The sequence below is a fragment of the Xenopus tropicalis genome, chromosome 4 (genome assembly GCF_000004195.4).
Source record: "Xenopus tropicalis strain Nigerian chromosome 4, UCB_Xtro_10.0, whole genome shotgun sequence".
NCBI lineage: Eukaryota > Metazoa > Chordata > Amphibia > Anura > Pipidae > Xenopus > Xenopus tropicalis.
Window position 1 is genome coordinate 130319291 of NC_030680.2, and position 576716 is coordinate 130896006.

At 41.3% G+C, this 576716-nt stretch overlaps 1 protein-coding gene, 1 long non-coding RNA gene and 1 other non-coding gene across 3 annotated transcripts; 1 reads left to right on the top strand and 2 right to left on the bottom strand.

Moving 5' to 3' along the window:
• The first annotated feature begins 203629 nt into the window (after positions 1 to 203629).
• grm7 (glutamate receptor, metabotropic 7) lies at positions 203630 to 482631 on the top strand. The gene is given in 10 exon segments (NM_001113008.1): positions 203630 to 204245; positions 312512 to 312728; positions 353306 to 353444; positions 356710 to 356864; positions 374318 to 374458; positions 377508 to 377708; positions 380562 to 380701; positions 402564 to 403496; positions 451175 to 451421; positions 481553 to 482631. Coding segments are annotated over 10 exon segments (2730 nt in total). The 5' UTR covers positions 203630 to 203738; the 3' UTR covers positions 481603 to 482631.
• A 61276-nt stretch (positions 482632 to 543907) lies between these two features.
• On the bottom strand, positions 543908 to 548460 carry LOC116410465. The gene is made up of 4 exons (XR_004222431.1): positions 548281 to 548460; positions 547915 to 548001; positions 547692 to 547809; positions 543908 to 547470 (listed from the first exon to the last, which is right to left on the bottom strand). It is a non-coding gene; the product is annotated as an uncharacterized LOC116410465 (long non-coding RNA).
• Positions 548461 to 571341: 22881 nt separating this feature from the next.
• LOC116410568 lies at positions 571342 to 571535 on the bottom strand. Its single transcript, XR_004222483.1, has one exon. It is a non-coding gene; the product is annotated as a U2 spliceosomal RNA (small nuclear RNA).
• Positions 571536 to 576716: the final 5181 nt, after the last annotated feature.

Here is a 576716-nt window from a genome sequence, read left to right on the forward strand (position 1 = left end):
TGGGAGGGGCCCCGTGATTTCTGATGGCGGCCCTGCCACCATGGGCAGCCACGGACGCACAGCTGAATCCACTTTTGACAATTATGACATGCGCACCGCATTTCAAATTCAATCAAAAAAAAAAAAAATTTAATGCTGCTTTTTTTATTTTGTCTTTTTTTAAGAATAACTAAATAGAGGGGCGGCAAATTTCCGGTCGGCCCCAGGCGACGAAAGCCCACGCTACGCCACTGCCTAAAGTCACTGACTTTAGAGAGCTGAAAGCAAGAAGCAGTGTTCTGGCTATTATGTTAGACATCTGCCCACTCCAGCCTTTATAGATTACATTTTTGCCTAACTATATAATATTTTTTCATTTTTTATTTTGCACACTCTATTTATTTTACCAAGTTTCAATTGTTCCTTTAATGCCTTTACAGCAGCATTCATTTACATGTACTGGTAATTAGCCAAACAGGTTGTTTACTTAGTATACTTTTAGTTTAAAATGGGTAAAAATATGCCCCTCAATAAATCAGGAGGGTCTTTACTAAATGTATAAGACTAATAGAAATACCAGTTTTACAAATCTGTCACATTCAGTCCACTTTATGAGTTACCTAGCAACCAGATGGCAGTTTAAATCCCAGATTGAAAAGAAACAGAAATGCAAATAATTGGGAAAAAAAAAACCTACTCATGTTTGACATATTCTCTGCTGCAGCGCGTTTTGGGTCTACAAACACCGCATAATCCTCACACTACAGGGATACTGCCAGCAGCGGCCTTAGGAGAAACACATGTAATGAATAATGCCTGGCATTAAGTTACCTTAGTAGGCAGCAACACAGGGCTTTGTTAGTAAATACTGCAACCCTGAGCCAGAGATGGCAAAGGAACATTTATAATTAGAAGCCATTTATGATATGAGGCAAGGTGATCTATCACCTCAGGCGTCACAAGCCTGGGGGTAGCGAATTGTCATCCAGGAAAAAAATTACCAATACTCTGCTACATGCTGTTCCATGGAGTGTTCCTCTACAAGGCCATGCTGTATTTAGAATACAATATATATAATATCCAACTATGTAGCTCCAAAAATACTCATTAAGCTCCTATGCTTGCAGAATAGCTACATATCCACACAATATTTATTCAGCCTTGATCAGACATGCAGGTATTCATTGTAGCCTGCTACTGATGAGCTGCTAAATATTCTTTGCCCTTGTAATCTCAAGACCTTCTATTGGTGCCGAGGGGCACCAAAGCCGAATCTCAAAGCCCATTAGCAGAATGCTGCACTACCTTGCCTTGGCATATGCCATATATACTGTATATATATATATAAATATATATATATTAGAGTTTGTATACATCTATATAAATCTATATAAATCCCAAGCCAAAAGTTAAAGTCTACAGATGCTACCGATTCATTAATGCAAAATGTATGTATGTATGTATGTATGTATATCTTTATTTATAAAGTGCTACTTATGTACGCAGCGCTGTACAGTAGAGTACATTAATACAAACAGGGGGTTAATAAGATAATAATAGATAAATACAAAGTATAACAATAAACACAAATAGATAAAAGATACAGTGGCAATAAGATAAAAGTCAAAGAGACAAGAGGATGGAGGTCCCTGCCCCGTAGAGCTTACAATCTATATGGGAGGGTAACTTACAGACACAAGTAGGCAAATATAAGTGCTGTAGGTCACAGTGGGTGACATTACAAAATAAATTTAAAAATAAATTCACATTACTGCCTCCATGATTAGATACAACATGCAGACTGGAGAGGCTGCCCTGAAAGCTGAGGATTGTTGGATGCTCTTTATATTAATGGCATAAAAGAAAACTACATGTATCCCTAGAATTACCTACTGTGTAATGATATCTGTATTTGAACCTGCTGTTATTATTAGGTGTTGATTTGCCTGCTTTGACTGGTTGTGATTTAGTGGGGGCTGCTACATACACACAAGCAGGACAGGGTTGTTACTGTTGATGAATGACACTGGTGCAATAACAGGAGTGAGCTGGTTATGGAACTAGACATCAGGCCTTTATTGCAATGTAATGACAGACAGTTACCAGCATGCAAGGTGGTGTCTCAACTTGGTTCATGTGCAAGGATTACACTGGGTGTTTTTGGCTTATGGCTATAGGGCAAGGGGTGGTGGTGTTGAAACAGGCCTTTTTGTCCCATACACCATAACATGGTATATTTATCAGGCAAGAGAACTTAGAGGTCAGGGACAGAATTTTCTAGTAATTTTAATCAGTAAGTAGCACAAGGTATTGGTGCCATTTTAAGCCATAAGTTCAAAAGAGTTAGTGCCACCAACAGGCAAGATTTACCCAGAGTGTCCCACAGATAGTCCATGTGTAACCAAGAAACAGATAGGCTAATATACTACAGTCCTTGTTGTTGCTTCAGGTTGCACAGATTCAGTGGGGCTGATGGTTCCATAAACCACTCATAAGCCCCTTAGCAAATACTCCTGAAATCTACACAGTAGGGTACGGAGCTCCCATATTGAAAGTAGTGAGGTTCAGCAGCCAGAATCTAAGGGCTATAACAAGGTTACTTTCCATATGACAGAATAATTTAACCCTGTATATCCTATATAACCCAAGTAATTCAAGTTCTAAGTACAAGATACCCAGTGATAGCATACAAGCCTATGACAGATGTCTTCAGAATTCAGGTTTACAGAGTGTAAATGCTACAGTCAAATGTATCCAGAAAATGATACTTCTTTGAAAGCAGTGGGTATACCCTATGAAATATGCTCTTAGTTTTAAAATATTTACATAAGTGCACTGCAGAGGTTCTGAGCCCTGTATTGTTGTAAGGCTTGTTTACGAAGCCCACCGTACTCTAACTCAGTGATCCACAACCAGTGGTTCGTGAGCAACATGTTTCTCCCCAACCCCTTGGATGTTGCTCCCAATGGCCTCAATTTCTGCCTTGGAGCCACGTTTTGGTTGCATAAACCCCAGTGTAAAGCCAAACAGAGCCTCCTATAGGCTGCCATTCCACATAGGGGCTACCAAATAGCCAATTATTGATCTTATTTGCACCCACAGGAACTTTTTCCATGCCTGTGTTGCTCCTCAACACATTTTCCATTTGAATGTGACTCACATATATAAAAGGTTGGGGATCCCTTTTCGCAAGATCCTTGTTTGTGCCCTTCAGCATCATTTAGGAACCAGTATTCTAATTAAATAGTTACTGGCACATATTGCATTCATTCATTCTGCCCACCACAACAATATCACAATCTCCCGTCTCCTGAAATTGCTCACTTTTACTGATTGAATGTTTATAGTAAATCCTTTTGGACCAATATAGAACACAGTGAGATACTACTGCATAGCAGATTATGAAGGGCTGAGAATGACTGAACATATATTATGCAAGTTTCTAAATTGGGTTTTTATTGTATGTTGAGTATTGTTTCCTTGAGAGGAGCTATGGGTGCAGCCCTATGGGTGCTTCTCGACTAACCAGGTATGTCCATGTTCCAACAGGTTAGTGCTGAAAAGTCATAGCAAACTGGTACAGTGGTTATTAAGAGTTAGAGTTGTCAAGAAAGCTACACAGAGTATCTTCTATTACCATTGTTTTTTTCTAATCGTCACCTCTCACCCTTTGTCCTGCAAAGCAAAAAAGCCTATGGCCAGTGTGAGTAGGTGGATCTCTTATGGAAAGTGGTAGAAATCAACCCTAAATGTATTGTGAGTCATAAAGAAACTCAAGTGCTGCTTTGTGATCAAGCTGAATTGAGATGTGTGGGAGGTGGTCAGAGGCAAGTTAACTGCTCTATAACAAATGCAGCTTAAATGGTTTCTTACATATAGCTGTTTTATGGAAATGTAATATGTAATGCATTTGAATAAAGCTTATGTGGAACACAGAGGCCAAGCCAATATTATACAGTCACACATACTTGACATTTTTAAAGTTTTAAATCCAAATCAGCATCTATTCACCCGCACTGACAAGCGTAAGTGTATAACTACATATAACTCCAAAGAATACACTGTAAAACAATATTTAAAATGCAGATATAAACAATGGAAAGTGCTTATTTAGGGCTGCCACCCTCGGGGTATATGTGGGTGGGTGCTTGGGGTGTGAGAATGGTCATTATTTCCCCATATAGGGCAGTGTATAGGAATGGTCAATGCATTATATATTTCCTCAACTCTACCGATCTGGTGAAAGATAAGGGGAGTGCTTATTAACCCTTTATTTGAGTGGGCCCTTTCCCACTGTAAAGGGTGGTCTCTGTGGATACTGTATATCCAATTGCCCCTACCTTCCCCACAGTAGAACAGGCAGGGGAAGGGGTTAAAGGGCACAATTCCTTCTCCAAGTGACTGTTCTTGTCCATTGTGTTTCATACATTTGCATTTATGTTTGACCTTTTTTGTAAATATATGTAATTTTGACTTTTTACTGGTTCCAAACAATATTCACCAATTATACCTTTCACAGGGGAGGTGAATTTATTGTGCTGACTTCTTATTTCTATGCTTCAACCTAATTCTCCAAGCAGCATTTCCACAGTTGAGAAGTGGATTGTAAGAGAAGCGGAATAAGTAGGTCTGAAATCATTTAAAAGATATTAGGCTGGGGCTAAGTTGTGATTTACTTTGAGCACAAGGAAAGCTGACACTAGAGTGGTAACAGATTTTGGAGGTGTAAGAAATTGCAGTAACCAATCTGTGACACAATGAGAGAGTGGTGTGCATCGCTAGTGCAGGGAGTGTAGTAGTTAGAAGAGACAAAATTCTGATTAAAAAAAGGGTTTGTGTGCATGTTAGTAGTGGCGGCAAAAAGCTGATTAGTTGGCTAAGAGAAAAAGTATACAAAGAGAATATTAACTGTCCTCAAACCCTTGAAGAACCCCAAAAAGAAGTAGGTGAGGGAGATGATGATGCGTCATTGAAGGAGACATTTAAAGAGCAGATGGAAAGGTAAGAGAAAAACCAATACAGGCAAGTGTAAGTGATGCCAATGGAATGGTGAGATCGGAAAGGGTGCCAAAAACTGCCTAGAGAACAAGAAGTTTTAATGGGAGGGAAGATTCCAGCTGAAAAAGTAGTAGATGGGTTAGAGCTTTAATTCAAGGGGTGGGATCGGCAGAAGTTTGGAATAAAAAGGATTGAGAGGGTAAAATATGAGGTAGGAGCACAAAAGACACTGGGGAGTATTCAGAGAGAGAAGTGAATGGCTGGGGGCATGGTTTCTAAGTAATATCATTTATTATACCATTGATTTTGCTCAGAAATATCCTGAGCAGTGAATGAAATAAATATTCTTGGAGGAAATGATATTAAAAGAAGTGAAAATGTGTTTTTTTCCAAAGTAAATGAATAGGTTCATTAATGAAGGTCTGTTTGACTAAGCAGAGGCAGGTATGGGAGAAAAGGGCAAATGTGTTGCTACAAAACTCTGGTTTTGCCTGGGTTTTACAGTGCTTGTGTACTTGGCCACCTTTGGAAAGCTCTAGTTAGAGCTGTATGTCACGGTTGGAGCTGTTCTGGTCTTCATCTTGACCTGGCAGGAACAAACCATTGGTAAAACTAAACCATTGTAAATCAAGATGTTGGAAATGTTTATAAAATAAAGAGTCACAATAAGAGGAGAAATGTGACATCTTGACTTTGCAGGCTGTCTGGGGATTGCAGAGTGGGAGAGGGAGCACAAGCTGAAGTTCAAACAGATTGGCATCAGAGGGGGAAAGGGGAGCTGGTGATGTTGAAAACAGATTTGTGGTTAGAGAATGTCAGATTACGGCAGTTATAGCTGCACTGAGTGGGGGTATCAATACACAGAGATAAGTAAAAAGAGAAAGTTAGGGAAAAGAGCTTAGTAGGGACATTGTTATTGGGTATAATAAAGGCATCAGGAAAGATGTGGATGTCAGAGGAAAGGAAATAGGTGAAGTCAAGCAGCAAAGTTGTTGAAGAGATCCAGGGTGAAAAAACCCAAATAGAGAGAACGTCAAAGGAATGAAGTGGCAGAAATTCCAAACTGGAGAGCTAAATAACCAAAAGCCACAAAAAATAAAAAGCAAATTGTCTTAGAATATCAATGTCTATGTCATTCTAAAATTTAATTTCAAGGAATGCTACTCCACCGTATAACTTGTTTTCTGCTTTGGAAGCGTAAATGAGTTGTAACTGGCATAGGAAAGTGCAGCAGGTGAGACAAGGGTTAAAGGAAATAACAATGGCCAGGTCATGGATAAAGATAAGTTTGCTACAGTCTGAGCTTTAAGAAGATGGAGAATCCCATGCAAATGTACTGATAGTTGCAGGGAGGGGAGGAGAATGTGGCTGTGGCAGAACAGGGACTGGGTAACGGTCAGGGTTGAGGGGGATTTGTAGGTCTTTGATGTTCGTGAGGAGGAAAAGGAGGAGAACTAACTGCTCTTAAACCCACATAGCCAGAGATGGAAGAAGAGGGGAGAAATGCGGATAAAATTGCTATACCACTGTGAATTGTTGCAGGATATGACAAGCTTTGTTAATGCAGTATTTCAGAGAAACCAGCAGATCGCAGTGCTCAGCCATAAGAGCAGGATACACTGCTCCATCAGATTCAGTTACTTCAATGAAATAATAGTATCCAGCCCTGAAATGTTGACTCTGCTCTGTTGTTCTTGCCTGTTGATTGCAAACACACAGAATATCAGCGTTCAGCATCTAGTGCTACATTTGCACAAACATTTTCCCACATTTCTATCCCCTTGCACAGATCATGCAGTTGCTGCACAAGGCTCAGCACCTTATAATAAGGCCATTGATCCTTGGGGCTTATTGGTTCTCAAATGAATTAGCATTGCTTTGAAGAGAAGGAAATCATGATATATTGTTATTGTACAATAAGAACAGGCTAGGCAGGTATGAAATCCTCAATAGATTTAAATTAATAATTGTATATAGTGAGAGCTAAATCCCCACAGCCTCTGTTATACAAGGAAATGGCACTTGAATATTAGGCCATGTGTTCTGGGGTATTCTGTATTGAACAGGGATTGTGTTCACACTGCCAGGTGTTCTACAACCTGTAGAGAATTTATATGCCATTGGGGAATTATATATCAGGTTGATACTTCATTTTTTTCTGCTTGGATGAATTTTTGTGCCATTTTACTATGGAGCCTCCCCATACCAAAAGTTCACTCTCTATGGTGAAACATAACATGCACCATAAACCTAAAGCATGAGAAAACTGCTGGATAGTGATGGGCGAAATGTTTTGCCAAGAATGGATTTGTGGCAAATTTCCACGTTTCGCCATTGTCGGATTCTTTCGCAAAACAGATGAAAAAAATTGCCGTGGAAAAATTAGATGCACATCCAAAAATTGTTGCAAGAATAGTCGCGGGCGTCAAAAGAATAGTCGCACATCCAAAAATTGTCACAAGAATAGTCGCAAGTGTCAAAAGAATAGTCGTGCATCCAAAAATTGTCGCAAGAATAGTTGCAAGTGTCAAAAGAATAGTCGTGCATCCAAAAATTGTCACAAGAATAGTTGCAAGTGTCAAAAGAATAGTCGTGCATCCAAAAATTGTCGCAAGAATAGTCGCAAGTGTCAAAAGAATAGTCGTGCATCCAAAAATTGTCGCAAGAATAGTCGCAAGTGTCAAAAGAATAGTCGTGCATCCAAAAATTTCGCAAGAATAGTCGCAAGTGTCAAAAGAATAGTCGTGCATCCAAAAATTGTCGCAAGAATAGTCGCAAGTGTCAAAAGAATAGTCGTGCATCCAAAAATTTCGCAAGAATAGTCGCAAGTGTCAAAAGAATAGTCGTGCATCCAAAAATTGTCACGGGTGTCAAAAGAATAGTCGCAGGCATCAAAAGAATAGTCGCAAGTGTCAAAAGAATAGTCGCGGGCGGCAAAGATTCACGAATTATTCAGCAAAGCAAAATGGGCCAGATTCACTCATCTCTACTGCTGGATCATTAGACTATTGATATAACAAATACAAAGTTCATTTTTTATTACTGCAGCCTTATGAGGACTTTGGTGCATGGGTTCTTGGATGTGGAGAATTTACCTTTGGAAGTAGTTGGCTATAGAGCAATTCGGGGTGGGCACAATACTTGAGCAAGGAAAGTTGGGTTTGTAAAGCTGCATTCTTCCCAAGAGCAGGAAATACAATCATCCGCAGAAATGGTCAGTTGGGTGTGAAAATGGTGAAATGGTCAGTTGGGTGTGACCATAGCATAAGTAACTGCATACATCTTCATTGCAAATGTATTTATTACCCATTGAACATTAAACCCATTTACTCATTAAACATTTCTTATTTCTTTCCCATTAAACATTTCTCTTAGCAATGCCTGTATTCAGAACTGTATAAACCTTTCTCACATGCAGAAATAGCATATTGCGTGACACATTCAGCTCCCAATTAATTATGACAACAAAATTACATGTTTTATATAATGTACAGTTGGTGTGTGTGTTTCTCCTAAATCTCAAGGGTGATATAATGATATAATTAAATACAGAAACGTGATACCCGGCTTGCCCTGCTTATATTAACTACAACAATATTTAGGGAAGAACTAATGCACTAATCACTAGTGGGCCTCATTTATCAGTATTTCTCAGGGACTGCCCACACCTCTTTGAATTACACTGATATTTTTAACTTGCCAACTGTTATTCAAAGGGTATCATGTATGTTTAATGTTTAATAGTTGTACAGGTATAGGGCCCGTTATCCAGAATGCACAGGACCAAGGGTATTCCGCATAAGAGGTCCTTCTGTAATTTGGATCTACATACCTTAAGTTTACTAAAAAATCATTAATTAAACCCAATAAGATTGTTTCCATCCAATAAGGGGAATTTATATCTTAGTTGGGATCAATTACAAGGTACTGTTTTATTATTACAGAGAAAAAGTTTCAGTTTTAAAATTCTGAATTATTAATGGAGTCTATGGGAGACAGGCTTTCCGTAATTCGGAGCTTTCTGGATAACGGGTTTCCGGATAAGGGATCCCATACCTGTACTACTATAGGGATGTAGGTATACACAATTCAGGAAAATGGCTCTGGGGATGCAGGCTGTATGACTTGGACATCATGGGGCCCCTCCACCAGGGGAGGGCCAAGCCAACCGGGCTCCTTAGGCAACCCCGACAGCCACCTTGCCCCTGCAGATGCCTCATCTGCCTACCCCTAGTTCTAGCCCTGCCCTCCACAGAAGTTTGCACAGGGGCACAGTTGCCACTAACTAATTGTGGTGACTTTTCTGCTATAGGTTACTATACAAGTTGCTGCAAGTATGGGATTTTTAAAATCGTATTTTTACGAATTATAGTAAGAACCCAAGGAGCGGCTGAGTCGCCCCCGTGATAGATCTCTACTATCATGGGGAACAGACTGCTCCTAAAAGGCTTTCAACCGGCAACAATAGGAGTTCCCGGTGGAAAAAACTTTGCATCCCTTCGGTAAACTTAAGTCTTTGACTTTGGAAAATTAAGTGATGCAAAAGGGCTTTCCACTGGCGACTACTGCAAAAGGGCGACTACTACTGTTGCTGGTGGAAAGCATTTTTGTCACCCACGATAACAGAAATGTATCGCAGGCAACTCAACTGCTCCGTGGGTTCTTACCCTTAGAGTTTGCTGTTTGATAAACACAATAATAAAAATCCCATAGGAATGAATAGAAAGTGACTGAATATTTTTGTGGTGAGCTCTAATCTCACATTTTGATACATCAGCCCCCTAGGTGTATCATTATCATTTATGTGCATAGCCTTCTGAGCCAAGCCGTCGGGCCAGACGTATAGGTATCCCAGGAGCTACATTCCTTCCATAGTAGAAACCTTGAATTAAAACTCCATAGTCTCTAATATTACACCTGAGACCCCAGGAATATAATGATAATGCTATTATTGATCAGTTGGTGATGACATCAGTAGATCATGGTGCTAATGAAATTTGTACCCTAAAGGAATACATTTAGAAATAATTGGCAGCTATGGACCCTTTCATAATCCCCTCAGTATTTTTTGAATCTATCTTAATGAGATATGGATGGGTAAAATAAATATCCTGCTAGCAGGGATAATATGGCAAGCACTGTCAGGAAATCTTTGGCATGGCTGAAGGTTGTCCCATAGATAATACAGGTTATACAGGTTAGTACTGACCAACCACCTCGACTGGTGTAAATAAATGGTCTCTCAAGTTTATACATTTATTAATGGTGAAACTATGCAGGCTCTGAAAGAGAATCTATTTTAAATCCTAATAATTGGGCTATCACATTTAATTGTGATACGTTGGCTTAGTATAGACAGCCTGGAGCCCTGGAGTCTATGGAAATGGTATAGAGTAGACAAAGCTCATGGCTAATAGATGGCAGAGGCAGAGTCCAAGGCATAGACCAGAGATGAAGGCAGACAAAGTCCAATAAACAGGCCAAAGGTCAGAACCAAGAAATCCTAATAAGTAACACAGGAACCAAGCAGGAAACACATGAACAAAGGCCGGTCCCTGGAAAAAGACTAGGGGGCAGATTTACTAATCCACGAACGTCCGAAAAGCGTCCGAATGCGTTTTTTTCATAATGATCGGTATTTTGCGATTTTTTTCATAAATTGTTGCGACTTTTTCGTAGCCGTTGCGATTTTTTCGCAAATTGTCACAACTTTTTCGTAGCCATTACGACTTGTGCGAATTGTCGCGACTTTTTCGCCGAGTACGAAAGTTTCGGATTCATTCAAGCTTCAGTATCGTGACTTTCCTTGGGCCGGGTTGGAGCTGCAGAGTGCCATTGAGCCTTATGGGAGACTTTCCTTGGGCCAGGTTGGAGCTGCAGAGTGCCACTGAGCCATATGGGAGGCTTTCCTTGGGCCGGGTTGGAGCTGCAGAGTGCCACTGAGCCATATGGGAGGCTTTCCTTGGGCCGGGTTGGAGCTGCAGAGTGCCATTGAGCCCTATGGGAGACTTTCCTTGGGCTGGGTTGGAGCTGCAGAGTGCCATTGAGGCCTATGGGAGACTTTCCTTGGGCCAGTTTGGAGCTGCAGAGTGCCATTGAGCCCTATGGGAGACTTTCCTTGGGCCAGGTTGGAGCTGCAGAGTGCCATTGATCCCTATGGGAGGCTTTCCTTGGGCCGGGTTGGAGCTGCAGAGTGCCATTGAGCCCTATGGGAGACTTTCCTTGGGCCGGGTTGGAGCTGCAGAGTGCCACTGAGCCATATGGGAGGCTTTCCTTGGGCCGGGTTGGAGCTGCAGAGTGCCATTGAGCCCTATGGGAGACTTTCCTTGGGCCAGGTTGGAGCTGCAGAGTGCCATTGATCCCTATGGGAGGCTTTCCTTGGGCCGGGTTGGAGCTGCAGAGTGCCATTGAGCCCTATGGGAGGCTTTCCTTGGGCCGGGTTGGAGCTGCAGAGTGCCATTGATCCCTATGGGAGGCTTTCCTTGGGCCAGGTTGGAGCTGCAGAGTGCCATTGATCCCTATGGGAGGCTTTCCTTGGGCCGGGTTGGAGCTGCAGAGTGCCATTGAGCCCTATGGGAGGCTTTCCTTGGGCCGGGTTGGAGCTGCAGAGTGCCATTGAGCCCTATGGGAGGCTTTCCTTTGGCCGGGTTACATAGTTACATAGTTACATAGGGTTAAAAAAAGACCAGTGTCCATCAAGTTCAACCCATCCAAGTAAACCCAGCACACTTAACCCACACCTACCAATCTATACACTCACATACATACACTATATATACAACCACTAGTACTAACTGTAGATATTAGTATCACAATAGCCTTGGATATTCTGATTGATCAAGAACTCATCCAGGCCCCTCTTAAAGGCATTAACAGAATCTGCCATTACCACATCACTAGGAAGGGCATTCCACAACCTCACTGCCCTCACCGTGAAAAACCCCCTACGCTGCTTCAAATGGAAGCTCCGTTCCTCTAATCTAAAGGGGTGACCTCTGGTGCGCTGATTGTTTTTATGGGAAAAAAGAACATCCCCCAACTGCCTATAATCCCCTCTAATGTACTTGTACAGAGTAATCATGTCCCCTCGCAAGCGCCTCTTTTCCAGAGAAAACAACCCCAACCTCGACAGTCTCACCTCATAGTTTAAATCTTCCATCCCCTTAACCAGTTTAGTTGCACGTCTCTGCACTCTCTCCAGCTCATTAATATCCTTCTTAAGGACTGGAGCCCAAAACTGCACTGCATACTCAAGGTGAGGCCTTACCAGGGACCTATAAAGGGGCAAAATTATGTTCTCATCCCTTGAGTCAATGCCCTTTTTTATACAAGACAGCACTTTATTTGCTTTAGTAGCCACAGAATGACACTGCCTGGCATTAGACAACTTGTTATCAACAAAAACCCCTAGATCCTTCTCCATTAAGGAAACCCCCAACACACTACCATTCAGTAGATAGTTTGCATTTATATTATTTCTACCAAAGTGCATAACTTTGCACTTATCAACATTGAACCTCATTTTCCAGTTTGCTGCCCAGTTATCTAATTTTGTCAAATCGCTCTGCAAAGCGGCAGCATCCTGCATGGAACTTATAGTTTTGCACAATTTAGTGTCATCAGCAAAAATAGAAACAATACTGTCTATGCCCACCTCCAGGTCATTAATAAACAAGTTAAAAAGCAAAGGCCCAAGGACTGACCCCTGCGGTACTCCACTAACCACACTGGTCCAATTAGAAAATGTTCCATTTACCCCCACTCTTTGTACTCTATCCTTCAGCCAGTTCTCTATCCAATTACAAATATTATGTTCTAGGCCAATATTCCTTAATTTGATCATTAACCTTCTGTGAGGTACTGTATCAAACGCTTTAGCAAAGTCCAAGTAGATGACATCAACTGCCATTCCAGCATCAAGGTTCCTGCTCACCTCCTCATAAAAGGCAACTAAATTAGTCTGGCAAGATCTGTTACGCATAAAACCATGCTGGCACAAACTAATAGTATTGTGAACTGCAATGTATTCAAGTACCCTATCCCTTATTACCCCTTCCAAAAGTTTTCCTACTACTGATGTCAGACTAACAGGCCTATAGTTTTCAGGCTGAGAACGGGATCCCTTTTTAAATAACGGCACCACATTAGCAATCCGCCAGTCTCTTGGCACCATGCCAGACCTCAATGAATCCTGAAAAATTAAGTGAAGAGGTTTGGCAATCACAGCGCTCAGCTCATTTAATACCCTGGGATGAATCCCATCCGGCCCTGGACCTTTGTTTACCTTTACATGTTCAAGTCTCTTTTGAATTTCCTCCCGAGTGACCCATGCGCCAATAGCTAAATTACTAGAACTGGGCATATTACAAGGGAAGCCTTCATTATCTGGCTCCTCAGATGTATAGACAGATGAAAAATAAGAGTTCAAAATTTCAGCTTTTTCCCCATTCTCATCAACCAATTTACCCCCCCGTGATAATAAAGTTCCCACCCCTTCTTGCTTCATTTTTTTACTATTCACATAATTAAAAAATAATTTAGGATTCATTTTACTCCTAGCAGCAATATCCCTTTCCATCTCTATTTTAGCTTGCCTGATAGTTTTTTTGCATGCTTTATTTGCTTCCTTGTACCTGATGAAAGTTTCTGCTGTCCCAGCTAACTTGAATGCCCTAAAAGCACGTTTTTTCTTACCAACCTCGACAATAACACTTTTATTCAGCCATAAAGGTTTTGCTTTGCGATGCCTCTCCTTGCTTACAAGGGGGATATACTGTTGTGTATACCTACAAAGCAATGTTTTAAAGATGTTCCATTTTCCTTCTGTGTCTAACCCAATGAAAAGCCTTTCCCAGTTGACACATTGCAGAGATGCCCCTATACTGGCAAAGTCTGCACGTCTAAAATTGAGCGTATTAGTTACTTCCTTATAGAGCTGTCTCTGCAGCATTATCTCAAAGGAGACCATGTTGTGATCACTGTTCCCCAAATGCTCAGATGCAGAGTGCCATTGATCCCTATGGGAGGCTTTCCTTGGGCGGGGTTGGAGCTGCAGAGTGCCATTGAGCCCTATGGGAGGCTTCCTTGGGCGGGGTTGGAGCTGCAGAGTGCCATTGAGCCCTATGGGAGGCTTTCCTTGGGCGGGGTTGGAGCTGCAGAGTGCCATTGAGCCCTATGGGAGGCTTTCCTTGGGCGGGGTTGGAGCTGCAGATTGCCATTGACCCCTATGGGAGGCTTTCTTTGGGCCGGGTTGGAGCTGCAGAGTGCCATTGAGCCCTATGGGAGGCTTTCCTTGGGCCGGGTTGGAGCTATAGAGTGCCATTGAGCCCTATGGGAGGCTTTCCTTGGGCCAGGTTGGAGCTGCAGAGTGCCATTGAGCCCTATGGGAGACTTTCCTTGGGCCAGGTTGGAGCTGCAGAGTGCCATTGAGCCCTATGGGAGGCTTTCCTTGGGCCAGGTTGGAGCTATAGAGTGCCATTGAGCCCTATGGGAGACTTTCCTTGGGCCGGGTTGGAGCTGCAGAGTGCCATTGAGCCCTATGGGAGACTTTCCTTGGGCCAGGTTGGAGCTATAGAGTGCCATTGAGCCCTATGGGAGACTTTCCTTGGGCCGGGTTGGAGCTGCAGAGTGCCATTGAGCCCTATGGGAGACTTTCCTTGGGCCAGGTTGGAGCTGCAGAGTGCCATTAAGCCCTATGGGAGACTTTCCTTGGGCTGGGTTGGAGCTGCAGAGTGCCATTGAGCCCTATGGGAGGCTTTCCTTGGGCCAGGTTGGAGCTGCAGAGTGCCATTGAGCCCTATGGGAGGCTTTCCTTGGGCGGGGTTGGAGCTGCAGAGTGCCATTGAGCCCTATGGGAGGCTTTCCTTGGGCCCGGTTGGAGCTGCAGAGTGCCATTGAGCCCTATGGGAGACTTTCCTTGGGCCGGGTTGGAGCTGCAGAGTGCCATTGAGCCCTATGGGAGGCTTTCCTTGGGCCCGGTTGGAGCTGCAGAGTGCCATTGAGCCCTATGGGAGACTTTCCTTGGGCCAGGTTGGAGCTGCAGAGTGCCATTGAGCCCTATGGGAGGCTTTCCTTGGGCGGGGTTGGAGCTGCAGAGTGCCATTGAGCCCTATGGGAGGCTTTCCTTGGGCCCGGTTGGAGCTGCAGAGTGCCATTGAGCCCTATGGGAGACTTTCCTTTGGCAGGGTTGGAGCTGCAGAGTGCTATTGAGCCCTATGGAAGACTTTCCTTGGGCTGGGTTGGAGCTGCAGAGTGCCATTGAGCCTTATGGGAGACTTTCTTGGGCCGGGTTGGAGCTGCAGAGTGCCATTGAGCCCTATGGGAGACTTTCCTTGGGCCAGGTTGGGGCTGCAGAGTGCCATTGAGCCCTATGGGAGACTTTCCTTGGGCCAGGTTGGAGCTGCAGAGTGCCATTGAGGCCTATGGGAGACTTTCCTTGGGCCAGGTTGGAGCTGCAGAGTGCCATTGAGCCCTATGGGAGACTTTCCTTGGGCCAGGTTGGAGCTGCAGAGTGCCATTGAGCCCTATGGGAGACTTTCCTTGGGCCAGGTTGGAGCTGCAGAGTGCCACTGAGCCCTATGGGAGACTTTCCTTGGGCCGGGTTGGAGCTGCAGAGTGCCATTGAGCCCTATGGGAGACTTTCCTTGGGCCGGGTTGGAGCTGCAGAGTGCCATTGAGCCCTATGGGAGACTTTCCTTGGGCCAGGTTGGAGCTGCAGAGTGCCATTGAGCCCTATGGGAGACTTTCCTTGGGCCGGGTTGGAGCTGCAGAGTGCCATTGAGCCCTATGGGAGACTTTCCTTGGGCCGGGTTGGAGCTGCAGAGTGCCATTGAGCTCTATGGGAGACTTTCCTTGGGCCGGGTTGGAGCTGCAGAGTGCCATTGAGCCCTATGGGAGGCTTCCAAAATCATGCACTGAAGGATCAAAGTCAGAAAGATTTTCCTGCTGTTTACAATCGTTCAGTACGAAAATTTCGGAGCGCCAATACGATATTATCGTGACTAATACAATTTTTTTCGTAGGCATTTTTGTGATATTTGCGATTTTCAGAAATTATCGAATCCAATCCGAATTTCGAACTTTTGATTTCATGAATGTGCCCCTAGGTGTATGTGTATTATTAGTTAAGAATAGCTTCAAAAGCCTCCAATGGCTCAAAAGAATGAATTACACAATCCAGACCCCGCCTCGTCCTAAAGCCATAGGCTGTGGGACCTCTTGTCTCTTTGGTTGGGTTAAATTACTAAATTTCATAAATGGTTCCTATAGTGAAAATCCTTAATCTGACAGTTAAGGCAGCATGGTGACAAGCTTTGAAAAGGCGAACCACCTCTTTTGGCATCTTTTCATTTTTTGATAATCCAGAGGCATATACAACTAGAAAAAATATAGCTTTCATAAAATTGCTTTATAAATATGAAAAATGCTTTTTAAATTAGGCCATTCTGTTTTATATGTATTTTACAGAGACCTGCAATGATCAAGGGTAAAGTTTCCCATAAAGAACTGAAAACCGATGATATTACAGGAAGCAAAATAACATGACACAGAATTGAAGTCAGGTTGTTATGAGCTCCTCTGAAGGAGAAACAAAAATCACATAATCTTGAAATACATGGAAATATACGCATATTTCTGTTAATCTCTAGGCAAATACATTGCAAATAAATTTGTGGGCTGGATGGTCCCTTTCTGTCCCTTTTGCTTCATCGAAAAATTTGCAAAATGACAGCAAATGGCGAAAAACCTGCGAAAATTGTTTGTCACATATTTTGACACAATTGTGCCCTTTTTTGATGTGACTGCGCCTATTTTGACGTGACCGCGACTTTTTTGGCGCCCAACTAATTTTTCACCGCTGAATTTTCTCTAATGTTTTGCAAAACAATTTGCCATTGGGAAGTGCAGAAATTTGCTGCGGATCTATGCCTGGCGAAAAAATCTGCTCATCATATATTTTCCCAAATCCCCCAAATAAAAGCTGTGAAGCATTAAAGTAAGTTACACTTATTTAATGCTACAATAAGACAAATATGTTTTTGTACATTTATACAAAACTGAATTAAAATTGAACAAACAGCACATAATTGGAAAGTGAGAACAGGTCCTGTTATACCATTCAGTTCAGGTTGGAGGTCTATGTATAGACTTTCTCTCTTCTCTTGTAGACATTACTGTGCATACTATAGGAACATTAAATCAAGAGATGCATAAGCAAGACTGTTCCAGGCTGTTCAGCCAGACTGTTGTGGTTCTGTATTAACCCCTCCCTTGCTGTACATCTTGCATAATATGAACGCTTTCAGTCAGTGAAGGGCTTCATTATGTATTATATCAATAGATATGTAATTATTTTATCCCTCAGGATAAATTTCCCTTTTTCCAGTATTGCTCAGCTCCCAGGGGTTGCTCTCCTACCTCCCACACTTTCTGCAAGTATTGACACTGGGGAACTAATTAAAAACTCCTGAAAGAACAGGTCTATTCACTCCCCAGTCCCCAAAATCACAGACAGTGAGACATAAACAAGCCCAAAGGGGGAATGTCCACAAGCACAGAATATCACCATGTCGGCATGAGATTTGTATGGAGAAGATACAGATCTGCATTGAATTATTCTGCTGTCTAGAAGCCACCCCCATACTGTACATCACAGCACTGCTGCAAAAACTTGCCCAGTGTTGGTTTAGCTATACATTTATATGGCTGCTGGAGGGGGTTTATAGTGGTGATTTAACAAGGCTGGTAAGCCAGTATTATACCAGTTACTATATACAGGTATGGGATCCCTTATCCGGAAACCCGTTATCCAGAAAGCTCCGAATTACGGAATGCCTGTCTCTCATAGACTCCATTTTAATCAAATAATTCAGAATTTTAAAACTGATTTCCTTTTTCTCTGTAGTAATAAAACAGTTCCATGTAATTGATCCCAACTAAGATCTAAATAATCCTTATTGGATGCAAAACAATCCCATAGGGTTTAATTAATGTTTTATTGATTCTTTAGTAGACTTAAGGTATGGAGATCCAAATTACAGAAAGACCCCTTATCCGGAATACCCTTGGTCCCAGGCATTCTGGATAACGGGTTCTATACCTGTACCAAGAAGCCCTATATTTAAGCTATATAGTATATTGTCTATAACTTACTCATTTGGATGCATCAAATCTATCACTTGTAAATCCTGAAAAACCGCTGAAGCCCAAATTTGGCTTAGTCCTCAAGTTGGCTCCTATATATATATATATATATATATATATATATATATCACCCTTATCTTAAGTCCTTTTCCCTCCAAAGGTCCCTCCACACCAAGTAAAAGTAACCTGCCAGTACATCATTCTTTTCTGGTAGGGCTCTGTGTTTGGTGCAAAAGCGGTTGGTGGGACTATGTTACATCAATGTACTATAGCCTTTCACAATATACACTCTTATAGGTAAAGCATTACCTTTATTGGGATAGGTATAGTAGGGAGAGATGGTGCCTGTAGTAGCAGTGGGGGGATAATAGCCTCTGGGAAGGGACTGGGGCTGTGGGATAGCAGGTATAGTAGGGAGAGATGGTGCCTATAGTAGCAGTGGGGGCATAATAGCCTCTGGGAAGGGACTGTGACTGTGGGATAGCAGGTATAGTAGGGAGAGATGGTGCCTATAGTAGCAGTGGGGGGATAATAGCCTCTGGGAAGGGACTGTGGCTGTGGGATAGCAGGTATAGTAGGGAGAGATGGTGCCTATAGTAGCAGTGGGATAATAGCCTCTGGGAAGGGACTGGGGCTGTGGGATAGCAGGTATAGTAGGGAGAGATGGTGCCTATAGTAGCAGTGGGGGGATAATAGCCTTTGGGAAGGGACTGTGGCTGTGGGATAGCAGGTATAGTAGGGAGAGATGGTGCCTATAGTAGCAGTGGGGGGATAATAGCCTCTGGGAAGGGACTGGGGCTGTGGGATAGCAGGTATAGTGGGTGCCTATAGTAGCATTGGGGGGATAATAGCCTTTGGGAAGGGACTGTGGCTGTGGGATAGCAGGTATAGTAGGGAGAGATGGAGCCTATAGTAGCAGTGGGGGGATAATAGCCTCTGGGAAGGGACTGGGGCTGTGGGATAGCAGGTATAGTAGGGAGAGATGGTGCCTATAGTAGCAGTGGGGGGATAATAGCCTCTGGGAAGGGACTGGGGCTGTGGGATAGCAGGTATAGTAGGGAGAGATGGTGTCTATAGTAGCAGTGGGGGGATAATAGCCTCTGGGAAGGGACTGTGGCTGTAGGATAGCAGGTATAGTAGGGAGAGATGGTGCCTATAGTAGCAGTGGGGGCATAATAGCCTCTGGGAAGGGACTGTGGCTGTGGGATAGCAGGTATAGTAGGGAGAGATGGTGCCTATAGTAGCAGTGGGGGGATAATAGCCTCTGGGAAGGGACTGTGGCTGTGGGATAGCAGGTATAGTAGGGAGAGATGGTGCCTATAGTAGCAGTGGGATAATAGCCTCTGGGAAGGGACTGGGGCTGTGGGATAGCAGGTATAGTAGGGAGAGATGGTGCCTATAGTAGCAGTGGGGGGATAATAGCCTCTGGGAAGGGACTGGGGCTGTGGGATAGCAGGTATAGTAGGGTGCCTATAGTAGCATTGGGGGGATAATAGCCTTTGGGAAGGGACTGTGGCTGTGGGATAGCAGGTATAGTAGGGAGAGATGGAGCCTATAGTAGCAGTGGGGGGATAATAGCCTCTGGGAAGGGACTGGGGCTGTGGGATAGCAGGTATAGTAGGGAGAGATGGTGCCTATAGTAGCAGTGGGGGGATAATAGCCTCTGGGAAGGGACTGGGGCTGTGGGATAGCAGGTATAGTAGGGAGAGATGGTGTCTATAGTAGCAGTGGGGGGATAATAGCCTCTGGGAAGGGACTGTGGCTGTAGGATAGCAGGTATAGTAGGGAGAGATGGTGCCTATAGTAGCAGTGGGGAGATAATAGCCTCTGGGAAGGGACTGTGGCTGTGGGATAGCAGGTATAGTAGGGAGAGATGGTGCCTATAGTAGCAGTGGGATAATAGCCTCTGGGAAGGGACTGTGGCTGTGGGATAGCAGGTATAGTAGGGAGAGATGGTGCCTATAGTAGCAGTGGGATAATAGCCTCTGGGAAGGGACTGTGGCTGTGGGATAGCAGGTATAGTAGGGAGAGATGGTGCCTATAGTAGCAGTGGGATAATAGCCTCTGGGAAGGGACTGGGGCTGTGGGATAGCAGGTATAGTAGGGAGAGATGGTGTCTATAGTAGCAGTGGGATAATAGCCTCTGGGAAGGGACTGGGGCTGTGGGATAGCAGGTATAGTAGGGAGAGATGGTGCCTATAGTAGCAGTGGGATAATAGCCTCTGGGAAGGGACTGGGGCTGTGGGATAGCAGGTATAGTAGGGAGAGATGGTGCCTATAGTAGCAGTGGGATAATAGCCTCTGGGAAGGGACTGGGGCTGTGGGATAGCAGGTATAGTAGGGAGAGATGGTGCCTATAGTAGCAGTGGGGGGATAATAGCCTCTGGGAAGGGACTGTGGCTGTGGGATAGCAGGTAAAGTAGGGAGAGATGGTGTCTATAGTAGCAGTGGGGGGATAATAGCCTCTGGGAAGGGACTGGGGCTGTGGGATAGCAGGTATAGTAGGGAGAGATGGTGCCTATAGTAGCAGTGGGATAATAGCCTCTGGGAAGGGACTGTGGCTGTGGGATAGCAGGTATAGTAGGGAGAGATGGTGCCTATAGTAGCAGTGGGGGGATAATAGCCTCTGGGAAGGGACTGGGGCTGTGGGATAGCAGGTATAGTAGGGAGAGATGGTGCCTATAGTAGCAGTGGGGGGATAATAGCCTCTGGGAAGGGACTGGGGCTGTGGGATAGCAGGTATAGTAGGGAGAGATGGTGCCTATAGTAGCAGTGGGATAATAGCCTCTGGGAAGGGACTGTGGCTGTGGGATAGCAGGTATAGTAGGGAGAGATGGTGCCTATAGTAGCAGTGGGGGGATAATAGCCTCTGGGAAGGGACTGTGGCTGTGGGATAGCAGGTATAGTAGGGAGAGATGGTGTCTATAGTAGCAGTGGGGGGATAATAGCCTCTGGGAAGGGACTGTGGCTGTGGGATAGCAGGTATAGTAGGGAGAGATGGTGCCTATAGTAGCAGTGGGATAATAGCCTCTGGGAAGGGACTGTGGCTGTGGGATAGCAGGTATAGTAGGAAGAGATGGTGCCTATAGTAGCAGTGGGATAATAGCCTCTGGGAAGGGACTGGGGCTGTGGGATAGCAGGTATAGTAGGGAGAGATGGTGCCTATAGTAGCAGTGGGGGGATAATAGCCTCTGGGAAGGGACTGGGGCTGTGGGATAGCAGGTATAGTAGGGAGAGATGGTGCCTATAGTAGCAGTGGGGTTAAAAGATGGTGTCTATTGTGACAGTCAAGGCATTTGGGGGAGGGAAGATCAGATTAATCATAAAAGTTTTAGTGTGTGTCCATATTTCATTATTTTATCACTAGATCTGTTTCTACTTCATCAAACCAACTTTTTCCCCCTCATCAGTGACAATAAAAGTCCCTTTATTCGCTTCTTTTTTCCTAGGAACCCACAAGCTGTATTTCCCAGATAATTATCTAATAATCAAACTAATTAACCCAGCAGAGAGATCAACATATAGCTGAAGTCAAGACAATCGGGCTACTCTGTAATCTATGACGATGGTTATTTTGGAACATTTATTGTATCCCAGACCAATTTTATGGTCCAATCCATTTATGCGGCATGGATAACAACATTTCATGCACCTAATAAATTCTGAAATGACTGACATCAGCACAAGACAGCGTAGGTGTAAAGTCTATTTTAGGTCTAGCTGATTGTATCCAGCATTGCCTTTCTCTGGTTTAATTAGACAGATTGCCATGCAAAAAAGCAGAACAGGTTATCACTACTAGTTGTAGTATTTCTGTCTGAACAGGGGCACTACGGACAGATAGGGGTGTTCCAATTTAATAAATCTTTTTGGCCCCTTTTGGTTGCAAATTGTTTTGAAAAGCACTAGCACTGTCATTGTCACATATTTTCCATTCAAGAAAATGGGAGGAGACAGTGGGCAATATCCTTTGATAGGGCGAAGACACACGGAGCTACTTAGTAGCAGCTACTTGTCACAGCTGCTAAATGCCAGGAACTCCCCTGCCATAGACAATACTGAGAATTGCCTCTGCTAAAACACATGTAGAGACAGTTATCAGTAAATGATCAGCATTGTCTATTCTTATAGCTGTGACAAGTAGCTGCTACTAGTAGCTCTGTGTGTCTTCACCCTTAACCCTCTATATTAGACAGCCTAGAGCAGTTGCGCCTAACTTGTGGGGCTGACTCCCTTAGGCCAGTTTGGGGTGAATGCTGATTCTCTTGGAGCTCAATAGCAGTTAAAAGAGTTAATTTTATAACAACACATTACATATTTATAACCTTGTCATGAGCTAAGGGTGGCCTGGATAAATGTTGGCTCATAAAGGCATAGAAACAACACATTATTGGATTTACCTGCAGTAAATTTAGCCTACGAATAAAACTCTGATCAGATGGTATGGATTAATTTTCTTAATGGATAATCTATAAACAGACTGTAGTTGCTTCAATTGGTAACCACACAATCTTTTTTGCACACCCTATGCCTACATTGTTACTTTTTTTTTTTTTTTTACCACGGAATCATTATTGCATGGTCACTGCACAGAAGGGATAAACCCTAGTACCCTGCCAGGGTAGGTCTTGTTGTGTGCACAATATTTGTATTTGAAGCACTAACTGTCATGGTCTGGGAGGAAAAGCTATTTTTTTAGCACTCTGTAAGTGCACAGAACTACTCTGTTTCATTCTAGCTCTTTGTGTCTGGATCATCTTCACAATCTGACGGAACAAAGAATAATCCTGTTAACAGATACCAAGACATATTTAGGGATGAATTTAGGATTTGTATAGCAAGATAAAGAAAAGCAGAGATGAATATGATCATGCCAATCTAAGGAGTTGACACAATTATTAATTTAATAGACAAAAAAGAGAAAGGAAATCCTATTCCAGGTTCTGCATCAACCAGTGACACATATAAAGTGCACAGTAAAGTGCATCATACTGCAAAACTGAAGGACAGTAGAACAGGCCGGTCCTACGAGTGAAAGGGTGTCTCTTCATACAGTAGGTAGCACCTTAATTAAAACCCTTTTTTGAAGGGCTACAAAGCTGAAGGGAAATTATACAGAGCTGGGCTGTCCAGTAGGTCACCCGAATGGGACAGGCTGTGAATAACAAACACTAATATATTCAATGGCTTGGTAGGCAATTCCATGAAACTCAGACTGTCTGTGCAACAAAATGAAGCTCAGCCCGGCGCTAATCAATTCCTGATTGTCATTTAAGTGTCCTTTCATTTCAAGTAAGAAAGTCAGCTGGAAATAGAATTCATTTGTTACAGTCTCACAATCTAACATCTAAACAGAGAGAGCGATGGAAATAGAAGGGAAGAGAGCATAAGAGAAAGAAAATGCCAATAAAAGTGCTGAACCGACCAGACGTAAGGATTAAAGGCTACATGGGATTCACACAAAGCTGTCACTTGAAAGTCTGATGCCAGATTTTCGGCAATACGGAAAAAATGACTTACACATTAGACACACTTTTACCATAAGCTTTATCCCAAGTATAGGTGAGAGGCAACAGAGGTGCTGGCAGCGAGGAGTTCTGCTGTTCTGTTCTTACCAAGCCTTTGTGGGAACCCTTTGTAGCTGGCCCTCTTGACCCATAAATCATAACACGGTATATTTATCAGGCAAAAGAACTTAGAGGTCAGAGATGCAATTTTCAGCACATAAGTTCATAAGAGTTAGGTCCACCAACTGGCAGGATTTACCTAGAGTGTCCAACAGATAGTCCATGTGTAGCCAAGCGACAGATAGACTGATGTACTGCAGTCCTTGTTGTTATTGTTCCTCCAGGTTGCATAGATCCAGTGGTACTGGTGGTTCCGTAAGAGTCCCAAGGGCATTAATAGGAGGGATGTTATTCTCTAGGCCTCCCTTCAATGGGAAAAGATAGTTCCTCTTCTTTAAGGTTGATGGCCCATGGGAAGATTAGTTGCTCCAAAATGCCTTTCCACTGGTAGAACGGCATACACATTGTTTCCTTTTCAAGGAAACTTCGGAAAAATGAAGCAACACATGTGCCTTTCCACCAGTGGTTCACTTTAGGGAGATTAATTGCCCACAGTAGCCAAGATTAACCGTGGGCAACTAATCTACCTGTGGGACAATGCCCAAAGGGGGTCTGAAATCTCCATGGGCTTCACAACTTATTCTGCCAGTTGCTTCCTCTGCCTATAGCTGGCCATACATGCGTATGATATTCAATGCGTGTATGGTGGATCGGTGAGACCACCGATATTGCAAAAGCTTGGTGTATTGATCATCTCACTGATCGGGTGGGACAAAAGATTTTAACTGGGTGCTGTTGAAGGTGCCAGGGCAAAAGCTGCATTTAGGGCTGAATCGTCAGATAGGGGTAGAATATATAAAAGTATATACAGGGATGGTAAAAAAAAATCTAAGCGACCACTGTGTATAATGACCAATAGTGTCCCAATAACTAGACTGAGTTATTTCAAATGACTGGAATGTTACTAGTACATATAGATTCTATTTAAATAGAGATCTTGGAATTACTCAATAAATATTATTAGTTGTAATCCTTTGCCTGCAGCAAGGAAAATAGCACAGGGGTATGGCAGAATGACAGGGATAGAATCAGGTGCAGTTAGGCCATACAACATGTATAGAGTAGGTGCTGTAGCTTTACAGTCTTATTGTTTCATATCAGTGGGTTCTGGCATGGCATGGGTTTTACATGTAACTCCCCCAACCACGTGGTTGTTGAAAAGAAAATTCATGGAAAATATCTCTGGGGAAGCTTAACTGAGTCATAGACAGATTGGCTAATAATTTATGAATGAAGCTTCGACTGTTAAATCCTAGAATATGAGTCTATCGTGGGTGTAATTTAATTGACTTATTTAAGGCTGCGATAATCAGCTTTTAATTCTGATCACAAAAAGATTGCAGGTGCTGATTGGCTGGCTCCTCTTCTGTTATTCATCACTGTACAGCTGCCTGTGCTGGTCTTGGCGTGCCAATGCTGATTTTCTATGTTCCCCCAAACTTATTTATTCTACTTGTGTCTCTCAGTCACATTGCTACATTCCTTTACTACTTCCAAACCCCTCCTGTAAAGTGGTTTTCACTATAAAAGATATCAGTAAGGATGTAATGGGAGAACTCTATCATTAGCAGTATGGTTGGCTGAAAATGTTCAGTGTATGAATTCAGTGGATGATTGGTGGCATGGCAATACTTACCAGGACATTAGGGCAATACTTACCAGGACATTAGGCCAATACTTACCAGGACATTAGGGCAATACTTACCAGGACATTAGGCCAATACTTACCAGGACATTAGGCCAATACTTACCAGGACATTAGGGCAATACTTACCAGGACATTAGGGCAATACTTACCAGGACATTAGGCCAATACTTTCCAGGACATTAGGGCAATACTTACCAGGACATTAGGGCAATACTTACCAGGACATTAGGGCAATACTTACCAGGACATTAGGGCAATACTTACCAGGACATTAGGGCAATACTTACCAGGACATTAGGCCAATACTTACCAGGACATTAGGGCAATACTTACCAGGACATTAGGCCAATACTTACCAGGACATTAGGCCAATACTTACCAGGACATTAGGGCAATACTTACCAGGACATTAGGGCAATACTTACCAGGACATTAGGCCAATACTTTCCAGGACATTAGGGCAATACTTACCAGGACATTAGGGCAATACTTACCAGGACATTAGGCCAATACTTACCAGGACATTAGGGCAATACTTACCAGGACATTAGGGCAATACTTACCAGGACATTAGGGCAATACTTACCAGGACATTAGGGCAATACTTTCCAGGACATTAGGGCAATACTTACCAGGACATGTGGTGCTACAGGATTTACTCACTAGTCGACCCCATAAAAATCCCCTACTACTCTACTTCTCCACCTGTGTGACTTCTGGCCAATTGATAAGTAAAAGACATAGCACTCACCTAGTCCTGAATCATTGCGTGCTCCTTTTAAATTAGCTGTTGGCAATGACACATGGAAGTCATGCTATGAAGGTACCATCCAGCCATATTCATTATTAGGGTTAATTCTCTTTTAAGTGAAGGAAAGAAGAAACTGGCCTCTGTGAAGTATTGGGAGCAATAGGTCTGCTCATGTAGAGTCTGTCCAAACCACACTTCCCACTGAATCAGATAAATGTTATGCAAGTTGTACCAGTTTTAAATGCACATGTATATTTTTTCAACCTTAACTGGTCCAGAAAAATTTATATACACAGGTATGGGACCTGCTATTCAGAATGCTTGGGACCTGGGGTTTTCCAGATAATGGATATTTATGTAATTTGGATATACATCTCTTAAGTCTCCTTAAAATATGAATATTACATATTACTATTAATGAAACCTAATAGGATTGTTTTGCCTCCAATAAGGATTAATTATATCTTAGTTGGAATCAAGTACAAGCTACTGTTGTTTTATTACATGATTATTTGTTCATAATGGAGTCTATGAGAAATGGCTTTCCCGTAACATTTATATATACAGTATATATATATATATATATGTAGTGTATGAGATGAAGAATAAGTCATTAAATGTAACAAGCAGAAGAGAAACAAACCGATAGACTGCAGACAGAAATGGGGCATTGCAAGAAGAGGCTGCAAGATTCAGACACAGACATTCAGACTATATACTGTATTTTGCAGATGACAGACTAACTTCTTACTGTAAACTGTAACTCCTACATTCCTCAACAGCCAAGAGATACAGATTTGAATAGTTTTAAACATATTTACAAGTTAAAAGCACAACCATTACTAATTATGAATGTGCCTACGACCATTGCACAACCCCCATAGTACAATCATAGCCAACAACAAGTCATGTTGAATAATCTGAATGCTTTCCCTGGATTTATTGTATTCCTATGCTGGCAGGCTGCCGATAAACTCATCAGAAATGTTCCATAGCCAGACTCTATATCTGGGCCACATAGGTCCCTTGTTAGAGCCGCTGCTCTCTGTCTGAATGTGGCACCCAAGCAGAAACTCGAACAAGAGGATTATGTGAGGATTTAATGATGTGCAAGTACATGACTAATCAAAAACATAAACAGGTGGGGGGGGGGGGGAGATGACAGGGCTTGAAACTCATCAGCGCTCTCTGTGGATGTTCTCCAATGAAATCCTTGCCAACATTTCCTCTGTATACTCATCTATTGCCTGTGTTTTAATTCCCAAACATTCCATTTAATATGTGCTGTTGCTGTTTACCAATAGTAAATTAATCTAATAACAAGAAAAGTGTAGAATTTTATACCTTATGTAATAAAAGGCACTAAGTTTGACCAGAAGCAGTAACCAGTAGCAACCAATAACATGTTTGCTTTTAAACAGGTGACCTGTAAATTCTACCTGTTGATTGGTTGCTATGGATTACTGCTCCTGCACAAACATAGTACCCTTTATTACATAACTCCCATTGTCTTTAACCTTAAATAGGGATGGTGGATGGGTATCCAGAGGCACAATTTCAGTGCAATTACCCATATCTACCATCGCTGACCTATCATAATGCTGCACTATAAAGATGCACTATGGAGTTCCTATTCCTGCCCCATCTTCCAACCAAAGCCCAAGCAAGCATTGGTAGAAATGTCACCTCTCTTGACTCTGTTGGCAACTCATTGTCTAATGTATGGGGTCAAAATCATTGAGGTCTTTGTTGAAATTTAATATGGGCTTGATCATGACTTGTAGGAATAATAATAGGGCTGGGTATATAACCCTATCAGTGGAGTATTGTGTTGGCCTATGGATGCTGTCCACAAGTAAAAGCTCTACATGATCCATGAAGATACTATTATTAGAATACTATTATTGACCCAAAGGTCAGATATTTTGATTAGTCTTACTTGGTCCACTACTTGGGCAAAACATACACTCCTTTGGTGAAACAGAAGAGCTAAGAAGCAAAACCCACAGTCCTTCTACATGCTCACACATATGGCTGGCACTGATCCACCATCCCAGCTTATGTATTAATTATTCATCATCACAGTACCGAAGGGAAGCAGCACTATATTCCTTTATCTAGAAAAGCCATTATTAACACCTTTCAGTGATGCTTCCTTCTACTCTACAATTTGTGGATGGGAAACGACACATACACGCACACAAGAAGATCTGTATAATAATGAAAGGTAGATAGATGGGAAAAAGCATTGTACATGTGTGACAATTAAACAGTCTGCCAGCTGACATTGCACAGCTCATAACAATAAAAAGCCAATTAAATCCCCATGTATTACTCGGTGACGGCTATAGTGCAGCGCCTTTGTCAGGGGAAGAAGAGACGCACCAGTGTCACAGAGACAGGCAGCACTCACACACATACACACTCATTATCGCTACCTTCCCCAAAGATTAAAATCATTGCTGGCTGGGGAATTCAGTCCTACCTGCTTATTATCAGGGCACATCATTTAATAAGCCCTGATTACTAGGAAATCAAGATGTCTCAGGGAGGGGAAAAGAAAAAAAAAAACCTTCCTTTCTATGGCTGCAATAAAGACAATCACCTGCCAATTATATCAGCACCGTAACTGGCTCCATGTGGTTGTTACCGCTGTTTATCTCTTATAAACAGGCCTCCTCTTTCCAGAGTCAACATCAAATCATGGGGCACCAGAGGAGACCCACAGACACATGATTATAGGGGAGATTTCAGTACACAGCCCTACTTTCCTGCACACATAGAGCATGTAGTGCGTCTGTATGGTATAATTTGTAATAATCCTGATTCTGTACACAGAGCATTAATGTGTAGAGGGTCCAGCACTGTAATTAGAATCCCCCCACTGTACCTTCTCTCACACTGAGCTCCAATGATCACTGTCTCTTGTGTCAGCACTTTCCAGGTAATAGCATGAAGTCTGGATTTACAAGGAAGATTAATCTTAGGGATTGGGAATGTGCATACAATTTCAAGGGTTTGTGATACAGAGCATAATATAAATGTTTATACTGATGAGTTTTATAGTCTGTACTTACAGCCAGGCTGTGGGGGCAGATACAAAAGGCAGTGATTTATTTGAATGCAAAAAGCTGAGTGTCCGACCTGCAGCCCAGGCAGGCACTCCCAGCCTTCAGCTATTTGATTTCAATGGGATTTTTACTTAGGCCTGACCATAGGCTTCTTATTCAAAAGGCATGACGCAGTTGCCTTGATGCTGCTTTGTGCATTCATCTTACCCTTGACACGGTCTATGACTCTAATAGACTGGGGATCTTTTCATTGTTACCCTACCAATAATAACAAAGCTCCATACCCATCACTATTCAACCCTATAGCAAACTGAATTGATTACTAGGCAAACTGTCAACAGAAGTGGTGGCCAACACTGGTCAATAAAGAGCCACTATACTGAGTAAAATCTACAGGGATGCCATGATGTCTGTTGCCATGATGACCAACAACCTATAAGACAAGCCAATGCTAAACTATTGTGAAGAATAATGTAGTTTGAACCTCTGTTAGGTAGTGATAAGGCCACATTTACAATGCCCCAGGCAGCATGCAAAGTACAAAAAGGAGGCTATGCAAAAAAAGGCTGCAGTCAGCCATTGCTTTAGTGCATTACGGAATGTTAAAATGTTATAGAAGCTTAAATCACGATAACCACTATTGTAATATAAGCAGTGTATATTGTGATTTAGACCTTCTAAACTAAGCAGATTTTCAAAAAGGACCAGAATTCAGCTACTTTTAGAAGCCCAAACATGGGGAATGTTCGACAGTTTTAGTCAATTGGCCACCAGTATGGAGACTACCATTCAGCTAAATATTTCCTGGGAAAGAGGTATTGGAAGAGCCGAAAGCAATCCTATGTGATCTTAGTATCAACTGATCCTCCTGGGTGTTTATATTACATGAGAAATCATATTGATATTTTCAATCTGTTCTGAAGAGTAGGATATAGAACTGGCCCCTCTGGTAGGAGGTACGAATGTAGATAGAGACTTGAGCCATAAATCCTTAGTGAAGACCCACTGAGTAAACCTGTGGGAGGGTTAGTGTCTGTAATTGGTACTGAGCCCCAGTAAGGAGACTTAGTGGCCCTTTTAGAAACACTGTGCAGCAGACCTTGCTGCTTTTAATCTATTTCCATTTGAATTGTGACACTATGGCCCTGCTACTAAATGAAGGTATGTGCCATACCTATATTCCTATGACAGTGGGAAATACAAGCCCAGTATAAAGCTTTTTCATGCTACTTTATTTACCCCACAGTAGTATTAGGGTGAAGACACACTAGTAGCAGCTACTTTTTCATGGCTACTAAATGCCAAATACTCTGTCATAGACAATACTTAGAACTGCCTCTGCTAAAACACACGTAGAGACAATTTTCAGTAAATGATCAGCATTGTCTATTTCTTTAGTTGTGACAAGTAGCTGCTTCTAGTAGCTCTGTGTGCCTTCAACCTTAGCCGACAAATCACTGATCTGCTCTTATCCAATCAGAGTTATACACCTGTGATGGTAATTAATTATCTCTTTGCTCATTTCATCTAGCGTAACAAGTAAGGGCTGCTTCGAGATAAAGTAGGAAAAATCCTATTCCAATATTATTACAAGAGATTACACAATTACAGGCAGCCTGTCAACAGCAATACAGATTGGCAGTATCATTTCTGTTAAAGTAATACCTGGCACCAGCCTGCAGTCCGCTGGCCCACTCGCTTCCATAGCTGGCTGGCATGGTTCCATTCTTAGATAGCAGTTTAATAAAGCAATTATTCAGCCATGCAAATTTGAATTACAATACATTTCATTAATTCCTGAACGCAGAAAGAATTATTAACAGCTATGCACACAATTTCCCCAGGTTCTTACTGAAAATGCTCGTTATATGCAGGCACATAGATTGTGTTGGGCTCCCTTCCTAGGGCTGGAGATGGGCTCGGGGCATTGTGTAAAGGTTGGGACCTCACTTAAGGAAAGAGCACTGGGTAATTCAAGGGCATCCAATCTTCTGTCTTGCAGTTATTAGGAACTGCCAGCAACCAAAGCATATCATGATTTATAAAATTAATACTCTTACTAATGACATTTTAGCCAAAGGAGTAAAACTGTTGCTAAATGTTTAGAGATGCAGGGCAGAGGCGCACATCCATATGCAGTACTAATAAAGTACAAATGTCTACTCCTGTTATTGTATGCTCATCTCTGACCAATTCTTTTCTGTCAGGGTTGTTTATTTTGCTTCCCTTTACTTGTGTTTCCCACATCTTTGTTTAACGCCTTCTTCTCCTAGTATGGCTTTCTCTCCTCATCTTCTCATTCTAGATTCTTCTTCTTCTCTCTGCTTTTCTCATTCTTTCCTAATACTTTCTCATCCTTCTTATCTTCTTCTATGCTGCCCATTCTCATCTGCCCATGCTGTCTATTCTGTTCTTCTATTCTGTCCTCCTCCCTCTTCTACTCCCTCCTCTATTTTCTCCCTTCTCCTGCCTCCAATGTCTACTCTGTTATTTCCTTCTCCTTTCCTTCCTCTGTTCTATATTTTATATATATATATATATAGTTCCAGTACTGGAAGCACACCACATACAAAGTGGTAATTGCCCGGGTGCTCATGCAAAAAAATACAAATAAAGGAGCAATGGAGGCCAGCACGCACGGATCTTTGAGAAATAACATGTCAACAAAAATAAAAAATATACAAAAAATTGTCACTACATGTTTTTTTATTTATCCGATGTTTCAGTTCCTGACAGGAACTTTTCCCTGATGAAAGTTTGTTGACATGTTATTTCTCATAGACCCGTGAGTGCTGGCCTCCATTGCTCCTTTATATATATATATATATATATTTTTTTTTTTGGTTTGGTTTAGTTAAAGGTACTCCAGCTTTTGAACCAAAATTTGTTACAGAGCCCCATACAACACAAAAACCCCTAATATACCTATTACTGTAATCTGTTTCTTCAAAAACTATAGATAAATACCTTTTTTTATATGCTGAAATCCAGCTGCAAAACAGATCTTCTCTTCCTGTATCATTTGAAATCCTGGCAGGGAGGAGGGACTAAAACATTGATGTTCCTTTCCTTATTGATATCCTGTGTGCAGGGAATTGTGGGATTGGGAGGATGCAGACTGAAGGCAGGCTGAGGACAGTCGGTTACTGTCACATTTTTTTTTCGAGTCTCAAAGTAGCCAGATCAGCAGGGGAACAGGGGACCAGGTTTAGGGAACTGTTCAAAACCATATTATTACATTAAAAATTATGAAAAGGCTTCATATTTTTTAATTCGTTACAAAGGTACTTGAAATTTTGTTTTTTCAGCAAAGCAAGCAACATTTATGGTAATATGCAGGTAAACAAACGCTCATCACAACAGCTCCTTCCCTCTGGTTGTCAGCCAAGCTCTAAATTCCCAAGGGGCCGGTGAGAGCAATATTCACAGTGACTTCTCATTGGAGATGCCATCTGCATATTCACTAAACCTTGGGACAGCAATTATCACGTTGACTTAAATTTTACTTTTGATATTACATTTCCTTCCAATGAAATACCCCTTTACAAGGCCGTGAGTTAAAAAGACTCTTTAGCAATAGCACATCATACACAACTGCTCTGAACAGTTTGGGAATGGCATTATTCTCTTTAGCAATATCAAATGCAAATGGATGCAGAAGCACAACAGTGTAGGAATGGCTTCCATTGAAATACTTAATAGTGGCCTCTATAGTTACCACTCAGATACTCTCTTTATAATCACTGGGGTACTACCCTACTAACAGTCCTCTTTGAGGGTCTCTGCTACCAGATCACTAGCTGTGATTCATTTGTGCTTCTGAAGCACCTACTACATAATGTAGCCATCTCACTGGTTAGTAATGCACCCTTGCCATGCTAACTTGGACTCTTAATGGGCTAACAATACCACACGTGTCTCTGTACACATACCAATCCTTCTCACCAAAGGGAAATCTGAATATTGCTCCACTCTTGTCTTTACAGGCATCAGTTGACTACCGAGGAAGTCAACTGATATTGCCTGAACCACATGGGAGTCCAACTCACCTTGATTGTCTTTCTTTTGCCTATCCCTAAACATTGAAGGTATCATTCCCATCCCCCCAGTCTCTTTGACTACAGGGTAGAAAACAAAGGCCAACCAAAGGCAATATAAGATTTTCTGATGTGTATGGTGTTTCTTTTAGATTAGGTAGATCTATTAGAACAGTGCTGTCCAACTTCTGTGGTACTGAGGGCCGGAATTTTTCCGACCTAAGAGATGGAGGGCCGATAATGGAAGACAGTTTTGACCACTCCCCTTTTTGAAACCGCACCCACTTGAAACCACACTTGTGTTATCACATGACCATACCCATATTAATGGCTGTAGTACAGCAAAAACCTGCCATACTCTGCCTTCCCTACCCTGCCTGTGTGTGGCATATTTTGACTGTGTGTGCCATTCTTGGCTTGTTTGTGCCATACTTGGCCTGTGTGTGCCATACTCTGCCTGCCCTACCCTGCCTGTGTGTGGCATATTTTGACTGTGTGTGCCATTCTTGGCTTGTTTGTGCCATACTTGGCCTGTGTGTGCCATACTCTGCCTGCCCTACCCTGCCTGTGTGTACCATACTCTGCCTGCCCTACCCTGCCTGTGTGTACCATACTCTGCCTGCCCTACCCAGCCTGTGTGTACCATACTCTGCCTGCCCTACCCTGCCTGTGTGTGCCATACTCTGCCTGCCCTATGCTGCCTGTGTGTATGGCACACACAGGCAGCATACAGTGACACAATGCTGGCACTGCTCCTACAGTCTGCACAATAACTCTTGTCTGAGGTGTGAACAGGGGAACAATGTGGGTGATTACAGTCTGAGCCTGAGGTGTGAACACTGCAGGGGTAGAACAATGCAGAGATTAAAAGGTGTGAAAAACACAGGGGATTACATTTTTAAACAATACAGGAGGATTACAGCCTGAATCTGAGGTGTAAACCATGCGGGGGGGGGGGGGGCAGTTAATCACAGTACTGATACCATTTAAATCTTACACAAGAGTAAGCCATCAAAGCAGCCAGACAGGTGGGGGGCCACACAGAGGGGGGTCGCGGGCCGCATGCCAGTTGGACAGCACTGTATAAGAACAACCCAGCCTGTAAAAGTATATTAATAATTATCATTCTCTTTCATGTCATTTGCTAAATATGTTATGTATTACCCTTTACTAGTAAATATTATCTATATTTTGTTTTTTTTTATTAAAGTATATAGACTGTAGTAGTATAGATTGTTGGCAGTAAGTCCATTATTCACACATATTTAGGAAGAAATTGTAATGCATAAACTAACTCTTCCAAGAAATCCATATAGATCAAGCTGTCCATCTCTTCCACATCCATATAAACACACTCATGGAAATAAATATCCTCGATTTCAGATTTAAACTACTGTGCTTTGGATAAAGGCAAAGTTCCTTTTTTAGGTTCTGATCTCCTGTTCTGAGAGTAATCCTCTTATTCATAATTCATCCCCTAGTGTAAATCCTTTTTGTTCATTACTGTGAAGAATTTCAACCAGTTTTCAAGGCCTTCTGTAGCAGAATAAGCAGCGAAATTGCTCAGAAATGCACATTTTGATGAATCGAGTGCTTCAATACTCAGTATTGCATGAACCTTGTGTGTTATGAAGTAAACGTGAATTTTCCATTAATGTTGATTTCAAAACCTATGGAAAACTAGGCAAGTAAAATACCTTACAATGACATTAAACCTCTTATCACCTTAACCCCCCAATGAACAGGTTATTTCATCTGAGAAAATGTAAATGGTTCTTCAGTGTGAAGCCAGTGTGGCTGTAAAATGTTCTGCCATGGCAGATTCACTTAATACCTTTGAACTATTGGATACGTTAACCTTGTGTGTGTTTATCTTTTATAGGGGTCACATGGTTTGGACTGGGAATCAAAATAGGCCAACAAGGGGCCAAACAGCCCCCCAACAGCCTATTAAATAGTGACTACCCTCTGGCCAGTCTGGCCATGACTGGGTTTTAAAATAGGCCCTGGCATTTAAAATACTCAGAAGCCCAATAAATAGTGTCTGTTTATGGCAACTTACAGCAGCCCCTCTGGCATTTGCCAGAACCCACCGACTATTAGTACAGGCCTGGGGTCTCTATACTCTGTTTTGTAATTATTGTATATACTAACCTCAGTCTACTGCTTGTAATCAATCCAGGATAAGAAGACTACTTTCCATATTTCTGCCATGACACAAGAGAGTAAAAACTGACCCATGTTCTATTCATTCCTATAAGATTTTTAGAAGTGTATTTATCAGTGGGTGAAAGTTATGAGTTCGGCATTTGATAAATACACTTCTAAAAATCCCATAGGGATGAACAGAACGTGGGTGAGTTTTTATTTAAGCTCATATTTTGATAAATCTGCCCCTAAATGTGACTAGGAGATAAAAGGTGGGCAAAGTGTCAAAAACAGGCCCAAATATTTCATTTTTGCCCTCAATGCAATTTACTCCTCCATATTTTCTTCAGTCACCATTAGGCATAAAGATTTATTGCAGTCTCTCTCATAGACAGTTTATAGCTTTTTTCCACCATGTACAGCTACCTTCACTGATTTGATTGTGATTACCCACCAGACTGTTGTGTGACGAGGAGAATGAATAGCTTGGAATTTTGAATTTCATACAGCACCTAATATGGGGCTTGTACACTGAGACAGAGAGTTTGTTGCTTTTTTTATACCATGTATCGTTACCTTCACTGAAAAGCTTTGTTTTTGACTGTAAATAATGCTGGCATGCTGGACATTCCAGGTCGATGCACTCTACACCTTACTATTCATGAAAAAACGGAGCCAAGGGGAAGAGCACACTTTCGCACTACTCCAGGGACAGGCTAACGTGCTAAGTGTATGACACCTTTAGAGGTGCAATCTTGTTCCCCTCAAAACTCCATCACTACCTGTTGTTAAATGTGCCTTATAGCGTGAGAGCACCAAGAAGGGAGCTGTGCCTTCAACAATAAAAGAATAATGTATTTTAGGTTGTAGTGGTTGGTTAGCTGTGTATCAAGATAACATTGGCAACACAGGCTGATTTCAGCTGCTGATTCGGATCCTTCTGATTTGGAAGTTTATCTGTCCATGTATAAGCACCCCCAATGGGCCTACATGACCGATATCTGGCCTAAATTTGGGCAAATCTGGATCTAATTTTCCGTGGGATCGGGAGGCCACATCGGCTCATTGATGTGATCATTGGTCTGAAGGCACCTATGCCTGCCATTGTAATTCGATTGTTTGGCACTTTAGGTGGCCATATCGTGAGAAGATCCACTCGTTTTGGCATGCAAATCTTCCTGTGGATGGCCACCTTTAGTTAGCAAGGTAATGTGGCACTAAGAAAGTGCTTGGCAGATGTGCACAAGAGTGTGTCTGAAGACAGAGATGGACTCCAGTGAAACTAAGCAAGCATTATTACTAGAGGGGTATTGAAAGAGTAAGGCCAATAATTATGATGTTTTCATGATGTAATCATCTAAGTCATGTTCTAGGATGGTATAAAATTGCACAGGCAGATGAGGTCCCTAAATAGATTCCACTATGTGTATTGAAGAAGTGGTTTTACAACTAGAAACCTCAGGACATTATAGAGAAAGTAGGTGTTAATCCTACCACCAAGATTAAGGAGATGTGGGATAATATGGATAATGAGGCCATCAGTCATAGACTAATCCATGTAAATGTCAAAGACTGATTACTGGTGGCCCATATGTACTTGTTTCTACTGCCAAAGATACTCAGTTCCATTACAAATCTATCTAGTATCTGTTTTGTGTCTAGTATAGAAAAAACTATTGAAAGTATTACTGGCAATATATTTGCCTGTAAATTCGTAAGGGTGGCAAGCCTACTTATAAATTCCTCTCTTTCCTGACCCTTTCCATGACCGATCACCCCCTATTAAAGCCTACCTCTGCCCTGCCCATTTTGATGCCCAATCAGCCCATTTCCCCACCACATCCATCCATTTCCCCACCACATCCATCCATTACCCCACCCAGCCTTCCCATTTCCCTGCCCTATTATATCATCACCCCACCTCCAAATGATATCACTGCCCACCCCCAACTTGGTATTGCTGGAAAAAAAAGATGGCAACTCTGTAAGTGACCCATGGAGTGTGAAATGTTTTCCTATAAATATCTACTTCTGCTTTGTTCATTACAGATTTAAGTGAAGATACCATAACTATGAATCCAATTAAAAAATAACTTTATGGTTTGTTATACAATTATGGGACCTTTTATGCAGAATGCTTGGGAACTGGGGTTTTCCAGATTAGGGATCTTTCCGTTATTTGGATCTCTGTAACTTAAGTTTACAAAAAAATCTTGTAAACATTATTAAAGGTTTGTTTTGCCTCCAATAAGGACATGTTACTGTTTTATTATTACAATTATTATAATAATTTAAAAAAAAATTAGAATTATTTGATTAAAATGGAGTCTAAGGGAGATTTTATTATTATTATTATTAACATTTATTTATAAAGCGCCAACATATTCCGCAGCGCTGTACAATAAGTGGGTTTCATACATTGGACAAACAGAGTAACATATAAAGCAATCAGTAACCGATACAAGAGGGCCCATTCCCTTCTGTAATACAGAGCCTTCTGAATAATGGGTTTCTGGATAACAGATCCCATACCTGTACTTACTAACCTTGGCTTAAGGTGGCCATACAAATTAAGATCCGCTTGTGTCGCCAAATGTCACTGTCAGGATCAGCCAGGACTCGAACACCACTCGGGGTGTTCCTGGCGGCACGCATTTGCCTCTGTAGCCACTGGAGGCATTTCGGTCAGTTTGATTCTTCTCTTGTCTGTCATCTGCTTTCTGTCTGTTCCCTTTCCCCCGCCCACCTCATTAACCTCATGTGTTTCCCATCTCCTAATCTTCACCCTTTATAAGCCTTTCCCTGACCATTGCCCCTTGCTTGGTCATTAATTGTTTCTTGCGACCCTGCCTCCGTGTTCCTGGTTCCTGTGACTTTTCTTGTTTCGTGCTGGTTCCAAGCTTCAGTGTTCCTGTGTCCTGTTCCTGCTTTCTACCCTGTTCCTGTTGTCTGGTGCCCTTCCTAGTTCTGCATTGATCTCCCGGTTCTGACCTTGGCCTGTCCTCGACTTCGCTTCATTGCCGCTTGCCCTGACCTTTTGCCTGTTTTTGGATTCCACCTCTGCCTGCCGTTCTATTCAGTGTGTACTGTATTACCATTGTGTGCACTGCTATACTTCTAGTTATTAAAGTTGTTCACTATATCATGGCCTCTGACATCAGTTCTGTGACTTATGGATACACTCCGGGCTACCCAGTCTTCAGGCTCCCACCTTCCTGGTACCCCACGGCGTCTCCTCAGGGAGATCGTGACAGTCACATAATGTGGGTGATATCAACATAATTCAAACGTTTGGCCCTAGGGCCAAATTATCACATTAAAACGGTGGGTGTATGGGCCATCGGACCTCATCAAACTGCCAGCTGAAATCTGCCCTTTATGGTCACCTTTAGCTAACATAATATGGCAGCTTCATGTATGTTTTGTATAATTACATTATAGGTAGTTATAATATAATATAATGCACCTATTTCTACTGCATGGAATAAGCTTCCAGTCTATTTATATACATTATATTATATTTGTTTTGGAGGGATGCCACATACTTCAGCAACACGTTCAGCTCAATATGTGGTACACGAGGGAAGAGCTGTCTGGCCAGGATTATACGCAGGCACAGGATAATAACACAATAGTACTGCAAATGGGCTTTAGACCCAGCGATGGCAATGTGATGATCATTTAGATCTTCCTTATCCGTACTGAATTTTTTCAATTGATTTATTTTTTTTTAAACATATTACCGTGCTGATTCTCCCACATAAAGGCAGACACTTTCTCTATTTAATTAAAAAAATAAAAGCTCTGCTATGAAAAGTAGTTAATTAAAATGAAATGTACTGTCAAAGCATTGGAAAGTTGCTTCTAAATTAATCTCCAGAGATGGGTATAATTTCAACAAACTTCCAAACGTTAGAAGAAAGGCTCTATTAAAATCCCTGCTGATGGTGCACGGTACATTTGGCTGTTGTATAACTGTTGTTCATTTATTAAGACAGATGCCGTAGGACGCCAGCAGCTACGCCTATGCAGAGGCAGTGCTTATGCCCCACCTGCTTTTTGCCTAACTACACATTTTTGCTGTCAGTAAGACTGTAATGTTTGTTCATTAGAAACCTTAAAGAGGAAGGAAATTATTAGGGGGGGCACCAAGATATTAGGAACCCCTGTGATTGTGATGCTTGGCAAAGCATCAACCTGAGCAACACAGAACAGGGGCTGCACATAATATATACATATAGTCAGGGCCAGAACTAGGGTCACTGGAACCCTAGCTACGGAACCCTTATGTATTGAACTCTGGCCCTTATTGGGGAGTGCACAGGGGACAGGGTAAGTGGTGCCAGAAGAGAGGCAGTAAGTGGCGGGATGGATTAGTGGTTTGAAAGATGCAGCGCGGTGAGTGTGGGGGGGGGTCTTGGAGGAATGAGAGTTGCTAAAAAAGGGCAGGTGATGCTTCAGGCTTGCCTTGGGTGCCCTTATGCCTTGGCTGTGCTCTAATAGGCACATAACTTGGAGCCTACAATAATAAACATTGCTCTTTGAAGGATATATCTCACATACCAAGTTCTAATTTGTATGCTGGATCTTCTAGCCCGTAGAATGGTTGTAAAGATATCAGTTGCCTTGTTCTTCATTTTATTATAAAAGTGAAAGCTGCACCTATTAAACTAAGGTCCCACAGTGACTTCTCCTGGCACAAACAGTTCCAGCAATGGCAAAACAACTGAAAAAACATAACTTAGCATAAGCTCATAATGAAGGAATTTGGCACAATGGCTCACAGGAAAGTGCTTAGAACCAGGGCTGGATTTACAAATTTGCCTCCCCGAGGCCGCCCCCGGTCGAACCCCCACCCCCGAAGTGCGCATGCGTGCGTGCATGAACAGGTGGGGGTACGAGCGCACATGCGCAAATAGTGGGGCGATTGCAAGCGAGCATGCGCCATAGGCCATAGGGGAGAAGTCCCCATTGCTCCGTATCAGAACGCAAATTTTTCGATCTTTGTGCGGCGGGGCGGCATGCCGCCCCCAGGTTTCTGCCGCCCTAGGCCCGGGCCTTTGTGGCCTCTCCACAAATCCGGGCCCGCTTAAAACTGAACAGAAAGTTTTGTAAAAAGGTTGTTTTTCAATGGTTCCTTAAATGGGGAAACTTAAATTGTCTGGGTTCACAAGGGGTGAAAAGGGGGCTTAACTAGAAGTGACTTTCTGTCAATAGGAGGTGACATAGCATTTTTCATCCTGCAATAAAGCCATTATGGAAAACAAATAGTGACACTGTTGTTTCCCTGAATTGTGCAGCTGTCAATCTGAATGTTTTACCAAAACAATATCTCAAGGTTTGCTCACCTCTAGACAAAGCACCAGAAAAAAAAGAAAGTGAGTCAGTTGTTTTCATTCTGTAAAGGCAATGAACCCAGTATGTTTGCAAACAAACAGTACAAACAGATCTTCAAACACAATGAATGACATTCGCTGACTTCTTCAAGGACAAAGTCATTTGAACCCCCCTAAAAACCATATTGCAGCATCTTCTGGATCCTACAAACTTGAACACAGACTCGCGAGTTCATTGGTCGATTGTCAGCGCAAAGAGGAAGTGAAAATAGCCGAAAGAGCCACAAGATCCTTATAGGCATTATTCCAGAGCCACAAATGGAAGCAACTGCCAAGCGCTTTTAAAAAGCCATTCCTAGACCCTGACGAGATGGCTAACCACAGGTCAGCTTCAAACCTTCCATTTCTTGGAAAGGTTATTAAGAAAGAGCCAGCAGCCCAACTAGAAAACCATCTATCTACTTTTGACAGCTATAACCCATTACAATCCTGTTTCAGAAAACCACACAGCAAAGAAACATCCTTGACATGAATGCTGAATGCCCTACTCATGGCGCGAGGCAGAGGAGGCTTCTCATTATTAATAATGCTTGACCTGTCAGCTGATTTGATACAGTGAAACATGAGCTCTTAACCAAGAGGTTGAAGATCAATAATGGTCTAGCTGAAACTAAAATGATGGAGCACAAACAGGGAAATAAAATAAACAAAATATGAGTAAAAGATGCATAAAACTATTTGTATCTTTTATTTTTTGCTCTTATAAGAAATAATTATTTAGCAGGCAAATAAAGTTTAAAATAGTGTGTATGTGTGGGGTATAAGTTCAGGGGTACAGCAGCCCTATGACAGCAACAATCAGTGCCTTCAAGTTTGTCTTGATAAGCACCCAATCTTGTCATTGGCACAGTTCATTTTGTTCTATGAAGCAGGGCTGGAACTAGGGGTAGGTAGCAGAAGCACCTGTCTTGGGTGCAGTAAGGTTGGGGGCACAGTTGGAGGGGGTGTGTGGGACTTATTTTGAATGGCATAATGGATTCATGGTTTAATAGATTCCTTGTCATGGTGAAGAACCCTGTGAAAGAAGTTTAGCCAGTGCAGGGCTCGAGGATCACAATGCAGTCAAGTAGCCAAACAGCTTGGCTTTAGGTGGGATCTATATTGGGGTTAGGACTCTACTAGGATAGACCACTCCAGATTTCAAAGTGATTGTTGTGTAGCTAGTTGGGTCTGAGAGGACTGGTCAGAGCTAGAGATATTTGTAAGAAATGAAACTGATCATTCCTTTACTGATTTACTACACATTCTTGTGCATTATTATACAATTTCTTTCCGTATGCCATCATTTTTCTCACGGGTGCTTCTCTAAAGATATGACTCAAATCACATACCCTATCCTAAAGCTCACCCTGTGCCTATATCTTTATGAAACCCTCTTCTGCAGATTCTCACACAGCCATCTTTAGTGAACATCTTTACAAAATAAAAAAAAAACCCATCTCATTTATATTTGTCTCCATATAATCCATTTTTATCTGAAGGTGTCCTACTGTATGCTTAGGCTAGTTCCTTATTGAGAATAACATCATCAAATCCAGACTATTAATGCTCCGACCGTGGCGGCTGTCCTGTTTTTATCAGAGCATGAGGAGGATTAGTAAGATTGTCCATGTGATTTCAAAAAATAATACTGCAGATGTTCCTCTTCTTTCTGACAACAAATCAATAGTCTTAGGGAACAAAGGCAACATTAGGAGTTGGATACCATTCCCGTTATCTGGGTAAATGTATAGAAACAGATGGCATAAGGCTGCCAGCCAATGAAGGCCATTTATTTATTTAACAGTTGGGACTAGGGGTGTTCTATGTGTTTCAGCACCCACCCCCCATGTTGTTTATTGGGCATGAAGCAAGGTTTCTTTTTAAAGCGGCACACTTTGGACCATTAATGCAACAAGGAGGCAAGGAAGGACGCTTTCTTTTCATATAATATAAATCACATACACAGCCACCTTGTGTTGTTTGTGAGGAAAGTAGTTGTGTGCTGAATTTCCAGACCTTTCTTGGGTATGGATATATATAACCTATCCCAAAGTGCTAACATTCAGACACCTCGACATTATTTCTGTCTATGTTTTGCCATGTATTTTGCATCATGTGGACAAAAAGTGCAGCTATTGATGGCATTTTGTGCTTCTGTGTAACTTGTCCTGTGCAGCCTGTGGTTTGATGCTGATGCCAGACGAGGCGTATTTTCTAATTCTCTCGGCGACTGAAAAACGCACAATATCATCATCCATAGAAATAACTTAAAACACATGGAAAACACACTATGTGTAAATACACTAGAAAAGGCATTACCACGGACTTTTCATGCGTTTACGCCGTTATTTGCACAGCAACTTATTGCTATGTATACACAAAGGCAGTTGCCAGACCTTGCGGAAATACGCAGCGTTTTTTTACTATTTCGCACTATTAGCACCATGGGAAACGGGATTTGCTACGTCACCAGTACTAGGCTGAAAAACGCCATAGTCAGGGGCTGTGTGGATTGTGCGGGGTTTTTAGGCTGAGAAAATATGCAGTGTAAAAACGCCATGTGTGGCATCAGCCTGTGTATTCCTTTCACCTGCAAGTAAAAATTCATGTTGTGTATACATAATTCACAAGGATCCAAGGGTCTGATACATTCCACAAAAGATGTCGCTCTTGCATTGTCTTTAAACAGTGCATTAAACAGATAACATCAAACTAACAGTGACTGAATGATTGGATTCCGATGCTTTAACTGCCATTGCTTGTGGATGTTACAAGGAAGTGTTGCTGGACCAGTATTTTGTCGTATTGGCTGGGAACGGTCTGTACCAACTGAAACCCCACCCTTGTGCTGATCTTAGTTTGTCCCAACAAGAATACAATAAGGGGCATATTTATTATTATTAAAAACGGTGAGAAAATTCGCCACACATCGCCAGGCTTCGCCATGTATAAACTTATGGAAAATAGCGTAACATCCGGCGTTCAGACACCAATCTTTTCCATTTATTTTACACAGCTTTTTATGCCGTTTTTTAAGTGAATTAGTTTTACACAGCATAATAAATAAGCCCCAAAATCTTTTTAAAATCATTTAAGATCTAGAGGTATGGGACCTGTTACCCAAAATGCAAGGGACCTAGGGTTTACGATAAGGGGTCTTTCTGTAATGTGGATCTCCAAGCATAAAGTCTACTAAAGAATTATTTAATGTAGAAGGAAAGGTAAAAACTAAGTAAGCTTTATCAGAAAGGCCTATGTAAATACAGCCATAAGCACTCACAGAAACGCTGCAGTGAGTCCTCTGTCAAGAGGAACAGGATTTGTTGATTTCCTGTGCCAGAGTCTGCGCAGCTCTCTCCCCTCTCCCTCAAGAATGCTAAGAACTCACTCCCCCCCTTAGGAATGTGGATCTGAGCCAATCAGCAGGAAGCTTCCTCATAGTCTTACTAACTGAGCATGCACACCAGTCTGGGTCTCGGTGCAGGAGTGAGGCATTATGGGAACTTTCTTTACACAGCTCAGCGATTTTTTTCCTGTTTGGCTTCTGATCATCTGAAGAGGAGAAATATGGGGAGACTTAAGGGCACTATTGAGACAACTGAAGGTATGCCTGCAGCTTGAGATTAACTCTTTACTAGCCTTTCCTTCTCCTTTAAACATTAAATTAACCCAATAGGATTGTTTTGCCTCCAATAAGGATTAATTATATCTTAGTTGGGATCAAGTACAGGTACTGTTTTATTATTACAGAGAAAAGGGAATCATTTAACCATTAAATAAACCCAATAGGGCTGTTCTGCCCCCAATAAGGGGTAATTATATCTTAGTTGGGATCAAGTACAGGTACTGTTTTATTATTACAGAGAAAAGGGAATCATTTAACCATGAAATAAACCCAATAGGGCTGTTCTGCCCCCAATAAGGGGTAATTATATCTTAGTTGGGATCAAGTACAGGTACTGTTTTATTATTACAGAGAAAAGGGAATCATTTAACCATTAAATAAACCCAATAGGGCTGTTCTGCCCCCAATAAGGGGTAATTATATCTTAGTTGGGATCAAGTACAAGGTACTGTTTTATTATTACAGAGAAAAAGGAAATCATTTTTAAAAATGTGAATTCTTTGATTAAAACGGAGTCTAAGGGTGATGGTCTTCTGGAAATTCTGAGCTTTCTGGATAATGGGTTTCTGGATAACCGATCACATACCTGTACTAATAGCCCAGAATTTCAATTAAAGAATTTTTCATTTCTTAGAAATCAATATTGCACTGATTTTGTGTACCATGTGACACTTACAAAGGAAAATTCCTTTAGGATTGGCTGTACGGTATACATAACATACACCTCTGGAAAGGACCCAGTTCCCTTCCACTTCCACAACCTCTTTCCCGAACCTGTACTCTCCAGTCCCTTTTTTTGCAGGGGGACTGAGATATTAAATTTCATGGATACTTTCTAAATCTATTTGCCCAGCAGTATAACATGGCATACTGTATATTGCAAAATAATCCCAAATGTCCATTCATGAGTTCAAAGACAGGTAAAGAGTTCTGATGTTCATAGGTTAAGGTAGTACAGGTATGGGACCCGTTATCCAGAATGCTGGGGACCTGGGGTTTTCCAAATAAGGGGCAGTATCATTCCTAATAGAAAAGAAATGTCAACACACTGATGAAGATATTTGTAATAGAGGGGCACTATATCTGTATATAGGTGTCTAGAACTTGAATGCTTCTTCTTGGATCATTTCTTCATAAGCCAGTAGGGCTAATAGCCACATAGGCAAACCCTCAAAATAAGTAACTGGGGAATTGCTCAGTACTTTTCTGAGCACTTTTGCAATATACATTCCCCCCTCCCAGTTTTCAGGATATAAGCATGCAATCATAATATATTGTATTTGCAACAAGAGTGCTAGCCACCTGCTGTACCTTTTTGTATGACTGTATATAGTTGAAAGAAAATTAAGTTATAATTATTATTATTACATTTATTTATAAAGCTCCAACATTTTCTACAGCACTGTACACAAGGTTAAAGTGGTTGTACACCTTTAAATTAACTTTTAGAATGATGTAGAGACAATTATTTGCAATTAGTTTTCATTTTTTATTATCTGTGGTTTTTCAGTTACTAACATTTTTGTTCAACAGCTCTCCAGTTTGTAATTATAGCAGCTATCTGGTTGCTAAGGTCTAGTTTTCCTGAGCAACCAGGCAGTGGTTTGAATGAGAGACTGCAATATAAATAGAAGGGGGCCTGAATAGAAAGATAAGGAATTAAAAGTAATAATAATAATGAAACTGTAGCCTCCCAGAGAAATAGATGTGAAATAGGAAGCCAAATATTTCAAAAACTATACAAAATAAATAATGAAGATCAATGGCAAAGGTGCTAGGATTAGGATAATCTATAATATATTAAAAGTTAACTTAAAGGGGAGCCACCTCTTTAAAGGAGAAGGAAAGGTAAAAACTAAGTAAGCTTTATCAGAAAGGTCTATGTAAATACAGCCATAAGCACTCACAGAAACGCTGCACTGAGTCCTCTATCAAAAGAAACACAGGATTTCTTGTCTCCTTTTTTGTATAGTGGTAAACACATAAAGGGTATAAACATAAGCAGAAGTAGTGGAAGGAAAGCTTACCCGTTGTACAGGTTTGGTCCAGGTGCTCATGCCCCAGACCCTCAGCATAGGGGAGCCATATAGGAAGCAGATTAGTGAGAAAGGCAGGCACTCCGGAAATCCATATAAGTAGAATGAAGCTCAAATTTAAAGTAAGATCAAAGGTGCTTTATTAGATAATACACATATACTGTATGCTATTAAGCCTTACGCTTTTCGTACCATACTGGGTACTTAATCATAGGCTCTTTTTTTGTATACATGTTCTTAGGGTATCTGACTTCCTCTCTCGAAAAAATCCTTCATTCCCGGGGCCAGAGTCTGCTCTCTCCCTTCTCCTGCTCCCCCCTCCCATACAAATTCATATGACTCACTCCCCCCTTATTTAGGAATGTGTAATCTGAGCTACAAGGGCTAGAGCTACAGCAGGAAGCTATGAAGACCAAGCTAAAACGGCAGCTGCTATCTTAAGCTAACAGAGAAAGCCTCTAGGACTTTTTACTCAGGCAGCCAAAATGAACAGCACGTGGCACTTTTGTTTAAATTCAGTGTACTAGCAGAATAAAAACTACTAATATCTTGGAGTCAATCTACCCTAAATTATTATTGCTTATCTAAAAAGGAATCATAAGGCTGCTGAGGGGCTAGTTCCATTGTTATCTGGAACCTTTGCAGCAGTGCCATTTTTAGCTGACGCTTTTCTCCCTATATAATCTGTTAAATACTAATATTTGATGTTATGGGCTGGAATAAAATAAAGCCTAACATGAAGAAAACAAATTAGAAAATATAAAAGTGATACAGGTATAGGACCCGTTATCCAGAATGCTTGGGACCAAGGGTATTCCGGATAAGGGGTCTTTCCGTAATTTGGATCTCCATACCTTAAATCTACAAAAAAATCAATAAAACATAAATTAAACCCAATAGGATTGTTTTGCCTCCAATAAGGATTATTTATATCTTAGTTGGGATCAGTTACAAGTACTGTTTTATTACTACAGAGATAAAGGAAATCAGTTTTAAAATTCTGAAGTATTTGATTAAAATGGAGTCTATGGGAGACAGGCTTTCCGTAATTCGGAGCTTTCTGGATAATGGGTTTCTGGATAAGGGATCCCATGCCTGTACAAACCTCATTACAGTTGGGGCAGGGTTGATTCGAACCACCATGTTTTTTGCAATTTGCACCCTGCATGTACTTGGCGCCATTAGGCAATTTTGCAGACTTGCATATGTGGGATTTGTAAATGAGGCTCATAGTGTCACTTTAAGAGTATCACGGGCAGAATGTAGGGAAGCTGTTTATATTAAGTGCTTCTTTGACAGAGACCTGAGTATGTCCCTGGTGTCAAAACAGGCAGATCCATATCTTGTGGCTACTAATGGGACTCCTGTAACCTGGTGTATGAACCAATGCTTTATAGTCTGGAACCACTGAGCAATATTCGCTCTAGTGCCTTGTAGGCTGCCTGAGCAAAAAATGCTCTTTTACGTGCACTGCTTATTAACTGAGAATGTAGAGAAATGGTCAAAAGTAAATGATTAATTCAGTTTCTTGTATGCAGTGGTGTTATGACTTGTATGTGTGCTCATGGGGAAACAGCTTTGAGGGAATTTTGCCCAAAGGTATCATTAGTGCATTATAAGCGGATGAATACAGTTATTACTCTGCTCCTGTACACCAAGGCTGCCTGCATCCAGCAAACTCATGGCACAGCACCAATGGAATGAGTCACAGGTTCTCATTAAACAAATATTTTGGGCATCTTAACACCTAAATATTTGTATGAAGGCCTTGCTAAAATGAGAAGAATCTCTCTTTAGCTGCAATCAGAAGCTTGGGACGCCGCTATGAATATTTCATAGAGACCCTATAAATAATTCTCTTGGAAATTGAAGATCAGAAAGTGACTACTGAATGATGTGGGACGTTTATGTAAGGACCGTGCTCCCTGCATGCTAAACCAGACTCCTCTTCAGAGGCCACAGAAATAAGGGCAGCTGAGCCAAAGGCTGTATAAAAATCATTCTACCAACGGAAATTGTCTCTAAAGGCAGCATCTTTTATTAAAGCCTTGTAACAGCTCCAATATTTGTAGCTGACCTCGAACAAACGGTCCATTTATGGAATTTTAATATCTGGATGGGAATATTGTCATGTTCTGGACAAAGGTGACTTTTTGTAATTAAATGACTAAGGGCATTGTCTTCTGTTAAAGTGTTTGTGCCTAGCATCACTTAGTAGGGAGGTGATCCAAGCCCTGACAGCTCTGACACCAGGTTTTAGAGTAAAGTAGATAGGGCATGTGATCAGATAGATCACCACAAGTACAAAGAACATATAACATTTGTTAAATGTGAAGGGGCTGATGAAGGAGTTACCTTTCATGTTTGCAGGCAGTCCCTAAAAGATTATAGACAGCTAAGTTGGGTCCTAAATCACCGTTAGGAAGGGAAACTGTTTCCTAAAACTAGTATAAATAAATCTAAAGCAACTGGATTTGTTAAGTATCACTGAAGACGTTTCACTACTCATCCGAGCAGCTTCTTCAGTTCAACTGACTGGTATGGGAAGTCTTCAGTAGTATTCTTCCCATACCAGTCAGTTGAACTGAAGAAGCTGCTCGGATGAGTAGTGAAATGTCTTCAATGATTACTTAACAAGTCCAGTTGCTTTAGATTTATTTATACTAGATATACCATGACCTGGATGAATGAAAATCTTCATAGTCATGTTTCCTAAAACTGTGTTAAAGTGTGCACGTGGTAGTACCACAACTTGACAAGGGTCATTGTCCTATTGTACAAAAGGGAGAAGCTAATAGTGTTCACTCTCATTCTTCTTGGATTCCACAAGGGCAGAAGGGTGGAAGAAGATTGGAGACTAGGTGGTTCAGAGTATTTAGTAAGCTGCCTGGTGCTCCTACAAGGAAAGCAGGAGAATTAGAGTCTTGGGTGTATTACCCTTATGGAAAGGGACTCAAGTGTACCGACTGAGGGATAGATGCTGTCCAGCCTTAAGGTGGCCATACCTATGGGTGGGTGATATCAGGCTAATTTGGTTGTTTGGCCCTGGTGCAAAACAATCTAATTAGAACGGCAGGTATATGTGCAGTCTGCTTGGAGATCGAATCAACTAGCCGATGTGGTCCCCAATCCGACTGAAAAATCAAACCTTTAATCAAAAGTTTAATTTAAGTGCGTCCGGGGGGGTCAAATGAGTGGGGGCCTGCAGGGGTGGTTTTGAAAGGCTGTGGTGGGGGCCACTGTGGAGTGCAGGGGCCCCCAAAGCAGAAGCCCGGTGGGCCCTGCTCCCCCCAGTCCAACCCTGCTCCCACACTACTTCCTGTTACAATTGAAGCTGCATTATTTCCTGTCAGCTGATCTTTGAGGGAGCACACAGCCCATCACTAAACGGTGGCTTAAGGGAAAAGATATAAAAGGGAAATATTTACTGATTATATATAAATTCCAGTTTGGCAAGATTCTTTAATAGGCCACTTAATATGATATAAACTACAGGTATAGGACTTGTTATCCAGAATGTTTGGGACCAAGGGTATTCCGGATAAGGGGTCTTTCCGTAATTTGGATTTTCATACCTTAAGTCTACTAAGAAATCAATAAAACGTTAATTAAACCCAATAGAATTATTTTACATCCAGTAAGGATTAATTATATCTTAGTTGGGACCGAATACAAAGCTTTGTTTTATTTTTACAGAGAAAAAATAATAATCTGAATTATTTGATTAAAATGGGGTCTATGGGAGACAGGCTTTCTGTAATTCAGAGGTTTCTGGATATCAGGTTTCTGGATAAGGGATCCCATACCTTGGTTGGTTAAGTATTCATTGTGAAGTTATTCTTGTATGCTTTCCTGGGATTACCTGCTATAGGTCACCTGAAATCTACCCCAAATTTTAATTATTGCTGTAATTCTGTGTAAAGTATATTGGATATTGTTTCTAGTTAGTGTGTATTGCTCTCCTCTGTGTCTCTTGTATTCTTATGTTTCTTCTCTGGCCCTTGGGCCAAAGAAAGATCCAGGGCTGGAAAGAGTGATTGGTGTTCCCATTCCTTATATTTTTATGTGCGTGGTTCAGACTTGCCTCCCATACTAATCACACTTGATGTATGCGATTCCCTATAGATATGTTAAAGCTGTTTTTTACAGGTGACAGTTTGTTATCAGTTAAGTGCAAGTCTCCCCAGAGGAGCTGTCCAGGAGATACTGTTAATCATGTTTATTGTTGAGGCTGAATTCTTGCCGCTTGCTTCCCCAGATGAGAGGCATCTAGAAGATTGTTGAAGTTATTATATTTTCAGGTTTTTTTTTTCTGCTTTTCTCTGTGAAAGGATCACAGCATTCTGCTTGAAAAAAAATATCAGCCTCTGCAATATCAAATGTAGTATTATTTCAAAATAGATTTACAGTTTCTTCTCTATTTATAGCAAGCTGCTAGTTATATAATTCATTTGGGCCGACTGGTGGAGCTGGAATAAGAGCCCGGTGCTGGTTTCCTTGACTTGGCCTTGGGCCCTTGGTTCCAGTGAGAGAAAGCCTTAACACTACAGCAAGCAATTCACTTCTTGGCAATTCAGTAATTTGGGGTGCCATTCCTGATTCAGCATGATAATGAGCCTATGCACGGAGCAAGGTTTGCATAGACTGGGTTTGCTGAGATGTGAGTGGGAAAATATGACTGGACGGCACCAAAGCCTGACCTCAGCCCAACGTAACAGCTCTGCAATCAATTGAACAGTTAGAATCATAGTTGGTGTGGGATCCCAGAGCCCCACCAGGAAACCCATTGGCCCACTGTTGTGTAGGGAAGCCTGTAAACTGCCAGAACTAACCTCTTAGGTGTAGCAGGAGAGCCCTGCCAACCCTGGTCTTCACCGATGCCCTTTTGGGGTCCCAGAACTTTCTGCATGGAGTTGACAAGGATCCTACACATGGGCAAGGTTAATCCGAGAACGTGGTACCAAAAGTATCAGGCAAGACAACGTCAGGGTCAGCCAGAAGGGCAAAAGGTAGGCAGGCAACTTTTTTCTTTCTCTCCTTAAGGGGGTCATACATGTGCAACCATTGGTCGCAGGAAAGATCGTTTGCTCCCTCCACTAACGTTCAGAGCTGAATCATCAGATGGAGTTAGAAACAATAGGAATTCTGCCCCTATCTGACGATTCAGCTCTAAGTGCAGATTTTGCTCGGTTCCTTCAATGACGCCCAAGCAAAATCTTTTGTTTCTTCTGTTTGATGAGATGGCCGATATCCGACACTCCTGTGATATCTCATCAATCCGCCACCTTAACTCAATTTTCTAAGCCTCATATGTAATAAAAGGCAAAACATTTGCCCTGGAGCAGTAACCCATAGTGACCAATAGGATGTTTGCGTTTAAACAGGTGACTAGTAAATGCTTCCTTGCTATGTGCTATTGCTCCTTGGCAACTTTAGTGGTGTATTTATTAACATTGAAGACAAACATCACTAGTGATGTTGCCCATAGCAACCAATCAGCAATTAGATTTATAAGTTAGAAAACAAGAAAAAAGCTCAGTTGCTATGAGCAACATCACCAGTGATGTTGGTGTCCAATGTTAATAAATACACCCCTTAGTGTCTTTTATCACATAACCCCTGTAGTCTCTTTTCTTTACAGGTGTCGTTTAGCCGTCATGCTTCTAACCCTTTGGCCTATTTATGGTCAGTCCCTATTTTTTTTGTAACAGATGTAAAAATGGATCTGACCATAAATAGGCCAAATGGTTAGAAGCATGATGACCCACTGGCACCTAGGCCCGCCAGGAGTTTTCCAGGTGTCCCAGTGGGACACTGGTTGGACTAGGAAGTAAGGAAGTCTGCCACAACATTTCTAGGGCCAAACACAGATTGAAACAACCAGGGAAGACTTTTCTACTCTTATACATACGAGAAGGTAAATCCTAATGTAAAAATAAGGACATTCTTTTGCCTTACTGTGTTCCCAACCTTCCTGAAGCCCAAGACTAGAAGTATCTAAGGGAGAATAAAAATGCAGCCACCATTATAGCAAAAGTGATCTTATTTTAATTATACCTAACAGCACAGAGACAGCAGCTTTTTGAGACAGGCCAAGATATCACTTATCTGTAACCGCCTATTAGTTGCTCTCTAAACCGCTATTTAGAGTGCATTTAGCTGAAAAGCAGTGTTGCACGGTAGGTTATCCAGGAGGCACTGATGCACATAAATGCTATGTTTGCTCTGTCACCCCTTAATTGGGCTCAGCTTTTGACCCATTTGCAGATGGCTGCCAGCAGGGTGTTGCATTTATGCCAAGAAGATGCGACACTGAAGAGTAACTGCCAGTTTGTGCATGATACCCTTATTATATAGAATATCTTGTTCCTTTAACACTGGGAGGCTCTGATTGGTTTTGTAGATTCGGACAGAGACTTCAAGCATTTCAGAAAGATCCAATGGTTTTGCAGGTGAAAAAAAAATTGTGTTGAAGGCAAAATCATCCAATGAGAAAGTAAGCAACTGTCACAGATCCCAGTAAAAACTCTACCCTCTGCCATTAATTGTTAGCGGTTAGCAAGGAAGGGGTCACAGCTACAATAAAAAGATGTATGTGGGGTAGAATTGTAGGATTTGGGCAGCTAGAGTGGGGCAAGGAAAGGGTTACATTGTGTATTCTCAGCACTCCCCAGCATGGAACATAGGTGTTTGCCTGGTGGCTGCTGGCTCCTCTTTTCCACTTATATCATTCAATATTCATTAAGGCTTTTAATAACTAGCAGCAGGGAACACAGAAAATTACAATCCTATCTCGGGAATGTGTATATACAGAGACAGTGGCTGCTCGCTTTGTGTCGCTTGTATTAGGACTAATATTTACTCTCCAAAAATGTCTTTTCAGTAAATCAGTTTTAACTCTTCTTATAACTTCCCAAGTTAATCGTAGCGTGAGGGGATGGCGTTCATCAGCCCATAACATGGAAACACGGAACAACTAGAAACGGAAATTTGCCCGTATTTGATTCACGTTTCAGACAAAACTCCAAATTTTCCATGAGGCTAATGTGCCATGGATAGATTAGTCGCCCGCAATAAATTATCGTGGGCAACTAATCTGTCTGAAATGCCTTTTCACCAGCAGCAAAGTGAATCGGTGAACGATGGAAAGGCATACACGTTGCTTCGTTTTTTCGAAGCCGCACACATTTTCTTCCTGCAGACAATTTTGTGCAACTTTGGGAAAACTAAGCAACAGGAAAAGTACAAGTTGCCCATTGCATCTGTGGATATAAACGAACCCTAGAATGTATATCAGCACATCCAATGTAATATATTTTAACCCAATAAACAAATAACCAGTGTTTTGGGACCTTTCTCAATGAGTGCTGGTCCTGAAATAATTCTTTGATATATATTATTCTCCTGAAATAAAGCCCCATTATTGTTCACCTAAGAACTGTGAGTGCAGACCTCATCATTTCATCCTTATATGTATACAGTACAGGCATGGGATCCCTTATGCAGAAACCCGATATCCAGAAAGCTCTGAATTACGGAAAGCCTGTCTCCCATAGACTCCATTTTAATTAAATAATTCAGTTTTTTTAAATTGATTTCCTTTTTCTCTGTAAAAATAAAACAGTGCTTTGTACTTGATCCCAACTAAGATATAATTACCCCTTATTGGGGGCAGAACAGCCCTATTGGGTTTATTTAATGGTTAAATGATTCCCTTTTCTCTGTAATAATAAAACAGTGCTTTGTACTTGATCCCAACTAAGATATAATTAATCCTTACTGAATGCAAAATAATCCTATTGGGTTTTATTAATGTTTTATTGATTTTTTAGTAGAATTATGGTATGAAGATTCAAATTACAGAAAGACCCCTTATCTGGAATACCCTTGGTCCTGAGCATTCTGGATAACGGGTCCTATACCTGTATATATATGTGGGGTTAGAGGTTTGCGGCTCTTAATTAAATACAGTACGTTTCCTTGTTTCCAAGGGAGAATGAACACAAGGGCACTGCTTACGCATGTTGTATAAACAATGTAAACAAACGTGCTTCTTTTTGCATTGATGCCGAAAGCTTGGGGTTTGTAATTTGCTTTTCTTTTAACGCTACAATAGATAGTTGAGTGCTGTTAGAACTGGTATACTGTGTATATATTTGTGAATGTGTGTCAGATATTGTATTATGTTTTCCCTTGTTAGATTTACTTCTTTAGTAGCAATGATAACCTGTGTTGTGGTTGTTTGTTCTTTTCCATTTGTTCCTAACCAGCCACGGCCCCAAACATATAATCATTTCGAAAGGTCACCGAGAATCATGTTGAGTCTTATCATTTCAATTCACCTTATTCTCCTATTGACTAGAGAAAGCCAATTTTGGCATCCAATAATGGATACGAGGAATGGAAAGAAAAGAATCAGGAATCTTCCTTTGATGGCTTCTTGTAGCCTCCTGACATAAAATGAAAGGCGAGCAGAAGTGAGTGGTGCACTTGAGCGGCATTGAAATGCATTTCTCAGCCTTCGTTCTGAGACAGAAGTGGGGATTCAGCCTTTCATCTTCCTACTTATCCAAACACACAAACTTTTAGGGGCCCAATATGTAACTCAGCAGCTTGTGGGCACGCTAGTACTAGATCCTCCAGGACTTTGTGTTGTACAGCATATCATTCACTTCTCTCACACCTCTTATAGAAATTGCAATAGAAATTAGATTTAATAGACCAAATAATAAACATCCAAATAACATGTATATGTGTTACATATACTGTTGCTTTACTAGCCCACGGTTATCCCTGGCACTGTGATTAACACTCATCTGGCTTTGATTTATATGATTAGTACTTGAGTGAATTATATGTTGATGCATCAGTTCCAGCCAATTGGAACAGAGGAACCCTGGAAGTAATGCTAGCTATAGTTAATTGCAAGCTCTCTAGGTTTGGTGTGTTCTGGTTTAGTTTAAAAAGTGCCTTTGAGGACTAGTGCTAGTGATTAAGCTTCTATACCACCTGTAAGCTTCTGGCATGGTAGCATGGCATAACAATCATTTCTTAACATAGGGAACATTTGCACCTGGGAAGTAGCCCATGGCAACCAATCATATTTTACTTTGAATGGTCTACCTGCACTTGCAAAAATAATCAGTTTCAAAGTAAGGCTGATGTCAGATGAGGCGTAGGGCAGATATTTTCGGCAAGCAATTTCCACCCTACATCTCCTACATGTGCCTGCAGCCGAATGAATGGAATATGCTCGGGTGCAGGCACATGTAATGGAAATATGCATAAAAACGCGAGAGTTTGAAAGTCTCACGTTTTTGTGCGTATTTTGGCTACATGTGCCTGCATCCAAGCGTATTCCAATCGCTTTTCCGCTTGCCAAAAATATCCGCCCTACGCCTCATCTGGCATTAGCCTTACCCCATAGACAAGGCCGCTGGTCTTACCCTGCATAAATGTACCCCAACCAAACTCCTTAACCCAGGAAAGAAACACAGTCTAGGGTGCAGTTAAAATGGCAGCTTGTATAGCAGCCCATAAATCTGCTTGAAACTGGAGCTTATTGACTTATGGATAGAAACATGACCCTGGTGTTGCTCAGGTAGTGCCCAAGCATTTCTATACCTGACCATCATTGTCACTTGGCACCCAAACTCTTCATTCCTGCAGCCATCTTTAGCCATTCCGGTAAAGTTGTTGCTTTACAAATTGAAATAGAATAAATCAAACGCTTAGTAGTGAGTATAAAGCTTGTCATGCACACACATTCATAAACACGTATGCTTCCATTCAAATAAATCCTATTCTACTACTGGTCACGTTTCACTCTCATGTGGAATGCCACAAACATCCTTGTTGCTAGCAAGTAAGAGCAGGGTTAAGGACACAGGGAATTGGAATGTTTGTGGAGTAATGCAGCATGGACTGAGCTTTTGTCTCATACACAGCTTTGCAGAATTCCAGATATTGCTTTTCTACAATGCTATGCTCACCACGTGACCATCGTCCTTCATACAACACAAGGCACCACCAGCTTTTTCATTCACGCTGTGTTCCCCTGTTCCCGTTCTCAGGGTTTAGACCAAAGCACAGATATTGTGTTCCTGCCAGAAGAAGGCAGAATTGTGTATTTAGTACTCACTGAGTTGCAAATGGATTCTGGGCACAATGAACAAAGCTCTGTGAGAGCCATTAATCCAGCTAGTTGTGAACATATAGCCATACTACTCATGGGCTCAAGTGTCTGTAAAGCTAGTTTTCATAAAGGGCCAAATCTGTCACATAGGAAGACAACATTAGTTGTTGGTTTTAACAAGTGGAGAAGGGAAATGTGCAGCTCCTGCTAGACACAACAGGCCTCTATTCAAATCTAGGGCCTCATGGCATGACATTAACATGTGTCTTGGTGAAGAATTCTACTGCATTCTAGCACTCACCTGATCTATAAACACCCCCAAATACACAAAAAGTTCCAGCAATCCTCAACAGTCTATGAACGGATTTAGGCTTCTGGCTCAGGCACTTCTATGCTGCAAGGTAAGAAGGGGGAAGGAGGTAAAAGGTATTCAACTCAGTGTGGGTGGGGTGGGGGACACTGATAGGGTTGCCCTTGAAGTTGCATCCCAGTTGGGCCCCAGACATCCCAATATGACGCTGCCCTTAGCTAGGAACGATTCAGGTGTCCCTTGGCTGTAGGGGGCCCAGACAGATATGATCATGCATTTAAATGGGTTCCTTTTCACTTAATTTGGAAGGCCCACCACCCAAATAACCTAGAACCCCTAGGGGTGGGAGTGCCCTACAAAGTTGGTAGTGTGGGCCCCAGTGTTTTTAAAGGCAGCTCTGCTCACCCTGTAGGTCAACATGGGGCACCCTATATGTGTATATTCCATGACTGGTCAGCAACATTATTCCATAGCTCGGGAATATAAATGCCTTAAACTGTGGTTCTTAGTAGAGTATATGATTTTTAAAGAACCCCCCAACCACAGGACTCCTGAGAGCTCTCACAGTAACAGGCAGGGTAGGGGGTAATGCAGGGTTCCTGGGGTTGGCGCGTGGGACTCATTTCCTTTAGCAAATCAAAATATTATCCCCCTCAGTGATTATACTCTCGTACCTGATACCCCCTGGTCGATGCTCCTATTAGCAGAAAATTGCACCGGCTCAGGGTACCTGTACACAAATGCCCCCCTCCATGGGCAATAGAGTGAACATTACAATCACTGGGGGATACCTAACATTTTGCCAACCCCCAGTGATTATACCTTGCCTTCTCCTTTAAGACGTTTATATCTGTTGATAAAATAAAATATATATATATATAAAAATGTCCCTGTAATAACTTTACCCGGCCATACGGAGAAAGTACAGTGTGCGGTTGAGAATTATAATTCCATTCTGATCAGATTGGTTGGAGGGAACAAATTCCCTTTGTATCTCATTGTTTTTCTTTAATACCATTAAAATTAGTTTGTAAATAGCTAATGCTTGTTCCTCTCTGTGCAAATGCAGCCTGTCAGATTTGCTAGATAAAATACCAATTCTTTTGTTTTATTATTTCAGGTTAATTTCGCTAGTTGCTGCACCTGCACCCTAAGCACAAATATAATGAGCTAAAAACAAGAAATAAAAATCTTGGCAAGCGAATGAAAATATCCAGGTTTTCACAGCTTCTTGTGCAGCTGCCTAACAAACCCACACGCACCTGCACCGGGGGGAATAAAACCTCCCTGCAACATAGACGAGATGTTTTGTAAAAATGTAAACTATATGGACAAAAGTGTGCGGAAGTTGGTCTTCTCTTCCCTGCTTTTCCCTACTGAGAAGGTTTTCCATTGAAAGCCGGAGCATTGTTTGTTAGATTTGGTTCCAGTCAAATATATGAGGTTGTGCACTGATGTTACAGATCCACCTTATTGTTTTCCTTCCATATAATACACACTCTATTGCCAAAAGTATGTGGACACATGTCTGTCCAACATCTCATTCCAAAACCAAGGTTATAAATATATAGTTAATTATCCATTTGCTGCTATAATCGACTCTGCTCTTCTAGGAAGTCTTCCACTGATGTTGGAACACTGTTGGTGGGATTTGCCTCCATTCATATGTAGAAGGTTATGCACTGATGTTACGGATCCACCTTATTGTTTTCCTTTCATATAATACACACTCTATGGCCAAAAGTATGTCCAACATCTCTTTCCAAAACCAAGGTTATTAATAAATAGTTGGTTGTCCCTTTGCTGCTGTAACTAATCCTGCTCTTCTAGGAAGTCTTCCACTGATGTTGGTGGGATTTGCCTTCATTCATATGTAGAAGGTTGGGCACTGATGTTGGTGATCAATAATGCAGATATATCTGCTACTTATGTACAGCGCTGCGTACATAAGTAGCGCTTTATAAATAAAAATATACATACATACATACATACATATCCAGTGTTCCAATCTGGCTGATTGGATAATATGCTGGTATCACCTTGTGTTCCTGTTGCACTACTAAAAGGTCAATTACCCAAATTTTAAAAAAATGGAGAAAGCCCAAAGGCAGTACTTAGCTGCAAATAACTTTTACTGAGTTGTGCCACTACATGTTTCGAGCACACAAACCTTTCTCAAGTGAACACAGTGAATACACAATCAGATTCAACTTATAGAAACCCCTCTCTCACAGAGAGTCCATTGGTGCATTCCCAGTCCACAGGTGGGGTTGTAGATTAACTGTCCATTTTCCAATAAAGGGTCACTACTCAGGTCTCATTTAGAGACAAACCCCAAAGGTCTTGTAGCAACAATGAAATAGAAAACCTGAAGGGCCCCAGAATTACCCAACTTAGGTCTTCCAAAGGTTGTAACCCTAGACTTGGTGATCAAGTCAGGTTCATTTCATCCCACAGACATTCATTTTGGTTGAGGTTTCTACTCCCATTCAAACCAATTCTGTAGGGACCTTACTGTTTATCCTGCTGAAACAGGAACAGGCCTTCCTCAAAAGTAGGAAGCAAAGAATTGTCAATAATATCACTGTATAGTGGCACCTACATTAATAAGCCAATTTCACTTTGTTTCTTCTTCGTGTTTTTTTAAAGAAGAAGGAAAGTCATTTTGGCATTTTACTGCCAATTGATCACTGATCTAGACTTTCCTGTCCCTTTCAAGGACTCCAGCTTCCAGGACCCAACAGCAACATTCTCGAAACAGAGGAAACACATTTTTTGCTTAGCAACACCTTCTCTATATCTCACATCTCCCATCGGGGAGAAATTAAAGGCAATATACACCATTTGCCCATTTCTTTTGTCACTTGATCATACCATTCTACTTCACTTGGAAACCTCACCAAGATAACCTACTTCATATGTCATTACTGGTTGAAGTTTTTCTTTTCTACAAAATATCCCTCATTAGGGTCCTTGTAAGTCAGGACAGCTAAACCTAGCTAAGCAAATTGCAGGTAATCAGGTTGCCGTAAGTGGTCGAATGGACATAAATATGAATCTGAAGCGTGTTGTGATAGAATTTCATGAATGTAAATCAGGGAATTGAGTGTTATACTCCAAGCAATACATTTATTCATGAAGTTATCCAATAACTGGGAAGAAAGAGTATTAAATAAATTTAGGGGAAGCGTATTTCCAGCTAAAGAGCAATGTATTTATATTGGTTATAATGTAGCAGAGACCATTGTTCTGCACTGAAACGGAATAGCAGGCAATGCAATATAGAAATCTTATAAAACCCAACAATTCACCGAGGAGGTAAATATGTAAAAATCATTGGTGGCTCAAAAGCCAATTCCAGCTGCTGGGAATGAATCATACGGCACAAGAAAAATGACTGAAGCAACTTAGGAAACACTGCTCATTATAACTTTTCAGTAGCTGTTGCAGGAGAGTTCTCATTTAGAGATAAAAGCGTTAGTGACACATGCCAAGAGAACTTCCTATAGGGTCACGGTTAGACATGAAGGGGAAATTGAAGACTGATGAGTAGGAGTCGCAACCCGCAACACAGTTCCTAGATGGGAAGAAGGGGCACCTATCATTGCTTTATAGCAGTGTCATAGGCAATATTAATTAATTTAATGAGAGAGCTAAAAGTAACATCCTTCTCTTCGTCTAAATCACAGTCTGATAAAAGAAGAGAATGTTTATGGTTGGTTGTCCTGGTTGCAATGCATTTGGTGTTAGGATACCAGTTTTCTGCATATCCTTATGGTTCACTGTATCTGTTGCCATGATGGTGTGTAATTGGATGTACATGATGGCTTATGTTCTATTGGCCGCACATGCAAATGCATATAAAACACCTATACAGCTGCTAACTCATGTTTGTCTCTTTACTACCAGCCTACAGTTTTTCTCCTCACTTGTGACCTAGACAGTACATATTTCTTCTGCCTGCCTTGACCCTGTGTCTGGTTCCAGTTGTGATGCCTGCTGTTTGCCCTGAACCTAACCATAATCTTTCTCATCCTTCTGGTTACCCTGACTCGCCAGTTTCTCTCCACTACAGTGTCTCCCCATAACGCTTTGGGGGTGAGATTTATTCTAATGAGTGACCCTTTCTAGTGAGTGACCCATTACTCTACCCTTGATCCACATGCCTCCTGACAAGGATCAGTATTTCCACTCAATCATGAACAAACAGCATAGGTTATTAGTTATTTGGCTACATAATGTTAGGAGCTAGGACAGTGTAGAATGGTTCAATTGCTTGAGGCACTGGAAATCAGGTAAGCATAAGTGTTTATGCTGCATAAATATATACAGTACAGTATATATATTTGCTCTACACCTGGTGCCAGATAATAAAATCAGACTCGAAGTGCAAAGCATAGCACAAGGGCCCTTTGTTGCTGCCTGCCCTTACCTTCTGCCACTCTCCATTCACCTCTCATGAATACAGTTCAGTTGAATGCTGGCAGCACTGTATTCAGGGGACAACTCTTCTACCTGTAGAGCAGAGGCAACAAAAACAAAAAAAACATAGTGAATTACACCAGTTATTGAACCTGCCCTGCAGGTAGTAAATTATTCTTTAAAGGAGAAGGAAAGGTAAAAACTAAGTAAGCTTAGAAAAGAAACACAGGATTTCTTGTCTCCTTTTTTGTAAATATGTTCTTCGGTATCAGACTTCCTCTCTTTTAGGGTTCCTTCAGGTTTGGGGCATGAGTCTGCTAACATCTCTCCTTCTCCCCCTCCTTCTTCTGCTCCCCCTCCCGTAAGAATGCATAAGAACTCACTGCCCCCTCCCTTAGGATTGTGTGATCTGAGCTTCCAACGGCTATAAGTGCAGCAGGAAGCTACCAAGACCTAGCTGAAATGGCAGCTGCTATTGGAGCTTCTAGGGCTGATTACTCCGGTATAGCAAAGCTTTCTGCTGAATATATATAACGTTCTAGGTGGCACTAATGTGGCGAATCTATTGGCAGTAAAATGCCAAAATGACTTTCCTTCTCTGTTAATATCTTACTTTAGGTTTTATCCCAAGTGAACTTTCTATTGAAACATTTTACATGGGAAGGAACCATTTACTAAAGTCCAGTCCTCTTCCATCATTTGCATTGAAAAAGTGAGCAAATTTGAGTATGTGCAAAATAAACCCATGACCCAATAGATTCCCTGGAATTTCTTCATCTCTTGACCTATCTTGTGACAACAGGTGCATGGTCCCTTTAACTGCATCTCCTTTACTGCTGACACTGACTATCTATGCAGTATGCATTATTGTCTAAATAGCTAAAAAAATGCCTTTTTTAAAGATTAATATCAAAGGTGAAAAATTGTTCAGTGTAACATGCAGCCTTTGTTTAAATCGGTTACCTTTATTTTTTTACGGGAATTTTAATGACGTCCTCGTTCCTTTTTATCTTTCTTATTCTCTATCATCAAACAGTTTTTACGGAGCAGAATTTGTTTTTAACACATTCCGAAAATGACCTCTACCAGAGAATCAGTATAAAAAAAAGAAATTCTACGCGGCTTCAACAAGTCATTTGTTCCAGTCAAACTGCCGGCTACTTTTTGAACTGCGCTGACACAAAGCAACGGTTTAGAGACTAATTAGTGTGTGTTCTGGGATGAACGGGCTGACAGGGGGCTGCTACAGACGTGTGCATTGTGCTGGAAATGATAAAACACCACATGTCTTTATGATAGAGCCAACATACGTGCATTACTCTGTATAATGTACACAAATGCTACATGCAATTATACATTTAAATCAACTGTGTTACATGTATTTGCTAAGTTTTTAACCATTGGGGGGGTACAATGAGGTTGTGACCACAAAATTCATATGAACAATGACAAGAGATCCTCTGCACTCACCCATTATCAATATATATAGGGCATTAAGACATTCTGTGCATTAAGCAAAACAGGGATTGTTTGTCAATATATTGCAATATATTCGGGTACTGCAATATACTTCATTGCACCCCTTATCCCAGTGGTTAAAAATGTAGTTGTTGAGCACAACTTTTGCTATAGTTAATACAGGAACCATGGTCAGTTCCTGTATTAACTATAGCAAAAGTTGTGCTCAACAACTACATTTTTAACCACTGGGGTAAGGGGTGCAATGAAGTATATTGCAGTACCTGAATATATTGCAATATATTGACAAACAATCCCTGTTTTGCTTAATGCACAGAATGTCTTAATGCCCTATATATATTGATAATGGGTGAGTGCAGAGGATCTCTTGTCATTGTTCATATTGTTCACGAAAGTCATAATGGCTATGAAAAAGTCACGACAGTTCGCGCAAGTCATAACGGTTATGAAAAAGTTGCGACAATTTACGAAAAAGTCGTAATGGCGATGAAAAAAACGCAAAAAATATGAAAAAGTCGCAAAACGTTTGTTTTCCAATCTGAATTTTTCTCATTCGGATTTGTGGATTAGTAAATCAGCCCCTAGGCGTAGACCCCCCCCCCCCATGACAAGAGCCTAGTGGTGCTATCCATGGCTCTGAAATAAACAAATGCTACAGGATTCTACCAGAGACAAATTAGACCTTATACATATACTGTATATATGCATAGAGTGCATTGCTAATGCTCTGAGTGTTTAGATAGGGCTGGGGAAATCAAATCCACTATAAAAATGTGATTAAAATTTCAGCACCATGGAAAGTACATAAATAACCCGAAATGTGTTATTTGTCCGAGGCAAATCTGTAGGAATGATTCATCAGCAGCCTCGAAACATCTTATTTTCTTGAAACAATCTGCATATTGAAACCAATGAAGGTTTTATAGTTTGGCTGAGATTTCTGTCTCCGATGAGAGGTTCAACTTGATATCAGCGTCTGTATTCATTTCCCAGTGTTAACACAGAGAGATGACTACTTTACATAAGTAACATAGTAAGTTAGGTTGAAAAAAACACACGCGCTCATCAAGTTCAAACCCTGCTGAACTGAAAGTTGATTCAGAGAAAGGTAAAAAACCCCATCTGAAACCTCTCCAATTTGCCTAGGGGGGGGGGGATTCCCTCCTAAACCAAGATGGCACCTCTCCCTGCATTAAATTTATATGAAAGCTAATTTCAGAAACTCTGTATTTATGTAGTTCAATAACATCCCATTTACCAGTGCTTTGTAAAGAGAGATATTTATACCCCTTTTAATACATCTCAAAACCTTGTTTGCCCTTACAGCTGCCGTTGCTTGTTATAGCAAGGTTTATCCCTAGGTTATTCTCCATTATCAATGTGCCTAATATAGTATAAAAGAGGCAAGTACACCGACATTCCACACATTTGCACAGTGTGCATGGACATTGTTTTCGGTGCAAAAGGTAATTTAATTATCAACAAAAAAGATATTGGAATTAGCCTTTGTCTATGAAACAATCAGTTCCTTGTTTTCTATCTTTTGATTGCTGCTTTGTTTGCTGTAAGTACTGTTGCTCCAGCGATTATTGGTTAATTAAAATCCCCAGTTATTCAGATTTGACCCAAACTAACAGTCTTTTCTATTTGTAACAGGAGCTGAGTATCTTTCTTTTCACCTACACTATACAGCTAGTATGTCTGTGTAACAGAGTATCCTATAGTCCTTCAGATATTGCTGAACTGCAACCCCTAGAAGCCTTCCACGTAGTCAGTGGATGCTGAATTTATATACTCATGCCTACCTGTCTCACTGGGTCAGGTCCAAGTTGAGAAAGGGTAGGTTAGGGTTGGCTTCCTGCACATCAGTTATGTCCATCCTGCCAATTGGCAGAATGATTCAGTGCATGCAATTGTGTTGGTTTTGAAGCCAACTGTGAGACAACTACCGCAAATGCAAAGTTGAGCTCATCTGCAATGATGCTGAAATTGTGGGAAAAGTGCTATATTGTGGGTAAAAAACATAAGGGATCATTTACAAGTGAGCAAAGTGCAATTTCAAGGACAATCGCCATGTTTTACCCACAATACAGCATTTTTCCCCAGCATCATTATGGGTGAAAGGTATGTTGAATCAAAATCAAACAAATGTTGAATCAGACACAATTGTGCTGTGCCAATTTGCTAAAAATAATGCAATGGCTCATGTGCTTCATTGCAAATTGGGGCACAGCTGCTCTACATATTTTTTAAGTCTGCTTGCCGTCTTTTGGGCCCTAAGGAGCCTAAGGGCTCATTTATGACCTGCAAGTGCAAGTGGGCAATTTTCACTTCTTCCCACCGTGAGTTGCATCAAAATGCTCTCTTCGCCCCATTCTTATAGTTGCACTGCCCAGTCCAGATTTCCATTACAAATCGAGAACTGCTGCACCTACTGACCAGGCTGTAGCCAGGGTCCCTGCAGCACCCGCATCAATTGCCAGCAGCGCAGTTGTGCCAAACACTGGAAATGACAGACTTCAAAAATATTTGCCCCAAGTGTGCCTGATTTGCAACAAAGCATCGTGGGAAAAAACATGGTGATTGTGCTCAAAATACACAAAATAGCTCTTTGCTCACTGCACTTGGGGACATAAATGAGCCATTTAGTGATTTGCATCTGAAATTCTGTGGTGGGGATGTGATGCAAGAAAGACATGGATTGTGGAAAAACTCAGATGCCATGGTAACATATAGAAATCCCTGTACTGAGTAATTGTACTGAGCAACCCACCAAATAATAAAGACAGGTACATGGGAATTTAATAAAGGGATGTGGAGCCAAGCTAGTTATCAGAAAGAGAGGCTGTAAATGGCTTCCAGATGTTATAATAAAGACTTCATTAAACCAAAATTGTCAACAGTGGAATTATAACTGTGAGCAACAACCGATTGTTTGAGAATTCTGGGAGTTGTAGTAGAAAATGGCGGAAGAGCACAGGGTTCACGTCTCTGAATTTAATGACTATTTATTGGCTCAGGGAAGATTAACTGCTAAAATGATCACCTTGTCCCAATTGCTTACTGCATTAACCATGCTGCTATGATTTATTCACACTGAGATATTACACGGAACCCAGTGCTTTATAATGAGAGCTTTATTGGAGAAACGCCCAGAACAGATCAATTTGCAGAAATTTTCAAAATAAAAAAGTGCTTTTATTGTCAGGATACAAAAGGCACCGCTAGACTCAATAAAATAAAAAATATAATCAAACTCAATAAAATATATACTGCAATCTTAAAGAAATTAAAAAAGGATTAGATTAGAACTTGGGTAATAACTTTGTCTTCTATTGGTTTTGATTATTCCCTTACTATTCTTACCTGCAGAAATGAATAAAAGTACATGGGAACTAAAAAACCTCTGTAGGACCATCCTGCATAGGGGATAGTGTTCCGTACATGGAGACAGTCCCACTGATAGTATAACATTAAATGAAGATAGGAAAATGGTGTACTGGTTAGGCTGAAGGAGCGGGGTCCTGTGTGCCTCCCCCTAGCCCATCCGCCCTGAATACAGTGCTACCAAATGCAGGCAGTGCTATATTCATGGGGCAAATGCAGGTCTTTTATTTCATTTTGAAGCACGTGCCAATCTTCTACCTGCGGCTCAGGGGGTAAAGTTCAAAAAGTATCAAAAGGGCAAGTCCAGGACAAGTACGTTTATGAATAGCATCAATTTGTGCTCAGTAATTCCATCCATTAGTGTGCATTCACCTGATCATGGTTGAACTCCACTGAAGAGAGTTGGAATAAGTATCCAGGTGGTATCCTCTAGCCTAGGGACCCATGTATTGCACAAGTTAGATTTATGCTGCCGATTTGGCCCATTCAGACTGGGTTGGCAGATTTTCTACCCATGTATGGGCACTCTCCCATGGTCTATACGATAGGTATCTGGCCAAAGATCAGCCAACTATCTATCAGACTGGCTTAAAAATGATGTTGGAGCAAGGACCACATCAGCTCTTTTATGCAGTAAGCTCCAGATGGACTGCATAAGCCACTATCATCTGATCATTTGGGCAAACAATTGGATCAGCCTAATATTACCCAGCACCAAGGTGGGCATATCAGGTAAAGAGCAGCTCACATGTAGTGTTTTTTTCACCAGGCATGGATTTGCGGCGAAATTCAGCATTTTGCCATCTGTGAATTTTTTTGGCAAAAACTGCGGCCCATTAACTTTAATGTATTTGGAGTGGATTTGTGCTTGCCATGGCCTTATTATGATCATGCCTGACATATTGACAGGAACTTTGGAGATGCTAGCTGAGGATCAAGGAATGTGAGTAAGATGAAAGCATATGAAGTAGTTTGAGCCAATATAAATGTGTGGGTCGAGAAAAACTCAAAGCGCACCGAACCCAAACTCACCCGCTCCCAACCCGAACCCTACCTGACCTGGGCTCTCCCCTCTATTTATATTGGCATGCACGTGCCTATATATCTGGAAGCTGCAAGTCGCAAGCCAGCTGTGTAAGGTTAGGGACGGGGAGAGCAGGCGACCAGCCAGGGACCCAATGGGTCAGCTCAAACCCTCCCTACCACACATCACTAGTTACCGCTATGTAATGTTAATTTGAAGCTTTGTCCATATAGTATAAATTATGTGTTGGGGATTTGCATTGTCTCTGAATTACTAGCTCATACACTGTGTGCAATAAATTTTCTCTGATGGAATTTTCTTAGGGTATTTAACCTAAAAGACATAATGGCTCATTCGCGCCTGCAGACACAATTTGCTTTTTTTCCCTGCAGCGAGTTGCATCTAAAATCACTTTCATTAAAGGTACTTGCATCCAATTTACACTCATTGGTGATCAGTCCTTTCTGCCTTCCATTCCTATAATCTCTGCTGCATCTATTGATGGCGCTGGGGGAACCCTGGATCTACCATCGCCTCCTGACCAGACTGCAGCTCTATATTTCCCCTGCAACAATAAATGCAGCGTACTTGTGCCAAAAGAATTGGCTGCAGATGTTTTTCACGAGCCAAACTCTGGAACTGATGTGAGCAAACACCAAAAATGACGCCAGGCAGGCTACAAAAATATTTGGTGCAACTGTGTTCAATATTGACACAAGCAGCGCAATTGCATCTGATTTAATACCTGTATTGTGTGCCAAATTAACCATGAAATCTGGGGAAAAATGATGCATTGTGGGGAAAAAACTTGCCAGTCGTGTCTGAAAGTGCACTTAGCTCACGGTGTCAGGGTAAACAACAGCGCCATTAACTTTGACAATATCAACTGCATTATATAGTAGTAAAAGTTATTTTCCCTTTGTGACCTGTTTATGACCACTCATGCTGCCTAGCTGTCAGGATGCTATTAACCACTGGGGCCCACCCTCTTAAATGACAGCTTGGTATCTGAGTGTGACAGATAGAAATGAGAAGGAAACCCATGTAGATATAGGATGAGGAATATACTGTACAAAGTGGCTTGTTAATTCTAAACACATAAACAGCAATCTCTGCCTACAGGCATATAAGTACAGCTGTATAAAGTCATCAAAACCCAAAGGCTCCAGTCCCCATATATAATATATAATAGTTTATAAAGTGTTTTGAATAATTTATCTAGAAATCTGACAGTTAAGAATATTGAAAGAAATAGTAAAACATGACAATCAGATTACACATATTAGATTAGACATTCTAATAAAGGGATGTAAAGCAAAAGGAATATTACTGTGTGCCATCATTGCATTTGATAGAATATTACAGATGAGTTCTTGGCAATAATTCGATTCAGGAATGAATGGGGCCATCCATACAGAATGCCAACGCAGAAATATTTTAAACAATAAAGGGGAATATTAAAATGAAAGTTAGATACCAAGATTAATGTGTTAATTTTCTGTGGGATTATGTTGGAAGAACACTAGACAACTGGGGAAATGTAATAAAAGACGCAAAGTTTGCCCCAGGTCAAGTCACATAAAGCAACAAACCCACTGTTCGCTTCCAAATACGACCGGTAAAAGCTACTGTGTTGTTGCAATGAATATCTAGTAGTGAAGCAAACTTTGTTGTTTTTCATGAACCAATCAAAAACCTGCCATGAGCAGCAGCTGGAAAACCTCAGGCTAACGGTATAAGTAAGCCCCCCCCCCCAACTGCTAGGGTCTGAAGGGTCCCTAGACTAGTACCCATGTACCATCTCTTGCTGCACCCTAGCCCTGAATCAACCCCGTAATAAAACTACATGGCCTTGCATTCCTCTCTCTGCTTCAACAAGCAGCAATGGGAAAGAAAAAAAGTTGGTGATATTCTGCTTGAGTGAAGTAATGTTTTCACTTTATTCATTTATGCAGTGATCTTACTGGCATGGTGGGGTTCATGGAGTGCTTGTTAGCTGTTTTAGCTGTAATCTTACTGGCATATCTGGGATTATAAAGTGCTCATTGGCCTTTTCTGCAGTGATCCTATGGGCATATCTGCGGTTAATGAAGTACTCACTTGCGTTTTTTGCAGTGCTCTTACTGGTATGAAATACAAGTACCAGTGTATTGTGGAATGCTTAAGGTCACAATATGTCATGAAATGATGGGGGCCACTGTGTCTGTCTATTGGTGCATTTTGTGCTTCTGATGCTGCAGATCCAAACATTGAAAAGGGTGTGTTTTTGTAAAATAAGTGCGGCATTTGGAGGCGTGGGGTTTAGCAGATCATTATTTCTCTCATTTTGTTTTCAAAGTGTTGAGTGATATACATCTACCAGCCACAAATGTGCTTCATTAGCCCTTTAAGGGGGTCCCATGTGTGTCTGCAGAGGGGCCCCCAAAACTCTAGTTACACCACTGGCTCAGGCTGAAGATGCCAAATAGCTTAATTCAGAGAAACAAGACTAATGAATGTGATCACACCAGTAATTAAACCAGCATAATAATTGCTAGAAATATTAGATATAGATTTTAGAGAATAAACAAACATGCCAGGGATTGTTCACTGATGTAGTGCCAAGTGCAAAATATTGGTACAAATCACCCAGAGCTTGCACGTATTTGGTGCCAGGGATTTGCTAAAGTGGAAATCTCCAATACACTGATAGGAGGGTGAGTCCTTCAAACAAAGAACAGTTGTGGACCAAGAGGGAAACAATAAGGCACTAGACAAGGTTAAGAGGCCCAAGGTCTGTAACAGGACAGATGGAAGAGGCAGAGAAGTGGTATCAACATGAACAGGGTCCCCTTGGGCCAAAGTATGCTGTGCATTTGCCTGGCACCCTATTATGCAAACAGTAGGTGCAATGGGCATATTGGTATAGACCAGCACAAGTAGGTACAAGTATTTAATTAAATGGCATCTTGACTTGCACAATTGAGCACCAATAATTTGGCAAGCACAGCACCTTGTGGTTATAAATTAGTTCTACACTGTTGACTGCTGGCTCATCAGATGTCCTCTTATATATGCGTAATCATGTCTTATGATCTAGCCTATCCAAAGCAAAAGCCTTGTGTGCCAAACATCTGACCAATGTTTCATACCTCTTTGCCTTATTTGATGCCTATGAGCTGGAAGGGATGGACAGGTTGATCTTGTCAGGATCAGCCAGGTTTCGAACACCACTTGTGGTGTTCCTGGCGGCATGCATTTGCCTCTGTAGCCACTGGAGGCATTTTGGTCTGTCTGTCTGTTTCTTCTCTTGTCTCCTACTTTCTGTCTGCTCTCTTTCCTCTGCCCACCTCATTAACCTCATGTATTTCCCATCTCCTAATCTTCACCCTTTATAAGCCTTTCCCTGACCATTGCCCCTTGCTTGGTCATTAATTTTGTCTCGTGACCCTGCCTTCGTGTTCCCTGTTCCTGTGTCTGTTCTTGTTCCGCTGGTTCCAAGCTCCAGTTCCGTGTCCTGATCCTGCTTCCTGCCTTGTTCCTGAGTCCTTTCTAGCCCTGCCTTGATTTCCCGGTTTTGACCTTGGCCTGTCCTTGACTTCGCTTGACTGCCGCTTGCCCTGACCTTTTGCCTGTTTTTGGATTCTGCCTCTGCCTGCCGTTCTACATTCAGTTTGTATATTCGTTGTGTGTTCGGTTACATCACTAAGTTTATTAAAGTTCTTCACTTTCAACATGGCCTCCGACACCAGTTTTGTGACTTATGGTTACACTCCGGGTTACCCAGTCTTCAGGCTCCCACCTTCCTGGTACTCCACAGCGTCTCCTCAGGGAGATCGTGACAGATCTCCTTTGTTTCCATGCAATGATGACTATACAAACACCAGTGTGCAATTGGTCATTTCTTTCAGCCACACTGTTTCTGCTATTAATATAAGGAAGGTTTTTAAGCTGACGAATGTATTTCTTTCTTGGAGGAGCAGGGCTGTAGGGCTGTGCTGTTTGTTGCATGTTGTGGAGAAGGTAGCATATAGTTGAGGTTTCCATGTCATCTACAACTCCAAGACTTCAGTGGCTGCCAACAGGAAGATTAAGGGTTTACTTGAACACTGTTGGTCACAGGATTAATGACTTGGGGTTCCTACCCATGGATTACATGTTACTGCACCTTTTATATCTGTATTTTAAACCATGCACAAAACAGAAAGTTGCATAAGGTGTGTAGACCATATACTTACATAGATATCCTGAATTTAAATCCCCAAAATACTCCAGATGATCAACATGTTCGCGTACATTGCCATTTAACTTGAGCCGGCACGTTCAGGAGAATCAAACAGTCAGTTCCTGAATCTGATGTAAACATTTATCTTATGATAAATCCTCCTGTGCTTTATCTTCAGGTTAAGGCCGATCAGCATTTGTTTTGATAGAATAATCTCATTTTAAGATGTCGCTCTGCCTCATACAAATGATTTTCTGGTTTCTGGGAAGCAGCCCCCAGGTGGAGATAATAAAAACTATGAGACGAAGAAGGTTGCAATGGTCAGTCCCATGTCCTTGACACGGTGCATCTGCGCTAATACGCACCACTCATCCTGCTTACACGCTCTTTTGCCAGGGCTAGGCGACCTTTGGATGTTTAGATATTATTTTACTTACATTTTCCATCAGGCAGCACCAGGCAGATCTTTGTGTGCAGAAAATGTTGTTTCCTATTGTGAAACTGAAATTACATAACTGACCTTTTTTAATGTTTTTTCCCAAGTTTTGTTGTTGCAAAAGTTTCTAGAGGAGATTTGCAGTTACAGACCAGTATCTAAGCACAGTGCCACATGTGCCAAAATTAGAACATTTCTAAGACATATAAAAGATGACAATTAATTAATCCATTTAGTTTCATTTGAGCATAGTCTGACTGGCCTGGAAGAATATTAGAAGATAATTGGTCACAGGCTCCATGGACTCCAGCCAAGAATGATATCTATATAACTCCTGTAATATGTCATACTATAAATACACCTAGTTGCAGTGAGTGTGGGCCCTGGGTGTCAGTTTCTCTGGTATGTCTGTTTAAGGTTCAATCCAACTGCAGACTAAATACATTATACTTTTGATTTACACGTGAGTATTTGTGCTTATGGTTTGGTACCTTTATAGTATCTTTCCTGCATGAGAAAATATAGGGTAAAGCTTGTCATACACAGAAAGATCTGTTTGTTTGGCAAGGTCACCAGGTGAGTGGATCTTACAGCAATATGCCCACTGAGGCCGGATCAGACTGATGGAATGCAAGCCGTTGGGACGAGACCTGCGGATTTTCACACAAACAGGGTAGGCCCGGCTCAGAATGCTGGCAGCTTTTATTAGATTGTGCCTGGCTAAATAAAGGCTTCTCCTGAAGCAATAGGGGCATAATTCCATAACTGGCCAATTGTGGCTACAGCCCATTTATTTCTATTCATCATATTACATATAGGAGTGACATTTTTTTATACAGGGAGCCTTTAAACAATATGGGGCATTTATGTAGATCCTGGAGAGAATTGCAAGTACATTAATGATTGCATGTGGTGCTTATTCATCATGGCATTCTGCGACAATTCACCTACCAAGCAGAACAGGGCACAAAATGCAAAAACATGGAATTGTGCCCATTTTTTGCACTTTGCACTCTGTCTTCTGCTTAATAAATAACTCCTAATGTAAAACTGCAGAACTGAGTGTAAACTCTAACAAGAAGAATAAAGTAATTCACCTCCGATGACCAAATGTGCAGCTGGGTCATGGGTGTGTGTTTTTCAACCAAAGGTTGAAGGTAGCGCCGGGTCCAGTTGGCCACACACCCTAGACAACTCAGCTGGTCCCTTGCCCACCACTCGCACATGTTCATGCAGCTGCTCTGAAGATGAGGGGAGAGAGGTAAGAGACATGTAGGCGGAGGGGGAACAAGGTTCCTGGACTAGGGGTAGGTGAAAAGAGGTATGTGCCTTAAGCCTCCTACTGTTGTGCCCTATGCACGTGCCACTCCTGCCTACCCCTAGTTCCAGCCCTGTCAGAAGGAGACTATTGGGACATACCACTATAATATTGTATAATTAACTACTAAAGTGTAATATGTTCAGCAGGAACATTTTTTCATGATTTCTTTAACTACAACTAGACAGGAGTGTATGGCGCATAACGCTTTTGATGCCAAGGGATATTTTAAGAAATTATCTGCATCTTTGACTTCTCAGGGATTTAATAATGAAGGCTGCTTTCCATTTTTTTTGAAGATCACCTTATTGTAACTTTAACTCATACGTATAGAGTTTAAGGACTGTACAACCTCCTTAGGGCTCTTTTTTACTCAAGTCAATGTCTGTGAAAGGTAATGGGAAGCTTTCAACTCCACTGATCTGCATTCAGGGAGCTGCAGGTAGCATCTAGTGCAGAGGAGCAGCCTTTGCTTCATATGTATTGTTTTCTTCTTTTTAATCTCCAAAGATGACTGCTTAAAAGGCCTGAAAGGATATGGAAAGTTTAGCCTCTGGAGCCATGTGTAAATGCCTGAGGAATAAAAGCCTTTAATGCTGTTATCTTAATCATCTTTAAACTGGAATTTGAAGTAAATTAAATGTATGAGGAGGCCATGTATCCAGTCAGTGTAAACTCACAAGAGACAATTATACAATTGCAATGTTACACATTACAACTTTTGTATCAGTCTCCATACCCTAATTGAACTTAATTCACAGAGAATTATGTGTTTCCTATTGTAATATATATGGACATTAGAAGTCACAAAGTGTTCCACCAAGATGTTAAGGTGGGTCCATGGGTGCATGAGTTTTAGGGTGACTTCTTGTGTCCTTATATACAGCACCAAAGCATTATCTTGTCATAGGGCAACACATTAGTATGGTTGTATTAGAGGCTAATGTCCACAGACACCTTGGAAAAGATGGAGTGCCTACGATCATCAGCACCCTAGGGTGCCTGGGCCTCTCTGTGCTGACACCTTCAGAGATCCAACTCTCCCCAGAAGACCAGATAAGCAAGAGAATGGTGGACCACAAAACTAAGGTCATAAATGAGCAGGTGGGATTGACTAGAGAGGAAGGCATAAGAGTTAATTTACAAAATGGAAGCAATTTGTTAGGTGCATTGACGCCATTCTTTTAAAGGTATAGTACACCTATAAGTTAACCTTTAGCATCCTATAGTTGGAAAGAAGGAGTAATTCCCTTACAAAGGTGTCAGGTTTCCTCAAGGTAATAAAAAGGGATGCCCCAGTCAACCTTTTGGATTTCCCTACTCGCAGGAGGTGAGGTGTGCTCCAGAGGGCCTGGTAGGCCAAGTATAAGAGAAGCAAGTGTTAGATCAGAGGTCATAGTTCACTCTAGGGGTGAAAGATAGTTAGTGAGCAGTCTTGTTAATTGGGTTAGTACTACTAATTGAGATTGGACACCAAGAAACAGGCTATACTACCTCCTGAGTCGACACTGAGATATATAAAATATTTGTGAGTAATATTTGTGTGTAGACCTGCTGCCACTTGTAATCTATTCTTTAACATAGATTGATTACACACATCCCAGTCTTTGAGATTGTATGAAATTGTTCAATAAACCATTCAACTGTTTTTAAGAACCACTGGCATCCATAGTTATTGAGAGAGAGAATTGAGAGCTGTGTGCACACGTTGGTGTGGTAACCCTTCCTCCATATCTAATACCATAAGTGCCTACCTGGAGATGCTGGGAGTCCTTAGCCTGGCTCTGGATTATAGCAAAGTCATAGTAGCAGAGCATTTTAGGGTACACCCCCCCCCCCACATACCTGTTGCACAAGAAAACGGACATTACTGCCTATGTGGGGGTCATACAACTCTTCTGTACAAATAGGCCACAGGCTACTGGTTACATTTCAGGCTGCACATACTGTACCTTACTGTACCTTCCCTTCATTTGATGGCCGCCCTCTATTATCATCTATATGGAACTATTCATTTTTGTTCCTGGGCTCGGAAGCTGAGTGATATAATTTGCATTGCAAACATATTTGCTTTTTTGACCTGGCAATCTGATATTCTGGCTACTGGTTTCTTCCTTCACTGCCTACTTCAAAGTGAAGGACATATAGATGAAAAAGCAATTTCAAGAGGTGCCCACAAAGTACTTAGAGCAGCTTAATGTGCCTGCCCAATATAGCCTGGCTAATTCGTTATATTAAAGGTATAGAAATAGCAATGGACAAACACTCTTGAAGCCAGAGATCTTTTTAATATCACCAATGGTTTCCTTGGACACTGAAATCTATTTACATACCAATAACAAAGATCATGCGTGACGGGGTCGCTTGGGGCCAAACGGAAATGTAGTTATTTCTTGCACCCTGGTGTTCTGTGTCACTACTGTCTGTGCTAATAAGCTGCACTAATACTGATGGTAACCCAGTGGTGCAGTTATTGCTTATGCTTAGGAGCCATCATTCCAGAGGATTTTCAATACCTTATGTCTAATGATTTTGGGATCATTCTTGCTCATGAAATTACACATATTTACTGGGAATGGCATCTATAATTGCATGTGTAAGGCCTTCTGAACCCTATCCTAAAGTCTTTGATTGCACTCACTTTCTTTCACACTTCTATGGGTTTTAAACCAACAAAATAAACAGAGCTTGTACTGATAATGTATTCTGCCCAGTGTTTTAATAGAAAATACATATTTATTGTATTTTATTTATTACTACTATTAATTGTGGACCGGTGTCTTGTTTTTACACTTACTAACACTCCTGTGCCCCTCCTAGATGTAGTAGTGTTTGTTTTAAGACAAATGATGAGTAGTGATGAGCGAAGCTGTCCCGTTTTGCTTCGCCGAAAAAATTGCGTATCTTTCAAAAGATTCTCGAAACAGCGGAAAATTCGCGAAACGGCGAAAATGTTGCACGTCAAAAAAAATTGTCGCCCGCGGTCATTCTTTTGTCGCCCACGGCTATTCTTTTGTCGCCCACGGCTATTATTTAATTGCGCGGCTATTATTTCGTTGCGCGGCTATTATTTCATCACGCGGCTATTATTTCGTTGCCCGCGGCTATTCTTTTGTCATGCGGCTATTCTTTTGACGCCTGCGACAATTTTTGGACGCACAGCGAATTTTTCCGCAGCGAATTTGTTCATCTGTTTCGCGAAACAATCCGCCAATGGCAAAACGCGGAAATTCGCCGCAAATCCATGCCTGGCGAAACATTTCACCCATCACTAATGATGAGCTCTGCATAAACAAGCTTAGATCAAGGAACATTTGCTAGTCTTCTGTTTTTTTAATGATACATTGTTAAAAACAAGGATTTTTCATTTAAATTATATGATGATGATTACACTTCCATAGTGTTGCAGCAGCTCTGCGCCCATACCTTATGTCTTCTAAAATGGGTGTTGGTCTATGTATAGGACCAGTAAAATTAAACTAATTACATACATACCTTTTATTTCTATCCTAAATCAATTTTGTTCCGTTGGATCTGAGTTCAACGGATCCTTAAGGTGACCTTCCATATGGTGACATTGGCTACCATCTCCTGGCCAAGTCAGCATTTTATTGGCCTGGGTATTGGACAAAATCGGTTGCTTTCCCATATTTAATCGAGAATGCTGGAAAGTAGCCATTGGGTAAGAAATTATCTGCTCACTAGATCAGTGATCCCCAACCAGTGGCTAGTGAGTAACATGTCACCATCCCCTTTGACGTCGCTCCCAGTGACCCCAAAGTAGGTTATTTTTTTATATTTCTGGCTTGGAGGCAAGTTTAGAAGCATAAAGACTTAGTTTTACTCCAAGCAGAGCCTCCTGCAGGTTAGCAGTTCATATGGCGCTACCAAATAGCCAATCACAGCCCTTATTTTGCATCCTTAAGGAACTTGTTTCATGCTTGTATGGCTCACCAACACTTTTTCCATTACAAGTAAAAAAGCTTGGGAATCCCTTGACTAGAAGCAAAATTATAGAATTTATCTGGTTTGCTCCACCACCTGGATCTTTCCTTGTATGCCCATGTTCAGATGATACATTTATAAACTCTATCGGAAAAATACAAGTATTTTTAAATAAAAATAGAATGGTTTAGAAAAACAGTACAGGATTTTTAAATTCTTCTCAATGTCGCTAGCCAAACCTCACCCATAAGAAATGCTATGGAATGTTTCCGCTCTCTTTGATTTATTGTTTCTTACATTTTTGTGTGAAATTTTCCATGTTGGACAAGGTTCCATTGACTCACTTTAGCAACTCTTGTGTGTGCACAAGTCTTAATTGTTGTGCATATGAACATGGTGTATATTTCTACACTGGAAAAAACTTTGGAACCCTTCTGTTGGGACAAAAGACAGTTGGACTTGTTAAAGAACAAGGAAAGGCTAAATCACTGGGAATAGGGGGTGCTAAATTGTTACCCCCACCTCCCAGGATCTAAGTTTTCTCTTGGGCCAGTGCTCCTTTATGGAAAAAAATCTACATGCAGGAGGTTCACAGTTATATCCAATCAAGCTTGACCCTCTCCTACATGCCAACTAACTATAAATGTATGCACTATTGGCAAATGAAGGTGATTGTAGGTAGCTGCTAGTCATAGTTATTTAGTAGTAGCGGCTCTCCTCTCCGGGATCTTCTCCAGTGCTGCCCACAGGGAAATGGGGAACTCTGGTCAAAATAACAGCAAAAAAGGCAAGTGGCACTTTAAATATTTATTGCGGAAGTGCAACGTTTCGGGACAAAACAACCCCTTTATCAAGCATTCAATTTTTTGGAGAGCCTGGGTGTGCGGGAATCGTCTCTGTTGTGGACTGAACATTAAAAAACATTATCAGTGGAATGGTCATCCCATGATCCTTTAGATGGTTTGGAACTAAAACCTGGCTGGGATACTGGTTCTTGTAGTTCGATAACAGCTGGAGGCAGGCCCAGACTGGCAGTCTATGGATTTTTTCAAATGCCAGAGGGGCTGCTGTAAGATGCCATAGACACTCACTATTTATTGGGATGGTGGAGGCTGTTTGGGCCTCTGTGTACTTGAAATGCCAGGGCCTATTTTGAATCCAAGTCTGGGCCTGGCTGAATATGGCGCACATACCTTAAACATATACAAGTATAACATGTGATTTAAAAATATATCCTGGATATTTTCTTGCGAATTGGTCTTTTTAAAAAAGGCCTCTGTGTCTGGAGCTGTCTGCCTACATAGAAAGTAATGAGGCCCAGCATGTGTTATTATGTAGTCCAATGCCAATTTCTACTCCATGTTCTTTTACTAAATGTTAATCCACTGTAGAGGGGAGAACAACTCCTTGGCCGTTTAAAGGGGATTCAGAAATAACGGTAGGCAATAGAGATACCTGCTAGCTATTGTACCTCTCAAATACAATGTTAAGGTTACATTTTGAAGTAGAATAAAGAAGCCTCCATTAACTTGTTTATAACAGTGGGCCTGATGGGGCGACCAAAGCTTATATTAGCTGTATTCCAAGATACATTTTACGCTCATGTTCCCATTACACCAACACAACAGTACAGATCCTCTCCCCGTGCATATTCAATATATTTCATTTGTGGTATGTCACTATCAATGCCAGCTATTCCTTTTATTTTATTTCATGCTTTCTATACTCTCCCTTCATTTCAGTTTCGTAGATAAGAAGATGCCATTTTAGCCTGCAGAAATATAATATGAGCATTCAGATTATCGATTTTGCTCCGGTGTCCGTGGTAATTATTGTGCCGTGTTCTGGAGTCCATCATGGGGACAGCACAAAATGCGATCATTGGTCACGACCTGGAGAGGCTCTTGTAATTAGATGGGGGTTGGGGGGGATGTGTCACTCTGTCTTCAAACATTGCTGCAATGAACCTGGGAAAAGACCTGGAAATGTCACATTTTTCCACATAATTGGGTCTGTAAATGTTGTAGGGGAGTTGCCTGCCAGTTCATCCGGGCCCTGTTCCAGTGATGGGTTAGTCACCCAGATGAGACATCCCTGCCTAATTGAACACGTTGGAGGCAGGGACAGGTAAGTATTAATTAAACCTGTTCCCCAAGATATGTCAAACAAAGCGATCACTTGTCCTTTACTGAGCCTATAGGCTGGTGACAGCATGCTGACCTCACTACCCAAATAAATCAAATATTTTTTATTGTTCAGATGTCATAGAGTTGGGTTTCTGTATCCACTGGATCTCCTTTTCTTTTCCAACGTCAATTCTCCAACGTAATGCTCTAGCTGTAGCTCAGCCTACATACTGTAATATTCTGCATCAGTGTTTGGAGACAAAGTGTGGTTCAGGATCAGTGCACAGGGATAATGTGTGATTTTGGATCAGCGCCCAGAGAAATAGCGTTTTTCTTCTCCACACTGATATAATGTGATATACCAGGGGAATAAAATGCAAAAACACATAGATACAAATTAAACAAAGCTCTCAGAAAAATGTTGACAGGGAGCTAAAAAAGATTATAGATGGGCAGATGAGTTCATCTGAGTCTGGAAATGTTAGGTGGAGTTATACACAGTATACAGTATATATATAAATATACATATATATACACACACACACTTCTTTTACTCAGTGGATGCAAGCAATGTGTATTGATGTGTTGCTCTAGGATCTCCATGAGTATTAATTTATAGACGTTCAATATGTACAGTGCACACAAAAGTTAAATTTTTTTTCCCTAATGAAATAAAATGTTGTTCTAAGCAACTTTCCAACTTTAATGAAAATTGTTCAGTGGTTTTACAGTTATTTGTAAATGTAATTGCAATTGAAAGCCGTGTTTGTCTTTTTCTGCACTGCTGGTTCTGATTCTTGAAAGTAATGTATTATGTAATGAAATTCTGCTTTAGACTCATCCAGACTTCTTTGGTTTGTCCTTTTCCTAAAGAAGGGGTGGCTATTCGTTAGGCAGTGCCAGTGATCAGTGCTAATCTCAGACCCCAGGGTTGTAGCTTCTTTTACTGAAAAATGGATCAGCCCAGGATGGTATTGTAGGGAGCGCCACCCTGCCATCTTACTTCTGGTTTCTGCCATCCAGACACTGGATCTGGGTCTGCCCACTGGCTACAGAGCAGCGCCCAGGAAAGCACCGAGGGTCCCAGGGGCTGGAAGCACCAATCCTACAATAGAACCTTGGGTGGTTGCAGAGTAAGAGCAGGGAGAGTGAAGAGGAACATTAGCCCAGGGTCTGAGCACCTCCCATAGCACTCTGCAGTAGTTCAGTCACTGTATAACAATAACATGTTATTGTGTCTTTCTAACCACATGACATTTGTTTGGGGCGGTATAAGTGCAGTTTAACTATAAAATGCAAAGAAAGGTTGCGTTAAGTGGTGTAACTATAGAGGAAGCAGACTCGGTGGTTGTGGTGGGGCCCTGGGGACAGGGGGGCTTGGACTGCATGGTCTGCTTACTCTATAGTTGTAGAGATATCCCCTTTCTCTGGCTGCTCTCCTAATTGAGTTTGAACAGGCAAAGGGAAAGGGACATGCAATCAGGTGGATGAGGGAGTTGTAGAGCGCACTTGGCTCCTCCAAGGGTTTTTATGAGGGGGGGCTCAGCGCCATATAGTTATGCCACTGTCTGCACCTCCAAATTTCATTGTGGAATTGTGCAGGACGCTTGAATGTGTTATTAAATTAAATTGAGTTGGAAGTCTTATGTGTTAGTCTGACATCAAATAGTGACAACTACTGTCTCTATATTCCATTGTTTAATCCAATAATATATAATTTGCCCAATACAGGTAGCACTCAGTGTGATTTATTTTATCAGCAAAAAATCAATATACATGCACATATATAGAAACATCTTTGGGTTATCCATCCCCTTCATTAAGCTTGCAATGAACAGTCTATCAGGATTCCACTCTATTCTGGTCCAGACTTATAGGACTAGAATTTGGCTGTCCACGTACATGCTTGATAAAGGGGAAAGACAACCACAAAATATTATTCATCTCCTTTATTGATTTTTTGCTGATATAATTAATCACATTGAGCACTGCACCTATTGTTTATTATTAATTAGGGCTATAGAGGACCCCATGTGCTTGCCCCTAATTACAGTTCATTATTTTGTGTGCTATCTCTGTATCATGGATATACTGTATATCTTTCACTTTCTTTTTTGCACTCCAAAGTATTAAAACATGGATTTCAAGAACACATTTAGTCATTAAATAAAAAAACACATCAAAATGGGTGACCAGTATTTCTACTTCCAAATGCACAGCTTTCAGCTTTATATAAGAAGGCAGCAGAGTTGCAAGCCAAGGGCTATTCATGGAAACTCTCATTGCTTTAATATGACTAATATTATGCTGCCAGTCACCATGCCTGATGTTTCACATCCCTTGGTTAAAACATGCTTTTCTTAATCAAATCAGAATTATAATTAAAAGGCACCCCAGGCCCACCACTCGTTAGTGAATTAAGCAGTACTGCAGAATGATATTTACATGTTCCATGCGATGGTTGCCACATCTAATAGCTCTGTTTAAACATGACCTGTAGCATCAATGCCAGGACGAGTGTGTAAGTGTGGGGCTACAGTACTGTAATAAAACATGACATTAAAAATGTAAGTGAAAAAGTAACATGTGACAATATATGTGGATAGCAGCGAGGGCTTGCAGAAGGGGCTGCAAGACTTGGCACAGCCCAATAAGTGGGGCTATTGGTTGGCCTGAATTTGAACTGGGGTTTGACTTGAGGGAGGAGCAGGGGGTTATATTTCAAGGCAGGCTTAGTTTGACAGGGCACAGTTTTACAGTAGCCAGTAAAAGACAAGGATCCCATTTCCGTTCCTAAAAAAGGAGTAGGTTAATTGTTTTAGTTTTGCTAGTTGTTACTTATGTGGCCTTTGAGGGCTTGGGGATACACTAGTTACTAGTTGTAATTGTCAACCACACCTGACTCTAATCCGCCCACCCCAAACCTGCACATGAGCAGGCCCATGGGTCTCCATCTGTTTATATACCCGCACTTGTCTCGCCCAACCTCTGATGTCACAGAGGGGGCGGGGCAGGTGTGCATCTATAAATAGACACCGCCAGATGTGAAAGCTCTGGGGCTCCGTTAGGCTGACCCAAACCCACCACAACCCAAATATGTTGTACATGTGTCAGCTCGAACCCGCCCAACCCCTGGGTGACGCATTCCTAAAAGAGCTGCTGGACCCTTATAAATAGTCCCTTGTATCATACAGAGGTTCCAGGTTTGGGGAATATTCTCTGAGCTAGTTGGGTTGCAGCTAGTGGTTTTTGTTGGTAAACTTGTGGAAGGACAGATTCACTTGACTGAACAATAAAATCTATGGCCAGCATCATTCTGGAGATGATATTGCTACTTACCTTTATTATTAGGTACCTAGGTGAGCAAGTGATGAGTGAGCACAGTCATGTGGCATATCTACAATTGATTGGCTGTATTGACTGGATGCTGTGTTATACATTATATTGGTTTATGCTGGACACATAGACACAATACTGTAATATACACGTGCCATCAGCCATCTTATACTTTGTGCATAATTCTCCTCAGAGTACCTCTTTCACAAATGACCCCACAATGTCAATAATTTCTACCCTCTGAATGGCATGCTTTGCTCCCATGAATGCCCTTGCACTTCTTATTGATGTATTGAGCAGGAATGTAACATAATGCACATTTCCTCTTGATATTCCAATACAGTAATACAGGGCCACATTCAGTATGATAAAAAAATGTATCCCTTGGGGTTTTCCATTAAATTGGGGATCACTGGTGTAAGGGAACCAATCTATCCGGTACATGAGAAGCACCTGCCTTTGATTTAGCTGTTCCTTTAGGAAACAAGGTACAGTGCAATCAGTTCTCTGTTGGGTTGAAATCAGAGGTCTGACTGGGCCATGGGAGGATATTTACTCCAATGTTACATTGCTGTATGTTTGGGATCACTGCCCTGCTGAAAGGTGAACATATTCCAAGAATTCAGCTTTTTAACTGACTAAAACAGATTCTATTACAGTATTCCTTGAATCTGCTCCAACCTTTCTTCTTTATTAAGTCATAACAAAATGCCCAGTCCCTGCCATAAAGCACAATGGTAGCACCATATATAATAATGTTAAGGAGACATTTCTTGATATGTAACTTGTTTTAACTAAGCATGGCTCAGAATCAAGATTTAGTGGAAAAGGAGGAAGATTTTTAAAAGAGCCGAGAGCCACATGGGGAAAATGGCAGCCAACTTATATTTTTTTGTGTATCTTAAAACCAGGGTTTACTTTTTTAACATACAACAAAAAGGGTCTCCGTGGCTACAGACAGGGTTCCTTGGCGGCCCTTTCTTTGTGCCGTTTCTCCTGAATGTTACAACTGTCTACAGAGCCAAGATAATTAATTTCCATGAAGCTGTTCTCATGGACCTGAAGCTTAATTATAACCACAAATTGGCATCCAGGCTACAAATCTGATTCAATATTTGGTTTCTGGCAAAAAAGGGGGGACTGCATCTTTAAGCAGAAAATGAATAGAAACCACATACTGTAAGTCAGGATGATAAATTGATTATTGTCGTGCCACGGTACATCATAGAGATGCAGACAGCTGGTAAACAATACAAGTAGAGGGTAGAACTTATATTGCACTTAACCAGCTGAAATTAGTAATACATTAAGAATGGCCTTCTAAAAGCTTTTCATTAGTAACGCTGAGGGAAAATCTCCAGTTTATTCTTCACAACCCTGATACAATGCGATTCCAGATCCATGAGTAAACATGCAAACGCCACAAAAGTATAGAAAGAAAATCTAGCGTTAATAGATTATTGATTGACTATCCCTTTAACGTGCTTGGTCTTCAGACCTAAATGTGCCTCCACAGTGAGCTTTATCCTTATTTGCCCCGAGCAGTTTTGTATGCTGGAAATGAGATGTTCAGCAGAGACCAAAGCACTCCCTTTAGTACAGCCGGAGCCAAGTCATGTCTTGTTGGCATACATCTCGCGCAGATTTATTTGTACAGTGCCACGCTCCACTTATTCCCCAGTTCTGTACTCGTTGACATAGCTTCGTTCTATCCTTAAACGGTCACAAGTCATTTTCAATTACAGAATGTTACACATTTCTTAATGCGTTGGAAGCTCTGTACTCTTGCCCAGAAAGTGGACGTCTGACAAGTGGTTGATAATTATTGTCTGGTGTGGAGATCTGGTTATGACTAATTACCATCTGTAGAGGCAAATCTGTGCCAAAAACTCATATTAGGTTGAGCGCCGACATATATAGAATGAACCCAAACAGACAGACAGAGCTGCTGAATAGGTGGTTAATAAAGGGAGAATGGGAGTAGTTGGAGGACTAAACCAATTATGAAATAGCACCTCCCATTCCTCTCATTGTAACAGGTGCTTTACTTGTGTTTGTTACTCTGTGAATGGGACCCATTCATAAGCAGGATGTTTAAATAAACCAGGGATCCCCAACCTTTCTTACTCGTGAGCCACAGTCAAATGTAAAAAGACTTGGGGAGCAACACAAGCACCATAAAAGTTCATGGAGGAGCCAAATAAGGGCTGTGATTGGCTATTAGGCAGCCTCTATGCACACTATCAGCTTACAGGGGCTTTATTTGGTAGGAAATCTTGTTTTTATTCAACCAAAACTTGCCCCCAAGTCAGGAATTCAAAAATAACTACCTGGTTTGGGGGCACTGAGAGCAACACCCAAGGGGTTAGGGAGCAACATGTTGCCCCTGAGCCACTGGTTGTGGATCACTGGAATAAACCAATACTATGTTAAAGTAAGAGCTAGGAGACCACCCACCCAAGGCAGATGCCATTTTGACCTTGACTTTTAAAGCAGTTTATTGAAAGATCATTATGAAATCTTCTCAGTGGTGGTAACAGAAATTACTGAGCCTTCCTGTAGAAATTTTTGGAACCTCCAAAATTCTTGCAGGGTCTGCTCACCCCTTTGTAAAGCCAAGAGCCTGCTATTGTGTGCATTCTTATGCCTTACACAAAGCTGCCTTTACAGGGGTGCCTGTAGGGTGACTGCTCTGACGCCGCACTAAGGATTTTCAAAGATAAATCTATAATTGTATAATTCAATAGCAGGTCCTCCCTCCAAAATGTGGTCACGTCACCGCAAACCACTCCACAGAAAATATGTGCATCAAGTTCAGCAAACAAATCCGGTATCCAAGTCTTCTTGAAAGGATAGTATGAAGTATGAGTTAAGTTTTCAAGATATTAGTAGTTTTTACACTGTTAATATAATGAATTGAAACAATAGCACCACCTGCTGCTCAGTTTGCCTACTGTCAGACGAAATTAAGTTGGCAAAAGGAAGTCTTGTAAAGTTGCTTTGAGCAAAGCAGAGCTTTCCATCAGGGCCAGAACTAGGGGTAGGCAGAAGAGGCAGCTGCCTAGGGTGCAACGATTAGGGGGCGCAGGCAGAAGCACCTTCTGCCTACCCCTGGTCCTCCTTCTTTGCCATTGCCCCCGCTGCTTGTCATGACCCATAGCATCACGCAACCCCCCCTCTGCGCGTGACTGCTCATGCGCGCCAAAGCATGGGGGGGGGGCGTGGTGGCCGACCGGGTTGCCTAGGGCACCCGGTAGGCCTGGCCCGCCCCTGCTTTCCATACTGTTCAGGTATGGGATCCATTATCTGGAAACCCATTATCCAGAAAGCTAAAAATTATGGCAAGCCTATCTCCCATAGACTCCATTACAATCAAATAATTCACGTTTTTAAAAATGGTTACCTTTTTCTTTAATTATAAAACACTACCTTTTACTTGATCCCAACTAAGATATAATTAATCCTTATTGGAGGCAAAGCAAACCTATTGGGTTTTGTTAATATTTAAATGATTATTTAGTAGACTTAAGGTATGGAGATCCAAATTATGGAAAGACCCCTTATCTGGAAAACCCTAGGAACTAAGAATTCTGGTCCCATACCTGTATAAGGTGTTGAGGGCAGCCACTTGTATTATAATAGGGGCAAATGGGTAAAGGCAAAGCGTTCACAAAGCAATCACTATCAGTATATACCGACCTGCCTCTGGTCCCAGGGTAGCAGAGAGGTACAAGGGCTGAGAGTAAAGATGGGGAATAAGAAAAGCAAGAACCCGGAGACAATATTTTGCATGCACAATGGCTGCAATCACATTTACAAGCAATTACGCAGAATGCAGAATAAATTGCTTGTTTTTCACTGGGACCCAATAAATCATTTACTATTTGCAAGGCTAGATATAATTAGCATTGTGTAGGGCTCATTTTTGAACAAAGGTGCTTAATAAATAGTACAAGCGCCCACAGAAACCCCTCCCAATCAGCAGTTAGTTTTAATCAGTCCAGCACCAATAGAAAAATGACTTATTTCTATGGGTCATTTAGCACCTATATTAGTGAATCAGCACCCGTATGTAATAATGCCCCACATGGTGACTTTTGCCATCTTACACTGGCTGACTGACCAGCTTGTGTTTGTGCCAGCTATTTCCACCATATTACACTGCATGTACAGCTGCCATCCTTCTGACTGTGCCAAAACACACATTTATATACTCAATCTCATCAATGGGCAGCGAGTAGTTTCCAGTCAATCAGGGAAGTCAGCTTGCTTTGCCAATTTAACACATTGTGACAGCTGCACAAAAGGAATTCATATTAATTTAAAAGGTGCTGTCTCTTTGACATGACACTCTCCTACATCTCTCTATATAGAGACAACATGAAGTGCCTTTAAGAATGTACAAAAGAGAAGGAGGTTTGGCTCTGCCATATGCGTGACTTGGCCTTGAGGCTGTTATGAATTATAGCTGCAATAATACTCAGCAAAGCACAGCAACTGGAGGGCCATTAGAATAATATCCATGTCCTATATGGAAGAAGGCACAGCAAATGTTATAAATGGAAAGCGAAGGTTGTAAAGCATGTACTGTATCTGGATTTTCTGATGTGCAGAATACTGGTACTGAGATGCCAGTCAAGCCTATTAAAAGAACCAGCCACTCAAGTAGGGTATTACTGGTTCCAAACGTGATAATAGCTATATGGTTCATGGGCTGATAGTAGGCGGTAGCATTGGCTGCAGAATGGTGTTTTTATGTGCGGAGGATAGGGAGAAGGGAGGATGGGGGAGTTGATATTTCATCACATTATACATTATACAATTATACATCATACATTACAGAATTTGTTACAGCAGTCAGGTTGGCAGGATTAACTGATGTTTGGATATGTACAGAATTATTAAAGAGAATGTAAACATATTAATGTAGATTTTTCTGCTTTTCAAGATATTAGCAATTTTTGAACTTATAATTTAATGTATTTTTCATTATCATATATAATGTAATGTAATCTGACTAATAATACAGCGCCCATTTGTGGACATATTGGGCACCGAAAAAAAACATGTTCGATTTTGCCTTTGTCTCTCAGACTGGACTGCGCACATGTTTTACAAAGCAAAAACACGCCTACAGAATAGTTATTGTCATCCAAATATCTATAGCATGTCTCATAAAATGCCTATTTAATTCAGGTTTTTCAGAGACCGTTATCCAGAAAACTCCAAATTATGGGAAGACCATCTTCTGTAGACTCCATTTTAAACAAATAATCCTAATTTTTACAAATTTATTTTAAAACAGTTTTTTGTAGTTGATCCCAACTAAGATAGAATTAATCTGTATTGGAGGCAATAAATGTTTAAATGATATTTTTGTAGACTTAAAGTCTGGTGATCTAAATTGTAGCAATATCCTTTATTTGGAAAACCCCATGTCTCAAGGATTCTGGATAACAGGTTCCATATCTGTATTGGCCTAGGGTGGTTAGCCATTAAAGCTGCTCTAATGATATACTACTTAAACCTAATTGTAGACCTGTATAATGAATTGTATTTTCTATTCAAGCCCTCCTTGTAGATTACCTTTGGTCAGGGCCCCCAGTTTGTGACAAGGTTACAGATATAGGAGAATATAAGTATATAAGTCATCCATCCACAATCAAAAGAATAGAAAATAGGCTTTCAACTTAAATCTCACCATAAGTGGCCTTCAGCCTGATGTATCTACAACGTTGGAGACCAACTTGGCATTTTAACCCAAATCTCATCCTAAGCAGCCTCCAGGCTGAGCTCTATCAATCCATGCTCAGAGCTGCCAACCACACAGTTTGGGAACCAGTGACATAGGTTAAAGGGAAAAATGCTGTGTATTATTGTATGCAAGCAACCATAGAATGTATCACGTAGTAGACAAATTGCTTACCGCTTTGTATTTTATCTCCACGTGACACCTCATTTATTCCACTTTTCTAGCATTTAGATTTTTTTTTTATTATGACCTTCTCTGGCTCAAGGATTTTTATTTGAAACCACGCAAATGTACTTTCCAGTACCCTGTGCTCATCATGGGTCTTTTATTGCCTGGTCCAAAACCATCTGCAGTTATTATAGTACGCCTGCTGATCTCAGACATGGGGAGGATTCGGTACAAGACAATGTAATGAGTAGAGAAAGTCAAACACCATCAATGACGCGTTTGATTGAATTCATTAGGATTGTGATATAAAAAAGGATAGAGGCACATCAAACAGAAGCCAAGCAAGGCATTACAGCACAGATCTGTAGAATGGAACTTTGTGAAAAGCCAATCTGATCTTGGTTCACTAAGGTGCAGCTAAGGTCTTTTTTTGTGACTTCAAACATTTCTTGGAATTGTATTAATACATTTGCATTCATTTTTCTATTGACCACATGGGGATTCAATCATTTCTGAGGGTTTTCTCTCATCTAGAACAGAATAATTAATATGTAATATTGTTACACTTAACTTTCTGTGACTGCGATCAGAAGAAACGTTGTGGAAAGGAGATGGCCATCATCAAAAGCTTTGAATAAAATCATTAACTGTAAGTGTTTCACTCTCTGAACCCCTTTCATACACAGTGAGCATTATTGTGTCAGCCCTCCCCTACACATGAAATGTATCACAGTCCGGCCTAACGGAAGCTATTCATTACACAATCAGAGAGATGGCAGAATGCATTTATAGATTAATGGGGCTATTCAATGTAGATGGAATCTCCTTTCTAATTAGGACAAAAATATAAAGTCATGATATATTGCAAAGCTCGGCCTCAAAGGACTTCATTGGTTATTGCTGAAACATTGTTTGCCAATACAGTTCTGCAATTACAGTAGCTATAAGCGGTATGTATAAAAGTAAGATGTAATAAATAAGATGTAATAAATACGGTGCTTTAACCTGGTGACACAGGCACTGATTTGTGACCAAACAGTACAATTTTCTCTGTGCCTATGCGTGTGCTTCCACCCAAAATAATTGATTGTGCCAAATTTCGGCCAAAGACAAAGGTCAGAACAAGTATTGGATCACTAGCTGGCAGAAACCCAAGCTTCCTTAGAAAGGTTCATGAATTTATTGAGTGACTTATGGGTAGTTAAGGACATATATAGTTACAATCATTAATTTATGATTTGTAATTAACTATGCCATCGGTTTGCATTTTTGGAGTCAGGAAGGAACTATTCCCTTGTGCGACTGAATTGGGAGCCTCTTGCCAGATCCATCTGGCAACAAACGTGGCTACTGCATGATTTTTTGACATGACCGTGACGTTTTTTGACACAATTGCAACTTGTTTGACGTGACCGCGGTAAAAAATAGCTAATGGCAAAATGTGGAATTTCACTCCGAATCCATGCCTGCCGGAAAAATTTGCTCATCTCTAAAAGTTACTGTTTTGCCGTCCTTTCCATGGAAAAGCTTTGCAGAATGAAAGGCCAGTTTGTAATGTCTGTGGGAAAATGGAATGTCTGAAGTGATATTAGCAGAGGTGTAACTACAGAGGAAACAGACCCTGTTGTTGCAGGGGGGGAAACAGGAGTGTAGGGTGCCCAGTAAAGCCCTAATAAATGAGCAATTTCAATATATATTGGAAGAATTTGTCAACATAGCAATATTTTTGGGGCCCTAAATTGAATTTTCTGTGGGGCCCAATAACATCTAGTTAAGATGTTACTAAGATGATCTAGTAATTATAGTCACTGAATGTCCTCTGGTCAGTACAGAAGAAGAATGATGCCTTAGGAAACAGAGTCCCCTATTCCCTTTCCCCTAATCAAGCCGCCCATTCCTCTTCTTTTCTTGCCTATAATTATTTTGCTCACTTTGGGATTAAGATTACACCACTAATAAGGAGCTAAATTAAAATGGGACATGCACTGCCTGAGTCCCATAAATCTTTGAGAAAATGAACATTACCCAGGTCATTATATGTGTTTCAGAAAATCGCAGTTCCATTTCTTAGGGAGAATACAGATGGCTTAATGGTTCATCATGTAGAAACAGTAATCTGGTAATTGCTTTCTTTTACTTTAGTATTCTTTGCTAATTTTTTTTTCTACTGGCATACACTATATTTCCTACGCTGCCTTCATCCAGTGAGTTTAGTACATGGGAAGGTCACAAGACAATAACAAGATATGTTCAGTATTCTTCCAACAGGAAGTATTGACTTAGAAGTTAAAAAGGCTTATTGATAGATACTGCTCAGCTACACAAGGGCAGATGACCATCGCAATCAAACAGCAATTAGCTTTGGCCAGTCTACTAACAGAAAATAAAAGCAAATATATAATATAAAGTTAATCAAGGGACTGGTCCATTTGTCATTTTGGGGTCACAAAGGATTTCTTTTTCTCTTTGTGGCAAGTTGGAGAGGCTTCATAAGGGTTGTTCGCCTTTCTCTGGATCAACTAGAAGAAAAAAAAAAAACTTTGGAACAAATTACATTCCAGTTTTTTTTCTAGTTTTTCAGACTTTAGCAGTTTTACATTATGAACATGAATATGAAAACAACAGAACCACCTACTGTTCATGTTGGTCAACTGGATAGTCAGTAGAAGCTCAAGTTTTTCACTGTATTCTCTACCAACAGTTGTTTCAAACTGATTAATATAAAAATTGAATAAAAAGCAGTTTAAAAACAGATTATATCATGAAAACTAGAAATTAATGTAAAATGCAAAAGTGCTCAGAGGAGCAATGCTACATTCATTTGTTTCAACATTTTACATTTCCTTTAAAAGGTACTTGAAACTGATTTGTAGGGCAGAAGCTCTTATCTTGAGAGTATATCTAAAATCCCTGATATAAAGCAAGTAGTGATGCTGTCCCTTTTCGCTTTGCCATAAAATTCTCAAAACGGCAAGAAAATTTGCGAAACGGCGAAAAATTTGCGAAGCGCATTTGTCATGCGATTTTTTTTTTTGCCAACGTTTTTTGTCGCCTGCATCTATTTTTTTTGTCACCCATGTTTTTTTTGCCTCGACTACGCCTTTTTTTGCCGCGTCCGATTTGACCTGACTGCACCTGATTTGACGCACAACAAAAACATTCCATGCAATGAATTTTTCCACGGTGAATTTTCACTGAAGTTTCGCGAAACAATTCACCAATGGTGAAAGGCGGAAATATGCTGCGAATCCATGCCTGGCGAAAAAATTTGCTGATCACTAAAAGCAAGGCAGGTTTCTGGTGTTTGCTAGAAAGGGAATGGAGTATGTGAGTAACAGCAAATAGCCCTATGATAAAACAAAAAGTGCTGTAATCCTCAAACCATTAAATAATAAGCAAACCTTTACACTAAATGAAAATAAAATTGATGAATGAATTGATGAATGAATTTTGTTACAACAGTGCGACTTGCTGGTCAGTTTCTGCCATGATCGAGCCAAGGAACTTGTCAGAAAAAAAGCCTTAGGGTTGTTATGATGTATCCCCGTTTAGGAAAGACATGAGAAAAATTAGGTTTCTGGTGTTTTACACAGAGGAACATCACAACAGGGCTCTTTCTTTCTCCTGACAATTTACTCAACTGGATCATGGTCAGAAACAGACCAGCAGGTGGGGCTGTTGTAACCAAATTAATTCATACAAACAGTACAATATCTTGGAATCCTAAAAGAATTTAAATTGGTACAGTGCTTAGAATAGCACTCTCAGCAATTTTACATTCACTTATTGTAAATGTTTATTTATCCTTTAAAGCAAAACATGTTTTTTGGGAGAGCACATCGGTTGCAATTCCATTTTGTTGCACATCTGAGCCACTTGCTACACTCAACTGACAATTCATTATAGTCTATTCCAAGGCAAACGATGATGGAATGTTCTTATACAGATTATGTTGGTTTTGCTTGTGTTTATGTGAAGGATGTGACATATATTTTTGGTGTATGCCATATATCATACAATTTGTTATGCAACACTGAGGCTTTTCTCTAACGAGACATATGTTCAATATTGTTCTTTGGTTTCACTTGGTTTTCGTCGCATCATGTTTGCTATTTTCTAACACCCCCCAGAGTAATGTTCCTTGACAGTGTTTTTTATTATAACATCCTTGTTTAAAAAAAAACTTAAATATTTATTGAACAAGAAAATATAATTTCTAGTACCTCTATACCGTGTATTTAACATGGCACCCATGGGCCCCTATATCATAAAGTTATATTATACTGGACTGAAAAGGAACACATTACTTTACGGTTCTGAAATATAGGTTGTAAACAACTTTATTTATTAGGTACAACCAGATAGCTAAAATAGCTTGCGTACACTGCATTACATTAGCCCAGTCCCCAAATATAAGTTGTAAATCCAAGACTTCAACCAAAATAACTAACACAATATATATATATATATAGGTATGGGATCCCTTATGCGGAAACCCGTTATCCAGAAAGCTCCAAATTATGGAAAGCCCATCTCCCATAGACTCCATTTAAATCACATAATTTAGAATTTTAAAACTGATTTCCTTTTTCTCTGTAATAATAAAACAGTACCTTGTAACTGATCCCAACTAAGATATAAATTATCATTATTGGATGCAAAACAATCCTATTGGGTTTAATTAATGTTTTATTGATTTTTTAGTAGACTTATGGTATGGAGATCCAAATTATGGAAAGACCCCTTATCCGGAATACCCTTGGTCCCGCGCATTCTGGATAATGGGTCCTATACCTGTATATATACTGTATATATGTATAAACACTTATTTAATGCAATAGTACAGCACCCTGCAATAGAACAAAACGTGGTGCACGTCCCCAACAGGTTCCGATATCCTTGCATATACAATAAGTTCAAGAATGGACAGCACACACTTTAAAGTGCAAAAGGTATATTAAAAGATCAAATTCATACTGTACACAAAATGCATTTGATCTTTTAATATACCTTTTGCACTTTAAAGTGTGTGCTGTCCATTCTTGAACTTATTATATATATATGTATATATACAATATACAGTAGCTCTTTTAACCATTAGCATCTAACAACATCTAACAACAGCTAGAGGGTTGGACGCCCCTCTGGTTTATATCACTTTCTTGACATGGGGGCCCAGCCTTCCTGCATTGCCAGCTTCCCCCTTAACTAAAATGTTGCGGTGAATATGGCATTTGATGCAAGGGGACACAATTACTCTTTACATAAGAGGGCAATATAGACAGAATGCGGGGGATCTACTGTATTTTCACATAGAATAGGACAAACAACACCTTTGGACTTGAGAGACCGAACTTTGATTTGAAGCAGTGTAGGTGGTTCTACATAGTGTGTGTGGTGGGGTTAAAACCAGTGTGCATATAGACCATATATACATGATATACATGATAAAACTGGGTGTACTCAGGTCCGGACTGGGATTCCAACAGGCCCTGGCATTTCATGTATACAGAGACCCAAACAGCCCCCACCAGCCCAATATAATGACTGTTTATGGCAACTAACAGCAGCCCCCTCTGGCATTTGCCAGAACCCACAGATCGCCAGTCCAGGCCTGGGTGTAGGATATATATATACATACCAATTACACATTTCCTAATGTTATTTGTAACTTGTTAAATGTTTGATAGCTTAATAATTCACATGCAAACTAGTAGTTGCAGTGTTACTACAGGGAAAAGCAGAGAGCCAATATCAGCTTTATTATAGCTTGGTTGAGGCATCTCCAGATGTGTGAAACTAAAAATTAAATATAATATATATTTGCTTTTCTTCACATAGGAATTTAGTTTACCAATTTTCTACTACATTAAATAAGATTTCCGTGCCATATGATGCACCATGCTATCATGCTCCATCTTTCTGTAAGTACCATAGCCTACCTTTGTGCTGCTTCCAATTATATTCTTGAGTCTTTAAAAATTCTTTCCTGACTCTTAGAAATAACTCGTTTAGCTTAGAACAGAGGGTAAAGGTCGGGTTGCAATGTCAATTTCCGTGAAACTTGAAAGGCTGTTGGGTGCAAATGTAAGAGCGTAAACATTACATGGAGACTGCTCAAGGCAGTGATTGTTTATTCCCCATGCTCGTCTCTTCTGTCGCTATAGTTAAAGCCGGAGATTGATGGCCTGCTCACTTAAGGAGATCTTCTCATAATCCATCACATCAAGCTTGAACAGACATGCATGGGAGACAACTGTGTTTGTTTAGAGGTAGATATACAGTGATTTTACATGATACACTGTCCATTATTACATGTTCCTATATTTGCTCATTTCTGCTGGCTACTTGTTAAGCTCCGTCACCTCCCTGTAGCGGTCGTTGTGGAACATTAGTGTTTTTGGACTGACTGAGCCTGAACATCGAATGCACGTATGCACAGGTTGGCATGTTTGTCTATGCGCTCTTGCTGGGCCAAAGCCACCAACTACAATTGCCCAGCATTATATGCTTCAGAGATGAAGCTGCTGTTTGTATAGGATAGAGCTAAAGACTAAATCAGCCAGAGCTGGCATGTTATCATTTATTTATAATAAAGAACAGATGGCTAGAAAGTGCCTTGAAGCTTCTCACTCACTCTCTGCCTTCCATGTGATCGAAGCCAGCGTTCAACGTTGTGGAGATTTTTTCCATCTGTTCAAATTCTGTCCAGTTTCCATTATGACTAGAGAATGGAGCTGAGGCTGTTTCAGCCAGTTCCCCAATCCAAGGACCTGATAGGAACTGTAAACTCCCATTCTCTCCCACAGCTTTGCAAACCACTAGAAGAACCTTTTGATTCGTCTAATTAACAGAACTGCAGTGCTTGGCACCTCTCTAGCAGACATTTCCCTTTGATGAAGGACATCTCCTTTCCTTTCTTTACTGTTTCGTGGGTTTCATGAACTGGCATATACTAGCCAACCTTTAATGGTATCAGTGTTTTGATTTGATTGCCATGAGAGGAGCTTCCAACATTATCATGTGAGTTTCCTATGTTGGCCACTGTGTATAGAAAATGTATTTTGAGGTAAAAGGTGTTAAGGGCCAGTTTTACTGCCTGAACTTAATTTGCCTTTGCTTCTACTGCAAATAATACAAGGTAATAAATTGTCTTACATTAAATAAAATATAATATTATTCATAATAATATTATTAGTAGATTGAAAGATTCACAATCAAATCTTTACTCAATAATTTCATGAAACTTATAAGGGTTGATTCACTAAAGTGCGATAAGCGTAATCGTGTGTTTTTTTGCAGTAAAATTTGATTCGCTAAAGTATTATTGCATGCATTAAGTCGCATATTGCGTGTGTTAATTAGCGCGCAACTGCATGCGTTAATTTTACCGCATTGTGTTAATTAGGGCGCAGAAATAATACTAACGCATGATTCACAAACACTTAGGCACGCTAAATATCGAATTAGTCTATGTGAAAATAAACACCTACTTGGGGCAGGCGGTAATTATAGAAAAGTACAGTTCATGAGCTTTTGGCAACACAATATGGACTTTGCAGTGAGATTTATTCAAGTCTGTGTTGGCCCTAGAGTGATGTAGCCGCCAGTTTGCAGGGAAATGGGCATTTTCAAAAAAAGTAGTTTTACGAACGTAATGGTGTGTATGGCTAATATGGCGTGCGCGCGATAAGTAGCGCACATGCGTTAATTAGCGTGCGCGACAAGTAGTGTGCTGCGTTAATTAGCGTACGTTGCGTCAAATACCGCACGAAAATAGTCTTCGTGACTTAAATAACGCAAACAGCATTGGGCCCGATTCACTAAAGTCCGAAATAAGGAGTGCTATTTATAGCATGCGTTAAAAATCTTATCACTTCTTATTTTTTGCTCGATTCACTAAAAGGACACTTGTCATAATTAAGAAGCGATGTTCTTGGCGTTATTTATCTTGCGACGACATATTTTCAAGCAATATATTACGCAGCGCACAACATATTACGCAGCGCACAACATATTACGCAGCGTGCGATATTTTACGTAGAGCGCAATATGTTACCCACGTAACCATTACTTTCTGAAGACTACCGTTCTGAAAATTTTACGCTCTGCGTAAAATATCGCGTGCTGCGTAATATGTTGTGCGCTGCGTAATATATTGCTTGAAAATATGTCGACGCAAGATAAATAACGCCAAGAACATCGCTTCTTAATTATGACAAGTGTCCTTTTAGTGAATCGAGCGAAAAATAAGAAGTGATAAGATTTTTAACGCATGCTATAAATAGCACTCCTTATTTCGGACTTTAGTGAATCGGGCCCATTGCGTCTAAATTAACGCAAATATCCTTTTAGTGAATCGTGAAGTCACGATAAACAAGACGCGCTAAAAATTTAATGCATGATATAAATAGCGCTCATAACGCACCTTAGTGAATCAACCCTATGGTTTCATATGATTTCCATGTAGGCGGCAACAGAAAGCTGAAGCTTATTTTGGTTTATTAGCCTTGAACATTTGCTGAGATCAGCAAGGACAAAATAACTTGGACAGAGACAGGATGGTCAAGGTAATCATGACAACTGAAGTAGCACATACACAGACCTTCTTAGAATTGTGCATACATATGTTAACCCTTCAATTCCTTCTTTTCCTAGAGACTAAATGAATTGCAGAGACTTGTTGGTCATTCCTAACTCTTGAAAATTCAACTTGTAGACAAAGAATGAGACTAAAATGATCCGAAAGATGTTCAGACCCTTATTTCCTAAGGTTTGAGGTTTTGAGGTGGAGGTGAAGACTAATGTGAGTCTGAAAGTGAGCTTGTCCTTCATTCCCATGTGTCATGGATTGAACTTTTAGGCAAACTACAGAGATCTTCTTGTTCTTCTTTTTTACCTCTCAAGTTTCCTTCCTTCCTTCCACCAATTTTGTAAACCAATTTGTTTTTATGCCACTTGGGGATTGGACATTTTGGAAAAGAAGGAAATCTTCTGCTTCTTTTTCTTACTTTGGCTCATAGGATGGAATGGCAACTACAATAAGTCTAGGAATCCAATGGCCATTCTTTCTTACCCCTTTAGTTTCAGGAATAAGTGTTGTCCTCAACACTGCTCCACTTGTATATGCAATGCATTGTGATTAAAGTACATCTAATTTAGTCATGATTCCCTTTATAGTCATTCAATTACATCTACTTTGTAGCACAAGATGTGTTAACATAAATGAGTTAATTGATACTAAAAAGTCCTGTGTTCGCCCAAGTTAAAGTTATTGTAACGGTCTTCAAATACACATATAAAGGCCTCATCCCAGTGATCCAATCCATGGTTTACAAAGGCAATGCACTCAAATTATTGAATTTACAACCAAGAAATTTAGTAATGGAAATGTATTTGTTTATAAAAGGGTTGTGTTGTCACCCTAGCGAGGAAAGTAATTTGTCCTTTTGATTGCTAATTAAAAAGAAATAAAACATTATAGTGATTCTTCCATGGATTTATTATGCTGATTGCCAGGGAAGGAAATTTGCATCAGCTTTGTTGGTGTCTCTGCCTAGACTGCATACAGCAGTAGTGGAACTTCAACAACTTGAACGTACTTTGTTTTCAGCCCCATTATCTACATATTCTTAGTGATAAATGGTTGAAGTGACATCGCCAGCATCTTAGCATTCAGCATTTTCACAGCTTGTGCCCACTGATAATAGACTAGAATCCATGCTATTCCACTAACTGCTCTCACTATAGCCTGAGTCACCCCTCATTCATGCTAAGGGAAATACTATTGCAGCTGTGGGGTCTGTTCCCTCTAGAGCTATAGAATAAAATGGTTTAAGTATTTCATTTTATTGAAGTTGTTCCAGCTTAGTACAAGTGAGGGAATACAGGGGTAGGGGAGATAGCTCTCAGTACAAGTGAGGGAATACAGGGGTAGGGGAGATAGCTCTCAGTACAAGTGAGGGAATACAGGGGTAGGGGATATAGCTCTCAGTACAAGTGAGGGAATACAGGGTTATGGGAGATAGCTCTCAGTACAAGTGAGGGAATACAGGGGTATGGGAGATAGCTCTCAGTACAAGTGAGGGAATACAGGGGTAGGGGAGATAGCTCTCAGTACAAGTGAGGGAATACAGGGGTAGGGGGGATAGCTCTCAGTACAAGTGAGGGAATACAGGGGTATGGGAGATAGCTCTCAGTACAAGTGAGGGAATACAGGGTTATGGGAGATAGCTCTTAGTACAAGTGAGGGAATACAGGGGTAGGGGAGATAGCTCTCAGTACAAGTGGGGGAATACAGGGGTAGGGGAGATAGCTCTCAGTACAAGTGAGGGAATACAGGGTTATGGGAGATAGCTCTCAGTACAAGTGAGGGAATACAGGGGTATGGGAGATAGCTCTCAGTACAAGTGAGGGAATACAGGGGTAGGGGAGATAGCTCTCAGTACAAGTGGGGGAATACAGGGGTAGGGGAGATAGCTCTCAGTACAAGTGAGGGAATACAGGGTTATGGGAGATAGCTCTCAGTACAAGTGAGGGAATACAGGGGTAGGGGAGATAGCTCTCAGTACAAGTGAGGGAATACAGGGGTAGGGGAGATAGCTCTCAGTACAAGTGAGGGAATACAGGGGTAGGGGGGATAGCTCTCAGTACAAGTGAGGGAATACAGGGGTAGGGGAGATAGCTCTCAGTACAAGTGAGGGAATACAGGGGTATGGGAGATAGCTCTTAGTACAAGTGAGGGAATACAGGGGTAGGGGAGATAGCTCTCAGTACAAGTGAGGGAATACAGGGGTAGGGGGGATAGCTCTCAGTACAAGTGAGGGAATACAGGGGTAGGGGAGATAGCTCTCAGTACAAGTGAGGGAATACAGGGGTATGGGAGATAGCTCTCAGTACAAGTGAGGGAATACAGGGGTAGGGGAGATAGCTCTCAGTACAAGTGAGGGAATACAGGGGTATGGGAGATAGCTCTTAGTACAAGTGAGGGAATACAGGGGTAGGGGAGATAGCTCTCAGTACAAGTGAGGGAATACAGGGGTAGGGGGGATAGCTCTCAGTACAAGTGAGGGAATACAGGGGTAGGGGGGATAGCTCTCAGTACAAGTGAGGGAATACAGGGGTAGGGGAGATAGCTCTCAGTACAAGTGAGGGAATACAGGGGTAGGGGAGATAGCTCTCAGTACAAGTGAGGGAATACAGGGGTAGGGGAGATAGCTCTCAGTACAAGTGAGGGAATACAGGGTTATGGGAGATAGCTCTCAGTACAAGTGAGGGAATACAGGGGTAGGGGAGATAGCTCTCAGTACAAGTGAGGGAATACAGGGGTAGGGGGGATAGCTCTCAGTACAAGTGAGGGAATACAGGGGTAGGGGAGATAGCTCTCAGTACAAGTGAGGGAATACAGGGGTAGGGGAGATAGCTCTCAGTACAAGTGAGGGAATACAGGGTTATGGGAGATAGCTCTCAGTACAAGTGAGGGAATACAGGGGTAGGGGAGATAGCTCTCAGTACAAGTGAGGGAATACAGGGGTAGGGGGGATAGCTCTCAGTACAAGTGAGGGAATACAGGGGTAGGGGAGATAGCTCTCAGTACAAGTGAGGGAATACAGGGTTATAGGAGATAGCTCTCAGTACAAGTGAGGGAATACAGGGGTAGGGGAGATAGCTCTCAGTACAAGTGAGGGAATACAGGGGTAGGGGAGATAGCTCTCAGTACAAGTGAGGGAATACAGGGGTAGGGGAGATAGCTCTCAGTACAAGTGAGGGAATACAGGGTTATGGGAGATAGCTCTCAGTACAAGTGAGGGAATACAGGGGTATGGGAGATAGCTCTCAGTACAAGTGAGGGAATACAGGGGTATGGGAGATAGCTCTCAGTACAAGTGAGGGAATACAGGGGTAGGGGGGGATAGCTCTCAGTACAAGTGAGGGAATACAGGGGTATGGGAGATAGCTCTCAGTACAAGTGAGGGAATACAGGGGTAGGGGGGATAGCTCTCAGTACAAGTGAGGGAATACAGGGGTAGGGGGGATAGCTCTCAGTACAAGTGAGGGAATACAGGGGTAGGGGGGATAGCTCTCAGTACAAGTGAGGGAATACAGGGTTATGGGAGATAGCTCTCAGTACAAGTGAGGGAATACAGGGTTATGGGAGATAGCTCTCAGTACAAGTGAGGGAATACAGGGGTAGGGGGGATAGCTCTCAGTACAAGTGAGGGAATACAGGGGTAGGGGAGATAGCTCTCAGTACAAGTGAGGGAATACAGGGGTAGGGGAGATAGCTCTCAGTACAAGTGAGGGAATACAGGGGTAGGGGAGGTAGCTCTCAGTACAAGTGAGGGAATACAGGGGTAGGGGAGATAGCTCTCAGTACAAGTGAGGGAATACAGGGTTATGGGAGATAGCTCTCAGTACAAGTGAGGGAATACAGGGGTAGGGGGGATAGCTCTCAGTACAAGTGAGGGAATACAGGGTTATGGGAGATAGCTCTCAGTACAAGTGAGGGAATACAGGGTTATGGGAGATAGCTCTCAGTACAAGTGAGGGAATACAGGGGTAGGGGGGATAGCTCTCAGTACAAGTGAGGGAATACAGGGGTAGGGGAGATAGCTCTCAGTACAAGTGAGGGAATACAGGGGTAGGGGAGATAGCTCTCAGTACAAGTGAGGGAATACAGGGGTAGGGGGGATAGCTCTCAGTACAAGTGAGGGAATACAGGGGTATGGGAGATAGCTCTCAGTACAAGTGAGGGAATACAGGGGTAGGGGAGATAGCTCTCAGTACAAGTGAGGGAATACAGGGTTATGGGAGATAGCTCTCAGTACAAGTGAGGGAATACAGGGGTAGGGGGGATAGCTCTCAGTACAAGTGAGGGAATACAGGGTTATGGGAGATAGCTCTCAGTACAAGTGAGGGAATACAGGGGTAGGGGAGATAGCTCTCAGTACAAGTGAGGGAATACAGGGGTAGGGGGGATAGCTCTCAGTACAAGTGAGGGAATACAGGGGTAGGGGAGATAGCTCTCAGTACAAGTGAGGGAATACAGGGGTAGGGGAGATAGCTCTCAGTACAAGTGAGGGAATACAGGGGTATGGGAGATAGCTCTCAGTACAAGTGAGGGAATACAGGGGTAGGGGAGATAGCTCTCAGTACAAGTGAGGGAATACAGGGGTATGGGAGATAGCTCTCAGTACAAATGAGGGAATACAGGGTTATGGGAGATAGCTCTCAGTACAAGTTGATCCAGGGACTGGTCCGATTGCCATCTTGGAGTCAAGAAGGAATTTTTCCCCTCTGAGGCAAATTAGAGAGGCTTCAGATGGGGTTTTTTGCCTTCCTCTGGATCAACTAGCAGTTAGGCAGGTTATATATAGGCATTATGGTTGAACGTGATGGACGTATGTCTTTTTTCAACCCAACTTACTATGTTACTATGTTACTATGTAATTATGAAAAACCATTTTATTATATAACCTCCAGGTAATAATCAGGGTCTGCAGCATCCTTCTTTGGATACAGCTGCAGGAGAGAGGGCAGTTAACTCGTGTTATGTTGTAAATCCTATAATATAGGTATGTTATTCATGTAATAAGTCCTATTTTTAGTATCTTTGCAATTGGTTTTCCTATTTTTTATAGTTTCTGAATTATTTGCCTTCGTCTTCTGCCTCTTTCCAGCTTTCAAATGGGGGTCACTGACCTGGCAGCCAAAACCTATTGCTCTGCGAGGCTACAATTTTATTGTTATTGTTACTTTATATTCCTTATCTTTATATGCTGGCCCTCTCCTATTCATATTCTAGTCTCTCATTTAAACCACTTTGCCTGGTTGCTAGGGTAAATAAGACCATAGCAACCATAGAGCTGCTAAAATACCAAACTGGAGAGCTGCTGAACAATAAGCTAAATAACCAAAAAACCATAAAAAATGAAGGCCAGTTGCAAATTCCCTTAGAATATCAAGATCAGGGGTCCCCGACCTTTCTTACTCGTAAGCCATAGTCAATAGTTAAAAGACTTGGAGAGCAACACAAGCACCATAAAAGTTAATGGAGGAGCCAAATAAGGGTTGTGATTGGCTATTAGGCAGCCTCTATGCACACTATCAGCTTACAGGGGGCTTTATTTGGTAGTAAATCTTTTTTTTATTCAACCAAAAATTGCCATCACGTCAGGAATTAAAATATAACTACCTGGTTTGGGGGCACTGAGAGCAACATCCAAGGGGTTGGTGAGCAACATGTTGCCCCTGAGCCACTAGTTGGGGATCACTGGTCTACATCATACTAAATGTGAATTTAAAAGTGAACTACCCCTTAAATGCTATGCAAACGAGTGCAGAAGGGGTGGGCCATGCAAAGTAACATTTGAAATCATCACTTACTCCCTCTGACAGTATGCATCCATTGGCAACCTCCTAACGCTAAACATGATGATCAATGTAATAGAAATGCTTATGCTGAAACCCCACTTCAATGCCGCGATTTCGCCAGTGATTATAAACAATAAAATAATATTAATCATGTTGGTTCAGCTGGGAAGGCTCCCTTTCAACCCCCAGGCCCCCCATCCCTTAGGCTTCACTTAATATGCTCCCTAAGTGTTTCATGAAAAATAGAAGGCCTCCAATCAGACTAGTGATTCATCTATTATTCCCGTTCCATGTAAGGAAAGAAAACAGCACAGAGCAGTTACAAAGGTGAAAGAGCGATGGAGCTGAATGAAAATGACTCAGAGAATCATGGTTGCACGGTTACTCACCAGTCTCTGCAATGTCTCAAACAATTCCATTCCCTTGTCACCTATTAAATCTGCTTTCTGGCTCACCTCTAACAACTTTCAGTGGGTCTTGTAAAGGTTGTCTTGCATGGAATTTTCTTGCCACATCATTTGTCCTCTTGTCTCTTGTCGCATGTGTCACTCGATCCAACCAGGAGAATTAATTAATACTTTCATTCAGGCTGCTGGAGTCTCGTTATGCATTCCTAACTAGCTTTCTGCTATGCCCTTTAAAGGCACTCTTTCTGGTACAGATAGTTCTGTGATGGTTCTGTGATTTTTGTTTTATTTTAACTTAATTAAAATTGGCTGTATGTTGCCTTTATACTAGTGCTCTGGCATTACTTTATTTGATGCACATTATTAAGACCCTAATGATTCAATCCCCCACTAAAAAACAGTGACTTCTAACACATTACTTGTCAAGACTGTGCCAAAGCTCAGTATGTAGTCATAGTTATACAGTGAATAATGTACCCCCTGCTGTAAAATATAAGAATTATAAGTGACTGAGGAGTTCCAACATAAAAGCACTCCAAGTTGACTTCCAATATCCTCTTGTTTTACAACAAGGAGTACATTTTTTATTATAATACACGAAGGGAAGTAATTTTGGCATTTTACTGCCAATAGATTCGCCACATTAGTGCCACCTAGAACAATATATTTATTCTGCAGAAAGCTTTATCATACCTAAATAAAGAGCCCTAGAAGCTTTCTATGTTTGTTTAAGATTACAGCTACCATTTTAGCTTGGTCTTCATAGCTTCCTGCTGCAGTTATAGCCATTATTGCTCAGATCACACATTCCTAAGGGAGGAGGGAGGTAGTTTTATGAATTCTTATGGGAGGGAGGAGCAGGTGAGAGGAGAGAACTGCACAGACTCCGGTCTGTGGAATGAAGGATTTTCTGAGAGAGGAAGTCAAATTCCGAAGAACATCAAAAGGAGACAAAATCCTGTTTCTTTTGATAGAGGACTCAGTGCAGCTTTTCTGTGAGTGCTTATGGCTGTATTTACATTGACCTTTCTGATAAAGCTTACTTAGTTTTTACATTAAAGGAGAAGGAAAGTCATTTTGGCATTTTACATCAGTGCCACCTAGAACAATATATTTATTCTGCAGAAACCATTACCATACCTGAGTAAACAGCTTTAGAAGCTTTCTCCATTTGCTTAAGATAGCAGCTGCCATTTTAAGTGGCTTCCTGCCTGCAGCTCTAGCTGTTATAGCTGAGATCACACATTCCTAAGGGAGGGGGGAGGGAGTTCTTAGCATTCTGGTGGGAGGGGGGAACAAGAGAGGGGAGAGAAGAGAGAACTGCGTAGACTCTGACCACTGGAATTAGGGATATCTCTGAGAGAGGAAGTCAGACACTGGAACATCATGTTTACAAACAAAGAGACAAGAAATCCTGTGTTTATTTTGATAAACTCAGTGCAGTGTTTCTGTGAGTGCTTATGGCTGTATTTACATAGAAATTTCTGATAAAGCTTACTGAGTTTTTACCTTTCCTTCTCCATTAAGGGGCAGATTTATTAACATTCTTATTTTCATGGTTTTAGAGTTTTTTGAAACCACAACTAAAATCATTTCCATTAAAACCATGAATGTCTGGTCATTTATTATTGAAAAAGCTTTTAGATGGCATATTTTTCTTTTAGATTTGCTGCAGTTTTGTCACATAAATTGCAAAAAATCCAATTTTTTCACGACAATTTGTATTTTAGCACAGAAAAATACAAATTGTCAATAAAAAAATTGAACATTAGTGAGTGCCTCCCCTGTAGTGAGCCATGTGACAGAGAAATGACATCACTGAGCACCGATTATAACTGATGACATCACTAAGCAACATTTATAAGAATATCATTTATAGGATATTTATTCCTCTTGTGTATTATACAATAATTAGGATGGTTACTGGGCGATAGAGAGACTTGCATTGCTAGGGACAGCTAGCAACACTACTCCTCCCCATAAGAGGAAAGGATAAACAATAAACAAGAAAATAACATGCTCTATTTTACAACAATGTTAAAAGTTGATTCAAGGAGAGAAGTACATTTTTACAATTATAATGCAACCTCTTTTCTTCTAATTGGAATGGATAACCTTCTGTCTGCTTGAACAACGTGCTGGTCATGGCCAATAAAGAATCAGACAGTTTATTTTATTGTCCTCTTATATATTTGGACAGAGTAATCATATCTCCCCTACCCCAGCTAGGCCAGTCTTTCTTCATAACATGTCATTTCCATACCCTTAACCAGTCTGGTTGGGTTAATCATGTTGTCAGAGACGTTAGATGCCCAGGGCAAACCTAGCCACAAAGATGGATACTTGGTTCCTGGTCAAGATTGACATGTTTGATAGAATTCTTAGAATAAATGAAACGCTGGTAACGTCTAACTGAGAATGTCCAGTCCATGAATGTGTAAGGCTATTTATTTATGAATAATGATGATTTATTGTCTTGTATAACTGCCAGTTTAGCTGAACTGGCAGACCACCGGACTGTGTATGAGCCAAAAAAACGATGTTTCCCTAGTGATATCTGTTTGGAATCATTAATGAATTGATTAGACTGCAAAAGAAAATGAAGTTGGCCACAGGCCATATTGGCCTTCATAAGTGGTCTGTTGCCAACAGCAGACCTGTGTAATACAATCATTGGCTGAAAGACAAGGGCTCGGATTAGACAGATTTGGTGAGTTGGCAAGTAGCTAGTGAGCAGCAAACTGAGCAGATTTTTTAGAGTATACAAACTACACAAAGCATCACTATATCTTATTCCAGCTATACTTATATAAGGAATACTGTCATGGGAAAACATTTTTTTTTTTCAAAACCCATCAGTTAATAGAGCTTCTCCAGCAGAATCCTGCATTGTAATCTGTTTTTCAAAAGCACAAACAGAATTTTTTATATTTTATTTGAGATTTCACATGGGGCTAGCCATATTATTCATTTCCCAGGGTGCCACAGTCATGTGACTTGACTTGACTTCAGTCACACTTTACTGCTGCACTGCAAGTTGGAGTTATATCCCCCCTCCCTTTCCACCCAACAGCCGATCAGCAGAACAATGGGAAGGGAGCAAGATAGCAGCTCCCAGTAGATATCAGAATAGCACTCAATAGTAAGAGATCCAAGTCCGGCTTGGGACTCCTCCAGTTACATGGGAGTAGGAGAAACAATAGGTTAGCTGAAAGCAGTTCTAATGTGTAGCGCTGGCTCCTTCTGAAAGCTCAGACTCAGGCACAATGCACTGAGATGGCACCTACACACCAATATTACAACTACAAAGAAGAAATGTTGGTTCATGAATAAAGTTTTAAATGGTAGAGTGAATTATTTGCTATGTAAACAGTGCAATTTAGAAATAAAAAGTATACCATTGAAATAATGACAGTATCCCTTTAAATTCACTAGATAGGCTACTGTAGGAAGCTGGACTATGCTTAAATAAATATGTCCTAGGTACCTCGACATAGTCCATTGCGAATGAAAGGAACCGGTGTTCTCCAGTGTGTACGTCACATTTCTCTAGATAGGTAAAGGATTCCTTATCCGGAAACCCGATATCCAGAAAGCTCAGAATTACAGAAAGCCTGTCTCCCATAGACTACATTTTAATCAAATAATTCAGATTTTTAAAATGGATTACCTTTTTCTCTGTAAAAATAAAACAATGCTTTGTATTTGATCCCAACTGAGATATAATTAATCCCTACTGGATGCAAAATGATCCTATTGGGTTTAAGTCATGTTTTATTGATTTTTAGTAGACTTAAGGTATGAAGACCCAAATTACGGAATACCCTTGGCCCCAAGCATTCTGGAGAACGGGTCCCATACCTGTACAGCAAATACAGTAAGCCTTTAGTATCCAATCATTTCTTCTACATCATAATTCTAATTAAACTGGAAAAGTAAAGCTAACCACCAATTGGTTACTATGGATTGTCGGCCTAGTACAAACTTTTGCCAGTGAGACTACACAACCCCCATAGTGTCTTCCCTTATTGGCCATTACTAAATGTTCACAGGGTACAGCTAAAAGCCACACACTGGAGGATGAAATGAATCTCAAACAAAATGTAGTCATCTGTAATGAAATGCCGCTGAGCATTTGCGTGTCAGCATCAATAGCCTTTAGTGGATTGTACTTTAATTATTCTGTAAGCCGTAATTACCCTTACAGAAGTTTATTTTGTCTAAAAACAAAGATTGGCTGAGGAAAAATAGCAACTATAAAGGGAGATTACACTAAAGTCTGCCTTTATTAAAACAACATGACGGGATGAGCTTCTCTGGGTTTTTAGAGAATATAAAGTCCGTATTACAAAGTTATAGTCTTTAAAATAACCCTGTACTTACCGACAAGCTTTCATAACACAAAGCCTTTACAACCCACAGTCCTTTATTTATTGTTGGTCTGCAACTAGCGTATTCGATGATCAACTTTCCCTTTATTGTATACACTTTCTGCAGAGGAAGAAATATACAGGCAATGTATTCCTTAATTCAGGAATTTTTATCATTGGACCAAGCACTATAATGTTATTACTTTTTTAACTAGCAATTGAAAGAAGAAATTGCTTTTCTAGCTAGGTTGCTAGGTAGCCAACGTGGCTCTTTTGTAAAGTCAAACAATAAATTGCACATTACTAAAATTCCACAACTAATAAAACTGCCTTATTTTGCCTTCATCAAAAGTCCCCAAATCATTTAGCTGATTTCCCATGAGGGGGTTGACCTATAAGCTGTGGATGGGGCCCTCCATTAAGGCCAATTAGGGTAATATTATATACAGATATCTGTAACCTTGTTACATACTAGAGGTGGATAGCCCAAACAAGTCCCATACTAGAGGGGATAGTCTATACAAGTCCCATACTAGAGGGGATAGTCTACACAAGTCCCATACTAGAGGTGGATAGCCCAAACAAGTCCCATACTAGAGGGGATAGTCTATACAAGTCCCATACTAGAGGGGGTAGTCTACACAAGTCCCATACTAGAGGTGGATAGCCCAAACAAGTCCCATACTAGAGGTGGATAGTCTACATAAGTCACTTACTAGAGGTGGATAGCCCAAACAAGTCCCATACTAGAGGTGGATAGCCCGTACAAGTCCTGTACTAGAGGTGGATAGCCCAAACAAGTCCCATACTAGAGGTGGATAGCCCAAACAAGTCCCGTACTAGAGGTGGATAGCCCATACAAGTCCCGTACTAGAGGTGGATAGCCCAAACAAGTCCCGTCCTAGAGGTGGATAGCCCGAACAAGTCCTGTACTAGAGGTGGATAGGCTGTGCAAGTCCCATACTAGAGGTGGATAGCCCAAACAAGTCCCATACTAGAGGTGGATAGGCTGTACAAGTCCCATACTAGAGGTGGATAGGCTGTACAAGTCCCATACTAGAGGTGGATAGCCCAAACAAGTCCCATACTAGAGGTGGATAGCCCAAACAAGTCCCATGCTAGAGGAGGATAGCCCAAACAAGTCCCATACTAGAGGTGGATAGCCCAAACAAGTCCCGTCCTAGAGGTGGATAGCCCGAACAAGTCCTGTACTAGAGGTGGATAGGCTGTGCAAGTCCCATACTAGAGGTGGATAGCCCAAACAAGTCCCATACTAGAGGTGGATAGGCTGTACAAGTCCCATACTAGAGGTGGATAGGCTGTACAAGTCCCATACTAGAGGTGGATAGGCTGTACAAGTCCCATACTAGAGGTGGATAGCCCAAACAAGTCCCATACTAGAGGTGGATAGCCCAAACAGTCCCATGCTAGAGGAGGATAGCCCAAACAAGTCCCATACCAGAGGTGGATAGCCCAAACAAGTCCCGTCCTAGAGGTGGATAGCCCGAACAAGTCCTGTACTAGAGGTGGATAGGCTGTGCAAGTCCCATACTAGAGGTGGATAGGCTGTACAAGTCCCATACTAGAGGTGGATAGGCTGTACAAGTCCCATACTAGAGGTGGATAGGCTGTACAAGTCCCATACTAGAGGTGGATAGGCTGTACAAGTCCCATACTAGAGGTGGATAGCCCAAACAAGTCCCATACTAGAGGTGGATAGCCCAAACAAGTCCCATGCTAGAGGAGGATAATCCAAACAAGTATTAAACCATGTGTGGCTTTAGCCTAAAAAGTCTAAAATACATTTCTGTGGCCAAGTATTGTATCTGTATTTATATGCATTTGGCAACCATTCCATAGGTCTTCCACCAAACTTTTCAGTGTATCTGCATGTTTCTTTTCATTTCAACATGTGAAGTAGAATTGTGTGCTTCAAATATAATGCCCTGTATATACCCTAATTGTTTACAATACCAACTTCTCAGAGGCAGCAGAGGTGGAGCCTTGGAAATAAGGGACCAGTTACTTCTGCACAACCAGTCATTTTGGTCTGTATGCCTACTTACAGGATAGGAAAGAAGAACCAGCACATCTGAAAAAACATTTTAGTCTGGCAACAAATACAAAACCCAAAATATCCAGTTTCAGTTCATTTTTCTAAGGTAATTGATAAAAAGTGAGACTAATTTAATTGCTCATTGATGACCCATTAACAAAAGTTGAATTACCAAGCAGCCCATTTGCTTTTAACCTGTGATGGCCATCTTTGGTCCCTGAAGGCATCAAGCCTTTTTCTCTTGAAGAATATCCCTGCAGTAGCATATTAAAGTGATGTGCAATTAGTAGACTGTTGACTGTTTGATCACCTGATGAAATGACTGAGCTTGATATGACTGTTACATATTGGGCATACCCCCTGAGCAACATCCGGCACATTGTTTGCAGAATATTACTTCTTGCTTTTAGAAAAAATTAAGATATATTGTCCTGAAAACACGGATTTGGTTAATAATAATATTAAGATAATCTTGTATCATTATTTTATTCTTCCTTTGATTTCGACACTATTAAAGAGCAAGGAAAGGCTATTACTGTAGCCCTTAATATAGTGTAGAGCTCCCTTGCCCAAAGTAAATGGGCACATCTCCCAAAAATTTGCTTGTAACTTAAGTGTATTTGCAGCCAGTCATGGCCGCCATCTTGGATTCCTGGATTCCCCTGCTCGAACCTCCCCCCCCGTGATCAAACACCTCTGCTCACACCCCCCTGTGGTGATCAACCCCCCCGCAACACCCCCTCCCCGCTCGCACCCCGCCGCTCGCTCCCTGCTTGCCTGCTCCTTGCCTGCTTCTGCGCTTCACTGTGTAGGGGAGGGGGGAGCGCGCCGGCTTCTCTCACTATAATCCAGCAATGCGCCACCTACAGTGTCCTGGTCACAGAGTCAATGCAGGAGCGATGCATTATGGGAATCCTTTTTATCCAGCTCGGCGTTTTTTATTCCTGTTTGGCTTCAGATCTTCTGAACAGGTAAAATATGGGGAGACTTAAGGGCACTATTGAGACAACTGAAGGTATGCCTGCAGCTTGACTCTTTAACTCTTTATTAGCCTTTCCTTCTCCTTAAGGTCAAACTCTACAGTTTCAAGTTACCATACAATATACAGTAATTGTTCCTATGCTAACTGACCACAGCCTTCCTTGTTAGCTTCCTACATCCTCCATTAGTGCCATAATCCATTTGCAAGATACCAGCAGCGGGAGAGCCCTAGTGACCAAGGGAAGCTGCCTGATTTAGTGCATTTTAGAAAAAATGGATGGAAATCATTTGTTCTGTGACATGTGGGGGCTGATTTATCAACCTTTGAACATTCGTATTGGAATTCTTACCACAATTCAACATCTCAAACTCATGATTTGACATAGGGTTCGAATGTCTGATATTTTTTTTAATAAATAAGCACATATTTGAGTTTGGTAAGTTTTAGAGTTTATTCCAATTACAAAAAGATTTGTGAAATTCGCCAAATTCAGCAATTCGAATTTTGATAAATAGGCCGCTAATGATATGACAGTAAAATTTGATTTAATGTATACCCTAATAACATGGACTCCTTGCCTGTATCCACACACGTTACTCACAGCTCATTACAACCCACGTAACTGACATAGCTAAGGGGTTTGGGGTTGAGAATTCATGGGCTCGCACACACGCGGAAAATCAATTTGAGAGCTTAAGTGCCTTTAAAAGGTCATATACCATGACACAGCTTAATGTGAAAAGATAAACGAGTCTTGAATCCAACTGAGATTATCCCAATCTCCTCCAGTAAAAGTAAAAGGGAAGAAGCAAATGGTATTAATAAAGCGACAATGAAATATTTATTGCCTTGCTATTGCATTTTATGGCTATTATAATAACCCGCACTCATTTTCATGAAATAATAACGCTATTAGATTGATTTTTAACATCAGATTCCCAAGCACTATTGGTGACCTTAGATAACAGGGTCTAGTATAAGTATAGGTGGGAACGTTAGTTGAACTAGTGCGTTTGGACAAAAACCTAGTACAAAAAGCTGAATTAGGAACTAATACAACCCAAAAGCTACATGCCTATCAATAACAATTTTAACTTCCATTAGATTTTAAAGGAGAATGCAAGCCAAAATGTAAAAAGCATACTGCCCAATAGCCCTCCTATTGTTTAGTAAAAACGCCACACTTTTGGCTCACCTAATCAAATATTTACTCAGTCACACTTACTTCACATTTTCTAGAACAAGCAGCCATCTCTAAAAAGGTATTCTCCCTTCCTTTCCCTCCTTGCTTCATACTGCACATGTGTTTCATTCCCTCCCCCCCTCCCCTCTGCCAGATCCGCTTCTGATTGGCTGGTGGGCATGTGTAGCTCAGAACAGGAGACAGGATCAAGTTACACACATGCTCAGAGAATAGGAAGGCTGCCGCTGGCACCTACAGGAAGGGGAGAGAGATTTCAGTGATGTCACTGTAGGCTTCACACTGCTGTAGGCTGCCAGCACCATATCTCAGAGAAGCAAGCAGGGATCTGGGAATTTAGATATGCAGTAAGTACTTAAAAAGAATGCCTTTAGACTTACTTTTAATTTATATTAACCTTTCATTATCCTTTAAAGGGCAAGACCTCCTGACGAAATTAAAGTTTCTGGAAGCAGAGTTCACTCTTGCCCTTTTTGCATCCTAGAACTGAGTTGAAACAAGTCAATGGTACATACAAGTGCTTTATGTATGGGCCCTTTAGCCCACCCATCACGTTTGCCTGGCCCTGTACCACTGGTAAATGAGACCTATGAAATCTTATTGATTATACAAAAAGAGATAGATCTGAGTTAAGAAAGACATAGACTTAGAAAAGCTTCACTGTACCCTGTTAACCACTGGCAGACAACAAGACAGGGATGGTTGATGCCATTATATTAGAGTAGTGATCCCCAACCTGTGGCTCATGAGTAGTGATGAGCGAATCTGTCCCGTTTAGCTTCACCATAAAATTCGCGCAGCGGCAAAAAAATTTGTGAAACGGCGAAAAATTTGCGAAACGCATTTGTTGCGCATATTTTTTTTGTCGCCCGCTTTTGCCCATGCTTTTTTTACGAGATCGCAACCCTTGTTTGGTCTCCCGTATTTTTTCTTTTGTCGCCGACAATTCTTTTACGAGACCTCGCCCTTTTTTTACACGACCGCACCCAATTTGACAGAACCGTGTCCAATTTGACAAGCAATGACATTTTTTCAACATGAGTAACATGTTGCTCCCCAACCTCTTGGATTTTGTTCCCAATGGCCTTAAAGTCAGTATACTGCCAAAGTATAATGCCAAACAGAGCCTTCTGTAGGCTGCCAGTCCACATAGAGGCTATTAAGTAGCCAATTATAGCTCTTATTGGCACCCCACAGGAATTTTTTTATACTTGTGTTGCTCCCCAACACTTTTTCCATTTAAATGTGGGTCAGGTATAAAAGGTTGGAGATCCCCATATTAAAGTACAGGAGCAAAACTATGGAGCAAAAAATATGAACCCTACATTTATTTTGCATTACTATAACTAGTCAACAGCTAATGTTTGCTAACCATAAGCTCCTCGTCTGATCGTTCATTTGGAACTTTTTGCACTTTTGTCCTGGGCTAAGGGTATTCATCTATCATGGAGTCACCCTTCACACTGCCAGACATCTGAAGCCCTTTTCTTTTTGGTGCAACTGATTCTAAACCTGAAAAAGGGGTGAATACAGTTACATAGTGTAATAGTGCTTCAATCGCTCTCCTGCTTGTTTTCTGAATGCCATTCACTACGTGTCTTCTAACCCCGCCTTCACCTATTTCATTAAACCACAAAATAAACATCATTGTATTGACAGTATAAGAAACAACTGAATGAAATACATGTGTTCCGACGTAGACGCCTCACTCTACAGAATCAGTGCTCTATAGAAAAGACTATTGTGATGCTCTAACACATTGTATATGCCACTAATTAGATTCTGGCTGAAAACAGATAAAAAGGAAAGGAATAATCACCAATGAATAAAGGATCCCAACTCAATGTTGACAGATGAACTCCTTTAGGAATGGGGGATCATTAATATAGCGCTTTCTCCCATGGGGCTCAAGGCACTTTCCAGCAATCAAGGCAACTGTGACTTGTCCGGGGTCACAAGGAGTTGTCACAGGGAACAATACAGAGTCTTTAGCTCAAGGTCCCTCATTTAAGGATAACCTTTAGGCCAACTCTGTCTCCAAGTTTACTCATATGCCATCCTTTCCTGCTTAATTAGTTAATTTCTCTTTTCATTCATGTTTATTTTTTTTTCTGTACTCTTTTTCTCATCCCTTGTGTCATCTTCCTTATGTCCTTCCTTCTCCCCTTCTCTCTCCTTCCCTTGTACCATTTTCTTCTCCTTATACTTTTTTCTTTGCCATAACTTAACATGCTTTTCTCCAGTTTCTGTCTGAATTTATTTCTCTTTTTCTTCACCCCTCCCTTCCTTATTCTCTACATCTTCCTGTTCCAACTTTTGAAAAGGTTGCTCTTTTGGATTCTCCGCAAATCTATTCTGGTTACAAGACTGAGACCGTGGGGCTAATAGGGCAGGCCTTTGATAAACGAAACACTCCAACTATGAAATAGAAGATAGATACACGCAATGCTGTCCTTAGACTCAGTTTTGGTCCTTCAGATTTTTACTTTTCAATATTTCAGCATACAATATTTTACCGTTTAATGCATTTTACTATTCAATAACTGGATCTAGTTCCAAGGACTTTGGACAAAGAAAATGATACATATATATATGAGTATTTTACTGGAATCAAGGACAGTTTGCAGCTACCAATTATGAAGGGAAATGTAAAAAAGCATAACTAGGATCAGTAATTAATTTGGCAGAGTATATTATTGGATATGCAGAAACAGATGCTGTGTTAGAGTATAGTATAAGAGTAAGCAATATTCTGCTAAATAAATATAAATGCCAGCTTGTACTCCTCATCTCATTTTTTTAGTGACGCTATAACTTATATTTCTGCTAAAGGTTGGGTAATCCAGTTTTTCATGGAGTCCTAATTCATACTCTATTAACTGCACTGGCCGTATTACCCATAGATACAGAAATACTACAGCTGTCAACATAAAAGGGTGATAAACAAATCTACATGTATCCTAGATATATACTGTATATATATACATGTATGGGGCCTGTTATATAGTACATAATGCTCGGGACCTGGGATTTTCTGGATAAGGAGGAATTATATCTTTGTTGGGATCAAGTATGTATGTACAGTATGTATGTGTGTATATCTTTATTTATAAAGTGATACTTATGTCGCAGCGCTGTACAGTACAGTACATTAATACAAATAGGGCGTTATTAAAATAATAATAAATATAAAGTATAACAATAACTACAAATACATACAAGGTACAGTTGCAATAAGTTAAGAATCAAAGAGACAAGAGGATAGAGGCCCCTGCCCTGTAGCGCTTACAATCTAAATGGTACTGTTTTATTACTACAAAGAAAATGGAATACGTTTTAAAATTTTGAATTATTTGATTAAAATCAAATCATGGGAGGGGATCTTCCCATAATTCGGAGCTTTCCGGATAGCAGATCCCATACCTGCACAAATTTCTGTGCCAGTATTACTGGTCAGACTACAGGTTTAGCATTGGCTGAACAACCATTTTCCCACTGGCAGGCTGGCCACAAGATCAACGGGGGTTGTATATGAATCAAAGTGGCTGACTATATACAATTTGGATCCTACATGATACTTTTAAAGTTTTCAATAATAGGTCTTCCCTTGTAATAAACATAATCATGCTGGACATATCCGAGGGTACAGTGGCTCTTTCCCCCATATGTAAAATATCAAATGACTGGTACTTTGTAAGAATAAATAGTACTTTTAGGTTTTAGGAAGGACAATGGGCAAAACAGCTGCTAAGCTATATCATACTGGCACATAATTTGACATTATGGTTTATCACTGCTTTCCATGCTGCATTTTCAGAATCTAAACTCCTTTATTTAATAGAAGCTACAGGTATAAGATTTGTTACTCAGAATTCAGGACCTGGGTTTTTTTGAGTTAAGGGGTCTTTTCGTAACTTTGATCATCATACGTTATCATTCATAATTTAAACATAAAATATAAAATAAACCCAACAGGATTGTTATGCCTCCAATAAGGATTGATTATATCTTAGTTGGGATCAAGTACAGGTACTGTTTTATTATTACAGAGAAAAGGGAATCATTTAACCATTAAATAAACCCAATAGGGATGTTCTGCCCCCAATAAGGGGTAATTATATCTTAGTTGGGATCAAGTACAGGTACTGTTTTATTATTACAGAGAAAAGGGAATCATTTAACCATTAAATAAACCCAATAGGGCTGTTCTGCCCCCAATAAGGGGTAATTATATCTTAGTTGGGATCAAGTACAGGTACAGTTTTATTATTACAGAGAAAAGGGAATCATTTAACCATTAAATAAACCCAATAGGGCTGTTCTGCCCCCAATAAGGAGTAATTATATCTTAGTTGGGATCAAGTACAAGGTACTGTTTTATTATTACAGAGAAAAGGGAATCATTTAACCATTAAATAAACCCAATAGGGCTGTTCTGCCCCAATAAGGGGTAATTATATCTTAGTTGGGATCAAGAACAGGTACTGTTTTATTATTACAGAGAAAAGGGAATCATTTTTAAAAATGTGAATTATTTGATTAAAATAGGAGATGGCCTTCCCATAATTCTGAGCTTTCCAGATAACGGATCCCATACCTGTAATATAATCTTTGGTCAAAATGAGTGACAAGCACATTTCGTTTTTTGGAATCACTGAAACCTTATCGCAGAGTATTGAAAAAAGCAAATAATTTCAAACAGATCCTATACCTGTACATGTATTGCATTAAATATGTGATTGCTCTACTAAAATCTGTCAACTTTGATTTAACAAAGAGGACAATTTAGCCCAAGCCCCTATACTCCAGTTCCATTGAGACTCCATCCTTCCCCTTTTAGTGTCCCTGATTTGGGACTCTCTTGCTGTATGGACTGTCAATCAACAGCTAGTGGGCTGGACATCCTCAATATGCATCTAATAATTAGGGTACAATATATATTTTGTTTGTAGCCCCTGTGATGCTGGAGGCCAATGGCCAATGCCCTTTTTTTCCTACTCGAAAATGGGCCCAGCCCCAGGAACAATGTGTGCTTTATAGAACAGAAGCTGTTAATGCTGGATCTTAATGACTGTTATTGTGATACTGTAAGGATTGGTTGTTAACTACCCACAATGACTAAAGCAATATAATGGCCATGGCCTGCTAATAGACAGCGTGCGGAAAACTCCCCTTATCATGCTGTTTACATTCCATAACAATTACCAGGCCTGCCACGACCCTCATTTAGTTTATTATAGAGCAATATGCTAATGTGTGTACAGAGCGGCGGCTGCGAGTGACAACTGATATAATGTGCCACAAACAGGAGGCTTTGTTGTTAAGCAGCTGCTGGGCTCTTTGCTGGCCCCCCCCCCCCCCCGCTCATTACCTCTCAGCGCAGGTCATAGTTATCTCCCTCCTAGAGCCATGCAATTGCCACACGTGTAAATACTCTCATATGCAGCTCTAATTCAGAGCAGACTTTAGGGGGTACATATACTTAGGGGCAAATGCTGTATATTATATGGTTTTGGGGGGACCCAGAGAGAGCAGCAGAGAGCAAAAGATTTATATCTTTCCTGGATAGAGAAAATTACTGTGGTTAGCAGAGATGTCATCCTTCCCAAATCTGACAGTCGGTAGGGTTGCCAACATTTCTGGAGAAAACATACCGGCCTTCCTATATTTTTATCATTTTTCCCTAATAATAACATTGGCATCAAGCCTCATTTTTTACCGGCCAGGTGGCAACCCTACACCTGGGCCATGCCCATTATACCCAGACCCCAACACCTGTTCCACCCAATTCCCATGCTCACCTGTATCTTTACAAGTTACAATCTAAAGATACATCATTGTACAAGGTTAGCCATTGCTTATACCCAGGCTTCGCTTGTTTATTTTATGTACTTAGAGAACATAGTTTCCTCTTTGTGTATTTTAAAATTGAAATATTGTTGCTTCACCAGAGGTACCATTCCATATGTAAGACTATAAAGACCCTGCGCAGATCTTGGAAGTTTTTATCTATTCATCTCTCGTTGCAGTAAGTTCTTGTGTATAACTAACCCCCCCTCAACTGATTTAATGCTCCCGGTCCACAGATGAATACATTTAAGGCTGTGTATTTCTAAATCAAAGCAAAATGAAAAAAGACTGCTTTTATCCTATTTTATTCTTGCCCCACTTATCTCTGTCACCTCCAGCTTGGTGCTGTCAGGAGTGATATGTCAGTAACATTCCCACCTCCCCCTGCGGCCCGCAGCATTAGTCTTTTTGCTGTATTCCTCATACTGGCATATTGGCATGAAAGATACCGAGCCACAAGTCACGCACATGCGGAATGTTTAAGGTAATGTCAGATATCTTGTACATTAAAGCTTCACATTAATACAGTAATAAGGGATTTATTGCTTACTCTCCAAACCAGGTATCATATAAGAATAAATGGCTGACAAATCTGGAAGCAATCTAGTGCTACACACACACTGTGAAAAAGTTGCTGTGAAAAAACACCCATAAACCCTAAGGCAGTGATCCCCAAGCAGTGGCTCAGGAGCAACGAATTGCTCACCAACCCCTTGTATTCCCATTTCTGAATTTCTGGCTTAGAGGCACATTTTGAAGGCAAAAAACCACATGTACTGCCAAACAGAGCCTCCTATAGGCTGCCAGTCCACATTGGGCTACCAGATAACCAATCACAGCTCTTTTTGTGCACCCCCTAGGATTTTTTTCATGCTTGTGTTGCTTCCCACAAATGTTGCTCATGAGTAAAAAAGATTGGAAACCCCTGCCCTAATGAATTCTGCACAGAAAAGGTTGCTCCAGAGCAAGTTGCCATACAAAAAACCCCCCATAGACTCGAATGTATGTTGCATAGAAGCGGTAGCCACAAAATGAAGTTGCTGCAAGAAAGTCAGCAAAAAAATGCCCGTTGACTTCAATGCATTTCACAAATATTTGCCATTTATCACATTTTTTGACAGCTTTGCAATTTTTTTCACTGAAGGGAAAAAGAAATTATGGGAAGGAAGCCCAGGATCACTTCCAAAATTTCCATTTACAAGGGCTACCCTAGATACTGTGCCTCATTTTTTTCCAATGCAAAAAAATGTGTGCTTTTTTTTTGGCAAACAAAACACAGGGAAAATTCTACTAATGGCAATTTTCTGTGGTGAAGTAAAACATCTAGCATTTATGAGTATACATGTATTCTCGCATGGATCCACGAAAACGCAAAATGCACATCCTATTCCTAGAGGCAAACTCACACAATGCTAGTTGACATACCCATATACTTTGATCTGACTATAGAAACAATAAGATCTAATTATGGCTTACCCATATGGTACTCACTGAAAGGCAAAGGAAAATAATGATTATTTGTATTCCAACTTACAAAGTGATGCTGTTATACTGTGTAGCAGTCATAGTTACTGGCTATGAGAGAGCGCTGGCAAGGATTTGCACAGGTCATTGCAGGGAGTCAAGTACAGATTTAGCTTCACAGCAATGATTTGTGCCTTGTTCTTCCTTCTGTTTTTAACCCAGTGATCTCCATGCTTGTGAGCATACACAATCTTTCTTTCATGGGGATTATAAAGTAAATAAAATGTTTATATAAAACTGACCCTATTTAGGGGCGTGCCAGACGGCGAGATTAGTCGCCCACGACAAATCTCCTTTGTTGCAGGCGACTAATCTCCCCGAAATACCATCCCACCGGCTTGAATGTAAATCGCCAGTGGGATGGCATACGCAGCGCGCTGATTTGCCGAAATCGCCGTAGTTGCCTTGAGAGGAAAATTCAGCGATTTCGTCGACGTGTATGCAATCCCACCGGCGATTTACATTCAAGCCGGTGGGATGGTATTTCGGGGGGATTAGTCGCCCGCGACTATTCTCCCCGTCTGCCACGGCCCTTAAAGGGCATCTATCACCCTAAAATTGCTTCCCCCCCTGGCACTCAGGTTGGGGGAAACAATAGTCTTTTAAAAAAAAAAAAAAAAATAGCCCCCTACAGGGCTAGGCTGCCCGCACCAGGAGGAGCTCCCATGTTCTGGCACTTGCATGGGTATAACGACTCTCAGAGGAGAGTCGCATCCACTGCGCCTACATCACACGCATGTGCATAATGAGCGAGCGGGGAGACTAAATAACATGTTAGCCCCACCTCTGATGGGGGAAGCAAATTTAGTGTGATAGGTGCTCTTTAAGAACCTTGCTATATACAGGTATAGGACCCGTTATCCAGAATGCTCGGGACCAAGGGTATTCTGGATAAGGGGTCTTTCCGTAATTTGGATCTCCATGCCTTAAGTCTACTAAAAAATCAATAAACCATTAATTAAACCCAATAGGATTGTTTTGCGTCCAATAAGGATTATTTATATCTTAGTTGGGATCAATTACAGGTACTGTTTTATTATTACAGAGAAAAGGGAATCATTTAACCATTAAATAAACCCAATAGGACTGTTCTGCCCCCAATAAGGGGTAATTATATCTTAGTTGGGATCAAGTACAGGTACTGTTTTATTATTACAGAGAAAAGGGAATCATTTAACCATTAAATAAACCCAATAGGGCTGTTCTGCCCCCAATAAGGGGTAATTATATCTTAGTTGGGATCAAGTACAGGTACTGTTTTATTATTACAGAGAAAAGGGAATCATTTAACCATTAAATAAACCCAATAGGGCTGTTCTGCCCCCAATAAGGGGTAATTATATCTTAGTTGGGATCAAGTACAGGTACTGTTTTATTATTACAGAGAAAAGGGAATCATTTAACGATTAAATAAACCCAATAGGGCTGTTCTGCCCCCAATAAGGATTATTTATATCTTAGTTGGGATCAAGTACAGGTACTGTTTCATTATTACAGAGAAAAAGGTAATCAGTTTTAAAATTCTGAATTATTTGATTAAAATGGAGTCTATGGGAGATGGGCTTTCCGTAATTCGGAGCTTTCTGGATAATGGGTTTTCGGATAAGGGATCACATACCTGTACAACTTATAAAGCTCGGTTAGAACCTAATTTACTGATAAGCCCACAATCCGCCAAATAGTTCTGTGCATGTAAGATCTTTAGGCTCATGTTTATTTAGTAATAGCTACAGTGTATATAGAAGGCTCCAGATCAGTGATCCCCAACCAGTGGCTCGTGAGCAGCATGTCTCTCACCAACCCCTTGGATGTTGCTCCCAGTGGCCCCAAAGCAGGTGATTATTATTGCATTTCTGGCTTGGAGGCAAGTTTTGGTTGTGTACTGCCAAGCAGAGCCTCCAGTAGGCTGCCAGTCAACATAGGGACTACCGAATAGCCAATCACAGCCCTTATTTGGCACCCCAGAAACTTTGCTCTCCAACTCTTTTTACATTTGAATGTGGCTCATAAGTAAAAAAAATTTTTTTTCTAGATAATTGTATGAATGGCACTATCCATCTTTTCATTTTTTTTTTTTTTTAAAAAGTGCATATTATGGCTGACGGTGGGTGGAAAGGTTGAGAGTAGTGATAGGCGAAATAATTCGTCAGGCATGGATTCGCGGCAAATTTCCATGTTTCGCCATTGGCGGATTGTTTCGTACAATGTTTTGTACAACGGCTGGCAAAATTCGACACTTGAAAATTTGCGTCAAAATAATGTCGCTCATGGCAAAAAAATTTGTTGCGCATCAAAAAAATTGTTGCGCTCATCAAAAAAAAAAGGTTTTGCTGTTACGCAAATCTTTTAAAAGATTTGTACATTCCTCATCACTAGAGATGTAGCGAACTGTTCGCCGGCGAACTAATTCGCGCGAACATCGGGTGTTCGCGTAAATTCGCGGACTTTTGCCGATGTTAGCCACTTTGGGTTCGCTGCGTTTTTTTTTGGCGCCGCGTTTTTTCGCCTTGGTTTTTCACCTATACATATACATAGGAATAGCTTGCGTTTTTTTTGGGGCGTTATTTTTTGGCGTTATTTTTTTGTGGTTTTTTTTACAAAGTATTTTTCAGATAAATTTTTGCTTGATCCCCCTCCTGCATGTCACTGTCCAGGTCGTGGCACCCTTTAAACAACTTTAAAATCAGTTTTCTGGCCAGAAATGGCTTTTCTAGGTTTTAAAGTTCGCCTTCCCATTGAAGTCTATGGGGTTCGCAAAGTTCGCGAATATTTGCGAGTTTTGGCAAAAGTCCGCGAACGGGTTCGCAAACATTTTCGGCGATGTTCGCTACATCACTACTCATCACTAGTTGGAAGAAGTGATCTGCAAGGAGCAACATACAGATACAGACATGGAATCTATTTATATTGGAGTATGAGTCGGTACCAACCCTTGGGAGCCAATCATTCATTTGTTTTCATTATGAACATACATGTCACCTTAGCTCTGCCAGATATCAGTGTTAATGTATGAGTATCAGTGGCACAGGTTTAACCCCCCATAGGGGGCCACATTGTATATTATCCTAAATGCAATGGAAATATGTATAAAAGACAGAGAAAAACACAGCAAGTGAGAAAATTGCCCATTCCCTACACAACAATACATTTTCCAGGGCCACATAAGAAGCCTCAGGCTTGATTTCTGCAGTGAGTTTTTATTGTTCCGGGCCCATGATTAATAAGGTTTCCTGCGAGTGACAACTTATTTGTTTTGCGTCAACGGTTGTTCTTTGTGCATGGTATGATATCATATATCTTGTCAACATAGTCATTAACTAAGCACTTTGACTGAAGCCACGGGGCTGTTACTGAGAATATTTGTGAGCAACTTCAAGGGACTTGCTGTATAGTGGATACAAGGACGTATGGATACCTTCATACTGACATATGCCAGGTTCTTTCAGTTCTGAAAGGTGTCATGTTCTGTAACTAATGCCGCAGCCATTTCTGGAAATTCTAATGCCATGATAGCTAGTAATGAACTCCAAGGGTATAGGATAGGTTATGATGGAGATGGCCTGGCATTATACTGAATGATCACAGTAGACAGTCCTGCAATAATGAAAGGAATTTGAGCTAATAAGGCCACTTTGCCAGCCCTGTGATTGACAACAAGATAAGAAGGCTGAAAGGCATGGACAGATTAGATCTCTGTGTGATACCAAGCCAGCAACAGTTCATTATTCATATTTAAAATTGTACCCTTCAGCTGAATAACAAGAGCAGGAAGACTGCCAATGGATGCATTTTAAGCGGATGGGGGGGGGGGTTGTTTATCTACATACCCCTAAGCATTTATGGAAACTGCTGAGCCATTTTGTTCTCTTGTAAAGCAAGTGCTTAGCCTGTAGGTTCTCCTAGGGCTGCTGTGATTTCCTTACTTGTCCATTATGCAGAATCATGTTTTGAAATCAAATCTACTCTACTCTAGCTGGGTATTTTGAATTTTAAAACAAAGTTCTAGATGAAGGGCTGACATGAGGTAGGTAGGGATGTGAACATGGAATGCAATCAATGTGACAGCCTTGAGCTGTTCCCGTTTTTAAGCACAAGGATTGGGAGGCTTAAGCTTTCCAGCTGTTTGAAACTACAGGATAGATATTCAACTTGTAACCCCTTGCATATGGTAGCGTTGCAACTCCCAGCATTTTCTGATCACCAAGTTGGACTACAATGTTCAGGGCAAGACTGCAAAACATAGTAATGCTTATTGATATAAGGCCCCATCTTCAAAAATATCTAAAATGTCATATCCCTGTTGCTCTCTCAGTAACTTACAGAAGATGCCCAAGATGCCTGCTGGTATCGGAACCATAGACAATGAAGTCTAAAAGCAAATACATACCATTAGTGAAATACTGGTGGACCTGAAATAAGTGGGGCAAAAAGTCCAGGTTACAAAAGAGCACTTTGGCTGTGTTTAGATTCTTTTCCAGCGTTAATCACACTCCTATGTTAAAGGATTCGATCTTTCAATTTTTGTATTGTCTTGCCCACATTATATAAACCACATGGGCAGGCAATTACATACATCACTTATGTGGATTGACAAGTAATAATTAATTGAATACAAAACCTTCTAAAGGAGTGTGGATGTACGAATGCATCTCCCACAATCATGCTATTGCAGACTGAACAATTAAAGCACCGGTAGTTTCCTAGCTTAGGTTTACTTAAAAAATGTGGAACTGCATAATGTAATTTATTATCTGCCTTAAGCAGTAGATCTTTAATATTGCTACCTGTCTTATACGCCACCTTGGGAGCCTTATACGCCACAAGAGGAGCCTAGAATCGCATCATCCTGTATGAAATGCCAATGTATAAAAATGTTTAATAAACCTGCTTGCTGTAGTGTAGCTTGTAACAAACACTTGCCTATCCTGATTAGATCTCTCTCGTGTGGTCCCACTATTTACCTTAATACGTGCTTCATCAATAATATCATGAGAATATCTCCTCTCCTTAAATCTGTCCGCCATAGTCTCAAGGGAGGTATCCAACTCACAAGGTTCTGATGTAATACGTGTAACCCTAGTTGAGATAAGGTTAAAGACCGAATTAGTGAAGGACGATGTCATGCAATAACGTATTGTGATCCGTGGGTTTACTGTAAATACCTGTAATCAATTTTCCTGACCAAAATATCCAAAAAGGCTATGGAGGATGTGCTCCAAGAAACCATACAGCGAATAGTAGATGGGATCATATTCAAATAGTAAACAAAAGATGTCAGCTCAGATTCTGTCCCCTGCCAAAGATAAAATACATCATGTATGTAGCGGTAATAGCCAATTATTTTGGACATAAAGGGTCAATTATAAATCTATCTTTCCTCATAATCAGCCATGAATATGGTAAACTAAAAAACTGTAACAATAAGGGCAGTCTCCACATTGATATAAGGCCCCAACTTCAAAAAACCCCTATCATTTTTTTTATATACCAACCAGTCTACAAAACTGGCTACCAGTCTAGGTTCAAGTAAGTTCCGGTTACAAAAGGGGACCATGGGTTTGTGTGTGCAGCTAGTCCTGATGCTGGTAAACTAACTGGACTTGCCTTTTTAGCCCCTCCACCTAACACCCTGTCCTTACACCTCTTTCTCTTCCAAACATCAGTGGAGGGGTTTGGGTTTGGTCAGGTTTCAGTATTTAAGCTTGGGCTGATGTCAGTTCTAATATGCAGGTTAGGGTTCGGAGGAAAATAATTCTGATACTATCCCCACTGCAACAGTAGTTGGAAGTAAGAAAAGAATGCAGGGAGTGGCAGTTGATCCATAGCCGGATACACATTAAAGTAAGTAAAAAAAGGTGTAATGTTAGCTAAAGGTCTTGTAACCTATAGCAACCATCCTGCAGCTGCGACAAAAGCAAACATATTTTGCAGCTATGGGTTAACAGACCAACACAGAATGTGCACATTTCATTACACTACCCCACTACTGCAAATTCATCTCAGCACCAATCTTCTAACATTACAATAATGGGAATTAATGATGATGCTGATACTTGGAAACAAATGTTTGTATCAAGATGCCAGTCAGAAAGATTAATACTGAGCCTTAAACAAAAGGCCTTAAGGTAAAGTAACATAGAACTTGCCCATATAAATGATATCACATGACATAGAACCATTTATTAAAACTAATGAAACGGCAGACATACCCTGCATTTGGCAATTTAAACTGACACTTTTGTAATGTGGAAACCTGATGCACAGTTATTTGAAAAGTGGGTGTTCCTGAACCCCTAGAAACCTAATATACCCAAGGGGTATTATTAATCCCCCCAAGGGCCAAGACAGAATTGAACTACCCACCAAGTGACTCCTTTAGAGCTTTTCCTTTGTTTTTATATTGGGTGATTTAAAACTATTGCAACCCATTAATTTATCACACCATCAGTAATATAATAGTCAGATGTATTTAGTTACTATAATAGGTCTTAATGTGCCAATAGTGATGTAGCGAACATCGCCGAAAATGTTCGCGAACCCATTCGCGGACTTTTCGCCAAAACTTGCGAATATTCGCGAACTTTGCGAACCCCATAGACTTCAATGGGAAGGCGAACTTTAAAACCTAGAAAAGCCATTTCTGGCCAGAAAACTGATTTTAAAGTTGTTTAAAGGGTGCCACGACCTGGACAGTGGCATGCAGGAGGGGGATCAAGGGCAAAAACTTCTCTGAAAAATACTTTGTAAAAAAACGCCAAAAAATAACGCCAAAAAAAAAACGCAAGCTATTCCTATGTATATGCATAGGCGATAAAACGAAGCGATAAAACGCGGCGGAAAAACCAAGGCGAAAAAACGCGGCGCCAAAAAAAAAACCGCGGCGAACCCAAAGTGGCGAACATCGGCAAAAGTCCGCGAATTTGCGCGAACGCGAACACCCGTTCGTGCGAATTAGTTCGCCGGCGAACAGTTCGCTACATTTCTATGTGCCAATGAGCAAATATATATATAATATATATTATCAAATGTGCACCATTGTTGGGTAAGGTAATTCTACCATTTTCAGAGTGGGAATGCATCACTTCGAGAGTGTTCCTAATAGTGTTGACATCCGATTTACCGGACACAAGTCTGCTGCAACAATTGACAAAACCTGCTGTCGGAACCTTGCAGCTGAATGGAACCTTTTTGCAAATCTTTTGCAAGATTCACAAATTTTCCAGCGAAGCAAAACAGCCATATTCGCTCATCACTAGTCATAGACATTGCTCTGCACCACAGAGAGAAGAAATCTGCTCAACCCCTTAGACACATATATCTGTACATATATACATATACATTCTTGCTTTATGTTCTAGGCACCAGGTTTTAATAATACCACCCACAATGGAATGGCTCACCTTTCAATTAAAATATCAACTTTTGCTGAGATCTAAAGCTTTCCTTTCCTCACCAAAAACTCAAACAGATAAAGCCCCATCTGGGTTGACAGTCAGTCTGGCAAAGCAGCCAATTATCTTGCTAATAAATGCCAGCTAGGAATTAACCTCATGCTGGAGAGACCGAGCGCTTAAATGCTAAATAGGATTAATTAAAATTTAAAGACATTCCTGTCATATGTATAGATCTGACAATAAATCAGTATTGCCTCCTCGTCTGTGAGAGCATTTCTCTGTATCCCATAAAGAAGCAAGTTCCTTTCTGTGAATGAAAAAATGGCACTTCCATCCCATCCACCTACATATACAATACTGTATATAAAATATACATATATATACTTCAGGGCTAAAGAAATTCTAGGGGCCATTTATGATCTCCTAGATAAGCATAAATAAGGGATAAACAAACTTTTTCACCTGCAGGAAGAGCTCATCCTGAACCCCCCACTGCGATCCACTTCTGTTGTGTGAAAGTCAGGCCAAACCCGTGGGTCCTGTGGAGTTCAGGTTGGCCCTCACATCACTATATATTCGGACTCATGCTGCTGGGGGAGTCCTGAAGTGGTGGTGGCATTTGGGGGGGGGGGGGTTCACAGCCTGAAGGCCAGTTAGGGAGAGATTTGGGAATAGTGGCTAAAGGCTCCTTTAGATATACCCGAAAGCCCAGCTCAGTTTACTAGGGTGACATTTAGTGTGAATATAAAGACCAACTGCCACAGAGCACTTTTAAAGCAAATAATTCTAATTCTTAAAAGTGATAACAAAACTGTAATAATAAAACTGTACCATGTACTTGATCCCAACTAGGATATAATTACCCCTTATTGGGGGCAGAACAGCCCTATTGGGTTTATTTAATGGTTAAATGATTCCCTTTTCTCTGTAATAATAAAACAGTACCTGTACTTGATCCCAACTAAGATATAATTACCCCTTATTGGGGCAGAACAGCCCTATTGGGTTTATTTAATGGTTAAATGATTCCCTTTTCTCTGTAATAATAAAACAGTACCTGTACTTGATCCCAACTAAGATATAATTACCCCTTATTGGGGGCAGAACAGCCCTATTGGGTTTATTTAATGGTTAAATGATCCCTTTTCTCTGTAATAATAAAAGAGTACCTGTACTTGATCCCAACTAAGATATAATTAATCCTTATTGGGGGCAGAACAGCCCTATTGGGTTTATTTAATGGTTAAATGATTCCCTTTTCTCTGTAATAATAAAACAGTACCTGTACTTGATCCCAACTAAGATATAATTACCCCTTATTTGAGGCAAAATAATCCTATTGGGTTTATTTAACATTTAAAGTATTTTGGCTGACAGTGTCTGATGATCCAAATTACATAAAGATTCCTTATCAAGAAATTGCCAGGTCCCAAGAATTCCGGATAATATATCCAATGCCTGTACAATCTTTAGTCATATATACTGTAAAGTTTTAGCAGAAATTAGAATGGTATAGACTCATTAATACTGTAAAAAATGAGCATCAATAGTTTTGAGCCCCACTGTGGTGTATAGAAATAGGCCCTGACGGGTGGTTAATTAGTGTATAGGTCACAGGTAATTAAGCAATAGGAGCCAAGGTATCACCCAATACACAGACATCAATATTTTGCTAAGATGACACTTGCTAAGATGACACATATTGCCATTTATCTGTCCAGTTCAGGGCAGAAATGAGGTACCCGAGAGGCCGAGTAGTTTCCAGAGGCAGAACGCCACTTGTATCCCTTAGCAAACAAAATCTCCATGTAAAATGCCTACGCAGAAGCCATAATCGCTGATTAGTTCTGAATTATCACTTGAACAAGATGTAGCACTGGAAGCAACTGAAAGCTGAGCTGATGCTGATATTGGGCTGATGGAGGCAGATGAATGACTGAGCCGGAGGGCTTCGACTAATAATTAAACATCAAACAGCTGTTTTTAATTTTGTTATCAGTTCCAAGGTATTTATTTCCTCCTTGCTCTTTATCAGGTTATACAAGTTCTTAGTTTTACAAATCCTTTTATCTGCGAGGCTGTTCACTCCCACACTCTCATCCGCTTAGATCCATTGTTACCTACGGCTATGAATTCTTAGGCTTATTCCCTGGCTAAATTTTCATTTTCACTCTTGCAATTTGCTTCAGCATAATACTCCTGCCCCAATCAAGTGTTTCCCCTCGACTTAAATCAATCCATCAGTAGGAAACAGAACAAACAACCATTCTGGGACTCAATATGATCTTACTTTGTGTCTGTAGGGAGAGAATTGAGCCGCCTTCCCCACCAATGGCTCTAGATTATATTATGTTGATGTGTGCTTGATTAGTTTGTGTGCACAGGCTGTAAAAGGAATGGGACTGGGTTGGCCATTCAGGGAGTTACAGCATGTTGCTAAGCTATCAAAGCCCTGTCCAGATTAATAGATAAATATTCTTGCTTATATGTATCACAGCAGTAACCCAGCTGGTATATATTACTTACCAAGAGTCATTGCAAGTGATGCTTGGCAAATATATCTAGAAGGTTATTCAACATGAGATTTTATAACACAAATATGAAAATTAAAAGGTAAAATTATAGTGATACATATATATGTATAAATAGTGAATAATGTACCCCCATTGTAAGCTATAAGCATATTATAAGTCATCAAGAACTTCCATGATCACATAAAAAATTGATGCCAAAGTCTGAGGTCTTGGAACTCCTAGGTGACTTTTAACATCCTTAAATTTTACAATAGGGGGTACATTTGTATTGTAATACACAAGTTCCAGTGAGTCATGTGATAGAAATTACATTACCTAGCACCGATTATAACTGTTTAGAAGGAGATCATTTTCATGTCCCTTAGAGCATACCACAGAGGTTCAAAACTTTTTTGGTCAACCATAGGCCGGAGTCTCTTTGAAGGTTCAACCTAGGTCAGGGCCTTCCTTAACTCATGAAATGTGTACAGGTATTCAGCCTCAGTTTCAATATAAAATATAAAAAGAGTGAGGAGCAATAGAAGCATGATATCTGGGGGTGCTAACAAAAGCCTGTGATTAGCTATTTGGTAGTCCCTATGTGGACTGGCAGCCTACAGGAGGGTCTGTTTGGCAGTACTCATGGTTTTTATGCAACTTAAACTTGACTTCAAGCCAGGAATTCAAAAATAAGCAGCTGCTTTGAGGCCACTGGGAGCAACATCCAAGGGGTTGGGGAGTAACATGTCACCACTGGTTGGGGACTGCAGATCTAGACCATCTATATTTGCGCATATTTCACCCTAACAAAGTTGGGATCAGGTTATCTAGAACAGCCAATGACCATTTCTCACCCTAACCATCCCTTAAGCTTAGTAGCCACTGCTCCGAGCCCTCAAGGGGAACAGCCCCACAGTTTGTGAGCTAGTGCCATAGAGTGTAATATTGTGTTACTATATGTTTTGTCTTCACCCTTTTCAAATGCATTCATAGATATTTAATGGTTATTAGGTCTGATCACTGTAGTAGAAAATCCATGCAAGTCAGCATGCCTTTCACACAACTGTTATGTTAAAAATCTAATAACTCATGCATTTAACAAAATGAAGGTCTAGCTGCCCTTTAACAATCCATATTTTTAACATTTTTTTCTCTATGTGTGCCAGTTTTTTTTTCACTATAAGTAGACAGTACTCGCAATTAAGTCAACAGGCCATTTACTCAGCATGACGTAAGGACAGTTGCAAATCTACAATGTATTTTTAAGTGCAGGAGGCTTGAAAGACAGTTATAGGAGCAATAAGGAAAAGCCCAACATAGCCATAAATCACCATGACAGTATGAGAGGTGAGTGAAGACTTATCATTGGTCTCATAATGGGCACAGGTATGAGGGTTAAGGAAAAAAATTAGGGCTTGACAATGACAACAAGAAGGGCTGAGGAATACTTGATGCGTGTAATGTCCTTGGCAGCAATTTCAGTTTAACCATTCGATTGCCACCTGCTCTGCATAACTCCGTTGGTTCATTCTATCAGGAACAGCAATTTAATGGATATTTCTTAACATGTCTTAACATGACTGACAATGAAAATTGTATTACTAATACACTTGGTTCTTCTAGCTAATACTTCTAGCTAATACCAGACCAGAGCTATTTTTTTTAGGCTACCAAAAGGGAACTACTACTCAGATTACTCCAGTTCTAACAACTGACCAGGGGGTTGACAACGCAACTGTATGCTAAAGTAACATTCTATGGCTTTTGGGAAGACACTATATCTGTGGGTAGTGATATATATATAGTGGTGGTTAGACTACAACTGTTGGTGGATGGTGGTGGTTGCAGTTTAGTCCTGATGAACTAATAAAAGTGATATTGGTAATTAGTTAATATTTTGTGTTTTTCAGGTAGGCAGATAGTCTCTAACACCTCTAGGGGGTAATACAGGACAATGGTGCATCTCATAATCCACCGCAGCCACTAGAATTTGCTTAGCAATGGGCTATAGGAATAGAACTTTACTGTCTCTGTATAACTCCTTGGGTAACTATCTCTGTATAACCCATCGGGCAAGTCAAGCGTTAAAGTCAAAGTTAACAATCTTTGCCCTATAAATGTCAACATACAGCTTTTGATTGCCACTACTGGGGCATAAAAATAAAACTGAGGGGTGGAAAGTGTTCCAGAACTATGTCAGGCGCAGCCACAGGTGGGTGGCTGGCAGGTAGGAGCTTATATGCCGTGTAATATGGGTACAGGGGGTACTGCACTTGTGGATAGCCAGGAAACAAGTTATGCTGCTGAAACATGATTTATTAATGAAAATTGAGTAATAACAATATGGAAGTCCTTACAACAGGCCAGTGGTCAGAGGCAGGCAGAAGACGAAACAAATCCGTAAAACAGGCAGAGGGTCAGGACTGGCAGCAAACAAGGAGGGTCCGGAATAACGGGCAGTGGTCAAAGGCAGGCTGAAGGCAGGGAGAGTCCAATAATCAGGCCGAGGTCAAAACCGGGAGATCAAACAGAAGTCAGGAACAGGAGTCGTAGAACAGGGTAAGGTAACGGAATCAGGCAGGTATGCGGGCAGGAGTCGGGCAGGGACTGGAACAAGCGGGTAAGGTCACTGGAACGTAAAGGGCTTAATGATCAAGCAACCAGGGGCTGCTTGTGACAGGCTTATAAAGTCCGTTAATTGACCAATTGGAACCACCTGGGCTAATTAAGGGAGGAGAAGGAGAACATAAACACAGAAGCAAAGAAGAGGGGTTAACAGAATGTTCAGGCTGGATGCCCAAAGTCTCCAGTGGCTCAGTGAGGTAATGCAGAACCTGCCTAACATAGAGTCCAGAGTTCTGGTACAGGCAGGTCCTGACAAACTATTTGGGCCTGATGGCACATTTGCGTAGAAATGCCAACCTTTCAGAGCTTATTTTGGAGACATTTTTTTGCCCCAACAACTCCACCAAAGCCACAAACTACTGATGTAGAAATCAAGGTGACTCCTGGAAAACTTAAAGGTGGATTGACAGATCTGTTTTACATTCCTATAATTAAAACAGATCTTCCTGAAGGTTTGGATGAAGGTTGGACCCTCTAAAAAAGATTGCTCTGTAGGTCACCACTGAACCAATGAATAACAATTACCCTGTGGTCACTGAGACAATAATGTTACTCTGGGGTGATATATATATCTGCTTGTTACCTCAAACCCCCAACTAATACAAGTTTCTATAAAATAAAACAGCAACCAGCAGGAATACACACACAGTATCATAAATAACCACTGTATCACCATTATATTTGATGCATTCGTAGCCATGACAAATCCATTTCTCCGGACATCATACGTGTTCTCAATGAAGGTATCTGCCAGAATGCTGAAACGCTGTTAGAAAATATCACCTTAGGCTGGGAATGTAGGCTGGGGTGCCCTGCAGTCTTTCCCTGATCTCATTACACTTTACAACAAAGAAGAATATGTTGACACTTCATAAAGAATGAAAGATGAAGCTGCAAATAGCAATGCGGGGCTGTCATCAAACAGAGAACATGTGATGAAAGGGGTCTATATTGGGGGTAGCCCAGGTGTAAATGAGTAGATGCTCCCCCACTGTTGGATTTGTTGGTTCTTTCCTATACGGGTCCCTTTGTGACAGGTAGATGCAGGGAAGATTGGGCAACCTGCGACTTTACAGAACAAGGGCAGCCACAGTCAGCAAATGGCACAAACCATGGATCTTGCAGAGCTGAAGTATTTCTGAAATATTATCATGTTAATAAATGCATCAGCTTCAGAAGTTACATGTCCTGCTACAGGTGGTCTTCAAATTAGTTGTTGCACTGCAACTTCCAGCCGTCAGCAATGTAGGGAGCTGAGAGATGCAGTTTAGGTCTTCAAGTTGCCCACTGCTAAATGCCGAACTAGATGCAAAATGAAGACAAGACAACAACTGTTTCCCACCATCTCCACTGATTGCACAGCTCATTATTATGCCTCGAAGGAAATTCTTCCTGTATGTGAATCCGCCAGCATTAGCGTATAATTGGCCCAATCACCGGCAATTACTGTAATAAAATGAACTATAAAGAAGAGCTTATTAAAAAAAGATTAGACTTTTCTCAGACTTGAGAAGAATTAAGAATGAGGAGGACAAATGACATTTTTTTTAACCCTAGAGGGTCAGTAAAACCCTAGAGGGTCAGTAATCATATAGAAATCAGCCATTAAAGGTCCAGTAACAGCAATAAAAATATCTTATATCCATGTTCACACTTAGCAAAGTTTGAATATGTTCCAAATTTTAAAATGTCATATGTCGCCATTTTCATACATTATATATGTGGTTCTATCCCAGTTTGATATTGACAATCCCAACCTATCCAAAAATAAATATTTATATTGCTATTTTAATCATATACATTAGCATTCAAAGCTGTTTTTTTTGTTCAGGACAGGACCTTTAACCCTAGGTATTTGGCAAAAGACATTTTATTATCATCATTTATTTAGTGCCAGTAAGTTTTACTGTGCTTTATATTCATTTGTTTAATTAACGGGGGTGTTACAATGGCTTAACAAACAATGGTTACAGAATAATAATGGATCAGAGGACCCTGTCCACAAAAGATTACAATCTAAAGGGGGATGTAACAGTTGAAACTCAAGAATGTTAAAAAATATTTGAGATTCTTTATGATATGTTGACTTCTGATCTATCAGGGTGCATTGAACATGCAACTCTAAACAAGTGGGACTTTATAAAGCTTTTGAAGGATTGGAGGGATCTGTAGAGACAGGCAGAAGCTCGAGAGAAGTCTTACAGGTGGGAATGGGATGAAGTGATGAGAGGAGACAGTCATGAAGCAGAGTGTAGGTTGCATGAAGGAGGTTGCAGAAGTCCTCAAGTAGGTGACCCTATGAAGAGATAGGAATAAGTATTGCCCAATAGATCCCCCAAATTAAATGTAGTTGTTATTTGGTCTCTTGGATACAATCATTCAAGTTTGGGCCTCATGTAGCCTGAACAGGATTTCTGTGGGGGAAGATAAGGCAGAGGGGAAGAGGAATACCAGGAAACTGTCTTGAGCATCATATCCACCAAAATTAATCCATACGATTTGTATATAGAAAAGTAGAACCATGTCTGACAATGTAAGAAGCTAGTGGCCAGGGGAGGAGGGACTGGTCGTGCTGGGTCCCCCTTTACATGATTTTTCTGTGGGTGGGGGAGCGACCAAATTACGCCATTGTGCGTATAGCACAGCCAGCAGAGCTCCACTGACACAAAAAGCGTTTAAAAAATAATAATCTCATCTTACTCATATAATCACAGCATAAAATATCTAAGAAATAAATGAAATCAATATATATATAAGAGCAATGTAAGTATTTCTTTCCAGCTGTTGCTTTAGGGAAAAGATAAACTTTATGTAAGCTGTAAAAATGAGGATCCTGTTAAATCAATAAAATAACAGTCAGTCCTGAGGCTCTGGTGGTTATTTAGGGGGGATTGATCTGTTCGTCTCTAAGTAAATTAGATTAAAAAAAAACAATCTTTGCTTTAATACAAGAGAGCGATTCAGTGCTGTACAATAAAATGTAGATCGTTCCCTGGCAGGGAGAAGTGAGATGTTACTGGTGTATAAACAGAATTCAACTGGGAAGTCATTCTTGGTAACAATTACTCTTTCTGGAAATGATTTCTATGCATCTTCCCAATCATTTTGCCTCCCACCCTCCATCTGTAACACAATTACATATTATCAATAACTCAATAAATACTCTCCTTGAACTATACCTTCAACCTGGTGCCCCTCCCTACTACTGAACTCCCAGCATGCCATGAGAAGCTGTTAGTTGAAGGCTCAGGTTGACTCCACATCGTTGCTTCCACATCTGTTCCTGTGTCAGGGATAGGTAGGGGGCACAGAGAAAGAAGTGGGGAGGGGCTGATAATGTATGGACAGGATCAGGATGGAGATACTGGAGACTGGATGGAGCAGACAGAGAGGGAGAAGACTGTGACAGGACAGGACAGAGTGGTCAAAGAATCAGGAGCAAAAACAGGAGGGAGTGGGGAAATGCAGGCAGAACAAGGACTGGAGCACAAGGATAGAACATAGGGACATAGGGATAGAACAAGAACGAGAGGTAGAGTGAGAACAAGTCAAAGTGATAAGTTGAAAGCCAATGCTCAGGCACAGGGTGTGAGGAGGGCTGAGTTTATATAGGGCAGGGTCAGCACTGATTGGCTGACCCCAACCCACTAATAAGGATGCTGGGGTGAATAAGCCATGGATCCAGGTGAAAACCAGAATGAATGGAAAATGGGCCCTTTGCCAGCTGCTCTCTTGGACCAGTGGTTAGGGAGAGCAACCAGGAAGTCCAAGGTTCAAACCCCAGCAGATTCCTCTCCTTCTTTATTATCTCAGTCAGATATATTAATGGGTTATTTGTATAATTGAAACTACAGTAACCTGCAGCCTGCTGTTGGGCTTGTATTCTGTGGTTCCCTGTCCTTATTTTACTACACGGACAGGCTGCATGCTCCCATTTCTATGCTATAAAATAATCTCTGTGTTTAGTCCTTGCCTTAGAGGGACCCCCTCTTCTTTCCGTACTTCCTTGCCTTGCACTTTTCTGGTCCTATAAAACCTGAGAATCTGAAACTTAATTATTCTTTCTGTGATCTTGTAAATCTGAATCTTAAGAATGCTGTGAATCACTGCTTTGCCAGTGTTGTAGCCTAGCCTTTCCTGTATTCTAGTATTGTCTGCATTGTCTCATTCCTACCTGTCAAGTTCTACCTCCTGTCCTGTATCATGCCTGCTCCATCTACCTCATCTGCCCTGCTCCATCCATTCTAAGTCTGTCCTGTTCTATGTCTGCTCCATCAAGCTCAAATCTGTCTTGTTCTATGGTTATTCCATCCAACTGAAGTCTGTCCTGTTTGCGCCTACTCCACCCAACTGTTGTGTGCCCCTTCCATCAAGTTCAAGTCTTTCCTGTTGCCTGCCTGCTCCATCCAGCTCATCTGTCCTTTTGCACCAAAATACAATTTTTCTGCTGAAAAAGTTACAGTTTTTTCGTTTGTGCTTTTTCAATTCAGATCTTTAAATAAATGACTGACATTCTTGGTTTTAGTGTAAATGAGTTTAGTTTCTGGTTTCAAAAACCTTTAAAACCATGAGAATGAGAATGATGATAAATTATTTTATCAAAATTCATAATAAAGCAGGAAAGTCACATTTTTAAAAAATGATTTGCTTTTATATTCAGCTTTTTTGTAACTTGAAATATAAAATGCAATTTAGTCGCCAGATTCATTGTGACATCTGGCACACAAGCCACACCCTGGTTGCTAACAGTCATTGGAACTTTAGTGATCAGCCCAGCCTGGGATGGGATACAAAATAGGCCCTGGCATGTCAAGTACACAGAGGCCCAAACAGCCCCCACCAGCCCAATAAATAGTGAGTGTCTATGGCATCTTACAGCAGCCCCTCTGGCATTTGCCAGAACCCACAGATTGCCAGTCCAGGCCTGCCTCGGTTCCTCTAGTGTATTTTTCTTGCCCATGAAAGAATGCATTTGTTATGGAATGATTATATAAGAGCGGTTAAAATAAACATGATAGGAACAGTACTTTTTGATGAGGCTGCCGACCTGCGCAATATTTCATGGTTAGTAGTACTTAAGTTTAAGTGTATAAGTGCTCCACACTTAGCATTATGAATGACCTAAAGTATTATGCATGATGTGTGATAGGATTATACCTGACATATGAAAAGATGTATGGTGGTTTTAAGGAATTGGATTTCAATCCTATCCATTACCAATGTGTACAGTTTCTTTGCAGCATCCATACAACATGTATTTCTAGGCTGACAGCATTATTTCTCTTCTGCTTCTGCTATATGTGGGATTCTGTTTAACCTTTTACTACCCAGGATGACTGGTCTGACCTTATATCTGACCTTATAGTTTAGGCGCCAGTGACTTGTCTTGCTTTTATTTCATGATGAGCATTTTCCTTTGAGACCCCAAAATTAGTAATATGCTGGTAAATAGGTGTAAAATGGGGCTGCCCGGCCATGCCTTCATTATGTCAGGGATTTAAGGGGAAATCCCCAGTGCATGGATAGGATAGTGGTGAGTCTTTCGGGCATAGAACTGTTTGGGAGCAAACTGGACAGACTGGAGCAGTCAGAACAGGACCAAAGAAGGACACAGTATTCAAGCCAAAACTGCCTTAATGCTCAGCCAAGAAATGAGGTAAAGAAATTACTTAAATATGGCAGAGCTGGGTTAAATATGGCATAGTATTTTAATTCTAGTGATGTAGCGAACATCGCCGAAAATGTTCGCGAACCCGTTCGCGGACTTTCGCCAAAACTCGCGAATATTCGCGAACTTTGCGAACCCCATAGACTTCAATGGGAAGGCGAACTTTAAAACCTAGAAAAGCCATTTCTGGCCAGAAAACTGATTTTAAAGTTGTTTAAAGGGTGCCACGACCTGGACAGTGGCATGCAGGAGGGGGATCAAGGGCAAAAACTTCTCTGAAAAATACTTTGTAAAAAAAAATGCCAAAAAAAAAAACCGCCAAAAAAAAACCGCCAAAAAATAACGCCAAAAAAAACCGCAAGCTATTCCTATGTATATGCATAGGCGATAAAACGAAGCGAAAAAACGCGGCGGAAAAACCAAGGCGAAAAAACGCGGTGCCAAAAAAAAAAAACGCGGCGAACCCAAAGTGGCGAACATCGGCAAAAGTCCGCGAATTTGCGCGAACGCGAACACCCAATGTTCGCGCGAATTAGTTCGCCAGCGAACAGTTCGCTACATCTCTATTAAATTCTAGCATTACTGGGCTCCAACCAATAACTCAAATAACCAATTAGACTGTTGTAGGAAAGGCAGGGGAGGAGTCAAAATAACATGAAATTGATGGTTCCCAGCTCAAAGCCAGCCAAAACACATTATACCAATACTCCACCCAATTCACTCAATCACTACCCACTACCCCAAACATAACACCTATTTTCACTACCCACAGTTGGCACCTTTCCTTCTTGGGTGTCCCCCTCTGCCATGGGATCCCTGACTGCTGTACCCCCCTTAATGGCAGCCTTTTAAGCAATACATGCCCAGAGGTGAAAGACAATAAACAGGTAATACTAAAAGAGAATGGACAAAAACAACAGCAAAGGGGAGATGAGAAAGATGCCAAACGTGAGAAATAAAAAAGGGGTGGAGGGGGAAGAAGAAAAATGGAAGACACAGAAATAAAAGGTTCTAAAGAAAGGGTAATACAATAGAATAGAAAATGTCATTTGGGATAATATAACAGTAGAGAATGGGGCAGGGGGAGCAAAGCTATTGAACAGAAGGAAGATGTAAAACAGGACACAAGGTGATAGAAACATAAAGAGGAAAACATCAAAATAGAAGGTCAGAAAGGGATAAAAGGTTTGAAAAGCAGAAAGAAACATAAGAAATCTAAGAATATGACATAAAAAGGCCCAAACATCATAGTCATATATCTGCTTAGATACCAACCTCTAGATACTGTACATTAGTCCAAATGTTGAACTGTTATGGTGGAAGTTGTACAAGACTGAAGTTGCCCTTCATTATCTGCTATTTACACAAAGATCTTTCTGTTACATTTGGGGAAGAAGTTATATAGTCTGTTACTGTGCGACTTTTTATTGTATGCATTGGTGGGTCTGTTTACCTTCTAGTTGCACGTCATCTGGGTACTGTATGTCTCCTTACTTGGTTTGTTGGTTTCCTTGGATTTTATCAGCTAATCAAAAAGCTTTGCATTGTTGTGCATTGACTATTATTCTGGTATATGACAATATCTTGTCATGGTCAGCATTAGGAACGCAGATTGCATGATTCGTGTAGCCAGGCACACAGAAAGCTACTTAGCAGATATGTTGACACCCAGATAATTAGTTACGCAGAATGGCAGGCAGATATGTATGGAAAATTGTATTTAGAGGTGCATAGGACTACATGTTATGTACAACCCCACATGCAAGAATTATTGCCCAGGAGCGGTACCCCATAGCAACCAATTAGCAGGCAGAAATATTTGGTTAACTGTTTAAAACATCTAATAGTTTGCTATGGCTTACTATTGGTTGCTCTGGGTTTTCCTGAACAAACTTTTATTATATATGAGGATAATAGTATGGAGATCCAAATTACAAAAAGACCCCTTATCAGGAAAACCCTAGGTCCCAAGCATTCTGGATAACAGGTTCCATACGTTATATGAAACATTTGCTAAAATGTAATTAAAAATGTTGTCGGTTCCTGTTTCATTTTCCATAGCAACACTATTAATCAATGCAGTTATCAGCCAAACTAGAGACCAATAGATTTGTAAGAATACATTCCTATCCTGGACAGCTATTAATTGGAACTGATACCATAACCACTGCAAGGAATTTATGGAAACTGAATACTGCTGGAATGCAGGAGATAAACTGATGGGGTCAAATGTTAAGGAGATGTAGGGGCACATTTACTAACCCACGAATCCGAATTGGAAAAATTCCGATTGGAAAATGAACATTTTGCAACTTTTTCGTATTTTTTGCGATTTTTTTCGGCGCCTTTGCGACTTTTCGGAAATTGTCGCGACTTTTTCGTTACCAATACGATTTGTGCGAAAAAACGCAAGTTTTTCGTAGCCATTACGATGTGCTCGTATCTTGTCGCAACTTTATCGTATTGAGCGCTCGTAAGCGCCGGGCGAAACTTTCAGACTTACCATGATTTTGGAAGCCTCCCATAGGACTCAATGGCACCCTGCAGCTCCAACCTGGCCCAAGGAAAGTCTCCCATAGGGCTCAATGGCACTCTGCAGCTCCAACCTGACCCAAGGAAAGTCTCCCATAGGGCTCAATGGCACTCTGCAGCTCCAACCTGGCCCAAGGAAAGTCTCCCATAGGGCTCAATGGCACTCTGCAGCTCCAACCTGGCCCAAGGAAAGTCTCCCATAGGGCTCAATGGCACTCTGCAGCTCCAACCTGGCCCAAGGAAAGTCTCCCACAGGGCACAATGGCACTCTGCAGCTCCAACCTGGCCCAAGGAAAGTCTCCCATAGGGCTCAATGGCACTCTGCAGCTCCAACCTGGCCCAAGGAAAGTCTCCCATAGGACTCAATGGCACCCTGCAGCTCCAACCTGGCCCAAGAAAAGTCACCATACTGAAGCTTGAATGAATCCGAATCTTTCGTACTCGGCGCGAAGGTTACGAAAAAGTCGCGACTTTTCGCGCATGTAGTAACGCTATGAAAAAATTGCCAGATTTGGCGCAACATTAGGAATGGCAACGAAAAAGTCGCGACAATTTTCCGAAAAATCGCCAAATACCGATCATTACGAAAAAAACGCAATCAGACGCATTCGGCCCGTTCGTGAGTAAGTAAATGTGCCCCGTAGTGTAAGTTCCCTGGTGTGTGGGCAACTAAACCAGCACGCAACGCTTGAAAAGCAGTCATTGTGATTATAGCTATTTGTAATTGTAGGGATGCACTGAATCCAGGATTCGGTTCGGTATTCGGCCAGGATTCTGCCGTTTTTGGCAGGGTTCGGTTTTGTCCGAATCCACGGTCCTGGCCGAACCGAATCAGAGTCCTAATTAGTATGAATAAGCATATGCTAATTAGCATTCGGAGGGTTAAATGTTGGGGGGGAAATAATTTTGGTGTGCAACTTTTAACCCTTCCCAATCCTAATTAGGCCCCCCCTTTAGATTAGAGGAACGGAGCTTCCATTTGAAGCAGCGTAGGTGGTTTTTCACGGTGAGGGCAGTGAGGTTGTGGAATGCCCTTCCTAGTGATGTGGTAATGGCAGATTCTGTTAATGCCTATAAGAGAGGCCTGGATGAGTTCTTGAACAAGCAGAATATCCAAGGCTATTGTGATACTAATATCTACAGTTAGTATTAGTTGTTGTATATATAGTTTATGTATGTGAGTGTATAGATGGGTTTGTGTATTTATGTATATATGTGCACTGGGGTTTATTTGATCAACCCAAATTAACTATGTTGCCATGTAACTAAGGGAGACCAGGACCCAATGCAACTCCAGTGCCCAACTCCTTCCACAGTGTCATTAATGTCAAATTCAGCACTAGAATGTCAGAGCCACAAATTCAGCACTAGAATGTGGACAGCACCAACTTCTCTCCCTGCTGGATATCTGGTACGTGAGAACATATATATATATACACACATACATAACCTCCATAATTTAACAGAATGATAATAGATACAGATAGGTAGAATGTATGTAGTTCAGTAACTCAGGTAACAATCCAAGTTGTGTTTTAATAAATAATTTAGGACACAGTTTCTTTGGAACAAATGGGATGTTTGTTTTCAGACAGCAGGACCAGAGACTGCTTATTAACCCCCCCCCCCCCAGAGAGATTTAGTGCACAGATGAATAGTGGCAATTTTAATAATGTAATGAAGGATATTTGATCCAGATGATTTAAAGTTAATTTCACATATTTATGATTGTTACAAGGCCCTGTAAATGATGTTACTAACTAGGATATCACTGACCCTATCATTTGTTCCACGTCTATCCTTTCACCTCCCCACAGATATTTCAGCATATTTGATTGCACCATATTTTTACTGAGCACCTGAGGAAACGTTGGTCATCACTTAGAGAGAATGATGGCCTCCGACAAACGCTTTGTGGCGCTCCAGCGCTGGCATCAGGCCGTTGTTGCTTAACACAACAGATGCATTTAGTCTCACCTACATCTAATGTGCTATTTCGGGGAGGCATTACACCTCTATTAGAAGTAATTTAGTATTTCCTATGATGAGACATTGGAGGAACATTTAGTTAGCGGTGAAGTGATCCATTTTTTTATGTCTTGCTAACCTTTCTAACATATTGCTCCTGGCTCACTTGCTTTGTAAACAGTTTTAATAAAGCCTGGGAGATAATAATAATAATCTGTCTGCTTTTCTGTTTATGCCGGGGCTGCGGCTGCTATCAGAGTTCATTCTTCTTGCCGAGCGGATTTCACTACAGTGCACATATTGACGAAGAGAAAGTGTTTTGTCTGTATGAATAAATTCAGATGTGCTCTTGTCGAGCTAAGTAATTGTCTGGAAGACACCTGCACACATAAAGGCTTAGGTGAACAACCCATTGATTGATGGAAGTGCTCATGAATTAACAGACTAAGAACTTCTAACTCCCTCTTCTGCTTGGTAAAAGCTTGCAAAAGTGCTTACCGGCCTTAACCCATTGGCTACCCCACAACCTGTCTTTCTTGGGTGATGTTAAAAGGTAGCTTTATGATTGTTGTGGCCAGGATCAGACAGGGGTATGCAGGGCCCACTGGGCATCCCACCCCAGAGGTGCCCCTTACCCCCCAGGTGAACCCGCCACCCACACAACCCCCCCCCCCAAGAGTGCATACCTCATAATTATCTAGGTGTGATTGGTGGAGGAAGGTCAGTGGGAGAGCATTGGCAGGAATCAGGTCTGGGTCAGCAGGGCCCTCGAGGGCCGGGGCCCATTGGGTATTTTTATGGTTCCCCGCCAGCCCAGTCCAACCCTGGTTGTGGCTAGACTTGCCAATAGGGTCATTGAGATGTGCAAATTGAGGAGTGGCAGAACATAGACAGTAAGGTCAGTGCTGGGCTGAAGCCATAGGCAGAGCCCTGTTGTGGCCTTTTTCCTTCTCCCACTCCTCAATTTGCACGTCTCAATGACCCCTATTGGCAACTCTAGCCACAACCAGGCTCAATGGCCACTTGCACTAGTTCCAGCTCCCCAGGGAAAGTAAATGACTTATACACCTTGGAAAGATTTCCTGAGGTCCTTTAACATGGTTTTATGCCTACACGTCCCTTGCTGATGCCACTTGGACTGTGATGTACTTCTCAAATGCTGAAGACCCATGTATTTAACATCATTGTACAGGTATAGGACCCATTATCCAAAATGATCTGGACCAAGGGTATTCCGGATAAGGGGTTTTTCCGTAATTTGGATCTCCATAACTTAAGGCTACTAAAAAAAAATAAAACATTAATTAAACCCAATAGGACTGATTTGCATCCAATAAGGATTAATTATATCTTAGTTGGGATTAAATGCAATGTTCTGTTTTATTATTACAGAGAAAAAGGAAATACATTTTAAAAATCTGAATTATTTGATTAAAATGGAGTTTGTGGTAGATGGCCTTTCTGTAATTTGGAGCTTTCTGGATAACGGGTTTCCGGATAAGGGATATATTTTGAATCTGGGCAAGGCAGGCCTGGTACCTCATCTGTTTAATGCTATACATATATTAAACTCACATCCTCCAAGTCCAGTTGGCAATTAATTCAGATGCATGCTGCAGGCTGCAGTTGTTTCTGTGCGGTCATGCAGAATGGATTTAATTAGTTTGCTATTAACCTTTGAGGAGGTCAGACAGACCACATGAATTCCCTCCTGCCTGTGTATTAATCTTCTCCTCTGGTTACAGGTTTGGGGGTCACCGACAAATTCCCCTTTTTTCTCACCATCCCACCAGGAATCTCAAACTCACTGCACTTCAATGTATTTATATCCCCCATGCCCCAAACTGGTACCCAAAGTGGGGTCATTTACATCCACTACTACTGTTATGTTTGCACTAATTTCCCCAAAAGTCAGTTGCCCATAAAACCCAAATTATTAACGGTCTCCCATTACAGATCGAGCTCAGTTGTGCCTTATGAGGAATACTGCCACCTCTGACCAGTCCTGTTGCGCACTTGTGCCTAAGGAATAGGGCAAACGTGTAACTCTTGGGCCAAACAGTGGAAATGATGCCAAACAGACTTGGAAAACTTTCACCACATTCATTTTGATGTATCAACTGCATTACAGGGAAAAAACATGGAGATTGTGCTCGAAATTGCACTTCGCTTATTGGAATTAAACAAGCCCTTCAGTTGTGTTGCCGTATTTTAGGGAGGCACTGAATTCAAAATTTCAAGATGCAGTATCCAAATACAGTATCCTTTACTTAATACCTGAATGTTAAACTAATCACAACCATGTCAAAGATATCAAAGTACATCTTGGCCACGGGGCCACACCTCCTGCTGGCTTGTTGCAAGGAGAATATTAAGCTACAGGAGAAATTTGAAAAGAGTTAAAGAAGTTTTTTTCCAAAAATAATAAGAATAATTGAGTCAAAAATAATTGTACATTCAGCTCTTAATATTTACATTAGGCTAACACAAAAGTAAAATGGTAACAAACAGTATGACCACCCTTTAAACAATGCAGTTTAAATGCAGTCTAAGAATTGCAGAAAGATACTGCCTGGCATGTAAGCACCCCGTCCCTTCCCTGATGACCGAGCAGCCTATCAATAAGCCAGTAGCAGATCAAATACAGAATCACTAAGAAGCATCGTAATGCCTTGTAGCTTGCAGCCAAATTGGATAGTGAAGACCATACTAATACAGCAATTTGGAGTATCAGCGAGTTAATAAGGTCACTCAGCTTGGGAAGATGAAACACATCCTATTGATCTAATACTAGCAAATATAATGAAAAAGTGAAAATCTCCGAAAGGAACAATACCTCACAACAAAGCAGAAAGTGGGTTAAATTAGGAGCATACGACTTACTGGGTTGCCCTATGGTAAAAAGGAAACAGAGGGATGGAATATATTAGTCATAAGGGTTTCTCTATGTACACCTTAAGCTAGAGATCAACTGTATCTTTCCATGCCATAGTCATCTCAAATATGTAAGCACTGAAGAATTATAGAATTTATAGAGTTTTGGGGGGATTCGAAGAAATGATTATCTGACTGGTAATCCCAAGAGGCATCAGGAAACCCAGTGGGACAGCTCCTTGATGCTCAATGTGCATCACATTGTGTTTACTCAGTCAGTTAAAAGGGATGGATAGAGAGATGGTCATAAAGGATTTCTAACCGTGAGATTCTCCCAGCATTCCCTCCCTCAGCGAGGAGCTTTGTATTTACATCAACTGTGCAAGACTGACAGTAACTTGTCAATTTGCTGGTGTGTTCCGTTCCATCTAAACCACGCATCTGAAACCCATTTCGACTCAAAGTGACTAGAGAAACGCCAAGCTCTGTAACAACCATTCTGCTGCCAGAAAATCTGTTTCTTTTTGTTAGTTTTATTTTACAGAAATTCCCTATGGGATCTATACACTCCTGGACTAGTCCAGATATCGAATGATAGAAACATAAGTTGATATAGTAACTAACACATAGCAGTTCTACACATAAAACATTTATTAGGTGCACATTAAAGGGGTTGCTCACTATTAAATAAACCTTTAGTATGATATATAGACAATGATATTCTGAGACAATTTTGTATTTTACTATTTGTGGTTTTTTGATTATTTAGCTTTTTTTTCCGCAGCTCTCCAGTTTGGAATTTCAGCAACTATTTACAGTAGCTGCTAGGGTCCAAATTACCCTAGCAACCAGGCAGTGGTTTGAATGAGAGACCAGTATATGAAAGAAGAAGGCCGTTATAGAAAGATAAGTAATATATGACAATAACAATACAATTGTAGCCTCTCAGAGCAATAGATTATGGGCTACCAGAGTCAGTAACCCTCATTTGAAAGTTGAAAGAGTCAGCAGAAGAGGGCAAATAATAAAAAAAAAAACTATAAAAAATGAAAAATGAAGAATAATTTGAAAAGTGGCTAAGAATTGGACATTCTGTAACATATTAAAAGTTAACTCAAAGGTGAACCACCCCTTTAATAGTAGAAAATAATATAATTTCATACCAAACAACGTCATCTCAGTTCTCCTATAGCTCCCCCTTCCTAACACGTTTCATGCTATTAGATGCATTATGAGAATCTACATGGAGAGTTGTCCCAAGACTCCGTCCTTGAAATGTTGTCAAATCTTATTGAATTAAAAACGTTATGCACATATTTGATAATGTCCAGTTACTGCCTCTAACCTTCACTGGAGAGCCAAATAAGTTTTGTGTTGTTTATTGGTTTAGAGATGCGTAGCACTACATGTTTCGGACCTCTGGGGTCCTTCCTCTGGTACCGCACTGAACACAGAATGCATTTGGCTCTCCAGTGGATTTTTTTAGTTTTACATGGTACTTATTGAAGTGGACCTGGCGAAACCTACACCACTGTTTGATTGAGCCCCTTCACTGAGTTCTACACTTTGTGACACACAGGTTTTATTTTCTTTTGCCTCTGGCCTTCACCTCTCTTCTCCTCTTATCACTTCTTCCCATTCGAAAATCAAAACTTCTCCCATGCATCTGCCTGTCTCTGGAACTCTCTGCCTCAACCCATCAGACTCTCCCCTTCCTTCCAAGCTTTCAAGCGCTCCCTAAGGCCCATCAGACATTTATATATGTATCATAAATCATCAATCAGTTTGCACCTTCCTTTTTTTCAATGTACCCCTAACCTCTTTAGATTGTAAGCTCTTGTGAGCAGGACCCTCTGATCCTTTTATTACTCTGTATTCCCTTGTTTGTTAAACGTTTTAAGATCCCTGTTTGTTTAAATTTATTGTCAAGCGCTGTGTAATTTGCTGGTGCTATATAAATAAATGATGATGATGATGATTCTGTTAAAAGACTGGGTTCCTGCTACGTTCCCTTTGGTTCCCTGGAAAGTACAAAGGAATGATTCAGAATGTGCAATGACTAAGGTGTTGAGCTTACTTCTTAGATGTATGGCCACGTAATAGTAGAACAATAAACTAGAACAGAAGTCATAGCACTCACCACTTCTTTGAAAGAAAGTCTCTTTCTTGTTTGTTAGCCAGTATTACCACAATGAACTTGCAAGTCTCTTGTTTATTATGTCTAGAAATTCCAAAAAGCAGGGCTGAACAGATTTCAGTTTAATTTAAAATCCAATCAGTGCTGCCCTGCACTAGGTATTTATTAGACGTGCCCCCAAACTTTCAAATGATCTGGTCACACTATTTCATTGTGGTAACACTGGCAAATAAAGGGACTTGCACAACAAAGTGTGCTGTGACTTCTGTTCTACTTTCTTGTTCAGAGTATGAGAAGCTTTCACCGATAAAATAAATCAAAGTGACCATGTTGCTTTATAAATATGTATACGAGAGATATGCAGTGTGGTTGCCGATATGTTATGTCACTGCTCTCTTTTTATCGGCTGTCTTTTTGAGGAAGTTTTTTTGCCGTGGATAGATAAGAGGAATCCGTGAGCAGCAAGTGGATGTTTTATAGAGTATAATCTTTTGTTGGACCCATAACAGAGGACTCGAATTGTACATTCATCCCAATGCCTATGATATATTGCTTGCACATAAGGAGGAGCATATAGTGGACATCAGCTGAAGGTCAAAGTGTATGCATTTCTGTATAGACTACCATGTCCACTTGAATGCCAATTGGTGCCCTGTTGGCAGTGCCTATGGGAAAAAATATACTGGATATGCTCTATACGTAAACTTCATAACTAGCATCAGTGAGGATATATGTCTATAATCTTAAACATTCCTGAATTGGAGGAAAACAAAATGGAAAATAAATAGATGTGAGTTTCAATAAGGATTAATTATATCTTAGTTGGGATCAAGTACAGGTACTGTTTTATTATTACAGAGAAAAGGGAATCATTTAACCATGAAATAAACCCAATAGGGCTGTTCTGCCCCCAATAAGGGGTAATTATATCTTAGTTGGGATCAAGTACAGGTACTGTTTTATTATTACAGAGAAAAGGGAATCATTTAACCATTAAATAAACCCAATAGGGCTGTTCTGCCCCCAATAAGGGGTAATTATGTCTTAGTTGGGATCAAGTACAGGTACTGTTTTATTATTACAGAGAAAAGGGAATCATTTAACCATTAAATAAACCCAATAGGGCTGTTCTGCCCCCAATAAGGGGTAATTATATCTTAGTTGGGATCAAGTACAGGTACTGTTTTATTATTACAGAGGAAAAGGAAACCTGAATAATTAGACTAAATTGGAGTCTATGGGAGATATCCTTAATGTTATTTGGAACTTTCTAAATAACAGGTTTCTGGATAACGGATACCTGTACTGGAAATGAAGGCAGGGCAATATTTATTCCTCGCTACAATATCAAAGAAATAAGTTATGTATAGACATTAGTGATGAGCAAAATGAAATATCTATCCACTCACATACAGACCCATACTGACCTATCTATCCACTCACATACAGACCCATACTGACCTATCTATCCACTCACATACAGACCCATACTGACCTATCTATCCACTCACATACAGACCCATACTGACCTACCTATCCACTCACATACAGACCCATACTGACCTATCTATACACTCACATACAGACCCATACTGACCTATCTATCCACTCACATACAGACCCATACTGACCTATCTATCCACTCACATACAGACCCATATTGACCTATCTATCCACTCACATACAGACCCATACTGACCTATCTATCCACTCACATACAGACCCATACTGACCTATCTATCCACTCACATACAGACCCATACTGACCTATCTATCCACTCACATACAGACCCATACTGACCTATCTATCCACTCACATACAGACCCATACTGACCTATCTATCCACTCACATACAGACCCATACTGACCTATCTATACACTCACATACAGACCCATACTGACCTATCTATCCACTCACATACAGACCCATACTGACCTATCTATCCACTCACATACAGACCCATATTGACCTATCTATCCACTCACATACAGACCCATACTGACCTATCTATCCACTCACATACAGACCCATACTGACCTATCTATCCACTCACATACAGACCCATACTGACCTATCTATCCACTCACATACAGACCCATACTGACCTATCTATCCACTCACATACAGACCCATACTGACCTATCTATCCACTCACATACAGACCCATACTGGCCTATCTATCCACTCACATACAGACCCATACTGACCTATCTATACACTCACATACAGACCCATACTGACCTATCTATCCACTCACATACAGACCCATACTGACCTATCTATCCACTCACATACAGACCCATACTGACCTATCTATCCACTCACATACAGACCCATACTGACCTATCTATCCACTCACATACAGACCCACACTGACCTATCTATCCACTCACATACAGACCCACACTGACCTATTTATACACTCACATACAGACCCATACTGACCTATCCACTCACATACAGACCCACACTGACCTATCTATCCACTCACATACAGACCCATACTGACCTATCTATACACTCACATACAGACCCACACTGACCTATCTATACACTCACATACAGACCCATACTGACCTATCTATCCACTCACATACAGACCCATACTGACCTATCTATCCACTCACATACAGACCCACACTGACCTATCTATCCACTCACATACAGACCCATACTGACCTATCTATCCACTCACATACAGACCCACACTGACCTATCTATCCACTCACATACAGACCCATACTGACCTATCTATACATTCACATACAGACCCACACTGACCTATCTATCCACTCACATACAGACCCACACTGACCTATCTATCCACTCACATACAGACCCCTACTGACCTATCTATCCACTCACATACAGACCCATACTGACCTATCTATCCACTCACATACAGACCCATACTGACCTATCTATCCACTCACATACAGACCCACACTGACCTATCTATCCACTCACATACAGACCCATACTGACCTATCTATCCACTCACATACAGACCCACACTGACCTATCTCTCCACTCACATACAGACCCACACTGACCTATCTATCCACTCACATACAGACCCACACTGACCTATCTATCCACTCACATACAGACCAACACTGACCTATCTATACACTCACATACAGACCCACACTGACCTATCTATACACTCACATACAGACCCACACTGACCTATCTATCCACTCACATACAGACCCATACTGACCTATCTATCCACTCACATACAGACCCATACTGACCTATCTATCCACTCACATACAGACCCACTGACCTATCTATACACTCACATACAGACCCATACTGACCAATCTATACACTCACATACAGACCCACACTGACCTATCTATCCACTCACATACAGACCCATACTGACCTATCTATCCACTCACATACAGACCCACACTGACCTATCTATACACTCACATACAGACCCACACTGACCTATCTATACACATACAGACCCATACTGATCAATCTATACACATACAGACCCATACTGACCTATCTATCCACTCACATACAGACCCACACTGACCTATCTATACACTCACATACAGACCCACACTGACCTATCTATACACATACAGACCCACACTGACCTATCTATACACATACAGACCCATACTGACCTATCTATCCACTCACATACAGACCCATACTGACCTATCTATCCACTCACATACAGACTCATACTGACCTATCTATCCACTCACATACAGACCCATACTGACCTATCTATACACTCACATACAGACCCATACTGACCTATCTATCCACTCACATACAGACCCATACTGACCTATCTATCCACTCACATACAGACCCATACTGACCTATCTATACACTCACATACAGACCCATACTGACCTATCTATACACTCACATACAGACCCATACTGACCTATCTATCTACTCACATACAGACCCATACTGACCTATCTATCCACTCACATACAGACCCATACTGACCTATCTATCCACTCACATACAGACCCATACTGACCTATCTATCCACTCACATACAGACCCATACTGACCTATCCACTCACATACAGACCCATACTGACCTATCTATACACTCACATACAGACCCATACTGACCTATCTATCCACTCACATACAGACCCATACTGACCTATCTATACACTCACATACAGACCCACACTGACCTATCCACTCACATACAGACCCATACTGACCTATCTATACACTCACATACAGACCCACACTGACCTATCCACTCACATACAGACCCATACTGACCTATCTATACACTCACATACAGACCCACACTGACCTATCTATACACTCACATACAGACCCATACTGACCTATCTATCCACTCACATACAGACCCATACTGACCTATCTATACACTCACATACAGACCCATACTGACCTATCTATCCACTCACATACAGACCCATACTGACCTATCTATCCACTCACATACAGACCCACACTGACCTATCTATACACTCACATACAGACCCAGATCTTTAGGGCTGCATGTGTGCATGGGGCAGTAATATGGTGGCAACATTTTGTTAAACAAACCTAAGTGAGCCTTGTATAAGACCATCACCTTGTGGGTTACTGCTCTGGGGGGCTGCAGTGGATAGTAATTTTTCTTGCCTAATGACAGGACCGCTTTATTCTGTTGCTATGGCCAAACTATAAATTTTAATGGTGTCCTCTGGCAGTTTACAGGTCCTGGATAAGGTTTAACCGCTAGGGATTATGCGTCATGAGTTCTATAAGTTCCATGCTATGTTTGTAAAGGTCCTGTCAGTGAAATGTTACAAATATAGATGCCTTTGTCCTCATATCCTTCTGGCGTGGGGTTGGTTCAAAGCTTAATTGTTATGTGATTTAGTTCCATGCCTAGCGTCCCTATGGGCAGGGCTGCCTTCCCGGGGATGAGCTCAGTGTGTTGCTGGAAAGAGATGATTGCATGTGAAATGAAATCCACAAAACACTTTCCAGCTTCTTGTTGACTTCCATGGCTCCTCTGGGGGCACTTTCTGGCTCCAAGGTTGCAAAGAGGGCTGAATTACCCGGTGAGAACACATATGCCTTTCACATATAGTATGCATGCCGCCACATTACCAGGCCAGATATTCATCATGTTTTTTAGGAAATCTGTGCTCAAGCTGCCTTCCTCCTCTGCGGTGGCTTGTCTAATTTCACAGCAATTACCTTAACCCTTTGGGCAGCGTGAGATGTACCCCAAGGCAATAAGGAGGACGGAGTCTAATCCGGTAGACATGGGGTTATACAGTATGTCCTTTATCATAATTTATACAGCTGCTGTGGTTTGAGTTCATAATTTCATGAAATTCCCTTGTGCTAAAAGCAGGAACTGTAGATTTGCTGAAGCTTAAACAGAGTTAAATGAAATGGCCAATATTCAGCTTTCCACAGGCTGCTGGGATTTCCTGCTGTTTCGCGCGTAACGTTTTCTCATGCCCAGACAGCACTGCCAGGGGACCTGGGGCTAAATGCGCAGGCCAAGCAAGGCACAAAATGAATTCTATAGCAGGAATAAACATAAGAAGTAATTTACCAAAGCAGTCCAGTGAGCAAAATGCAAAATTCAGGTGTATATCACCATGTAATTTACCCACAATGCAATATTTTGGAAAATTTGTTTGGTAAATCTTACATCTTTCACAATAAATAAATAAAGTTAAACATACATACATGCTATAGTAGGGAACGATCAATACCATTTACAATCCTCTCCCCATCAGCACTCAGTAGTGTTTGTTGTGAGTTCCGACAATTAATTTAGAAAACAACATTGCATTTCCTGTAAGTATATTGGGACAATTACAGCTAGCGGAGGATCTGCATTTCCAGTCACAGAATGCATTTGGCTTTGTGGATTGTTTTTTTTAATTGGCTATAAACATGTACAGGTATGGGATCCCTGATCTGGAAACCTGTTATTCAGAAAGTTCCGAATTAGGGAAAGACCATCTCCCATAGACTCCATTATAAGCAAATAATTCAAATTTTTAAAAATGATTCCCTTTTCTCTGTAATAATAAAACACTACCTGTACTTGATCCCAACTAAGATATAATTACCCCTTATTGGGGGCAGAACAGTCCTATTGGGTTTATTTAATGGTTGAATGATTCCCTTTTCTCTGTAATAATAAAACAGTACCTGTACTTGATCCCAACTAAGATATAATTACCCCTTATTGGGGGCAGAACAGCCCTATTGGGTTTATTTAATGGTTAAATGATTCCCTTTTCTCTGTAATAATAAAACAGTACCTGTACTTGATCCCAACTAAGATATAATTACCCCTTATTGGGGGCAGAACAGCCCTATTGGGTTTATTTCATGGTTAAATGATTCCCTTTTCTCTGTAATAATAAAACAGTACCTGTACTTGATCCCAACTAAGATATAATTACCCCTTATTGGGGGCAGAACAGTCCTATTGGGTTTATTTAATGGTTGAATGATTCCCTTTTCTCTGTAATAATAAAACAGTACCTGTACTTGATCCCAACTAAGATATAATTACCCCTTATTGGGGGCAGAACAGCCCTATTGGGTTTATTTAATGGTTAAATGATTCCCTTTTCTCTGTAATAATAAAACACTACCTGTACTTGATCCCAACTAAGATATAATTACCCCTTATTGGGGGCAGAACAGTCCTATTGGGTTTATTTAATGGTTGAATGATTCCCTTTTCTCTGTAATAATAAAACAGTACCTGTACTTGATCCCAACTAAGATATAATTACCCCTTATTGGGGCAGAACAGTCCTATTGGGTTTATTTATTGGTTAAATGATTCCCTTTTCTCTGTAATAATAAAACAGTACCTGTACTTGATCCCAACTAAGATATAATTACCCCTCATTGGGGGCAAAACAAGCCTATTGGGTTTATTCAATATTTAAATGATTTTTAGCAGACTTAAGGTATGGAGATCCAAATTACAGAAAGATCCCTTATCCGGAAAACCCCAGGTCCCAAGCATTCTGGATAACAGGTCCCATACCTGTACACTAAAGGCATTTACTAATGTTTTGTATTGTATTTTTTTCACTATTTGTGTTCTTTTTTGCACTAAAACAAATTTATTGTGGAGAAAAAAAATGACTTTTCAATACTGTGACAATTCCGAATTAAAAAATATGCCTGCTTAAACCTGTAGAAGTCAATAGCAGATGTTCCTTTTATAACTGGAAAATCTTTCTTTGCCTCGCAGTTTCAATACTAAGTCAGAAAAGTTGCAGTTTTCACTTTTTTGTTTGTACTTTTTCAGTTCAGATCTTTTGATAAATAACTGACATTTGTAGAAATTAGTTTTTTCATGGTTTCAAAGAAATATAAATCTGAAAAAAAACAGGTAAGCTTCTTTGGGTGACATTTCTGTGCCAGTTCTCTTGTCCCCAACTTTATTTGATACTCAGTCTCCAAGGCTTTATCCCAGGGGTCCTCAAACTATGACTTGTGGGCCAGATACAGCCCCCCAAGGTCATTTACCCGGCCCCTGCCCTCGCTGCGTCCTCACCCTCAGCTACAACCTTATCTATTTATCTATTATAGTGAAGGCCCCCCTGTTTTGTTTGTATTCATTTATTGTACAGCATTCTGGTAGATTAGTAGTTTTAGGACATCTCCACCAGTTAAAACCCAGGATAAAATTTTTAAATTGATACAGTAATCCACTACATACTGTTATTTGTACAAACTATGCTATTGGCCACATGGGAATATTTCTAAATGGTGTATAGAGTGGTTATACCCATGATACATGACATGCCTAATGACGCATGCATATCTTTTGTATACAGCCTTTTCAGTAATTAAGCTAAAACAAACTAGTAACAAATGTCTTGTCTTGTAGGATGCCACATTGATAATTTGTCGTGTTTAGTATTAAAGAAAATACTTTTGAGACATTTGGCAACTGGTGTTTTTTGGAGAGAACGAACTTGTACACTCTCCCATAGACCTTTGCAATAAAAGGTTTTTATCAAACGAAAAACCAGAGGCTCCATAGAACAAAATAGGCCCTTGCAAGTTGCCATTGGATCTGTTCTTCAATACGACACTACTGTTATAGTGGGACCTATTATCCAGAATGCTCAGGACTTCTGGATAAAGGATATTTCTGTAGTTTTGATTACCATACATTAAGTCCACTAAAAAAGCATTAAAACATTAAATAAACCCAATAGGGCTGTTTTGCCCCCAATAAGGATTAATTATATCTTAGCTGCGATCAAGTACAGGTACTGTTTTATTATTACAGAGAAAAGGGAATCATTTAACCATTAAATAAACCCAATAGGGCTGTTCTGCCCCCAATAAGGGGTAATTATATCTTAGTTGGGATCAAGTACAGGTGCTGTTTTATTATTACAGAGAAAAGGGAATCATTTAACCATTAAATAAACCCAATAGGATTGTTCTGCCCCCAATAAGGGGTAATTATATCTTAGTTGGGATCAAGTACAGGTACTGTTTTATTATTACAGAGAAAAGGGGATCATTTAACCATTAAATAAACCCAATAGGGCTGTTCTGCCCCCAATAAGGGGTAATTATATCTTAGTTGGGATCAAGTACAGGTACTGTTTTATTATTACAGAGAAAAGGGAATCATTTAACCATTAAATAAACCCAATAGGGCTGTTCTGCCCCCAATAAGGGGTAATTATATCTTAGTTGGGATCAAGTACAGGTACTGTTTTATTATTACAGAGAAAAGGGAATCATTTAACCATTAAATAAACCCAATAGGGCTGTTCTGCCCCCAATAAGGGGTAATTATATCTTAGTTGGGATCAAGTACAGGTACTGTTTTATTATTACAGAGAAAAGGGAATCATTTAAAAAAAAACCAAAAAAACAGAGAATAATTTGCTTATAATGGATGTTCCGGATATTCATACTTGTAGTCACTTTGAATAGAGTATCGGTCTCTCCTGTTAATAATGAGGTTGTGTCTCCATTCTCTCACAAAGCCCCAGGGCTCTCCTGCTTCATGGCTGATATTCTAACAACAGTATATATACACTGCATACAGAATGCCATGGTGCTCGAACACGTGAAAGAGTTCTTGCATGCCATTCGCAAAAACATAAAGGAAAACACCCATTCACTCCAATGCATTTGGTGCAAGAAAAACATAAAGAAAACACACCTATTGATTCAAATGCTTTTGGAGTGAGAAAAGTTTGACTTGAATGTATTCAATGCTGAAAGAAAAATGTGAGAAAAAACTTCTATTAACATTAATGCATTTGTCATGAAAAAAAACACCCATTGACTACAATGCATTTAGCACAAGAAACACATAGAGGAAAAAGGCCTATTGACTCCAATGGATTTGGTATTACAATAAACACCAATTAACTTCAATACATTTAATGCTGAAAGAAAAATGCAAGAAAAAACTCCCACTGACTTTTGTTTGTCATGAGTTATTGTTATTGTTATGAGAAAAAAAACCTCATGAACTCCAATGCATTTGGCACGAGTCAAAAGCCCTGGATAACAATGCATTTGGCCTTTCCTACAACTATGTATATAAATGAAATCATTTCTAAGGGGTGCAGCAGAGAAAAAGGAACAGCTAAAGGGCAGTAATGATGCATTAATGATTTAAGACAATAAAACATAGTTTCTAGTTCTAGAACTAATTAAAGGGGAAGGCTACCCATGTTTGTTTTTTGCATAATGACAGGATTTGTTTAGCACCTTTCCAGTATAAACAAATGAAACCATTTTAATTATTTTATAGTTATTTGTAAATGTAATTGGTAATGAGGGCCTGCCCGACTGTTTATCTATGTGCAATGCAGGTTCTGACCCCTGAGCAGCAGCAGTAGCCAACTGATTAGCAGACCTGACCGCTAGCTCATTCTGTTACATGGGTACAAGAATCAGAACCAGGTTCAAGTGCAAAGACCAAAAAGGGACAAACAAACATTGTTTTTAGCTGCAATTATATATAACTCTTAAGCCATTAAACATTTGTAATTACTGTGTACTGTAGAGTTGCTTAGATAGAACTGCATTTTGCTCCATTATGCAACAGTTATTGGGTGGAGATCCCGTGCATCCCGTTAAATACAGATTATATTGTGCATATGCTGCAGAGCACTTTATCTCATCTTTTCCTTCCACAATGCAAAAATGACTGGTTTCTAATGGTCTAACCTATACCCTCAGTTTCAATTTGCTTCTAGACCCTTCCCATCATCTTTCCACCTTCTTCATGGTACATAAACCTCAGTTTCTATCATAGGTAATGATTACTCAAAGCCAGATCAATAAGCCAATTCTTGTCACTTTTATCTCAGACCTCTCTAGTCCCATTAACACCATTAATCAGTGGTTTTCCTCCAGGCCTTTCCTAACAATGCACTCTTTGAGTTTTCTTTGTACCAAGGTAGGTCTACCTATATCTGATTTCCTAGCTTGGCTTCCTCTCATACAGACAACAGTGATCCCTAATGTGGATTTGAGGCTATCTGAGTTCATCCATTAGAAAATCCTTGGAGTTTAGTGACACAAACAGACTGCAATACTAGAGATAAGGATAGATAGATAGATAGATAGATAGATAGATAGATAGATAGATAAATGATTGATAGATAGATAGATAGATAAATGATTGATAGATAGATAGATAGATAGATAGATATAGATGATAGATAGATAGATAGATAGATTGATAGATAGATAGATAGATAGATAGATAGATAGATAGATAGATAGACAGACAGACAGATAGATAGATAGATGATAGATAGATATATCCTATTTTTCCTAGAAACATGCCCAGCATGGGAGTTGCCCAATAGCAACCAATCATATTTGTTTGTTTTTGTTTTCTAACTTGTGGAAGACCGTACAAATCTAATTGCTAGAGGCAACATCACCATTGCTTTTGTCTCCAATGTTAATAAATACTCCCCTAAGAGTTGCAGAAACATAGAGCATCACCGGTCCAAAAGCCCATCTCTACAATACAATATCATACTCTATTCTATATTATGAAGTCTTTGTCCTGTAGGTTCAGATGGGTGTTCATGAGCCCTAACAAGGAGCTTACCTTGGGTAAGTACCCATCACAGACATTGAATTAAGGTATAAGGATCAGAGTGCAATGAGGATAGCTAATTACATGACCTTTGGTGCTGCATCTTAAATAATGCAAAGAAATATTTGTTTGCATTCTCAGTAAGAGGCACCCAGTCTAACTACTGCAGCAGCACATTACAATCGTAAGGCACAGGTGGTGAATTTGTACCAAAAACCACTTTTTCAGAAAGCTCCACATTACAGCAAGGCCATTTCCCACAGATTCTACTTTAAACTAATAATTTGAATTTTTAAAAATGATTTGCTTTTTCCCAGTAATAATAAACAGCACCTTGTACTTGATGGTAACCAAGCTGCATAAATCCATATTTTTAACGAAACAATCCTATTGGGTTTATTTACTGTTTAAATGATACTATCCCCCATATGTAAAAAAAAAGCACTAATTTTGCCCAGGAGCAGTAACCCATAGCAACCAATACAATGTTTACTTTTAAACAGGTGACCAGTAAATGCTACCTGCTAATTGGTTGCTATGGGTTACTGCACCTGGGCAAACTTAGTGCTTTTTTACATATAGGGTATAAACATTTAATAAACCCAACAGCATTGCTTTTCCCCAAATATGGGGTTATGCAGCTTGGTTACTGTTTTATTATTACAGAGAAAAAGCTACTGTATATACTCGAATATAAGCCGAGTTTTTCCAGCACTACAAATGTGCTGTAAAAGTAACCCTCGGCTTATACTCGGATATATACGGTAATTGCACTCAAACTAGATGCAATACGCTCGTTGCGCGCGCACCCCGCCCCCCCTGTGGACGACATTATGCGCGGCATGAAGTGACATCCAGAACAGCAATTTACTGTATTTAAAGAATACAGAAATGCCATATTTAGTTATGGGATTAAAGATTTTTCATATATGGATGCTTTTCATGCTGCACCATTGAGGGGCTTATACTCGAGTCAATAAGTTTTTCCAGTTTTCTTAGGTAAAATTAGGTACCTCGGCTTATATTCGGATCGGCTTATACTCGAGTATATACGGTAATTATTTTTAAAGAATTCAAATAATTTTTTTGAAATGGGGTCTATGGGAGATTGCCTTGCCATAATGTGGAGCTTTCTAGAAAGCAGGTTTTTGGAACAAAAACTTTGCAAACTTTGTGCCTTTTATTACGTAACCCCATTAAGGTTCAGAGATCCAATTTATGGAAAGATGCCTTAGGTCCTGCACATTCTTCATTTCATAGATCAAGGCAGATCAACTGGAGACACATGGGCCCAAGAGATGTATATGGCCCCCAGCATGCCTAAGATATCCAGAGACCTCTTTGTATGACATCATTGGTTTATAAAAATCGGCCCCCAACATGTGAAACAGTGGACTGACCCACAACATGGAAAATCTCGGAGATCCCTGTATCTGCTTCAGATTAAATTGGCTTTTCCATAAACAAAAAACTGTGATTAGAAAACAAATCTAATGTGCGCCCAGCCTGAAATGTTGAGATGAATTTACTATCACGTATCTGGAACAAAGACATAATTACTGCTCTGAACAATGTCGCTGTGCCTCACATTATGAGCGATTTGGCCCATTATAGAAATAAAACCAGTGCAGCCGCTCGCATTAAAATGAATGGTGACATCTGAAAGAGACATTTTTTTTTTTTTTTTGCAAAGTAAATGAAACTTTCTTTTTGGGTGTACTTCAGCTAAATTGAATTTGTCTACTGCTGCATATTAATGAAAGACTTCAGTGATTATTAGGCAAATTCATCTTCAAAGAGAAAGAGATATAAACTAACCTCCTTTCTCATTCAGTGTTTTACGTGATGTTTTAAGTGATTTATCATGAAATAGACTGATGTATTAATAATTTCAATTACAGTAACTTCCGGACTCTGCTTAACACCACTGATGCATATTAAACATTCAAATGGTGCCCATGAAAGCATTAAACCAATAAAAATGACAACATGGCAGAAAATAAATTTTATCCAGGAATCAATAGCCGCATTTATATTGTAATGTAGACAGTACAGCGTATCCTCTTCCCTGAGCCATTCACAAAATCATAGCGGCAGGGACGGGTTTCTTATTCTTGGGCTGTAGGCATTCCTCTATAGTTTCTTCTGCTATAATTGCTTATGTGCAGGGTTGGACTGGGCTGGCGGGACACTGGGAAATACCCAGGTGGGCAGGGCCGCCATCAGGGGGGCGCAGGGGGGACAGTTGCCTGGCCTGTCTTCACTTTTAAAGGGGGCCTGGCCGTGCTACAGTTTTCTGACTGGCTCAGGCCCCCTTTAATCTATTACCGCCGGGCCCTGTCATCCAATTGGTCGCTCCTCCTCCTTCTTCTTTTGTGGCTGCGCGACAGGCCCTTTTATAAGGTTGCGCCCCGTGCTTACTGACGTCCCACGTGCGCACCTTTTAAAAGGGCCTGTCGCCGCACAAGAAGCTGTCAATGACTTCGGGGGGCACGGTCTACTGGGGGCAATTGGGGGTACTTTCTATGGGGGGTACTCTCTATGGTACACTTTCTATGGGGGCACTGTGTTTGGGGGTACTGTCTATGTGGGCACTGTGTATGGGGGTACTGTCTATTGGGGGGCAATTGGGGCACTTTCTATGGGGGCACTGTGTATGGGGGCAATTGGGGGCACTTTCTATGGAGGGCAAGGTCTATGGGGGGTACTGTCTATGGGGCAATTGGGGGCACGGTCTATGAGGGTACTGTCTATGGGGGCACTGTGTATGGGGGGGCCCTGGCCAGCATTGCATTAATAGATCACTCTTGGAGTAAGAAATAGGAGAGAGCAGCCAGAAGCTCCAATGAGGAGACCAGAAGGGTTAGTACCATAGGTGTCACCCTTCAATAGTAGATTTGCCTCAGGAACAGAAGATTTCTGGAGTAATCACCTGTGTGTGCATTGCCTAGTGCTGCAGGGCTAGTTCACCTATAAGTGAGTATAATGGGATGTTACCAACACCATTCCTTTGTAACATCATCAAGTACATGACATTGTATGAAGTATCTATGACATCACTGATTGTTGTAGAATCGGAACAGTATTGCCAAAGAGAACGTGTAAGATCCAGCAAATAAAGAGTTATCATTTTGTTGCAAGAACCGCTGGTGCCCAAGTCATTGTGAGACCAAGTTCTGTGTGTGTGATTCCCTGGGAGTTAACCCTTCCTCTACCAACACAGAGAGGGCCCATGTAATACACTGGAGTTGCAGAGAGCTGAGATTTGCCCAGTCAAGTTGGACTTGAAAAGGTGTGAAGGTGCCCATGTACCCTGTGTAATATAGCTGGCAAAATTACATCCATTTAGATCCTATTGCTTTTTAACCCTTTTATTTTTTAAACATTTTTGCTACAAGTGCACAGATTGCAGGATGCGGCCCAACCACCTCTTTTGTTTTTAAATGCCTGCGAGCAGACAGAGTAGAAAAGAAATAAAAAGAGAATATATGGCAAATAATTACTAGCGAGTCTAGAAGTTGCCATTACTGAGGGAATCAGGTTTCCGCTGCAACATGTGACTTTCCTGTGCCCTGTAATTTCTCCCATTAGGTAAAGCTGAAGCCTATAACTAGGATCCCTGTCGTGTGGCTGATAGCTCGATATCTCAGCACCTTCTGTCTCTGTTCATTTGTGTAACCCATTGAGTTGAAAATAAGGTACTGAGCACTGGGATCTTAGCTCTGTCTCTCCACTTTATTATACATCAGTATACAGTAGGTAGCACAGGTCAGAGAATGGACAGTCCCACGATGTGCGACCATGGCCCCCGTAACAATTACCCCAGTTGTGTTGTCACTGTACTATGTGACCAGCTGGGTAGCACTTAGAATAAAAGCCACGAGCCTTCCTGATTCAGTTACATTTACAGTGTGCAAAGGCAAACTCAGGCATTTAGGCTATATCCAATTTACAGTACGTACTCATTAATTACAGCAAGTTACACAGAAGAACACAGAGGGAATGGGATTAGCTATTTAAACAGTTTACCAGTAGTGATGAGGGAATCTGTCCCGTCTCGCTTCGGCGAAAAATTCGTGAAATGGTGAAAATGTAATGCGTCAAAAAAAATTGGCGCCCGCAACTATTCTTTTGTCGCCCGCGGCTATTCTTTTGTCACGTGGCTATTGTTTTGTCACCCGTGGCTATTGTTTTGTCGCCCGCAGCTATTGTTTTGTCACCCGCGGCTATTCTTTCGTTGCCCGTGTCTATTCTTTTGTCGTCCGCAGCTATTCTTTTGTCGCCTGTGGCTATTGTTTTGTCACCCGTGGCTATTGTTTTGTCACCCGCGGCTATTGTTTTGTTGTGCGGCTATTATTTTGCAGCATGCGGCGAATTTTTCTGCGGCAAATTTTTTCATCCGTTTCGCGAAATAATCCGCCAATGGCGAAATGCAGAAATTTTCCGCAAATCCATGCCTGGCTAGGGGGTGCAGGGCCCACCAGGGCTCCCGCCCCAGGGACCCTACAGGTGGCCCCACCAGCCGCATCCCCTAACCCCCCTCTGCAGGGTCCCCCTCCCGACATCCTACCCTGACCGCGCGTAAGTTTAACGCATCAGGGGAAGAACGTTCAGGCAGGGGGAGCGCTGCCAAGGGTTGGATCTGGGCCACCAGGGCCCACTAGGGCCGAGGCCCAGTCCAACCCTGGCTGCTTGCATATAGGTTGCTATAGGTGATTGCACCAAAGCAAAATGAATGTGTTTCATTAAATAATCTCAGTATTACTCAGGTAACATTAATTAAAACCATTGTTAAATCTGTGCCCCATGGCACAAAACAATGATGATGATTCAGTCTTTAGTCTATGGCACAGAGAACATCTGAACCACTGAAGTTTGTGCAGAAGAAACACAGCTTGGCATTTTTCTTGTTCTGAATGCGACATGATAATCCGGGGGAATGGCATCTGGAATATATGCCCAGGGTGCCATAATGCTCACTTTGTGATCAGCTTCAATGGATTCTCCCAGAAGTCCCCTATCATCTAAAAGCAGAAGACATTAGGGTGCAATTTTCAGTGCAATCGCCATTTTTCCCCACAATGCACATTTTGTTTTCAGAACTCCAGCACCATTGCAGATGCAAATGGGTGATTCTCTTGATGCCCTTGTGCTGTGTCTACTGCAGTTGAGCCTGGGTCCGATTTGCCAATATGGAAGCAACTGTGTATGTACTTCAGTACAAAACAGACATGTATGTGTCTAATATTTCTAGTCTAGAGTGATTTCCAGTGTTTGGCATGTGAGTACCGCGTGCCATATTATTTAAGCTCAAGTGTGCTTTGCCTTATTATACAGGGCAGTAAGGGAGCCTTGGAGCTTCTGCCTGGTCCACAGGTGGCGGTAACTCCAGGATTCCCATACAGAAGTGCAACTATATGGAAGTGCAAGGGGTGCATTTTGCATCTTTGCTTTTAAAGAAGAACAAGTTATTTTAATCTTTACTGTATCAGGAAACCACTGCCTTCTGCCCAGTGTATGGGTTTCTTTGGAGCTCACTGATTTAGGAGAGTCTTAAAATAAGCCATAAGATAAGAGCTCAGAAGTTCCTGGCAAAGGAAGCAAACAGGACAGAGGAAACATTGTGAGGCCGGGCTTTTGTATGTTGGTCAGCCAACGGTCGTAAAATACACAGGTATAAAGGGCTCAATGGCTAAATTATAATCTATAATTCCCAGAAAAGATCCATAATTATCTGTGAATGTTTAACATTGAAAAGCAACCCTGACCCTTTCTGGGCCCTTTGCCAATTAGTGGCATCTTTATGACTGCACTGTATCACAATTCACCTTTACTCTCCACTCGGGCATCTCAGTTCCCCCTAGAAATTCTTCATGGGTTCTCCTTCCAGATATGCCCTCCCTTTTACTGCCATTACCAAGAAAAGGGGTCATTTAGGAACATAGCCAAGGTCACGCTAGAAGGACACAAATTCTGTGCTTATTGAAGCCAAAGAACTTGGATACTAACACATTCCTTGCAGTTCCATATAGCTCTGCCTCCTGCTTCTACTACTGAATTACGTGCAGGAGAACCCTTTATTTACTACCACCCTGAATGTGCTGCTGATTCCCAGGATCCCACAATGGGCTGCAACATTTATGAATGTGCACAATGGTAATTGTGGAAGCGCATGTAAAATAAAATAAATAAAACGCAATCTAGTGAAATAAGTTAAGATACCAACAGCACCAAAGTGCAAAGTGACAAAATATTTTGTCGTATATCAGTGCACACACAATCTGTCAATTAAAATGCTCACCGAATGTCTGTAGGATAAAGCCCATAGAAACCCAGATCAAATATTGATTGCAGTCATTGCCCGTTTCTCAATGGGTTAAATAGAAGAGAAGAGAGAAACTATAATACAGTTTAATATGACAAAAAACCCTGCGCAATGCAGGCTACTCACACTGTTCAGGAGTAATGGAGGCAGTAACAAAAGCTCAACGCGATTCGCGTGCTATACGGCACGCTTCCTCAGGAGCGTGTCGTGTAGCATTCAAAACGCATTGAGCTTTTGTTACTGCCTCCATTACTCCTGAACAGTGTATTGTGCAGGGTTTTTTGTCTTAATAAACTGTATTTTTACTGTTTATCTACACAGCATTGAAGATCACTCTTACACATTCAGCCACCAGGAAGAGCTGAGTAACCGTTTGTTTTTTTCTTTTTTATAATTTATGAATGCAGTGCAGTGTGCAAAGTGCCATTTTTTGGAGGCAATTCACTGTTTTTTTTAACCACAATACAAACTTTTGGGTGAACTCCTCTTATTTGTGTAGACCAAAAAATGCATTTGCCACTATCTTGGCTACCATGGCTAGAAGGAGAGGCTTCAGCTTCACAACATTTCTCAAGGAAGCTGTGGCTAAAGGGATACTGACACAGAAGTCTAATGGGCTTATTTATCAGTTTTCCAGTTTGCGAATTCAAATAAACTGGCATATTGAATGCTCACTTATTTATTAATAAGGAAAACGTGTTTGAATTAAAAACTAAACAAACTTGAAACATTTGAGTTTAAAAATATACTTGACCTAGGACAACTCTTAGAAACTTGCAAGCTTTTAGATCAGTGGTTCTCAACCTTCCTAATGCCGTGACCCTTTAATACAGTTCCTCATGTTGTGGTGACCCCCAACCATAAAATTATTTTCAAAAATATGTGTTTTCCGATGGTTTTTAGACCATCTTTAAGGAAACCCCTGTGAAAAAGTTGTTCAACCCCCAAAGGAGTCCAGACCCACAGGTTGAGAACCGCTGTTGGTGAATTTTTACATTCGAGTTTTTGAGTTTTTTTATGCGCGGGACAATTTTTTTTGACACTGTGACCATTTTTCACTGCAAATCCATGCCTCGCTCATCACTAATCATCAAGCATGGACAGCAAGCCTTGCTCCACTTTTATATTTGATGGGCCACAGAAGTTGATCTGAACAAGAGGATCATGACTGGATTGGGTTGGGTTTGCTTGTAAAAGGAGCCTCATAAAGACTGGATCCTCAAAGAACAGCATGAACAGTATAATCACTAACCTGTGCTATCGTTTCAAAGTGAGGGAATGCTGAATTCCCATCCCAATAGGGCAGCCATGGCTCTTTAGGTCAGGCTTTGGAGACAGATAAGATTAAGAATGGGAAGCAGAAAGCAGAAGATAGCCATTATCTCTATCAGGAACCTCAGGCATATAGACTGCGTGAACTGAAAGCTGTCTACTTTATATGAAGGGCCTCGAGCAGCAGCTCCATCCAAGCATATGTTAACATACCATGATCTCTTCTCTACCTGCATCTTGGCATTTGCCCAAAGGCAAACATTTAGAGGGCAGGTTACCTTTAGGCCTTACAAACAGTAGCTCCAGGAAATGAACAGCAATAATACAAATGGATATTGCTTATGGAATTCCCATGTCTATCGCTACTCTTCCATGACCAGCACATATCCCTGCTTCATACAGTCTCCTGCAAGCCCACTCTATGAACACAAGGCATTATCATGTGCATTAGGTAAAGGGAAGCTACGAGAAGCATATATCTGGGCAAATAAACCTGTCTAGCACTATACTAAAATTCCTTTTAAACCACTAAGGCTTTAATGGGTTGAAACAGCTCTAGTGATGTTATCTTGGAAAAACAATGGATATGTATCGGAAAGGCAGATAGATATCATCAATTACGCGAAAAAGGTAAAACCGCAAATAGGAAATGACTTTGTTGCTAATAGTTTATTCACTTCTGTTATCGGCTTCATTTGGATATCGCTGTGATATGACCCAATCAATGGGCATATTTTACAAGGAAGGATTCAGGGAGCACATTACCAGAAGCTCTCACTGACCTGCCTTACAATGGGTTTATTTTATAAAGCATGGAATAGGAAGAATAATACTTGTATATTTTTAATTAACAACATTTCCCCCACTCTGCAGCCTTGATGATTCAGCGATACAGCATATACCTATATGTAAATATATACAGATGGGTAAGACCCATAAAAGAGCTTGATTTTCCATAAACAGTTCACTTGCTGGCCCTTTGGTCTGTCCCCTCATAAAGAATATGCATCTTGGCTATGCTCCCTTCTGGCACAAATTCAACCACTTATTTAGTCCAGAATTCTGGGTAATTCTTAACAGGTTCTTTAAAGGAGAAGAAAAGGCTAATAAAGAGTTAATCCCAAGCTGCAGGCATACCTTCAGTTCTCTCAATAGTGCCTTTAAATCTCCCCATATTTCTCCTGTTCAGATGATCAGAAGCCTCATAGGAAAAAAAACGCTGAACTCTGTAAACAAAATTCCCATAATGCCACGCTTCTGCACCAAGACCAAGACCCCTGTATATATGCAGTTTGTAAGACTATGTGGAAACTTCCTGCTGTATAGCTCAGATCGAACATTCCTAAGGGGGGAAAGGAGCAGACTCTGGCACAGGAAAAAAGGAGACAATAAATCTTGTGTTTCTTTTGATAGAGGACTCTGTCTATCTTTCTGTGAGTGCTTATAGCTGCATTTACATAGACCTTTCTGATAAAGCTTACTTTGTTTGTGCCTTTCCTTCATGATCACAGGAAAAGCCATAATTGTAATTAGTTACAATTAGCCTCAGCTAGGAATGAGTTTTGGTCTTCAAATGGCAAATTTGGACCAGGTATTGCCCTTGTGCTCCATAAGGTAGGATCTGAGTGTCTTTGAGAAGAGAATTTGCAGAGGGAAGAAGCAGCAACAGAAAAAAGGTTTAAGATGAGTGTTTTATGGACCAACTGCCCAGTGTATGTATGTATGTATGTATAACTTTATTTATAAAGCGCCACAAGGGTACGCAGCACTGTACAGTCTTACAGAATACAAAATTACACACAGGGAGGATGAGTGATATAATAAATAAATACAATAAATACATATATGTATATATATATATATAAGTGCCATGTGGTATGAGACACAGTAGGAAGGAGGTCCCTGCCCCGTAGAGCTTACAATCCAGTGTAGGATAATCTGTGTAATGAAGTTTTAGGGGAATTCATGCAAGGTTGGCAAGCTTGGTGCTGTGTGATGGAAACAGTGATACACGCAATTTGCCCACATTAGAACATTTGCTTATGATGCTTAACTGTATCTGAATGGGTTATATGCTGCAAACTCAAAAGGAGCATTAATTAAACTGTGACTTTTTCAGGTCAGGCTTTTTGCCGCCGAAAACCTGAAAAACTCATAGGAAAAAAAAGTACGACTTTTCCAATTCCGAATCTGGAAATACTCCATCTAAATCCTTTCTAGATCATGTAGACGTCAATAGCAGATGTCCCTTTTACAACTGCAAGATCTTTGCTTTATGGTTTTCTAGGTTTTCAGATCTTGTTATGTTGGCTTTGTGCGGCAATATCAAAAAGTCATGGTTATTGTGCGTCAAGTCAAAAGTTTGCACAACTTTTCTGCAACTTTTTTTGGTTCAAATCTTGGTACAAATATGGAAAATGCGAGTATAGGTAAATCTGCACCATAATACCTTTCCTACATTGTATAGTCTGTGTATTACTTGGTACTGATGTACTGGTGGGTCTGAGGACTAGAATGGACATAGAATGTATGTGCACCTTGTGGGCAAATCAAAGTGAATGGGGATCCCACATCCTTGACACTTCCCCCATCAATCCTGTGCCCTTTTGGAGATGCTGTGATAATAAAAGGCATTTAAATGTAAAACCTTTTATTTTTGTTTTTTTTTACACCTTCTCCAGATGAAACGAGTAATTTGGAAAACCGATGTGGGTGGGGATAAAACAGTTATGATTCATTTCCAATCATATTTGCCCTAGGGTCATTTTCACCAGGAGCCAATGAATCTGTCTATATGTTTTTGGAGTGTGGGAGTTAAACCCACACAGACACAACAATATCATATGATCATAGATACAGTATTGTTTTATTTTAGTGGTATAGATACATGTACTAGTGAAACAGGGACATTTGCAGCTGTCACTATTATTATTATTATTATTATCCTTCATTTCTATAGCACAGACATATTCTGCAGAGTTATACTAACATTATATATCATTCCCATCAGTCCAATAAACATTTTCTGCAGCAGGGCAGCTGGGGAAATGACTAATTTCTAGCTGTGTGTGTTTTGCTTTCAGTAATTTGTTCCAGCGTGTAACCCATTCACACAGAACCAGGGAGAAGCCGCATTACGGAACTCATACTGACAGATGGGATGTGGGGCTCATGCATTCATCCTACCTGGATATGGAGGCAATATTGCACTGCAGGGGTCCCTAAAGAGATCCTCAGTCCTAATTGAAGATCTCACTGTTACCGTTTAAGGTCCCACTGATTGAGATCCATGTCGACCATTGATAATATGTGTCCTTGTGTTTCACTTATGTAGCAGGCAAATCTATTTAAAATTTAAAAGGACTTTCATTATTGATGAGTGAATGTTTTGCTTCGCAGAAAAATTAGCAAAACTGCTAAAAAATTAGTGAAACGGTGAAAAATGCATGACTTTTTTAGGCATGTGACATCTTTGACATGACTGCTCTTTTTTAACGTGATTACAACTTTTTAGATGCAATTGCCCCATTTTTGTACACAGCCGTGCCTTTTTTTACGCAACCCCACCTTTTGGCAAAATGAAAAAATTTCACAGCGAATTCATGCCTGCCAAAAAATTCTCTCATCACTAACATTCATATCCTAACCCACCCACCTCTTAACTTTGTACACATGTGGTAGCCATACAAATGTTTGAAACCGCCCAGGAGAGTAGTACAGGTATGGGATCCCTTATCCGGAAACCCATTATCCAGAAAGCTCCGAATTACGGAAAGCCTGTCTCCCGTAGACTCCATTTTAATCAAATAATTCTGAATTTTAAAAATGATTTTATTTTTCTCTGTAGTAATAAAACAGTACCTTGTAATTGATCCCAACTAAGATATAATTACCCCTTATTGGGGGCAGAACAGCCCTATTGGGTTTATTTAATGGTTAAATGATTCCCTTTTCTCTGTAATAATAAAACAGTACCTGTACTTGATCCCAACTAAGATATAATTACCCCTTATTGGGGGCAGAACAGCCCTATTGGGTTTATTTAATGGTTAAATGATTCCCTTTTCTCTGTAATAATAAAACAGTACCTGTATTTGATCCCAACTAAGATATAATTACCCCTTATTGGGGGCAGAACAGCCCTATTGGGTTTATTTAATGGTTAAATGATTCCCTTTTCTCTGTAATAATAAAACAGTACCTGTACTTGATCCCAACTAAGATATAATTACCCCTTATTGGGGGCAGAACAGCCCTATTGGGTTTATTTCATGGTTAAATGATTCCCTTTTCTCTGTAATAATAAAACAGTACCTGTACTTGATCCCAACTAAGATATAATTACCCCTTATTGGGGCAGAACAGTCCTATTGGGTTTATTTAATGGTTAAATGATTCCCTTTTCTCTGTAATAATAAAACAGTACCTGTACTTGATCCCAACTAAGATATAATTACCCCTTATTGGGGCAGAACAGTCCTATTGGGTTTATTTAATGGTTAAATGATTCCCTTTTCTCTGTAATAATAAAACTGTACCTTGTAATTGATCCCAACTAAGATATAAATAATCATTATTGGATGCAAAACAATCCTATTGGGTTTAATTAATGGTTTATTGATTTTTTAGTAGACTTAAGGTATGGAGATCCAAATTACCGAAAGACCCCTTATCCGGAATACCCTTGGTCCCGAGCATTCTGGATAATGGGTCCCATACCTGTATTACACATGACTGCTAGACGTAACCCCTTGTTTAGTGATTTAATTTTTAGATGAGATGATGCCCACACTATAAAGTGCAGGCCCCATGAGCAGGGAAAGGGTTAATCAGAAACGTTGCCAATATATCCCCCATTTTGGCACAGCAGCAGGGCTGGCAATGCTTGTCGTTGCTGCACCAAGAGACTGTGGCACCAGAAATATCACTTTAGTCAGCAGAGCATACATCAGCCTGATTGTCATATGAAAACCATGACTTGTTCATACTGTCACACGGAAGCCAGCATCAAAAAGACTCAAAAACCTCTAAAACTTGAAGCAAAGAAAGATCTTCCATTTGTAAAAGGGACATCTGCCACTGACTTCTACATGATCTGGACAGGTTTTAGATGGTGTATTTTTTCATTCAGTTTTGTTGCATAACGAATCTTAAAAAAAAATGTGTATTTTTTCCCCATGAAGAAATTGGGTTTTGGCGTTGAAAAACTCGAGCTTTAGTAAATGCTCCCTTTAATGTGTATATCCCAAAGCATGTCTGATGAGCTATGGGGAACAGGAGATGACTACTCAGCTGTTCATACACTAAGAAGTAGGGTTGTATAGTTCAGCCCAACTCATCCATTTTGCTAGACCACTATGCTCTGATGAGGGCTGGACCCCACTGGCCTACAGCTGGAGTCAGAAAGGGAAAATCCATCTTACTCATTCCTCATATTGACCTGTGAGGAAGCTGAACATCCATCCTTTGCCCTTGATTTGAGTCTTTTGGATCTATGAATTAAGATTGTTTGTGCCAAAATTCCCCATGGTTCACTCTTCACCCCGCATACATAGGCTGCCAGGGGGTCTTGGGGCTGTGATGTAACAAAGCCTTAGTGTCACAGACTCAAAAACCTTGATTTATGTAATTGTTTCTCCCACAGATTAGGGTCCTATCTTACCTGCATTACCTGGGGCCCCTCTTCTTCAGCTCCCAGCATCCCCCACCAGATGATTGCCAATAAGGAAGCCCATCCCAGCACTAGGATACTCCCAGCATCTTGCTGCCTTGGCTGCTTCTCTTGCGGTCCTTCTTCTTCCTGCGGGCAAAGACTCTCCCAGCACTTCCCAAACTAGTGAATTAAACGTACTGAAGTGATGTGTTTCTTCTTAATTCAATATAGTTAATCTTTAGCCCTTTAGAAGGAGCATCTGATAATGAGCATGCTGCATGGATAATGTTCACTATATGCGGATAATGAGCAGCCTGCCCCATGTAATGCTCGGCAATACACTGACAATAAGGATGCTGCTTAATGGTGCAGAATATCATTATACTAACTGTGAGTCTGGAACCTTCTATAATGATACTGGGTATACACTTACATTAAGGAATTTATGTTAGAATATACAACAACAACTAACATTAAATAGGTAACTAATCACAGAAAAATAGCCAAGCAAATTAAATGAACTCGTTTTATGTCTTATTTACGTCTTCTCTGTGCCATCGAATTCACTTGCCAAAAGGATAAGTAACAATGTGCAATTAGCAAAATCCACAAATAACCAATGTTACGACTCACTGAAATATCCCTATTGTAGTAAAATAATATTATATTTCCACCTGTTCTGAATCAAGTGCTGCTCCTATTGACGCAGGGGAACCGTAGAGTCGCCACCACCTCTGAACCAGCCAGTAGCTCCTGGGTTCCAGTGTGGCCTGCGTCACAGGGCAGCGGCACCAAAAGAACAGGGTGCAGGGTGAACATGGCCAATAATCCTTGTCAGATATAGGGGACTTTCACCCCAATTTGTGTAAAAATAAAAGTGCCTTTAATACATCCACCACAAATGCATCAGTCTTGCTCTCCCTGATGACTGCATTTGCACTGAGATCATGGGGAAATGCTGCATTGTAGGTAAAAAAACATGGCGCTTAGTTGCCCTTTGCTCACTGCACAGCTGTATATTACCCTTAGGGGCCCATTTACTTACTCACGAACGGGCCGAATGCGTCCGATTGCGTTTTTTTCGTAATGATCGGTATTTTGTGATTTTTTCGGAAAATTATCGCGACTTTTTCGTTACCAATACGATTTTTGTGGAAAAACGCGAGTTTTTCGTAGCAATTCCGAAAGTTGCGATTTTTTCGTAGCGTTAAAACTTGCGCAAAAAGTTGCGATTTTTTCGTAGTGTTAAAACTTGCGCAAAACGTCGCGCCTTTTAAGTTTTAACGCTACGAAAAAAGCGCAACTTTTCACGCAAGTTTTAACGCTACGAAAAAATCACAACTTTCGGAATGGCTACGAAAAACTCGCGTTTTTTCGCGCAAATCGTATTGGTAACGAAAAAGTCGCGATAATTTCCGAAAAGTCGTAAAGGCGCCGAAAAAATCGCAAAAAATACGAAAAAGTCGCAAAATGTTCGTTTTCCAATCGGAATTTTTCCAATTCGGTCGGAATTCGTGTCTTAGTAAATCAGCCCCTTGGTGTATACATACAAGTATGGAATTCCTTGTGTGGAAACCCGTTATCCAAAAAGCTCCAAATTATGAGAAGGACATCTCCCATGGACTTCATTTTAATGAAATGATTTCCTTTTTCTCAGTACCTTGTACTTGATTCCAACTAAGATATAACAAATCCTTACTGGGGGCAAAACAATCTTTTTGGGTTCAGCGTCAGACTGGAACATTGGGGCCCACCGGGGCTGCAATCTCCAGGGCCCTCCTCCGTCTGCCCCCACCCTCCTCCACACCTACTTCCTTACGTCTTGGTGCCCCACCGGCCCAGTATGCCCCTGACTGGGTTTATTTTATGTTTAAATGTTTTTTTTGTAGATGTAAAGTATCAAGATGCAAATAATGGAAATACCCCCTATCTGGAAAACCCCAAGTCCCAAGCATTCTAGATAACAGGTCCCATAACTGCACAATTGTACAAGTAAGATCAGTCTGCACAAAATAAACTCTCCACTCCCTTTTCTCTAGTCTAGAAAAAGCACACATAAAGTGTAATGAAAAGACATAAATAGGCACATTATCCCTTTAAATATAAACAAGCAAGTGTAATAAAAGCATCAAAAAAATCACCAATTAAACGCAGGCATTTGGAGCTGTTACAGGTCCCTAATTCTGCATGAAAACACGTCGGGTTGAAGCAAATAACTGTTTATAACCAAATATTAGTTTAGGGCTTCGGAGCGGTGAAAATACCTTTTAAAAAAACCAGATTAAAAAATGAGGCAGCACCTGCTCCATTTCCAAGGAAAGTAGTAAAAAGGGGGAGAGGGGGTGCTCGCTGCAGTGTAATTTCATGTAAATTGATATGTAAGTCAGCGTCGGACTCATAATAGCTGTCGTCTGTCTCGCTCCGTGCGCAGGTCATCTGCACTCGCCAATTTGCCTGTTGGGCTTTAAACAAACCTATAAAAAATGTAGAGATCTGTATCTTCTGGGCAGCACCGCCAGCTTTTTATATGTATTTCTTATTCTTGCCCAGTTTATGTTTCCCAATTCTTTCTGGCAGTAAAAGGTTTCTAAGAAGTCCTTTAGTTATGCAAGAATAATAAAGGCTGTAATTCACCTGTATTGTGTTTTGTTTATATTGATTAGCCAATCAATGGGAGTGTTTACGGATCCAGAATCAGGGAGGCAGGCAGGGTCGGACTGGGGGGGGGTGAAGGGCCCACGTGGGCTGCCACCCCAGGGGCCCCGCACCTCTCAAAGTGCCCCCGCCGGGCACCTCCTCCACCGTGCCCCCTAACCCCTGCCCCCAACAAGGGTTCCGGCCACTGCAGAACGCATCAGGGGAGGGACACCTGCAGGCGGGGAGCGCCAACATGGGTTGGGTCTTGGCAGCCAGGGCCCATCAGGACTGGGGCCCACCAGGTTTTGTCCTGTGGCCCAGTCCAAACCTGAAGACAGGGTGGCTGGGGTAAAAAGTGGTCATATGAATGTATATATACAGCATACATATAAAGTATAGTGTGTATGATTCTTTCTTTAATGGAGCTTACAGTCGAAGGGCATTATGTAATAAAAGGCACTAAGTTTACCCAGGAGCAGTAACCCATAGCAACCAATCAGCAGGTAGCATATACTGGTCACCTGTTTAAAGGACAATGAAAGGTTAATATAAATTAAAAGTAAGTCTAAAGGAATTCTTTTTAAGTACTTACTGCATATCTAAATTCCCAGATCCCTGCTTGCTTCTCTGAGATATGGTGCTGGCAGCCTACAGCAGTGTGAAGCCTACAGTGACATCACTGAAATCTCTCTCCCCTTCCTGTAGGTGCCAGCGGCAGCCTTCCTATTCTCTGAGCATGTGTGTAACTTGATCCTGTCTCCTGTTCTGAGCTACACATGCCCACCAGCCAATCAGAAGCGGATCTGGCAGAGGGGAGGGGGGGAGGGAATGAAACATATGGGCAGTATGAAGCAAGGAGGGAAAGGAAGGGAGAATACCTTTTAAGAGATGGCTGCCTGTTCTAGAAAATGTGAAGTAAGTGTGACTGAGTAAATATTTGATTAGGTGAGCCAAAAGTGTGGCGTTTTTACTAAACAATAGGAGGGCTATTGGGCAGTATGCTGTTTAAATTTTGACTTGCATTCTCCTTTAAAAGCAAACATCTTATTGTTTGCTATAGGTTACTGCTCCTGGGCAAATGTAGTGCCTCTTATTACATAGGGGGTTAGGTCCCTATCATATTCACACACAGTAAGGACAATTTTCTTACATGTCTTACAAAATAAAAAAAAGTTTCTAAATATAATCAATTAAAAATTTTGCATAGTTTATGAAATAACCAAGTTATTGTTCACTATCATCCCTCTAATCAATCGTCTCTCGTCATTCTCTCTTCATGCAGGAGTCAGAGTCAGATTTTGATTGACCGGTAGGTCTAATACATCTTTTGGGGGTGAGGGTGCTGCACCCAGCTGGTGGAAATCCTTTTCCTCTAGAAAAGAATGTGTGCCAAAATCAGTGATTTTATTTGTGCTGGAGTCAATTATTTGAGTGGCTCAAATACATCTACTAGGAAAGGGAGCGCTAAGCCCCCCAAAAAAATATCAATCAAAATCTGACCGCGACTTCTGCAAAAAGAGAGAATGAAGAGAGACAGATTTCTGAGAGGGTGACAGTGAGTGATTGGGTTATTTTAGAAACAAAACACAATTTTATTTGATTTAGAATGTTTAATATTTCCATGGGATAAAGCTTGTATTAGATTTTCTTTTTTTGCGATAGTTCCCCTTTAATGTTCTATAAGACGAATAATGAGTGTGCAAATGTTAAAAGGGCTGGCTGGTAATTATTTATGGTGAGTGTGTAAATGTTATATGAGCTACCTGGTGTGTAATTGTTTTTATAAGAGGAACGGTGTAAATGTTTATATAAACATATTGGTGTGTAACTGTATTAGTTAGATAGCAGTAGGGTGCTGTAACATGGTAGCCATAGTTCAAAAAAGGGAAAAAAGAGGTAACATCATGAAAACGCATGATGAATGTGTGTAATTTTAATTTTTTTTCTCTTTACATATATCAGTTAGCCAAATATCTGTATCTCATTGCCACAATCAGTAAGTTTGTAAATGAAATTGCAATGGTGACTGTGTAAATATTAATATACATTTACTGGCAAGTTGTGTAATGGTAACATACCGAATTTGCTCCTCTATGGGCAAAATCATCTTGTTTTGTTTTGTTTAGGGCATTGGTGGAGTGGGGTGATTACCACATCCCTGCCACCATTTACCGGCCAACTCAGTTATGGGCCCCTGTGCACCTAGGGTTGCCACCTTCTTCTATTTGCTGTACTTGCCAATAATAAAGGCTGTAATTCACCTGTAATGTGTTTGTTTACATTGATTAGCCAATCAGTGGGAGTGTTTACGGATCCAGAATCAGGGAGAGTTGGGATCAGGGTAGTTGGTCAGCACCCAGTTGCTCCTAAGAGGCGAGTAGAAGGATTATGTATCCTCGGTGCCACCTGGCAGAGGAGCGACTGAACAGACCTAGAGGACAAGGTAGTCTGCCTCAATTCCACTTAGGGCCTGTACTGGGATTGGACACTTCTGAGTTGACTCAATCCACACATTGATTATTGACCCCTGATTGTTAAATGTTTTCTTGAAGCCTTGATTGCGAGTAAATGCTGAATAACTGTACTATGTATATCTGTCACTGTCCTCCAAGTGATTGTTCTACGTTCCTGTTAATAAATAGTTATCATCTGTTTTAAAGAACCACAGGCTCCCAATTGATTTAATCAACCTGAGAGTTACAGATTAGCAACAGCCTTCCCCCACTAACTCTGCGAGGGCCCACTCCCAGAGATAGGCCACCCTACATGCACCCCATTGCACTGCCAACCCACTGATGTGTCTTGGTCGGTGGGGGGGGATCGATGATGTGTCAGTACCGGGGACCCACTATCTATACCTGACTTGGCCACCAACACTTTAATCCAAATTAAAACAATCGAGACACTGGTTACATGTGTGTGATGCTCAAGTGTAGGATATCTTTACCCATCCCCTGATTACAGGTTTAACAGCTTGGCTAGTAAAATGTAGCTTGATCACAATGTTATTTAATAGGGAAAAGAAGGCAATAGTAAACTAGCAACCCTAGTATCACTTTATCTACAACCCCCCTCTGCCCCTTATTATGAATCACTTTGTCTTTCTATGTTAGTTTCCCTGGGGCTAAAACCATGACTATTGCACCCTGGGGCATGTATCACATTACTATAGCACCAACTCTGTGTCATCTTGTATAAGTGCCACCTGTTCACAGCAATAAAAGAACACTCTACACAGGTGCCAATAGTTGTCTAGTGATCAATAACCACCAATCCAGTATTTAAGTTCATTGTTCTAAGTGCAATAAATCAGTATGTGCTAGGACTGCTGCTATAGCCTTTAAAGCCAGGCATATATAATCCACATGCTGCATGGCACAGTAGTGGGTAATGCAAAATACATTTAAATTATGAGTTATTTAGGCATGCAAAACATGGGACCTGCAACAGCTAACTGCTGACTGGTTGCTAGGGGTAACTAGACCTGGAGCAAGTTCTGCTCATTCCCTTTTACGTGTGCCAGAAGGTGCCCTTTACAGAAATACAATAAGTCATAGCAAAATCGCACTTCAGTCTGACTTTTACTAGAGATAATATCCAGGGCAGCTCGGGATGCAACAACAGGAATAACAGAAATACTAAGAAAAGAAAAGGTGAGTTTGCCGGATCTCAGTGAATGAAATCTCGTTGTTCTGTACAATTTATCAACACAGAGTAGTTCATTGAGTCATTTGTACAGATTGGGAGACAGATTACAGAGAGCACAGCCATCCTTCCTAGCAGCTGAAATACAGTACAGCCCTGCCTCCTGTCTTTGCTCAGTAGGGGGCAGCCTTGTGCTATCACTAGTGCACGGATAGCCGTACTCCTGGGGATCAGTTCTAATGGTTTATTTCGCTGGTATCATAGTGTAAAAAAAAAAAAAGTATCATTCTCTATGCAGCCAGTGAGCAGCCTTCATTAACCCCACCAGTGCTGGAAGGATAGGGCTTGGACATAAGAGAAAAGATGGATCTAGCTGTGTAAAAAAAGGAAGTTTCTGGCTTTTAATAAGGAAAAGATTACAATTACACATGACTCATCATTGATTTGGTATTACTGTTGTTTTGATGTGGATCAATATCTCATCTCCTGGAGGTGTTTGAATTGAGACTCAAAGGCAGACTCAAGTGTCTGCTGCTGCTTCTCTTCTTAAGGCATCTCAAGGGGCTGCTACGTGGCCAGATGAGAGAAAGGATTTAACTACAGGGGGTCAGTCAGTGGCCCCTGGTGCATACAGTTCTCATCTGTTTTCTGGAAATGATCACTTACGAATAGGCAACTGGAGGCCCCACAGTTCGTCTGAATTGCAACTCTTAGACCATGACATGTTTGTGTAATAGTGAACATATCTCATTTGCACACTGCGCTGTTCCATTCTATGGGTGCCTATTGCCATGCCCAGCCCATTACTGCCCCCTAATGCTGCACAGGTACTAAAGATGGGGGAGTGTTGCATATTCAGACTTACTAGACTAGGGACTGGGGCGGCCATAATAAATAATTTAGGAGGATGCCATGTATAATAGTTGGTAAAACATTGGCTTTCCTTGTCTATTTCTAAAATTTTTATTCTGTAGTACTATGGTTTGGAACAAAATTGTTATCTGGTTACTTGGTACCATATACCCTAGCAACCAGTGTAAGATGAATAGGAGAGGGCTGGCATACATTATAGATACAATAGATTAGATTAGGAAAGGGAATATATATATCTCACTGATAGGCCCCGAATCAATATATGAATAAACAACAAATATTTCAGTGAGATAAAATAACATTTAATGGCTCAAAATTAAACAAATAATTTCAAATGAAACAAACCATACTATACCAAACAATAGAAAGGTGCATCCCAGCAGTGTCTCATGGTACCCACTCCCCTAACGCGTTTTACACCAATGGGTGCTTCATCAGAGGAGGTCATACATATCTTGCATTGGAATTACATATCTTGCATTGGAATTAATCAGGTAAGAGGCACAAGATAAGAAACATTATTACTTACACCATGCTACAAGTTATTTTTAAGGTGAAGTTCCCCTTTAAACATTATACCTGCCTTTACACCTATTTTTGAATACAAAATACTCCACTGACATTAACTTGTATATTAGGTTTAGTAGCCCTTTAAAGTGAATTGTCTTTTTGTGAATGCCACTCGTGGCCCTCGCCCTGTATGAGCAGAAATATTATGGGCTGGACAGTTTCTCTTTATTTCCTATTATCACTTCTGCGGCAAAGAACAATATCTAGAAGGGAAATGGATACTCGCGTTACTAAGAAAAGGTTTTTGAAATATTTAACAAGGCAATTTAATCTTTTTCTCCGCTTTGTTATATTCTATAAATGAAATCAGAGCAGGACATATAATAAATGTGCTGGAAATCAGGGAGGTTAATGTCCTGCAGGAGTTTTTCCATGGTGATTAATTGCAGAGGAAAGGTCAGCCCAAACGTGACAAATAGGCCGATGGCGTGAGGCCCTGGTATGGATGTCTGCACGTACTGAGCTCCCTGTAACTTCCCAGGAACATTGCTCCTGCTTCTCTTATCAATATCCCACTGCTCTGTGCCCCCTGTGATGCCATAGCGGTGCTTAGGGTGGGAGTGGGGGGGATGCAGACATGCTCCCTTCCCACATATCACTGATAAGTTACAGCACAAAATGCATTATATAATAATAAAGACTCAAGCTTTTCTGCCCCTCAAATGCCACACGTGTGCTTCTTGTAATGTTCCATGGAGAACGCATTTAATTGCTACAGCCACACCAGGGCCGTAGACTGGCTCAGCAGGCGATGGACACAGCTATGTGCATGTGTTTCAGAACAGCAGCGAAGATCAATCAGCAAGGAAGGAATTTAGTTTAGGCTTCAGTTAAAGTGAGTGAGTCTCTCCCATTTCCTAGTGAGTGAGTCTGTGCCTCTCTGTATGTCAGTCTGTCCCATTCCCCAGCGAGTGAGTCTGTCCCGTTCCCCAGCGAGTGAGTCTGTCCCGTTCCCCATTGAGTGAGTCTGTCCCGTTCCCCAGCGAGTGAGTCTGTCCCATTCCCCAGTGAGTGAGTCTGTCCCATTCCCCAGTGAGTGAGTCTGTCCCATTCCCCAGTGAGTGAGTCTGTCCCATTCCCCAGTGAGTGAGTCTGTCCCATTCCCCAGCGAGTGAGTCTGTCCCGTTCCCCAGTGAGTGAGTCTGTCCCATTCCCCAGTGAGTGAGTCTGTCCCATTCCCCAGTGAGTGAGTCTGTCCCATTCCCCAGTGAGTGAGTCTGTCCCATTCCCCAGTGAGTGAGTCTGTCCCGTTCCCCAGTGAGTGAGTCTGTCCCGTTCCCCAGTGAGTGAGTCTGTCCCATTCCCCAGTGAGTGAGTCTGTCCCATTCCCCAGTGAGTGAGTCTGTCCCATTCCCCAGCGAGTGAGTCTGTCCCGTTCCCCAGTGAGTGAGTCTGTCCCGTTCCCCAGTGAGTGAGTCTGTCCCGTTCCCCAGTGAGTGAGTCTGTCCCGTTCCCCAGTGAGTGAGTCTGTCCCGTTCCCCAGTGAGTGAGTCTGTCCCGTTCCCCAGTGAGTGAGTCTGTCCCGTTCCCCAGCGAGTGAGTCTGTCCCGTTCCCCAGCGAGTGAGTCTGTCCCATTCCCCAGCGAGTGAGTCTGTCCCATTCCCCAGTGAGTGAGTCTGTCCCATTCCCCAGTGAGTGAGTCTGTCCCATTCCCCAGCGAGTGAGTCTGTCCCGTTCCCCAGTGAGTGAGTCTGTCCCGTTCCCCAGTGAATGAGTCTGTCCCATTCCCCAGTGAGTGAGTCTGTCCCGTTCCCCAGCGAGTGAGTCTGTCCCGTTCCCCAGTGAGTGAGTCTGTCCCGTTCCCCAGTGAATGAGTCTGTCCCATTCCCCAGTGAGTGAGTCTGTCCCGTTCCCCAGTGAGTGAGTCTGTCCCATTCCCCAGTGAGTGAGTCTGTCCCATTCCCCAGTGAGTGAGTCTGTCCCGTTCCCCAGTGAGTGAGTCTGTCCCGTTCCCCAGTGAGTGAGTCTGTCCCGTTCCCCAGTGAGTGAGTCTGTCCCGTTCCCCAGCGAGTGAGTCTGTCCCGTTCCCCAGTGAGTGAGTCTGTCCCGTTCCCCAGTGAATGAGTCTGTCCCATTCCCCAGTGAGTGAGTCTGTCCCGTTCCCCAGTGAGTGAGTCTGTCCCATTCCCCAGTGAGTGAGTCTGTCCCATTCCCCAGTGAGTGAGTCTGTCCCATTCCCCAGTGAGTGAGTCTGTCCCGTTCCCCAGTGAGTGAGTCTGTCCCGTTCCCCAGTGAGTGAGTCTGTCCCGTTCCCCAGTGAGTGAGTCTGTCCCGTTCCCCAGCGAGTGAGTCTGTCCCGTTCCCCAGCGAGTGAGTCTGTCCCGTTCCCCAGCGAGTGAGTCTGTCCCATTCCCCAGCGAGTGAGTCTGTCCCATTCCCCAGTGAGTGAGTCTGTCCCATTCCCCAGTGAGTGAGTCTGTCCCATTCCCCAGTGAGTGAGTCTGTCCCATTCCCCAGTGAGTGAGTCTGTCCCGTTCCCCAGCGAGTGAGTCTGTCCCGTTCCCCAGCGAGTGAGTCTGTCCCGTTCCCCAGTGAGTGAGTCTGTCCCATTCCCCAGTGAGTGAGTCTGTCCCATTCCCCAGCGAGTGAGTCTGTCCCATTCCCCAGTGAGTGAGTCTGTCCCGTTCCCCAGTGAGTGAGTCTGTCCCGTTCCCCAGCGAGTGAGTCTGTCCCGTTCCCCAGCGAGTGAGTCTGTCCCATTCCCCAGTGAGTGAGTCTGTCCCATTCCCCAGTGAGTGAGTCTGTCCCATTCCCCAGTGAGTGAGTCTGTCCCATTCCCCAGTGAGTGAGTCTGTCCCATTCCCCAGTGAGTGAGCAGCAGGAGTCCCACCATGTTATCCATTAAACAAAACAGATCTAGATCTAGAGCAAAGTGATTATTTTATTAGCAAACTGACAGGTGAATACAGGGCTGCCAAACACACGCAGTGCTATATTCACAGGGCACATTCAGGTCTCTTCTCTGCATTTTGTCACCGAGACCTGGGGCTCTAATCCACTTGTCACTTAGTCTGTCCTTCTCCCTTGTATTATGACTGGTATAATTATTATTGCCAGTCTGTCCTTCTCAGCTGTCTGTCACCAGTGCCCTGTATATAAATATATTCATCTTCCCCTTGTGACAGCTTGTGTGCCCCTGCCCCCCCTACACACCTGCCCCCCCTACACACCTGCCCCCCCTATACTTTATATACAGTATATATGTCTGTTCCTTTCTCTGTCTGTACCTTCCTCACTCCCTGCTTTTTTCTCACCATATTGACTTTGCTTCTAGCAGCAGAAACATTTGAAATTACCAGCTCCAATTTGACAGTCAAAAGCAGGGCAAGTTGTAACAAACTAATTAACTTGCTCTTTATTTACTAAGCCTTTGAGTTAATTACTGCGCTGGGGGAGCACCTCGGAATTTACATAAGCCACTCCTGTTTTGTATCATTTGCATGCAATTTGCAGTGCAATCAGTTTCATCCAGAATCTAATGACGGAACATTAGTATCCTGTCTGTGACAAACAGCCTGGCAGCTGTAACCTTCAAAGAGGAGCTTTTCTTCTATCCAGCTTGGCTTCAAATGAAACCCGGCACAAACAGGGGATGAAGTGCGGCATTCGGGGACCACTCGTGTCTGTGCATTAAATCTTGGCCTTTCCCCATATCATTCCGTGAGTGATGTGTGCCTGGCCTTTGTCACAAGTGTCAATTCCCTGTTTAATTACAGAGCAGGACACAATCCCCACGTATGTCAGACTCTTGACAGATACAATACATTTTCTGAAAATATAAAGCAAGCTTGTCATAAATAGGCAAAGGACAAAAAAATATTCTGAGGCTATAGAAATACAGTCTATAAACTGCTTTTCCTGCTGCATAAAGGTCATCACTAGCGCTGTTGGTAGGGCCACCAAACTGTTCAAAAGTTGCTGATGCTTCTATAACATGATTAACTTTAACTTAGTCACATACCAATATCTAGTTTTACAATATCTAGTAGCATTAAGTGAAAAGCAACTGGTCACAGTGGTTCTGGTGACTTGTGATGAGCAAATCGACGAAAAATTAGCGAAACTTTGAAAAGATTCATGAAACGGCGAAAAATTTGCGAAACGCAAAAATTGCGATTGTCCAAAAAATGACGCGTGGGTAAAAAAATTACGTGTGAGACAATTATTCAGCTACGCGTTATCTTTCTTAATGCGTGCAACAGTTTTTTTGGACGCATGCAACTCTTTTTGGTCAAATCCATGCCTGACGAAAAATTTCGCTCATCACTACCGGTGACCTTATTCAGACAGGTGATAGCTGGAACTTAGAAGTGTATAAATGTGAGTCTCTCACTGAGGCAGGTATTTATTTTTCAATTTACATGACTGAAAGTGTGAATTGTTGTGAAACCACCAGGGTAAGGATGTCCCTTTTCCTTTAGGTGTAGATAGACTGATGAGTCTTGACCTGAGGATAGAGACCAGGGCAGATTTGTTATTGCCCATCCAATTATCCCCCATCCCAACCAGCACCTACTCACCTGCATTCTTTTTCTCATTAAATCAAACCCGACCCACCCCCAATGTAATCCTCACAAAAACCAGAAGTGAAGTCATGGAAACAGGATGCAATGACACCTACAGATTGTTTTCACTGGAATAAAGCAGATTTTACTTTTTGTTACCCACAAATGGCTGATAACAATTCACCCAGTTGATTGCAAAGGGTACCAATGGACCGTCTGTAAGGTCAGGGCATGAGAGGTGTTCCGAGCCCCGACCGCTTTGAGGATATTCTGTGGGTACCCAACCTGCTGCAGTACTCTACCTGAGGAGGTTGCCCACTTAAGTTAAGCCATTTGCTGAGTACTTGTTTGGTCTCTCCAGTATCTAGATCTGTGCACTCTTCACTACGCTGCACAACACAGCCCACAATGCATTTCTTCTGCTTTAATGCTGAAGCTTTTGGGTGTACCGCCATTTGTCTTATTTGATGTTTGTTAAAATTCTGTTATGTTACTATGATATCCCAACCACATAAGGAATGACTATATTGTTTCATCTGCTATGTGCCTCCCATCTTTGTTGATCTGCTGATTTTGGTTGACCTTGCTGTTTTGTCTTTCTGGGTATCCAAATATTTTCAAAGCTCGTTTGAGATGCTTGGATTATTTGTCCATAGATTTAGCAAAGAGTGGTGAAGAATTCTTATAACCCCTTGTTTATAGTAGGATGATAGGAATCAAACAGCAAATACTGCTCAGAATGAGAGGGTTTTCTGTATAATTCAATATCCAGCCCAGTTTGCTGTCTTTCTCACTTTCCCTTGGCCTTGATGTTCTTGTCCACCATATCTAATGGAAAAGGGGGGCTTCTTTAAAGACAACAATGTGCATACTTTGGACTGAGAAGATAAAATGTTTGAAAGAGTTGTGAATGTGACATTTATGAGAGTACTATTCTAAGCACTTTTGTTATTCATAGCAACTGGATCAGCCATATATTTTACTGAACCAGCAGTATATTTTACCAAATTCCCTAAAAAATGAGAATCAGACTTTCTTGGGACCATTTGATTAAGGCAACCTGAAAAAAGAGGTTTAAAACCATTTCATGGATATGGCCACTGTCACAGAAGAAGCTTAGTGTAAAAATTAAATATAGAAGAGCTCCCTGTGGTTGAAATAAAGTTGCCCATGTATGAAGTGTATTATTTATAAGACAGAGAAGGAACAGACGAACCAGTAAGTTCTTACCTGCCATCAGATTCTGTTTCAGTATGAGAGAAAATCTGCTGAGGTCCATAGAGGACCTCTGTTTAGCTGACGGCAACATCACTCAGCTTGCTTACTTCGGTGCCATAGTGTTTCCCACCGCTGGGCTATAAGATTTACTGTAGACGCCAACATCAGATACAGCAGGGTGCATTCCTATTATGTAAAGTCTCCACACAATATACAGAACATCACATAGATCTTTTTCATAGACAGAGCTTGTGATATTCTTTTGAAGGCTCTGAACATTAAGTCCACAGTGTGAGTTCAGCAGCACTAAAGATGTGAGGCTTTGTGTACGAATAAAAATGTATTTCTCAATGGTGATTGTAGGTTGAGTTCTATTCTACTACTAGCCAATGGAGTCCATTGTTGTCTGGACAAGACGCAAGGCACAGAGGAAGCAAAGGGGAGAAACAATAGGAGGTTTAAAAATATTGTTAAGTGATTGATGTATATTTTGAGGGTCAAAGCTATAGTATTGTAAGGAAATGGATGCTTCTGTAGAGGAAGAAACATATCCATTCTCTTTTGAAGGACGCAGAAGAACATAAATGCATCTGGTCCTATACTGTATGCAACTGTCTGGTGGTTGATATTTTAAACTTGATTGGTTCTAAAGAAAATACTGGTTCCCAGTATTCAATGAAGACTATTCTATTGGCTTATGCTGATTGGGCTCTGATCGGATATATGGATTTTGCACCTGAAACCACAAGCACTACATTTTCCTTTCTAAATAAGATGCCTCTGAGGTTATTTAGCAGCAGAAGCATACACGTTCCTACCAACTAAACCTTGCTTTGCTTTCCTTGTTTCCTTTGTGCCATGTCGGCCAACATTTTGCCCAGTGTGGTTCTGCTCACCAGGTCTAGCCTAGCATGCTAATCAGAATATCAGGGACAGTATGTGTCTTCCATCTTTTACAGGTCCAGCAAGCAGGCTCTTTAGACACCAGTGGTTAGAGTGCCAATGATACTGTCTTTGTATTTTGCTGTCTGGTACCTGTTTTTGGTTTCTCCACTGCAGCCTGCAATGATTCAATCATTTTCTGGGCATGATTTATTTGTTGCCCCTCTCCTAGTCACAGTGGTGTAGCTACAAGGTTCCAGGACCTCCCCCCTTGCACACAGAAACTTTAGAGGGCCCTGTGCACACAGAAATCCCTCCTAGACAGTGCCTGATAGTTCCACCCATTGCACTGCAATAAATGGCAAGGAATAGACTTGTGTGCCCAAGATGCAAGATGATTTTATATCCATTGTTAAAGAAAATATCCCACAGTTAAAACATATACATTCTTACCCTTATCTCCTCGATGTTTGCTATATGCCCATATTCTGCTTTAACCAGCCTTTACTGATAGCCCTACTTATAAAAATAGAATTCATTGATTGCTATAGGTCACCAGACCCGGGCAAGTGTTTGAGAAATGGTATGCCAGCCATTGGCTATATATCTATTGGCTCTGTTCAAAATCCATTCCAGTTTTGTTTGCTTATTTAGCAAAACTAAGGTGGGTTCTGTATATTATAGAGCTGTTTTTATTTGATTTCTTTCTATTGGGTTGCATTGTTTCAAGACATACATTTTTTATTGGTTTGATTGCATGTGTATTTACTAGTAAACATTTATGCATTATTGACACAGACATCATATTCTCTTTATGCATTCCCAGCAATGCATTTAATTTGCCTTCCATTCAGGAACTTATTCATTTTAGCAGCCCTGTCTCTCCTCTGTACAAACCTGATTTATGGATCATATAAACCTTTTTCTGCTGCTCTCCTCCTGTAGGGACCACGGTGCTTTTTTATTGGGGAGACAGAACATTAATGGCTTGGCTCTGTTGAAAAGTATGATCAATGCAAACACATATAATTACCCATGCCGGGAGCATTCCTTTAGGCACAAGTGGATAAATGTAATTCCCATGCAAATAATCAGCAGACTTTTTTATGGTGGTTAACAATTGTCCTTTGCATTAATCTATGCTTTTATGAGCCATCTGGTGAGCCAAGGTATGGACATATTAGAGAAATGTACATGCATTTGGCTCACAGGCATTTTACCTATTGGAATTTGCTATGATTGCAATTCTCCACACTTACACAGTAGAAAACCCTTTTAGTGTTAGTATTATAATGGTAGGAAATAGAAGTCACAGGGGCCCCAAGGACAATGTTTTTTTCGGGCCCTAAAATAAACATTTGGCAAGGAGATGATGTGTTTCACAAACATATGTTGCCTGGTCAGAAGAAAAAGCCGCTTCAGTAACCATAGTATATTTGTCTTGGCTGGCAGACTGTGATCCCTCCCTGCACTAGTCAAGTGTATTACTCTGCATAGAAGTAGGAGAGAGAAAGGAGAGTGCTGGATATCTGTGTGTACTGCTGGCACCTCGCTTTCCCTTTAAACTGAATCTATTGCTTTTCAGCATTCAGCCACTTTCCCAAGAAATCACTCTACTAAAATCCTTGGAAAATAGCGTTGCTGTGAAGGCTCCACACAACAATTATAATCCAGTCCAGCCAGGAGCCCCATGGAAGCTGCCAATTGGCAGACCGTGTAGGCAGCAGGGCTTGCAGGTCATAGTTGTTGATTGGGTAGACATGCTCTGGGTGTAATGGATGATTGGAAGTGTGACCAGCCACATTTTATTTTGGGGATGGTGAATTAACTATGAACTATAGTAATATAGTATCCATAATTTCTGTGTGGACCTAATTTTAGCAACTATCTCAGCATTTATATCATTCCCTTCTTGAGCCCAGGGGTTGATCATAGCCTGTATGACTTTGTGAATGAAGCAAGAATACTCTGGAATGTGCATGTTGCTATGTTGCTTCATTATTGGAGTAATAAAGACTGGAATTAACGCCTGGACGATTCAAGGTTCATTACTCTGCATAGAAGTAGGAGATATCATCTGGATATCAGTGGGTACTGCAGGCATATTGCTTTGCCTTGGATGGACTCAGATCATTTTCAGCTTTCAGACACTAGATGAAGATTAAAATAAGAATTAACAACAGAAAAAACAAACTCTCTTGAAAAATGGCATTGCTGCAAAGGCTCTGCACGACAATTATACCCATGGCGGCTACCAGGGAGGTACAGGTGGGAGTCAGGGTCCCTGTGGCAGAGAAAACAAATAATAAAGCCTCTACTCTAAATAGTATTTATAACAAAGTAAATGTAAACGAATGACAAATTGAAGCCCCAAACAAATCAAAACCCGTACCAAATAAATATAAAGGTCTGGGTGTGAACACCCCAGACCTAGCGCAGTTGTGAAAAAACTCTAGGGGGCCCCAATGGAAATTTGTAATTAATGCAGAATCAGAAAAAGCTCACCAGAGTCCACAGTTGGTCCGGGTGCTCAGGGCCCCGAACCCGTAGCTGAAGGGAGAAGTTATATCATATACAGTTGAGCTCCAAACATCTCCGGACACGACATGCTGCTAAAACCAGGTCTTTATTGTTCCATCTAAAAACTAGACGCCTGACATGTTTCGTGCGCGAACGCACTTACTCATAGGCACAGTGATGCAAAGGACAGATTCACTGGGTTAATAGGAGGCAGGGCATGCAGGTCATGGGTGGGGTTTGTGCTGATCACGTTGTGTTCTGGGTGTAATGGATGGATTGGGGGGTGTGACCAGGCATGGAATTTAATTCACAATATATTTTATTGGGGCCCCATTCTGCTTTTGGGGCCCTGGCAGGTAGGTAGTTAATAACAGGGGCCCTGCTACCTAATTAGTATGGTACCCCATGGCTTATAATGGTGGGCCTGATTATATCCACCACCTGGAACAAGTTCCTTCATTCTTGGATTCATACATTTCTTCCAGGACTCTTACTGACTTTTAACACAGTTTATGTTAAAGTATTTATAAGCAGCATTTGTTCCCTTGTTGGAATCTGACCTGAAGGAGCCTGTGGCAGGATAATGTTGAGAAAAGGAACAAAGCGGCTGCCTGTGCAAGTCCACCCCCTCAGCAAGGAAAATACAGGCTTTTAATCACAATTCTTTGTATACTCGCTTATATTAAACGAACAAGAAAACTTCCTGTACTAACAAAGTCATTATGTCCTTTTCTGATGGGATTAATGCAGATAAGCGCAGAGCTCTTATTTAATAAACAGGTACAAAATACAAGATATTAACACAATTTGTCATGCTCTATGGCCATAATACCACATTTCTCCCCTAGAATTCCTTCACTGATCAGTGCAAAATTGTATGCCAGATACCAGAGCTGCAATATTGGGGAGAGAATATTGGGGAGCAAGGAGCAGCTGTGATGTAGACTGCAGAATGTGGGGTACATTTACACCCCTTCAACTCTGTGTAGTTTACAAGTTCTATTACAGAATGTACTGTTCATTAAATTGACCACTTTGCTTTGTTTACAGATGAATAACCCATACAATGTGTACCCTGAGCCAACAAACAAGATGCTCTTGCATGACAGTCTGAGTAGTGCACAAGTACATTATTCTGACAGAGTCCCATATGTTAAAGGTCCTGCTGTTATAAATCGTTTCCTGGTGGCTCTTTGGCCGGTACAAACTCTTTCTGCATCCGCTGTTCATGGTGTGAGCCCATGCTTTCTTCAATATTCCCCTGGTATCTGCCATCCTAATGCCTCTTGGCAGGATATTTCATAACAAGGACTCGTCTTGCAGCCGACAGTGGCCTCAAGTCAAATGCCTTATGGATGAAAAGCCCCCAAATTGACTTCAATAAACAATCATAATGTTAAATGGTTTGTGAAAATCTTCATTCAAAACTGCACAGGGTCCCGGACAGTGATTTCCCCCAGGGCTTTAACTGCAACTGTTTAAGAAGGACTAGTGACGGGATTATTGACCCCAACCCACCAACACCACCACCGCTTCCACAGCACTTACTTCATTCATAGCTGAACAAATGAAGCCATAGCCTTGGAAATTATTTCTGTAAAAATATTAAATTTGAAATAAACTGAATATGAGTGTTCAATATTAATGTGCCTTCAAGGAAGAATTGATTCAGCAGCACAACAGAAATGCACAATTGCTTCCTGATTTTAAGCTGTTACTTAAATGAAATAAATGCTGCCTAACAGAACGTAATACTCTTTGCATGAACCTATAGATGGTGCTGGGTGCCCTTACTGTTACTAAATATGTTCATATTCTAAAACTGCTGTGTGGTTAATGACTTAGATAGATGAATGGATAGATATATAGATAGGTAGATGATAGATAGATAGATAGATAGATAGATAGATAGATACATAGATAGATAGGTGGATGGAGAGATAGATGATAGATGGGTGGATAGATAGACAGACAGACACAGACAGACAGGTGGATAGATAGATGACAGATAGATAGATAGATAGATAGATAGATAGATAGATAGATGATAGATAGGTGGATGGATGGATGGATAATAGATAGACAGACAGACAAGTGGATGGATAGATAGATAGATAGATGATAGACAGACAGACAGGTGGATAGATAGATGATAGATAGATAGATGATTGATAGATAGATAGATAGATAGATGATAGATAGATCGATAGATAGATAGATAGATAGATAGATAGATAGATGATAGATAGGTGGATGGATGGATGATAGATAGACAGACAGACAAGTGGATAGATAGATGATGATAGATAGATGATAGATAGATAGATAGATAGATAGATAGATAGATAGATAGATAGATAGATAGATGATAGACAGACAGACAGACAGACAAGTGGATAGATAGATGATGATAGATAGATGATAGATAGATAGATAGATAGATAGATAGATAGATAGATAGATAGATAGATAGATGATAGATAGATGATAGACAGACAGACAGACAAGTGGATAGATAGATGATGATAAATAGATAGATAGATAGATAGATAGATAGATAGATAGATAGATAGATAGATAGATAGATGATAGATAGATGATAGACAGACAGACAGACAAGTGGATAGATAGATAGATGATAAATAGATAGATAGATAGATGATAGATAGATGATAGATAGATAGATAGATAGATGATCGGTGGATGGATGGAAAGATAGATGATAGACAGGTGGATAGATAGACAGACAGACAGACAGACAAGTGGATAGATAGATGATAGATAGATAGATAGATGATGGATGGATGGATGAATGGATGGATAGACAGACAGACGTACTGTTAATAAGAATGTATTTTGTCACAATGGCACCACCTGCTGGTCAGTTTCTGACCATGATCCAGCCAAGGAACGTCTGAGGATTTTTAAAGTTTTTCCCATAATAGAAGAACATCAGAACATCCCTCTTACTTTTTTCTGATAAGTTCCCCAACTGGATCATGGCTGAAAACTGTCCAGCAGGTGGTGCTATAGTAATAAAATGCATTCATATTAACAGTGCATATTTCCATTAATATCTTGCAATCTTGGAAATTAATGAATGTAAATTAGAGCAGCACTCTCATCAATTTTACCTTCACTTATTTTAAATGAATGAAAGGGTATATTTTTATTCTGTGCTTTGTGGTGCCCCTTATGCTTATTTATTATGGCAGCCCTGGAATGAATAACCATGCTATTAACTCATTTGCTGTGTATATAATGTAGGCACAGTGCCTGGGAGCCTGCCTGGGCTTCTGGTGTGGGAATTCTCATTGTGCAGCCTTTAAAGGGGAACATTGCAATTGCAGTTAAAAGCAGCCGGGGAGCTCAGCCGTTGCCTTTATATTCTCTTTCCCTTAGAATTCTTACTCCGCTCTGTTCTTTCTTTCTCTAGACATATTTAATCACCCAAGTCCACAAAATTACGTTAATTAATACATCTCAAGGTCCCCAAAGAAGCCCAGTGCAACAGAAGTAGAATTATGGGCAGCCCACTCAGATTCATCTCTGCCAACAATCTAATACTGGTGTAAGTACCAGGTGTATATAGACTGCATTACTCTCTAATATTTATTTTACCCAGAAGAACATTGTGACTAGCAGCTGCTGGCGATGCCTCATTTGGCCAAACACACACTTTTATCAGTGGGGCTCTGGGAGATAATGCTGCTTATCCAAGGTCACAGGAGAATGAGATTGGGGTTTGGGGACCTAGAAGCTATGCATGTATGTATATGTACGTGTGTCTTTATATAGCATTACACAGCACAGCACATTTTCCCAATACAGGAATAGAAGACACAGTAGCGCTAATTAAAGGGGAAGAGGAATAAGGCAGTTTCTGCTCTATAAAGCTTAATGTGTTGGTTACTTATAGTGCTGTTATTCACAATGGCTTGGGCGCTGGCCAATGAATGCAATGCCAGTAGTGATGAGTAGTGATGGGCGAAATGTTTCGCCAGGCATGGATTTGCGGCAAATTTCCGTGTTTCGCCTTTGGCGGATTGTTTCGGGAAACGGATGAAAAAAGTGCCGCAGAAAAATTTGCAGCGCAACAAAATAATAGCCGCTGGCGACAAAATAATAGCCGCAGGCGACAAAACAATAGCCACGGGCGACAAAAGAATAGCAGCGCGACAAAAGAATAGCTACGGGCGACGAAAGAATAGCCATGGGCGACAAAAGAATAGCAGCGCGAAGAAAGAATAGCTGCGGGCGACGAAAGAATAGCCGCGGGCGACAGAATAATAGCCACGGGCGACAAAAGAATAGCAGCACGATGAAAGAATAGCTGTGGGCGATGAAAGAATAGCCGCGTGACAAAAGAATAGCTGTGGGCGACAATTTATTTTGACATGCAACATTTTCGCTGTTTCGCAAATTTTCGGGCGTTTCGTGAATCTTTTGAAAGATTCGCGAATTTTTCAGCAAAGCGAAACGGTTGATGAGCGAATCTGTCCTGTTTCGCTTTGCCCAAAAATCTGCGAAATTCCAGAAAAATGCGTGAAACGCCGAAAAATTTTGTGTAGCGCAACTTTTTTTGAGGCACATGACTTTTTTTGGCGCATTCATCATTTTTGACATGACTGCAACCTTTTTTTTTGTGCCCACAAAAATTTTGATATGACCGCAATTTTGTGATGAGGCCACTTAAGAAGAAGTCACGGTCATGTCAAAAATGTTGCAGTTGCATCAAAAAAGTCATGCACATCAAAAAAAGTTGTGTTGCACTAATTTTTCATTTTTCAGAAGTTACACAAATTTTTTGGCACTTGCATCTAAAAAAGTTGCATGCGTCAAAAAAGTTGCCTTACTTGTTATAGAATAGTATATTCTTAGCAACTTTTCATGTTTTACATGAAAACATGTACATGTTTTATTTGTTATAGTTTTTAAATTATTAGTCTTACTCTCTTGCCTCTTTCCAACTTTCATATGCGGGTCACCTGCATCTAACTACCAAAAAACTATTGCATTGTGAGGCTACAGTTGTATTATTACTCTTACTTTTATTACTTATCTCTCTATTGAGGTCCTCCTGTATTCATATTGCTGCCTCTTTTTCAAAACACTGCCGAGTTGCTAGGTTAAATTGGACCCTAGCAACCAGATAGCTGCTAAAATCCCAAACTGGAGAGCTGCTGAACACAAAGCTAAATAATTCAGAAACCGCAAACAATAAAAAATGAAGACCAATTGCAAATTGGCTCAAAATGGGACTCTCTGTGTAATACTAAAGGGTGAACAACTTCTTCAGGGCTGCAATTCAGAGACAAGGAGCATAAAAAAGGTTTAAAGTGAGAGATGGCAGTGGGTGTTGGTGGTATGTAAATGGTTCCTCTGAGAGGAATGGAGTTGGCAACCAAAAATACATGGAGACACAACAACATCTAAAGGATAATATAAGTATATTACAAGTACTCTACAATATATGTATAATGCCTTGTAAAATATTCAGACCACTATAAAATTGTTGGGGATTTAAATTAAATAAAACTCATGCTTTTCTATAAAGGTGATGCTGGATATAAAAAAATACGAACAAAAAGAAATATATGGGTTACGTATTTATTCCTACCCTTCACATGATGGAAGCCGATGCTGCTTGGTGTCTGGGTAAGTGTCCATCTGTACACGGCTGGGCAGGGATTTCCCTCGGTCTCCTCGGCAGATTTGCAGCAATTTACTCAAGCTGATTGAACATTACTTATTCTCTCTCACTTCCAAGTTGTGCCAGGGGTTCTTATTAGCGGAGGTAAGGTTAGGACTTGGCCAATACGGAGAGTTGCAGTTTTACACTTCCTTTTGGGAATGTAGAAAGGAGACTATCTGCCCCAGTTGTAGTTGACCAGCCAAGAGGAACACATTTTCATACAGCATCAATGTTATAGGGAGCAGTTAGTGGCATTCTTGGAGTTGTAGCTTAGCAGTAGGAGACTGATATGTTTGATATTCCTGATGTATATACTGAGCACCCTGTCCCTACCTTGGACTGTCCAGGACAAGAGCCTTCAATATAATTGAAGTCATGGTAAAAAGTGGGTACACCCCTGGAAAACAGTGAATGAAAGGCTGAATTCCATGTGTGTGGCCATTAAATATTGGTTACATGTGTGTACACACACACACACATATGGTCACACACAAGCACATAGTTATTATGCAAGAGGCAGCATCGAGACTGCACCCCTCCCCATTTGACCCAGACCCCGTACCTCCTATCCTTAAAGAAACTCAGACACCTTGGTTGGAAAGAGATGGCCGCAGTTGTTTATTTACATCATAGCAATGAACATAACTTAACATGTATAACATTGTAAACTTGTAACCAAACCGTATAACACATTTTATTAACCGACAACCTTGCCATACTTGCCCCAAGGGCTAACCCTGCTCCCAACCGTAAAGCCTGTTTCCTGCCTCCCTTCTCCCCAGCCCTAAACCAGGCTGCCTACATGTACCTTCCCTTCAGGACCCCATGCCCGACAAACTACTTCCACTCCTTGTCAAATACCCATTTTAACTTTCTCTGTGTAAAGGTGCTCTCCGCCAACTGCGACACCAAACACACCCCATCTCTTAGGGAGGGAGGATGGGATGCTGCAAGCGTTGCTCCTCCTGGTGTCCTGCGCTACCTGGAAGGTAAGGCCCACGTTCTCTGTGTAGCTCTGTCCCCTCCAGCCAAAGCCCGGGAACTTTTAAAAACACAGCCCCTACAACTTGTGGGAGGATGGGTGCCCCTCCTAGCCCCATCAAGCCCTGCTTCCCTACTCTGCATTACGGGTCAGTTCCCCATGACAAACCTATGCAATGCATCCATGTCAATGGTATTTGTACTATTTGTATTAGTGATGCACTCCCTACGTTAGTTTTTGTACACCCAGATTAAAAATCCACTTTTTTATCCTAAAAGCGTCAGTTTGTGGGTAAAGGCTGACCAGCTAGTTGACAACAGCTAAGTCCATCCCAAGCATGAAAGAGTCAATAAAACCCCTGCCTTTAATGTTCATTCATCTTGGACATTGCGCTCACTTTTCTTCCCTTTCCAGCATCTTCCACTTAACTGGTTCTCCTTCTGCTCTCTCTGAAACGCCATCTGCCCAAGCTGTAATCTGCAGCACGTGAGTGGATGTCTGAGAATTTGTCTGCACGCGTGTTCATATGCACAAGCCAGCCCGCATTTGGTTACATCTGCGTGTTTCTTATCCATAGGTGTAAGCCTACGTGTGCTTCCATGCCTTCATGTGTAACCGCATCAGTGCGTAGCTTTGCATGGCCATCTGGGTGTAAGATTAGATTTTAGTAAACGCTGCCTGAATAGAAATTTAATAGCATAAAGTCAAACTTCTATCATGGTACCAAATTGCTTGTCAGTCAAGGAATGTTCAGATACCCACAGTCACAGCAGGGCATCAGTCGGATGAGCAATGGCTGCAATGTGATACTCGGCTGCGAAAAATGTCACTTATAACATCAGAGCCGATGCCAGAGGACAAGGGTCCCCAACTTTTTTTTACCCATGAGCTACATTCAAATGTTAAAAAGTTGGGGAACAAAACAAGCATTCAGAAAACCCTGGGGGTGGCAAATATGGGATTTTATTGGCTATTTGGTAGCCTCTATGTGGACTGGCAGCTTATAGAAGGAAGCTGATTCATCCAGTAGAATCTTGCAAACTTTCATATATATATATGTGACTGACCCCAAGAAAGTAAATGTGAGTGCAACTTGTCTTAATGTTTAATTGGAGTCTGAGGATAGCGCATAGGTAGCAGAGAGACCTGCTTGATGGAATACTACAGGCAATACTCAAACCACTGGTAGGCACTTCTGCTGACTGGTGGAGGTTTTGGATTGTATATAAGGACTTTACTACAGCATGCATCCAAAGAATATCTAAATCTTTATCCTACCTTTGGAGATAAAAGGGGGAACACATCTCTAATATTTCCTATAACATTGGGTGTTGATTTGGATAATTGAAATTATTACACTATATGAGCTCCTGATTTCTCTATTTTGCTATATTGTGACATCCAACATCCAAGGGGTTGGGGAGCAACATGTTGCTTCTGAGCCACTGGTTGGGGATCACAGCCATAGGGCACAGCTATCAGCACTGGGTGCCACCAGTCAAATGTAGACTTTACATTTAGCTGCATTGTGTCAGACTGGGTAATTGAGTTGCTTCAAGAAGAAGCTGAAGCAAAAGGAGAGTTGGTTACTGGTTCTTCAGTCAACTGGTGCCGCCCATTTATATGCAAGGGTGCCATTTTCCAAACGTGCAGAATTCAAACCCAACTGATCCTACATTATATTTGCTTTCAGTATAATTACACTAAAATATACTTATTAGCACTTCTTGCTGCCTGCTTGCTGAAGGTATGCATTTATGTGCAGCTTTAATACAAGGCTTTCTATATTATTTAAGCTGTTATATAATACACAAGAATATCATGTAAATTATATCCTTATAAACGGTGCTTGGTGATCTAATCAGTTATAATCAGTGCTTAGTAGAGATGTAGCGAACTGTTCGCCGGCGAACTCATTCGCGCGAACATCGGGTGTTCGCAAATTCGCGAACTTTTGGCGATGTTCGCCATTTTGGGTTCGCTTCGGTTTTTTTTTGCGCCGCGTTTTTTCTCCTCGTTTTTTTCCGCCGCGTTTTTTCGCTTCGGTTTTCGCTTCGGTTTTCGCCTTTGCGTATACATAGGAATAGCTTGTGGTTTTTTTTGGCGTTATTTTTTGGTGGGTTTTTTTTTTGGCGTTATTTTTTTGCGTTTTTTTTACAAAGTATTTTTCAGAGAACTTTTTGCCCTTGATCCCCCTCCTGCATGCCACTGTCCAGGTCGTGGCACCCTTTAAACAACTTTAAAATCAGTTTTCTGGCCAGAAATGGCTTTTCTAGGTTTTAAAGTTCGCCTTCCCATTGAAGTCTATGGGGTTCGCAAGGTTTGCGAATATTCGCGAGTTTTGGCGAAAGTCCGCGAACGGGTTCGCGAACATTTTTGCCGATGTTCGCTACATCCCTAGTGCTTAGTGATGTAATTCCTGTCATGTGACTCACTATATATTTGCTCTATGCTAACTCACCTCTATATTATCTTAAAGTTAGTCTTTATTATTTATTGTCTGTATTTTTTTATAATTACTTGCCTTCTGCCTTTTCCCAAGCTCCAACTAATAATACTAAACTGGTTGTCAGGGTCACTGACCCCATCAAAAACAAAAAAAAAATCAGATTGGCTGATTGATTTTTGCCACTAAAAATACACATTTATACATAGGATATCTTTCACCCCTCCTCTTCCCTCGCTCGTCTCTATCTTTCCAATTCTGGTCGAAGATCATCTTTATAACCGGGCACCTCCTAAGGAAAAAAATATCCATCTGTGAACTGCGGCCAAACCTGTCAATCGGAGGCGAAGTTCTGTTAGTTGTGTTACCAGGTAATTTTTAAACAACAAATGAATGCAATAGAAAAGAGAACTGTAAGGGCAAAAGTAGGGGGAACCTGTTAAAAACGAATGCGAAGGGTCAAGCAGAAGCTCAAACTAATGACTGGAAGCGCTGCTCGAGCGCAATGTTATTATAAATCACACAGCAGGTTGAGATCACATCAATTTCACATCCTGGCTCTGTACCATTACCTCCTAGCAAGATGATGACGCCTGAACACATTGGTCTCTATGTATAGAAAAGGAAACATGCTGTGATAGAGAAATGCTTATGAGGTCATCTGGAGCAAAAGCTTTACCTCTGCTGTTTGGCATCACTGTGTTGGCACTGCCGCTATTTGGGCACACTGCCTGCTAGGTGGCACGCCACTGCTCAATTTCTTACTAGATCAAGGAGAGACAATAATGGCAGGGGGAACTATTGTATCACTCAAGGTCCTACCGCAACAATGCCACTCAAAAAATGAAAGAGGCCAATGTTATCTGATAGTAACATTCTGAAACAGAGAGTGGCCCTTGGTTAAAGCACTGGAGGAGGGAGGCTGAGCAAACTAATCTAATGAAATAGATTTAAGGCAGCAGGGCAACCAGAAATCATTGTGCCTTAGAGCAATATCTGCTGTGAGGGACCGAAAATTCCCCTGCAACTCCTAAGGTTATGCCTTCAAACAGCGCAGAACAGTAGCGGAACACAGGAGGGGCTGAAACAAAGCTGGAGAAAACCATTGGCACAAAAAGTGGGGTGGCATCAGGCGGTGTACCCGAGGAGGATCTTAGCTGGGGGGGTTTCTGGTTTGACGCTGCCTCCAAAACATTAAGAAATCCCCCCTGATAGACTGGCTTTTCCCACTGCCTCAGCACTGCCCCCTTCCACTCAAGGAGTTAATGTTTGTTGCATACAGTGTATTCCCTGATTCAATGTATGGGAGCCTATCCATTGATATGTTACTAGCAGTGTAGCTTTAGTATCAATCTGCTTCTAGGGATCTGTAATGCAATGGAACCAAAGCCACCATCAGAGACTTTGGGGCCCTGCGTAAGTTATTTATACAGGGCCCCCATGAACACAGGTGCTCAGTACCAAAATGTTGGCCACGCCCCTTGTGCTGAAATTACTCTATAATAAGCAGATCATATAAAAAGTTATATTGATTAATGTGCTAATAAGACATTCAGTTAATAGGGGGTCAGTGGAGTTTGACCCACCTACCTGCCCCTGATCTGCGCTGTCATTGCTTAATATGGAAGTTATGTAAGTTTTTGCATATGTTGTGTAAACCGTGTATGTTTAGGGGCCCAATGATTTTGCTGTAAAGCCCAATAACTAGTCAGCAGTAGTGCTAATGTGCTAATAAGCCAGTATTTTAATTGGGGGGTCAGTGGAGTTTATATGTAAGTTTCTTTAAAAATAATATGTTCCTAACATAAGTTACCTAAATTGCATAAGCGTAAGGGCCCAGTTATGTTGATGTTCATGTAGAAGATGCAGATATAATCCAGTAAATGGTTCCCAATATAAACAGCTGCTGTTCCTCTATAATAAGCAGTATATATATATATATATATATATATATATATATATATATATATATAGTTAAAATGAATAATTACTGTGCTAATATGTCAGTCAGTTCATTGGGGGCAGTGGAAGTTTTTTATTTCATTGGGGGTCAGTGGAGTTTATCATTTGCTTGAAAAGCAAGTTACTTACCTTCCTAGGCAAGTTACATAGCTTTCTAAGCAGTTTTTACGTAACATACCCCCTTCCCCCCCTCCCCCCCTAAAAACTCCATAATGCCATAAAAACCCCCAAACAATGTCAAGAAAACATTGTCAACCCAGATGGGTTTTTTAAAGGGGATATGCACCTTTAAGTCAACTTTTAGTAAGTTAAAGAATGCCCAATTCTTAGCAACTTTTCAGTTTCTGAATTATATGCCTTCTTCTGACTCTTTCCAACTTTTAAATGGGGGTCACTGACCCCCAGAAACCAAAAAAAACTATTGCTCTGTGAGGCTATAATTTTATTGGTGTTGTTACTTTTAATTAGTTATCTTTCTAATCAGACCTTCTCCTGTAAATATATCAGTCTCTCATTTAAACCACTCACTGGTTGCCAAGGTAATTTGAACCCTAGCAACCAGATGACTGATAAAAAGCCAAACTAGAGAGCTGCTTAAAAAAAAGCAAAATAATTAAACAACCAATACAGGTATGGGACCCATTATCCGGAAACCCATTATCCAGAAAGTTCTGAATTATGAAAAGGCCATCTCCCATAGACTCCATTTTAATCAAGTAATTTACATTTTTAAAATGATTTTCCTTTTCTTTCTTATAGTAGTAGCTTGTACTTGATCCCAACTATGATATAATTAAACCTTATTGAAGGCAAACAATCCTATTGGGTTTAATTACTGTTTAAATAATTTTTTTTAGTAGACTTAAGGTATGAAGATTGAAATTACGGAAAACCCCAGGTCCCGAGCATTCTGGATAACAGGTCCCATACCTGTAATAATAAAACATGAAGATCAATTACAATTATTTCTGGTCCTATCTAGGAAACCCAATTGCAATATTACTTAAGGAAACTGCTAATTATCTGCATTTATTGGATATTGTGCAGCGAGTGGTGTATCAATACAGGGTATTATCATATCAAGGCAGGGTTAATACTTTCTAATCTGGTGGCCTAAAGGAAAGGTCAACCAAATTGACCCTAGAATCCATTCAGCGTTGGACTGGCCCAGCTGGATACCAGGAAAACTCCCGGTGGGCCCAGGTGTCAGTGGACCCTCTTGCTTCTAACTATTTAGCCTATTCCATGGTCATTCCCTATTTCTGAATGGGAACAAAGAGGAGAAATAGATGGGAGGATAGATGCTAGCATGTACATAAAAGATACTTAGAGAATAAAGGGGTTGGGTGAGGAAAGGAGAAAAAATAGTTTGGAGAGTGGCCTATGGTCTAAGGTTTTCTGGTGGGCCCCTGGGGTCCCAGTCCGACACTGAATCCATTTCAGTACATGTTTCATATTGACCTATATCAGCCAGAATCCCATAACAGCCTTAAAGGGGACCTGTCACCCCAAGACATAACTCCAAATTATTTTCTATATTGTTAGTTAGGCAAAATAAACGTTACTTACGCTATATAAGTTATATAATTTCCTTCTGTCTTGGAATTACTCAATCAAAGCAGGTAGGCAGGGACCATTTTGTGGCACTGTTATTAAGGCAAGCTTTGTATCATGCCAAAATCTTGTTTATGTGCCAGAATGGGGGACCAGATGCCCATGCCCTTGCACTGGCTACACAATTAGATGATGAGGAGGGAGGGGGAAAGTGAGATGTGCAGTGACATCTAGGTAGAAGGTAGTGCTGAACGGAAAGCTAAAGTGATTGTCTGCCCTGCCTCTATGCCTCAAGGTCCCTATACACGCTGAGATCCGCTAGATCGGCAAGCGAGCAGATCTGCACCCGATATCACCACCTACAGGTGGGCGAGCGTCTAGTTAAAAAAAAAAATAATTCGACCGTTTGGCCCTGGGGCCAAACAATCGAATTATACCGGCAGCAAGGAGCAGTCGGTTCGGGGACCGCATCAATGAGCCGATCCGTGTCCCCGATCCGACGGAATTTTCTAACCTGGCCGATCGAGATCTGGCCAATTTCAGGCCAGATATCGGTCGGCCAGGCCCCTCGTTTCTGCCCCTAGACGGGTAGATAAGCTGCCGAATCGGTCCAAGGGACCCATATCGGCAGCTACAATCTGCCCGTGTATGGGGACCTTAAGGCATAGAGGCGGGGCAAGCAATATATGATTGACAGCTGGGATTTTTAAATGCCTTTATAATGGGTTTGGGTGTGTTAATATAAAAATGAATTTGGGTTTCATGTTTAATTTGAAAAGGACTTTTATTATACAGCTTTTTATGTCTGGGTGACAGGTCCACTTTAAATATGAGCTGATGGACCACAGACTGGACTCGCCTACTCTCAGAATGGTAGGATAAATAGTAGTTAGATAGACGATGAACCAGGCAGTGAAATTATAATAATTAGGCTAATTACTTAAGATGAATAAAATATATATGACATGAAATAAATCCTATACCGTTGCACAGTCACCCTCTCTATCACTGATAATACTTGCAGGGAGTTAAAGGGCAACTGTCACCCACACACAAGAAGCTGTAGATTAAAACATGAAACCCAAATTCTTTTTTTAATAAAAATAATCCATCCTTGTTATAAATATATTTAAAAATCTGAGCTGTCAATCATATATTGCCAGCCACGCCTCTATGCCGCAGGCATAGAGGCGGGGCAAGCAATATATGATTGACATCTCAGATTTTTAATTAAAGTTACTTTAACTTTCCATTCATCCTCTAGATGGCAAATGCACAAGATTTTGGGGCGAATCAAAACTTGCCTTAATAACAATATACACAAAATGGCAGCTGCCTGCTTGCTTTGACTGTAAATTCCAAGTTGTAATAAAATAATAATAATTTATATAGTATAAGTAAAGATTATTTTGCTCTACTAACATGATAGAAAAGGATTTGGAATTATTTGTTAGGGTGACAGGTCCCCTTTAATGTTTATAGATTGTAAGCTCTTTTGTGCAAGGCTCTCTTTACCTCTTGTATCGGTTATTGATGTTACTCTGTAAGTCCAATGTATGAAACCCACTTATTGTACAGCGCTGCGGAATATGTTGGCGTTTTATAAATGTTAATACTTGTAGATTGTAAGCTCTTTTGGGCAGGGCCCTCTTCACCTCTTGTATCGGTTATTGATTGCTGTATATGTTACTCTGTATGTCCAATGTATGTAACCCACTTATTGTACAGCGCTGCGGAATATGTTGGCGCTTTATAAATAAATGTTAATACTTGTAGATTGCAAGCTCTTTTGGGCAGGGTCCTCTTCACCTTTTGTATCGGTTATTGATTGCTTTATATGTTACTCTGTATGTCCAATGTATGAAACCCACTTATTGTACAGCGCTGCGGGATATGTTGGTGCTTTATAAATAAATGTTAATACTTGTAGATTGTAAGCTCTTTTGGGCAGGGCCCTCTTCACCTCCTGTATCGGTTATTGATTGCTTTATATGTTACTCTGTATGTCCAATGTATAAAACCCACTTATTGTACAGCGCTGCGGAATATGTTGGCGCTTTATAAATGTTAATACTTGTAGATTGTAAGCTCTTTTGGGCAGGGCTCTCTTCACCTCTTGTATCGGTTATTGATTGCTTTATATGTTACTCTGTAAGTCCGATGTATGAAACCCACTTATTGTACAGCGCTGCGGAATATGTTGGCGCTTTATAAATAAATGTTAATACTTGTAGATTGTAAGCTCTTTTGGGCAGGGCCCTCTTCACCTCCTGTATCGGTTATTGACAGGGGCGCTTTTGCCATTAGGCGAGTTGAGAAACTCGCCTCAGGCGGCAGAAGCGCACCAGTTACCAGGGGCGGCAAAAAAACGCTCCTGGTAACTTTAAGAGCCGAATTTCCGGTTTTTAAACCCCGGACCCGCTCCTGCGCTCAGAAGGTAAGTGCTGGGGAGCGGGGGGGACGGCGGCATCCAGGAGCCGCCTCAGGCGGCGATATGTCCAGAATCGCCCCTGGTTATTGATTGTTTTATATGTTACTCTGTATGTCCAATGTATATAACCCACTTATTGTACAGCGCCCCGGAATATGTTGGTGCTTTATAAATACATTTTAATAATAACAATAATAATAACCGCAGCAAGAAGGCAGCACCCCATTAAGGTAAAAGTAATTCCCCTCATTCCCAATTGCCCCCCTTTGTGTCAGGGCCGCTCCAATGTGAGGGGGGGGGGGGCGTAGGCTGCGCGATGACAGGGTGCAGTGGGCGGGGCTAGCAGGGAAGGCGCTTATAGAGCTGGAGGTGCAGCAGTAGCGGCAGTCAGTGAGCTGTGAGAGGCAGCGGAGGGACGGGAGGAGGGAGCGCATCGCTGCTGATTTGGGAGACCTGGCATCTCTCAGCACCCAGGACATTCTCTCCCCTTTTGGGGTAGCCATGCTGGCTTCGGGGGGCTCTTGGCTTATAAACCTGCTCCGACTGGCTTGCTTGTTGGCTCTCCGTGCTTGTGCGATGCTGGTTTCCGGACAGGAGATCTACGCGCCTCATTCCATCCGGATAGAAGGGGACATCACTTTGGGGGGGTTGTTTCCAGTCCACTCCAGGGGTCTCCCCGGGATGCCCTGCGGGGACATCAGGAAAGAGAATGGGATCCACAGGCTGGAGGCCATGCTCTATGCATTGGATCAGATCAATAGTGACCCGGACATTCTGCCCAATGTGACTCTGGGGGCCCGTATACTGGATACATGTTCCCGGGACACCTATGCTCTGGAGCAGTCTCTCACCTTTGTGCAGGCTCTCATACAAAAGGATACTTCCGACGTGCGATGCACTAACGGGGACCCGCCGGTATTCGTCAAACCAGAAAAAGTTGTGGGAGTCATTGGGGCGTCGGAAAGTTCTGTATCTATTATGGTGGCCAACATCCTGCGACTCTTCCAGGTAAGGTCTGGCCTGTCCCACCTGTCTGCATGTGTCTCTTCTGCAGTGAAGGATCTCAGCTCACATGTTGCTCCATCAGGAATTAGCAGGCAGGGCTCTATCATTGCAGCCACACAGAGATTCCAGCAGAGCAGCAGCACATCCCTGGCTCAGAGTTGCTATAGGATGTGTGTAGCAACCCCAAGCCTATGTTTTACTGTCACACTCACACTTTGTAACAGGGATTTCCTTCAGCTGATACTGAACTACAGTTGTCAGGGGATTATGTATATTGTAGTTCAACTACAGCTGGGGAGCTGGAGATTCTATTAGATATAATGTGCCACATATTTGGTGTTTTGGGGCCTGTAACCATTAAGGTGAGCCCTCCCTTACATGGGAATTCACAGCAACATTTCTTTTTCTCTGCTCCCTTCTTTTTGGCTTATATTCCTCCTTTTTATCTTGTTCTCTCTCATTCCTTGAGACTATTCTCCTTTCATTTATTCATTTATACCCTTTTTCTATCCAGTCTGGTTCAGTCTTGCAGCTGCTTCCTATCCATTTTGACCAGATTCCTCCCCATCTCCCTGCCTTTCCTCTATCAGCCTTATCCTCTGAATAATACATGCGTGTGTATAAGTAATATATACACATACATAACATGGGCTTGCGGTGTTCTTAAAGTGGCAGCTACCTTATTTTAGCATCCTCTATAATCCAGATGGTTTTAGGATGTAAAGAGGAATTTATTAATTATGTATGTAGGTGACCATATGAAATCCTCTCTGAATCCATAGGACTAAGATGTAAAACATACGACCCTTCAGGAAGTGTTGAACTCCAACTCTCAAAAAACGCTTCTGGGAATGCTGGGACATTCTTCAACGGTAGATGGGGGGTCCCGAGTTTAGTCGGTGGATTTAGGAGAATGAATACCTTCACCTTGTGTTGTGTATTTTCTTTTATTCTATCGTATTGGAGACTAAATCCTTAATTAAATTTGCTCTCCCGTTAAACCCAGTTGTGCTATAACCAAAGGGCTGTGAATTGTGTTCCTATTGTCCCTTCCCTGATTAGCACTGACGTTTTTGCTCTCCATTATTAAGCGATCAACGCTGTGTGTGTGTGGTGGGAAGTTGGTGTTGGGTGTGAGTGAGAGTCAGTGAGTGGGTGTAGGGAAGGGTAGGTGTGGAGGTTGGGTGTGAGTAAGAGTCAGTGAGTGGGTGTAGGGAAGAGTAGGTGTGGAGGTTGGGTGTGCGGAGGATGTGGCTGAATATGAAATTTCGTTCTTTCAGTTCTTCTTGCCGTGCATATGGCAGCTCTTCACGCAGGAGACATGGAGTTTTAGTTATAAGGAGAAAGGGACCCAGCAATAAGCCACCGTGTATCCAGCTATTGCCCCTGATTCCCCAGAGCCTCCGTGCATTTCACTTGTTGCCCACAGAAGGCTGTCTGCCAATCATATCAAGGATACATTCAGCCTCTATCTATCATCTCTTTCCCTCGCTCCGTCTCTCTCTTTCAGACATTTCTTCTCTATTCATGAAAACAGCTTACACACAAGGGGTTAACTTGATGCTGTTAAGGAATGTGATGGGGCTACTCCTCGCCCTAGATATTATGAGCATGATTTCTCATTCTGACATGCAGCACAGCCCACAAATAAGCCCTTAGATCTTAGATCTCCTTCTGAGGTTGGGAAGTCCCATGGGAGAGCACTGGAAAGCTGCGTCTATTATTGCGCACCCGCTCTTGCCCTCTGCGGGGATCTAAAAGTTCTCTTGATTTTAAAGGCTCCTTGCAGTTTCTCCCTCCACCCCTTTCCTCATCTCCACATTAACCTGTATTCTAAGCCTCTTCCCAATCTCCCTGCTTCCCCCCCGCAGAGCTCTCCCATTCCCACCAGTGTCACCCCCCTCTCCCTGATCCCCCAGCAGAGCTCTCCCATTCCCACCAGTGTCCCCCCCCCTCTCCCTGCCCCCCCAGCAGAGCTATCCCATTCCCACCAGTGTCACCCCCCTCTCCCTGCTCCCCCCAGCAGAGCTCTCCCATTCCCACCAGTGTCCCCCCCCCTCCCTGCTCCCCCAGCAGAGCTCTCCCATTCCCACCAGTGTCACCCCCTCTCCCTGCTCCCAGAGCTCTCCCATTCCCACCAGTGTCCCCCCCCCCCTCCCTGCTCCCCCAGCAGAGCTCTCCCATTCCCACCAGTGTCACCCCCTCTCCCTGCTCCCAGAGCTCTCCCATTCCCACCAGTGTCCCCCCCCCCTCTCCCTGCTCCCCCAGCAGAGCTCTCCCATTCCCACCAGTGTCCCCCTCGCTGCTCCCCCAGCAATACAGCGGATACAAAGGCTGAGCGAGAGCTCTGTCCATGGTGCTGAAGTTGTCCATATTAATGAGCTGCAGACAGTACGGTAGTTCGGTCGCAGGCAGCCAAATCGACTGCTGCTTGGATTACCAAATAGAATAGATTTAAGTCTGTTACAAATAGTCCAGTATTTACAGCTCATGGTGGTGCTTCGGCCATAACTACCTTGGGTACTGAAGGTGTTGATGGAGGTTAAGAGTTTCCTTTACACCTAAATACTGAGGAGGCACAGTTAAGAACCAGGCAGCAGTGTATAAATCATGGAAACCAAACTGCGTTTTTACATGTAATGTTGGATTGCTGATTAATAACAGCATGTGATAGTTGCAGTTCAGCTAAAACTGGAGACCACAGGTTGGCCATGTTCTATTTATTTTCTATCATCAAATTCACCGCAAGGAATGCTTTCACCTGTGCTCTGTTGCCTTATAGAATACTTTTAGGGGCTGATATATCAATATGTGAGTTTAGAGCTTAATGCATAAACATTCACCCACATTCTATTTATTCCTATGGGATTTTCAGAAGCATATTTATCAACTGGTAAACTTTCACCAGTTGATAAATTACGCTTTGCGCTTCTAAAAATCCCAAAGGAATGAATAGAACATGGATGAGTTTTTATGTATTAAGCTCTAAACTTGCATTTTAATAAATCTGCCCCTTAGTGTGGTTTTACGTATAGAACGCGACCGTCAGGCTGTCGCTCTCCTTCCCTGTGACACACATAAGATTCAGTCCCTGACATAAAACTTGTCTTCAACAGGGAATACATTTCAGCTTCCCTTACACTGGATACATTTTCATTCTCACATTCCCAGTCCTGACATACTGGTCCCTTCAATACTGACAGTTACACTGGGTAGAACAGCACCCGTAGCTTTATGGGTGCATATATAACACACAGTGGGCTGTATGCGCTGTACATTGCTCCCTCTGCATTTCATTCCCTTACAGGTGCAGTTTGTATATATATTTTTTCTGCTGATGCCCTTTCCATTCTGCATGATAATATGGACATTTTGCAAATGTTAATGAACATATAAAGTGTATTCATTAGGCAGCCATGTACAGTATGTACCGGATAACCACGTAGGAGCAGAATGGCCACTTTGTATGCAATGAATAACCCTGTGTGTGCTGAACGGCAATGCCAGCAGAGTGAGCACTTAACGTTCACCCCCACATGTTACAAGTCTCTCTATGTTAAACACACCGTCACATGTGCTGTACAATCCATTTCAATTCACACTGGCTGTCAGTAAAGCACTGGGGATGAGTAGCAGTGCAAATCATATATCCACCATCATAATATGAGTGGATTCACTGCCGCGGTCACCGAGACCCTCACAAGTCCCTGAGCACTCTGAATCCTTGTTTTACATATAAATGAAGCAATCCCAACCTCTCTTGCTGGAAATATTTCTTTTTCCACATATCATTTCTGCCTGTCTATCCCTCCATTCATCCACCAATAATTCTTGTTATTCTCTACTTCTATATCTATTTAACTCCTTGATTAAATACTAATTAAGAAACGACTGTAGTTGCATTACAACCTACACTGGTACATGCCTGCTAATAAATAGCTAGTTTGATGCCTCCGAGACCCCAGCTGAAGGAGGGAATGTGCTGTAGGGATGGGTAGGAGGATGGGTACCCTGGGAGATCTCGTATAATCCTGTGGTTCAGTAAATGCACAGTGATGATTCATAACCAGGTCCTGGTTCTGACAACCACAGAATCCTCACCATGGCAGCTGGAAATAATTGGAGGAATCAAGCAACTGACTGGTTACCTCAAGTCTTCCAGTTGCTCTAGGCACTAGCACAGAATAAATGGATGCTTTCCAGGAATGCCTGGCCAAGGGTCCAAATGACATCTCAACAGATAGAACACACACACATTAATTGTTTAGTACACTATTGATCTAACATCCAGAAACCTTTTCACCAAAATCCTCCAAAAAAATACAAAAAACCAGAGCTCTTGTGGTTTACTCTGAAGGTGGGAAAGATTTGAGTTGTGCACAAAGAACTATACTCTGTTAGGTCTACACTGCTGTGCTATTGAATGGAACCCTTTGCCTCCCTATCCACACTACTTCTTGCACCCTAGAGTAGAAACTGAGTAACTACAGCTGTCAGCTTGTGATGGAGAGGCAATAGTTGCCCCTGGAACTTGTAGTTCAGCACCAGTTATCATTTCACTGCCTAAGAGGCATTCATTTCCACAGTGCTGTCTCTGCTTTCAGTGCTCCTGTTCTGTATTTGCAACCTACTATTAGTTACCACACACATTACACTACAAGTAATTCATGTTTTACCTTTATATTGCCATGTGTGCTTGGGGGGGGGGGCACCTGTCTTTGCTCTATCAAGAGCAATCTCTGCTATTTATTAACAAACAAGAAAAAAGCGACCCTGATAAAATGATATTATTTTCACATAACTCGCACCTTTCTCTGTAGAATTTAACCCTTCCTGCGGCTACTTTATATAATTATACCCTATCAATCCGCTGCTCTTCCCTAAGGCTGCCTTACCTCCCCTACCCCTTCTCTCCTGCTCTGTTTCTCTGCCTGTAAAGCCTCTGCCCATTAATCACTTCACACTGAGTTCTAAAGAGTGAGAGCATTTTTCCTGCTTTCCCCATGCTCTGGAAACCACAGAAAATATTGTGATTTTTTCCCCCTGCCCACCAGCTGCTGATACATTATAGCTTCTCAGCTTATCAATAAATCATTATTTTTTCTGGCAAATTGTTATGAGCCAATGAACGTTTAACACCTTCCTTTTCTTTAAGAACCTTGGCTCTTGGTGTAGGGATAACATGAATGGAGACAATTGGCACAGAGTAAAATCATAAAATGGGAGGAATCTGTTGCATAACATTTATATTGCATTGCTTTGACCCATACAGTGCTGCTTCATGGGAAAAGGAGCAACTCAGTGATTGGGCTCTGGGTCAAGAAAACACAGGTTTGAGTCTTGTGTTGACTCCAGGGTCAAATCCATGTGGCCTAGAGTGAGGCAATTAATCTACTTGCGCCTTAGGCATCAAACTTTGACTATAGGGCTGGCAGGATGGAGACTGGCTCTAACTGCAAATTGGCAGCATCATGCACAAACTTAGATGCTAATGATTGCCTTCTCCGAAAGTTTAATTCAACATTAGCATTTGGGGGGCTGTGAACCCAAGTGTCTCCATAGACAGCAACATGAAACCTCTAGTATATCGCATGGATATGAGCAATACATAAATAGGCTCAAACAAAACCTAGGTCCTGTTTTCCTGTTAAACCTGGTAAACCTAATGTAAGATAGCGCCTACTGGTATTTATAAATTACAGGTAAGGGACTTGTTATAAAGAATGCTTGAGACATGGGTTTTCTGGATATGGAGTCTTTCCATAATTTGGATCTTTAAACCTACTAAGTCTACTAAACATTAAATTAACCCAATAGGATTGTTTTGTCTCCAGTACAGGTTAATTATATTTTAGTTGGGATCAAGTACAAGGTACAGGTTATCCAGAATGCTTGAGACCAAGGTTATTCCGGATAAGGGATCTTTCTGTAATTGGGATCTCCATACCTTAAGTCTCCTAAAAAATCAATAAAACATTAATTAAACCCAATAGGATTGTTTTACATCCAATAAGGATTAATTATATCTCAGTTGGGATCAAATACAAGGTTCTGTTTTATTATTACAGAGAAAAAGGAAATCCGTTTTAAAATTCTGATTAATTTAATTAAAATGGAGTCTATGGGAGACAGGCTTTCCGTAATTCAGAGCTTTCTGGATAACGGGTTACCAGATAAGGGATCCCATACCTGTACTGTTTTATAACGTTATAATGTTGATAAAAACAAAGTTTATAATAGATCGCCTTCTTGTAATTTGGAGCTTTCTGAATAATGGGTTCCCGGATAACGGATCCTATACCTGTATATATTTCTTTAAAATAAAAAAAATAAAATCAAACATGAGAAAGCTTTTGTGTTGAAAGCCGGAAGCTTTATAATACTTTACATCAAATAACTGGTGTTATCCCAGATTTTAGACAGCCTTTATCACATGCGGTTATTTTCTGTAAAAGATAATGTAGGTTTGGAATTATCTGTGGGTCCGGGGAGATTTATATAATGCATAACATTTTGCTGAAGCTAATTTTCTCAAGGAAGTTGCTTTGGCAAAATACCAGGCATTATTGCTGATTGTTTCCCATTGTAGTGTGTGTGTGTGGAGACTTGCTTGCTGGTAGGAGCACTTTCCATGGCGTACACTGAGCAATATCACTGGCGTGTGCCGGCACACTTCTTTACGCAAGTCCTTTCACAGGTCACTTGGTTGGTATAAGAAGTGCTTTTGATGTGACAGACAAAAACATCCCCCCTCCCTCGATGTTAGTTATGGCTTCACGCTGTCTATTCCTTATTTTATACACTGCAGAATTCCAAGAGACAGAAGTGATAAAATCTTTTTTAGAAATATACTGAGCGTACAGCCAAGATGAAGGGAGGGAGAAAAAAAACAAACAAACAATTTTCTGTTTTCCCAGGAGAATAGAAAGAGGCTCTGAAAGATCCGACCAAATCAGTCAGTAATAATGAGAAAGCCTCTGACACAACTGGGTCTGGTCCTCTGGGAGGAAGCGGCGTTGCAGTATTTAGAAGGATTCTGGTAATTAAAAGGCGTTGGAAGAGGAAAATATTAGTAGAAGGAAGTTCCATTAGCATCTCTTTATAGTTGGAGGCTCATTTAGAGGTAGTCATATTGTCAACAACAGTGGGAAGGTCCATGAAAGCCATTGTCAGAATCCATTTGTAGATCCACAATTAGCCTCAGGCTAAGGAACACCAGAAGGCCACAATTAATCTCAGAGTGAAATTTATTAGAAGGCCAAACTAAGACTCTAAACATCAAAACGCTGAGGCTAATTGTAGCCTTACTCTAACTCAGTAGCACCCAGGCTGTAGGTCTGGCCTCCCTAGTGAAGCTCAGAGTCTCGGCTGAGGTGGCACAGACTGCAGGAACAGATTTCTGGAGAATGCATTATTTGCTCTTCTAGATACTTCTGAAAGCCCACTTTGGAGGTCAATAAGAGCAAAAATTGGGGTGCACACTTTTTTGCCCTAGATTTTCTTTGAACTGTCGCTAAATGGCTGATTCAGCAATGCTTTCAAATGCCTGCAGCCTTATTATTATTATTAACATTTATTTATAAAGCGCCAACATATTCTGTAGCGCTGTACAATAAGTGGGTTTCATACATTGGACATACAGAGTAACATATAAAGCAATCAATAACCAATAGAAGAGGTGAAGAGGGGCCTGCCCAAAAGAGCTTACAATATATTATGAACTAAGGAAACCCTCATCCAATGCTGGGTCTCAAAGAGGGTGCTTTAACCAAGTCCCCTAACAGGTATATTCCATTTACTCTCTGATATAAAAGGGGTTGTTGACCTTCAGATTAGTTTTTAATATTCTGAGACAATTTGCAAATGGTCTTTATTGTTTGTGATTTTTTTTTTAATGATTTAGCTTTTTGTTGAGCAGCTCTCCATTTTGGAATTTCAGCAGCTGTTGGGTTGCTGGGGTCCAATTTAACCTAGCAACCAGGCAGGGGTTTGAAAGAAAGACAGGAATATGAACATGAAGGCCTAAAGAGAAAGATAAGTAATAAAATATAAGAAGAACATTAAAACTGTAGCCTCACAGAGAAATAGTTTTTCGGCTGATGGGGTCAGTGACCCCCATATAAAGGCTTGAAAAAATCAGAAAAGGAATTCAAATAATTTACAAACGATAAAATATGAAGATCAATTGAAAACTTGCTAAGAAGAGACCATTCTATAATATACTAAAAGTTAACCCGGAGGCGAACCACCCCTTGTGTAGAAAATGGCAGCACTGTATGTTCTAGAAGAAATATCACAAATGTATAGAAGTCAGAACTTGTACATGTACCTCTGAGGGAACCAAGAGTAAGAAGAAGAATCCAAGATGGTGATGACACAGATTTTTCATTTGCCTGGTGCCAGGAATCCGTCAGCTCTCTGACAAAACCCTGTTCCATTCCCTGCTCCTAAACAAAAGGCTTTTAGCAGCTTGTGGAGGGATATAGTATTACTAAAGTGCTGTTAGAAAGCAATTATAATATCTCAAGCCTAACTTTGGCCATTTCACTGAGGGCTGCAAATGAAGGTTTGAACTTGATGGAAGTATGTTTTTTCTTCCAACCCTAATAGCTGTGATACTTTGTTACACTCGTGGGAAGAGGCTTGTTATTTTGCCAAAGTGACTATTTACCCAAAGACACATGCATTTAGCTCACAGAACAGCAGGGATAACAGTGAAGACTTCTCTGCAAAATATGAAATGTAGCATTGCTAAAATGAATGTCTTGGCCATTTGCTCCTCTCTACAGGCCCATGTGGACTTTGATCTATATAAAGTGGAACTACCTCAAAGTGCTCAGTGGGAAACCCAAGCAGAATATTGTACTTGGTTGTATAGGAGGAGGCATTCATAGCAGAAGCAAGAGGTTATAGCCTGTATCGTAGGTTACTGGGGAGAGTAATTTCTAGATGCTGTGGTTAGAGAAAAACAGTGTCCAAATAGAAATAGTTGGAGAGAAGCTGCTAGAAGGGTGCATGAAAACACGAATAGAATATGATCACACTTTTTGTGGATATACAGCTCTTACCCACAGTGACGGTGGGTCCGGGTGCTCATGCCCCAGACCATTCAGCACAGGGAGCCATCACAGGAAATCAAATATGAAGACAGGCAGGCACTCCGAATTATTTGTTGCAAAAGTAGAAAAATGCAGCCAGTAGAAAAATAGTTAAGTTAAAAAAGTATAAATTTTATTTTATCCATATGTAAAAACAAATAGCCTTACGCGTTTCATACCAATAGGGTACTTAGTCATAGCCTATGACTAAGTACCCTATTGGTATGAAACGCGTAAGGCTATTTGTTTTTACATATGGATAAAATAAAATTTATACTTTTTTAACTTAACTATTTTTCTACTGGCTGCATTTTTCTACTTTTGCAACAAATAATTCGGAGTGCCTGCCTGTCTTCATATTTGATTTCCTAGAAGGGTGCATGGTCAGATCCGCAGTATTTCAGGGTATTTAGATGTGAAGCAGCAGATACGTTAAAAAAGCTCAACAATCGAGTCGTATATACAGATATATAGGTGCAGAGTAAATCCTGTGCAATAATCTTCAGCAATCAGTGCTTGTCAGTGATCTGTAGAGCTGGGATCAGTAATCAATGATCCCCATGTCACTTAGCAGTGCCCCCCATGGGCTCCCAATTATTATCCCACCAGTCATCTGGAACCCCTTAGTGGTGGCCGTACAATCATGTCTATATGCCTATGCCTATGATCCATCTAAACCCTGTCCATTCCCCCACCACTTTATTACCTGTGAATTACACGTTTGTGTCTCTGGGGTCCCTAACTGGAGTACCTCCTGTGGCTTGGCATAAAAACAACTTGGCTCTACGTTGTCCCTTATGTACATATATGTTAAGATTGCACAAAATCCCAACTGCAGCCTTCATACCAGGGACACCAAGGAAACACAAGGACCATTCATGGGATCTGCTGTCTGTGGATAGCACACTGCAATGAGCACAGACCAGACCAAAAGCTCTCAAGGGAAACTGGCAACAGTAACAGTATACAGATCATTTATGGTCTTTAATTTATATTCCATATAACCTGTATCTGATCCCCATACTCTTCTATTAGCAGCAGCCAAGCACATGGTTGGAAGATACTATACTGTTAGGGGGGTTTAAATGTTTACAGTTTAAATTTTGTCTGAAGTAATGTATATTAATCACTTCTACAAACGTTACAGTATGCAGTCAATTACCTACCTTGTCACTGAGAATAGTATTTGTGCCTCGTGGGGAAACTCAGCTGTCGTTTTTTCTACATGACGTGCAGTGCTCTGTCTTGCCCAGATGATGGAGCAACTGATCATTCACTGCGCTCTCACTTCTGACCAATGCTCCCTCCGAACAAGAATAATGTTATTAAACATGAAAGCTGGGCAGCCGTAGAATGTTGATGGAATGTGCAGCTATTCTTTTTACTTCCCGTCCTTTCATGGGTTCTTTTGCCAAATGTTTTCAGTCATTTGAGATAAACAGGGGTTTATATGTGTGTGAGTATAATCCAGATGAGGCATATGGAGGGACGTAATTATGTTGCCAATGGAAAAGTCAAATTTAAGAACTAAAAGTTGCATTTTGTCATATTGAAAAAAAAAAAAACTAAACTGTAAAATTTCCCCCTATTATTAAAAAAAAAAAATAGACAATTTCAACTTGTTTTGGGTCTGCAACCTACATTCTGTCTGCTCCAATTCATGGAATGCCAAAAGGTGGGAGCTTATTGGCTTGGGGGTTAAGCAGGTTTCTGAGCATGTTAGGGGGAAACATGGGGAGGTCTGGTCAGATAAGGTGTAAGCATTTGGGTTGTAGTGTAGAGAAGCGTAGGAAGTAAGGTTTGGTTTCTTTTTTTTTTTTTCTTTGCTTGATTTTATACTGCAACCTTTGGGTATCGAAAGGGTAAATAAAATATGGAAGGTTGCATGTTAAATATCCCTTATATAAAATACCAGATACTCATGTTTTATAACAAAGTAAGTACCAAGGATTGGCTGGGTACCAGGGGAATATGTATCATTGGCCCGTCACTATAATCCAGTATCTCTGCTAACCATACTGGATAAGCTAATTATCTGTGTATAGGACACCTTGCCTCGGGATAGAGCAGGTATAGTCAACATAAATATGCAATTATCATCAATTATTAATCCTGTAGCATCATTATTCAGAGTCTAAGTCAATAGATCTTGTGCATTATGCAGCTTGAGGGGGTATATACAGTATAACTAGAAAATGTAGCTGTTTCGCTGCTTAACCTAGTGCAGTACTATAACCTCCCACCATGGATTAAACATGTCTGCAGTCTGTACTGTATCTCCTTCAAGAGAGTAGTTTCTTTAATAATCTATTGAACAAACATCCCCACTGAAGAATATTTGTTGCACGTTATTCCTTTCATCAGACTTTTATGCCAACATCACGTTAGCCTCTGTTCCTAGTGTAACACCAGCACTTGGGGTGGACTGGGGATGGGGGTGAATGGGTAGATCAAGGGCATAACTAGGCAGACTTGTGCTTAACAAAAGGCCTTAATAAAATGGCTCTGGGGGTAAAATACTGGTGGCAACACTGTCAGCAAGGGGGCATGTAAGGGAGGGGATGAGTGGGGCAGTTGGCCACTGTTGCTTAATTCTCCTTAATCAACCCAGTATGTAACTCTATGTATGTTGGAAACGTAACCACCTAGATTCACTCATTAACCACTGATGATTGCAATAATCTGCTTTATTACAATACAATACAGCTTTCAGGTATCAAGTTGGATTCTGGGAGCTGTAGATTGACTCAAGGGTCTGTAGGTTGAAAATCTAGGTGTAACGTGCACAACGTATAAAGTATAGATTAAATGCTCTTTCTGCCCTGCCCTACAATTAGCCATGAATAAGACATTTGAGAGGAGAGCGGACAAGGCAAAAGCATGGAGACTGTATGAGGACTGAAAATGAATAGAAACATCAGTATTAACTGAGCATATTCTATAATGAAAGATCCAAACTGCACCCCCACCCCCCCCCATGCTCCAGTCGGGGAATGAACACATTGCAGCCCCTGACTTGTGGTCAAGCACATCCTGCATTCACTGGGACCAGACCATGCTATTATCCAGGGTGAGCGGAAAGGAGCACTTAGTGCCTGAGCTATCACTAATGATACAATTATGCCGTTTATTCATCCTTTAATTGCGCCTGCCACTAAGCGGGAATACTGAATAGCTACACCCCATTATCATAGTGATGTGTAAATCATTTGTAGATCGAAAGGCCAGACAGTAATTAGGACCAGTTAGTATATGGGACGCAGAATGACATATTGCACAATGTCCAAAAAAAGCTGTGTGCCTGAAAGAGCCAAACTGTGATTTAAAGGGTAAATAACTGTACAGAATAATGGAATCAAAATAATAAGCTGAGTCTTGAACTGTGACTCTTAAAGCCGATCCCTTCAAACTGCTCTATGAAGCCTATTTACTTGCATTATGTTATATATCCCCGTGTTTCAGACATCAGCATAACTAGTTGTTACTGGGCCCTGCAGCTAAATCTTTTTATGGCCCCTTTAATCACACAAATTGTATAGTGAAACTGCGCACTAGTTGTAGGGTCACCTCCTTAGCTTTTTATTTTTACCAGCCACATATTTAATCCACATCTTGGATAATTCATTTATATGCTGCACAGAAACCATTGCAATCTGCAGAGTGCATTGAATTGCTAATTAGCCATGCAGGCAGGGGCGCTGCTGCCATAAGGAAAAAAAACACTCCTGGTAACTTTAAGAGCAGAATTTCATTATGAAATAATTGTGCTCTCTGCACTAGCGATGCTGCCCCCCCCTGCAGAGCTGAAAGGGTAAGGGGGCAGTATCTCAAAAGCCACCTCATGGCAGCAGAGGGCTAAGAATTGCCCCTGCATGCAGGATATGGATTTAGTATGTGATTGTGTGGCATTAAAGAGCTGAGAAGTTGTTCGTAAACAGCCAGGATCCCCATTTGGCACCCCAATAGCCATACCTCCCAACATTCTAAAAATGGAAAGAGGGGCAAAAAGAAATGCCGGGCGCAGCGTGGCGAATTTATTTTGACCAAGTCCATTTTTGCAACCACACCCCCTAAATACCGCTCCCATTTGACTATATTTGGCAGGTTATTTAAAGTTTGAACACATTTCTGGGGGTTTTGGGGTCTTGTTTTATGTGTTATTACAGGTTTGTTAAAAAAGCTGAAATTGCCCTTTAAGCTTTGAGTCTCAGTTTCCCCTAAATACCTGTTTAGCTTATTAGTTACAATTGTATCTCAGTGCAGGTGTAGCTTGTTAACTTTCTGGGCTCTCTGCCAAAAGCCCACTTATTTAATTAAATGTGAGAAACAATGTATCTAAGTGCAGCTGAAGCTTGTTAACTTTCTGGTCTGCCAAAAAATCCAATTTGTATCTTTTTTAGCGTTTAGTGCAGGAGATCAAAGGAAAATTAGGGACTTTTCAGTAAGAATCTGGGACTGCGGGTTGAGCTGTCAAAAGAGAGACTGTCCCGTGAAAATCGGGACAGTTGGGAGCTATGCAATAGCTGTTACGCTTGCTGATTGTTACTCAGATACAGTATGAACACACAGTGTATTTGGGCCACACATTATGGAATGAGCATCCAATGACTTCAGTGCATTTGGTGTTCAAAAAACACGGCGGTAAAACGGCCATTGACAGCAATGCATTTGACGTGAAGTCACCATAGGAAAATGTCCAAGATGAGTGGCCATAGCTCATTGCCCCAAACGAATGGATCAGTGCTATCATGTAGGTGACAAACAAATATCCAACTTTTGGCAAACTGACCAAAACTGTCGTGTGTATGGCCGGAGGGGTGGACAAGGTGAGTGTGTCCTGCTTTCTCAGCTCTGTCCCATCCTATACAGAGCATAGTAATCTGCTTGGTTACAGGATACAGAGAGATAGTTTCCAGTCTGCAAATGCTACTCTTTCTTGGCTCATTTTTATTCCCAGACACTTGTTGGTCGCTGTAAATCGTGAACTGTATATTAGTTACTTGCCCTGAGGATATGGGGATGTCATTGCTTCTTCAGCTGGCGCATGATGAGTCCCGAAATATTGCACATTGTATTTGCATTGCAAATAGGGTAAATAAAGAATGTAAGTGCCGGAGCGGGCGCCGCATAATCACACTCTGCTGCTGACATGTAACTTCGTTTTAGGAATGGGCTCCGAGTCCCTGGGGGCTGCTCCAGGGACAGTCATTTGGCTGGAGCTGTAACCGTGCCCGACAGGCACATATGGAAAGCATAGCAGGTTGCTCAGAGCGTAGGCACAGTTTGGCACATGTTTCTAGTTGGCATCATTTTAAAACTGCCTGGGCAATCCCTATTAGAGCTGTACTTCGTTTCTAGCAAAGAGGAGATCTAAATGAATAGGGGTTCTCCCTGCAGAAACCCCGCTCTACACCATTACTGATTTATCTGTCTCTCTGCTCAGAGTGCACTGCCAGTATTATACCAGGGACTCAGGCCTGTTCTTTTCTTTTGGGCAAAGAGCAACAGTCCTACCTCAAGCATCTTTTTTTTGGGCTTTGATCCACCCATCAATGTTATGTATGCTTTAGGCAGCATGTTTCCCATAGTCCATGGAGGCAAGCAATGGCCTTTGAACCACCTTTGCAGTAAGAGTCAAAATACCCCATGTGTCCTAGGCCCAGACTCTGATCTAAGTCAGTCTGTGGCCCTATTTAAGGGAAAAAGCAGACAATAAATATGACATGCAGCCTAAATCTGCAGGAATGTATGAGCTGACCCTTGTGTTTCTAATGCATAACTATCGTTTTCATAGGGGCTTATTACCTCCCAGTGGGATATGTCTTTAACTATCCTTGGAATAGCACCTACTGTGACACCCTACGGTATTATCAGAAAGATGGCAGCCTAATGGCATCACCCCTGACAGATTCAGCACGAAAAGCAATTTCAGAGACTGTTTTGCTGCCCAAAAAATTGCAAGACACGTAGCCATGTGGCCTCAGAACCAATCTATTATCCCAGATCAAGACATCCCTTCCAGTGCACTGCATATTACACATCTGATGTTGAACTACAATGTTCTCAGCATGTGTTTAGTTAAGCCCACCCTATATAAATAAATTTACCCAACCATCTACTTACAATGCTGCCTTGCCCCTCTCCCTCACTCATGTTCCAGGTCTTCTAGTTCTGCTTCAGTGGCTGCTGTTGGCTAATACACTATATGGTATTTACAAAGTAGTGCACAGAAAGAATAGGGCTATATGCTTTATATGGTGTGCCATGTTAAAGCTCTAGGAAGGAGATCATGAAGACAAAGCAATGGAAGCATGGTAAGAAACAGTTACAGTGCAAGGCATATGTGTGCAGAGAATATGAAATCTATGTCAGGGGATAGCCACGCATATTAAATCCATGTCAGAGTAAAGCCAGGCATCGGCATAGCCAGGCATATGTGACCTTCAGCAGCTGTTGCAGAGCCACAAGTACCAGTGATGGCGCCAAGGTGCCGAAGGTTGTCTGTCCCTGGGTCAGTAAACAAATTCTTCTATCAATTTTACTACCTCCCACTGCCCATCAGTGATTGGATAAGAGCATATTTATTGTATCACAGGCACGTAGCCTCTGTCCAGATGTCTGGAACAACTGTAAATCTCAACATTATTGAGAGAGAACTCTTGGGGCTTGTATAATATGAACAGTATAGAAAACACTTTCACAATAACATTGAGTGTTGACTGTATAAAATGAAGTACGCTCCAGGTCTTGTAAATCAAAGCACCCAATCAGCTGATGGCATTTACTGGTCTACAGTTGTTAGTATAATGAAAGCAAGTTTGAGAGGTTGCTATTGATAGAAATGGCCTTACTCATTGGCACAAACAGTATTTGCCCTATTGTTACTGCTGCAATACCAGGAAACCTACAGTTTATGGGCTAATGTACTTTTTTCTGCTGCTATAACTGGGGAGCCCAAAGTATTAGTGGGGGGGTCTGTGTCTGCCACTTGTATGATACAAGCCAATGTCCTTCATTTTTGACTGGGGGTATCAAATGATCTAAGGACACAAGGACAGACTCAAAACTAATAATTATATTTTGGTGCAAAGATAAGAATTCTGTGTTGTTCCCTGTTGGTAGTATTACAGCTACGGTTGTCTCCTTTGACAGTGGCTAAACCTGAACAAGTGGGGCTAATGGATGGCATTGGAGGTGTAGCAGTGATTCTGGGGGTGGGCATGATGATGTTGGGTGGGGCTATGATGCTGGGCTGGGCTCATTTTATCACTTGGAAGAAACTAGCTGGATTTCTGTCCTGTTTAGTCAATGTTTTAAAGGATAAGGAAAGTCATTTTGGCATTTTACTGCCAATAGATTTGCCACATTAATGCCACCTAGAACTATATATTTACTATATATACTATATTTATTCTGCAGAAAGCTTTACCATACATGCTTAAACAGCCCTAGAAGCTCCCTCTATTTGTTTAAGATAGCAGCTGCCATTTTAACTTGGTCTTCATAGCTTCCTGCTGCAGCTCTAGCCGTTGGTCAGAACACACATTCTGGTGGGAGTGCATTCTTATGAATTCCTATGGGGGGGAGCAAAAAAAGGGAGGGAAAGTGAATTCTTATGGGAGGGGGGAGCAGGAGAAGGGAGAGAGGAGAGAGCTGCGCAGACTCTGGCCCCAAACCTGAAACCCGAGGAAGTCAGATAACATGTTTACATAAAAGAAGGAAAGAAATCCTGTGTTTCTTTTGATAGAGGTCTCAGTGCAGCGTTTCTGTGAGTGCTTATGGCTGTATTTACATAGACCTTTCTGATAAAGCATACGCTTTACCTTTACTTCTCCTTTAAACTACACAAAACTTTTTGAAACAGACAGCCCTTTGCAAAACTGGGATGTATGGTTCAAAACTGGGTGGGGAGTCTATGGGAGATTGCCTTCTTGTATTTTAGATAATGGGTCCCATACATGTAACTGAAAACAATTCCTCATTTTTGACTGATTTGCTTTTTCTTTCTGTTATAATAATGTGCTTGACGATAACTAAGCCATGTTAAAAAAAAAAATAATGGCAACTATCTTAATTTGTAAATGTTTTTCATTTATTGGCCAGCTTTTTGTTTGGGATTCACAAGGCTAAAACCTGAACAGCCTTAAGAAAAACCAAACTAGTCAGGTAAAAACTGCACAGGTGGCAACCCTAATGGCAGCGGAGGTAGTGCACCAAAGCAAAGCATCTGATTGGCTGCTATGAGCAACATTGCCAGTAATGTTTTACACCACTTTTTACACAGCATGATAAATATACCCCCTAGTGTGCAGAGGGAGCCGCTGTGCCACCCACAGAATCACTGACAGGTGGAGCCCAGGGAAATAGAATTATGTTCTTGGATAGGGACAATTCCTTTCTGCACAAACAGAAAACAATAACTGTACTTGTGCGGCACCAATTAATAACCAGCAGCAGCGCTCTGGGGGATCTGCGTGACAGCGAGAGGCACATGAATTGCAGATTTTCAGACAGTTGCAATACTTTGTACGAGCTACAGGCAGAAGGAATTGGGCCTGAGTGAGCTGAGACACGGGGTCTGATTTGCTTTCTGCTTTCCCAAAGCCCTTGCATTCTGTTGATTGTATCACCAATGCCTTTTGTGCTTTGAATTTGAGACTGAGGTGCAGCGACTTTACACCTGTTTTAAACCAGACATTAAGCCAGGGGTTGCCTTTGCCCTTTGCTACTTTATTGTACAGTATTTATTTTGTGCCGACTGAATAACAGCTTGAATAGTGTGCACCATTCTTCTATGATTCTTATACTGAGGTGGATGCAGTTTATACACAGTGGGTGGAAAACCTGTACCCAAAGGCTGCTGGTGGGATGTCAACCAATTTGAAAATCCATTCCCTGCCTCTCAAGCCACACACTGCTGTGACTAAGCAGCTTGCATACATTCTTTGTAATCATACAGTGTGTGTATACTGATGTTCCTGCAGACATTGCAGCAGGGTAGGATATTCACCGTTGCTCGCAGGGTTCAACAGAACGCCGAAGGGGCAGGGGGCACTGTACAGAAAATGGGCACTAGCCGCCAATATTGTGGGTGTAATATTAACATGTTCACCAGAGAATCCTGCTTTTGTGTTAATAAGAGGCTGCCCACTGGATATTGCTTGTTGTTCCCATATTGTGCTATAGCATTTGCTCAGTTCTGCAAATAACACAAAGAAGCCTATATACAGGATGGGGTTAAGGAACTGATATCACTGCAGTGGTCCCTTTTATAATGCACACAGACCCTCTGTACCCACCCCACAGTGTTGGACTCCAAGGCAGACCTCCCTGAGACCTTCATGTCTGCCCCCATGTACCTAGGGTTGCCACCCAGCCCATATTTGATCAGCCTAGTCAGCAAAGAGCCAGCTAGAACCGGTGCCAGTATTACAAATTTACCGGCAGTTTATCTGCGGGTCAATTTGTAAAGGTGGCAACCCTACCTACAGTACAATCCCTCCCTTCCCTGACTCTTCAGATCACCCTCTTTTATATAGAGTCCAGCCACTGCCCCACCAATTTCCTTGCCCCTCTGTGCATTTCATCACCCCATCTGCCCATTCCCCGGTCTAGTCCCCTGTCTAGTCCACCCATTTCCCCATACCCAACCTAAAGGCTGTTATTATTCGCAAAAAAAGAGACAATCCCTCTCCTTTCTTTCTGCAAAAGAATTAGTTGACATCTAAAATTATGTTTTCATTTTTGAATCTGAAAACAATTTTAGACTTCAGAATAAACTTGATTTGGGTTTCTAGTATTTATTCAGTTGTATATCTTCATTTGATGCTATCTTCCCACTGATGATGATTCAGTGAATGTCCCCCTAGGCGTCGGTTGATTTTATTGATTGGAATAACCAGTAATGAAAATATTGTTCTTATCTTATTTATCACAGAGATCACTAGTGTAACACCTACCTGTAACACCCTACCCTCATAGAGTCACGGATCATAATCTTACATCTTACAGTGCAGCAGCCCATACACAGGAAGAACCAGAAGAGTAGTGGATGGTTACCCACTTTGGCCACACATGTGGATTGCCATATCAAGCTTTTCCCATCATTGGACAGGGGCAAACATGGGGATGGGCCTACCCTTGCCAGAATTGTTCAGCCTTCCAGATCTGGTTAAAGATAATGGTCATCATTTTGGCCCATAAAAAGGACAATAGCTGTAGACTTGGTTAGAAAAAGCCACGTAAGCTTAAAATATTGACCCATATTTTTGTTGTTTACCTTTAAATTAAGTATATATATATATTTTTTTCATTTATTTATATATATTATTCAAAGAATTGTCAGATTTTGTTTTATAAACCCAATAAAGTTGGACTTTTTTAGTGTTTCTTGTAAGGCAGCATTGACACTTCTTGCAATTCATTATAAAGAAAAGCTGGTAAGAATTACACTTGGCTTATTAGTTCCCTTGTGAAAGAGGGTAAATATATGTGTATTAGCATCAGGGAACACGGTCAGACAAGTGGGTATAGTTTAAGAAATGAGACAGATATATGAATTCACTGATAGGCTGTTTTATGCCGATCTTTCCAGAGCCATCAATCTGCAAAAGTTAGCGGCAGTGCATTGAATCTCAATGTGAATACTGTGCTTGAAAATGGCACAAGTTCCAAATCATCTGATAATTTCCTTTTTAGGTTAGACAGACATTGGCTTCTGTGTAGATCAATTTATGCCTGTTCACTACAGAATCTAAGTATGCATTATGAATCACAATACAGAAAAACATTTATTATGGATGCCTATGTATTCAGATTAAGTGGATAGGGCTGAACACAACGCTTTGCTTTCTCCCCTTTGTTCCTTGCTGAGTTACCACCATTACTCTTACCCCCACTTAAGCACAGATATATTTTTTAAACTGCGTGGCCTGGAGAATACTAGGAGAATGCACTATATAAATGCATGTAGCAATGTGAGGGGAATCAGCTTCAATGGGACGTAGGTAAGGGAGTAGCACTGGGAGAATCTGTGTGTGGTCTCATTACAGGGAGAAGGTAAATGATGTTGGGACAATCTATGTGTTGACATTTAACATGGTCAGCTTTGGTAACAGATGTGTTTTGGCTCAGAATTAAGACAATATAAATTAGGGGACTAGCTAGCTTTTCAAAATACGTGTTCAGATTTCATAACTTCTGGAACTCATCCTCAAAATGGCATCTGTGTGCAAATCTTTAAATGTAAGTGCACTGTGGAATTGACAGAGGTTGCTGTGGTAACCCTGGAACTACAAAGGTGGCACCTTCAGAGCACCATGCTTTCCCTGCATCAATAGGCATATTGCATTACATTTGGAATAGGAGACAAGATGGACCAAGCCAAACCATCTGCAAATATATGGAACTGCAAGGAGTGACTTTTGACCCAAGTAGCTTTAATGAATGGAAAATTGTCACAACTGCATGTGTGGTTCTAAGTGATCCCTTAGGTCAGGGGTCCCCAACCTCTCGTTGAGCCACAGTCAAATGTAAAAAAACTTGGAGAGCAACACAAGTATCATAAAAGTTCATGGAGGAGCCAAATAAGGGCTAAGATTGGCTATTAGGCAACCTCTATGCACACTATCAGCTAACAGGGACTTTATTTGGTAGGAAATCTTGTTTTTATTCATCCAAAACTTGCCCCCAAGTCAGGAATTCACAAATAACTCCCTGGTTTGGGGGCACTGAGAGCAACATCCAAGGGGTTGGGGAGCAACATGTTCCCCCCGAGCCACTGGTTGGGGATCACTGCCTTAGGTGTTTACTCACAAAGGCTTCCTTCAGTGCTCCGACTGCACTTGAGATTTGGTTCAGTATTTGGACAAATCTTTCATGAAGAATTTGGGGTTCGGCCAGATCCCAAAATTGTGGATTAGGTGCATCCCTCTGCACAGACCAAGTTGGTAGCTTCTTCTGACCTCTGGTCTGTCTGTCTGATATGTGGATAACAATTAGTCAGATGTCTATTGGACAGGTTAGCAAATCCCAATGAAGGAATCATATCGGCACACTGGTGCTGTCCCCCTGCGCAATATAATGGTAAAATCCTTCCCGCGGGAGAAACAACTCTTTCATTCCAGTTTTAGTCTACAGCTTGGGTGTAAGTTTTCTGCAGATTGACAAATATACTGTATGTCAAATCATTGAAGACATTTAACCTACTCCGTGTTTCTCTCGTGGTTACTAGAAGATTTATAGATGACTATTGAGTAAATAATTTGTTTATGGATCAGGGATTGTTGGGATCAGTGTATGTCAAGGAATGCTTGTGTAAGGTTCTTTCTGTGCAAGGGGCTTGTGTAGGAGAATGTTTGTTACAGTGATTGACTGTGTAAAATATATCCGGCAGAATTTCATAGGTTCCAATGCAGCTCGGTGGAATAGGTTTCCCATACACTTTCTGGATTACATTTGACATTAATTTTGTTAATTAAAACTTGGATAAATGGCAGAATTGTGATAGATTAAAATGAATGTGTAATTTATGTAAGAGATTAGCATTGTTCCAGTTGCTTCCAGAGTTGCATTTCTATTGACTTGAGTGCAAGACTTTTTTTAAAAGTCCTTTATGACATTTTTTGGTTCAGTACTATCTTTTTTTTTAATCGCTTTTGTTTCGATAACCAAGCTGTTTGTTCAGTGTTGTGAATAATTGCTGGATTTTATTCTGTGTTCTAAGGTTCGTTTTCTATCATTGTGTCTTGAAACCATTCTGAGGCGATTGCTTATTCCCACACGTTTGTGCCTCTCCTGGTGTCGTTAGCCCCTTCAGTCCCACTGTGCTGCCCCATTTCACGGATGAATTGTTCCAATCTATGGCCGCATTTTTCATTCGTCGTTGAGGGGGTTTGCTATCCACTCTTCTTAGAAGCCTGCCAAGCTTCGTCTTAAGGCTTGTTGGAACGGAGCCCGCCATAGGTAGAGGAACTTCGCTAAAAGATTGGAATTAAAGAAAGAACATCTGCTTTGTAAAGGAGAAAAACAACATTAGCTTAACGAGAGCGTCTGCTTTGGAATGCAGCACGGAGGTAGCGGGAACTGGTTCCTTTCCATATGGCAGGAGCATTGAGCATTTAATTACTTCCCTCACCTTTTCTTCATATGATGGCTGACCTTCCCTCCTCAATGCAGACAATAAAGGCAGGGATGTTTTTAGATTTGGCCCTAACAAAAAGGGACTGCTTTTAGTTACTCACTGGGCACACACACATAAGCACAATAAAAAATGCCTTTGATATGCCTCTTTGGGATGCATCTGCCCACTACCATCTACCATGCCATGCATCAATATATTCCTTCGACGCTTCAGGATATTTGCTTTTTTATGCAAATGCTGTACTGTTAACCCATGCATCCCCATAGATCAAAATATATATTTTAGAAATCCTTGAATATAACAAAATAGAGAAAATTGGTCCATCCATTGTGGAAACCTCATGGCCTCACCTGAAGAGATCTTTCAAGTAGGGCCATGTCAGGGCTGACCATTCTTTTCTTTAAACCAGCTCATCACTACAAAGATGTTTCAGTTTTCTTAATGGAATTTAATATCCAAAGGGTCATGTAGTATGTGCAGGGCAAGGTGCAAAAAATGGCTGCAATCCACCATTTTGGACACTGGTCTTTATGCTTCAGATTTGAGTACATAGACCTTCCCTTGATGAATACAATAGCGGGGAGGTGCATAGTCATCCCCCCCTTTCCACTTTCTACCTGAACCCTAACTTTTGCATAATTTAGGAAGCATTAGTGGCACTGTATTTTACACCTAGTACTGGATTTCCAATATGGCAATATTGGTGCAGAGTGCTGCCAGGCCCTGGACACTGGTGCTTCTTACAAGGGCATTAAGGGGCATACAATTGCATCTCTTACTGCTCTTGCGTTTGCATCTGGAGTCAATTAAATAAATCCCCCTCTTTGGCTTCTTTATAAGAAAATATTTAGACTAGGAAAATGGCACCAACATGATTAATTAGTTGAGTAATTAAGAAAATGCAAAAAGTGCCCAGTTCCAGATGTCCGCTAGGAATTCTTCAGATCTTTCGAGTACTAAATGTTGAAAAATTGGATCACGGCTTGTATTGGCTAGTTTTATTATGAGTGTATTTCCAAATAGGTTTGCCTTTTTGGCCACTGGTCTGAATGGGCAGATATGTCTGTATGTACCCAGTACAGGTATAGGACCCATTATCCAGAATGCTCGGGACCAAGGGTATTCCGGATAAGGGGTCTTTCCGTAATTTGGATCTCAATACCTTAAGTCTAATAAAAAATCAATAAAACATTAATTAAACCCAATAGGATTGTTTTGCATCCAATAAGGATTAATTATATCTTAGCTGGGATCAATTACAAGGTTCTGTTTTATTTCTACATAGACAAAGGAAATCAGTTTTAAAATTCTGAATTATTTGATTAAAGTGGAGTCTATGGGAGACGGGCATTCCGTAATTCGGAGCTTTCTGGATAACGGGTTTCCGGATAAGGGGTCCGATACCTGTATTTCTTTCTTGACCAAGTGGGGTTGATGTAAAATGTTTCCTACAGGGATGTAGTCCTTCATATACTCAGTGTCATTATTATTCCAGCTTCCATGAACCCTAACAATAATATCATATATGATACGATTATTTGTACACAAATGGGAGTTAACGCTTGATTCACTAAAAGAAAACTTGCGTTAATTTAGATGCAATGTGGTTTGCGTTATTTAAGTCGCGATGAGCTTTTTTCTTACGTTATTTTCCGTGCGTGTGTTAATTCCCACTGCGTGCGATATATTTCGCTGCTTGCTATATTAGTGCATGATTTAACACGCGTAACCATTACGTTCGTAAAACTACTTTTCTGAAAATGACCATTTCCCTGCAAACTGGAGGCTGCATCACTCTAGGGCCAATACAGACTTGAATAAATCCCACTGCAAAGTCCATATTGTGTTGCCAAAAGCTCACGAACCACAATTTTCTTTAAGTACCGCCTGCCCCAAGTAGGTGTTAATCTCTGCAGAGACTAATGCGATATTCAGCGCGTTCAACACTTCATATGTGTTTGTGAATCATGTGTTAGTACTATTTCTACGTGCGAATTAACGCATGCGAAATCACTTTGACAAATTGGTCGTTATTTATCGTGTCAATTTGAACGCAAAAAACCATGCGATAACGCTTATCGACCTTTAGTGAATCACCCCCATGGTGTTCTGTCAATCTTGACCAATAACCATGTACCAGTGAAGGAGCGAACGGGGACGGCCAAAGCATGGTGCATTGGCAGATACGGAAAAGAGGGACAATGGTTCTTCTTTCTACTGTTCTGATAGTTTTGTATTCTTTGCTTCAATGATTGGAACTATGGAAAGGCAGCCATACTGTGTTTGACCTCTTACACTTTCTGCCCCATGGGTCTATATGGTTGGAGAGTGGAGATGATTCTGTATATGGAGGGAGGGTCTCGATAATAACATTTTTGTTATGCAGAAAGAGCTGTTAATAAAACCCATTAAGGGTAGACTACTAATGTTAGAGAAACGACTGCAGACAACAGACTTGAGTCCAGCTGGATAATAAACTGTAGCAGTGGAGTGAACCCAAATTTAGAGAGAGTGCCAGCGATGAGACATCACAACACCGTCACTGATTGTTATCTGCTATGTAGATACAACAGCTGCGGGAATGTAGGTTGGACACCCTTGATCCAGATACTAGACTTGCCATAACAAAAAGGAAAGAGCTGGCAAAAGCTGCCAGATTAAATGGAAATGTATTTACTCATTTAAAACTAATAGAGCACAGGTTTCAAGCTATTCTGTCTCATTTCCAGCTGCTGCTTCCACACATTAATGTTTCCTTTCCCAGCACAGAGGGAGGCTATGGTGCAAACGTGCCAGGGGTTGACAGGCACGGTCCTGGTTGTTTCTTTTGTATTACCCCATCTCCGGAAATGCACCTAAATGGCTTTAATGTGCATCACTGTGTCAAAGGCTTTAGAATGATTTGAAAATAAGTCAAATTACGTCTAAATAATTACAAAAAAAAGAGTCATATCAATAGGACTGATTAGGGTTCATACCTATGGATCCATTTTTTGGCCACTGTTAATGTTTGGAAGTATGAGCAGGACAACCTTTTGGGTGTTCACCAGGGCATTTATATGAAGGGAGGTGGTAAATTTGAAAGGTTGCCCATCCTAATAGCTCCACTTAAACATATTCCTCACTATATTCTCTTTGAACAAACTCAACTGGTCTGTGAATATCCACTTAAAGGTCATTGTATGTTGTTTTTCTGAATTGTCATGACCCCCTTAGCCCTCACTGGATATGCATTTAAACCATGACAGCGAGCTTGCAGCCATCACCCAAACCAGCTTCCATTTTATGACTCTCTGTGGGATACCTGCTGAAAACACTACGATGATGAGCGCTAAGCTTAAAGAAGAGGGGTGGCATTAAATCTAGCAAAGCAGAACAGTATGCGCTAACAAATCCCCCCCCTCTATCTATCTATCTATCTATCATCTATCTATCTATCTATCATCTATCTATCTATCTATCATCTATCTATCTATCTATATATCTCATATATTTTTTTTTTTAAATATGCATTTGTTTTGTCATTGTTTTGATGAATATTTTTGGCAGCCAGTCATGTGTCTTTGAGAAAGGTCAAGCAAAATGTACTATTGGTACAGGTATTGACCCCTTATCCGGAAACCCATTATCCAGAAAGTTCCGAATTATGGAAAGGCCATCTCCCATAGACTCCATTATAATCAAATAATTCACATTTTTAAAAAAGGTACAAGCAGTACCTTGTACTTGATCCCAACTAAGATATAATTAATTCTTATTGGAGGCAAAACAACACTATTGGGTTTAAATATTTTTTTTAGTAGACTTAAGGTAAGAGATCCAAATTAAGGAAAGACCCCTTATCCGGAAAACCCCAGGTCCCAAGCATTCTGGATAATGGGTTCCATACCTGTACTATTGTACCTGAAGATATTTTTTTTTTTGCTGGAAGAAAAGGGATTTGTAGCCCATTGTGCTATCACCCTAATAAATCATAGAAGTCCATCAAGCTTGTACTTTTGGCTGATCCCCAAGAAGGCCCAACAAATTACCTTCAAACAGCTTAGCTCTTGTTCTTAAAATTGTAAAAATTCCTGTGTATTAGTTACTAGTCTTAGCCTAATCTTGGTCTACTCTAAGGCATCCCGGTCATTCTTGAACCTCCCTATTTAAGTACTCATTACAACCTTTTCTGTGGTCAATTTCACAACCTACTTATACAGTAAAGGAACCTTTCCTATATTGATTGCACTGCAGTCTCACACACACATTCCCCCAAGATACAACCTATACTGTGAGAAGACATTGATTATGCTCCATGTACAGTGGTTTTCCAGTTGGGGTTGTGGGAATTTGTGTGTTAGGGAACTCGTACTGTATATGGGCGCTCATACTGTATATGGGAACTCATACTGTATATGGGAGCTCATACTGTATATGGGAACTCGTACTGTATATGGGCGCTCATACTGTATATGGGAACTCATACTGTATATGGGAGCTCATACTGTATATGGGAGCTCATACTGTATATGGGAGCTCATACTGTAGGTCCTTAAACGTGTCCACAAATGAATAATATTGCTGTTTAACGTTACATCAGTTTATAAAAATAGTTTATACTTGGTGGGGTTGTCATTCTCCTTCCTCTGCTGCTTGTGAATTAGGACTCGTCCATAATAAGCATTTACTTTTCTAGAAGTTGAATCTCTATTCAGAAGTTAAAAATCTGTAAACCTCTAGTAAATCCAATGGCTTACCAAGACACAGACTACTTTTTTTTATCACCAGTTACAGACACCAGATAGCTTCCTCTAATCCAACTAGCAGTTAGGCAGGTATATATAGATATTATGGTTGAACATGATGGACGTGTGTCTTTTTTCAACCCAACTTACTATGTTACTATGTTACTATGTATATGGGAACTCATGCTGTATATGGGAACTCACTGTATATGGGAACTCATACTGTATATAGTTTTTGAGGCTTAGGTTAATTAAAGTACCAATCTAGATGGCCAGATGGATTTTTTATTTGCTGTGAAAGCGAGTACATAATATACTGTGGGTCCCCCATATAACATATTCATTCTGCTTTTTTTTATGGAAAATGATGTCACTGTAAAATTAACAGACTTGAATTTCCTTGTCCCTTAATTTTAATGATGTTACATTTCTTTTTAAAGAGGATTAGCCATATATTTTAATGGACCAATAAGAACTGCGTTTTAGATCTTGGCATTGGGCCTTTATACCATTATGAACAGTAGTTTCAAGAATGTGTACACACCATTCATCATATGCATGTAACTGGCTTCTATACAATGTAACTGACAAAGCAAAACATCAGCGTTTCTGTCCTTTTCTTATACACCATAAAGGGACTGCCTAACAACTTAGAGATTCTAAGTAATGACTTTTTAACATCCCTGGTTAAATTTATTTGCTTTTTAGCATTGTAGAAAATAGAAAGACAAAGCCAATGAAATAATTTAATGAGCTGCGATTCTGTACTGCCATGCTGTAGGTGACAATACGATTAAATGAGATCTGGCTCACATTCTGAATGTAAAGAGGGTCCCCGGGGACCAAAGAGGAAAGGAGGGGAACCTTTACCTTAGTCTAGGTCTCAGGGGTTTCTCCCTTACCAAGATTATGGTTTTAAATTACAGGCTAAATCATTCTCAGCTGGGCTGGATTCCAGGTGGTTCACAAGTGAAGTGGAAGAGAAGGTTAAGTCTCCAGTTTGTGCCTGTATGTTACTCAATCACTTAGATTGTAAGCTCTACTGGGCAGGGACCTCCTTCCTACTGTGTCTCATACCACATGGCACTTATTCCCTGTGCATTTATACTTATTTATTGTATTTATTTATTATATCACTTGTCCTCCTTGTGTGTAATTTTGTATTTTGTAAGATTGTACAGCGCAGCGTACCCTTGTGGCACTTTATAAATAAATACATACATACATACATACAAGTCTGAGGCCAGTGGTTGCAACGATTAGCTGGTTATAAAGGGTTTAGTGGTGTTAGTTAAAAGGGGACTAGCCTCTGGGTTTTTGGTAGTGTGGGAAATAGGGAAATCTCCACTAGAGCAGCCTTTAGTGGCTAATTAAGTGGATCAGTTTGGACAGAGACTATTAATGTTAACTGTGTTATGTCAAGTGTAATATTATGTTATATCAAGGTACACATTGTTAAATTGCCTGTGGCCTTTTTAACCTATGGGAACTCACTGTATATGGGAACGCATACTGTATATGGGAACTCACTGTATATGGGAACTCACTGTATACGGGCGCTCATACTGTATATGGGAACGCATACTGTATACAGGCGCTCGTACTGTGTATACGGGCGCTCGTACTGTATATACGGGCTCTCGTACTGTATATACGGGCGTTCATTCTGTATATACGGGCTCTCGTACTGTATATACGGGCGTTCATTCTGTATATACGGGCGCTCGTACTGTGTATATACGGGCGCTCGTACTGTGTATATACGGGCGCTCGTACTGTGTAAAATTCCTTGGCATCAGCAAAAAGCTCCAAACTCTTCTTGTGTCCTAACAAAGGTAAAGATGTGCAGGATGCCAATATAGTTTTTCCTTTTTATGACATATTTTAAAGGGCCTTTTAATGTGAAGTTCAGGTTTCAGCCTCAGGCAGTAGGAAAATCCATTATCTGAGGCAGAAACGGACAGCTAAATTAATAAAGTGAATGGAAGATTTCAGTTATGAAATTGCTTATATGGTAGGCACCATCCTGGCATGGCGCTTACTTAATACAAATATGTTGAAAATGAATATGAAGATATCTATAGGGAACGTTTTATACAAACTTATGGCACTTCCCAGTGTTAATCCTCAAGCACTGCCAATCGTATATAATCTGATCTGATCAGAATCGGGGGTAATGAGAAGTCCAGTTGTTTTGGGAATGGTTTGTAAGGACTAAGAAAAGCTCATATATAAGACAAATATGTCAAATATTGAGTTCCATACCAACACAAACACCATGTGGTGGTTGTGTTGCTATGAAGCTCAATAGCTGTGATTTCTTCAGCTGAAGCATATTGGCCTAGCTAAAGGGGGCCAGTTAGTGGGTGAATTAGGATGGTCAAACTGACCACCCATCTGAGCTTCTATGGCACCTTGGGAGGAATGTTGTGCCAATCTTACAATCAGATGACAGTCAGTCTCTTCAAAGTGAGCATTTCATCTCTTAAAGCATTGCTCAATGTATGGCTTTGGCATTTGCGGAAATAGGAAAGGTTCTCTTTATGCCTGCTCATCCACTGAAATGATATATTCATGTAAACATGCCAGTGGAATCTCCACATTCGCTTTGGTGCCACAGGCAGGCACGCAAATGATTAAGAAATTACCCAACACCCCCCACTTGTCACATTGTGACTTTTATATGCCACCAACGTTATATGTATGGGAACAGCTGCTATTCTCATAACAGTCACATATGTATGAGCCTTTAAAGTTCAGTTTTCATTGAATAGATGATAATTTGCAAAGTATTGTGGGGTAATTGTGGGGTAAAGCATTTCATTATTGCATTTGTCACATCGACCTACCCTATAATTTAGTGATTTATCTTGGCAGGGGAATACAATTCTTATTTTGATTTTATTCCTAAAGCAAAACACTTTGAGTAATATTAGCAGGCTGTGAATGTAGTCATATATAGGTGTCATTAATGTTTTTTATACATGTAATACAAACATAGTATCCAAGGCTATAGTGATACTAATATCTACAGTTAGTATTAGTGGTTGTGTATATATATATATATATATATATATATATATATATATATATATATATATATATATATAATGTTACTAAAATAACCATAGACAAAAAGCAGCTCAGCCATGCTGTGTATTAGTAGCGCTTTGCACATTGCTGGCCCATTATAACCCACTTATAAATGATTAAGTGTTTAAACAACTATAAGAAAAAATTACGAAGACTGTTTGATGAACATATTAATTGAACACAAGGAAAAGAACTAAATTTCCACGTCTTCTGTGTTTTTTTCCTAATGTAGCCATTATGGAACATGACCTGCAGTCCCTGTGTCAGGCAGCCGCTTGTTTATATAAAGTATATTGGTGCTAATAGAACTAGGTGTTACTGGCCCTTTAAACCTGTTCTAATAAAATGCTATGATATAGTACCGTATGATTAACGTTATCTCTAATAAGCATTATCGGTACAAAGCATGCTCCCTAGTAGGCTATACAATATCCATTTTTTTGTGTAGCTTTAATTAAAAGGAAAGAGAAGATGGCTAATTATCTTCCCACTGCCCTGGCTTGGAGCAGGATACAGTGTGGGATTGTGTTGATCAGCTGTAGCCCAATATGGGTTCTTTCTGCATGTTCACAAAGGTTAAAAAAAAATAGAATTCAGCTCAGCTTGTTATGTAGAATGGACCTGGATCGCTGTAATTGTCTGGTCTGCACGTCCAGCAGGACACATGTGGGATTGTGTGTAAGGCTGGATGTACAGAGATGTACCATGCATTATTCATTTCTCTCAATTAACTTTGGCAGCTCATGGACAGATGGATCTTTAACATTCCGATAGGCTTCTCTTGGAATTATTTGCATCCTGTGTTTGCTTGGACTGAAAACGGCAACAATAAGCCGCCACCCAAAACTGCTGATGAGAGATGTCTCTCTGACTTCCAGATCCAAAGTTCATTGAGACAAGAAGAACATTCAGCTCCTAAAGTTCATGACACAAAGAGGAACATGGATTGTCTAGGGGCAGGGACTGCTCATTTATTGGATTCGTCCAAATCCTGCTGAAAAGGGCAGAATTATTGCCAAATCCTGAACCACTGTTAAACTCAGGCAGTGGCAGTGATATATTCATCAAGGGAACGCAAGTCCTACAATTAAAAGTAGTAGTAGCATGATTACGACAGTGGTAATGACAATTTATATTTGGTATTACTTTACAAAGTACCACCCTATATACATTACACAGCTCAAAAGACCGTGTCGTCCCTTGAATGGGAAGTGCCTGGAAGCCTCCTTATGACCAACTTTGGGAACAAAAATATATAAACAAACAAACAAAAAAATATCAAGCAACTTGCATCCACATCATTATAAGAATCGTGCAGAGAGGGCATCCTCTCACCTCCAAGGTGTAAAAGAAAGGGCACATATGGGTGCAATGGCAAAGTATGGTCAAAAGCTCAGGGCTCCCTTCTGCCTTTATTGATACTAAAACCAAAGGCTAGGCACAGTCTGTATGGTAATCATGTACCATCAAATAGGCTTTAAGATGTATGGTTTCTTGAAACCTCCACTTTTAGGCAGTAATCCCCTCCTGACTATGTCAACAACACTAAGAAACACAAGGGTGCAGGGAGTTGAAAGATACACTATGTTTATTCCAACTTACACCTTCTTGCTTGCTGTTTCTTCCTCTCTCCGGTGTCTTGCTTCTGCAGATGTTTTCCATTGGCCATTGACAACCACACCCTGTCCTACTCTCCTTTTTATACCCTCTAGCCACACCCTTCTAGAACTTCTAGGGATTTCCATTTTCTCTCCCCCTAGTGACCAAGCACTATAACTACAACTAAAACTGCTTAACCTAACTTATCCTTACCCAAATACTGCACACAAAGTTCAAAAAAAGTTGCTTTTCACTATATCTCGCTTTGTGTAGCATTGGGTGCAAGCTCCTCCCCACCGCCAGGGTCAATGGATTATTCACAATAAAATACGGTGCAGCACTCCGAAATGGTGACAGTGGTAAATTTTATTTGCGCTAAATGTTTCGGGGAACCACCCTTCATCAAGCCTCTTACCCAAATACTGCAGTTACCCCCAAAATAACTTCAGTGACCCCATTACACACTGTTTTTGTCCTCAGTACAGTATTCAGCATGTGCCAACTAAATTACCGGATGCAGATTTTATTTAGCATGGGGCATATTTGGCAGCTAAGTTGAAAATGAAGCTTTTTTATTCTCCTTATCATTCATAGTGAATTTCTGCATGTCTCAGCTCCCCTATGGATGTAAGTAGAACATTGGCAAAAAGATTGCGTTGATGACACCAGGCTGAAAACATCCGACTTCCAGAATAAAATGTGAATTATTATTTCAGAGAAGTTAGAAGAAAGCAAGCGGTGTAGGAAAGCAGCGTGGGGAGTCAGCAGGGCACTCAGTGATATAGATGAAGTATTAACACCGGTCAGGAACAAGAGGAGGCGACGGCACTTAAACACATCACTTAGGTGAACTCGGGTCTGAAAAGAATGAAGTCCATGTACTGGGAACGGCAAAAAATATTAACTGTTAGTTCATAAGTTCCAAGAGAATGGGGTAGGCTTTCCTAGGGGCACTGGGCTGGAGGGGAGCCAGGTGTAAAGCCAAGTGAAGGCCAGGTTTGTATCTTGCACAGTTGTTACAAATACATCCCCAGATTGACGTCTTTGGGTTCTTACTTATCTCTTGGTTCAATGATGTATAAGAGATATACAGGTACCAGACTCCATTTTAATCAAATAATACACATTTTTAAAAATGATTTTCTCTGTAATAATAAAACCGTACCTTGTACTTGATCCCAACTAAGATATAATTACCCCTTATTGGGGGCAGAACAGTCCTATTGGGTTTATTTAATGGTTAAATGATTCCCTTTTCTCTGTAATAATAAAACAGTACCTTGTACTTGATCCCAACTAAGATATAATTACCCCTTATTGGGGGCAGAACAGCCCTATTGGGTTTATTTAATGGTTAAATGATTCCCTTTTCTCTGTAATAATAAAACAGTACCTGTACTTGATCCCAACTAAGATATAATTACCCCTTATTGGGGGCAGAACAGCCCTATTGGGTTTATTTAATGGTTAAATGATTCCCTTTTCTCTGTAATAATAAAACAGTACCTGTACTTGATCCCAACTAAGATATAATTACCCCTTATTGGGGGCAGAACAGCCCTATTGGGTTTATTTCATGGTTAAATGATTCCCTTTTCTCTGTAATAATAAAACCGTACCTTGTACTTGATCCCAACTACATGTAAGATATAACGAATCCTTATTGGGGGCAAAACAATCCTATTGGGTTTATTTCATGTTTAAATGATTTTTTTAGTAGACTTAAGGCAGGAGATCCGAATTACAGAAAGGTCCCTTGTCTGGAAAACCGCAGGTCCCGAGCATTCTGGATAATGGGTCATATACCTGTACTTTGAGATGTTTAGAAAGTGTTTCTATAAGGAGGGTGTTGCTTCATGCACTGTTTTAGTACCTGGCAACCACTAATCCATTGGATCAGCCAGCAGAAAACACATTTCACCACTACTGTTGAAATGGGAATTGTTTTCGCTTTTGTATGCGCACTGCCCTGCAGAGAAATCTTGGAACCGCAGCATTTGGTTGTACAGCTGCCAATGAGGGATTAAGTAGATTCTGAAGCAGGCCCCTCCTCCTCCTCTTAAGCCCTAAAAAAAAAAAAAGCAAAGCTAATCAGAATCTTTAAAAGCAGTGATTCTTAACCTAATGCTGAGCCCCATGCTGGTCTATGGCCAACGCTTAGCATTAAATACACCAGCACTAGCTGTACCATGATACTCAGCTGCCAATCACTCTGAACATTTTTACATCATTACCTTTCCCTTTCTTTGTATGAAGTCATACAGAGGTAACATATACCCTGTAGGAGTGTGTTCATATGTATGTTCAGTATGCCCAGGTTATTATGGGAATTCTGATTTATAAGATGCTTGGACCCATAGTTCTTTCTCCTTGGACTCTAAACAGGGTGGAAGTGCTGAGGGGCCTGTGGTCAACAGAGGCCTAAGTACTGGGGGAGAATTAGAAAGCCTTAAGGCAACCGACTACATTAGTAAAGTTGGGGAACAATGACCACATGAATGCAGTTTGGCTTAATTCCTCTTATAATGCACTCTAGGAGTGTGAGGTAGAGAGGGCTAACTAGTAGTAGTAGCAGCAGTATTGTACCCTAATAAGTAAATGTAATGTGGGGTTAGTAATCCCCATGATGACACAAGCCCAGTGTAGAGATCAAAGTGAACTAGAACTCTTCTTCCTTTAAAGCATCCACTGCATAGAGGTGTCATACTAAACCTTCTCCTCAAATGACTAATTCAGTGACTGTATTAATTGTGCCCTAGTAATTATACAAAAGGAAATATCTCTTACTCTTTATTAAGGTTCAACAAACCCACTGCCCATTGTTAAGAACCGGTGGTGCCCAAGTTGCAAGCTCTGATAAGTGTGTAAAGGTGCCCATACACCTTCAGATCCGCTTGCTTGGCGATGTCGCCGATATCGGGAAAATCCAGGCTAATTTGATCGTTTGGGCCTGGGGCCAAATGATCGAATTATAACAAGGGGTATAGGAAAAGTCGGTCTGGGGACCGCATCAACGAGCCGATGCGGTCCCCGATCTGACTAGATTTTTTTAACCTGCCCAATTTCAGGCCAGATAACGGTCGGGCAGGTCTGTTGGTAGTGCCCATACACGGCCGATTAGCTGCTGAATTGGTCTAAGGGACTGATATCTTCAGCTGGAATCGGCCCGTGTATGGAGACCTTAAGAAGTAAAAGTAATAGATCAGCCAGTGTGCTATGGGAAAAGGCAATGCCCTAAGTAACCGTAATAGTCCATTGGCAAAAACAGGGGGGTCTGGAAACTTGAAGTAAGCACTCCCCTATCAACACTGATAAATGGTTCTGGTCTCAGCAGTTACCCACCTCCAGATGAAATATATACAGTACATGCTGATAGCATCAATTCTTTTTTTTCATTAAAAGTCTTATATTGGGCAAAACATTGACTCCAACCATAAGAGCAATGTGTTAGGCCTTCATCAAGCTGTGGGGTCCCTGCCGTACCCCAGAACCTGAAGCTTGCCCTGATATAACTAGCTGTTAATGGAATGATCTCCATCAGACAGTGGTGTAGATAAAGACATACTGAACCTGTGGCATTTACAGTAGGATAACAGATATTTTCTGGTTGAAGTTCTGTGAGTGAATGGAGGAGATCCAGTATCCCCGAAGCAGTAATAAATCAGCGAGGCTGTCTGGCTCAGTGTGACCAAGTCTCGCTTCATAAAAACCATCCCACCGGCTTTTGGTGTCATTGGGATAAGCCCCTAATACCCAGCAGAGATTAGTCATGTACCGACAGAATTTCCAATAGGCGTCCTTTCACTTCTTGTTTATTTCTTCCTTAGCGAGCTGCCGTGTTTTAATATTCATTCCTCATTGTTTCCAGATGAACAAACTTTGTGAATAGTAAATATGTAAGCTTCTCAAGAACATTGTCGTGGGGAAAAATCAGGATGCCGATCCGCCATGCTCTGGGCGAACATGACAGGAGCTTTTAATTAAATCTTTATGCCTTAAATAGGTCAAAGAAAAATCTGATGGAAGAAGTAAAATAAGGGTTTGAGCCTGTAAATCCTGTCTGTGCATCTCTGAGTATTTACAGGGGAATTTCCATTGTGTAAGAAAATAAATCTGCCAAAACGAAGATTATGTTTAATAAATCTGTTACACAAATAGTCTTGATTATTTTATTCGGAGATTGTCTGTGTTGATTAATATTGAGCTCATCCTGAAAATGTTTAACCTGCTACAAATAACCCTCGCATGGTTAAATTCCAGTTGCAAAAGAAGGTGTATGTGTAATGTATATACAGGTATGGGATCCCATATCCAGAAACCTGTTATCCAGAAAGTTCCGAATTACGGAAAGGCCATTGCCTATAGACTCCATTATAAGCAAATAATTATAATTTTTATAAATGATTTAGTTTTTCTCTGTAATAATAAAACAGTACCTGTACTTGATCCCAACTAAGGTATAATTACCCCTTATTGGGGCAGAACAGCCCTATTGGGTTTATTTAATGGTTAAATGATTCCCTTTTCTCTGTAATAATAAAACAGTACCTGTACTTGATCCCAACTAAGGTATAATTACCCCTTATTGGGGCAGAACAGCCCTATTGGGTTTATTTAATGGTTAAATGATTCCCTTTTCTCTGTAATAATAAAACAGTACCTGTACTTGATCCCAACTAAGATATAATTACCCCTTATTGGGGGCAGAACAGCCCTATTGGGTTTATTTAATGGTTAAATGATTCCCTTTTCTCTGTAATAATAAAACAGTACCTGTACTTGATCCCAACTAAGATATAATTACCCCTTATTGGGGGCAGAACAGCCCTATTGGGTTTAATTAATATTTAAATTATGTTTAGCAGATTTAAGTTATGGAGATCTAAATTACAGAAAGATCCCGTATCCGGAAAACCCCAGGTCCCGAGCATTCTGGATAACCGGTCCCATAACTGTATTGCTTTACAGATAGATAGGATAATACATACTGAGAGGTTCTCGTACAGCTGAAGGATCTAGAAGACTATAGGGCTCATGTATTTAGGGGTTGTTCACTTTTAAACAAACCTTTAGTATGATGTAGAGAGTAATATTATGAAATAATCTGCAATAGAGCTTAATTTTTTATTATTTGTAGTTTTTTTTTAAATTATTAGTTCTGTTTAGCTGCTCTTTAGTTGGGAATTTCAGCATCTATGTGGTTGCTATTGTCCAAATTACCCTAGCAACCAAGCAGTGGTTCTAATGAATATTAATAGGAGATTGCCTGAATAGAAAGATACCGTAAGTACAGGTATAGGACAAGTTATCCAGAATGCTTGGATTCCATTTCTTAAGTCTAATAAAACATTTAAAAAGTTTAAAAAAGTTAACTTGAAGGTGAACCACCCCTTTAGGCCCAGGTACACACAGGTGTACAAAACCCATCTCCTTAGAGCTTGGTTACAGAACAATCTCTATTTGGGGCGTGACTGTACTCTGAACCTTTCACAGGGGTGCCATCTTCGTAGAACTTTTCATGGCCCAAACACCAAAGAGGATGGAACTGTGATGTATGAGGTGGGGGTGTGATGGAATTAGGGTTGCCACCTGTCCGGGGGGCAGGCCTATTTGGTCCAGGATAGATGGGTGCATTTTGAGCATGCATCAGAGTGCACGGGGGGGGGGGGGAGGCTAGGGACAGAACATTGGAGGAATAAAAATTTACCTACAAGTACATTGCCAACCAGCCCAGCCTTGTTGGTATTTTACCCAACTAGAACCATTTAGTCAACAAGAATAGCCTTAATTCCGCCTTGCACCGGAATAACATGCTAGATAGGGGTGATCCAAGGGGACACCCACATGCTACCCTTCCCCCTAGCCCACCCTTGTGGGGCGTGCCAATGCTACGGGACACTGGAACTACTGTCAGTCTGAACACAGTGGTAATTCCACCATTCCCCTAGCTGTACACAACCTTCTAGTGAAATTGGAGTAGGGCACCAATACCACTCCTCTAAGTGGTTCCTAATGCTAAACTGTGTCCATCATTTAGTTATGCTGCAGTACCCAGTGTGTGCACTTCATTCTCCCTCTTTTGGTGTTAGATAGCAAACTCTAATAAGCAGGCCCCTCTTTAGCCCTCTGTGACAGTCAGTATGGTTATGTTAGAGGTATATACCATTCTGTTGTACATTGCTAAATATATTGGCATTTTGTACATACGGGTTAATAATAAAAATTCTAGGCCGTGGGCATGTAAGAAAGGAGCCCAGACTGAAGGCTTTTTGTCTGCCATACTGTATCCTGCAGCACAAGCTGGCTCCATATAAATAAATGATGATGATAATAACGTCAGATGCACTGAGGCTGTGAGATTTCAGAGGGGGAAAAAAGCTGTGAATTAATAGGAATATCTTCCAAGGTCTGTGGAAGAAGAAAGGCTGTTATCTAGTTCAGGCTTCTGCATAATAACACTTTATATTCTCCTTGGAAGATTGTGGCATCATTAACACCTCCGAGTTTCTTTGTCTGGTGGATGTGTTCTGAAAGCATGCATTCAATAAGGCATTTATTTTATAGGACAGCTGCCCCATGTTCCGGTTTCTTATCTGGTACAGTGTTGTCTCCCCTATACCACCTCTCTTCCATTACTTTGTGTGTGTCTCGCTCTCGGCCGCAGATGAACATTACTTTATTGACACTGACCTCGCGTGAAATGGAAATCAAAAGCTTAGAAAAACATGATTTCATGGTTTTGGTCTCAGTGGGAGGCAGAGTAATGATCTGTGTTTCAACTGCCGAATTCAGTTGTCTCTTAACTTTTCAGTATGGCTCTGGAATTGGAAACTTTTATTATTTGTGTTATGCTTGTTTGTTTTTTAGGTTTCTTAGTTTTTTAGTTTTAATAATAAAGTAGTTTGACACTAACTTTCCTTTTCTTCTTAAAGTCATGATGACTTCTAGAGAAGGTCCTAGTGTAAGAAACAAATTCCAACAGCACCAAGCTATTGTAGGAAAACAGCTGAAGGTCTACAGCTATGGTGATTTCTATATCAGAAGAGTAGATTTAAGCTGGCTCTTCTCCTAAAGATTTCTTTGGTGAAGTCTCCAAATGAGTAGATCTTTGCCTTTATATTCCCACTTTGAGCTGGACGATATTGGACTGATCTGATTAATTAGCCCTGGGGCCAATATTGGACCAATACAGGCCATCAGGAGACAGAATAGGACTCATTTTCATTGGAGGATTCCTAGAGACCCTTAACCCACTGCCTTGATTGTATCTGGCACAACTGTATACAGTTCATGGTTGCCAAGAGATTGCATATTCTAATATTTTGGCCTTCCTGACATTATGCTAACACCAACACAATCAGGTGATGAGCAAGAATGCTTCATTACTTGACACCCACTTAGTACAAAATATGCAGTTTTGCCCCTTGCAAGCAGTTCCAGTTACACAGTTCACTTTTTTTTTGCATTTGTCCCATTGTCTTTTGTCCCATTGTGTATATTTTTTTTATGCAGATGACATGATACTAAAACCGAACTTGACATATCTTATGTGGACAGACAGAACTTATGGTGGCAATAACCCTTTCAATTCAGTTTTGCCCAACTGGATAAGTCTTCAGTTGTAATTGAAGTACATAATCCAGTCTTCTGTTGTTGGAGTTATATTTCAGTATATATTTCAGTAACAACAGAAGGTTGCAAGGTAAAGGGTTCCAATACTGTAGAAATGACCAGCAACACCGAGATCTGTTGTGAAAAAAAAACAAAACGTGTATTTTTAAAACAGCATAAACAGCCGACGTTCCGTTTCGGTCCACATTGGGATGTTACGTTTTGGTCCACATCGGGACCTTTCTCAAGCCTTGAGATATCGGTGTTGCTGGTCATTTTTACAGTATATATGTATGTATATATATATATAAATCCAGTATTGATTTTTCTAACCCTGCGACTCCTGCGTGAAAAGTCCTGTGTGTGCCGTCACTCCATATATATATATATATATATATATATATATATATATAACAGGAACAAACGGAGCACACCCTATTGAAATTCAAATGCCCAGGGTGCTAGCAAAAAAATATAAAGCAAGAGAATGAGCTGCACACACCAGGACTTGGCAAAAATAAAATAAGTTTATTTAAGAAAAGAGATCCAACGTTTCGAGCACTGACTGTGCTCTTCCTCAGGGAAAAACCCTGAGGAAGAGCACAATTTAGTGCTCGAAACGTTGGATCTCTTTTCTTAAATAAACTTATTATATTTTTGCCAAGTCCTGGTGTGTGCAGTTCATTCTCTTGAGATATATATATATATATATATGAGTCACTGCCAAGTCTGTTTTTATCCATCATTAATAAAAGATTGGTGCATAATGCCAGTCTTTCACCTGGCTTTCCTGGAGTAGTATTGTTTCATTTAAAAATAATTCAGTAGATTCATACAGTTAGGCTAAAGCTAATGTAAATCACCCCTGGGGCCCAAAGTCAGAGAAACGCCCACCAAATGGGATGATATTCCCATACCCACGCCCATAGGGAGGGCCTCTGCTGTGTCCTCGGCCCTTCCTTACATTAGAAGCCAACTTGTAAGATAATCTTTGGGACGACACTTAAGTCTTTATACCAGGAAAACCCCAAAGCCACAGTTCAAGGCAAGGGGCCTGCTCTCCTAGCATTGCCATGTGTTGCTTCCATTTGCTTGAGCAAAAACTACTCACCATTTTTTTTTATTCAAAATACCACTTGTGCTTTAACCAAACCAAATATAAAATGTTATAATAGCCAGAAACTATGAATTAAATAGAATTTACAATATACCATAGATATGAAAGTATTTAAATATTCACAGTTTACCTGTGTGATTAAAAGCTCTTTTTTCTCTTGGGAGAGTAATAATTCTACTTGGCTTCCCCTGCCCAGCTCTAATGGGCAACTAGCCCCGTGCCTTTAAATTGCTCGGTTTATTATTTCTGCAGAAAAGTTTTTAAAAAATGCAGAAAATGCTTTGTTTTGTGCTTCTTCTATTTATTCGCTTAATAAAACAACTCCATAAAATACTTTTTTTTTCAACGCATAAACCACAGAAGCCGTGGGGTTGGTGGTGGATTAATCGCTAGAGGATTTTATAGGGGCTGCTTTTGGCCGGGAAATACATTGTCTTCTGCTTAAAATGCTGCAGATTTGGCACGGAATTGTACCAGAAGCCATAAAGCATTAACAGTGTTTGTATAAATACGAGAGTGGAGATTTTTCACTGTAAATGAAGTACAATATTTATTTTGGTTTGTGCACTGCTGGAAGTAGAAAGTTGCTGAGGCCTCTAACTGTATAAGGAGGCATGTGGGGTCCCTAAGACTTGTGGAATAGGGAGTTTGTACCTTCCCTAAAGCACAGACTTTTATCTCTAAAAGCACAAAGCTGTCAACTCTACCTGGTTCCCCAGGAGCTACCTGGTTTTAGACCCCCACCCACCAGTCTCCGAGGCTCATTCCCCCTCATTCTAGAATTTCCTAGTTTCAGTTGGAAGTGCGCATATGCAGTGAGCTATGATGTAACAAAGGCACATGTTGTATGACGTGCAGTGACAACAGTGGCCCTCCCAATAGGCCACACCCACAATGCCTGCAGTGCCAGCCAAGCTGCCCCTAATATTCCATTTTTCCAAGTTGACATCTATGAGACCAACATATTTAGAAAGAGCAGGGCAGGGTGCAAAGCGTAAAAGCTGCTGCAAACCAATGCATGTTTTGCACAACTGTGCCCTCCTCTGCACTTTTTTTCTTTGCATCCAAAAGGGAGCATGTACCTCATGAATACAATGCTGCCTGCATGTGGCAGAGCTGTATTCATGAGGGGTGGGGGTAATTAAGCACCTCCCCCTACTCTTTCCATAACTTTTACGTCATTAAAAGGCCAAGTTAAGTAGCTTCAACAGGCAACAGAGCACCTACAGAGCTGTAGGTGAGACCTTTTGCTCGTTGTCATAGGGAGGATAGTGCCGAAGATTTTCCTGGCAACCGGATGTGACCTCACATAGGACATGTGCACTTCCGGAAGTGATGTCACATGCATGCACAAAAGCCCACTGAAACCTAAAACATCTACCCGAACATGTGCAATTGCCTTGGATGACGTCACAGAATGTGTCTTTGAGGGATATCCTGAAAATCGGGAGAATGCTATTGGGAGATGGGAAACTGGGGGAGAGCCACCAAAACACCTGAGAAAAGGGGGGTTGACATCTATGCATCTAGCACCATTTTTCCAATCCAGTGCTAGGTGCATAGGGCAAGTTCTTTTTGAATGAGCACTACAAGGCATGCTTTAGTGTCCCATAGTGCCCTAGCACAACAATATTCACCTGACAGTGAAAGGCTGGGCAGTGCCACATGGAAGGATATGCCCAGTATATTTTAGCAGAGGTATTTCAGCATGTAGTATTATATAGTGTATATATTGAATTCCATTACAGAAACAGAATTAATAGGCCTGCAGTAGAAATGATATAGTCACAGCAATGTTAGCAGTACAGATATGGCAGTCGCTTCCTACAACAGGACACACACCATTGGCACTGTGCCCTCACATTGTACCTTCGGCAAATTGTATGTATGAAGATAGACGCAGAGTCCGTCCATGTATGTGTATTTATGCATTTGTAGAGAGTAGCAGCGCCAGTATAACATCATTACACGGGGAACTGAAAGAAAGCTTGGGTATGAATTATACATGCTCTGTGTCACTGAGAGTATAAGGCAGCCATAAAGTGAAATATTCACACTGAGAGCTGGAAATGAGAAAAAGAACAGTGAAGTGAGCAGCAAAATAGATAAGTTTTCCATGAAAATCACAGAGATGCAGTAGAAATAATTTATATACAATGAAACTGATATGGGTACGTGTATGTATGTATCAACCAGCAGCTGGCACTTTTATGGATTGTTTCCTGTTTCAATTATACAGGTATGGGATCTGTTATCCAGAAAGTTCTGAATTACAGGAAGGCCATCTCCCATAGACTGCATTTTAATCAAATAATTCACATTTTTAAAATGATTTTCTTTTTCTCTGTAATAATAAAACAGTACCTGTACTTGATCCCAACTAAGATATAATTAATCCTTATTGGAGGCAGAACAGCCCTATTGGGTTTATTTAATGGTTAAATGATTCCCTTTTCTCTGTAATAATAAAACAGTACCTGTACTTGATCCCAACTAAGATATAATTACCCCTTATTGGGGGCAGAACAGCCCTATTGGGTTTATTTAATGGTTAAATGATTCCCTTTTCTCTGTAATAATAAAACAGTACCTGTACTTGATCCCAACTAAGATATAATTACCCCTTATTGGGGCAGAACAGCCCTATTGGGTTTATTTAATGGTTAAATGATTCCCTTTTCTCTGTAATAATAAAACAGTACCTGTACTTGATCCCAACTAAGATATAATTACCCCTTATTGGGGGCAGAACAGCCCTATTGGGTTTATTTAATGGTTAAATGATTCCCTTTTCTCTGTAATAATAAAACAGTACCTGTACTTGATCCCAACTAAGATATAATTACCCCTTATTGGGGCAGAACAGCCCTATTGGGTTTATTTAATGGTTAAATGATTCCCTTTTCTCTGTAATAATAAAACAGTACCTGTACTTGATCCCAACTAAGATATAATTACCCCTTATTGGGGGCAGAACAGCCCTATTGGGTTTATTTAATGGTTAAATGATTCCCTTTTCTCTGTAATAATAAAACAGTACCTGTACTTGATCCCAACTAAGATATAATTACCCCTTATTGGGGGCAGAACAGCCCTGTTGGGTTTATTTATGGTTAAATGATTCCCTTTTCTCTGTAATAATAAAACAGTACCTGTACTTGATCCCAACTAAGATATAATTACCCCTTATTGGGGGCAGAACAGTCCTATTGGGTTTATTTAATGGTTAAATGATTCCCTTTTCTCTGTAATAATAAAACAGTACCTGTACTTGATCCCAACTAAGATATAATTAATCCTTATTGGAGGCAAAACACTCCTATTGTGTTTATTGAATGGTTAAATGATTTTTTTAGTGGACAGAAAACCTCAGGTACCAAGTATTCTGGATAACACGTCCTATACCTGTATTTAAATTTAAAAATCAGGGTTCCAGTATAACCCATTACAAATCAGCATGACCGACAACATTTTCTTGCTTGACTTGGTTTTGTCTGCATTTGTAGCCATCAACCTGTAGTTGGAAGCCCTATTCCGGGCAAGGTTTTTCACTTAATTTCAGCCATCTGTGCATTCAATATAACAGGTATGGGGTTATCTAGTGTCAGGGTGGTGCAAATATCACCAGCAGTACAATCCCCATTGACATATAAATATGAGTCTGCAGTTTTTTGAATGGCAAATGTTTCCTGGGATCTTTATGAATGCAGTGATAGGGGTAACTGGGTAACTACTATTGGCTCACACCTGAGTGGAGTCCTGGGTTGGAATGGCTCACAAGAACACATAATATCCTGTTGGGTCCCAGCAGTCAGGGCATGTTGGTGGATGGTGTGGTGGATTGTCCGTGCCATTAATGGTCAGCAGCAGCCGGGGGGGGGGGGGGAGTAGTGCAATGGGGCCTTGACTCTGAACTTCCAATAAGCCCCCGATACGCCAGTCTGACACTGTCTTTGTAAGGCCATGGCATAGGGAGATAGTATAGTAAAATGAGGACAGTAGAATAAAATGGCAGCAGTACCTTTGGTATTATCTAACTTGTAGATCATTGGCTGTTGTTGAATACAAAAAAGGAAAAAAGAGAGGAGAAGGCTGTGTACGAGTCAGAGAGTTGTAGATAAACACCAGGTTAAAGTGATACTGACAACTTTGCCAACCTGCCTGTCCCTTCTCAACCTGTTCATTATAGCTTCTAATGCTAACGGACTCCTTCTGCACAAATACAGCCGCCCCCCTCATAGAGGAACATGGGGGAACTCATAGGTAATATAAAAGCATTGGGCAAATACTTTTTTGGCACAATTATAAATAGCATTGAAAGAGAGTGTTATGATAGATGTAAAAAAAGGTTTAAGTTATGCTGTCAGTCTTTAAGATCCTTCGTTTTGACATTTGTAATTTATAGAAATAGCACAGCAATTGTTCCTCATAGGGTAGCATTTTGGATTTGGGACACTAACCAAGACATGGTGACATTTTAGTGAAGCGTAACGCTGAAAGGCAGGCTGGTTGGTTTTAACTTGTTCCCATTCTGCTCACAACACAATTCTAATTGGTAGAAAGGAAAGAGACAGCTTTGTGCCACAAACGGCACTGCCCTGGGAATTTCTCTCTTATTTTCCCAGGCAAATCATATTCATAAGCAAAGCAGTTCCACTCAGACTCCAGCCAAAACATGTGTTATAAGGGTATCCAACACTGCAGCTAAGGATACTGCAATAAAGAACTGACTCAACCTTACATCATCACAACCACATATATTCTGTGCTACTATTAACAACCATTTTGGCTTTTAATCGGTTTCCAGCAATGCTGAACTTACTTGGAGATGAAGGGAAATGTGTGTGCAAGTATGGGATCCATTATCCGGAAACCTTGTTATCCAGAAGGCTCCAAATTACGGGAAGGTCATCTCTCATAGACTTCATTTTATTCTAATATTTCAAAATGTTATTCCCTTTTTCTCTGTAATAATAAAACAGAACATTGTGCTTGATCCCAACTAAGATATCATTAATCCTTATTGGGGGCAGAACAGCCCTATTGGGTTTATTTAATGGTTAAATGATTCCCTTTTCTTTGTAATAATAAAACAGTACCTGTACTTGATCCCAACTAAGATATAATTACCCCTTATTGGGGGCAGAACAGCCCTATTGGGTTTATTTAATAGCTACAATTTTTTTTAGTAGATTTAATGATGAAGATTCAAATTCTTGAAAGCCCTAGGTCCAAAGCATTCTGGATAACAGGTCCCATACTTGTACAACACTTGATGTATCAGGGAACCCAAAACTGTGACATAGGTATGTATGTATGTATAACTTTATTTATAAAGCGCCACAAGGGTACGCAGCGCTGTACAGTCTTACAGAATACACAATTACACACAGGGAGGACAAGTGATATAATATATATATATATATATATATACATATATGTATTTATTTAAGTGCCATGTGGTATGAGACACAGTAGGAAGGAGGTCCCTGCCCAGTAGAGCTTACAATCTAAGTGGTTGGGTAACACACAGGCACAAACTGGAAGGTAAGAGTGCATCAGGTATGGGCATTTGCCCTTAAGCGCAGGACTGGGCAAAATAATGTTTTAGTGCTCCAGAAGGTAACAGCTGAGCTTTTTCTTAAAGAGAGTGGGTGAGTTTTCCCTACGGAGGGATTCAGGGATAGAGTTCCAGAGGTAAGGAGCAGCGAGATAGAAAGGTTTAAGACGAGAGAGCGCAGTGGGTGTGGATGGTGTAAAGAGACGGAGGCTCTGAGAGGAGCGGAGGAGACGACCAGGAACGTGCAGGGAGACCAGTGAAGAAATGTAGTGAGGAGCAGAGGAGTGAAGGGCTTTGAATGTCAGCAGAAGGATTTTGTAAGCTATCCTTTGCTTAACAGGCAGCCATGCCAGAGAGCTTAACTGAGGCTGAGCAGGTTCCCTCTTAGGAGAGAGCAGGAGGATCCTGGCAGCAGAGTTTAAAATTGATTGCAGGGGAGAGAGGTGGGAGTCTGGGAGGCCGGTCAGTTGGTTCCCATTGTAGGTGTTGATTCCAATACCTCTTGCACCCATGTGTTCTATACTTGGCATCTTGCTCCATATTCAGCAAAACAGATGCAACTGCTACACAAGGACAGATATTATACTGATATCATAAACCCTTTGGGATACACATTTATAAATATTTTTTACGTATGCTGATCCTCCATAACATTAAACGCTTGGAAAGCAGCCTAGAAAATGTCTTTTTTTTTTTTTGATAATGTGATAAATCATTTGGGCTAGCTAGCGCTATATCTGTAGTTCATAGGAAAGTCACGGGACATCGGTTTGGATATCTATGACCTACACCGCTGCCTTGGCAACTACTTATCTATACGGAGATTAAAGGGGATGCTCGCTCAGTAAAGTATACATTTTACTGGGTAATCTTCAAGCACAATATAGAGGAACCAACCAACAGACAGAAGGATAAACATGTTATTAAACCAGCTATGGGAGCTTTGGCACATTATACAGGGCTTGAATGAGTGTGTGAGGTTAGTGTGTTTGCTTTACTTGCATTATTTATTGCTTTAATGTACATTGCACAGTGCCTTAAGCTGGCCATACACCTTCAGATTTTAGTCTTCTCCTGGCAAACGTTCGGATATCGGTCGTATGTTTAAATGCAACAATCTGAAACTAACATTTAGACTAAAATTGTAGGATAAAACCCTAATTAACAAATGGGAGGATGTTCTGAATATGAAATAGTTGGCAGACACCAATTGTATCAAAGTGGCTTCCATTGTAGGTCCCCCAAGGATATAGCAAGATACACAACACATACGCATATTGTATCATTATCTGACCAAAATGTTCTAACCTGTCTGATTGACTAAACGACCGATCGCCATGGTACTGAAATTATCAGGATGATAATTCGGAGCCCCCACGTGGTCCGAAAATCATACTAAATTTTTATCGGTACATGTATGGCCAGGTTTAGTGCCTATAATATTTTGCACAGCCGTCTATTATGTCTATGCTACATAGATTTCCAAGGATCCATTATCCGGAAACCCATTATCCAAAAAGCTCCAAATTACGGGAAGCTCATGTCACATATACTCTAATTTTAATCAAATAATTCAACATTTTAAAACATATTTCCTTTTTCTCTGTAATTATTTAATAATGATCCCAACTAAGATATAATTAATTCTTATTGAGGGCAAAACAATCGTATTGAGTATATATAATGTTTAAAACATTTATTAGTAGACTTAAAGTATGGAGATACAAACTACAGAAAGACCTCTTATCTGAAAACCCCAGGTCCCAAGCATTCTGGATAACAGGTCTCATACCTGTATTCTTAATTGACTGCATACCCTTAAGTGCCCATGTTACATAGCACAACCATGGAGAGCCTATGATACAGTGCACATTCCTTCAGTGCCTATGTTAATTTGTGCATCCCCTAAGTCAGGGCTGTCCAACTGGAGGCCCACGGGCCAGATGTGTCCCGCTAAATGATTATGATGGCCCCCAGTCTGCCCAGAGTCTCCATAGACTTCACTATATGATATAGTCACATTTAATCTGGCCCTCCAACATACTGTATGATATATAATTGGCCCATTAATGTAATAAATTGGAAAGCACTGCTAAGTGCCCATAATCCTTAATGTTTGTGTCAACACTTACAAGGAACCATGGTAAATTGCACAGTATGTGCCTACATTACATAACATAGCCCCCAAGCGCCCAGGGTACATGGCACAAACCTCAGTGCCCTCATCCTACTTCCCAGCTTCCCTAATGACTGTGTTAACCTCCTCAGCCCCCCAGAGTCTATGCTATGTGCTTGTGCTTGTGTTTGCCTCCAGAGTTAACCCTCTATGTTAGTATACTCTCCAGCTCTCCAGGGGTTCACAATAAGCATTATTAGCATTAGCAGCAACCAGTTCAAGGCACATACCCTTCGATATCTCATGATTCAAGTCAGTTTCAGAAAGCCATTTAAATAGGGCGCCAACATGTAACATTAGCAATTCTAAGGTAATTGTAGCATATAGTAAATAGTTTGTCATGTACATATCCTTCAAAGTTTATAAATGTTCCAGCGCTTGCTTCTAGAAATAACGAGTGCCTTATTGCCAAGCTGGGGGAGGCATTCATTCTTTACTGTTGCTGCTCCCTCTATTTTGTGGTCCTAGTTTTATTGTATCTCTGAAAGCAGCAGAAAGCAATGCAGCCAACAAATCACCTGACTCCCCACAACTACCGCCCTGGGTGAGAAATAGTGCGGCTGATGTGACTCCGACATGGAGCAGAGGAATGATAGTGTCACCTACAAAGACGGTGCTTAAGCTACAATTGGGCCCAGGTTGACAATCTGCAGAAGCGCATGCGGCTGCCGAGCAGATTTATCACATGCTTTGCTCCAAACATGAAGCCATTGTATCAAATATTTCCTCCTCGGTCATGTAAACGATCTCTTGGGCCTTCAGGGACCATTAAATGTGGTTTGATTTTCCTGTGGATGTGATGCATGTACTAACCAAGAACAGAAACAGTGTAAGCACCTCGGCATCCCATCATGCTTCACTCCTGTGTTTCCCAATTATGCAATGCGAGGTTATGGGGCTTTGCTATAATAATAATAATAATTTATTTATAAAGCGCCAACATATTCCGCAGCGCTGTACAATAAGTGGGTTTCATACATTGGACATACAGAGTAACATATAAAGCAACCAATAACTGATACAAGAGATGAATAGGGCCCTGCCCAAAAGAGCTTACAATCTACAAATGCAATGAGTTGGATTTGAATTTATTATTTCCACTTGTCTTGGCGCTTAAAGGAAAAGGAAAGGTAAAAACTAAGTAAGCTTTATCAGAAAGGTCTATGTAAATACAGCCATAAGCACTCACAGAAAGTCTGCACTGAGCCCTCAAAAGAAATTTCTTGTCTTCTTTTCTGTCAACATGTTCTTCGGTAACAGACTTCCTCCTTTAGAAAAATCCTTCATTCCCGGGGCCAGAGTCTGCGCAGCTCTCTCCTCTCTCCCTTTTTCTGCTCCCCCCTCCGATAGGAATTCACTCCTCCTCCCATCAGAATATGTGATCTATGCTACCAAGGGCTATAGCTGCAGCAGTAAGCTATGGAGACCAAGAAAAATGGCAGCTACTATCTTAAACAAACGGAGGGAGTTTCTAGGGCTCTTTACTCAGGTATGGTAAAGCTTTCTGCAGAATAAATATAGTGTTCTAGGTGGCACTAATGTGGCAAATCTATTGGCAGTAAAATGCCAAAATTACTTTCCTTATCCTTTAAACCCTAACTCCCATATGTAATAAAAGGCAATAAGTTTGCCCAGGAGCAGTAACCCATAGCAACCAGTAGGATGTTTACTTTTAAACAGATGACCAGTAAATTCTACCTGCTGATTGGTTACTATGGGTTACCACACATGGGCTAACTTAGGGGCTGATTTACTAAGACACGATTTCGAATCCGAATTGGAAAAATTCTGATTGGAAACGAACATTTTGCGACTTTTTCGTATTTTTTGCGTTTTTTTTCGGCGTCTTTACGATTTTTGCGTAAAAACTCGATTTTTCCGGCGTCTTTACGATTTTTGCGTAAAAACGTGAGTTTTTCGTAGCGTTAACACTTGTGCGCAAAGTCGCGCCTTTTTCGCGCAAGTTTTAACGCTACGAAAAAATCGCGACTTTGCGCAACTTTCGTAATGGCTACGAAAAACTTGTGTTTTTACGCAAAAATCGTAAAGACGCCGAAAAACTCGCGTTTTTACGCAAAAATCGTAAAGACGCCGAAAAACTCACGGTTTTACTCAAAAATCGTAAAGACGCCAAAAAAATCGCAAAAAATACGAAAAAAAATCGCAAAATTACCGATCATTACGAAAAAAACGCAATCGGACACATTCGGCCCGTTCGTGGGTTAGTAAATGTGCCCCTATGTGTCTTTTATTACATAACCCCATAGGACTTACAGTGCGGACACCATTAAGGAGAAAAAATTGGAGTGAAAATGCAAATATGCCAGATTGGAGTGTAGGAAGGAGAGAGTAAAAGAGTCAGCGAAGAACCAGCGCAAAATAAATGCAATACACAACTTGGTGACATGTTTATTGTCAGACTACACATTTAAAGGACCGAGAAATTATTCTGTCTGACCCAAATGTCTTTAAGAGGAGAAATGTCTCTTTAGTCAGAAAAAAAAAAAATCTCTAAGACTAAATTATTCCAAGCAAATTGCTTGTCAAGCAGAGATATTCCATTCAGGGGAAAGACTTGCTGAGATAAGAGAACAATGGCAGAGCGCTCTCCTGCTTTACCGCTGGCCAAGGTGGCACCGGGTTAGCAAGCGGATAATTTTTTAGAAAAAAATAAATTTATAGTTCTGATGTAAAATAATATTTTAATTGGATGGAAGTCAGGGCAGGGGAAAAACACAAGGCCCTGGGGTCTCGCACAGATGATAGGGGTCGCAGATGAATGGTAGGAAAAAGTAAGTTGCATAGCTTTATTAATCAAAATATAGCTAAAAATATCTGGAAATAAAAGCTTTATAGTCACTACTACTTGACAACAAAAAATAGAGAATCACTGAATTGGAACACTTACCTGTATAAGTGCGTGTAGGTAGTGGGGGAGGGGTTGCAGCAGCTGGTGGTGGGCCCCTGGGGTGAGATTCTATGGTGGGCCCCAGGTATCCCAGCCCGACACTGTGGACGATTTCCAGCCATATATCTGTTGGGGTGGCAGTTGGGAAGGACCCCCCTACATTGTCAGAGATGTTTTGAACAAAGCTAATTGGCAACTTAAATTGGTTTGTGTTTGGCCATCTTCATTGTAAGTAGTGATAAGCAAATTTCTTCACTCACTTTTGAGGTGCACTCACTTTAAAAAAGGCGCGGTTATGTTTAAAAAGGGGGTTGTGGCAAAAAGGACATGGCTGTGTAAGAAAAAATGCTTGTCATGTCACATAAGTCACACGCATCAAAAAAGTTGTGCAGTACAGGTATAGGACCCGTTATCCAGAATGCTCGGGACCATGGGTATTCTGGATAAGGGGTCTTTCCGTAACTTGGATCTCCATACCTTAAGTCTACTAAAAAATCAATAAAACATTAATTAAACCCAATAGGATTATTTTGGCTCCAATAAGGATTATTTATATCTTAGTTGGGATCAAGTACAGGTACTGTTTTATTATTACAGAGAAAAGGGAATCATTTAACCATTAAATAAACCCAATAGGGCTGTTCTGCCCCCAATAAGGGGTAATTATATCTTAGTTGGGATCAAGTACAGGTACTGTTTTATTATTACAGAGAAAAGGGAATCATTTAACCATTAAATAAACCCAATAGGGCTGTTCTGCCCCCAATAAGGGGTAATTATATCTTAGTTGGGATCAAGTACATGTACTGTTTTATTATTACAGAGAAAAGGGAATCATTTAACCATTAAATAAACCCAATAGGACTGTTCTGCCCCCAATAAGGGGTAATTATATCTTAGTTGGGATCAAGTACAGGTACTGTTTTATTATTACAGAGAAAAAGGAAATCAGTTTTACAATTCTGAATTATTTGATTAAAATGGAGTCTATGGGAGACAGGCTTTCGGTAATTTGAGTTTTCTGGATAATTGGTTTCAGGATAAGGGACCCGCATTTCACAAATTTTTCGCATTTCACAAATTTTTCCACAGTTTTGTACGACAGATTCGCTCATCACTAATTGTATGTTACAAATGATTATATATGGACCCAAGTCTCTTTCTAAATAGGGTCAATGAGTGCTAAATTTTGCCCCAAAATCGCATCCTGCACTTAAGCTCACACTGAAGAATGAGCCCAGAGGCCTTATATTCTATTGTGCTTTTGCCATTTTCTTCCCCTCAATGTTGTGTATAATTTAATTCTCTTGCAGAGCAGCAGTTTCAGATTTAGACTTCTAGATTCATGAACTGAAATGATCCCTCATAGAATCACAGACAGTGCCTGCCTGCCTTGGAGATAATTAGTAACTAGAGGAGGAAAAGGTTTCATTCTGGTTTCCTTTTGCTCCCAATTATCACCCATTAGAGGAGGCCCCAACAGCTAAGCCTGAGAAAGATGGCTCTGCGCAGCCAGGTTGGGGGGGGGGGGCACCATTATACCTGCACTTTGGAGCAGCGGAAGCTCAGCATCTAATGCTGCATTAATAGAATGGAAGACCGTGAACGTATAGCAGCTGATATCATTCTTCTAGCCAATCTGCCTGTTTACTCCTCATTCCGTCCAGGACTTAATCACACCTAAACCCTTCCTTTACTGCGCGGGATGCTGCAATGTACAAAAGAGTAGTGTGGCGCCAGGTTTCCAGCACAGCAGGAGTTAAGCAGATCATCCGCTTGGTAGAAATTCATGTCGACGTGAGCACAAAATAATCCAGACTGCTGAAACCCATCACACTGCCCCTGGTTGGGGGGCTGGAAGCTAGCACTAATCTCAATTTAATGCATCAATCCTGGAAAGGTACCACTGCAGCAGATACTCTATTCTACTCTACCCTACAGCCATTCAGAGCATCACTCCTCTATATTGCTTGCCTTACCTGGGCACTAACCCCTAGCAACCAGCCAGGAATTTCTTGCACCAGTCTGCTGTAAGTGAAATAAGGTATATCATAATATTTAATTGGTTGCTAGTAGTTATTGTCTTGGTACAGGTATTGGACCCCTTATCCGGAAACCCATTATCCAGAAAGCTCCGAATTATGGAAAGCTCATCTCCCATAGACTCCATTTTAATCAAATAATTCACATTTTTAAAAAAAGATTTCCTTTTCCTTTCTAATAATAGCACATTGTACTTGATCCCAACTAAAATATAATTAATCTTTATTGGGGGCAAAACAATCCTGTTGGGTTTAATTACTGTTTAAATAATTTTTTTAGCAGACTTAAGGTAAGAGATCTGAATTACGGAAAGACCCCTTATCCAGAAAACCCCAGGTCCTGAGCATTCTGGCTAATGGGTCCCATACCTGTACAAACCTATATTACCAGAAATCTTTGTAGTCAGAATGGGATTACAGGTGTGGGACCTGTTATCCAGAATGCTCGGGATATGTAGTTTTCCAGATAAGGGATCTTTCTGTAATTTGGATCTCCATAACTTAAGTCTGCTAAATATCATTTAAATATTGAATAAACCAATAGGCTTGTTTTGCCTCCAATAAGGGGTAATTATATCTTAGTTGGGATCAAGTACAGGTACTGTTTTATTATTACAGAGAAAAGGGAATCATTTAACCATGAAATAAACCCAATAGGGCTGTTCTGCCCCCAATAAGGGGTAATTATATCTTAGTTGGGATCAAGTACAGGTACTGTTTTATTATTACAGAGAAAAGGGAATCATTTAACCATTAAATAAACCCAATAAGGCTGTTCTGCCCCCAATAAGGGGTAATTATATCTTAGTTGGGATCAAGTACAGGTACTGTTTTATTATTACAGAGAAAAGGGAATTATTTAACCATGAAATAAACCCAATAGGGCTGTTCTGCCCCCAATAAGGGGTAATTATATCTTAGTTGGGATCAAGTACAGGTACTGTTTTATTATTACAGAGAAAAGGGAATTATTTAACCATGAAATAAACCCAACAGGGCTGTTCTGCCCCCAATAAGGGGTAATTATATCTTAGTTGGGATCAAGTACAGGTACTGTTTTATTACTACAGGGAAAAAAAATTTGAATTATTTGCTTATAATGGAGTCTATGGGGGATGGCCTTTCTGTAATTTGAAACTTTCTGGATAACGGGTTTCCGGGTAAGGAATCCCATACCTGTAACACTGGAGGACAAGGTTTATAAACAGATACTTATCTATCATTATATTGACTTCAGGGATGGGCAGTAAATAAATTTAAAAAATCAGCCCTGGTGCTTATGTTCCATGGTGATGTTCTTTGAGTTCTAGACTGGTGCAAGGCGTGTTTGCTCGGCAAGATGTGAAACACACAAGGTAAATGATGATAATTTCAGTGAGTGAGTTCAGTGACTTCATGTTGCAATGAACAAGTCCTATCCTTACGGGAATAGAAGGTTCCAAGTTGACCCCATCTCACAGGGCCCCGGCAGCCTAGAGGAGCATGAAAGTAGCATATTGGCCTTTTGAGACAAATTTTGGCAGTGCTGCAGTTCATGTCATGGTTTTCCAGCTGACCGGGTTGTGCCACACATTTACTAACTGTTTGCTGAGAACAAAATGAAGGATGATTCATCTGAGCATATGACTCCCGCTGCCTGGTGTCCTTGTACCATTTACTCACAACTAGAGCTGAAATAAGGTTTTGTATTGTACAATCTGACCAGCCTGGCCCCTGGGTTTCCTTATTTCTCTCTTACCCTTTCCTTGATTCTCACTGTACCCTCACACATATCACAAACCACAGACAATGTCACCGGAATTAATAAAGAAGCCTTGCTCCAGAACTCAATTATGCTCCTGAATGAATTCATTATTAAACAGCTGAAAACAGCACCCTCTGTAATAGGCCAATTAAAGTGATTGTTGTGTTGAATGTTTTCCCCTGAGAGAGGTGACTTCAGCAGGAATGCTTTCAAGCAGTGAGGATCACAGGTTAGTCCGTCGAGAAATCGCAGAGGGTCTGTTTATTTCCTTGGCAAATCATTCTCTTTTCAATGAGGGCGTGGGGGTGGTTTATTTTCCTAATAAATTTTTTTTCATAGTTTGAAATTTTAATTTTATAAAAAAAAAATTAACACTTCGGTAATAGTTTTCTAAGCCTAGTTACAAAATGGGCCCATGGACACAGGTCCTCCAGCAGTGGGGGCCCCAAAGCAATGAATGCGCAAGCCATTTAGGATGAGTTATGTTATCAATGCTCCCCTTCTGTAAGGCGTAAGGGGCCAGACCGAGTTTATTATGCACTCAGTGCAGTTTTTTGGGGGGTTGGGGTGGCAGGGGTCAGAAATTTACAGAACTAAAGTGTAAAATGGTACATATTACCCACATGCAACAATTAGCAATAGTGAATCTGCTCTGTTTCACTTTGGCAAACTATTCGTGAAACGGAGAAAAATTCACCAAAGTGGCTACCACATGACTTTTTGGATGCGTCCGACTTATTTTGACACAGCCACAACTTTTGCGATGTGACTTTTTTTTTTTTTTACATGAAATGTGGAATTTTTCAGCAAATTCACGCCTAGCGAAAAATTTTGCTCATTACTAGCAACAATATAAAAGTGCTTTTCTTCCCTGCTTCCCTGCTCATTTCTATCACTCCAATCTAACTGAACTATAAAACTAAAAAGGGAAATACCAAGAGATGCTTCTTGTTTCAGTAAAATAAGCTTTTGCTGTTCTTCCCTGCCCTTGCCTAGTCTGAACAGCAAGGGGGGCTCAGGTTTTCCCTTATCCGGAAAACCCCAGGTCCAGAGCATCCTGGATAATAGGTTCCATACCTCTACATATAGTGAATAATGTACTTCCTACTGTATATTATACGTCAGGGGTGGGCAAACTTTTTGGCTCACGGGCCACATTTACTTACCCCGGGCCAGGGCGGGCAGGGCCAGGCCAGCGTTACGCCCCCTTAGTCTGTTTAATTCCGGCCCGCCAATGACACCAAGTCTCGCGTGATGAGACTTGGCGTCGTCAGCGGGCTGGATTAAAAAGGCCAAGGGGCCGGACGTGGCCCGCGGGCCGTAGTTTGCCCACACCTGTTATACGTCATAAGTCTTTAAGGAGTTCCATGGCCATATAAAAGCACAGAGTGCTTTTATACAGGTCATGGAACTCAGAGGTGACTTCTAATATCCCCATATTTTACAACAGGGGATACATTATTTATTATAAAAACAAGTATCCATAAGTCATGTGACACAAATTACATCAACATCACTAAGCATCTTTTATAAGAATACAATCTACTGGATATTCATGGCTTTTGTGTGTATGTGTATATATATATATATATATATATATATATATATATATATATATATATATATATATATATATATATATATATATATACATACACACACACACACACTATATATAGTTAGTGTGTCAGTGTGGTGTTTATCCATGAGAAGAAAATAAGCTTCAAACATACATTTGATTTCCTCTCCCCTTTTAGCGTTACTGAAAAGCCCTGCCGTGTAAATGCAATTTGCTTGTAAATCTGAGAGCATATATATTTTTTTTCCAATCATGAACTCGCTCTGACCCACAGTTGTATGTTTAGCAATGCCTGTATGTGCTAGACCTGCCATTATTTTATCCTTGTATTTAGGCAGTCAGATAGTTGTGAAGATGATGAGTGCAATGCCAAGGGATTAACGTTACTGAGTGGGGAGTCAATAGTGAGAAGTCATTTCCAGGCTCCGAATTATAGGCATTTTCCCAGTTCTATAAACATAGCGAGTTTATCAAGTTTTCGAAATCTGTTAAAGGTGCACCATGAATGTATGCCCAATGAGAGGCCTACTTTGTTCATGTAGTAAAATGTCTATGAAGATTCTCATTCATCCAGGTCATGATATACAGTATCTAGTAGAATTAAGTCTAAAAACAACTGGACTTTTCAGAAAAGTCCAGTTGTTTTTAGACTTAATTCTACTAGATACTGTATTCATGTAGTAAAAAATATTGTACTTTCTCATGTCAAAACAATAAAACAGACTAAAGTGCAAAGGGCCTTAAGGGGCGCAAACGTTTACCCCTTAGGAACCAGCCACAGAACACTTGCACCCATGAAATTCTCTGTGCTCTGTAGCTCTATGTGCTCCCCAGCTTGTGTGTATGTTTGCCATCTTTTCTATTTTTTAAAACCATACACTGATGTGAGATTGGGCGGGGCATGATTTCCTTTGTTTTGGATGATGACAATGATGACATTAGGACCTGGGCCAGGGGGCAATGAGGTTTTGATGCTTTTGGTGTGGGTTATGATGAAAATTGATTGGTCAGTGTGGAGATATGTCCAGGTTTCAAATCAGTAAAACGTGAGCCTAAGGGAAAATTGGACTGTTGGGTTCAAAACTGAAAAGATAGCAACCCTACTTGGGTATCTGCTAGGCTGGTGCCTGAATGATGAGAAACAGGTGTCCAGGCAGCACTGTATTCATGGGACAGGTGAAGATCTTGGCACTCTATCCTGGGGCACAAAGACCTTTGACCTGAGGGCACAACCCACAGGGAATATACACATGAGACTGACACACATGTATGTGTTTGTATATACTGCTATATTGCTTGCTACAGTAATGTTAATGAACAGATTGGATTTTTACAGTTTTTTAGTAAAATCCCGCCATGGCAACCAACATCATCGCTCACATTCCAATGTGTAAATTGAATTACAAAGGAAAGCAAAGCAACCTTTGGTTATACCTGATACTGTATATTTAATGGTAAAGAAATGGTAAATGGAACTGTAATCATAAATCTGGTCTATTTTCCCCTTCACAATTTTACACCAAAAGACACAAGAAATATGAGAGCCTGAAATCCCATAGGCAAGAGCCTGCGTGGCTGCCAGGTTCCCGCTCTGCTAACTGTGATGGAAACATCTTACATGGCGGCTCATTTTGGAGCTGAGCGTGCCGCTGCTCTTTAGATTGAAACTCAATGAGCGCTTTTGGCATTACTAAAACAAGCAATTTATTTAGGGGCTCGGACAGTCCCGGCGAGAATAAAAACAATGATTATTTTTTGCCTGCTCTTTTCTTTTTCTGAGTTTTTAATGCCACTTTATATTTGGAATGCCCATTTAGGATATGCGTATTAAATTCATTTACAAAGGGCACCGAGTGCCCCGTCTCAGGCCTCAAGGGTCAGTAACAGAGCAAGGTTTTATGAAACACAAATACTATAATTAGAGATTCTGGTTGTTTAGAAAGTGATTAAAGGGCTTCTGTAACTTCATTTGTATTTTATTTTCCCATTTGGATTTGTGTAATGATAATATTGGGAGCTGAATGTATGTATTTTTTTTATTTTTGCTGCCCCCAGTCTTTATGAAGGTGTTACTGGCTCACCTTGCAATGTTAACCCTGCCTACGCTGCCCTTGTCCCATATGTTTGCTACAGTCAGCTGAAAATTCATTTGTTAAGAAGAGGAAAGTCTTGTGACGTTGCTCTGCTTACAAAATGAAGTTTGTGAGCAGAGAAGAGTCATCTGGTGTTTCTCTGGTTTGTTTTAAACATCACAATCCTTTTCTTTTTAAACAAAATGAATTGAATGATCAGCAGGTGGTGCTGTTGTTTCAAGTTTATTATAATCGCTGTGTAAAAACTGCTAGTATCTTGAAAACTAGAAACATTTATGCATGTGAATTGAAAAAGCACATTCTGAGAAATTATACATTTGTGTTGAGGGTTTACATTTGCTTTAAACAATACTTAGGGGCACATTTACTAAGCCACGAACGGGCCAAATGCCTCCGATTGCGTTTTTTTCGTAATGATCGGTATTTTGCGATTTTTTCGAAAAAATGTCGCGACTTTTTCGTTACTAATACGATTTGTGCGAAAAAACGCGAGTTTTTCGTAGCCATTCCGAAAGTTGCGCAAAATCTACCGATTTTTCGTAGCGTTAAAACTTGCGCGAAAAGTTGCACCTTTTTCGTAGCGTTAAAACTTAAAAGGTGCGACATTTCGCGCAAGTTTTAACGCTACGAAAAAAGCGCAAGTTTTAACGCTACGAAAAAATCGCCAGATTTTGCGCAACTTTCGGAATGGCTACGAAAAACTCGCGTTTTTTCGCGCAAATCGTATTGGTAACGAAAAAGTCGTAAAGACGCCGAAAAAATCACAAAAAATACGAAAAAGTCGCAAAATGTTCGTTTTCAAATCGGAATTTTTCCAATTCGGTTCAGATTCGTGTCTTAGTAAATGTGCCCCCTAGACATGCCCAAAACTATGTTAGCACAGTTATTCCTCCCTCCATGAATACAACACTGTATTTATACCATTGTAGCGAGGTGTATAGGTGTCCCTATGGACGGTGGTAGGGACAGGGCTGGCTTCAGGGCCGGGAATTAGGGGTAGGCAGTGCCTAGGGTGAACCATAGGGGCCCTAGTCTCTTCCAACTGCAGCTTGTCAGCTCCCGGCCCAGCCGGCTTGGCCCGGCTTTGGCTGGCTTGTGCCTCCTAATGGATTTTCAGTGCTACTTAAGTGTAGCATTCGGGATGCAATGAGCAATAAGCACTTGTAAATGAGTCCTCATTATTGCCAAATAAAAGCACTATAGCCCAACATGACAAGGGCAACAAAGACCTCTGGCGTAACCCTGTCAGTCATAGTTTGCCAGCATTTAGGCATCTAGGGTGGACTTCTGATATTAAACATTAAATATGAACCATGGTAGCTATAAAGCTAAATATATATATCAATATTTCAGCATGTGGGCCCATTGGGGAAGGTGGTTGAAGTGTAGGAGTGATATCCGGGCTGGGTTAGATAGGGTTAGAATAGGAAGTGTAAGTAGGAAGAGTACTGAGCAGCTGGCCCCTCGGAGGCAGACAGAGCTGAGTTGCTAAGGGCTTGAGGATAAGATGCCGCACAGATGAAGCCAGAAGTAATCAATTGAGCTGACACTCACAGACAAGAGAAATTCGAATTCTTGGTGAACATAGAGCGGGGAAAATATTTGGAAGAGTTTTAACTCTTTGCTTTCTTTTGTACAGCTGATAGAGTGCAACTCATCAGGCAACTTGCCATTGAGTATAATAGAGCTGCTTGGGGTCAGAAGCAAACGTATTAGGAACCTGGCTGTGAACATATACTCTTAGCAGCTTGTATCCTAAGTTTAGAAAATTAAATATCTGGTTGCTACTGGCAACTACACTAGTAAAATTTAGCTGTTGTTAGTAATAGTAAATCAGCCCCAGCCATGCAGTGGGATTAATTATATTAAAGGTAGGGTTCACACTAGTCTGGTATTGAGCTGAACAAGGGCTGGAGAGGTCAAAACTGTCTTCCAAAATGGACCAGTGGTTATCAGCTAAATTTTGTAAACCTGTGATAGAGGCTATATGGAACTATATGTATTTTTCTGTAACAAAAGTATGATTTGGCACCTTCCATATATTTTGTACCATATACTTCTCTCTCTTTATTAATGAAATAAAAAAAACAAAACAAAAAACAGTTTGCCCAATGGGATAACTAGTCTTTGCCAGGTCCCCCTGTAAAAAGAAAACCTTGCAGGACTCTCCTTGAATGACTCAACAGTCAGCCAATCACAGCTGATTGCTGTGTTATATTCTGTCCCTTGGCATAATGAGCCCACCCCCTGACATCACCTGTCTGGCCTCCAACATCACCCCTCCCTGCCTGTACCTACCAACATGAAAACGTGCCCCCCCTAATTTAAAGACTTTTATTATGGTATAAATGTAAAGACATTAATTATGGTAATGTTGGGCAGTCTTGCCACAAGGCTAGTGGAGCACCTTGCCTAAGGCTAGCAGATTATGTGAGAAATTGTGGTTCACAACTTACAATGTATATGGTATATCTGCTAGAGAAGAAAGATGGCAAGGCCAGTAGCCAGATGTAAATACAACACACCTTCCCCATATGGCAGAGCCCATACCTAGGGCCCATTTCATGCAAAGGGATCTGGGAAATGCCTTAGCAGAATCTTTTAGTGCCTCATCCCCCAAACCTTATGATCTGCTGTGAGCACATTTACTATACTGAGTATATATTTAGTATATATTACTGTCCCACCATGCCCTGTATGATTCTGCCCCCCCCCAAGCATTTGCTGGTTCAGTTGTCTCTGTTGTTACTCCCCTGCCCTTTCCTATGACCTCAATCCTATTTCTATACATAGCATTGTCCTGGATTGCCTGACTGTTCCCTCCACTGCTCGTCTGCTTTCAACTCATCTTAAATTATGACTCCCAGTTCCCTTTCCTCCGTCTTCGCCGACAGTAAATTACCATTCAAGAGCACTTTAAACCCTCCTCTAAAAAGTAAATAAATACAATGCAGCATTGAATTGTAATACATTCCAAACGCAGCCGCTCAAGTGCTCTGTGCTACCGAACAGCCTCACAAAATCTGTTTGCCTTTTTGTTGTATTTATTGCATTCCCCTTTATATAGGAAAGGCTCTTTGGCCCAGGCTTTGACGCTTTTCATTTGCCGCGCACATCCAGGCGTATTTACATAAAATAATTCTTCCCAAACAAAGGAGAAAAGGGGTGTGAGTTATTTAGTGGCGGATTGGTTTCCTGCTCTGCTGCGACACGTACTGAAACAGACAGGCGCCTCTCATTTATATTTCATTAGGATGCAGGAAATTCAGCAGAACCAAAATGTGTTCCCAGTCATGTAAATCCAAACGTTATAGGCAAAGCCAGCGCTGGGCAGATCCCTTTATTGTCTTAATGCTGTTTATTCAAACCATTATTCACCTGATCAAAATATCATTTCCAATGGCAAGCTGATCTGATATATCCCTGGGCTGGGTGCCTGCTCATTCTCAAAAATAGTACAGTACCTGAATTCCTATAGCACTGACATATCCCGCAGCACTTAGCAGAGATTCTACATCAGTCCCTGCCCCAGTGGAGCTTACAATCTAAGGTCCCCATTGCATTCACATACAGTTATGGTCAGTTTTATCAGGAACCAATAACCTGCTTAAATATTTTTGAGTGAGCCGCCTGATGAAGAGGCATGGCCCCTGAAATGCTGTTGATTTTCTATATGGGCTAGTCCCCAGTTTGCAACTGCCTTTTGAGCGCAGACACCTTAATTCTTTGTGCCTAGATGGTGGTGGAGTGCCATCTCCCCAGAGCATCATATTGCTATATTGCTTTAGAAAGGCCTGGGTTTGCTCATGTAAACAAGTTGTGAGAAGGAAACCTGAGTGCCCAGAGGAAGCCCATGCAAGCATGGGGAGTGCATACAACTTATTACTGATAATGCCCTGGTTGGAGTCAAACCTAGGACCCCACTGCTGAAATGAAACGGTACAAACAAGGCCCCAACTGGCAATCTGTGGGTTCTGGCAAATGCCAGAGGGGCTGCTGTAAGATGCCATAGACAGTCACTATTTATTGGGCTGGTGGGGGGTTATTTGGGAATTATTATTTTGAATTCCAATCTGGGCCTGGTGCTAACTATTGCTCCACCATACTGCAAATGGCTGCCATTCCTTACTCACATTCCTATTTGCCCTCCACTGTTCCTATGCCGTATGTGCTCCCCATCACCTATAGAACATTATCCCTCTCTGTGTCTGTTCTGTCCCCAGTCCCTACCCCATCACACACTTTCACTCTCACACGTCCTCCCTTCCATTCTCAGATACTCACTTCCCCTCAATTGCTCTCACTTTTTCTGTTGTCCATTTTCCCTTTTCCAGAGACCTCATATATCTTCAGGTTCTCAGGCAGATAATGATGTATTACAGTTCATTAATATTTTAAAATAAGGGGCTAAGTGCATAGATAAAAAAAAAAAAAAAAGTGCAATTAACAAAGTGCACTTAGTGCCTATTTAAGCAGGAGGGGGAGTTACACTGGAAGTGAAGCAGGGTGCAAACGGGCTGTTCATGGGAGTCAAATAACTAATGATGCTATGAACTTTAGAAAAATGTTCCTGAAATAGTCCTTCATATTTTGTGAAGGTTTTGCGAAACCTTTTCTCCCATAAAAACTTTTATGCCCATTGAATTCTATGCATTTTGTCCAAAAAAAGTCACCTTGAAACAGTTCCCAGCCAAGTCACATAGTTCTGGATCTGCCTTAAAAAAAACACCTATTGATTTCAATGCGTTTCACTAGTTTTGTGAATTTTTCAGTGAAATGGGACAGATTTGCTCATCACTATAATTAATCCTTAACTTTAAAAAAAAATAAAAAATCATGGTATTGCTCCATCTGCAGTTGATGCTTTTTTGTGTTCTTGCCTCTCAGGGAAGGCTGCCAGTTTTGTGACCTTGATTAATATCATATCTTTAAATGGATGGTTTACCTTTAATTTAACTTTTAGTATGTTGTACAATTACCAAATTCTAAGCAACTTTTCAACTGGTCTTCATTGTTTATTTTTTATAGTTTGCCTTCTTATTCTGTTTGCAGCTTTCAAATGGGGGTCGCTGACCCCAACAGCCAAAAAACTATTGCTCTGTGAGGCTACAGTTTTATTGTTACTTTATATAACTATTTTTTTTTAATTAGGTCCTCTTCTTTTTATATACCAGATTCTCATTCAAATCAGTTCCTAGTCACTAAGGTAATTAGGACCCTAGCAACCAGATAGCTGCTGAAATAACAAACTGGAGAGCTTGCTAAACAAAAATCAAAACAGTTCAAAAACTGCTAATGATAAAATATGAAGACCAATTGCTAATTGTCTCTCTATATCTCTATAAAAGGTGAACATCCAGAGGGGGGTCTCCATTTACAGAAACAAAGCACCATGTTGGACATCAGACTCAGTTTGGAAATATCTCCATGCCTGTGGACCTCACTTGGAGAATAGGGAGCAGAGATAGAAGACCATGTATAGTTGATTGGATTTGAGCCCCCCATAGTAGAACGGTTGGTGGCTCTGCTTCAAGAGGTTCTGCTGAAGCTGCAGCCAACAGTCAATGCGCCACAGAGCTCCTAATTATTAAAGAATAAAAAGAATCTTTCTCTGCTACCCAAGTGTGCTTGCATCTGCCTGCAATCTCTTCTCCCTCCCTCTCCCCTCTGCCAGAAGAACACATTACTTAGGGGAGCTCTGAAACAGAACAGAGGAACTGGAGATGGATACTTACAGGGGGGGATTGCAGGGGAAAATGCCATTAAACTATCATCATTATAAGCAGCCGCAGTTCATAAATCCGGTTTAACCCTTTTGCTCCTGAACAGCTGTGTGCAGGGTGGGGATGCTAAAGGGTGAATTCTAGCCGCATTATGGATTTTTTTTTTTTGCTCACATTTTTTCTAAAGAGAAGAGATCAATATAGTTGGTGTTACATTCAATTATCTCCATTTTTTGCATGGCAGGATAATAGATAGAATTGGAACACTGGCTGAGAAACTATAGCCTGTGTGTGACTGCAGGAAATCCATATACACGCGCATATAGATATTGTAATACGTACAAATATTTGGATTGGTTACTTAAGTGCCTCCCAGTATATAGAGTTTAGCACTGGCTCTGACTTGCCACTGGGAGCACTGTTACATTGAATAATATACATAATACTTCATATTACCATGATAGGCTAAAAAGCACTGTTATCTGAAAACCGATTTAGAATAAGACAATTCCCCAAGGAGAAAAGCTTCGGCCCAGGCAATAACGAGAGGAACAAAGAAGAATTCACAGTAGCCACATCAATAGGGGAGTTTATAGTCACAGTCCTCATTAGAGACTTCTAATAGCCTTGAACAGTTTGGGGGGTACATTATCCTCAACACATGCATTATCCCCATGCAATTCTACATTCAGCAATTAAAATTTGTTTGTTATTTGAAAACAACATTAAGCCCTGCTCAGTTATCCCTTATATGTAAGCTTTGACTAGGGCTTATTTATCAACACTGCACTAATGTGTAAATGGGCAGTATCCCTTGGCAACTGATGATGCTTTTGCTTTCATGGTCCTACCTCCAGCTGTCTAAAAAGAGCTTATCACTGATTAGTTGCTATGAGTTACTATGGGTTGCTATGGGTAACCACCTAGATTAAAAGTATTGATAAATCGCCCCCCCCTCAATATTGTACACGCTCTACTGGGTCATCAGCTGTATGCCAAAAGAGTCTGATATCCGAAGAGTGCATAGTTTCATAATGATGAGCTCTGCTACTTTTGCCTAAAGTTTTAGGGGCGGCATGCCATCCATTTTTTGCAATAATGGGGAGCTGTGCCAGGACTGCGACAGGTTTAAAATGTCCTATTCTGCAGCAGCGCCTGTTTATTCACGTAGAGCAACGTGTGCGGTGGGCCCAGACCTCTGTTGGCTTTTTCTTTCATGCAAGGTCCTGCCTGTGTGTATGTGTGGGTGCGCATTTCTGGCAAAGAAGGGGTTGGCAAGCCGGGTAAACAGTTGATGGCCTAGGGGCATTTTATATCTGGCCCTGGGCATTACATTGGTGCTTTGCCAGTAGTGGTACAAGTTGAAGTAATACACCAGGAAGGTGCCCAGCCAACTGGAAGTCATTTGCAGTGTTCATACTCTTGCTAGCTAAGGGGAGGTGTGAGCTACAGCTTCAGTTACTGTTGCCTTCTCTGGAATGTAAGATGCTATTGTTGGGTCCATGTCTAAAACATTGCAGACAAAACCATGGCAAGCTGATATAGAGTTGTCACGGGTATGAGGAGCCGACCCCAATAATAGACTGGTCTGATTGCCATCTTGGAGTCAGGAAGGAATTTTTCCCCCTCTGCGGCAAATTAGAGAGGCTTCAGATGGGGTTTTTGCCTTCCTCTGGATCAACTAGTAGTTAGGCAGGTTATCTATAGGCATTATGGTTGAACGTGATGGACGTATGTCTTTTTCCAACCCAACTTACTATGTTGATTAACCAGAGACCTACTCTTCAAAATATTTTTCTTTCCATCACCTTTTTTAATTTTTCTTCTTTATTGTAACATCCGCTCTTCAACACTTCAACTTTTGTTTTCTTTTACTCTTCTCATTTTCTCTTTCTGTCTCTTCTTTCCCTTTCAGCTCTTTCCATCCCTCGTCTTTTTCTCACACTTTCCTTCATGGTACATGCATAGAAGGATCAATGATCGAGGTGGTAATTGGTGCCAGAGTCAACCTCTGCTGCGTTATGTGAATATCTGGTTCGCTGCTCGTATATGGAATAAGATACTGACATGCCAATACTGTATCTTTAGTTGTGTATTTTGGTGACTTTCACCCTTCCTTGTTTCCTTGAGAAATGATTACTATAGGAATTTCCGGAAAAGGCTGTGTAGCAAATAGTTGTATTTTCTGCTTAGTCTCTATCTCTAGGGGCTTCTCCATTGCTTAAGTGCTTTTAGTTTAACAAATATTTTGAATGTAATTATGAGAAATGTTTTTCCTTCTGCGGTTTAAATTTGCTTTTTAATTTTGTGCCCAGTATATGTGCCATACAGGTATTAGTAGGGGTGCAATTATAGAAGAAGCAAACTGTACAACTGCAAGGGCCCAGGGGGTATATGGGCGCCCAGTTGGGCACTGACTGAAAGCAGCTGAATGATTTGGCTGTGGGGCCCATAAACTTTTATAGCCTACCTTAGGGTGAGACTAATATTTAAGTAAGGGTAAATCCAGCACACTGTTATATTCACTCAGTTATATTATAACGGGAATGGTCAGGCAGACTGGGGCTTGACCAAAAATGTCTTCGGAATTTTGTTTGAAAACTCCCCCCTCCTGCCCTTTTCTAATTTTCCTTTTGCTTGTCCTGTTTGCATTCCTGTTCTACATGGCTAATTTCTTGTGCATTTCTAAGTTTAACTGCGCTACATGTAACTTATGTGGGCATTGCTAGCCTTAGTTTATGTTCAAATAAATGCGGAGAGGCTGCAACAAAAATCATTATATGTTTTCAATTATATGGACTAAAACCACTTGTACCCTTTAATCCGGTTTGTTAATTAACACCATGGGGGCAGCAGCTTGCTAATATTGAGCAACCAATTAGCAACTTCTTCTGGACAGGGGCAGTAAAATAAAATGAAAATGCAATTCTGATTGGTTTAAATAGGTTGATGTAATTTTATCAGGTCCCTACATCAGTGATCTATTCCAAGGCATTTATTGCTCTGTACCACTTGTTCTTAGGCAGCGGATATTATAAAGATGTGACAGAGAGGATCAAGCTACGTTCTACACATTATTACATTGTGCATTTATTTTTAGGCAGGGATGTCTGTCTTGAGCTTCTCCAGCTGATGTTAAAGCTAAAGCCCCATTTTTGCACCCTAAAGCCAAGTCTGGAGGCAAAATAAGGCTAGCAGTTCATAATGCATTAAGGAAGACCTTTATCTAATGGTAATAATTCTTTTTTTTTTTTGTTTTGTTTTTCTATTCTGCCTATCTCCAGCCTTACATGGAAAAAGCAGATTACCCATGAGGCTAGGTTTTCATTGTTGTTAACAACCTTCAACATTTTTCTTTTATTTAGCTCTTTACCAATTCATCACCCAATATGCCATTAATACCACTGGTATGTTGCTAGAGTAAAGTGAACCCTAGCAACCTAATAACAGTTTGAATTTAATAGTACAGGTATAGGACCCATTATCCAGAATGCTCGGGACCTAGGGTATTCCGGATAAGGGGTCTTTCCGTAATTTGGATCTCCATACCTTACTTAGGTACTGTGTTATTACTACAGAGAAAAAAGAAATCAGTTTTAAAATTCTGATTTATTTGATTAAAATGGAGTCTATGGGAGACAGATATTCCGTAATTCGGAGCTTTCTGGATAACGGGTTTCCGGATAAGGGATCCCATACCTGTACATGTTGGGTAATATAATGGATATTAAACCTGAAGTAGATTAGATTATTGCTTCCCATGCCAATCTGGGGGGAAGATATTTAGTTTCATATACACTTAATGGGCCATCCCAGCAGCTTTGGGCCAACATTCGCTATTATTATGCCCCTAGCAAGGTAACTGTTCAATATTTTCAAGGGAATGGGTACACATAATGCAAGGGCTTAGTCTACACACCATCATGTTGGCATTCAGCTGCTATGATATTGTTCCTCACAAGGATTACTGCATGGATGGAAATGTCTGCTATGGTTGGATTTACAGGTATGACCATTCCATCAACCCAACAGTAGGCAAGTACCAGATGGAGAACAATGAGTGAGCTATGCAGAAGAATCTAGTGGTTCTATCTATGTAGACTGCCCTGACTTTTTTCTGAAAAAAATGCTATTTCTTCTTATTTTGGTTTTTAGAAAGGGTGGAATATGGTCTAGACCAGGGTCCCCCAACCTTTCTTACTCGTGAGCCACAGTCAAATGTAGAAAGACTTGTAGAGCAACACAAGCACCATAAAAGTTCATGGAGGTGCCAAATAAGGGCTGTGATTGGCTATTAGGGGCCTCTATGCACACTATCAGCTTACAGGGGCTTTATTTGGTACTAAATCTTGTTTTTATTCATCCAAAACTTGCCACTAAGTCAGGAATTCAAAAATAACTCCCTGGTTTGGGGGCACTGAGAGCAACATCCAAGGGGTTGGTGAGCAACATGTTGCCCCTGAGCCACTGGTTGGGGATCACTGGTCTAGACTTTAGTTGGGCCAGCGGCAGCGGCCAGCGCCCTCATTAGATAGACCGACTGTAGCTGTGCTTCAACAGCAACTGAAGGACCACATGTTAGGCAACTCCGATATAAAGTCGTTCTGCTACCATCTTGATCTGGCGGTCTCTATCTGCGCTTACTAAATTAGCTATCGTCCCGGACCAGCAAGATATCAATATTTGAACTTCCTGCCGAGAGATCTGTACATAGGGAAGGTTAGGTTTTGGCAGAATTTAAAGGCTGTTTCTATATACAGTATATTCTGTTAAATACCCTTATTCTGTTAAATACCCTTATCTGTTTTGTCATAGAGAATACAAATTCCCATCTCTGCACACACTTTGTTGGAACAGGGAAATCAATGCAGGGAAATGAATGGAGAACTTTGTGGGGCGCCAATTTTTTTTTGGTCCAGAATTAACTCCGCTCGACACCTCTGCAAACACAAATAGCTAATTGAATCAGTTTGGGGACTTTTTTTTATTGTTGGAGCCAACGTGTTGAAGAACTGGTGTATTTTTAGGACACATTAACAGTTTGAGGTTGCTGTAATAGTTGTGATAAATGGTAACTAATCTAAAACAAAAAAAGACTAAATTAACATAGAATTTGAATAATTAGTAACGGAATTGCTGGGTAAGGACAACGCAGGCGGCTTGGTTGCATTTTTGGATAGGTATATATCACAGCAGGCACAGCTGCCCTGTCATTGCCACCTCGCTTTGTGATGATGGTAAATAACATATTTTGTAATGAACGATGCTCCTCCGGGGAAGGAGTGATTTTCCGTTTTCATGTCAACGAATCCCCCTACCCATTTCCAACCTGTGGGAGACTGGGACAGGAAGCAGCTACTATTCCCACCAGGCTTGATGGCAACTGTCTACTGGGCCGTGACTTCTTAATGACTCTGTGTACAAATTAGATAGCTTCTTACACATCTTCTCTAAATGAGGTTTCCTTTTTACAAAGCTAATTTTCTCCTTCGCTGCCTGCGAAACGAGGGCAGAAGTTTCACCCGACGTATTTGTTGGATGGAATTTTTCATTGGTTGATTTTGTTTGGAGGAAGAACGGGAAGCCATCATATGGTTATGGCAAATGCCAGATCATTTTATGGGTTATGATTAAGCTGTTCTGTATCAGCTATTTGCATGGGCAGTTTAAAGCTGGCCATACACGTGGCGATCTGACGATGTTTCGTGCGACCATCGGTCGCACGAAACATCGTCAGATCCTCCACACACCATTCAGGGCTGAATCAGCAGGTAAGGAGGTAGAAACAATAGGATTTCTACCTCCTTCTGCCGATTCAGCGCTGAAGGGAGATTTTGGTCAGGCGCCTTCTATGGCGCCCTATCAAAATTTTCAAACTGGTCCGATCGGCGATATCGGTCGACTTGCCGACATACCATACACGCACCGAATATCGTACGAAACGAGGTTTTGTACAATATTATCGGTGCGTGTATGGCCAGCTTTAGGGTAAGACAGAAGGAGAATGGAACTGGGATGATTCCTTATTCATAAAAATATCAAGAATATATTATTCTGTATATTTGCATTGCATACATGAGGGATATTTACCTCTCCCAGTATCCCACCAATGACTGAGCAGGGGGAAAAGTGACAAATTACTAGTTGCAAACTAACCTTAGTGACACGGGCTAAATCAGCCACACTAGATTTAGATGGGCCAAGCTTTATAATTGTTTTTGTTGTCATTAACTAAACTCACTGCCATAACAGGGATAAGCGGAAAATTCAACTATCCAGAGACAGAGAATCGCTTTAGTATGCTTTACATACAAAGAACCTAATTGGTATTTAATCTTGCTCTTTGTTTCCAACATATGGTGCCAATTTATTCAAAAGCCTCAGCTTTTTGTCTTGCTAAATAAACCTCTTGATCACAAATCTGCAACCTGTAGCTCCATACCAGTCTGCACAGTCAGTTAGTAGGCTTATGGGAACAAGGAAGGTGCAGGGATGAGCAGAAGCCTCTGCAGAACCGCAGGATTCACCACATAAGTATTAACCTATGGCAAATTTCCCTTATTGGTTATTTTCAAGATAAGTCTTTTACCATAAAAGGGAAATGGACTGAATTTATGAGGGGGGAAGGCACTGTTAACCATTGGTGTCCTTCCCATCTTATGTCTGTAGGGGATCGGAGAACTCTGTCCCCTGTTTTTCAGTCTGTGACATCATCCAGCCTAGCTACAGACTGGGGAGGAACCCTATTGGCTGGATGCCCCAGTGCATGTCTGGGAAGAGGTGTGCTTAAGTTTGGAGCCAAAAATCTAGGGGCGGGCCCAGCAGTTGATAAAGGGAGCCCCTGTTGTTTTTGCCAGTTGTTGGAGGAGAGATACAGAGTGAGCAGCCAGTACCTCGTGTTGAGACTGAAAAGAGTCTGCAACGCTGCCAAAATCCTCTGTGGAATCTCCGTGTGTGTCCCCTGGTGTGAACAGGTATTGCTTGTTTGCCTGCTACGTGGGAGCGGACACCTTTTCAAAGGGGAAGGCACTCTGGGGCAGGTAGCGCTACCTGGGGGGACTTAATAGCTCTTGGGGAAGGGACTGAACTGATTTAAAGGGTTTGGGGTCTGTCCGGATCCTAGTTGGGGCTGGGCAAGTACAGAGACTTTTCCAGCAGTGGATAGCCTACACAAGGTCCTCAGGACAGGATTATCATCCCTAAAGCTGTTCTACTTTCTGTTTCAAAGTTATATAAAGTTGGATATTGCTGCAAAACTGTGTGTGATTATTCCTAGTGGAAATCCCCCTGAGGTGGGTTCCTCAGTGTCCACTAGGTGGAGGCACTGCGCTGTTCCCAGTTCCCAGTATCTTTATAACTCAAAGAGAACGAAAATCTCCTGCTAAAACAAGTAAACAGCCCCACAGAAGTGAGTGTGCCAAGAAAGGGTTACATGTCCTTCTCTCCTCATCTCCTCATTACAACGGGCCACTTTGTTGGGTGCACTTTGTGCTAAACACACACAAATAGATCATGATTTAATATTGTATCAAGTTAGAAACTCTCCTTGCACTGGGGGGCCAGTTGGGTGGTTTAATGCCCAATGTGCCACTAAAAAAAAATATCATCCCTGGCACATAGGTGTGTCTTTTTTTGTCTCACTGTCCCCCCAAAATTAGTAACTCAGTTGATATTTTTTTTTAAATAAAAATGAACTGGGTTCCTCCAACATCAGAATGAAGCAATCTGACCTCCATTTACACAGCCAAGAGCCAAACACTTATTCAGTGATACCATGTGTCACTCTTAAAACAATAAATTGGACCATTCGGAGTTAGATTAAAATCAAGTCATTGGTTTGATGGGACCCGGAAGGCTAATGGATGGGAGGGGGAAGGGGCGAAGGCGCGTTTATGGTTACTGAGTAATCACTGTAATTATCATGTTTGCAATTAGCTAGTGGAGAATTTGGCCAAAAGCCCACAATGCAGCTCTCCCAATATCCCCACAATTAAAACACTGACTTATTGTTTTAATTCGCGGTGTCTGTCTCCGCTGCGAGGCTCCTATTCCACACACCTTGTTCCTGATCAATACCTTTCTGTATTTCTCCCAAGTACTCCGTGTACTCAGAGCCAATATTCACTTTTCACTTAGTTTTTGTAAATGCTTTACCAGACTCTGGTGATGTTTATAATCCTTTTTATAGTTTATTGATCCTCTAGGAGATTGCTAAAAGAAACAGCATTGTTAGCATGCTGAGGACCTGATAATCCCTGGAAACATGAAAGCAATAACACCAATAAAAAGAACAGGAATGGCCAGATGTAAACTGCTCCTTTGTGAGAGAGAACATTTTATTGTTTTATTGAAGGATATATAAAATGCAATAGTAGGGATTTGGTAAAATGACTGTTTGCTGCCCCCTAGAAATTAAAAGTGAAGAAAGAACCTACCTGTAGGGTGGGTGTTTACATTAGGAAGCACTGGTGGGGAAAACCTTAGAAACCCCACAGGTGATATGTATCCTGTATAAGTGGTCTTAGGGTGCCCCATAAGATAAACAGGACCAGGAGACCCTATAAGGGTATATCGGTAAGGGGCGGCTCGCAGGTCCCTCTCTAAGGGATCCAGTTAATGAGCCAGTAATAGGTCTTAGTCTGTCATAAGGGCTGTAGCAAATACAATATATTACTGGCTAGAAACAACAATTAAGACTTCACTCAGGAATTACTCTAGGCTTAGTACCCTACTGTACAGGGACCCCCATTACTTTTCTTCCTGGTTCAATAAACTGGGAACAGGGAAGAAGGAACAGACCTGCAGGATAGATGTTGCCACGGTGAAGCATTAGTAGGAAAAGCCCAGAAGCTCCGCAGGTGACATGGATCCTGTATTAGTGTGCTTAGGATATCCCCATATTATCAATAGGATCAGGCGACCCCTTAAAGGAGAAGAAAAGTCATTTTGGCATTTTACTGCCAATATATTCGCCACATTAGTGCCACCTAGAGCGCTATATTTATTCTGCAGAAACCATTACCATACCTGAGTAAGCAGCTTTAGAAGCTTTCTCTGTTTGCTTTAGATAGCAGCTGCCATTTTAAAAGATTCCTACCTGCAGTCTAGCCGTTAAAGCTGAGATCACACATTCCTAAGGGAGGGGGGAGGGAGTTCTTAGCATTCTGATGGGAGGGGGGGAGCAGGAGAGGGGAGAGAGGAGAGATCTGCACAGACTCTGGCCCTGGGAATTGAGGCTGTTTCTGAGAGAGGAGGTCAGGCAGTGGAACATCATGTTTACAAAAAAAGAGACATTACATTACTGTGAGTGCTTATGGCTGTATTAACATAGACCTTTCTGATAAAGCTTACTTAGTTTACCTGTTTATTTGTAACTGGAAACAATGTGTAATGTTTAGTAAAGCATTAAAGCACTAGTGTTTCCTTCCTTCCTCTCTGAAAACGACAATCCTGTGCTGCTTTATGGCTGATGTTCTTGCTTTGTTTTGACCATGGCATTCTGTCCGGGTGGTTATGAAGTATATCTAGAGCACATTGAAGGGGTATTCCATTGAATATTCACACCTAGTAAATTGTGTGCTCATGTCATTGACGAGTTGGATGTTGCCCAAAGAGTGGTTAAGAGAAACTTGTGGCTTAAAACTGTGTACAGCACACTGTTTAATGGGTGTCCTCTATTATGCTGGAATTTTGGGAAAACCAATGCCTTGTGGGTAAAAAACATAGTGCATTTGCATGCAATTTTGGTTCTAGTGCATTATTGGGGCTTGAAGCCAAAAGGTCTATGTAAAAGTTACTTTTTCTATTTCCATAAGCCTTTTGAGAATGATACAGTGGGCATAAATCCAGGAAACAAAGGCAAACCCTCACTCTATACTGTTATCATTACTGAGCCGGAAATATTCTTGGGCAGATAGTATTGCCATCACCCATTCCGACCGCTTGTGTTTGACCGCGAGCAGGTGAATTGTAAGAGGGCATTCTATCCAGGCTTGAATAATATCTCCCAGCATTTAGAATCAGTCGTGACTCCTTATCATTCAGCTTCCAAGTGCTTCTTAAAAGGTTTCCACCCCATGCCACATCCAGCTAGGTGCTTGTGTTATTAAATGTGTCTATGGTTTTACTCAAAGATCCATTTAATGAAAAAAAAACCCAGTCCTTAATGCAGTCTTGATAACAGTGTGGAATAAATAATGTAGAAATATTTTATATTATTGGTGTCTATCCTCTCCAGCCGGCACAGAAAATAATAGGGCTGTCTTTGTGTAGCTCAGAAACAGATGTAAAAAGCAGCCAAGAAGCTGAGAATGTGAGTAAATGGACACAGAGGTGGGAATGGTATCATCAGTAGCAGTGGCCTTCTACATCTTTGTGCCAGGCAGGGCACTTATAATCCTTGTTGCACAACTGTAATTTAAGACTATTACAGGCTGTAATTGCAATGTATAGCACTATGATGGCAGCCTGCTGTGATGTTTACCCCCATTTGTAGAAAAAACAATGAGGGCTAGCTACTGCTAGTAAAATGTGTGTATAATCCTCATCATATTACTCAGCGCCGTAATTACTGTGTATAGGTTATAAACGCCTTACGCAGCATTAACCACTTCTTTGTAATGCTATAGCAGGGGTATAGCTGCTGGCTATGGCTCTGTATGGCTCTGGCTGTGTATTGTGGATCTTGATTGGTAGGTTTCCATCCTTAAAGAGGTTGTTTACCTGCAGCTCTCCAGTTTGGAATTTCAGCAGCCATCTAATTGCTAGGGCCTTGTGTACCTTAGCAACCAGGCATTGCTTCGAGAATATGAATAGGAGGGGGTGGGGACTGCAGAGAAAGATAAGGAATAAAAAGTATTTTTTTAAATTTTTTGCCAAAATGGGACAGATTGGCTCATCACTAGTAGTGTGTCTGGGCTGGTGCGGAACTATAAGTGTGTATACAACATTGTGTGTGCTCGGCAGTTTGCCTTATCCTAACCTGTGGGCGCGCGAGTGCACAGCTTATAGGGAACATTGATTAATCATCGTTTAAAAAATGGCTTAATGTGAAATCTTCCAGATGGATTTAGCCTCCCTGACCCGACTTCATTGCTGGTTTCTGCTTATTAAATTTATTTTCTCCTTTAGTTAGATAAGGAAATGCATAATTCTTTGACTGATGTCCTCGAATCTTTGTGCAATAAAATCCCATTTTGTGTGAAAAAGGATGATTGTCACAAGCCTTTATTGATAATAAATTAAATATACATCAGCTCTGACTCCACCTTCTCCCAGGAGCCAGTTACTATACAGTGCAGGGAACGGCCATTCTTTATTAAAAGAGACAGAGGCTCATATTAAATGGGAAATATCTATTAGACATTAGATTTAGGCTGTTAGCTCTGATGCTCTATGTTCTTGTGTAATCCCTTAGCTAGAGTTCAGTAGTGCCCATTGTCTTTGGGAAAGATTATTTTGTAATATTCATAAATATGTATTTAATCACATTTAAATGGTAGTTGCTTTTTCAGAGCAATTTGTATTTATATTGGGAGCAGTCAGTGTAACGCTCTTTTCTTTATTACAGTAGACTTATAATGCAAGATTAGAAGCAGCTACCTGTTGCTGGACAGAGTGTATCTTATACAGATATGGGACCTGTTATATACCCGGATAAAGGATCTTTCCGTAATTTGGATCTCCGTAACTTGTCTGCTAAAAATCATTTAAATATTAAATAAACCCAATAGGATTGTTTTGCCTCCAATAAGGATTAATTATATCTTAGTTGGGATCAAGTACAGGTACTATTTTATTATTACAGAGAAAAGGGAATCATTTAACCATTAAATAAACCCAATAGGGCTGTTCTGCCCCCAATAAGGGGTAATTATATCTTTTATTATTACAGAGAAAAGGGAATCATTTAACCATTAAATAAACCCAATAGGGCTGTTCTGCCCCCAATAAGGGGTAATTATATCTTAGTTGGGATCAAGTACAGGTACTGTTTTATTATTACAGAGAAAAGGGAATCATTTAACCATTAAATAAACCCAATAGGGCTGTTCTGCCCCCAATAAGGGGTAATTATATCTTAGTTGGGATCAAGTACAGGTACTGTTTTATTATTACAGAGAAAAGGGAATCATTTAACCATTAAATAAACCCAATAGGGCTGTTCTGCCCCCAATAAGGGGTAATTATATCTTAGTTGGGATCAAGTAAAGGTACTGTTTTATTATTACAGAGAAAAGGGAAATAATTTTCAAAAATTTCGAGTTATTTGTTTATAATGGAATCTGTGGGAGATGGCCTTTCTGTAATTCAGAACTTTCTGGATAACGGATTTCTGGATAAGGGATCCCATACCTGTATAGTAAATTCACTTTGACTCAGCTACAACATATTGTGTATACACAGAAAACCCCTTCTCGGTATAGGGGTGTATAATTAGAATTCCCTTTGGATCTATGTAAGCTTGGGTTGGAGGTAGTAAAGCCCGTCCAGGTTTATTCATGACTTTTGTGGAGGTTCCTATTGGTGCAGGGATGTCAGGGGCTTTGCCCTAGTGGGGGTAGCTATGAAATACCTGTCATGGAGGTAGTGAAATGGTGCCAGGGGGAGTTTGGGGTAGGAAGGCAGCATGAAAAACCAAAACCCTGAGGTTACTGCTAGATCCTATATTGGGCCGCTCTAGGAGAGATAGATAGATGTAAGGCTATTGAACAGCATACCAAAATTCCACTGAGCACTGCAAATGATTATTGCTCTGTGGTTTTCACTAGTGAAGGGACTCAAGTATGTAGACTCAGGATAGTGAAGGAACCCTTGTTGTTCACCTCAGAGGGCCACAGAGTACTACTTTAGCTGTGTGACATCTGTGACAGTTCCAGCCAATAAATGATCAGCTTGTATGAACTCAAGTATGGAGAGGTCTGTGTAAAATCCCTTTTTGTAGGTGGTGTGTTGACCAGTGAATATACCCAACCCACTGCGGGTCATGTTGTATATCCAAAGAACAAAGTTCCCTGTAGGACACCGTGACACTGGATAAGAGTGCTTTATTGGCTCCATGTGTAGAAACACATAAGGCAGCTTTCGGGACTCATGAGGCCCGAAATGTTGCATTGCTTTGCTCCTTGTATGTCTTTGAACTTTTCTCTTTGTATGAACCTCTGGAACCTAATTGGATCCCTTCTACCCATTTACTGAGCTAATGTCTGTTTAACCTTCTGGAAATCAAACAGTACCATATACATTGATTCCTGTTGTATTTGCAAAATATGTGTATATGGTATTTGGTAAATTCTTGGAGCAATGGTATTCAAGACAAAAACAACGGCAGTAAGTACTTTTAACCTATTAAGGCACCACATTCACACACTTTTAACCATTTTTTTCGCCCTTCTTTTCACATAAAAGTAAAATATGCCAGTTGCCAGTTAATAAACATTCTAGGTTTGTTCTAAATCAATTTTTCATTTGCAGGAGTATAAAGAATGTGCCAGGCGTGAGTGACACATGTATTTATCAAAGAGATGACTTGATTAAGACACGTGTTCAGTTCCATGTAACCTGAATACCACATTAGCATCTGTGTATTTTTATTCCTTCCTTTTCGCGAAACGGCGAAAATGTCGTGCAACAAAAAAAAAAATTGTCACACGCGGCTATTATTTTGTCGCGCGGCTATTGTTTTGTCGTGCGGCTATTGTTTCGTCGCCCGCGGCTATTGTTTCGTCGCGCAGCTATTATTTCGTCGCCTGCGGCTATTATTTTGACGCCCGCGACAATTTTTTGACGTGCGGCGAATTTTTCCGCGGCAAATTTTTTCATCCGTTTCACGAAACAATCCGCCAATGGCGAAACGCGGAAATTCGCCGCTAATCCATGCCTGGCGAAATATTTCGCCCATCACTAATACTGACCAAAATGTATGCAAGTAGAATACATGTAGGTGTTGAATCTATAGCAACTTAGATTACAAGATTGGACAACTGTGCCCCCTGTAGGGATGCACCAAATCCAGGATTCGGTTAAGGATTTGACCAAAACTTGGCCCTTTTCAGCAGAATTCAGATCCTGCCCTATCCATGCCTCTGGCCAAACTGAATGCAAATACTTAAAATCACGTGACTTTTTCTTACATGAAATTTGTCACCGCCTGGTTCTCCTTTAACCCTTCGTTATGCTATTTTGCATATGCAAATTAGGATTCGGTTCAGTATTTGGCCAAATCTTTTCAGATTCGGGGTTTAGCTAGACCCTAAAATAGTGGATTCAGTGCATTCCTAGTCCCCTGTCAACACCTGGACAGCCCTGGTATAGACACATTCTTAAAAGCCTTAACCCAAAAGCCTGTTACGGTGATAAAGTCACCCATCAAATACCAAATACCACTCTTTGCAAGGGTATTGTTTTAAATATTTGAATGTGCAGAGATTTCTTATTGGATGGCTGGGCATATTCCTATCACATTCCAGTCTCCCATTGCCTTCCATAAAAGGGTGAATTACTAGTACTGTAAAATAGTACAAATCAAAGCACCCAGACAGGCTAGAGGGCCCTCTTCCAGAAATCAGTAGCACTTTCAGAAGTAGTCTGCCTTCCCTATTGGCCGTCATCTGTGGGAACCAAAAGGTTGACACCCGAGGATCCCCAAGGGGTAATATTTCAGGCTGCTGAGGTGTATTCCACTTGTTCCCAAAATTTGCAACACATTAGACACCCCCTCTATAGTCTCCCAACAGATGGCATAAGTAATGGAAAATCCCAGATCTGTGTGTGGTTTTCCTCCTGAGCTAAATGGAAGAACAATAGAAATTAAGAAATATAAGCTATGGCGTATTGCCCCCTGCATCACAAGGGTCCCCTTATCTTAACAATCGAAGGGTTAAGCAATTACTGTTTATTTTGCCTTGGCTGCCAACCCTGTTGGGTTACTTTGCTTTTTAAAACCAGTTACGGCCCATGGGGGCAGTATTGGGGAGTGCATTTTGGCTGGAGGTTGTATCTTTTATAGGTGACTTTCATTGTCCTTAATGAATTCTTGACAGGAGCAGCGCCAATTTAAAGGGCCCAACAACACCAACCCTCCCCCTTCTTTATTAAATACAAACCGACTACATGAAATACTTTGGATAAAAAAGGTCACAGCTTGTTTATTAACAAATATACATGAATAAATAACCAGTACAATATATGAATATGAACATCAGTAAAGTGCAAGGCCAATATAAATACTCTGGGAGGGGGGCTGTTAAAGATAAAAGAGAACACCCCCTTCACTTCCTTTCTTACTTAACCCCTCGTGTCTCCAACCCTCCTAAACGGCTACCACAAAACAACAACACCCATAATTCCCACCTTGGTTCCCTCCTTCTTAACCCTATCATGGCCCTATTGTTTCCCAGTTCCTGGCTGACTCCCCACAGACATTCTTTGTATTGTAGGAAGACATTTTACTGTACAGAGAGGGACCACAGCGACCCCATTGGGATCATTTTTTGAATACCAACCCGTAGGTTAAGAACTCCTGCACAAGTTCTAAGAGTAGGATTGGGTATAGATTGGTACCTGTCCACTCCAGGTGTTTACATAAAGACAAAAAATATATAGGTGTAAATTGAAAGATAAAAAAGTCTACTCTTCAAATTGATTTCAATATCATTATTTTGTGTATAAGTTCATGTGAATGTATATGACAACTGACATGTTTCTATTGAATAGTTCAGCTACCCTTGGCATATAATAAGTGCATTACCCTCCAGCTTACCCACAGCCGTAATGGGAGAACCCAAGGTAGTAACAGAACAAAACAGGGAATTTAGAAACACAACCTCTCTTATCACTCTGCTTCTCGCTGCTGGTGATAGAACATTATGTCCATTTCTTTTCTATATCATCAGCTATTTAGACGCAGTATTTTACATATCGTCATCAATTACTGCTGTCTTCAACTGAGAAAACCATGTTCCATCTCCGCAGTCTCAGACAAATAATCTGCTGTCATGTTGAAGCAGTTTACAGTCAGATACAATGAGGCAAAGCAACCTGACTATGAATTATCAGTGAAATTGGAAGTGAGACACGGTGTGTGTGCGCCGATCCTCTTGCTCCCAGGGCTGTCAGCAAATGTTGTTAACCCTACAGCTCCTAAACACTGCAGGGCATTGCACACAGTCTTCTTCACTGTCTTTATGACCAGAAAAAGATGATAATGGGAAGCACTTATAGAAAGGTGCTGATGTAAAGACTGGATGAGATTCTACAAAGACAAGTCAAATGATAATTAGTTTAAATACTCATTTTATTCAGATTTTTTAAATGGGATATGGATGTAATGCTATATGGGATAGCAGGTATAGTAGGGAGAGATGATGCCTATAGTAGCAGTGGGATAATAGCCTCTGGGAAGGGACTGGGGCTGTGGGATAGCAGGTATAGTAGGGAGAGATGGTGCCTATAGTAGCAGTGGGATAATAGCCTCTGGGAAGGGACTGGGGCTGTGGGATAGCAGGTATAGTAGGGAGAGATGGTGCCTATAGTAGCAGTGGGGGGATAATAGCCTCTGGGAAGGGACTGTGGCTGTGGGATAGCAGGTATAGTAGGGAGAGATGGTGCCTATAGTAGCAGTGGGGGGATAATAGCCTCTGGGAAGGGACTGTGGCTGTGGGATAGCAGGTATAGTAGGGAGAGATGGTGCCTATAGTAGCAGTGGGGGATAATAGCCTCTGGGAAGGGACTGGGGCTGTGGGATAGCAGGTATAGTAGGGAGAGATGGTGCCTATAGTAGCAGTGGGGGGATAATAGCCTCTGGGAAGGGACTGTGGCTGTGGGATAGCAGGTATAGTAGGGAGAGATGGTGCCTATAGTAGCAGTGGGATAATAGCCTCTGGGAAGGGACTGTGGCTGTGGGATAGCAGGTATAGTAGGGAGAGATGGTGCCTATAGTAGCAGTGGGGGGATAATAGCCTCTGGGAAGGGACTGGGGCTGTGGGAAAGCACCTGGTGGCTGGCATGGCAGGGGGGCCATTCACTCCGGAGGGGTGTTCTGTGCAGTGGTGAGCATTCCCCTGTTACTGTTATTGGTTAGATATTTACATGTTATGGAAATACTGTTTGTAAAAATAAAGCTGTGGCCTTTACAATTCCATCCTGGGACTCTGTGTCAATTTATTTGGGGACCTTGGGAAAAGGGTAAGGGACTGGTTCAGGTTAGTGGGCCACAGGATGACTGAGAACATTGACAATGCCCCAGTCAATATATTTTAGGTAAAGAAAATTGTCATTTAAATGAAGATTCTAAGCAACTTCAACAAAGCTGATTTCCAGACTTCCAGACTCATGGTCCCCTGATAAAATCAAACGCTGCTTTAGTTTCTATTTGATGGGAAACAAATTGAATATAATGCCTCTTTATAAACAAGATATAAAGCAGCACAACAGCTGATAATGTTTGGCTACAAGTGGAAGTGGCCCGGGCAATGACTGATGGCTTTCTGTGGTACGTTCTGCAGTAAGTCTGGCGAGGCTGCTATTACTATGGTGGACATGTGATACATTAAAGTTTGAGTTTGAACTTCAATTCTAGTATTTTTATCATTAGCTTCTACGAACGGCAGAATTATTCTCTGCAATAGGTTCTACAATGGTGTTGTAGGAAGCCCAGTTGAGAGAAACCTTGATAAATACAGATGGAGCAAAACAGATTAATGCTCATCATCACTGCTTTATGAATCCATAATCCGCCGTTAGTGTAATACTTGCCCAGATTCTATCACCGCTATTTTTGTTTGAGTCCAATCTGTGGAAGACACAGAGCTCTAATTTGTCATTATCTTATTTCCCAAATAGTTAATGACTTGGAATATCAATATTCATAATACTTTCCATTTATTATGGAGGAGATCAATGTCTAATTCAACATCGCTTTTTTAGGCGGTATTTGTTTTTAGCAGCGTTTAGAAGGAATATCTTTAAAATAATAACCACCGCGCCGTCTATAACAGTTCTTTTTAAGGTTAATGTAACCTACCTAGCATGCTGCAAGATTGATATTACAGTGAATGCAGCTCACCGTTGGCTCTAGGTTTAGGGCAAGCCATAATGGAAAAAGCGGCCAACCATTACTGATTGCCCCAAGTGATAAATGGTCGGCGGCCATCTTGCATTTGTGAGATAAATGGTTTTTAGCTCTGTAGGTATGGTGTAAAAATCAGAGGGATATAGAGGACTATTTTTACCCTTTTGCCTTATTGAGATAACAAATATCAGAGATATTGACCCATTTCTCATAAATTATAGGAAGAGATAATGAAGTCCATGCATTTCAATCCACAGGTATTTAGCCCCCCTCATCAGTGGCATAACTACCATTCAACAGATTGCACGACTACAGGGGGGCCCATTAAGGTCCCAAGTCTCCCTGGTCCCCGCACTCCTGCCTGTATCTGCACCATGGGATCCATGCAGTTGCAGGGACAGGGGGAACCATAATACTACAGGGTGTTGTCCCCTTAAATTTTTTTGTAGATAGGCCCAGGAAGGTACAGTTACACCATCACTGCCTCTCACCAAAATTCTGGCATTATGGAGATCAGTTTCTGACTTGCAACAAAAACAATGCTGGTGTGAGCCTTGATGAACAGGAACCAGTTGAGCCCAAAATGGGGTGGGGATTTCATAATTTCTGCCAGTTGGGGTTTTAATGCTATTGGCATGTGATTTACTGGGCACAAGTCTGCCAGGGCTATTGATGCAACCTGCAGAGGGAACCTAGGAATTTCCATCAGCTCCAGGGGCCCACTGCGTCAGTAGGTGCACTTGTGTATAATTCAGAAGAGGAGGTGGGAGGTGGGAGGGATGCACCATTGCTGAAGTGATGGAAGCAGGGTTGGACTGGGCCGGCAGGACGCTGGGAAAAGACCCTGTGGGCCCTGGCCCATGAGGGCCCCGCCAACCAAGACCTGATTCCCCTTTGTCTCCTCCATTCCTTCCCCCTCTGCTCTCCTCTCCTGATTGTGGCAAAAGTAAGTATAAGGTGAGTGCATGAGGGAGGAGGCTGGCAGGGGGTGGCAGGAGCCCAAGAGGGAGTGGAGGGGCCCTTGGGGTAGCAGCCTTGGTTGATTTGGTTGACCTCGCACAACCCCAGTCCGACCCTGGATGGAAAGCATAAAGAGTGTCTTTGGAAGCAAGTACCTTCAATGAATGGCATCAATACATGCAACAGTTGCATCCATTTTTGCATGGCCACAATTGCTGCTTTGTTTGTAAACAAGCCTTAATGAATTAAGAAAAATAAAGTTCTGCTTAAAAATCTTCCTCAACTACAACTCCCACCATGCCTCTAAGAGCTGGGCTAATTCAGGAGTGCTGGGCCCTGTAGTTCTGTGACATCTGAAGTGCTTGTGGTTTCCTATCTCTTACCTGCGCAGAGAGTGAGATGTGCCGGTGTCACACATACAGCGTCTGTAGATGTCTTATTGCAGTAGGACGTTTCTCCAGCAGCCGTTCGAATGGGCCCAGTGCACCCTCGCGACAGGCTTTATTTAGGTTAATGGCTGTATCTAGTAGGGAGGCTCATTTGAATAAAAGGCTGCAATGAGATTTTAAAGGCTGGGATCGAAAGCCTTTTTGAACCAAATGATAAAACAGAAGATTTATTTTAGATCTTAGGGAACTCAGAGTATCAACAGCAAAGTGATTAATGGTCCGGCTTTTGGCAGGATCTTTTGTTTCTCATGATCAGCATTACATGATTTATTCTATTGTGTTGCCAAGTATAAGTATTAACCTTATCATTTCAGGCCCTGTGGGACAAGGGGCTGTCTGGCCCAGTGAACATAAGTGTCAGCATCAGTATTTTCCTGTTAAACTGAATATACATGAACATGCATATAATTTAGTCTCACAGCCAGAATAACTATATATCAATATGTACTTACTATTTTTTACCTACCTTCATTCCCCTAATGGGCCCCTGGGATGCTGGGGTCCCAGAATGAAAACCATTATTTGAACCAACTTTGACTTTTTGAATTGCACATAGTTCAGTATAATGTAAGTAGTCTAAAGGCCCCCATACACGGGCCGATAGAAGCTAGACTCGCCAGCTTATCGGCCCGTGTATGGGCAGAAACGAGGGGCCTGGCTGACCGATATCTGGCCTGAAATTGGGCAGATATCGATCGGCCAGGTTAGAAAATCCAGTCGGATCGGGGACCGCATCGGCTCGTTTGATGCGGTCCCCAAACCGACTGCCCCATTGCTGCGTGCAGAATTCGATCGCTTGGCCCCAGGGCAAAACGATCGAATTCGCCTACATGCCTCCCCGATATCGCCACCCGTAGGTGGGGATATCGGGTGAAGATCCGCTCGCTTGGCGACATCGCCAAGCGAACGGATCTGCCCGTGTATGGCCAGCTTAAAGGTCCAGACCTACGTACTGAAAGGTCTTACTAGTTCCTTTCCAATAGCCAAGAGAACCAGAACCAAAACAACATCCCTGCCTCCTTCCCTTCATGGTTGTTGAAGCAACCATTGTTGCAGTAGACAGGGGTCTCTTGAGCCCCTGGGGTAAATTGAATGGGCAGGTGGAATGGTGGAAGGGGTAAGTGGGTAGGCCTAGATTTTTTTGAGGGGGTTGGTAAAGGCCTTGGATGCGGACTTGGACAGAAGACAAACAAGCTTTAGGCCTGGACTTGGTCCTTTTGGAAGATAGGTAGCATTGTTCAAAGGATTCTGTTTATGTACTGTATGTTCACTCATGTAGGTACCATTATTAATAAACAGCTGCGCCCTTCATTTCCCAATTGTGTTGTCTGTTTAGGGCGCGGGTATAAGGAAGGATAAGGAGTACTGCAAGACTCCACGCTGCTCATGAATAATACACACACAAGGATAGTGTAACATTTACTTTATTTTCTCTTTTAACCTTATCAGTGAATGTTAAAACCTGACCTTTCCCTTTTTATTTGGGTAGTAGAGTTGTGTCCTTTATACTGCCCTCATCCATCATGTTTTATGAGTTGGCCCTCAGCCATATTAACACTTTGCAAATGTGGGCTTTACTTTAAATTGCAATGTTGTTATTTTTAGCAACAAAGTTCTTTGTGCTTGTTTCTTTACCTTTGTTCCCCCCTGGCTGCCAGGTTTTAAATATGTTTTCTGGTCCTTATTATAGTGTGAGAGCGGGCTCTCCTGTTACATTCACTGCTGCCAAGAATGTCTGGCTGCAGTGGAAGCACATTATTTCTATAGGGTTCCTCGGTGGAAGTGCTTTGTCTGTTGGAGATGTGTAGCATTTTATCTCTGGGCACGAGCCGTGGCGCCTTGCTTTAGAATCATTGGTTCAAAACCTGGTTTGAGTGATTGTGCAGGAAAGAAATGTAACAGGACAGGATTTGAGTCTGTTCTTTCTCTTGATCCCCCCGAGGAGGCTTAGCAGCAAAGCGTTTAATGAGCACACGGGTCAGGAAGAGACGTGGAGTCAGGTGGCAGCTCCAGCTGAATGCCGCTGAATGGATTGTGCTGGCACCAGGTGGGAAATGCCATTTCAGCTATAGAAGTGTTTGCATTTTGCAAGCTTTGTTTGTATTACATATCCTCCAGAGCTTCCGGCACAGACCTACCGGCACAGGCTGCTGGAAATTGTGTGGAGTGGATTCCATTTAGTGCTGTGAGGTTCCGGGGGATTTAATGACACCTTTTAACCTGCCGTAACTTTGCAGAGCATCTCCAGATCCCTGTAAGGTGCATAGCGATTACTGTATACCAATGAGCATTCTGAGCTCTGAAGAATGAACCCATTCCAAAAGGCCCAGCTGTAGTTGCATTTAAGAATATGTCATCCAAGAGACTTGTGCTCAAGTGGTTCTGTAAAATGATTAAATAGAATATTTGTACAGGATATATTCAAAGGAAAAATATCATATCACACAGTAAGTGTGTAACAGTGTTGTCAAAGGATGTTTAAGACATACACATACACAGACAGCTTTTAGTTGCTGATTTGGGTTCTTTAGACCAATTCGGCAGCTTATCTGCCCGTGTATGGGCACCCCCAGTCGACCTACCTGACCAACATCTGGCCAGTCCTCGATCGGGCAGGTTGGACTTTCCTGTCAAATCAGGTACCACTTTGGCTTGTTAATCCAATAGTGCGTATGCCTGCCGTTTTGATCAGCCCTATAGTGCCCACCTTAGGAGGCCATATTGGGTGAAGATCACAATGTGCATGGCCACCTTAAGGCCTATACACTATACAAAGGGAAGAAGCACACCAAATTGCAAAATGCATTTATTGCAGAAAAATAAGTGGCACAAGCTTTCGGGGGTTTCCCCCTTCTTCAAGTGACATGATTGATAGGTGTCCTATGGAAGTGAGCTGAATAGTGCAGCAATGCCCTTTATTTGTGTTCTTACTAAATTAGCACTAATTAGCCACTCTCGCACTTGCACCCAAGGACTTTCTAAATAAGGCCTGAGTACTTTCTCCTTCAGACATTTTATTACATTATCTGCAAATTGGCTCATGCTAAAAGTGTGCAGTGCTTTGAACCTTGGCTGAGGAGTCACTAGTCCATGCTGTATAGGGAACATTGTAGGGGTGGTTAGAAGTGGTTGCTTTAAGTATCAGTACCCATTGCCTCTCACTGTATAATATACAATAATATGTGCGTGGGGTGCTAGTACCCACTGTGTTTCATTGTATCATGTAGTTAGGTGCTACTACCCTGTGGTCCAGTTGTATAATGCTTTCCATTACAGCACCAATTGCTGTCACTGTATAGTGATTGGAATTTTATTACCCATTTCTCCTGATGTATAATGTTGCTGGTGATTACTTATTATTCTCACTTTTATAATGTGCTTGGGATGCTATTATCTATTGCTCTCACTGTATAATATTCCATGTAGGCATAAGATGTTGCTGTCACCGAGTAACATACTAGGCATGTTATTCCTCAGTGCTCTTACTGTGTTATATGATGGGGGGGCCATGACCCAATGTTTTCATTGCATCATGTGTTGGCATTACAATACCATTCGCTTACTTATTAGATTACTATTTGCCACCTCTTGCCTTGGCTAGGAAATACTCACTAATGGATTTGATAAGTATTGTGTCTGCACTCATTAATTGGTAATGGTTGGGAATGAAGATTCCGCAAGAAAAACAGAAGATCCGATGAATGTTTGTCATTAAAAAGTTCCAAATAATGTACAGTTATGGGCCTATAATCCACTCCTGATATAAATATGCATTATTACTTGCTATAAATGTCTAAAGTATAAAAGTCTGTTCACCACATCAAAGTTATGTCAGGAATATTTATTAAACTTATCCATTATACTACAATATACAGCTCTGCCAGGTTGTCCTTTCATTACACAACTTAATTAATTGTACTCATTATATTAATTTTATAGTAATACATTTATCACATCCTAACAACTGGCTTCCAGTGTGCTGTTTGGGTCACTGTTCTGCCCGTTTGCAGGACGAAGCAAGGAAAATATTGTTCACATTGAAACTGTTGAACGTCCCTAACAGCACTGCAAGGACAGGGGCGAATGCTTGGAGAAGCTTGGCGAATGAGAAGATTGAATCAGCAGAGAGCAAATAACTACTGTCCAAGTCCAATTAAAATGTGTCAGTCCTTATAAAGAGAAAGAAGAATGTTTCTTTATTGGATTTCTTTTCCTGGCTACACGCAGACATTTGACAGTGCCACTCATGTATATGAGACTGAAGCTTAATATAAAGAGCCAATATACACTACAATTGAGGTTTTCCAGTTTTAAAGCTGGCACTGCTATGAAAGCCAATCAATAGATAGGGCCTGGTCTAAAGGTCAGTTAGACTGAAATCAGTGATTGCTTAATTGCTTTCCCAGATACTGGTGGAAGGGCAACCTAATGGCCACGTAGGGTGAGACCCATGTGAATGCTTACTTGCTCCCCTAGATATTACTGTGAGTCCAGCCTAAGAGCCAATTATGACGAGAGTTAGGATGTTTGTCTACTTATCTCCTCCCCTAATGTTCTTGAAACTATAGCTGAATGGTGATATGACAGTGTTTTAATATCTCCAACCGTTTTAGTACAGGTATGGGACCTGTTATCCAGAATGCTCGGGACCTGGGGTTTTCCGGATAAGAGATCTTTCTGTAATTTGGATCTCCTTATGTGTGCTAAAAATCATTTAAATGTTGAATAAACCCAATAGGCTTGTTTTGCCTCCAATAAGGATTCATTTTATCTTAGTTGGGATCAAGTACAGGTACTGTTTTATTATTACAGAGAAAAAGGAATCATTTAACCATGAAATAAACCCAATAGGGCTGTTCTGCCCCCAATAAGGGGTAATTATATCTTAGTTGGGATCAAGTACAGGTACTGTTTTATTATTACAGAGAAAAAGGAATCATTTAACCATGAAATAAACCCAATAGGGCTGTTCTGCCCCCAATAAGGGGTAATTATATCTTAGTTGGGATCAAGTACAGGTACTGTTTTATTATTACAGAGAAAAGGGAATCATTTAACCATTAAATAAACCCAATAGGACTGTTCTGCCCCCAATAAGGGGTAATTATATCTTAGTTGGGATCAAGTACAAGGTACTGTTTTATTATTACAGAGAAAAAGGAAATCATTTTTAAAAATTTATAATTATTTGCTTATAATGGAGTCTATGGGAGATGGCCTTTCCATAATTCTGAACTTCCTGGATAACGGGTTTCCGGATAAGGGATCCCATACCTGTATTAGTAAAATTGAATATCTGTGCTTGCATAGTTTCATGGAAGAAGTAAACCTGTTTCAGCCAGAAATGGTCTATTAATATCAAATAATTGCCCTTGGCTGGCAGGGAATGCCCCTAGCTGGCAACTTCCAAAGGGTTTGTGCTATAGCAGATGTTATGGGATATATATGGGATATTATTCATTGACACTTTGTGGCTCAAGATGTAAACAATGAAAACATACACAAATCGGAAGTTGTTGGGACTGTCATTCTCTCCTCCATAGATACTATGGATAACAAAACAAAGGGTAAATATTTTCATTTGAAAACACAAAGGAAAATAAAACATAAAACCCTAGTGACTGTTTCAGGTTTACACCCAAGTCAGGCACTGAGTGAAATGCATGGGGAAATGGCAGTAGGGTTTTTTTGAGTTGTATCTATCCTTTGCTCCTGAATTGTATGTATGTATGTATGTATATTTTTATTTATAAAGCGCTACTTATGTACGCAGCGCTGTACATTGTTTTTCTCATTGTGATTTAAAAATTAAAAAGGACTAAGACCACAGATAAAAGTTGTATAAGTAGTGATTTAACCAAAGCGGAGCAGCCAAAGGTCATTCAAAAAGCTTGCATAATCAGGTGAAAAAATGCCCCCATGTGGAATCCCTTTGGCAGCTAAGGAAGAGTATGGAGACTCTGTTATTTTCAGATTTGTGGTATTGATCTACTGTCTCTACTGTCTCTGCAAGGTTCGGTTGCTTCAATAATGGAAGTTATTAACAGTAAAAGAAGACAATGGATTGCAGATAATACGAAGTGAGATTATTAAGCCAGGTTTTGTTCAAGATATATTGTATGGCGACACAGAATGAGCTGGAAGAGCAGTATCTTGACTGAAAGGGTTTGGCCTCTCAAAGTGTCTTTGAAGTCAGCTCTTTCAATACAAAGAGGTTCTCTTGGGGCCTATACAATAGCTGGAGCTTCATCCGACACCATCATTCTGTTTTAAACTTTTTCATATTGAGAGATCTTGATAGTATCATGAAATATAGTTGGGCAGAGATCAAGACAGGCCATGATTAGATGCTGGATATGGATCCGTTTTTAAAACACAAGGTGCCCTTGATAGTTTTTCTTGTTCAAACTTAGATGTGACTGCTCCAATACATGCTCCTGCCATTGTCATTTTCTACAGTAGTTTGTAAGTAGCTTGTAACAACAAGTGCCTTTTGCACAGGATTTGCCTTTCTGAGATAAATGGTAAAAACTGAAAATTTACTGTTTTTGCTATTTTTTTTTTTCTTTTTAAAAATTCAGATTAATTTCCATGAATGTCTGATATTTACTAAAGTCTGAGCCTGTGCGGAAAAAAACTCACTAAAAGTCACAAAACGGCAACTTTTTCAAATTGTCACACTGAAACCTCTACTTTTTCAAATTGTCACACAAAAAACAAGTGTCAAAAATCTGGAAACCTCCCATGTGTTGAAGTAACATTGACTTCTACAGTTTTATCTGGCGAATTGTTGGATTCAGATTTTTAGCTGTTTTGTCGTGCATTAAATCTCGAAATCCAACTTTTAGTAAATGGCCCCCTTGGTGAACTGGCAAATTTGTGCAGATTGAATTATTAGTCAGCTGAGATGTAAACATAATGGTAGATTTTTGGTCATTTATGATAATCTATATTGTAAGGCTGGCCATCATTGGAGGCCTATGTGTATAGACACATAGGGGCACATTTACTAATCCCCGAATCCCGAATGGAAAAAAAACGGATTGGAAACGAAAATTTTCCGTTTTTTTTTTTTTTTGTCGCCGTCGCGATTGTTTCGTATTTGTCGCGACTTTTTCAGCGCCGTCGCGACTTTAGCATATTTTGCACAATTATTTCGTCGCCATCAAGAATTTTTTAGTATTGCGATATAGTAAATTGCGGAAAAACCAATCCGAATGTTTAGCGGCGGCAACGAAAAAGTCGCGAAAAATATACGATAAAGTCATAACAGCGACGAAAAAGTCGCGCAAAATACAAAACAATCGTGACGGCGACGAAAAAGTCGCGACAAATACCGATCATTACGAAAAAAACCGCATTCGGATGCTTTCGGACGTTCATGGATTAGTAAATCTGCCCCATAGTATAGACACATAGAAGGCTATATCCACCAAGGCAGTAGGTAGTTTTTGGTTGATATGTTGTCTATTTTCCTATGTCTTAGACAAGACCATATTTACCAAGAGTACATTGGAATGAATGTTTTAGTACAGTTTACAGCAGGGTTCCCCAACCTTTTATACCCGTGAACCACATTTAAATGGAAAAAGTGTTGGGGAGCAACAAAAGCATGAAAAATGTTCCTGGGGGTAGAAATAAGAGCTTCAATTGGCTACTTAATAGCCCCTATGTGGACTGGCAGCCTATATGAGGCTCTGTTTGGCATTATACTTGGTTTTTATGCAACCAAAACTTGCCTCCTAACCAGAAATTCAATAATAAGCACCTGCTTTGAGGCCACGGGAGCAACATCCAAGGGGTTGGGGAGCAACATGTTGCTCACGAGCCACTGGTTGGGGATCACTGGTTTACAGGATGCCAAGTGGGTTATATGAATTACAGACGGACCATTAGCTATTCTGTTGGCCATGATAGATGTTTATTCCTGCCACCAAGATTTCAAATAATATGACATTCACAAATTTTGTTTGCTGCAGAATTGCAAACTGTTGCACCTCAGGGCACAATAAGTGCATTGGGCTAAGTTGTAAAGTACAACAAAAAAAACCCATGGCGCTTTGCCCCTTGCCCTATTTTAAATGGGGCTGAATGTATTAGCCACAGAACAATTGTTTCAGATAAAGCTCTATTTGTGTCAAGGGTCTTTTAAACAGTAGTTCACACACTGTAAGAGGGAACAGCTGGTAACTGAGTTATTTGGAGGGATTTAGTCCTTCAGGAGCTGCAGAAGTCACAGGACATCATGAAAATGTGATCAATATCAATCTTGCTTGGTCTCTAAGCCTGTAAATATATCTGTTTGTATCTGTCAATGGACAGATGAAATAGGACAGGGTTTTGTGGTTTATAAACTGCTAAGCTGCAAATTGTTAAGTAAAAGAATTAAGAGGAGCATTCTCCGGAGGTGGTCCAAACATTGTTAAATATCCGCTTGCACCGCTGCTTGTAAACATCTCATTCTGGAGTTGCACCAGTTGTACCAACGTGACATGGAAAAAGAGGGGCAGTGATGCACAGGCTTCTCCATCAGCCTCCATATGTTCAATGGAATGATCACAAGCTTTAGAAGGGAAGTATGGGGATTTGATGAATGGGACACTCTCTGTGGCACTGACTCACAGCAGGATATATCACACCATTTGTCCTAATGATAAGCATGAATCATGCCTAGGTGTAATTCAAAAGCCACCTATCTCTGGGAATCCAGTCCCACTGTGCATTAATCCACAACTGATTTATGAAATCACACTACGAAACACCTTAAAGGTTTTAGTTGAATGAACAATAGAGTTATTGAAAGAAAAGAGACAATATACAAGAAAGTGCCACTTGTCTCCACTTGAAATGATACAGAAGAGCAAAAAAACTATTATCACATATCCTTTTTCCTTATGCAAGTAGTATGTGTGTGTGTGTATGTATGTATATATATATATATATATATACATATACATAAAAGTTCCCGATAAACAGCACTCACGATATAATGAAATCTCAGGCGCCTGGGTGCAGTCCTCTTCGGCGTAGATAGTAAACAAAAATATGAATCGCATTGCTCAGGACTTATAACAAAATTGTAGTTTATTAAGTGTAGAAACAGAGAACTGATGTTTCGGCCACAATTGCAGCCTTTCTCAAAGTATATATATATGTATATATATATATTACTGCAGGTTCCTCTTCATGGGTGTACTTCCTAATTGAATTAGAATTACATACAACATAGAGTCGTGCATAAATATTGCCATTGCCTTGTATACTTGTGCTAGAGGAAGAGTCATGATTGCCAGGGCATGTCTGATAGGAAACTGAAAGTTAGTGAATAAGGATGATGACATTGAAGTCTAAGGGAAAAACAATACAAACGAAGAGATATTGTGGAGGAAACTGTAAATGTTTTCCCTTGATCTCTACTTGGTCAACATACAAAGCAGATGAAAAATTTTCATTGTGTTTATTGCAACTGCCAATCTGGAGGTGTAAACAGGCTGTGGTTACACATATTCTCAACAAGCAAATGAATCAACAAGCCAGAATGCTCAAAGAAAAGAAGCTCCAAAGGTCTCTTGCTAACCTAGTTCCTGTACCTGATGCTTACCTTACCTGTACCTAGTTAGTTGCTAGCCCAATTTTATGGTGTTGACTTAAGTTTAGTTCATCAGATTTCATAATTGATCCAAATAAATACATAGCCATTGTAACTCATTGTTGCCAAGTGTTTTTTCTACTGATAGGAATGGAATGTGCTTAGAACAGGAGTGCCTAACCTTTTTTACCTGTGAGCCACATTCAAATGTAAAAAGACTTAGGGAGCAACACAAGCATAAAATATATTCCTGGGGTGCCAAATAAGGACTGTTATTGGCTATTTGGTAGCCCCTATGTGGACTGGCAGCCAACAAGAAGGCTCTGTTTGGCAGTACATCTGGTTTTTATGCAACCAAATCTTACCTCCAAGCCAACAATGCAAAAATAAGCACTTGCTTTAAGGGAGTAACATCTAAGGGACTGGAGAGCAACATGTTGCTTACGAGCCACTCATTGCAGATCACTGGCTTAGAAGAACAATGTCTATAGAGCACAAGAAGTCTCTGGTTTGTTTTATGAAAGAGAACCATATGTCCTCAGTCACCAGATAGCACCTAAATTGAACCCCCTTCTAGAGATTGTGCACCTAAGCTTGGGGCTATCTTTTCCAACAAGAACGCAATGCCCAATAGCATCTGCTGCACCCCTCCAATACTTTAATAAGTATTGTAATGTAAAATGTATGCCACGGTGCAATTAAACTGTTCTGATATCTCATGAAGGCCTCAATGCACAAGCACTATGGCACCTACAGCTATAAATATGCTGTTAATCACTGTAAGACCCTTTATAAAGAACAGCCTGTTGCCTTGAACAATATAGAACAATGCAAGCAAATCTAACTTATAGAAAAGAGCTTATAAATTAGGGCATTACATGTAAAGCTGGAGAGTTATATTCAACAGTCACCAAGTAACCAGATTTTTGTTCATTCTTCCGTTTAACTAAAGACCTGCTTTCTTGGCTTAAAGCTGTGCTGGACAGTACATGGAAGTCATTCTGCCTGAGAGGTCTGCCATAAGGAGTTAAAGAAAACTGAAATTGTCTTGAATGTGCAAAACCAAGGAGGTTCCTTGGGGAATCGGTTATTACCCAACAGGTGTGCTCAGACTTCATTCTAACTGCTAATGTTCCTGATGCCCTACTAGATATTGCCTTTTTGCCTCTTGGACAAATTCTCTTCCTGTCCTTGGAGGACATTGTCCTTTCTATGTCGGTGTCTGGGGAGCCATATTTTCCCAACTCGGGTTGGTTAAATGACAGAAACTCAGAAGGGAGCTCAGAGATTGAAAGGTCACCTCGTACCTTGTGTGCAGACCAGTGGAGTGAAAGGATGGTCAATAAATTGGGAACATTACTCTAAAGTATATTTAATGCCAGTAAAAAATATTATTCCTTTCTACCTCTTTTTTTTTTAATCTAAACCTAAAACATTCAAAAGTGCAGTAGAGTAGCATTAGAATGCTGATGCTCACAATGACTAAAGGTGGAATTGGGAAACTGAATATTTTATTAGATCCATATTTAGTGTAGTTACCTGGCAACTCAGTATCAGCTTCTCATAGGTAGAAATGAACAGTTTTAGGGCATTTACTGACCCCCACCATGCAAACATCTCCACTCTTTACCTACAGCGTAAGTTAATATAGGAGGTTCATAAATTAAAAATGAGCATGAACATTGCACCAGAGTGTATATAGAAATGTATCTGAAAACATTTATATGAAATCTTTCCTTTCTTTACTTCGCTACGGGCAGCATCAAGATGGCAGAAATACCCACGGCAACCCTCCTTTCCCAACCTAACCCCCAGAAAACAAATGGGGTAATATAATAAAATGTGCAAACCAATGAGAGCGTTGCATTTATTAGTCACCTTTTAAAAAAGGAAACGTCTTTTTGGTTGCTATGGATTACTAACCCTGGGCAAACTTTGTGCCTTTTACTACATATGGGGGTAAAGAATGATATCCAGGTTGGGATTGCAGAAGGTCACCATTTTAATTAATAAGAACCTTAATAAATGACATACCATCATAAATCCATGGCTTAATTTTTAATGAACAACGATTCATTTTATATATTATTATAATACAGGTATAGGACCCATTATCCAGAATGCTCGGGACCAAGGGTATTCCGGATAACTACTCTTTCCGTAATTTGGATCTCCATACCTCAAGTCTGTTAAAAATCAATAAAACATTAATTAACATTTTGCATCCAGTAAGAATTAATTATATCTTAGTTGGGATCAATTACAAGATACTCTTTTATTGCTACAGAGAAAAAGGAAATCAGTTTTAAAATTCTTAATTATTTGATTTAAAATGGAGTCTATGGGAGACAGGCTTTCTGTAATTCGGAGCTTTCTGGATAACAGGTTTCCGGATAAGGGGTCCCATACCTGTATACAAGAGCCATGAATATCTTGTAAATTATCCTTATAAATTGTGCTTAGCAATGTAATCTGTTATAATCGGTGCTCAGTGGAGTCATTTTTTGTCACATGGTTTACTAAAACTTTGTGTATTATTTACTAAATAAAGTAGCCCCTGTTGGAAAATATGAGGATATTAGAAGTCATAGTGTGCACAGTAGATGGGTGCATACATCAGACATACAGATTACATACCAAATGGATAGTACAAGAGGTGAACATCTATGTTCTCATTATGATGATTGCACAAGCCTAACCACCACAAACATTCAGATGGGCAAGTCAGATGGGCAAGTAAATCTAGTTAAATTTCACCACTTACCACACCCAAAGGGAACAGTATCAAAACCAGTTGGCCAGTGTAAATGTACCAATCCCCTTCCCCCAATAAATACTCCAAAAAGAACTCAATGGCCTGGATGCTGTTCCTGCTGAACTTAGACCCACCACTTTGAGCTAAACTTGCCCCAGAAACGAAACCATATTTCCTGCCTCCCCCATACCAGTCATCTACCTCCGTGCTCTACACCCAACTGCCGGTTCAGTGGCCCTATTGTCTGTGAAAAAATGGTGCCAGAATTCACTTGAAGGTTCAAACATGGAACATTTCCTTCTGGTCCTCATTGACTGAAACAAATATACAGGTATAGGACCCATTATCCAGAATGCTCGGGACCAAGGGTATTCCGGATAAGGGGTCTTTCCGTAATTTGGATCTCAATACCTTAAGTCTACTAAAAAATCAATAAAACATTAATTAAACCCAATAGGATTGTTTTGCATCCAATAAGGGTTAATTATATCTTAGTTGGAATCAATTACAAGGTTCTGTTTTATTTCTACATAGAAAAAGGAAATCCGTTTTAAAATTCTGAATTATTTGATTAAAATGGAGTCTATGGGAGACGGGCATTCCGTAATTCGGAGCTTTCTGGATAACGGGTTTCCGGATAAGGGGTCCGATACCTGTATTAATATCAGCAGCTCATTGCTTAGTTTGCTTTGTGTTGGCTGTTCCAGATCCCTATCATATATCATATCGGTAAATTATATAAGATTTATATAGCACCATATGAATAAGCAGTTCTTTAAAAGGTGTAAATACAAATGGAGTATATATATTGCAGTATAATACATAAGTTCTATAAGTTTCATTATACAGTTGTAATGAGATCCCTGCCACAAAGAGCTTACAATCTATGAAATGGTGCCTGTGGTTAAAAAAACAGAAATCACATTATAGGGACAGATATAGATATGGTTATATATTGTACTAATCACTTGGCACTTAACCTATAGAATTTTTTTTAATAGGAACCATAGATGAAAAATTGTACAGTTACATTTAAAGACAAAATCAGCCTCATTATTAGGATTATTTTATTTTACTCAAATAGATGCAGATCATTCTACAAAGACATCACTTTCATGGCCATTTATTTATATATGTATGAGCTTTTCCTTTTTTCTTTGTATCTCTGAACTTCTTTCTCTGCTCCAGTCAAATGAAATGTTTGTAGACTTCAATGAAAGAGCGTCCCCAATGGCCCAAATTAGCATGAAAACTGGTAGAAGTGTTGCTCGCCTTTGCCGAGTAACTTTTGAACTGCACATCAAAGAGCCGATGGCGGAGCAGCTCATTAAGAAGCAGCTGGTGTGTTTGTGCTGAAAGCAATGAATGTCCCCGAATGTATATTAACTTTAGCAACAAAGGTGCCGTGAAGCAGGTGCATTCCTCCCGCAGCTCGCCCATAATACTCATTCCTGATCTAATATGGAAGGGTAATTGCCTGAAATGTCCGGGCAATCCTCCTAGTCCTGGCTTGTCCGCTCTGCTTTCCCTGTGCAATCAGTTGGTTGATATGTACTGTGATTCTTTTATTTTTGTGTAGCATTTCATGACCAGAGACATCAACTAACTCCATGTCTTTGAAGAGATGATGAACCAGTCCGGCTATTTGAAAGCCATATTCCATTTTATTGAGTAATGTAGTCTTAAATATACCAGGACTGGATCAATGTTTTCCTGATGGCAGAGAGCTAGGGAATGTCTCTCTCTGACAGCAATTCTAAACCAATTTCCTTTTAATATAGGAATGTTTAGCATTTTGCTTTGGCTTCTCATCATCTATTTGTCTCTAGTGTTGATGACCGATGGGCTGTTGTTAATATGGATGGATTTTGTATGTATGTTTGTATGTATGTATAACTTTATTTATAAAGCGCTACTTATGTACGCAGCGCTGCACAGTAGAATACATTGATATAAACAGGGGTATTAAAATAGATAAATACAAAGTATTACAATAAGCACTAATAAATACAAGATACAGTTGCAATAAGTTAAGAGTCAAAGACACAAGAGGAAGGAGGTCCCTGCCCCATAGAGCTTACATTCTATATGGGAGGGTAACTTACAGACACAAATAGGCAAATATAAGTGCTGTAGGTCACAGTAGGTGACATTACAATATAAGTGCTAGTTCCCTGGTCAGGTGCTGGGCGAGTGCTCCAAAAGGTAGTCTTTAAGTTTAGTTTTAAAAAGACTGAGGGAGAATTCTCTCCGGAGGAAATCAGGGAGGGCATTCCCAATGTAAGGGGCAGCAGGGCAGAAAGGTTTAAGGCGGGAAACAGCAGTAGTAGTGGGGGGCGCAACCAAACGATTGCTCTGCGAGGAACGAAGGAGTCGGCCAGGAACGTACGGAGACACAAGGGAAGAGATGTAGTGAGGAGCAGAGGAATGGAGGGCTTTGAAGGTTACAACCATTTCTAAATATACTAGGTAATAAACACCTGTTATCCAGAAACACAGGTATGCAATTTCCCTTGGAATTGGTTGGAGCTGCAGAGTGCCATTGAGCCCTATGGGAGACTTTCCTTGGGCCGGGTTGGAGCTGCAGAGTGCCATTGAGCCCTATGGGAGACTTTCCTTGGGCCGGGTTGGAGCTGCAGAGTGCCATTGAGTCCTATGGGAGACTTTCCTTGGGCCAGGTTGGAGCTGCAGAGTGCCATTGAGCCCTATGGGAGACTTTCCTTGGGCCGGGTTGGAGCTGCAGAGTGCCATTGAGCCCTATGGGAGACTTTCCTTGGGCCGGGTTGGAGCTGCAGAGTGCCATTGAGTCCTATGGGAGACTTTCCTTGGGCCAGGTTGGAGCTGCAGAGTGCCATTGAGCCCTATGGGAGACTTTCCTTGGGCCAGGTTGGAGCTGCAGGGTGCCATTGAGTCCTATGGGAGGCTTCCAAAATCATGCTAAGTCTGAAAGTTTTGGCCGCCGCTTACGAGCGCTCAATACGAAAAAGTCGCTACAAGATACGAGCGCATCGTAATGGCTACGAAAAACTCGCGTTTTTTTTCGCGAAAATCGTATTGGTAACGAAAAAGTCGCAACAATTTCCGAAAAGTCGTAAAGGCGCCGAAAAAAATCGCAAAAAATACGAAAATGTCGCAAAATGTTCGTTTTCCAATCGGAATTTTTCCAATTCGAATTCGTGTCTTAGTAAATCAGCCCCTTAGTGTTGGACTTATATACTTGATAATAACTACACTAGCATTAATCTATGGTGATGGCAAACCAATCATATAAGGCCAAAAAGAGCGATCTTGAAAATCAGGTGGAGTGATAGGACAAACTCGGTTCCAACAAACACTAAACTATAGTTGGGCATTAGGGAGTTGTAGTGCCAGAGCCTTTAAAGGAAAGGAGTCTAAAGGAGAGAGGATCTTGGGGTCAGAACCAGTCCTACCTGTTATAGTGGGGAGTGAACAGCTTTCCCTTCTGCCCTTTGGATATTAAGCTGCAGGGTTTCCAGTTAAGGTGTAAGGGTGAGTAACTGAGGTCAGCAGTTATGGGACTAGTAATTGAGTCATATTTTTTTTCAGTAGTATTTTTAGTAGTCGTGAGGCTTAGTGACCCCCAAAACCCAGGCGCAAGGTACTCCAGATAACATATTCAATATTTGTATTTATCTTGCCAGGATCCTCAATCAGTCTTCTTGATCTTGACAGATTTCTCCTCTAGCAGCAGTGGCTACACACATGATTGCTTTCACTGCATTTCTGTCACATTTTTCATCTGCCCGTGGATGGAAGATGCACCTAATCATTTGCCAATGGCAAATGCACCAAAGCTCAGCACATAATGTTTCTGTGCAATGAGCTCTTGTCCCCTATATGTATGGCACATTGACAAATAAGGCTGTGGGATTTTCACCCACCTGTGATTGGCTGATATCTCTAAAGCAGAGATCCCCAAAGTTTTTTTTACCCATGAGCAACATTTCAATGAGAAAAAAGCTGGGGAGCAACACAAACACAAAAACTTTTCTATTAGGTAATCAGTAAGGACTCAGATTAGTTAATTAGTAGCCCATTGTGGACTGGCAGACTACTAGAGGTCTTTATGCCTCCAAAATATGCCTTCAAGTCAGAAATGAATAAATGGGCAACAATTTTGAGGCCACTAGGAGCAACATCCAAGGGGTTGGTGAGCAACGTGTTGCTACTGAGCCACTGGTTGGGGATCCCTGCACTAAAGCATGATAGAGAGTGAGCGGAAGATGGGTACAGTGAACATCTTCATGTGATTGTAGCTTTGCAGATTGCACCAAATTCTCATACAGGGTTTGCAACTTTTATTACAGATTGATTATGATTATGTATTTCTTTAGCCCAACATTTTTTTCCTCAACCAACTGCTAGGTTGATAAACTAAGAAATAATACATTTACTATATAAAAACAACTTGACTTGGCCAAAAACATGGCACTTATTTCACTTTGTATCTTGCATGCCTAATCGACAAATAAGCTGTAGCGTAATGCTATTATAAGCTTGCTATATCCTTCCTTTAAAATGGATGCCTATATTCACACTCACCACAATAGGCTGTATTTAAAGGGGAGGCATGGCTACTTTTTACAAGATTAGATTTTCACAATTATTCCGAAGCCAAGGAGGCCTTAGAGTTCAAAACCAATCCAGCAGCCAAGGGTTAAAGCCTGTGTAATTTTCCTACTGGGAGACTTACAGACTTCATTCATCAGATAAACACAACAAGCCTATTAGTTGAAGCTTCCCACAGAGACACAATGAGCCGACCAGATGTGCAGCCTTTAAATCTGGGGCACTTTTTAAATGACACAGAGAGCAGGGCCAGACACAGCTGTGCCGCGGGGAGGGTCAGGCCTATGACTTCAGCTTTTTCTGTCCACTTTGTCTACTGCAGAGCTGAGCAAGGTTTGGCCTTCCAGATGCTATTGGAACTCTAGGAGTTGTAGCTCAGCTCCATCTGGAGGTTGTAGGCTGGATATACCTGGTGTCCACCTTCCATTTGCACCCCATTAATATGCCCAGATTTGTTTCTATAGGGAGAAGTTTGCCTTACTTCAGTTACCTTCTAACATTTTCGAGTTTGTGAATTAAACTTGTTGCTCACTTATTTATTAATTAGGAAAACTCGTTTGAATACTTGAAATATTTGAGTTTGAAAATACGGCTTGACTTTGCCTTGGACAACTCTCATTGACTTCTATAGAGACTGCCAATCTTTTAGATGCCGAATTTTTACATTCGAGTTTACCTAGGGGTTTAGCACTTAATAAATACCAGACATTCGAGTTTTTGAAACATAATTAGAATTCAAGTTTTTTAGTGCAAAAAAACTTGAATCCTGTAAAGAAATCAAACTGGAACGTTGATGAATCTCCCCCGTAGTGTTGCCACCTTACCCTTGCAATGATGGCTAAATGGCAAAACCAGCAATTTATGTAGATGCAGTGCTGCAGTCTAAACTGGTGTCAGTGCAGATTTATTGCTAATTTGCTTTTATATCTACCATATCCTTCTCAAGTAGAAGTGTGGTGCTAGAAATTTGAGTGTTACCAGTTGGGTCGCAAGTCTTCTGTTTCAGAGCTACTGCAGAACATTCATCTACTGTACTTCAAATTGTAGTTGTTTACTTTTTTGGGGGGGGATTGAGGTCCAAGATGACAGTAAATCTCTGGTTGCAATAATGTCCCATCTGTGCTTTGGAGGCCTGAAGAATTCTTACAAACACTCCTTAAATATCACCAGAGTCTATGGCACTGGTTCTCAACCTTCCAAATGCCGCAACCCTTTAATACAGTCCCTTATGTTGTGGTGACCCCTAACCATAAAATTATTCCTAAGACCATTGGAAATATGTGTTTTTCGATAGTCTTAGGCGACCCCTGTGAAAAGGTCGTTCAGCCCCCAAAGGGGTCTTGACCCACAGGTTGAGAACCACTGGTCTATGGCATTGTTCTCTGTAGGCCTTATCTAATGAGCAGGACCCTTGTATAGGTTACTATCTGTATGCAGAATATATTGTTTGCTCTTGTTACAGGGTGCATTATATAACACTTGATGCAGTAGGTGGGTTTGCATTATTTCTCTCTATTGTACTTTGGTGTCAAGATGGAATCTAGTCTCTTGGTGTGGTGAGACAGATTGTATATGTTATATGGTTATTTGCAAAACTCCACGCACAAGTATATAACATGTAGGGATGCCTTTGGAAGGAAATAATACCCATACTTATTTTTTATTTGTTGTGTAACTAAAATTGTGGCAATGTTAAGATAAAATAGAGATACTTTTGGCAGCTGGAGTTATTCAGAAGGGGGCAGTGATTCCAATATAAGCAAGAATTCTGAAATGAGCTTTTATGTCTAAGGCACTTGGGTTTAATAAACGTTATTTCTATTAGTTGACTTTCATTTTGTCCTTCTCTAATCTTATGGGACCTCCAGAACATGTTCTTAATATGGGAAACCTAACCCGCTCTTCGCTGCCAGTGTAATTTCACATGTTCTGAAATAGGTCTCATTGGAGTTTGCTCTGTGGGCCTGAGTTAACTGCTGGTGGTGCTGTAAGGTTATATTCACACAGGAGGCTCTTTGCCATTTGTGCACAGTTCAGCCTCTGGCTAGTGGGGGCGGCTGAGTCAACCAGCAGTCATTTCCAATGCCGTTGGGTAGCTACGCACAGCAAAAACCGAGTGAAGATGTTTTCTGTGTCAGCACAGAGACGGCACGGAAACATAACTTGACCATTTCTTAACCCATGGGCCGTAAGGCCAGAGAAAGGCCAGAAGGAGCAGGAGGTGGGCACGTAGCTTAAGGCTGCTCATGTATACAAAGCATTAATGTGCAAATATATAATCTGCCCTGGCACCACCAGATAATGATCAGCCTGAGAGGGAAAACTCAGTCAGGCGAGGATGCTTTTAACTGGTAGATTTGGTCTGCAGTTGACCTTAAAGGCCTCCCATGTGATCCTGTTTCAAATCATGGGTGGCAAAATTGGGTATATATCTGCTTTGTTATTATCAAAACCTGGCAAAGAGATGTATGAATAAAATCAGCTTACCATTGGCATTAATAAGAGGCTTGCACCCCATTCCCCCTCAATTCCCAGCATCTTGCAGCAGCAACATCCAGCCAGGAATTACTCCTTGTTCTACACCAGTGCTGTCCAACTGGCGGCCCGCGGGCCGCATGCGGCCCGCGACCCCCCTCTGTGTGGCCCCCCACCTGTCTGGCTGCTTTGATGGCTTACTCTTGTGTAAGCTTTAAATGGTATCAGTACTGAGATTAACTGCCCCCCCTGCATGGTTCTCACCTCAGATTCAGGCTGTAATCAGGCTGTATTGTTTAAATATGTAATTCCCTGTGTTGTTCACACCTTTTAATCTCTGTATTGTTCACCCCCTGCAGTGTTCACACCTCAGGCTCAGGCTGTAATCACCCATATTGTTCCCCTGTTCACACCTCAGGAGCAGTAGAAACCCACAAATAATCCCTGCACACTACAAAAAGAAAATATACTGAGGTGGTACTGCACTTAAAAAGTTTTTTACTATATAGTTATTGTGCAGACTGTAGGAGCAGTGCCAGCATTGTGTCACTGTATGCTGCCTGTGTGTGCCATACACACAGGCATCATAGGGCAAGCAGAGTATGGCACACACAGGCAGGGTAGGGAAGGCAGAGTATGGCACACACAGGCAGAGTATGGCACAAACCAACCAAGAATGGCAAACACAGTGAAAGTATAGCCCACGCAGGCAAGGTAGGGAAGGCAGAGTATGGCACACACAGGCAGGGTAGGGAAGGCAGAGTATGGCACACACAGGCCAAGTATGGCACAAACCAGCCAAGTATGGCACACAGGCAGGGTAGGGAAGGCAGAGTATGGCACACACAGGCAGGGTAGGGAAGGCAGAGTATGGCACACACAGGCCAAGTATGGCACAAACCAGCCAAGTATGGCACACAGGCAGGGTAGGGAAGGCAGAGTATGGCACACACAGGCAGGGTAGGGAAGGCAGAGTATGGCACACACAGGTATGGCAGGTTTTTGCTGTACTACAACCATTAATATGGGTATGGTCATGTGATAACATGGGTGTGGTTTCAAGTGGGTGCGGTTTCAAAAAGGGGAGTGGTCAAAACTGGCTTCCATTATCGGCCCTCCACCACGTAGGTCGGAAAAATTCCGGCCCTCGGTACAACAGAAGTTGGACAGCACTGTTCTACACTAATGACCTACATGTATGAAGCAATCTCGTTATATTCTATTAGATTATCCTTTTTACTTGTATTTTAATCTCTTCTTTTAATGAAACTGATATAACGTCCCTCGTCAGCCTCAATTTCCCATTATTTTGCTTCAAGTTAAAATGGCGACCAGTATGCACTGTACAAATATTTCACAAGGAATGACTGGAATGTGAATTCCCATTTTATTGTAAGTCAGTTACCGTCGATACTGTGTGTGCACCCATTAGGATGAGGAACGGAACCGCTGATGTGTTTAGCATGGCTGTTGCGTCAGAGCAAGCGTGAAAAGTAAAATCTCCGGAACAGGTTATATCTCGGTGCATTTGTCAGTGGCCTAGTTTGATCAAAGTGAGATATTTTTAAAGTACTAGTAGAGCTCTTTCCTTGGAACGGTAATCCTCCTTCTGCGTGACTCACACCTTCCTTCCCTTCTCCATTTGCTCTTCCCTGTCCCTGCCAATCAGTCTCTCTCTCTCCCTCTGTCATTTCTTTCTTTCTTTCTTTCTGTTTCTTTCTTTCTTTCCTTCTTTCCTCCTCTTCATTATTTACCCCTAAAGTGTCAGTTTTGGCATCATGGAGTTATGTTCTGTGCCAGTTCAATGACAGATACAGTAATACCAGCTTCAATACAGTGTGTGTACAGCATATCCAAAGCAAGTTCTAGTCGACCACATAAGGGACTGATGCGCACACCTCCTGTTTAACCCTCCCCAAGGCAGGATACTGAACAAGACTGAAATGCTGCACCTGTTTCCATAATGAATTTGTTGTCATTTTTATTACTTGTTGAGTTTAATGTTGTTTTGTACTGTACATATCAACTTTATATGTACAGGTATGGGACCTGTTATCCTGTTATACTTGGGCCTGTGGTTTTTCCGGATAAGGGCTCTTTCTGTTATCTGGATCTGCATACCTTAAGTCAGGGATCCCCAACCTTTTTTACCCGTGAGCAACATTCATATGTAAAAAGATTTGGAGAGCAACACAAGCATAAAACATGTTCCTGGGGGTACCAATAATAACTGTTATTGGCTATTTGGTAGCCCCTATGTGGACTGGCAGCCTACATGAGGCTCTGTTTGGCAGTACCCCTGTTTTTTTATGCAACCAAAACTTGCCTCCAAGCCAGGAATTCAAAAATAAGCAGCTGCTTTGAGGCCACTGGGAGCAACATCCAAGGGGTTGGGGAGCAGCATGTTGTTCACGAGCCACTGGTTGGGGATCACTGTGTTAAGTCTACTACTTAAAATCATATAAACATTAAAGGAGAAGAAAATTCATGTTGGCATTTTACTGCCAATAGATTTTCCACATTAATGCCACCTAGAACGCTATATTTATTCTGCAGAAAGCTTTACTACACAGTAATATTGCAGAAAGCTTTAAACAGCCCTAAAAGCTTTCTCCATTTGTTTAAGATTGCAACTGCCATTTTAGCTTGGTTTTCATAGCTTCAAGCTGCAGCTCTAGCTGTTGTAGCTCAGATTACACATTCCTACGTGTTGGGGGAGTGAGTTCTATGAATTCTTATGGGAGGGGGGAGCAGGAGAAGGGAGAGCTGTGCAAACTCTGGCCCTGGAAAAGAAGGATTTTTCTGAGAGAGGAAGACAGATACAGGTATGGGATCCGTTATCCGGAAACCCGTTATCCAGAAAGCTCCAAATTACGGAAAGCCTGTCTCCCATAGGCTCCATTTTAATCAAATAATTCAGATTTTTAAAATTGATTTCCTTTTTCTCTGTAAAAATAAAACAGTGCTTTGTATTTGATCCCAACTAAGATATAATTAATCCTTACTGGATGCCAAATAATCCTACTGGGTTTAATTAATGTTTTATTGATTTTTTAGTAGACTTAAGGTATGGAGATCCAAATTACGGAAAGACCCCTTATCCGGAATACACTTGGTCCCAAGAATTCTGGATAACAGGTCCTATACCTGTACTGAAGAACATGTTTACAAAAAAGGAGACAAGAAATCCTGTGTTTCTTTTGATAGACATTTTGTAATTACATTTCTGTAATTGCTTATGGCTGTATTTACATAGACCTTTCTGATAAAGCTTACTTAGTTTTTACCTTTCCTTCTCCTTCAAACCCAATAGGATTGTTTTGCATCCAGTAAGCATTAATTATGTTTTAGTTTGGATCAAGTACAAGGTTCTGTTTTATTAATACAGAAATAAAGAAAATAATGTTTCAACATCTCCATATATATATATATATATATATATATATATATATATATATATATAATAGAGTATACAGGGAGGAGCACATCCTATAAAAGTCCAAATGCCCTTGGTGCAGGTCAAAATATAATAGAAAGAGTGCCGCACACATAGGGACTTGATACAAAAGAAAAAGTGGTTTTATTGAAAAAATTCCAACGTTTCGAGCACAATCTGTGCTCTGGTTTGTCCCTGAGGAAGAGCACAGATTGTGCTCGAAACGTTGGAATTTTTTCAATAAAACCACTTTTTCTTTTGTATCAAGTCCCTATGTGTGCGGCACTCTTTCTATTATATATATATATATATATATATATATATATATAATTTTGTTTCTGTATATATATTAATATATATATATATATATATATATATATATATATATATATATAGTATATACACTGTAAGGATCAACACGCTCTTGTATCAGACATAAAACATTGAAATGTCTTTATTTCACATATCACTTGTGTCCAACATTTTGGTCCATGTTAGGACCTTTATGATAAAGTACCTCCTGTTTCCATGATCTGTATGAAAGCATGTGGTGTTATATGGTCATGGAACTCGTCAGGGACTTATTGCACATATGCACATATCTTACTATGCATTGGAGTTGTTATATTGCTTGCTTTACCAAAATCAAAGGAAATATATGCAAGTTTAATTCAGCAGTGCCATACTATGATAAGCTGTAGGTTGCTGGCTTAGCTTTGTACTGTGAATGAAACATACCCTAGACAAGGGAGTACTTTTGTTTTACTCAGCATGCCTAGTGTTTTTCTAAAAGGAAAGTTGGACAGAATAAAGCCCTTTACTAGGCCAAATAATGGCTGGCTGTGAGCAATGGAAGCTGAAGTTTTGCAACAGCCGAATTAGGCTCATACCCACTGGTGCAGAACAATGGAGCTTTTCTTGGAAAGTGGGCACTAATGCTTATGGCACGTGCATCATTTTGGGATGATTTCAGCTTGAAAGAAATGCTCAAAACACCTCCAAATTGGCCACAATGATATCAATGTAAAATGGCATGAAAACACTAGCACAGACAATTCTTTTGCCTGAAAACATGCTCATGGGTGTTTTCCACCATTTCCATCAACATCAATTATGGGAGATGGTATGATAAAACAGCGACAGGAAAATGCCCCAGAGAGCTACATGTGCCCTTATCCTATGCTGTACACATGCATATATACATTTATAGATATATAAAGGACCATTAAAGCACTAAGGCTGATCTATGTCAATTTTCTATATACCCAATGTGATACATGCATAATATTTTTGAAGTAGGGGGGAGGAAGCAGTTTTCCTTTGGGCCACTTACCAAGCAGTAATCTACTCACAAATAAACAGGCAAGAAAAAACCCACATTGTATCCATCCCATGTTTGTATATGCTTCAAGGTATACAGTACTTGTGGGCACTAAAACAGGCTGTTCATTAAATAAACTTTATCCTTTAGTTATATAGCCATGATCTGTTTACATAACCCTTTACAGAGAGACTGTCTATCATGCACATTGGTCCCTGCCCCAGGGGAGCTTACAGTCTAATGTCCCTATCACATTTACACCACACAGTAGGGTCAGTTTCATTAGAAGTCAATTAACCCTCCTTTGTGTTTGAAGCATGGGAGTAAACCCATAGGGATCCATTTATTGAACTACAACATTCAGAATCCTTTGACTTGTTTCACTGATGTTAAACCATTGTTTTTCTTTGCAGATCCCTCAGATTAGTTATGGCTCAACAGCTCCAGAGCTCAGTGATGATCGTCGCTATGACTTCTTCTCTAGAGTGGTACCTCCAGACTCCTTCCAAGCACAAGCCATGGTGGATATTGTAAAGGCAATGGGATGGAACTACGTGTCAACGCTGGCATCTGAAGGAAGCTATGGGGAGAAAGGCGTGGAATCCTTTATGCAAATATCAAGGGAGGCAGGTAAGGATGGACTCACTGGTTATTGGGCAATCCTTAGCTTTGAATTGGAGGCAAACCTCTACCAGCCAGTTCCACAATGAAATTGAATTCAGTTCTAGTTACTTTGAATAAAGGTACAGTATCTGAATGTTCAGGGCTGGCTTAGTGAATTCCAACCAATCTTCTCATTTCAAACAATGGAAAAATCTTCTCCATAGCCCCTAGTCAACAAAGTCAAGTTTGTGATCTGACTTTGCCATTTTCCTTTATATCAAAGCACATCCTTGTGGGATAGGAGACCAGTCCTGGAGGGTAGATAGAGGGAACATTCATACTATGTCCCTAATGGACAGAAACTTCTTGGACATAATATTAATTTATGTAATTGTTTGGCATTGTAAGCATATCCATCAGAACAATAATAATAATAATAATAATAATAATAATAATAATGTGAGCATTTATGATACTGCCGTATGGTACTCCATTACCCTTGAGCTCTGGAAAGCAACATTTGATACTGTTCAGTTGATCACATGAAACTTTAAATGTTTTACTTGTAGAGTGCCACAGGAGGTATAGTGGAATCACTATTAGAAATGTTCAATTGATGACTGCCTAGCAGCTATTATAGTTGAAAAATGTTTCCATATTTCCTATGCTCTTTTCTTCAACTGGGACCCCTATTTCTTTATCTCCTATACTGGAAAATGTCATATTATTTCCTATGTGTCTGTTCAAGCATGGATTCAAGCTGTCCAACTGTTGTTGAACTACAACTACTAGTATCCCTTCAACAGCTTTGGATGGCAAAATGTTACATAGTTACATAGGGTTGAAAAAAGACCAGAATCCATCAAGTTCAACCCTTCCAAGTAAACCCAGCACCCACAACCTATACCTACCTATCTATACACTCACATATATACAACCACTAATACTAAGGGGCCCATTTACTTACTCACGAACGGGCCGAATGCGTCCGATTGCGTTTTTTTCGTAATGATCGGTATTTTGCGATTTTTTCGGAAAATTATCGCGACTTTTTCGTTACCAATACGATTTTTGCGGAAAAACGCGAGTTTTTCGTAGCCATTCCGAAAGTTGCGATTTTTTCGTAGCGTTAAAACTTGCGCAAAAAGTTGCGATTTTTTTCGTAGTGTTAAAACTTGCACAAAACGTCGCGCCTTTTAAGTTTTAACGCTATGAAAAAATCGCAACTTTCGGAATGGCTACGAAAAACTCGCGTTTTTTCGCGCAAATCGTATTGTAACGAAAAAGTCGCGATCATTTCCGAAAAGTCGTAAAGGCGCCGAACAAATCGCAAAAAATACGAAAAAGTCGCAAAATGTTCGTTTTCCAATCGGAATTTTTCCAATTCGGTCGGAATTCGTGTCTTAGTAAATCAGCCCCTAACTGTAGATATTAGTATCACAATAGCCTTGAATACTCTGCTTGTTCAAGAACTCATCCAGTCTCAGGCCTTATCTAAATATCACAAAGGAAGGTACTGTACTAAAGGGAAATGCCCGACCTGCTTCACTCAATCAGGTCAGGGAAAACTTCCACTTAGTTGCTATGGGTTACTGGACTGGTCTTAGGGCAAAGACACACAGGGCATTTAGTCATGGCAATTTGTGTATTAATCTATTGTTAAATCGCAGCTACTTTTCACAGCTACAAAAACAGACATTGCTGATAACTGACTCTACGTGTGTTTAGCAGGGGATTTTCTGGTGTTTAGTAGCTGCTACTAAGTAGCTCTGTGTGTCTTTACACATGCCAACAAAGGCTGCAGACAAGGCCCCTCCGGATTCAGGGTGACGACATAAGGAGCGACTAGCCTGCTCTACTCATATTCCGGTCTCTCTTGCAAACCACTGCCTGGTTGCTAGGTTAAACCAGACCCTAGCAACCAGGTAGCTACTGAAATTCCAAACGGGAACTGCTGACTAAAAAGCGAAGTAATTCACAAACTGCAAATAATAAAAAATGAAGCCGCTTGTAATGGACACCGTTATGCCAATAGACGCCTGTCCTTAGTCCATATGCCTTCCCGTCCCTTTAACGCTGCAAACCATCCTTTCTTTTTCCCAGCACGGGGCATACATTTAATCAGATGCATAAATCTGACCCAATTGGCCTCATAAAAATTACTAAACATTGAAGTCTTGGACAGTTGGTTACTGGTTGATTTGCAGCTTGGAAACAGAAAGCAGCCTTAACCGAACATATCTGTATCTCACCAGTAATAACCAATCTGCTTCAACCTTTTCGCCCTACAAATCACTCCCACAGTTTAGCTCTGCTACAGGCGCCTCTCTGGCAGTGCTACTCGCGGCTGGCTGTTTTTAATAAAAATTTAAAATCTTTTCACAGTTTTTACTCGTGGAAAACAGCGAGTATTTTACAAATTTTACAACTTTGACCTATCTGTAGCCATAGAAACAAGGATCTGATTTAATGTTCTGCGTTCGACTATCCTTTATCTGCAATTCACCAGGGCACTAAAAGATGCAGATAAGATGCTGGACGTATAAATTTCACTGCCCCGCGGTTATTAATAAAGTAGCCTAAAATGAGTTGTTGTTTTTTTATTCACTTGATTATATTTATGACCCTTCCTTAGATGTCCATATTTTGATTAGTGCTTGCAAAGCGCAGGAAACAAACTACAAAATTCTATCTAGATGGTATAAATGCCCGAACACCTTGCATACCATGTTTCCAAATGTATCAGACAAGTGTTGGCGATGTAACACCCAAAGGGGCGATATGAAACACATATGGTGGGAATGTCCCAACTTACAACCATTTTGGGCCCTGGTATTTTAAACCATCTCCAAAGTGCTATGCCTTGATCTCCAACCCGACCCAGCACTAGCACTATTGTCCATACCCCCAAGCCAACATGCAAATCTCCATTAAACAAAAGGGGCTCCTAGCCTTCTCATTAACGGTAGCCAGAACAGTTATACCCAGAGACTGGAAAAACACCAGGCCCCCAACAATTGAGCTCAACCACATAATGCGAATGGAAGAAATGCTGGCACATACCACTAAATTACGGGAAAATTTTACCAAGGTACGGACAACACGGATTCTGTACAAAGAATCCCCAGAGTACAGTCAACTACTAGCAACCAGTAACCCAATTCAGACTCAGACCTGATCTCCTGTAAAGATAATGTAAACACAAAACAGTCTGTACTTTGACAAGTCATAATAGAATATACTGCATGCACTTTTGCCAGAATATAATGTTGAACTAAATTTAAAGGAACCAACCATCACTGAACTGCTCTGTTCTAACTAACTCCCTCATCCCTTTCCCGTCTATGTGTAAACATAACAGCTAAAAACACCATTACCTATCAGTGTACATGGCCCTAACTGCAGTAAACTAGCGAAATAATGCGCAATGTTGCAACTATGTTAACTGTGACAGCTGTAACGGACCATTGATATCTTTGTCCATCCCCTCCCTTATGTGTACTACCGTGTTTATGTGTTACTATTTGAAAAATAAAAATAAAGAATATATAAAAAAAAAAAATGTAAAAATACCAAACATTTTTTGGGTCAAGCCATCCTACAGCCACTTCCAACATTCTGGGATATATTGGCCTTGCTCCAGCATGCCCAGGCCACACACACACCATCAGAAAGCAGTATGAATGCTAAACCCTGTATCTCTCTCTTTTTTATATATTTATTTATTTTTCATCTTTAATCACTATTCATTCCTCTACTTGATCATCGCTATTCTACTTTTCAAACCACTATCTGGTCGTTAAATAATTAAATTTAAATGAGTTAAATAATTCATATACTAATTATAATAATTCAGCGACAGACTTCATTAGTCGTTTGCACCAGGGAAAAGTTGTTAGGTAGAGGAAGCGAGGTAATAAAACATGAAATATCACATAAAATATTAGGGCAATGAAGAACCAGGCACTTTGTATGTACACTGTAATCTTCTCAGGGAATTATGCAATAATAAAATGACCTGAATAGTAGAGAGCTTCATTAGTGCCCGTGGCACACCGGGGAGTGTAGGGTGGAAGGAGCTTAGGAGAGAGTCATTTTGGCGTTTTCTTGGTACTCACAGCCAGGGTAAATCCCAAATATTATTATAGGTGGGGGTATCAGCAGTTCAAGGAGCTTTGATTTGCCATTATAGTGTATATTGCCTTCTTATTTAATTTCACAGGCCTTAAAGTTTCCACCCTCTGTCCAACTACAGTACATGTTGCATGCCATCTTTAGTTCCATATTGGGTCATTCTAGGTCAGAATTAGGAGTAGGAAGAATAGGCCACAATGTGTTGAGTTTACAATTAAAATAAAAATACTGAAAGATATACTCTCCTCTTGCTCCCATCTTGGGTTATTAGTTCCTGGAAAGTAGAGCGGAAGCAGGAGAGAAGAGGGGTGAGAAAGAAAAGGGGAGCAGTGTATGGGGATGGGGGGGGGGGACTGGAATGGCGTTCTGGAGTGGGGGATTGCACAATGCAGGTTTTTTCCCAGAATTTCAGCACCATTGCCTTTGTATCAGTGGAGTTACTAAGGGGGCCCCCACAAAATTATTTCCCAGCCCCCACCAGAAACTGCAGAGGTCCCGTGATGCGCAAAAAAATGCAGGTGACATATTACATGCAAGAAAATCATGGGTGGCCCGCAATTACAAATGCAATTACAAATGTGCCCCCCCCCCCCTACAGAGGAAGCAGGCCCTCCTGCTGCCACACCTGCCACAATTGCAAAATTAAATATTTTTAAACATTTATGTCAATTTGGAGCACAACCTGCTGCGGAAACCTGGATTACAGCCATGTATAGGGTGGTGGTAGCTCCAGGGTTCCCTAGGGTGCACTCGATCCATCAGAGATACAGATGGATAGATGCAATGGTGCTTAATACATCTATATGGAAGTGCACAGAGCATGTTTTGATGCAAGAACTTTCAATGAAAGGCATCAGTATGTGTATTATTTGCATTCCACACGTAGAGCACCATGTGCTTTATGCTACAGTCGCAAGAATACTGCACACAATAAATTTGATGCACATAATGCCAGTCTTTGTATTCTATTTTGGAGACCTGTAGCTATTCCACTATGTGCGGGACAGGGCACTAATGTGCATGGCAGTATGTGCCTCTGCTCTTTGTAAATGCGCTTTAGTACTGTATGTGTAGGAATGAGAATAAGATGTATGTATCCATCACTGCTCTGAAACTCATACTTAATCCCTTATGTAATTAAACATGAATTTATTTACCAGTGTAACCTTCAATAGGTAAGGAAGTTATGTACATAGACATCTAGCGCATTTGGCCACATGAGTATCATGCCATATAACAATTCTATGACTATAGCCCACTGTATCGACTAAAGTGCACAGATTGTGCAGAATAGAACATGAGCTTTAGCCCTTTGGGTTGCCACCAAGCAGTCCGCCTGAGGCTTGTCAGTTCTTGTTTCCCATTTTCCAGATCCATAGATATTGCTGTAGTGTTGGAAACAACACAGTTTGCGCGGTGTTTCCATCTGCAGTATTTCTCCATCTCACAGCATTCCATGAGCAGACCAGAACTTTCCTCCAATTAATAATGTAACAGTGCTCGTCTGTCTGCCTGCAGCAAATCTGAAAATGAGCCTCTGGTCGAACAGACATCAACCCCCCCTGCTCCTCCTTTGTACGTATTGTCTCACAATGGGAAATCAGGGGTGCTGAAAGCCTTCCTGCAAAATATGGTGTAATGAGGAGGATGCAAATGAGTACCTCTGGCTAACGGTATCGATCCTGTGATACAGGAGAGCAGGCTATGTCAGACTCGACTGAATCTTACCTTTTAATAGCACTGTGGGGTGTTAACATTCAGCTGAATATGCTGCCGAAAGCCGAGTACTGTTCTGTACAGAGAGCCAATTACAGTGTAAGATCCGGCTGCATTATATGGGCAAATGTAATTAAATGTCTAAAAATAAAAAAGGGAGTAAAAAAGGGCAGTGTGCTGACCAGTTCTGGACTCAAAATATAGCAGAAGTTAGGGTTTATTTATGACCATAGCTGCAGTTACACAAATGAATTCATTAGTTGCCTGCATTGACGCAATCCATGCCTAAACACACTGCCAGACAAGGGTGTAGGGTTTCCAGCTATCTGGTTTTGGGGTGGACAGTTGGCTTTTCAAGGAGCTATCCAGTTCAGAACACCTATTCAGGTTTAAAGGATTGTGACATCATATCCCCGCCCCCAATGTCATAACCCCTCCCCCAGCATCACTAGTCCACCAACAATTTTACAATCCTGCCCCCAAACATCACCACACTGTCCTCCCCCCCGCGCCATTGTTCATACCCTTTGTCTGGGTTTTGGCCCCCGCAAAAGGTGGCACTTGCAGTTGTGCATATTCATGGCAAGCAATACTGCACCTGCCCAATCTGTCCACCTGTTAAAGCAGGGTAACCCTAGAGATACTACAACCTTGAAGGTGGTGGTAATTCCAAGTTTCCCACAGTGGGCTCAATAGGCACAGCAGACTTGCACTGAAAGAATCATGCCCAGATGTCATTTTAATGCCTAGCGCAATCCCCAGTCAGTGAAATTGCAAAACAGTCCGTGTTTTAATGCACTGAACAACACGGAGCCAAGAGTGGGTGCAATGAAGCCAGACCTGGGAATAACATGGCATTGTGAATAAAAACAGGGCACATTGCTTTTGGTGGAAGGGTGGGGGCGTGTTTCAAAGTCGAAATGTTCCCCACTCATTAACAGCCATAGCTTACAATCTGCAAGTTTCTCTCTCCAGCGCAATCTTCTTTGATATGTTGCCCCTTTTCCGGTTTGAAACAAAAATATTGTTTTTGCTTTACCATTGATCACAGGCTGAGTGCAGGGTCAGCATTGGTCAGTATTTTAAAGAACAAATCTCAACTCTGCAGAGTGTAAATTAAAATTATCCTCCATATTCCAGGCCTGGTGCTATTTTTGGTTTTGGTTGAAATTAATAAATATGAATTCAGGGTCCCTGAGAACCTCCATCTTGCATCCCTATAGTCAGGGCGGAGTAGCACAAAGATGATCCTCCCTACTCTTCAGACATGGCGCTATTTTTGGTTTTGGTTGAAATTAATAAATATGAATTCAGGGTCTTTGAGAATCCCCGTCTTGCATCCCTATAATCAGGGTAGAATAGCACAAGGATGAAGGTTACATATAGAGTAAGACTATGTAATAAAAGAAACTTATTTTGCCCATGTGCAGTAACCCAAAGCAACCAATCGGTAGCATTTACTGGTCAACATCTTATTGGTTGCTATGGGTTAGTGCCCCAGGGCAAACTTAGTGCCTTTTATTACATATGGGGGATAAAGTCTTGCTAGGAACATAGTTCATAATTTCCCTTTCCCACCAACACTGACAAACCTTGTTGCCTTTGGTTTGAACCTATGCCTATGTCATAAAAACACTTTATGGGGGTGTGTATGGATGGGCATGTGTGGTTATTTTCTGGAATAGGATAGGGTTCTTATCCTTAGCACTAAAGCATATGTGTATGTTATACAGCTTGTACGTTATACAGCAATCAAGTGAGCACAAGATGAGACTCAACACAAGAGAACATGCCTTGAGCCATAACACTGTTACAGTTAGTCTCTGACTTGAGCATCATTTTATACTACTGAACTGGAACATAAAGAAAAGGTGGTAGCGTGGGGCTAGGAAAGAAATTTGTTTCAAGTACAGTTAACGGAAAACAAGAACTTTTAGTATTTGTGGTCCAACTTGCTTTAACCCACACTCACTTTAACCATTCATTAGGAGCCTGCAAGAACCTTGTCCTCTTGAAAAGAATGACCCCATTTTTTAGGATCAGAAGGTACAGGTGTCAAACCTGGCTCTTTATTCTCCTAACACCTGCAATTTCAGTCTTCTGCCAATTACCCATCAGTATTTGTTGTCAAATCATTTAGAATCTACAAGGGATTCTTGACCTGTTCTTAGTCTTCATAAAAAGAGACTAGATTACGCTCATTCACCGAGAATACATTATTAGGTGCAAGTCAAGATGTAAGCGGCATGATGGGATCTACTACATCCTTAGGTCTGTCAATCACTTTCAGTCATTAAGGTTGGCTGTAGGTACTTGCAACTTGCTGCCCAGCCCTCTAAAGGGTGATAGGAAGAATTGGCTTCCCTTGTATTCTGTGATTTGTTGCTTAGAGTCTGTCCTTCTTGGCAAGTCCCAGAGGAGCTGTAATAGAAAAGCCATCATCCACACTTAATCATACAGAAGCTTGTTAGATGCTATTATTCATCTATTGAATGTGGTGCTGAGAGAATCAGTTTATGGGCCTTTGGAGTTCTGGCCACTGGCCTTGTGAGTGGTAAAATTCTTTAAGTGACTGTCAAAATTACATAATTGTGTCAGCAGCCAGTCTCAGCCATGGGAGTAGCTAATAATCCATTTCCTAGAGTTAACCACTCCAATAGAACTAAAGAACCTGACCTGCTATAGTGACCACTAAGGCAGTCTCATTCGCATTTCTGGGACATATGAAGGCATCACAGTATCCCAAATGGTTGTGGCATCTACTTAGTTAATTCATAAAACATGTTTTCCTTTGCCTGAGTAGGGCAGGGAGTTACATGCTTTACCTAATATCTTGCCCAACCTTCCTTTAGGACCCCCTCTACCCTAAATCTGCCCCTGCTCTGTGAGCTGCCAATGTATCTATCTTTTAAAACTAAAGCATGGATGGAGGGCTCATAGTTCATTCTATGGAGTGCAGGATGCAATACTGCTTACTATAAGTGACACAGAGTATAAATGCGTCTCCTTCTACTGCCCATTTGTAGAACGGGTTTCACTGACGCCATATGGGTTCAATCCAACTATAACGGACTTATGTTTGTTCATTGTAACCGATTTGATGATGAAGGCACAAAAAGCTTCCAAGCACAGTCTGCGCCGGGCACTGGCCCAAAATATCTCAAACTGCACATCACACAGCCTAGGGTACAAAGATTTAAAACAGGAGGCATAAAGCATTTATGTTTTACAATAATGGGACTAATATATTCCCTGTATAGTTGTCGTCATCCCTTCCTCCTCATGAAATGACTCCAACATCATAGATTCAACCAATGCCCCATGTTGCATGCCTAGAGCTGGACAGACACCCCACTAACAGAATATTGGTTTGTATGGTAGGGAGGCAGTTAGTATGCTATCTGTCAAATCTGCAAAGAAACTGCCTATAGCATGCCCATAGATTATGATCCCATTTATTTTGTATATATTTGTGCCATCTCTAAAGGCTAGTATTGCAAGTGTAGGCATGAAGCGGGTGTTTCCAGCCACATCTGTATCTGCAAAGGCCCACATTAAAGTCCGAATGTACTTTCTGTGTACTACAAGGGCACTGTTTATGAGTTAGATCTCAGAGCATGCTGTTGACATGAGAATTAAGTGTAAATTATATGTATAAATGAATGTATTTTACTTTGTGTTCCAAACTGTCTGGCTGTAAATAGCATGGACAAAGTTGCAGAAGCACATAGGACAGTTTTAGTTCATTTATGTTTTTTTCACTGAACTGAATCATTTCCATTGGGCCATCAGTTCAATGAGCAAATCTTATCTGATGATTTATTTTATGAAAACTCCCTAGGATTCCACGGGGAAATTTTGAATCAAATCAGGATGAGTTTTTCTCATCAGATAGAATCTGGACTAATGTGTTAAATAAGACACAGGAGGGTTATATCAGCAAGCCTGGGCTGGCAATCTGTGGGTTCGGGCAAATGCCAGAGGGGCTGCTGTAAGGTGTCACTATTTATTGGGCTGGTGGGGGGCTGTTTGGGTCTCTGTGTACTTGACATGCCAGGGCCTATTTTAAACCCCAGTCTGGACCTCCTTATCAGATTTATGTTAAAAGCTTGAACAAGAGTGCATTAAAGGGAACCTGTCACCCTAAGAAAAAATTAAACTATTTTCTATTGTTTGTCAAGCAAAATAAACTTCACTTACACTATATAAATAATATAAGTCTTGTATTCTTCAGTTCTGGAATTGTACAATCACAGAAAACATGAAAGTGCCATTTTGTGGACACAAACGCCAAGCTTTGCATCATGCCAAAATCTTGTTTATGTGCCAAAACGAGGGACCTGATGCACATGCACTGGCTACACAATTAGATGGTGAGGAGGGAGGGAAAAAGTGAGTGCTGAATGGAAAGTGAAAGTAATTGTCTGCCCCACCTCTATGCCTAAGGCATAGAGGTGGGGATGACATTAAATGGCTGACAGCTGGGATTTTTAAATTACATTATAATGGGTATGGATGTATTTATAAAAAAATATGTTTAATTTGAAATTAATACAGTTTTTTGTATATCTGGGTGACAGGTCCCCTAAGCTGATACTTTTTGTCATGTAAAATGACTTTCTTCAACAAGAGTTGGGAAAAGCATCTTCCCAATCTCCCCAATCTTATGCTTGCATGTTGGTCTTTTACTAGTAAATAATTATCCCAAGTACACTGACAACACTGACAAACACAGAACAAGATAAAAGGTTCCAAATGCTGATTTATAAGCACCACCTTACAGGAGCATTGATGGAAGGGACGGTGCTAATATGGAACAGAGTTGGTCAGATGATGTGTTCAGACTTTTCTTCGCAGTACAGCCTTGGAGGTTGTAGGGATATCCAATATATTAAATAAGCACTCAAACTAATAATTTCACCCTAGCTGGCTTTCAGGGCGCATCTCCAATACAATTTGGCCAGGCTTGCCACTCACTGCTGTTGATCCCTGGAAGGTGAGAGGGAGACCAGAGATATAAGTTAATAGTACCAAGTGAAATAGTCCATCAGCCCTAAATAATACCTGCACCAAATAAAGTCTTAAATATATTTTGAATCTTAGTTTAAAAATAAAAAAAACCCCAAAAAACTAATATACAATATCCATTGTTTATGTGGGATATGGGGGTGGGATGTGTACATGCCCATATGTTCCACATGTTAGCCATTTATGTGTTAAGCACTAATCACTGTGCTTCATCTATCAATTCATGCAATGATTTTTTATGTGCTGATAGCTATATATTTTAATTACATTCTTTATTATTATTTTTGTTGAGTGGGTGCTGAAACTAATGTAGAAAACACCTTGATTGCATGCCTCGTATGAAGCAACCCAATTACATAATAAACAAGGAGGAAACATATGTTTTCCACTATTAAATTGCATTTTAATAGACGTTCTGTATTTTCAGAGGATATACTGTTTTATTTATGCATATTAAATTTTGATTGAATATAGTGATTCCTCCGCCCAATATTTCCCTATGCTGTAGCTTGGGGTAATGGATTGTTATAGCATATAACTGACCTGTTTCATCTGGAAACTGGTTAAACATGTATAGGGGGCTCTACCACCCAAGTTCTTCTCTACACATGCTGGCTTGTTGCCTTCTACCATTCTGGTGCTGATTTTTGCAATTGCCAGCAATCACATAATCTTCCATTGATCTTCCATCTTCACCCCCTCGGTACTGACCAGGTTGCCTTAAGGTGCTATGCCAATGAGCCTACCTGATAGATATCTGGCCTTGTGCTATTATATGGAACTCCTCAGTGACTTATAATATTCTTATATTTTACAGTATGTTTAGGAACATAGATTTTGTCTCCACTAGGATATCCCCATAGACATCTATGACTTCACAGATGCAAGCAATATGGCTGCTTCCACCTCTACTTGCCACCACACTTCAATTACCAATTATGGAAAAAGGATTACAATAAACCAAGATAATAATTATTTCCGTTTAATGCCATAAAAATAACATTCAATGATCCACAGTAACTGGGGCAGTCAGATGTCCTGGTTTATTATTACGTTTAGTTTATTATTGGGGGTTCTGTATGCACACTCCTTACCTTTACATGTTACAAATCCCTTTGTCTGATTCCCCTTGGTAAAAACCTCTAAGCACCTGCTGTGTTTCTCAGTTCAAGCAGATATTGTCAGCTGGACAAAAAAAAGGACGGAATTGATAGTTGTATATTGGAGTGATTTACTTTCCCGTGCTGTCAGGAAAACTGATGCCACAATGTAAAAGGAAATGAAGCCCAGTGCCAGACAGATCATTTTACGGTATTGGTCACAATGGGGGGTCCGCTTGGTGTTCACTTGCTGGAGCGCTGGGCTGGAATATGCAATTTGTTTATTGGTGCAGAGCATTTAAAATATCTGCCATTTGCAGAGGGATAAAATCTGTGTGTTGGGACTTTTGGGGGGGAATTTTCTGGGGATTCCAACATCCCTACAAAGGGTAAACAATAATGCTCTGTCCATATAAGTCCAGGAATGAATCAATAATAATTTGAATTAATGTGCATATAACCTTTCTTGTGGTACAGACATCCAACCAATGTTAAATCCACCCAATAAATCCCTCAACATTAACTATTTTAGCAAGAAATTCAATAACTTGATTGTTGTCACAGTGTAACCGCCTCGTCTTTTTTTTTTTTTTTGTTTTGTTTTATACCTATAAAATCCTTGAAAGGGTCATTAAATCAATCTTTATATTAACTTTTAGCATATACGTTTCTGTTCAGTGTTTTAAGTCTAGCTAAGGTGCTTCTTTTCTAATATAAGGTGCCTTCTTTCTAATATAAGGTGTCTACTTTCTAAAGTAAGATGCTTTGTTTCCTATATGAGATGGGTTCTGTGCTCCAGGGTGCCTCCTTTCTAATGTGAGGTTGGTTCTATGGTCCAGGTTGCCTCCTTTCCAAAGAAAGGTGCCTCATTCGAATGTGAGGTTGGTTCTGTGTTCTAGGGTGCCTCATTTCTAATGTAAAGTGCCTCCTTTGTAATGTAAGGTGCCCCGTTTCTAATGTGAGGTTGGTGCTTGGCTCCTTTGTAATGTAATGTGCCCTGTTTTCAATGTGAGGTTGGTTCTCTGTTCTAGGGTGCCTCCTTTGTAATGTAAGGTGCCCTGTTTTCAATGTGAGGTTGGTTCTCTGTTCTAGGGTGCCTCCATTGTAATGTAAGGTGCCCTGTTTTCAATGTGAGGTTGGTTCTCTGTTCTAGGGTGCCTCCATTGTAATGTAAGGTGCCTCCATTGTAATGTAAGGTGCCTCCATTGTAATGTAAGGTGCCCTGTTTTCAATGTGAGGTTGGTTCTCTGTTCTTGGGTGCCTCCTTTGTAATGTAAGGTGCCCTGTTTTCAATGTGAGGTTGGTTCTCTGTTCTTGGGTGCCTCCTTTGTAATGTAAGGTGCCCTGTTTCTAATCTGAGGTTGGTTCTCTGTTCTAGAGTGCTTCCTTTGTAATGTTAGGTGACCCGTTTTCAGTGTGAAGTTGGTTCTCTGTTCTAGGGTGCCTCCATTGTAATGTAAGGTGCCTTATTTGTAAGGCACCACCTTTATAATGTGAGTTTGGTTCTGTGCCTTTTTTTAATATAAGGTGCCTCCTTTCTAATGCAAGGTTGGTTTTGTTTCCAGGGTGCTTTCTTTCTAATATAAGGTTGCTCCTTTGTAATGTAAGGTGCCTGCTTTCTAATGTGAGGTTGGTTCTGAGTTCCATGGTTCTGTGTATAAAAGCGAAGTGGGTACCTGATTCCAGTGTATCCGTATAGCTGTTTGTGCTTTTAAAGCTGTAATTCTATTAATACGGTAACATTCTGCTGTTCATTATTAGGTTTGCCACCTTTTCTGGGAGAATATGCCAGCCTTCCTATTGCTGTTATCTATTAGTACAATTGGCACTAAGCACGATTTTTATGGGCCAGGTGGCTACCCTAGCTATTATACCCATAGATCCTTTACACTTCCGCAGTGATGTGCAGCTCTGGTAATTAATAAATTGCTATGTACATTGTTATGGTTCTATAAAGCTTGCTAGATATCTGCCTCTCCTGTGTATGGGTTGGACTAGGCCCTGAGAGACGGGGAGAATGGGCTGGCAGAGCATTCACTACATTTAATTGCTCTGAGTGAATCCCCCCGAGGTCCGTGACTCTGTTTCATGCCTGGCTACCCCCCTGACAGCTCTTCTTTCACCTGCTTGATTAGGTTTTGCCTTTTTCCCCTTCTCTTTTCTGCTCCTAAAAATAGGCTGTGTGAAGTGGAACAAGGAAGAAAAGGGGATTTTATGAGTGTTGTATTGATAGTGGAATAACATTCAAACTACGCAGCTAGCCACTGCTTAACCCTTTACATGGAATAGATGGGATGGGAGGTGGGTGAGTAGAGTAATGCAATGAAGGCAAAATATAATTCATGGCTTTGTGATGTGGACATTGATTGTGATAACTGTTTTCGGCAATGGACCTGGGTACATATTGACTGGAACTCAGTTGCTAGCGTAGGTGCAAATATGCTACAGTCTGTTAACTGTAAGCGTAGTTTCTTCCTTTCTGTGCTGCTGGTTCTGACTATTGAAACAAAGTAGCAGATGCCAGCTCTTTCTCAGCTAAGATAGTTTCCAGGACTTTCAAGGGTGCACCCTTCTGCAGAGGGCAGTAAACACAGCTGTGTTAGGACAGATAGGGATCTTCCCCAGGGCTAAAGCATCTGAAGGGCCCCTTAAATGAAAATATTCAACTATTATAAACTACAACTTTGGGCGGGAGGGGGTGGTACAGAGAGATGTAGTTTAACGACTTTGACTTTCCTGAATTATATCAATGTTTCCCGCTTTCCTGCAATGCCCATAAGGCAATCACAACATTGCTCTGGAAACCAACCAGTACCATATCCATTAACTGAACTGACTGACAGATCCACATTAGCAGGTGTCGCCTGACTTCATTTGCACATAGCTAGCTATAAATATAGCTGGAGGAATTGAATGTGCACTGTGCTTAATCTGAGCTCCAGCTGACTTGTCTAACTAAGAGAGATTGGGCTGATCGGCAGCAGTTTCCCAACAGATGGAGAACCGCCTACAGGTTGGCTATCCCTGCTCCACACTGGGTTGAGGTCCAATGCTGTTAAAGGGGAATATACTGAAGTGAAGAAAGATAATCTCCCATTCATTTTCCCTGAAGCCTGAGAACAGAGATTACTTTGCAGCCAGAGCATTCCTTCCTATTGTCATGTAGTTAAACAAGCAGGGCCGGTGTTATGACAGGGGTATTTGCATTGGACTCTCAGCGTCAGAACTGACATATTCACTCATAATATTTATTCATTATTGTTCTTTCAATAAGGACAGATTTTGTCCATGGGTCCTCCCCTTGGGAAGAAACTGTCTTTAGTGAAAATGAAACATTGAATAAATATGTTAGCGTTTATATCAGTTTAAATAAGAAGTAGAACTCCCAGCACCCTACTGCAGACAATTCACTAGGATTCTTCCAGAGTCATCTTGTTCCCCCCCCACCGCCCCTTACCAGCTCCCTGTGATTTGCACCCAATATTATGTTAACCCTGCCACTGACAAGCATTGCCAATTCACCCCAAATCCTTAGAAACAGGCAGATAGAATAGATTACAAATAGTGGTGGCAAATTGAACATTTTCTAATTAGACCAGTGTTGTTAGTGGAGCACCACAGGGATCTGTCCTTGTTGGCCCTTTTAACTTGTTTGTTAATGACCCCAAAGTGAGCATTGTAAGCACTGTTTCTGTTCTGTGCTGATGGTATTGGATATTGCTGCTTTGCAAAGAGATTCAACTAATTTGGAAAACTTAATTGAGAGGGATTTGGGGATTTTTGTGGATAACAATCTGTAACTCTAGGCAATGACAGCCAGTGATGACTGAAGCAAAAAAAAAAAGTGCTGTCTTGCATTAAAATGGGCATTAACTAGAGTGATGAAAATGTAATTTTGCCTATTTATAGGTCTCTGGTAAGGCCTCACCGTGAGTATGCAGTGTAGTTTTGGGCTAAATGGGATGGAAGGGTTAAACAATTAGGAAAGACTATGAAGGTCGGGTTGTTTTCTCTGGAGAAAAGGTGCTTGCGAAGGGACATGAAAACTCTGTACAAGTAGATTAAAGGGGATTATAGGCAGTGGATCTTTTCTCCCATAAAAACAATCAGCGCACCAGAGGCCCCCCCTTTAGATCAGAGGAACGGAGCTTCCATTTGAAGCAGCGTAGGGGGTTTTCACAGTGAGGGCAGTGAGGTTGGGGAATGCCCTTCCTAGTGATGTTGGACAAACGTAATATTCATGTCTTAAGTAATTTGTAAACAGTTTAGTATAGGTATGTGAGTATATATTTGTTTATGTATAAGGTGTATTGCTAGATCTGTATAGTTATGTGTATATACAGTATATGTGCTGGGAATCATTTGGAGGGGTTGAACTTCATGGACTTTTTTTCAAACCAAATTCACCATTTAACTATGTAACTATGTAGCTCAAAGTTCTTTACAACCCTAATTTACTGGCACCTATTTAAGGAAAAATAGAATGTTTTATAATGCTCACTTGTAAATAATATATATTTGTTTCCATTTTTTTTGTTGGCTCATATCTAAAACTAAAATTGTGTAGATTAGCAATTGTACAGTATTTACTGCTTGCTAGCTAGGAAATACACTTTATAATTGACTGGGTTCCATGGGACACTGTGCTGGAAATAGTTTCCCCCTTTGCAAGGAAATAAACTGAAATGACTCTTTGTTAAAATGTTATCGCCAATGGTGATTATTTGGTTAGATCAGCCAATCAGGCATGGGCTTTGTTTGGTCTGGTACAGATAGAATAATAGAAGCTTAGCCTAAATGGTTGCTCTGAATTACTGTGCATTGCAGCTATTCCCATAGTTCCTATCTATTTAACTATCTCTCTGTGTATTTTTCAGTAAATATAAAACATAAAGACCTTCATAATATTACTATACAGCAACCTCTGCAAGAACACACCTTCAGCCTCATCTGCATCAGTACTTGGCCTTGGCAAGATAAATAGAAATATCCAGTAAAGTGATGAATAGGCAAGGAAACAGGAATCACTGGCCCTCTCGTCTGTGACTGCTACAATAAATCCTGTGGTCGAATTAAAATATTTATTTCCCTTTTTACTGTAAATATATTTAAAAAAGAAATTGACTACGGTTTTTGGGATTAATTAGATTTAAATTTATTTGATAGTAGTTTGGATGCTAGAATAATGTAAACAGAATGGGAAGATAAGCAGTTATAGATACATTGCTGAAACTAATACATTAATATATAAAATAATATATACAGGTATCGGACCCCTTATCCGGAAACCCGTTATCCAGAAAGCTCCGAATTACGGAATGCCTGTCTCCCATAGACTCCATTTTAATCAAATAATTCAGAATTTTAAAACTGATTTCCTTTTTCTATGTAGAAATAAAACAGAACCTTGTAATTGATTCCAAATAAGATATAATTAATCCTTATTGGATGCAAAACAATCCTATTGGGTTTAATTAATGTTTTATTGATTTTTTAGTAGATTTAAGGTATTAAGATCCAAATTACGGAAAGACCCCTTATCCAGAATACCCTTGGTCCCGAGCATTCTGGATAATGGGTCCTATACCTGTATATATTTTTAAAATTTCCCATGTTATTCGGTTGCCAAGGCACCACCTACCCTAGTAACCAGGCATCAGTTTAGAATTCAGAGTGAATAACAAATAGGACATTGTCCTTTATACAAAGATGTAGCCTGGCTATTTATTTAGTTGATTTGCTAGTACCATGGAAAGGCACAGAACCTAGTGCAATTGGAGAGTGCAAGTTCTGCAGCGTTGAAGGGTATCAAACATTGGTTTAGCCATAATAGACAGAATGAACCAAGACATGCTCAAGGGCTGAGGAAGAAGAACAAAGAGAGGTGAAAAATCAGGTAGTGGAAGTGATAGAGGCAGAAGCCCAACTCATGATGGAGAAAGGGAACTGCAGACATTTGCCCATCATTTGTGCATCATTACACAGCCCTGTCTTCACTGACATTTCTGTAGGGACAGAGGCAATGTCAAGGCAATATTAGTCATTTCCATTTGTGCCTTTCCTGTGACAATGATAGAACATTAAGAAGCTCCACTGCTCTTGGGATGTGTTGTTGCACCTCTTGTTGAACTATGTCACAAAAAACACAAAGCTTGACTTCGTTAAAGTACCCATATCAACTAATTAGACCTCTGCGTTTAATAGTCAATGCTTATTGGTGTTGCTATAGATTGTTAGACCTTGTATAAACATTTATTACATTACCACAAATTGGAGTACTTTGGAAAGGTCTAATATGCTTTCTCTGAAGCAAATGCACAGGTATAGTAATTGTCTCAATTTGATTGTTGTGAGAGTATATATCAGGCTCTCTGGCAGGCCCAAGGAGATCTGGTCTGATATTGCAGAGCCATTATACAAAAGGCTGGAATCTTCAATGTTCACTTACAATGTGCAGGGGCTGGGTGTATGTGCTTAGCGCTCATAGATTAAGGTCTTTGCGTTTCAGAATGGAGAGTGGCATCTTTCTAAAAAATGGCCAAAAATGCCATATTTGAAACCCTCAACTTACTGCATCAGCGTAAAGTTTCAGTAGTAATGATCCAGGCCTTCTTGGCACAGGAGCTCCCCATCTTGGATTCTGAAGTGTCAGTGACACGCACATGCTCAGTGGGCTCTGGGCAGCTGTTAGGAAGCTGAGCTTAGGGGTCATTGCAAATTATCAAGCAAAAAAATGAAGTTGGCCTGTAATATAAGCTGATGCTACAGGGCTGATGATTATATTCTTATGCAAGTGCTGGTTTCAGAGCTGCCATGTAGTAATTATGTCTATTAATTACTAATCAGTCTTATATAGTGACATTTATATTCTTTGTATACTGTATATTGTGAGTCAGTCCCTAAGCTCAGGTAAGTGACAGCAGGAGTAACTGGACCATCTTCCCTGCTCAAGAGCTGTGGTTGTCTTGGGCTGGTACTGAAGCCCAAAACATAATGTACAATATTTCTGCCCTACTTCTTTAGTTAGGCTTTACTTCTCCTTTAAGTGCAGGGCTGTTTTGAACTTACAGTTCTATGCCAATACAGTGGATGCAACTTGCATGGAAACTGTGCAGTATATTAGCTTTAGTGGCGGCACTCTAGTTTACAATAGAAGTCTATTTCCATATTTTCTATAATTTCTCATTTTGCTGTACAACTGGAATGCTACAGCTCACTGAACAGCAATGACTGTTTGGCAAGTTAAACCATTAAAATGACTTTTTATGAACGGGATGCGTTTTAATGGCTAAGCCTATGCTCAAAAGTACAATGTTCAGTTAAACAGACTGTTTCCAGAATTATTTAAAGTGACTTATACCCAGAAGCACCCAGCGCACTGTTTCTATAGGTAATAAATGTTTATATGCCAACACTGACTGATGTACAATGGCTAATGACAAAGTGGGCAAGGAGTATCCAGTGTAGTCTGGTAACATATAATGAATTATGGCATTCTAGTAAGTTGAATTTTGGCAAAAGTCTGAGAACATCGAGTAAAATTCCTGAAAATCATCTTCTGGCAGCAAATCCACATTAGCTTTGTGGTTGGCGAACCACTGAGAATCAAAAACATACAGAATCAAGACTCTCATCTCTATTTATTCCCATGTTTTTACTCAACAGGAGCTTCATATTTTTCAGACTGTCCGATTCATTCTGTTTCCATATGATTTGCTTCAGAGCTCATTCTCTGTTTTGGCAACATTCTCCATCTGTCGCAGAGAAGCCTGGAATATGCAGGGTTACCGGCTGTAGATTGCCTGCTCCGTTTTATTTTTAACACAGCTTCATGTAGAACTTTCTGTGCTTCAGCATCATTCTGTTGCCATCCCAGAGAAGCCCAGGCCCTGCAGTATTCCAGCTGGATAACATTTATATACTTTTATCCGGATCTCTTTGTTCTTCTATATCTGTTCCAGAGAACACTTGATGCACCAATTTTTGGACTTCAGATAGGTCATACAATACACATTGTGCCTAGATCTTTCTACGTAACATATTTAATATTCTTTTAGTAAGAAACCTGAATAAATATGCTTCGCTTTAGGGCTGTCTAACCTATAAACTTTGAGCAATTTTGTAACTGCAACTACTGGCTAGTCTTCTCTGACTGCATTAAAACTAGAAGCAACTGGTGCAGGTCGTCTTGGTGGATTTTCTAGGTCTTTACCTAATATTTCAGATCATCTAGTAGCCTTACATTGAGGGTCAGTCTTATGTCAGTTGGCTCTACTTGTGTTACAGGTACATGGTATCACCTAAACACTGATGTAGATAAAGGGTGTCTCTTTAAAAATCTACAAGTATTCAGTTCAGTTGCCCAAGGTCACACAAGTTGGTTTCTTGGAATTATAAAGAGAGATGACTTCAAAGACTGGCTTTTTAATCACTGTGTCTTTTTTTATATCTTTGTCTTCTTCTTGGTCTCGGTAGACTTTACTTTCTCTTGAGCTACTCAGCTGAATTTTATGCTCCCTCTCTTTACTTGATGTTATTCCCCAAGGAGATCAGGTAAGGGAGGATCTGTTGCTGTGTGTCTGTTTGTAATTCTAAATGAAATATAGATGTAAAGACAGAGCATTGAATTATCTTGGAAGACAGTAATACATCTCCAACATTGACTGATCATATACAAACAGACAGTTCACACTGCCCTCTATAAGCACAATTTAATGGGACATGTTTTTTTGAAAGGCAGAGAGGGGAAAGATAGCACTTATACCAAGACTTTTATAGAGAATGAGCATAGAGAAGCTAATTGGGTTCTGGTCTTTATGAGCAGTAGGTTGTTATTTAAGGTGTACTGTGAGGACTGTGGGTACCAGATGCATCAGTCAAAGTTGGAGTCATATGAATAGAACATAGCACAAGCTTATCCTTCACTATTGCTGTTAAAGTAAAGAAATTAAGCAAGAACCATTGGGATTAGTCCTGCTTGGTGCTGTAAGTGCACTACTAATGCAGCCTACACATTTAGGGGAACTCAGAGCCCACAAAAATCACTAAAGTTTCCTGTAGGAAATTATTGATCACTACAACTCTTGCCATGATAAAGCCTATGCCAATTCTTTCTAATCAGACGCAGGCTATCGAGTGTGGCCCTCTACCCACTGAGGATCATTAACACACAATAAGAACTTTATTAAAAATTTGCAACAAATGTAAAATGTTTTCTTCAATAAATGCAGTCATAGGTCACATCCTCCTTTCTTCATTATTTGAGCACTCCCTTCTATTTGTTGTATTTCAGCGCCATTTAAAAAAACATGTATTTAAATCAATAGGAGATGGTTCCTACAGTGGTTCTCAGTGAGCCAAACAGGGAGCCGCTATTCACAAACCAATTTCATGGTTTTGATTTAGGAAAATCAATTTGAAGCATTGCTGATTCACTCAACTCTAATCACAAATACATTATCCCAGATGTCATCAGCTGTGTTCTAGATAGAAAACCTTTAATTCTTGCAGGTTTTGTTTTCCCATGGTGACCGACTTTGCGTGGCATTGTGGCAGGTGGCTAATAAGCATTTCACTTAGTAACCTGGGCCGGTAACTACAGTCTTCCCACCTGCAGCATACAGCAGTGTATTGCAAATTCTTGTATACATAAAATGAGTAAAGTTATCAGAACTACATCATTCTTAGTAGTGTCTTGGTGGGGGTGGTTTAAGGGCCTTTAGTAGAGGCTGATGATTGTCTTGTGATAATCAACACACAAACCACCACTGGTGCTGTAGGTGCACTGATGCTCATTACTTTCTAACCAGGAAGCACTAGTTGGTTTTTCACTAGGTCTATTAACCCACAGCAGCCACTTAGATGTTTTTTTTTTTTAAAAATGACTACCAAATGCTACTTTCTGATTGGTTGTGGGTTGTTAATAGACCTACAGCAAACTTTAGGACTGTTACATTAACCTATATGGATAATATTTAGAAACATAACCTGTGACCTACAGCACTTATATTTGCCTATTTGTGTCTGTAAGTTACCCTCCCATATAGATTGAAAGCTCTACGGGGCAGGGACCTCCATCCTCTTGTCTCTTTGACTCTTAACTTATTGCAGCTGTACCTTGTATTTATTGTTATACTTTGTATGTATCTATTATTATTATAATAACCCCCTGTTTGTATTAATCTATTCTACTGTACAGCGCTGCGTACATAAGTAGCGCTTTATAAATAAAGATATACATACTGTACATACTTGTGATATAGTGATATAGTTGTAGATGTTGGAATGAAAATGTAAACAAGATAGTAGACTTCCCGGTCCATGTACAGATGCAGCCAAGTTCCTTTACCATGTTGTCCTGTTATGTCTCTTCCAGTTAACACAAGGGAAAAATACCAAAATTAGCCATCAGGTGACAAATGGTCTATGGCAGTGCTGTCCAACTTCTGTTGTACCGAGGGCCGGAATTTTTCCGACCTACGTGGTGGAGGGCCGATAATGGAAGCCAGTTTTGACCACTGCCCTTTTTGAAACCGCACCCACTTGAAACCACACCCATGTTATCACATGACCATACCCATATTAATGGTTGTAGTACAGCAAAAACCTGCCATACTCTGCCTGCCCTACCCTGCCTGTGTGAGTGCCATACTCTGCCTGCCCTACCCTGCCTTTGTGTGTGCCATACTCTGCCTTCCCTACCCTGCCTGTGTGTGCCATACTCTGCCTGCCCTACCCTGCCTGCGTGCCATACTTTCACTGTGTGTGCCATTCTTGGCTGGTTTGTACCATACTTGGCCTGTGTGTGCCATACTCTGCCTTCCCTACCCTGCCTGTGTGTGCCATACTCTGCCTTCCCTACCCTGCCTGCGTGTGCCATACTTTCACTGTGTGTGCCATTCTTGGCTGGTTTGTGCCAAACTTGGCCTTTGTGTGCCATACTCTGCCTGCCCTACTCTGCCTGTGTGTGCCATACTCTGCCTTCAGTACCCTGCCTGTGTGTGCCATACTCTGCTTGCCCTATGCTGCCTGTGTGTATGGCACACACAGGCAGCCTACAGTGACACAATGCTGGCACTGCTCCTACAGTCTGCACAATAACTATATATTAAAAAACTTTTTAATTGCAGTACCACCTCAGTATATGTTCTTTTTGTAGTATGCAGGGATTATTTGTGGGTTTCTACTGCTCCTGAGGTGTGAACAGGGGAACAATGTGGGTGATTACAGCCTGAGCCTGAGGTGTGAACACTGCAGGGGGCGAACAATGCAGAGATTAAAAGGTGTGAATAACACAGGGGATTACATATTTAAACAATACGGGGGGATTACAGCCTGAATCTGAGGTGAGAACCATGCAGGGGGGCAGTTAATCACAGTACTGATACCATTTAAAGCTTACACAAGAGTAAGGCATCAAAGCAGCCAGACAGGTGGGGGGCCACACAGAGGGGCCCCGCGGGCCGCCAGTTGGACAGCACTGGTCTATGGCATTTTCTACTGTGTTTTGCTGGCAATTCTTTGCACTATAGCACCATCTGGAGGCATGATTTATCACTCAAAATATGGTGTCTGGACATGGTAAGAGAAAATGTGAAAACTTGCTGGCTGCATCTGTATAGCATTTTAAGGAGATGGCGCATAGGATTCTGTGGTGGAGAAAAAGTTATCTTGAATGATAGTAAAAAACACATGCTAGAAATGTTAAAAACATGACATTTACCATTTTGATAAATTTTTCAATTTTAATGCTGAAGGATTCAAAATATTCCTGCAATGGACACTTTTCTCCACTGTCTCGTTCTACTCCAGTGATTCTCAATTAAGCAATGGCTTATTAATAATGGACAAAGATGGCATTTGCACACAGAGAAATAATCCCTATACCCAGGATACAAGCATGATATTAGTTTGCTCAATGTCTAAATGCTGCCATTTGTTAGTCCCACTTTCTTCATCTGCTTTTGAAATGTTCCTCATAACTACAATTGAGTAATGTTAAACCATTATACAGCATTTAAACAAACAATCATTGTGGTTTTTTCATTGCACGTTCTTGATGTTTATCAGGCTCTTCGTCAACATCTAAGCATGTACAGTGGTGTGAAAAACTATTTGCCCCCTTCCTGATTTTTTATTCTTTTGCATGTTTGTCACACAAAATGTTTCTGATCATCAAACACATTTAACTATTAGTCAAAGATAACACAAGTAAACACAAAATGCAGTTTTTAAATGAGGGTTTTTATTATTTAGGGAGAAAAAAAATCCAAACCTACATGGCCCTGTGTGAAAAAGTAATTGCCCCCTGAACCTAATAACTGGTTGGGCCACCCTTAGCAGCAATAACTGCAATCAAGCGTTTGCGATAACTTGCAACGAGTCTTTTACAGCGCTCTGGAGGAATTTTGGCCCACTCATCTTTGCAGAATTGTTGTAATTCAGCTTTATTTGAGGGTTTTCTAGTAGAGATGTAGCGAACTGTTCGCCGGCGAACTAATTCGCGCGAACATCGCGGACTTTTGCCGATGTTTGCCACTTTGGGTTCGCCGCGGTTTTTTTGGCGCCGCGTTTTTTCGCCTTGGTTTTCCCGCCGCGTTTTTCCGCCGCGTTTTATCGCCTATGCATATACATAGGAATAGCTTGCGGTTTTTTTTTTTTTGCGTTATTTTTTTGCGTTATTTTTTTTTTTTTGCGTTATTTTTTGGCGTTTTTTTTTTTGGCGCTTTTTTTTGGCGTATTTTTCTGAGAAGTTTTTGCCCTTGATCCCCCTCCTGCATGCCACTGTCCAGGTCATGGCACCCTTTAAACAACTTTAAAATCATTTTTCTGGCCAGAAATGGCTTTTCTAGGTTTTAAAGTTCGCCTTCCCATTGAAGTCTATGGGGTTCGCAAAGTTCGCGAATATTCGCGAGTTTTGGCGAAAGTCCGCGAACGGGTTCGCGAACATTTTTGCGCGGGTTCGCTACATCCTTATTTTCTAGCATGAACCGCTTTTTTAAGGTCATGCCACAACATCTCAATAGGATTCAGGTCAGGACTTTGACTAGGCCACTCCAAAGTCTTCATTTTGTTTTTCTTCAGCCATTCAGAGGTGGATTTGCTGGTGTGTTTTGGGTCATTGTCCTGCTGCAGCACCCAAGATCGCTTCAGCTTGAGTTGACGAACAGATGGCCGGACATTCTCCTTCAGGATTTTTTGGTAGACAGTAGAATTCATGGTTCCATCTATCACAGCAAGCCTTCCAGGTCCTGAAGCAGCAAAACAACCCCAGACCATCACACTACCACCACCATATTTTACTGTTGGTATGATGTTCTTTTTCTGAAATGCTGTGTTACTTTTACGCCAGATGTTACAGGACACGCACCTTCCAAAAAGTTCAACTTTTGTCTCGTCGGTTCACAAGGTATTTTCCCAAAAGTCTTGGCAATCATTGAGATGTTTTTTAGCAAAATTGAGACGAGTCTTAAATGTTCTTTTTGCTTAAAAGTGGTTTGTGCCTTGGAAATCTGCCATGCAGGCCATTTTTGCCCAGTCTCTTTCTTATGGTGGAGTCGTGAACACTGACCTTAATTGAGGCAAGTGAGGCCTGCAGTTCTTTAGATGTTGTCCTGGGGTCTTTTGTGGCCTCTCGGATGAGTTGTCTCTGCGCTCTTGGGGTAATTTTGGTCGGCCGGCCACTCCTGGGAAGGTTCACCACTGTTCCATGTTTTTGCCATTTGTGGATAATGGCTCTCACTGTGGTTCGCTGGAGTCCCAAAGCTTTAGAAATGGCTTTATAACCTTTACCAGACTGATAGATCTCAATTACTTTTGTTCTCAGTTGTTCCTGAATTTCTTTGGATCTTGGCATGATGTCTAGCTTTTGAGGTGCTTTTGGTCTACTTCTCTGTGTCAGGTAGCTCCTATTTAAGTGATTTCTTGATTGAAACAGGTGTGGCAGTAATCAGGCCTGGGGGTGACTACAGAAATTGAACTCAGGTGTGATAAACTACAGTTAAGTTATTTTTTAACAAGGGGGGCAATCACTTTTTCACACAGGGCCATGTAGATTTGGAGTTTTTTTTCTCCCTTAATAACATAAAGCTTCATTTAAAAACTGCATTTTGTGTTCGATTATGTTATCTTTGACTAATAGTTAACGGGTTTTGATGAGCAGAAACATTTAAGTGTGAAAAACATGCAAAAGAATAAGAAATCAGGAAGGGGGCAAATAGTTTTTCACACCACTGTAAATGATGAAACCAACCTTATGGGGCAGATTCATCAATGTAAGAATTTGAACAACGAAATGGGTAAAATTCGTATTAAATACAATAATTTCTGATGATCAGAAATGTTGCGAAAATGCTTACGAAAAAATTGTAATAGTCACAATATCATATTGGTGATCCGAAAGTCACGAAATTTTCATATCCGAATGATCGTAAACGGCAGGAAAATCTTTCTGACTGTGAACCTTCTGTGCATGATTTTGGAAGCCTCCCATAGGGCTCAATGGCACTCTGCAGCTTCAACCCGGCCCAAGGAAAGTCTCCCATAGGGCTCAATGGCACTCTGCAGCTCCAACCCGGCCCAAGGAAAGTCTCCCATAGGGCTCAATGGCACTCTGCAGCTCCAACCCGGCCCAAGGAAAGTCTCCCATAGGGCTCAATGGCACTCTGCAGCTCCAACCTGGCCCAAGGAAAGTCTCCCATAGGGCTCAATGGCACTCTGCAGCTCCAACCTGGCCCAAGGAAAGTCTCCCATAGGGCTCAATGGCACTCTGCAGCTCCAACCCGGCCCAAGGAAAGTCTCCCATAGGGCTCAATGGCACTCTGCAGCTTCAACCCGGCCCAAGGAAAGTCTCCCATAGGGCTTAATGGCACTCTGCAGCTCCAACCCGGCCCAGGGAAAGTCTCCCATAGGGCTCAATGGCACCCTGCAGCTCCAACCTGGCCCAAGGAAAGTCTCCCATAGGGCTCAATGGCACTCTGCAGCTCCAACCCGGCCCAAGGAAAGTCTCCCATAGGGCTCAATGGCACTCTGCAGCTCCAACCTGGCCCAAGGAAAGTTGAATTGTTTTGCGAAACTTCTGTGAAAATTTGCCACAAGAAAATTCATCACACATCAAAAAAAGTTGTGGTCGTGTCAAAATGGGTGCGGCAAAAAAGTTGCACGACAAACGCGTTTTGCAGATTTTTCCCCATTTCACAAATGCAATTAAACCTCTGTATATCCCCTCGACTTTGAGTATATAACATGTCATTATTCTAATGATGCATTTTGGGAAGTTGCAGAGCCGCCTATAGTACACATTTAAGAAAATTGAAATTTTTTCAGATTGAATATTTTTGTAGCTTTTTTTTGTGGCAACTTTTTCAGTGCAAAATACATTGGATGTTGTTATACAGTGACTTTTCCATACGGAATACATTGAAGTCTGTTTGGGGAATGTAATAAAAGTCGTAAATGGAAACAAATGTGCGCAAATAAGAATAAAAAATCGCATTTCGTAATGCGTAATGTAATATTGTTCATTAGAATGTTATTGCATTATGAATTTTCATCGCTCATTGGAAACATTTTGAAGGAGGCGTAGTCTTTTGCAGCAAACTTAACAACTTTTTCATTACAAAGTTTTATTACATAATCCGTCGCAAACGATACAATTCACAAATTTTCTCCCACTGTTGGAAGTCGCCCACAAAGGCAAATTCGTTTGTTGCATACATTTTTTGCATTGCGAATAACTTTGCCGTTACTGACTTTTATTACATTCCCGCTTATGGGTGTTTTTTCATGCCGACTTTTTTTTTTTTTTTTTGCACAAAATACATTGGTATTTATGAGCATTTTGTGCCAGTTTTTTTTTTTTTTTTTTTTAATATGTCTAATGCAGAAATTCTGAAATTTGCCTCAAATCCACACCTAACAAAAAAATGTGCTTATCGCAATGGAGTTCTGTTACAGTTAATATTTATGTTATGCAGAAAGACTGAACATCAGTTGGGTTACAGTTTTGGCAAGCAATATATAGTTTAGGAAAAGACAAAAAGAATAAATATCGGGATTTTAAATAGAATAATTCTGCCCAGCTTTGCAGTAGATTAGATTTTCTGCTTGCCCATATCAGCTGGATAAATTCAATACACATATAATTAACGCTCTAACCACTGGATCTGACAAACCATATTACAAAGCAGTGAAGAGAAAAGAGTAATTGCAGTTGAATGTAAAGATATGTTGCGACTCCGAATCCTATTGTGCGAATAAACATTTATTTCATGATTGAATTAAATTGTAGAATAAATCAATATTCTGAAGATTGATTCCCAGCAAACAAATGAGTCACAGTGCTGCCGACAATGTACCGAGGCGATGAAGCGGGGATAGCTAATGTCTCGCTCTGGCTATTGCTGAAACCCTAGCTCCCAACATCCTTAGTCAACACTGGGAGATTTAGGGATGTCACAGCCCTTCCATTTAGGTGCTTTATTGAGTTGAAAATGGAAGTAAATGTCATACATAGAGATGTAGCGAACTGTTCGGCGGCGAACATCGGGTGTTCGCGAACGCGCAAGTTCGCGAACTTTCCGCGTATGTTCGCAAATTGGGTTCGCCGCGTTTTTTTTCTCTGCATTTTTTCTCAGCCTAAAAAAACGCCGCACAACCACACATGGCGTTTTTCAGCATAGTACTGGTGTAAGCAAATCCCGTTTAGGTCTGCCCGTTTTTACGCAACGCCTTTTTCAACAAAGTATTTTTCAGAGAAGTTTTTGCCCTTGATCCCCCTCCTGCATGTCACTGTCCAGGTCGTGGCACCCTTTAAACAAATTTAAAATCAGTTTTCTGGCCAGAAATGGCTTTTCTAGGTTTTAAAGTTCGCCTTCCCATTGAAGTCTATGGGGTTTGCAAAGTTCGTGAATATTCACGCTTTTTGGCGTAAGTTCGCGAACACGTTCGCAAACTTTTTTTTTTAGGTTTGCTACATCCCTAGTCATACAGTGCTGGGTGAATGCTATGATAATCATTTTATTTACTGAAACTTTTTTATAAGGCTATTGAGGCTTGAGTAAAGGTGGGACCACAAAGTCTGCCTCGACGCCTACACATACATTTTTCCTACCCTGGAGTTTTATGAAGTTTACATATTAACAAGCTTGCTTTGAATTAGGTTAAGATGTAAACTAAAGTTAAGAAGTATAACTAAAGCTGCACATAAATGGGAAGATCTACATGGATCTTGGCAGATAAGTGGATCTGAATTTGCCAGCCAGTAGTGATGAGTGAATTTTTTTGCCAAGTATGGATTTGCATCAATCGTCTGCATTTCGCCATCACCTTATATTTTCAAAAAATTGAAATCTTTGCTGTGAAAATTTTAGCCACAAAAGAACACGGCAACAAAATGCCCATATACCTGAATGTATTTTGTGCAAAAATAGTCTTTACATGCTATAATGTATTCTTCAGTCTCTTTGTTTCCAAGCAAAAAAATAGGGAATGGCCATAAAATAGGCCAAATAGTTAGAGGCAGAAGCGCCCATTGACACCTTGGCCCACTGGGAGTTTTCCTGGTATCCCTGTGGGCCAGTCCAACACTGACCCCACAATGTGTGAATGTGCCTCACTTGGACTGGCCTTGGATACACCAGACTATTCAGACACTATTTCGAATGTGCTTCTTGAACCTTCTCCAAGGTACAGACCCTCATTCAAACTCTAGTATCCAAGCTTTTTTTGGATCCATATTTGATATTTTGCTGCAATGGATTTCATATGGAAAAGTCACTTTTTGCAAGAAACCATAGCAGCCATGTTACTTTAGAGGGGGTTCTACCATGAGGTAAGGTCATATAGTTGCCTTAGGTATTCAATTTCTAGGAGAAGCAAACAGTCACAGACACAAGCAATATGTTGTAAGCCTTTAGCTCCCCTTATATAACTTTTTGTCACACTTATGCACACATTGCCATCAGACATTGCACCACAGTTGAACAGCTGATATGATAACCAGCCCAGAAATGTGGGTTGTAACCCAAACGAAAAATACATGAACCTACACTTCAGTGTAAAGGTCCTCCTTGTGGCTTTTAATACCTATAGGAGCAATGTGGCAATCTGTATGTGGCCCAAAAGATGGGTCATATCTGGCATAAGCCTCGGTATATTATGTAAACATGTATCGGACCTGTTATCCAGATTGTTCAGGACCAGAGGTTTTCTAGTTAAAGAATCTTTCCATAATATGGATCTCCATAATTTAAATCTGCTAAAAATTATTTAAACATTAATTTAACTCAATAGGATTGTTTTGCCTCCACTAAGGATTTATTATATCTTAGTTAGGATCAACTGCAAGGTACTGTTTTATTATTACAGAGAAAAGGGAATCATTTAACCATTAAATAAACCCAATAGGGCTGTTCTGCCCCCAATAAGGGGTAATTATATCTTAGTTGGGATCAAGTACAGGTACTGTTTTATTATTACAGAGAAAAGGGAATCATTTAACCATTAAATAAACCCAATAGGGCTGTTCTGCCCCCAATAAGGGGTAATTATATCTTAGTTGGGATCAAGTACAGGTACTGTTTTATTATTACAGAGAAAAGGGAATCATTTAACCATTAAATAAACCCAATAGGGCTGTTCTGCCCCCAATAAGGGGTAATTATATCTTAGTTGGGATCAAGTACAGGTACTGTTTTATTATTACAGAGAAAAGGGAATCATTTAACCATTAAATAAACCCAATAGGGCTGTTCTGCCCCTAATAAGGGGTAATTATATCTTAGTTGGGATCAAGTACAGGTACTGTTTTATTATTACAGAGAAAAGGGAATCATTTAACCATGAAATAAACCCAATAGGCCTGTTCTGCCCCCAATAAGGGGTAATTATATCTTAGTTGGGATCAAGTACAGGTACTGTTTTATTATTACAGAGAAAAGGGAATCATTTAACCATTAAATAAACCCAATAGGGCTGTTCTGCCCCTAATAAGGGGTAATTATATCTTAGTTGGGATCAACTGCAAGCTACTGTTTTATTATTACTACTTTCTTGATAATGGGTTTCCAGCTAACAGATCCTATACCTGCACAATATCTTCCTGCCCCTATATTTACAACCTCAAGCAAAGTCAGTTATTTTGTAATTTCCTATATACATGGCTTTTTCTGTATTAAGAAAAGAAGTAAATTAAATTATCCATTGGGCAGGGTTGGAAATATTCTATTTCCTGCTGATAACACAAAGACAAATATTTACCTTGAAATGGGAGATTTCCGCCAGAGTCCTCCTACCTCCACCCCTCCCTCCCCTCCAAATTCTCTCCAAAAAAACGGTACGTAGTTTTATACTCACATCAGTAATGTTTTATGAGGCGTGTGTGGTTTTTAGGTGCATAGGTACTAAAAGTGACACGTGCACCGAGAATGATGCATATAATCAATAAAAACACAACACACATTTACCAAATAAAGATAATATACGGCACCATTCATTGGCCTACTGTTTATACTCAGTGCAGCCATTCCATCACAGCGCTCAGGTTTATGGCACTTTCCACGCGCTCGAAAACAAAATTACATAATAAAAAATGTCCAAGGGATATTACCGTGCCCTGTTAACGCTTAAAGATGCAGGAGCAGCCAATAGTGGTTTAGTCTCTTGCAGTTAATTGGCACCTTAATGTTAGGTCATTAAACTCCAACCAATCAGAAACATGATGGATGCGTAAGAGGACGTATGTGTGGGACTGCGCAGTAGCTCTGGTTAGCTGGGAATTCATAGCCAGGAAGTCTTGTGTCCCCCCCCTGCTATGATATTGCCTCATAATGTACAGTTGTATATAAGATAAACTGCCTACAGCAGAGAATGGACAGTTCCATCCAATGTGTGTCACAACTCTGGTGTTTGATACTTTTGTGCTTCTTCAGATTTCACCATAAAGATGTCAGTATGGGTGCATAGAGAAATAACAGCATAGTTCCACTTGCATTCAAGGCATTCCGCTCATGGAGCAGCTTAGAAACCATATACAGCCAAGCAGGCTCCATGTTAGAATGTGCCCCCTCTTTTTCTTTCTTAGGAAAGAAAATGGGCATTTTTCCAAGTAAATGTTACATATATTATACTGACCTAAAAATGTGTTTTTGACCACACAAAATGCTGAATATTCCAGTAATAAATTATATCACATACGCTAAAGAGTCATAGGATTATAGGATTCACAGTGCACACAAACAAACCTAGGGCACACATACATGCTAGGCCACATTAGCCAATTAATAGGCAGAGTTCTGCCTTTTGCTCCCACACTACTTCCTGTTACAGGTAGAGCTGCATTATTTCCTGTCAGGTGAACTCACAAAATCACAAAATGGTGGCTCAATGGAAAAGATGTAAAAGTTCTATATTTACTGATATACTCTATATGATGTATATGACTTTATCTGGGACTTGTGCGCTATATCAATATCATAAAAATGTAATTAAAATTGACAAGACCATTTGTTTGGGGGGTGGGGGTAGCATAATCTCACAAATAACTATATAAATGTATGTAACCCTATTTTGGCTACGGCTGTACTTTTAACATGCAATCACCTGCGTGTGGCGCTACAGGAGCCCTGAGCCCCCGCTTATTATGGGGGACAGGTGTAATATAAATGAATGGCGTGCCTCCACCCAGGGTAGGTATAGGTAGAACTATATGTCTCCTCCCTGGGAAAACTCTATGAGGTCCTCCTTGGACCCGGACTCCCAGCAACTCCCGGTACCTTGCCCCTCCCTTGGGGTAGCTGCTTACCAGGCAGTTGAGGATCCTCAGTATATGAACCACCAAGACACTGGTTAAAATGGTGAACCAGATGAACTTGTTTTATTGATGATGCAGGCAGAACACTTCAGAGGATGTCACACAGACGGCTCAAGTCACACACTCTCTCTTTGGGCTACCCCCGGTACTCCCGCCGGATGCTTCCACCTAGGAACTCACCCCGGTCCACGCGTAGGGCCCCTTCACTGGGAACACTCCCAGGTGCTGACTTGGCTCCTCTTACTACACACTACAGGCCCTTAACTCCAGCCATGAGTGCTGGGGGGGTCTTAACCCCTCTCTCTCCTGTCGGGGCTATCACTGCCCGTTCTCTCTAGCCTGCCTGTCACTCCTAGAGTGACCTGTTACAGTACCTCCTGTACTAGAACACAAGCCTGTTATACGCTTCTTTACAAGAAGCAGTCCCAGGACGAAGACCTGCTGAAACTGGGTGTCAGCCCTTTTTATACTTTTAGCACAGCGACATCTAGTGGTGGCTGTTAACTTGCAGGGAAACTCCCTTTTCACACATAAACACCCAGGACCACCTTTAGGTGTCCAAATCTCATAAGGCCACCCTCATGGTGCCTGTCTAAAGGGGAACTAATCCTGGAGGGGCCCAATTCTTTGGGGTCCCTACATGTATTTTTCTTTCTGCCAGAAACGACTGCTCTCTTTTTCCCCTGTGACATAAACAATGTGCTAATTGTGCAAAGTGAGTAAAGTCTGCTGTATCTGTATGTGCTGCTACTGGTGGATTATTATGAAGAGGGATAATGTGGCAGTTCAAGGTTCAAAGCCCAGTGTGTCCAGCTACCTGGGGTGGCTGAAAGGGAAGTTCAGGGCCTGAGGTTATCATGGCCTATATACTATGTTGCATTTCAGCTGTTAGCTATGGAACACCATAGAGCTTAATAAATGCTGAGCTCAGAATGCAGCCTATTCCTACTGAGAGGTTGGCTTCTATGAACTACTAGACCTGTAGTTATTTGATGCCAGAAGTCACTGTACCATTTAATGCTGGGAGATACTTCCAATTATTGCATGGGTCACTGTGTCATTTAATGCTAGGGGGTCACTGTGCCATTTGATGATTGAAGTCACCCTGCTATTTAATTCTGTGAGTCATTGTGCCATTTAACACTGGAGTCACTGTGCTATTTAATGCTAGAGGGTTACGGTAGCATTTGATGATGGAAGTCACTGTTATTTATTGCTGTGGGTGATTGTGCCATTTGATACTGGCATCAATGTGCCATTTAATAATTGGAGTCACTGTGCCATTCAGTGCTGGGAGTCACTGTGCCATTCAGTTCTGGGAGTCGCTGTGCCATTTGATGCTGGGAGTCACTGTGCCATTCAGTTCTGGGAGTCGCTGTGCCATTTGATGCTGGGAGTCACTGTGCCATTCAGTGCTGGGAGTCACTGTGCCATTTGATGCTGGGAGTCACTGTGCCATTCAGTGCTGGGAGTCACTGTGCCATTCAGTTCTTGGAGTCACTGTGCCATTCAGTGCTGGGAGTCACTGTGCCATTCAGTTCTGGGAGTCGCTGTGCCATTTGATGCTGGGAGTCGCTGTGCCATTTGATGCTGGGAGTCACTGTGCCATTTGATGCTGGGAGTCACTGTGCCATTTGATTCTGGGAGTCACTGTGCCATTTGATGCTGGGAGTCACTGTGCCATTTGATGCTGGGAGTCACTGCGCTATGTGATGCAGGGAGACACTGTGCAATTTTTTATGCTGGGAGTCACTTCCAATTCTTGCTTGGGTCACTGTGCTGTTTAATGCTAAGGGTCACTGTGCCATTTAATGATAAAAGTTACTCTACTATGTAATGCTGCGGGTAATTGTGCCATTTGATACTGTCATTAGGGTGCCATTTAATAGTGGGAGACACTGAGCCATTTAATGCTGGGAGTCACTACCTATTCTAGCTTGATAGTAGTCACTCTGTTATTTATTGCTGTGTTTGTGCTATTTGATACTGGCATCACTGTGCCATTTAATAATTTGAGTCACTGTGCTATTCATTGCTGGGAGTCACTGTGCCATTTGATGATGGGAGTCACTTCTAATTCTTGCTTGGGTCACTGTGCCATTTAATGCTAGGGGGTCACTGTGGGATAGGATAATTGAAGTCACTGTCACTCAATGCTTTGCATGATTGTGCCATTCAATGCTGGTGTGACTGTGTAATTCAATGCTGTGGGTCAGTGAGTCATTTGATGTTGGGAGTCACTGTGACGTAAAGTAGATGTAAATCCAAAATATAACATTTTACTTTATACTAAAGTTATTACTTTTTACTAAATAAATTTAACAATGTACATTCACTAAACATTTTCAAATGGGTTTGATACTAATTGCTACTGCAATAATTGCATTATTTGTCTGTCCCTTTCTGCACTGCTGGTGCTGTCTCATGAAACAATGTAGCAGAAGTCAGCTATGCATTTTTCTTCCGCTTTTTGCTGGTAATTAGTTTCAATAGTCAGGATCACTAGGGCAGAGAATAGAAAAGAATAGATAAATACTGCTTTTAATAGTTTTATTTTATTCCATAACCCTCCCTGATATTCTCAGTCTGCCAACCTGCTGTGCCCCTTCCATTTTCATACCAAACCCTTTTCATTCTGCCAATTTGAGCTTTAAGTTACAGAATACAGTTTTATTGAAATGGTACCTCCTAGCAGGTAGTGCCCAAACAAATGTCCCTTCTGTTGTTAAACTACAACTTTCAGAATCCTTTAATTGCCAAACAAGTCATATTCTTCAGCAGGGCGATGTATCTGAGTGTTCCTTGCACCTGATCTAATTTAAACTTCCTTAGCTGAAATCGAATTTGTCTCTTCCACCTCCTCGTTTACTGGCACCGTGAAGGTGGGAATTCACACAGGCCTATTTATACCTGCTCCTGATCTGTCAGAGCGCTGATAACTTCACACAGACTCTGCTCCCCTCCTGTTATTCCCCCTGCTCACAATCTTGTTATTAAACAGCTGTGCTTCCCTTGCTTGGTAATGGCTAAATACACGCACAGCATCATGACAAGTAAAGACCGGCCTTTTGCCTTTATTTAAGAGGTCACTAGCTTCTCGCTGATGGGGATTTGCAAGAAAGAAAATTGTTTTTTGGAGGTGTCAAGACTTGCCAGACCATTAGGAATCGCCTTTATATAGTCATGTTGTGACTCCAAACATAGCCGCTGAGTGTGACTTTTATAGATATGAGCAAGTCATTTATACAGAAAGCTTGAATGATATGGCCATGGTGTACAGGGTCAGACTGGGCCAGTAGGACATTGGGAGACAAAACTGGTGGGCCCCAGCCCTCATAGGCACCACTAACTCAGACCCTATCCGAAGCGTTGGCACTTCTCCACTGACCTCCCTCCCCCAGTTGCAGCAAAGTTAAGTATAAAGTACACATGATTGGGGGGTGGGGTTTTGGGTGGTTAGTTGGCAGGGGGGCCCTGGGGTAGCATCCCAGGTGTGCCCCACACACCCGAGTCTGATGCTGATGGTGTATAAGCTACTAAGTATGGCTACTTATATAGATTGTAAGCTCTACGGGGCAGGGACCTCCATCCTCTTGTGTCTTTGACTCTTATTTTATTGCAACTGTATCTTTCATTTATTTGTGTTCTTTGTATTTATCTATTATCCTAATAACCCCTGTTTGTATTAATGTATTCTACTGTACAGCGCTGCGTACATAAGTAGCGCTTTAAAAAATAAAGATATACATACATACTTAACGTAATATTTTTGGGATTAGAAAGCATTTCCCTGCAAAGTGGAATTATGATTCAACCAAGGTTGTGTAGAAAGTTACTCAGTATTGTAACCAAGCTGAAGGTGTGGGGGGGGGGGCTTGGTTATTACCAGCATGCTGAGACCCCAATATAAAGTAATATTTAAACTTTAAAACTCTAGGTTTCGCTGAACCACAACAGCTGGAGGATTACAGTTTGGGCATCCCAAATGTACTCTATATACTAGTTGTAAATTGCCTTAAACTAAAACAAACTAGGACATAAATGGCATAAATACAGGGGTCCCATAAACATATAAACAGGACGAAACCTGTGACATTGGCTGCAAAAATGAATGATTCAACAAAGCCCAAGAGCTGACTAGCATATCATAGGAGTTGTCTCTTCTCTACCATACACCAGTTATTTCTATCTAGTACCAGTAAAACACATCTTGTTGATGATCAGGTTTAATATCTCTAGACTTTTTGATTGGGTTTCATAAACAACCTCCAACCCATTCATTCAAAGGAACTCTGATAAAGAACATTTTTCATAGTTTTACAGCTCTTAAATACTTTCAGTATTTGACGTTCATCAAAAATATAATCCCTGAATAATGAGTTTGCAAAATGTATTTTGTGTTTCAAAATGTACAAGCCGTGCCCCATTGGGCCTTGCCAGTTAATGTTACTCACCACTATGAATTCCACTCCCCCTCAACCCTGCTTTACAGCCAAAGGCCAGAATTATGCTCGTAACAACATTTTCTCTCATTTCGAGCCAGGAAAAGTAAGTTTACCAAAATTAGTTTTTAAAGTAAGACATTAACGCTGATCAATTTAAAAGACACAAGTTATTCTAATTAAAAGTAGATAGACTCTCATAATTCTCCCCAGATGCAACCCAGCCAAAACCGAAAAGCACTCGTCAAGAGGAACTTTTGAGCCAAATAAGTGGAAAAAAAATAATTTGTCTCTATTTCACTTAATTAATAATCCAATTAGTCTGGAATGGAGAAGCAACTAAGCAGATCCAGCGAGTGAATTAATTTGGCTGCAGTTGATTAGTTTGGGGACATAATGAGCTATGTCGGTCCTGCACTGGGAGGGACGCGGCCACTATAATGGGGAAACAACCCAAGGTGTGGGAGGTTCTTTGGAAGTAACAACGCTTTTTTTCATTTTGATGTCCTATCAATTGTTATTGTTTTAGCTGCCAGGAACGGTTACACTTACCACAAGTGGACATTATATAAAACAGCCATGTTTTTTGTACTTTGCACCATTCCCTCCCATCATATTCCTGCCCAGTAGAATGGAGCTCAAGACCCATCTTTTCCCATAAATGCCTGTGTTTGGCAGCACTGTATTCATGAAAGTTGAGTGGTGGGAATTGGGTGTGCATCCCCTCTCTCACCCCGTACTTGTCCCCTAACTAGGGTTGCCTCCTTGCCATTTTTTTTGTCGGCCTGGCAGGTAAAAATGACAACTGATGTAAATGTTTTGAACAGGAAAGAAAGCTAAAAATATAGGAAGGCCTGTTTTTTTGCCAGAATTGGTGGCAACCCTGTCCCTAACGTGACTATAATATTTAATCCGGTTCAATGTGCAAAGTACAGTAATACCCCAGATGCAAATTCTTTCTGATTGACCATTAAGGGGCACAATGTTTACTTGTGGATGACACTTGTGTGTTCTGAGACGAGACACCACAGCATGCCCAGTCTGATGACGCATCCTCCAGTTATTTTTGTATGTATGTGGCATGTGTTTGCATGCTGTACATGTACACAATCATTTCTGGCAAGCAGAAGCCCTAGTTTTTATTGCAGTCTGCCTGCTCTAAGCGCTGCTGTGTAAAGCCATCTTTTATCTTTTGTATAAACAAAGCTTCACCCAGTCTATTGTTCTCAGTGGAACCTTAGGTAATACATATTCATTACTGCCCCCAAAAGCCCTGCTAGAAAAACAAATACAGATATCATGCTTCCTCGTGTTTTTTTTTCTTTTCTTTCACTAAACTTAAGGTGGCAATACACTATAAGGTGGGCATACTACCTAAAGAGAGCAATATTAGGATACCCTCACTGTTTGGCCCTCAGGCCATTTTTCTGCAGGCCAAGAATCAGCCCTGTGTGGCACTAGCCTTTAGATGACCATACAAGAGCAGATTTTAGCTGCCGATTCAGGCTCCTTTAATCTGCAGCTTATCGTGTCTTCCTGACTGATATTTGGATGAAAACTGGGCAGATATTAATTAGACAGGTTTAGAAATTAAGTCCAAGTTATGACCAAATTGTTCATGCAGTCCTCGCTCCGATGACCTGTATCCCTGTCCTTGTGATCCAATTGTTTGTCCCTAGTACCGAACAATCAGATCAATCTGATATCGCCTACCTCAAGGTGCTTGTTTAGTGATGTCCCAACATATGGCCACCTTTAGTGAACATAAGGTGTAATTTACGACAATCCTTGCAGAGAGCACCCCTGGGGTCTGGCTGTACCCTGCACCTCACATACCTCTGCACTAACTGCCATAGGTCAGGTGGTAAGGACATGGCTTATCCTGATGCTCCTGTTGACTAAAACAAAATCATGCTTTTTTCATAAACTACAAAACCTTGTTAGTCCAAGAGTGGGCTGACAATATTGCTCTAGTAAAAACTAGACTCATTCATTTACTTAGCAGCCACTGGCTCCTCACTATTGGGATTTCCTAGAAACCAGGCAGCAGAAGTAAATGGGATTTTTTTCTGGAAATGTCAAGATATACAACACACTTTAAAAAATAGGCCTCTGGCTGTTGGAAAACACAGAAAAGCAATATATTGATCGGATCCACTCATGGGTAACATCATTAGCTTGTGATTCCCATACAAAGAATAGAGGGCAAAATTTGAAAATGATTTTCTGGGGACTGGTGGGCTCTATAAGTCTTACTATAAAATATGATCATAATGTAGAGCAGTGCTGTGGTTGGGGATCAATGTTTTAGAGTCAGACAGGAATTATCTTCTAATCTAGAGAGCAACTGGAGTTTTTTTTTTTTGCCTTCCTCCAGGTCAGCTGGAATCTAGGAAGGAATTATTGTGTCTCAAGTTTTTACTCTACTAAGATGTTACTCAACGTGTCAAGCCCCTTTTCCCTATATCCTCCTTATTGCACCCCAAAGCTCAGCTATCACTGTGATAATGAACCAGCAAAAATAGATATGATGTGAGTTAATGCTCTCCACATGTAGACAAATATGACAAAGACCAGGCAAAGGAGCAAGATGGACAACCCTTTAGTTGCATTAAAGCCTCTACTATGCCTGATGCACTGCCTTTTTAAGAAAGCAGGATAATTAACCTGAATAATGGAATGTATTTGTGTAAAGGGCATTAGGGACAACTCTATCACTTGGAAGGAAGAGCCGCCATGAAAGGTTACATTGCTCATTATACATAAAGTTAATGGAAGGGATTCTACTGTGAACTTTTTAAATCCCAGATGTCTACTCTTCAATATAGACATTTGTGTGTCAGTATTATGGAATGCTAAAATAAATATATACTAATTGTGTAACATTAGATGACGTGCTCCAAGGGACTTGGTGTGATTGGCTCACTGTTGTGGCCTTCATATGTTAATATAGAAATTGCACTTATTTTTAGCTCCTACGAATAATCAGCTTTACTTGTTTTGTGTACAACATCCTCATAACTTCACCGGTTATGATTTTGTACAATTTGCATGACTTTTATGATATTATATGGATTGTTTCTTGCCGCTGTGATGTAGGAGCTCATTCCTTCCAAAGCATCATTCATAAAGAATGCCCTTCGACATGAGAAGCACCTTTTTGACATATTGCACATATTCTATCAACAATATCTACTAGATTCAAAATGAAGCCAAAGATTTCTGCAATTCTTTTTTCCCAGTGTAGAGAAAATAATGAAAATCTTAGATCAAAATTCCAAAAGTGCAACCTGTTCATGTCTTACTGAAAGTTCCCAGTCTATTCCATTCTCTTGCTCATTCTAAAACACTCGTATCCTCTTTGTGTCTTGGCAGGGGGTGTCTGCATTGCTCAGTCCCTGAAGATACCGTATGAACGAACGACCAGTGACTTTGATAAGATTATCAAGCAGCTTTTGGAAACTTCATCTGCTCGTGCCGTGGTGCTTTTTGCTGTCGATGATGATGACATCAGGTAAAGGACCGAATATATATTGTGCTCCTTGTTAAAAGGGACTTGTCACCCTAAGAAATAACTCCAAATTATTTTCTATATTGTTAGCTAAGCAAAATAAACTTTACTTACACTATATAGATAATATAAATCGTGTTTCCTTCCATCTTGGAATTACTCAATCACAGCAAGCAGGCAGGCACCATTTTGTGTTATGAAGGCAAGCTTTGTATCACCCCAAAATCTTGTTCCAGAATGGGGGACCAGATGCCCATGCCCATGCACTGGCTACACAATTAGATGAGGAGAAGGGAGGGGGAAAGTGTGATGTGCAGTGATATCTAGGTAGTGCTGAATGGAAAGCTAAAGTTATTGTCTGCCCCACCTCTATGCCTAAGGCATACAGGTGGGGCAGGCAATATATGATTGACAGCTGGGATATTTAAATGCCTTTATAATGGGTTTGGATGAGTTAATATAAAAATGAATTTGGGTTTCATATTTAATTTGACAAGGACTTTTATTATACAGCTTTTTATGTCTGGGTGACAGGTCCACTTTAAAGGGTAAAAAAACCCCCAAGAAATCTAATTGATGTAAACACACTAAGAGAGCACTTTTTCAATTTACATTAATTTTGTATTTTAAGTGATAAGGTTGCATTCACTTACCCTGACACAATTTTGAACGCAACCACAATCTATTATTTCCCATAATGGACTGGTTTTCCAAGAATTTATGTGTCATTGCTGGTAAATGCGGGCACAGTTGTACTGTATCTGACTTACCTGCACTGCGTCTGGTGCAAATTCGTCCAAGTAGCCAAAGTGGATGCAAGTCTGAAGTATGAAGTCTGCACCTGATTCTTTAGGCGCAACTGTGCTGCAGCGACTGACGCAGGGCATTGTGGAACCCTGGAGCTATCGCCCACTCAGGAGGTGACGGTAGCTCCAGGATTCGCACAGCACCATGCGTCAAAGGGCACAGCAGCACTCAATTTGAAATGGGAGGCAGGAAGAACTGATCAGCACTGACTATACGGAACTATATGGAAATGCACTTGGACGCAAGTACCTTTAATGAAAGTGGTTTTAGACACCACTCACTGCGGGAAAAAGGGCAAGTTGCACACTGTGCCTGCTGACGTAAATGAGCCCTATAGAGTTTGTTATTACCAGGCTTTCGGATAAACAGCTCTCTTTGAAGGTCAGAGTGTCATCGACCCTACCTGTCTATGCACTCTCTATGCATGTCCTATATTCAGTTCTCCCTAGGATTACTGACTCTTAGATAAGCCAAAAGCTTAGTAATAGAAGTCTGAAAAAATGCAGATATCTCAGTAAACCACTAAAAAAAAACAGAAAATCCATGTAAATTACTCAAGTGCTCAGAAAATGTATTTTTTTTGGGGGGGGGGAGTTGGGGTTCTAGCCTCATTAAGAGTTTGATTACCAGGGTCGGACTGGGCTGCCGGGAAAAATCCCGGTGGGCCCCGGCGGCCCAGACCCGACCCTTTGCCGGTGCTCCCCCTGCCCGACCGCTCCTCCCCTGACACATTTAATTTACGCGCTCGGGGGAGAACAGGGGGTTTAGGGGGGGGGGGCTTCTGGGGGGGTGTTAGGGGACGCGGCCAGTGGGGGCACCTGCAGGGGCACTGGGACGGGAGCCCTGGTGGGCCCTTCACCCCCCAGTCCGACCTTGTTGATTACTATTGTTAGCCCTCCATGGCAAGTGTTCTAAGCAGAACTACAGTACTTCTACTACGTCTTTAGTCACCGTACAGGATTTTAGATCTGATTTAGGGATGACTGACCACTTTTCACAGTAAGGATGAAAAACAACAGGGCTTTGTATATCCGCTTTCCTTATTCTAGTCCTACTCAGTGGAGAAAGCTGGTCCCATTATGTTCTAAATCTTTTCTCATTTATCTTTAAATGGTCCATCTATGAGTATAATACATACCCTGTTCCTAAGTGAATTTTAGATTCAGTGAATTGTCTAAAACGTAGATTAATAGTGTTTCCGGCCAAGCTGAATTGATTTTAAAGTAGCCTTTGGTGCAGTAATGGATATGTAGCCCAAAAAATGATTTCAATTACAAGTGACAAAATTAGGGACCAGTAATTACAAAATATTAATTGTCCTTTCTTTTGCCCAAAATAAGTTCTTTCTCAACCCTTCGCATAGGAAATAGTGGGATTCAGCTTGGTCTGAGCTAGGTTACAAAGTCTATTTTTTGCAATGTTTTTTTCTACTTTGCCATTTAATTTACAGATCTCTTTGTGTTAATAAATACAGGTATGGGATCCCTTATCTGGAAACCCATTATCCAGAAAGTTCCAAATTACGGAAAGGAAGACTCCATTTTAATCAAATTCTAATTTTTAAATATGATTCGCTTTTTCTCTGTAATAATAAAACAGTTCCTTGTACTTGATCCCAACTAAGATATAATTACCCCTTATTGGGGGCAGAACAGCCCTATTGGGTTTATTTAATGGTTAAATGATTCCCTTTTCTCTGTAATAATAAAACAGTACCTGTACTTGATCCCAACTAAGATATAATTACCCCTTATTGGGGCAGAACAGCCCTATTGGGTTTATTTAATGGTTAAATGATTCCCTTTTCTCTGTAATAATAAAACAGTACCTGTACTTGATCCCAACTAAGATGTAATTACCCCTTATTGGGGGCAGAACAGCCCTATTGGGTTTATTTAATGGTTAAATGATTCCCTTTTCTCTGTAATAATAAAACAGTACCTGTACTTGATCCCAACTAAGATATAATTAATCCTCATTAGAGGCAGACATAAGTTATGGAGATCCAAATGACAGAAAGATCCCTTATCCGGAAAACCCCAGGTCCCGAGCATTCTGTATAACAGGTCCCATACCTGTATTTTAATTGGCAAGTAGCCATATTATAGGATATTTAAATATGATATCACTTTGAATGTACAGGGGGGTCCAACTCCAGGCCTCAGGGATCAGGTCAAAATGAACATGTCCTCATTCAACGGCATATGAATTTATTGGAATTAAAATCACTTTGACTCTTCTGTCCTTAACTGGGAGCCACCATAGCTGGCAAGCTTACATATAGCAGTATGAGCCCCCAATAATGAATTTATAATGTGTAAGGATATTTCAGACCAAGGCTCAGTAGACCTGTAGTGCTGTTTTATGAATCTTGTTTAACAATAAACATGAGTAAATATGTACATGGAATTAGGTATCTGGGACAATTGAGGCTGTTACATGAGTTTTTCATCTTCCCCAGACAGGTTTTGTCTGCAGTGAAAAGAGCCGACAAGGTGGGACACTTCCACTGGGTGGGATCAGACACCTGGGGGGCCAAAGTTGGCCCCATAATTCAGAATGAAGACGTAGCTGAGGGGGCTATTACAATTCTTCCCAAGAGAGCAACTATAGAAGGTAAGAATGTCACATTGCACGTAACACCGTGTTTTACAATTCCATCGAGAGGCTCTTTGGGGACACAAGGCACTTATATAATGAAGGAACATTGAGTTTTTATTAAGGGCAAGCAAATCAAACAGGCTTGTCAAATTAAAAATTTTATGGATTTTCACGTATTAGTTACTATGGAGACATCTTAGATTTAGAGCACCCAATTCGAAGTTGACTGCATTAGAAGGTAAGCAATACCGAGGAGACAATATGTCTGAAAGCCAAGGTGCAGAATAAGAATTCAGCCGGATGGAATAACCTCCAGCCCACAGAAAGAGCACCGGCCGCAGACTCTAATCTTGGAAATGAATTTCTTTTTTCAGTGAAATAGCTCGTCTGACACACTTAGAGATTAAATATGGGACACTAACCTTCGTTCTCCCTTTCTCATAATTAATTTCGGCTGTCTAATATGCGGCTATTACTCAGAGGTAAAGGAGAGATGGAAATATCAGAGTCGATTTAAAGGAGCGGCAGGTCAAAACAACAATGTGTCAAGAGGCGGCAGGCATTTTCTAATGGAACTCAGGGGCACATCGAGGTTTTCAGAAAGAGACACAGGAGTGAAATTTGTATGTAGGGAAAAGCAGTGTATTGTTTTCAGGTTATAAGAAGTCTTTATCTTCCTTTTTATTTCCCTTTACATACTAAATTCACTTTTTTCCTTTCTGGTATATAACACATGGGTGAGGGGTATGCAAGTGTATCCCCCAGTACTGCCCCTTACCTGGTGGGAATAACTTGTGCCTAAATGTATTATTTGCTACCTCTATAGGGTAATGGCTTACGTCTTACGGCTACCTCCTTCAGCTGTCCATAACCGTCTTTATAATATTCCATCCCATTCATTGATGGTATAATCTCCTTTCCCCTAGGGGCACATTTACTAACCCACGAACAGGCCGAATGCGTCCGATTGCGTTTTTTTCGTAATGATCGGTAATTTTGCGATTTTTTTTCGGCGTCTTTACGATTTTTGCGTAAAAACGCGAGTTTTTCGGCGTCTTTACGATTTTTGCGTAAAAACGCGAGTTTTTCGTAGCCATTACAAAAGTTGCGCAAAGTCGCGCCTTTTTCGTAGCGTTAAAACTTAAAAGGCGCAAGTTTTAACGCTACGCAAAAATCGTAAAGACGCCGAAAAACTCGCGTTTTTACGCAAAAATCGTAAAGACGCCAAAAAACACGAAAAAATCGCAAAATGTTCGTTTCCAATCGGAATTTTTCCAATTCGGATTCGAAAACGTGTCTTAGAAAATCAGCCCCCTAGTCTCAATGGAGGGGTCCTGGAAAAATGTATTTCTCCTCCATGCTTCTTATTGCCAGGAAAGTTGCCATCTGTCTGTCTATGGATCTTTAAATTTAAGGCAGATATGCCATATAAGCTTTCTGTTTTAAAGGAAAACTATACCCCCAGAATGAATATTTAACCAACAGATAGTTTATATTATGTTAAGGGACCTATTAAAGAATCTCTACAAACTGGAATATATATATATCAGTAAATATTGCCCTTTTACATCCTTTCCCTTGAGCCGCCATTTAGTGATGGGCTGTGTGCTCCCTCAGAGATCAGCTGACAGGAAATAATGCAGCTCTGACTGTAACAGGAAGTAGTGTGGGAGTAAAAGGTAGAACTCTGGCCATTAATTGGCTGATGGGGCCTAGCATGTATGTGTGCCTTGGCTTGTTTGTGTGCACTGTGAATCCTATGATCCCAGGGGGCGGCCCTTCATTCTTAAAATGGCAATTTTCTATGTAGGATTACCCAATAGCACATACTACTAAAAAAGTATATTTTTATGAAAATGGTTTATTTAGACAAAGCAGGGTTTTACATATGAGCTGTTTATGCAATATATTCTTATAGAGACCTACATTGTTTGCGGGTATAGTTTTCCTTTAACAGTCAGTCACTATAAAGCTGCTTGCAGTTCAGCAGAACCCAAACCCAAAGAAAATTGTTTACACTATAAGAATATGTGAATATTCTATAGGAATCTGACAGAGCGAAAATTAATACATTATTTATGGTGCTTGTCAAAAAGCTAGGCTAACATTTAGGGAGTTTAAGGAATCACTCAGGGAATGACATTCTACATATGAATAAATATTAATAGCAATACCAGAACGGATGTGCTATAACAGTAAGCACCAAATTCAGGAGAAAAGATTCTGGAACCTGTAGATTCCAATGTCCAACTCTTCTTGTGTCACTGGTCTTACTACTGAAAATGCTGCTTAATGGTTTGATCTTGACAAATCATATGGCTGCACAAACCAAAATGCAGGTAAAGGATCTTGAATTCTTGGTGTCTTGGGGTTTTCCGAAATTTGCATCACCATACCTTAAGTCTGCTAAACATCATCAAAAAGTTAGATAAACCCAATAGGATTGTTCTGCCACCAATATGGATTATTAATGAGAAAAAGACATTATTAAAAATTAGAATTCCCATGATTCAGAGCTTTTTGGATATCAGTTTTCTGGATAAGAAAAGCATATTTATATCCCAACCCAGAACTAAACCATATGGGTGATTATTACTAATGTGCTAGTTGTTGGATTGCTGTTTGGCAGTTGTTATATCATCCACATTACTTTCAGCAGAACATGTTCCTATCTGTACAGCCCTAGTCTTTTTTCACCTTTCCTTCCTTATTCCTTACTTCCCTTCCCCATTACTGTTCATTGCTTTAATGTAACTTGTACTTTTGTTTTAATCATACGTTTATATTTAACTCTTCTTTGATATTCCAATTTATTCTCAAGAGTGTTTTTAACATATTTACATCCTGCATACAAAACACTATCATTCTATGGAAGATTTGGGTATTGTAATATATTAGCATCATTTATTGGAACTATAACCTGCTTCTGCTGAATATTCTTGTATAACCTACCGTATTTTTCGCCCTATAAGACGCTCCGGAATATAAGACGCACCCAATTTTAAAAGAGAAAAATCTAGAAAAAAAGATTCTGAACTGTACTACTGTAGTAAAATATTTTATATCAACTGTATAAAGTTAACTGTCTCTGGGCTCGCACATAATGAGGCTTCCCCCAGGGCCCCCCCCAAGCATCCTTCAGCTTCCCCCAGCCCCCCCCCAAGTATCCTTCAGCTTCCCCCAGCGCCCCCCCCCCCAAGTATCCTTCAGCTTCCCCCAGGGCCCCCCCCCCCAAGTATCCTTCAGCGTCCCCCAGGGCCCCCCCCAAGTATCCTTCAGCTTCCCCCAGGCCCCCCCCCAAGTATCCTTCAGCGTCCCCCAGGGCCTCCAAGCATCCTCCAGCTCCCCCATGGCACCCCCAGCATTCTTCAGCTTCCCCCAGGGCCCCCAAGCACCTTCCATTTCCCCCCTAACCTACCCCCACCGGCCTCCAGCTCCCGTGATGTCTTCCTCTCTGTGCCGCGGCTCCCAGCTGCTTCTGTGCTTTTATAAGGTTGCGCCCTGTACGTGTGACGTCACGGGCGCAACCTTATAAAAGCGAGGATGCGGCAGAGAGCCGCGGCACAGAGAGGAAGACAGTTCGCCGTATAAGATGCACCAACTTTTCCCCCCCAGTTTTGGGGAAGAAAAAGTGCGTCTTATACGGCGAAAAATACGGTAGGTAAATAACCTTTATTATGGAGACCCCTAAAAATAAAACAAATATCACAGTTGGACCAGATTTACTAAAATTTAAATAGCTTAAAGCTAAAAGATTTCCAGCTGTCCCAAGTCTCCTGACTCCTGTCTCAATTCAGAACAATGTCAGTCCAGCAGAATATGTTCAACTGCTGAGCTTTAACACCCCTATGAAGCATTAATCCCCAGTGCAAATTGCAAGTGGGCATTGACAATTCAGATAAGCCAGTTTGGAAAATAAATTGTTAAAAATATTGTTAAATAATATTTACTATATCATAAAGGAAAAGGTGTAATGAATATCTGTTTAATAGAGTAATATAGTAGGACACTGTGTGTGAGCGATCAGAGCCACATGTCAAGATAAAGGCTTTTAGGACACAGTGATTACAGTTTTCTGGCTGCAAGCTAAAATAATGCTAACCTTTCTGATCTTGTTAAAACAGTGCAATAAAAGTAGAGTAGGTATATTTCATCTTGGTATAACCAGTAAAACTGAGGCCCTAGCTGGCATACTTAGCAGAGTGCTCCTGCGTGCTAATGCAATTTTATAATTAGGTTTTGCTTAGGCAGGTTAGTATACCTTCAGTCTATGATGGCAGTCAGACCTGGATTGGAGGGGCTGCTGTAAGATCCCATAGACAGTCACTATTTATTGGGCTGGTGGGGGCCACTCTGTACTTAAATTGCCGCAGCCTACTTTGAATCCCAGTCTTGGCCTCTGGCAGGAGTATGTGGCCATCGGCAGGCTGTTCATGAGTAATCCCGTCAAACTGACCCTGTGGGGCAGATTTACTAATCTAAGAATCCGAATCCCGAAAGGGAAAAAATCATTTTGCGACTTTTATGTCGCGATTTTTCGTATTTGTTGCGTCTTTTTCGTCTGCAAATTTTTTGATATTGAGCGATAGTAAACGCGGAAAAACCAATCCGATTTTTTTCGCGATGCGACAAAAAAGTCACGGAAAATATACGAAAAAGTTGAGGGGTTGAATCGCGGGACATACGAAAAAAAAAAAAAAGTCGCAAAAATACCGATCATTACAAAAAAACTCGTTTGGACGCTTTCGGTCCGTTTGTGGATTAGTAAATCTGCCCCTGTGTGTATGTCCAAGATAAACAGATCTGGAACTAACCATGGATTGCCATTTATAGTATAGTGCAGCTCTGTTGAGAATGAAAATAAAGGTCTCAAAGATATGACTCAGAAAGTAGATATTCTAGCAATCAGCAAGTCCATTGTGGAGTGAATTTCCAGTTTTCCACAGGTGTCTAAAGCTGGCCATACACGCACCGATACTATCGTACGAAACCTCGTTTCGTACGATATTCGGTGCGTGTATGGCATGTCGGCGAATCGACCGATATCGCAGGAAGCTGCTGATATCGGACGACTCGCCGATCGCCCAGGTTAGAAAATTTTGATCGGGCGCCATAGAAGGCTCCTGACCAAAATCTGCCGTCAGGGCTGAATCGGCAGAAGGAGGTAGAAATCCTATTGTTTCTACCTCCTTATCTGCTGTTTCAGCCCTGACTGTGTGTGGTGGATCTGACAATGTTTTCGTCAGATCGCCACGTGTATGGCCAGCTAAAGGGAGATGGGCAGTTCGTACCTATGAGCTCTTGGCCTCTGGAATAACCAGTGGTCTGCACAACCCAGTGGGAGATTTGCATTACAGGGATAGGGCCACATAAGCACACGTTAATGGTAGAAAAGCTGCTACCTGTCTGAGGGTGTAGCAACCCACACGCTAATTAGCCTGCAGTGTCTTCTCTGTTGTCGTTGCATGCTAATGAATCTGAGCAAAATTAGAACAGACACGTTTAATGTCACTGTTTCATCATCTAATATGAAGCATCTGTTTGGGAAAATGTAACAGACGATTTGTTTTAATGGGGGGTGGGGGCAGCTGTCATTTTAATTGCTAAAAAGGTAACACAATTGGGAGACTGCGGGTGGGGGACCAAGTGCAGGGGAAGCCTTGGCGTTCTCATCTATTATCAAAGTTTAATAAACAAGATCAAATACATGTGCAGCAAAGAACATTTTCAGAGCGACTAATTGGGAATAAAGTATTGAAATACACTGTCTCCAATTGCAGAACGGGATGGCTGAGCCACTAATCACCTTATTGCTTGTCAGTGGGGTGTAAAGTGTCCCCCGACACCTACATTCACTGGTGAAAGGCACAGTGGAAGCAGTAATATAGTATAATGTGGCATTTCCTGTGGTAAAGTGGGCTGACAGGTACAGCAAACTAAGTGCCCTCAAACTATGCCAACAAAATCCATTCTTGTAGCGAGATTGGGTCTGATAGCTTTACGTGTACTAGAAGAGCGGGTTTTCTTGGTTCTGATTGGGTGGTGCATGGAAGAAGCTTTACAGCCTAGGTTTGGGTTGACATAACGGGATATTTTACAATGGATTATCTTTTCATATAAATGTGAGACAATCTTGTGATCGTTTATTATATATTGCTCTGTGATAAGTAAGTGAGAAGTATAGGAATATCTCTTCTAGATTGTCCAATTATGCTTATCAGTATGGAGGGCACAGGCAGCCTGGTGTGGGATGATAGCATGATATAATGAGAATCCTTCTCTTACTGATACCTGTTGCAATGGATTGAAGCCTGCTCCAATCTGACCTAATTAAAGGGGATCTGTCATATCCTAAATGGCTATAAATATTGATTATATGTTTGGAGCCAACATAAAAGTGCCATAGTGCCAGCAGTGTAGGTTTGGGGTTTCCCTTTGATCTATAACATTTTGGCACACCAAGGTAATTGAGGGGTTGAATGTATTTTAATATATAACTACCAGCAGCAAAGCTACGTGGCCTGTATGATTTGGCTGTCATTTATAGTAGTCTGCCTTAAAAACAGAGTTGGTTTTACTTTGTATTACTTCTCTTTCTATTCAGTACCTCTCCTGTTCATATTCTAGTCTCTCATTCAAACCACTGTATGGATGTTAGGGTAAATAAGACCCTAGCAACCAGATAGCTGCTGACATACTAAACTATAAAGCTGCTGAACAAAAAGCTAAATAAATACAAAACCACAAAAAAAATTAAAAATGCCAATTTCAATTTGTCTCAGGATATCAATGTCTACATCATACTAAAAGTTGATTAAACCGTGGGCTATATTTTATATATAAGTTTCTCTACATTAGTTAATATTCAGCAAAGGTCACCAGTTAACTTAATTATAACCCAGTTGTGGGTCATGTACTGGATATTGCCTCAGTAGCTCATAGCAAGCAACAGTTGGCTTTGATCATTCTACTGCAGGCATAATAATGAAAGCAAGTCTCGGCTGGTTGCTATGGGTTACTGCACTAGGTTAAATATGTCCATTTTTTAGTTAATTCCTTCCCATATCATTCAAGCGTGAGTCCAGTGTTACAGTGCGTGCTTTCTTATACAAACAAGCTGCATTCCGGTATTAATATAGCTTTAAGAGAACGCGTCTCCCTATCTGTTGCATCCAGTTAGCTCTCTATTCCTGGCTCTACAGGACAAGACGGCTGCCTGTCACAGTTGGATGCAGCTTACGCATCGCAATAGAATTTGTGCAGCTCCCAGGAGAGTGACAAAGATAATAAGAAAAGCAATATTTCTGCTCACAGGCTTTCATGCTTTGCCATTACTCCACTTTGCCATGCAGAAGAACCCACAATTAAATACTGACTGCCAAAGCAGAGCACGGCTGTGCAAACCCCTGGGACTGATATGTGCACAAATATGTTTGATCGCCGGCCAGAGGAAGGAAAGAATACTCTTAATGTTTGTGCCATTTTGCTTGGCAGGGGCACTGCAAACAGAGAGCTGCTCAGAGACCAGCGTAGAGCGAGCGGAAGGAAAATTAAGATTCTTGTCATTTAAGCCAGCGCTGTAGGTTAGGTTTGTAATTAATGGTGGTGGGGTATGAAGCAAAAAATACTTTTAGTGGCCGTTTTTTTTTTTATTGTTGCGCTGCATTACCTATGAACCCTTAGCACCAGAGCACCCTATGACAAACATTCAATTTTGGCCTAAATGATTGGGCTAAAATATGATATCTGACAGCCACAGTCTCTTCCCAGAGGCTATTTTCCCACTGCTACTATAGGCACCATCTCTCCCTACTATACCTGCTATCCCACAGGCACAGTCCCTTCCCAGAGGCTATTATCCCCCCACTGCTACTATAGGCACCATCTCTCCCTACTATACCTGCTATCCCACAGCCCCAGTCCCTCCCCAGAGGCTATTATCCCCCCACTGCTACTATAGGCACCATCTCTCCCTACTATACCTGCTATCCCACAGCCCCAGTCCCTTCCCAGAGGCTATTATCCCCCCACTGCTACTATAGGCACCATCTCTCCCTACTATACCTGCTATCCCACAGCCCCAGTCCCTTCCCAGAGGCTATTATCCCACTGCTACTATAGGCACCATCTCTCCCTACTATCCCACAGCCCCAGTCCCTTCCCAGAGGCTATTATCCCCCCACTTCTACTATAGGCACCATCTCTCCCTACTATACCTGCTATCTCACAGCCACAGTCCCTTCCCAGAGGCTATTATCCCCCCACTGCTACTATAGGCACCATCTCTCCGTACTATACCTGCTATCCCACAGCCCCAGTCCATTCCCAGAGGCTATTATCCCCCCCCCACTGCTACTATAGGCACCATCTCTCCCTACTATACCTGCTATCTCACAGCCACAGTCCCTTCCCAGAGGCTATTATCCCCCCACTGCTACTATAGGCACCATCTCTCCGTACTATACCTGCTATCCCACAGCCCCAGTCCATTCCCAGAGGCTATTATCCCCCCCCACTGCTACTATAGGCACCATCTCTCCCTACTATACCTGCTATCCCACAGCCCCAGTCCCTTCCCAGAGGCTATTATCCTCCCACTGTTACTATAGGCACCATCTCTCCCTACTATACCTGCTATCCCACAGCCACAGTCCCTTCCCAGAGGCTATTATCCCCCCACTGCTACTATAGGCACCATCTCTCCCTACTATACCTGCTATCCCACAGCCCCAGTCCATTCCCAGAGGCTATTATCCCCCCCACTGCTACTATAGGCACCATCTCTCCCTACTATACCTGCTATCCCACAGCCACAGTCCCTTCCCAGAGGCTATTATCCCCCCACTGCTACTATAGGCACCATCTCTCCCTACTATACCTGCTATCCCACAGCCACAGTCCCTTCCCAGAGGCTATTATCCCCCCACTGCTACTATAGGCACCATCTCTCCCTACTATACCTGCTATCCCACAGCCACAGTCCCTTCCCAGAGGCTATTATCCCCCCACTGCTACTATAGGCACCATCTCTCCCTACTATACCTGCTATCCCACAGCCCCAGTCCCTTCCTAGAGGCTATTATCCCACTGCTACTATAGGCACCACCTCTCCCTACTATACCTGCTATCCCACAGCCACAGTCCCTTCCCAGAGGCTATTATCCTCCCACTGTTACTATAGGCACCATCTCTCCCTACTATATCTGCTATCCCACAGCCACAGTCCCTTCCCAGAGGCTATTATCCCCCCACTGCTACTATAGGCACCATCTCTCCCTACTATACCTGCTATCCCACAGCCCCAGTCCCTTCCTAGATGCTATTATCCCACTGCTACTATAGGCACCATCTCTCCCTACTATACCTGCTATCCCACAGCCACAGTCCCTTCCCAGAGGCTATTATCCTCCCACTGTTACTATAGGCACCATCTCTCCCTACTATATCTGCTATCCCACAGCCCCAGTCCCTTCCCAGAGGCTATTATCCCACTGCTACTATAGACACCATCTCTCCCTACTATACCTGCTATCCCACAGCCCCAGTCCCTTCCCAGAGGCTATTATCCCCCCACTGCTACTATAGGCACCATCTCTCCCTACTATACCTGCTATCCCACAGCCACAGTCCCTCCCAGAGGCTATTATCCCACTGCTACTATAGGCACCATCTCTCCCTACTATACCTGCTATCCCACAGCCACAGTCCCTCCCAGAGGCTATTATCCCCCCACTGCTACTATAGGCACCATCTCTCCCTACTATACCCCTTCCCAGAGGCTATTACGCTCACTGCTACTAATGGCACCATCTCTAGGTTTATGTAGTATACAACACATGGCTTCTGTCTGGGCCAATAATATGATACAGCATTTGTTTTGTGTATGTTTTACTTTTTTTACAGTGTACTCTTTACTGTAATAGTGTACAGATTCTATTGTGCTATAGTGCTGTACTTCACTGCAATATATGTTTACACTGTATAAATCTTCAAAATAATCTGTAAGAAAGTGGGGCAGGATCCTTTAAACCCCCTCAATTATTGTGACTATACATATACACGCTAATGAGTAAGAGGAATCAATCTTAATATCATTGCAGAGTGACACATCTATATGTCTTTAGGGCTCATTTACAAACATAGGCACAAGTACTAAATATTCAAATGCATTTGCCCAAGATTGTGAATGGCTTTGAATTAAACCATTGGAGATAAGCGGTGCATTGAAAGCAAGTAACTTACAGTGCATTAGTGTGTCATTGTCTCAGAAAATCTGTATTTACCCTCAAATCTCTTCCTCCCATACTTTTTCTGCAAGTGATTTAGAGATTGAAAAATTTCTTTTATGCATGAGTGTATATAAATATATAAATATATATAGCTGCACAGATGGCTCACTCTATACATGGAACTTGCTATTATTCCTGAAAGACTCTGGGTACTTAACTCCCTCCTGCTGTACTTTGCACTGCACATAAATCCACCTGTCTGAAATATTTATCCCCAACAACCATCCCCAGAGATGAAGAGAATGTGGACACCACAGGAGGCATCTTCAAAATGACTTGAATATGGTAAAAGAGACTTAAAGAATGAAGCTTACAACTATCAACATAAACGATCATGTACACAAATTTTCTTATCACTGCTGTGTCACTTTAGATTTTTCCACACCTGCACATATACCATATATTTTATCATTAAGAGCAATACTCAAACAATACTTGTATAAGACTACAACATAATGATATCTTATATTAGTCCAGGCTGACCTGACTGTAGACTGTGCTGTTCTGGATTCACAGTTTGAGAATATGCGTATAACTATCACTGTGCCAGTTTGTTTGTCAGGTCCACTTCGTTGTCAGAGAGTGGAATGTTTAGTTATAGTAGGGTGAGATGGTGAAAGTGGGATAATAGTCTCTGGGAAGGGACTGTGGCTGTGGGATAGCAGGTATAGTAGGGAGAGATGGTGCCTATAGTAGCAGTGGGGGGATAATAGCCTCTGGGAAGGGACTGTGGCTGTGGGATAGCAGGTATAGTAGGGAGAGATGGTGCCTATAGTAGCAGTGGGGGATAATAGCCTCTGGGAAGGGACTGTGGCTGTGGGATAGCAGGTATAGTAGGGAGAGATGGTGCCTATAGTAGCAGTGGGATAATAGCCCCTGGGAAGGGACTGGGGCTGTGGGATAGCAGGTATAGTAGGGAGAGATGGTGCCTATAGTAGCAGTGGGATAATAGCCTCTGGGAAGGGACTGGGGCTGTGGGATAGCAGGTATAGTAGGGAGAGATGGTGCCTATAGTAGCAGTGGGATAATAGCCTCTGGGAAGGGACTGGGGCTGTGGGATAGCAGGTATAGTAGGGAGAGATGGTGCCTATAGTAGCAGTGGGGGGATAATAGCCTCTGGGAAGGGACTGTGGCTGTGGGATAGCAGGTATAGTAGGGAGAGAATTTTATTAAAATATATTTAACAAATACAATAAAACAATAATTACATTTCAATCAAGCAAAAAACAAAAACCAAAAAAACATATAAATCAATATTACATCAAAAACAAAAAATACCTTCCTGCAAAGCATCTTATTTCTTACAGATCATTATAAAACACATATCAAGAGGCATCTTTATGTTTCTTTTTTTGAGAATTGTCCAAACATTTCCCAGCAGACCGTTTAACCTGTACCCGCACACCTGCCTCCTGACTCTCCATCACATCTTGCTCCCCCAACTCCCCTTCCTCCAGTGACTCCTTTTCTGCCCCCTGAGACTGAAAAGCCCCTTCCCTTTTGCTCTTCTTCCTGCTGGAGATGATATCAGATGAGAGACTTTTCCTTTTCTCCCTCTCCTCCTCCTCCTCCATTCTCTCCAACTCTACCTGTTCCTCTGCTAAATCCCCCCATGACTTCCCTCCTGGCAAAACAAACCTATTTTCAGTTGGGAGGGTAATTACACCTGGGCACTGAGCCTCCTTAGCTTTATTAGATTTGCTGCCCACCACTATCCAACCATCCCCTCCGCCTCCCTCCTCTTGGGCTGCCTGTACCGCTGCCTGTGCCTTTGCCTGTTTGTTCTCCCCCTCTTTCCCTCTCACCTCTGTTGGGCACCCCCTGTCTGTCTCTCTTGCCCCACCTGCCCTCTCCTCCCCCCTTCCCTCAGTCTGGGGCAAGTTCTCCCCTGGCATTGGGGTACTCATTACTTTTTCCAGATTGGGACAAGCCTTCCTAATGTTGCGCCAGGCGTCGGGGCAGGCCCTATAAGCATGGCCTGATTGCATACACAGGTTACACTTTATGGCCTTTACACACTCCTTGCTTGAGTGCCCAGTCTCCCCACACAAAGCACATTTCTGTATGTTGCACTTTACAGCATAATGCCTGTTGGACCCACATTTATAGCATAGCCTGGGCTGGCCCACATAGAAACAGACACCCCTTGCTTTCCCAATGAAAAAGGAATTTGGGAGATGTTTCTGAACATTCTGATCCACATGCAATTTCACTTGGACTTTATACCCCCCTACCCAGAATCCCTCCTCATCAAACACCGGCTCCAGGGTGGATAGGACAGTGCACTGGCGCCGGAGCCATATGAGGATGTCCTGCTCATGCACTGTCTCTCTCTTCATGATAATGGTAACCAGTTTGGTTTCGGGTTTGGACACAGGGATTACCCTAAACCCCTCCCACTCCTTGGCCTCCTTACTCAGATGGTATAGTAGGGAGAGATGGTGCCTATAGTAGCTGTGGGGGGATAATAGCCTCTGGGAAGGGACTGTGGCTGTGGGATAGCAGATATAGTAGGGAGAGATGGTGCCTATAGTAGCAGTGGGGGGATAATAGCCTCTGGGAAGGGACTGGGGCTGTGGGATAGCAGGTATAGTAGGGAGAGATGGTGCCTATAGTAGCAGTGGGATAATAGCCTCTGGGAAGGGACTGTGGCTGTGGGATAGCAGGTATAGTAGGGAGAGATGGTGCCTATAGTAGCAGTGGGGGGATAATAGCCTCTGGGAAGGGACTGGGGCTGTGGGATAGCAGGTATAGTAGGGAGAGATGGTGCCTATAGTAGCAGTGGGATAATAGCCTCTGGGAAGGGACAGTGGCTGTGGGATAGCGGGTATAGTAGGGAGAGATGGTGCCTATTGCAGCAATATCAAAAACAGGCTCTGGGAAGGGAATTTGGCTATGTTATTGTGTGTGTAGTAGGGTAAGTTTTTGCCTGTAGAAGCTTTAAGGATAAAAGCCTCAGGTAACAGAATGTAGTTGTGGGATAATGTTATCGTACAACAAAATGGCAACAGTGACAGTGTTGTCCAACCTCTAGGAGAAGGTGTTTGGCTGTTTGAGTCTTGGGGTGTATATTTTGGGACAATGGAGTGAAACTAGGACATATATTGGAAGGATACCATATCATGTGCAAACATTTAATTTCTCAGTAGCTAAAAAGCTCCTAATTAATTTTGATTGGCAACCATTAACCAGGTACTTGTGCAATTAAGCATTCATTTGAATAAAGGATGAAAATAGAATTTCTGTACTTTGCATCGTGCTTTCTTACAAACCCCTAGGTATCTCCATATATTCTACAGCTCGTGAGATACACACAGAATGTGAGTGGGAGAGGAGCTTTATGTGAAAGTGGGTGAATCTGATTTGCAGAAGACAAAATACTGTTGATGGTTCAAGCTTTCTACAAAAAAGATTCAGATTTTTTTTAAAGAGAACATTTTAATATTGGGGCAGTAACCATTTTGTCTTGATATACTAAGTTGTCCCAAAGGACCAACTTCATTGTGAGGACAGTGAGAATTATTTTTGCAAGACTATGAAAGAGAGGAGGTAAATGTGGGTGAAAGTCATACAGAAGGCAGGTAACTGTACTTGCTTATTAATGGCTTTGGCAATTGTGCCTATTGTGCTGTTCTCAGTAGTATTGTCTGTGAAAATGACCTTTTATTCTTGACTCCTTCCTTTTAAATGTATGGGAAACACACTACCCACTTGGGAACTTTAACTCTGATTTTTTTGTGACAATGCATTTCCTCTTTATCTGAATAGGAGCCAATATCGTTAATACAAAAAGTGTCCCCTGACTTTATTAATCACCACAGTGGTCAAATAACCTGGTCAAATTACCTGGTCGATTCACCTGGTCAAATTACCTGACCAAGTGCTCAAGTCTTTCAATACACAGTTGGATGAGGTCGGGAAGAGCTTACAATCTATTAGGAAGAGGAGAGAGACAAAAGCAAAGTTTGGCGGGGAACAAGTGCATAGGTCAAGGGTTGGTTACTGCAGAGGACACTTGCTAAGTGCTTCCTCTAGAACAGCGGTTCTCAACCTGTGAGTCGGGACCCCTTTGGGGGTCGAACGGCCCTTTCACAGGGGTTGCCTAAGACCATCGGAAAACACATATTTCTGATGGACTTAGAAATAATGTTATGGTTGTGGGTCACCCCAACATGAGGAACTGTATTAAAGGGTTGCGGCATTAGGAAGGTTGAGAACCACTGCTCTAGAACATGGGTCCCCAGTGAGAAAAACTCAAATGTAAAAAATAGTTGGGAAGCAATACAAGCACAACAAAAGCTCATAGAGAATGGCAAATAAGGGATTTGACTGGCTATTTGATAGCACCATGTAGACTGGAAGCCGCAGGATACTCCTTTTGGGAGCGCACATGGTGTTCATGCCTCAAAAAACTACCTCTAAGTTAGGAATTCCCAAAAAAAAATCCTGCTTTAAAGCTTCTGGCGAGCAACATGTTGCTCACAAGTCACTGCTTGGGGATCACTGCTCTGGAAGGTGCTTTAAATGAGCTTTGAGAAGTGTTAGCATGATAACTTTCCTTATGCAAGGAGGTAGAACGTATAAATGTAAAGGGGAAGTAACATTTTCGTTATTTGGAAATGGCCATAAAGTGTTTAACTAGCAGACAGTAAAGGTGGCATAAAACAGTAATTTGAATAATCGTTTGGAATGAATTGAATATGTGGGATCTACACTAGTGGGTCTAATACTGTGGGGCTGGCCCTTATGCAGGGCTCTGGAGCAGACATTGGGGTGCTTAGTGATTCTTTTTAGATACTACTATAACTTAATCATGAAGGCCACATAGAGTGAGATTTAGGGGTGAGTACTTATAGTGTTGGAACAATGGCAGATGCAGCATTGTTCATTCATATATCTGTAACCGTATTATGAGCTAAGGGGCCCTCATCAAATGTCCAAACAAAAAGTCCGACAACCACTAATGTACACTGAGTTACGTATTGGTACGTGTATGGCCACCTTTACATGCAAGATGCCTCATCCAATCCCTTTATTGTGCACTGGCAGAGACACAGGTCAGCACACCTGATATGGTCAAGCAGTTGGACACCTATTATATGAAATGTTTTTGAGTATGTCTATCATTGTGTCCAAACAAGCTCTTAAATTATCTATATTATACTATTTATTGTTAGTTGATTTAACTACTCCTTCTTTCTCAACAGTCTCACATTAATCAAGAGATTAAATTAATATCAACAAATATTAAGTTATGTATGTAGTCTTGGTTCTGTACACCCTACACGCACCACAAGTACTGTAGCTACTTAATTAGGACCATAACATAGTAATATAGTAAGTTATGCTGAAAAAAGACACATGTTCATCAAGTTCAGTCTTTTATGTCTGTGTAAAGCCTGCCTAACTGCTAGTTGATCCAGAGGATGGCAAAACCCCTATCTGAAACCTCTTCAACTTGCCGCAGAGAGGGAAAAATTCCTTCCTGATGGCAATGAGACCAGTTTGGGGATCAACTTGCACCATGAGCTATTTTCAATAACCCTGTATTGGCTTACTTACTAAAAAGCCACCCAGCCCCTTCTTGAAGCTATCTAATGTATCTGCCAGTATGATTCATGGAGATGGAACCTCCTTTCTTCTAATCAGAATAGATGCCCACATGTCTACTGGAAGGACCTACTGGTAAATTAAGCATTGGAGAGATTATTATGTGATCCCATTATATATTTATACATAATTATCATATTCTCCTTAAGCACTGCTTCTACAGCATAAACAGACCCTGTGTACAAAATAAACTCCTAGTTATTGCACTGAAGCCTTGATATCAATAACCGAATTCACAGGTATAGAGAATATTCTCTTTTTACAGGCAGCAGTTTCAATTCGAAAACTATTGCAAAATGTAACTTCTATAAAAACGTATTTGACAAGGTGGTAGTTTCTGGCTTACAGCCTCCTCACACCTCTGAATACTAAACTATAATTCCCTCTGTTATATCATTTCAACTGTTTATTCTATCCTTCCATCCGGTCCTGCCTGCAGCCAGTCCTCTCTTGACTTAACGCTGACATAACCATTTTTTCATGCTCAGTTAAGTTTTTATAGGCTTCGGAACATAATCTGCAAAGGCCTAGATACTGGTAATTTTGATATGCAGCTATGAAGCCAGAAAGTCTTTGATTACATGATTTTTTCTATGCAGGATACAAAAGCAAATGTTCATTTGAAATGGTTCCATTTCTGTATGATAAATATAGTGGCTTCTTTATAAGACAAAAGCAAGGGCCTTACCTCTGGATTGCTAGTGCAATTTACAGGCTTTTCTATCATATGCTTAAGCATATGATATGCAGTGACCCCCACTTCTCTATGTTTACAAAATATCTAGGCTTATTAGCCCAAGTTAGGCAATTGGATTGACATTACAGTGGGCTTCTTTTAATATGCAATATTTAGTAGACTTATAGTCAGGGGTGGGCCAAGCCGCCAGTAGTGCCATAGTGCCATCTTAAGCTAAAGGGATATAGCTTGCATAGTGTACTATGTATTAAAAAGGGGCCCAAAACTTGGTTTGCTCAAGTTCCTGGTACCACTAATGGAACACGTGATTTATTTGAGTAGATTAATATTTAGTTTCTGCTAATTGTATCTTCTGATTGTGCACAAGGAATGGTTTGTGTCCATAGTGTGTGTATATCCAAGGCTATTGTGATACTAATATCTACAGTTAGTACTAGTGGTTGTATTTATAGTTTATGTATGTGAGTGTATATATTGGTAGGTGTGGGTTAGGTGGGCTGGGTTTACTTGGATGGTTTGAACTTGATGGACACTGGTCTTTTTTCAACACTATGTAACTATATTTGTGCAGGGGTTGGCACATCAGAGCCTACGTTGGTAAATCCATAATGGCACCAGTTGAGACACCTGGTTTTGTTTTTTGTTAGTTATTGCTTTATGGATACAAACATACAACCATATAATGATTTAATTTCAAGTTCTTATCTCCTCAACCAGAATCTTCTGACACCCACCATTGCTTTGCAAGTTACAAAAAAAAATTGTAATATGATTAAACCGAGGAAGCTGACAAGAAGCTCACAGAAGAGATGGTATGCTTTCAGAATGAGGAATATATGACCTGACAACTCCTCTCTACTTTTTTTTTTTAGGTTTTGACGCCTACTTTACATCAAGGACTTTGGAGAATAACAGGCGGAATGTCTGGTTTGCAGAATTCTGGGAAGAAAATTTCAACTGCAAGTTAACCATTACCGGCTCTAAGAAGGAAGACACTGATCGCAAGTGTACAGGTATTTAACCAATGGCAACCAATGCCATCAAATTCACCAGGAATCTAGGCACCTACATTGCACCTACATTTTATAATAAATACTGGGTGCATGTAAGAGTTTATGGTGTCATTGTGGGGGATCTCTTTGGAGGGTGAGTCGTTCAGGTGAGGACTGATATTGTGCCAATTGGTACAGAAAGGGGGTGACAGAAGCTGGGAGCAGGCTAGACAGATTCATGCTGTAGAGGGCAAAAAACCAGGAGCAGAAAGGAGCTGAACAAGAATTAGAGACTAACATGAGCATTGACAGGTTATAAAAACCCAGAAGCGATGGCACTCACGCTTCTAGGAAATAGGGGGCACTGACAGTCCTGCTCCTGGCCCAGTGCTTAGAAAGAGCAGCCAGGAGGTCCCATGATCAAACCCTAGTAGAGCCTTACAGTTCACAGCAGTAACTGCGCCAACAACCTCATAGGCACAAGGACCTTCATCAGTTCCATTGCCAATAAAGGTGGGGGTGTAAACAACCCTGGAAAAGCCCCCTAGTGTGCTAGTCATTTAGATACCCAGTGCCAGGGTCTGCAAAGATAGGGAGTCTGGTATATTGCTCACTTGCCCTTGACAGCTCTATGCTCTACACCTTGTCCCACAGTCACAGTGCTCTGTCAACAGGCCCTTCATTAATTAACTAGTACAGGTATAGGACCCATTATCCAGAATGCTCGGGACCAAGGGTATTCCGGATAAGGGGTCTTTCCATAATTTGGATCTCCATACCTTAAGTTTACTAAAAAATTAATAAAACATTAATTTAACCCAATAGGATTGTTTTGCATCCAATAAGGATTATTTATATCTTAGTTGGCATCAATTACAAGGTTCTGTTTTATTTCTACATAAAAAAAGGAAATCAGTTTTAAAATTCTGAATTATTTGCTTATAATGGAGTCTATGGGAGACGGGCTTTCCGTAATTCGGAGCTTTCTGGATAACGGGTTTCCGGATAAGGGGTCCGATACCTGTACAAAATATAAGAAATAAAACCCTACAGATGCCTAAGGGGTGTATTTTTTGTGTCCCTTAGTGCTCTAGCATTTTTGTGGCTTTATAAATGAGCCCTACTGCCTTAAACCACAAACATACTAACACTACATGTACTGACATACGTGTAGAAAAACTTAAATGTGCAGTGTTCAGGTTTCCCTCTCCTACAATCACACTAAAAAAATTACTTCTGCATCAGCCTTACAATTACTTACACAGAAAATGTTTCCTTTCCACATAATTCATTTTTTGCACCTTTCTGACATAATCCCAACTACTCAAACCCATCTCACACACTCGCTTTGCTGCTTCACTCAAGCAGCCATGACAGATTAAAATCCAAAGTGCTGGTTAAGGTTGATTAGTCGCACATTAACACCTACTTACCTGGTCAGAGGGACTGTTGTACTCAATGCACAAGGAGATAACACCTTTAGGAATATGAACACACTATGTTGCTAAGGTTTTTATGGTCTGTCAGTCTGTGAAGGACATTTACCAAACGCCACCTCTGGACCAGAGCCAGCTGAAGCTGTCCAGAATGAGACAGAAAGTGAGATAAAAGCAGAGATGATGGAAAGTCGGGAGGAGGAGAAGCGCCACATAATGCAACACTGACAATAGGCAGCTGACATTTGTCATTCGCTTAGGAGTGGCATTTATTATACAGATATGGCACTTTTAGCAAATTAAGTACTTGACCAGGATCACACAGGAATTCATTTTGAAAAGGACTGTGATGAAAGAGGGAATTTCTTGGTATTAAGTTAGTTTGGGATTTATTTACAAGATTTGGGTTTTGTCACTATGTGACGTGCAGAAATTAAAGTGCCATTGGTGCGATTAATAAGAAAAAAAGATATATTATATAAATATTATGGGACTGGAAAAATCCTCACAAACAAAATAGCCTGATTTATTGCACTTGCACATACTGATATAATAAGACAGTTCATGATAAAAGCTACTATACAGACCTTAAAGAAAACTCAGATCGCGTCTCCATATATTGCCTGATAGGAATAATAGGAGCTACAACAAGGCCACCACTCCTATTCAAGCTTATAGAAAAGGGGAGGGAAATCACCTCTAAATGTATTTAAATAATAAAGTAATATTGCAATTCCATATTACTCTAATGTAAATGTAAGAGGTAGTGATGAGCAAATCTGTCCCGTTTCGCTTCACTGAAAAATTCGCAAATCTTTCAAAAGATTCGCGAAACGGCGAAAATGTTGCGTGTCAAAAAAAAAAATTGTCTCCCGCAACTATTCTTTTGTCGCGCGGCTATTTTTTTTGTCGCACGGCTATTCTTTTTTGCCGCGGCTATTCTTTTTTTGACGCCCGCGACTATTCTTTTGACGCCCGCGACTATTTTTTTTTTTGTTGCGCGACTATTCTTTTGACTCGGGCGAAAATTTTTGGACGGCGAATTGTCTCTGACTAGTGATGGGCGAAATGTTTCGCCAGGCATGGATTTGCGGCGAATTTTTCCGCTGTGAATTTTTTTCATCTGTTTCATGAAACAATCTGCCAATCGCGAAACGTGGAAATTCGCCGCAAATCCATGCCTGGCAAAACATTTCGCCCATCACTAGTCAGAGGTCAACATCAGACCTAGTCGCCCCTCTGGTTTTGGAAGAAGGGGAGTGCCAAAGCACTAGGTACAATGAGTTTGTACGTTTTACTGTTCTTATGTAGGTTTCCTACAGCTTCAGCATCTTCCCACTTTCCAAAAACATACAGGCAGATTCATTGGCTCTTGATAAAACTGACCACTTTATGTATAACTGTGATAGGGACTTAGGCTGCACTGGAGCAGGGGTTGATGTAAATCATATATAATGTTAGTATTGTATAAAAGATAATAATTGCATTAATGCCAGTGACTTGGGAAATGGGGGACAAACAATAGCCTTTGCCAAATTTCGTTCCCATCCTTGTCCCTCTGAGAACAACATGCCATTCCTTATACTTTTAATATCCACTAGTAGGCACTTGGTTGATGTTCTCTTTGTTTACAGGCCAAGAACGCATTGGACAGGATTCCCTCTATGAACAAGATGAAAGAGTCCAGTTTGTAGTAGATGCAGTGTACGCCATGGCTCATGCGTTGCACAACATGAACAAAGACCTGTGTCCAGGCTCTACTGGTATCTGCCCAGAGATGGAACATGCAGGTGGAAAGAAACTTCTCAAGTACATCCGCAATGTCAGTTTCAATGGTGAGTGTCTAAGACCAATCATTTAATTTGCAAACCATTTCTGTTCTAGGTTTGGATGATCCTATTCATGTGGAGATGGAATCATTGGTCAACCATGACTCTTGTTTTTTTTTTAAAAATTCATTCTGGTGATATTGCAAATTGCAATAAACACAATGGGAGGTGGTCACTCACATACAGAATCCAGTCTGCCTCCAGTCTGAGTATAAACCGCCTCTCCAATAATGAGGTGGTAAAAGTCTCAATAATTTATATATTATTATTATTTATAAATCAGTACACAAAGGCGATATGCTTTAGCAACTCGGCCCCCGACCCAGAAACAATGTGCTGGCCCAAACCTGCCCATTATTACAGTAGACAAGTGTTATAAAATAGATATTTATGGCCTTTCACCGACAAGACCTTTTAATTAAAGAAGAACTAAAGCCTAACACAGAAGAAGGATAGAAATACTACACATTATGTTTTGGAAATTTGATCCAGACCAATGCCACTGCAGCGCTGCCACTGAATTTGCCCCCAGTAGCTCCCCTCTTCTTTTCGGATTCACTTGCTATTGTATATATACAATATAAATTGAACAATTAATGACTAATTCACATTACATTAACATTACATGACAGCTCAAAACCAGTACATTTAGCTTCACCCCTGTAGCACCAGCTTCTATGAAATTGACACTTGATCCTCATTTTCTGCTTGATGACTTCTAACAACCCCTAAACATAGCTGCTCAACAGCCCAAAGCACACTGAGCATGTGCAGTGCCACTGACACATAAAATATGGCCTAAAAAGATTCAAGATGGTGAGTTCCTTTGGACTTGGGCATGGAACAGTACTGTTATGGGGCTGCTGAACCTCTGTCCGAGAACAGTAAGTTAAGTATATCAATTACAGCATGTCTAGCCATATTCATTTTAGGGTTTACACTTTTCTTTAAGAGCCGAACTTACAATCTGCAATACAGGGAAGACTTAACTGGTTCTTAAGTAGTTAAACAATTATCTTTCTATTCCTTTATCGTTACTTAGCTGGGCTCTGTGCTGCCATGTTTTACTTACAACATTTCACTTTGGTTTATCATTCTCAGAGGCAAGGAAGGGTTATTATCCCTTTTTAAAAAAAATCATCCCATGATTTCTTTAATAATTCTCTCCATTTCCTACAAAGTCTAATTGAGCTCATTTTGGTAATTTGGCCAGTATTGTGTGCTGGAGGCGCACAACATTCTTCTCGCTATGATATAGACAGGGTTTCATATCCCACTGATAATGTCCAGTGTCAGGCAAAAGAGCACTAATTATTTAGCAATTTAGCTCCAAATGTAGGAATTTTACTCTTGCTTATTATCAGGCACAGTGTTTGAGATGAGGATCTGTCCCAGTGTGCTTTTGCATACAAATGTATTTAGGATTACAGTAGCTTCTATTAACTCCAGTAGCTTCAGCTCATCATTATTCCCCTTGGGATATGTGTGTAATGTCTGCTCTTCTCATCTCCCACGAGTGCTGGGTGCTAATCTGATATTCTGGGTGTCTCATGGGGTAGCCTGCAGGAGTTTAGGAAAATTCTGGCAAACTTTTCACTAAAATAGTAAATAACTGAAATGGGAAGAAGCAAAATCTGAGAAGAGGAATTTCCTTTCTAAATATGGAATCTTAACTAATAATGGGAAAGTGTCCATATTTTTTGACCCCTGTCTTCCCAAAGGGACATGGAGGGCAAAGTGATGGATAGGGTTGCCAACTCTGCTGGCTTTCTTAGTCGGTCATGGGGTTGGGGTTGTAATGTCACAGGGCAGGGAAGAAGTGGAGTCGTGAGTTCCTAATTTAGGCTGATGCCACATGAGGCATAGGGCTGAAATTTTCAGCAAGTGGAAAAACGCTTGGCGAAAATTCAGCCCTACGCCTACTACTTGTGCCTGACTTTGCATTCTCTCGCGTTTTCATGCGTATATTGGCTACATGTGCCTGCACCCGGGCGTATTCCATTCATTCGGGTGCAGGCACAAGTAGCAGGCATAGGGCTGAATTTTCGCCAAGCGTTTTTCCGCTTGCCGAAAATTTCAGCCCTACGCCTCGTGTGGCATCAGCCTTAGGAAACCAGGCAGGAGTTTTAGACCCGGACAGCCCTTCCGAAAACCGGGCTGTCCAGGTTCGAAACCGGAAAGGTGGCAACCCTAGTGATAGATACTGTGGGCAACCTTAAGGATCATAAGGGTAAATATTTATATACTATTGGCTATATCCATAGAAGGGTAACTGCTACAACAATATTTTCATATATCAACATGAGCTTTAGAAGCCTGCCCAATGTTGGAATGTAAACTTCTGAGCAGGGCTGTATTTAGGTCCAGTGCCACCCTAGACACTCTACACTTGATGTCACTTCCGCCAGAAGTAACATCACTTCCTGTCTATGCTCGCCAAGGACACCCTCACCCCACCAGCTCCACCACAGGATTTCAATAGGTTTGATCTGGCAGCAGCTGGAGAGAATTTTTTTTTTTTATTATATAGGCACCCGAGGGCCGTTTCCCTGAAGCTGCCACTCTAGGCACAGGCCTATATATATAAATGTTCCACTGCTTATGGGGTTATGTAATAAAAGGCACTATGTTTGTCCGCGAACAGTAACCCATAGCGACCAATCAGCAGATGGAATTTTGTGGTCACCTGTTAAAAAGCAAACATGTTATTGGTTACTCTGGGTTACTGCTGCTGAGCAAACCTTGTGATTTTTATTACAAAGACTTTATGTTTGTGGATGCAAAACATGTTCACACTTGATAAATGAATGGCTTGCAGTTCTTGGAACTCTGCATTAACTCTGTTATTCCCCTACACAGGTAGTGCCGGGACCCCAGTTATGTTTAACAAAAACGGGGATGCTCTGGGGCGATATGACCTCTTCCAGTATCAGATTACAAATGGCAGCACGCAAGGCTACAGGCTGATTGGACAATGGACGGATGAATTGCAGCTTAATGTGAGTCATGCTGAGTATCCAGCTGGGTAATAGGGGTTGCTCTGTGCTCAGTCTGCTTTCATGCACGAATAATGTTAAGGCTTCTCTGTCATGCATTACTCACCTTATATTGGTTTAGTGGAATCCTTTTAAGACTTGACCAAAAAAAAATGAATGAATGAATGAAAATAGGTCAGTGAATGAAAGTCGTTCTCATTTATTTAAATAGCTGCTAAATTGTACCCATATGGTAAGCTTTTGCAACCAGACTTTTGTTTTTATTAGTGTAACTTGTACTAGTATGATAAAAGCTACTTGTGTATTGGATAATATGGTAACGGTTCAGAATATCTGGCCAAATGTTCCATGGGACTAGAAATTTGTGCTAGAAAGTTGGCCATACCTACCATATGAATGGCTAAATTCACATCTCATCTACTTGATGCTCACACTAGGGTCAATGATTAACAGTTTGTTTTCACTTTGGATTGCACCAGAATTATTTGATTTAGGGGGGCCACAACCTCGTAGATGGTTATGCAGGTTAAATGGAAGTTGGGAAAATGCATCCCATTATGGGCTAATTTACTCATAATACAACATTTTCCTAATAATCCCAACACAATTGCAGCCACTCAGAGGGTTGTGACAATTGCAATTGCTGAAGTTTGAACTTGAGGTTGCGCCCATTGCAATTGCTTGAGTTTGAACGCAAGTTGTGGGATCTCTGGAATTACAGAGTGTGGGTAGCTCCACGGTTCCACAGGGTCAACAGGGGCACCATTCAGCAGAAGAGTCATGATGGCCAATAATAGTTGGCACAACTATACAGAAGTGCAATGGGCATCTTTAGACATATCTTTAATGAACTGCCTCAACAAGAGCAATGCTTGCATCCATTTTAGCATTTGCTTGCAACTGTGCTTGTAAAGGACCTCTTGTAACCAGGTCCACAATTGCATTTAAAATAATCCCTAGCATTCCAAGTACACAGAGGCCCAAACAGCCCCCCACCAGCCTAATAAATAGTGACTGTGTATGGCATCTTACAGCAGCCCCTCTGGCATTAGCCAGAATCCACAGATAGTTAGTCTGGGCCCACTTTTAACTTTACGTAAAAAAACCTTGATTTTGATTAATAAATACTTTTTGGATATATTTAATAAAAGATAAATCCTTCAGCCTTCAAATAAAAAATGATAGTATCCCTATAAGGCTTGTTCCTTCTGTATGTAACTTATTTCTAGTGGAGCCAGAAGGGCAATAATGAATATTACAAGGTATGTGCAAGCAATCTTTATTGTAATATTTGAATGAATTTTATGAATCCACTGCCGGCCAAGACCTGCTGTTTAAATTAGGGACAACTGATATACTTACAATCAGCCAATCAGCGGACTTGCTTGTTAGTAGGTTATAATACGGATGACGTTTGCAATGAAGCTTAAGCCTATTTAGCATGCCATGCACAAAGTGGTTGCTATAGACAAAGCTTTGACAGAGAATAGCTTACGTGTATGGTTCTTTTTATTGATGGAACCCAAGCGGATCGTCTACCTGAGAACTAGCCGCTGTCACTCACGCCGGCTTGCCAACCTGCAAGGTCACCGACTGTTTACTAGAACACATGTAGATAAATCATTTGGAGTCAGCAAGCACATTGCCAGGAGCCCCCAGGAGTTCTCTGCGAGACATTTACTTCTGCTCCTTTTGTCATCAAACCTTTTATTAAACACAATTTTTGAAGTCTGAGAGGCTGTCTGGGTGCTGGGGGAGCGCAATTGAATTTTTCCGGCTCTTAAAGATCCATGTTTGCGGCTTATATTTCCTTTTATTACTCTGTCTTGACAGCAGCACTCACCAAAAACACATTATCCACAACTTGAAAGACAGAGCCCTGCATCTAAGTGTGGTAATATCTTGTAATTCAAGAGACAACGCAGCAGTGACATAAATATTGTCCCTTCCTCAACATTCACTCCAGGTTCCTGGGCGCTTAATGGAGGTTTTACTTTATCATTTATAATAATATATGGGAAAATATCTATAGAAGCTATTAACTCTGACCTGAAAGCGCTTTCCTCAAATTACTATCTTTCATCTGGGGATACAAGAGGAAATAATCCTAAATAACAGTCCTTGCTAAGTGTAGAAACATATCATGCTCCCAATTGTTTTCATATTGGAGAATGAGAACAAGCAGCTCTAAATGACTACATACAGTCATTTTGCATGGAAGGGTGGCTACATTCCGCAGTGTTTGCCTAAATAAAATGCATTATTGTAGGCAACTGATGTGGACGTAAAACATGTTCTACCCTTGCAGAGCTGTCAACCAACCCCATGTCATGAGGGAGATAATGATCCTGTCCTGGTTTTGTAGGCCTGAATTCCTTTTCACACTAAATGATAACATGAAATACGGTCTCAAGAAGGCCTGGAGTGGATCATTATCTTCCTCATTGCCTGGTTGAAAGCTCTGCCCTTGATTATGTGCTGCTTTATTGTGCTTAGCCTTTGAGGGCTAGGGTGAGGGCTCATCAAGGAATAATTTGTAGGGACACACTATTTGCCCCCCAAGATACACTTAGAAACCTAGCTTGGAGGTCTAAACTGAACACATTTTCTGAAAATTTTTGGAATAATGGCTGCCTCTACATTTTGCAATGGATTTTAATCTGAGACAAGGTACAGAACACAGCCTGTAACCCAAAATGGCAGAGGTATAATTAATTTATGGATGAACTCCAAGAGACTCCTCTACCACTGACACACAGTATATTGACACTGAATTTAATACACAGTAGTACATATGTTTAATGCCAGCTTAGGCCTTCAGGCTTGTCTAAGGGCAGTTTATGGAATAAAACATCTGAATGGAAAAGTCATCATTCTAAGAATGAAATTTCAAGCCCACTTCAGAGACATTACAATTTGCAATGCAATGTCGAACAAACAATATTTCACTGAGAAATGTACTTTTTCTTCATTTAGCAAATTTTCACTGTGCTAACGACTTTATTACATTACCACATTAGAAGGCTGTTCCTGCATGTGAATGCCGTTAGAAGCACATTAGTGGCAATTTTCTTGTGGTTATTTCTGCCCAAACAGAGGCCCTCTGGCTAACAGATTCTAAGCAGCAGGTTACATTCGCTCTATTAGAACTGATAATGGTTCCACTCATTATAAGGAAATCATAAGCTGACCTGGAGCAGCACCTTTCCCCTGCTTCCTGCAGTCCCAGTAAGTAATGCAATCTACATGGCCGGCCATATTACTTGTTATTCACCCCTATGGCTTATCCCCATGTACCTGCTCTTGTTTTGTGGTTGGACTCCAGGTTACATTTTGGGTGGTTTTCTATCCTATCACTTTAGGAGCCTCATCGTTAATAACAAAAATAAAAGACTTTGCTATATCGGTTTATACCTTGGTTAGGAAGTTACATCAACACCTTCTCTGACTTACTCTCCGTTTATTACTGCAGATGAACCCTGCAAATGTAAAACCCAGATCTCAGTGGATGAAATGTCATTGCATTAAAATGTCACGCTCTTCAGCATCAGCGGGAATTTGTAATCGTCCTTCACCTCAATCCGCCATTTGTAATTAAATGATTTTCACATGATAATTAAGTACTCACATAATTATATGTGATTGCAATTATCTTTAATATAGACAATTGCAAAACACTTATGGAAACAGTCTTTGGTGGCCTTAATTTCGTATAAGAAGCAGAACAACCTGCTCTCGCCTACAGGGAACCTGCCTAACTGCTGTTTGTGAGATGTATTGACCTCATTTAGGAACTTACCTGGGTAAATTTTCATGTCCTTTTTTAGTATAAGCTGTCATCTTCCACACTTTTAAAGAACTGGTGGGTTACATGATATACATTCTACTGCTACTATAGGCACCATCTCTTCCTGGTATACCTGCTATCCCACAGCCACAGTCCCTTCCCAGAGGCTATTATCCCCCCACTGCTACTATAGGCACCATCTCTCCCTACTATACCTGCTATCCCACAGCCACAGTCCCTTCCCAGAGGCTATTATCCCACTGCTACTATAGGCACCATCTCTCCCTACTATACCTGCTATTCCCACAGCCCCAGTCCCTTCCCAGAGGCTATTATCCCACTGCTACTATAGGCACCATCTCTCCCTACTATACCTGCTATTCCCACAGCCCCAGTCCCTTCCCAGAGGCTATTATCCCACTGCTACTATAGGCACCATCTCTCCCTACTATACCTGCTATTCCCACAGCCACAGTCCCTTCCCAGAGGCTATTATCCCACTGCTACTATAGGCACCATCTCTCCCTACTATACCTGCTATCCCACAGCCCCAGTCCCTTCCCAGAGGCTATTATCCCCCCACTGCTACTATAGGCACCATCTCTCCCTTCTATACCTGCTATCCCACAGCCACAGTCCCTTCCCAGAGGCTATTATCCCACTGCTACTATAAGCACCATCTCTCCCTACTATACCTGTTATCCCACAGCCACAGTCCCTTCCCAGAGGCTATTATCCCCCCACTGCTACTATAGGCACCATCTCTCCCTACTATACCTGCTATCCCACAGCCCCAGTCCCTTCCCAGAGGCTATTATCCCCCCACTGCTACTATAGGCACCATCTCTCCCTACTATACCTGCTATCCCACAGCCACAGTCCCTTCCCAGAGGCTATTATCCCACTGCTACTATAGGCACCATCTCTCCCTACTATACCTGCTATCCCACAGCCCCAGTCCCTTCCCAGAGGCTATTATCCCCCGACTGCTACTATAGGCACCATCTCTCCCTACTATACCTGCTATCCCACAGCCACAGTCCCTTCCCAGAGGCTATTATCCCCCCACTGCTACTATAGGCACCATCTCTCCCTACTATACCTGCTATCCCACAGCCACAGTCCCTTCCCAGAGGCTATTATCCCCCCCACTGCTACTATAGGCACCATCTCTCCCTACTATACCTACTATCCCACAGACCCAGTTCCTTCCCAGAGGCTATTATCCCCCCCACTGCTACTATAGGCACCATCTCTCCCTACTATACCTGCTATCCCACAGCCCCAGTCCTTTCCCAGAGGCTATTATCCCCCCACTGCTACTATAGGCACCATCTCTCCCTACTATATCTGCTATCCCACAGCCCCAGTCCCTTCCCAGAGGCTATTATCCCCACTGCTACTATAGGCACCATCTCTCCCTACTATACCTGCTATCCCACAGCCACAGTCCCTTCCCAGAGGCTATTATCCCCCCACTGCTACTATAGGCACCATCTCTCCCTACTATACCTGCTATCCCACAGCCACAATCTCTTCCCAGAAGCTATTATGCCTCTGTCTTCTCCCAGAGGTCTTTATCTCTCTGCTACAAAAGATAGTACTGTTATACCTGTACAGTCAAGAGTATAGCACAAGGTGCTTTACTAAACTTTCCCAATATACTACCAAAAAATGCTGCTAATTCAGTAGGGAGGTCAGGTAGGTCCTGGCCATGTAACATACTGTACAGTGACAACTACATTCTCATAGGTTTCTACAGTATATCTAAACTGCTTGAGAATGTGTGCGGGTAAAGACATAGCAAGGCTGTCATAAATATTTCCACATACAGGCAAAAAAGTACACTAGATAACAGGTCAGCGGATCTCACTTCCAAATGCACATTGATCCTATTTACAGTAAAAGTAAACATATGGCAATCAATGCAGCCCTGCTAACTACATTTGTTAGCTGTGACCACAATTGATGAACCTATCTGCTCTCCTTAAATGGAAAACAAGTCGAACCTTCCATATAAGTAATGGGCACTCCATCTCCATCATCTCTAATGAGATTTTTTGTAAGAGTACTTTTAGATTCTAGTGCTCCTGGGTCCAAGCCATAAGTAGTATTTTCTAAAGCTCAGCTGACAGCAATGTGAAATGCAAGATATAAGTGAATACACCGATTTTGAGTTCAGGGTTTGTAATGTATTTTTAGGTAACCTTATCTTCAATGAGAAAAGTCAAGAGGGAACTTTTCTAGAATTGTTCAAAATTAGCCTTAAAAGGGGTCTCACATCGACACAGACATGTTGAGTCTTGTAATTTACAACATATTGAGGGCTGCTGGTTTCCAGTTACTGAGTTAAGGGCTGGCTGACTGGGTTGAACTCAAACCCTAATACCTGTAGTTTGAAAACCAACACCCCATCCTCGCTTTTCCTGCATCTTCCTCATTGTGACTTGTCTCCTGAACTTTTAACCATCCTACCCTTGTCTGAAAGATGGTTTATGGCTGCAAAATATTGATGTGCCTTGTTGATCATCAATTACTAGCCAAAGTATCCCTATTGGAAAGACTTAGAGGCCACCATTAGTGAAAATATCAATCCAATTTGAGAGCATCAGTTGCAGACTGTAAACTTTAGTGAGATAAAGTGACTGTCAGCTCTCTGGAAAGGTCATATTATAGTGCAAGTATTCCAGGATACCGTTTAGATATGGTACCCTGGAATACTGCTGCCACTTTTCAAAAAATATCCACATTTGTTGTATTTCCAATCATTGTTACTGTCCCTTCAGAGAGGCTATTATCCCACTGCTACTATAGGCACCATCTCTCCCTACTATACCTGCTATCCCACAGCCCCAGTCCCTTCCCAGAGGATATTATCCCCCCACTGCTACTATAGGCACCATCTCTCCCTACTATACCTGCTATCCCACAGCCCCAGTCCCTTCCCAGAGGGTATTATCCCCCCACTGCTACTATAGGAACCATCTCTCCCTACTATACCTGCTATCCCACAGCCACAGTCCCTTCCCAGAGGCTATTATCCCCCACTGCTACTATAGGCACCATCTCTCCCTACTATACCTGCTATCCCACAGCCCCAGTCCCTTCCCAGAGGCTATTATCCCACTGCTACTATAGGCACCATCTCTCCCTACTATACCTGCTATCCCACAGCCACAGTCCTTTCCCAGAGGCTATTATCCCCCCACTGCTACTATAGGCACCATCTCTCCCTACTATACCTGCTATCCCACAGCCCCAGTCCCTTCCCAGAGGCTATTATCCCCCCACTGCTACTATAGGCACCATCTTTCCCTACTATACCTATTATCCCACAGCCACAGTCCCTTCCCAGAGGCTATTATCCCCCACTGCTACTATAGACACCATCTCTCCCTACTATACCTGCTATCCCACAGCCACAGTCCCTTCCCAGAGGCTATTATCCCACTGCTACTATAGGCACCATCTCTCCCTACTATACCTGCTATCCCACAGCCCCAGTCCCTTCCCAGAGGCTATTATCCCCCCACTGCTACTATAGGCACCATCTCTCCCTACTATACCTGCTATCCCACAGCCCCAGTCCCTTCCCAGAGGCTATTATCCCCCACTGCTACTATAGGCACCATCTCTCCCTACTATACCTGCTATCCCACAGCCCCAGTCCCTTCCCAGAGGCTATTATCCCCCCACTGCTACTATAGGCACCATCTCTCCCTACTATACCTGCTATCCCACAGCCCCAGTCCCTTCCCAGAGGCTATTATCCCCCCACTGCTACTATAGGCACCATCTCTCCCTACTATACCTGCTATCCCACAGCCCCAGTCCCTTCCCAGAGGCTATTATCCCCCACTGCTACTATAGGCACCATCTCTCCCTACTATACCTGCTATCCCACAGCCCCAGTCCCTTCCCAGAGGCTATTATCCCCCCACTGCTACTATAGGCACCATCTCTCCCTACTATACCTGCTATCCCACAGCCACAGTCCCTTCCCAGAGGCTATTATCCCCCCACTGCTACTATAGGCACCATCTCTCCCTACTATACCTGCTATCCCATAGTCATAGTAATCTATTGCTTGAATCTTTGGTAGGAATAAAAATACTGGTTACTGGGATAAAATTGTGGCATTGCGGTTAGCCCTGACTTTGTATCTTTTGCCTGTGGTTGTTTAAGTTTGATTTCACAGCCCAGTAGCACATTGAGTAGCTTAATTAGCTTCTGAGATCATTACTTTATTTCTCTTGAGAGCAAGTTCTGCTGTGGCATAGATTTGTGGTTAAATTTTACTGCAAAAATTTGTCACGTTGGTCATGGCTAGGAAAAAATGCCCATTGACTTTAATGCATATTGCATGAAAAAATGCAGCAATTTTTTTGGTAAAACAAATCTGGACAGATTTACTCACTATCAGAGACTCATATAGATGTCTGATCTACTCTATATAGGCTTCAATATAATATGTTGACACTGTATAAATTAACGGTATTGTTATGCTAAGCTCTAATAAGGGTATTACACTTTTGTAACTTTAAAAACATATTGAATTTTGAGATGTCTATCCATACTGTTAGCATGCAGTCTTTGCCATTTTAATGACCAGTTCAAAAGGGCTCATCCCCCATGGCCACTATATGTGTCCCACAATGCACTGTATTTTATTTCAATATGTACAACATATACTAAGAGCAGGGGTTATACGCATAGTAGTCACTAACACATAGAATCGCGGGTAGCTGTTTTAGACTAATGTTCTAGACTAAACTGTGCAGGCTATCTATTCCTTTCAAAATCAGGAAGGTGCGCATAAACTTTATATAAGTATCTTATTTTTTCAGATGCCAACAATACAAGACACAGTGTTGGTGCTGGTTTGTTGCAATTTATGGAAAATGCCTCAGAGAGTGCAAGCGGTATTTTCATTCCCACTTATTTATAAATGCAACTATGCATGTAAAGGATGTTCCTACCCCTGACAGGGCCAAAACAAATTCTTTCTTCACACTGCAGTGCTTACTGCCATTGTTATAATGCTGAAGCAGAGAGAGAAAGCTTATTTTACTCTGGAAATAAGGCAGAAATGTATCTTAACAGTAGGAGAATAGACATTGTAGCCAGAACTGCATTGTACATTCTGATCAACTAGGCATCCAGGCAAAGTGTAAAGATAAGACTTATGAGGCAGACACAAACACAAAAATACTTAGGCAGGACTAGGAACAAGACTCAGAAGAGGACCCAGGGGTAACCAGATACATAACACTAGACAAACCGGACTAGATAAAGAAGTAAAAATCTAATATGTGTAATGCTATAGACATCCAATGCTGGGTATTGCATGCTAGGAACCTCAGCATGAATCTAGAATCATTGTTGGACTGGACTGGATGGGACACTGGGAAAAAACCTGGTGGGCTACACTAACCCAGGCCCGCTCCCCACTCTTTGGGCATATCACCCCCTCGCAAGGCAGAAGTAACATAGTAAGTTGGGTTGAAAAAAGACATACGTCCATCAAGTTCAACCATAATGCCTATATATAACCTGCCTAACTACTAGTTGATCCAGAGGAAGGCAAAAAAAACCATCTGAAGCCTCTCTAATTTGCCGCAGAGGGGAAAAAATTCCTTCCTGAAGTAAAGGGTATAGCATGCATGCAGCGGGTGGGGTGTGAAGGTTGGAGGCAGCGGGTTTGACAAGTGGAGGGAAGAGTTCACAACGTCCAAAATTCAGTGATCCTCAACCAGTGGCTCGTGAGCAGCATGTGCCTTACCACCCCTTTTAATGTTGTTGTCAGTGGCCTCAAATCCGATGCTTATTTTTTTCAATACCTTGGAGGAAAGTTGTGAAGGCTAAAAAATACAGATTTCATGCCAAAAGAGCGTCTTGGAGTCATGGGGCAACTGAATATCTAATTACAGTCCTTACTTGCCAACCCCAAGGAAATTTGTTTTCATACTTGTGTGGCTTCCCACCAGTTTTTATATTTGAATGTGGCTCATGGGTTAAAAAGGTTGAGGATCCCTGATCTAGTATCATAAGTTAAATGGTAATCCATGATAATACCATCTCTCAGTAAGACATGCTAGAGCATTATTGGCCATAGTTTCACTCAATGTTATATTATATATATTTACATCTTAACAGACAGATGTTGCTACCAGGGTTCACTTTGTGAGTACATGCAGTTTATGGGGTCATTAGTGCTTGTCGCATGTATAAATGCTGTTTGCATTTGCGGTTTCATATATAACAACTTTGGGGATGTGACCTCATTTCAGATTCCCTGTTCCCATAGAATACTGACCCCAGCAAACATCCCCGCCTCTGGAAGCTGTCCCTGTGGCTACAGAGCCACCCCACGATCAATCGTTGCTATCCCAGGAAAGGAGGAAGGAGTCATCTTCTGTCATCTGACCCCCTTCCTACATCTTCCAAACTTACCCCACCACTTTCTTTGTTGCTGAAGGAATATGTATAGAATTATTGTGGAGCTTTTCTAGAGAAATATGTTATGATTATAATATATTGCTGTAATGTTGAGAGACTGTATGGCAATGGGGGAGTGGCCTAAAAGTGGGCTTGGCAGGCCCCTTACTGTCTCCAAATTCCACTTTAAAAATCTGTTAACCTTATTCCATGTTAGACAAAACTTGATGATTACCAAACTGAGCCAGTGGGGGCAGAAAGTCTCTCATATCTAAGTAAAACTGAGGGAACTGAGACTCAGCAACACCATTTTCTTGCCAGTGTGAATTTGCTATTTATGAATGCCAGTTAGCATCATTATGATTAGGATACCAGAGGACTTTCTGTCTTTCTCCTCAACCAGGTACCGCGTGATAATGAGATTCTTTCAACGTCCTGTCAGTAGGCACTTTTTTGCGCATCTGTCATGGAGATATGCTATCTTTCCGCTTCTGCTGATCAAAGCACATAACCTTGTATTTTATTTGTTTCTCCTGCGTTCTCGCTTGTGTGATATATTTGCAGCAAAGGAAATTCCGATAGAGGGTATTAGGTTCCTTGACTTGAAATACATTCCGAATAAGAGTTCAGGCTTGGTTTAGAAAATGGAATAGATTAGGTTCTGCAGTATGATTATGTTCTAAAGGCCTTTATGGGTGAAAATTGGATAATAGTAATTACACTCACCTAACTGTAGTGTGCATACAGGAAGGGTGCCACACACAGATCTCTTTAGCCACCCTCACAGTTGCCCCCTTTAAAGGTACTGACCCCCGGAGATTGTCTGCAGCAACTTGGACTACCGATCCTTGTGGGTTCCACAATGTATCAGAAATGGGCAGAGAGTTCCAAGGCAGCATGGGAGCAACTATAAGAAGGCTGGGAGAGGAGAAGATTGCAATGATAGGCAGATAGGGACAGCCAGGGCTTAAAATTATCATTTTGAAAACTCACAGTTGCCCCATTTAGGTGGGATTGATTTCTAGAATCATAAGAAAACAAGCAGATTGAAGTAAGGCTGGTTGGATTGGTGAAATATCAAACATTTTTCTCTAAGAAATGTTCTAAGGTATTTCTATAGATTGAGCTTATTTCCTCCAAACATCATGTTATTATTTTTGATCATTGTGATAATATCTATTTTCTTATCACCACCTCTATATTCAGCAAATGGTTCAGAAAGCAGGCTCAATGGATATTTACGTACCTCACAATAAAGATTGTGGCAGCTTCCTGTTAAGACATATATTTTATTCTTCCAACCAGGGCTACAGAAATTGCTATCTAATGGTTAATGTGTCCATTCTCCGTATCCTTTCCGGGCCTTTTATTTCCTCCGTAACAGCAGCCTGCAGTACATCACAGACAGCCTTCCAACGCCAACTTGGAAGATTTATAGTATGTATAATTATCAATATGGCTTTACAAACATGTGCATTAAGCCGATCTCACACCCCATAAATCCAGCCCTGCATCCCATATAAACAACAGCAGCGTGTCCTCACCAACCAATTTCATGCCAGAGACATCTGCTGGGCACTGATTTGTATTGCGAGAGCGGATATTGTGCAAAAGCCATGGAAAATGGCAGAGAACCTGCAGATGAGCAGGACAGACTCTCTTGTTTTTTGCTTAGTACTTCCCTGCCTGACCTGAATACATAATTCATATACAGTAGCCTCTGAAATGCAGTGCAGGGACATGGGGAAAAGGGTTAACATTTTGCTGTTTGAGCCACATAATGGCTCTCGATGGACCTCTGGGGGCAAAGGGCTAGATTTGCTTTTTAATATCTACCATATTTTTCCTTGTGTTTGAACATAAACGGCACTGTGGGAGAAGAACATCAGTACAAAGACGTTGAATCTATAGATCCAGGCAAATCCATATTGGCCCCTGACTAAATTCCTGGTCAGAATCCTCACTGGTTAACAGGTGCCCACAGCAAAACCATTTTAGCCCCCTAAACACGGGGGAAAATATTTGCAATGCCACCTTCTAGTAAGTCCGGGCAGGGGGCGAGCAGTTATGTCACAAGGGCAGAGTGGGTGATTTCAGGGGCGGTGCTGGGGACATCAAGGAGTTATGAAATGGCAATTGGTGATTGGCCAATTGCCACATAAATCTAATAAAATCTTTAGGGCAATTGGACCAGTCCATGCATCAACTTTGTGCAAAAATGTCAGTTTCAGTAACCATATGATTTTTCCGTTGCTGTATCCAACACTTTCCTGAAGATATTTAATGTATCTGCCTTCAGGGACTGAACTCTACAGCTCTCACTGTAAAACAAAAACCTGCTTCAAACCTTAGAATGAAACCCCCTTTCTTTCAGTCTCAATGGATACTGAGTGCCCTTTGGAAAAATCCAGTGGTGAATTGGGTTTATTTAGCGCTTAAATGATTTTTTAGTAGACTTAAGGTATGGAGATACAAATGACATAAAGATCCCTTATCTGGAAAACCCCAGGTCCCGAGCATTCTGGAGGTTATTATCCGGTGTCCTTACATAATTAAATTCGGTGATTCTTTTTTTCTTTAGAGTAAACAGCTTGCCCAGTCTTTCTTACAACCATGGTCTTTCATATTCTTCATCGGCTTAGCTACTGTACCTTTCTCTGCAGATTTTTATCAATACGGGTATGGGACCTGTTATGCAGAATGCTCAGGTTTTATGTCATTTGGATCTCCATACCTTAAGTCTACTAAAAAATCATTTAAACACTAAATAAACCCAATAGTATTGTTTTGCCTCCAATAAGGATTCATTATATTTTAGTTGGGATCAAATACAGGTACTGTTTTATTATTACAGAGAAAAGGGAATCATTTAACCATTAAATAAACCCAATAGGGCTGTTCTGCCCCAATAAGGGGTAATTATATCTTAGTTGGGATCAAGTACAGGTACTGTTTTATTATTACAGAGAAAAGGGAATCATTTAACCATTAAATAAACCCAATAGGGCTGTTCTGCCCCCAATAAGGGGTAATTATATCTTAGTTGGGATCAAGTACAGGTACTGTTTTATTATTACAGAGAAAAGGAAATCATTTAACCATTAAATAAACCCAATAGGGCTGTTCTGCCCCCAATAAGGGGTAATTATATCTTAGTTGGGATCAAGTACAGGTACTGTTTTATTATTACAGAGAAAAGGGAATCATTTAACCATTAAATAAACCCAATAGGGCTGTTCTGCCCCCAATAAGGGGTAATTATATCTTAGTTGGGATCAAGTACAGGTACTGTTTTATTATTACAGAGAAAAAGGAAATCATTTAAAAAAAAAAAAAAAAAAAGACTTATTTGCTTATAATTGAGTCTATGGGAAGCAACCTTTTCGTAATTCAGAACTTTCCAGATAACAGGTTTCCTGTAACAGATCCCATACCTGTAATGCCCATTACAATGGAGTGCACTGCATAAATAATAAGCATGAGAATTACAGTGCACTCCATGTCTATCAAATTCAACAGCTCTGGTAATATATATACATAGGGACCGCAATGTTATGCACAGTAATTGTCCTTGAATGGATATTTAATATATTTCATCCAGGAACTTATTTACAGGAAATTGTATAGCAGAGAGGGAAGTTGTACTCACCACTAAACCATTAGGAGGGACATTGGGACATTAAGGAGGGCATTTTATAGCAGCTTAGTGCACAAAATGTCTTAATGTCCTTTTATATATTAATATGGGTGAGTGTAGAAAACCTTTTGTATTTGTGTGTGGAACCTCATCGTGCCCCCACCTAATAGTTTAAAACTTGATGGTGAGTGAGGAGCACAATTTTCAGTTTCTTGCTATAGTTTATACAGGAGCCATGGCCAGCTCCATGCTATAGCTCCCATCATTCCCAGCTACAGTCAGGTGATCCCAGTGGAGCCAATAAACAGAGCAAACATTTTGGAAGTTTTAAGCTGGGAAAGCAAGTTGCAGGTAAAGCTTAATCCCTGAGAAAAATGTATAATAAAACAGTAGAATTCTTTATAAACCAAATGAAAGTGAGTGTAGGACTGGCCAAACAAAGGATGATTTTGGTGTAGTTGGACAGCTTTAATATATTGCAATATAAGGACAAACAACCCCTATTTTGTTTAAGGGGAGGGCATTTTAATAGCTGTTTGCAGTTTTTCCTCCTCTCCTCGCTCAACCTTTTTTAGCCCTTTTTCTTTACATACTACAGGTATGGGACCTATTATACAGAATGCTGAGGTCCTGGGATTTTCTGGATAAGGGATCTTTCCATAATCTCTCCATGCCCTTAAGTCTGCCAAAATCATTTAAATATTGAATAAACCCAATAGGATTGTTTTGCCTCCAATAAGGATTACCGTATATACTCGAGTATAAGCCGAGTTTTCCAGCACTCAAAATGTGCTAAAAAAGGAATCCTCGGCTTATACTTGAGGCAACTAATTTTGTTAAATAAAAATGATTATACCATGTACCAGTCAGGTACACACATTTCGAGCATGCACGAATGTCGCACCGCCGCACGTCACACATAGCGCCGCCAGGACTGCTTGTCACGCCGGCGGATCCGGCGCCCGTGCAATGAAAGCTGGAATAGTGTTAAAAATATGCACTTATAAAAACTGCCATCCATAAAGAATTCTGATTCACCAAGTAGGTGCTACAGACCAGGAAGCACACAGCGGCGGGTTCGCCCCCGACCCCTGCGTCGCCCAAGCATTCAAACGGCACAAGGCGCGCCGCCAGGACTACTCGTCACACATGCGCGCCGCTCGCACCCTCCCCCCCAACGAGTCGCGCCGTGTGTGAATCCTTGGGAGATGCACGGGTTGGGGCGCTCGGGCGCTGGATCCGCCGCTGTGTGCTTCCTGGTCTGCACCTACTTGGTGAATCGTAATTCTTTATGGATGGCAGTTTTTGTCAGGTGCATATTTTTAACGCTATTCCAGCTTTCATCGATAGCTAAGCTGTATATATATTTCATCATACATAAATCTTAATAAAACACACAAATGATACCACATTTATAAATGTACTTGTTAAAAAAAAATTGGGCAGAGTTTGTAAAGATTTCGGGGTTGCAGTACTCTTTTGCACAGAAGGTCTACACAGTAAATTAATCTGAGTTCTGCCAAAGAATACAGTGTTGCCTGCATTCAGCAGTGCTATATTAATTTGGGTCGGAGGGGCACATGGGCTTTTGTGTAAATTACCCCTTATCTTTCTGTAGACCTTTCTTTAAAGGAGAAGGAAAGGCTAAACTGCTTGCCTGAAACAACCGGCCGGTGAAAAAGACTGCACTGGCACTGCACTGGCCGGGATATATATTATCTGGGACATGGTGCAGAGTGCAGGCCATCCTTTTCCGCATTGGCCTGGGGAAAAACTAACAAAGCACCATACCGCTTACCTCTCACCAGACATAACTTGCAGAACTAGGATTTTACGCTACTGTAAATATGCAAGCTTAAATTTGGGCCAGGGAAATGTAAGATGGCAACATAGAGCAGTGTTAGTTTTTTCCTCTGGCTCATGCATTTTTTTCCTAAAAAGAAAAAATTATAGGATTAAAAAAATGTAGCAATTAAATTGAGATATTAACCTGTACAACCTTGCATGTGGTTATCTTATGTTGGATGCGCCTCATTTTCCAGCCCATACCTTGTGTTTATTAATATGGTAGTCATGTAAGCACTTGTGAGTGTCCTTTTATTAAATAATTTGATTACTGAAACTTAGCAGTAGCGGCTGCATTTCCCACCCTAGGCTTATACTCGAGTCAATAAGTTTTTCTAGTTTTCTTAGGTAAAATTAGGTACCTCGGCTTATATTCGGCTCGGCTTATACTCGAGTATATACGGTAATTATATCTTAGTTGGGATCAAGTACAGGTACTGTTTTATTATTACAGAGAAAAGGGAATCATTTAACCATTAAATAAACCCAATAGGGCTGTTCTGCCCCAATAAGGGGTAATTATATCTTAGTTGGGATCAAGTACAGGTACTGTTTTATTATTACAGAGAAAAGGGAATCATTTAACCATTAAATAAACCCAATAGGGCTGTTCTGCCCCCAATAAGGATTCATTATATCTTAGTTGGGATCAAGTACAGGTACTGTTTTATTATTACAGAGAAAAGGGAATCATTTAACCATTAAATAAACCCAATAGGGCTGTTCTGCCCCAATAAGGGGTAATTATATCTTAGTTGGGATCAAGTACAGGTACTGTTTTATTATTACAGAGAAAAAGGAATTTTTAAAAAATTAGAATTATTTGCTTATAATGGAGTCTATGGGAGATGGCCTTTCTGTAATTTGGAACTTTCTGGATAAGGGATCCCATACCTGTATAATCTTCAATATATATATATATATATATATATATAAACTAGTGATGAGTGAAAGTTTTCGCCAAGAATGGATTCACTGTGAAATTCCGTATTTCACCATTGGCCACAAAAAAATCACCATGTGGGAAAAAGGTTGCACCCAGAAAGTCGCAGTCACGTTAAAAAAATCGAGATCACTTTAACAAAAAAAGGGCACGGTTGCATGAAAAAAGTTGTGGTTACATCAAAAAAGTCACACGCTAACTGCATCTTGTGAAATTTTCACCATTCCATGTAATTTTCAGCAGTTTAGCTACATTTTTGGCCAAGCGAAACTGGACAGATTTGTTCATCACTAATATACACATATATATATACATACAGTATATATATATATTGCAATCACTGACCTCTCTAGGTGCTAGTTTGGCATTTTGCCACACATCAATAAAACAGCTAAGCACTGTCATTCTAAACACAGCTATTTTCCCATGATCTGTTCAAACAGGACTATTAATGTCCAAACAACAAAAACGCCACCTGATTTATAGGAAGGGAAAAATTACTCACTTCAATCACATTACCTTTCAGTAATAAATCCACTTAATTGACCTGATTTGCTGCCAGGATACCTATACATCACATTTGTAACTGCGATAATCTCATTCAATATTAAATTCCTTATTAGGGAAAGGAAGGAGACGGACAGGTTTATATTTCATGTACATAATGGGAGCAGTAGGACAGTAGCCTGGCTCTTGTCTGTGTGTGTGGGCTAAGTCACAAAGCTGAGGTGTCTAGTTCAGGCCATACCGCAGGTAACACTAATATAATAGATGCTAGACAGTCTTCTATAATAAAAACATATCATACAAAGGCTGCACCCCTATTACAAGGCTCATCAGACGGCTGCCTAGATCCTTTCACTTGCAGCGAGCACAAGGTCCCTTGTTTCCCTAAAGAACTATGAGAAATGACTCTTTATCGGTATTGAGGCTGCATAGGCAGAAAGCTCTATGAAACTTCATTAGCACCGCACTGGGAACTGTTTGTCAGGTTTAATCAGGGACGGGTGATAAGAGGAGCAGACCAGAAAGCTGAGCTTGTAGCATTTGAAGAACAGAATCTTGTGGAGAGCAAAAAAAAATCTAAACACAGGCTGGATTAGCTCTGCATCCCCCCAGGAACCCAGAGATAAATGATTCTCTGTTGTAGAGAATGTTTTAATCAGGTGGTTTTAGGCAAGGGGTCAAGTAACCCAAAGCTATAGACACGGGAGCTGATAATGTACTAACCTCGGAAAATCTCAACCTCTAGAAGAGTCTATAAATCACAGTTTCATTGTAATATCCTAGTAACTAAGCAAACCTAACAGCACTATCATACTATCATACAGCAGGAAGGGAGATGCAATTATGCAATTGCCTTGTGCTACTACTTGAAGGCCGGCATTCTCAATATAAAAGAATGGTAATATCATGTGGCTGTATTCAGGGGAGAGCTGCGTGTATAATCCCAGACTGATGTCTCTTTGCATTCTAAGGACAACTTCATTAGGTTCTAGTTAACCTGGTTGTATGTTTTTAGAGACACAGGGAGAACATATGAACTCCTTGCAGATAGCACCCCTGATGTAGAGTGGTTAAGGGTTAAGTATATTTATGCACTGCTGTGGTTGAGTGTAGTGCTGTGAGCTGGTTTTAAGTTCCTATAAGCTGTGGCCTTGAGTATATATGTATGTGTTTGTGTCTTTGTATGTGTGGCATTGTTTAAGTATGCATTGTGTCTTGCTGGTAGGTGAGGCACCCATTACTTTCAGAGGAATCCATGGCTGTACTGTGCTGCTGGTCATTGTATCCATATGGCATTGTGAGATTAGTCTACAGATTTGACCATTCATCAAGAGGAAATGTCCTTCTCTGTGGGTTTATTTGTCGTTGACTACATGTCATCTGTCCTGTAGGGGGTGGGGGAGAACACTCACTTTTCCATTATTGACCTGCAACATCGAAGTCATTATTCTTGCTCGGCTTATTATGGGTTACGGGTGGAGATAATGGAGCCGATGTTCTGGAGGAGTTCATTCCATCCCTGTTCATTAGTAAATCGCTCACATGATTGTGTGGGATTGTTGCAGTGACCAGTCAGACTTTCAGCAGTATGTGACATGCGGTCAAGGGCAGGTCAGATCTCTTTGTCAGAGGCACTGGTCACATACAAAGGCTGTTTACATTGGACTCATTTATTAACATAGGTGCTAAATTATACCATTACGGTAGCCAATAGCTACCAATCAGCAAATAGTTTTGTTCAATCTACTAAACATTAGAAGATGGCAATCTCTTGGTTGCTATGGACAGCTGCTCTGGTACACTTTAGCACCTGTGTTAGCAAATTATCTCCACTGTTGTTCTATAGGATATTATTTGATCAGGACAGGGATTTGGTTCTCATGCTACAGATCTGCCAGCACTAGAATGAAGAGCAACAAGTTAAAATTCTAGAGTAAGAGGGGTCTGTGCATTATATATAAATGATTGACCTTCTTACTATAGTTCTTAAAGGGAATTTGGAATTCTTCATACCAATGTTATACCTAGGGCCAGAATTAGAAAAAAGTAGGGTGCCCCTTCTGAGATGGAGCACCTACAGGGGGCTTGTACAGATCCAAGCATCCACCCTACAGAGAAGCAGCACTATGAGTTTGATAGATAAGATTTGGAATAAATATGGGTCAAATTATCTGAAACCCTTACCTACCTAGCAGCATAGCTTTTTATCAGACCCTTCATTAATTGGGCACATTGCGGCTTCTTAAGGGGTCTTAGGAGCAAGCAGCTGCTATAAATCTGGGTCCATCAAAAAACTGGGCTTTACTGCCCATTGAAAGTAATGAGCTACAAGTAACCTTTAACAGGTTACCGATAATAAGAACCCCCATCACATGGGTCATGTCTACCTAGATACAAATAGAGCAGCTGTCACAATATATTATGTATATACATTTCAGGGTGTCAGAATTTCTCTAAGCATAAAAATGTAAGTTTCAGAAGTTTCAGGTCCCATGATCAACCTTTTGCCAATCAGTACTGTTTAAAAGACCTGCGTAAGGACTAATAACTATACAGTTTAGTTTGAAAATACAATATTGCATGTAACTATTGGTTCATCTAGGACCAGTCTCCGTAAATACACTTATCTTGCTGAATCTGGTTGATATAACCATGTGGCTAAAGCATTTAAAGTGAGTTTACTAAATGTATTTAACTACAGACCACATATCAATAAAATATAGAAGAAATCACTATTTTTTGTCCTGAACTGATGATAATGAGTTTAGAACTAGTCTAGAATTTTATTTGAAATTTGCTGCTGTTCATTGATTCATCCATGGACTCTTCTCCGTTTTTTCTCACTCCAAATGCATTAAAGTCAACAACTTTTTTTGTCTCCATAACATTCTTTCATGGTGATTTTTTTGTCTTGGGGACTTTTTGTCTCAAATTTCATTTTTTGTGCATTTCGCCATCAGCAAACTTTTTCATGAAACTGCGCCAAAAATGTGCCGATTGCAAAATGGTGAATTTTGCTGCAAATCCATGCCTGGTGAAAAAATTTGCTTATCATTATTGGACACATCTAAGAATCTATTTTATACATTTTTTCACTTTCTGCTTTTATTCCCAAGAAGCCAAGGTAAATCCATTCATTACCCTACCCTGGAACTGTTTTTGGCATGTACATGCATAAGTATATGTGCCTTTTCTATAGCATTATCCTAACTTGAAACTGTCCCTGCCAGGTACATGCTCAAGTTTATATGTTCATCTCAGCTATATTTTGCCTGCTACTCTAGGAACTGTATTAACAATAACCTAAAAGTGTAACAGCATCTCCAAAGCCATCTCTGTGTTTCTTTTCTATATGCCAAGCTTTCTAAATCCTTTCTCTGTAGCACTGTGTTACATGGTGCCAAGAGAGAGCTTGAAGAGCCTCTATGTGCTACCTATCCTGCCTGACATCTTCTGAAGTGATCGGCTGGTCAGGCCTAAAGGTCTCTAGGTCCTCTTTGTGTGTGTGTGTGTTGTGGCATAAAATTTCTTTATCAAAGGTGTTTCATTCCTAGCAGAAGGTTAGAGCTAGACTCCAATTATATTCCTGACAACATGGATTTCTGTGTGATGCTTCCGAGTGTGAATCCGTCTCCTAATCTTTTCGTTCCACACAGCTTATCGGGCAGCTTGCATTTCATTAGGCGTTTTACAGCCAGAGGTGAGGGAAGAGTTGCAAATCTTTGTGCAGCTGCTGGTATAAAGCTATCTGTGTATACTGTAACGAGGCAAGTGAAAGAACTCTTCATAATTATAGCCCTGTATAGCTGCTATCTCTGCACACAGAATGTTCGGGTAAATGAGTTATCTCTAGGCTGTCACTTGTCTTGAAGTTCACACAGCTAGTAAAGCTCCGAAACCCAATGAGGAAAAGAGTTTAAGCTACAATAAGCAGAGGAAGAGGAGGCAGGCGTTTAAAAAAAGCCATCACGGGAAAGAGAGGCAGACTATGGAAGGCATCAATGGATGGGAAGGAGGTTGGGAGAAGAAAGAACAGGAGATAGTAAATTCAGACTAAGGAAAAAGGTAAAAACCTGTAGAATGCAAAGAGCTAAACCTGAAGGGGATTGAGAGTAGAATAGATAGGGAATGCACTATTATAGATAAAGAGAAATGCTGGAGATCCAAGTGTAGAATGAAGAAGAACATATTTGGCAGGATCTTCAGAAATCTACACCAATGAGATAAAATCATAAAAAAAACAATGAAGGCCAGATAGGATAGGGATGGACTTAGAGATGAATGACTAGAGGCCAATGGTTCTGATACTGTGGGGTAAGTTATGGTAAGATTTGAGTTTGAATGGTTATTTATCATGTTTTCATATATATCTGTGACTTTGTTATGAGCTACAGGTGGCTGACCAAAGGTTTGAGTTCAAAGTGGTGCCTGAACCAAAAAAACCGACTGAAGACCTCAGGGGAGTTAATAAATATAATTAATAGTTGAACATTTTTGCAGAAATGGTTGTAGGTCTTTCCTGATGTATATTTTTTTTTGTTTGTTCATTTTCACTTTAAGAATAAAACACTTTGGTCTCTTCAGCCATTGTTAAACTGCAATTTCCAGTTTTGCTGGAAAGAGTAGTAATGAGACTTCCCATTGAGAGATGCCAAATGTTGTCTATCCCTAATATTTATGTCTTTATGTATACATTTTTCTGTCATAGATCGAAGACATGCAGTGGGCTAAAGGACCAAGAGAGATCCCACCCTCAGTCTGCAGCTTGCCATGTATGATGGGTGAGAGGAAGAAGATGGTTAAAGGCATGCCTTGTTGTTGGAACTGTGAGTTGTGTGATGGTTATAAGTACTTGCGGGATGAATTCACCTGTAACCTCTGTGACTACAATATGCGACCCAACAAAAACCGTACTGGTTGTGACTCCATCCCCATTATCAAGCTGGAGTGGCACTCCCCCTGGGCTGTAATTCCTGTGTTCTTAGCTATGCTTGGAATCATTGCTACCATCTTTGTTATGGCAACTTTTATACGGTACAACGACACCCCCATTGTTAGAGCTTCAGGCAGAGAGCTAAGCTATGTCCTGCTAACAGGAATCTTCCTTTGCTATATAATCACCTTCCTCATGATTGCCAAGCCTGATGTGGCTGTGTGTTCCTTCAGACGCATCTTCTTGGGGTTGGGCATGTGCATCAGCTATGCAGCTCTTTTAACCAAAACCAACAGGATCTACAGGATTTTCGAACAGGGTAAAAAGTCAGTGACAGCCCCACGGCTTATCAGCCCCACTTCGCAGCTGGCCATCACTTCCAGTTTAATATCTGTCCAGCTGTTAGGAGTCCTTATTTGGTTTGGAGTTACCCCTCCCAGTATCATCATTGACTATGGGCAGCACACAGTGACCCCGGAGCAGGCAAGAGGGGTCCTGAAATGTGACATTACAGATCTACAAATCATATGCTCCTTGGGATACAGCATCCTCCTTATGGTGACATGCACTGTGTATGCCATCAAAACAAGGGGCGTACCAGAGAACTTCAATGAAGCCAAGCCGATAGGCTTTACTATGTATACTACCTGTATAGTTTGGCTGGCTTTCATCCCAATATTTTTTGGAACTTCACAGTCAGCAGAAAAGGTAAGTAAACGTGTCTGTATATGCTTCATATTCTCATCTACAGTCATGGTCTGGGCTGGTTACTCTAAACAGCCTTTTGGTACGTAGGTCATTTTGAAGGGGATTTCCATGTAACATTTGTACATACTGAAAGAAATTGAAAGATCCCTGAACCAGTGCAATACAGTCTGAGGACGTTTTTGGTAAAGATCACTTTTAAGAAATTGCCAAAGATGTCTATATTGAGGCCTATTCATAGGTGCACAACATTAACGGGGTGTTTATCAACATTTGGATTCTCATGGTTTTAGAGTTTTGAAAACACTAAACTCGTTTCCACAATAGCCACAAATGTCTATTCATCTATTAAAAAATCTGAATGGAAAAAAATTGGAAAAAACTTTTTCGTATTGTTGCACAAATGTCAAAAACCTCTAAAACCACGAAGCAAAGATCTTCCATTTGTAAAAAGGACACCTGCCATTGACTTCTACATGATCTCGACAGCTTTTAGATGGCGTATTTTATCTTTCAGATTTGTTGCAAGTTTTGTTGCATAATAAATGGAGATAAAAACTGCTTTTTCTGCAACAAAACCGTACTTTGCGCAAAAATAAAAAATACGAATTGTGAAAAAATAAATCGAACTTAGTAAATGCTTCCCTTACACTGGGGTGTAAATTTTAAACCAGTATTAAAGCATAGCTTACAGCTAGTGGGGTGTGCAGGAATTCTGGGAAAAGGCACATTGCCTTTTAAGAGACCAATATCATGACAATTTTGCCATTCTTATACATTGCCACGTGCAAACTGGCTGCAAATAAGACCTCATATAGAAACCCCTGCCAGTCTAGTAAAGCTGCCTAGAAACTGGCAATGCTAACTAGTATTCAGGCTTACTAGGCTTGCACCAGGTCCTACCTAAACACTTCCATAGTCTTTGCTGGGACCTTTGAAGTGTAGCGTTTTGGTATGTGTTTTTATGTCACTCTGGCGTAGGCCTACGGCACACAGTGGTATTCTCCAATGCCAGCTTTCAGTTGGAGGAAAACATTCATTTGATCAAATGTTAGGTCCCAAATGCCATATTCCTTATTAATTATGCACACACAAATTGGGGTGATATTTGGCATTAGCCCTCTCACAAATTTATAAATAGGGATTTTATTTTACACCAAATGATATGCTCGTTTTGGCATAAAATAAAATCCATTCTTTTATAAACATGGCCCCCAATGTCTTCTTCAAAACGTGTGAGTTGCATTAATACATAATAATCCTGATGGCAAAGCCCAGATCTTCAGTACAGGGTTTTACAGAGCGTTGGGAGAATGCTCCTATTATGTGCAAAGTATTTTCAGAAATGCAACATCAAGCCGTTTACCACTGCGAAGTTCTATTATGGCCACATGGAGTGCCAGTAATTCAGTCCTCGGTCCATTTGCACCTGAATCAGAATGTGAGAAATCTGCATGATCTGTTTCTTATCTCCTATTCATTTTACTGACACTGATGTTAATGGCGGTGGCAGGAGAAGGAGTTAGCACATTGTGATGCTGAGAGCACAAACCGCTTGAGTCTATAAAAGGCAGCACATGAATTGTTCATATCTCCAACTACATTAGGTACCTGGAGTGGCAAGAAAATAGAGTTGCGCTCAATGGAGATATCTGATTGGTTGACAGAATGACTTCTCTTTCTAATACATTTATAACTAATATATTGAAATGTAGATATAACGGGACACTGCAGACCTCCCATGTCCGAATGTGATTTATGTGGCTAACGGCTTTTCAAAATATGGAGTGTATTGTGCAAACAGCTATTTGTCTACCAGAATTCCCTGGCAGGCAGCTTCATGCTATCACCCACCTACTCCTCCATTAATTAATCAGCCTTCTTTGTAGCTATAAATTATGCACCAAAGCTGTCTTTGAACATGCCACCGAAAGGCTTGATAGATAAAGAAAACATCCACTTGCATGTATCGCACTATAGAACAGTTCTTAGCAGATAGTCAGTAGACTATTAATTAGACAAAATGGCACCAGATCAATAAGAATCAGTTGAGCTATTAGTCTCATTGTTGCATCTGTTTCAATTGTATCCTGTCAGCATGATGAATGGGGCCACGCTGTCAGAGAAATGGAACAGACTTTTTGCAGCTAAATCATTTTGATGAGGAGAAATAATCTTGGCATCTGCTTTAGACAAAATGAACATTGGCGAAATTAGTGGACGAGAGACGCAGGCTGAAAACTGGGCACGAGGGGAAATTGTATGTAATTGGCTTTGCACAGCTCCGGCGTGGTCTAGAACATTGATCTCTAAGAGACAGGAAGATGTTGGCGGATTATGGGTAGAGGCTATTTTTGGAATCAGTAATGCTATTTTAATCCAACCCACAGACATTGTTATGGTTGGAGATTTGAAGTTAAACCTTAGAAAAAGCTGCACAACATAGTGCCAATGTGGAACAACAGTTTATCATCATCAAACCCATAACCTTGATTTATAGTCATTGTTGTCTTTAATAAAAGTGAGGACCATGCCTTGAAATGCATTTTAGTTGTTTGTTGTTCCTCCTAAAGTTATACTAAATGGAAATGTGGCCAGCAGCCTTGTGCCATATTAACCCAAAAGTTGGAGCATGGGTGCCCAGAACTTTGTACATAATAGCTGGAGATTTAGAATCAGCAGTGGAAATAGGAATCAGAGGATTTATTGCTGGAGGGCCTAGGACTGTATGCTCATTGGGGGTCCTAACTGATGCCAAGTGATTTGAAGACTTAAACATAGTGGGCTTTAATATGGTGGCCACCTTTTCTGGAAAGAAAGAACCCGTCTTCCTCTCTATTAGTTTCTTCCAACACCATTGACATCACGTATACGTTTTACATTCTGAACTGGTAAAATTCTATGCAGGTGGCAACCCGCGGTTGAGAAAATGCCACTAGGTGGTGATCACAATGAAGTCCATGTCTGTTTCACAGAGGCTTCTGTTTGCCAAATGACATTTGCCAACTGTATTTAGAGTATGTATTGAAATGCCATTTAAAAACCATATTAAATCTATTTTATCCTGGTTTCAGATAGATTTCCATAGATGTTCTTTTGTTGTCCTAAATGATGGGAATCCCTTTATATCAAGGTTGGTACTTTTGTGCCTGAGCCATATATTCCTCACTGCCTGGCACATAAAGGATTAACAACTTATTTCCTAATAAAAATTCTCCTTATCACAGTTGTCAAGCTGCCTAATATTAGTTACTTGGCACAGATGGTAAAGGAAAGGTGTGCTTGTTACTTACGCAATTTACATCTGGGGCCTTTTAACCTGTGACTCTCCAGCTGTTACTAAACTAAATCCAACCACAACCGCTGACAGCCAACAGCTGACAGTTAGAGTTTGGCAACAGCTGATTAATGACATGTTCCTTACATTGTGTTCCCAAGCATGTGATCTATAATTAAGGACTTAAAGGGAGGCTTGATATCTCCACCCATCAGGTATAGTAACAGAGCTGTAAAGGTTAAAGGGCAATGATACCTTAGAGAACATATAAACTCTTGAAACAAATTGATAATGCACATTTTCGAGATATTAGATGTTATCAGACTGCTAATATAATATATTGGAAACAACAGCACCACCAGCTGCTCATTTTAGCCAAATGACAAGTCGGCTGAAAATGTATTTAGTAATGTTGCTCTGCTTAGAACTGACCAAAGAAACATCAGATGGCTTTTCATTTTCTCCTGAGCTGGTAGGCCACAATTCCCCTGCATTTTTCTTGTGATGGGATTATAAAACTACAGGAGGGCTATGGGTTGGTGAGGTTGTATTGTGACTACTAAGAACAGTAAAAAACCCGTTATCCAGAAAGCTCCGAATTACGGAAAGCCTGTCTCCCATAGACTCCATTTTAATGAAATAATTCAGAATTTTAAAACTGATTTCCTTTTTCTCTGTAATAATAAAACCGTACCTGTAATTGATCCCAACTAAGATATAAATAATCCTTATTGGATGCAAAACAATCCCATAGGGTTTAAAGTTTTATTGATTCTTTAGTAGACTTAATGTATGGAGACTTAACTTACGGAAAGACCCATTATCTGGAGTACCCTTGGTCCCGAGCATTCTGGATAATGGGTCCTATACTTGTACTTCCATAATAGCAAGGGGCAACAAAGCAACAGGAACATAATTATGCATACAATATTCATAGAACTACAAAGGGAAAGTAAATAAATAAAGATGTTGTGACCTTTAACATCATACTAATGGAGAAGTCAACCAAAGTCCTAGTAAAGACTTTAGTGATTACTGAATGGGGAGGTAGGTTGTAGTACCGGTATGGGATCCGTTATGCGGAAACCCATTATCCAGAAAGTTCTGAATTACGGAAAGCCCATCTCCCATAGACTCCCATAGACTATAAGAAAATAGTTCTTATTTTTAAAAATGATTTCCTTTTTCTCTGTAATAATAAAGCTGTACCTTGTATTTGATCCCAACTAAGATATAATTAATTCTTATTGGAGGCAAAACAATCCCATTGGGTTTAAATGATGTTATTATGTTATTATATGATTTTTTAGTAGATTCAAGGTATGGAGATCCAAATTACAGAAAGATCCCTAACAGGTCCCATACCTGTACCACCAATCATTGCAGAGATGGAGCAGGGGATGTATTGTTGTACCTCTAAGGGCAAAGGGCTTCAGAATTTTTGTGTTCTTGTTTCACATTGGGCAAAATAATACCAGGGGTGGGTTCCTAGCACTTAATTTAGTTACTGTTATATGAAAACATGGCCCTAGCAGTCACCATGCTATAGTTTCAGGAATAATCAAAGTAGAAATAGGGAATAAACACCTAAATCTCACACCCCATTGGCCTTCAGTATTAAGGCGCCCTTCATTCACCTACGTTTGAGAAGACTGCTCTACAACATCTATTATCCTCTGTCAACCAGCCTCCGACATAGGTAGCAGTTACTGTTGGCCAAGTTGACTAACCATGTAGCAGCTTCTTGAAGGCATTACAGAACCGAGCCGTAACAGGTTAATGAGATGAATGGGTCCAATGAAGTTAATGAGAAGTCACCCAGAAGTGTCCCTCACAGCTGTTCTGCATGACTTTTCCCATTCCGTACGAATCCCCTGATCAAGAGCATAAGCAGCCAGGCCGTCCAGACCAGCAGCGCAGCTGTAATGAGAAAAATAAATGATTCTTTTACTTTAGTCATTCAACTCCTGACCGCTCACTTAAAAGGCCTCTATTCTAAAGCCTGTTTTCAGCAGGATCTATTGAAATGACTGCTATTAAGCCAATGCAAGGAAATATCAGTCATTTATAAGAGCAATTTTCTATTGCGTTATGTCCCTTGCAATTCCACCGAATGAAGCAATATGTTTGGGAATAAGTAAAAGGGTGGGGGAGTGTAAGCACAGTAATTGGTCAGCCCATCAGGCTTCCACACGGTCCTAAAGGTTTCACCCCTCCCAGACTATGCAGGTCATCAATTTAACTACGACGGGGATGGAGCCAAGTAGATAAAGTTTTGCTAACACAGCTCAAGAATTAAAGAGTGACAATCAAAATTTCCCTTAATCGGATATTGTGCTTTCATTTTAAGCACTTTTCTGTTCTAACTAAATAAATAGACTTGTTTTTTTCTTTTGCCTTACTGAGATTTCTTATGTCACTCTACTAATTATTCCTACAGTGATGAATAGATCATCTCGAGGCAACTTGCGCGATTTCAATGAAGTTGCGCTGCCGCGTATGCCATCCCACCGGCGATTTACATTTTCGCCGGTGGGATGGCAATCCGTGGAGATTAGTCGCCCGCGAACAGGGAGTTTTGTCGCGGGCGACGTTGAATCTTTTTGGGTAGAAATTTCAGTAGGGCTGAAGGTCACAAAGAAAATGATCATTGGTGTATGCTATAAACCACCCCGTATAGATGAGGGGGATGAGGCCCAGCTACTTTTGCAAATGGAGGAGGCTTCAAAATTGGGTCAAGTTGTTATTATGGGGGACTTTAATTATCCGGACATTGACTGGAGTAATGGGGTGGCTAAGTCAGAAAAAGCTAGTAGGTTTGTAAATATGCTAAATGGCAACTTTTTATTTCAGGTGGTTCAAGAACCTACTCGGAATGATTCTATTTTGGACCTGGTAATATCTAATAATACTGATCTTATCTCTAACATTTGTGTGGGTGAGCATTTGGGGAACAGTGATCACAACATGGTCTCCTTTGAGATAATGCTGCAGAGACAGCGCTATAAGGGAGTAACTAAAACCCTCAATTTTAGACGTGCAGACTTTGCCAGTTTAAGGGCATCTCTGCAATGTGTCAACTGGGAAAGGCTTTTCATGGGGTTAGACACAGAAGGAAAATGGAACATCTTTAAAACATTGCTTTGCAAGTATACACAACAGTATATTCCCCTTGTAAGCAAGGAGAGGCATCGCAAAGAAAAACCTTTATGGCTGAATAAAAGAGTTAGGGTCGAGGTTGGTAATAAAAAACTTGCTTTTAAAGCATTCAAGTTAGCTGGGACAGCGGAAACTTTCATCAGGTACAAGGAAGCAAATAAAGCAGCAAAAAAGCTATCAGGCAAGTTAAAATAGAGATGGAAAGGGATATTGCAGCTAGGAGTAAAAAGAATCCAAAATTATTTTTTAATTATGTGAATAGTAAAAAAATGAAGCAAGAAGGGGTGGGAACTTTATTATCACGGGGGGTACGTTGGTTGATGAGAACGGGGAAAAAGCAGAAATTTTGAACTCTTATTTTTCATCTGTCTATACATCTGAGGAGCCAGATAATGAAGGCTTCCCTTGTAAAATGCCCAGTTCTAGTAATTTAGCTACTGACGCATGGGTCACTCGGGAGGAAATTCAAAAGAGACTTGAACATGTAAAGGTAAACAAAGGTCCAGGGCCGGATGGGATTCATCCCAGGGTATTAAATGAGCTGAGCGCTGTGATTGCCAAACCTCTTCACTTAATTTTTCAGGATTCGTTGAGGTTTGGCATGGTGCCGAGAGACTGGCGGATTGCTAATGTGGTGCCATTATTTAAAAAGGGATCTCGTTCTCAGCCTGAAAACTATAGGCCTGTTAGTCTGATATCAGTAGTAGGAAAGCTTCTGGAAGGGGTAATAAGGGATAGGATAGTTGAATACATTGCAGTTCACAATACTATTAGTTTGTGCCAGCATGGTTTTATGCGTAACAGATCTTGCCAGACTAATTTAGTTGCCTTTTATGAGGAGGTGAGCAGGAACCTTGATGCTGGAATGGCAGTTGATATCATCTACTTGGACTTTGCTAAAGCGTTTGATACAGTACCTCACAGAAGGTTAATGATCAAATTGAGGAATATTGGCCTAGAACATAATATTTGTAATTGGATAGAGAACTGGCTGAAGGATAGAGTACAAAGAGTGGTTGTAAATGGAACATTTTCTAATTGGACCAGTGTGGTTAGTGGAGTACCGCAGGGGTCAGTCCTTGGTCCTTTGCTTTTTAACTTGTTTATTAATGACCTGGAGGTGGGCATAGACAGTACTGTTTCTATTTTTGCTGATGACACTAAATTGTGCAAAACTATAAGTTCCATGCAGGATGCTGCCGCTTTGCAGAGCGATTTGACAAAATTGGAAAACTGGGCAGCAAACTGGAAAATGAGGTTCAATGTTGACAAGTGCAAAGTTATGCACTTTGGTAGAAATAATATAAACGCAAACTATCTACTGAATGGTAGTGTGTTGGGGGTATCCTTAATGGAGAAGGATCTAGGGGTTTTTGTAGATCACAAGTTGTCTAATTCCAGGCAGTGTCATTCTGTGGCTACTACAGCAAATAAAGTGCTGTCTTGTATAAAAAAGGGCATTGACTCAAGGGATGAGAACATATTTTTGCCTCTTTATAGGTCCCTGGTAAGGCCTCACCTTGAGTATGCAGTGCAGTTTTGGGCTCCAGTCCTTAAGAAGGATATTAATGAGCTGGAGAGAGTGCAGAGACGTGCAACTAAACTGGTAAAGGGGATGGAAGATTTAAACTATGAGGTTAGACTGTCGAGGTTGGGGTTGTTTTCTCTGGAAAAGAGGCGCTTGCGAGGGGACATGATTACTCTGTACAAGTACATTAGAGGGGATTATAGGCAGATGGGGGATGTTCTTTTTTCCCATAAAAACAATCAACGCACCAGAGGTCACCCCTGTAGATTAGAGGAACAGAGCTTCCATTTGAAGCAGCGTAGGTGGTTTTTCACGGTGAGGGCAGTGAGGCTGTGGAATGCCCTTCCTAGTGATGTGGTAATGGCAGATTCTGTTAATGCCTTTAAGAGGGGCCTGGATGAGTTTTTGAACAAGCAGAATATCCAAGGCTATTGTGATACTAATATCTACAGTTAGTATTACTGGTTGTATATATATAGTTTATGTATGTGAGTGTATAGATTGGTTAGTATAGGTTGTGTGCTGGGTTTACTCGGATGGGTTGAACTTGATGGACAATGGTCTTTTTTCAACCCTATGTAACTATGTAACTATGTAACTATGTAACTATGTAACTATGTGTGCCAGAGCCCTAAATGTTTGGTAGAATCTCAGCCGTAAAGTGTGACAAAAATGCTGCATTGTGAGAAAATGGAAGTAGATTTGATCAGGTCTGGATGGGATGCAAAATAGGCCCTGGCATTCTAAATACACTGAGGCCCAAACAGCCCCCACCAGCCCAATGAATAGTGACTGTCTATGGCATCTTACAGCAGCCCCTCTGGCATTTGCCTGAACCCACAGATTGCCAGCCCAACCATCTGACTGACCTTGCCTCTGAGAGACACTAAACTTTATTTCCTGATAGGATTTCCACCTTTCTGAGCTCATTTTACTGACCCACAGGTGGAAGTTGTGGGCAATGGTGTCATGGGGTTGTGTAATTATTATTATTATTATTAACATTTATTTATAAAGCGCCAACATATCCCGCAGCGCTGTACAATAAGTGGGTTACATACATTGGACATACAGAGTAACATATAAAGCAATTAATAACCGATAAAAGAGTGAAGAGAGCCCTGCCCAAAAGAGCTTACAATCGCTGATAAGGGGCAGAGAATGGGCAGGTCTAGGAGCTGAATGCTGTGGCAATGGGGCTGAAGGGTTTTAAAGATGGGTCAGCTGACTGATTCCGAGAGGTGAGAGACGGACAGGGAATCACAAATTTACAGGCAGATGGAGGTGTAAACTTGTAAAACAGCCCCTGGATTAACTGGTAATTTACCATCTTGGCAGTGAACTACCAGCTGGTTGGCATCCCTTTTTTATGATGATGATTTTCCTTTTAAATGTAAATACAATGCATTGTTATTATATAGTGTTTGGTTCAGAAGCTCTGATCATTCATATAAATAAGCCCCTTTGTAGCAGAGGAGGCAGCCATACTGTAGGCTTAGGGTGCATGGCACATAACAGATACGCTTGCTGTAATTAAAATACAAGGGCATTCGTTCTACATAGTTGATCTGTACACAGAGGATAACAACTTAGAATAGGAATATCCTTGGTAGGAAATATTTTACTCCCTGATGCTGTGGAGACAAACAATGAAAATATATAGATTTGTATATGATGTCTATGTTATTGGCTCTACAAAATCTAAATGGACAATGAGTGGAATCTATATATATAGATATGGCACCAGATTTATTGCTTGTTTCTAGATATGGGCTGGGCATCCCCCCATAAGTGAATATTAGGTGTTTAGGATAAGCCTATGTCCTTCCATCTGTCACTAGAACTATATCTAATGTTTACATGTTCTATATTTACTGATGGTTTTCTGTCCACCTACCTGTAGCAGAAACAGGCAGCCTTTAAACTCCAGCTGTTGTCGGACTGCAACTCTCAGCACCCATTTGAGAGCTGTAACTTAGCAATATCTGCACGTTGCCCGGTGCTGATGTACAGTCAAGGTTTAGCTCAGAAATAAGGTCTCAGAAATGAGCTGAGTGGATCATTATCCCCCTAATGACATGGGGTTAGCTGACATCCCTAGATCATGGAGGACTTCAAGCCAGGCGCAAACGGTGAATTATGTATCATTAACATTATATGTTCTTGCTGAGGCGTGCAAGGCCCTGTGAGAGCTGAGCTATTTCTGTATATGCCAGTAGGTCGCAGCCAGTTAGGCATTCATACTTTTGTTTGTGGGAAGGGAAAGAGTATATCCCCAAGAGCACTCATATATGTATATATATATACACATACACATACAAAAAGTGGCACCAACACAGATTAAAATAAATTACTACCATACTCCAAATGATCAATCAGAATCAAAAATCTATATTCAAAATTGTACAGGAATGCTCGGGACTTTTTTGTAATCTGGATCTCCATACCTTAAGTCTACTAAAATATTGTTTAAACATTCATTAAACCTAATTGGATTGTTTTGCCTCAAATAAAGAGTCATTATATCTTTCTTGGGATCAAGTACAGGTACTGTTTTATTATTACAGAGAAAAGGGAATCATTTAACCACTAAATAAACCCAATAGGGCTGTTCTGCCCCCAATAAGGGGTAATTATATCTTAGTTGGGATCAAGTACAGGTACTGTTTTATTATTACAGAGAAAAGGAATCATTTAACCATTAAATAAACCCAATAGGGCTGTTCTGCCCCCAATAAGGTGTAATTATATGTTAGTTGGGATCAAGTACAGGTACTGTTTTATTATTACAGAGAAAAGGGAATCATTTAACCATTAAATAAACCCAATAGGGCTGTTCTGCCCCCAATAAGGGGTAATTATATCTTAGTTGGGATCAAGTACATGGTACTGGTTTATTACAGAGAAAAATGAACTAATGTTTAATTAATTGATTAAAATAGAGTCTATGGGAGATGGCCTTCCTGTAATTCACAAATATTTGTATAATGGGTTTCTGGATAATGGACCCTATACTTGTACAATTCTTTTTTTCTTCTATTTGCCTAAATGTGTTATAATCCAACCATATCAGGTAGTGCAGTGTTACAGTCCATTTGAGGCAGTCTCGCATTGTTAGGAGTACAGACAGCTAAATGACGTTATAAATGGAGCTCTTCCGTTGGAAGAACCTACTGGTAAATAAAACATTAGAGAGGTTATTATATGGTCCCCTTATATATTTATACATAATTATCATGTCACCTCTTAAGCGCCTCTTCTCCAGTGTAAACAGTCCCAACTTGGCCAGTCTTTCTTCATAACTGACGTTATACAATTCTACAAGCTTGTGAACTCATTTGTATTTAGGTCTGCAAATATAGAATGTATTTGTCTGAATACTATACTACATATTAGGAATATCCCTGTATGACATACTGGCACATGTACCATGTTTACTAGTGATGAGTGAATTTTTCTGGCAGGCGTTGATTTGCTGTAAAACTCTGCATTTCGCATTGGAGAATTTTTTAGAGAAACTGCCACAAAAATTTCACGCACATGAAAAAATGTCTGTATTAGGCACATTTTGAACTGGTTGAGCACGTTGAACGAATACTTTCATTTTCTCCAAGCACCTTATCTTTAAAATGAAAGTGCATACGTTCGGCCCATGATCTTCTAAAAAAAAAATGACTCCAAATGCCTTCAAAATGTTTCCACCAATTGTACGCCATTTGGAACTTTTCTTCCTTGCTGCATGAGATTTTGAACATTTAGTACTTGGGCCCATCTATCCAGAGAATCCAGTGGCGATTGTTCTTATCCATTAACTTCCAGTTCAGCTTTGTTACAGGAGTTACCAAACTATAGACTAACACCAAGCTTACATGGAGTGTCTCAGTTAGATGAGATTAGCTCCTGCTGCTTATTTGCTGTTGTGGATTATCCTAGGGGTATTCCAGGGTGGCTGTATTTATATATCAATAACCTTTTAATAAGATAAGAGGAGCCCAACCAAATGACTGACCTCAAGTGGGTGGTGTGAACCCAAGACCTTGTAAAAGAGCTTTCTGCAGATTTTCAACTCCAGTCTAAGGGCTCTGGCACACGGGGAGATTAGTCGCCCACGACAAAACTCCCTGTTCGCGGGCGACTAATCTCCCCGAGTTGCCATGAGCCGCCATCCCACCGGCGAACATGTAAGTCGCCAGCAGGATGGCACACGTGTCGGCGCGATTTCCCGAAATCGCCGAAAAAGACTCTTTCGGGAAATCGCGCCGACACGTGTGCCATCCCGCTGGCGACTTACATGTTCGCCGGTGGGATGGCGGCTCATGGCAACTCGGGGAGATTAGTCGCCCGCGAACAGGGAGTTTTGTCGCGGGCGACTAATCTCCCTGTGTGCCAGAGCCCTTAAGGTCCCCATACACGGACTGATTACAGCTGCCGATATCAGTCCCTTAGACCGATTCGGCAGCTAATCGGCCCGTGTGGGCACTACCGATTGGCCTGAAATCGGGCAGATATCAATCGGGCAGGTTAACAAATCTAGTCAGATCAGGGACCGCTTTGGCTCGTTGATGCGGCCCCTGGGCCGACTTTACATGTGCCAACATTATAATTCGATTGAATTAGCCTGGATTCTCCCGATATCGCCCACCCACAGGTGGGGGATATCAGGAGAAGATCCCCTCGCTTGGCGACATCGCCAAGTGAGCGAATCTAAAGGTGTATGGGCACCTTAACCCACGTATCTACAGGTATATTATACACATGCTATCTAACTTTCCTATACAGATCTTCCACAAACCATACTTCATGAAAGGCCTATTCATCGCAAGTTTTTAATTGGTCTTTAAAAAAAACAATTGCTCTGTGAGGCTATAGTGTTGTTATTATTATTGTTATCATTACGTATCTTACTATTCAGGCCATCTCCTATTCATATTCCTGTCTCTTGTTCAAACCACTGCCTGGTTGCTAGGCAGCAAGGCCATGGATGGCACATTTTTAATACCCATGTATGGAAGGTGCACGTTTACTTATTTGATTGTATACTTATTTGTGAAACCGTTTTCAGGTATAATGGGGATAATAAAATGTAATTTTTGCAGTCAAGGTTTGTTATGAAAGATGAAGAAGTCCCATTCCATCTCCTCATTTTGTCCTCCAGTCTGGTTCTGAAAAATTTAGGGCGAGATGGTGTCACCATAATGACATTATTAAATGGACCATTAGCTCTTGAACAGTGATCGGTGTTTAATGATGAGAACTGGCCTTGCTTTTGGCTCTTAGAGTCCTGAAACCTCAGACAGTTAGATAAGTTAAATGCCCGCAGGCCACCTGCTGTCTTTCTCTATTTAGGGTGCAGTCATTCCCTATTGATAACATTGCAGAAAGCTTCTAGATTTGCTTACTCTTATGTATACAGATAAATGGCCTGCTGTCTGAATAGCACCAGCGCTATGATGAATGGCCGTACCATCTCTCGCAGTTGGGCTATTGAAAAATTATTCCACAAGACAGCTCACTAGGCTAAAATCATTCACTGTAAGAGAGGCTGCCCAAACAAATTGAATATGGTATGGGTAACTTAGACAGCTATGAACAGATGCCAACACAGGCCCCAGATAGTAATTAGATACAACCAAACTGTACTAGGAACCAAAATTGAATAGAGAATTGTCGGTTTCAGCACCCACACCCTTTACTGGTCTATGGGACATTTATAAAAAGAAGTGTACTTAATTCTACCATGAAAAAAACATCACCTGTTTATAAAGCTGCATAATTCTAAATAACACCATATATAAAATCTCTGGGCAACAGAGTTAAACTGCCATTAACACCAGCATTTTAAACTTTGAAGGCCGTGGCAAAGTCTAATGTATGGCGTGCCGTTTGTCCTAAGTACATTTTGTATACAAAAATACATTCCATATACAAAAAACAATCCCCAGTACATAGAATGAGTGTGTGGCCATATACACTGGTAAAAAATATACAAAAGACATATTTCTGAGAACAAAATCAATTTTGTGCACAAAAGCATATCATTTTATTACAAACTCCATTCTGTAACTTGCTTGTTAAAATTTACAGAATGGAGTTGGTGTTATAAGGATATCCTTTTTATGTACACAATTGAATTTGTTCTCATTGTTCAATAGAAATGTCTTTTGTATAGTTTTTTTAATGTATTAATATCTGTAATATACTGAGAAGGAGAAGGGTTTAATTACAAAGCAAGGCTTGGGCCACAAAATCCTAAAATGATATCCTTTATATTTTGTCTCCCCCCCCCCCCCCAAAAAAAAGCTACCTCTGAAATAAACTGGAGGAGTTTGGAGGCAAGTTAAAAGATCATAGATGTACAGCTTTTGTGCTTAGGTGGTTTACAACAGTTCTGTACCAGGGAAAACAGTTATGACAACACATTTTAAGGACTTCAGTTGCCCTTTAATAATAGTTCATAGCTGTTTGTCTCATCTAAGCTTCTCACTTTACTGTGAATAAGTGCTGTATCTTGTTAATGTCAGCGTATGAGTAAAGCAAAAACTTTGCTTGGCACCGTGCCACCCACTGACAGCCTGAAAGCTCCAGCAGATTTATATTGATTTTCGCCAGCCTACGAAAGGGAAGGAGGGTGTCAGACCTATTCAGAATGCTCGGAAATGTTTGAGATGACATCTACGAAAATGGAGAGTTGTGTAGGCAAAACAATTCTTAGTTGGTAAGTCTTTTCTGATGGGTATACAATATTGCTGTCATTTGTTTCTCGACATGTTCAGCCTTTCGACTGTCACCAGAAAACATCACATGAAAATGAAATACTGAGACTGCAACCGAACTCTTTTTGCAATCTGATGCAATAGTGGGCATTAGCCCCCGGTGCCTGTTAGAGTGCTCCGCAATTCAGAAGATCTGTCAAGATGGTGCTGCCCCAGGTAAAAGAAGGCTACCTGTTAGATTTTAATACTGAGATAACTAAGCAGTGAAGCATCAGTAGATGCCTCTTCCAATAACTTTTGGCTTTGACTTCCAAACCAAAATTTGTTGAAGAGCCCCACAGAAACCCCTAATATACCTATCACTGTAATCTGTTCCTTCAAAAAGGAACTACATAACCCACAATGCATTGCACTGACATCACGGGTACAGGGAATTGTGGGATTTGGGAGATGCAGGATGACGGTAGGCAGAGGACAGTCGACAATTGTTATATTTTACTTGAGTCTCAAATTAGTCAGCCAGATCAGATGGGGAACAGGGGGCGGGGCTTAGGGAACTGTTCCAAACCATATTATTACATTAAATATCATGAAAAGGCTGCATATTTTTTAATTGATGTATATTGCAAAGTTGCTTGAAATGATGTCTACTTTTCAAAAAGTTGTATTTAGGTGGAGTTCCACTTTAAGCTTTTGCTGTTCTGCCAACCCCTCCCAGAAAACACAGCAGGCAGGTCACTCGGGTTACCCATTTATGATATTAGTAAAGCAACAGCTGCTGATATCATGAAATCTAGAAAAAATAATGCCATCTAACTTATTTATATAAGGACATTCTGCATATCCTGGACCTTGCAGCCTATGGGGAGTGGAGGCCCTTGGGTTAAGCAGAGATGTGCTGTGCATTGGATAATGGTATCTCTCTCCTTTCTCTCAAAATGCAGCAGCCTTGGCATGATATATGGATAGAAATTATCCCAATGGTGTCAGATTCATGACATTGGATCATGCAGCTTTCCAGTTTGCAATTTCAATAGCTGTTTGACCCATTTACCCTAGCAACCAGACAATAATTTTGTACTCAAAATAGAAGATGAATAGGAGAACCTTTTGGATTATGGGACCAGAGACCCCCCCTATAATGAGATAACATGCTTAGTGCTACAAAACTGAAGGGCTCATTTATGTCCCCAAGTGCAGTGGGACATGGCGATTGTGCTTGAAATTGCACTTTGCAGATTCAAGGTGTTAAGTGTGTAATGTACAGTATAAAGATAATCTCAAGCAAAACACTTTATTATAGAAGATGACATAACCTGTGGCACTTGTGCTAATAAGTTACCTTGTTTCTAAAACATAAGGGCTACTTATCCACCTTGGGGTGAGACAGGGGAATCACAGTACTTTTAAGGGCCAGGTCTCTTGTTCCTAGTAGGAAATGAAATGTGCTGATACCTTGAGGAAAGGGCCACGTAACACTGTGCCCTAAGCAGGTATGCAAGGATATTCCCCCTACTGAACCAAAGCTCCATAAAGCTGAACCGGTATAAAATAAACCATCACAGCTCTGCTGGAAACTTGAAGGAGGAGAGCAAATGGCAATTACTTTATTTATTCACTTGCTGAAGGGCACGGAATCTAATCTCACATTTCTCTTGCTCCATTAATAACATGTTTTAATATTTCGCTGTGATGATGTGTTACCTAATCAGTTCACTTACCTGCAGTGAGTTTCTCTCTGTGGTGCTAAAGCCGTGCCCAGTGCTACCTGCTGTGCCTATGTGCTGTATAATATACAAGATCTCTGCTTTGACAAGGGACTGGGAAGCATTTCATATCCAGAGACAATAACGTCTGTCCAGTGCTGCTGTTCCAAACTTAATTTAATACTCTGTATAACATATTAGCATCACTTTTTCAAGGCTAACGTCCACAATGAAAGCCAAAAAGTCACATTGTGCCATTTTTGCTGCATGTTGAAGCCCTGAGGATGGATTAGGAATTAGTGTGACTTGAGAACAGTCATTAAGACAACACTGTATCAGTTGATAGAACGTTCTAGAGTCACTTCTAGTGTCAAACCAATCAGACTAATAACATGCAGGGGTCTCCTGCTGTCCCAGAATGAGACTTAAGTGCAGGTCTGAAGGTATGAATGTAACAGAAACAGCTGACTGATCTGCGGCTGCAAGAGAGGCTGCAAGTTGTACCATACAACACCTGGAGGGCTGATATTGATTTTCCTGCTCTAGAAGCTCATTCATTTGTTGGGATCTGGGATCAGTCGGCAATAACAACTGTTTCACCCCATACAGAACTCATACACAAGTTGAAATTGTCTGGCAAATTATTGTCTGACTGAGTCTGCAGCTTATTGTATGTGGAGCCCCAAATAATATGTAATCAGGCTTGGCCAGATATCAATTAGGCTGGGTGCATTGGTGGACCACATGAGGCTGGGGATGCTGTCCTCTGTTGATAGGTCTGCACCCTCCTAATGTGGGGGCCAAATGATTGAAACTAACTAGGTGACCACAATGGGCAAGGATCCTGGTGACCTCACAAAATAAACAGATCTTAGTGTGTATTCTCTTTTAGACAGTCTGCCTGTCACATAAACTGTAATGAACAAAAATTACCACTACATTTGCACTGCTTGGATCCTGGCACCTAGGGTGCCCTGTGTGCCATGTTGCAGTTGTTGGCAAAACCCTTGTTGTGAGTGGATTAAAATATGTGCACTTTTGTTCACAAAAATCAACAGAAATCCAAGCCTTGGTCTAGGCCTTTGTCCATGGCTGTCCAACCAAAGGCAGTGCCACTCGGAGAAGAGGAACATGGTGTTCCATAAAAGACACATTCCTAATTCACTAACATTGTTAATAGTGCCAGTTTTAGGTAGAACGGTCCTAGATGTTAATAGGACCAAGTAGCTTTTATCAACAAACCAAAGCTTCCCTGTTTGAGAGGTGAAGGAACCTTGCAGTAAATAATCTGCTCTGGGTCATGTTGGTAGAAAAGTCACTTGTCTGTTCTGTTGGTTGTTCTACAGGCTGGGCTGGCAATCTGTGGGTTCTGGGAAATGCCAGAGGGGCTGCTGTAAGATGCCATAGACACTCACTCTTTATTGGGCTGGTGGGGGGGCTGTTTGGGCCTGCGCATGCCTGGACCTATTTTGAATCCCTGTCTGGGCCTGGTTGTTCTTTAAGAGCTGGTCTGTCGATGACTATCTGCACTGGTAATTTCCATCTATCCTTAGCTACTAGCTGATATAACACAATGAATGAGAAATGTAGAAAAAAAGTGGCGAAAAGTAACAGGGTGAGAATTTTCCGTTTATTAGCGAGTTTCGAGACATTTCGATTTACAATAATGAATTCCATTAAGACGAAAGAGAACTTTTACTCACTGGCAAATGTTATCGTTTACAAATTACAGCTTCCCGTTCTGTTCAAATGGATTCCTGGCCCTTCTGGCAGTGTAAAGTTAATTATGATTGGAACGCCGAAACCCACAACGATTGAGAAGCCGCAGTTCTGTGCCTCCAGGAGGCTCCTCTAATGACCCCACACTAACCTGCATCTGCTTTTGTGCTTCCAGGGTCCCCAGTCCATCTTTTACTGCTCCCAGTTACTTGGTATTCATGACACTGCTGCTCCCCATAACTGCATGTTTGCACATTTGCTGTAATAATCCTTTAATGTGGATATGTACTTTGGTTAATTAACAGCTTTGAAAAGAAAGTGCCCAGAGCAGAGTCCTGCCCCACATCTCTAATTACCTGGTGAGCGTCGGGCAGGCAGCGGCGGCTCTCTATCGCCCCACATTTACATAGCAACGGCGCCCATCAACTTCTTGTTTTATACAAATGCCGCATTGACAGCTTGACTTGCATTCCGCCAGCAGAATCCTATCTTGTCCAATCTACTGGACAAGAAGAACTGCTCATATGTTTGTGTTATAAAGTGATTTTTTTTAATACTTTCAATCTTGAAAAATTGCCTTGCTTTTTACTGGCAGTCTTTCTAAAGGGAATGAAGGGGGGGGTAACACAACTGGCAACAAAAAGCCATGCACACAACAGGTATAGGAATTGTTATTTTTAAACCCGTTACGCAGAAAGTTCCAAATTACAGAAAGGTAATCTCCGATAGACTCCATTTTAATCAAATAATTCACATTTTTAAAAGTAATAAAACAGTTCCTTGTATTTGATCCCATCTAAGATATAATCACCCCTTATTGGGGGCAGAACAGCCCTATTGGGTTTATTTAATGGTTAAATGATTCCCTTTTCTCTGTAATAATAAAACAGTACCTGTACTTGATCCCAACTAAGATATAATTACCCCTTATTGGGGGCAGAACAGCCCTATTGGGTTTATTTAATGGTTAAATGATTCCCTTTTCTCTGTAATAATAAAACAGTACCTGTACTTGATCCCAACTAAGATATAATTACCCCTTATTGGGGGCAGAACAGCCCTATTGGGTTTATTTAATGGTTAAATGATTCCCTTTTCCCTGTAATAATAAAACAGTACCTGTACTTGATCCCAACTAAGATATAATTACCCCTTATTGGGGCAGAACAGCCCTATTGGGTTTATTTAATGGTTAAATGATTCCCTTTTCTCTGTAATAATAAAACAGTACCTGTACTTGATCCCAACTAAGATATAATTACCCCTTATTGGGGGCAGAACAGCCCTATTGGGTTTATTTAATGGTTAAATGATTCCCTTTTCTCTGTAATAATAAAACAGTACCTTGTACTTGATCCCAACTAAGATATAATTAATCCTTATCCTTAATGTTTAAATGATTTTAAGCAAATTTAAGATATGGAGATCCAAATTACAGAAAGATCTCTTATCACTGAGGCTAGATTGCTACCTATGGTGGAAGTTAGGGGGCTGCATTTCTATCTACTGTAACATTAGTGTGGCTGGATTGCTAATAACAGTGTAGTTATGGGATCCTTTATCCAGAAACCCCTTATCCAGAAAGTTCTGAAGAACAGAAAGGCCATCTCCCATTAAACGCTTATAATTTCAATTTTTAAAAATGATTTCCTTTTCTCTGTAATAATAAAACAGTACCTTGTACTTGATCCCTACTAAGATATAATGAATCCTTATTGGAGCCACAGCAAACTTAAATTATGGAGATACAAATTATGGAAGGATCCCTTATCCGGAAAATCTCAAGTCCTGAGCATTCTGGATAACAGGTCCCGTACCTGTAACAGGAAAGGGCTGGATCACTATCTACTATAACATAAGTAGAGTGTAATTGCTATATTTGTGACACCACCAGGTCAGGCTCTGTTTATTTCTAAAGCAAACTAATGGAGCTCTTGTACTGGGGGGCACATCAGCCTTCTCACACAGTTCGATGTCCCTTCCAATGCATAAGAATTTTACAGATATTCATGCTTGATATGCAGTGACAAGAGTAAGTCTATAGGCTAGAGGAAAGGAGGTTCCATAGGGTTGATACCTGCCCAATTCGGAGGGTTTTCTTGTTTCAAAACTGCCTGCGTGGCTTTCCAAATTAGGAAAATGTGGCAGGACTCTATTAGGTTGACGCAGCAACCAGCCAGTCGACAATCGACTATTTAGGAGAGCCTAAATAGAAATATAAGTAATATAAAGTAAAAATAACATTGTAGCCTCCCAGGAAAACTGTTTTTTGGCTTCTGGGGTCAGTGACACCCAATTGAAAGGTAGAAAGGTTCAGAAAAGGAAGGCAAATAATTCCAAAACTATAACAAATTAAAAGCAAAAACTATTAAAAGGTTCCTAAGAATAGGCCATTCTATAACCTACCTGAAGGTAACCCACCCCTTAAGCTTGCAGATGATAACCCTCAGGTTCCAAAAGCATAAGATGGTTTCCTTACTGTAATAGAAGTCAGGTTATAATGAGGTTATTTCCTACCAGGGAAGGAGGCAATGAGATATTCATTGAGGGTTTACCATTATAGGGTCTGGAATCTCCTCTCAAAGGTTGGTCACTTATTTGCCATATCCATGTGTCAAAAATATTTACTGCTACTGTTGTTTCTGTAGGTGGGACTGCAGTATTAGTAGCAACCTGCCAGTGCTGTCATTCTGCCCCAGGGGTTCCTAAATCACTGAACTGCCTAGGGACCCATTCTGAGTTTAATCCAGTGTTGAATGCTTCAGAGACAAAAACAATATATTGAATATATTGATCCATGAAAGCTATATAAAGAGATTGCTGCGAAAATCTATCATCAGCTCTGTGTGATACATTAGTTCCTGCTGGAATAAACTGCCCCATAAATAGAAATTCTAAAACTGTGCTAGGTAATCTGATAAAGACGTGCAGTGATTTTTAACATTTTTCTCTATTTTATCCCCACTAATTTCTTTATTTACAGTTACTGTAGTGTTTTAGCTATATCTGAGGTCTGTACCGAAGAAACAGATGTATGAAATTGTGTTACAGTTATTATTGCTGCTATAAGCATCAACTCTCTCTACTATACCTGCTATCCCACAGCCCCAGTCCCTTCCCAGAGGCTATTATCCCCCCACTGTTACTATAGGCACCATCTCTCCCTACTATACCTGCTATCCCACAGCCCCAGTCCCTTCCCAGAGGCTATTATCCCCCCACTGCTACTATAGGCACCATCTCTCCCTACTATACCTGCTATCCCACAGCCCCAGTCCCTTCCCAGAGGCTATTATCCCCCCACTGCTACTATAGGCACCATCTCTCCCTACTATACCTGCTATCCCACAGCCACAGTCCCTTCCCAGAGGCTATTATCCCACTGCTACTATAGGCACCATTTCTCCCTACTATACCTGCTATCCCACAGCCCCAGTCCCTTCCCAGAGGCTATTATCCCACTGCTACTATAGGCACAATCTCTCCCTACTATACCTGCTATCCCACAGCCCCAGTCCCTTCCCAGAGGCTATTATCCCACTGCTACTATAGGCACAATCTCTCCCTACTATACCTGCTATCCCACAGCCCCAGTCCCTTCCCAGAGGCTATTATCTCACTGCTACTATAGGCACCATCTCTTCCCTACTATACCTGCTATCCCACAGCCCCAGTCCCTTCCCAGAGGCTATTATCCCACTGCTACTATAGGCACAATCTCTCCCTACTATACCTGCTATCCCACAGCCACAGTCCCTTCCCAGAGGCTATTATCCCACTGCTACTATAGGCACCATCTCTCCCTACTATACCTGCTATCCCACAGCCACAGTCCCTTCCCAGAGGCTATTATCCCACTGCTACTATAGGCACCATCTCTCCCTACTGTACCTGCTATCCCACAGCCCCAGTCCCTTCCCAGAGGCTATTATCCCACTGCTACTATAGGCACCATCTCGCCCTACTATACCTGCTATCCCACAGCCACAGTCCCTTCCCAGAGGCTATTATCCCACTGCTACTATAGGCACAATCTCTCCCTACTATACCTGCTATCCCACAGCCACAGTCCCTTCCCAGAGGCTATTATCCCACTGCTACTATAGGCACAATCTCTCCCTACTATACCTGCTATCCCACAGCCACAGTCCCTTCCCAGAGGCTATTATCCCACTGCTACTATAGGCACCATCTCTCCCTACTGTACCTGCTATCCCACAGCCCCAGTCCCTTCCCAGAGGCTATTATCCCACTGCTACTATAGGCACCATCTCGCCCTACTATACCTGCTATCCCACAGCCCCAGTCCCTTCCCAGAGGCTATTATCCCACTGCTACTATAGGCACAATCTCTCCCTACTATACCTGCTATCCCACAGCCACAGTCCCTTCCCAGAGGCTATTATCCCACTGCTACTATAGGCACCATCTCTCCCTACTGTACCTGCTATCCCACAGCCCCAGTCCCTTCCCAGAGGCTATTATCCCACTGCTACTATAGGCACCATCTCTCCCTACTATACCTGCTATCCCACAGCCCCAGTCCCTTCCCAGAGGCTATTATCCCCCACTGCTACTATAGGCACCATCTCTCCCTACTATACCTGCTATCCCACAGCCACAGTCCCTTCCCACAGGCTATTATCCCCCCATTGCTACTATAGGCACCATCTCTCCCTACTATACCTGCTATCCCACAGCCACAGTCCCTTCCCACAGGCTATTATCCCCCCACTGCTACTATAGGCACCATCTCTCCCTACTATACCTGCTATCCCACAGCCACAGTCCCTTCCCACAGGCTATTATCCCCCCACTGCTACTATAGGCACCATCTCTCCCTACTATACCTGCTATCCCACAATGCCAGGGGAGAACTTGCCCCAGACTGAGGGAAGGGGGGAGGAGAGGGCAGGTGGGGCAAAAGAGACAGACAGGGGGCGCCCAACAGAGATGAGAGGGAAAGAGGGGGAGAACAAACAGGCAAAGGTACAGGCAGTGGTACGGGCAGCCCAAGAGGAGGGAGGTGGAGGGGATGGTTGGATAGTGGTGGGCAGCAAATCTAATTAAGCTAAGGAGGCTCAGTGCCCGGGTGTAATTACCCTCCCAACTGAAAATAGGTTTGTTTTGCCAGGAGGGAAGTCATGGGGGGATTTAGCAGAGGAACAGGTAGAGTTGGAGAGAATGGAGGAGGGAGAGGAGGAGAGGGAGAAAAGGAAAAGTCTCTCATCTGATATCATCTCCAGCAGGAAGAAGAGCAAAAGAGAAGGGGCTTTTCAGTCTCAGGGGGCAGAAAAGGAGTCACTGGAGGAAGGGGAGTTGGGGGAACAAGATGTGATGGAGAGTCAGGGGGCAGGTGTGCGGGTACAGGTTAAACAGTCTGCTGGGAAATGTTTGGACAATTTTCAAAAAAAGAAACATAAAGATGCCTCTTGATATGTGTTTTATAATGATCTGTAAAAAATAAGATGCTTTGGAGGGAGGTACGTTTTGTTTTTTGATGTGATATTGATTTATATGTTTGTTTTTTGTTTTTTTTGCTTGATTGAAATGTAATTATTGTTTAATTGTATTTGTTTAATATATTTTAATAAAATTCTCTCCCTACTATACCTGCTATCCCAAAAACCCTTATTAGAGACTAAAATACCCACAAGTACTCTTGCTCTTCATTTCTGAGCTTTGCCATATTCTTCTTGCCTACTGCAGCTTCTTTGCAGGGCAGATAGGGCTATAGAGTTCACAACAGTTATAAAGGTATCCCAGCTCAAGGTAGTAGACTTGGCAAACACTATATGGCTTAGAGTGTGTTACTTCTTAGCATCATTAGTCTGTCATATGTATTAATTATGTATTTTTTTCTATTTTTCCTGTAAATAACAAGTATTTTAGGGACAACGTTTAACTTACTAGTGCCTGAGGGGTTACTTGTTCTTGTTGAATTAAGAAGCAGACTGCAGGGAATCTTGGCACATTCCCTCCCGCAAAGCCAGATGTGTTAGGATGAGCACACAAACTATAATTAGCCGTATGATTTATAAAGTACCATGCTGTCATCTGGGCTCTTAATTGCAATAAGGCACAGCAGGAGTTTAGTTCCCATCAGATGAAGCTGACTCTAGAGATTCAATGAAAGAACTAAACATACAATGCATTATATAGTAGGAGCCTAATTAATATGCAAATTATTGTTTTTATTTGTTGAACATTACTCTATGTAATTTGTTATCTGAATATCATCTCCTAATAGAGAATGAATAAGTAGAAAGGATCTATTTTTGGGATTCAAAGGCCTTTTAAAGAGGTTGTAAACCCAAATATATGATTTTGTATAATGAAAACAACTTTAATGCTAAGCAGCAGTAGCGTAACTATAGACTATAGATCACGAGGGGAGCCTGAACCATGGGGCATACTGCCTCTATAGCCATGAGATCATGTGGCCTGTGCTAGCAGATGCCCCGGGGGGCTGGTGTTTAGGCTTTGGTGCGTGCCAAGCCCCTCCAAAGATTTTTTGCAGGGGGGCCCAGCGGAGTATCGTTACATCACTGCTGAGCTGCTTTTCCACTTTACCTTAATTATACATCAGACAGCAGGGGCATGTGCTTAGAGTCCTAGCACCCCCCTACCATTGCACCCTAGGCTTGTGCCCTTAGTTCTGTCCCTACTCATTTCAATGCAAATATTGTTCATCACTTTTTACTTTGCTATCTCTGATGGGGCCATATGTAAAGCCTGTCTCTACTTTGCAGCCCCCGAATAATCTGTTGGTTGTAGAAATACCTTTGAATGTTCTATCCAACCAGCACATCATTTTAACTTCCATCGTACTGTTCATTTTAAGCACTATGAAGTAAAGTTTTGTAGCTCCATGTTCTCCCACATAGTCCGGCAGGCTATTCTGAGCTGATGCACTATGGTGAGTTTATTTACTACCTTAGGCAGATGCCTTTCCCAACCTTATTCCCAATCAACTTCTATTTTCCACTTGCCTCTGGCCGTCATTATGAAGACTTACTCCCATATGTAATAAAAGGTACTAAGTTTGCCCAAGAGCGGTAACCCATAGCAACCAATAAGATATTTGCTTTTAAACAGGTGACCAGTTAATGCTACCTGTTGATTGGTTGCTTTGGGTTATGCTTTGGGTAACAGCTCCTGGGCAAACTTAGTGCCTTTTATTACATAACCCCATTCGTGAGCTATACATGGCAGTAAACATGATATCTACTAAACCTGCATACATGTTGGGCCTATAGATGCAATCATAATACCATTGGAACTACAATAAACGTGTCTCAGTTGCACTCTGTGTGTCTGTACCTAGATATTTTGCTCCATCAGAAGGCTAGGGTCAGGTCTTTCTTTCCAAAGCCCACACACCATAAACAGGCTGTGGTTTTTGGGCATCCAACTACAGATGCAAAGGCACAAGCAGCACGCGAGCCAAACTACCACCTGTTCTCCTGGCACCCTGCACCGAGGAGCTGCCTAAATCATCCCTTCATCCATGTATTTCGCAGACACTCAGCTCACTTCATTCAGGTATTAATGAGTTCATCGGATGCCATATTGGACTCCTTCTGCTCGGTCATATGAAAGCTTTGCCCCCCGAGGATGCAGATATTAAAAGACTTAGAATCATTTTTATAGCAGCAAGTAAATGCATAAACAGTATATGATTCATGCCTAGTTCCACAGCAATATTCAGGTGTGGGTTGTGATGTATAGTATTATATTGTATAGATAATGCACCAGTAAAGGCAGTGAATCACTGAAGCTGAAATAATACAAAAATAAGGAAACTGAAATGATGTGTAGCAAAAGCAATATACAGAAATAAAATGACCAATTATAGACACCAAATATATGTAAACCATGTTCTTGGATTTACTGCCATTAGGTACAGCATATTAGTATGACAAACAATTGGGCAGGATTCTCTAAGGCACTGATGTAAAGGTCCGATTTGGCAGCTTATCTGCCCAAGTATGGGGCCCTCCATCTGGCCTCCCTGACCCATATCCCCAAAATCAGCCAAATGTGATCGGGACAGGCTTGATTTTCCTATTGGATCAAGGACCGCATTGGCTCATTTAGTCAGTCCTAGCTCCAACGACTCGTATTCCCTTCATTGTAATGGGATTGTACGGCCCTGGGTCCAAACTATTGCATTAGCATGATATCAGGGGAAAGATCTGCTTGTTTATGTATGGCTACTTTAACTACAGTTATTGGGGCGACAACAAAAATTATTTTAGGCTTTTTATTTTTATTAACATGAATATGTCATTCAAGACCCTAACTTGTCTCCATACTCTTACATCCTACCATTATACAGTGCATAGTGTTTTGCCCTTACTTCAAGGAACTCAACTCTGTTCTGCAGCAGTTGAGGAAATAATCTTTGGGCATTTTGTATTCTGGGATGCCAGGACCTTGATACTAGAAAATCTACAAAAGTGCCATTCAGACTCCCCTGATAGGAAAGTGTTGACTGGGACAGTCTCTGGGACATGCTGTAGCGTGGGCAGCATCCGGCGTAGAATGTTCTTTGCTGCCAGTTACTGAAGTCTAACTTTAAATTCACGGGAGTTGGAACCCCCTTGGCCACATTTCAGCCACTTAGATACTGTTCTTCCTCTGGTGTCTGTGGCCTCCCCTTTTTAATAAGAGGGATCAGATAGGGCCAATCTGAATGTTTATGCTGCCTTTGTGGTCAGGCCAATTAAAGCACATTTCTTCCATTATTTTTTAGGCTAGGTTTTAAAGTTATTTATAGATTTACCTCAAAGGGCTCGTAGCAAAGTACAAAAAACTGACTGACTATTGCATGCATCCTTCACTGCATTTTTTACAATTAACTAAATGAGGGGAAGGAGGTGGGAAGAACATGGCCATTCCCTTACATGACCCTAAGCCAGGGGTCCCCAACATTTCTTACTCATGAGCCACAGTCAAATGTAAAAAGACTTGGAGAGCAACACAAGCACCATAAAAGTTCATGGAGGTGCCAAATAAGGGCTGTGATTGGCCTCTATGCACCCTATCAGCTTACAGGGGGCTTTATTTGGTAGGAAATCTTGTTTTTATTCAACCAAAACTTGCCCCCAAGTCAGGAATTAAAAAATAACTCCCTGGTTTGGGGGCACTGAGAGCAACATCCAAGGGGTTGGTGAGCAACATGTTGCCCCCGAGCCACTGGTTGGGGATCACTATACAAGGCAGGAGGGCTGAAAAACAAAAGGTTCTAGGGAACCCTGTGCTTATTACTTATGGCGGGTGTTAATACAGAGGTCTCCTGTGTCTGTTGGTGCTGCACTCTCTGCAGACTCCACTTGTTTACGGTATATACGGGCTCCTTACTTGAGGCTAGCCCTTCATACATGTGCCCTTATATGTTTTTGCACAGTGGCTATTGAAAAAAGGATGTTAATAATATAAATATCAGCTTCATGAAGCCAACACTCTTCACCCAGGTCCACTGACAAATTATAGATTAGCTCCCCCACTCCAGTTCTAAAGCGAATAATGATTTATTAAGTCACCATTAGATCAGGCACCGAGAAGCCCAATCATTACTCCTTGTTGAGATGTTTGCAGCAGTGAATTTATATACTTCTAGTCTTCAGCACTGTTCCGTGTCCTGTATTCCTGCCGCTGAGATCTGACTTGTGATAGCAAGGAATACATTGCACGGAATATCTCCATTATCTTCATAAGCGCTCCTCTGTCTTGACACATCAAATAGTTTGACTGCCTGCGCCAAGTATTCCTTCTTTGTATTATCGCATTTATATGTATATGAGTAGGAGTTGCCTATTGCTTGCCTCAGCAGAGCTATTCTGAATAGACATCAGCAGAGCAGTTAAGTCAGTGTTTGACTAATAAATGATATTCCCCCAGTGTCTCAGGGGATTATATGTGTTGAGCAGTGTTACAACTCCCACTCGAATGTATGAAGGCAAATGTGCACAGAGAGAAATCTGCAAATCTACAGTTCTGTCCTCCACTCCCTGAGGTAATTGAAAGGTACAGTCAGCAACGCTTCACAATATTTGTTTATTGTTCCAAAAAGCAAACCTTTTCAAGTGCCTTAGGTCAAAGCCACCTTTGTGTAATCCAGCATTTGGTCAGACTCCGTTTAAGACAAGGTTATAGATAAAGAATGTAAAAATACACCCTTTGAAAACCTTTACCCTGAGCTGTGACTTCCCTTGAGCTTCCATTGTTTTACAAGCTACAGATCTTCTGAGATTTCCTCTGACCCTCATCCAAAGCAGAGGTGTGGCTTTTAATGCAAAGATATTATATTTATGTTCAGTATCTCCTACCAGGTTAACTCTAACAAATTAAATGAAAGCAAGGGAAACTCCACCCAAACAGAATTTTGATTTTGAGCATTTTGAAAAGTAAACATAATTTCAAGCAACTTTGCATTTCACGTCAGTCAAAAATATGCAGCCTTTTCATTATTTTTAACATAATAATCTGATTTGGAACAGTTCCCTAAGCCCGGCCCCCTGTTCCCCTGCTGAACTGGCTGACTACTTTGAGACTCAAACAAAATGTAACAGTAGTCGCCTGTCCTCAGCCTGCCTTCAGCCTGCATCCTCCCAATCCCACAATTCCCTGCACAAGTGATGTCAATAAGGAAAAAACAATCACAGTGCAATGCATTGTGGGTTATGTAGTTCCTGCATGCTGTCTGTAAACTGTGGAGAAGTTGTTATAATTTGTAACATCAATGTTTTAGTCCCTCCTCCCCTGCCAGGATTTCAAATGATGCAGAAAAAATGTTGTTTTGCAGCTGGATTTCAGCATATAAAATGGTATTTATCCATATTTTTTGAAGGAACAGATTACAGTGATAGGTATAATTGGAGTTTCTGTGTTATGTGGTTCGAAAGATGATGTTCCCCTTTAAACAAAGCAAGATGACATCATATATATAGCCAATATTATCCAGATACCCCTTCTGATTATTGGAATTGGCTAGTTAAGCCACACCCATCATTGCTGACACAGGTGTCACTACATTATACAATGAAAATGTTTTACTATTTTATGCTTCCTACTTTGTGGCTACAGTTTGGGGAGTGAAAGAACTTGACTGACCTGCACAAAGCCCTGACCTCGACCCAACTCAACACCAGTTGAATAAATTAGAGTGCTAATGCACAGGGTCGGACTGGGGGGTGCAGAGCCCACGTGGGCTACTGCCCCAGGGGCCCCGAACCCCCAAGGTACCTCTGCCGGACGCGTCGCCTGCAGGGACCTGTGCCGCGCACCCCTACCCCCCCCACATGAATGCGCGTATGTAAAACAGTTCAGGGGAGGACATCGGCAGCAACAGGGTTGGGTCTGGGCCGCTGGTGCCCACTGGGTATTATCCTGGTGGCCAAGTCCGACCCTGCTAATGCAAGACAGGCCTGATTACATAACATAAGTGCAAAGTTCCACCAACAATGTTCCACTATCAAGTTCCTTACCAGAAGAGCAGAGGATAAAGTCTATTTTAGAAAGGGCCAACTTCATATTTAAGGAGTCACAATCACTTGGGGGTGTCAAAAGTTAGGGACCCGCCAAGTGATTGTGACTGATAACCCCAGGCCGGTGCTCCTGTTAGCAGAAAACTCTCCTGGTGAGCCTGTTCTTCTGCTTAATCTTTCTTAAAAATCCCGGGGCTGATGCATTGCAGTAGAGCGAAAGTCAGATTTTTTGCTAAGAAAGAAGAAGCAGGAAGAGGGTCACTCTGTGGTGCTCAGTGGGTCGGTGCAGTTTACTGCAGTCCAGGGTATCCGGGAAGTAAATACAATCACTGAGGGGTGCGTAACTTTTGAAACCCCTCAGTGATTGTTGACTTTGCTTCTCCTTCAATACTCTTTGTTTTGGAGTGAGATGTTAGACAGGCAGGTGTCCAAGATGAGCCTCTAAACTTGCAATAATATAAACAGAGCTGCATCACTAATCCAGAATGCAAATGCTGTACATGGAAACTAGTCCTTTTAAATATGGAGGACTCTTCCACCTTGGTTTCTTTTCAATCATGCTGCTTTTTTTAACTGCTGAAAATCTTGTAAAACTATTAAAAGATTTTTATTTGTTTTAGAACAAGGATTTATAGCTATTCCTCCTGCACTACAAGCTGGACAGTCAGTGCATCAAGCCGTTAGCGGTGTCCATATATATCTGGCCTGCTGTAACTGGGGTCAGAACTGAAATCCACATGCCTTATTCATGTGCTGAAAGCCCTCGCTATTCACTTCTGTTGCCGCCACTGTAACAAGCTCTTTATTCACCCCTCCGCTGAGTTACAGCCGAGATTGTTTCACAGATCTGTGCCGCTGCTAAAAATGAGGCCCGCCTTCCTGCCTCTGAGATTTAATTGCCTTCATTAAACATCAGTGCTTGCTGTGACATGCAAAATGTTCATCAGACAAAATAGGAAGATGAGATCTTGACAAACTGCGCATCAGCTTGCTCGCTCTGAATGCTCTGCTGCGAATTGACAAATGCCAGTGCTTTGTGAATGGACAGACAGGCAGGACGTGATCAGGAGATGAGATATGTCTGCGTCACCAGAAAACCCATTAATTACCGTTCAGCAGAAGGCAGTCACATGGGCACATGTACCACTAATAAGATATGGAGCCCCCACTCCATTCCTATAGCTCTGGTAGGATGGTTGGCATTCAGTCTTGTAGAGTTATGCTATGGAGGAAGGCCATTGACATATCCTATAAAGCTATGATAATGAAGTGTGCTGCTAAACCTGAAGGGTTGCAGGTCTGCCAAACATCTTTCTTCTCTCAACAAGCCTTTCTGTTTCTATTGGAAGCTTGGCAGTTCTGAATTACCTCTGTATGGATCGGCTGATGTTTTGCAACCTATAAGCTGCATCCTGAGGAAGTGTATTGAAAATTGATTATCCACACTCTGCAAAGTGTCCTGCCGTTTAAAGCAGGTTGGTCACTATTGAGTTAACTTTTACTATTATGTTGAGAGTAACATTCTGAGACAGTTTTTTAAAGGTTTTCATTTTTTTATTTCAACAGCTGTCTAGCTGCTAGGGTCCAAATTACCTAAGCAACCAGAAATCGGTTTGAATAAGAGACTGATATATGAGTAGGAGAGGGCCTGAATAGGAAAATACGTTATAAAAAGTAACAGCAACAATAAAACTGTAGCCTCACAGAGCAGTAGTCATTCAACTGCTGGGGTCAGTGACCCCCGTATGAAAGCTGCAAACAGTTAGAAGTAGACGTTGCTTAGAATCTGTCATATTTATCCCAACCCATCTTCCCTTATTGGGCAAACTTTTTTGCACCTCTTCAGGTAGCCATATTGACAATATTGAGTTGACTGACCATGCTTTTTTAAGGTTTAGCCCCACTCCCCAAAAAATCAAGGTTCCTATATCAGTATATAACATTAAGCTGCAAGTGAATATACTGCAAGTGAATATATACTGTATATATTCCCCTACATTATATATATATATATATATATATATATATATATATTATACAGTGATTTCAATAATACATTTTTAAGTGAATAGATACAGTACCAAATCTTGAACACCAAAATAAATGCCCTATGTGCAATAAAAGGCACTAGATTTGCCCAGGGGCAGTAACCCATAGCAACCAACAAGGTTTTTCTTTTAAACAGGTGACCAGTAAATGCTGCCTGCTGATTGGTTGTTATGGGTCACTGCACATGGGAAACGATAGTTCCTTTTTTACATGTACAGCGCTGCGTACCCTTGTGGCACTTTATAAATAAAGTTATACATACATAACCCCATTACAGGGCGTTGGATTCTGTGTGATGTATTAATTCTGCATGTTGGACAAAGGAACATTTTATGGTAAAGTACGGCACCTCAGTATAAATGTGTGTGTATAAATTGGCTTTCTAGCACCATCATCTGGGTGAGTATTAAAATAACTGCGTGACACACAGACACACACACACTATATACTGTATATATATATATATATATTTGTATTTTGTTATATATTGTTATTTAAGGCAACCTTTTGGGATTATTCCCTTTGAGATTTTGGAAGAAGTGAGCTGTACTGCGTAACTAAAGCAGAACAGCTCCATATAGTGCTATCAATGCTTTTCCTTGGCCCTATGTCTGTCTGGCGGCTTTACTTCTCCCTTGTAGAGGAATCTAGCAGTTTCCATGGTTACCATCAGGTTCTAATTGTAATACACAAAGAAGCTCAGGGATGGGAGCCTTCAAGTAATTTAGTTAATACAGAAAAAAGTGTGGACTTTATCCAAGGAGCTGAATTGGACAGAGGGCAGCATTGTGCATAGGGATTGGCGCCTTAGCCTTGGACTGGTAGCCTTCTACCATGCAACTTTGTGACACAGAGACAGCACTGCCATAGGCAGACTCAACCTATTTTATACTCTAATAAAAAGGGTTACATGTGGCTGCTTCTGAAACAGCACTAAGTACAAAGAGAAATAGATTGTCTCTTCTAGTTTTACTCCATTAACATTAAACAAGCGGTATAACTTTTTATGTCATCTTCTGTTTATGGGTTATTAGTATAAGCCATACCATAGCCAGCGTTATCTAATGTTTTGTTTTTGTTTGGCATGTCTTGGTACAATCAGTTCTTTTCTATGTAAAGCTGGCCATACATAAGCAGATTTTATCTGCCAATTCATTCTCCTTCAGGGCTGCTTCTCTGCCTGTGCAGGGGCCCTTTCTGGTGGCCTCCTAGACCAGATATGTAAACCTGCCTTGACCAAATTTCAATATTTATTGGACAGATTTTAAAATCCTGAATTTAGCAGCTGTTATCCACTCTTGATTTTGTCCTCTCTTATAGTGCCTTGATAGACTATAATACGATCATTGGCCCAGGGGCCAAAAAATAAGATCAGCCTAATTTGGCACTGCACACAGGTGGCCAAATCGGGCAAACATCCACTAGCTGGGTGACCATGCCAAATGAGCTGAACTTATGTATGGCCAGCTTAACTGCTGTTCAGTCCCAGTATGGTTTGGGGGTGTCATTGGGTGCTGAAACTTAGCCTAATAAGGGCAATGGCAGACGGGGAGATTAGTCACCCCTCAACAAATCTTTGTTGTCGCGGGCGACTAATCTCCCCGCAATGCCATTCCACTGGCTAGAATGTCTTGAAGTTGTCTTGACGACTTTGGGCGACTTCGGGACATCGCAGCAACGTGTATGCCATCCCACCGGTGATTTACATTCTAGCTGGTGGGATGGCATTGTGGGGAGATTAGTTGCCCGCGACAACGAAGGCCAACTAATCTTCCCGTCAGTCACTGCCCTAATAGCTATAGAGCTGCAGGTTAGATTGCAAATAGTTGGGCCCTTAAATTTCTGGCTTTTGCTTCCCCAACCACCACCAGTAACTAAAGCCCTGGACTAAGATACATGAGTTCATTCCATCCCGCTATGTGTTCCTGAATGCTAATATTAGCGGTTTCTTTCTCTGCTAGCACTAACATTTGGCAATCTCCCTTCTGAAATACAAATAAGCATCAGGAATGGACAATCCTTAAATAGAGAGAATTTAAAAGCTCCTCTGTGAATATCTACATTAAGATAAGAGCTTCAATCCATAGCTAGCTGGAAGCAGTGCCTTGGGTTATAGAGATAATCTTGAACATGGATGTCACTTGCTTCAGGATGAATCTGATACAGAATCACACGTTTTTAAAGGATACAATTCTATTCCAGAAGTCGTTCTACTCCCACCCCCAGGTATTAGCTTTACTGAAGTTCTATGCATCTACATCAATCACTAATTAGCCATTCAGCATAGTGAATTCACATGTATCTCTGTGATGTAGCAACCCCATCTGGGGCTTCTGGTAGGCCACATACAAACACAATCCCCCTGCGTACAGTGACCCACAATAATAAGCATTTAGGGGACAGTGGTATTCTGACTTACTGAATTAAACCGTTATCACCAACAACACAATTTCTGTCTCTGTTATCTCATAGCAACATAAATAAAATTATTTTCCTAGTGATTTTTTTCATAGTAATTATTTTCTTATCAGTGATCTTGCTATTGTTCCAAGAATATCAGGCTGGCCTTCCAGGAATATCGAGAACAGCAAACTGACTAACATGTCACCATCAGTGGCCTTCAGGCTTAGCCCCCTCTCACTGGTTTTGCCCAACCGCTTGGAAAACTCCACCTCAGGTTCCAAATATGATACTCCCCCAAAAACTTGACATAAAGACTTCTAATAAATGTTGGCTTAATGCTACAGCAGTTGTGTCCTTTAGTTTTTTCGAAACTCTTTGTGAGTTGGTATGCCCGGTAACTTTGCAGCTGGCCCAAGCAGACATCAAGAAGAAAACTGTAACGTTTTTGGCAGTGGTCCCTAGGTCCCTAATCTTAATAGAACATTACAGTGGCCAGACACTTTTGATCCATTTCTGTGTCTCACTTGTCAGTTCCCTCACAGTTTTTTAGAACATTACTCACCTTTATTTAGTCTCTGATCTTGTTATGGCTCACTGAGCTTTTATCATGGGACGAACGAAGCTGAGAAGCGGTAATGTTAAAGAATATTAAAGCTGAAATTGGGAACTTTACAATTGAGAACTTTATCGGGGTAGTATCAACAGAAAACAAATGCCATATATATAAATGCATTTATTCATTATGTTCAACAAAGTTTTAAGCTGGCCAAAACAATCAAATCTCTACCTGATCGGACATCCATGCCATGGATGCCAATGTGCCAATGATCGGATCATATAGTGGGCCTACAGATACCCATTGGTCAAGCCCCAGGGTCCTAACCCAATGGGATATTCAAACCTACATGATATCTGGACAACTTTCAGCTAGGTTTCAGTCAGACAGTTTACCACCCGATAAGCTGTCAACATAGCCCCTAGCCAACTAGCACTTCTGCTTGTATTTTGAAAGCAATAGTATATAAAGAACTGGCACGATTATAAAGATGAGTAATTGTTATTTTCTGATGTTAATATTCATTTAGCAATCCTCCTTATCACCTTATATTATGTTGACATACCCACCCACCAACGTGCCCTTGATAGAGCCGCTGAGTTATTTTCAGCCCATCCATGGCACCTCCAGATTTCTGAAGAACCCATTGTAGCTCCCACTTCTGCAAGTGTTCAGTCCTCCTGTGTCTCAGCTTTAAGAACATGTAGATGTGTGAGTTTGTGATTCAAGGGTTAATTTTATAGTTTGTCTAGATCTGTGATCATTCATCCATTGTGACATCTTGCAAAATATTTCAGTGGCATGATAAGACACTCTTGGGCATGTGCTACCCCCATATGGACATTTCCAACAGAATGAAGTCAACGTGCTAAACAATGGTCCCATCTTAACCCTGAATATGTTAGAACCTTACAGCTTACAAAATACAATCTTTATCACTGAGTAGTTATAATTGTTTTTAATAACATTGGCATTAAGCATAATTTTACAAATACTGACCAGGTGTCAACACTACCCATGAAAGTGAGGATGCCTGGTGATAGGAAGAGAATTTGGGATGTTGCTGAACTGGAATGTGGACTGGGATTCAGGGTGTCCGGCTGTAGCTTGGTGAGACAAGGATGAACCTGGGACATGACGTTAATTGTCCCACTTTTTAATATTAAAACACTGGGCCTAGATGTTCCTGGAAGTCCAGCTAGAAGGCCAGTTGGGGTGAGCAAGTATTTGCTATGTCTGTATCCTTGTTTGGGGGTTATTAATGAATGGTTGACCTTAAAACAGGGTTCAGAACACAAGACTGTAAACCACAGTTATAAATGCTCTGGGAGATGCTGTCTGTGTACTTTGTCAGGAATAAACATATAAATATACACTGTATGGTATTTTTTATGTATATCTGCCAGACACGCAGAGATATATCGCTTAGTCAGCAGTCTGGCCGTTAAGGTTTAATGCTTTGCTCTTCCAGATCCTTTTGGAATACTCCGCTATCTTTGCTCGTAAATTCTTTATGTTACATTGATCTTTATTTTTTTTTCCAAACGATCTAATAATTGGTCCATTAATCACTCTATATTCATTTGGCGTGGAAGATCTATATATCTGCCTGTCATATTTATTGATCATTTTGACTGCACATGTAAAAGTTATGCATTTAGCTTCAACTCCTCCAACCCATATTTTAAACAAACCTACAGTATATAATTTATCAGTCCGTTTACTATAGCTATTACTCGGCTGCTGCGTTGCTTTAGAAATATTTTGCTTTCCTCTCGGTAAAGGACTTTAACACACTCTGCCACCCTTATAGTTCCATCCCCATATTTCCATTCTTATAGTTCCACCCTTTAGCTTCATAGGGACCTTTGTGTTCTGTATGAGTTTTTTGAGACTGAAATAACTGACCCCATGCAAAATCAGACCCAGTTGCTCTCAAGAGCACTCATCTGTGAAGGCTGGAAGTGGCTGAATCCACATAGTAAGGTCTACATGAGGTTGCTCCCTCTGCTGTCCTCCACTGTGCTGCAAGGTAAAAGAACATCAGTGTCTCAGTTTTAGCAGAACTACAAACCCTATCAGGATGTTCCTTGAGGTTGTAGTTCTACAGCAGGTGGAGGTATAAAGGTGCAATAAAGGATGGCTACATTTCTGTTTTGTCAATAATACAGAAATGGATGTGTAACCCCTATTTGGCTGCAAAAACAGGCAGTACCAGCTAGATAGGCTTAGAGCATGGGGTACATAGGACTCTAACAATCAAGATGGGCTTTCGCTATGTGGAAATATCCAAGGAGTGTAATGCAACTACAACTCACTTAGGCTGTGTGCAAAATAATTGAAAGAAATGGAGCAAGAAGGTTCTTTTGTGGTAAAACAGAACTTAACTTGTTTATTTGCCCAAGACAAATTATCCACAGGGTTATACCATACTCACTCAGAGGAGTTAGCAGATATAGGCACAGAAGATAGAAAGGTATGGTGTCCACCGGTTTATCCCACCTTTACAGAGTGTGGGCAGGGTAAAGACACCAAACAGTACAGCACCGCTGTGGAGAGTAGTCTGGACAAGTATCTGGTATCCTCAGAATATGTACCTTAGTGATCAATGATCCCAAACAGCTGATGGAGGATCAGGGATAGGAACTAACCTGATACCTGCGTCTTAACCGTGTCCTGCTCAGGGAAGGGTACTTTCAGCTAATCTCTCCTGGTTGGAGCCAGAAACTGCTCTTTCTAACTAGACTAACTATCTCACTTTCCTAGAAAGTGCTGTGACTGATGTTATCCTGTTCTTGCTAATCCTCATTCATGGAGTCCCTGTTCCCCGACTTCACTAGAGTTAGGTGCTGACACTAGGGTATATGGATTTACTGGGGCCCTGTTGATCACAGGCTCAGTGGAACTTCCACCTAAGTCAACAGATGCAGCCAAAGAAGAGGATCCACCCCTTTGCTAAACACTGTATAAGGGAGTGGTTTACCTATAAACCAATAAGGCACAAAATGATAATATAAAACTAGATACATGGGTCTTTGCCCAGTAACAAGGATAAAGAAGAAATAGTAGAGTTTAAAGCCATAGGGGCATATTAACCCTTTGGGTCCCTACAGATGTTTATTACAGGCAGCTGGAACTCATTCATTAAAATGGTTAAGGGTTCAAAGCCACTGCACAGCATACGTCTGGAGGGGAAATTATTGAAGATGATCCCCCCGAAAGGTGCCTTTGCTCTGTGTTACTGGTGGGCTTTAGCCTTTTGTCTAAATTGTAAAGGGCAGGCATTAAGCCTGGGCCAGATCTGACATTACTAATGGTGACTGGATGTTGGGAGGGAAGTATGTTGGTTTAATAAATCATGTTTTTGTTTGTTTGTTTTTAGAAATATTGCAGGGATCATCATAAGGAAAGCATCCTGGGGGAGGGCTAAAAAGATAAATAACAAGGTTATATTTATTGCCACCTACAGCATTAACGCCCCATTCACTGCAAATGCTGCACAATGTGCTGATATGGTACGTTTGGTTCATAAACCTCAGGCAGTCCTTAAGCCCCATTATCAGAATATTCCATACATAGCGCAGCGTGAGGTTGACTGGCCATGTTAACCTATTCATAGTTTGCAGCAATATACTTGGAGGCATAGAAACCCTTCTATTAAAAAGCAATGATAATACCCCAAGAGCAGTCCATAGCTGTTTGTGGTAGAGATCTGGCATATCACACTAGTGGGGCACTAAAACTCTTTAACATTTCTCATTTTTTTTTATTTTTAAAAGTTTGAATAAACTTGTTTCCATGAATGTCTAACATTTACTAAAAGTCTAAGCTAAAAAAGTCCATGCAAGTAAAGTCACGGAAAAGTCACAAAGTTTTTGACTTGGCGCATGAAAACCCGCTGACTTACCATTATGTGCATTCACTCAATTTTCTTTTCCTCCATTTGCTGCGGTGCCCTAATAGTTCCTGCCACATTGCAGTTCCAGGCCATAACGTGGGGAGCCAGCTAAAAATGGCTGTGAATGTTTCCATAGAATCTCTACTCCATTCAAGTGGGACAATGATCTGTGTCATTTATACCCAATTCCTTTTTAGCTACACTTACTTGCCCATTCAGTTATAATTCATAGTAACATAGTAACATAGTAAGTTGGGTTGAAAAAAGACATACGTCCCTCAAGTTCAACCATAATGCCTATATATAACCTGCCTAACTACAAGTTGATCCAGAGGAAGGCAAAATTCATTGTTATTTGGAAGACACCAAAGAAAGAACTAGAAAAAAAATGCCCTCAGTTGATCCTCTGTCTTGCTATCCTATCTCTTACCTTTCGTGTACCTCCAGTCTTTTAGAATGTGCTGTTTACAACCATTAAAACCCACTTTCTTTTTACTAACCCTCTTTGTAACCCAATTAAATCTGATTTCCACCTACTACATGTGACTGAAATGGCACTAACCAAAGTCTCCATTGACCTTCTATCTGCTAAATCCAAAGGACAATTCTCCATGCAAATACTCCTTATTGCTTTTGACACAGTGGATCACCAGATTCTCTTCTCTACCATAGCATACAGTATACTATGTACAGTGGTGCTATGCATAAAACCAAGGGGTCATTTACCCCCACAGTTGCACTCTTGCACTATTCCATACAGTCAATTGCACATTGAATCCCATTCACTAAAGGCATTTGCGTCAAAATGTGCTCTGTGCACTCTGGTGATGCCAAAAAATGCAAATAGGGCAATTGGTGGCTTATTCTTATTGTACAGACAGCTCTGTCCTCTTTAGATGTGTAAGCACAATTAATTCAAGCAGTTATCTTTAGAAAAGGCCATTTGGGATGTGGGTTTTACTTGTCACCAATATACAGAGGATTCACACAGCTGTAAGTAAAACAGTTAGGTTTGGAGCCAGTTTGGCACAGACAGGGAATCTGCACCCGGAACAGTTACCTGAGAGCATAACATCGGCATCAGGCCAAGTGAGCATGCTTGGGGATTTCAGCGAGAACATCTAAAATCACCTGCCATGTTATGCTTAATTGTTTAATGGAATGTCACCTTTAATTATCTCAGCCTGTGGAAGAACTGCTGGTATTTGCAATACAAGTTATCAGTGTCAAATGCATTTATAACAAGTCCAATCTATAAAGCCAACTGTGGCACCTAGTATACAGAAGTAAAAAATGAAACATGATTCCAGCACATTGTATTAGCACCGACAGATGCCAGTATTGGGGTGCACAAGCTTGACTCTCCTCTTGACTCGCCTAAACAGTCTCTTGTATATGATTACAGACTAGCCTGTCATACAGCAGAGAGATCTTTGTAAATATCATTAATAAAGAATAGCTGTGTTCATTTCATATAATGGAAAGGCAATGAGTCCCCCTGCCATTTGCAACTGAATCCCCCTTGGCTGTGCTATGGGCAGTTCTATGTAGCAGAACTGAAATCAGGAACCAGGAATAGGGTTGCTCTGGAATGATGTCTTGTCATCCCCATGGAAACTTTCTTCATTTTCATTGCTGTGGCTGCTGCTAACTGCTGTCATTTGTTTCCCACTGGTCCCCTGGGCAGCTTGGTTGCTACACAAACTTAGCCAAGCTGTGTGCTCCACTGCACAATGTACATAGCAAGTCCTTACCTGAAGTCCCAGTGTGGGGTTGGCTGAAAGCAAGGTTTGTGTTTACATATTAGATATGGATTTTAGATGCACAAGCTGCTTATGGTTTAGCAATGGAGAAACACATAATTAGCAAGAGATTAGTAACCACAATTATAATACAAATAATAGTTATAAATGTTGCTCTGGGGATTCCCAGTTTCCTGTGTATTCTGCCCCGCCTTTGGGTATAGGATAAGGTTGAGGCTGGTTGGATCTTCTGAAGAAGAGGACAGGCCCCATTAATTTCAATGCACTGATAACCTGTGATCTTTACATCTGAGATTTTGTGAGTGGTATTATTGACAGTGGGTTCCCAATTTTCTCTCTTGCTTCTGTGTACAAGTAGAAGTTAGGCAGGTATCATTTGGGCACAAAGTTAAACTTGATGGGCAGGCATTTTTTTCATCTTCTTTTACTATGTAGCTATATAAAATAAGATAAGTAATGGTGAGAATAAATCCATGCCCTCTAAGCTCAGCACAGGCGCCCATACATGGGATGATAAAAAAAGCAGAGCTGGCAGTATAATAGCTTGTGTATGAGGCCCATCGAAGGGCCTGACCAAATGATATTTGTCTGAAAATCAAAGGGCAGATTTTAAATCCACATCAAATGAGAAGTGAATTGGTGTGCTGATGGGGTCCTCATCCAACTGGCCTATGTAGGCCCCAGGTCCAACTACTGCATTAGCCCAATTTGGCTCAGCAGGTGGGTGGCCATATAAGGACCAAATGCACTTATTTAGTGACCAAAGATTCCAGGTTAGGTCAGGCAGACACTGGTCAACAGATCAGTGAGCAGCATATACCAGCAGAAATCGGATTAATGAATTAGCAACCAACATCGGTGTCAGTGGGTTTTAAAGGTACTAATTCCGTGCCACAAACAAGTGCCAACATCATATATTTGTAATTGGTTCCCATGACCGAGCTCAGTGGTATAATTACCTATGTAGGATCCTTTGTCAATCCCTCCATAGACAAGTCACTAGTCAGTCACTTTCTGTTCTAGGCATCTGCAGCATCTTTATTTTCTTACTATGTCTGGAAGTCCCTGCTGCTTTGATGCATTGGGTCATGTTTTACAGATGGGCACCCCAGCCAACTTGGCTAAATAGTCATGGAGTCCGTTAGTTAACTGCTAGGGTGCCCAGGCCTGTCATAGTGCCCTAGCTGTAACATGAGAGCAGTATATTAGGCAACCACAATAGTTTTTACAGTGCTGTGATTAATTATGTAACTAAAATCCATTTACTGTAAATGGCACTGCATCCTCACCATCCTACGGCCTGTGTTTTATATTGGTTTCCTCGCCGTGCTATTACCGGCAGCAACTCTGCTTTTATAGGCAGGTATTTATAACCCTCTTTTCCTTTACCCATATATTTATGTAGAACCACTGATCTCACTCATCTCACCTTTTTTTACTGTGCTATTGTGTGTTTATGATGAGAAGTTGAAACTTTATGCATGCTGCTATATTCCCTCTAATCCACCACCCAAAAAATATATGTTCTGTTTTCCCTCGGATTCTTTCAAGACGTTATTTGCTAGAAGGATTTGACAGATCTAAGTGCCAAGTTTATTTTTTTTTTTTTTTACCAAAACAGAGAATTCATTCTTTAACATAATGTGACAAACACATCACCGAATAAAAGGCCTTCAGCGTTTCAGCGTCTCTGAGGTCCTTCAAAAGGATCCGGTAAAATTGTTGAAATGTGTAGAAGTTTAATGAATCTTCTCAAACACCCAGTACAGTTTAATCCTTTTATCCAGTAACAAGGCTAGTTGTATTATCCTTCAGCATTTGTAACAACGCTGTCTGCCGCGCTTTCCATAAAACCATATTTCAATCAAGCAGTGCACCTGGATTGCTAATGCGGCTTTGGCTTTTGTCTTTTTCCTGATTGGCACCCCGTACACACAGGGCTGCCTATAGTAATGGGCCTTATTATTAATATCAGTTTAAATTGTCTGACCTAGAGCCCTTCAGCTGTCTTTGACTTGCAGATTTTAGCCCTGGGTTGCTAGTGGTTGCCGATAGAAAAACACTGATATAATGAGTTACGGTTGGCTTACACTGCCCAATCCTGTACAGTATCCAACTAACCAAGAGGTAATGGCACCCAAGGTACCCCTCCTGCTCACCAGTCCCCTAGCTCACCTGCTTAGCACAATTGCCCCACCTTGCCTGCTGGCGACCGATCCCACACACTCATTTCTGGACATAGATCAAGCCAGGAAAGGTGAGAGTGGATAGAACATAACAGTAATTTTACTTTAGAATAGTGCCCCCCACCTAATTCTAAAGTAAAATTACTGTTATGTTCTAGCTGTGCCCTAGGTAACTGCCTGCTGTGCCTGCTCCTTCCGGCTCTGGTCCTGCTTCCGCCGACCCTTAATTCCAGCCCTGTCTCTGCACTTTTTAACCTGCAGAGACAACATGCATTACTCAATGTAGTGCGTTGGCAGATGAAACGTCCTTGTGTGATTGATCAATGAACAGTCCCATATCCATGGCATTAGTTGGCATTATCCAGCCAGCATTCACATACCAAGAATAGTACACAAAGATAAGTGTAAGGCCAGCTTTACTCTTGCCATTATTACCTACTTCTCCAACCCAGAGCTACTATACCCATTATCCCAGCTATACCTGCCTGCACCTGATGCTCTCTGGATCCTGAGTTTGATGGCCCATTGAACCTCCTACGGATAGTTCTGCTAAGATAAGAACAGGAATCACTCAACTGATTCAGAAATCCCATCATCCAGCTCTTTAGCAGCTACCAAGCTTCTAATTTCTTTTCCAAATTTGCCCTTGTTGATTCTTTCTTGTTTTTATGTTCTGTACATATGTGTTTATAGCAGGACTACTTACAATCCCTTAGATATTTAAATGCCATTGTATACTGTATGCATTTTATATTGGAAGGGGTTAAAGCCTAAAATGTTCACAAATGACCAAACTCCCTTCTTTTTTTTTAAGCTTTTATCAGTTCCAAATGTTAAGACAAGGTCAGAACAACAGTGAAATAAAATCAATCCTTAATGATTTTGAAGGGAGTGAGACGCTAAGAGGAGCTTAAGCCTGTATTTCATTTAACAACAGCATATGGCACTGCCTGTGATGGTACTGTAGGCGAGCTACCAGGAAGCAGACATATCTACACAAGGGGTTGACCTCTTACATCCTTAATCTGAAGTAAAACCATGGATTTGAGCAATATTGTACCTTCAGCAAAAGGGAGATCTATACAATGCCTGACCCGTTGCCCCTCATCTTTCTCTTTGCTCATTCAACAATATAACCACACGCTGAAATTTTTAAGTGAAACTGTGTCCAGTTTGCTTTGCAATGCAGTTGGGCATGTTTTAACACAGTTATCTTCAACCAGTGTCTTGAAAGCAGCATGGTGCTCTCCAACCCTTTGGATGTTGCTCCCAGTGGCCTCAAAGCAGGTGCCTGAAGGCAAGTTTTGGTTGCATAAGAACAAGTTGTAATGCCAATCAGAGCCTCCTGTAGGCTGCCAGTATACATAGGAGCTACATGAATGAGGCTCACAGGTAAAAAGTTTCACATCATCCTCAGCATCATGGCCTCAATTGTAGCAAAGCACATTGCCTCCTCACAACTGCAATCATGCTGGCATTCTGAGAAAAAAAAATGCTGCATTGGTACCAAAAGAAACTTGCACCAAAATGTGCCCTTTGCACACTACAGTAGCTGTCGTAAATAAACCCGTATGGCTCCAAATGGTATTTTTCCCACAGGTCAAATTTTTTTCACGTTCATGATAAATCAAATACGTTTTTCCCATGGTTATTTGTGGATTTTCGTCTTATTTAATAAGCTGTTTCATTGTTGGAAGCTGCAAGTTCAAAAACCAAAAAGCTTACCAGTCAAATCAATTTGCAGTTCATACATTTCCTCAATGGACGTCTATGGGAAACTGGGCAAGAATGATTGCCAGCACCAAGTCTTGACTGGGATTTCAAATAGGCCCTGACATTTTAAGTATGTGGAAGCCCAAACAACCCCCCACCCCAATAAATAGTGACTATCTTCGGCATCTTACAGCAGCCCCTGCCATTTGGCATAATCTTTAGATTGCCAGTCCAGGCCTGGCCACCTATAATCACAAATGGCTGAACAAAAGTTCATCTATCCCCACGATGCCTTGATTTTCTCCTTCCTGAGCCCGCTATGATGGAGTTGAGCGTGTATCCACCTCTCCTTCCAGTAATGTTTCTACCTTGTCTAGACGATGAACTCCATCCCTGCCCCTGGATTGTAATGACTTGATTGATTTCATGTCAGCGACTCCTCGCAGAGCCTTACAAAGATTGAGTGATTCTGTGTGACCATTCCATGACACACTACTTTTCTTACAACTTTGGTCACTTTGTCTTAGTTCTTCGATGTCCTTTGCAGCTTGTGTTCCCTCCAGTTATCAAGGTCTGAGCCATGGTTTGCAGATTCTGGCGTTCCTCCAATTTAACGCCCCAAGCGGAATATAATTGACTCCATTGTTTATATTGCTACTCATATAAGGCCAATATGGAGAGAGTCCATATCTCTTATAAAAGGCACGTGGGGGAGCAGATGCCATGTAACTCCATTAAAGGGAAATATATACTTTTAATAAGTACATTTAATTTCACACATTTTCACTGAAACCTAAGGTTTCCTTGAAATATTGAGTGCTGTATTTATTACTACATAGGGTAATATAGAGAATATTTCTATTTGTTAGTGGACAGTAATAAGAAGAACCCGGAGCCTGAGAGAATAGGCATAAAATAGCAAAGCAGAATCCATGTATCTTGAATTAAACAAATGGTGCTATTCCAAAATGTTCTCTTTATAAATATTTCTGTTTTATTTTTTATTCACTGCTAGTGAGTACTGAGCAGGTTTCTGTTAATCATTATATATAGATTTCAGAAATGACATATTTTACAACTGCTAATTCTTTATTAAGGCTAATTAATATTGCAAGGGCTCTGAAGGGGGGCCACTGTGCCCAAAATGCTCTGTTATAAGAACTAGTGATAATGACACTAACAAATTACTCTTCAAAGTATGACTGTATATTAAAAGTTCCCTATAGGTCAGGTTGATGCTGATGGGGGGGGTCAGGTTTTGGCTGATAGGGTTGCTTTTATAAGTAATTGTTACTTGAAGTCCCTAAATCTGACTTTTTTGCCAACCTGACTGTCCCTTCCCAGCCTCACAGTTACAGCTTCTAATGCTAACAGCCTACTGCTGCACAAATATGGCCGCCCCCTCATAGAGGAACATGGGGGATCAGATAGGGAATGTAAAATCACTGGGCAAATACGTTTATAAAAAATTATAAATGCAAAGGCAGTGCTATAATAGATGTAAAAAAAAAAGTTTTCCGTTGTCATCATATCTTTAATAAGACAGAACTGCTTCATCATAAGAGAAAGTGACAAGACCATAATCAAAGTGTAAATAAATATGCATTTATTATGCAGAAACCCATTTTTAACACCCCAAGCCCCAAATAGTAAATAGTTTACAAATCTACTGCAGGACCATGACCTGGATGAATGAAAATCTTCATAAACATATATATATATATATATATATATATATATACATATATATATATATACATATATATACACATAATTTAACATTGGAGACAAAGTCATGGGTGATGTTGCCCATAGCAACCAATCAGCAATCAGGTTTAAAAGGGCACCTACAAGTTAGATAACAAAGGCAAAGATCAGATTGGTTGCTATGGGCAACATCACTGGGGATGTTTTTCTTCAAAGTTAAGAAATAAGCCCTTGGTCCATACTCTGGCAGGAGTGCTTCAGGCTGCTTGTCTAGCAAGCCCTAATCCTATCTGCACACCTAGTGTGACCAAACGTTTTTTACAAACAGTTAATTTCTGGTTTGTTAAGTTAATAAATTAAGTGATGATTGCAAGGTATAAGGTTGGAGTAGAGGGCAGAAAGTGGCCAATAATTAAATCTGCCAGTGGTCAAGCGTTGCAGTCAGGTCATATCACATTGTTGGCTGATCATGCCCTACCTGTAAGGCTACACCCTAAACCTGAACTAATACATAGGGGAAGACACCAAACAGCCTCAGTTCAGTCAGTTCAGCAGGAAACACTTCAGAAGATCAGGGTAGGTAGCTTAGAGCAGTGATCTCCAACCAGTGGTTCACAAGCAACATGTTGCTCCCCAACCCCTTGGATGTTGCTCCCAGTGGCCTCAAAGCAGCTACTTATTGCTTGGAGGCAAGTTTTGGTTGTATAAAAACCAGTTGTACTGCCAACAGAACCTTCTGTAGGCTGCCAGTCCACATAGGGGCTACCAACTTTTTGCATGTTTGTGTTGCTGTTGTTCATTTCAATGTGGATCTCTGGTAAAAAAAAGGTTGGGGAGCCCTGGCTTATAGAGTTAGCAGAGATAATGTAGCTCACCGCTGAAATGCTCTTAACTGCTTTCATAACCATGTTACTCATTGATGATTGTAAGGATGACTGTAAGGTTTGTCATTCTGGGGGAGTGGGACTAAAGGCTTCATTAAAGAATGAATAAAAGCAAAAAAGCAAAAACTATTGTAAGTGCCGATTTGCCAAAAGCTAACTGGCCCAGGTTACTTTGGCTTAGAACGGTGGTGCTATCCTAGTTGTATCCCCATGTGGCTTCCTGGGCTGGGAAACTGACGGTACCACAGTACAATGTAAGCAAACTAACAAACTGGCACCCCGGGGTGCTTTTGACTTTGAACATCTGGCAGTCACAACTCTATAAAGCAAGGCGTGAAAGGTTATGCTTTAACACTCAGATTTATGAATGCAAAATGTTCGCACTTTTATGAAAGCTATATCACATTTATTTTCGGGTTTCGGGAGTCTGGAGGGATTTTATGCATGTGCAAAGTGGTGTGATTTGGAGAATTACCACACCTTGGGGAGTTTTTCTTTTCTCGGGTGTGATATATTTGTATATGTATTAATCACGTGCAAAAAGCTTCATATTTACACTCACCCACTCTTGCAAAATGAAATTTCATATTCAGTATTAAAAACTAAAGAAGTTCCCAAAGTTGAAAGAAGACACGCTGGAGGCTTGTTGCTGCCTATGCCTTTATATTACTCTGTATACTCTACTTTATATTATGCCTTTCAGCCTGGTACATGAAGCATAGACAGAACTCCTGTGATTGTGTATCTGGCACACTACTCTTTGTAATGGTGCAAGGGCGTGGCTGTATGTGCCAGATGCACATTTCACAGTTTTTCCATCTACACATATTGTTGTTGCTAAAAGTTTTCTTTGGAAAAATCAGTTTCAAAGGTATTATTTATATGAAGGAGTTGTCTCTTCATAACCCTATATTGTTCTTTATTGCAGCTCTACATCCAGACCACCACCCTTACCATCTCCATGAATCTTAGTGCCTCGGTGGCTTTGGGGATGCTCTACATGCCTAAGGTTTATATCATCATCTTCCACCCAGAGCTCAATGTCCAGAAACGTAAGCGGAGCTTCAAGGCTGTGGTAACGGCAGCCACAATGTCGACGCGCTTGTCGCACAAGCCCAGTGACCGACCCAATGGAGAAGCCAAGACAGAGCTCTGTGAGAATGTCAACCCAAACAGTGAGTATGAATAGCACTTTTATACCATGATGGCCCACAGAATTACAGATGGCCATGCTCTGTAATATATATTTAATTCCTGCTCTATCTGCAATTAGTACATACGTTGTATATAAAAATATATAAGGAGTTTTTCAGTTTCATGGTTGGACCAACCAGGTTGGTTCCCACCAGTTAATTTGTCCCCTACATTGGTAAATGAACCCTCATATTTACAACCATGTGTATCTTTTGGCTTTAAAGATTTTAGAAGAAGGATAGTATTGCACAGGGATGATTAGAGATTAATGTTATTGCCCTTATGCTTTTAACAGCCCCAGTGCTCATTGATAAGGAGGTGCAAGGTCTGAAGTTTTATTTCTGATAATTTACCAATAATGGGCAAGGTGAGGGTAGATTACCAGTTAGGATAAAATCTTTAAGCTATTTCCCAGCATGTGTGGTGAATAGGAGCACAAGTTGGAGGTGGGTATACAAATATTGGTCATCATGGTAGTAAAAATAAATCTCATTTGCTAGTATAAATATTAGCACCATGTTTGTTGGAAATACCCTCCCATTATCAAGAATAAAACACTAATGTGGTACCATTCAGCCTTGCTATATTGGAGATATGAAATGAGATACCAAAGTTTAAATACTACGTAAAGATGTAAAGAGGGAAAACACAAGTTGGCATGTAAGAATTAACGACTGAAGGCTGAAAGATAGCTTCCCCTTTACATCCCATATTGTTCGGATCACTGAGCTCGTCTGAGAACATTGTGGTCTGCTGTTTCTGAGAAGATGATGTATGTCTGGAGCAGCAGTTCTTCACTTCTGTGCTGACAAAGAGCTGACACATCACATAAAATACAGACAATGCTGTTCTTTGCCAAGTTCTTTGCTCTTCCTACTGTATGTGAGCTTCAACTTTGTAGTATTTCTTTTTTTGGTCATCAGAGCCATTCGTGCCTCGTGCTTGGTTGTTGGCTTATGTTAAGCATAATTCATAAGGAAATTAGACATGATCTAAAGAACATGTTGATATGAATGCAGCAGCAAAATGGCTAGTGTTAAATGAATAGGAAGGTTGGTCAGAAACCCAGTCAGGCAAATTGTCAGGTTGAGCCACAGGTGGGTGGCTGGCAGGTAGGAGCCTATGTGCTGTGTAACGCAGATAGAGTGGGTAATTCATTTGCTTATACGCCGAAAACTTGTTACGGTGAAAAATTATTTATTAGGATGATTGAAAAATAGCAAATATACAAATACCTTAGTCCTTACAAAAGGCCAGTTGTGGTCAGAGGCAGGCAGCAAACTAAACAAGTCCGTATAGCAGGCAGAGGGTTTGGGCTGGCAGTGAGCAAGTAGAGTCCGATAAACAGGCCGTTGTCAGGGGCAGGCTGAAGAGAGTAGACAAATAAGCAGACCAAGGTCAATACCAGGAGATCCAACTGTGGTCAGGTAAGGGGAGCAGGAGCATAGAAACTAGGTGTAGAAAAGGGAACCGGGCAGGAACATAGGCGGGAAACAGGCAGGAGTCACAGGACCGCAGATACAAGCGCTAGACCTGGCTTTAAAGCTCTAATAATCAAGCAACCGGGAGTTGTTTGTAACAAGCTAAGCCCCTTAACTGCCGGATTGTAAACACCTGGGCTTACCAAAGGAAGGAGGAGGTGAGCATGAACAAAGAGCAACAAATGAATATTGAACAATTTGTAGGACTGGATCCCCAGGGTCTCCAATGGCTCAACAAGGTAATGCATGACCAGTTCGACATGCAGCCCAGAGTTTGAGCACAGGAAGGCCCTGACACATATCCAGCCTTTGGCACTCCAGCTGGACATTAGTGGTGAGTGAATCTGTCCCATTTCGCTTCTCATAAAAATTTGCAAAACTGCTGAAAAATTAGCAAAACGTGGCTACCGCACAACTGCGACTGCAACTTTTTTTTGCCACAACCGCAACTTTTCCCTCACTCTATAAATTTTTGTTACGGCAAATTTTTGCAGCAGTTTTGTGAAAAGAATTGTCAATGTAATGTAATGTAATTTTGTTTTGCGAAAAAATTCACTCATCACTATTGCAGATTGATATAATTCAAAGCATCTAACACAATATAATGTAATGTCTCCTTTGTGTACTGTTACTTACTGATGGGGACCCAAGACAAATGTCTTGCATAACTTACCCCAACGTGGCACACAAATATGGAAAGGAATTCTAAGAACACAAAACAGGAGTGCCTTAAGGCCCCCATACACAGGCCGATAGAAGCTGCCGATATCGGTCCCTTGGACTGAGTCGGCAGCTTATCGGCCCGTGTAGGGGCAGAAACGAGCGGGCTGGCCGACCGATATCTGGCCTGAAATTGGCCAGATATCGATCAGCCAGGTTAAAAGATTCAGTTGGATCGGGGGCCGCATCGGCTCGTTGATGCGGTCCCCGAACCGACTGCCCCATTGCCGCCTACATAACAATCAGATATCATTTTCCAAAAGAACTATTTAACATGCAACTTTTTTTTTACCTGTGAGCCACATTCATATGTAAAAAGAGTTTAGAAGCAACACAAGCATGAAAAGATTCACGGGATGCCAAATAAGGGGTATGATTGGTTATTTGGTAGCCTCTAGGTGGACTGTCAGCCTACAAGATGCTGTGTTCGGCGGTACAGGTTTTAATGCAACCAAAACTTGCCCCGGTCCTGGAATTCAAAAATAAGCAGCTGCATTGATGCCACTGGGAGCAACATCCAAGGGGGTGGGGAGCAACATGTTGTTCACGAGCCACTGATTGGGGATCACTGTCTTAGAGTAAAGGTGGCCATACACGTAGCGATTTTCGATTTCGGAAGATCGTTCCCACCCTCCACTAACGTTCAGGGCTGAATCGTCTGATATGGAGTTAGAAACAATAGAAATTATACCTCCTTCTGCCGATTCAGTCCTGAACATAGATTTTGCTTGGGCGCCCACCTGTTTTACTAGGCACACCCACGGGCCTTTTGTGATTTCCCGCTTTCCATGAATGTATTGTAAGGTCTCAGTGCCTCCTGGGAGGCTGATAAACTGCAGATAGAATTAACAGTGATGTTCCTCCATTCTTTCTGCTCAGGGGGGAATGCAGAGCACAGACATGGACCTCTGATGGTAATAGGGCCATAATGCAGTGGAGCAGTAAGCAGTAGAAGGCAGAAAGCTGTATCCCTTTAGCATGTAAGCAAAGTTTCAATACATGCATTTTCAGGTTCTATTCCTTTCCTGTATGTTAGCAATAGCATTGCTTAATTTTTCCTTTTGGCTTGTCTTCTAATTACTTGAAAGAGATCTACAAATTATCATTGTCCATAAAAAAAAAAAAAAAATACAATCCCTTGAGGATATAACAATAGATTTGCTACAAGATGGGTACAAAAGGGAACTACAGAGCCTAGCTTAGATTAATGATAATTGTTCTTTATTCAGCTTGTTATGTAGCTTGTGCAGGCACACACAGTCATTTCTAGGCATGCACCACTTTCTGTTGGCAGAATAGTTTTAGGTTATATGAGAAGCTCAGTGGGTGCGGAGCAGACTGATCTTCTGCAGCAAATCGGACACTAAACTGGTCCAAGCTCTGGCATTGAGCGGCCCGAGGCTGAGAACACAGAGAGAGAGAGGAATAGCTGACACAAGCAGGCTGAGGTTACATTGTTATGGTGATCTTGTCTATAGATAGAGAGTTACCAGAGCTCTGCAGATTCATGATAGGTTATAAATTACTCAGGCAGCACGAGTAAATTACATAATGAGACCTGAAAGCTCTACAAAGAAGGACGAGGAGGAAGCAAGGTAGACGGGGACCATCAATACCTGCAGCTCACTGTGCCGGCACAATTAGAAAACATGAAGTATAATGAGCCAGCAAAGTGTTAACACAAGAATCTGTAGCTATAAATAGGAGGCGTGAGGTCGCTCTAGTCTTGGTTCCATCCTTATGTGTCCTAGTTTTTAAATAGGCCATTTTGTTCCCATTTTCTGCTGCTTCTGCTGTCGCTCTTCCTCCTTTGGGAGTTAAATTCTCATCAAACCCGGCAGATGATGGCTTTAATAACACTCTTTAGAGTGTTGGGGCCTCCTCTTTACAAGAGATAAAATCATTAAACTCTCGTTCCTGCTCCTGTGAAGTTTAGGTGCCCCGTCCTCTTCCCGGCACCTTGTGGGATACAGTGACATCTAAAGCCACAAGAGGGTAAAGCTGGCAGAAGAGTGCATTGTGGGTACAGGAGAATGGTAGATTTTTCTGTAAAGAAAGGGTTCTTTAATCTCCATTGATTTCCAACCTATTGTCCTTTTTGGTGCAAACTGTAATGATTCTGATCATTGTTATGTGAATGTACATACTTTAGCTTCTAAGTCTAGGCACAGGCAGGGAATTTTTAGTTCAAAATGTAATGCAGGTATGGGACCTGTTATCCAGAATGCTCAGGGCCTGGGATAAGGGATCTTTCCGTAATTTGGATCTCCATAAGTCTGTTTGGATCTTAACAAGTCTGTTAAAAACCATTTAAATATTGAATAAACCCAATAGGCTTTTTTTGCCTCCAATAAGGGGTAATTATATCTTAGTTGGGATCAAGTACAGGTACTGTTTTATTATTACAGAGAAAAGGGAATCATTTAACCATTAAATAAACCCAATAGGGCTGTTCTGCCCCAATAAGGGGTAATTATATCTTAGTTGGGATCAATTACAGGTACTGTTTTATTATTACAGAGAAAAGGGAATCATTTAACCATTAAATAAACCCAATAGGGCTGTTCTGCCCCCAATAAGGGGTAATTATATCTTAGTTGGGATCAAGTACAGGTACTGTTTTATTATTACAGAGAAAAAGGAAATCATTTTTAAAAATTAGAATTTTTTGCTTATAATGGAGTCTATGGGAGATGGCCTTTCCGTAATTCCGATCCCATACCTGTACTACATACAGATTTGGTTCAGAACGGATTACCTATATTGACCACATACAAATCATTAACCATTCATTCACTGTGCTGTATGATTTACAGGCATAGTAAGCCTTTTTATTTTCCCTTTGAATGTGGCTTTACCTCTTGCAGACAACACTGTACTCTCAAAAGTAAATCGTCGTAAGCACACTAATAATAATTAGTTCAGTCATTTCTCCCAGACGTTTGCTAAGTATGAAGTTGCATAGTAGATGAGTTAAAAAACAAGGAAAGCTTGAGTCGAGTCACTGGGGGTGTACTAATTTCATAGATATCCCCCCCCCCCATGGACTTCTTACCTGGAGGCACAAAAGTGCTCCGGCCTGGTAGTTTTCAGCAGGGAAAATGGTGGAAGCCCCACCTACAGTATTATAATCTAGCCCTGGCCTATGTGTTTAAAGGAACAGTAACACCAAAAAATTAAAGTGTATAAAAATAATTACGATATAATGTACTGTTGCCCTGTGCTGGTACACCTGGTGTGTTTGCCTCAGAAAGACTACTATAGTTTATATAAACAAAGCTGCTATGTAGCCATGGGGGCAGCCATTCAAAGGAGAAAAGGCACAGGCACACAGCAGATAACAGATAAGCTCTGTAGAATATAATGGGGCTTTATCTGTTATCTGCTATGTAACCTGTGCCTTTTCTCCTTTTTTCCAGGTTGAATGGCTGCCCCCAGGGCTACACAGCAGCTTATTTATATAAGCTATAGTACCGTTACTTTAGCAAATACACAAGTTTACCTGTGCAGGGTAACAGTACATTATAGTTTAAATACTTTAATGCACTTTCATTTTTGGCGTTACTGTTCCTTTAAGATGTGGAACACTGGCTTGAATTTACTTTATTATAAGAGTTTTTTCAAGAGTGCCTCCAGAAATGTATCACAGCTCCCCAAATTTGCATCATAATTCACATGATAACAATACTGAGCTCGGTGTCCCCAGTTGTACATTGCTGTTCATAGCAACCCCCTATAAGTGCATCACATAGCTCTTTGTACTGACATTGGCATTGCAGTTAATGTGAATTAGCTGTTCACATGCACCAAAATGTCCATTATAGTTCAAGTTTTAGTGCTTGATATATATTTATATATTCATATATATATTCAGGCATATTTATAAAGCCTGAAAAAGACATGTTAGGAAACACAGCATGGAAAGTTGCATATTTCTACATAGCATTTTTACACTACATTTTATACCTTAAATTTGTCTTACTGACCAGTGCGTAACTAGTAAGTAACTATGTTGTCCCTTTACAACTAGACCCTAAGCCTACAGTTCAGTGAGCCCAATCCCATGAATTCATATGTGGCCCCATTTGAAAATATGCCATCTACAGCAGACTGCCTATGGACACACCCCTCCTTACCAACAGCAAGTGGTCTACAAACCCATAGTCTGACCAGTGTTGGAGGAGCTAATGGTTGTTCTGCATGGAAACGAGTAGAAAACTATTGAATGACTTTTTTCTAAGCATATCAGTAAGACTTTTCTCTGTTTTTCCTCAAATTTTCTCCTGACTGTCAGGCTGATTAGAAAAACTGACCAGCAGATGGCGGCTTTTGTTTTAAGTTCATAATATTAGCAGTGTAAAATGACTGATATCTTGCAAACTAGAAAATAAGTAATGCAGATTGCTCAGAAGAGCACAATGAGCAATTTTACATTTGATTTGGGGGTTTACATTTCCAATAATCTGCTTTTCTGCGTAATAAAATAAAGTCCGACGCACATAGCCCTTTGCACAATGGAGATAGCTAAGTACGGATGAGCATAGGCGGATCCCCCGGCAGTACCTCATCAGGAATCATTTTAATGCCCCAGTGATGATCTGGAATGCCCTAGTCTGTTTCAGTGTTGCCTTATTTACTGGTTCTTATGTATGAATGGACACTTGCTATAATGACAGCCTATCTTGGCTGCAGATACAAATAAGGGCCCCATACTGGCTACATTTAATGCAAATAATAGCCTATTCGGTTGTGTATCATATCCCCTATAATGCCATGTTGTGTGTTTAATTGTGTTTAAGTGATTGTCTGCCTTAAACAGGCTCAGCAAATAACCAAGCTGTGAGGCAGCGTTCCTCAAATGAGAGAAAACTGCAGTTTTGCTAAAATTGGATGAAAATGGTGCATTAAATTTTCATTTAGGCCCCAGTGGAATTTGCATAATGCTGCGTGCATACTGCATAATGATTTATCTCAAAGACTACATCTGTAACCCACTCTACTGGGCAGCCTGCATCCCGACATCTCAATGGACGCTCCTATGCCTGGCTGTTTTTGTGTTCCAATGGTCGAGCGGAGCCAGAGAAGCAGAGCAAAGCGTGCATTAGATTATCCCATCTGCAAACAGAAAGTCTGCTTGTTCTCCTAATGGAGATTTAATGCAAAGTGACCCGTCCTCCCATAGGGACACGAGGCTTCTCACTGAAGCTGTCATACTCCCCAATGCCCTGTGACACATGACAGTATGAGGGGCTGTCCCCACAGGATGGGGAGGACGGAAGCGGCATCTTGTGAGGTCAGCAGCTTCCAATCCCTAATGTGGCTGGCACTGGAGGCTACTGTTCTAGGGGACGATGCTGAGCTGGACTTTGTGCATGACATTGATTTTTTCTAACTATCTGCTAATAAACTGCTGCTTGGAAGGGCCATGGGAGTGCTTTGGTGCAGAATTGCTCTCATTTACTCTCAGTTACACATTTATGGACACGGCATTCGCTTCATCCATCATGCTCAAACATTACTTTTCTACTCATCCATCCTGAAAATAAATATGCTGCTCTCTATTATGGTCCAGAGGTCCAGGCCGCATTATACTGACATTTGTTCAATAGCAGCTTATATTATGCTCTGCTGCCTCTGTAAAAAGTGCACATAGAAACTTTGTCTATAACTTGTCTGCACATTCCTTGACCCATTGATTCCTATGCATTCCTTTATGTTATGGATCAGGGTGTTGTGGGAATTCACTCAAAAGGCAGAAAAGGCAATATACCCATGAGGGTAGCACAGCATGGTTTCCAATTCTTCAGCTTCCATAACAACTTGTCCACTCTGATCCACTATCCAATTTCAAAAGCCTGTTCCTGACAGTACCTCGGCCACTATTTTGGCAAAATAATGCAGGAAAATTACAAATATTTAACTCCAAGACATTTACCTTTTCTCCTTAGCTCTCTTAGCTGCACCAACTCACTTCCTACTGAACAAAGAGCTCACACCCACCCCTTTCCACAGGTGCTAACCAATTGGTCCTATTCCCAGTACTGGATTTTCCAACCTTAGTGAACACAACCTCTGTTATTTTCATCATTTGTCTCATAGAGCATTTTGAGTGGGATATAATTTCCCTTTAGGGTGTTCACATCTACTGTGCCATGGTGTGCTGGGTGTGATTACCATGCACTCTGTATTAGGATGTGCTGTGTTTAAATCCTATTAAATCAAACATAGAGTAATGTGTATGTTGTTTCTGTATTCTCTGAAGGAAAGGTACAAAGAATGAATCCTGTACACTCAAAAGTAGGCAGCTTATTGTTGAATATCTTACTTTTCAAGTAAGAGAGCTTTTGCAACACAATAAGACTCATTTACGCACAAAGTGCTAAAATGAATAGAAATCATGATTTATCCATAATGTAGCTGAATGTCCCAAAATTCCAGACATAGAATATAATGCAACTGGCCTGGGATTTTTCATTGTAGATGCTAATTATTGCCCATGTTGGTAAAATGAGTACAAGTGGGGGTTCATATTTATCCATCCATGCACCCTGTTTATTGCACCTTATTTAGAAACAGGAGGAGAAGGCTCAGGTACGGAGGAGCACGTATAGACCCGGACACAAATTGCCCTTACCACTTGATTTTGCTTTAATAAATCAGGCCCAATTAACACTATACAGTACAACTACCCAGGGAATCAGTTGTTTGCTGGGGACGGAGGCAGTCATGCAACCCAACATGGGAATTCTAAGTGCATATAAGAAGCTGAATAGGGAAAGTGCAGGAACTAAAAGAGGAGAGGGGGAGTTAAAGTGGAGGAGAGACTGAGAAGAAGAAGTTGATCTATATGTTGTAGCAGCCCTAGTAAATGTCTTGCTAAGTATGTCTGAAAATTGAGGGAACATTGCCATAACTCATAGCTAGGCTGATATTAAGGAAGAAGCCTATAACTGTGCCAATAGCAGTGGTTGAACTTCATAGAGTTGTTGGCAAGGAGGAGTGAAGCAGGTGGTCCATGTGTTGAGCCTAGACTCCAGGTAGCTTTGCCAAAGCTTTGCTTCCCATCACTTCCCCTCCAAATAATTTCCCAAGTGAGCTAAGCTAACCTTGCAGTTGTATTTGCTCCAAAGAAACAGGAGCTCAACATGTTGCCTTTCTCTCATGCAACACAATCCCATTGATGAATGTTTCAGGCGTATCGCCTGTGAGATGCCCAGCCTGAATGGAGCCGCTCACCTGCAGTGATTTTGCACAGACAGATCCTCTATTGAAACAGTAGGCGCGCAGCAGATCAAACACAGATACCAGCTTAATAAGTAAAAGTAGGAAAGCAGAAAGATTAATAAATGATGTGTGTTTTTTTGTGACCTGAGCATCTTATGCTACGGTGTAAATAAAAAATGAGTAGTTTCCATGGCTACCACCCCTACTTGATACAAGAATCTACCTCCAAGGGAAAAGGGGAAAATGGTGATGGGGGAACTTAGACTCTGGGCAGCGTGGCATGGAGACCATGGAGCTCTGAGTACTGGTGACCTGCAGGCAAAGTCTGGGGCTGTACATGATATTGTGTTTATATCTTTTTATTTTGGAAAGTCTTTGTATGCAGTGACTTATTGTACCAGTGGTATGAACTACTGAATTGGCACAGAGAGTTATAGTGGAGGTTTACATTTAATTACAGGGGGGACACCAATCATTGGTGTTTTCTTACTTGCAGTCCACAAGGGCCCAGTTTAGTGGGGAATCTTTATTTTTTATGATTATGTTGTGTATGCTGATTTGGGTATTAAATAAACTGCCTTAAAGCGAATAAGGTGTCTGTTGTGGATCCCGCAAGTTTATAGGGGAATAAGCAATTGCCAGTAAGTTTGCCCCTCCCCAGGCATCTCCCAGCGGCACAGCGGCTGTTTCACCTGCACGGCAGTGATTCCTAGTGGCAGTCGGCAAGAAATCCGTGAGAATAAATCACTGCTAATGGGCACGGGTAATTGTTACTTGCGGACGGGAGTGGTTGCATTTGGCTCCTTTCCGCTCCCCTGAGACAGGAATACTGCAAGAGCTGTTATGCAATTTGCTCATTAGCGTTTATACAGTTTGTGTTTGCTGATGGAAGACAGAATAAATGTGTCATAAAAAGACACCTCAATCCTCTTGTTCCAGCGATGCCAGCACCCGCTGAACAAAGGGTAGAGTCAGGTTTTGGGTTAGTCAACATATATATATTTTATTTAAAGATACACAACAGTGTCCCGTTATAATATTTAGACTGCCAGCCCAAGATTCCGCCTTTGGTTGCACATATATCTCCCAATATAAGTACTATTAATGGAGTCATAGGCACTAGCTTGGGAAACAGTAGCAAAGAAATAAGCGCTGCATTTTTCATGGGCATTTCTAATAAAGTGATCTTCACCCAAGCACCCTGTGGGTTTCCAGCTGCAGCAGTGGTTGGCAGCCAAAGGCATGCTGCATGTCTCAGTACAGCAATAGCTAGAGAGGAAGATTTCCTACTTACTGCTGTTGGTGTCGCAAATGAACATTTTTAATGTTATATATATATGAAATATCAATGCTGAACGGCCTGGTTAATAATAAAGTTAGTTCACGGTGTATGGCTATTTAGTAAAAATGCGGTCTGCAGCAGGCCCTAATTGCTAATCTGAGGATTCTGTCAAATGCAAGAGGGTTGCTGTAAGATGCCATTGACACTCACTATTTGAATTTGAATCCCACTCCAGACCTGGTGTGCAGTAGTCTGTATTTGTCTTTATTACAAGTCAATCATGCTGTACATTCTCCCTATCTATTCTATCTTTAAATACCTGCCACTCTGGGTGATTGAAGGTTAACAACATCCTATACCCACCAAGGCACCCTCAGTCTTAATAGGCCATGGGAACAACATCCTATACCCACCAAGGCACCCTCAGTCTTAATAGGCCATGGGAACAACATCCTATACCCACCAAGGCACCCTCAGTCTTAATAGGCCATGGGAACAACATCCTATACCCACCAAGGCACCCTCAGTCTTAATAGGCCATGGGAACAACAGCCTATACCCACCATGGCACCCTCAGCCTTAAGAGGCCTTGGGAACAACATTCTACTGTATACCCACCATGGCACCCTCAGTCTTAAGAGACCATGAGAACAATATCCTATAAGCACCATGGCACCCTCAGTCTTAAGAGGCCATGGGAACAGCATCCTATACCCACCATGCATCCTCAGTCTTAAGAGGCCGTGGGAAAATATTCCCATCTCCACCATAGCACCGTTAAGAGACCATGTTCATTATGTCCTCATCATCCCACAGTCCACCTCTTTCTATGTTTGAGGGGCAAGGCACCAAGCCTTATTCCCTAGTATAGGACTGACATAATCTGATATAATCATAGTTACCATACACTAGAAAATGGCTTTTAAGAAATGATTAACTAATTTGTCTAAAATACTAATGTACTGCTTATTTTTACACAAGATTTAATAGAAATAAGTTAGATTTTGTCACATTAGATAGATCTCCTTCTCGGGGGTCCATCATATAGTTGAAAGATTATTTTTGGACTCCTATAAGAGTATATAGAGTTAGCCAGCATTGCATAGAGAAGAGGTGGGAGGTGGTCGGCATGTGGCTGACCATACAAGCTGGGGAGCACTTGGGAAGGTACCCATGAGCATGTATGAGCTGTGTTCTGCCCCTTGCATCAGTTGTATAATCATCAAGTTGGCACCGAATGAATAATCCTCCTCCTATAAATATCATCTTCGCTGTTCTTCATGCTGGGACCCTCTATCTGCTTCAGCTGTAATGCGGTAAGGGCAATATTAATTGAGCCCTTTAGCTGCTAATCAATATGGAGGGAGTCAAACTTGGGGCTTTATAACTGCAAGAAAATAAATTAACGAAGTTGAGAAAAAACACTTTAATCCTTTATTATCCACGCAGCCCTGTGGATAAAAGAATGGTAAAGGAGAAACAGCCTGACACTAACACTGAATGTAGTTATGGGCCAGATATTTTATAAAGAAGAAAACATATTCTGATGCCTTTTATGTGTTCACTCCAGCATTCCAATACAGCTGGATTTGTTGTCTTGTTTTCTATAGAATCAAGCCCTGCATGCTTGCAGTCTGTGAATAATGAGCTCCAAGGCACATACCTGGGAATACACTATGTACTCGCTACAGAAGTCTGCTGCCTTTTACTGTGCTAAAAATTTTCTTTTTCCAAGTCTTCAAAAGATGTTGGATAACATTTTAAAGAGGGGAAAAAGGTCCTATATATTAAAGCCGAGGAACTTAGCATAAAAATAGCTGTGACGTGTGGAGGTGCAGAATGAAGGAGGAAGGTGTGATGTGTGTCAGGAGATGATGAAGGCTGTCTGCGTGTGACTGAAATTTACATAGAGGACAAAAATAATTGGCAATGGCGCATCTCGCTCATGTCTAACCAGCGCCTCTCCAACTGTTGCTGATTCACAACCTCCAGTCATAAGTAACTCGGCAGTTACGCTGCCACAGGGCTTAGCACTGTTGCCACATTTTGCTGTGGATGTGGGTTTGATTTAAACACCTATGTCCAAGGTTATGGGGCTTCTTATTTATTTATCCCTAGATTGTACAGGGATTGGAAGCTCCATTGGTACCTGATACCTATAACTAAATATTCTCTGTTGGAATTATATAAACAAAGTTAATAAATCTGTGCTTAGGAAAATATTCTCCCTAAAACTCCGTAAGCCTAAAAACATCCTAATCCTAACCAACCATCAGAGAGTTCTTCTGAGTTCTTCGTCAGTAGAAGAACATCTTTAGCTCTTAGTAAATCTGTCAGTGTGCCATCAAACCTGGCCCCACATTGGATAAAAACCTGATGGGCCCTAGTCCTGTTGGGCCCCTTTTCGCCGGGCATGTTGGCATGTGGGCCGGATTGCTGTTGAGCAGTAATCAGTAGGGGCTAGAGAAGTAGTGCGGGGGCGGAGTAGTGCAGGGGGTTGGCCCTTGATTCACTTTTCCCCACGAAGAAGGTATTTAGACCCTTACATCTTGTTACAGAAATTTAGAAAACGTTAGTAAGCCCGGCTTGTCCTAAAAAAAGTGATGTATAGTTTCCCTGGGCAAACTAAATGGCCCTTCAGGAAATGCCCCTAAAGTGAAATGACAAAATGAAATGCAAAATCCTGCTGGTAAAATCCTTATTCCGAGGCTCATGTAGATGTGGGGCCGGGTTTGATGGCACACTGACAGATTTACTAAGAGCTAAAGACAAATTCACAAGTGGCGATAGGGGTTTGTGAATACGGTGGGAAAATTTGACAAATCTATCTCTTACTTTTATTTTGTCTCAATATCACCCCTTTTGTTAATTCCCCATATAAATGTGTTTAATTTGCTCTCTGTTTAACCCTGCAATGCCCAGGGCTGCCCTGCACTATTAGGAATGAATGGGAATAAATGTATTTAACATTTGCCCAGTTTTATGGTGCGACCCCTGGCTGGACAGTGTTTTGGCAAATGGAACTTGACCACTTTATTATTCCTTTTGTATGAAGACGCAAAGGCAATTCGCTGCTCAGAGTTCATTAGTAATCAGTTTAGATACATGAGCCCCGGCTGCTTGGGAATCAGTGCAGTCTGCAACGTACTCAATACTGAAACCGTTGTCTAGACAAAACCGCTAAATGGTTAGCGTACCCCCTGCTGAACTATATACTGGCTGAAGAGTGAAGGGGTCTCCAACTTTTATTTTTCTTGTGAGCCACATTCAAATGTAAAAAGAGTTGAAGAGCAACACTAGCATGCAAAAGATTACTAGGGGTGCAAAATATGGGCTGTGATTGGCTATTGGTAACCCCTATGAGGACTAATAGCCTACAGGAGGCTCTACACATGATCCTGATGAAACTAAAGCCTTCAAGCCAGGAATTTAAAAGTGTAAGCACCTGCTTTAAGGCCACTGGGAGCAACTCCAATGGGTTGGTTAGCAACATGCTGCTCCTGAGTCACTGGTTGGGGATCACTGTTCTAGTAAATGATTTTGCTTAACTTCACTGGTCATTGGCATCTAGACTTGGTCTTCAAACATCCTCCTCTATAAGAAAACTGAGCAGCCCATACCACATGCCACAGAGGGTCTCAGTCTGCAAGAGTTTGAAAGACTTTATACCAACTCCAACGTAGATAGAAAACTCTACTTGCATCTGATCTAGTGATATCTAGTTGGCAGGGAACTCATGATAAAAGCTCTTTTTAAACCACAGCAGTACACACACACTGTACTATAAGGCACTACTTCTTCTCATGGTCTCTGCTGCCATACAGGTATGTAAGAAGATTCCCAGGTGTCCATCTGTACCAGCTGGGTACTGGTTCTTTGGCTATATGTCGCTATAAGTCTGGCAAAAATTGAAAAGATAAAATTATATTCCACAGTGAATTCTTCAGTGTGAGTATAATAAAGGTGGGAGGGACCTGCATTGATTAGTTAGCGTGTCGGAGCATTTGTACAATGATGAGTCCTTTATGATGTAGGTCTTTGTGCTGCATAACAAACCTCTCATGAGTAATCCTCATGATACATTATGATTCTAATTATATGGCTTACAATGTAGTGTAATGTATAATAATGCAAATATCCATCAATCTCGAGGCTAAATGTGGCCAACCCATTGGGGGTTGCCTGAGACCCATGGCCAAGGTTTTTCTGGAATCCTCTCCTGTTTCCATTGAATTAGAATGCTGCATGCCAGGCATTTAACTAAAATTGCACTGCTGAATGGTCAGGCAGGATATGAATTTGATTTGTGCCCATTTAATTGGGCTGAGATGGCAGCTTTTGATATCACGGAATAAGGTCTTCAAAATGTCAGCACTGGATCATTACCGCCCTAATGACATGGAATTATCTGACATCTCTGTTATACGTTTTGACTTTAAGGACCACTCTGTTGACTTCCAACGTGCTGACCTTTAGGAATATTGCTATGTCTGTTTGCAAACATTAAAGAGGATGACTGTGTTTCTTTCACTCGCTGCCATAGTTTCAAGGAGAGAGCTGAGTATTGAGTATTGCCACTTTCATATCACATATACAGTAGTAGCCGAGGCACATTATGCACATTATTAATGCAATTCTTAGAGGTATTTCTACCAAGTGTTGGACTCACAAAGACCCCAGGCAGAAATGTAAGCACAAAACTGGGCCCCTCGGTGCTCTTTCAAAGACCGCTTCTGCCGGGTGTCTGGCTGTGCTCTGCACCTCGTTATAGATACAGGCCAGTCCTTAGTAAATGCCAAACACAGGCAGGTCTGTCCAAAATGGACCTCTGGCAATTCCCTGACAAAACTTATGTCCTAGGCAGGGAGCAAAGTGCAGAAAACTTGGCGGATTGTGCACATAGTAAATGACCCCTACCATTCCTGTATAACAAAAGGAGTTTAGTTCCACTACAACTAGAAAGTCTCTTTTGCCCCTCTCACCCACTGCTCAGACTTTCTGGACCTTCCACAAAAGTATAAAGAAGTTTTAGTTGTTTAGTTGTCTAGGTAATAATTTTGTGCCTAATTGGCATGCATTTCCAATGGGGCCATTTACTAAGTGCAGGGCAGGGTGCTTTATGGCAGGTGGTAAGGACAGAGCTCCCTAATGCACACTAAGACGGCGCCAGATTCGGCACCCTGCACCAGATTTTTGGCCCTTATTACATTCAAATGTACTATACAACAAACACAAAGAAAAGAGCACAGCACCGGCAAATATAACAATTACTAGTGCTGCGCATATGGCTACAAGCCAAGCATTGTTATTACAAAAAAGACTCTGCACCAGAATTTCAATAAAAGGCAATCTTTATTATCAATAGTCTGATAAATTATGGTACTAAATAAACTTTTAAAATCTCCTTTCCTCCTTACCCTTTTTCTCACTGCCCAATTGAGTTAAGGCGGCCATAAACGTGCAGATTTAAGCTGCTGATTTGAGTCCTTTAGACCGATTCAGCAGCTTATCTGCCTGTGTATGTGGGTCCCCCAATAGCCGACCAACTAATATCTGGCCGAAAATCAGTCAGGTGTTGATCGGGCAGGTTTGATTTTTTTAGTCTGATCAGAAACCACATTGATGCAGTGCTCGCTTCCACCACTCCTATCTCTATTCAATTATTTGGCCCTAATTCAATCAAATTAGCCCAATTTCACCCAGCTTAGGTGAGCATATAGGGGAAAGATCTTCTAATCTTATAACAAAAGGTGCCCAAGTAGTGAGATCTCCAGAGAAATGGGGGAGAGAGAGGTGCACCACTCCATGCGTATCGCCGGGTATATCGGCTTTGGAGCGTCTTTGCACCACTTGGGCACTTTCTGGAGGGTTGATGAGTATTCCTCAGTTATGTACTGTGCTTATTATTGACCTAATGTTTATTGCATGACTTGAGTAATTTGGTTTATTATCTAGTCATCAGTATTGTCTGTAGAATACCCGGGTGTCCTGGTCTGAGTGTAATGCATTGACTAACACAATTGGGCAGTGAGAAAATGGGGGGAGAGGAGTCTGGAGATTTTAAATGTTTGAATTATTTAGTGCCATAGTTTATCGCAGGCTATTGATAATAAATATTGCCTTTTATTGAAATTCTGGTGCAGAGCAACAAATGCAGACACTATAGCTACCCTGGGTTTCTTTATTTTAATGAGCTTGCTCCTCTATATATAATGCCTCTGAATAAAGAAGATTATTGGGAGTTGTATTTCAAAACAGCTCGAGGGCAGACAATTTGACAGCTATTATATCATTATTTACTACAGTAAGCTAGAGAAATAACTCAGTTAAGGAGGGGTGACCCACATTTATTTACTGAACCCTCATAACTAGCATTTTACAGTATGAGACTGAAACTATTGATGCGTTTGCACCTGATGCAGATTAACAGGCTTTTTTAACCAGTCCCTGTAGGCAGGAGCAGTTCCGACAACTGAAGAAACGCACATGAAGTGCCACTTCATAAAAAAGCGGCACAGAAGAGTTGGGAAATTATAGGCTTGGAAGCTTGACATCTATAGAGAGGAAATCAATGGAGACACCGTGGAAGAAAACAGTCGTTGCATATCTTAAGTCAAATGAATGTCAAGATCCAAGACAGCATGGATTTACTGCGGGAAGACGTGTCAAACACATTTAGTTGATTCTTTGACTAGATACCTAAAGGGAGAGTGCGCTACATTGCATACAGATTAGGCAATCTCAATTAGAGCGCAACCCATGCGTCTGCACAGCGGTTATGCCATAAAGTGTTTGGGATGCCCCCCCGCCAGCTTTTGTTTTACTGTAACTCTCAGCATCCCGCTGACCGGCAAAAGGTTTCTTTTGGGCACTTTAGTTCAGTCTGGGCACTTTAGTTCAGCTTCCATTTTTTACTGCAGTTTTTACAGTACAGTGGAGCTTGCTTAGCCCCAGATGTTCCTTGGGATCTAAAGGAAGAAGAACATCTTCTGAAGGGGAAAAAGATATGACATGCCCATATTCTTACTGTCATGCCTTTAGAAAGAATTGCTCTGTGATTTAGTTTGAGGCAGAGATTATCTTGGGTTTTGACTTTCAGACCCCTTGAGTCCTGCAATGAGCTGTCAGGATGGAGGAGCCTCGCACATTGCCTGAGAGCCTGCCCTGCTTCCCCAATCACTGGCCAAGGGGGACACAGGAGGCAGCAAGAAGTGAATGAGAGACAAGTATGTTCCATAGAAAGGCATATTTCTAGCTCATTTAGGTACATGCAAGTAGTGTCAGACCGGGACAGCCCTCCAGAGAGCCTGATATTGCGGGCCCATCGGTCTGATCCATAAAAAACCCTGGCATCCCCATGTTTGAGAGATTTATTGTTCAAATGGAAATGATTAATATAGCCTAGAAGGCAGGAGTTTTGCCCACTTTATTACAGTACATTGACGTCTATAGGAAACATTTTATACATAGAGATATCACAGCAACCAGGATGGCAGCTTCAAATCAGACACATTCAGGATTAATACGGTTATGTAATAAATGGTACAAAGTTTGCCCAGATGTGGTAACCCATAGCAACTTGCTTTGAAACAGAAATCCAGTGAATGTTGCCTGCTGATTGGTTGCCATAGGTGAGAAGAACTGTAGCAAACTTTGCTCTTTATATTGTATAACCCCATATTTCTGTGTGGGCAGCTGTGCTTTCGTGTGTGTTTTGTTTGTTGCATTATTGCTGTACAAGCTGTGTAAGAGCACAGATCAATGCAGCGGATACAGACAGACTGCAGAGAATAACTCAGACAGGCAGACAGTCTGCAGGCGGAATATCTCTCTCCCCATGCTGTTTAAAGCTTAGATTATAAGGTTTTCTGTAAGATCCTGCTCCTCTATATACAATGTACAAACTCCCCCTGCCAGGCCTGTATAATTACCATCCTCCTTGGATTCTTCTGCTTATCTTTGAATATAAATTTGGTATCTTACTGCTGACCCCATCACAGACTCCTAAACTAACTCTTTCCTTTCTTTATCACTGCTGGGAGTAAATGAAACACAAGCACAATCTGGAAAAGAATAAAAAGTTAATGCTTTGTGCTCCAGAAAGAGCAAAGGAACCGCTAAGGTCAGGGGCCCACTGGGTAAAGTCCCGGTTTCCCGGCAGGCCAGTCCGACACTGCATGTAGGCTGAATACAGTTTGTTTGACCAGAATTAAACAAAAGAACTGGATGCACTGCAGAAGAATGAGGGGGCAAACATAAACTCTACAAGTCTAACCCAACAACATTAGGGATATTTTCATTATAGTATTGTTCAGTCCTACATACAAATGTCCTGAAGACTTTTTTACAGATTTTTATTGCTTTCTCAAGCCCAAGTTCAAATGTTCAGCATTTGACTTTCTCACACTAAAGTCTTAACATGTGTTGCCAGCAGCACTACAGACTTAGAAGTTGTAGGAAAGTCAACAGCAGAAGTCATGCACAGGTCCATGTTGCCGGGCAGGTTGTTTTTTTTTTTTTTTTTAACTTCATCAGTGACCTCAGCGTTCCAGTCTTATTGGCAATAGCCACAGTCCCTCCCCTACGTGCTCATCAGTACTCAATACTATCCTCTACAATATCCCTTTTGGTGCCCTCTTCTTCAGTTCAGTAGTCCATTTATTCCCTCTGCGCTTCCAACTTTTACACTTTGCATTTTTCTTCTGGAACACTCATCTTTTCATATTTATTTTTAACCTGCACTTCTCTGTCCCTTGAAGGGCAATAGACTATAAACAAATCATGCACAAAGGCTCAGTGCCCTCCAAAGTGCAGAAAAAGCCCAAGCCTTTGTGTGGCTCTGACACCAGCGTGATGGTGGCACAGTGCCCTGTAACAATTAGATGGGGTGGGCTGGGTTCAGTGGGTCAGTATGTATAAGGCACAGGCTGCTGTAATGGGAATTCCTACATCAGCTCCTTGCAGTGTTCCGAGCCCACGCACTCAGATTTTTTTCACCGCTCTGTAAGCTCTGCTGCACCTCATCCATCTCTTCCTTTTCTCTCCTTGTGCTCGCTCAGACTTAAGCACCCCAGGCAATGCCAGGCAGTTTCTTCCAGTTTTATCAATAATAAATATAGAACTATGTACCTTATAATGCAGAATACAAACTGTCCTGCTTAAGCGTAAGGAGAGAATGTAATAACTAGGAACGGCACTGAATCATAAATGTATTTATTAGCCTGATCTGTGAATAGACAATAAGTACAGGCCTATAACTTGGCATGGAATTCTTTTTTTTTTTTTTAATTTAGCATTTCATGTCTGCACCCATTTAATTGCTACATTGTCTTCTTAGCAATGAGTGCAAACCTCCTGCAGCCTAAAAATGCCTTCTCTGACATAGCTCAGTGCCACCATTGACTCTCTGAGTAATGGTCCTATCAGTTTCTGTCTCTCTCCAGCTGTTGGCCAGAACAGAACTCAGGAACACAAGTATCTACAAATACATTTCAGCACTCGCGCAATAAGGCAGTAAACTCATCCTATCGAGGAGGGAAAAGGCCATTATCACCCCTCATCTGTTCAGTCAGACAGACTTGGGAAATGCATAGGCTTTCAGAATCTCTATAAAGAATATATAAGGTTTCTTTCATTGTCATGCAGTCAGGTATCAGTGACACTGTTTTATTATGCCTTGATGTAAAATTTGTCACAACATTAATAGTCCATTGAGTGGCCATTGGGTGGCTGACTACCTTGCAATTATTGGCTGTTATTTGTCTGTGCTCAAAATTGCTCTCAAAACTGCAGCTCCTGCTGATGTGGGAATTACCGTCTAGGAAGCAACTGTGGCATAACAGGTATAGTAGGGAGAGATGGTGCCTATAGTAGCAGTGGGATAATAGCCTCTGGGAAGGGACTGGGGCTGTGGGATAGCAGGTATAGTAGGGAGAGATGGTGCTTATAGTAGCAGTGGGGGATAGTAGCCTCTGGGAAGGGACTGGGGCTGTGGGATAGCAGGTATAGTAGGGAGAGATGGTGCCTATAGTAGCAGTGGGGGATAGTAGCCTCTGGGAAGGGACTGGGGCTGTGGGATAGCAGGTATAGTAGGGAGAGATGGTGCTTATAGTAGCAGTGGGGGGATAATAGCCTCTGGGAAGGGACTGTGGCATAGCAGGTATAGTAGGGAGAGATGGTGCCTATAGTAGAAGTTGGGGGATAATAGCCTCTGGGAAGGGACTGGGGCTGTGGGATAGCAGGTATAGTAGGGAGAGATGGTGCCTATAGTAGCAGTGGGGGGATAATAGCCTCTGGGAAGGGACTGTGGCTGTGGGATAGCAGGTATAGTAGGGAGAGATGGTGCCTATAGTAGCAGTGAGTATAACAGACCACTGTGAAGGAACTATGGAGAGCTGAAAGCAATCTTTTTATGCTAAATTTGTAGTTCAAATGGCTGAAAAGCCATAATTTATAACCATGATGGGTGTTTGTTTAGTCTTAGCAGGCCCTATCATTACTAAATCCATCCCTGACCCTTCTCTCTCATGATACTGATAATTTTCTGCATTGTCAACTATAAGAACGACTTGTAGATGCTTGGCCATAAAAAAAAAAGTAGCATATTACCAGCTACATCCCCCAAATAACAGTGCCAGTGTTCCCTCTAGGGCTGAGTCTGAGATCTGTACATTAGCAACAAAGGAGTAAAAAAAAAAAAGGAAAAAACAATTCAGAAATCAATACTGCGGTGCTGCTTAGGGATGCAGGGTTTTCTTAATGAATCCATAGAAACCTTGCAGGTAATGGGGCACATCATATCAGAATATCTCTAGCACTTTAGAAATAATAATAGTCATGATAATAGGGTATGGTGGTGGGGGGGGGTTATTGATCCAGGACCCTCGGAACATCAACACCAGTTCACCATCTGAACATAGCAGTCATTACAGCTTCCACTGCAATTAAATGTGTGTTTACTTTTTCCTAAGCGTCCTAAACATTTTCATTTTTTATATTCTGCTGTGAGCATTGCATGATAAACTGGTAACGCTGCCTGCAAATCCTTCCCTACACGGGGCAAGGGCTGAGAGACTGGATTTATGTCCTTAACTGTCTACACATTTAAAGCTGTTTTATAGCCCCCTGTTCCTTACTTACATTGGGCGCCCTACTGACTGCACTAACCCTGCCCTCTGTGGGGTAGAAATGAATGCTGGGGTATAACAGACCCTGTGACTGATGGGGCCAGGAGTGCAAAGGTTCCTCAGACATGGTGGGGTATACCATCATCCTAAAGGTTTGTAAATAAATTCAGCTATGGAGCTAAATGTCTGACTATATCATTGTGCCCATACTGCTGATAGAAAAAAAGTTACATTTTTCATATACATCTTTAGAGGATCACATACGAACAGTAATTTTTTTAGGTTGGGTATATTATAGCCAAGGCCATCGCCTACAAGCTCCATAATGAAATTGTTGCAGTATTCTGTATTCTAGATGTGCTTATTTATTAAGGCACTTTGAGGTCTCAGTTTATTGGCAGACTTATAAATATTTATAGGGCTTATGCATGTTTTATATCCACAACATCTGCATTGTTTTACAGTCGATGAGGGACTAAGAATGTCTGCTTGGCCAAAGCACCAAGAAAAGACCATACTCTGGCAATTGGCCCTAATCCAGCTTGCTTCTGCTATCCCATATGAAACTAAGGGACACATTTACTTACTCACGAACGGGCCGAATGCGTTTTTTTCGTAATGATCGGTATTTGGCGATTTTTCGGAAAATTTTCGCGACTTTTTCGTTGCCATTCCGAATGTTGGGCAAAATCTGGCGATTTTTTCGTAGCGTTACTACTTGCGCGAAAAGTCGCAACTTTTTCGTAGCCTTCGCGCCGAGTACGAAAGATTCGGATTCATTCAAGCTTCAGTATGGTGGCTTTTCTTGGGCCAGGTTGGAGCTGCAGGGTGCCATTGAGTCCTATGGGAGACTTTCCTTGGGCCAGGTTGGAGCTGCAGAGTGCCATTGAGCCCTATGGGAGACTTTCCTTGGGCCAGGTTGGAGCTGCAGAGTGCCATTGAGTCCTATGGGAGACTTTCCTTGGGCCAGGTTGGAGCTGCAGAGTGCCATTGAGTCCTATGGGAGACTTTCCTTGGGCCAGGTTGGAGCTACAGGGTGCCATTGAGTCCTATGGGAGACTTTCCTTGGGCCGGGTTGGAGCTGCAGAGTGCCATTGAGTCCTATGGGAGACTTTCCTTGGGCCAGGTTGGAGCTGCAGAGTGCCATTGAGTCCTATGGGAGACTTTCCTTGGGCCGGGTTGGAGCTGCAGAGTGCCATTGAGCCCTATGGGAGACTTTCCTTGGGCCGGGTTGGAGCTGCAGAGTGCCATTGAGCCCTATGGGAGACTTTCCTTGGGCCGGGTTGGGGCTGCAGAGTGCCATTGAGCCCTATGGGAGGCTTCCTTGGGCCAGGTTGGAGCTGCAGAGTGCCATTGAGCCCTATGGGAGACTTTCCTTGGGCCGGGTTGGAGCTGCAGAGTGCCATTGAGCCCTATGGGAGGCTTTCCTTGGGCCAGGTTGGAGCTGCAGAGTGCCATTGAGCCCTATGGGAGACTTTTCTTGGGCCAGGTTGGAGCTGCAGGGTGCCATTGAGTCCTATGGGAGGCTTCCAAAATCATGCTAAGTCTGAAAGTTTCGCCCGCCGCTTACGAGCGCTCAATACGAAAAAGTCGCGACAAGATACGAGCGCATCGTAATGGCTACGAAAAACTTGCGTTTTTTTGCGCAAATCGTATTGGTAACGAAAAAGTCGCGACAATTTCCGAAAAGTCGTAAAGGCGCCGAAAAAATCACAAAAAATACGAAATTGTCGCAAAATGTTCGTTTTCCAATCGTAATTTTTCCAATTCGGATTTGTGGGTTAGTAAATGTGCCCCTAAGAGTTCCATTTGAAATAAATGAAGAGACATGGGGAAACCTGCATTTCATGCTCATTAGCTGTAAGATTATATAGTGAAAATTGTTGGGATGAATCAACAGATCTTGTTGTTTTTAGCTCATTGTCACCAAAGACCCTGTGCCTGGAAAACACAACATATCCAGCTTGCCGTGGTTTTTGCAATAAGATCTCTGGCTGCTTTGGCGCTTCTACGGACTGGCCGCACTTGAGCATCCAAGGGGATAATCCTCTAGCTGTCTGGATTTGTCACTGACGTTATTGGACTTTAGTGGTGTCTTATAGAGATGATTCGCTCATAGTTGTGTTTAATGTCACAAACCTAGGACAGGAGCAAGTACCGTGACCTTTTACAGCCACATTCTATTAATATCCAGGACAGACATGGACATTTTCTGAATGTTAATTCGGGTTATTTTGCTTGTATTGTTCCTTTACAAGCAATGTTTTGTAACTGATGATGTTCTGTGGGACCTATCTGCCTGGAATGTATAATAGGAGCCATATCAAAAGGAAAGTGCAGGGAAATAACAAATAAAGAAAAATCACAATGTAGTGAGATGGTTCTCATATTGTTACACCAGGTGGGTTACATTTCAGTCTTCATCCAGTTGGGGGGGGTCCGACGTTTCTGCTGGATATCTATATTGCGCCATTTTGCAATGGACGCTGTGACTTTATCCAAATGCAATCTTACATTCAAACCTCCAGCAATAATACCATGGGGCTGCTGTTTCCCATATAAAAGACAGATGTTATATGCATTTAGAAGGGAATAGTTTCCCTTGATCTACAGGGACCTAAACCACAATGCTTATTGTTGCACCGACTAGAATATGAGAGTTTAACAGATGCTGTAGGCAACTTTGGACAAATGACATACAGGTATGGGAGCTCTTATTAAGAATGCTCGGGACCTGGGGTTTTCTGGTTATCTCCGCGTAATTTAGATCTCCATACCTTAAGTCTACTAAAAAATCATTTAAATATTAAATAAGCCAAATAGAATTGTTTTGCCTCTAATAAGAATTAATTATATTTTAGGATCAAGTACAAGGTACTATTATATTACAGAGTAAAAGGAAATAAATAAAATCAAAAATGTGATTATTTGTTTAAAATTAGGTCAATGGGATAAGGTCTTCCCAGAATTTGGTGCTTTCTGAATAACAGATTTCTGGATAACAGATCCCATATCTGAAATGGTAGTAGAAAGTTTATGTTTAGACCAAGTTGTCAAGTGAGGGAGTAATATCAATGCACACTCAGGGGCGTATTTATTAACACTGGAGATAAACATCTTCGGTGATGTTGACCATAGCAACCAATCAGCAATTAAATTTATACAGTCACCTGCAGACATTTCAAACAGTGCAAAATTGCAGTATCTAAAGCATAACAGAAATAAAATTATACACTTAATTCACCTATTCATTCCTAGCACCACCTCCTGTCCCCTCTCCCAGCTCCCTTTCTAACCCACCTTGCTCCCTTTATACACTTCAGTGTGGGGCACCATGTCACAACCCTGCCCTGACATCATGGACACACCCTCTTGCAAAACCATTTATGACACGTACAGGTTAATAATACACACAAACCATAGTATTGAACTAGATGGGGACTAATTAGCAAAGGCCTGATGTGACTGATACTACTCCCACCTTTAGAATGCTGGCACGTAGGCTCGAGCACTGTCTCAATAAAGCAGGGGGAATGGATGGATTCTTGGCAAGCAGCAGTCGTAGAGGTGAAGAGAATTGTGGGCCCTTCAAAGAGAATTATGCCCGCATACGATGGACCAGATCATTGTTGCACATTTCTTATGGCCCTGCAGTGTTCAGGACTCTAGAATAATTGCATTTGTGCTCTTCTCTGTCCCATTCCCCCCACATTCTGAACAGCGGCTCTCAAATGGCACTGAAACGAAAAAAAAAAATTAAAAAACACAAAATTGGTTTTGGATTTGATTAATTGCTTAACGGGGGAATATTTATTTATATATGGTATTGGTCACTTAATCAGCTGTAGCTGGCTGTTTCCTAGCTGACCCGGTGCTCTCCACCCCCATCTATGCAGTATTTGACTTTATTGATACAATGGATCACTGTCTGCGCTGGAACTAGAAAGCAGGTTCTCCTTGTTAACTCCTCAAGTGCAAGCTGTTTAGTAGGTAGGCTCTTTGTAGGGCAATAGATGCAAAAATGTGGACATATTACGTGTACCCTCATGTTGACTGGCATAAATTACAACTAGAAAGTAAGATATGATTGTATAGTCATAAGCCTAACCTACCTATACAATATACTCTACTTAATAAGACATTATAAGGCTTACTCATAAACACAAAGCAGTATACACAGTGCAATGTGTGCATGCCAGATCTCCATCTTTTTTCCCACAATGCAGTGGTTTTTTTTCCAGAATTCCAGTGCTATTGTGGCCACCACTATTGAACGTAAAGCATCAAAATGAACACTATTCCACATACATGGTGTTGCAAATTAGGTGCAAAACTGCCTTATTGTGTGATAGTACAAGTTGATCCGTGGGCTGGTCCGATTGCCATTTTGAGCAGGAAGGAATTTACTCCCTCTGCAGCAAATTTCAGAAGGGATTCTTTGCCTTCCTCTGGATCAACTAGCAGTTAGGCAGGTTATATATAGGCATTATGGTTGAACTTATTCTGTTGGTGGCACCAAGAGTAAAATTAGCATCTAGGGTAGGTAGAGATTCCCAAGCCAGTTGATAGACTCTAACCAGAACACCCATATATCAAAATTTACATTGATGTGGCAGCCAATATATTATTCTATCATTTTATTCTAACATGTAGCAATAAAAGTTGAGTTTAGAGTATTACTCTTGTACCAGCTTGCCAGATCCTTAAGTGGTTATTGGCGGGCCTTTTGATTTTGGAGAAGGTGTTGCTGAAGGTTTCCCTTGTTGACTGACCTTGGGCATTCATATGCATTCTCCATGCAAACCCTCCATTTTCATGTCCTTCATCATGACATAGGGGTAAGTTTTCCTGCCATATTCTGACCCCTGCGCTTAATGCCTGCTGAAGTAGATGAAAACTCAGAGGGGCATATTATAAAAAAGTTCGAGTTCACCATTTGATAAATATGCTTCTAAAGATAGTAGATGCATTTTTCAGTGGTGGGCAGTAGTTTCACACTTGAGTATAATCTTCCCCATACTGTATTGCATCCTATTAGTACTTCAGCTACCCATAGCAAATCCGCCCTAGCAGGTACTATATTTAACTCACACTAGACACTCACACCAGGAAACAGACATTTGAATACTCATCTGGCTTCAGAAACAGCATCTTCATGCTTTACACAGCAGGAGAAGATCTGTAGCTGCATCTAGGATGACTTGGTAGGGGGTTACAAACATAATTCTGTTATATTTATTATATATACTTTAAATAATTCCATGCAAATTGGATTACCGTTATAACAGCATACATGCAGGTGAAGATGAAGAGCTTTAATAACAGCCTTTCTACAGCCCGCACTCTTAATGGGATTTTATCAGTAGGATGTATGCACTTGGAAGTCTATTAAAAGGGCATCAGGAGAACTTAGAAGAACGGTAGCAGAACAGCCAGTATAACCACATGGGCTACAGAAGTGTGCTCAGTGCATTAGATTCTGTTTTTGGTTTTTGAAAATGAAGCTGCCACTGGTTCCCAATGTTTTTTCCTGATACTGACTGGAGTCAGTGACGTATCTCAGTGAGGGGAATGGTTAAGGAATCAATTTCAGTTTCCACCGTATTTTCCCAGGGAGGGCATTGTGGGTGTTTTTTTACCCTTTCTGTACTTGGGTCTTGCGCCTTCACATTGTAAGTTTGGGGTTTTTTGCCTTCCTTTGGATCAACTAGCAGTTAGGCAGGTTATATATAGGCATTATGGTTGAACGTGATGGACGTACGTCTTTTTTCAACCTAACTTACTATGTTACTATGTAAGGAGGGAGCCAGGGCTCAGGTCAGACTGTAAAAGGATGAAAGTCTCCCCACTTCCTAAACCTGCTTTAGACTGCTTAAGCCTTGATTATTTCTGTGAATGTGAAAAGAACATCTCAGGAGCAGGTAGTGCAGCTCTGTCTCTGGGGAAATGCTGTGTGTAGACTGGGTTCATTAAACCATAGGGAACTGGGGATTAAGAAGTGTTTTAACGGGATACTGTTATGATTTTTATGGTATACTTTTTATTTCTAAATTACACTGTTTACGTTGCAAATAATTCACTCTACCATTTAAAATGTTATTCTTGCACCCAAAAATATATAATTCTTTAGCTGTAATATTGGTGTGTAGGCGCCATCTCATTGTGCCTGAGTCTGAGCTTTCAGCCAGCGCTACACATTAGAACTGCTTTCAGGTAACCTATTGTTTCTCCTACTCCCATGTAACTGGAGGAGTCCCAAGCCGGACTTGGATTTCTTATTATTGAGTGCTATTCTGATACCTACTGGGAGCTGCTATCTTGCTCCCTTCCTGTTACAGTCAGAGCTGCATTATTTCCTGTCAGCTGATCTCTGAGGGAGCACACAGCCCATCACTAAATGGCGGCTCAAGGGAAAAGATGTAAAAGGACAATATTTACTGATCTATATATTCCAGTTTGGTGAGATTATGTAATACGTCACTTAATATGATATAAACTATCTGTTATTCATTCTGGGGGTATATTTTTACTTTAAAGCAGAAATCCCTACTGTGTAACATCGAAGAGCAGTGCTGTATTTTTGTATCTTTTATTTACTGGAATCCACTTTTTTTTCTGCTGACTGAGAATTTTGCTGTAGATAAATGGCGCGTCTCTGTTGCTTCACAATAATAACGAGCAATCCCTTAATGTTTTGTGACTTAGCCTCTATATTATCTGCAGAAAGTCCCAGGCAGCCTATAGAATACGTCACTATAACGTGTGCCTTTTACTGGGATTATGCAGCAGGGGAAACAGAATCACAGAACTATCATTTCAATATTGATAATGAAATAATAATTTTAGTGCAAATCATTTTTTCATGTTGGTCACTGAAACCAGATTAAAGTGATTCTAAAACCTCCAAAGGTAATTTTGCCAAATATAATAAAATGTCATTTTAGGAACTTTCCAATATACATTCATTTCAAACTGTCTATATTGTTAGTTAATTTACATGTTTATGAAAGCAATATCCCTTGATATACTCTGCATTTGCTGTTGGTTCTGAATCTGGTCAGCTTTCCTCAGCTCCCACAATGCCTTGCATGCTTTGTTTATCAGCTGACTTCTTTTACATTAGGGGTCATTTATGTACACCCACCTGCAAGTGTGCAGAGGCCCGGATTTGTGGGTAAGCCACATAGACCCAGGTTTAGGGCCGCAAAGATCTGGGTGGGTGGGGGGGTGTGTTGTGAACAACTGGAGGTTGGTGCGGACCACTGGGGGCTTTTGCAGGCTACAGAAGATGAAGGGAGGAACTTACGACCAGTGGGGGGGGGGGGGGGGGTTTGTGGGAGGGGCTAGGGATGCACAAGTGTGTGCATGCTAAAAAAAGGGGATAATGGAGTGGAAATAATGCCACAATTCTTTATAGAAGAAGGAAAGGCTAACAAAGAGTTAATCTCAAGCTGCAGGCATACCTTCAGTTCTCTCAATAGTGCCCTTATGTCTCCCCATATTTCTCCCATTCAGATGATCAGAAGCCTCATAGGAAAAAAAAATGCTGAGCTGGGTAAAGAAAGTTCCCATAATGCCTCACTCCTGCACCAAGGCTGCTGTACATGCTCAGTTAGTTAGACTATGAGTCAGCTTCCTGCTGATTGGCTCAGATCCACATTCCTAAGGGGTAGGGAGTGAGTTCTTAGCATTCTTGAGGGAGGGGGGAGCAGGAGAGGGGAGAGAGCAGAGAGCTGCGTGTCTCTGGCAGAGGAAAACAGACACAACTAATCTTTTGACAGAGAACTCACTGCAGCGTTTCTGTGAGTGCGTATGGCTGTATTTACATAGACCTTTCTTAAAGCTTACTTAGTTTTTACCTTTCTTTCCCCTTTAAGGTACTTACATGCAAACAGACTTCCTAATGTTTGCCAATGCATCCATCCCACCTCTTCTGCTAAATGGGGAACAATTGCACCTACCGATGCTGGGGAACCCTGGAGCTACCCCCACCCCCTGGACCTGGCAGTAGCTCCAGGGTTACTACAGCGCCTGCATTAGTAGATCCACTAGACTTGTGCCCATTGATGCAACCTCTTTGCTAAAAATGCTAGAAGCAACTTGCACCCGAGGTAGGTGGGGGCCGCTAATCGGGTGTAAAATCGGCCTGTGCACACTGCACTTCCATTCATCATCATCACCCCTATTGTTTTAATAGTCAGAAACAGCAGTGCGGAATAATGCAGATAAAATGTACATACAATGAAAAATCTCTAATTGTTTCCTGTCTTCTGTTTTAGGTCCAGCAACCAAGAAAAAATATGTCAGCTATAACAACCTGGTGATATAGACAGCCTCCTTGTTCAAGATGAGAGGAGCAGCACCATTTTCACTCCTGCGTTGTGCAGTGCAGCTTGCTCCCTCTCTACCATGCGCCTCTCCTACAGCGGCCAATCATGGGAGGAGAGGAGCTTTTGGGACATGGCGGTGCACTGCCCTTGAGGGCTGGAACAGCTGCTTCATCCAAGCCATCTGAACTGTTCCTGGCTTGAGTGTCGGAAGCCGGGACAAAGGGATGAGCGCCGAGCCCCGTGTGAAGCAAGTCTTGAGCGGAAGTTACCAGGGCTCTTCCGCATCTCCCGGGACCATCAGACTCAGACCTTACTGTACAGTTTCTGATGAACATTCAGCATACAACAAATGTCCCCCTTTCCTTCTCCATCTTCCATTTTTTTCCATCCTTGGGGAGTCCATTCTCATAGGCCTCTTTTTCTCTCCAGCCAAGAGCACTTCTCTCAACTTTCACTTTGAAGCACATTTTTCTATTGTTTGTTCATTCCTCTGGTTGAAATTCATTGAGCCCCAGATGTTTTCCCTCTCTTTATCTCTCTGTTCTCTGTTTTTTTCTTTATTTTTCCTTCTTGAGAAAAACAAGGTTTTATAAAGACCAAAAACTGTGTGTGCGACTCAGCCTACTCCTGAGCGTGATTGGCTGGCAGGTTCTGGTATGTGATTGCCTGATGACCTCGGGGTTTCCTGTCTCTGAATGCATGTTCTTTCCTTGCATCATTTCTTTTTACTGTCGGAAGATTTTACTGTTTGTGTTTGGTTTTACTTCATTTGCCCATGACGGGGGTCTTGCTGACAGGCCTGGAGGTACGGTGGCCAACATTTACGCCTGCCTTCCGGTGATCTGTCTGTGCCCAGTCTGCGAGGGCCACTCCGTGGATTCAGATGTGACAAAAACAAAGCATGTATGTTTTCTACTGTTTGTAATGAGTATTTTCTGCTTACGTGCCAACATCGTGAGACACCCTCCCCAAATCGCCCTGTGATATTGTCAGAGAATGTATCAATAAAAGATTTTGATTATCTTTTCTATTTGCTGCGCTCAGGCTTGACTCTTTATGAAATACACACAACTTGGATCATAAATGTCTCAATATATAAAGAGAAAGACAGATAAATCCTGCATAAACCAAGGAAAATAGCATTTTAGGCTTAGGGACTCTTACCCAGCAGGATATTTTTATATTCTTAAACATCTAAGATACTCACAGCATTTACCAGTGATCAAAACTATGCTTGAGTTGCTGCATATGCCTGCCTACCTCTATATTAAAGATCTTATTAGCTAATGTAGGGTGCATATTTTGGCCCAGTACTATAACTAGGATTACCACCTTAAAATATGTCTAATGGCCAGAGGTGCTTCTGGTGATAGGGGGTGGTCTGCAGTGCTGACATCATGGAACACAGAAATGACATAAGTGGGTGGAGCTATGATGCGAGTAGAGTAGGAGCGGAACATGGGGGTATTATACGTTTACAGGCTGCTATGTTACCGGTAAGGTTTTAACACTGGCTCTGGCCTCTGCTCGTGGTTTACTGGCTGGGCTGGTAAAATATTCCTGGGTTGTAAAATTGCTGCCCCTGACTGGTAGCCACTTTCTGTTACCACAACTAATTACAGGGCCTTTGCTGATAGAGGTAGGTATCGTCACACAATTGCGTAAAACAAAAGGCTTAAGGATTATTATTAACATTTATTTATAAAGCGCCAACATATTCCGCAGCGCTGTACAATAAGTGGGTTTCATACATTGGACATACAGAGTAACATATAAAGCAATCAATAACCGATACAGGAGGTGAAGAGAGCCCTGCCCAAAAGAGCTTACAATCTACAAGTAGAAAGGTTAAGACACAAGGTGTGGGAATGGGCATGACAGAGTTGTGAGAGGTGGGGCACAGGGTATTGCTTTTAGCGGCACACTGAGGTTATGTTAAACTAGATTAGGGTAAGCTTCTCTAAATAAATGGGTTCTTAGAGATCTCTTGAAGGCAGAGAGATTGGGAGAAAGTCTGACAGTTTGTGGGAGCGAATTCCAGAGAAGGGGGGCAGCCCTTGCAAAGTCTTGAATGCAAGTGTGTGAGGAGGGAATGAGAGAGGAGTTGAGGAGCAAGTCAGTAGAGGAGCGTAACAAGCGGGTTGGATGGTACCTAGAGATAGGAGATGTAGGGTGGGGCAGAGTTATGGACTGCTTTAAATGTGAGGATGACAATAATATAATGAACAATACTTCTGCAGATTCTCTCTCTCAATCTGCTTCTCATACACACACTTCTAGTGTTTCTCACCAAAGCCTTCAAGACCCCTGTCCCATGTGGATGCACCAACATTGGCTGTTCCAGGGGCTTCCTGCTCACTAAGGACCATTACCCCTGCGGTGACTGTATGTACAGTGCCCAAGCTAACCTACACCTAAATGTTCAGTTCCCTCTCTGGAACACACTTCGCCTCAGGGTCTCTACCCCTCTCTAAGCACTCCTCGTTGGGACAACAGGCTGTCCTGAAATCAGGCAGATCTCAATCGGGCAGGTTAGAAAATCTAGTCGGATCCGGCACCGCATTGGCTCGTTGATGCGGACCCCGGACTGACTTTTCCCTATACCCGCCGTTATAATTCGATCGTTTGGCCCCAGGTAGGGGATATCGGTAGGTGGGGGATATCAGGAGAAGATCCACTCGCTTGGCGACATCAATGTCGCCAAGCGAGCAGATCTTATGGTGTATGGGGACCTTTAGATCGGCTTGCAAGTGAACTTATTTTTACCACCACCTGCTGGCTAACCTGCGTATTGCTAACCATATACATTAATAAAATAATCCTTTTATGTGACCCCTTTACAGGGTGGCAACGCTAACCTTAACCCAAAGTAACCAAACACAGATAAGCTTTGATTGACCTGACATATTTAGAAGCATTAAAGCCAGTCTCAGAATGGTTAGAAGATTCTCCAAGACCGTGCATTTGTCTTTAGAGTAATGGAAGTGTCCGAGGGTACATAAATCCTTAAGGGAGTAGAGGGTACATCTACACCAAAAAATCAATAATTGTGTAACTCCTAGAGTCACTTAGTAACAACTGACTGCATTTAGGGGCAGATTTATCAAAATGTGAGTTTAGAGGTTAACACATAAAAACTTACCCACGTTCTATTCATTCCTATGGGATTTTTAGAAGTGTATCTATCAATGGGTGAAAGAACTTACCATATGATAAATATGCTTCTAAAAATCCCATGGGAATAAATAGAACATGAGTGAGTGTAGCGTATATACACACCCCATCTGAATATTGTGATAAGTAAGTCAAATAAAAATGAGAAGCAATGGAAAAAGCTAATTTACTATAGATTTGTTATATATTCCAAATTACTATTCCCAACTGTTCCAATTACTTTAAAAATGAGTAGCCCCTACCCCATGTGATACCCACTCATTTACACACGTAGGCACATTTTCCACCCATCTTGGTGGCTGCACGGGGCTCCAATTAAATATTAATAGGTATCTATCTTTGTGTACAATTTAATTAGTGTCCAGCAAGCAGAAGTGGATGTGCTCAGCCCTGTTGTTTTTCTCGAGGGAGATTGATTTATGATAAAGGAAGATGTGGCAGCTTGTACAGAGCCAAATAACAGGATAAATCCATTTAAAGCCACTGAGCCTTTGTAAATGTAAGGCTAATGTTCCACTCAAAGAATAGTCGCCTGCGATAGATCTCTGCTACCGTGGGTGACTATCCAAAAAGCCTTTCCATCAGCAATAAAGGGAATCTGGTGGAAAGGCCTACGCAGCGCTTCGGTTTTCCAAAGTCGTGCAAAGTTTCCTCCTGTGGGCAACTTTGCGTGACTTCGGAAAACCGAAGCGCTGCCTAGGCCTTTCCGCCAGCAATTCTATTGCTGTCTTACCTTAGTCTTATTACCTGAGACCATTGTAGCCATACACTTGAACTCTAACTTGTTTGGAATGGATCTGTCACTCTTGCGGTAGGACAAATTGGGCTGATAGGACTGTTTGGCCTCTGGGCCAACAATCAGATCATAATTTCTGCTATGTAGGCAGTTAGATCAAGGACTTCATCAATGTGCAGATGCGGTCCTCGATCCAATGGGAAAAATCATACCTGATTATTTTCTTCCATATATTGTGCCTGTGTATGGCCACCTTAAGTAACTGCCCAAAACCACCTCCTGATGGAACAATTAGGCATAGCTCAGCAATTAAGGCAATGACACTAATCTGAAATGTGTTCACTGAGACTTATGAAATAGGTTTAGCTTTCAAAGCAAAGTGTACTACTAAGATATATATATATATATACAGGAATGGGATCCCTTATCTGGAAACCTGTTATCCAGAGAGCTCCGAATTACGGAAAGCCCATCTCTCATAGACATTTTAATCAAATAATTCAGAATTTTTTAAAACTTATTTCCTTTTTTTTCTCTGTAGTAATAAAACAGTACCATGTAATTGATCCCAACAAAGATATAAATAATCCTTATTGGGGGCAAAACAATCCTATGGGGTTTAATTAATGTTTTATTGATTTTTTGGTAGACTTAAGGTATGGAGATCCAAATTACGGAAAGACCCCTTATCCGGAATATCCTTGGTCCTGAGCATTCTGGATAACGGGTCCTATACCTGTGTGTATATATATATATAGTATTCAAAGGGGAACTAAACAGTAAAGGTCCATTTTTAATAACCATAGAAGAATTGAACTTATGGCAGTATTAACTCATAAGTACTTTGTGCCCCTCCAAAAGCCACTCTTAGTTTTATAACCTTCAGTGCTTGAGCCTCCAGGGGCAGGGGGCTGTAAGGATGCCTTGGGATATTTCAGAATTGGCAGGGGTCCACCCTAATGCATAAATAGTAAATAAAGCAAATATAGTCTGAGATGTCGGAGCACTAAAAAGATTTAGGTAAATGAACAATGACAGTTACACTATGTCTTACATTACTGGGGGAATCTGTTATATCCTGTAAATATATCTGAGATATTGCCAGAGTGAATACACAGTTTCCTGGGTAGTTTACCCCCAGGAAGAACTCAGGGAAAGTTGCGTGTACCCATGTGTGTCAAAGTAATGTAGCTCACATACCATGAAGTCAAGGAGTCACGGAGTCACGGAGCTGTGCAAATACTAACTGCATACTATTAATCCCAGCTTACATGGGTGGGCACATAATCATTAAAGAAAAACTATACATTCACAGTGAATATTTAACCAACAGATTATATCATATCAATTGGCTGTCAAAGAATCTTATCAAACTACAATATAATAATAATTATTATTATTATTAGTTATTAAAATTGGTTAATATTGCCCTTTTACATCTTTTCCCTTGAGCCGCCATTTAGTGATGGGCTGTGTGCTCCCTCAGAGATCAGCTGACAGGAAATAATGCAGCTCTAACTGTAACAGGAAGTAGTGTGGGAGCAAAAGGCAGAACTCTGCCCATTCATTGGCTGATGGGGCCTAGCATGTATGGGTGCCTTGGCTTGTTTGTGTGCACTGTGAATCCTATGATCCCAGGGGACAACCCTTAAAATGGCAGTTTTCTATTTAGGATTTCCCAATGGCACATACTACTTTACATATGAGCTGTTTTATGCAATATATTTTTGTAAACACCTACATTGTTCTGGGAAAAGTTTAAAATACCCCATGTGTAGCAAGAGTCAGGGCTACCAGATGGACAAACACATAGATAATAATTTACTCAGAGTATCTTACAGCGCTGCGGAATATGTTGGCACTTTATAAATAAATGTTAATAATAATAATATCCTTCTGAGCACTTTTGCAGTTTATTTTGCATTATCTTTAGTTTTAACATTTAACATTAGCAAGTTTTACTCTGCCAATATAATAACATGGAAACAACCGTGGGAAAAACTGAAGATTAGAAAAACATTATGTAAAATGCAAAAGTGCTCAGAAGAGCAAATTAAAACAAATTTGTTTTGGGGTTTACATTATGTTTAAGGCTGTCCACTGATACCCTCATACACTCAAGTTTCATCTCTCCACACCCCCTGTGTTACAAGGCTGCACTCTCTGTGTAGTCCAATAGGAGGTACAAAGTGCTAAACTAGAATCTGAGGGACAACAGTAAGTGAGGAAAAGCTAAAACTGAAAGATGAGCCAGTAAAATGGAAGAGCTGGGAAGGGGCAAATGAAATTATTATACAAAGCATATACTGTATACTGGTTCTTTAAAAAGTGCTATCTCACCATCTGACCAACATACTAAAGGTCCCCATACAAGGGCTGATTCTAGCTGCCAATATCGGCCCCTTAGACCAATTCGGCAGCTAATCGGCCCATGTATGGGGACTCCAACGGGCCTGCCCAACCGATATCTGGCCTGAAATCGGCCAGATCTCGATCAGGCAGGTTAGAAAATCTAGTAAAAAAATCAAGGCTCATTGATGCGGTTCCCAAACCGACTGCCCCATTGCCACCAATATAATTCAATCGTTTGGCCCCAGGGCCAAATGATCGAATTAGCCTACACGCTCCCCGATATCGCCCACACGTAGGTGGGGGGGGATATCGGGTGAAGATCCGCTCGCTTGGTGATCTCGCCAAGTGAGCGAATCTTAACTTGTATGGGCAACTTTAGTCTGGTCCTACCTGAATAAAAGGACCCTGCTATGAACTTTAGGTAATAACAGAAATTACCTCATTGGTTTCTTTATGTCCTTCAGGAAGCCATTAGAAAGGCCCTTGGTCTGGTCTCCCAATAGACAAAGTACTGCCTTACTAGCACTGCACAAAGCATGACACAAAGAAGAAAGGAGAGTTTCCATAGGGCAGATGGGGATGGAAAGTGGATGAAAATAAAACTGTTTGTATAATTAACACCTACATGGGGATTATTGGAATTAATCATTTAACTCGGCTTTGCTGAGACTTGAGTTTTCCAACTGCAGTCATCCATCTTTCCCATCTCGTTGTAAGTCTTTTCGCTGTCTCGGTCCTTGTGCCCAGCAGCTGGAGGGAGTCAGGCTCCTGGAGTGCGGCTCTGATGGATGAGTCTCTTCCTGTAACATTAAACTTGTTCTAAAAGAAGGTGTTTGTATATCTTTGTACTTGTGGTTGTGATACCACCAATGGGGCATCATGTCTAAGGTTTAAGGATTAGAGTGTGTTTGGCCTAGTTAGTATGGTCCCATACAAGTCAGTCAAACTGGCCAATTAAAGTATCTCCAGTTTTGGTCATACGAGATCTCTTATACAGAAACTTATTATCCATATGTTATGTGAAATATAGATAAATTGTGGACGGAGCACAGGAACATCCTTCCATAAAATATCACTTTTATTCAAACGATTAAAAATCATGGAGTTAGGCACCCTCCACTCTGTAATAATAAAGCAGTACCTGTACTTGATCCCAACTAAGATATAATTAATCCTTATTGGGGCAGAACAGTCCTATTGGGTTTATTAAATGTTTAAATGATTCCCTTTTCTCTGTAATAATAAAACAGTACCTGTACTTGATCCCAACTAAGATATAATTACCCCTTATTGGGGGCAGAACAGCCCTATTGGGTTTATTTAATGGTTAAATGATTTTCTGCAGACTTAAGGTATTAAGTCCAATTATGGAAAGACCCTTTTTTCAGGAAAACCCCAGATCCTGAGCATTCTAGGTAACAAGACCCAAATCTGTATATCTATCTATCGTCATCTATCTATCTATCATCTATCTATCATCTATCTATCTATCTATCTATATATCTATCTATATATCTATCATCTATCAAGTATCATCTATCATCTATCTATCATCCATCTATCTATCTATCTATCTATCATCCATCATCTATCTATCTATCTATCTGTCATCTATCTATCATCTATCTATCTATCTATCTATCTATCTATCATCTATCTATCTATCTATCTATCTATCTATCTATCATCTATCAAGTATCATCTATCATCTATCTATCACCATCTATCTATCATCCATCTATCTATCTATCTATCTATCTATCTATCTATCTATCTATCTATCATCTATCTATTATCTATCTATACTGTATCTATATGTATTAATATGGAAGCATTCTCTTTATTTCTATGATTGCCAGTTTAACCTCATGCTTAAACTGTACATTACATTTTACTGTGGTCCATGAACAATATCCACATCTCTTCAGTTTGAATCATTCTGCCACAAACAAAGAGAGGAGGTGAAGGTGCTTCTTACTTTGAGCATCTCCCCTGGCGCTCCTTGTTTATGAGTTTATTTCCAACGAGAACATTAGTTTATTGTTTGAGTAGTTTCTTCTTTAGATTGAGAGTTTCAATTTCCATGTCATTCCGTTCCAGACCGACCAAACTCACTGAACTCTGAAGTCTATCAGCTCAATAATTTGCAGTAAAGAAGCGAATGGAAATAGGCAGGAAAGCAGTGTTTGTGAATGAAAAAAGTCTGCAGAAATGAAGCAATGGGGGGGGGGGGGGGGGGGGGGGAATTAAGCATATACTGTGTCAATCCAGAAGCGCAGAGAGGAAAATTGATCTGCACTTATCCATGCCCCCCACTTCTTGTCCATGCTGTCCCTGAGTGAAGCGACATTGTAAAATATTTAAACATCCATCTGTCATCATTAATGTTTTATTATATATTGGAATCAAGAAATACGAGCAACTCTTATGTTACTATTCTGCACTTTTAGCAGAGTGTGACCCCTTATACCTCAGGCTTCTGCACTTTGGTCTGGAACTAGGGGGAAGCATAGCTGCAACAGGCAACCTGCCATAATCTTACAGTACCCAAGAGAACAGATGGTAATTATTCCACCTTAATTTGTCTTGAGGCTACCTCTCTTTTCAGTGCCCACTATTTGAAGAACCTTGCACGCATAAAAGTCAGTTTGGGCAAATGTGTCTGGTCATATCAACAGCAATTGCCTGACCCACTATGGTGTAGGGGTATTGTACATTAAGTAGCTATTTATTAAAGATCATTACACTGTCTTTGCATAAGCTTTAGAATTTTGCCATGCCCAATGCTTTACATCCTTATCTGATCCCCCATGTTCCTCTATGAGGGAGCTGCCATATTTGTGCATCAGTAGGCCATTAGCATTACAAGCTGTAACTGTCAGGCTGAGAAAGGACAGTCAGGTTAGCAAAACAGTCTTCAAGTAACAATTACTTACAAAAGCAGCCCTATCAGTGACAAACTATCAACATAACCTAAAAAGTAGTTTTTTTTGTGTTAGTATCACTTTAAGACCAGGCAAACCGACCAGGTAAACTTTCCTTTTGAAATGCGGTAATGGCCCCATTCCTGCCGTTACAAATTTTTTAAACTGGTGCCCCGTGTGGTATTATTGGTACATGTATGACCAGCTTATGGGAGGGAGTCCATGTAGAATATTTCTTATCTCTTCCTCTGTTGGAGTGAAATCCGCCACTGGCAGCTCCACAAAGCAGCACAGCAAATGTGAGTTCTTCATTGGCCAGACATCGAACTGAATCTGAAGGCTATGTGAGGGTTAAAGAGAACAAAGATCTGAGCACACAATAAAAATGTTCTTGTTCATTTGCAAAAAATCACGTAATTTTAGGGATTCGGATTCATTTCGGCTAGGACCATGGTTTCGCCCAAATCGAAATCCTACTGAAAAAGGCTGAATCCCTAACCGAATCCTGGATTCTGTGCATTCCTAGATCCCATTCAGTCTTCCTGGACAGTGGATCTGATCCTGAGAGCCTATTAAGAATCCCTGCCATAAAGCAACAAAGGACTGCCGTCATTTGACAGAAAGGATGCAAGAAATAGTTACATGGGCACCAAAAAATGGACTTGTGGTGATTTCATCAGAAGTAAAGTAAAAATATTTGTCCCTTAGATCACTTTAAAACACAACAGTATCCCATTAATAATGAAGCTCTTCTCCATTGAGAGACTGTTGTGGGCATACAATAACCTACACCCCTAGAAGATGGTGCAACCTTAACCCTACTTAATACACTGGGTGTACTTTCCCTTTAATGTGTACCTGGCAGAGAACTAAATTAAGAATGACATAAACAGGGAATGAGAAATGAAGGCAAAGCCTCGGAGCTGTGAGATGATGCTGAATTTGCTCTTATCTTATGCCCTAAAGATTAAAGAAAAGGTTTGCATATACTTTCTGGATGGTGCGTGCAGATCTGCCGCTGTGAGGAGCGGAGGGGGGGGGGCTGCTGCTTTGGATATGTCCTGACAAAATGATCAAAGACAAATATGTCCCACAGGGTGTTTAGGAGAGAGCGAAGAACAAGGACCCGGAGGTAAGGACAAGAACTTCACACCTGAGTATGGGAGAGAACGGAGCGCTGCCTGGGGATGGCTGATAAGGGCCCAGCTGCATAAAGATTTAGTTTAACTTATCTCATACATGGAAAGAGAGACTGATAAGGTGCTAGCGACCATGGTGGCGTCAGATCAGCATTAATCCAGGTATCACTTAGCCCCCATCCCCTAAGATCCTATCTGTCAGACAGGTGCTAATAGGTGAGATGACATTTCATTCAGTCTGGCTCTGTGAGTGACAGTGGGCTAGTATGTGTGCCCTCCTTCTCTCCAACACAGCAACTCATTCAATAATAAATATTCAGCTCACAGTACTGGGCAGGGAAGGATATAATGCAATAAATGTTTCCCACATATCTAACATTCTCTAACACCCAGTCATCCCGGCCAATACCTAGTCTTATATATGGGAGTCCTTGAGCAGACAAGCAGGGCTGTTTGGTGGTCTTGCTTACAAACACAAGTGCAAACCGTTACTTTGGATCACAAAAGGTACAGTATGGACTGTACATGCTGTAAGATGCCATAGACAGTCACTATTTATTGGGCTGGGGAGCTGTTTGCCCCTCTTTGTACTTGTCAGGGTCTATTTTGGATCTCATCCCAGGCCTGTGCTTCTAGCCACTTGCAGCTACTTGCTGAAAACATCAATGCTATAAGTCTCAGGAACCCTAGAACTAACACCAGCCTGAAATTGGAGGTAATTCTAGGGTTGCCCTAATGGGTTGCATCCATGGACCTCTATCAATAATGAGCGTTAGTGTAGTCATACATATGTAACTTTAGTTAAAGAAAGAATGCAAATATAAATATCTTCTTTTGGCTTTCAGGCTGGTTACATTTTCAGGTCATGATGGGAAATAATCAAGGAGACCAGTCAGGTAGTACAATGTATTTATAAATCCATAGATTTCTAGAAACGCACTAGGTTGTGCTTGTGTGCCATCATTGGTGGATATAAAAGCCAGAGAAGGCTGGTGCAAGTCAGGCTAGAGGCTGGGCAGAGCTGTATCACACATTCTTTCCAAATCCAGGATTCCAGTTCAGCTACCTCATTCAAGCAGGCTATCACTCCTGTGCTCCTGTTGTAGCACTAATTGCATGTAGACATCATATAAGTTAATGGAGGACACCTGACACTGCAGGGCTTTGCTGCAATTAGTGTTTATTAGTGTGTTCCACTATATGTCTCGGGCAAAAAAGGGCTTTGCCCGAAACATGTAGTGGAACACACTAATAAACACTAATTGCAGCAAAGCCCTGCAGTGTCAGGTGTCCTCCATTATCTTATATAATGTCTGTATCACACATTCCAATTAGAAAAGCAAGTAATGTAGATGATGGTAATGAGCAGTGTCAAATCAGCAGACGGCTCCGGAATAATAAGTCAGACAAAGTGCCCTCTAGTCCTGGCAACAACTTGTCGTCTGACACTTTATCAATGGCGCTTGGGTAAAATACTGTGGGAGAAAACCAACCAGTACAGGGTCAACAACAAGCAGGAGCAGAGACACTGTATAAAGTGGTTTATACAATATAGTGATAATAGGAAACTGGGTCAGGGCTCTTAGCCCAGGTGTGTGTATGGGCTGTGGGTCATAAAACTCAAATTGAGCTCAGACTGGCATTATGCACTAGATGGAATTCACATCATGGGCACAGATGGATGGAAGTATCACACACAAGTATCACAAATACATAAACAATAATAATGAGTTTTTAGTTTAAACATCTTTGCTCAAATCTGTTCAATCACAAGCATGTCCATATCCTTCTAATATTCTTACTGCATCAGTGCCATACTAATCATAATATACCCAATCTGCTATGTACTGTATTCTCTAGGCAAATGAATGCAGCAGCTTCAGCTTTTTGGCTTGATATATCCAAACTAGAGTGCAGGCTTTCCTTCATTGTATACTCCTAGAGTATAGCGCTGTGTATCCTTAAAAACGTGGATTTGAGCTGCACTTTATTTTACCTGCACAATTTCTTTCTTCCCAACTCAATGCCCAATGGAAAAGGTGTCACTGCCATCCCAATGCCAACTGAGAAACATGGGTTTGACTTGCACCTCTATTTTCTTGCAAAATTCTCTTCCCAAAGCTTAATGAAAGGGGTGTCACCACCAATTGAAACCTCAAAACTACAGGTGCTCCAGAGCAATGTTTCAGAGCAACAACTTGTTCCTTTCTCAATGCTTGAAGATACAAAAAAAACATGGTCTTGCTGACCCAACAAAACAACCAGGAAAGATATGAGACATGATGTTTCTTGTGTCTTCCCTGAGCACAGCAACGCTATAACAGTTCTCTGTTTTCCTTCTACGTAGGAGAGATTTTTAAACCACACTTTAGGAATAATGGGCACAGATATGGCGAATTGTTTGGCACTGGATATAAATTCTCAGCATGGTTAATAGTTTGAGTGAAAGGAAACATTATCCCATGAAAGTGCTACTCTTATCATTGTTTTCAGTAGGGATGCACCAAATCCACTATTTTCGGATTCAGCCAAACCCTGAATCCTTTGTAAAAGATTCGGCCGAATACCGAACCAAATCCTAATTTGCCTATGTAAATTAGGAAATAGAAGGGTTAAAGTAGAAATGATTTGGATTTAATTTGGCCAGGAGCATGGATTTGGCCGAACCGAATCCTACTGAAAAAGGCTGAATCTTGGATGAATCCTGTAGAGAATCCTGGATCCCTAGTTTTCAGCATGAAGCTTTATATAAATTAGCAGTAAGCACAGAACTTCGGTTTCATAACAAAATTATGTGATCTAATCAAGGTGTTTTTTTTTTACTTTTTGGCAGAAAGTAGTCAATTCCAGCCCATGAGAGTCTGCATTGTACCCAGACATTCTGCGCCTTTACACAGATAATTTGGGTTGAAAGAAAGACAATTGTCCAACGAGTTCAACCCCTATAAATGATCCCCAGTGCTCATACTCAATATATACACATACTTATACAGACCTATGTATAAACTCACATATACAGTACTAACTAGCCTCAGCTCTTGTTTTAGTTGAAAATATTTCATTTCAAGAATGAAGAAACAGCAACAGTGCAAGTAAAACAGAGTCATGTTGGCTTACAGGTGAAGTAGCATGTAGTATTTACTAAGACCGGTATCATGGAGCAAATGAAATAAATGAAGGCAATGGCAGGCCTGGGTCCCCCTGTTGAGGTTGCAGCTCCCAAGTGGGCCGTACATCCAAGACATGTGGGATTTTATTCTGCAGCTCAGCAATGGCAGTTTAAGAGATTTTGTTACTGTTCTGCCACTTTTTCGTTTCCTCTAGTGAGGCCGGAGAGGTAGATTTCTATTTTGCTGCTCTTGCCAGGCGGGTGGCAATAAATATTTGATTAAGAAGAATTTGTGTATTTTTGGCATAGGTTTACCCAGCAGGAATGTGGTAATATCTGCTTTTAGGGGCTTATATAATAGTCTGCTTTGCAAGACTGCAACCTCGTTCCACAGTGGCTAAATAATAGGGCTTATCCAAAATAGATGAGGTTGGGTTAGGGATCCAATATCGCCACATCCTCGCCAACATAGCGCAGGAAGATTCAGGAAAAACTTGAGTTTGAGTGCTGGAGTGTGGTACCAAAACATCAGTTTGTAGATTTGTTACTTCTATTTAATGTAAAGTATCATTTTAAGTATTATCCCATATGGAGGTCCAGACCTTATCAGATGAAGATTGAGGTAGAAACGCGTCCCATTTGGACATATATGTGTCTTTGGGAAGGGAGTCTTAATGGGGCTTAGTAAGCAATTTGTAGATTTAGAGATCAGGCCTTTTTGGGGTAGGCCTGCCTTATCCATCAGCTCAAATGGGTTGGCAGTGAGGCTTTAGCTTTGTCCCAGAAAGGTTTGGCGAAGCGCCTGAGATAGAAATATTCAGAGTTCCTTGCGGGCGTTTCTCTGATAGCTCATTAAATATAAACAGTTCTTTAGTCTTTCAGTCGATCTAATCTCCCCCAGCTTGGGCTTGTATAGCCGTCCATTTGTTGAAGAAGTTTCGCTAACCGTAGCTCTTCAGCTCACAACAGCCTTGGATATTATAGTTGTTCAAGGAGCCATCCAAGCCCCTCTTATAGGCATTAATAGAGTGTTTGATGTTCATTATATTCTGTATTATGTCTAACTTGGTCAGAAGTGCTGTGTCTGCTGCCGATAATGAGAAAAAAAATCATTATTACCCTGTAGCACATTGCAAGGTTGTTTATGAATGTAGATGCAAGAGGAGTTGTGCTAAAACAGACAGAAATGGTGCGTATATTGAGACCATTTATTAAAAGTATTCAAACTCACTCCTTTTACCTGCATATAGTTACATTGAAGGGGTATTTCATTGTTAGTTAACTTTTAGTTTGTTATAAAATGGCCAATTCTAGGCAACGTTTCAGTTGGCCTTTATTTATTATTTTGCATAGTTTTTTTCATTTATTTGCCTTTTTCTTTTGACTTTTTCTAACTTTCACATGGAGTGGGGGGGTCACTGACCCCAGCAGCCAAAAGAAATATCACTCTGTAAAAGCTACAATTTTATTGTTACTGTTGTTTTTTTTCTATCCAGGCCTCTCCTATTCATCTTCCAGTGTCTTGCTGATGCTACTGCCTGGTTGCTAGGGTAATTCAGGTCCTAGCAACTAGATAGGTGCTAAAATTCCAAACTGCTAAACAAAAAGCTAAATAACTAAACATCCACAAATAATGAAAAAAATGAAGAACAACTGCAAATTGTCTCAGAATATCACTTTTTACATCATAAAGATTAATTATATGGTGAACAACCCCTGTAAGCAGTATTGCATCTGTCCTGCCCACTCTTCTTAATTGCATGAAGGGAGCCTGATGGTAATCCCAGGGTTCCCCTAATGGACTTGTGCTAAAAGATTAATACCATGCACTGTAAGTGATGCAGCTTTCATCTGATTGGGATCATGCACAAATGCATCAATTTTGAAGCATCAAGTTCAATTGCATGCTAGAATACTGGTGAAAAGTGCTGCATTGTGGTAAAAAAATGTTAATTTGCATTCAAAAATTGCACTTTGCACACCGTACCGCATTTAATGCTATAATATAAAGTAGGGGGTAAACTGGCTAAGCAGGCAAGGATAACTCCAAAGTTCCCTCTTCTGCTTTAGACTTAGCGATGAGGTCTTATGAGGAAAAGAAGAAAAAAAAAAAATATATATAGTGTAATACTGTTATTACTTCACAATGTGCACTCTCATGTGCTTTTTAACACCAGTGATGACTTTTACTTATATCACCCTTTTGTGCCCAGTTGTGATATCCCTTTCCGATTGCCAATCTACTTACAGACCCCCTTGGGTTTATATGGCATCCAATTGGTTCGCTTGTAGCTCACGACTCTCTGCTTTCCCACCTCTTAGTTTCAGGCAGTGTTAGGAACCACTTCACACAGGTACATTTCCATTATCCATGTGTCACCTGCAAAGTGTGTAAATATGGCAAGAAAACAAAAAAATTTACATCAAAAGTAACAAATGAGGAGTTTCAAATTGATACAATAATAACATGTACAACTAAGAATGTTATCTATGTGCTAGAATGCCCTTGCGGCCTACAGTATGTAGGAAAGACAAATCGAAGCGTAAGACAGAGACTAGGAGAACACATTGGTAATATTAAGAAAGGTCTGGAGACACACAGTGTCTCCAAACATTTCAGACTGGCACATAACCAAAACCCAAAGGGGCTGATATGCTACGGTATAGAGATAATAGAACCAAATTGGAGAGGTGGAGATATAGTGAGAAATACATTGCGTAGAGAAAGTTGGTGGATATATAAATTAAAAACATTAAACCCGCTTGGCCTAAATATTGATTACAATCTGAGGGCATTTTTGTGATTCCTAAAAAGTTTTTAAAAAAAATGTAAAATAATTCTTTTTTTTTTTATGAATGGGTTAAAAAAGTGTTTTTACATGAAAGGGTTAAAAATATTTTTTTGGGCTATTCTATGCTGTTTTATGCTGATATAAAAATCTATTGGTTTTTTATGCTGTTTTATACTTATAAAGTTGGAATTGATTGAATTCTCTAAGCACAAAGTGAATACATGGACTTAGAGACATTGTGCAAACAAATGGTACAATAAAGTTTGGACATTTTGAACTGTGGGATATTTAAGCATAGCCAGGATGTAGTGAGGTCATCGCTCAGGAGAAAGCCGGAAGTGGCGAAACGCGTCAGCGGTGAGAGAGGACGCAGAGGAGGAGCACTATACAGGGCAGGACTGCTGAACCCAGAAACGACACTGCAGGTCGGGAACAGGGAAAAAAAAAGGAGCAGCCACCTGATCCATACCAGTGACTCCTGACATGCGCATCCTATACTCTGTTTGTGAGTGTATTGGGAAGTTTTATTTATATTAAAGTATTTAAGTTTTTACACATATGGCGTATGCATTAATCCCACAGTAAGTGCACAGAAGGCGAAGGGAAACAGAAAGGTCGTGGAATTAACCTAAAGTTGCTAAAGTTGGAAATGTACCTGTGTGAAGTGGTTCCTAACACTGCCTGAAATTAAGAGGTGGGAAAGCAGAGAGTCGTGAGCTACAAGCGAACCAATTATTACATAGTTACATAGTTACATAGGGTTGAAAAAAGGCCAGTGTCCATCAAGTTCAACCCTTCCAAGTAAACCCAGCACCCACAACCTATACCTACCAATCTATACACTCACATACATAAACTATAAATACAACCACTAATACTAACTGTAGATATTAGTATCACAATAGCCTTGGATATTCTGATTGATCAAGAACTCATCCAGGCCCCTCTTAAAGGCATTAACAGAATCTGCCATTACCACATCACTAGGAAGGGCATTCCATAACCTCACTGCCCTCACCGTGAAAAACCCCCTACGCTGCTTCAAATGGAAACTCCGTTCCTCTAATCTAAAGGGGTGACCTCTGGTGCGCTGATTGTTTTTATGGGAAAAAAGAACATCCCCCAACTGCCTATAATCCCCTCTAATGTACTTGTACAGAGTAATCATGTCCCCTCGCAAGCGCCTCTTTTCCAGAGAAAACAACCTCAACCTCGACAGTCTCACCTCATAGTTTAAATCTTCCATCCCCTTTACCAGTTTAGTTGCAGTCTCTGCACTCTCTCCAGCTCATTAATATCCTTCTTAAGGACTGGAGCCCAAAACTGCACTGCATACTCAAGGTGAGGCCTTACCAGGGACCTATAAAGGGGCAAAATTATGTTCTCATCCCTTGAGTCAATGCCCTTTTTTATACAAGACAGCACTTTATTTGCTTTAGTAGCCACAGAATGACACTGCCTGGAATTAGACAACTTGTTATCAACAAAAACCCCTAGATCCTTCTCCATTAAGGAAACCCCCAACACACTACCATTCAGTAGATAGTTTGCGTTTATATTATTTCTACCAAAGTGCATAACTTTGCACTTATCAACATTGAACCTCATTTTCCAGTTTGCTGCCCAGTTATCTAATTTTGTCAAATCGCTCTGCAAAGCGGCAGCATCCTGGAGGGCACTTTGGAGTTATTTATTGAATTTTATTTGACCTGGGACACGAGGTATCTGAAGTGAGGAGCATACACTGAGAATTGCACTTATTTATATTTGTAAAAGCAGGCAAGGAGAAAGATCCCTTTTCATGGTGGAGAGAAAGTGCCCTTTGCCTACTATAAAGAAATACTAAGTGGCAGATTCATCAAAGTACGAGTTTGAATCCCGAAATGGGTAAAATTCGGATTAGATACAATAATTCCTGATGATCGGAAATGTCACGAAAATGCTTACGAAAAAATCGTAATAGTCACGATAATATCGTATTCTGAAATTCACAAAATTTTCGTATCCGAATGATCGCAAACGGCGGGAAAACCTTTCTGACTTTGATCCTTCTGTGCATGATTTTGAAAGGCTCCCATAGGGCTCAATGGCACTCTGCAGCTCCAACCTGGCCCAAGGAAAGTCTCCCATAGGGCTCAATGGCACTCTGCAGCTCCAACCTGGCCCAAGGAAAGTCTCCCATAGGGCTCAATGTTACTCTGCAGCTCCAACCCAGCCCAAGGAAAGTCTCCCATAGGACTCAATGGCACTCTGCAGCTCCAACCTGGCCCAAGGAAAGTCTCCCATAGGGCTCAATGGCACTCTGCAGCTCCAACCTGGCCCAAGGAAAGTCTCCCATAGGGCTCAATGGCACTCTGCAGCTCCAACCTGGTCCAAGGAAAGTCTCCCATAGGGCTCAATGGCACTCTGCAGCTCCAACCCGGCCCAAGGAAAGTCTCCCATAGGACTCAATGGCACTCTGCAGCTCCAACCCGGCCCAAGGAAAGTCTCCCATAGGGCTCAATGGCACTCTGCAGCTCCAACCCGGCCCAAGGAAAGTCTCCCATAGGGCTCATGGCACTCTGCAGCTCCAACCCGGCCCAAGGAAAGTCTCCCATAGGGCTCAATGGCACTCTGCAGCTCCAACCCGGCCCAAGGAAAGTCTCCCATAGGGCTCAATGGCACTCTGCAGCTCCAACCTGGCCCAAGGAAAGTCTCCCATGGGGCTCAATGACACTCTGCAGCTCCAACCCGGCCCAAGGAAAGTCTCCCATAGGGCTCAATGGCACTCTGCAGCTCCAACCTGGCCCAAGGAAAGTCTCCCATAGGGCTCAATGGCACTTTGCAGCTCCAACCCAGCCCAAGGAAAGTCTCCCATAGGACTCAATGGCACTCTGCAGCTCCAACCTGGCCCAAGGAAAGTCTCCCATAGGGCTCAGTGGCACTCTGCAGCTCCAACCCCGCCCAAGGAAAGTCTCCCATAGGGCTCAATGGCACTCTGCAGCTCCAACCCGGCCCAAGGAAAGTCACGATACCGAAGCTTGAATGAATCCGAAACTTTTATTGCGACAAATACGATTTTGTCGCATATACGCACAGGTCTCAAACTGAGAATTCCTGAAGGATTTAAATTGACAGGAAACCATCAAGCTGTAATTAGAATGTGGGATCACATGCCTGTGAGTGGACCCAATGCCCAGTACACATGCTTTGCCCTGGCAGTGCCAGTCTAGCCCAGATACATACTGTATATACCCTGTATCAATTCTGCAGGCTCTGCTGTCTGTGTGAGAATTCTGCCACTACTTAAACACACTAATGGTTTCAGATTTCAGTTGTTTAAGAGAACAAATCTTCCTCCTGAATGACTTGACCACTATCATTTTCTACTTACGTCTTCACCTTTTCCGTGACACATTGCGCTGCTCCCACTCCCGACAGTATTTCCCCCAATAGCAGCGCTCCCGGTCCCGGCTACACTTTCAGCTTTATCTGAGTGAGAGGGAATGAAAGCAATATTCATTAAGGGATTATTAAAAATATCAGCACCAAAATGACAAAACAGAGCCCTAATATCTCCCTTAAAGCCAATTTATTAAATACATGTGCCGTGCAGCTGGCTTTCTTGCTATTTTCTGTCTTGTTTAATCAATGCTCTCATGTCTCACTATTGCACCATTAGGAATAATCTGCTGGGTCAGGTCAACCTTAAATCCCTCACAACAGGCTCTATTACACTACCCAGTGTTGCATGGCGCTTCTATGATCCCAGGGGCAGTGTGAGGGTGGGTCCCTGTTAGTGTGTAATTACCTTGCTAGGTTGTTGTGAGGGTGTATCTGCCCACCGATTGCCCACCCATTAACAAAGTCATTTTTTTGCTGTCACTCTTGTGGGTGACCAATGGCACTGTGCCATTTCTGCCTATGAATGGATGTTTTCTTGGGCTCAGGGGTTGGTTACAGGTTTTACTCTGTGAACTTTTCCCTGTTCCCTGACCCAGTGTGACTTCTGTGCCTCTTCCCCAGCCAGACCTTGATCTATATTTGCCTGTTGCCTTCTTCTTTGCTTTTTCCTGTTGTGCTGCTTACTCTTTAAAGCCATCTGTCCCCACATCTTGCCTATCTTCTGGCATTGAAAGAGCTTTGCCTCCCAGATATTGGTCTGTTCCAGACTCATTAGTCCCCCCTGCTTCTCTTTAGCAACACTCTGCCCTGTGTCACCTTTGGGTGCAGTTGTACAAGTACTGAGTGTTTCAGTTTACTGTTCTCTAGTCCCCAAAACCATACTGGCATCTGTTTATTGTCTGATTTACATAGTAACATAGTAAGTAACATAGTAACATAGTAAGTTGGGTTGAAAAAAGACATACGTCCATCAAGTTCAACCATAATGCCTATATATAACCTGCCTAACTACTAGTTGATCCAGAGGAAGGCAAAACCCCATCTGAAGCCTCTCTAATTTGCCACAGAGGGGAAAAAATTCCTTCCTGACTCCAAGATGGCAATCGGACCAGTCCCTGGGTCAAATTGTACTAAGAGCTATCTCCCATAACCCTGTATTCTCTCACTTACTAAGAATCCATCCAGCCCCTTCTTAAAGTTATATAATGTATCAGTCAAAGTTATATAATGTATCAGCCAGTACAACTGATTCGGGGAGGGAATTCCAGAACCTCACAGCTCTCACTGTAAAAAATCCTTTCCGAATGTTTAAATGGAACCTCCCTTCTTCTAAACGGAGTGGGTGCCCTCGTGTCCGTTGGAAGGACCTACTGGTAAATAAAACATTAGAAAGGTTATTATATGATCCCTTTATATATTTATATATAGTTATCATGTCACCTCTTAAGCGCCTCTTCTCCAGTGTAAACAGACCCAACTTGGCCAGTCTTTCTTCATAACTGAGACTTTCCATACCCTTTACCAGCTTAGTTGCCCTTCTCTGGACCCTCTCTAACTCAGTAATGTCCCGTTTGAGCACTGGAGACCAAAACTGAACAGCATATTCTAGATGGGGCCTTACCAGCGCTCTGTAAAGGGGAAGAATAACCCCCTCCTCCCGTGAATCTATACCCCTTTTAATACAGCTCAAAACCTTGTTTGCCCTTGCAGCTGCTGCCTGGCATTGCTTGCTACAGCCAAGTTTATTATCTACAAGGACTCCAAGGTCCTTCTCCATTATGGATTTGCCTAGTGCAGTCCCATTAAGGGTATACGGGGCTTGCATGTTTTTACATCCCAGGTGCATGACCTTACATTTATCCACATTAAATCTCATCTGCCACTTAGCTGCCCAGATTGCCAGTTGGTCAAGATCCTGCTGCAGGGATGTCACATCCTGGATAGAATTGACTGGTCTGCAGAGTTTTGTGTCATCTGCAAACACTGATACATTACTCATAATACCCTCCCCTAAGTCATTTATGAACAAATTAAACAAAAGTGGACCCAGTACAGAACCCTGAGGGACCCCACTGAGGACCTTATTCCAAGTAGAGAATGTACCATTAACAACCACCCTCTGTACCCGATCCTGTAGCCAGTTTTCTATCCATGTGCAAACGGCTTCACTAAGACCAATAGACCTTAGCTTAGAAAGCAGTCGTTTGTGGGGAACGGTATCAAATGCTTTCGCAAAATCCAAATAGATGATATCTACTGCATCCCCACTGTCCAGCTTCTTACTTACCTCATCATAAAAAGCAATTAAATTGGTCTGACATGACCTGTCCTTCATAAAGCCATGCTGATTACTGCTCATAATGGCATTCTCCACTATATAATTTTGTATGTGATCCCTTAACAAGCCTTCAAATAACTTGCCCACCATGGATGTCAGACTTACAGGCCTATAATTGCCAGGCTGAGATCTTACTCCCTTTTTAAATATAGGAATGACATTCGCCTTCTTCCAATCCCTAGGTACCATACCTGATGAAAGAGAGTCTGAGAATATCAGAAACAAGGGCCACTGCAATTCTGCCCCTAGCTCTCTCAGTACCCGAGGGTGTATTCCATCTGGCCCAGGTGCCTTGTTTACATTTATCGTGTGTAACCCTTTAAGCACCATATCCTGTGCCAACCACTGTGTAGTTGGAGCTGAGGCAACAGTGCAGCTATTGGGTGGGACTTGGCCCACTGGCTCCTCTACTGTATACACAGAAGAAAAGAACTGGTTAAGCACATCTGCCTTTTCTGTATCCGCTGTAACCATATTGTTATTATAACTCAATGGGGCCACACCCTCAACCTGCATCTTTTTACTATTAATATACTTAAAAAACTTTTTGGGGTTAGTCTTGGCCTCGGCCGCGATGCGCTCCTCATTTTCTATCTTTGCCTTCCGGATTGCTGTTTTACAACACTTGTTATAGTGTTTATATTCATTAAACGCAGCTACTGTCCCCTCTGACTTATATTTCTTAAAAGCTTTCCTTTTTCTCCCTATTAACTTCTTTACCTCAGAGTTAAGCCACATGGGGTGATTCTTAACACTTCTACTTTTTCTTATTAATGGAATAAATTGAGAACAGTAATGATTTAATATCATATTAAATGATATTTGTGACAGAAATGGTAGTAGATCCTGGAAAATGTAAGAAGTAAAGTATTACTTAGGGGGTCATTTACTCAAGCTCTGCAAATGAGAGATCCTGTTGACACTGATACTCTGAGACAATTTGCAATCGATTTTTTTGTGGTATGGGATCCATTATCTGGAAACCTGTTATCCAGAAAATTCCAAATTACATAAAAACCGTCTCCCATAGACTCCATTATAAGCAAATAATTATTCTTTGAAAATGATTTCCTTTTTCTCTGTAATAATAAAACAGTACCTGTACTTGATCCCAACTAAGATATAATTACCCCTTATTGGGGGCAGAACAGCCCTATTGGGTTTATTTAATGGTTAAATGATTCCCTTTTCTCTGTAATAATAAAACAGTACCTGTACTTGATCCCAACTAAGATATAATTACCCCTTATTGGGGCAGAACAGCCCTATTGGGTTTATTTAATGGTTAAATGATTCCCTTTTCTCTGTAATAATAAAACAGTACCTGTACTTGATCCCAACTAAGATATAATTACCCCTTATTGGGGGCAAAACAATCCTTTATTTAATGTTTAAATTATTTTCAGTAGACTTAAGGTATGGAGATCCAAATTATGGAAAGATCCCTTATCTGAAAAACCCCAGGTCCTGAGCATTCTGGATAACAAGTCCCATACCTGTGTTTAAGCTTTTTGTTTAGCAGCCCTCCAGTTTGGAATTTTAGCAGCTATCTGGTTGCTAGGTTCTTGTTTACCTTAGCAACCAGGCAGTGATGAATGAAAGACTGAATTATAAATGGGAGAGTTACAAAATAAAAAAGATAAGAAATAAAAAGTAACAATAATAAAATTATAAGCACAGAGAGAAATACAATTTGGGCTGCTGGGGTCAGTGACCCCCATTTGAAAGCTGGAAAGATGCATAGAAATGAGGCAAATCTTCAAAAACTATAAAAAGATAAATAATGAAGACCAATAGCAAAGTTGAAGCACCCTTTTATACACCTGCTAACCAGTAGCTGAGGGAATTTTATTGCCAGATTCACAGCGATATTTCCATGAATGTACTCTACAATTTCACAATATGTTTTGTTTCAATGGGGAAAAAAATACATTTCTTTTTGCTCGGGAAATGCCTAGTGATTCCAGTGTATTTGGTAGAAAAAAAAACCTATTGACTCCCATGTATTTGGAGCAAGAAAAAACACTTAAAAAAAGACAATTGACTCAATTTTGTACATCTTTTCATTGTTTCATGAATTTTTCAGGGGAAGTGATTGGGCCAATTTGCCTCAACTAATGACCAGTCTTCACAACTTGCAAAGTCAGGTTGTGTAATGGGCTGTTAATGGGATAGATTATGGGAAGGACGTCATCAATGGATGAGAGACACCCGGCTAGGACAGTCAGACAGGCCATGCGTTTGGCCTGTTATTTGTATTTACTATTTCTAATAACCGAACAACTCAGGTTACAGTTGCCAGCCTGTATCAGCAATTGTATCCCCAGCTGTACTGTCATATTTGTTTACTACTAGTAGCTAAACGGATGAGCCCAGCAATACATTCTGACTGCATATTATATCCTGCTATAAATTGTCTTCATGTTGTTCCAGGGAATAGGCCATGTACATAGATAGAAGATCAGTTGAACGATTGCACGCAGAGTGTGTCAGTTCTCAAGCTGGAGTAATATTATAAATGTTGTAGTGAAGGGTTGTGCCTGGGGGCCCATTCTATTTAATTTCTTTGTTAATGACATAGATCTAGGCAATGAAAGCTCTATCTGTTTGTAGATGATATAAAACTGTTCCGCCGAGTCAGTGCAAGATGTATTAGCAGCGTATGAGAACTTTGGGGATTTGGGGGGTTGCCAATCTAATTGGAAATGGTGGTTTGCTGTAGATGAATGCAGTTATGCATATGGGTATAAAACTTGTATGAGCCATGCGCCGTTAATGGAATTACATAATAATACTTGATAAAGAAGCACCTATAATTACTGTATATACTCGAGTATAAGCCTAGTTTTTCAGCACCCAAAATGTGCTGAAAAAAGTCACCCTCGGCTTATACTCAAGTCGGGTGCCATGGATCCCTCTAGACTAGCACCCTCTCTCCTTTGTGTGCAAATTAGGCCACCTGCAACCAGACCCTCCAATGCCCTGGGCTAGGCTCCCACTAGCAATACTTATTTCCCCTTACATCCCACCGGGACTGGGTCTGCTGCCAGTTTGCCAGTGTGCAATGAGCGTGGGGTAGTTCTTTGAAATAAATATTGAATAACATATACCCCACTGATGCCTCAATTAATGTCATTTTATTGGTATTTATTTTGATTATTGAAACTTAGCAGTAGCGGCTGCATTTCCCACCCTAGGCCTATACTAGAGTCAATAAGTTTTTCCAGTTTTCTAAGGTAAAATTAGGTACCTCGGCTTATATTCGGATCGGCTTATACTCGAGTATATACAGTACCTGTACTCAAACCACATAATTGTAATTTACCATTTACTGTCAATCTAGGTAGTAAGAGCTAGTATTACATGGGTATAGGGGCTTCTTGGATTTGCCACAATTCAACTTTCTCCGCCTTTTTTGTGCTTATTGCTCTCAGGTGAAAAAGTTTGTGCATCTGGTATAATGGCTAAAACTCCATGGCAGATTTAGTAGGATGGAGTCGGATACTAGGAGAGTCGGATTGACATAACGCATCCTACAAGTCAGATATGGTCACATGGGTTAAAATACAATGGGACTGATAGAAAAATCTGATATGTAAACTGCATGAACGGATTGCCATCTGACACGACACACTTGTTGGAAGGGAACGCTGCCTGCTGCGCCCTCATCCAATGAGATAAAATCTGATCTAATAAAGTCTGACAGACTTTTTTTCTCATTGTGAAAAGATCTGATAAAATCACAAAATCTGATCAAAATCTCTTGGGCAGTTTAGCCCTTAGTACAGGGATCCCCAACCTTTCTTACTCGGGAGCCACAGTCAAATGTAAAAAGACTTGGAGAGCAACACAAGCACCATAAAAGTTCATGGAGGAGCCAAATAAGGGCTGTGATTGGCTATTAGGCAGCCTCTATTCACCCTATCAGCTTACAGGGGCTATTTGGTAGTAAATCTTGTTTTTATCCAACCAAGTCAGGAATTCAAAAATAACTCCCTGGTTTGGGGGCACTGAGAGCAACATCCAAGGGGTTGGGGAGCAACATGTTGCCCCCGAGCCACTGGTTGGGGATCACTGCCTTAGTATGTTACAGAATGCCCCATTCCTAGAAACTTTGCAATTGGTCTTCATTATTTATTTTTTATCATTTATGAATTTCCTTTCTAACTTTTAAATGGGGGATCACTGACCCTGGAAGCCAAAAATGACTGCTTTGTTAGAATTGTATTGTCTTTGTTAATTTTTATTGCTAATCTTTTATTCTATTTACTCATCTTTATTCCAATTTCTTAGGCAAACTACTGCCTGGTTGATAAGATGTATAAGACTAGGGTTGCCATTTCCGCTGGCTTTCTTCGTTGGGCAGGGGGCAGGGGTACGTCATGGGGGAGGGGGAAGAGGTGGATTGCAATGCCATGGGTCGGAGAGGAGGTGGGGCTGTGACATCACAGGGGTGGGGCTATGACACAGATCATCAATCGTCAATGAGTTCAGCCCAGTTTTTCCTAATTTGCGAAACCAGGCAGGAGGTTTTGACCAGGGCAGCCCTGGTCCGGGTCAAAACCAAACAAGTGGCAACCCTATATAAGACCCTAGCAACCAGATAGCTGGTTAAATGCCAAACTGTAGAGCTGCTGAGCAAAAAGCTAAATAACTAGCTAAATAAATACCAACTGCAAATTGTCTCAGAATGTCAATATCATACTAAAAGCTAATTTGAAGGTGCTTACCCGCTCCTATAATCTCCTTATATCTCCCCCTCACCCCCCAGGTGTGCATAATACACAAGTTAACTTTATCAACTACCCCCTACTGACCCCACATTATCAAATAGACATTAGTAAGCTTAAACCAACAACGATGGCCCTGACCACTTGTTAAAGGTCTAACATCTGACATCAAACGAATAGTATCATGATTATATTATTGTGTAGCTAATTGAGTAGATTCTTAATTGCTGTTTACTTCAGGTTCAGGTTCAGGTTCATCCCAACTTCCCCCCCCCCCTCCCCAGGGCTACCCTAGAGATTTCCTTGTAATAATCTGCTGCTTGCCCATTCTATACAGCACATACAGCAATGAATGTCTCTCTCCCAGGAATGAATTATTATGTGCACTATAGGGCTGCACTTTATTAGACAGTGTTTGCCCCTGACATTTAGCATTTCCAAGAGAAGTGCATTGTACTAGTGGTTGCACTCCAGGGAGTCTGTACTCATTACATCGTTTGTGCAAATTTTGTGCTCTACTGTCTGTAAGGGGGGTTTACATGAATTTGGATGAAACAGCAGACTGATCAGGTTACAAGTATGGGACCTGTTATACAGAATGCTTGGGACTTGGGATATTCTGGAGAAGGGCTCTTATTGTAATCTGGATCTTCATACTTTAAGTCTACTAAAAAATCATTTAAACATTATTAAACCCAGTAGCAGTAGTGTTTTGCCCCCAATAAGGATTAATTATATGTTATTTGGGATCAAGTACAGGTACTGTTTTATTATTACAGAGAAAAGGGAATCATTTAACCATTAAATAAACCCAATAGGGCTGTTCTGCCCACAATAAGGATTAATTATATCTTAGTTGGGATCAAGTACAAGGTACTGATTTATTATTACAGAGAAAAAGGAAATATTTTTATAACAATTTGCATTTTCATTAAAATGGAGTCTGTGAGTGATGGCCTTCCTGTAATTTAGAGCTTTCTGGATAAAGGACATCCGGATAAAGGATACTATACCTGTAATACAGTCACTGGGGTCTTCCAATGTTCTCTCAACATCACCACCTTGGAGTGTTCCATTGTTCTAGAGGTATCTTGATTCTTGCAATGATTCCTGTAGCAAAGCGTCTCTCCCTATTACTGGGCATTGCATTCAGACCCCTTACTGTATGGAACTGTAGGCAGTACAGATGGTTTTCTCTGTATTAGCAGCACGGTTTAGTGGTGCAGCAGAAATCATTCCCATCTCTAGCTCAGGGTCTCCGAGGGCTTTGCTCAAAGACAAAAGACTTATCCCAAAAAGCCAGGGGAGGGATCAGTAAAGGCTCCAGTGTTAAAGCTGCATATACAGACTTGGCCTTTATCTTACAAAAAAAAGACTTTGATGTGGTTTTTAATAAATATTCATATCCACAGAGCATATACAGCAGAAACATAATTACTGGAAGCCGTAGCCCTCGCTAATTTACCCTGAAGCCTGTTCTGCATGCGCTGATATCTGCAAAGTCTGACTGACTGATAGAAGCCACTTCTGCTAGAACAATAGGAAAGACACAGGAGATTTGCTTTTCCACCACCGCTGGATTCATCACAGTGACTCACTCTGACTCCTAACATGGGTTTTAGGGTGAACTGCTAGTGCAGATACAGCTCAACACAACAGCACTTAGCTATTGTCCAGGGGTGATTTATTATTAAATGAAATGCGGGATAATCAGAGTCCCTCTGATTCCTTACAGAAGTCTTGCGTAAGCCAATTGCTCTGCTTTACATTGTGTTGTGGGAGCAGCCGACGCGGTGAATACAAAATTAGGGGTGAAGCAGCCCGAGGACCTACTAACCTGCCCTTTCACACCGGATTGTGTGACATTTCTATATTTCCATTATTGATACTAGCCACTTCCCAGTGCTGCCGTGCCCTGCTATTGATCTGCCTTTTCATAGTTACACCTTATAAATGTCTCTAATTACAATTATTGATCATATGCAAAGAGGATCCGGACTCAGAGGTTTTTCTAGATGGTGACAGGACACAGTGGGATTGCTGACCGGAGACACAGACATGATATGGCACAGATATTAGGGGCTTTAATGTGTAGCATAGACAAGCAGAAAAATAGAAATAAATATATATGTATGTATGTGTTCCAATAAAGCATAGGTCAGCGCAGGGATCCCCAACCAGTGGCTCCGGAGCAACACATCGCTCCCCAACCCCTTGGATGTTGCTCCCAGTGGCCTCAAAGTAGGTGCTTATTTTTTAATTTCTGACTTGGAGGGAAGTTTTAGAGGCATAAAGACCATGCGTACTGCCAAACACAGCCTCCTGAAGGCTGTCAGTCCACATTGGGCTACCTAATACCCAATCATAGCCCTTATTGGTCACCCCAAGGAACTTTTTTCATGCTTGTGTTGCTCCCCAACTCTTTATATATTTAAATGCTGCTTATAGGTAAAAAAAAGGTTGGGAACCCTTGGGTCAGTGCATAGTTAAAGTGACTCTTCAACACTTTCGTTTGCCACCAGTGGTGAACTAGAAGTTACTAGTCCCAAAGCAAAATGTATTTATCTATTTTATCTCTGCACCCCAATATCTGAGTATAGAGTCAGTCAAATTATCCAAAACCCTTATGGGTCATCTAACCTCCAAGGACCTGCTGCTTATAGGTAAAAAATAGGTTGGGAACCCTTAGGTCAGTGCATAATTAAAGCGACTCTTCGACACTTTCATTTGCCACCACTAGAAGTTACTATTCCCAAAGCAACATCTATTTATCTATTTAATCACTGCACCCCAATATCAGAGTATAGAGTCAGTTAAATTATCCAAAACCCTTATGGGCCATCTACACTCCCAGAACTCCACCACATGTTATGAAATAAAAGGCACTAAGTTTGCCCAGGTGCAGTAACCCATATCAACCAATCAGAAGGCAGAGTTTACTGGTCACCTGTTTGAAGGAAACATCTTATTGGTTGCTATGGGTTACTGCTCCTGAGCAAACTTCTCGCTCTGATATTATACTATGGGCTGACTCAAATAGCGCACAAATAGTGATTTTCTGTAGCCTTAGCATAGAGTTATATGTGCTACAAAACCTGTACAGTACATTGCTTACAACTCTGATGCTCCTTCTCACCCATAGGGAGCGGAAAGCTCATAAGCAGAATAATGGCCTATGGTTTTATCACAATATCAGTAGGCATTGCCCTATAACCTACACAGAATTCAAATTTCAAACCAAATCTGCACCCTACAAATTATGTTTTGCAAAATTTAGAAATGGCCCATTTCTTGTTCTTGAGACCTTTGTTTTCATCTGCCACAAAGAGGCCAGTCACCTTACACTACACTGCTAATACATTGTATAATGAATATGAACCAATAGCACCACCTACTGTTCATTTCAGCAGACTGGGCACGGACGGTAGAAAATTAAGTTAGTCAGAAAAGAAAAGTCTGCCCAATGGATATTTGCAATGTAGCAAAATTTCACCAAAATTTTGCCAAAATGGAGTCAGCTACTATTGTTTTTTCCTGTGTTTTTCTCAAGTCAAATGTATTGAAGTCAATTGGGCCGATTCATTAAGACACGAGTTCGAATCCCAAATGGGAAAAATTCGGATTGGATACGATAATTTCTGAACATTGCAAATATCACGAAAATGCTTACGAAAAATCGTATGTCACGATAATATCATTTTGGCGATCCGAAAGTGATAAAATTTTTGTACCGAACAATTGTAAACAGTGGCAGAACCTTTCCGAATTTTTCGCGCAAGCGCATGAAAAAGTCACACAAGCGTACAAAAAAGTCGCGCGGGCGCACGGAAAGCAAGCGCGAAAAAATCGGTGAAAATATGCTCCGAGCGTGTCTTAATAAGTCTCCCCCAATGAGTGCATTGGAGTTAATGGCTGCTTTTTTCTTGGGCCAAATAGATAGAAATCAATAGTAACTTTTGCCAAATGCATTGGAGTCAAAGGCATTTGATCACTGTGTTTTTTTTCACCCAAATGCATTGCAATCAATTTTTCCCTAGTGAGAGCAAGTTCTAGAGCAGAGCCAGAGCAAAATTCTAGAGCAGATTTACTCACTTTGCTTTATTCTAGAGGTATCTGGATTCTTGCAATGATTACCATACCTCTGTGGCTTCCTGTAGCAAAGCCCCTCTCCCTATTACTGGGCTTTGCATTCTGACCCCTTACTGTATGGAACTGTAGGCAGTACAGATGGTTTAGGAAGGAAAAAAGGTACATTTGGGTTGGACTGGGGGAAGATCAAGGGTTGGCCAGGGGCTTATCTTATAATATATTAAACTACATTTCTTGTAATCTGTAATACCATACCTCCCAATTGTCGTGGGACAGTCCCAATTTTGACAGCTCATCCCACAGTCCCGGATTCTTTCTGAAAAAGTCCCTCATTTCCCTTTGATCTCTTACACTGAACCTGCACTGAACACTAAAAAAGATACAATGTTTCTCAAATTTAATTTAAAAAAAGTAGCTTTTGGCAGCAAACTCAGAACAGTTAACAAGCTGAACCCACACTTAGATACAATGTTTTTCAAACTGAATTTAATAAGTGGGCTTCTGGCAGAGAGCCCAGAAAAACTTAACAAGCCACACCTGCACTTATATACAACTGTAACTAATAAGCTTAACAGGTTTCTTGGGGGAACTGAGACTCCCAGCTTAAAGGGCAATTTGTACTTGTCCCAATAAAGTACAGAAGCCTTGCAATTATTTCTGCAGGGAAAAAGGACAGAAAAAGTTTGAGCTGAAGTCCAATTTTTGGCTCAGGTTGAACATAGATGTTTATTGCCTCTTTATTACACTGCACATTTGCAGATAACACATTTTTGTTCACACCAGCTAAAATTTTTATTGTTCGGGACGGCGGAAGTTTTACTGTACTAATTAGCATTTGGCATTTTGTCAGAGATCTATTGGAGAAAGTTCTATACCAATTTAAAGGAACAGTATCATCAAAAAATGCCAGGGCTCCGTATACTTTACATGTATCTATACAGATAAATATGTTTTGTTCTTTAGGATATATTGACGGATAAATTATTGGTTTACAAATAAGGCTATTAAGCTTTATAAATCTATAGATGTACGTGTATTGTATTACTCTGAAGGGACAGTGTTCATCAAAACGACATTTGCTTGAAATTAACACAATAAACATGACTTGTGTTGAAATTACATTCTCCCTAATTGTTTTTATTAAAAAAAAAAATCCATATTTTTTATTTTTTGCAATTATAAAGCACTAATTTGAAAATTGATGTTCAATAAACTTAGTTCCCCCCTTTCTTTATAAACAGGCATATTTTTCAGAGCTGCATATCCCTAAACTAACAAGCCCCTTTCTTTTCTCTAAGCAGCCTTTTGAGCAGTTTATTATCAGGGGCTTTTCCATGGACTGGTAGTCAGTTTTATGAGCTCTTCTAATGGTTCTGGGGGATTAGAAAGTGACATTAGAAAGTGCTAATGTGGAACTGACTTCATATTCTTGCTTAGTGCCAAAAATAACAGAAACCATAGGTTTTTTCTTGTTCAGCACAAACCCTATTCATTGAGCTCATGTTGGAAAGTGGTGTATACAGTCTATATAAGTAAAGGGGCACTATATTCATGCAAACAGTGGTAAGTGTAAGACAAATTGGCTGTAAGTTTGGGCTGAAGGGACACCAGGAATAAAACCCAGTGGGCCCCCAGCCCTTGCGAGACCCGCTGACACAGGCCCAATCCCTGCTAGTAACTTCAGCCTTCACCCCCCTAAGAATGCAACATGGTGTGTGACTTGGCTGGTGACGTGGCGGGCAACACAGCTGGGGCCCCCCAAGATGACACTCCCGGTAGGGCCCAGACATCCCAGTCTGACACTGTTTGTATTCCACAGTTGTCCCCTAGTCCTGGCTGCCTCAGTCCCCTGTCCCCGCCTACTCACCAAATCTCTGCCCAACATCTTTTTCATAACTCCACCCCCTATTGTGGTTCTGCTCCTCCTGGCCTCCATTCCTTCCCCTCACCTCATTGTCAAGCCCCTTTCCCCTGACAGCTAGTATTGCCCCATACAAAAGGTAGCAACCTGTAGATCGCAGCAACATATCAAAATACCCATTAGGATGAAAGAAGCTGCACAAAATGCACAATTGTTACCTGATATTTGCATTAGGGATGCACTGAACCCATAAGTTTTGGATTTGGCCAAATATTGAATCCTCTAAAGATTAGGCAACAAACCGAACTGAATATGATCCATTTACATTTGCAGAGGTCTCAGGATGAACCCTAGATTGGGTGCCCCCTTACTATTCATAGATCCATCTCAGAACCCCCAAACTAATTGCATATTCCTATGGCTGCTACATTTAATATCACCTGGACCCCATGTTTTCTTTTCTTGTTCCGACTGGAGCCCTTTAGCTAAGCCATGTTTTGACCCTTTTCAAAAATCCTGCCCCTTTGTTTATATCAGAGCTTTGTGGCACTTTAACTGTATAACCTTGGTTTCCAACATTGCATGTCCATAAATTATTAGCAGCAGCAGGGTCGAACTGGGCCGCCCAGTGGGTCCATGCGGGGGGTTAGGGGGTGTGGGGGACACTGCTGGCCTGGTGGGCCCTGCACCCCCCAGTCCAACCCTGAGCATCAGAGCTGTTAAAAAAAGCTCAACAATGTAAATAAACAAAACATTAGTGATGAGCAAATCTGTTTCGCTTTGCCAAAACATTTGCAAAACTCTGCAAAACGCGGAAACTCATGCGCATCAAATAAATTAACAACCACAAAATGTTATTTTGAGTGAATCCATGTCTGCCGAAAAAATTGCGCTCATCGATACAAAACATTAAATAGGATTAAATGTATCATTTTCTAAAAACTGCCTGTCTAACTAGCATCAATGACGTGCATAAAATAAAAAGATTTATAAACAAAATGAAAGCATGAAAGTTTCCCTTTTATTTGTCTCCATTTCCCTGCTGCCTTCCCCAGACACTGTACTCTCTGCCCCCCCCCTCCCCAGGACAGTGAGTTTCCCTGCCTACATTCTGCCCACATGTGCATCTCTTACACTAAGCTTGTTGGAATGCGCTCTCCTTGTCAGAGCTTTGCATCTTCCACTGACACAGTTACATGATGTGAAAGCCTGGGAGCCGCTCGGCTGAAGAACTGTTCCCTCTTTGTTTCACATTCACATAAAGCGCCGACGTTTGGAGAGTCTTCATCTCTTGCTCTTTGTTTGATTTCAGAACGTTTTTCCAGGTCATGGCTTTCTGGTGCTTTTCTAATTGATTGCATGCATCTCGCTCTCCTCTTCTCACACTCTCTGGGATTCAGAGCACAATCCCAGGCATAATCCTTAACCATTTCTGATCTCAACCATGCTGCTAACTTTCCCTTTTATTTGCTCAGTGCACTTATCAATGCATATTCAGAACCATGGACAGTTGTAGGTACTACATTTGATTCATAAAAGAGAGAATATGGTCCAAAAAAATTACAAACAGATTTCCTACTGAAGTTCTACATTAAAACATAACTTTTATTGTGATTGGCTTTTGGGTCATACTTCTCTCTTTCATGAATCTGTAATTATCTTGTACCCTTGACCCTGCTCACCTTACAATGTTTCTCTGGTCAGTGGGAGGCGCTCCCCATACACAATAATTGTAGGTAAAGTTATGGGACCCGTTATCCAGAAACCCATTATCCAGAGAGTTCCAAATTATGAGAAGGTCATCTCCCATAGACTCCATTTTAAGGAAATAATTCAGATTTTTTAAAAAAAATATTCCCTTTTTCTCTGTAATAATAAAACAGTACCTGTACTTGATCCCAACTAAGATATAATTACCCCTTATTGGGGGCAGAACAGCCCTATTGGGTTTATTTAATGGTTAAATGATTCCCTTTTCTCTGTAATAATAAAACAGTACCTGTACTTGATCCCAACTAAGATATAATTACCCCTTATTGGGGGCAGAACAGCCCTATTGGGTTTATTTAATGGTTAAATGATTCCCTTTTCTCTGTAATAATAAAACAGTACCTGTACTTGATCCCAACTAAGATATAATTACCCCTTATTGGGGGCAGAACAGTCCTATTGGGTTTATTTAATGGTTAAATGGTTCCCTTTTCTCTGTAATAATAAAACAGTACCTGTACTTGATCCCAACTAAGATATAATTACCCCTTATTGGGGGCAGAACAGCCCTATTGGGTTTATTTAATGGTTAAATGATTCCCTTTTCTCTGTAATAATAAAACAGTACCTGTACTTGATCCCAACTAAGATATAATTACCCCTTATTGGGGGCAGAACAGTCCTATTGGGTTTATTTAATGGTTAAATGGTTCCCTTTTCTCTGTAATAATAAAACAGTACCTGTACTTGATCCCAACTAAGATATACTTAATCCCCATTGGATGCAAAACAATCCTGTTATTTAATGTTTAAATAATTTTTTTCGCAGAATTAAGGTAGGGAGATCCAAATTACGGAAAGACCCCCTATTCGGAAAGATCCAGAGGATTCTGGATAACAGATCCCATACCTGTATAACAAGCAGGTCTCTAGCTGTCACACGTACCACATTAGGAGCCAAAAGTTGAGGAATTTAACCTCTCCTGCACCTCCCACAGATAGCAGCACCCTGAGGTGGTATCAGAGCTGTAACAGTGGAGGACTGGCAGAAGTGCCAGGGTAGATTTGCGCCATAGGCTTGTAATCAGCAGCAGTTCAGAAACCTGAGCGTGGTACCAACAATCGACAATCAGGAAACGTGGTCAGACAGGCTGAGGGTCAGGGCTGGCAGAACAGAAGCAAAGTCCTGGTACAAGCAGTAATCAGGCAAGGAATATCCAGGAACAGGCAAGGTCAGGAAACCAGGTAATCCGTCATAACAGGCTTAGCAATACACTCGCAGGAAACAGTAGCGATCACTTCACAAGGAAACAATGTACCTGGTGTCTATTTATGCGCATTGGGCACGTTCCAACTTACATTCTGACCATTTGTGTACATGTGCCCGTTTAGCGCCAGCAGGTCATCGAAACTTGGAAGAATAGGACGTCCAGAGCTGTGTTCCACCAGTAAGTACTTTATAGTAGCAGATTCCCAATAGCAAAACCAATGCAGTTTCAGCACCATGGACAGTGGTAAGTACTACAAGCAGGTCTCTAGCTGCTCTTCAATATCTATTTACTATTTCCTGCTATTTATATAGTGCCACACATTTCTGCAGTGCTTTACAGACATTATACATCATTCACATCAGTCCCTGTCCCAGAGGAGCTTACAATCTAACGTCCCTATCACATTCACTATGATCAGTTTAGTCTGAAGGCAGTTAACCTGCCTGTATGTTTTTGGGGTGTGGGAGGAAACCAGAGTATCAGGAGAAAACCCATGTATAAACTCCTTGCAGATAGTGCCCTGGCTGGGATTGAATTTAGGAACCCAGCTCTGCAAGGTGGAAATGCTACTCACTGAGCCAGTAGTTCAGTAGCAAAACCAATTGCAGTGTTAGGTACTACAAGCAGGCCTGTGGCAGATTCTCAATAGGAGAACTAATGCATATGCAGTAGTGGTAGGTACCATAAGCAGGTCCTAACACTAAAGTTCTTGTTCCTATATGTACTCCTCTAGGAATAAGGTGCAACATAAAGTGCACTCTGGTGCCAAGAAGCCTGGTACCTTATAACTACCTTCACAAAGTGTATGTTTGTATGTATGTATAACTTTATTTATAAAGCGCCACAAGGGTACGCAGCACTGTACAATCTTACAATATACACAATTACACACAGGGAGGACAAGTGTTATAATAAATACAATAAATATATATAAATGCACAGGGAATAAGTGCCATGTGGTATGAGACACAGTAGGAAGGAGCTCCCTGCCCCGTAGAGCTTACAATCTAAGTGTGAGGTAGAAGGCTTACATTGCGTGTGATGTCTAAAGTTATTTCAACTTGTACCTGATGAATTGCATTTAAACAGAATTGATTGTTGAGAAAAGACCACACCAACAACAATAAGACACTTGAGCCTAATGTAATAAATGGACTCAACAAGTTGTAGCTTGCATAATTATGTTGGAATTCTAGGAAACGATATGGTTAAAAACTGTTTGTTTAAGAGCAATGACCAAAGGGTGCATGAAATCACAGGCAACCAAATACCTGAAAATGCCCTTCCATTGCTGGAGAGTAGCACAGATTTACTGATGTGGGGTCTGGAAACAAACATATATTCTTGTATCTACATAAGCAACACCTATTTTTAAAATATAAATAGTAGCAAATACCCAGAATGGTGGTGTAATTGAGCTGTTTGTGGTCACTGCTCAGCTGTCATCTACAACCTGCCAGTTCCAGATCTACTAATCGATTACAGTCTGCCATTTGGGCACCACTGATAAAAGGTTATCATTTGTAGATTTACTAGGGATCCTTACTTACATTCAACATGCTGTTCACTCTACCAAAGCACACTAATTTCACTTTCAGTTTACACATAAACACATTCCTCCCAGTGAAAGGAGGAAAAAGAGTCATTTTATCCAAAAAATGATAATGGAGCAGCAGCAGCAGCCAAGTGGAGCAGTACATGGCAGAAAGGAGTCACAGATACACAAAGCAGCACCGGCAGAAGGACATGAACATGAGATAAGATCAGTCAGTGCAGACAGGAGTTTCATGTAAACAGAGAGGGTAGGTCAAGCCTATAAGAAACATTTGCACTTGGTTAAAGATTCTTGTTTTAAACCTCACTAGGTCATACAGAGGAACTTTTCATTGGAAAATCTTGGGCTAGTGTACATTTAAATGTTTTACAGAGATATCTCAGGGGGTTCAGTCAGAGGAAAATGCATTTGGACCCTCAGACTAGGACAGATGTTCTATAAATTACATTTTTGGCACTGCAACAGAACCTATAGTAGAGGTGTGGATGATATCCTTTGTGCCCGAATTGTTTGACATCTGTGGTAGGCAAGTTATTTGAAGGCTTGTTAAGGGTTTATATTTAGAATTATGTTCTGAATGGCATTATAAGCAGTAATCAGCATGGCTTTATGAAGGGGAGGTCATGTCAGACAAATGTGATTGTTTTATATGATGAGGTTAGTAAGAAGTTGGACAGGGGAGTTGATGTAAATAGGATCTATTCGGATTTCCAAAGCATTGAATACTGTGCCCCACAAATGACTGTTTTCTAAACTAAGGTCTGACTTAGGGAATGGTATTGTAAGCAATGTATCAGTGTTTGCAGATGACACAAAGGTATGCAGTCCAATTAATTCCATCCTGAATGTGGTATCCTTGCAGCAGGAACTTTTCAATAGGTCATACGCCTGGGATGTGAAAAAAAAAAAAAATATATATATATGCAGCCATGTATACCCGTAATTGGTCTGGATTAAGCAAATCCGGTATGGAGAAGGACCTTGGAGTCCTATTAGATAATAAACTTGGCTGTAGAAAGTAATGCCAGGCAGCAGCTGCAAGGGCAAACAAGGTTCATTCTTTTACTTTACAGAGCACTGGTAAGGCCCCATCTAGAATCTACTGTGCAGTTTTGGTCTCCAGTGCTCAAATGGGACATTATTGAATTAGAGAGGGGTCCAGAGAAGGGCAACTAAGCTGGTAAAGGGTATGGAAAGTCTCAGTTATGAAGAAAGACTGGCCAAGTTGGGTCTGTTTACACTGGAGAAGAGGCGCTTAAGAGTTGACATGATAACTATGTATAAATATATAAGGGGACCATATAATAACCTCTCTAATGTTTTATTTACCAGTAGGTCCTTCCAACGAACACAGCTCTTAGTATAAGTTGATCCAATTGCCATTTTGTAGTCAGAAAGGAATTTTTTGTTTATACCAGTTTATAGTTATTAGATGATTATAATGAACATATAAACATTTACATCTATAGGCGGGCAACATGGCAAAAGCAACTGCTATTACCAGTGAAGGACCTTAGCCCGATTGTGAGCCCGACTGGTGGATTAAGCTCCAGGAGACATGTAAGAGCACAATGTTCCCTTCACATTATGCATTTCAGATAATGTAAGGTTATAAACCTGATGTGTTCATTCTGATTTCACAGCTATCGTGTTTGGAAACGCTCTGTGCCTGATATTCTGAGGAGGCACGCTGAGATTTCATAGACATTCTGATCCGTTTTTATTAAAAAGTTTCCTGATGGCCAAAGATAAAAAAAAGAAGGAAGAGTGAGGGGGGGAAACTGAAAGGCTCTAAGAATGACTATTGCAATCTTCTTTAATATTCTAAGTACGTTGGAAACTGAGCTGTTGAGATCTTCACACCGTTGCAGCGTAACAGCAGCCCCAGTGCCGCAGGTTGGAAATACCTCATTTTGTAAATCCTCTTGTGGAGATTTAATGGATCACAGAGATGTCGATGTTGCTTTAAGAGGAAAAAGTTTATTAATAATGTGTACATGGAGAAATGTAAGTGGATAGACATTTCTGGCCTGACCCTGGGAGAGAGGGGTTTTATAGGTTTCCTGGTGTGACATATGGAAAAAAAAAAACATTTTAATAAAGTGCCATGATCTTGCCCAATAGCCCCACTGTCTGAGTGAAAATGGTCTTGGGCTTGTTTGCTATTCCTACTGTATTTACAGTAAAACTTTATTTCGTGTGGGTGATTAAGTGCCATTTGTTACAGGATATAGATTAGGTTAAGTTATAGTAATCTTGTTACTTAGAGGTACTGGTGCCATTTTGTCTGCTGATCCTAACCCTTTTCAATATGGGAGCTCCACCCCCTACTGTGTTCCTGTCCATCCCTTGTTTTCTTCTTCACACCTACAGCCCAGAAACCCAGAAATGTTATCAGACAACAGGATGAATGGGATCCAGGGGAAATTCTGGCCCCTGAGCCACCCTGAGCCTCCCCTTGGCCCCCCAAGGTTACCTTTACAACGCTGGAGGGGGCAGATCTGTAGTGTACAGAGCACATTTAGAGAAAGAACGGCCATTAACTCCAATGCATTTACAAACATTTTGGCTAAATTTTGCTATTTTGCAAGTTTTGGGCAAAACAAAAGGGGGCAGTTTTGCTTATCACTATTAATTAGCAGTTGATTTCAGTGCATGCTGCTTACCTAACTTCATGGCTCACCTTGGTCTATCAGCCTCCCTGCCATCATCCACTATTATCTCCAGTGGCCCACTGCTTTTACAATTATCATTGGACAGCATATCGGTCTTCGTTATGTTAATCTTTTCTTGTAAAGTTTTCAAGAAAAACTCTTCTATAGCCTCCCTAGTGAGATGCCCTCTTGAGTGCCACCAAGAAGAACCTGCTCTAGAACCTCCTCAAACGAATTCCCAATGCAACAAACAATCTAGTGACTGGAATAACAATAACATTAAACATACTGATTAAATCACATCTATCCCTAACAGGCCAAGCATGGTCTCATCCTACGGATTCCATCTATTTGGTCAAATACTGTACAATTGCCATACGTTGGGGAAAAGGAGCTGAGACCACTTCCTCCGTACTGAGTCATGTTCAGTACTACTCAGCAACAGCGCCAAATACTAACACCCATTGCTGGGCCAAGAGGTATTTGGCTCCAACTTGCCTCCTTCCTACCACCCACTGTTCTGCCATGGAAACCTCCCTCCTGCCTTAGCAATCCCCCTTCCAGCAGTAACCACCCCACTGCCTCCTGCCTCAGACCAGTCAATTCACAGGGCAGGCAGGGAGTATCCGTATAGTCATTTTTCCTTCTAATTCCCCCCCCAGCTGTCGCTCTCTAGACAGCTGGCTACTCTGCCTACCCCAGTCCTAGTTTTGGCCCTGCTAACACTTGTCTGAGTCCCTGCCCCAGTGCAAGGATGGAGAAAAAGGATTTGAAAGCCAACAATGTTTTACCGAGCAGTAACTAACCCTAGGCAATGCTTGGTGTAGCCACACAGGCTGGCAATCTCAGAATGGTTAACTTCCCAGAGTAAGGTTCTTGTAATGCCTCTGCTGTGCTTCTAGCGAAATCCATTGGTGCAAATGTTTTACATAAAGCCTGTATAAATGGTTTGTATCTGGAGTTACAGATAATACTCATGGACTGATCATTATACACATTCACTGTCCCCAAGTGATGGAAATAGACTAACAATAACAGCAGAGCAGAACACTCACGGTGCTGAACTCATTGGATGACGCCAAATCCTTGTGTTCTAAACCGTTGTTTTAGAATGGAAGTCACATTCCACAGACTTATACATCCCAAGGGAAGTTAGATGAATCCATAAATCCAATTGCACATTATTGATTTTAAATCTTATTTCTGGAGGGGATTATGTCATAAAACAAAACAGAAGCAACACAACTGGGACCACGTCGTATGCCGCCGCGTCGACCGTAATTCCGCTCACTACTTTGTTCCGCTCATAATGAAGAAATATGAATTGTCCTTTTCAACTCTTTCTAATATTTTTTTTAATGGTTATAATTAGAGAGATTGAAAGATGCAGACAATAAAACCTGTCCTGCCTCTGTGCTGAGAGCAGTCTGCAGGGTATGGGCTCTACAATAGGAACGAGGGCTGCTTTTCCATTATGGGAATAGAAATAAGGAGAAATCAAAATCTGAGCAGATAGATAAAAATGGCAGAGAATGTGCCCAGTGTTATTATGTGCTGATAGGGCTGGCTGTAGCTAAGCTGTAGAGCTTGAGTAGCTGGTTAAATGGTGTTACTGCTTAGTAGCTGTTGCCATTCCCTTTCATAAACAGCAAAGGCTTCAACTCCCACCTCTCTTCAACAGCCTAAGGCAGTGGAAGCTGAAGGTCAATAACAGCCAGAGGGCCAAAAGCCAGCAAGCCCTATGTTATATAAATAGTATAGCCCTGCAAAGTCTGGGCTGCCCTAAGCCACCAACAACTACAGATGAGACTGGTATAACCCCATTAAGAACTTGTGTAGTATAGATACTCCTCGACTATATCAAATAGTGATCTATTTAAAAAAACAAGTAAATTTTTTGGCAAAGACTAAATCATAATGATTGTAAGCATTGGGACCAGCATTAGATCTACAGATACAGATAGGGGCTACTTTATGTGTCTGATATGGGCTATTTGCTCTGTGCTGCACAGTCAGTTAAAGAAAATGTAAAACAATTAAACAAATTTAAGTAAAACTGCTTAGAGTGCTCTGCTGGTTTTCGAGATATTAGCAGTTTTTACACTGCTTGTTTAATGAATCTGACACAACTGCCACTGTTCAATCAACTGTCATTAGAAAAGTTAATGAAAAAAAGAAAGCCCTATGCCATTGTGCTGCTCAGATTTAACCAGACAGGCCTGGACTGGCAATCTGTGGGTTCTGGCAAATGCCAGAGGGGCTGCTGTAAGATGCCATAGACACTCACTATTTATTGGGCTGTTGGGGGCTGTTTGGGTCTCTGTGTACTTGGAATATCAGGTCCTATTTTGAATCCAAGTCCAGGCTTGTGACCCGAGAAACCTCAGACTCCTTTCTGAGCAGAGCAACATCACAAGGCTTTGCTTTTATCATCAACTTTATTTTCTACCGACTGTGTCCAGTTGGCCAAAATGAACAGCAGGAGATGCTGTTGTTTCAAATGCAGTGTAAACTGCTAATATATTGAAAACTGAAAAAAAAATTAATGCAAAAGTGCCCAGAAGAACTCAATTTTACATTAACTTGCTTTGGAGGTTTAGATTTCCTTCAAAACACAATGCAGCCTGACTATAACCACTAATACTCATGCACCCAAGGTCTTTAGGTTATAGATTAAGCTGGGGGGCAGCATTTTTGGGCACTTGATGATGATGGTGTCCCTAAAAATTCATGCTGCATCTAAAGCACAACTGTGCTAGGATTTTAGATTGTTGGACTTGGCAAGAGATTGTTATATAGAGGGTTGTGCATGTATTTGGAGCTGCATTTCAGTTTTCCACAAATGCAGTACCCAAACCCAACTGAAAATAGGCCCTGGCATTCCAATAAATAGTGAATGTCTATGGCACCTTACAGCAGCCCCTCTGGCATTTGCCAGAACCCACAGATTGCCAGTTTGCATGCAACTATGCATTCTATATGAGACTGACACTTCAGTGATCGGGCTAGTGCTTTTCTGGCCTGGCCATTTACAATACATTTTTATTACTGCATAGAAATGCATTATAGTTTAACAACCCACCATAAAGCAATATTTTCTGCCACCCCTGCAGTGTTGAGTGGGTTAAGTTGCATAAGCCAGACTGGGCATTTGGATGCTATAACTAGAAATGAATTGTTGCTACTGAGTCGAACATTACAGTGCAGCGGCGCTTTGTGCACAATGCTTGTTTTATGGCTTGTTTACAGTTCATGTTACATGTTATTAACAATCAGCGCCACAAGAGTCGGATTCTATCAACACCACAGTCAATTGACTTCAATGAGAGATTTCAGTCGGCCTAACAATGCGGCTGTGAATATCATGCAAGGCTGTGTGCGAGCCTGCAGATCACAGAGTGGCGGCATCACAGACGGGCTCTGTTCTGTAGGCTCGCTGGCCTTTGGAAATGAACTTGTTTTTTCCATCAGGCTATATTCGTCACTGTGAAGGCAAACACATGCATATATCAAACTGTTCTTAATTCCATTTTATGTAAAATATTGCCTAAGTCAAGCAGGTCAGTGGGGATGATTTATTGTGTCTGAAAAAAGGCGTTTGCTCAGTAATATCTTTCTCCTTACATGCGAGGCCTGTTTAACAGTGATGTGCTGCCCACAACATTCCAGTCCAAGTGTGGGCCATTTGTAGAAATATGTAGGAGCCTATTGTTTTCTATTGTGCCAGTACAGGTATGGGATCTGTTATCTGGAAAACCATTATCCTCCGAATTAAGAGAAGGCCATCTCCCATAGCCTGACTATATCAAATCATTCTAATTTTTAAAAACAATTTCCTTTTTCTCTAAAATAAAACAATACCTTGTACTTGATGGTAACTAAGTTACAATTAATCCTTATGGGAGGGAAAACATTCCTATCGGGTTTATTTACTATTTAAATGATTTTTTAGTATATAAGGTATGGAGATCCAAATAACAGAAAGATCCCTTATCTGGAAAGTCCCAGGTCCAGAGTATTTTGGATAACGGGTCTAGTTAATAGGATTGCATAAAGAGACACCCATGTGTAAGAGACTTTATGGTGTCACTTATTTTGGAATGTAATATTTTCTGGTGCGCACAGCAATATTTCCCATGAAGCACTGGTGCTCACCATGTGTCTGTTTCCATGTAGCCTTTCGTATTTAGGGCCAATGAACAGATATGTTAAGTTAAGCCACAATGTACACAAGTCCAATACTATGAATTCTGATTTGGATAAGGGTAGCCTTACCAGGGAGAGAGCTAGGGAAAAGGGAGTCCAGTAAAGAACAGAAAAGGCATTTTGCAATTGTAGGCCATTCTACCTGCTGGGCTGTACTGGAGGCTGTCGCAGACACGGGCAGTCAACTGCTACCTGCTGTTAGTAACATCCCAAATGGCAGAACCAAAACAATTACTTTAGTAAATCTGTGGCAGCATAAATATAATGGAGGTGGCATTTTTAATCAATGGCATCCATCTGCCTTACAGTAAGAGCGGCTATTGCTGCCCTGAATCCACAACGAATGCATTGAGGGTTATGTTGTAATAAGGGCTTATTAGTAACTTGCAGCAAACAATCAGCTTGTATTAATCTAGGGCAGTTTGAATAATGTAAGAAAACACTGGATTGGTTGTTATGGGTAATGGCACAGTACACACTATTTCTAACCCCTGATGAACTCATGGCGCAGTACTGTTTTGTGCATGCATTAATGGCACCATTTTGGGTGAAAACACCAGTCAAAGTCATTGCTGGGTGCTATCATACAATATCTTGTTTAAACTGAATATTCTACTCCCACACAAGGGCATCATTATACCTGTGAGCCAGTGAGTGTGTCTTTGCCTGGAAACATTAGGCACCATGTAGCCCATATCTGAATTATTTGCTTACAAATGTCTTTCAACATTTACATCACTGTAAAAAAAATGAGAAATTGCCATGACAACTACTGTTAGTTTCATAATAATAATAATAATTTTATACACACACACAGGATTTTGGGCTACATTAGGCAAAACCATGCTATTTAAGAACAGAAAACTTCTGTTTAAAGGGATTTTATACTGTAGAATTAATTTTTAACATAGTGCAGACCAGCATAATACCGGCAAAATAGTATTTGGCACCGCTGATACAGGAACCATCTGAGATGTGTTTACATGAAGGAATAGGTATTGTACATCTCCATGATCATTTTTTGGGGGTATTATCAATGTATTTGTGTCCATGGGGTCACATTAGGTCTGAATTTCAAGGTGTTATTGCAACTCCTGTAGTTATATCCTTGGTACCATCTTTAAAGCAAATAAGTTGCTTCACAATCCAACTGGATTCGGCAACCAGTCAGCTCTGTACCTGCCCCTGCCAAGTGATCAGCTCCCACTCGCTTCTCTGCTACTCATATCCACCATAAAAATTTAGCGGAGGTTCACAGACAGCTTCTGATATACAAATATATTAAACTATATGGAAGGTTTGTGTACAATATACAGAGATTAGATATCCTATTCTCAGTAACTCCCCAGTCTGTTCTGCAGCACTAAATGTGTAGAAAGGGGTACATTGGCTAAAACCAACTTGCTGCTCGGCCAATGACAGTGCGCCTCTATTCCCAAGCATTATATTTGCTATATAAAGGGCTAGACAGGTGAATATCCTTGAATTGCACAGCACAGCGATCACATTTGGGCGATAATAACGATAATAACTTCTGCCTATATAATATTCATGTAGCCAACAATTTTTTTTTGGTACTAGCACACAGGTTTTGTCGCTGCAAATGGTGTGCACCCTATGGACTATTTTATATATATATATATATTTGTATATACACAGTATACTTTATACTGTATACGCTGCATGTTGAATCCAGTTCCTTTAATATCTATAGATATCCAGGTTTGCTTTATGAGGTCAGACAGGTGTAACTCCCCATTCATTACTTGCTGTCTGCTTGGCAGCTCCATATAGGAGAAAGTGCATTAAAGAAATAAAGAAACAAGCGTGGAGTCCTGCTGCTCCATATACAGCTCTAATTACCAGCACAAACATCCGAGAATGAATTAAGCAAGGCACCTGGGAAAAGGCAATATTACGCAGAGCAATTAAGCGGGAGAGAGGCGGCTGCTCCCTGCTTACTCCGATACAGACACAGTTGGCTGGTCGGTGAGTGATGCGCAGGGGGGTACAACAGCGCTCATCCACGCTCCAGTGTCTTGTGTTAACCGCTCCCAGAATGCTGAGCGACATTGATGGATATGGGATGAAGGGAGAGAAAATGAAACAGCATCTGCACAGTGATGGGTAATAGATGAGGGAGCCATGCTCCCCGCCATGTGACTTCCCATGATGGATATATTTGGATCTGCACGCTCTTCTCTAAAGGCAAGGCTCTGAGGCACACAATAATTGGGTTACCTCTCAGAATTTCCTACATTTATAAAAGGTTTGTCTGGCAACAAGTTTGAAGTACTGGCAAATGTTTTTTTGTTCTAAATTTAAGGCCTCTGTGACTGTGATTAATCTACATATAGTTACATAGTTAAGTTGTGTTGAAAAAAGTTCAACCCTTCCAAGTGAACCCACCAAACACAGTCCCACACTGACCTATCTATCCACTCACATACAGACCCATACTGACCTATCTATACACTCACATACAGACCCATACTGACCTATCTATCCACTCACATACAGACCCATACTGACCTATCTATCCACTCACATACAGACCCATACTGACCTATCTATCCACTCACATACAGACCCATACTGACCTATCTATCCACTCACATACAGACCCATACTGACCTATCTATACACTCACATACAGACCCATACTGACCTATCTATACACTCACATACAGACCCATACTGACCTATCTATCCACTCACATACAGACCCATACTGACCTATCTATACACTCACATACAGACCCATACTGACCTATCTATCCACTCACATACAGACCCATACTGACCTGTCTATACACTCACATACAGACCCATACTGACCTATCTATCCACTCACATACAGACCCATACTGACCTATCTATCCACTCACATACAGACCCATACTGACCTATCTATCCACTCACATACAGACCCATACTGACCTATCTATCCACTCACATACAGACCCATACTGACCTATCTATCCATTCACATACAGACCCACACTGACCTATCTATCCACTCACATACAGACCCATACTGACCTATCTATACACTCACATACAGACCCATACTGACCTATCTATCCACTCACATACAGACCCATACTGACCTGTCTATACACTCACATACAGACCCATACTGACCTATCTATCCACTCACATACAGACCCATACTGACCTATCTATCCACTCACATACAGACCCATACTGACCTATCTATCCACTCACATACAGACCCATACTGACCTATCTATCCACTCACATACAGACCCATACTGACCTATCTATCCATTCACATACAGACCCACACTGACCTATCTATCCACTCATATACAGACCCATACTGACCTATCTATACACTCACATACAGACCCATACTGACCTATCTATCCACTCACATACAGACCCACACTGACCTATCTATCCACTCACATACAGACCCATACTGACCTATCTATCCACTCACATACAGACCCAGACTGACCTATCTATCCACTCACATACAGACCCACACTGACCTATTTATCCACTCACATACAGACCCATACTGACCTATCTATCCACTCACATACAGACCCATACTGACCTATCTATCCACTCACATACAGACCCATACTGACCTATCTATCCACTCACATACAGACCCATACTGACCTATCTATCCACTCACATACAGACCCACACTGACCTATTTATCCACTCACATACAGACCCATACTGACCTATCTATCCACTCACATACAGACCCATACTGACCTATCTATCCACTCACATACAGACCCATACTGACCTATCTATCCACTCACATACAGACCCATACTGACCTATCTATCCACTCACATACAGACCAACACTGACATATCTATCCACTCACATACAGACCCAAACTGACCTATCTATCCACTCACATACAGACCCATACTGACCTATCTATCCACTCACATACAGACCCATACTGACCTATCTATACACTCACATACAGACCCATACTGACCTATCTATCCACTCACATACAGACCCACACTGACCTATCTATCCACTCACATACAGACCCACACTGACCTATCTATCCACTCACATACAGACCCATACTGACCTATCTATCCACTCACATACAGACCCATACTGACCTACCTATACACTCACATACAGACCCATACTGACCTATCTATCCACTCACATACAGACCCACATTGACCTATCTATACACTCACATACAGACCCATACTGACCTATCTATCCACTCACATACAGACCCACACTGACCTATCTATCCACTCACATACAGACCCATACTGACCTACCTATACACTCACATACAGACCAACACTGACCTATCTATCCACTCACATACTGACCCATACTGGCCTATCCACTCACATACAGACCCACACTGACCTATCTATCCACTCACATACAGACCCACACTGACCTATCTATCCACTCACATACAGACCCACACTGACCTATCTATCCACTCACATACAGACCCACACTGACCTATCTATCCACTCACATACAGACCCATACTGACCTATCTATCCACTCACATACAGACCCACACTGACCTATCTATCCACTCACATACAGACCCATACTGACCTATCTATACACTCACATACAGACCCACACTGACCTATCTATCCACTCACATACAGACCAACACTGACCTATCTATACACTCACATACAGACCCATACTGACCTATCTATACACTCACATACAGACCCATACTGACCTATCCACTCACATACAGACCCACACTGACCCATCTATCCATTCACATACAGACCCATACTGACCTATCTATCCACTCACATACAGACCCATACTGACCTATCTATCCACTCACATACAGACCCATACTGACCTATCTATCCACTCACATACAGACCCATACTGACCTATCTATCCACTCACATACAGACCCATACTGACCTATCTATCCACTCACATACAGACCCATACTGACCTATCCACTCACATACAGACCCATACTGACCTATCTATCCACTCACATACAGACCCACACTGACCTATCTATCCACTCACATACAGACCCATACTGACCTATCCACTCACATACAGACCCATACTGACCTATCTATCCACTCACATACAGACCCATACTGACCCATCTATCCATTCACATACAGACCCATACTGACCTATCTATCCACTCACATACAGACCCATACTGACCTATCTATCCACTCACATACAGACCCATACTGACCTATCTATCCACTCACATACAGACCCACACTGACCTATCTATCCACTCACATACAGACCCATACTGACCTATCTATCCACTCACATACAGACCCATACTGACCTATCTATCCACTCACATACAGACCCACACTGACCTATCTATCCACTCACATACAGACCCATACTGACCTATCTATCCACTCACATACAGACCCACACTGACCTATCTATCCACTCACATACAGACCCATACTGACCTATCTATCCACTCACATACAGACCCATACTGACCTATCTATCCACTCACATACAGACCCACACTGACCTATCTATCCACTCACATACAGACCCATACTGACCTATCTATCCACTCACATACAGACCCATACTGACCTATCTATCCACTCACATACAGACCCACACTGACCTATCTATCTATACACTCACATACAGACCCATACTGACCTATCTATCCACTCACATACAGACCCACACTGACCTATCTATCCACTCACATACAGACCCACACTGACCTATCTATCTATACACTCACATACAGACCCATACTGACCTATCTATCCACTCACATACAGACCCATACTGACCTATCTATCCACTCACATACAGACCCATACTGACCTATCTATCCACTCACATACAGACCCACACTGACCTATCTATCTATACACTCACATACAGACCCATACTGACCTATCTATCCACTCACATACAGACCCATACTGACCTATCTATCCACTCACATACAGACCCATACTGACCTATCTATCCACTCACATACAGACCCATACTGACCTACCTATACACTCACATACAGACCCATACTGACCTATCTATCCACTCACATACAGACCCACATTGACCTATCTATACACTCACATACAGACCCATACTGACCTATCTATCCACTCACATACAGACCCACACTGACCTATCTATCCACTCACATACAGACCCATACTGACCTATCTATCCACTCACATATAGACCCATACTGACCTATCTATCTATACACTCACATATAGACCCATACAGACCCATACTGAGAAAAAAAAATCTATTTTATAACTGACTTGGCTACAATTCATGATGCCTGCATCTTTCTGAAGAAATACTTCAGTTCTGAAGCTGCATCCAAGTGTGACCAGTAAATGTTATTGTGCACAAAGTGAGACCCAAAATACTGTAGGAGCCAAGATGGAAAAATGGAGTTTGTGCAACAACAAGGTCAGCCTGCAAGAGAAATATTGGACAGCCCAGGCTATCAAGAGACGGAAAAGGAGATGGAACTCACCCAACCACACAAAAGTTAGACCGTATTGCTGGTTAACAGCAACACTATGGCACCCTGAATATAAAACTTACAGCATTGGCCATTAGGCCTTATGCATGCTTCAGATTTACAACTCCCATTAGAATGCATAGTCCAATTACCAACATTTAGCATTCTCTAGAAATGTAGCTTAATGCAGTGTTCTCTTCAGATGAGTGTTTCTTAGGCGGCATGTAACAGAGCATTTGGTGACTAGGCCAGATGTTAATATCATTGAGTGCCAGAGGCAGGAGAAGTCCAGAAGCTTCCAGATATTGGCATGCAGCTGCCTGAGGAAAGCCATCTGAGAAGTGACAATATCAAGCTATAGCGGTGACAGCTGTGAGTGTAAGCTCAGGGGTCGAGGTAAGAAGGCCACGCTGATAAAGGGTCTAAACAAAGGTCATTGTGACACTAAGCACTTTTGAATGCGCAGGAGATGTCAGTTGGTTATTGATTGTGTATAAAAAGTACTATTTTCATCAAGTCAGCCATACTAACTGAAGCTCTAGGACATTTTACTGGTAGGAGCTATTAAACGCTACATTTATAAACAGAAAAAAGCCCCTCTGTTTGATAAATATTGATTGTAATTATTTATGGAGTGCGTAAACAATACTTATTATTCCAGGGCAATGTTTTCATGGTGTTTTAGTTTATCCCGGGCATTATTTTTTCTGAATGAGCAGGGATATGCACATGCTTGTCATCCTTTACCTATGGTGATAATGGATGAGATATTATTACAGATCCCTATCTATTAACTGTTATTGCTCATCTACTGTAGCTGTTATGGCATGCGTGCCTTAGCTATTATGCTTTGCAAGAGCACTTCTGGTTCACTGCACAAATGTAAATGGATCTTTTTCCTCCTGCCCTGATCCATCTCCCACCAGTCTGTCAGCAATGCCATCTACAGATTGAATGGTGTCCGAGGTAGGAAGGAAGGCTGCTAGACGAACAGAAGCGCAATATGAGCAAAAACCAGGATATATTTATGAAGATATAGAGGTGTTTATTGGGAAATAATACATATAACAATAGGAAGAACTCTGGCCAGCAGTTTTATAGGGAAGACAGCAAAGCAAATGGAACAGTAAACAGATTGTAGATTTATGGGGACCACTTACATGAGGCTATATAAGAATCTGTGGGAAGCCATTTTTTAGACTTGGTGTGTCCAACCTGTAGCCTTCAGGCTCCAGTTAAAATACAATTCCCAGCATCCTTCAACAGCCTCTAGCCAGAGCACACTGGCCCAATAAAGTGTATTGCTTAACCTCAAGCATTCCATCTGTCAGAGCATGCTTCTTTCTCTAGAAACAACCATCATGGCTATAAAAGCCTTTTCTCTAGGCAGTTGGTAGAGATGCATAAACGGAAAGACTGAACTGCAAACTCTGGGAACAGGAGATAATAGCTTTTAATGAACTGAAAAACAAGGGCATGAAACCAGACAGAACCAAAGAGCTGGCAATTGACAAGAAAAGATGTCTATTTCCAAATACCTAAATAATTGTGATGGCACCATGGATTCAAGCAGGTTGTAGACCTTCTATGTAATCAGAAGGAGATGGTGGAGACATAAACCTTCTCTTCCATTTATCATGCAAAGCTTCTAGTTCTGTTAAAGAAAAACACACTCAGGCATAGTTTAAAATATAGTGAAAAAAAGTTGTACATTCCTTTACTGTGAGAGACAGAGTTGCAAACACTTTTGCAGCACTTGAGTAGCACAGCCTTCTCAGCAATAATGGCCCTTGTTACTATGACTTTACAGTTCTTTTGTCTTTTTAGCCACCCAATCACAGCTGGCAGACATTCCACAGCAAAGATAGTAGAAGCTATTGAAGGGACCACCCCAGAGAGATACTAGTCCCCCTGATCTCTACTGTGTGTTGGACCACACTTTACAACTTAAGTGCTGCCCCTCCTGCTGCCCCTTAGGGTCCCATAACGAACCTATCTTTTGCATAACTAACATGGTCACTATCACCACCAACCTTCTAGATGGGGTAACAGATGTACTTGCTAAGTAGCTTGGCTGCTTCTTACCTCTACACAAGTCTAACCTTACACAAGTTTGCCTTAAAATTTGTTAAACCACAGAAACATTTGTAAAATGCATTGAAGTCAATGGGCATTTTTGTAGCGTTTTTCAAACCCAAAATGCATTGCAATCATTCAGGCGTTATTTCATATGTGGAATTTCACTGTGAATCCATGCCTGCCCAAAAATTTCACTCATCACTTTTGTCCTATGCAGATCATGGTGTTCCACCCAGACAATGATTGGGAAGCACCTCCTTTAGGCAAGCTGATATATTACCTATAATGCTAAGCCATTTCATAGATGCACCCAACTCTTTATAAAGGTTCTTGGATTTAGGCCCAAGTGCTCTCAAAAAACTTTCCAGGGGATTCCTAACCATAATCATCTTTCGGGGTTGCTGCCATATAGTTACTTAAAGTCAACTTTATAGTCACTTTTAATATGTTACAGTGGGCCTATTCATAGCAACTAGTGATGAGCAAAATTTGCAAATTTTTCAAAAAAATGTGTATTTAAAAACCATACATTTCAAATACATTTACTGTGCACAAAGTATATTTATGTATTTTTAGGCACCCACAAAGTTAAATTTCCCTATGTTTTGGCCCCTCCCCTACTAATCTATTTTTCTGCTATTCCTAAATCCCAGTATTTGTATTCTAGTTACCTGGGTGGAATAGTTACTCCCATTTTGGCCCAAGAAGGTATGACCATTTTCTGTTAGCTTTAATATATTGACTGGCTTTTATCCTGAGACCAGAGTGGATGTCTGCTAGGGAACCTGGGACATCAAGACCCTAGTAGGCAGAGTGTCCTAAAGAAACAATCCATTTAGTGAAATTGGGGAACAGGTACTTTGTCACAGACACTCTTAAAGTGTAGTTAATCAAAACTAGCTTGAAAGACCAGCCTTGTGCTCCAACATAGGATTGACAGCTGTGAGTAACTCTCCCTAGGCAATACTAGCCTGGTAAAGGGAACACAGCTGGAAGGGGTTTCAAACTGATATTTACTCCATAAATATTTCTACTGAAGGGGATCTGACCACTATCTAGGTATGGAAAGCCCTGGAGCTATAAGCACAGTGGCTGCATGAAAAGGGATCTGAATAACCAGTAGCCAGATTACTCTGGTTTATGTTTAGAGATTGGCAGAATCCGGTGCATCTGTGGTTAGGTGAGAAGGAAAGAGTTAGGGCAGGAGAACGCTGGGACAGGGGGTGAAGAATGAGAGGCATGTAGAAAAGAAGCACTCTCTTCCTTATCTTCTGAGCAGGTAGAAACATCCCACCCACCCTCGCCCTGTTTTCATATTTTGCAAAAAATGTCAGGAGTTTCTTCTTTATGTTCTCATATTATCTATTAACTACGATTGCTTGATCCAGGGAATGTTTCAGATCACCATCTTCAGGCATAATTGGCACTGGCTTCTGGTTGGGTTTTTTGCCTTCATCTGGATCAAAACAGTGGATATGTTATAATGTATTTAAGTTTTATTTGTCACAGTAGTGATAGGACCTTGCCAGATTACTACACAGGTCATTTTAGCAGAGGGAGAAAGTAGGTTTTCTTTTGTGACTGCACGGTGGATTGATAGATACAGAAGCTACTACTGCTTGTGCTAGGCGACAGCCTGTTTGGATTTCCTATCATGGAGACACTGCAGATTCAGGAGCGGCAGCAGGGCTGCTAAACTTCTCTCAAGGTGGGAGATGCAGCTCCTGCTGGTAGCAAAGTTTGAGGCCACCCTCTCTGTAGGTAGAGGCAGCCTAATACTCAGTGGCAGATATAATGATATAGTGCTGATCTCAAATCCCAACTATGGAAGTAAAATTCAAGTCTTCAGTGAGGAACAGTAATAGTAGCAATCTCTTATGGCTTTAGAATATTGCCTTGGGTTAGGCTGGCAAGGTCCTATTTATTTGATAAAATGTGATTAAATGCTGTAGCCATTTTACCCCTTCTCTGTTTCCTGGTGTTTCATTAAGGTATGTTAAGGGGGTTGAGTGAGTTAGTGCAAAGCGAAGGGTAAATTCCCACAGTGGTGCAAGTGTCATAAGATATGGTTTATTGCTGCCTTCCATCTACCTGAAAGTACGCCGTAAGTATTAACCCTGTGGCCGTTTGCTAATAAACATTAGTTTGTGTTTAAGAACCTTTGGTGTTATATCTATCTAAAATGTGCAGCTAAATTGTGTACCACATACTCCACACAACATTGCAAGGGCCCAGCTGAGAAGGAGAGTGTAAATGCAAATGATGTTCATATCAGCTAAGTTAGATATACATTCTGGGCCAAGATAGGGCTACACATTCCAAAATCTGATACAACTCACCTGTGTTCTACTGTAAGGGCTCTGGCACACGGGGAGATTAGTTGCCCACGTCAAATCTCCTGTGTTTCGGGCGACTAATCTCCCCCAAATGCCATCCCACCGGCGAAAATGTAAATCGCCGCCAAGTGTGCCATCCCACCGGCGATTTACATTTTCGCCAGTGGGATGGCAATCCGGGGAGATTAGTCGCCCGCGAACAGGGAGTTTTGTCGCGGGCGACTAATCTCCCCGTGTGCCAGAGCCCTAAAGGTCCCCATACACGGACAGATTGTAGCTGCCTGTGTAGGGGCAGAAACGAGGGGCCTGGCCGACCGATATCTGGCCTGAAATTGGCCAGATATCGATTGGCCAGGTTAGAAAATTCATTCGGATCGGGGACCGCATCGGCTCATTGATGTGGTCCCCGAACCGACTGCCCCTTGCCGCCAATATAATTTGATTGTTTGGCCCCAGGGCCCCGCCCTACGGGTGGGGATATCGGGTGCAGATCCGCTCGCTTGGCGAGATCTCAGCGTGTATAGGGACCTTAAGTGTGCAGTACAGATATATGGTTATATTGATAATATAATACTGAGACTATGATCCACACACTGCACTTAGGTGGCAGTATTTAACTGAGAATCCAATTAAGTCTTCTATGCTTATAGAGAGCTGTATTATGTTAAGGCTCCAATTAACTTGCCTGGGATATTATGCTGAGCTCTGACTAACTAACTAGCACTCAAGCAAAGACATCCTGAGCAAACTGGCCTGGAAGTGACCCCCAGAGGGATGCTGCTGAGAACCAGGGCACAGTTAAATTGACCAGACAAACAGTTGTTCCTGTTCAAAACTTTGCTAAAGCAAATACCTGGTGTGATACTGACCTTACAGGGCCACAGCTGCTGTGCTGAACATGGCCGCCCTTCCTCCTGATATCACTGATGTTTATAAGAAGGAGAGGGGATGAGGAGCCTGGTGTATAATCACAGCAGGTTGAACTCTATGTCCTATTATTGAATACAATCTGCAGTAAATGTCTTCTCAGGAAGCACAATGCTTTCAAAGCTTTGCCTTGGATCTTGCTTTAATTGGGCAGGAATTAGACTTTCATTTAACAAAGGATAAACCTTAATGAGCTCCCGTGATTAATTTTTATTAGCACATGGCTGTTGTCCTGAATGAGACCAGGAGAGGTAGCACCGGCCTTTGGAATCTCATCATAGTTTAGGTGATGGGCATAAACCTTGAATTCCAAAGGGCTGAGCATAGCGGTTTTAAGATGGATCTGCACCAAAATGACTGTGTTAACTCAACATTATTCTATTTCAAAACCTGACAGCTGTCTGATGGTGCTAATAATGGACTAATGTGCTATATTCCTGCCACATATCTGATTTATGGGCCTCCGTGATTTATATATAGTGCCCCAACTCCATTGCGCCCATTGCTGCTCGAATACTTGATCTTGAATTAGCCATATTATGCAGAAATGTAATGGGGGCTCATTTATCACTTAATCGCTAAAGGGTCAAAATAGACCCCTAAGGCTGTCAGTCGAGGAAATTTCCCTGCACTTTCGAGGAGTTGCTAATCCCTCACTGTCACTCACAGCTGCTGAAGGGCTTTAAATCTTACTCCATCTCTAAAGAGACTCTTAGATCTAATCTCATTTTTCTTGGTTCATGAAAAATGCAGATAGTGTAATTGCACTGCTTCTTGCATACCTTGTCAGTAGGAGCTTTCACAGGCTTTTGGCATTAAAGAGAAGGTCCAGTTGCTATGTACATGTAATTTATATATTCAAAAATCCCACAGTTATAGTAACAATATGGTTACAGCGGATACAGAAAAGGCAGATGTGCTTAACCAGTTCTTTTCTTCTGTGTATACAGTAGAGGAGCCAGTGGGCCAAGTCCCACCCAATAGCTGCACTGTTGCCTCAGCTCCAACTACACAGTGGTTGGCACAGGATATGGTGCTTAAAGGGTTACACACGATAAATGTAAACAAGGCACCTGGGCCAGATGGAATACACCCTCGGGTACTGAGAGAGCTAGGGGCAGAATTGCAGTGGCCCTTGTTTCTGATATTCTCAGACTCTCTTTCATCAGGTATGGTACCTAGGGATTGGAAGAAGGCGAATGTCACTCCCATATTTAAAAAGGGAGTAAGATCTCAGCCTGGCAATTATAGGCCTGTAAGTTTGACATCCGTGGTGGGCAAGTTATTTGAAGGCTTGTTAAGGGATCACATACAAAATTATGTAGTGGAGAATGGCATTATGTGCAGTAATCAGCATGGCTTTATGAAGGACAGGTCATGTCAGACCAATTTAATTGCTTTTTATGATGAGGTAAGTAAGAAGCTGGACAGTGGGGATGCAGTAGATATAATCTATTTGGATTTTGCCAAAGCATTTGATACCGTTCCCCACAAACGACTGCTTTCTAAGCTAAGGTCTATTGGTCTTAGTGAAGCCGTTTGCACATGGATAGAAAACTGGCTACAGGATCGGGTACAGAGGGTGGTTGTTAATGGTACATTCTCTACTTGGAATAAGGTCCTCAGTGGGGTCCCTCAGGGTTCTGTACTGGGTCCACTTTTGTTTAATTTGTTCATAAATGACTTAGGGGAGGGTATTATGAGTAATGTATCAGTGTTTGCAGATGACACAAAACTCTGCAGACCAGTCAATTCTATCCAGGATGTGACATCCCTGCAGCAGGATCTTGACCAACTGGCAATCTGGGCAGCTAAGTGGCAGATGAGATTTAATGTGGATAAATGTAAGGTCATGCACCTGGGATGTAAAAATATGCAAGCCCCGTATACCCTTAATGGGACTGCACTAGGCAAATCCATAATGGAGAAGGACCTTGGAGTCCTTGTAGATAATAAACTTGGCTGTAGCAAGCAATGCCAGGCAGCAGCTGCAAGGGCAAACAAGGTTTTGAGCTGTATTAAAAGGGGTATAGATTCACGGGAGGAGGGGGTTATTCTTCCCCTTTACAGAGCGCTGGTAAGGCCCCATCTAGAATATGCTGTTCAGTTTTGGTCTCCAGTGCTCAAACGGGACATTACTGAGTTAGAGAGGGTCCAGAGAAGGGCAACTAAGCTGGTAAAGGGTATGGAAAGTCTCAGTTATGAAGAAAGACTGGCCAAGTTGGGTCTGTTTACACTGGAGAAGAGGCGCTTAAGAGGTGACATGATAACTATGTATAAATATATAAAGGGATCATATAATAACCTTTCTAATGTTTTATTTACCAGTAGGTCCTTCCAACGGACACGAGGGCACCCACTCCGTTTAGAAGAAGGGAGGTTCCATTTAAACATTCGGAAAGGATTTTTTACAGTGAGAGCTGTGAGGTTCTGGAATTCCCTCCCCGAATCAGTCGTGCTGGCTGATACATTATATAACTTTAAGAAGGGGCTGGATGAATTCTTAGCAAGTGAGGGAATACAGGGTTATGGGAGATAGCTCTCAGTACAAGTGAGGGAATACAGGGGTAGGGGAGATAGCTCTCAGTACAAGTGAGGGAATACAGGGGTAGGGGAGATAGCTCTCAGTACAAGTGAGGGAATACAGGGGTAGGGGGGATAGCTCTCAGTACAAGTGAGGGAATACAGGGTTATGGGAGATAGCTCTCAGTACAAGTGAGGGAATACAGGGGTAGGGGGGATAGCTCTCAGTACAAGTGAGGGAATACAGGGTTATGGGAGATAGCTCTCAGTACAAGTGAGGGAATACAGGGTTATGGGAGATAGCTCTTAGTACTAGTTGATCCAGGGACTGGTCCGATTGCCATCTTGGAGTCAGGAAGGAATTTTTTCCCCTCTGCGGCAAATTAGAGAGGTTTCAGATGGGGTTTTTTGCCTTCCTCTGGATCAACTAGTAGTTAGGCAGGTTATATATAGGCATTATGGTTGAACTTGATGGATGTATGTCTTTTTTCAACCCAACTTACTATGTTACTATGTTACTATGTATATATGTGACAGCTAATCATGGTTTATGGCGAGATTCCAGATATTCTTGTGACAGTGCTTTAAATGAGTGAATTTTCAGAACCCCACAATAGAGAGGAGAATGTAAGGTAAATTCTTTATGTATGGGTTAACACTAACACCCAAATGCCCCAACACTTACACCCCAGGAAAAGCATGAGATTAAAACAAGCAATTTATCCTTTAATCTCAACAGCTCAGTATATAAAGAGATGGATCACACCAGGGTCAGACTTGCCCGCCGGGACACCGGGAAAAAACCCTGTGGGCCCTGGTGGTGCCCCCCTGGCCAATGGTTTACCTCCCCATGCGTGTTAAAGTTACGCGCACTCAGGAGAGGACAGTCGGGGGCCCCTGCGGGGGAAGTTAGAGAGGCGCAGTGGGGGCTCCTGTGGGGGTTAGGGGGGCACAGCGGGGGACCCGAGGTGGTGCAGGAGACGTGGCCGGCGAGGGCACCTGCAGGGCCACGGTCCGACCCTGGATCACACTACTTCCCCCTGTCCCCGTAATAGCTTCTATTGACATGTTTAGAGTCCTGCATAGGGTTGGGTACCTATGGGTACTTTGCAGGTATTTTGCATGGTTATAGGTGCAGGTTGGTGGCCCTGCAGGTCTCAAGTTGGGTGGTATGTCTCAACATAACAGATTTTTGTCCTCCTGTATTTAAATTTTTCTTTTACTTTTTTTCCCAATTTCTGATGGCATTACTTCTGGTTTGTAATAATGCCACTTTTGGTTTTGTGGTGGCCAACGGCCAGTGGGTTGGGTTTTGGATAAAGCAGTTGTGGGTCTGACTAGTTAATGGGTCCAAGAAGGTAGAGATATGTGTTGCAGGTCAAGACGTTGGGTGCAGGTTTCAGAAACTGGACCCATGTGGTACTCATCAGCCTTGTTACAATTATCTATTCTACTATTTACGAATCTACTGCCTGACTCAAGATGGATTTTAGACATGCAACAACCATCTAGTATGTCATGTCCAATGGGCAGAGCAAAAGATAACCAGAAATTGGAAATTTATTACCCCGTCTTAGATTTCAATCTCCTTTCTATGTCCCAATGTTTTTGCTTTAATGAATATTCCTTCCCCCCAGGACCAAGTGATTGATGGAAACGTTCTGCTTGGGTCAAGTATGGGAACAAGTAACCAAGCTTACAAACAAATTCTGGAAAGGTACGTCATACTCTGCTCTTATTTCCCCAATATAAACAGGCATTGGTAGATTTGGGTAGAAGCCTACTATATAGGGACAGAGGGAGAAAGAAAGCATTGTAAGGAATAGTGCCTGCTATGCTTTTATTTCCCATACAGAAGTAGGGTACAGTGGCTCTAGATATTATTAATAAAGTAATCTCTCACGATTTCCCTTTATGCTGCTGCAAATCACCATGGGTCATATTGACGAGACTCAATTTTATGTCTTAAAACAGCATTCGTTTTTTCCCATTGAACATGTGAAGAGTTATTACAGCTTATCTTGCCTAGACACATATCTAGAGACAACAGTAGGGCTCTGCTACTGTTTTGATAGTGGATCTGAATGATCATTTACTTCAATGAAATCCCTACCTCTTCTCGGATGACACAGTTAACAATGAAAGCAGGGATATCCATAAATCCTGCACTCCGGGGCATTGTGTAATTCAGTTTGATACACGAGATTTAGGTTATGAGTTGGACTGTCATACAGTTCTCAGACATGGGGCTCTTAAATTTTCTAGCATGAAAGATCCCAGGAACTGATTAAAGGGAGATTAACAGGAATTACAGAAGTGAAAGGGTGAAAGTGATGGACATGTGCTTTTTTCTCCTGCCTCAGTATTACTGTGTGATAAAGATCACATAAAACAACAGTAAAGTGTGACTTGTGCTGTGATAACAGACTTGAATGTGAATGTTTGTTGTCACACAGTTTTTGCCAGGTGGTTATAAAGCAGGGATCCCCAAACTTTTTTATTTCTGAGCCATGCTCAGATGTAAAATGCGTTGATGAGCCACACAAGCATGAAAAAAGTTCTCTGCTGGCTGTTATTGGCTATTTGGTAGCCCTTTGTGGACTGCTGGAGGCTTCCAATGGCCTCAAACTAGGTGCTCATTTTTTACTCTGGCTTGGAGACAAGTTTTGGAAGCCCAGAGAAGCCAGCAGCCCACATGGGGCTACGGGAAAGCCAATCACAGTGCTTATTTGGCATCCCAAAAGAATTTACTTTATGCTTGTGTGGCTCACCAACACTTTTTATATCTGAGTGTGGCTCACAAGTAAAAAGGGTGGGGATCCCTGTACTGAGGTATAATACAGACTCAACCAACAACAGTGCTCTTCACTGGGCACTAGATATTAGGGAAGAGAGGCCGGCTTGGAGTAAAATGGTGATGTAGAGTTGAGGCAGAACTTGCAACAAATATGGGGCACGAGCAGGCCCAACATAGACGGAAGTGGAAATGGATTTCTTGAAAAAAGAACAAGAGATAGAAAGACAGCTATATGTTTGTTCAAAGTGTGCAACCTGAACCTCTTTTATAAGGAAGAAAAATACAACAAATCTTGATCTTGCATTGCTTTCCCTTTATTTGTAGCTGCCATATTGCAGCTATTATTGGTGGGAGTTAATTTTCTCAGTAACGATGAGCACTTAATTTCCATGTTCATCGTTAGAGCTGTTTCAAGATGCTCATGTGTGCAGTAAGTGCAGCTGCAACTTTGCATGCTTCAGACTGGTGACCGTAGGGACACCCTTGTCCTCAATTATGGCTAAAGACTTGGTGTCATTTGGAAAACCCTGTTAGAACAACAATCAGAACAAACTGTTAGCACATTACAGCTAAAGAGACTATTATGGTCAAGAGTCAAGCTTACAGGATCTCCCAGGAGTCCCTTGTTTGTAGAGAGGCTATTAATGTAGGACAAATGTGGCATAAAAGGTCACGGGAGATAAGTTGCTATTCTGAGACCCTGTATAAGGAATAAGATGTGTATTTATAAAGTACCATCATATTCCAGCATATACAGCAGAAAATATCTTTGGCTAAAGATATCAATGGATTGATCTACATGCATGCAATGGAACCCAAATAAATTAGATTAAGGTACATTTCCTTGAAGCTAATCCTATTGCTAGTGGGTTGTTTGGGCTGGCTGAGTCATTTACAGATTTTTACTTTGGGTATATACAGTATGGGGCTTGTATCAGTCAGGGAAAGGCATGCTTAGCAGCTTGATAGAGCACTAGCAATAGAACAATCTGCAGCCTCAAAGACACATAACATAAAAGCTAAGGAATTATTTTGTACAGAAACACTCTGTGTGTATACAGGGTTAATTATGCCCAACAGACAGTTTATATCATACTCCCCTCTATCCTGTAATAACTGCATAGCTTTCCAGATGGAGCCCATGGCATGCTGCCATGTTGCTATTGTACAAGAAGGTGCCAAATCCCAGATCTCTTGCCATTCTCAAGTCCTTCAGAATAAAAGTACCGATAACAGTGTTCCTTTAAAAAGGGATTCTTGACATAAAGGCTGGGGCCCAAAATGGGTCTTCATCATAGGTAGAGATTAAGGCAGCTTAGTCACTATAGAGAGACACTGATTGCTATATATTTATATAGAAGTACCCCAATGGAGAGCCTTCTATTGGTAGCCTCCCCAAATATAAATGTCATCCTGCTCTACTGGCCCCCATGCAGTTTATTGCGGGTCCCCATGATCCCCTACAGAGACATTTCTTCCAACAACAGATAAATGAAATTAATCCATCATAAACCAATTCTTTGGTCACAATGCTGATCCCCAATAATCTGTGAAAATTTGCAAAACTCATTGAAGTCAATGGGTGTTTTTTCATGGCAACTTTTTACAAGCAAAATACATTGGAGTCAATGGGAATTTTCATTGCAATCACCAAATTGAACCTTAACTTAAGCTTTTAAGTGTAGTTTGGCTGAAACAGGTGAGTTAGGTGATTTGTCAAGAGATCAACAAGGAAGTTGTGAACCTTCCCTCTGGTTCAACTGGTAGGCTTGCTGAGTAAACGAATGTTGATTTTTATGGACATAAGTCCATCTAAGCCTTATTTACTGTGTTAATATGTATGTTCCTATGTAAGTTTGCACTAAAACCATAGCATTTATATAAGATTTAGATTTGATCTCAATCAAATAAAAACTATTATGGTAAGTGGTTCCCAAACTGTTGGGCTGCCCCCCTTGCATAAAGGTTAGGGGGCTCATCCAGTTATGGTGTGATATAGGGAAAATGTCCAACTGCTCTTCCGATAGTCATGGAAGCTTAGCAAGAAGGTCAAATAGTTGGATTTGGGGGTGAACACTTATATTCTGTACTGTATATTGTTGAAACTATGGCAGAAGGGTTGATGCAACAATGAAAACTGAAATTATGGACTAGGAAACACAAGCAACTGAAGATTAATGGCAAAGTACAGCCATTTACAAAATGTTTCACTTACCTTGGTTGTATTGTGCGAATAGATGGTGACACTGAATACAACCTCAGAAGACTCAGCAAAGCCAGAAACATCATGAGAGCTTGGAATTTTGCAAGTCCACCCACTACAGAATTAACACCAATCTAAGCCTGTACCAAAGTTGTATCTTGTCAACACTGCTTTATGGCTCAGCGTTCAAGCACATGACAGAAAGTGACCTAGCCAAACTGCCAGCCTGCCATACCACAAGTCTGAGGAGGACTCTGAACATCTTCTGGCCACAGAAAGATTTCAAACTATGACATTGCTGTTTACTGGACACCAGATGGGAAGCATGGAATGACATGGTGAGATACAGTTGTGGGCACAGTCACTGTATTAGGCCTTCATGGCCCATAAACCATAACATGGCATATTTATCTGGCAAGACAATCTAGAGTTCAGGGATATGATTTTCTAGTAATTTTTTTAAGCAATTAACACAAGATATTGATGCCATTTCAAGTTCATAAGAGTTGCCCCACAGAAAGTCCATGTGTTGCCAAGTCACAGACTACAGTCCTTGATGTTATTGTTCCTTCAGGTTGCACAGATCCAGTGGGGCCGAGGGTCCCATAAGAGCCCATAAGAGTTCAGAGAGCATTAATGGGAGGAATGTTGGCCTTTCTCCAGTAGAAGAATATGATTCATTTTCCTTAGGGTTTAAAATTCGAATTTAGACCCATTGTGCCAGTTGCTTCCTTAGTGAAATGTGTTGCTACTTTAAACCTGGTCAATGTCACCTTTTAAATGAAAGGCTGACTTATATCCCTGATCTCCGCGCCATACATTTCACTCACTTAATAGGCATAATTAGCACATTGGAGCTAGAAGCCTGGAATTATAGGCACCACTGTGCTTTATAACAGCTACACATATAGATTTAAAAATAAAAAAAGAGTAAAAAAAAACCTCTATATATTTGAAAGTGTGAAATCCTTTATTTGGAGAGCCAAATATCTTGCTATTGATCTGCTTATGCTTCTGTCAAAGGAAACACTTTCTCTTTATTTGCATCCGTCATATTGCATTTCATTGGTGGAAGTGGATTTACTTAGCACTGAAAATGTGCAGGGCAGTTCATGTTCATCATCAGAGCTGTCCCAGAATGACTGGTGCCCATAGGGATATCCGTGTCCTCGGTTATGGCTTCAGACCTGGCGTCTTTTGGAAAACCCCATCAGAACAAACTATTAGCACACTACAGATACAGAGCCAATTATGGTCAAGAGTCAAGCTGTAGGAGCTCCCAGGGGTCCCTTGTTTGTAGAGAGGCTATTAATGTAGGACAGACGTGGCATAAAAGGTCATGGGGGAGAAGTTGCTGTTCTGGGACCCTGTATAAGGCATAGATTATGTAGCAGGTACAGTTCCTTGAAGCTATGCCTATTGCTAGTGGGTTGTTTGGCCTGTTGAGTCCTTTATTAATACTTACTTTGGGTCCATTTTTGGGGCTTTGGGGCTATGTACTATAAACTACTGTCAGTCCTGTAATAACTGTATTGTGTTCCGTGTTATGTTGCTGGCAAATGTCAGGGATGCAACTCTTTTTGCAATACATTGGAGTCTATGGGAATTTTCAGCTGCAGGTGTCAAATGACAGGGGCTTATTGCACCTAGCACTGACATTTTAAGCAATAAATACATGTCATGCAAGAGGCAGTTTCAGTTTCCATTCAAAGTGATCATTTTGTCCCCCTCCCTAGGCCCGGATTTGTGGAAAGGCCACAAAGACCCGGGCCTAGGGCAGCTTATTTTTCCTCAATGGCACATCAGGGGCGAGTGTCTTTAGACCCTCCTTCACTGCAAGTCTAGGAAGGGTCCCTTTATCCTGAATGGCACATCCAGGGCAAGTGTCTTCTACCCTCCTTAGCTGCAAGGCTAGGGAGGGTCCCTTTATTCCCAAGGGCACATTAGGGGAAAATGTCTTTAGACCCTACTTCACAGCAAGGCTAGTGAAGGTCCCTTTATCCCCAGCTAGAAGGTACATCAGGGGCATATGTCTTCAGACCCTCCTTTACCACAGGGCTAGGCGGGGTCACTTTATCCCCAATGGCACATCATGGAGTACACAATTTAGAGTTGTTATGGAGGAAGGAAGCAGAAGGCAACACATCCTTCCCTCTGGGCATTTCTGATTTCCAGAGCAAAACCCATAACATTTATGGTGAGAAAGTCTGAATTTGTCTTAAGCTGAACTTCATATGTTGTGAACCAGAATATTTGGCTTCAATTATAAAAACTTCATATTTGTATTAAATCGTCCTCTTCCTTCATCCTTTTAAGTGCCCTGTGTTTGTGCCAGGTCTACTTGCTCATAGCAACCAAGCTGATCTTGACTTGCCTGCTGGTTGCTGCAGTGCCCAGCAGAGCTTGGCGATTTTGGTTTTTGGTTCCATGGCTTCACACGAAAAGTGCGAGGGGCCAAAATCTGAGGGAAGAAATTACAATCAGTGATGGATTAAGAAAACTTTCCCCATGTGCTGTAATGTAATCCTTTTCTACATCTCATCCTCCTCTCTTTGGTATAATCCCATGTAATGAGCCATTATTAGTATTATGCACTTCCTGCAATATCACAGACCCAGAGCACAATGTTAGAAAGACAACTTGGTATTATTACAATTTCCCTTCAAATCTAGAGAATCTCACTGTTCTTTGCTTTGGACTTCAGGGGGAACCAGTCCTCAATGGTCATATCCTTGGCAGCCATTATGTTCAACAGGGGCACAGAGACACTTCCCAGAATTTAATTGTTCTCATTTCGTACCTGTGAAAATAACGATTGTAAGTGGCCCAGAAAGGAAGGTGACAGAGAAACACAGAACCAGTACACTAGATACAAAGGCAGCCCCCAATCTAGAGCTATACTCACCTTCAACTTCATTTTGTCCCCAAATGGGTTCTTTATTAGCAACTGGATCCTCTTCTTCCATTATGGCTCTCTGTTAGTCTTTTTACCCTGGGAACAGAACAGAGATTCTAAATGAGAGCTGGATCTAAAGAGATACACCTGCCTGCTCATTATTATTGGTGCTGTAATCTTGTGTATTCTTGTATATAACAGTCCAACCAGCTCTGAGATTGGCACTGGGATATATGTCCCTGCTTCACTCTTTATATGGTGCAGAAAGTGCTAAGTCCTAATTAATGCCCCCCTGCCCTACCAATTCATGATCTGAAGCAAAAACACTTGAGACCATGACATTTTGTTATTGGACACAGTAATGTCTGTACTTACCTCACTCTTCTTTACTGTATCTCCAACCTGCACTTTTGCCAATGAATTCAATTTGCCTTTCTTCGGCTGTTAGAGAAGAACAAATGTGATTAATAAAGTGTATAATACAGGGAATGGAACTCAAGAATGAAAGAATATATAAGAGGCTGTACACCTATTATGTGCCAAAGAACAAAACATCACTTTAGGTGGCCATACACGTAGCAATAAAGATCGTTCAGGGCTGAATCATATGGAGTTGGAAACAATAGAAATTCTACCTCCACCTGCTGATTCAGCCCTGAATGTAGATTTTGCCCTGGCGCTTTCCATGGAGCCTGATAAAAATCTTTTAACCTGGCTGATCGACGAGCCGACTGATATCCTCAGCCTTTTGCGATATCGGTCGCCTCTTTGAGCCGCCATACACACACCAAATATTGTATGAAACAAGGTTTTATATGATAATATCAGTGCATGTGTGGCAAGCTTTACCTGTATCAGTGGCAAACCCCTGGCTTTTTTGATTACGGTGTAGAGTACAGCTGATAATAGCTCCTCACTATTGGTAGACTGAATTTGAAACTGATATATTTATGTTAATGCTGAATTGGCTGCATCATTTTATAGCAAAAACCTGCAGAGAGTGCAGAGAACGCAGTTGCACTCTCTGCAGGTTAAGCCATGCAAGTACAGTTACAAACAGATCATTAAGAGTTGTAGAGGTCTTGTTCATTTCTCTTCCTCTGTTTTTCAGCGTCTTTATAAGAAAAAAGCTAAATGATTTGGGGGTGTTTGTGTTTGATGCAGTGTGGCCCCTATAAAATAAATATGATAAATAAAACTCCCCAGGTCTAACTAACTATCCACAAGTTAAAATAAACATTAGAAACAAGTGAGTTGTGTGCATTTGGGAGACTGTAAGCTCCACTGGGCAGAGCCTGGTCTTGGTGTAAGTAAAGCTTGAGCCTAAGGGTGGTCACCCTGGTTAGACCTGCCATATTAACTATATTGATTTCCGTACGCACATAGAGAAACATTCCCCCTGGATAATAATACCAAAAACTCTGCCCACCCAAACAAAAAGACACTGGCACTGCAAATGATCCAGTTGTTCCAGCTTTGTATCACACATCTGCACAGGTTGGGGCACTGCAGCAAATAACAAGCAATCTGCTTTGGAGCGATAAATAAATATATTATTTTAAATTATTTCATGCAGATGTGATGCAAAGATCTCCTCTGTGTCTGAATGATAGATATCGCTGCTGCATGTTTGTCTACTTGAGACTCTCTGTATAAACCGCAAGTGCAATAGCACTCTCTGCACTAGAAGAGCCCCTGGTAACTTGCTGGGTGCTGCCACCCCTGTAGGGGGGGGATATCACTCCAACTTGCAGCGCAGCAGTGCAGAGTGACTGAAATTTATTTGAGCACAAGTCACATGGTTGAAGGTTCCTGGGAAACTAAGAATATGTCTAGCCCCATGTCAAATTTCAAAATTAAATATGTATGCTCTTTTGAGAAAAAAAAAAAAAGAATTTCTATGCAAGATTCTGTTGGGGAAGCGCTAGTACCAGGCAGGCACATTTTGAAAAACAACATGTTTTCCTGTGACAGAATCCCTTTTAAAGAAGCTGCCCGGTTTAGCAGGCTACATGCAGGTTAGATTGTTTGCCTCTGTTGTACTTAGATCCCACTCGGTAGCAGTTGTACTTCTGCTGGGTTAAAATGTACCTACCTGAATGGATTAGAGCACAGATGACGTGTGTTTTAATGTGGCCGCATAGGCAGGAAATTGTTAGCTGTGTAAATCTCCGGTGGAACAGTACTATTACATTCACTTAAACTCAATATCAGGTCTGTCGGCGCCGCACTAAGTTATAAGACGATTGAAGGCGAAAATGGAATTCTTGTGCATATAAAAATGTTTCCTTCTGGCACTAAACTGCTGATGGGAAAAGGACAAGGACGTGTAATAATGGCTGTCACGGAAAGATGGGGGGCCGGCAGCTGGTAGGGGGAGCTGTGATACAGAATGTGGCTGAGCCAATGCCATTCATGCACATATAATGAGACTGGTTCAGTTCTGCTAATGAGGGGCATGTCTGAAATAATTCCTCCGTTATTTCAGGTCACAATGCAGTATCTTGTGTTGCATTTCACGGGGATTAAACATCTTTTGTAATTAAGGCAAAACAGAGATGTAAGTTTCCGAGGATTTAGTAACCCACAATAATGTGAAATGCAGTCACTTCTATTGTACAGCGGGCACAGCGCCTGGGAGCAGGGACACTGAGTATACAGCACACTGTGTGGGGAAGGCATGGGAGCAGGGACACTGAGTATACAGCACACTGTATGGGGAAGGCATGGGAGCAGGGACACTGAGTATACAGCACACTGTGTGGGGAAGGCATGGGAGCAGGGACACTGAGTATACAGCACACTGTATGGGGAAGGCATGGGAGCAGGGACACTGAGTATACAGCACACTGTATGGGGAAGGCATGGGAGCAGGGACACTGAGTATACAGCACACTGTATGGGGAAGGCATGGGAGCAGGGACACTGAGTATACAGCACACTGTATGGGGAAGGCATGGGAGCAGGGACACTGAGTATATAGCACACTGTATGGGGAAGGCATGGGAGCAGGGACACTGTGTATACAGCACACTGTATGGGGAAGGCATGGGAGCAGGGACACTGAGTATACAGCACACTGTATGGGGAAGGCATGGGAGCAGGGACACTGAGTATATAGCACACTGTATGGGGAAGGCATGGGAGCAGGGACACTGAGTATACAGCACACTGTGTGGGGAAGGCATGGGAGCAGGGACACTGAGTATACAGCACACTGTGTGGGGAAGGCATGGGAGCAGGGACACTGAGTATACAGCACACTGTATGGGGAAGGCATGGGAGCAGGGACACTGTGTATGCAGCACACTGTATGGGGAAGGCATGGGAGTAGGGACACTGAGTATACAGCACACTGTGTGGGGAAGGCATGGGAGCAGGGACACTGAGTATACAGCACACTGTATGGGGAAGGCATGGGAGCAGGGACACTGAGTATATAGCACACTGTATGGGGAAGGCATGGGAGCAGGGACACTGAGTATACAGCACACTGTATGGGGAAGGCATGGGAGCAGGGACACTGAGTATACAGCACACTGTATGGGGAAGGCATGGGAGCAGGGACACTGAGTATACAGCACACTGTATGGGGAAGGCATGGGAGCAGGGACACTGTGTATACAGCACACTGTATGGGGAAGGCATGGGAGCAGGGACACTGAGTACACAGCACACTGTGTGGGGAAGGCATGGGAGCAGGGACACTGAGTATACAGCACACTGTGTGGGGAAGGCATGGGAGCAGGGACACTGAGTATACAGCACACTGTATGGGGAAGGCATGGGAGCAGGGACACTGAGTATACAGCACACTGTATGGGGAAGGCATGGGAGCAGGGACACTGAGTATACAGCACACTGTATGGGGAAGGCATGGGAGCAGGGACACTGAGTATATAGCACACTGTATGGGGAAGGCATGGGAGCAGGGACACTGAGTATACAGCACACTGTATGGGGAAGGCATGGGAGCAGGGACACTGAGTATACAGCACACTGTATGGGGAAGGCATGGGAGCAGGGACACTGAGTATATAGCACACTGTATGGGGAAGGCATGGGAGTAGGGACACTGAGTATATAGCACACTGTATGGGGAAGGCATGGGAGCAGGGACACTGAGTATACAGCACACTGTATGGGGAAGGCATGGGAGCAGGGACACTGAGTATACAGCACACTGTATGGGGAAGGCATGGGAGCAGGGACACTGTGTATGCAGCACACTATATGGGGAAGGCATGGGAGTAGGGACACTGAGTATACAGCACACTGTGTGGGGAAGGCATGGGAGCAGGGACACTGAGTATACAGCACACTGTATGGGGAAGGCATGGGAGCAGGGACACTGAGTATATAGCACACTGTATGGGGAAGGCATGGGAGCAGGGACACTGAGTATACAGCACACTGTATGGGGAAGGCATGGGAGCAGGGACACTGAGTATACAGCACACTGTATGGGGAAGGCATGGGAGCAGGGACACTGTGTATACAGCACACTGTGTGGGGAAGGCATGGGAGCAGGGACACTGAGTATACAGCACACTGTATGGGGAAGGCATGGGAGCAGGGACACTGAGTATACAGCACACTGTATGGGGAAGGCATGGGAGCAGGGACACTGAGTATACAGCACACTGTATGGGGAAGGCATGGGAGCAGGGACACTGAGTATACAGCACACTGTATGGGGAAGGCATGGGAGCAGGGACACTGAGTATATAGCACACTGTATGGGGAAGGCATGGGAGCAGGGACACTGAGTATACAGCACACTGTATGGGGAAGGCATGGGAGCAGGGACACTGAGTATACAGCACACTGTATGGGGAAGGCATGGGAGCACTGACTGGGGGAGATGGGTACATTATACAGTTACTACATATTTGGCATTTGGAGACAGAATTTAAATTTGAAAGTTTTCCTAATTAAAGAAAATGTTGTGTGAAGCAACTTACATGGTTTTGAAGTTATGTGCAACTGTGATTGGTATTGAAAGCAAACAATGTAGCAGAAAGCAGCTCTCCTACTCTGGGAGGCAACTCTATTGCAGGCTGCTACATTATTTCATTGATCAGAACCACCAGTTCACCTGTACTAACAGCTAGTGTTCTGCATAGCATTTACAAGTACCAACAAATTCCAAACCACTGGCATTTTTTTAATGATTGTATATTGGAAAGTTGCCCTAAATCAAACCTCATTGATTTTGCCACCTCATCCATTTAATACACAATCTTTATGGCTAAATAGCAAATAATTGATATTCGTACCAAAGACTACACAGAATACAGAAGGTGTCATATTATATGACAACAAGCATTTTGTAGGTGCCAAGCTTAAAACATTAAGGTGATACCTTAAAAACACTGGTTACTTTATTATACTGTCCTATACTGCTACTATAAGCACCATCTCTCCCTATTATACCTGCTATCCCACAGCCCCAGTCCCTTCCCAGAGGCTATTATCCCCCCACTGCTACTATAGGCACCATCTCTCCCTACTATACCTGCTATCCCACAGCCCCAGTCCCTTCCCAGAGGCTATTATCCCCCCCCACTGCTACTATAGGCACCATCTCTCCCTACTATACCTGCTATCCCACAGCCCCAGTCCCTTCCCAGAGGCTATTATCCCACTGCTACTATAGGCACCGTCTCTCCCTACTATACCTGCTATCCCACAGCCACAGTCCCTTCCCAGAGGCTATTATCCCCCCACTGCTACTATAGGCACCATCTCTCCCTACTATACCTGCTATCCCACAGCCCCAGTCCCTTCCCAGAGGCTATTATCCCACTGCTACTATAGGCACCGTCTCTCCCTACTATACCTGCTATCCCACAGCCACAGTCCCTTCCCAGAGGCTATTATCCCCCCACTGCTACTATAGGCACCATCTCTCCCTACTATACCTGCTATCCCACAGCCACAGTCCCTTCCCAGAGGCTATTATCCCCCCACTGCTACTATAGGAACCATCTCTCCCTACTATACCTGCTATCCCACAGCCCCAGTCCCTTCCCAGAGGCTATTATCCCCCCACTGCTACTATAGGCACCATCTCTCCCTACTATACCTGCTATCCCACAGCCATAGTCCCTTCCCAGAGGCTATTATCCCACTGCTACTATAGGCACCATCTCTCCCTACTATACCTGCTATCCCACAGCCCCAGTCCCTTCCCAGAGGCTATTATCCCCCCACTGCTACTATAGGCACCATCTCTCCCTACTATACCTGCTATCCCACAGCCCCAGTCCCTTCCCAGAGGCTATTATCCCCCCACTGCTACTATAGGCACCATCTCTCCCTACTATACCTGCTATCCCACAGCCACAGTCCCTTCCCAGAGGCTATTATCTCCCACTGCTACTATAGGCACCATCTCTCCCTACTATACCTGCTATCCCACAGCCCCAGTCCCTTCCCAGAGGCTATTATCCCACTGCTACTATAGGCACCATCTCTCCCTACTATACCTGCTATCCCACAGCCCCAGTCCCTTCCCAGAGGCTATTATCCCCCCACTGCTACTATAGGCACCATCTCTCCCTACTATACCTGCTATCCCACAGCCACAGTCCCTTCCCAGAGGCTATTATCCCCCCACTGCTACTATAGGCACCATCTCTCCCTACTATACCTGCTATCCCACAGCCCCAGTCCTTTCCCAGAGGCTATTATCCCACTGCTACTATAGGCACCATCTCTCCCTACTATACCTGCTATCCCACAGCCACAGTCACTTTCCAGAGGCTATTATCCCACTGCTATTACCACATTAAATTATGAGTACTATCTTCCTTATATCTTCCTACCTGCTGAACCTTTTTATGTATGAACACTGGGGCAGTTACTCTTGCTTGGACCCCTTCAAATAGCTTTGCCAGTTCTGTCAGATTGAGGCATTGCTGCGGGGCCAGATAGCATATAACGCATGCAGTCTGCACAGTACCAGCAGGAGGCCTGAGCCCAGTGGTTGGGGACACTGTGACAGCGAATTAATCACGGCTGACATTTTAAGACTCAGAATGTCAATTGCACAAAGTAATTCTTCTAGATTAAGTTTCCTGGAATAATTCTAAGCAAAGACGCAGAAAGATGGATTGATGAGTGAAACATCAGTCTTTAAGAAAGAAATCCACAGGCACATTCAGCGTGAGGAGCAGTGTGTATTAAAGTGTGTTGGCGGCCAGATACCCTGTATATGTGATAACAAGGATTACTTTCTGTACAACTTTGCCAGGTGGGGTTTGGGTGGGTGCACATCCTTGTATTTATTTTTTCTCCACTGGGTAAGTGTAAGTGCAGTAGATAATATATACAATTAAGCGATATATGCACAGTGAAGGAATGTGTTGCAATTAATAATTTACTTTACATTAAGGCAATGTTGTATAGAACTGCACTCACAGAGTAGCAAAGCAATGTGCAGAGTAATGTGCTGCACATAGGATAAGAATACTCTTGTGTGCAGAGCAATGTGCTGCAGGTAAGGCAATACGGACTCCTGGAGCATATGGAGCATGTATTACGTATTGATGTGCATAACAATGCGCCTCTCAAGCTGTTATTGGCATAAAGTCTCATCAGCATGTTTTTACTCACATGCCTATACTGTAACCTGTGCACAATTTACCAATTTGGATGCAATTAGTATTTGCATGTCATAAATCCTACATTCATGTGAATCCAAATTCTATTTACTATGATGATGGGGAAATTTACTTTACAGAATGCAGGGTGCAAAATGCAAAAAAAAACAAAAAACAATTGCCCATTGTTTTGCATTATGCAATGGGGCCCTGTACTTACTACCAGTAGTGTAACTATAAAGGTAGCAGACTTTGCAGTTGTGCAGGGGGAGGGCAGGGGACAGGGGGGCCCCGACTGTGGTGTCTGAATCCTCTATAAAACTATAGAACACCCTCCCTGCCTGCTCACCTCCTGGATAGGGATGTAGTGAACCTCAAAAAAAAAGTTCGCGAACTTACGCCAAAAAGTGCGAATATTCGCGAACTTTGCGAACCCCATAGACTTCAATGGGAAGGCGAATTTTAAAACCTAGAAAAGCCATTTCTGGCCAGAAAACTTGTTTAAAGGGTGCCACGACCTGGACAGTGGCATGCAGGAGGGGGATCAAGGGCAAAAATTTCTCTGAAAAATACTTTGTTGACACAGCGTTGTGTAAAACCGCAAAGGCAGCTGGCAGACCTAGCGGAAATACGCGGCGTTTTTTGCTATTTCGCGCTATTAGCACCATGGAAACAGGATTTGCTGAAAACGCCATGTGTGGCTTGTGCTGCGTTTTTAGGCCGAGAAAAAACGCAGCGGAAAAACGCCACGCGAACCCAAATTGCAAACATACGCGAAAAGTTCGCGAACTTGCGAACACCCGATGTTCGCGCGAATTAGTTCGCCGGCAAACAGTTCGCTACATCTCTACTCCTGGAGAGTGAGAGAAACATTCTAGTGGCCTGGCAGGTGGGGATAGGGGTGGCATATATGGGTTATGATGAGCGTTAGATGACCCCTAATAAGGGGCACCACATTGCTGGTTGTGTCTGCGTTGCTGAAAACATTGTAAGGTCCAAAGTAGAATGCGCAGAGACGCTTGCCTGCCAAGGCTCTATCTGCATGGTGCATTTACACATGCAGCTGGCTTGCACCTAATACATTGCATGCCTACATTGCCATGCTGGTAACACGACGAGCACCCAAACTGATGCATAAGTTAGCTGTAATACAGGTTACTTTATACTAGAATTCAGGAGAATAATGCTGCATTATGGGTAAAAACAATTGTGTGTGGGTTTTGCACCTTGTACTTCATGTGTACTTGTGTCCATTAATTTTTTTGTCAGTACAGGCATGGGATCCCTTATCTGGAAATCAGTTATCCAGAAAGTTCAGAATTACGGAAAGGCCATCTCCTATAGACTAATTTTTAAAAAGGATTTCCCTTTTCTCTGTAATAATAAAACAGTACCTTGTACTTGATCCCGACTAAGATATAATTACCCCTTATTGGGGCAGAACAGCCCTATTGGGTTTATTTAATGGTTAAATGATTCCCTTTTCTCTGTAATAATAAAACAGTACCTGTACTTGATCCCAACTAAGATACAATTAACCTTTATTGAATGCAAAACGAGCCTATTGGGTTTATTCCAAATTTAAATGATTTTTAGCAGACTTAAGTTATGGAGATCCAAATTACAGAAAGATCCCTTATCCGGAAAACCCCAGGTCCCAAGCATTCTGGATAACATGTTCCATACGTGTATAACATAGAACATAGGAGTCACTGGGATCAGTACAGTTGCACTCTTCAGTGATAAAGATCATGGAAGCTGTCACCTCCTTGATGTAATGCACCTTTGTATATAGGTACATGTATAAAATACATATAATACAGGTCTTGTTGCCATGTGACTTGACATCAGGAAACGTACAGCATATGTAATCTCTGATATTGAGCATGGACCTGAGGAGCATATTGGAGATTAGGGGAACAGATGATGCATAGGAGGCTTCCCAAATGTAAACAAGTTGGTTGACTAAAGGTGCTGGGAGTTAAAGATCATCATCAGTTGAACTACTAATTGGGCTTAGGCAGATATTTTCATGTTTGGAGAGTTTGAAAATGTTTGTGGCATAAGTGATAGCAGCATATCACCGTATTGTGGCCTATAGGTCAGAAATAGAAAAAATATATATTGTTTTACAACGTTATGATTAGAGAAGTAGCCACCAGAGCCCAGCCGCCTTGAGTACTCAGCATGCCCCCCTCCATCTAGAAAAACAAAAAGCCCATTGGTCTCTTATGCAAAGGCACCCAAGTGACATTGCACATTCCTTTCTCAGGGCACAGACTACTTTATTTTCTGATTCTTGTTCTGATGATCCTATACTGTATCGTGCAGAGATCTCTGGATCAGTGTGTTCTGTCCCTTAGCTGGTCCCATTCTCCAAATCAATGGCAGAATTATGCATTAGCCTAAAGGGTACTGAACTCAATTATACAGCTAGTTTGCTGTCAGTCTCCATTACCAGAGCAGAAAAAGGAGGAGAAAAAGATAAAAGAATGCAGATACCAGCTCCAGCCTTCGAAGTCCGGCACCCTTTCCTCTCTCTTCCTTCTGGGAACGATGAGATTAGAGCCTACGTGGGCCATGGCTGGCTGCTTTACTGCTGTGACAACTTGTCACTGTTAGATTACATTCTACAGAAATGCCGCGTCCATGGAGAAGGGTGAGAAGACTTTATTAGGCCCAAGCTAAGCTGTGGATGTAAATAAAGGAGGGGGCCCAGAAACGGAGAGAGGTGAAGGGAGACAGGGAAATCCATCATGGAGAAGAGAGGAGCACCTGAAGCATGAAAAGCACTGGATAATAATACATAAACTGTACAGTCAACACCCCGGGGGGAAGGGGGAGTCTGGTAACCAATTAAATCATCCTTGTGATGATTTACGGTTGTCCACAGATTAATATTAATGTTTAATGGCAGCCACCTGTCACTGGGGTTTTTAGCCCAAAGATACACATTTCAGCATACAGCTGGTCCATGGATGCTACATCTGACATTGGTTTAAACTTTTCCAGTTTATACACTTTATTATGACCAGGTCTAGTTTTGAAAGCAGCACAGAGAAGGCTGTGGTCCTGGACCCCAAAGCTTGCTGGTGTAAGCTTATAGTAAATTAGCCCTTCTATTACAACAAGCTACACCGTATTTTATCCCAGATGAGACTGTATCCTTTAGGGGTGAGCCCTCGCTTGGTATGGAGGCCAGGTAGATATGTGTTGTTTTTCTCAATAAATGGGCACCAGTGGTTCTTATCCTTGAAAGCATGAACTGTTTATTTACAGTTCAGGTAGGTAGTAGCATCTCACAGAATAGGCAGTACTTACAACGAATGGCTACAATAACTCTTTAGCTGCAGGGCACAATGGGTTAACTCCCAGCTTTCAGGTATATGCTTCCAGTGGAACCTGGGTGATCACTATCTAACCCTAGGTCTGTACACTGTTAACCCTACTCTGGGCAGTATTATACCCGGGATTATAATCCCTCTACAATTCCTGGTTGGAGCCAAAATGCTGCTCACAAAATAGCCCTGCCTGTCTATCACACCTAGTGTGACCTATAACAAGAGCTGACTATTCTTTCTGAACCTGGTACAGAAGAACAGGAAGAGCACCTCTTGTCTTTGTAGATTAAAATGCCTTTATTGCAAAGTTTTTTGGGGCAAAAAAAACTTTGCAATAAAGGCATTTTAATCTACAAAGACAAGAGGTGCTCTTCCTGTTCTTCTGTACCAAGATATGCCTATGGAAAGTGGCCATTGGGGAACCTGCACTACTTCTAACTAATCACAAGGCTTGATGCTGACTACTACCCTCCAAATATTCTTTCTGAACCTACCAGTATCTCAGAGCTTCACAAAATGGCCTCCAGCCTCATGGCTGCTCAGCCTTTTATATCACAGTGCCACCTAACGCCAAACTGTGGAACTGCACAAGGGGTCATTCTATGACCCAGGAACAAGGGACTTACTTCCCATTACATTAATGACCCTTCATAGCTGTCCAACACGAGGGGACCACAGAGTTAGAAAAGGTACAATTTAACAGTTCCCTACACTGGCATGGGATCCCTTCAGATCTGGGCTTGGATTCAAACTAGGCCCTGACACTGGCACTTCAAGTTTATAGATGCCCAGGCAGCCCTCACAGCCCCATTACATAGTGATTGTCTATATGGCAACTTACAGTAGCCCCCCGGCTTTTGCCAGAATCCACAAATCCCTTGATCCCTTGGAGATTTAAATATATTAGTGTCTGACATGTCCATATAATTATTGTACAGCGCTGCAGAATATGTTGGCACTTTATAAATAAATGTTAATAATAATAATAATAATAATGGTCACAAACAGGGATTTAAAAAGCAAGGTACTGTTTAGCTCAAACGCCACCAGACAGCTCATTGCAGGGTTATATAAGCTTGACATACAGGGTATCAATTACATTATACATGCAGCAGATAAACAGGTAGCACACACAACAGAAAGCATACAATACAAAATATAATAGATCAGACACCTCTAGGGATGCACGGCACACTGGCCTCATAGTACGTTCCTTCTTGGAATTAATGGAGGTGGGGTCTGACGCTTCCTGTGTTCTCTGTAGTACAGGAAGATTTACTTGAATACTAATTAGACAGATAAGCGTCGATAATGTCACACTGCGAGATCTCTACAGGTGCCTGCCAGGCTCATTAGACACCCACCGGTTGGAGATAAGTAGTGGCCTTTTCCTCTTTTAATTTTAATTAATTTTTTGAGAGGAGGTTTCAAGTGAAATAAATGAAGAACCATTCATCACACAGAGTACCTATCAGAGAGAATGGCATAAGCCCAGGGATGCTGAACTCTCTTCCTGGATCGACAGACTAGAACTTTATTTGCCTGCTCCATTCTGTGTGAGTCTTTCTGCTTAAACTGCTTAAACTGCTGCAGGGGCTCATGGTGGCTACTGGCCCCATCACTTGTCCAGGTTCCTTCCAGCCTGAGCCAAGAATTCACTGACACCTACACACTTACTGCTTGCCTTCTCTAGAAATGAAGATAAATCTCACTCTGCTTGATCAGACAATATAGTTTCAGACAATATAGTTTGCTTAAGTGAGTATTGGATTTGTATTGGGTATGGCATATAGACCAATAAGTGGGAAATACATGGCCTTTGATATTGTTGAGTTGAGAAAGTAATATATACAGGTATATCTTATAAATATATATATATTTTATGAGATATAAATAATATATCTTATAGCTATCATCACAAATAAAATAACCAGTTTTATAAAACAGTAATTATTATACAGGTAGTACATGTATGGGACTTGTTATCCAGAATGCTCGGGACCTGGGGTTTTCCGGATAAGGGATGTTTCCGTAATTTGGATCTCCATAGCTTAAGTCTACTAACAATCATTTAAATATTGAATAAACCCAATAAGCTTGTTATGCCTCCAATAAGGATTAATTATATCTTAGTTGGGATCAGGTACAGGTACTGTTTTATTATTACAGAGAAAAGGGAATCGTTTAACCATTAAATAAACCCAATAGGGCTGTTCTGCCCCCAATAAGGGGTAATTATATCTTAGTTGGGATCAAGTACAGGTACTGTTTTATTATTACAGAGAAAAGGGAATCATTTAACCATGAAATAAACCCAATAGGGCTGTTCTGCCCCCAATAAGGGGTAATTATATCTTAGTTGGGATCAAGTACAGGTACTGTTTTATTATTACAGAGAAAAGGGAATCATTTAACCATGAAATAAACCCAATAGGGATGTTCTGCCCCAATAAGGGGTAATTATATCTTAGTTGGGATCAAGTACAGGTACTGTTTTATTATTACAGAGAAAAGGGAATCATTTAACCATGAAATAAACCCAATAGGGCTGTTCTGCCCCCAATAAGGGGTAATTATATCTTAGTTGGGATCAAGTACAAGTTACTGTTATAATTACAGAGAAAAAAGTAATCATTTTTAAAAATTAGAATTATTTGCTTATAGTGGAGTGGGAGATGGCCTTTCCGTAATTCTGAACTTTCTGGATATCGGGATCCCATACCTGTAATCATATGAATATAAGCAGTATAACTGCTATCTTGCTGCATAAAGGTGTCTATAACCAGCATTAAAGGGGACCTTTCACCCTAAGAAATAATTCCAAACTGTTTTCAATTGTGTCTGTCAAACAAGATAAACTTCCCTTACACTGCATACATTATTTTAATCTTGTTTTCTTCAGTCCTGGAATTCACAAAAAAAAAAAGTCACGGTTGCATCAAGAAAGTTGCGTGTGACAACAAAGTTGTGTGGTAGCAGGTTTGCGCACATTTTTTAGTAGAGCAAAATTAGACAGATTCACTCATCACTGAACAGGAACATTCACTTAGTCCTGCACATAGAAACTGGTGCATCAGGTTAAAGGTCCTACCCTAGCTGGGCACAAGGGTTCCCTCTGCTGTAGCAGAGCAAGAAGTGTTCCTGGAAAATACAGTCTTAATGGAAACAAATTATAAGTGTTGATCTTGAAAGCACACATTTTATTAGGGGGGTGCATAATAACCTTATATGTTGTGCCCAGACAGACAGCTTTTAGCACTGCTGCCATAACACAATGTGCTCAGGGGCACAGATTAGCACCATCCTATGAACGATATTGGACAAGCAGCATGGGCACATAATAAATTATCCCCACTGACTGTATTTCATCCATAAATGAATAAAAATGTCAAAACAAAGCGGAGAAAATACAGTTATTGTGCTCCTTGGATGCCGCAACTACTCCCTGGCAGTCTCTGTAGGCCCTGCCTTGCCTTTGTGCCAGTCTATATTTGAAAGTACGTCCCTGTCCCCAGTTTTTGGGCTGTAATTATGTGTAAAAGAAAGAAGCCTCTGTCTGAATATGTTTTGCCTTTTTTCCATCTCCTTTCATCTCTCCACATCTGATGCCTTTATTTTCTGTCACATTCTCTAGTGAAACTCTGACAGAGCCTTATCATTCGCCGCACTAATTTAAACAGAATAACTGCCAATGGCGCAGCAAAAGACAAAGTGAGCTCTAAGCATGGCTGTTTAAATGCCAACTTGTGGGGGGAATGCCAGCTAGTCTGAATGCCAAGAATCCAACTTTATATTCACATTTTTTAGGTGGGTTCTGATCCGTTAACAAGGATTTTAAAAGAGCAAACCGCGTTCGTACTAAAGGGCAAGCTGGAGTAGAGCCATTGTGCGTGTAGAACAATGTATTTATATGAAGGCTCATGCAGGGTCACATCTAGTCTATAAGTAGACTTAAGGAGGCCATACATGCTAAGATCTCCTTAAGTCTACTTATAGACTAGATGTGACCCTGCATGAGCCTTCATATAAATACATTGTTCTACATGCACAATGGCTATAATCCAGCTTGCCCTTTAGTAAGAATGCGGTTTGCTCTTTTAAAATCCTTGTGCCTGTTAACGGATCAGAACCCACCTAAAAATGTCAATATAAAGTTGGATTCTTGGCATTCAGACTAATTGGCATTCCCCCCACAAGCCTGGGGCCAAACGATCAAATTAGTATGACGGTTAAACCTGCCCTATCAAGATCTGCCCAATTTCAGGCCAGATATCGGTGGGGCAGGCCCGTCGTTAGTGCCCATACATGGGTCGATAAGCTGCCGAGTCGGTCTAAGGGACCGATATCGGCAGCTAGAATCGGCCCGTGTATGGCCACCTTTAGTCGGCAGACCAGATCGCTAGCAATTGCGCTCTTACTCCCTACACGCAAAAAGAACAGAATTCATGGTTAACTCTTTGCCTGCCAACAATTTGTGTATATCGTTGGCAAAAAAATCACAGGCTACCAATAATGTAGCACATACTGTACCTATCCAGGCTGAAGGTTACACTATGGCAAAAAGGGCTTGCATAGCAACAAGGTGGCCCTTTTGCTGATAATGTGCCACCTGAGGCAAGGTTTTCGCCATAAAGTCCAATTACAACCACAAGAGCAGTGTTCAGTTGAGTTGAGTTTTGGAAGTCAATAGCCATATTCACCCAAAATACAGCATTTTTCCCATTTAATTCCAGCATATTTGCAACCAGGTGTTGCACCCGTTGTATCAAATTGGATGCAATTGCGTAGGCAAGTGGCAACAAATCATATGCATATTGCGGCTAACAATTTCAGGGGTGTGATTGCATTGCTTCTGAAACTCACCATTAAATGATGTTTGTAAGTGATTCTGTCTATTAAAGCAACCCACTGTGGGAACCCTGGAACTACCCATATAAATAGGCAGATTCACACACAATTCGACAGAATGCTGGACAGACACAATGGCACAACAAGATGGAAGTGCATGGTCTGTGTTTGGATGCAAGTACCTTTAAAGGGGAACTCCACCCAAGCACAACTTTTGCAAAGTAAACACAATATCAAGCAGCTTTGCAGTATACATCAATTTAAAAATATGCAGCTTTTTTATGATTTTAATGTAATAATATGGTTTGGAACAGTTACTTAAGCCTGTTCTTCTGCTGATCTGGCTTATTAATTTAAGACCCCCCAAAAAATTTAACAGTAGTTGACTGTCCTCAACCTGCATTCAGCCTGCATCTTCCCAATCCCACAATTCCCTGCAAACATGATGTCAATAAGGAAAGGAACATCACAGTGCAATGCATTGTGGGTTATGTAGTTCCTGCATGCTGTCTGTAAGCTGTGGAGAAGTTGTTACAATTTGTAACATCAATGTTTAAGTCCCTCCTCCCCTGCCAGGATTTCAAATGATGCAGAAAGAAAACAACTGTTTTGCAGCTAGATTTTAGAATAGAAAAATAGTATTTGTTCAAACTCCTTAACTGAACAGATTACAGGGATAGGTCTATTAGGGGTTTCTGTGTTGTTGGCAGGAGTTCCCCTTTAAGGAATGATATCAATAAAAATTTGCATCCATTTCAGCACAACTGCATTTCCAGCTAGTTTGTAAATCAGCCCCCCCCCCCTCCGCCTTATGGCAGAAGCACCCATGGGTGCATGCACAATGATTGCCACTCTGTGCAAGAGGTATCTAATGTTTAATAACTGCCAGTAGTTGTATTTATCTCCCGTGTAGAACCTGCCATTATCTTGAGCAGAGAAATGGAAATACAGTAAAAAAAAAAGTCACTGGAGATTTTATTGACAGTTCAGAACTTCTCAAGTAGAGTTTTTCCAGCTCATACATAAAAAAAACTCTTTCACAGACACATGAAACATACTTATTAGCACTTCACTGTAATACAATACGTTGTCAAGGCTACGGGGGGAAACTGACTGCTTTGTTTGAAATGAGGAGAATGTGAAATTAGACAATGTTAACTTTCTTCCCTCAACTCTCTCAGCAAAACCAATCCACCTGCCTTAGTGACTGGTTATTAGCTCTCTGTTGGTAGGTTTCCTTATTACTCCACAGTGGATAAACAATTTGAGGAGAAAGAAAGGTGGATAGAGGGTGACAGATAGCAGGGTGCAGTGACAACAACTGCAAGGGGACCCCGCTAGAGCAGGCATCACCTATAGGTTCCCTTGTGCTTCTTGAAGCTCCGGCTTTTATGCTTTAAGGTTCCAGATGATTCCCATTTCACCCCCAAACGAGGCCCCTCCAGTGTGTTGCTTCTTTGGAGTTCTTAGGGCGAAGTGCAAACTGCAAGATGAGTTTGCAGTTTGGTCCCAGGTTGTCTATGAGCTCCTCTGACGCTGAGAACACAAGGCCGATGTACTCTCTACTCTACTGTCACAACCTGGGGGCACAACAGAGTCTCTGGGGTCCCTGGTCATAGAATTTGGAGAAGGGGTAGTGATAAGTAAAACTGCCCCATTTTGCTTTGCAGAAAATTTCACAAAACCTCAGGAGACTTCAAGAAATGGCAACATTTTGCCAAATGAAAATATTTGGCACATGCAAAACTGCACATTTTGCCACAAATCTATACCAGATGGAACGATTTGCACTTCCCTGCCAAGCAGAAGACTGGCTAGAAAACTGCCAGGATAGATGCTTGTAAAACAGGCCCACTTTACTTGAAGCACAGACATGGTTACCAATGCAACCCCTGAAAGGCAGAAGGTACACACTGGAACACTGTGGGTAAATAGGCAAGTGAAGAGTTAAGCAGCTCCAATGTGTTAAAAACAGACCAAAGTATTTAACAGAGATCAAGCACAATATGACAGAAGCACCCACCCCTAGCAGAGTGACCAGCAGGAAGGTAGACCATAAAATGGGCCAGGGTTTAATGCAACATAAGAGTAAATATAGGTGGTCTCTGCTGGGAAGATTTTGAGAATGAACTGCAATTGTTAATTAAGCTGGGATCAATTTGCAAAACCTGAGACACAGACTGGAGTAGGAGGAAGACTTCAGTCCAAAAAAGGCAATATACATTGTCTATGGAAGATAGAGATATGGGCAGAAGGCTGCAAAGTACCAGGTCTCAGGTTTAAAACCAGCAAAGAACAACAAAATAAGGGACAATACCTTACCTACCTAAAATGAGGCCTGATGGTTCCTTCCAAATGGACACTCTAGATCTCTAACATCAGAACAAATACCAGTGACCAAGAAAAAGAAGGGAGACTGAATAGACACAGGGGACCCCAAACTTTGCATACATTTTCAGTTGTGGCCCAAGGTACTCAGGCCTCATCCTGCCATATTACAATAAGAATCTGCGTTCTCAGAACGGTGAACCTATCCTATATCAAACATAAAAAGAACAAATCTCAATTTCTAGAGACATAGTCTGCACATTAACCACAGGGGTTGGGGCTCTTATATTTTCTTATGTTCAAATAAACTCAGCCATCTCCAGTAACAAGCAATGCTTTCTCAACCAAAAGAGTAATCAGTCTGTAAATTGTTGCTCCAGAGGAAGCAGTGACAGCACATTCATCATGGGAATTAGAGAAGAAATAAGAGAGGTTCTACAAGGGCCAGCAATAGGTAGCCTCGGAGATCATTGATTTAGGAAAAGGTTCAGTTTGAAGGAATATATTTTCTTCTGCAATGAAGTTTTAAATCACTTTTATTTGGATCTTGGAACCCTATTGACTGCCCGTGGTTGAAATTAGTCCGACTCTTACATAGCGACAGCCTGGTAATATCAATCTAAATAAATCCCAATCTAAAATAAAATCAGTCTATACAGTGTCAATTCAGCCTACTTTATGTTGTGGCCCTGATACAGAACTATGTAGAAGGATGAGATAAAAGCAGATGTTGAGCTAGGTCTATGCAGTAATAAATGTTTAAAGCGATCGATGGCCAATTATAGGCAATGCTTTCTTGGGTAACAACCCATGGAATCCTTTCATACTTTACAGTTTCACTGAATGTGGAGGCTAAAAAAAGGAGTTAGATTATCCCAGTACCCACAAAAGAGGGTTGACATGAGAGTCACGGCTCATGGACCTGCTGGAAGAGTAAGGGTGCAGGTAGCAGAGGCAAGTTACATGTATAGGCATTACAGTGGTCAGAATTCAGGATAAAAGGGGTGAATCCTTCAATCAGTATTGAGGATAACCAGCCAGAGCATATCTGACCCTAGCAGGTATCTGACCAATTGGCTAAATGGATGCCGGTTGACCACATTTAACCATCTGCAGGGGTGTGGCAAGAATTGTGCAGGAGCTCCTCTTACTTCATCTGTCTATTCTGGCAATTGCCATAGGGGCTGCTATAAGATGCCATATAATATATAGTCTCTGTTTAGTGGGCTTGTGGGGGTGCCTCTTTGGCCCTCTATCTACTTGAAATAACAGGGTTTGTTTTTAATACCAGTCCAGACCTCCTATCCATCCTGGTAGAATAGGAATTTGCATCACAATTGTTATTAAAGGTGTGTTATAAACCTCACTGCTGAGAAGCTAATGCTATTGGTCAGAGGAACACAGGCCTGCCATAGCGAAACACACCCCAGAACTGTAACTATTGCACTTACTCAGAGACTGTTTAGAGTACATAGTAATATCACAGTAATATCACAGTAAAATGCCCCAGTGGTCATCACTGAATGATGTTTAAGCGAGTTGAGGCAGAGAGTACAGCAGCTTGTGCTCTGATGCTAAAGCTATGGGCACAAAATAAGCTACAAAATCACAATTTAATGTCTAGTTACAGGTAGGTAGCAAAAAAAAAACCCAAACCAACTTATTCTACATGCAGGAAATATTTTCCTTTTCAAAGGGGAATAGCTTTCTCTAATTCATTTATAATTTTTGATGAGGGGCAGAATGAGCCTGCTTTATACAGTCTGGTGGAAGAACATATAGAGAGTTTTCAAGGGTGTGAAGCTCGCACTATGCTTCTCTGCATCAGGAGAGAGAAGAAATGCCAGAGCCCAGAGTGTTGGCCCACTGAGTAGCGTCTTCGTTACGGTTGTTCCTTTCCTTCTGTGGAACATTTGAGAGCAAAAATGTCAGGAATAATTGGCTGCAGCATTAAGAAGCAATCGAGAACTGATTCTTTTGCAGAAGCTGGTTCTCCGCACTTCACAAATCATCATTGACATCGTACACTTTGTGATTTTTTTTCAAGCCTTGCCTTTATGTGTAGCTACTTAACACTACATTTGAATGGACTTTTAAAGGTATCCTCTGGACTCTAGCTGGTCCAGAACTGGACTCACACTGTTCCTGAAACCCTGAGGTTTTCCAACAGATGGTCCGCAATCTTTTCTCTTTCAGGGGTGCTGACTCCCAATGAGACTTGTTGGATGACCTCTCTTGGAGATCCCAGGGTGGAAAGACCCCAGCTCTCTACCCTTCCTGTTCCAACTCTGTAGCTTCTTTCAGAAGGCTTTTCCAGCCGTGACACACATGGTTTTTTAACCAAATGTGCTTCCTAAAAGAGACAGATATAGAAATCATTTTTGGTGTTACTGGATAACTGACTTGACTAGAGGCGTCCATCTAATGCATTTACAAATGACAACCTATCATTGAGTCCAAACACAGTATCCTTGGTTCTTTCCGACTTTCGATGACATTACAACTGAGTAATGCCGATGAGCAGCAGTGCAACCAAGTAATTGAGAAGTATGATTGCTTCCTCAGTTTTATGCTAAATTAAATGAGAAGCTTGATTCCCTGTAATAAATATTTGTGTTCCTCTGAATTTGTATCTACTTACTGTAATTTTACTGACAGCAGACAGAAGCTCATTTCTCTTTCTCCGTTTTGCTACCTAAAATAGAGTTCTCTAAATAAACTGCTCTGCATACAGGCAGTGACTTATCTCAGCTGCAGCTCCAGCAATATTTCCCTCTTGTGTGGCTCAGTTTTCCTTTTTCTTCTAATCCCATGTTTAGTTCCTATATTCTATTGTTGGATGAAATTTGACATTACCAAAGGCTGCCATGGAGACCTACCCTTAACAACATGGAGGCACAGTTATAGGTTGTATAGATTAAGGACCCTCTGCTTCTCATTCCAGGGGTGGGTCATGGCTGTATAAACTTTATACCAGCCAGACATGGGCTGTATTTCATACTTAGCAATTAGTGATAAGCTTTTTTTAGCCACATGCAGGTACAGAAATGAAAGCAACAATTTGATTGGCTGCCGTTGGTTACTGCTCATTGGTGGATTTGCCAGTGTTGATAAATGACCATTTGGGGTCTATTTTATGTTAAAGTCTGTGAACTAATTTTTGAGGCCCATTTATCAGCACTCTCTTTTGTTGTTTTAGAAGTCTCTTGAAACCACTACTAAACTAATTTTTTCTAAAAATGAATCTTGAAAAAAAAACCCCTGAGTAAATGCCACCCTAAGTATTTACTAGTCACGTGGATTCCATATAATCCATATGCATACCAAGTTTTGTTTTATGACCCTTAAGCAGAAAAGGGGACTTCCATTTTTATGGCTTCTTTTTGTTGTGGGAAAACCTAGGGCTTTGGGATACTAGACTTGGAACCAACCAAATTTAGGTTATATACATTTGTGGTAAAATAAGGGGAAAGAAGAAAATCAAATAAAGGTATGGTGGTGCTTGCACAAGAATAAGTACTTTCCGAGACAGAAGCAATCATTTGGAAGATGGTAAATGCATTTTTACAATGGTGACTTTTCCAGAGACAGCAACAAGCCACTATTGTGCAGTAATGACCTGTTCTTTTATCTCTTTAATGTGTCAATATTATATTCTTTAAATAGAGCATAGACATACTCTGTAGCCCTTTACATAGATTCTGCACCATCCTTAGTGTCGTCCCAATGGAGCTTACAGTCTAAGGTCCCTATTACTAAGACAGACACTACGGTAGTGTTTATCAGAAGCCAATTAACCTGCCTGGTTGCTGTTTTCGGAGTGTGGGAGGAAACGTGGAGGAAACCCACGCAAGCATGGTACAGTAATGCTTATATTATCCATGTCTCTGTTTGAAGCACATTAGAGCTTCATGGGTCTACATAAATGTTTATGTTACTGATAGTACTGATAGTGCTCCGACTGGGAAGAAGAGTGCTACAGATTGCCTTCAACCGGTTCATGCAGGTCTGTTTACTGAATTTAATATAACCATTATACAACTGCACAATATTTTCAGCAGACTTTGTAAAAAGCCAGTTTATCTTTATAAATAAAACACAGAGCAAGGAAAGATACTAATTGCCTTTAATGTTCTTGCAGCTTCCACAGAAATCAACCTCCTTTAGACCACATCTCCCGGCTGCAAGCGTCACCCTCATTAAACCATGGCAAGCTTCACCCAAACACTGTGCTACAAAATATGGCACATTGCAATTAAAATAGAAATGGACGATTGAAACAAGAAAAACAATTTAGGCTTCGGAAATGAAGTTTTGGAATAAAGTTTTGATTAGGCTTGCAAGATGTTTGCAGGCAGGGGATGAAAGAATTGCACTGGTATATGTGGTCCTGGTTTGAAATCAGTCATAGGTAGTTGTCAAAAGTATATGATATAAATATTGTTATACAGCAAAGAGATATATGAGGGTCATTTACTTTGACTGGGGAACATGTTTTTTTCTATTGAAATTGGCCAGGTTAAGATTCAGTCGGATCGGGGACCACATCTGCTCGTTGATGCAGTCCCCGAACCGACTGCCCCATTGCCGCCTATATAATTTGATCGTTTGGCCCTGGGGGAATTTAGCCTACATGTTCCACGATATTGCCCACCCGTAGATGGGGGATATCGGGTGAAGATCTGCTTGCTTGGCGATCTCTCCAAGCGAGAGATCTTAACGTGTATGGGGACATTTAGTCCCAAAATAAAACCCCAGGACACCTGCCAAAAGGCGCAAGTGAAACCGAGTCTATAGACTCACCTTCGCCCGAAGGCTAGGGTGAGCCCCTTTATCCCCGACCTCCCTGGCCTAATGGCACAGAGAAGCAAGGGTCTTCAGACTTCCTTCGCCGCAAGGCTAGGGGAGCCCCTTTCTCCATCTCCCTCCCATGCAAAGACTTAAAAGGGGTCTGGAAACAAGTGGACCTCCGAAGAGGTCCCAATTATGGTTTGTGCCCACTCCAGGGGCCAGTTGCAGGGGGGGATGGAGTCTAATGGCCACACATCCCCCCTAGATTAGTGCAGCCCTGAATGGTATTGAACCCAATCCAAAAAAGTGCAAAAATGCAATAAATAAGTGCTTAAAAAAATAAATAAGGGTGGGGTAAAATTCATAAAAAGTGCAGTGACCTGCCCCAGCCAATCGGCCAGAATTATAGAAATTTTATGCTGCAGCCAAAAGCACAGGGACATAAAAGTAAGTGGAAAGCATGTGAAGTGAGGATACGCTCAGACCAATACCTGTGCCAAAGGCCACGTGCAGTAAGGCACCACAGGTTTGCAAGGCCTGAGGCACTACCAACTCAGGCTCCATATGCAATCCGGCCTCCTGGCTACAGGATCAAGTGCCTCTCTGCCCCGACAATGAGGAGGATTCTTCCATACATCCTTTAGCTAGGATGTACCCCCCCCCAAGCCAAGAACAGATACTACACTTGATCTTAGCCAAAAGGCTGAGAAGCGACTGGGGGAACATGTGCCAGATGTGCAATCACTACAAGGGTTGTTACCTTTTAAAATTCTTCTTAACGCCTGGCTGGTGAATCGAGGAAAGGAAAAGATTGTGGAGAATTGAGGGCTTCGGTGGGCAGGCTAGGGGCTACATTTAAGGACATCACAAACATACAAACAAATATATTAGCATTAAATTGGTAATACCAACCCCGGCCTTGGTGGGTGTTCTGCTAGGTCTGCTTTCTTTGTAGCCTAGAAATCCCTTGTTTAAATATTTGTGTGCAACCACATAAGCCATCGGCAGGGGAGGGGCTCGAGCTTAGGCCTGCAATGGACTTTATTTTCAAAGTGTTAAAAATCAAATAATGAATTCTTATAATATATATTTACCCCTTACTGGTCTTTAAAAGCTAACAACTTTAGCAAATGCGGAGGCACCGCGATTTGTTATTGTCTGCTCCAAGCAAAACCCCTGGCAGATGACATCTTGCTGAATCCTCAGACAGCCATTGGCTTTATATGAACTTGTTTCAGTGTAACACAGGCTATAAACTGTTTTACTGCTTTTTCTTTTCACCTCTTTTCTTTTATTCATTTCAGAATAATGCAGTAGAGAAATCCATTCATAAACAGATACACTGAGTTTATGAAAATATTAAACATTTAGGTTTCATTTGATAGAGAAACGGGGAATTGGTTTATTTGGGATTAGCTGTCGTTTTCTGCCTATGATAATGATTGTAGTAATGTCAGGCATTTATTTGTGTTTCATGCTCATACATTTTTAATATCACAGTTTCTCACTTGTTATAGCATTATTCCTTTTAGTTCCAGTAAGGAAGACACTACGGCTCAGCCAAACGCCTTTTCATCCGGTTCTATCCTATATAAATACCTTTACTGAGAGTGGGTTCTGTGCATATACCTAGTTTGTCCAAATTGGCTCTTTTTTGTGCTGTCTATACCCCAAGAATCCCAAATCCTGCTTCTATTGGTCTACAATTGTCTGTCTCATAGTAGAGAAGTCTTATGTAAGTACCAATAGGGGACCACAGCTGTGGGCAGGGTCGGACTGGGGGGTGAAGGGCCCACCGAGGCTCCCACCCCAGGGGCCCTGCAGGTGCCCCCCACCGGCCGCGTCCCCTAACCCCCCCCAGGGGACCCCCACCCGACGTCCTCCCCTGAGTGTGTAAGGAGCGGTCGGGCAGGGGGGTGCCGGCAATGGTCGGGTGAGGCCCAGTCCGACCCTGGCTGTGGGCCTTAATGTACCACCTGTTTACCTCTTGACTGCTCTGATATTAATATTTCAATTATTGATTTATTCATGCCTTAATGAACCCTTTATTCTGACTCTGATCCTTTACTCTGTCCTCCTTTAGCATGACCTCCCATCATTCACATCTCCACTGGAAGCATCTAACCCCCTGGAATTGTGTTACACTTATAAGGATTTCCCAACGCTCTCAAGTGCTCCATGTTTATACAAAGCTATCATCAGACCTGCCTACATATACCAATCTCACATGTTTTAGTCTAACACCACCTTCTGTCTTATCATCACCAACTGTTCACTCTTCGAAACTTCCCACATTCAATCTGGCATCGGCATCACTGGCACCCACCTGTTCTGTTATAGGGAGCTGTCAGAGAGCAGAATCCCATTAGAATATAGATACTCATGATGGGTGCTATAGTTATTCTGTTCTAGATTTTTATTGTGTTTTACATTGTTCTTCTTTCTTCCAGTATCACTGAACTCTCCCTTTAAAGGATAAGTAAACCTTCAAAAAAGGTTGATGTAAAATTTGCAATTTACATTCATTATTTATTTATTTTTTTTAATTCCTAAATATTAAGGTTTAAAACACTGTCCATATGAATGAATTATGTCAAAACAGCGCCACCAGTTGGTCACTTTCTGAATATGAAGTAGTCGAGGATGTTGTGAAGAAGTTGTCAGGAGAAAGAAAGATGGCTAATCTGATGTTCTACTGGCTAGGAAAGACGTGAGAAAAGTTATCTGAGGTTTCTAATGTTTTTCCTAACCAGAAGAACATCAGATCAGACCTCTTTCTTTCTCCTGACAACTTCCTCAGCAACATCCGGCTACTTCATGTTCAGAAAGTGACCAGCAGGTGGCACACAATTAATTCATATGTACAGTACTTTAGCACTTAATATCTTGAAATTAAAAAAATAGATCATTAATAGTAATCCTGCCTTGCACCAAAAGCCTCACTTAACAGGCAAATCCAAGATACCCACAGTACTTAATGATACTTTCCAGTACTTATTCCTGTGATATTTCCCTTTCTCTCTCTCTCTCTCTCTCTCTCTTTCTCACTCTCTCTCTCTCTGTACCACTGGTGATTATGGGTGGCTTGCACATATATTGACCGTAAGACCATTAGATCAGTGGATTGAGAATGAGGTCCATACTGCAACATATACAACATTTTGGGTCATTTATAAAGGGGAAGCAGACATGCTGGTGCAGACATGGGTGCAAAAGGAAGCCCATTAGAGGGCCCCACTGCTTTCACTTGCACCTATTCCTGGTGTAATGCTATAGCGACTCTGAGCAGGAAGCAGATGCAGGTCTTCCTTGCACCATTAGCACCCGTGTAATTGGGAAGGGTGTGCATGTGGATGCTCAAGGGCCGTGTTCAAGAGTCATTGGCAAATCTGTGTCTGATTTAGGAGGCGCACAGATTTGTGCCTCACAGGGGCAGGTGCAAACACAGAGGAACTAAGTGCATTGTGGGGAAAATCATGTTGCTTTGCGCAGGTTCTTTCTACACTGTACCTTGTGCCTCCTGGAAAAAGTTAAGTTTTAGAGATTTTACTTTTTCAAGTCTGTAATTATTATTGACAACCGCTGGGTTCAAGGACTAACTCCCTTCATAGAAATTGAATGAATCTGTGGGGACCTCCATGATTGTGATTATGCCCATGACCCTCCACAAGTTCTTCCACAAAATTCCGTACAGTAGGGCACAATGATTTGTACTGGTCTTTTTGGTAAAAGAAAAAGCACTCCAAAAATAAAACGAAATTTATGTTTATTAGTCCATCATATAAAACATACAAACCCTGCACTTGGTTGCTAGGAAGTGCAAGGTTTGTATGTTTTATATGATGGACTAATAAAAATAATTTGTGCTTTATTTTTGTAGTGCTTTTTTCTTGAAAGTTTGCAGTGACTCCCCTGTGATACTGGGGCAGTGATTGCACTCCTTAGTTTACACCTTTTGAAGTGTAAATATCCCTCAGTTTAAAAAAATATTTTGTATACTTTTTGGTAAAAGCACAACTTCTGTTATGCCAGTGATTACTGAAGAAGCACCCTGACAGTAATATAAGTATAATCTCCCAAGGTGCATTGGTAGGTAGCGATGTATGTCTGCCTGCAATAATTTAGTGCTCAACTGGCATTAGAGCACAGAAAAAGCCCCAATATCCATGGGGTATTAATCCTGCATAAACATATTCTGCACTGCCAATTACAAATACAAAAAGCTCTATGCGTTTTATACCTACATGGTAGTTAGTCGTAGGCCAAAAGGGTTAACAGTAGGACGTCATCAGGCTCATTTGCTAGCATGCCCGGTGCACAAATACTGCACTTTAATCTTTCTAACAGCTGGGGCCATGCTGGGTGTATAATGTGCCCTCGTGGCCCTGGGCAGATTTCTATTATTGTCCTGGTTAAAAGATGGGTCTGAGAACTGTCTAAATTACAGCATTCTCCCCATTGCCCTGCTTTCCCCAGTTACACTGCATTAACATCTTTTGGGAGGCAGCTGCTTTTTTTGCTGATATGTTTTTATTTTTGCTGTGTGTCTATCATGTTGTCACTAACTTGCCTATAAGAGAAGGGTCCCTGAGCCTAATGATCTGTTTTGTTGCCCTTTTATAATTGTTGTCCTATCTCCAAGCTGTCTTTTTTCATATCTTTCCTTCTGTCTATATTCTGTGAATGGGGGGGTTTGTTTGCATTTAACTCTATTTATCTTCTCTGCCAAGCTAGCAATTAAACTGGCAACCGGCAATCTGCAAATTACAGTTATATTCCTTTTTCCTAAGCTTTAGTTTGCTGGCATTTTCCCAAGAGGTTCCATCCCCGAGCCACTGCCTGACACTCGCCTGCCCCAGCCACACACACGGAGGCTTCACATCTGCTTCCTCCTTACCTGACTGCTTTCTCTGGTTAAGCTTTTCAAACGCGTAAATGATGTACCTCATTATTCTATTTCACTCGTAATATTTCATAACGCTATATTTTCATAAGAACAGTTTCCTTAGTAGCACCCAAAGGGACTGATTTCCAATATCTTTGCTACTAACGCTGCTACCCATAGTAATCAGTCAGGTATTTGTTATTTTCAAAATGAATTGCTGATTGGCTGCTATGTGTAACTGGTTCAGTACAACACTTACTGCTTGGTTTAAATCAGCCCCAAAGTTTGGAACAATGAATTAGGGTTTATGGGGTAATATTTCAAATAATTTATCATTTATATAACTCTCGTGCCCAGGGCCGGAACTAGGGGTAGGCAGAAGAGGCAGCTAGTGCTACTTTGTCATTGCCTCCGCCGCTTGTCATTAGCGGCGGAGGCAATGACCGATCTAATCGCCCCGCCCCCCCCTGCACCGCCTCCTGTGCTTTGGCACGCATGCAACGTTGGGGGGGGGAGGTGGGCGGAGTTGGCCGACCGGGTTGCCTAGGGCGCCTGGTCGGCTTGGCCTGCCCCTGCTCATGCCTTATCGGTACTATTTAAATAATGATTAAAAATCTCATGAAGATATTCATGGGTAGGTTTTAATACAGCAGAGTAAGGCTTAGCTGGGACATGAACTAGTGACAGCCTCTCTTTCATTTACCTCTGAACTTTTAAAGAAAACTATACCCCAAGAAACAGATAGCTTATATCATATTAAACAACCTATTGAAATTTATGTTATAGGCATTGGAACCCTTATCCTTATCCCTTTATAATAAAACAGTACCTTGTGCTTTATCCCAACTAAGATATAATTAATCCTTATTGGGTTTAATCCTATTGGGTTTAATTACTGTTTAAATAATTTTATTAGCAGACTTACGGTAGGAGATCCGAATTATGGAAAGACCCCTATTCCCGAAAACCCCAGGTCCCGAGCATTCTGGATAACAGGTATACCTGTATTAA